The 487,587-nt window shown below is 33.0% G+C and overlaps 4 protein-coding genes and 1 long non-coding RNA gene across 12 annotated transcripts; 3 read left to right on the top strand and 2 right to left on the bottom strand.

The window, feature by feature from the left end:
- Positions 1–398: 398 nt before the first annotated feature.
- LOC126890535 (locomotion-related protein Hikaru genki) lies at positions 399–97,439 on the top strand. The gene is made up of 10 exons (XM_050659539.1): positions 399–650; positions 23,946–24,152; positions 49,136–49,227; positions 63,186–63,348; positions 70,559–70,732; positions 73,439–73,573; positions 74,312–74,455; positions 77,314–77,532; positions 80,572–80,763; positions 86,924–97,439. Exons 1-10 carry the CDS (start codon positions 566–568, stop codon positions 87,136–87,138), a joined length of 1,626 nt encoding a protein of 541 aa, XP_050515496.1. The 5' UTR covers positions 399–565; the 3' UTR covers positions 87,139–97,439.
- A 14,940-nt stretch (positions 97,440–112,379) lies between these two features.
- LOC126890440 (uncharacterized) lies at positions 112,380–112,817 on the bottom strand. Its single transcript, XR_007700315.1, has 2 exons — positions 112,670–112,817; positions 112,380–112,609 (listed from the first exon to the last, which is right to left on the bottom strand). It is a non-coding gene; the product is annotated as an uncharacterized LOC126890440 (long non-coding RNA).
- On the top strand, positions 112,697–247,489 carry LOC126890438 (zinc finger protein 493-like). Of its 8 annotated transcripts, XM_050659375.1 has the most exons (10): positions 112,697–112,865; positions 113,315–113,486; positions 114,763–114,906; positions 121,944–122,079; positions 122,212–122,340; positions 123,209–123,331; positions 133,228–133,356; positions 135,450–135,578; positions 197,983–198,879; positions 244,945–247,489. In XM_050659375.1, exons 1-10 carry the CDS (start codon positions 112,777–112,779, stop codon positions 246,138–246,140), a joined length of 3,144 nt encoding a protein of 1,047 aa, XP_050515332.1. In that variant the 5' UTR covers positions 112,697–112,776; the 3' UTR covers positions 246,141–247,489. The 8 variants fall into 8 exon arrangements, with proteins under 8 accessions (XP_050515332.1, XP_050515333.1, XP_050515337.1 ...); XM_050659376.1 differs by lacking the exon at positions 133,228–133,356; XM_050659380.1 differs by lacking the exon at positions 197,983–198,879.
- A 13,096-nt stretch (positions 247,490–260,585) lies between these two features.
- LOC126890439 (polyadenylate-binding protein-interacting protein 1) lies at positions 260,586–330,308 on the bottom strand. The gene is made up of 5 exons (XM_050659383.1): positions 329,659–330,308; positions 292,261–292,533; positions 268,974–269,137; positions 267,733–267,867; positions 260,586–260,869 (listed from the first exon to the last, which is right to left on the bottom strand). The coding sequence occupies exons 1-5, from the start codon at positions 330,154–330,156 to the stop codon at positions 260,767–260,769; spliced, it is 1,173 nt and encodes a 390-aa protein (XP_050515340.1). The 5' UTR covers positions 330,157–330,308; the 3' UTR covers positions 260,586–260,766.
- A 36,382-nt stretch (positions 330,309–366,690) lies between these two features.
- On the top strand, positions 366,691–434,947 carry LOC126890143 (synaptic vesicle glycoprotein 2B-like). The gene is made up of 11 exons (XM_050658993.1): positions 366,691–366,769; positions 382,187–382,384; positions 389,099–389,261; positions 399,427–399,605; positions 400,168–400,352; positions 404,255–404,424; positions 410,199–410,346; positions 416,605–416,716; positions 424,363–424,522; positions 432,957–433,084; positions 434,709–434,947. Exons 1-11 carry the CDS (start codon positions 366,691–366,693, stop codon positions 434,762–434,764), a joined length of 1,578 nt encoding a protein of 525 aa, XP_050514950.1. The 3' UTR covers positions 434,765–434,947.
- The last annotated feature ends 52,640 nt before the right edge of the window (positions 434,948–487,587 follow it).

Raw genomic sequence — 487,587 nt, 5'->3', positions numbered from 1 at the left:
GCCCATTAGCAGAAACCAATTAAAAATTAGTTTGCACATCATATTTGAAACATTATTTGGTTGAAAAATCTCATTTTTGTTGGCAAAAAAAATATTAATTTGTTTGGACTAAATTACAGTTGTGTTTATCTTAAAAAGGATATATTACTATCAACATTCACACAGTGTTGCCAAACTGAATTTTGTTGCCAACCCATTCAACAATCGAAATTAAATAGTTTCAATCTGTTATTTTGTGTGTAGTTTACACAAGTAAACTGGCCTATTTTATTTGTGGATTTATCCTCTCTCCCGTTATCCTCTCTCCTGATCCTGCAGGAAAAAGAAATTACGCTAAGTCGTCGTAAACGCTTGCGTCAATCCGAATCAGCTGTTCGGATACATAGCCTAATACGATTTCGGCCAAATCAACCCTCTAAAGCAATTGAGAACTCCGGGCTCGAATACGAATATACAGCAGCCCTTAAATGAGATTCTAGTATCTCGTCTGTATATAGGTAATTTGTGATGTATTTACAAATCGAGCATCTGGAAAAGAAAGTGAAGTGTGAGGGTGTTTATTGTGATGCGGTTAGCAGTGAAAATTCTCACGACTTTTCTTGTTTTGAAAACATCTATACCGCCGGTGTTTACGAAATTAGCACGGGAAGGTATGTACATTGTTTTATTTTGTTTAGTTTTAGTCCATTCGTTAACGGGAAAATATTGCAAGACCTCTAAATTCTAAAGAACCGCTCCGATTTAGAAGAAATTTTGCAAATAAGCTCATCTTCTCCTTCTATTCAAAAGTGATATGACTACAATGTGTGCTTTTTATTTTTAAGGGGTGAAAACTACCCTTTTTACCAAAAATTAAAAACAGCCGATATAAGCGTTATTTAAATCTAAATTATGTGTAGGTACGTTAAATAGTATGTTAAATATAGGAATTTGATTGTTTCTTATATTAAAATGTATTTTATAGTTTATAACTATTTTAAACCCTTAAAAACTACCCTCTAAATAAGAATTTGTATACAAAATATTTTGTAACTTTAAATTAGGTAATGATGTATTTTGTAGTGATCTAAACTTTATTTTATGTTTGCAATTTAGTTTATTAAGTATTTAATATTTTCAACCATTATAAATTACCCCTACAAATAGATTTATTAGATCATTCACTCACGGTAAAAATATTGCAAAACCTGTGAATTTTAAAACCGAAAATGGATAAACTGACTAATTCTAAGCAACTTTTGTTCTATAAAGCTTTTTCACTAAGTCAATACTTTTCGAGTTATTTGCGAGTGAATATGTTCATTTTTCAACAAAAGAACCGCGGTTGTTAGACGGTTTTTCGCAAATAAATCAAAAAGTAAGTAATTTATCGAAAAAATATTCCGAGCAGAAATATAGAATATGAAAAACTGAAAAAATCTGTGTGTATGAAGTTTGGAGACCTAGTAGAACCAGAGTCGTAGCTAATGAAGTTCCAAGATACGGGGTGTTGAGATTTCTCTTACAAAGTGAAGATTTATTGATTGCTCTAAAACCGGTTGAGATATGCAAATGAAATTTGGTGGGTTTTAAGAGGTAGTTATTACACATTTATTGACAGACTTACTATTAAGAATTTTATATTCACCATTGGCGTGCATACGGGTACTAGTCTGAATTAAAAAAAAATAGTACGCCACTGAGGTATTTCAAATTAAAAAGCATTTTTGAGTTACTTATCTAATTTATGACAGAAAATATATCTTCCCTTTTTTTCATACGATGCGCCTTTTTCATGAAAAAAAAAATAAAATACTTATAACAACGATTAAAAAGTACTCGACATAAGTTTCAATATGGTTTTTTAACGATAACTTCTGTAATTTTCAAGATATTTCATTGTTCCAAAGCTTATTTTGTGGGGAATTGTAATTGATAAAAGTATTCAGAAGCTGGACTTTCTGGCGGTCTTTGATTTTTAAAGCATGCGATTCAAAGAGCTTAGAAAACTGCTTCTCACACTTACGTGCAAACTTAATATATAAATATCTCACTCAGTGTTTACCATAGAGATCTTGAAAAAACTGAATAAGTTTTAGTATAAAAAATACTACATTTTAGTATTGATATATATTTTTCAGATTTCTTTTAGTTTTCAAGTAATTTTGGAAAAATGGAAAACATTTATAAAATATCAAAAAATAATTGAATACTAAATTGAAATTTTTTTCAAACCTAAGCACTTTAAACTGGCTAAAATCTCAGAACGCGTAGTCAGGCTATAAATAAACTTAATTGTGTAAGGAATAATGTTAATTTTTATTTTCGTGGAAAATGCACCAATTTAAGCAATTATTCTTTTGATTTTTCAACGACATAATCGTTTTGTTTTTGTAATAACTCAGCCATTTTTTATCCAAATCACTTTTATCACAGCACCTTTTAAAGGTATCAGTAAAATATTTAAAAGATGTTTCCATAATTTTTTTCTAAAAATCTCTATTTCTTGCGTTATTTAATGATAAAATGTTTGATTCAAGGTTAATTCTAAAAACTCCCAATTTTAAGTAGGCTGTAACTTAGGTTGTGTTATTGCTATAATAATTTAAAGAACACCACTCCATTCACTAATTTAATAGGTTTCTTTTTGATTATAATGACTTTTTCGTAACAATGCATAATTTTAGAGATATTTTTTAAAATCCACTCAAAAACATGCATTTTTCATGTAGGAAATCATCAATTTCGATCGTGAATAACTTGCTACATACCAATTTACCGAAAAAGTCGTATATAAAGTTTTTTACTCAGAATTGAAATATCTATCAATTTCCGAGGTTATTTTGAGGTTAAATATTTCCACCCCCGAGAAGGGGTGGTAACCACCCCCAGAGCAAAAGCACATATCGGCACAATATCACTTTTTTTCTTTGACATATTATCTATATGTATGCCAAATTTCGAGTCAATCCAAGCGGTTCTTTAAAATTTACCGCAAATCCGTCAAAGAATGGACTATAGATATACAGGGTGTCCAGAAACTCTACCGACAAACGAAGACAGGAGATTCCTCAGATAATTTTAAGACAATTTAACCCAATTCACCTAGTCCGAAAATGCTTCCTAAGGGAACTAGAGCTCTTTGAAGATGGCGTCATGTAATTAGTTTTTCTTAAATACCTCCAGAACGCTTCTATTTAGAAAAACTAAAATTGGTATGCGTATTTACTTTCCAGAAATGAATCGATTCCATCCATTGCAAATTTCTATTACCAGTCATAGGCGTCCGTTTTGGGTAGGGCAACGGACATTTTATCGCCTAACTTTTTTGTCTTTAATTTTTAGCATTTTTGACTCTGAATTACATATTAAATTGTAAGGTATTATAATACTAAAAGGTACTCTGACTTTAAGTCGATAGGATACACCGTTTTCTAGAAAAATTGATTTGAAAATTTTTCGTTCTTTGAATTTAAAAAAAAAAGATTAAAAAAAAACTATTTAGAAAGATGAAAACTGGTACATTTATTTATATTCCAGAGATTAATCGATTTCATTAATGGCAAATTTCTAGTACCGGTCATAGGCGTCCGTGTTGGGTAGGTCAACAGTTATTTTATAGCATGACTTTATTGACTTTAATTTTTAAGTATTTTTGACACTAGATTATTCAATTATAAAATATTCGAGTACTAAAAGCTTTAAGTTGGTAAAATACAACGTTTTTTTTAATTTTGTTTAACTTTTTTTTTCAAATTCCCAAAACTAAAAACTTTCAAATTGATTTTTCTAGAAAACGATGTATCCTACCGACTTAAAGTAAGAGTACCTTTTAGTACTAGCATACCTCACAATTTAATAATCCAGTATCAAAAGTGCTTAAAAGTTGAAGACAAAAAAGTTAAGCAATAAAATAACCGTTTCCCTGCCCAAAACGGACGCCTATGAGCTGTACTAGAAATTCGCAATGGATGGAATCGATTCATTTTTGGAAAGTAAATATGTATACAAATTTTCGTTTTTCTAAATAGACGCGTTCTGGAGGTATTTAAGAAAAACTAATTATATGGCGCCATCTTCAAAGAGCTCTAGCTCCCTTAGGAAGCATTTTCGGACTAGGTGAATTGGGTTAAATTGTCTTAAAATTATCTGAGGAATCTCCTGTTTTCGTTTGTCGGTAGAGTTTCTGGACACCCTGTATAGATATTAAGATGCATATTACTAACTATTGGGACCGTGCAAGTTCGGCAAAGCGACCCCTATTTCTACGCTCTATACTAAAATTCGCACTTTTAATTATATTGGCCAATTATATTAGTCCTGGTTACTGGATAATTGTCAATGCCATAGTCCAAAAAAATAATAAGAAGAAAAAATAAGATTCAGGTTATGTTATGAAAACGTCAACAATTGTATGAATTGTATGTAGTAAATAAAATTAGTTATTAAAATGCAGTACTGCAAGCAAAATAAAATTAATTAAATTTACCTTTATATAATAATTGCATATCATATCAATATTGTGGAGCAATATATAATTTTTCTGCTTCATTGACAGAATGTATGAAATATACGTCAATTTGACAATTTCAATTGACAATATGAATTATTTAAGATAGTTGCAATATTTCTCCGCGACTCGCGCAGGGTCGTTTCTCGTTTCCCCTTCCAAGTACTTGCACACCGCGAATAACGTTTCGGTACTGATTAAAATTTCGATTCTACATTGTTAATAGTGAGTGATAAATAGCGCATTATACGAACATTATACCTACTACGTTTATATATTAATACAAAATATTTATATACAGTGTGTCTATGTAACTTGGAACCATATTATATGGGAAACTATTTTGTTAGTAAAAATCCACAAGGAAGAATTTTCTGTAGCCGGCTGTATACCATTAATTACAAAAAAAAATAGATGAAAAATTTTCTTCATAAGAGGTATATTTATTTAAAAAAAACCCTAAAAAGGGCTACAAATGTAACAGAAAGTTTTAGATCTCCAGAAAGAGCATCATCAGTGTTCTTATAGGCTTGACATACTGGGCCGTCAAAAATACATCTGTTAAAACGTTTTAAATATCGAATAAATGTCTCACATTGAAATATTAAATATGGAATCCAAAGGATGGGTAGAATCCCTAAGAATCTGCCCTAAGGCATTATATGACTTTCACGAAGCACGTAGGTTGTTAAGTAAAAATTATGTGTCTTCACATTGAGAATGGTGAGAGTAGTTGACTATCGGTTTTGACTGATGTATTTTTGGTGGCTCAACATATCAAGCCTGTAAGAACACTGATGATGCTCTTTTTAGAGAGCGAAAACGTTCTGTTATATTTGTAGCCCTTCTTAGGTTTCTTTTTTAAATAAATATACCTTTTATAAAGAAAATTTTTCATAAAATTTTATTATTGAGTTTACGAAAAAAAGTCATTCTTTATAAAAAGCTCAGCATTGTCTAAAATATCAGATATCAAGATTTATTAATCTTATAGTTACGAAGTATGAAAAAAATATGAATTCCCTCAAGCGCAAAATACCTTTATATATAAGAAAGTTGTTTGGAATTAAAATAGTATATTGTACAACAAGTGAGAAAAATACATATTTCTCACGAGCTCAGAAGTTTGTTGGCACGAGCCGAGGCACGAGGCAAGTGCCGCAAATCAAGCGAGAGAGAAATGTGTCATTTTCTCATGTGTTGTACACTGTACTTTTTCTATGGATACCGTTTTGTCAAGAGTTCAACAAAATTAAATAATTTCGGTGCTTTTAGGTATATTATAAGTATGCATAAATTCAAATAAAATACATATGCATGTAGGTATTTAATATTTTTAAAATTTATATACGTTTTTCATTTAAAATTCTAATTAAAAGTTATTTTTGAACAGTTTTGAAAGGTAATTCCTGGTAAGTTTTGCTTCAACAGATTGTGTTTGTATTGTGCATGTTACCATGGAAATGGCGATCATATATGGAAAACCGTAGGAGAACCCGTGAGGAAAAATATTTCTCACTGCAATGGCCGACTTTTCTCACTGCGTAAGAAATTGTTCGTTTGAAATGTATGTGAGTAGTGAGAGAAGTTGTATTTTATAGCATCCATAGAAAAACTATGTTTTTTGGGTAATATGACCCGTATGCACGCCAATGGTAAATATAAAATTCTTAATTGTATGTCAAAAAATGCGCAATACCTATCTCTTAAAACCTACCAAATTTCATTGCACATCTCAACCGGTTTTAGAGCAATAAATAAATCGTCAGTTTGTAAGAAAAACATCAACATCCCGTATCTCGGAAACGAAACATTTGCAGACATGTACACAACGGTCATTATTTCTTCATGCAGAATTGCCTCTTAAAGTTTGTTGCACTTACTTAAAAACACCCTGTATTGATGAAAAACATGGCTAGTTGTTAAATTACCCCTAACTTTTTTATTATCCAACATAAGCGAATGAATAAAACAACAGAATATTAAGGAAACATAATATGAGGCTATAATTGAGTTTTAATTTCAGTATTTTATAAATGCTAGAATATTTCACAGGGTGTTGCGAACTTTGAGAAGAAAACACAATTTGGTTGGTACACCCGGTATACAATGACAGTTTACCTGTCTAGCAACAATATTATTACAGCGATGTTATTAAAGAATAAGGCTATTACTTTGGGCTAATTAGCAAAATTCATGGAAAAGTTATTTACCAGCAATTTTATTGCTGGAATCGAATTATAAAATCCTATATATTAATAATATAGGTATGCAAAGTCCGCAGATAGTGTGCTACGTTTTTTATAAACAAAATGGCGCCGACAAATCGTCTTTTTTTCAATTATTGCTCTATAACTCCGAAGATTTTAACTTTACAACAAAAACACTCAAACAAAAATTCACCGCAATTAAATTCTGCATAGAGGTGTGTTTTTCACGATTTGCTCCGACGAAAATTTTCCTCGGAAAATGCGGGTTTTCCTAACAAAAACTATAATTTTCAAATAAAGTTTTAGGTAAGTAATTATTAATCAATAATTAAATAACTTAGTGACATCAAATATTTCTTGGTATAGATTGTAATTCCAGAAGCCGCCGAAAATTAAACGAATATTTTAGCAACAATTCAATTGTTAATTAACAATTTACGATCGCAATAATAACCAAAATAATCATGATACATTGATCAAACTTATAGAGATTATAAAGATGAGATGCGTGTTTAATATTTTATCGACCAAATATAAATTTTTCTTTTTTTTGCATAATCTTTAAATTTTGAAAAAAAATAGTTATAATACGATGGTCTAATTAGTAAAGTACAAAGAAAGGTTATTTACCAGCAATTTTATTGCTTTAATCGAATTATAAGATCCTATATATTATTAATATAGGTATGCAAAGTCCACATATAGTGTGCTACTTTTTTTATAAACAAAATGGCGCCGACAAATCGTATTTTTTTCAATTATTGCTCTATAACTCCAAAGATTTTAACTTTACACCAAAAATACTCAAATAAAAATTCACCCCAATTTAATTCTACATAGAGGCATGTTTTTCCCGATTTGCTCCGACGAAAATTTTCCTCGGAAAATGTGGGTTTTCCCAACAAAATCTCGAATTTTCAAATAAATTTTTTGGGCCAGTAATTATTTATCAATAATTATATAGCATGGTGAAATAAAAGCTTTTTTGGTATAGATTATAAATTCAGAAGCCGGTTAAAATGAAATTAATATTTTAGCAACAATTCAATTGTTAATTAACAATTTACAGTCGCAATAAAAACCAAAATAATCATGAGACATTGATCAAACTTAGAAAGATTATAAAGATGTGATGCCTATTTAATATTTTGTCGACAAAATATAAATTTTTCATTTTTTTGCATAATTTTTAAATGTTTAAAAAAAATTGTTATAAACAAATTAACATTTCTTAGAAATTGTTTATTATATTCTAATTTTAAAAAATACTTCAAATGCGTATTTCATAGGTCTTGAAAATGAATGCTTTAAAAAAATTTTCCAACCATTTGCAAAACAGTTAGGAAACAGCAAAATAAATATACGATATCTCCATTGTTTATAATTTGTTTTAATTGTTTCAAAGCTTAAAAGTGAGTCTATGGTACGATCTAATTACTCACAAAGAATGTCAAAAATTAGTGCAATGGTTATATTTTAATCAAAGATTAAAAATACTTTTTTTGTAATTTTTAGCGCGAAAGTAGGCTTGATACAGAGCCGGAGATAAAATGTTCATTCGAAGCGACTGACACGCTTAAACTCGCGCGAGTTGTGTATGTGGGCGGGTAGCTACGGTACTGTATTATTCTACTTTCGCGCGTATAAATTACAAAAAAATATATTTATAATCTTTAATTAAAATATAACCATTAAGCTGATAATCGATATTGTTTTATAAATAATTAGCTTGTACTTTAAACTCACTTCTACGCTTTGAAAGAATTAAAAAAAATTATTAATACCGTAGTAATCGTATGTTTATTTTGCTGTTTCATAACTTTTTTGCAAATGGTTGCAAAAAAGATTTAAAGCATTCATTTTCAAGATATTTGAAATGCGCATTTTAGTTATTTTTTAAAATTATAATATAATAAAAGCTTTCTGAAAAATGTTAATTTGTTTATAACTATTTTTTTTAACATTTAAAGATTATGAAAAAAAAAATAAAAAAATAATATTTTGTCGACAAAATGTTAAATAGGCATCTCATATTTATAAGATTTCAAAGTTTGATCAGTGTATCATAATTATTTTGGTTATTATTGCGACCGTAAATTATTAATTAACAATTGAATTGATGCTAAAATATTCGTTTAATTTTCACCAGCTTCTGGAACTATAATCTAAACCAAGAAGGCTTTTAAGTCACCAAATTATTAAATTATTGGTAAATAATTACTTATCTAAAACTTTATTTGAAAATTAAAGATTTTGTTGGGAAAGCCCGCATTTTCCGAGGAAAATTTTCGTCGGAGCAGATCGGAAAAAACACGTCTCTATGCAGAATTTAATCACGGTGAATTTTTATTTGAGTGTTTTTGTTGTAAAGTTAAAATCTTCGGAGTTCTAGAGCAATAATTGAAAAAAAACACAATTTTCGGGCGCCATTTTGTTTATAAAAAAAAGTAGCACACTGTCTGAGGACTTTACATACCTATATTAATAATATATAGGATCTTATAATTCGATTCCAGCAATAAAATTGCTGGTAAATAACTTTTCCCAAAAATGGCCTATTCTCCGATTATCAGCCCAGATTATATAACATATTAAAAAATCACTTTTATCGGACTACAGGTATAGGAAATTCGAGACATCAAAAATGACCCATTTTGTGAGTGGTCCGTTTTGTCCGACGGGCAGTGTATTTGAAATGAAACTCAAAGATGTTATTCCAATTATATTCTAAAACAATAATTGGATTTATAGTAATTTTCAAATTCATTTCTTGAAAACCAACAACCCCTAAGCGCTAGAGTTATAAGAGAACCAAAATGTCAAAAACGAAATAACTTAATAAATTGAATTATAAGTTTCTCCAGAAGACAAGTTCTTGCTCAGTGTCCTTTAGCCCTAACGGAAATAAACGTTCATTAACGGGAACACCGAGATTCCTGTCTCATTACGGCAGGGAATAAATTATCCAAACGGATGTAGATAATGTTCACCGAAATTAAAGTAGGAAGGAGAAAACTAATTAAAGAAAAAGGACGCCGGCTAACTTTTTCCTTATTAAAAAGACAGCTTGAAAGGTGGAGGAAAGTTTGGATTGTCTTGGGAAATTTATCTAAAAAAAATGGTTTTCGACTAAAACCGTTTCTTGCGAGTACGTTAGAATTTTTTTAAATTAAGCTTGTTGACCTATTTAATTAAAAATTTTTCTTTTTACTTCATAGGCGTCCGTTTTGGATAGGGCAATGGTTATTTTATCGCATAGTTTTTTATAGAATAGAAATATGCTTTATTGTCACTGAAAATTATACAAATTTTATGGACAAAGCTTAACATAAAGTCAGAAAAAATAAATAAATAATAACAAAAAAATTAACAAATACAATTTTCTGAAATTTGATAAATCGTCAATATAAAAAAATACAAAAATACAAAATGTAAGTTAATAAAGTAAAGAAAAGAAAAAAACAAAATCGATATATTGCAACTATTAATAGAAATTGCAAAGTGAACATACAAGTAAACTATAGACATAGGAACTAATAAGTTTAAGCTGATACATGTGACACCCAAATATAGATACAGTTGAGTCCGCGAGTCTTTACCCGTGCGTCATCATTTAAAGCATACGAAATAAGTCGGAAATTTACTAAACGCAACGGCAAGTGGATATTATTCCGATCACGGGTTATAGTATAAAATTTGACGTTATCAAATAAATATAATGTCAAATTTAAGTTTTGCTTTAAAATTTTGGTGCATAATTACAGCTACATTTGAAGTAGCTTAATAAATTATTTTATTATCATTGATTAATAAATAAATAAACAATTAATAAAAGAATTCAATAACATATCGTCGGTATACAGCAAAAACCAGGTAAATGACAAATTTTAAAATATTGAGTTAAGTATACCAAAATTCTCAGCTTTTTACGCTCTACATATGTACAGGTAAAACACAGTAAATGATACGACTTACCATTCAGCAGATAATTTGTGTGATAAACAAATAAGTTACTAATAACCAACTTTTAATTTTCAAGTAAAACAATATATCGCTACTTACTTCTACAAAATTAAAGTTCTGTTGCATGTAAAACCAAGTAAGAGCACATCTATTATTTTGCCAGACAACAATATATTTCTACTGCTGTACACCATATTCAGTAAAAAGGTGATAAATGCCTTTAATACATTTTAAATGTATATTTTATTAAAATTTCTCATTCATATCGACTGGCAAAATCGATAGTATCGACTATGTTTCTTTGAATGGTCAAGCGGTACAGGTATGTGATAAGTTTTTTGTAAGACACTTTGTATATCAGCGTCGTTAATGCAAGATGTAAGAAAAATTGATATTCTATGTTGTTATACAGATACGAACAAAAGAGGCAAGCATATACTGCCAAATAAAACAAGCAATGAAAACCGAACAATTGTGAAGGCTTATATTGAATCTTTTCCAGCCATGCTCCCACATTACATTCGACAAAGTTCGAAGCGTAGATATTTGGACAAAAATTTGAGTATAAAGAAAATATATCAACTTTATATAAATGATTGTCAGCTGATGAAACCGGAAGGTATTAGCGAAATTACACACCGAAGAATATTTTCTAACGACTATAATTTAAGCTTTTTTGTCCTAAATAAGATCAATGTTTAGTTTGTAATAAATAATATTTATTAGCCCTATCATATTATGATATGGCTAATCTAACTAAGAAACCGGATTTAGAAAACAGTTACAGAAAACATCAGAAAAAAAATAGAAGTATGAAATCTCGAAAAACGAAATGATAAGAAAAGCTCTAATCAACAACGGAATTTTGTTTCAGTCACTGTCGATCTACAGGCTATACTACAGATTCCGCATTAACTGGAAAATTCATATATTCTTCCCGAAAATTATGGGTCTACAATTTGTGTGTAAATAAAGCCGCATTACCAAATTAATGTAGCTTACCGTTTTGCCTAGTTAGAAATTATTAATGGTAGACGAGGAAGTTCTGAAATAGAAAGCATCATACTCAACTACTTATCAAAATGTGTCCCAGAATATGTAAGCAAGTGAAATAAGAAGTATATTTTCTTATACCTGCGGAGGACAGTATCGTAACATTAAATTTTTAGAGTCGGGACATTCTTGTATGGAAGTTGACTCTATACATAGCAGCATCTAAACCGCTAGAAATCAGGTCTCTCTATGGTATGCCAAATTACTTTTCTGTTTTTTCAAAATGCGAGGGAAACTAAAAATGTCAAGATCAGTGATAAAAAAGTATGTATAGAACCATACAAGTGTAAAGATTTTAAATAGGTACTACGACTTTTATGATTTAAAAAAAATTGTCACACCCTCTAATTAAAAACCGAACAAAAGACCAAAACGGCGAAAAAATAATGTGGATAAAGATAAAAAGATGAGATTCGTGAAAAAAGAGACAAACAGAATCCATTTCAATTATGACGCATCACCAAGCTTCATTTCCTTATTGATACTGCACGGCAGTCAACAAGAAAAAAGAAAACTGAGTTATCAACTAACAATCATGCTTATGTTAGTCGATAAAAACTTAAGCAACTTTATGATAGAACTTCGTTAACTAGCATAGCAAAAAACAGAGATTTGTTACTGCTATGTGATAAGGGAGTGATATCGTAGGAATATAACAGGTGGTATCGTATTTTACGATGCCAATGGCATCGTGTCAGATCCTGCTTTCAGTGACTAATCTGACGAGTAATACGCATAGTGATACTATTTTTTTTGTATCTATAACACGTTCAAAATAAATTTGTTTTTTCTATAAAATTGCCTATCATTTATGTAAATAATATCCATATAACTACAAACAGCTCTGAATAAAATCTTCAGGGAAAAAGAGTTAAATGTTATAATTATCGACTAATCCCTTAAAAACATTGATATTAACTAGTTAAAGCTTCATATTATTCCGATTACAAAACTAAAGAATATTATATTTGGTTTATTATATTTGTTATAAATGTGTTGTTGTAAGGGTAACTGATTAATTTAGATTTACAGGTAAAACCAGGTAAGTGACCGCATCTCCATCTTAAATTTAGGTTTAATCATCTAGGTGTCTTAACTTTTTCAAACTAGTAATGATAGAATATTATTTCTGATATATGCGTCTTTCACTAGAATACCGAATATCAAACACAAGTTGTCCTCTTAATTCAAAATAAAACACTAAACTTTAAAAACGTTTTTTCTCGGTTTCGGTATTTCGGCATTTACCTGGTTTTCGCAGTATACCGACGATATTTTCTTTTTGTTACTTTATTCACTTTGGCGGAACCTTAAACACAAGCATTCAACTGTGTCAACAATGAGGTTAGCTTTGTACGTTGTCAAAATTTATCGTAAAATAACATAAACTTATTACAAAATTTCTAACTCCAATATAAAATTAGTTGTGAAAACAACTGTTTGTATACTATAAAAAACTTCAAAATGCAAAAATTCGACAAAATAACACCAAAAAATTCAACAAACTGACAGCCCCAAAAGTAAACAAACCAAAACGTCAGAAATTGTACTTAAAATATGCGAAAACATTCCCAATCGTCTTTCTTTGTACCTATCTCTTTTCAATGCACTGAGTCTAAATCGTTCATAAAAATAACATGTGTTTTGACTTAATAACAGGCGGCAGCTGGTTTGTCATTAATTTCATGCGTGGAAGAGAATGATGCTAAATAAAAAGTATGTGTTTTATCTCGCCAGGTATTAATGACGCACGGGTAAAGACTCGCGGACTCAACTGGTTACTTGTACATTACTGTAATTTCTTAGTTAGTCATTAAGAAACTCTTCTACTGAATAATATGGTCTTTTAGATAGATGAGCTTTTGTCATTTTACGGAACCTGGGCAAAGATGTTGCAGATTTGAGTTGTAAAGGAAGATGGTTGTATAGTTTTTTTGCGGAATATAATATAGATTTCTTTACTAACTCAGAGGACGGGATCGGTAAATAGACATCAAAAGTTGAATTTCTGGTGGAGTATTCATGATGAGGCCTTGCTGCAAAGACATGCATGTGTTTACGAATTAAGCAGTTTCTAAAATATATAAAGATGGAAGGGATAAAATGCCGTGATCTTTGAAGTAACTTCTGCAATGTGTTGTTCTTCTGAGGCCAAACAGATACCTTATTGCTCATTTTTGTAATTTAAAAATAACATCTAATTGGGCAGCTGTACTAGAACCCCAAAAAGGAAGACCATATCGAAGATGAGACTCGAACAAGGAAAATATGTTAGTTTAGAAGATGCTAAATTGAGTTCTGTAGAAACAGATCTTATAGCATAGCAGACTGAGGCGAGTTTCTTACTTAACAAATCGATATGAAGGGACCATTTGAGGTTGCTGTCTAAAAAAATACCAAGAAATTTTACAGAATCAACGGTAGAGATCTGGCTGTTATTAAGAAGCAGGGGTTGAAGAGTACTTTTATAGGATAATGCTACTGTCTTATCCACGTTAAAAGAGAGTAAATTAGAGTTAGACCAGGTTTTTATCTTTTTTTTTCTTTAACTTTTAAGCATTTTTGACAGTGGATTATTAAATTGTGGGGTATTCTCGTACTAAAAGGTAAAATCTTATACTCTTGCTTTAAATCGGTAAGATAAACAGTCTCCTAGAAAAAGCGATTTGAAAATTTTTAGTTTTTTGAATTTTGTTAGCTTAATGTTAATATTTGTTAGCTGTACTGGTATCAATAACATAGGTCCATTTATTATTGATACATAAAAAAGTGCGAATTTGGGGGCTTTTGTTAGATACAGCAGACACGCGATTCTCGCTCCTTAACTGTTACTTTTATTCATTTCCATGGATATTGTTTGAATATTTGTGGTCCGTTGTGGGAGATTGATTTCTTAGAAACCTATATCTACTAATATTTTTAGTAGGACTATGTGACGGGCTTCTGACCTCATTATTTGCTATTTGGTTCTTCGTTACTTGCCTGAGATCGGCTTCCGTCTTTGTTTTGCAAATGTCCTATTCTTCCGCAATTAAATCATCTTCTGTTTTTCTTTTGAAATTTTTGTTGAAGATTGAGCAGTATGCTTCTTGACATCTAAGAAAAAATAGGTTGTTGGTTATCTGCGGTAGTGACTTCTGCATTTTCTCGAAATCTTATTTTAATTTTGGGCGAGAGTCTGGAAATAATTTTCGCCGTTTCATACTTCTGGGTTGAGATTAGTGCTCCATGAATTTTGTGATGTTGTAATTGGAGAACATGTTTCATTTGAACATCTTGTAGTGCATATGTGGTCTTCATCATGTCACCAGGAGTTTCAGTCTCCTAAGCTTCCACACCTCACTTATAGACTATTCACTGTTCACTGCATTAAAGTGTAAAATGATCTGGGGACTCATGAGACTGAGGCCCCGAAAACCCTAACGAAGACTTTAGAAAGGAAGCCGAAAACTGTGTACCCACACGAGGAAGCTTAGAGATGGACGAGACGAGATTGAGACGAGACTTTCATGAGTCTCGTATCAGTCTCGAAGAAAAATAGAATTAGCAGAATCGTCTCAATTGTGCGAGACCAAATATTTGTCTCGTCTCGGTCTCGGTACAATAATAAACTAAAATAAGCTCCATATATCGTTTATTTGGAACTAGAGAGTTGTCATAAATAAGTATGTGATATTAATGCCTTCTGGTCCCAATTAATTAAAACTCTTATTTCTATTAAAATACATATATTTTCGGTTTACCATATCGATGACTAAATCATAATAACTTGTTTATAATCGCGACCTATCCTAAACGTGGTTACTTACTAACTACAACAATAATCATAATATTAATGTTTATATACACCTTTAAATAATAACAAACATGACAATCCAATGTTACTCGCGGTTATTTTTTTTTATTTAAAGAGACAAAGTCGCATCCACCCAAAGGTTATTAGCGACATTCCTGTAACATTTGTAATAATATTAAATTTAACATTTGTAACAATCAATCATTGTAACAATTAATTAGAATTTATGAACAATTGAACATTTTTAACAACTAATTAAGTTAAATTTTGTGTAACATATTTATACATTTTAATTAACCTAATAAATTGTCCGGAACTAAATTTTTGTTGAGGAGTGCTTTCAGGTTATTTGGCAAATTGTAAAACTGTCTTTGATTTACATATTTAGGACAGTCTATCAAGAAGTGCTTTATACTGTCTACTGTATTACATGTTTCGCATTTTGGAGGTTCACTATTTGAGAAGAGATAGGCGTGAGTATACCTACAGTGTCCAAGTCGTAGACGCGTAATAATAGTTTGGCATCTTCTGCTTCTGACAGTGGACTTCCATGAAAAAATGTCACTTTTGATGGTTCTGAGTTTGGAACTAGAGTCATTCCACTCCCGATTCCACGCACTTAACACCTTATTTTTGAAATAAACTTTTAGATCGCCTGCGACACTCCGACACTCTGTTTCTGATGCGTCACTGTTGATAGCGTTACGCGCACTAGTATCTGCTTCTTCATTCCCTTCTATACCTATATGAGATGGTATCCACAGGAAGTGGATTCTTCTAAAATTATCTTGAGCTTTCATTAATTCGGCCTTGATCATTTTCTCAATGGGGTGTTTAGGGTATACATTTTTTTTGGATGTTTTTAATATTTACTTGCTTGATGGCTTTGAACAAACCAAATAGTTCTGCAGTATAGATGCTGGAATTTAGAGGAAGTTTAAATTGAAAAGTGTCATTTGGGGTTACCACTGCTGCTCCAACGCCAAGTTCACCTTTGGATGCATATGTATAAATTTTAATCCACTCATTGTATTGTTGATCTAGGATTGAGTTTAGTTTGACTTTAAAAATAATAGGACTGGTTTCATGTTTATTATATATACTTAACGCTGTATTGACTTTGGGCTGTTCGATAGGCCAAGGTAGATAGTTATTGGTATTCGTTTGAAATACTGTTGGAAATTGAATGTTTAGTCTGGAACTATATAATCGGATTCTCTCGTAGTAAGGTTTGGGGGCACGGGGCTTATTATTGTAATAGTTGATATATTTGTTATTAAAAGTATTACATAAGAGAGGTTTTTTATATCTGAGGCTATAGATGTAGCATGTGCTAGAGCTAAGTACATTCTTCGGTAGTTTAGAGGTGGTTCGCCGGCTTCGCTCAGTATGCTTTCGGAGGGAGTTGTCCGGAAGGCTCCAAGTGCAATTCTAATACCAGCGTTGTGTATGCTGTCAAGTTTTTTAAGCAGATGCATATGCAATTGATCCATAATCTAATTTAGATCTAATTAGTGTTTTATATATTCTCAACAGAGTTTCCTGATCTGATCCCCAATTTCGGTTTGCCAAGGTTTTCATTAGATTCAGTCTTTTATGACATGTTAAAATTGTCTGTTTTATATGTTCCTGCCAAGTAAGTTGTTGATCAAACCACATACCTAAGAACTTTGCCGTTGGTTTAAATGGGAGCATAGTATTATATAATTTTAAGGTAGAGGGCGTTGATTTAAGGTTGAGGGCAACCTTTTTGGAGAAGAGTAGGTATTCCTGATGTTTTTGTTACTGAAAAATCCGGTCGTTAGAGACCATTGTTCTAATTGGTTTAGAAAATGCTGCAAAGCCTTTGTCATTGATGCGGTGTTATTTCCTTTGATATGCACAACAAGGTCATCTGCAAAAAGTCGAGCCTTTAGAGGTTTAGTAAGGTTGTTAATAATATTATTTATTGCCACTAAGAATAATGTAGGGCTTAGGACTGATCCTTGGGGTGTTCCATTTTCTTCACTTTTCTCCTCTGAGTATTATGTACTCTCACGCAAAAAGACCGGTTCTGTAAAAAGTTTTTAATAAATTTCAGGCAATTTCCACGAATATTCCATGAATGTAGTTCTTTCAGAATATTGAATTTCCAACAAGTATTAAATGCCCTTTTCAAGTCGAAAAATATTGCAATACAGTTTTGTTTGGTTGCTAGCGCTTCATGAATGTCAGATTCTAGATCAAGAATATTGTCAATGCCCGAGGGATTTTGTCTGAAACCGTTTTGTTCCGGAACTAAACGATTTGATAATTCTAATGTCCACGTTAATCTAAGATTTACCAATTTTTTCCATCAATTTGCTCATAGAGCATGTTAAGCTCATTGGTCTGTATGAGTCAGGTTCTAGGATTGACTTTGAGGTTTTAAAAAAGGTAATATAATAGCTTTAGACCAAATTGATGGAAATTTATTATTTTGCCAAATTAAGTTAAAAAGTTGAAGAATAAATAATTTTGCTGAGTAAGGAAGATGTTTTAAAAATATTGCCGGGATATCGTCTGGGCCCGGGCTAGTGTTTTATAATTCGGATAAAGCATTTTCCAGTTCTTCAAAAGTGAAAGGTAGATCTAATGGATCATTTAAATTGTCATTTTCAAAAAGATCAGTATTTTCTGTTATTATTTTTCTTTCAAGGAATGTATCATTGTAGTTACTGTTTGAAGACATTTCTCTAAAAGATTCAGCTAAGGTGTTAGCTATCTCTTGAGGAGAAGTTGAAATCTTATTGTCAATTTTTAATTTTGAAATCATTGGCGTGTATTTCAAACCAGAAATTTTCTTATTCTTTTCCATACTTCGCTGACAGGAGTTGAGGAATTTATTTCTGAAACATATTTGGACCAGGAAGCCTTCTTAGCTTGTTTTATAATAAGTTGTGTCTTATCTTTAAGTGATTTGAACATGATTTTATTTTCAGGTGTTTTATGTCTTTTATATTTATTAAATGCAGTTTTACTTGCTCTAATAGCTGCTCCACATTCTGAGTTCCACCAAGGTACAGGAATCTGATTATTCTTTGTCTTTTTTGATTTCCCAACGAATTGCTCAGCACTACTCATAATAATGCTATTCAAATTGTTTAAAGATTCATCAATGCTTTCAGCCATTTTACAGTTTGGCATTGAGTTGTCGATATAATTTTCAAATTTTAACCAATCGGCAGTTTGAGTTTTCCATCTGGGTATGAAAACGTCATGGGTCAGAGCCATAGAGTTTTTTTATTACTATAGGATGGTGGTCGCTCCCATAAGTGTATTGTAAAACTTCCCAAAATAGTCGTGGTGTGAGTGCAGGGTCACAAAAACTTAGATCAATTGCTGAAGAATTTCCGGTATTAATGTTAAATCTGGTTGGAGATCCGTCATTAAGAAAATTCAATTGAAAATCTGAAATTATATTTTCGACAATTTTTCCTCTAGCATCTGAATAAAAGGAGCCCCAAATAATATTATGACTATTAAAATCGCCCACAATAATGCGAGAGGATGGTATTTGACTGAATAAATTCTTTAAATCGTTGTACGTTACTTGGCGACTGGAGGGTAAGTAAACGTTGCGAATAAAATACCTGTTTGATGACTGTATTTCCACGACTACAACTTCCAGATTTGTAGTCACTGGAAATTCTTTCCCCGATAGTGATCTTTTTACTAGTGTGGCTACACCACCTGAAGAATAATTATTATTTGTTATCCTGTCTTTGCGAAAACAGTCATATTGGTTGGAGTTATATTTTTTTTTTGGGATTCAGATTAGTTTCCTGTAGGCATATTATATCAGGAGATTGTTCACCAATTAGACGTTGGAGAATAGCAAGGCGATGGAAAAATCCATCAATGTTCCACTGAAGTAGAGACTTGAATTTTAATATTGGCTTACTTGAGATGTGTCACTTTCCCAGTCCGATGCCTCACTGCCAAGATAACTATTGATTTTTTTCTTTATGGACGTGAATTTACGTTTTATGGATCTTTCCTTTAAATGGGGGTAAACTTGACTGAGCATATGGGACAAAGCTGATAGGTCTGTGGTATATTCTTGGATTGTGGTTATAGGATCTGTTGATCCCGTGATATTCATTAGGAGCATGTTAAGTTGTTCAAAGTTTAGAGGGAAAGGTAGAGGGTGATTTTCTATGAAGTTTTTAGCAGGGTCAAGTAAGAGAGAAAATGAGCATTCAGAAGTGCTTGCTGAACTAGTTTTAGCTTTTTTAGATTTTGCTTGGGCTTTAGGTGGTGGAAAAATGTTACATTTTTTTGGAGATGGATCTGGTTCAGGTGAAATAATTTCATCAAAGTTGCGTTTTGGTTGATTGGTTGGTTGGTTGGTTGATTGGTTGGTTGGTTGGTTGGTTGGTTGGTTGGTTGATTAATTATGTGACTGTCCTTATTTGATGCATCTACTTTGTTCGGTATCTCTGGGAAATTAGAAATAGACATTTGTTCACACTGAGAAGCGTTTGTATCATTGGGTGCTTGCGAAGATATATTTGTTGTGCTGGATACCGATGCTTCATTGTTTTGGTTGGGGTTTAGTTGAGGTTGAGCTAATGGTTCGGAGCACTGTGATGCAATGTGACCTGGCTTCTTGCATCTAAAGTAAACTAAACTGTCTTGAGAAATGAATATTCTATATATCGTGTTGTCAAAACAAGAGTAAATGACTCTGGTAGTGTTAGACTGTGAAAACTGATATAGATTTGTCTTCGAAAACTAAGGATGTGATTGTACTCAGGCATAGAAGCACTAATTTTGAGGAATGTCATGGGGGAGACAGGAACTATGCCAATTTTTTGTAACTCATTGATTAGCAAGTCGTGCGGTATTGAAGGATATATGCCGGAGAGCACAAGTCGTTCCGCTGGTGTAACTAACCTTCTTGCTCTGAAAATTTCACCTTATATTTCTATTTGACCATCATTATTCATAAAATCATCCACTATTTGTTTATTGGATAAATATATACATATGCGATTATTAGATAATCTAGAAGAGAAGATTATATTTTTCGGTTGAATTATATTTCCAAATGGGAGAAAGTAGTCTTGAAGTTTGGTGTTTTCTAAGCCACTAAAAATAATTGCTTGGGACTTTAAAGGAAATTGTACTCTCGACGCTGCCAAAGAGTATGACTGTGATGCGTTTTTTTGACTTTGATGGTCTTGTATTGTAGAACTGTTTTGTGATTCCATGTTAGAATTCATTTTGATAAACGTTGAGTGAAAAGTAAGTCCGACCCTGTACACCTGCTAAAACAGGTATATCGGTCTTTACTAAAAGCGGTTATTTTGCTGGTAAGACTGGATTTGTTTGTTGACAACAATAACAAATAATTGCAATTTGATGACTTTAATGCTAATTTAACTGGATATTATGTAAAGAGTTTGTACACTTAAAGTTTATTTCAATATATCACTGAGATTCACAATTTATAACTTATATTAAACTTTGTTAATATTAAAAATATTCGGAGCCCACATTGAATACAACATTATAGTTATCGGTGCAGAACCGAACTCCACTCGCGGTTATTGAATCTAAGAACAGATACTACATCGATGAATGACTTTGAACGAGTTTTAAACATATGTTATACAGAATGTTCTATTTTATAATACAGGGTTACAACTAAGAATTTTCACTTTTTCAGTCGAAACAATTTCGAGATTTCTCGTTTTTCGTCCATCTCTAACTACAGGTTTGCGGAAATGGAAATTGGAAATGTTTATATTTCAAATCAGATTATTTCCACAGATAAATCCATTGTACTCTGTCCTAAAAGGCCTTGTATGATTATTAAAAATACAACCCAAGTATATACAGGGTGTAACAAAAAGCAGGTTATAAATTAAATAACATATTCTGGAACCAAAAATAGTTCAATTCAACCTAACTTACCTTAGTACAAACGTGTACATAAAAAGTTCAGCCCTTTGAAGTTACAAAATTAAAATCGATTTTTTCCAATATATGGAAATATTAGAGATTTTATATTGAAAACGGATATTCTAATGTCAGACGTATCTTTAAAAAAATAACGGTGAACTTTGTGCACCCTATAAAAATTTTATGGAAGGTTTGATCCTTTAAAGCCCCCCAAATTTTTGTGTACTTTCCAATTAAATTATTATTGTGATACCATTAGTTAAACACAATGTTTTTGAAACTTTTTTGCCTCTTATTACTTTTTCGATAAGCCAGTTTTTATCGAGATATTTTGAACAATTGGAAAATCCACCACCTATTTTTGTAAATGGTTAAATAAGATTATAGAATAGTATTTTCATAATATTATTTCCAGGTCTCTATAATATTATTTAACCATTTAAAAATATGTGTTACAAATATTCAAAATATCTCGCTAAAAACTGGCTTATTGAAAAAGTGCCAAAAGGCAAAAAAGTTTTAAAAATATCGTGTTTAACTAATGGTATCACAATAATAATTTAATTGGAACTTACACAAATATTTATGGGGGTTTAAGGGAATAAAACCACCATAAAATTTTTATAGGGTGTACAAATTTACCGTTATTTTTCTATGATACTTCTGCCATTAGAATGTCCATTTGCAATATAAAGTCACTAATAATTTTCGATATATTGGAAAAAATCGATTTTCATTTTGTAACTTCAAAGGGCTGTAACATTTTTTACATGCACATGTGTACTAAGGTTTAGTTACATTCAATAGAACTATTTTTGGTCACAGAATTCTTCTTCTTCTTCAAGTGCCATCTTCGTTCCGAAGGTTGGCGATTATCAGGGCTATAAGTATTTTCGAAACTGCTGACCGAAACAATTCGTTGTTGCTACAGCTATACCATTCCCGTAGATTATTTAGCCAGGAGTTTCGTCTTCTTCCTATGGATCTTTTTCCTGTTATCTTCCCCTGCATGTTTTTCGAAGCAGTCCATATCTTTCGCCTCTTGTAATGTGCCTCAAGTATTGCAGTTTTCGTTTTTTGATCGTAAATATGACTTTCTTTTCTTCATTCATTCTTCTCAAGACATCGACGTTTGTGACTCTCTCCGTCCATGATATTCTTAAGATTCTGCTAAACATCCACAGTTCAAATGCCTCCAATTTTTTGATATCGATCTTTTTCAGCGTCCATGACTCCATTCCGTAGAACAGCACAGAAAGTACGTAACATCTCATCAGGCGAAGTTTCATTTCAAGGCTCAAATTTCTTCCACAGAACACTCTCTTCATTTTAGTGAATATGGATCTGGCTTTTTCTATTCTTATTTTGATTTCTGCTGAGCTACCGTTGTCTTCATTTACAAAAGTGCCTAAATATTTGTATTTGCTAACTCGATCGATAATTTCATTGTGTAAATATAAATTTTGGACATTTCGTGTTGATTTCGATATTACCATAAATTTAGTTTTCTTTATGTTCAAAGATAGTCCATATTCTTCGCTGCAGTCTGCTATCTTATTCACCAATGTCTGTAGCTCTTCAAGTGTTTCTGCGATCAGAACGGTGTCGTCGTCAAACCTCAGATTGTTTAATCTAACACCATTTATTTTAATACCTATGGATTGTTCAGAGAGTGTTCTATTCATTACGTCTTCGGAATAGAGATTAAACAGGGTTGGTGACAGTATACACCCTTGTCTCACACCTCGCTTTATTTCAATTTCTTCAGTGGTATTATTCTCTACTCTCACTACTGCTTTCTGATTGTAGTACATATTTGCTATTAGTCGGATGTCTCGTTTATCTAAATTCTTTTCTGCCAGGAGTCTGATTAGATGATCATGCCGCACTTTATCAAAAGCCTTGTTATAATCTATGAAACACATGAATACATCTTGATTTATGTCAAGACATCTTTGAGACATAACGTTCAGTGCAAACAACGCCTCTCTTGTTCCGAGTCCATTTCGGAATCCAAACTGGGTATCATTGATGTCCATTTCCAGTTTTATGTGTACTCTAGTGTGTATAATTTTCAGGAATATTTTCAGTACATGGCTCATCAAACTGATTGTACGGTAATCGCTACATTGTTTGGCATTCATCTTTTTTTGGTATAATAACAAAGGTGGATAAAAGTCATCCTTGTGGTATTTTTCCTGATGTATAAATGCTATTGAAAAGTTCAACTAAAATGTGGATCGAGTCTTCTTCTATCAGTTTAAGGATTTCCGTTGGTATTTCATCTGGACCTGGGGCTTTACCGTTTTTCATTCTTTTTAGTGCGTACATTACTTCCTCTTCCGTTATTTCTGGACCTTCGTCTCCCTGTATGTTACTTAGTTCAGATTGTTGTCTATCATCTGCAAAGATGTCACAGAATAAGTGATTTAATTTACGACCTATCTTTTATGTTACACCCTGTATAATATAAATTTTATGAATTAAAACATTTTCTCTTTTTCAGATTTTTCATTTGATTCTTGCTCACCCCCTCAACTGGCAGTAAATGGATCAGAAACTGAAGCGGGAGAGAATCGAATACGAAAAGACTATTCACACATTAGAGAGGTGAAATTTTCTGGATCTATCGGTCCTCTTGGTGAACAACGACTTTGTAAGATAAAATGTATAGCCGGTCAGTGGGTTGGACCTTTGTGTGCAGACCAAACAGGTATTTATAAAAATCGTTAAGAGCGTAGCCGTAAAATATCGTTGCAATGCTTTTTAAATGTATTAATTTTTTTTCGAATCCTGAGAAAACTAATAAGTATTTTTGAAAAATTTAAACTCAGAATGAAAGATTACATCATTATCGAGGGTAGAAAGTTCCTAAAAACTTCTATAATGTTTGTTTTAATAAGTTACAGGGGTGAAGAACAAGAGAAAATTGAGTGTGGTTTTTAATTTGAAATATCTTGTTCAAAAGAAACATTTTGTTTGCCGAAACTCCCTCTTAAGCCGGGAATATGGGATGGTTTTCTTGCGAAGGGGTTGTAGCTCTATAATCGAAAGGCGCGTGATTTAAGAGTTTATTCTTAGAATATAAGCTATACGAATTAAACTACTATTAATTTTTTTTAAAAACTTACAGTTTTTCAGTGATTTACGAAAAATCGCTTACAAACATGCATTTTTTTCACGAATAATTAAAATCTTTGATCTTTAATAACTTAAAAAGTATTGACTTATTTTAATAACTTTATATAATAAATTTTGCTTTTAATTTCTTCTTTTATTGATTTGTGCAGTTATTTTTTATAAAATAATTTTCACCCCCGAGAAGGGGCGGTATCCACCCTCAGGGTAAAGACGCAAGGTGGTACCATGTCACTTTCGTTTTTTGAGGTATCCTCTAACCACTGACCAATTTTCGTGAAAATCGATGAAGGTTCACCGAAATTGAAGGTAATCGTTAATTTTTACCTTCAGTGACTGCACTATACAAAATAAATTGCAATTTACTGATCTAAATGCGCGTAATTTGGGAGCTTATAAATTATTAAATGATATGTAGTCGCCAAATAATTAATTTAATGCATTTTAAGTACAACTCTCTCTTAAGCCAAGAAGATAGGGTGGTTTTCTTGCGAAGGGGTTGTAGCTCAGTAATCGAAATGCACGTGATTTAATAGTTTATTCTTAGAGTATATAAACTATAGGAATTATATCCGCAATACGATATATTTTAAGTTTTCTCAGCATTTTTCTCTTAAGTTAAATCAATTAAAGGGTTGTTTGGGGGTGAAGGGGATGAGCTCAAAAATCGAAACTATATAATTTCAAGAGCTCATAAATAGCTCGTAATTCTGCCGCAAAAACCGATTCAATATTCCTATTTTTAAGTAGTGGGGGGCTTCCCCCACTAAAGTATTAAAATCCTGCTCAGTGGAACGAGCTCAAAATTTTTAGTTTGCGGAATATGAAAGCTCATAAACAGCTCATAAATCAGGACTATTTGTTTTTTAATTTTTGCAAGTGGGGGGGGGGCAGCTCAAAACGGGTGTTATATTTCTACTCACATTAACGAAGTAATCGTTTAGACTTTCAGGATTTGGAAGGGAAAATGATTGAGCTGTATGAGTTTTATTTCGAAGATCGTTTATTATAGACCAGGTTTCTTTTGCAACACTTTTAGAGCTTCCCAGACGATTTTGTTAATAGGCTTTTTTAGCTGATTTGACAAGTTTTAGATATGTTGTCCTGTACTTCGTGATATATTCAGTGACAGAAACATTGGTAGTAAATTTCTTGATGTATAGAAGTGAACGCATATTCTTGGCTGATATGCGGATACCTTTCGTAACCCAAGGTTTCCGATGTTTTGGTTTAATAGGAATTAAAGGAAATGCCTTATTGAAGATGCGGAGAAGCTTATCTAGAAAAACACTGAAATTATAGTCCACGTCTATAGAAGGAAACTGCCACTCAGAAGTTAAGCATAAATTTTGGAATTTACGAAAATTCCCGGTGGAAAAGATCCTACCTCAACGTCGGGGTTTTGAGGAGGATTTGCTGAAGATGTTAAACTTCGTATACACTGCTTCATGATCAGATAGTCCCGCATTAATAACTGTAGAGCAGACATCAAGGGGTGAGAAATCGGAGACAATATATTCGATTATGGTAGATGTAGTTTTTGTAATCCTTGTAGGAGAATTAACGTGCATTGAGAGACCATACGATTCAAATATGTTGACCAGGGACACTTGGGTAGCACAAGCAGCAGCATAATTAATGTTAAAGTCACCGCATAGAATTTTTCTGCTTTTATGAGGCAGGTCATCTAACAAATTTAGCAGGTTCTGAAAAAATAGTTCCACTGTAGAGTCAGGTGATCTATAAATGCAAATAATGTAAAGATTAAGATTTTTATTATAAACTAAGGAAAACTTAAAGACGGATTCACTTAACAAAAAGTCATATTTTGTTACCAGAGAAAAATCATTATTTCTAGAGAGAATTAGGGTGCCTCCATGAGCCGAATTTGGACGATCATACCTGGCAAAGTGGCATACTTAAATAAAATATTCTTCCTTACCGAGATACAGAGTGTTTTATTACAAATATTCTAAAATGATTTTAGCCCATTGTTAAAGCACCCTTTAATATCTTTTGTTCAAACTTGATACACAGTTTACATATGTTAGGATACTTTAACTAGTGTTAAAAGATAGTTTTCCGCTGTTACCAGAGGCGTGCCGTAGGGATATATACTTCATTTTCGCCCCTTTTCCCCCCTCACAATCTACGCCACTGTCGTAATAATCATTTCAGCATGTTTCTTTTGATTCCTTGTTACTTTTTACATAAATATCATCCTCATGTCTCATTGCGATAAAGTAAGTAGTTTTCAAGTTATTTGCGTTTAAAGATAATGGATTCCATAAGACTATCTATTTTAAACTATGGGCCATTTCACGAGCATACGCCTGTTTTGTATTACTTCGACAACGAATATTTTACTGTGCAACATAAGAAGTACGAAAGTAAATGGCGCTAATAATTATTCCAATAAACAACAATGTAATTTGCAATTTACTTTTGTTCTTCTTATTTTGCACAGTAAAATATTCGTTGTCGAAGTAATCCAAAACAGGCGTATGTTCGTGGAATAGGGTATACTTACATTCAATAAGATTTAAGAGTTTTATTGAATCCATTACATTAAAACGCCGCTGTGTCTAGGTACACGCTAACGTGTACGCAAATAAAAAAGTTAGGTACACGCTTAAACGTCATCAAGTCAGAGACGTCATTATTTAGCGTGTACTATGACTGGGTTTTTTGGTACACGCTAATTTGAGCCGCGTGTATGCTGTGGTATTAAGTATCTGTAAGTATCGCGAGTGTCCGAGTGTTAGAATTTGTCTAATCGCGTTATGTTTACACTTTAATATTGATTTGTAAAGAGTTTCCTTATTTTTACTTGTTAAGTGTTTTTTTTTTAAATTAATTATGGAGTGTGGACAATTATTTAGTTCTTTTAATGAGTTTAACAAGATTCTAAAACAGTATGAAAAAGATAAGTGACAAAAATTCGTGATTAAGGGTAGCAGAAGTAATAAGATAAAATATAAGGGGCGATTGATTAGTGTGATAAAGCTCAGTAGATCCGCTATAGTAATAGATAGCAATAAAAGTTAGTAACAAAAATTTTAGCAAACTTTGAGCTTTATATTACAAAATTACTAAAATTAGAATGTTACAGGGCGTTCGATAATATAATGACAGACCAAACTTATGTTTTTTAAATGGAACACCCTATATTTTATTTTATGTTCGAAATCTTCTTAACTTCCCTATCACAAAAATATAAAGGTTTATTATGTTATACAGGTATTTACAAAGTTATAACCAATTTTCTATGAAAATCGTAACAAGTTCAACTCCCTGTATAAATAAAAATAAACACCACAGCAAAAATAAACACCAATATAAACTGGTATAATTGACTTACGTACCTATAAAAATTATTTTAGCAGTATTTTGTATAATATATCATGTTAACTAATATTTATTTTGCTAACCTGAATATATACTTTTATATATACATAGTTTTATTACAATTAAGTTTGAAACATCTGAATAGTTTTGCTTCCCTTCCCATTCCCTTAATAAAAATATTTTCTATCAAACAAACAACAAACACTACCCGGTACTTTATGTCTGGATTAACAGTCGGTTAGTTAACCGGGGTTTATAATCGGGACCTCTTTAGGGTCTCTTGCGTTGTAATAAATGCAATTATAATTATTATTATCCTTATTTATAATTATAATAATACTTGTAATCGCCTTTTTTACAACGCAAGAGACCCTAAAGAGGTCCCGATTAAACCCCAGTTAGCTAACCGGCTGTTAATCGAGACATAAAGTACCGGGCCTTAACATATCAAAATAGCGTGTACCAAAATATAAAGTCACTGCGCACGCTAAATAATGACGTCACTGGCTTGATGAAGTTTAATTCGCGTGTACCTAACTTTTTTATTTGCGTACACGTTAGCGTGTACCTAGACACAGCGTTAAAACGCAAATAACTTGAAAACTACTTACTCTATCGCATTGAGACATAAGGATGATATTTACGTAAGAAGTAACGAAGAATCAAAAAAACATGCTGAAATGATAATTACGTCAGTGGCGTAGATTGTTAGGGGGGAAAGGGGCGAAAAGGAAGTATATATCCCTACAGCACGCCTCTGGTAACAGCGGAAAACTATCTTTTAAGACTAGTTAAAGTACCTAGCAAGTAAAGGACGCCTAACATGTGTAAAATGTGTGTCAAGTTTGAACAAAAAAATATCAAAAGGTGCTTTAACAATGGGCTAAAATCCTTTTAGAACATTTGTAATAAAACACTCTGTATCTCGGTAAGGAAGAATATTTTATTTAACTGTTTTGGGTTAAATATTTGTATTTTGTGCTAAGGTTTCTCCAGTTACGATATGGACAATTGTTAATGAAACACCCTGTATAAAATGTAAACGTAACCTTTTTAAGGTTAGTTGTTAATAAATTCCTTTCAAACTATTCGCGGGGAGGGTTGATATAAAGGAGGTATGACACGTTGACAGTGCGTGATCGCGTAATTTGCTTCGACATGATGGCATAGTTTGTAAGCCGTCCCCCACGGGCGATAAATTCAGTTCTTTTTCTTCACTACATTTTCTTACTTTATAGTAATGAAATCCACCTTCTCTTTTCAACTAGATCCTTTGGAAACACAAAGAATCTACATATTCCTCCTTCACCATAGTGTTTACAATGCGGGGCAAAGCACATTATCATTTTTATTATACAAAATATGTACAATGATTCGCGAAAATTCCTAACCTTTGCTTGGGGAATATCACTAAACAACCGTATTTCATAGAAATTTAAGACCGAGATTTATGGTAGTACTATCTTAAAAAGACTATACTTAAGCAGAAAAAGAAGCTGATGAAGCAATGTTTCAACTTTATAGGAATTAAAAAGGCTTGAAATTGGGCAAATCCTGGCTTTTCAACCTTTGTTTACAAAGTGATAATAACAAAATAACAGTCGTTACGTCACACTTCGGCTGTCAGCCTTAAAATTACGTTGTATTTTTCTATATTTAAACTATATTTATGTATTATAGATAGGAGAAATTTTCTACTAAGATATCGAGCGTTTATAGTGGAGTCAATGAAGGTGGATACGAGTTATTACCTCAGATTTCGTTGAACCTCCATCGATTTTCATAAAAATTGGTAAGTGCTTAAAGGATACCTCAAGGAACAAAGGTGACATAGTGCCAACTTGCGCTTTTTGCATTTTAGGGGTGAAATACACCCCTTTTCTAAAAATTATTTTTTAGATTTCTGAAAGTGCAGTCACTGTGAGTTTTCACTTCCTATTTCGTTGAACCTTCATCGATTTTCATGAAAATCGGTAAGTAGTTAGAGGATACCTCAACCAATAAAAATTATATAGCATCAACTTGCGCTTTTGCATTTTAGGGGTGCAATACACCCCTACTTTTTAAATTGTAAAAAATGCAGATTTCCGCATTATGGCGCAAGTAATCTTTAATTAAGAAAAATAAATATTTGTTTTATAATTATGTGCATGAATTACATTTTTTTTAATTTTTCAAACCTTATAGTAATCAAAAATCCGAAAATTAACAAGTCGAAAATCACGAAAACCTTATTCTTCTATATTTCTGAAAGTGTAGTCATTAAATCTTTTTACCCACGATTTCTTTGAACCTTCATCGATTTTCATGAAAATTGTTGATTAGTTAGAGGATACCTCAAAAAACAAAAGTGATATGGCACCAAGTTGCGCTTTCTGCATTTTAGGGGTGAAATCCACCTTTTTTTTAATGATAAAAATGCAGATTTCAGCATTCTGGCTCAAGCAATCTCGTTTAATTAAGTAAAATAAATATTTTTTTACATTTATGTGCATGATTTATAATTTTTATTAATTTTTCAAACCTTATAGCAACCAAAAATCAGAAAATTAGCAAATCGACAATCACGAAAAAAATTATTCTTTTATATTTCCAAAAAGGCAGTCACTGAAGCTTTTCACCCCTGATTTCGTTGAACCTCCATCAATTTTCATGAAAATTGGTAAGTAGTTAGAGGATACCTCAAGAAACAAAAATGATGTGGTACCAACTTGCGCTTTTATCCTGGGGGTGGATGTTACCCCTTCTCATGGGTGAACACTATTTCATTAAAAATAACCCCATAATTAGATAGAGAAGTAAATTCTAAGCAAACTTTCTTTTATAAGTTTATAAATTTTTTATTTAAATAATATTTTATAATTTAATAAAATATTATTGGTACAGTAAAACCTACCAATAGCGGCCACTAAAAATAGAAAACAATTGGCCGTTATAGAAATGTGGCCGCTAATGCTAGGTTTCCTTTTCCACAAATACATAAAATATAATTGAAAATTTATTTATTTTAGTAATTAAAGCAAATCTTATTAAATATAATTCTACAAACAAACGGAACATACTAAAACTAAATTCAATTTACTACAATATAAAACAATATCTATACGAAAAAACAACTACAAGAAAAACAGAATTTTTGTTTGTTTTACATTTTTTTAGATAAACGAAACATACTAAAACTAATTTAATATAGGTAATAGATAATATAAAACAACATATTATAGCTACTACGAAAAATACACTTATCACTAAAGTATCGTCGTGCTTTCATGCTATATTCAACAAAACCAACTTGGTACGGCCTTTAATTAGATATCGCAAATCACTTTGGCTGATTTTGTCTGCATATATATTATGTTTGAAGAATCCCTTTTTTTGTGAGACTGGATATAGGACATTTCTCAAGTATGAATTCACATTCATGGTATATCGTTGCTATACAGGGATAATAATCTGTGCAATGTTATGGTACAGGCTACGTTAAATATGAAGTAAATGTGGAAGATATACACTGGTTATTCATTTCAATTTAATTTGTTTGTTTTTTAATCGTTTACAATATTTAAAATAATTAAAGACATAAAGTTAGGGACTTCTAAAATAAATTCAGTTCTCACTGGCAGGGTGGGAAATAATAAAGTGCCATAAATAGAATTTCATTATACTGCCGTGCTAAGCTCAAAGGCGGTAACTGATTTTTTATCGAAAATGAGATTGTTGTATTTCTAGGGTAGAACAAGGTATTTAGAATATATTTACAAAGTTCTTGGAGTTGCAGAAGTATTATAATGGGTATCTAGAATATATTTACAAAGTCTTTGGAGTTGTAGAAGCATTATAATATAATGAAACCTACCTAGAAATACAAAAATATCATTTTCGATAAAAAATCAGTTACCGCCTTTGGGCTTAGCACGGCAGTATAATACTCATTACAGGCATTACAGGCTGCTCCGTTTGAGAAAACTCATACTCTCAAACTTTGAGAAAACACTCATTCAGTTTCGACCAACCCTGTATTAGCTAAAATTAAACGTTGTGCTAGATTAATAATTTTTAACAATAATAGACTATATTAAAAATCACTTGAACATAAATTGATTTTCTGATATCAAATCACTACAATTATACAGGGGGTGAATATTGCTATGAAATTTGAAAAAAAAACGTAATTATCTTTTAAACTACTTCGTATAACATCACAAAACCTGATATTTTAAGAAATAAAACATAGAGGAGAATCCAAAAATGTAAAAATATACAGGGTGTTCCATTAAACAAAAGATAATTTTGTTTCAACCTGTCAATATGGGTGGCCCTGTATATTTGGAAATGTATTTAAATTCTGATATTATCTATGCCCCAATCTCACCTAAATAAACTTTTTCGTATCTCCTACAACAAACGACTAATTGGACTTCCCACAACCTGTATAAGAGGACTTACAGGAAGAAGAAGCAAATTAGCTATGAAAACAAAATTAAGACTTATAAATAGCATTATACTGCCAATAATTACATACGCATCTCTTGCATGGGGTCACACGAGTCAAAGTAACAAAAAGAAGATACAAGCGGCACACAACAACTGCCTCAGAGAAGCTGCAAACGTGCCCAGATATGTCGCCGAACGGTTCTTATTTAGAGAGCTAAAGCAAATAAGAGTACTGGATATTATGGAAGAAAAAGCCAGAACAAAATTTGCTGAGCTAGAAGACCACCCAAACCGGATCCTGCAAGAGATATTAAGGTATGATGTGTACCATAGATGGAAACACAGGAGACCCAAACAGAGATCAATTTCCTATCCAATCAGTTTTCTCTATCAAAAGAAAACAACTTGCTCACCTTTGGCATCTCATTATATTTATTAATGTTGATTTTTATATGTTTCAGACACCCCTTAAAAAAAATATACAAAAACTTGAAAACGGCTTCAGCCACTAAACAAATCAATAAAATATTAACAATAGGCGAAAGCCACAAAAAAATATTAGTAACAAAACCCAAAAAACGGGCATGAGGGGCCCACATCCTCGAGCGCCGAGTCACCGAACTGGAGCCCAGAGCGGGGACTCGGCGCCCGAGCAAGCAAAACAGATCGAAGATAAGTCACTAGAGATAGCGGGAATAGAGCGCCTCACGCTGGCCTGCATTGATCGGGGTAGGATTTCATATGGGAGTCCGTGTACCCAAGACTCCCATATGATAAGCACTTTGCTGATTGAGAGCCCCTATAGCGCATCAGAGTGCTATCGGGGGGTAAGTGGATGGTCTGGAGCATTGAAGCGGGGTGGAGTAATTCCTGCTTACGGGAGTTAATCTTCCTCGCCCCAATGAATTGTATCACCCGAATGTCATTATCTAGGGGTGAGCAAGTCTCTCAGGCTGGGTTAAATCACTACGCTTGCTTGCTTGCACAACCTGTATACATACAAAATCTCCGCTATAAAATTTTTTCAAAGAAAATGTTATTGGTTTTTTTTTAAATAACTCAGTTAATTTTTGAAATATGAGATTTATCCAAAAACCATTACAGAGCTAAGTAAACGGTCTATAACACTGTATTAAACATAATTTTCTAAATCCTTTATTTTTTTTTAAATACAAGGTGAAATGGCCCCGGTTACATGGTTCTCGCAGTAAAATTTAGGTTTTAAATGTTTCTATCTCGGTTATTTTTTGTCGTAAAAAAATATTAAAAAAATAAAAAGCTTAAATAAAGTTAAAACTAAAATTTTGTTTTCTACCATTTTTTAAGTATATCGAGTAATTTTGGAGTTATTATCAAAAGAAAATGAAATTCACGAAAATTTGAAAAATTCTAATTTTTTTTAATCGTATTTTTTTTCAAAAATATGCATTCTAAACCGGTCAAAATTGTTGAAGTTATTACTCGTGTTAAAATAAATAAAGTTTTAAATGGGTTACTATAAATTTTAATTTTTGTGGAAATGACGTATGTTTCATTTTTCATTCTTCCCTAAAAAATCTGAAAGGGTACTCTTATTTCCATCATAACTTGCTTAATTTTGATGCTATCGACTTCTTATATAGCTTTTTGATAGTTACCTTTAAGTACTTTATTAAAATGTTTAGTATCTATATTTAACAAAGTGTATCGTTTTCCTGTTATTTAAGCTTGAATACTAAGATTTGAGTACTCGCGGAAAAAATACATATATATTCAATTGCATATAACTCACTTTGTATATGTAATAAAGGATTTTTCGAATAAGGAGCTTATTTATTTTTATATTGTCTTAGATTTTGGTAATAACAACTTTTTTAAAGAAACTTATGGTTTTTGAGTTATTTATGAAAAACTGCTTTAAAACATGGATTTTTTTTCAGGAAAAATCAAAACTTTTGATCTTTAATAACTCAAAAACTATTGATTTATTGGAAAAACTTTATATAACAAATTTTACTTATAATTTGTCCCTCTATCGATTAGTGGTATTATTTTTAATAAAATAATTTCCACCCCCGAGAAGGGGTGGCATCCCCCCAGGGTAAAAGCGCAAGTTGGCACCATGTCACCTTTGATTCTTGAGGTATCCTCTACATACTTACCAATTTTCATGAAAATCAATGGAGGTTCAACGAAATCGGAGGTGAAAACCTTCATTGACTCCACTATTATAGTAAATTTCTAATGATATATTGATACATTAGCACAAAATAATAGTAAAATTTTAAATAATAACTTGTTTTTGTAAATCAAGCACCATCAAGCATAAATCAAACAAAGAAAAATCTCATTCCTGGACTTATTCATTAAGACTACGGTTTAATGTTTAGAAATATGCAAAATATTCAGGAATGTCTCACTTTTACTGCTAGAGAATGCAGTTCTCTAGAATTTTACTTCTCGAGAAACAAAATGCAATTACTTGGAAGAATATAAATTGCAAACAATAAATATAAATAATTCTACAATTTTGAATGGAATTTAATTTATGTCAGTAATTCTACATATTATTTAGACCTCTATTAGAATAACAGCTTGACACAAGACACAATGATTTATAGCCACCATAATATAAACGGTTTGAGACAATCTTGATTTAATTATGTTATATGTTGTTTCCCTAATCCTTCCAGAATGTAAGGTTTGTGTTTAAATTCCCTCAGAAATTTACCAAGGGCATTCCCAATGTAGGGTTAATATTTAGGATCTCTTAGATATCTAACACATCCCTAACATTAATATTAAGACTTGAACTTTGTCTGGATGATAAACATAACAAGGATAATTTGAGATTATGAGGTATACGATATAGTCCGGGATTCCAGGCCCATTTTTACCATTTATTACTAACAAACTAATTTTTCGTGAGTAGTTTAATTTTAACGAGACGCCCAACTTTTGCCTTTACATTTTCTGTTTGTGGTAGCTAACAGGGGTAGCCGGAGTGAAATAGGTATGTTGATTTGACAATTCTCAAAAGTTTATTACTAACTGTGTTTTTTTTTTTTGTTAATTCTTGGGTATAATATCACAAGAGAGTGAGAATAAATTGAAAATAATGGCGACAGTTTTTCGAGAATTTGTTGCCTGCAAATAGATACAAGAGCCCGCAGGGCTCGAGTGGCTATTGCCCAATGACAACAAATTTGAGTAAAAATGAAGCATTATTTTCTTAGTTACTCTTACTGTCGTGTGATATTCGTAAGATTATTTTTTAATACGTATAGTATGGTATAGTTAGACCCAAACCCAGACATCCAAAGTGAAAGTTATTCTCCAACACCAAATTGTTCTATATGGTCCACATAATGTTCAGAAAAAAGTCACACTATTTTAAGCGTCGGGTTTGGGGGAGAGGGGGGAGAAATCTGCAAATTCGTAGTTTTTTAGGTTTTTCGTCAATATTTCTAAAACTAAGCGGTTTAGCATGAACAACCTTCTACACAAAATTATTCTACATTAAATTTGAAATAAAAAAGGCCCTATGCATAACCCTTCTAAAATGAACGGTTCCAAAGTTACGGAGGTAGTATAGTATAATTGGTCCAAAAAAAGGCCTAACCCAGACATCCAAAGTAAAAGTTTTCCTTCAACACCAAATTGTTCGATATGGTCCACGTATTGTTCAGTAAAAAGTTACACCATTTTGAGCGTCCGGTTTGGGGGGGGGAGATAGGGGAGAAGTGTATGCTTTAGCGTAAGGAATGTTCTATAGAAAAATGTTCTACATAAAATTTAAAACAAAAAAGGTTGTATACATAATTATTATAAAATCAACGGTTCCAGAGTTACGGAGGGTGAAAAGTAGAGGTTTTCGATACTTTTTATATTTACCGATTTCTCCCCCCTCTCCCCCAAACCCGACGCTCAAAATGGTGTGACTTTTTTCTGAACATTATGTGGAACATATAGAACAATTTGGTGTTGAAGGATAACTTTCACTTTGGATGTCTGGGTTTTTGGTATAGTTATATCATAAATATTGCCCAAAAAATATAAAAAGTATCGAAAACCTCGACTTTCACCCTTCGTAACTCTGGAACTGTTGATTTTATAACAATTATGTATAGAACATTTTTTGTTTTAAATTTGATGTAGAATATTTTTGTATATAACATTGTTTACGCTAAAGCATAGTTTTAGAAATATTGACGAAAAACTTAAAAAAACTACTAATTTACCGGCTTCTCTCCCATCTCCCTCCCAAACCGGACGCTCAAAATGGTGTAACTTTTTACTGAACAATATGTGGACCATATAGAACATTTTGGTGTTGGAGGAAAACTTTTACTTTGGATGTTTGGGTTAGGCCTTTTTTTGGACCAGTTATACTATACTACCTCCGTAACTTTGGAACCATTCATTTTAGAAAGATTATGCATAGGGCCTTTTTTATTTCAAATTTAATGTAGAACAATTTTGTATAGAGGGTTGTTCCTGCTAAACCGCATAGTTTTAGAAATATTGGCGAAAAACTTAAAAAACTACGAATTTACCGATTTCTCCCCCCTCTCCCCCCAAACCCGACGCTCAAAATGGTGTGACTTTTTTCTGGACATTGTGTGGACCATATAGAATAATTTGGTGTTGAAGGATAACTTTCACTTTGGATGTCTGGGTTATGCCATCTTTTGGATCAACTATACTATACTAGTATATTATGGATATTTTCTTAAATGTGACAGTTGTCAAAACTAGGAAACTGGTTGCCATTAAACAGAAACAATCTACTTAAAAAAATTCTATCGTTAATTTTCTACATTAGATAATTCTCAGTATAATTTTAATCTGATTGGACAGAATTAAACACGTGATCAAATATCTTACTATACGATTGGAAGTTAAAATCATCAAAAAATAATCAAGATTATTCATGATGATTATCTCAATTAGCCGAAAAAATATTTGTACTATAAAATGCACGTTCTTATCAAAGAGTCCCCCTTTCCACCATTTATCATTAACGAGGTCATAAAAAAATAATTACTAGCCATCAGATTTTTTTTTCTGTTGATTAGTTAACACGTTGAGGGACAGTGCGTCAAATGTATAAGCAAGTGTTGTGACACTATATGTATTTTGCAAAGTAGAATAGGGAAAAATGCAACTTCTATAGACGTTCTGTCCGTCAACCAACGTGTTAATATTCATATAATTTAACACCCACATTGTCTTACAAATTGCGTGGTACGTTATTGTGGTCCTACGTTCAAAACTTGTAGTAAAAATACCTGATGTAAAAATAATTACTATCAAGCCGATTCTTCGAGAATAGCATATTTTCGATGAGACGCCCAACAATTTCCTGTATGAAAATTTTCATTTGTGGTAGCAAATACATTAGACTATAATACATAGGTACAACTCTTGACATTTCCTATTAATCTTGTGGAAACAAACAAAATAGCGCCATCTAGTGGTATGAGTTATAACCACAAATCATGCATTTTATAGGACTTTTTATAGGATTAAATCAAAATACAAATTTAGTTGTGAGCTATTTTCTTTAATTTTATATTCTTACTTTTTAATTTACATAATTTTTCCTTTTTACTATCGTTAACTTTATTTACATACTTACGCTTTTATTGTACTACTTTTTTATTATTATATTTATATACTACGCTTTTGTTTAGTCTATACAGATTGTACTACTTATATTACATCACCCTGTTTTTTAAAATGAGATATATTCATCATCGCCTTTTAGGAGATAGACCTTATATCACTTATATAGTTAAGGTCCTATATCGGCCGCTATAAGACACTTAACTTAACAAAAATCCTATTATACACAAAAGTTCATCTTTTCCCCATACTAAACTGGTATTTTATAAAAAACTAAAAATAATTGTTTATAAGTAATTGTCACTAAATTACGTACTACTCCTTCGTGTATTTTAGTATTTTTTTCGTTTACTAATTCACTTTCGTAAAACAATAAATAAAACTTATCCTAATTTTTAACATAGTCTTTAGTCTTTTTAGTGTACTACACTAATTTACGTCATATAAGCAGTGAATAATTATATAATATTTTGAATCTACCTAATAATATTTCCCACTTTAACTAAACTTAATGTTACCTAAACTTTTTAGTAAAAATTTAAAGTTACTTTATAAATTCCTATTTCAGTCTTTTGATTAATTACTATTCGTCCCTTCTTTTATAATACTTAATAATAAAAAAATTAATGCCTCTTGCTAGAATAAATATTAATAAATGTCTCTCATCATATCAAATTTAAAGAAAATTTCTTTTAGGGTTATTTTTTTAATACTAACACTAAGGTAATTAACACTGTAAGATATTGTCTATCCTTAATTCAAACACTTCCATTTTCCTCGAAAATTTATATTCTTACTTTTTAATTTACATAATTTTTCCTTTTTACTATCGTTAACTTTATTTACATACTTATAGGCGATTGATTATGTACTATAGAAAGGAACTACAACGTTAACGGGGTTTTATTATTTCATATGGTCAATGAATCTCTCTATATGAAAAAACCGCGGAGAGCTACTATTTAAAGGTGTGCGTTTTTGAGAAATGGGTGAATTAGTCCCTGGGCACATGTTACATTAGGGTGAGTTCTATGCACTTTTGGTACAAACACATCTACGTAAAAAATGTTCCTGGTTAAATTTCCTATCTAAATATAACTTTTTAAAGTCAAAGATACTTTTTTTTTAAATATATTCAAAAGAAAAAGCACAAAGAAACCCAAAAGAAAGAAATTTTGTTTTTTGCCCCATAACTTTTGTCCACGGGGATATAGGTATAGACATTGCTTCACAGAAAAAAAACTTACATATTTTCTCTTTAAAATGATGTTTGGTAGAGGTCATTAGGATTTACAGTTTTCGAAATATGATTTTTCAAATTAGCCACTCACAGCAATTTTGGGCAATTTTCCTTGTTATTTCGCAAATATTGTTCTGTAACTTTTTTCTACGTAACTTTAGGTATATGCAATGGTACACGTAAGAGGAATGGAAATCAATTACTTTTAAAATGGTCTACTGTATAATGTTGTACGACTTCTTTTAAAGAGGTTATCTTTTTCCAGACTTTTAACGAGTTTTTATATTTTTACGATTATTTTTTAAATTTCGCATTATAACTTTTTTTCTATATGGTATATATTATATAATAAAAAAGAAAGCTTATTCTGTTTACTTCAAAAAAAAAAAAAAAAAAAAAAAAAAAAAAACCAAAAATAATTGTCAAAGTTAATTTAAATTTGGAAATCTCTCCGAAAAATATTAATTTTTGGCGGATTATTTGATTTATACCGTTCTAATTTAGTTTGTTTAGTTTTGTTAAACTTTTCCTTATTTAGTTTACATTTTGAAAGTGTTCATAAGTTAAACGTTACTTGAAAACTCCTCTATGGAGTCATCTAGTGGAGGCGAACCGCCTGATATTGAGAATTCGATGGATAGTAGCTGTGATTTGCAAGATTTAAATGGATTTCTACCCAACCAGCCTCAAAATAAGATAAGTAGTAGTATTAATCTTAACAATATTAATGAAAAACAAAATACTTTAGTAAACTCAGATCAACCAGAAAAAACCAGGCCTGTTTATTTATACGAAAAAATTGATTTAGGACCTTTTTACATTTTCATTGAAAACTCCAGTTTAAATTTTACAGGAAAATTAAACGCTGTTAAAATAGGCGAGATCCTATTTACGTTACATCCAGAAATTGACAATTATATAAAAAAAATTGACTCAATCGGACGCAACCGAGTTAGGGTCTCATTTAAAAATTATAGTAGCGCAAATGCTTTAGTTACTTCCAAATTCCTTATTCAAAAAAATCTGACCGCATACATTCCAAAATTTCAATTGTTTAAACTAGGTGTAGTAAGGGATATAGATTCAGATATATCGGAAGAATATCTTAAAAATAGAATAAAGGAATTTGATCACCATTGCAAATTCTCGGTTGAGTATGTGAAACGAATAACAAGAAAAATAGTAGCAGATGACAAAGTAATATTTAATCCAACAAAATCAGTTATTGTGTCTTTTAAATGCCAGAATATACCAAAGTATGTAGTAATTAATCATGTCTTACACACTGTTGAAAAATACCAGCAAAAGGTAATTATCTGTTACCACTGCTATAGGTATGGGCACATGAGTAAGCAGTGTAAAAGTAATCCTCGCTGTTTTAAGTGTCATGAATCTCACCTTTCCGATTCTTGTTCTTTATCATCGTTTAACAAAAAATGTCTATCCTGTGAAGGTGAACACTTCACTAATGAATGGGAGATATGCCCAGAATTTGATCGCCAAAAGAAAATAAAACATTATATGTCTGAAAACAGCTTATCTTTTAAGGAAACAATTAAACTCTTTCCTAAGATAACTTATGCATCTATAGCAGCCAATAATTCCTCAATAAATTCTCATCAAACTCCAAATATGAATGCACCATCCTCTTCATATTCCATTACTCAATTGTCCACGTCTCAAACATCTTCCAATCAGTTCGCTCTACCTTCAGTTTCAAATAGATATACAATAATAAAACCACCAAAATACAAACGACCTATCTCTTCCTCACCAGACCAAGTAACAATGGAACATCAAAAAATAATAAAGTTAAACCCCATGTCCAACAGACCTGGTGGTATTATCACCTCTTCTTCGTATCAATCTACATTTAATCCAGAACAAGGATCTAAAATACATGAACCATCAAAAGAATTAACAGAATTAATATCAAATATAGTTACAAGTATTATCTCTAATATAAATCACAAAAATTTTGAAATTCCAGAAAAATCAGTTCTAGTAAATTCAATTCAATCAGTTTTAAGTTCTCTCTTATATAATAATGAATAGATTGGTAATTTGTCAATGGAATTGTAGATCGGCTAACTCTAATAGAGAAAACCTTATCCACCTATTAGAAGACCAGAAAGTTGATATCGCATTATTATCAGAAACTAGATTTAAACCAGAAAAGTATTATAACTTTCATGGGTACAATATTGTCAGAGACGACCGCTTTTCAGTAACTGTTGGCGGTGGCTCAGCAATTTTAATAAATTCAAACCTATATTACGAGGAAGTCACCATGAAAGTAGATTTAATAAACGTCAATAAAGTAGCAATAAAAATAAAGTTTAAGTCATATACTGTCACATTTATATCTATGTATGTTCCCCCAGGAACCAAGTTATTGTTACAACAATGGAACAATTTCATAACATCTATAGAAAGACCATTTATAATAGGAGGTGACCTTAATGCTCACCACATTGCCTGGGGCCTAGACAACCAAACAGATATGAAAGGTAAAATCTTGATGGACTGTATAGACGATAATAATTTAATATTCAAAAATGATGGCTCTCCTACTTTCTTTAGGAACTTCTCGAAATCGGCAATAGACCTGACCATTTGTACTCCTGACTTAAACCACCTGATCACTTGGAAAACACTTCAAGACCTATTTGGTTCAGACCATACACCTATAAGAGTAGAGTTAGAGGATCAACCAACTCATACATATAATCCATATTCACAAAAGTGGAATTTAAAGAATGTCGACTGGAAATTATATGAACAGTATTCGGAAGATGTATTCTCTCAATTTAAAGATATAAATTCTTATGAACAAATTTTGCACAATATAAATACAACTGCATCCTACTGCATCCCCAAATTTAAAATAAAAAAACCGACTTCCAGAGGAAAATACTGGTGGGATTTAGAATGTGAAGAAGCAGTCAGAAGAAGACAGGAAAGTTTTTGTATATTCAAAGAAAATCCAAACCATGAAAACCTACTTAAGTATAAAAAAGATGATGCACATGTCAAGAAGATCACTAAACAAACTAAAAGAAATAGCTGGAGAGATTATGTCGGATCCCTAAATAGGTCAGTCCCTATTAAAGATGTATGGTCAAAAGTTAACCGAATAAAAAATAGAAAAACAAAGAACAAAGTCCCTGTTATTCTGTCGGAAGCTTCGTGGATAGAAGAGTTCCATCAAAATATCACACCGCCGTCTGCAGAATTAGTAATTCCTGATTTACAACTAAATGCTCTGTACGACTATCCAGAACCAATCCGTTTCCTAGTCAAACCATTTTCTGCCACTGAACTAAACTTTGCGTTGAAGAAAAACTCAAATTCAGCACCAGGTGCCGATAATATCCATTACTCGATGCTATCAAATCTTTCAAGAATTGGTAAGGCTGCACTACTAAATATATATAATGAAATTTGGATGCGCCGCATAAAGATTCCTGACGATTGGCACGTTTACACTATTATCCCGGTTTTAAAACCAGGAAAATCATCAAAGAATTGGGATTCTTACCGTCCAATCGGTCTGGCTTCCTGTATACTAAAAACATATGAGAGACTTATTAAAAACCGTCTGGAATTTTGGCTAGAAAAGAACGACCTATTACCAAGAAGTCAGTTTGGTTTTAGAAAAGGTAAATCCACACAAGATAGCCTCTGCCACTTTTTAATAGACATTTATAGTTCCTTTACTTATAAGAAAGCAGTTAGTGCTTTGTTCTTAGATATAAAAGGGGCTTACGACAACGTTAATCTTCACATACTATACGCGAAAATGTTGGAAATAGGAATACCCGAGATAGTAACATGGAACATCATTAACTTATACATTAATCGAGCAGTTCACGTTAGATTAAATGGAGATCAATCTAACTCCCGATACACATCTTTGGGACTACCTCAGGGTAGCATCCTAAGTCCTATATTATATATACTGTATACTGCTGACTTAGAAACTAAACTTCCTCAACACATAAAAATCCTACAGTACGCTGATGATGTTGCGATATATGCAGAAAATAAGTCAATAGATAGATGTAATAACTACCTTAAATCGACATTGAATATTATAAAAAAATGGGCTACCGATAATAACTTAACAATATCAGAGAGTAAATCAACCATTGTTACCTTCACTAAAAAACGATATGTTCCTCAAAGCCATCTACAATTTGATAATACTAGTATTCCTTATAAAACTTCAATAAAATTTCTTGGCGTATTTTTAGACTCCAAATTAAATTGGAAAGAACACACAAATTACATATTACGAAGAATGGAAAATGCAATGAATATCATGAAGACTGTAAGTGTCAGTAACTGGGGAGCTGATCCAAACATATCAATATTACTATACAGAAATTTGATAAGATCAATCTTAGACTATGGATCTATTTTTTATGGCTCAGCATCAAACTCTGTACTCCAAAAAATCGAGAGGATCAAAAATAAGGCACTTAGGTTATGCACTGGTTATCTTCGTAGCACACCTATATTGGTCATGGAATGTGAGCTTAATGAACCTCCACTTTCATTACGCAGGGAATACCTAAGTGAGAAATTTATAGTTAAAACAGCGGTTAACGATAAACTGCTATTAAATAAAATTGTTCATTTAACCACCTCATACCTAACTCATTATTACTGGGAAAAAAAGAAACTGCTTTTAGTTGTGGAAAGCTTCCTCAACGTTTCTAATTCCATTGGCGACATACACCAAATTGAACAAAGCTCGTCTCGAAAGCTAAATTATGAAGATTATTTATCTCCAGTTAACTGTCATTTAAGTAATATTCGTGCGACAGACTTCCTTACTAAAATAGACCACCTTCAGTGTGTACAAAAAAACTGGGGGAGTTATCAGAAATTATATACGGATGGTTCAAAAATGGAAGGAAAAGTTGGATATGCTATATATTACCCACAAAAAAGTATAAAAATAAACAACAGATTACCTGATAAAATGACAATTTTCACAGCTGAACTCATTGCAATCAAAGAAGCATACAAAATATGTATTAATCAAAAAGAACTCAATTATGTTATATTTACAGACTGCCAAAGCATTGTAAAGACATTGAAATACAATGTACATAATTTTGCAGAAAATTATATCATCAGTGACATCATAGCAATGAACAGTGAAGCTTTGAAATCGGGCAAAAATATAATATTGTGTTGGATAAAAGCACACATTGGTATAAAAAACAACGAAATAGTAGATGATCTGGCTAAAAAAGCAACAACGAAGGAATCCACTCTGCATACTTATCAACTTCCTATGGGAGACATAATTTCTATTATGAGATCTATCAAACGGACGAAATGGCAGGAACAATACAATAATTCAGACAAAGGAAATTATTACAAAAAAATCCAGCCTACACTTCCCATCAAGACATGGTTTAATCAAGTTTCCAACAAAGGCTTTATCAAAACTATTTGTCGAATAAGAAGTAATCACTGTCTGACTCCAGTCTACAAAAGAGAAATAGGACTTGTAGATAATGATGAATGTTTATGTGGAGAGCTAGCTGATCTACAACATATGCTATTAGAATGTCCTTTACATTTTATTGAAATATCAAACTTTTTTGCCAATCTACTTCAAATTAATGTACAATTTCCTTTTAATCTTATATACCTTTTACAATCAAACAATCTAGATGTTTATAAAATTTTGTACAACCATGTTAATTGTTTAAAATTAAAGCTCTGAGAAAAAAAGAAAAAAAAATAAAAAAAAAAATAATTAAATAAAATAAAAAGTTACTAAGATCTAAACCTCCGCGAGGTTGAATCGGGTTTAGGTCTTAGCGCGATAAAAAAATATACAAAAAAAAAAAAAAATATATACAAAAAAAAACTAAAAAAAAAAAAACTAAAAAAAAAAAAAACTAAAAAAAAAATAAAAAAAAAATAAAAAAAAAAATAAAAAATGTAATAAAAAAAAATGTTAAAAAATATAATAAAAAAAATAATAAAAAAAACAGAGTAAAAAAAAACAGTAGTACTAATAGTTTTAAATTTAGATACTAAGCATATATTTTGTAAAAGAGAGAATTCAAAACACATTGACTGGCCAGTTGGTTGCTTAAACCAGTGCCAATAAAACATAAACACACACACACATGTTTACTTTAAAATGGTGTATTATAAAAAATTCTAGGGTTATTTTTGAACAAGATATGCTTTTTCAAATTGTGATAAGTACTTGCAACGATTTTTGATTTTAGGAAAATTTTTTAAATTCCTCATTATAACTTTTTTTATGTGATTGTGTGTTATGATTGAATCTTATTTTTTATAGGTAATACTTTTGATCCACTTGACTCGGCCGGGCAAACTTCAAAATATGGATTAATTCCAATATTTACTGTCAAAGCTCCTGCACCACAAGTTTTGCTTGAAAAAAATAGCATGTAAATGTACCAAAGGATGTACAAAAAACTGCGGTTGTAGGAAGATAGGAATTAGTTGTTCAATATTCTGCAAAGGGTGCATGTGCATGGGTACTAATTGTGGGAACTCTAAGATAACTGAGGTGTCAGAGGAAGATATTGAAGCTAATGCTAACGATGAGATGGACTTTGATTTTGAAAATTTTTTAAATGTCAACGTTTAAATAATTTTAACTAAAGTGATGTTTTTTAAGACTAATGTTTTTGTAATTTTTGTAAAAGAAATATTTTAAACAATACAGGTAAAAAAAATCAAAGAATCACTCGGTTTCCATTATGTATTTAAATATAGATGATACACCATTTTAAAGAACAGAAAGTAAGCCTCTTTGTTGCGCAATATATAGATAGTATATTCATGTACAAGAAAAAAAAATTATAATGAGAAATTTCAAAAATAATCGTAAAAAAGTAAAAAATAATATTTTTTTTATATTAGGTATTATATAATAATTTTGTTTTATTTTTATATTATATTATAAAAAATCGTTAAAAGTAGAAAACCTTGAAAGACCACAATCTCTTTAAAAAAAGTCGTACAACGTTATACAGTAGACCATTTTAAAGGTAATTGATTTCTTGACGTATACAATTACATATACCTAAAGTTACGTAGAAAAAAGTTACAGAACAATATTTGCGAAATAACGAGGAAAATTGCCCAAAATTGCTGTGAGTGGCGAACTTTGAAAAATCATGTTCCGAAAACTGTGAATCCTAATGACCTATACCAAACATCATTTTAAAGAGAAAATATGTAAGTTTTTTTCCTCTGAAGCAATCTCTATACGTATATCCCCGTGGACAAAAGTTATGGGACAAAAAACAAAATTTCTTTCTTTTGGGTTTCTTTGTGCTTTTTCTTTTGAATATATTTTTGTAAAAAAAAGTATCTTTGACTTTAAAAAGTTATATTTAGATAGTAAATTTAACCAGGAACAATTTTTATGTAGACGTATTTGTACTAAAAGTGCATAGAACTCACCCTAATGTAACCTGTACCCAGGGACTAATTCACCCATTTCTCAAAAACGCACCGCTTTAAATGGTAGTACTCCGCGGTTTTTTCATAAATAGATATCCATTGACGATATCAAATAATAAAACCCCGTTAACGTTGTAGTTCCTTTTAGATATCTTATTTTGAATATAATCAATAGCCTATTACGCTTTTATTAAAAAATCAAAATATTTATCTATAAAAGTTTTGGGACAATTTGTAGGTACATACATTTTAGAGAGTTTCTTGTAACATTTTAATTTTAAATTATATTTAACATTTTCAACACTCTCTTGTATTTGTACCTATATAATTTTGAAAATACCTGTTAAATATATCATTAATTTTATCTGAACCTCCCTTTATAAGTTACACCTAAATTTCACACTATCAGGTGTATCCTTAGCCCTAATAATAGAAAATAAATTTTCTATACAGTCTGAGGTTAGCCTTCTTGTAAAAAGAAATTGCAGGTAAACACCCTCTCATCGGGGTGAATGGAGGCAAAGTAATACACTTTTTAGAATTTTGTTCCATGCCATCAGGTATTTGCTGAGAATCCATTTTACCAAACCTATTTTATAAGACATTTTGTGTAAAAATACTAGCACAATTTACCAAGGTTAGCTAATTAATTATCCAAAAATTAACAAAATTAAATTTGTATGTTTAAGTTGAGAAAACTCAGCCGGCAGAGGCGCTAGGCGCAACGTGCTTCCAGTTTTCTGTGAGAGTTAGATGTATTATAGTCTCTAATGTATTTGGTGGTAGCAACAGGGATAGCAGGGATGAAGTATGTTTGACGATTCTCAAAAATTTATTACTAATGTCCAGTTGCACCAACAAATAAATGATTAAATTGGATTGCCCGTTTATTTTAAAATTGTCAAAAAACTGTCAAATTAAAAACCGAAATTTTAAGGATTCTCTCAAAACATAATACATTTTAACCTTTTTCGAAAGAAAATAAAAGTGTTCTGTTATTATATTTGATGGTAAAAAATTTCATATTTTTCGGGAGAATCGTTAAAATTTATTTTTTTAGTTGACAGTTTTTTGACAATTATTATATTTTAAAATTAACTGGCAATCCAAATAAAAAAATATCATAATAAAAATGTATACCATTTTTATTCAGTTGCAATGCGAAGCCAAAACCGTCTTAATTTTTACTTAGATTAGAGAGTGCAGCCAGCACTCTTATCGACGATTTCACCTCTTGTTAGAGGCTCTTCAGAGAATGCATAAGCTGCTTTCTCTAGTCCAGGTAAAATTTTTTCGACATATTCGTCCCCCATTGCAATTGACGTGAAGGTAGTAGGTGCGTAGCGGCATCTGCTAAATGAAAGACTAAGTTTTTCAACCTAATAAAAATATTTGTAAAATAAAATATTTTTAAAAGATTTTTAATTGAAAAACTTATTGGCCCATTTTCCTGGTATATAACACCTCCAAGGCTTCTACAAGATGCAAGCCAGATGGATGCTGCAGTGAAGACAAAAGGGAAGGAATTCTACACTATAGGCGAAATACACTCAAAATTAGGCGAAAAAATATGTGTCCTACAAAAAGGTTTTTTGGCGAAGAGCTCCCTTTTCAACATTACTAAACACTTGATTTTTTTTCTGTTGGTTAGTTAATATTTATATAATTTAACACACACGTTGTCCTAAAAATTGCATGGTCCGTTATTCTGGTCCTTCAATTAAATGCATATTTGAAATTCATGAAATTAAAAATCAATTTATTTTCTGCTATTAGCGCTGAGTTACACTGGTACAAAGTACAAGTACGCAAGTGAATAGCGTTGTTTACAGTGTGTTGGCAACGAACATAGACGCATAGGCCTTTTCATCACAAATACGGAAACCTGTTCATACCTGTTTTCTTTAGGGCATTGTTTTATTTGGATGAAAAATACACTAACCTATCACGTGATACCTTTGTCCTACAGTTACTAATAAAAAAAATTGTCTCCTGTGGTATTAACAACTTTTGAACGTAAGACCAAGACAACGTACCACACAATTTGTAGGACAATGTGGCTGTTAAATTATATAAATATTAACTAATCAACAGAAAAAAAATGAGGTGGTTAGTAATAATTTTTCATGACCTCGTTAATGATCCATGTTGAAAAGGGGGACTCTTTGGTAAAACCATGAATTTTGTAGGACAAATATTTTTCGGCTAATTTAGATAATTATCTTGAAAATTAATTACTTAACCTATAATTATATACTTTATTATTAATAAAGGTATAAACCTATAATTATCGAATTATAGGTTTATACCGATAATTTCCAACCTCTACTAGTTTCGTATCTTATTTCGCAACGTATTATCTATAGTTTCCATCTTTTGTTATTTTGCCGGGTATTAATTTCATTTTCGTTTTAAACAAATTCAAATCTGTGTTTAATTAAAATGTTTTTTTACAGATAATGGAAGATTTCAACCGTTATTTCGAAACTGCAAACTTGAATATATAAACCCTCACTTATTAGTCACTTTTAGAAACGTATCCATCCTGGTAAGTATCACCTATTTTTAATTATAATGTTATTTTTAATAATAGGGCAGTCTATGAGGGTATTTGGCTCCAAATCTCCGAATTCCGTCGTACTACATCGATTTACTTGATATTTTCACAGTAAGTAGGGAATAACTCAAAAATCAAAGTCTATCCTATACACTATGGCTCTTTTAGCTTGGGGGTGGAAAATTTTATGGTCAAAATAATCACGGAAGTGGCTAGAGAACCCAATTCTAAGCAAAAAATTTTCTATAATATTTTTTTGAAAACTCAATACTTTTTGAGTTATTCGTGGTTGAGAATTAGCCATTTCATTGAAAAAATGACACCTTTTCGGACGGATTTTTGAGATTACCTTAAAAACTATGTATCTAACTGAAAAACTACATAAAACAGTTTTGTAGCTTATAAAAAAAAACAAAGAGACTCATTTCTTCATGAATCTTCTAGTTCTAATACAAAAAGATATATGGTAGGTGAAAAGAGTTTGTTTTTTTTTTGTGCATGCTCAAATCGGTGTATTCAACTTGAAATCACAGAGAAATGTCGATTACATTCAAACTATTATATGAGTAATATTGTAGTTGTGTTGAGTAATATTGTAGTCTATATCAGTGATATTATATGAGTAATATTATATGTCGATTACATTCAAACTAAGCGAGATATGCTGCAAAAAAGTTGATGACTAATGTATTCTAAGAAAAAATGAGAAGTTTATTCTCATTTTTTCTTAGAATACATTAGTCATCAACTTTTTTGCAGCATATCTCGCTTAGTTTTTAAGGCTATGGGTACATAATTCGCAAATATTTTACGTGTATCCCTACTTTTTCTGTCTTTACACGGCAAATTACGCGTAGTAAAATTCACACTGGTATGGATATCTAAACATTACTAGAATGTCATTCTACTTGAAAATGTCATTATTAATTTCAAGAAATGGGTTTTGAATGATCTTGGATAACTGTTATTTTTATAATTGGAAATTATTAATTCAGTTAATAAATGTGATAATTTTTTCACTAACTATGTATTCAGTGATTGTAATAATTTATTTGTACAACAAAGACTAATACTCAATCGAGAAAAGAGGAAAAGTTTTAAAGTGATTTTTTAATAATATATTGTTATGGAACGCTTACAGTTTTGAACATCTTTAACAACAAAATACTTGGATCACAGAATATATTATCCTGATGTATTCTCTGCTTGGATCTTCCACAAATAATACACAATAAATAACTTTTTATTAAGTTCACGTCTTAAATCAATTATTTATCAAATACACTATATTTCAATAATATTTAATCAATAACTCAACATATTTCCGATGCAATGTCAAATATTTAAAATTGTCACTGATTGTCAGTGTCTGACTGACAATATATGCTGGCAATATTATATTCGGCTGAGTGCGTTGTAAGACAAAGATAGATTTGGAAAATATTACCACGGCATTGTGTTTATTTTTTTCGAATCCTGAAAAAACCAATAAATATTTTTGAAAAATTTAAACGCAGAATGAAAGACTAAATTATTACCGAGGGCCGAAAGTCCCTTAGAATAAATAAAAAGTTTATTTTGAATGATATATTTGAAATTAAAAATCACACTAAATTTTCTCTTAGTTTTTCACCCCTGTAACTTATTAAAATAAACATCATAGAAGTTCTCAGAGACTTTCGGCCCTCGCTAATAACGTGATCTTTCATTCTGCGTTTAAATTTTTCAAAAATACTTATTAGTTTTCTCAGGATTTGAAAAAAATGAATCCCCATTTGAATTGCATTGCAGCCGAAAATACGTACCGATCCTCTTAACCCCTCATCCACCAGATTTTAAATGCATCGTTTTCCTTCTACAATACCTTTTGTTATAGTGTTATTTCTGTGTTTAAATAGTTGTACGGGTTTAAAATTAATGATTTAAAAAAAAATAAGATTAAATTATAGAGCGCATTTTTAAATTTTCTTAAAAACCTTCTTTTTCACCAAGTAACTTGAAAATAATAAGAGATACGAAAAAAGATGCCATACAACAAGGTAGGGTTTTTTTAGATAAAAATTTTGTTTTTATTGTATCTCATCCTTTTCAAGTTACATGGAAAAAAAGGAAGATATTTAAGGAAATTTAAAAATGCGTTCTATAATTATTTGATCTTATTTTTGTCAAAAACCATTAATTTTAAACCCATTTAACTTTTTGAACATAGAAACACTATATTAAAAGGTATTGTAAAAGGAAGACGATGTATTTAAATTGTGGCGGATGAGCGGTTATACTTAATTTTTGCACGATTGATTATTTTTGACTGTTTACCGTGACAGATTTTACGTTAGTAGGTGACATTTACTAGCAACTCGACGGTAAGTAATCCAACTCGACGGTAAGTACTCCAACTCGACGGTAAGTAATTCACTTAACGTCGAGTTTAGTGCAGTCACTGGAGGTTTTCACCTCCGATTTCGTTGAACCTCCATCAATTTTCATGAAAATTAGTGAGTAATTAGAGGATACCTCAAGGAACAAAGGTGACATGAGGCAAACTTGCGCTTTTACCCTGGGGGTGGATGCCACCCCTTCTTGGGGGTGAAAATTATTTTATTAAAAATAATACCCTAAGTCGATAGATGGACAAATAATAAGAAAAATTTGTTATATAAAGTTATTAAAATAAGTCAACACTTTTTGAGTTATTAAAGACCAAAAATTTTATTTTTTCGTAAAAAAATGCATGTTTTAAATCGGTTTTCACATATAAACCAAAAACTATAAGCTTTTACAATAAAGTTATTGTTACTAAAATTGAAGATAATAAAAAATTGAATACATTTCTCACATAAAAAACTAAACTAATGGTAGTTCAAAGTGAGTTATTGGCAATTGAATGTGTATTTTCTTCGCCGAGTACTCAAATCTAAGTATTCAAGCTTAAATAACGGGAAAACGATGCAATGTATAAAATATTCCTGCTAAACATTTGCCAAAGTACTTCGGAATACCTATCAAATTAGCTCAGAAAAAGGTAATAGCGTCAAAATTAAGTAAGTTATAATGAAAATAAAAGAACCCTTTCGAATTTTTTAGGAAAAAGTGAAAAATAAAACATACGCTATTTCCACAAAAATTAAAATTTATAGTAATCCTTACAAAAACTTCTTTATATTAGCATAAGTAATGTTTTTGATTATTTTGACCGATTTAGAATGCATATTTTTGAAAAAAAAGTATAATTTAGAAAATCATAATTTTTAAAATTATTGTAATTCTCATATTCTTTTGATAATAACTTTAAAAATACTCAATATACGTAAAAAATTATATGTAACCTAATTTTAGTTGTTTCTATGCCAAATATTTTATCTCTTTTACTATTTCTTTAGGGTAAAAAATAACCGAGATAGAAACGTTTAAATCATAAATTTTGCTGTGGGAACCACGCAACCGGGGTCATTTAACCTTTTATTCTAAAAAAGTAAGGGGTTTAAAAGATTAGGTTTAACGTGCTTAAATAGTACTTGGAATTATCTTTCAAACAGTTTTTAGATGATCCTGATATCGTAAACAAGAACGGAGTTATTAAAAAAAAAACAATAACATTTTTTGGAAAAATTTTTAAAAGATAAATTTTGAAAACATTTTGGAGCATAAATCTTAACGCTATCAACATGTTCGGGGGCTCATTTAATAGATATTTTTAAGTACTTTGACAAATGTTTAATAAGTTTATGTTATAAAATGTACCAGTTTCCCGTTATTTCAGCTTGAATACTTAGAGTTTTTTACTCGCCGGAAAAAATATATATTCAATTACCTATAACTCACTTTCGGTTAAAACTAAAAGGTTTTTGTAGTAAAGGGTTTATTTTATTTCTTATTAGCTTCAATTTTGTTAATAATAACTTTTTTGTAAAAACTTACACTTTTTGAGTTATTGATGAAAAATTGGTTAAAAACGTGTATTTTTCTCAAGAAAAATTAAAATCTTTGATCTTTAATAACTCAAAAAGTTTTGATTTACTTTAATAACTTTATATAACGAATTTTGCTTGAAATTTATCCCTCTATCGAATTATGGGGTTATTTTCAATAAAATAATTTTCACCCGCGAGAAGGGGTGGCATCCACCCCCAGGGTAAAAGCGCAAGTTGGCACCATGTCACCTTTGTTCCTTGAGATATCCTCTAACCACTCACCAATTTTCATGCAAATCGATGGAAGTTCAACGAAATCGGAGGTAATAGCTCATATCCACCTTCAGTGACTCCACTAGTTAAAAAAATCTCTTAATTTTAATTTATTTTTTCAAAGAATAAAGAAAACTAACGAATTATTTATTAATATTGAAACTTATGGTACAATTTGTTAAATTATTTAATGAAATCCCACTTGTTTGCGCTGTGGTTTCACTTCTAACAGAAACTCCTGCAGATTCGCATACATTAGTAGTATCCAACATTTTTTCTCTTCAAATACGCGATCAAAGTTGAAAACTTGGAAATATCAATGCCATCATAAAGAAAAACGGTGAATTTAATCATTGAATATTCTGCCCAGAGGCATCCAGGAGCTTTCAACTGCATATGTCTTTGAACGAAATATGCCAATAGAGTCTTTTCTTCGATTCTTAAATTCTTGCCTTCGCACCATTTTTTAAAACTTTGGTAGGTATTTTGATAACAGATTTTGGATTTTTCGGGAATAATTGCGGAACACCCTTCTTCCCAAGCCCGTTCAATTTCTTCAAATTCACTTTCGCTCATATTTTAATTTATAATAATCAAAATTGTACTTAAAATTATTGACAACTAAATAAAAACTCAATTCTCCATTGTTGTTATGCACCCTAGTTACTACCTAACAACCAAAGTATCTATCTTGATAAAATGAATGAAACTAGTCAATATGACGAAAATGTTTAATTTTATAATTTATAATGGTATCAATCGTGCAAAAAACGTGTCGAACGTTAAGGGTAACCGATCTCAGACAATAATTGTCTTCGATCGGTATAAAACCCTTACCGTTCTCCATACTTAATATACTATTATTTTTCTTAAAATACATTAGTCATCAATTTTTTTGCAGCATATCTCGCTTATTTTGAATGTAATCGACATTCAATATTGCTCATTTTAAAGGTCTTCTCAAGTACTACAAAAAGTGTTGGTAGCATTATACACCTAAAATCGACCATTTCTCTGTTATTTCAAGTTGAATGCACCGATTTGAGCATGCATAAAAAAACAAACTCTTTTCACCTACCATATCTCTTTTTGTATTAAAACTAGAAGATTTATGAATGAACGAATCTCTTTGTTTTTTTATAAGCTACAAAATATTTTATATAGTTTTTTAGTTAGATGCATAGTATTCTCAAAAAACCGTTCGAAAAGGTGTTATGTTTCAATGAAAATGGCCAATTTTTAACCACGAATAACTTAAAAAGTAAGTATTGAGTTTTCAAAAAAAAACTATAGAACAATTTTTGCTTAGACTTAGGTTCTCTAGCCACTTCCGTGGTTATTTTAACCAAAAAAAATTCCACCCCCGAAATGGGGTGGGAACCGCCCACAAGATAAAAGCGCCATAGTATATAGAGTAAACTTTGAATTGGGAGATAAGTAGAAGCTATTTCCAAAATTTCATTAAAATCCATGCAGTAGGAGGAATTCGGAGGTATGGTTTGTTCAACAGTAAATGGTTAAATATAATTACTGCGGTCGTAAACATTATTAAATTTATCTGACCTGGCCCATTGTTAAGACCCACCCGGAGCGATAAGCAACTGAGGTAGACAGAGTTGGTCTTTTGACAATTACAATAATTATGACTAAAAAACCAAAAAAAAATTTGATGTAAAATATTTTGCTTTGCCTTATATACCCGAATAGAAATTAATGTTTTCAAATGAGTTTTAAAATAAATTAAATCTATTTTAATTGCTAAGATTATAGAAAAACAAACATTCAAACATTAATAATAATTTGTGGTTCTGAAAAGAACCGTTTTTTTAATAGTAGATTTGTAACCGTAACATTTGTAGATTTGATGAAAGTATCACTCCACACATAGTTCCGTTTCGCTATCGCTATCCTCATCTAAATTAATTATGATCGGTCCAATTATATTATGATGTACACGAACATATGAATTTTCTTTACCTATTACGTGTCGGACTGAATTTCTCCAACTATTTGGAAGAATATCATTGACACATTTTCTTATTAACTCTACAACAGTACTACTTACCGTTGGAGAAATATTTTGTGACCTCACGTTATATTCGTGCCACATATTATGTTCTATGGGATTAAACATACAATAATAGGGTGGGAGCCGCAGCACTGTATGTCCCATTTCCTCTACCAACGTATCACAAACATATACTTTTTTATAGAAAATGCCTTTAAAACTTCTAAAAGCTCTAATGTAGGTATGCGTTGCACTTCGTACAAGGTATAGACTTTTCGACGTATCAAGTCCTTATCGACTTCGTCCATACATTTGGTGGAACTGAAATCTTTACGTTTTTTTCTTGTTTCTATGGGGTTTGATGTAATTCTTTTTACTGTGGTCAGAGGTATTTTCGTCAAATCGCATATTTCACTCGTAGCGGAAGTTGTGTCAAGTCCTCTTTTAAGTAAGGTACTGTATATAGTTTTTACAATTTGCTTTGCATCTACAGATAAATGTTTCTTCTTTACCGGAACACTAGAAGAAGCCCCATTATTACTATCCCACGGACGCCACATAATGATAGAAAACGTAATGAATAAAATGAGTAATACTACTTAACACTTCCCGTGATACATAAAGACTAACAAATTTTATCAAGAAATCGTATTTTAATACTGGTTGGTTTTCAGTTCCATAAACTTATTATATAAATACCTGAAAACCACTTAAAAGGTGATTAAATAGCAACCCCGTCGCGCACTACCACCGAATTCGAAAAACCCTTTTAGCAGTACAGTTTCGTCAATATAAGCCTAATCTGTATTAATGAAATTATAATGAGTTTGGATTGTACGCAATTAAATCAACATTAAGAAATGAAGATTGACAAATTTTACCAGAAAACATATTTAAATTTTACCTGAAACCGGGCCTTTTATACTATTATCGGCTAATCCAGGATGTTTATAGTGGTAACTAATTGATCTTAACCATTTACTGTTTAACATACCATAATATCCATTCTTGCTCTCATTGACTGGCGTATAATTCGTTTCGAAGTTTTATTTCTGGAGAAAAACTTTTAATGAGGCCAAATTTCTGGTTACGCTTTCTTGGTTTCTATTACGTGCACACCAAGCCAATGTTGAATTAAAAAAGACACGGGGAGGTCTAAAATTTACTCCTCACTTTCTGTCTATTCAACGTGGGAAAATTCCAACGAAAACTTGGTCTCAATACTCACTTTATAGTATTGAGTCTTTTATTTAGCAGATGTCGCTAGGCACCTACTACCATCACGTTAGTTGCAATGCGGGGACTAGCTGGCTGAAGATTTTCACTTGGGTCAGAGATAAGCAAACATATGCCTCTCTGATGATGCCTCTAATAAGAGGCGAAATCGTCGATTAATGTGCTGATTTGCGCTCTTCGAACTAAGTGAAAATTAGGACAGTTTTGACTTCGCATTGCAACTAAATAAAAATTGTATATAGTTTTATTTTCTATTACTATTACCCCTATCGAGTCACTAGGTCGCTTTTCCGTTGGAATTTACCACGCTGTGCAGACGGGGTTGTGAATTGCAAATTTTTGAATTCCCTCTTGTCTTCTTTGCAGCATCCATCTGGCTTGCAATTTTTAGAAGCCATGCAGGTGTTACCAGGAAAATGGTCCAATAAGTCTTTCAATTAAATATCTTTTAGAAATATTTTTAAACGCTTTTCTTTAGTTCAATAGTTTGCGTCAAAACTTAATTTGACTGCCTTTTCTTCAATGCAAATGCATTAAAATTTGCAGACATATGCATTCGCGGGAACAATACACGAATAGTCAATACAAATTTGTTTATGTTTATTAATTGTTTAAATATGAAAACGATTTTAATGGAGAATGCTTAAATTCTCTTGTATTTTACAATGTATAAACTTGAAACTTTTACGGATTGTAGCTATTGATATGAACTATACATAATTTCACTTTTTAAACGGGCTCCACACTCTCGGCGAAATTACTTCGCCAAAGTGCCTCTCTACAGACTCGTTCTACTTCGCGAGGAACACATTCAAGCGGTGCGATACCGACAAAGATCCCTTTGACTCGGACGCGCCAGACCGACAGATTTCGGAAGGGCAAAGTTACACAAGGTGGCCGTCTACACTCTCGTACTTGTTGAATCTCGATCAACTTCGGCGAGAGTGTGGACGGCGTTTTAAGCCCGCACTTCACTCTCGCCGAAGTCGATCAAGGATCAACAAGTACGAGAGTGTAGACGGCCACCTTGTGTAACTTTGCCTAACCACGTTCTACTTCCGAAATCTGTCAGTCTGGTCAAAGAGATCTTTGTCGGTATCGCACTTCGAACGAGTGTGTAGAGAGAGTACTTCGGACTTCGGTCAACTTTGGCGAAGTAACTTCGTCGAGAGTGTGGAGCCCGTTTTACGTTAATTGTTTACGTTATGCTTCATAAATAAACAATAAAGTTTCAAATATTTTGTCAAATTTCAATATACCTAATACGAAACAAAACTTCAACCAAAACTCGAATTCAAAAAATTCGTATTTTTATCGTAGTCTTAGAAAAACCACCGGTAGAGACGTTTTGTGCTACAATTAGCATTAGAATTCGTTTTGGCGTATTAATTAATTAAACGCTTTTCTTTTCTTGCACTGTCACTTGACTGTCTTTCTTCAATGCAAATGACTAAAAATTGGGGACATATGCATTCGCGGATTATTTCCGCGAATGCATATGTCACACGAATAGTCAAAAAAAATTTATGTTTATTAATTGTTTAAATAAAAAAAACGATTTTAACGGAAAATGCTTAAATTCTCTTGTTTTTTACAATGAAGAAACTTGAAACTTTTACAGATTGTAGCTAATTATATGAACTATACATAAATTCACTTTTTACTTTAATTTTGTTCTGAAGCTATTTTCTTGTGGCATTTTTATAATCAAGTATATTCAAATGGGAAATAAGCCACAATTTTACCTAAAAATGATTTTATTAACGTTTCGACGCCCAAGTCGGGTGTCGTTGTCAAAATACAAAATAATTTTATATATTATTATAATAATACAAAATATTATTTTGTATTTTGACAACGACACCCGACTTGGGCGTCGAAACGTTAATAAAATCATTTTTAGGTAAAATTGTGGCTTATTTCCCATTTGAATATACTTGTTTACTTTAATTGTTTACGTTATGCTTTATAAATAAACAATAAAGTTTCAAATTTTTTACCGATTCCGACTACTTTTCATGTTTGTACATCATATTATGTTTTATTCATATTTTAACCTTTGTCGACATATTTAACCTTTGTCGTAACAGACGGCATAGGTACAATTGTACCTGTTATATATTTTCTTAAAAATTCCTTAATCTTAAGGGAAATCTTTGTTAGTTTTAAGATAATGTTATTTATTATTAGCATAATTGGTTAAAAATTGTTTAATATTGCAATAAATAAATAAAAATATTCGGCAATTTGTTCTTGTACGGATTTACAAAGATTAGAAGCCGCTTAAGTGACCCCTGTTATCTATCGTAAATTATTGAAATTACTGCAACAATGAACTTGGAAATAGTGGTCGTAAACAAATTCTAGGATGAGTAGCATTGTATTGTATTTTAATTGGAGACATAATAGATTTCATCCACATTTAGTTATTTGGTTTTGTCAATACGTGTATACTTAAAAATTATCATGAGTAATAATGATTCTAAATTTAGTTTACCGAAATGTCGACAACAGAGGTATACATAGAATAGAATCAACAAATAAAACTTGTGAGAGATGTGGAATATGGAGTATCTGCCCCTAATACGTGCAGCAATGTCTCGTGATCGTTTCTCATGCTAAGATTTATAAGATTTGACAACGAAAATACCCGCCAATCACGCAAAAAAGCCGATAAGGCTGCACTCATACGAGATACCTGGATAATGCTGAATAAAAATGTGCACCAAGGCTACAAACCATCAAAATGCATAACCATAGATGAACAATTGTTTCCGTTTAGAGGCCGCACACAATTTACACAATATATACACTATTTACACTATACATGGTATTTTGGGTTTGTAATCTATCAAATCCCCTACAAATTCACCTTTATATTTGAAAAACAGCAAATGGTTCCCGACAAATGGTTCTGGGCGAAATATTATCACTGATAACTTTTTACCAGTTTTGAACTAGCTAAAGTCTAGAATTCATGTCACCATGAGGTTAGTGGGCTCAATTGGAAAAAATAAGAGATTTCTACTCATCAATATGCAAGCAAGCAAGAAAATAGCTATTTTTTCCACAAATCTTGCATACAATCATGAATGCTCTTATTTGCTAGAGAAAAACAAAGCAATAGGTAGTGTTACTCTCGTCCATGCATAATATAACAGGACAAGTAGCCGGATTGCGTATTGGAGTATTAGAGTAAAACTAAAGGGATGTTGATACCATGGATAAAATGCTGGGTGAGTATCCGGTCAAACGTCTAACATTGCTTTGGCTCTTGGCCTTTTTTATAATATGATTGACGTCACTGGCCTAGCATCCTACATTATATCGAGATCGAGAGCACAATCCATTACAGAAAACAAAGGACCAACGCAAGAAGTTTTTCAAGGATCTTTCTAAAGATCTTTGTCTTGCTGTAGATACTCTGCCTCACAGCATTCGTGGATATACTCCAATAACCGGAAGTTGCCATGTTTGTCAAAACGAACAGAAAAACAACCTAAAACGAGAAAAAGTTGTGTAGTATGTTTTCTACCTATGTGCGACACACATTCTTTGTCTAAAACGACATGTATGTGTTGCGAACATCCACACTAACATTCGTTTTGTATTTTGGTTCAAATAAACTATCATTTAAATACAAAATGTATTGATATTTTATAACATTCATTTAAAAAAAAATACAAGGTACAAATGTACCTATACCGTCGTTTATGGGGGTAGGAACAATTTAAGCCCCCTGCTGGGAACTGAATAAATATTTCTTTGCTATATTTGGCTGACGTAATCTACTGGATAAATGTAAAGATGTTACAAAATTTCAAGTCTCTATCTCTTTAACAAAAAAAGTTATCACAATTTGAAAACTCAAAAGTTACAATTTTACCTATGCCGCCCGACAAAGGTTAATAAACATGACGATATATTTTAATGTTTGAAAAGTGTAAGACTAAAAAGTAAAGAATAAAAAAATACGAAAAAGAAAGAAAAAAAATTATAAAAACTCAACTAAAAAGCAAAAAATAAAAAAATTGAAAAAATCTAACACATAAGAAAAGCGTGTGGCGAAAACCGTTTATTCGATGAAGACGCGCCACGCTTTTCTTTGACGAATGTGTCAGATTTTTTTATTTTTTTTTTATTTTTGGCTTTTTAGTTGATTTTTTTTATAATATTTTTAATTTTAGTCACTCGTAACTAAAGAAAAGCGTTTCTTAAAAAAATTTTTTTATTGAATATTTTTATTAGAATGAAAAACTTTGACTGGTATTTTGCAGATGCCGCTAGGCACCTACTACCATCAGGTTAGTTGCAATTCGGGGACTTGCTGGCTGAAGATTTTCACTTGGGTCAGAGGGTAATAAGACGTGAAAATCGTCGATTAATGTGCTGGTTTGCGCTCTCTGAACTAAGTGAAAATTAGAACAGTTTTGGCTTGGCATTACAACTGAATAAAAATGGAATATATTTTTATTTTTATTTAATACAAAAGAATTAGGCTTAAAACGAAATCAATATTGACTTTACATTTACATTAAGGGGAACGGAGCAAATTTCAAAATTTTGACGCATGTCAAAATTTTCAATCTGTTTTAAATGTATTCATTTTTTTCGAATCCTGAGAAAACTATTTAAACGTATTTTTGAAAAATTTAAACGCAGAATGAAATACTACTTTATTACCGAGGGGCGAAAGTCCCTTAGAAGAAATAAAATGATTCTTTTGAATGAAATATTTGCAATTAAAAATTACACTAATAGTACATTGTTTACCGGGTAGGAAAAGCTTAACATTCCTGGACGACTGTGAAGATTGCTAAGTCGAGGCGCAAGCCGAGACTTAGCAACACAGAGTCCAGGAATGTGGCTTTTCCTACGAGGTAAACATACTATTTTTCCGCAAATCGTTTAAAATTCGACAGATATTGATTGATTTAAAAAAAACGCGATAATTTTATTCCCAAATAAATGGTTCTTTGAAATTCCTAATAAAATTACTTGGGTTACTATGGAAACGTATTGAGGTTGAATTGTCAAACTTGACGCTTATAAATTTAATTGCTGGTGTTCTCGAAAGTAAAATGATAAGTGATGATGAAATTTCCATTCCTGGGACTCCTCCAGAGCTGGTTGAGGCAGTGAATACTGCTTCATTAGAATTATTGCCAAAGAAATCAAGAGAAAAGTACGAAAATGCATACAGACGTTTTATGGATTATCGCATGAGTAAAAATACGAGTTCTTTCTCAGAAAATGTTGTAATGGCATACTTCCTAGACCTTTGTTTAAAGATGAAATCTTCAACATTATGGGCCAATTATTCAATGCTGAAGTCAACCCTTGCACTTAAACACAATGTAGATATATCTACATACTCAAAACTTCGTTCTTTATTGAAACGGCAAGCGCAAGGTTATAGGGCAAAGAAATCTAAGATTTTAACGAAGGAAGAAATTGAAAAATTTATCCAGGAAGCTCCAGATAAAGAAAATTTAATGATTAAGGTAATTTACAAGGTTTTAATAGCAATGTGTTTTCTATCATTTATGTAGAACACTAACAACTGTACGGAAATATCATTTCCTTACAGTAAGGAAATGACATTTCCTTACAGTAAGGAAGTCCTGACTTTTTCTTCAAGAAATTTTGACAGGAATGTCAAAATTGCCTGGCGATTTGCGGAAAATTTTCTTTGTATTGTCACCACTGTAACTTATTTAAATAAACATTATAGCAGTTTTCAGGGACTTTCGGCCCTCGGTAATAATGTAATCTTCATTTTGCGTTTAAAGTTTTCGAAAATATTTATTAGTTTTTTCAGGATTCGAAAATAGTTATTTTCCTAACAAGTGCAGAAAGTCATTCTTTTCCGCACGCGACTGCAGTTTGCCGAACGACGCGAAGCGGGAGTTCGGCAAGCAGTCGAGTGCGGAAAAGAGACTTTCTGCAAGAGTTAGGAACAATATTTTTTCTAAGAGTCTTTAAAAAATTACCAAAATTAATTTAATTAATATGAAAATACATACACAAATTAATTCTTTGACAAGGTTGTCAAAATCAAACTTTCAATATAATTAGTTAGCATCACGACGATCTTGGTTTCCATGACGATGATTCAAAACGACTGTTATTGTCTACCGATTTGACTTTCGAATATTATGTCAAAATAATTTTATTTCATCGAATTGTCGCGTTAATTTCATTAAAACAGGAACACAATAAGATATATTTGAAATAAATTAGTAAATAATATCTAAATATTAGTTTATTGCATGTATTATAATTACTTTAAGGCCATATTAACATATCTAAATTAACACGCGTGCGGAAAAGTAAAAACCGCGTGCGGAAAAGTAACACGCGTGCGGAAAAGTGAAACTTTCTAAACTAAAATGCGTGCGCGAAAGTAGACCTTTTTGCACGCTCGTAGAAAAAAATGAATACATGTAAAACACATTGAACATTTTGACATGCGTCAAAATTTTGCATTTTGCTCCGTTCCCCTTAAATTTATATTTCAGAATCCAGGGTGGACTTTTCCCCATGGTGCTAAATTACATACCAGATGCATCGAATTGGGACTGTACAAATTGTTGGGTACACCGACACCTCAATGCCAAAATGGACAGTGGTCTTCCAGACTCCCATCCTGTGTACCAACAACTATTTTAACTAATTTTACAGGTGAAATAAACCATCGAGGCTTTTTTTAATACACCTTAAGAGTTTTTAGTTTGTAGTTCTTAAAAGTTAGTAGATAATGAATTTTTATAAAGATTGGTCTCTTTTCAAGGGCTCAGTTCCATATTAGTAAATTTACTAATGTCCTGTGAACTTTCTCTTCCTTCTTCCTTTAGTAGCACTACAACCCGGGGTGGGTCTTGGCTGACTACTGACTGCATAACTCGCTTCCATCTAAAACGTAGTGATGTTGAAAAAGTAACTTTTCGTTACAAAGTACTCGTTACTTACGAATACCGAAAGTAACGATTACTATACAGAGAGGCAAATCGTTACTTTGATTACTTTGATTACTATGAATACTTCGTTACTTCGTACCAATCGTATCAGAGCTAGTAACGACTATTGTATCTACTTTGATTACTTTGATTACTTTGATTACTTTGATTACTTTGATTACTTTGATTACTTTGATTACTTTGATTACTTTGATTACTTTGATTACTTTGATTACTTTGATTACTTTGATTACTTTGATTACTTTGATTACTTTGATTACTTTGATTACTTTGATTACTTTGATTACTTTGATTACTTTGATTACTCTGATTATTTCGTTACTTCATACCACTCGTATTAGAGCGAGTAACGACTATTGTATCTACTTTGATTACTTTGATTACTCTTATTCATACTTCGTAAAAGTCGTTATTATATCGGAATACCTATACAAAATACCTATCTACTGAGAAATACGATTCTCGATATGATTAAAGGTATTCAAATACAAAAGTAACAAAAGTAATCATAGTAATCAAATCATTTTTATCCCTTAAACAGATTGGTGAAGGTCGTTGTTATATCGGAATACCTATACAAACCTACCTACTGAGAAATACGATTCTCGATATGATTACCGGTACTCAAATGCAAAAGTGACAAAAGTAATCATAGGAATCAAATCATTTTTATCTCTTAAACAGATCGGTTTAGGTCGTTGTTATATCGGAATACCTATACAAAATGCCTAACTACTGAGAAATACGATTCTCGATATGATTACCGGTACTCAATTACAAAAGTAACAAATGTAATCATAGTAATCAAAGTAACGAATACTGTAAATGATTACTTTATACAAAATACCTACCTACTGAGAAATAGGATTCTCGATATGATTACCGCTACTTAATCAAAGTAATCTTAAGTAGTAAGTAAGCTTAAGTAATCAAAGTAACGAATACTGTAAGTGTAAATGATTACTTTATACAAAAGTAACGATTTGTAACGATTACTCGAAAGTAACTATAATCAACATCACTACTAAAACGGTCGTCCATGAGAGTTGAGTCAGTGGGTAGCCTCATTGATCTTAAATCTGACATCTGACCATATATTGTCTCTCCACTGCAGTCGTGGGCGTCCTAAGGGCCTTCTCCTTGTCGGGGTTTCCTCCCAGACTAAGTTGGCAAGGCAGTTATTGGGCAGCTTGTGGACATAGCCTGTACATCTTAGGCGTAGGCATTTAATTTCTTGGAAGACGACATTAGCGATATATTCTACTTAAACTTTATTCACATTAGCTATGCAGAAGATGTAAATATTAGTTGACAGAGCTGTCGTCATCAGCAACATAGAGACGGCTATTTCGTTCAGTTTTTGAATAGTTTTGGATAACAGTTACTTGTATAATAGCGTAAATTATTCAAAGAGTGTATGCGTAAAATTTCGGGCAAGTGCTTTTTAAATTCATTCATTTTTTTTTCGAATCCTGAGAAAACTAATAAGTATTATTGAAACATTACACACAGTAAAAGATTGCATTACTGCTGAGGGTCGAAAGGTCCTAAAAGCTTCTATAATGTTTTATTTTAATAAGTTACAGGTGTCAACAAGAGAAAATTGAGTTTGATTTTTAATTTTAAATATCTCGTTTAAAAGAAACTTTTTCTTTATTCTAAGGGACTTTAGGCCCTCGGTAATAATGTAAACTTTCATTCTGCTTTTAAATTTCTCAAAAATATTTATTAGTTTTTACAGGATTCGAAAAATGAATGCATTTAAAAAGGCTGGAAATTTTGCGTCTCCGATCTTAATTTAATTAATAGGATTAGTTTTTCACTATCTATGTATTTATCTATTGCAATAATTTATATACTATACAATAAAAACTAATAATTGAGAAAAGGGAAAAAGTAATACAGTGATTTCAATAATACATTTTTACCATCGAACAAGTGGATAAATTTTGAACATCTTTAACAACTAAAATCGTTGTTTACACGCCCTGCATCGCTTATTTAAATTTAGTATAGTTTCGGTATTTATTCTGATTCGGTATTGGTTAGTATTCGGGTCGTGATAGGGTTCCATCACCCTTTTGATGATTTTCTGTCAAAACATCTGAGATTCCTTTCCATTGCTTTTGTTAATGTCCACATCTCACACCCATACCCATACATCAGCACCGCTCTAATCACTCTTTTATATAAGTATCCTGATTTTTGTGTTGGTATTAGGCTCTTGGATTTAATAGTAATATGGAGGCTATACATACCTACATCTGTTTACAACCTAAATTTTACCTGTTACCTCTTCTGTCATATCGTTATCTGCGGTGATTGTCGCCCCGAGATATTTAAAACGCTCCACTCTTTCAAAGTTAGATAGGTCAGTTGTTACATTTTGCTCTATTCTATATCGTCTCTTTTTTAGTTTTCTCTTCATTGACCATAATACCTGTTTTTGTGCATCTATCTCTATTTTTTTCACTGCCATTGTATTCCACATCTGATCCCTCTATTTTTATACTGTCGTATGCTTGTCGAAAGTCTTTGAAGATATTATGGGATGGTTTTATTAAATTGACAATCTTTTTCAAGTAGGTAGCTGTCTTAGAGTAAAAATCTGATTTATGATCGATCTATTTTTACTGAATCCGACTTCCTATTCGGACACATTTCTGTCTGTCTTGTAGTTTTTCTTTGTATTTTTTATCAAACCTTCTCCTTATGTTCTTCTCCTTCCTGCTCTTTCCTGTTATTAGTTCTATGGTCTCTATTGGCTTTTTCATTTGCCTTCACAGCTCGTCGACATTATTGCTCTGATCTACTATTAGGGGAGTGCATATAGATTTTCACTTCGGAAAAAATCAAACAAGATAGAACTTTTTGTAATTTCATTAAGAAATGTTTAATAAACAACATATCAAAAAGTTCTACTCGAGAAGTGGGTGCTTCATTTTTTATTAAACAAATGAATTACGAAATTAGATGTTTTTTGAAATAACTCCGAAAATATAAATTTTAGAAAAAAAAACTGACTTTGCCATTGAAAAATTCAGAAAATTTTACAAAAAAAAAACTTATATAAAGAATTTTCTAAAATTAAATCTGTATCTTCTATAATTTTTTATTTATAACGCTAAAGTCACCATTCTCACAAACATTGACGCACTGTAAACTAACGTACGGCGAAGTGCACGGTTGAGTTATTTTAATGTAATTCTTTAACTACTGAATCAAATGAAATTTTACAAATTGAACATGAAAGAAGAATAATTCAGCTATATTATGGTTATAATAGAAGGAAATAAAATAAATGGGCATAAGTACGGTGTGGGCGGAAATTGAGCCTTACATGAATTTTGCTCAAAAATGATTTAAAAATGAGTAACTAATACAATTTTTCTATAAAACTCTCAATTTTGCACAACTTACCTTTCAAGCATCTTACTAAATGATGTTTCATTCAAAAAAAATCTCAAAAATTTAATGCAAATGTTATGACGTCTCAAAAAATGTAATTTTTGAAATCTTCGTAGTTTTATAGAATTACCACCATTTTAAGACTGTATTACTCAAGTTTGAACAAATCTATTACAGTTTTATAAGTTCTTTTTTAAAGCTTAGGATATAATCTTTAAAATGCACTAAATTATTTTACTTTAGAAATGAAATAAACTATTTCTTTTTATTTTTAAGAAAGTTAAGGAAGATAACAAAAATATAATACAAAAACCGAAAATTACCAGCTAAAAAAATGTTTATACAAAGTAATCAAAACTTTTTTCTGTAAAACTAAAATACATTTAATAATAAGCTTCAACAATAATAAATGTTCAGCAAAAATTTTTTTTTACCTTTTACAGTAGGTATGTCTGCGTAACTTGGAACCTATTGATAACTTTTTTATTATCAGTTTTACGAAAAAAAGTTATTCTCTGTAAAATACTCTGCATGCTATATTATCTAAGATGCAATCATCAAATATCAAATTTAATTAATGTTATACGAGGTATGTCAAAAAAGATGAATTTCACTCAAGAGTAAAGTACCTTTACATTTCACAATATCAAAAATTGTTATTAAGAAAAGTTATTTGGAATTAAAAAATTTGTTTTAGTGTTCAATTACATCCTTCTAATTAAAATATTGTGAATAATAAAGGCACTTAACTCTTAAGAAAAATTCGTATTTTTTACATACCTCGTATAAAATTAAAAAAGTTTGATATCTGATGGTTGTATCTTAGATTTTAGACCAGGGAGAGCATTTTATGAAGAATAACTTTTTTTCTTAAAAGTTATAATAAAATAGTTATCATAATTATTGTAATAAAATGATGAGTATCCGGAATTTGAGCAAAAATTGAAAATTTGTTTTTTTCGATTAGAATGATGTAATTGTATATTTAGACATAGTTTCTAATTTCAAACAACTTTTCATAATAGCATTTTTTGATATTCTGGAATATAAAGGAATACTTAACTCTTTAACGAAATTCATATTTTTGACATAACTCGTATAAAATTGATAAAATTTGATATCTGATGGTTGAGTTTTAGACTTTTGACTAGCCAGAGCATTTTATTAAAAATAATTTTTTTTTCGTAAAATTGATAATAAAAAAGTTTTCCATGTGGTTCCTAGCTACGCAAACATACTGTATAAGAGCTTCTGTATAAGAATTTTCAAATTGTAATGCTATATTCGGATTCAGCATAACCAAAAACACAATAAAATCATATTTGATCAAAGTAAAATGATGAATTCAACGATATTTTGAAAATTATTTAAACAAAAAAATTGTTATTGTTTAAACAATTAATAAACAATTAGCGGCCATATCTGCGAGTAGAACTTTTTACTTTAACATGTATATAAACTAACAAAAAAAGTTTTAGAAAAATATAAGCTCGTTTGAATTTTTCCGAAACAATGCATGTTTTCGTTCTAATTGCACTCCCCTATATCCTCAGTTGATGTTTCATTTTCTGCATGTAATTTTCTCGACTTTCTTCATTTTGCAGTTTTCAGATGTTCCATTGTCCCAATGATTCGTTCGTTTTAAGTTTCTGTGACAATATTCTCGATCTGATTTCTGAGCTTACTAGGTTTTGTCTGTATCTACATCTGCTCCTTGGAGTCTTCTTACATCCAGAACATTATTTCCATGTCTAGCATCCAGGGCCGGATTTACCACTAGGCCGACAAGGCACTGGCCTAGAGCGCCAAATTTGTTAGGGCGCGGATCGGGCGAGTACACGCTGCACAGTTTATCACCATATGGCAATGCCAGTAATATGGTACGGATATACTCGGGTGTTCAAGCCAGAATAAAAAAACTATGTCCTCAGGCTGAGTATGTCCCATGTGCCTCTCATTCCTTAAATCTGGTAGGATCTGTGGCCGTTAGTTCATGAGTGGTTGCTGTTTCTTTTTTGGTCTACTTAGAACTGTACACTTTTTTCACATGTTCAACACATCGATGGGAGCTTTATTTGGACTACAAATGCTCTGTGGTACTTCAAAGCCTAGTATCTAAAACACGTTGGTCAGCGAGACACGATGCTTGTCGAGCTCTGAAAGAAAATTGGTCGGCAATTACAGAAACGTTGAAACTAATAGAGAATGACAGGAACGAAAAACCTTCATGCCGTTGTGATACATCATAATATTATTATTATGATTACAATGATATTGATATACAAGTGCCATATTTTGAAGTACTGTTTTAGAACGATGCCAAAAAGTCAGTACTAAGCTTCAGTTGAAACTACAACTGTAAGTAAAGTAAAAGGATATTACCAGTCGTTGGCTGGTTTTTTGGTAGAGCTTAGAAATGATTTTTGGCGATTAGAAACCTTGGCAAAAGAAAAGTCTGGTTTGAGTGAGTACAAATCAGAACGACAAAGAAAAAGGAAAAGAATGGTGAATGTGGCAACACTGAATCTGAAGTTTTAAAAGGATCCGAGAATTCTCGCATAAACACTTTTTATGTTATGGTGGTAGATTCTCTCAGCACTGAGCTAATGATTCGAGCAGAAAAGTACAAACACTTGCAAACTTTGCTTGGTAACTTTGAAGAACTGAAGAAAAGTTGGATGGATATGAAAGAGTTGGGGGGGGGGGAGATCAAGGCGTGGGGCGCCACAAATATTAATGCCTAGTCTGGTTTAATCTAAATTACTGAATGTTTATACAGTGATGAGCGTGCTAGTAACCGGCAAAATAGCGCAAAAGATGGAAAACATAATACATTGCGAAACAAAAAGAGATGAAACTAGTGGAGATGGAAATGAACGTTATAAACGTATAAATTAACATTACATTACATAATTTCCCACCTTTAAACGTATCAGAGGAGTAAGACAACTGTCACTGTGGCAGTAGAATTTTATAAAATACTCCTGTCACAGACGTTTAAAGGTGGGAAACCATATAATGTAATGTTAGTTTATACGTTTATAACGATCATTTCCACCTCCACTAGTTTCATCGCTTTTTGTTTGGCAATATATTATGTTTTCCATCTTTTGCGCTATTTTGCCGGTTATTAGCGGGCTCATCACTGTATGTTGGAACATTATAGACTTCCCAAGCATATTTTAGCCGATGTTAGCTTTATGACTCTTTGTCCATTGTCATTTGAGATATCTTGGAAGCTGTGTTGTCCTATTGTCAGTCTTAGGTTAGGTTCTTTGCTAATTTTTGCATTGAAATCTCCACAAATTATCTGCATGTCTTATTTGGGGATTTTCTTCAGCGTGATATAATAGCTGTTCACGGAAATCATCTTTGAATGTTTCTTTGTATCTTCTGTCGGAGTATGTACAGATGTAATTGAGATATTATACTAGTCCATATATAAATGTACAAGTAGATAACAAAATTAATACGATTTTCAATAAAACAATTCTAAATATTTGTAGAAGATGCACCTCCCTCGATCCTTATTCGGATACCATCCGGATCAGCTTCTGCAGAGCCTGGTGGAGAACTTGCTGTTTTTCCGGGCTCAACCTTACATTTCGAATGCATATTTTCACGAAGATTAGGTTCTCCTGATTGGACTTGGACTTCACCTCTAGGACAGTATTTGACAGGTAACAAAAATTAGAATTTTTCGTCTTCAATAAAAAACTATGTTCACCGTTCAACCTTGTAACACGAGAAAACATGGAGAATGTTTGAGATATACACTTTTGCCCGTAAACTTCGATTAACTGACAATGAATGTCAATAGGTGAAATCCATTTTTCATTTAAAAAACCTATCACAGCATGAATTTCACATTGACAGTAGCAGCGACCGTGACATCCATCTTCAAAGGCTGCTGGGCCGACACTGAGCAATACAGCGAGGTGGAAGTAGTGGGTTGAGAGAGAGGAAGAGTTGATGTGTAAGGCAGTGTTGCCAGATTTCTCCCAGCACGTGGTACTCTTTCCTAGCGACATAGGGAACCTTATTTTACAAATGACCCTAGTAGATATTTTTTTGGGTAGAATATATTTTTTTATCGAATCTTGAGGTTATTTCCAATATTAAAATTTCCACCGCCAGAGTAAAAGCACGCATCGAGATAGGATACATTTTGCTTGATAACAAATTACCTAAATACTACTAAAACTGAAAATTTATAAAGTAGCAATTCGACCAGTAATCACATATGGTGCTGAAGTAATGTTTCTGACCCAGAAAGAGGAAGAAAGATTGAGGATCCTAGGGAGGTAAATAATTCGGAGGATAGCAGGCCCACTAAACTTAGGTAATTGTGACATTATTTATAGACCGCTCACAACCTGGCCTATTTCGTTCCGGACGTTTCTGTCGTCAAACTGTCTGACCCTCTCTGCAAGCGAGACAAATAGAAACTTATTACAATCGGCGCTTCTAGAAGGCCATCGATAAACCTTTTTTTATTGTTCTTTAAATAATATTTACCTTTCGATTTTTCTGGAAATCAGTAGACTAATAATAATTCTACATAACTATATAAATAGACATTTTTGGAATTAGAAGTTTAGTTGTAAATTTGAAACCGTAGGTGTACTTCGGTAGGTAACGGGCGCGTTATATTTTTTTTTGTAATTAGATAAATTAGTAGATTTGGTGTAATAAATAAATTAGATATCGTAGTTTGTAAAATAAAAGATATAAATTCAGTGTTTTTCATTTGTTTAGAAGTAAGTTATTAAAAATAAATAAAGTCAACTAAAACTAAACATTAGTGCCTAAAAGATCATAGAAAAGTCAGTTTTGTAACATAATAATGAATTTAGAAAACTCGTAAACCACGAAGTAAGAGAACTTCTGAATGGAGAACACATCGTCAGATTTATCAAGGCACAAAGACTCAGATGGATGGGACATGTAGAAAGGAGAAATCCAGAAGCCGTCATAAAGAAAATTTCCAAATGGAGACCTGTATCAGCCAGACCACGAGGAAGACCCAAAACTAGATGGGAGAAGCAGATTGTCGAGGACCTTAAGAAGATGGGAGTCAGAGAATGGGTAACCATAAGCAAAAACAGGAACGAATGGAGAAAAATTGTAGAAGATGCCAAGTCACACAACCAATTGTAAAACCAAAATGTTAATGCGGATTGATTCACCGCGACAAACGAATCGGAAGAGCCCAAAGAGGGCAACAATCACTCCGCTAGGAGTGTAGATGCCATGATGATGACTACCAATTTGAAGAAAATCGATGCAGGATGATGGAACTCAGTTAAAGACTCTGGTACCATCCATCCATCCAATGGCACTACAGCCCAAATCGAGCCTTGGCTTCCTTCAATAAGCTTCTCCAATCATTTCGATTTACCGCTGTTCTTTTCCATGAACGCGTTCCCAGAAAGTTCCTGGCATCCTCATCGACTTCGTCTTCCCATCTCTTTTTAGGTCTTCCAACAGGTCTTCTTCCCTGCATTCTTGCATTCAGCAATTTTCTGGGGATTCTATTCTCATGCATGCGGACCACGTGCCCTGCCCACCGTAATCTCTGCAATTTAGTGTGTTGTGCTAGAGTTGGTTCGCTATATTGCTCGTATATTTCTCTATTATACCTAATTCGCCAGTTGTTATTTTCACTTATTGGGCCCAGTATCCTACGTAATACTGTTCTTTCAAACACATCTAATGCATTGGCAGATTTCTGTGTCGCCACCCATGTTTCGCAGCCATAACTTACTATGGGCCTGATTATTGTTTTATATACCCGGAGTTTTGTTTTCCGGTGTACGTCTCGCGATTTGAATATGTGGCCCATCGCGAAATAGGCTTTATTTGCCAGCACAAGCCTTCTATTTATTTCCAGTTCTTCTTCATTGCTTGCAACCAGATCCATTCCTAGGTACGTGAATCTATTCACATGTTCTATATCGTCAATAAAGTGTTATTGCGCCGGTCTATTTGATCTGGTTTGTATGAGTAGTTTTGTTTTATTTGTGTTTATTGCTAGCCCTACTGCTTCTGCACTCTGTTTCAACTCAACGTAGGTTTCTTCCGCTGCATTCATTGTTCTGCTCATTATGTTTATATCATCCGCGTATGCTGCTAATTGGGTAGATTTGTTTGTAAGTATGTTATTTCCGCTTACCGTCAACCGTCTAATGACATATTCAAGAACAAGATTAAAAAGCGTTGGAGCCAGTCCGTCGCCTTGTTTTAGTCCTTGCGTTATCGTAAGCGCATCAGTGATCTGTCCTTGACTCTGGTACACCTAACTATAACGTTTAAAAAACGTTAAAAATAAATAAAGGTTTTCTGCAACTGCAAGCAATTTATTGAATATATTTTTTTAATTTCAGGTTGGGCAATTGCGTCAGAAGAACGAGACTGGAAATATAGACTCTCAATATATTACGCCAAACCACAAGATTCTGGGACATTCACTTGCGCAACTCCTCGAGGAATAACGAATAGTATAACCCTTGTCGTAGCAGGTATGTAATAGTTTTTTTGTTTGATACGTTTTAGCAACCTTGTACTCGCCAAAAACATCTCACTAATGGCATGCAAATTGAACAAGTGTAAACGTATAAATATCTGGTAGTCAAACAACAGAGTTAAACAGGAGAATATGACTAACATGGGCAGCTTACGGAAAACTGAGGGAAGTCTTTGGATCTGATATTCCAATGTGATTGAAAAGGAAGGTCTTTGATCAATGTGTACGTCCAGCTCTAACGTATGGAGCAGAAACATGGACCCTTACCAGAAAAGTAATCACCAAAATACAAGTGGCACAGAGAGCATTGGGAGATGTCAATGTTGAATACATATATCCCTCAGAGACAGAGTTTCAAATAAAATAGTTAGAAGAAAACTGGTGTTAGGAACGCAGTCAAAAGAATTCCAAAGCTGAAATTGAACTAGGCAGAGCATGTTGCCGGGTTCAAGGATGGAAGATGAACCACGAAAATCTTAGAATGAAGACCTAGACACGATGCTTATCGTAGTCGAGGACGTCCTCCAACAAGGTGATTGGATGACATCAAGTGCATCCAGCACAACTGTATTCAGGGTGCTCAAGATCGGGTGCAGTAAAATTAGTTACGGGAGGCCTATATTCAGCAGTGGACTCAAAAGAGCTAATGATAATGATGTAGCAGGTATGCAATAGTTTTTCATGTCTAATGTATATTTACACTGTTTTCAAAACTCATTTTTTTCCATTTTAGCTGTTCACTGTGAACCTATTTCTGTATCGAGGATGCATCTTAGTGTGAGAGTAGAAGGTACAAGATTGGGACACAAAGCTATTTTCCAATGTCCAGTAGGATTTGTTGTTACTGGTGAAGCCAATTTAACTTGCCAAGCCTCAGGTAAATATAACGATTATGGTAATCAGTGGGAATGTGTGTCTTGTGGTAGTTTCACAGAGAACGCTAGTTCTCGCCAGTGGTGCACAACCCCCTACATGCGACACTATATATACACAAAATTTTAAATTTTTTAAATCTGACTGAATTGAAAACTGACCCAAATCCCACTTTAAAGTTTAGGAAAAGACTTGCCCATCCATATGTCAACCAACTATTTTGGTCCAAAGGTGGGGATTTTACGGCCCTTCCCATTTAGGGACTGTTTTTTGGTTCTCGTCCCCAAAACTCCCAAAAAATCGAAAATTTAAGTCCGACCTTTGCGGCTTCTGATAGTACTGCTCATTAACTTTCCATCGCATGTCTAATTTTGAAAATCGGTCATACCATTCAAAAGTTACCGAGCTCAGAAATATGACTCAATTTCTATTTAAAAAGGGAAAAATGTTTGTATGTGTGTATGTGTGTGGAAAAGTTACACCGATCTGAATTTTTTTCTGTGTTTTAAGAGGGGGTTAGGGTCGATTCAGAACCTGTGGAGTTTGTAACTTTTGAGCACCTATAAGCCAGCTATGACTGGGTAGGTACAAAACGACATATTTTTGGGGGTATATATCTTAGGTTGAAGGGGAGACAGGAAATCCGCAAATACACCAAATCGATAGTGTTGAGTTAAGTTTTCAAGTGGTGCCCAAGAGGCCAGGATCAGACATATGTATATACACACTGCTCAGTATAGCCGAAAAACTGAAAAACTAAAGTTGCAAATTTGGTTTTTCGACAATTACTCAAAATTTCAACCTACGAATTGCGCCAATAACTGTGCGTTTGTAGGAGTACTCTAGACGCGTCTGACGATGTATACCTCATATCCGGTAACATTTTTGAATTTTTAAGTTATAGCCTTTATAACTATGATCAAATCTATTTTCTATGGGAAAAATAGTTTTCAAGCTGAATAATTCTTATAATACCTTCAGTTATCATATTTGACCTTGGATGCATCAGATAATAATTATCAATACGTTTCAAACCCATGTTTAATGTTCAAAATTGGTTAAGCACTTTCGAAGTTATCGCCGAAATGGTTTACGTAGTTGCAGTGGTTACGGAGCTAAATTTGATTGGGCAATCCGAGTTCATTTGCAAGGCCATCCTAATTTTTTTCAATCTATTTCGAATAGAGAAAAGATCTATTCTGCGTTCCGCAGTCACTTTGCAGTGTGGGCAGCATATCCCAATATAAAACTTATGGAACCTTGCAGCTCCGTGTTGCCGGTTTTAAGCAGACGAACTTAAAGTCCGTCTAAATAGAATATTCCAGAAGTCCAAAACATCTGATTTGAAAATCTGTGGGTTTTATTAAGTATTTTTAAATAATTCATAGATAGATACTACTATGAAAGATATTTATACGATATTAAAGATATATCATTTGAATATTAATTACAATATAATTAGCCTGTGATTAATATTATATTTAATAGTTATTATGATATAAGTGTTAAAACTACAATTTTAAGGCACTCATGTGAAAGTTTGCAGAATGAGCGAAGCGAATTCTGCTATTCACATGAGTGCCTTAAAAGTGTACTTTTTAGCACGTGTACTTTGTACGCACGTAATAAGTCATACTTCTATTATTATTATTTTTATATTCTATTATTATTAATATATATTAATAAGTATACTTTCAACAGGTTATTTGTATTTAAAAATTAAACTAATTTTTACTTACTACTTTCCAAAAAATTTTGATTAAAACAATACTAAAAATAAAAAAAGTTAGATAACACACGGATTCGAACCAGGGACCTCTCGATCTCCGGTCGAACGCGCTACCACCGAGCTAAACTCCCTTTGCTTTGACAGCTTACAAGATTTCTCATACATACTGACAAAAATAGACCAAGTGAGGTATAAAAATACTTTAAAATTTATTTAATATAAATATTAATATCTCTTGGCAACACTGTTCTTCATAAGAATCTGTACTGAAAGGTGACAGTGGAACGCAGTATAGTGTACATTTGATGGGCACAAAGAATTATATTGAAAAAAAAGTATTAGGATGGCTGGGATATGAACTCGGATTTTCCTGTCACAAGTTTAGTGTTGTAACTACTAGATCATTTGGCAGATAATGCGACAAAGGCGACCATTTATAACGCTTAACATGTAATAGAGAAACATTATATTCGACTTCATACATTTAATTTATAAAAAACTTAAACTCCCAATACAAGAATATAAAACCGCTAAACGACGTGTAAATGAGTGGTGCACACAATATTCCAGCTACAAAAGATGTGACTTGAATATTACGTAGCGCGAAAATGTATTTTCATTTTGATGCAAAACAAAATTCTAGTTTTATTTTGAAAGATTTTTCCATAATATTTGCTAAATTTGAAGTAAAACAAAACATATTTTGTTTGTGAGAACGTCTCTCTTTTATTTACTATCTACAATAAAACAAAACAGTTGTACTCTTAAAAGTGCGCCCTTTCTTATTGCCATTCATTTAGTTGTTCCAGCATTTGTCTTCAAGCCATTTATTATTCCTGCGGTATTTATTTTATTTAGTATCAATTCTTACTCGACGTATCAAATATTTTATTTAGTATCATGTTCGTTATTTGTGATTATCGCGGTGTCGTCGGCGTAATGAATGTTATTTATCGGGTACCCGTTGACCTTTATACCACAGTCAGTGCCTTCAAGTGCATCTGCAAAAACATTCTCCACATAGAGGTTGAACGGCACAGGAGACAAAATACACCCCTGTCGCACCCCTCTTAAAGGTCATTAAAAATATATTTTAAGCACATTTTATATTTAAACACATTTGAACTTTATAGGAAAATGGTCAGCACCTGTTCCACAATGTGAGCCAGTCAGATGTCCACCATTGGACACACCTGAAAGCCTGGAGCCACATCTACAAGTTGAAGAACACGACAATAATTATGGGGGTACGGCTGTGTTTAGCTGTGCATGGGGATACAAACTAGTGGGACCACCAGGAATCGAATGTGAACTGAGTGGAAATTGGTCAGGGCCATTACCGAAATGTGTTCGTAAGTATTTTCAGTCAATAGTTTCAAAAGTCATTTTTGTTATGCAAAAACTAGATCTAGGTCCCTATGCGGGGTCGGCTTCCCTAATTGCATTTCTCCACACAACTCTATCTTGGATCATATCAATATTAATCCCCTTTACCAACATGCCCTGCCTAATCATCTCGCCCCAGATCTTCTTTGGCCTTTGTCTCCTACTTCTTCCAATAATCTGCACTTCAGCAATTATTCTCATTGGGTGATTAATGTCTCGACGTTGAACATGACCAAATCATCATAATGCTCTCTCATGTTGGCATCAATTGGTGTCACACCTAAATTTTCCCTAATATACTCTAATTTTATCTAACTTACCTTAATTTTAATTTTATCCTTTTTTGTCACTTCACTCATCCATCTAAGCATTCTCATTTCCGCCACATGCATTCGTTGTTCCTCTTTCTTTTTCACTTCCCAACATTCAGTTTCGTACATCATAGCTGGTCTTATGGCTGTTTTATAGAATTTTCTCTTCAGCTTCATTGGAATTTTTCTGTCACACCACTTGTTTCTTTCCACTTTATTCATCCAGCCCTAATATACTGCATGCATCTTCATCTATTTCTCCATTACTTTGTAATTCCAATCCTTACTTAGAACTATTGCTTTTCACAATCATTTCACCATCCAAAGATATCATTTTATTTGTAGTAACTCCATCTTTAAATGAACATTCCAAATACTCCGTTTTTGTACTACTAAGTTTTAAAACTTTTTTCCTTCAGAGCTTGTCTTTACTGCTCCAGTTTTTGTTATACTTAAGTCTCTTTCACTATTTCCTATTAACACTGCATCATCAGCATACATTAAGCACCATGGAATGTTACCCTGTAGTTTCGCTGTTATCTGATCCAAAACTAATGAGAATAAATAAGTACTAAACATCGAGCCTTTTTGCAATCCTACTCTCACATGAAATTTATCAGTCTCTCCCACACCTGTCCTAACACTAGTCGTTACTCTCTCATACATATCTCTCACAATATTTACATATTCACCAGGGACTCCTTTCTTATTGAGTGCCCACCACAGAATCTCTTGAGGAACTCTATCATATGCTTTCCCAAGATTTATGAATACCATATGAGCGTTTGCTTCTTTATTCCTATTCTTTATAATATAAAAACTAGAGGATCGTTATGAAACCTTTTGCATTCGATTCGAGAGAGCTTCAGGAAAAAGTTGACCTATTGGCATGAGGGACAAATGAAAATTGCATTGTTGTAGGCTTAAATGCATTTTTCAAAGTGCATCTTCAAAGTGTTCAAAAAATAAAAATTTACAACTCAGAAACTAATCAAGGAAATGAGTCGCTGAACATGAACATCGGGTCGGTGAAACTGTAAGATGTGCCTGGTGCCTGGTATTCCGGTATTCACATCGTCTTCTAGAGTTTTCTGGAAATTCATTATGAAAATTATTGAAACTTGATATCCCGAGATTTTTTATGTCGCTAAACACGAATGCTGCTGTGGCGATGCTGTACGGCGAGTTTTATGAAAATTCGTTATGAAAATAGTTGAAATTTATTATCTCGAGGTTCTTGAGGTCGCTGAATACGAATATTGCATCGAAGATGTTGTACAGGTACCTAGTGCCCGGTATCTATGTCTATTCCTGGAGTTTTGTGGAAATTCATTATGAAAATACTTAAAGCTTGTTATTCCGACTTTTTTGAGACCGCTGAACACGATTATCGGTCAACGAAGCTGTACGAGGTACCTGCTGACCGGTATCTACGTCATCTCCGGGAGTTTTTATTTATTTAAAGATATTTTAAAATTATTATAACTTTAAAATTTATTTGTTTAATAAAAATAACTTACTGTTACTGTTACTCACTGTTGAATTTTATAACGAATCTTAAAACTCAAGGAGATGACGTAGATACCCGATATTCGTCCGGGGGGGTCGTGTTTGGTGCCATTTGGTAGATTTTTGTAGTTTGCAGAATAGGTGTATTTTGCAGTTTTACGATCTGATGTTCATTTCGCGAAATATCGCAGGGTTCGTATTTAAAATTTTTAATTTACCCCCCACCCCTCTCCGTGGGGTGTCACAAGCCCCACGGAGGTGGGGTGGGGATTTAATTTAAAATCTTAAATAGGAGCTCCCAATTTTTATTGCAGATTTGGATTCTTTACGTAAAAATAAGCAACTTTTATTCGACACATTTTTTCGAATTATGGATAGATAGCGCTATAATCGGAGAAAAATGATTGTTTCAAATGGAAAATTAAATTAAAAAATGAAAAGTCCCCCACTTTATGGAAAACTTAACTTAACCTTTTTCTGATTTTAGCACATACTCTTCACAATCCAATAGGATAGTTGTTAACGCACATAACTTTTTTATTATCTCACACAAGTAAATGAATTAAAAAGTAAAATATTAAGAAAGCCTACAATCGAGTATTAATTTTTTGATTTTACATATTCTAGAATATTCCACAGGGTGTTCCAAACTTTAAGAAAAAAACACAGTATGATTGGTACACCCGGTATAAAATGATATTTACCTGTCTAGCAACAATATTATTATAACAATATTCTTAAATAATAAGGCTATAACATACTAAAGGAATAACTCAAATCGGACCATTGGTTTATGAAATTCGAGACATCAAACATGTCCCATTTTTAAGGTGTTCGGCTAATTTTGCCGGTGTGTGTAGTACCCAAAAAACCCATTTGCAACCTGGCTGCTCAAGTGTCCCGACAAGAACCTTATTTCTCTGGACTACAACCTACAGCATTTATTGGTGACCACAGCTGACTTTGGACGCGATCTACGGTGTTTATTGATAATCATGGCCTATGTTTTGTATTAACTACGTGAAGTTGCCGATGATTGACAAAAGCTGTATGCAACGTCTGGCCTGATGCTGTACATAACCTTGTACGCAACCTACGACATTTATTGGAGACCACAGCCTTAGAACAAAATAACTTTTGACGTTATGTATTCAACCTGGTGTTTGCTTTATTTGTATGTTTCAGCTATACAATGTCCACCTCCAGTTCTACCGCTTAACGGGCATCTGATTCAGTCTGAGGCACCAGGAATGGACGGGGGTCGATACGCTGTGGGCAGCTTGGTACAATTTGCTTGCACAGGTGCTCACCATTTGGAAGGAGAAGCTAGTATTATTTGTACAGAAACTGGATTTTGGTCCCATCCCCCACCATTTTGTAAGTATATTTAATGATTTATTATCTTATTATTTTGTAGGTATTTCTGGCTTCTCCTGGGCCGAATACGGTAAACTCAGAGACTTATTCAAAAGTGATCTCCCAATCTGCTTGAAACGGAAAGTGCTATGGTGCTGAAAGTCTAACATTAATAACCGCATCTGCTTAGAAGCTAAGAATTGCTCAACGTAAAATGGAAAGGTCAATGATTGGTGTGTCATTGCGGGACCAAATTTATAACAAAAGAAAAACTACGATTGAGAACAGGAGTCACAGATGTATATGAGGTGGCTAAACTTAAATGGAACTGAGTCAGTCATCTGGCCCATCTGACAGATGGGAGATGGACAAAGAGGTTGCTCGAGTGGAGACCAAGAGTCGATAAAAGAAGTAGAGAAAGACCACCCACGCGTGGACGGACGATATAAAAAGAATGACCACTAATTGGATTCTAAGCGCCCACGACAGAAGACAGTGGACGGAAATAGGGGAGGCCTATATCCAGCAGTGAATGCAAAGGGCTGATTGATGATGATTTCTGTCAATTCATTCTTCTTCTTCTTCTAATGGAACTACAAGCCTTTGTGAATTTTGGACTGCTTAACAATGTTCTTCCGTTCTGCCCTGTCTGATACTTTACTTCGCCACTGCCTGGTTTTAAGATCTTCGTCTACGTCGTCTATCCATTTTTTAAGGGGCCTTCCTCTTGTTTTATTTTCTTGAGGCTTTTATCTCTTCTGGAAGGTCTACTTCTGTGACTTTTCTCTATATCAGGAGTGGGCAAATACTTTTAAGCGCGGGCCAAAATGACATTTTCAAAATGTCTCCCGGGCCGGAAGACTATACTGTGAACGAACGCTGTGTACCCGCCAATCTTTTTGGTGAAGTTATTTCCCTGCACTTTTCAAAAATCTTTTTGACACAAATACTATAAGTATCATTTTAAAGCATTTAGACAAAGACATTTTATGAAGAAGAATTTTTCAACGGGCCGGATAAAGTAAGCAAAAGGGCCGGATCCGGTCCGCGGGCCGGCTTTTGCCCACCCCTGCTCTATATCATGCATGTTTCTTTTATAATTATTGAGCACAGAGTAAAAGGGAAAGATAGATCAATCAACACGAAAGAAACACATGAAAAATAGATAATTTAAAGAAGCAGCCCTCATCCTACTCAACGAAGAAAAATGTGTAGCAATCCTGTCAGCAGAATTCAGCAGGCTTTGGTTGCCAGTACTAAAAGAAGTCAACAACAAGAATATACCAACAATAGCGGAGTAAAAGGACTCGAAGAATAGATCATCGACAATCTCATATGCAATACATAGATATGCAACACACAATCCACGATCACACATCTATGTACAAAAATTAAAAAATCTTAAGGAAAGACAGCTTTAGACAGCATTTATTAGTAATAAATAATTATGCAAAAGTATCGTCAATTTTCCTTTATAAAGTTTGTATAATTCCTAGGGCTCAGTGGAGGCTGTTCTTCAGATAAGGGAAACGCCAAATAGCAATTCGTGAGTTTATTTATAAGACCGACATTAAGGGTTGTTACCCCGGGAGAACTTTGAGTACTGACTTGTTACTTTTACACGCTTTAGTTGAAGACTCTAATGATACTACATAGTGATTGAAATTAAAGGCACCTCTGGCCTGGTTGAAGTGATTCTTGAGAAATATTCTAAATGTGTTATTTCTTGTTGGCAACATGAATTGGGTCATGATGGGCCACACGAAAACAAAGTTAATTAGTCAGCTAATTTAATGTTCATTGCCAAAATATGGTTTATAAATTACGACAAATAAACAAATGAAATATTATTTTCAAAAAAAAACGGCAGTCTACAACTCCAGATCTTCAGTTATATGGAAACAACTTAACTTATGTGGAACACTTAAAATTTCTAGGAATGATCTTTGATAAAAAAACTATCTTGGAAGTACCACATTATGCACATTAAACAATCCTGTCAATCTGGTCTCAATTTAATGCGTACACTGTGCAATCGTAATTGGGGTTCAGATTGTAAAAGTTTGATTCTTATTTACAAATCTCTAGTACGATCCAAACTCGATTATGGATCAATTGTATACTCATCTGCAAAGAAGACACTTCTTGCTCAACTAGAAGTCATACAAAATACAGCATTAAGAATAGCCACAGGAGCATTCTGTACTAGCCCCATTAATAGTTTACAATGTTTAACCGGAGAACCACCTTTAAATTTCCGAAGAATGTACTTGTCATTAGTCTACGCATCATCCATATATGCAATAGAATCGCATCCCACTTTCCACCACACTATTGCAGAACGTTTCAAAGAAACTTATGTAAATAAAAAAAGAACTAACCCTCCCTTTTACGAGAGAATCAGAAAATATCTCTCTCTCAATAATATTCAATTCCCAAAATTTTTTAATCAGACAAATACAGTTACTCCTCCGCCCTGGACCTTTCCTCCTGCAATATGTGATCTAACTCTCTCTAAATACAATAAGCTTGATACCCCCCATGCAACAATTAATCAATCTTTTCTCAACATACTTGCTTCTTTCCCAGATCATTGTTATATTTATACAGATTCATCTAAGACTGCTGATGGTGTGGGATCGGCAGTTGTAGATTCAAACACTATATTACAATTTAAATTATCTTCCACTTGCAGTATTTACTCTGGAGAACTATATTCAATTCTGCAAGCCCTCATTCACATTCGTACTCAAAAAATTCCAAAATCTGTCATAATTACCGACTCTCTCAGTGCATTACATACGATAGAACAGTTATATACAAGTAATCCTATAAGTATTTTAATAAAAGAACAATTACATTTACTGAAGAACACGATGCAGCAAGTAAGCTTTGTATGGGTTCCATCACACATTGGACTTCAAGGAAACGAAAAAGCAGATTTCCATGCCAGAGAAGCAATACACAGTGCGTCTTCAGTGTTAGTGAACTTAGTGCCTGTTTCCGATTACAAACCATTCCTTAAAGAAAAAGTGTTAAACAAATGGGAAAACGAATGGAATCTTTCACAATCATCTCTACACACAATAAAGCCCTCAATTGAACCTTGGTGTGAGATAGACCTAAATCGCCAGCTGTTTGTGAAGCTAAATCGTTTACGCATAGGGCATAGCAGACTTACTCACAGCTACCTAATCTCCAAGTCAAATCGCCCTATTTGTGACCTGTGTAATTGCGACATCAATGTAACACATATATTAATAGAGTGTCCTAAATATCTTAATGAAAGACAAAAACACTCCATACCTCTCAATATAAAAGCAGCCTTAGGATCACACTGTAAGCTTACGCATTTGTTTAATTATTTGAAAGAAATTAATGTTTTAAACAAACTATAACCACTGTTAACATTTTATAAACCCCATTCTTAATTTGTAAATTATGATATTGTTACCTAAATGTGAACTTATGTAATACCTAATCAAAATACTATTAGATTTAAGTAACCATGTATCAATGACAGTACAGCTAATAACCCAAAGTGGTTGATGCTGATAACAATAAAAAAAAATATCCCGCACATGTTTAAATATGATAACAAATTGATTCGTGTGATGTACGGGGTGATAAAAATATACTGTTATACTGTATATATCGGATATGAATAATGAATGTTTGATATTGGACAAACTTTTTGAATAACTTTTTCCAAAAAAATTAACTTTTTTACCCTGTTTTAAGTGCACAACTACCAAGTAATAATAACTATATCATAATTGATAAAAAATTTTAATAAATATGTATAATTTCTTATATAACAAAATAAAAAGTTTATAAGGAAAGATTTACGATACTTTTGCATAATTATTTATTACTAATAAATGCACTTTTTTAAAACAAAAGATGATCTTTGAAACACACTCAGTGATCAAAAGATCCGCATTTTCTATTTCATTTGTTTGTAATGCATTTTTTATTCACTTTTTTAAACCAAGTTGAAAACATAACTCATGCTCTTTCATTTGACACCTGTGGAATGGTTCTAACGTCATTTTCTTCTGACTTATGTTATTCAAAAAAAAAAAATGTTTTCTGGGATAAACAATTTGAATAAAATTTAAACAATTGAATGAATCGCTTTGAAATTTTTATCACATATTAAGCACCAAAGAACCCTTATTTGACAAAAATTTGAAATGTCAAAGCTGTACACTAATTTTTACAACAGTTATTGCGAAAATATTTTTTTTGCAATTCCGACCTTTTTTCGCAATTATATTAACAATAAATGACTATATCAAACTTTGTAATACGCCATTTTAAAGCATTTTCCATAATCTCGATGGTACTTGTACTAAAAAAACCATAAGTTTCTGTGTTTTCCATTGATTTGAAAAAAAAAAGTAAAAAATGACATTTTTTGACACTTAATTGTTTATAAATAAAAATGGCCGCCAGATCCTAAGCAGGAAATAGTTACAATTTGCTCTTATAGGTATTACCTGTCGAAAAAACGCGTCAGTACCCTGGCTGTTCAAGTGTCATGGAAAAACCCTATTACCCTGGACTAGAATCCAAGCTGTCGAAGTATGGATACCTATAAATAAAATATTAAATGCTTACGGACGCGTTAGCGACATCTATCTGGACGCAAAGAAAATTATCTTTAAGTCGGAGTGCAGAATCCTTGGTAGCTATCTGTTGCCTGAACTTCTTACAAATTTATAAAGACACAGGCCGATAAATAGCGGACATGGGAGAGCTTACAATATACACTCATCACCATATTCTTCTTCTTCTTTTACTTCTTGGAGATATTTCGAGCTGTTTAATGCTGAAGCTGCCTCTGGTTAATTTCCTGGGAGGTAGATTGCCAACTATCCCTCCATCTTTTAGGTGGTCTTCCGGGGGTCTTGAACCGGGTGGGTTGTTTTATAGGGCAATTTTTGGGAGTCCATTCTCATCCATTCGTCTTACATGTTTGTATCACATCCTCTTGCGCTGCCTTCCCCATCTTACAATATCTTGAATTTTGCATTGCTCTCTAATGTCTGTATTTCTCACGCTGTCTCTTCTTGTTTTCCCTACTATTGTTCTTAGGGTTTTCATTTCGGCAACTCAGCATCTGTTTCGTTTTGTTGGTGTCTTCGCGCACTTCTATGCCATATGTCATGATCGGTCGTAAGCAAGTCTTGTAGATTCTAATTTTACTATCTGTACGCATATACGGATTTGACCAGACTATCTCCCGCAGACATCCTGACAATGTAGATACTTTGTTGATCTGACTCCTCAGGTTCTTTACTGGGTCGTGGGTGTTTGATATATCTATGCACAGATATCTGAATTGCATCACCTTTTCCATGGGGTTGTTCTCAACCACTAACTTACATCTGAGCGGATCTTTTGCTATTGTCCTACATTTAGTTTTGTTTGTAGAAATGTTCATATTTAGTTGGCGGCTTACTTGAAAGAACTGAAAGAGCTGTTCAATTCAAGATTTGAAAGAGCTGTCTCTGAAGATCATCTTCTGATTCGGTAATAATTTCTGCATCATCTGCGTAACACACCATACCAATTCTTTTGTTGCCCATTCTATATCCGAGATTAAGAGATGTTGCTTTGTTTATAATTTTTTCCATGAGTGGGTTAAACAAGCAGGGGCTTAAAACTGTCGCCTTGTCTAATTCCTCCCGGTGTTGGAATATTTTCAGTGAACTGGTCTTCTGCTCTATCTTTGGTTACGTTATTGTTATTTAGGTTATTGACTATCTTTGTTATGATGGTCGGTGTTTTATTGTATCACCATCTGAATTTACCCAATTACATCTACGATACAAATTACACAAACAAGTTAACATAAAAATCACAAGTCAGAATTTGTTCTCGCTATAGGGTGTGTAATAATATCTGAGAGCAAAATACTAAGGAAGATATTGTGGACCAACCCATTGCAGCGATGGTTCGTGGATAATTAAAATGAACCACAAAGCTGGAAGAACTAATGAAGAGCGCAGATATTGTTAGATTTGTAAAGTAAGAAAGACTAAACTGGCTTGGTCACTTAGAAATAATACGAGATAATCCAGCTCTTTGTAGCTGGAATATTGTGTGCGCCACTCATTTTTACGACATTTAGCGGTTTTTTATTCTTGTCTAATATAATGTGGTTTAATTGCAGGTCGACCAAAATGTTCATACATTGGAGAACCAGAAAACGGTTTCATTGCTCCTACCAAGTTTGCTTACGATCCAGGAGATGAACTAAGCATCATTTGCAACGAAGGTTTTGCAACGAATTCTGAAGAAAACCTGAAATGTATGCCAGATGGAAAGTGGTCTTCTCCACTACCAGTTTGTGCCAATATATCATCCGTATCTGAAGAACTAACTTAAACATTCGTTATAGAGTGCCCGATTAATTTTTAGTACCCGTTTCATTTTAATACAGTAGTGAGTTACCAAGGACAACTAGTCATTTTAAAACAAACCATTTGTAAAGAAACTAAAACAAACCTAATAGGTATATTTGGCTAGTAGATTTCCAACTATAGACAAAGTATGAACACAAGTTCCCATCGAAGACCATGTTAATACTATTATAGATATAATCAACTAGAAGAGATGTCGAAGTATGTCGAAATGCGATACAGTTGAAACTCAAACTATTTGAAACTAGGTACTTACGTGGTGGTTCAATAAGTACTTTTAGTTTTTTCGCCCGATCGATGGCGCCAATATCGCAAGAAAAATGTCTGGGGATTTTAGAAAAATGAAAAAAGAGCAATGTCGATCTGTGATCCGACTCTTATTTTTGGAAGAGAAATCCCGCAGGGAAATCAAAAGGCACTTGAATGCAGTGTACAGTGACTAGTGACTTTTCTCCTTCGATTCTTCTCTTCATTATGTGCCGTGCTTGTTTTCAAGCGTTGGCTATCGTCGTATTAACAAGCTGATGAAATATTTCTCGATCTGCAGCTATATGAAACAATTTTTCAACCTTCAACCTTCCATTATCTTCTTCAATGGCGACCGCAAAAATTGGTTTAACAAAGTTCAGTGTACTCCATTAAAATGTTACATTTCGCTATGATGTTATTTTATTGTTAAATGAACGGAAAAAAAGTTATAACCTCCAAAAGGAAACTTCTTACAAAATTTTCTAATATTTTTATTTATAAATTTTTTGTTGGTCACTTGACGATAAAAAGTAATAGGTATAAAATTGTAGAAAATTTAATTTGCTACATTTTATGTGTAATTAAATTTTCTGTAGGATTGCCAGTTTAGAAGATACAGCGCGAAAGCTTTTTGCACTCCTTTTTCCAATATGGCGGCCGGGGGACAAGGGTGGCGACCCCAAAAACTTGAACATAAGCTTCTACTGAACCCCCCTACAGATCAAAAAAATTAAATTAACTCCTCTAAGAAATGCAAACTAAATGTAACTTTTTAATGGACTAGTGGTCGCACGGAGGTTTTTGATAAGTCACCACCCCCAGGTGCCCCGAAAATGGCTACCAAGGAGCATAACGTGAAAGAATTCCACGGTCTCGTATTGGAAAACCACCGACTGAAAGTGTGCGAGATAGCTGAGACAGTAGGAATATCAAAAGACCTCGTTGGCCATATCCTGCATGAAATTTTAGGAATAAGAAAGCTGTGGGCGCGATCTGTGCCGCATTTTTTCACTTCGGATAATAAACGCAACCATGACACTACTTCAGAGCAATGTCTAAGGCTGTTTAAGCATAATCCAAATGAGTTTCTACATTGTTAAATAACCGTCAACGAAACATTATTTCACTGGTATATGGTATACAGCAGAGACCAAGGAACACAAAAGAGCGAAGACTGTCCTATCGGCCGGGAAGGCAATGTTCACCGTTTTCTGAGATTCGTAAAGTCTGGTCTATATCAGCTTGCTGAAAAGGACATAACGGTCACAGGGCTTTACTATGCCGCATTATTGGGCCTTATTATATGCTTCGTTGACTACCAAAAGGCATTTGATTGTGTAAGCTGGGTAAATCTGTGGTCAATTTTAATACAAATGGGCGCACCAATGCTCCTGGTGACACTTATTAAAAATCTGTACCAGTCTAATATAGCGACAGTACGACTAGATCAGAAGTCAAACTCAAGAAGTCTCAAACCAATTTAAGACCGAGAGAGGTGTTAGACAAGAATGCGTGTTGTCACCTGACTTATTTAACATTTATGTAGGGTTAACATTTCATGAGGATGGTTTTAGAAGGATAGGTCAGTGGAGTAACAGTAGCTGGTAGTAAAATCTCCAATTTAAGATTTGCTGATGACACTACACTTATAGCAGCAAATGAGCAAGAAATGTTTGATCTTCTGCGAAGAGTTGAGTACGAAAGCAATAAAGTTGGTCTCAAAAATAATGGTGGTCGACAGATTCGACACTATTCAACTGACTAACATGTTACAGGAATATCAGACAGTAAACACCTTTGACTATCTCGGGTCTAGTATAACTAATGATGGTAACTGTAAAGCAGAAGTTCGGAGACGTATTGGTATGACAAAAATGCGATGAGTCGCCTAACTAAAGTTTGTAAAGACAGATCTATCTCTCAAAATATCAAGATAAGACTGGTGAATGCCCTTGTATTCTCAATATTTCTATACGGAGCAGAGACTTGGACTCTTCGCGCATGCGAGCGCCAAAAAATTGATGCCTTTGAGATGTGCTGCTGGAGAAGAATGCTGCGCATACCTTGGACAGCTCATAGGACAAACGTTTCCATTCTAAACCAACTCATTATTAAAAAAAGGCTGTCCACAATATGTCTGCAACGAATTCTGCAATTGTTTGGTCACGTGGTTCGCAGAGGTGACGACAGTTTGGAGAGATTAATTGTTTCTGGAAACGATACGGGGAGAAGATCAAGAGGACGATCACCAACTAGATGCTCCGACCAAATAAAGAATTCAGCTGGAAACTCATTCTGCGAAGCTCTTAGAGCAGCTGAAGATAGAGACCAATGGAGAAACATTGTTAGGAATATTGGAAGAAATCACGATCCTCAGTAATGGGGAAACTACTAGAGAGAGATTATTGGGCCGATTCGATGCGGAATGTAAAAAAACAGTCCCAATTGGGGAAGAAAAAGTACTCTTCCACCATGACACCGCTCCAGAAATTCGAGTCGAAAGTCGAGTGAGGAGTTACGGATCACTTTTACGGAAGCCTACTTTGCAGACCTCGAGAAAACGTATTTTTCAGACGGGTTAAAGAAGGTGAAGCATCGCTGGATTAAGAGTATCGAGCTAAAAGAAGACTACGTTCAGAAATAAATCACCCCTTTTCCAAAATTTTGGCTAAGCAGGTACTTATCGGACCACCGGGAACATCCATAAACTACGCCGTTGAAAAGGGGGAGGGGGACTTTGCTTATTACAACGCTATCCGACAGGGGATAGGGGGCCATGAGTGCACATTCGACGTCGTTTGAAGTTCACGAATATAAAAAATATATCCTACTTTAGAATTAAAAAAAAGTTAGTATATTATTTTTATCGCATACTTTTCATTTTGTTTTTATCACTCACAGCCTTAACAATATTATTAGCAGTTTTATACAGACTAACAAACAATAAAACATTGTTCTATGTCTTTAAACAAACGCTTCTTTTCAGTACGCAACGTCTAGAAGCAATAAATATTAAACTGTTCACTTATTTACTGAATACTCTGTGTGAAACAATTCTACAAGAATGAATAGAAATAAAATATTCTATTCTATTTAGTTAGTACATTGTATCTATTTATACTTAATAAAAGAAATGGCATTGGAATCAAAACAAAATAAATATTAAAATTTATATGATGCAGGTAAGAAAGCATAGGAACTCCGATAAAAGTGTTGTCTTTTGTCCCAATAAAGCTAATTATTAGTTGTACAGTGAATTGAGAGAAAAAAGTACGCGGATATGATAATGAGCTACATAATAATACTGATTTGGATACATTCGTAAATAAACTTGGAGAGCTAACTTTAAAAAATCCAGAAATAACATTGAATTTTAAAAAAGTCTCTAAAAAGGGGGGTCATGAGTTGCAATTGCGACGTCAGTATGAGGGGGGGTCAACTGTAAACGACGCTTTACGACGGAAGGGGGAGGGTAATAAAAACTCCAAAATTTTTACGACGTAGTTTATGGATGTTCCCCACCCTAGTACAGAAATTTTTGGACAAAACTTTGTTATTAGTAGATACATTTGTAATACGTAGGATGAGACTGAAAATTTTGAATTAAGGCCGGCTTCCACTTATACGAAACAGCCCGCTGCGGAACGGACCGCGACGATCGGCATTTTAATATTTTCGTGTATTTATGTGGCTCAGCGCCTCCTTTACGGAATCGTAGCACATCGCGCTGTAGACCAGGAAGGATCTGTTTTTAGGTGGATGTGAGAGGTGGCATTCGGATTTATGCGGATAAAGTTAGGTGATAACTTCGTTAATAATAATTGATTTATGCTCCTTCTCAAATATGCCCAGAACATTAATAAAAAAAAATTAAATATTTAATAATTTCAAAAAATTTCGTTTTTTTTCTACTTTCTTTGCTTATAACTTTAAAACGATTCATTTTGGAACAAAATAGTATAATAATAAAACAAAGATAATTAAATTTATATTAAATAAGGGGCAAAACAAGCCTGTCTTTATTCAATGTTTTTCCATCACTTAGGTTACACTTAGAGCCTTCCTAATTCGCTTAGAAAATTTTTGTAATGTGCTAAAACCGTCCACCAAATGTTAGTAAAATTGACTTAAGTACTAGTTTTTGCATAATCATTTTGCAATCTAAAGTTTTTTAAAAATTAAAATTTTTTAAAATCTTGCACAACAAAAACTAGAACATTCAAATATTTGTCAATTTTTTTACAAATAAAGAAGCACTCCACCTATCCAATGCACTTTACAGAATTGATATCGGATTATTTAAGCAGCCTCACAATGTTTTAAAGTTATAAAGAATTTTTTGGCTTATAAACAAATTAGTGCTGTGGCCAGGAGGGGGTGCTACGGGCTCCTTTATTGAGATGGACTTACCCAAGTTTTTTTATGTATTTTGACCCGTAGAACACGAATTTTTTGGGTAACAGTTGATCCGTATGTCGATAAGATTGTTATAAACAAAGAACTTGAGAATTACATAACATTTCTTGGGTAATTCTAAGCAAAAAATGTTCCTACAAGTTTTTTCGTATTATGCATAGTTTTCGAGATAAACGCGGTGGAACTTTAAAAAAATCGAAAAATTTCAATTTTTGAACGCGAATAAATTTTGATTAAATAAAATTAACATGAAGTAAAACTCCCTAGTGTAGTTGGTATATTTAATAAAAATTCTAAAAATTTTTAAAAATCCAAACGGATTACGTTCAAAACGTTTTCGGACTTATCAGTCCATCATCAGTGAACCTAAAAGTAAGTAATCTCACTTAGTAAAATTGAAAAGGGTGAAATTTTGAATGTTAAAAATTGAAAAGTGTGGTTACGATTACTTACTCTCTGTCCTTGCTAAATAGCCACAATGCCAAACACTGGTCAAGATGTATGTTCTAACTACATGGTAAAATTTGTTAAACAATTTGGCTTACATTGGATGCCAACGGATTAGTACTAGGTACATGATGCTCTACTCCATTAATAGGGCTTTTCATTCACAGTCATTTGTTTCGAGCTTCTGTCATATGTCGTATAATCCGTGTATATAAATATTGTACACAGATTATACAACATTTGACAGAAGCTCGAAACAAATGACAATCGATGAAAAGCCCTATTAAGAGATTTTTTATTATGAATAGGTCTACATTGAACTACGTTTAGTCTGTCAATGATTTAGAAGGAAGTTGAAATACTTCAAATGTCAGTAAAATTGACATCCAGGAAACGGAATTTTTAAGGTATTAACCAAGGTCAAGATCCAATGTGGTTACGGAAATTTAAGTTTAAGATTGTGTTGGAATTTTAATTTTTAATATTAGAATTTAAATTTACTATTTTTTAAAAAATATTACAACCATTACTATAAACTTGACTATAAAATTAAATTTGATCGAAATTATTGTCATAATAAAATATGGTAATGAAAACAAAATGTAAGATTGAATTATTGGTTAATGAAAGTTAAAAAATTTTGTATATAGCCTTGGGGGTGAAAGTTAAAACGTTGAAGAGATACAGAAGTTGTTTAGTGTGTATAGAAATGTAAATTTGTTAACTGTAATGTTGGTTGTATAAGTCTAGTATGGTATTGATTCTGTATGAAATTAACTATTTAAAAAATTGGTGAGAATTGAGGTAACTGATATAAGATTGTTAGGTGAAAATATAAATAATTGACGGAAAGTGAAAATGTGTTAGTTATAGTCAAAAATATAGGAAATATTATAACATTATGCATAGAAAAGAAAATGGAATTATTTTTTAATTCCAAAAATTTTGATTAAAAAATAAAATAGCAATTCTGCTGACAGCATTTGAAAGTTTAAGTCAAATTATACCGGTTTTAATTATTTGCATTGCTAAAAATTAATGTTTTTATTATTAAACAAAGCTATTTGTTTATAAACCAAAAAATTGTTAATAATTTTAAAACATTGCTGAAGCTCCTTAAACAATCCGATTTTAATTCTGTAAAGTGTATTGGATAGGTAGAGCACCTCTAAAAAATTAGCCAACTTCTAAATGGTCTACTTTTTGTTCAGGAAGATTTTAAAAAATTTGAACTTTTTTAAAAACATTTAGATTGCAAGTTTATTATGCAAAATCTGTTAGGTCAATTTTAATGAAATTTGGTAGACCGTTTAAGTAAGTTATAAGAATTTTCTAAGCGAATTACTAAGGTTCTAAGTGCCACCAAAGTGGTTAAGAAACATTGAATAACAACAGGCGTATTTTGACCCCTTTTTTGTATTTATTGCTATATTGCAGAAAAGATAATACCTTAAGACATTTTTGACCAGTCGTATATCATACAAAATTCAATTATCATTATTTTATTTCTCTACGACTTTGTTCCAAAACGAATCGTTTTAAAGTTATCCATATAGCACACAATGTCCGATGGACGTCCATATAACGTACATTTAAAGTCCAAACGTCCATGGACCAAAACTGGACGTACTATGTACTTCCATTACGCGACGTCCATTGGACGTTTGATTTCAACGTACATTGGACATCCATTTGTGGTCCATGGAGATTTTACACAAAACGCGACTATTATTATCAGTAATTATATATAGCTTCTTGTTTTAATCAAAGCAATATTATTAGTAGAATACAAGAAGCTTCTAATAAATGTAGTCACATATTTTTTCATCATCGAATTAAAACACTGAACCACTAAAATTATTTTAATTAAACCTATATAATATTAGATGATGATAAAACGATGGTAAACTTTTTGAGAATAACGGAGCTATATCGCGAATCGGTAATTATAAAACTTACAATAATTAGACACTACCAATTTAAATCTTAAATGTGCATTTTGTAACTGTTAAATTTCCCGCCAAACTAAATGAGAATCTTCTTGACAACGTTGTCGCTCTTCACGCTATCGGTCGTAAAAGGTAGTATTAGACAGGTACTTTTAGGGGATTATCGCTGTTAATAATTGTTGTGGAATACTGAAGGAGGATTTATTTATGATAATTCACAGAATAGCCAACCAGCTTGCAATATACAACCGTCCTGACTCTAAGTTCTAAGAAATAATTAAATAATGTTTGGAAGGAAACAGAACACTCACAACAGAACAGAAATAAACCTCTTTTAATGTGAGTGCTTCATAGGGCGCCATTATCTGAATTTTGTCTTTATTAAGTTATTACATACAATATAATACATCCTGTGATATCTTTGTGTTTGCTGTTTATCGTGCAGGTGCAGTCGTGCATTAATGAAGTTCCTATAATAAAGTTATAATAAAGAGAAATAAAAAAGGTATTTTGTGTAATATTTTAAAGTATAAGTTTAGTATTATAGGAACTATTTCCTATACCTAAAGGCTTTTTGCTATGTATGTACATATTCATAAAATTATGGACACTAGATTGCTTTCTGAAAAGTGCCCTACAAAAAGGTCCATAAAGGCCCCGTCTCACCATCAAATAATTGACAGTTATTTGATCAAACTAGACAGTTAGTGACACAAAGTGACAGTTAGTATGTATAGTTTGTGTCACTAGTCAAGTTTGACTGTCAAGTTTGATCAAATAACTGTCAATTATTTGATGGTGAGACGGGGCCTTAAGACTTACATTGAATGTACATCAGATGTACATTGAATGTACATAAAATGTACACTGAAAGCTTCAACAACGTACACTGTACGTTTGTAGCGGACGTCCATTGGACGTTCCAATGTACACAGATGTACGTCCATTGGATGTCCATAAAACGTACTTGTGCTATCTAGGTATAAGCAAAGAAAGCAGAAAAAATCGATGTTTTTCGAAATTTTTAAATATTTTAATTTTTTATTAATGTTCCGGGCATATTTGAGAAGGAGCATAAGTCAATTATTATTACTGAAGGTGTCACCTAACTTTATCTGCAAAAATCCGAATACCACCTCTCACATCCAAAAATAGACGTTTTTTTACAGATTAATCCTGGTCTTTTGAGCCATTTGAATACACACAAATATTAAATTGCCGATCGTTTCGGTCCGTTCCGTAGCGGGCTGTTCCGTATAAGTGGGCGCCGGCCTTTTTTGTCACTATTTAAAGAAAATTACAATATCGTTGTTGACTACATTGATATACAATGCTACATCCAAGCATTTTTTAAATATAGGTACCTATTTCAACCGTTTATCATTCATTGAAGTCCAGTGTGAATCTGTACAAAATAACATAAGTTGGTTGTAATGGGCCGAAACTTAAAACTCCTGTTGAGCTGGCCCCCACTTGCAGAAATTAAAAAACAAATAGCGCTGATTTACAAGCTATTTATGAGATTTGATATCCCGCCAATTAAAAATTTTAAGCTCATTACACTGGGCAGGAATTTAATATTTTAATAAAGATATTGCATCGATCTTTGAGCATTCGATGTTATATGATTTCGATTTTTAAGCTCATCCCCTCAACACCCAAACAACCTTTTAATTGATTTAACTCAAGAGAAAAATGTGGAGATAAATTAAAATACATATTTATATCCTATCGCGGATATAATTTGTATAGCGTATAAATTCTAAGAATAAACCATTAACCCTTACTAACACAAATCTTCCTCCGCTGAGATAATCAAGCTAAGACAAACAAAACTGCAAATTATAAAACTGATCTGATCTCTACTACCAGGAATTCTACTTAACAGCCTTGACGAATTGTTAAAATGTATCATACAACCAAATCTGTATTGAGTTTCTTATCCTTGCAATAGAAAAATCGACCACTAACATATCCAAAATCATATCTCATGGCGGCAGCAGACTTCGCTATGTGTTATTTGCTATGCATCGCTTAGATGCATATCGCACTATGCTACGCATCGTGTTATTTACTACGCTTCTTCTTGTAGTGCCTATCCGTTTCGGATGTTGGCCGCCATCATGGCAATCTGTACTTTGCACACTGCTGCTCTAAAAAGATTTGTAGTGGTTGTGTTGAACCACGTACGTAGATTTTTCAGCTACTTACTCAGCGTAGACTTTTCGGCTATCTACGCTATATGATCCCAAATAGTTGTCTTTTGAAATGTGTCAAAACCGGCCACTTGACTTGAGGATAGGCTCATTTGCTATTCGTGCTTATGCATTATGCGTGCGAATAAAGCATATAACAGGCGCATAACAAACAGCACATAGCGAAGTGTGCTGCAGCCATCATAGTATTTATTACAAGTAGAAACACAGATTACAATCAACATTTTAAGGGGCTACATCAGCGCGTCATTAAGACGAAAAACGCGTTCCAAGATTGCAGGCTTAGTTTTGAATATTTTGTCGAGTTATTTGGCACACATATACGTAATATAGTAAAGAATGGCGGTACAGAGCCTAATTTGAGGAATATGTTAAAGGAATATAATTAGGTATGAGAAATAACTATTAAAAAAGCGAGTCTGTACCGCCATTAAGAAGAATAAAAACATACACTTTCTTCAAATAAACTTTTTTATCCCATGCCTAGATTTTGTGTTACATTGGAACTACCAAAATGGATTATCTATAACAAGAAATCGAACTTAACTTACTGATCTGGCCACATACAAGTCGGAAAAATGAAAGAATACCCATGAACGAACATATAAAACACGCTGTATTTTCCTGTCACCGTGTTACAAAGAAAATTGCCCAGCGCAAGTACACGTACTAGTAACTATTACATGTACTTGCGCTGGCCAATTTTTTGTGTGACACGGTGACAGAAAAATACAGCGTGTTTTATATGTTCGTTCGTGGGTATTCTTTCATTTTTCCTACTGTATTTAGCACGCATATGAGTACAATATTATCACAATATTGTGCCTTTGTCTTTGATAGTGTTCGTACTGCCGACGCACTGTTGCCAAAGGTTCGAAAAACTGTCCGGCTCCTATCTCTCGAATTAATATTGATGACACACTGATGTAGCCTCTTAAGGGTTCATGTTTTGAGACTAAAAAAATAACACGTTAAAACAAGAATGTCAAGTTAAAACAAATTTAAACGCTCTAATCACTTTAGTGGATGATATTTATATTGTTAAAAATTGCATATTGTAAAATGTTTTTATGAGTGTTTTGATTATATTTCTAAATTATAGTTATCAATAAAGAACATTACAGTATTACAGTGCTTTTATTTTTTTATGCCCGAGTGTGATCATTTTAGGTGTTCGGCTCAGATCTTTTCCGGTCTGAACCCATATACATAGGCTATTAACCCTCAAATGCTATGGTAGGTCAATATCGGCCCAACAAAATTTAGTTTGACAATTTAACCAATATTGAAATCGGCGCAATTGTCAAACTAAATTTTGTTGGGTCGATATTGACCTACCATAGCAGTTGAGGGTTAATAACCTATGTATATGGGTTCAGACCGGAAAAGATCTGAGCCAATCTGGCTCAGCCAATCTGGCTGACCGGAAAAGATCTGAACCGAAAAAGATCTGGCAATTTAACCAATATTGAAATCGGCGCACGGTAACCAAGACAGGATATAAAACAATACATGGGGGATTAGGCTTTGGAACTAGAAATGAAGCTGGAGATGACATGCTTGAATTAGCAACAGCATTGGATATGGCGATTGTTAACACATTCTTTAAAAAGAGAGAAACTCAACTTATTACCTACAAAAGTGGACAACATCAATCCCAAATAGACTACTTCATGATAAGGAAAGAAGACATACGTGAATGCAAGGACTGCAAGGTAATAGTTAGTGAGACAGTAAGCCAACAACATAAGCTGCTTGTTCTGGACATCGAAGTAAAAAGCGAAACTAAACAAAAATATCGGAGAGGACCACAAAAAAATAAATTGGTGGCTGCTGAAAGATGAGAAAGAAGGTCTATTCAGGAGAAGAATAGTAGAAAAAATATGTTGGAACATGAAAGGAAGCCCTAATACAATTTGGAGAAAAATGGCCAGTAGGATTAGAGAGACTGCTATTGAAATACGTGGGAAAACGTCAGGAAAAAAGTTTCAGGATAAAGAGACTTGGTGGTGGTCAAACGAAGTACAAGGAAAAATAAAAGAGAAGAGAAAATTATATAAAAAGTGGCAAGAAACCAGATCCGACACAAATCTTCAAAACTATATGGTGGCGAAAAAGGAAGCGAAAGTAGCAGTAGCAAAAGCCAAAGCAGAAGCGTATTCAAACCTATACGATCAACTTGATACCAGGGAAGGCGAAACGAAGATATATAAAATAGCCAAACAGAGAGCAAAGAAAGCAAAAGATTTTAATCAGATTAGATGTATCCGAGATGAAAATAATAAAATACTAGTTCACGAAAGGGATGTCAAAGAGATGGAGAAAGTACTTTGACAGCTTATTAAATGAAGAATTTGACAGACAGCCTGTAGAGTCAACGGAGACAGTAGCAGCAATGGTCACCAAAATAACCAACGAGGAACTGGCTAAAGCGCTTCAAAAAATAAAGAAAGGAAAAGCGGTAGGACCAGATGATATTCCTGGGGAAGTATGGAGAGCATTGGGAGAGACAGGAACAAGGTGGCTAGCAGGTCTATTTAATAGAATTATGGAAGTCGGACAAATGCCAGACGAATGGAGAAGCAGTATACTGGTACCTGTTTACAAAAACAAGGGAGATATACAACAATGTACAAACTACAGGGCTATAAAACTGCTTAGCCACACCATGAAAATATGGGAAAGAGTAATTGACAGACGGATACGTGAAGAGACCGAAATATCCGAGAATCAATTTGGCTTTATGCAGGGTAGATCAACAACAGATGCAATTTTCATTATAAGACAGTTGATGGAAAAATACAGGAGTAAAGAAACAAACGCTCATATGGTCTTGAGAAAGCATATGATAGAGTTCCTCGAGAGATTCTGTGGTGGGCACTCAATAATAAAGGAGTCCCTGGTGAATATGTAAAGATTGTGAGGAATATGTATGAGGGAGTAACGACTAGTGTTAGGACAGGTGTGGGAGAGACTGATAAATTTCATGTGAAAGTAGGATTGCACCAAGGCTCTGTGCTTAGTTCGTATTTATTCTCATTAGTTTTGGACCAGATAACAGCGAAACTACAGGGTAACATTCTATGGTGCTTAATGTATGCTGATGATATGGTGTTAGTAGGAAATAGTGAAAGAAACTTAGAACAAAAACTGGAACAGTGGAGACAAGCTCTGGAGGAAAAAGGTTTAAAACTTAGTAGGACAAAAACAGAGTATTTGGAATGTTCATTTAAAGATGGAGCTACTACAAATAAAATGGTATCTTTGGATGGTGAAATGATTGTGAAAAGGAATAGTTTTAAGTACCTAGGATCGGTATTACAGAGTAATGGAGAAATAGATGGAGATGCATGCAGTAGAATTAGGGCTGGATGGATGAAGTGGAAAGAAGCGAGTGGTGTGTTGTGTGACAGAAAAATTCCAATGAAGCTGAAGGGAAAATTCTATAAAACAGCCATAAGACCGGCTATGATGTACGGAACTGAATGTTGGGCAGTGAAAAAGAAAGAGGAACAACCAATGCATGTGGCGGAAATGAGAATGCTCAGATGGATGAGTGGAGTGACAAAGAAGGATAAAATTAGAAATGAGTATATTAGGGGAAGTCTAGGTGTGGCACCAATTGATGCCAAAATGAGAGAGCATAGGTTAAGATGGTTTGGTCATGTTCAACGCCGAGACGTTAATCACCCAATACGAAGAATAGCTGAAGTGCAGATTCCTGGAAGGAGTAGGAGAGGAAGACCAAAGAAGACCTGGGGGGAGGCGATAAGGCAGGATATGTTGGTAAAGGGGATTAACATTGATATGACCCAAGATAGAATTGTGTGGAGAAATGCAATTAGGGAAGCCGAACCCGCATAGGGATAAGGCAAAGAGAATGATGATGATGAAATCGGCGCACGGTACTGGCCAGCTATGAATTCTCCTGTTTTCTATAGTACCACAGAATACCCCAATCAACAGGAGGGCGAATTGAACATTAGTCAAAAGGGTAGTCTTTTTTAGACAATTTATTATCTCTTTAGTAAGAGAACTTATCAAGGACCACCATCAATGAAGCCTGAGATCAGAAATATTTCAATTAACCTTCGAGCTATCATAAGGCGTTTTATTGGACTTTCATCATCATCCAACCAATTCACGTCCACTGCTGGACATAGGTCTCCCCCAATTGTTTCCACACTTCACGGTTTTGTGCTGATTGTTGCCAGTTTTTACTAATTCGCCTGATATCATCTGTCTATCGTGTAGGCGGCCTTCCTCTACTGCGATTATCTTCTCTTGGTCTCAATTCCATCAGCTTTCGTGTCCATCTTGAATCTTTCAGCCTGGCGACGTGTCCTGCCCAGTTCCATTTGAGCCTGGTGATACGTTCTATAGCATGACCTTCATACGGTGCTTTGTCTGAGACCTTCATGTCTTATTTTATCCCGTAGGGTTACGTCCGCATGGATCTTTCCATACGCCTTTGAGCAACCCGCATTTTCGACGCTGTTGCCTTGGTTAGAGTCAGTGTCTCTGCTCCATATGTCATTACCGGCAGCACACATTGGTCAAACACTTGTCTTTTTAAACCGATCGGTATACTACTCCTAAATATGTCTCTCAGAGCTCCGTAGGCTGCCCAAGCAAGAGTTAATCTTTTTTTTATTTCGCATGTTTGGTTATCTCTGCCAATTCTAATTTCATGACCCAAGTAAATGTACTTTTCCACTAGTTCTACTTCTTGATCACGTATAATCAGCTGTCCGCTAGGAATCAGATTAGTCATAAATTTAGTTTTAGAAAAGTTCATTTTCAGGCCTATTTTCCAGCAGATAGCGTCTAACTCATTTAGTAAGTAAGTAAGTAAGGTATGCTTTATTGTCAAAAAATTTTCCAATTTGTGGACAAAGCTTATACAAAATAAAAAAATACAATAAAAAACAAAAAATAATAAAAAACTACAAACAAAACAAAAACAGAAACAGACACCAAGTAAATGGCGTGAGTTATACTACTTAATATAATTTTATAGTTATTAAGTACACATTAAAAAATTAAAAATTATGCAAACATGTATACAACGTCAGAGCAAAAAGAAGGCAAACGAGGAAAAGGGAGGGGAATGCCTACGTCACTCGTACGACAAAGTCAAGTTTGACAGTTGTTTGTGGTTATATTTCCACACACACACACATGCTCGTATCAACCCCAGCCCCGGGGAACATGTGTGTTCCAATGGAAAAGTGGAACCCACATGTCCGAAGATCAAACCGGTCACACCCCGTAATGGAGTGGTACCTATCTGACCCCCAAGCTATACCTCCACCCCTCCCCATCGAAGGACATACCGAATGGGGAGGCGTTGATCTTAATGTTACTTTGGATGCCCTGGGTAATGGGACACCCTTTGTATTACTTCATGTGGTTAAGCCACCTGGTTTTAGGGGTAGCTAGAAGAGCTTTTCTCCCTATTAATGACTAAGTTAATTTTTTACTTTACTTTGGACTTGAGTCCTAAAAAAATGTGTTCCGGACATCAAGGCACCAATCTAAATCGGTGTCTTGCTGTCCAGACCGTGTGTGCTCGGTCACTCAGCCGGCGAATTGGCAAAATAAATTTTGTTCTCCTCGACGGCTGAGCGCCCGAAAGGTGTGGCCATCAAGCCCACGTCTGTCGGTACGTGACCTTGATGCTCACATTCCGCGGCTATGGTCCATTTGACCTACCTGAAGGGTACTTAGTGCCTGAAGGGCGACATTTGTGTTTCGATATTCTGTGGTTATCTCAATTTTTCATTCTTAAGGGTTTCCTCTATATCCAGCTAACTGCTGTCTAGGCCGTCTATGTACCGTTCTTTGGTTTTCGTCGTAGTTAGTCAATTCTCTTAATAATCTGCTAGGATGGTGTCTGATATTGTTAAATATTTCATGTGCTCTTTCTTCTATCATTCTCAGGACTTTCTTTTGTTGCGTATGTCCAAATACATATCTTAATGGGACATATGTAGGTATATTCAGAGCTTCCCTGATCATGTGGTTTTGGATGGTTTGTATTTTTTTCTTATTGGTTTTACACGTGTGCCCCCATGCGGCTGAGGCGTATGTTAGAGTTGGCAAAATTATACAATTTGCCATCCTAATCTTTGTCTTAAATCTCAGTTTACTCTTTCGACCTATTAGCGATGACAGTTGACTCCTAAGGGCTTTAGCTTTGTTGACCGTTTGTTTTACGTGTTCTGTAAAGGTCAGCCTTTTGTCCAACATTACGCCTAGGTATTTGGCTTGATTTGACCATTCAATTTGGGTATCAAATAGGGATAGTACCTCATTTGGTCTGCCTCTTCTTTTTTGGTACATAACGGCCTGTGTTTTGTCAGGATTGACAGCTATTTTCCACTGCACACACCATTCTTGTAGTTCGTCAAGAGCTCTTTGTAGATGTCTTGTTGCAAAATCTGGGTGGGTACTGCTAAAAGCTATCGCTGTATCATCTGCGTATAGACTTAGCAACGATCTGGGTTCAGTTGGGGTGTCTGCCGTATATATGGTATATAGATATGGCGACAACACTGCCCCCTGTGGCACACCAGCCTCCATGGTCCCAACTTCGGACAGGGTTGGCCCTATCCGAACTCTGAACCTCCTGTTGGCTAGGTATGACGAGAGAAGACACGTCATCGCCTCACTATAACCATATTGGTTCATTTTATACAGCAGGCCGTCGTGCCATACCCTGTCAAATGCTTTACTGACGTCTAGAAAGGCGGCAGCTGTATATTTCTTTTCGTTGAACCCTTTCGTGATATATTCTGTTAACCTCAGCACTTGAAGTTCACACGAGTGCTCGGATCTGAATCCGAACTGTGCTTCAGGTATTGTTCCGATTGCTTCAGATTCTTCTTTTAGCCTAACTAATATGACCCGCTCTGCGATTTTGCTTAATGCTGATAATAAGCTTATCGGTCGATAATTCTGTGGAAATGTACCATTTTTTCCTGGTTTTTCAATCATGATTACGTGAGCCTCTTTCCATCTGTCAGGAAAATGTCTTAGTCTTAAGATGTTGTTTATTAAATTTGTTATGTACACTATTGCTTTTCCTGGCAGATTTTTCAGAGCTCTGTTTGTAATCTTGTCCGGTCCTGGAGCTTTTTTAGCATTAGTACGCTTGATCAGCTGTCTGATCTCTTCAGGGGAGGTGTGTGTAATACCTATAATGCCCTTTCTTCTTTTTAGAATTCTACATCTTCGTTCGACTTCTTCTGTGAAGTCTAGATCTTCATCGGGGTGATAGTTTTCCCTACATTCTCTTTCTAGCGTGTTTTTCATTACTTCCGCTTTGTCTTCTTCTGTGTACACAATTCCATTTTCACCGTGTAAAGGAGGGATTGGTTTTTTATCTTTTCTTAGTATTTTAGATAGCTTCCAGAACGCGGATTTATTTGGGTTTAGTTGCTGGATATAGTTGTCCCAGTTTTCATTTCGATGATCGTCTAATTGTTTTTTGACTTCCCTATTCAGTTCATTAGCAATTCTTTTGTCCTCTGGGTTTCTTGTTCTGTTGGCTCTTCTTCTTTTCCTGTTTTTCTCGTTTATCAGTTCTTTCAGCTCATTGCTGATTTCCCTGAATCTTCCTTTTGTTGTTGGAGTTTTTTCTTCTGTGGTGCTGGCCTCGATAGCGTTTTGTATCGTTTTTTCTAGATGTTTAACGCATTCCTCTAGTTCTTCTTTTGTATTTATTGTTGGTATTGCACCAATAGTTTCACTTACTATTCTTTTGTAGTTTGGCCAATTTGTTCGTTTTTTCTTATAGGTTTGCAAGTTGTTTGTTTCTACTGCTCCCAGGGTCAGTACAATTGGGTTGTGATCTGAGTCACCCTCATTCATTGAATATATTTCGTATTGTTGACCCACATTTTGTAGAATTGCTATGTCTAGGAATGTGGGAAGTCTTTTTCCACCATGGAAGCATGTGGGTTCTATGGGTCCCGCCACCATCGTGTTTGGTCGTTCTTCGAGATAGCCACACAATATTCTCCCGTTGCGGTTTGTGGTTCTATCGAACCAGTTCGGAGATCTTGCGTTCAGATCTCCTATAATGATAGAGGGCTCTACTGTGTCTAATATGACATTTAAGTCTTCCTTGAAGATTGGATCATTTGGTCTAACATATGCTGAAACAATTTTCAGCATATCTTTTCCTGTCTTGATCCTCACTATGGTGGCTTCCATAGTGATGAGTCCGTCTGGTGTAGGAATTACTTGGTGTTTGATTCCTTTTTTCACCAAGATCGCCGTGCCTCCTGATGTGGCTGTGTAGTCATTTCTATAGACATCATAACCTGGAAATTTTGTTTTTGTTTTTTCCGTTATCTTAGTTTCTTGTAAGGCTATGATGTCTAGTTCGAGTCTGTTGGAAAACTCGTCCAAGGTGTTAATTTTCTGTTTTAGCCCATTTGGATTCCATGACCCTATACGCAGATCGCCCAACTGATTAGTTAGTTCTGTTTACACCATTATTGCCCATAGCACTCACTACATTGGTCATCCTCTCGAACATGAACATGAAGTTTTTCATCTGTTCATTTACAATTGCCATGAGATTTGCCGTTTCGTTGTTTTGTTTAGATTCATCTGTCGTCTTTGTTATTTGTGCGTAGCTTTTGTTGGTACTTCTGTCTGTAGGTGTGTGTTCTTCTGTTCTGTTTCTTGTTTGTGCCTGTGCGGTGTATGTTTTTCTTTTTGGTGCTTTGGAGCATCCTCTGTAATTAGCTGTGTGGGCTTCGCCACAGTTTGCGCACTTTGGTTCGGTGTTCCTGTCCTTTGTGCATTCGCTGCTAATGTGTGATCCGCCACACTTAACGCATTTAGTTCCACAGTGACAGGCTTTGGATCCATGGTAGAATCCTTGGCAGTTATAGCACTGCATAACTTCTGTATTTTTTCTTATTTCTTCTTCGATATATATTTTCATGTAACAGAGAGTTGTCAAGCTTTTCATTTTTTCTTTATCTTCTTCGTTTATTGTAACTAAGAAAAGTGGCAATTTTTTCTTGTCTTCCTTCTTGGAGATCATATTTGTTACTTTAATGGCCATGATTCCGTTTTTGTTAAGTTCTTTTTGTATATTGCTTGTTTCTGTTGTTTCATGTAATCCTCTGATTACTAATCTTGTGGTGCGTTCTGAATCTATTGGATATGCGATGTATTCAATAGGGCTTTCAGGGTTCTTTGTATTTTGTTCTTCAAGTATCTTGATCATTGCTAGGTACCCTTCTCTATTATTTGTCTGGATCACGATTGACCTTCCAGATTTAGCGAATTTATTAGCGGATCCGATTCCCCTTTCTGCGGCTTTTTGTAATATCTCTTGGCTTTTTCCTATCGATTTGAGGATAATCGCCGGTGGTCTAGGTGCAGCCTTCGTTGGCTGTTCTTTTTCTGTTGTTGTTACGGTATTTTGTTTTTGCGCTGGTAATTTGGGAATACTGTTTTTCGATTTTTCTTTTTCATTTTCGTTTTCAGTCTCCATTTCTATTTCAGTGTGTTGATCTTTCTCTTGTTCATATTTCTTTCTTAGCATTCCTCTGGCTACGCATGCTTCTTCATTTCTCTTTTGTATTATTAATGTCTGCTTTTCAGCAGCGCTAATATTTTTCGGTTCTTCTTCTGTGACGTTTTTTTCTGTTATTTTGGTTTTTTTGTTTTGTTTTTTCTTCTGGTGCTGCTGGGTTGTCCATTCAGCATTGTTGTTTTCCATTTCAATTAAGTTTTCTTTATTTGGACTATTAGCAGAAGTTCTACGTCTTTCCTTTTCATGCATATTTGTTGGTTCTTCTACCGTCGTTTTCTTCTGCGTTTGTTTTTCAGCTTGCGTTGGTTTTTCGTTCGATTTTAAAATCAGCTTTTCCTTTTCCGCATGTTTGTCTATCATCTCAAGTAGCTTTTGAGTTAGTTTCTGTATTTCTTGATCTTTGCCGGTTATTTTCTCTTCTAGTTTGACCATTTGGAACTTGTTTTCTTCTTGCATTTGATGGATTTGATTCATTAGGCGCTTATTTTCTGCCTCCATTTTTTTCATCTGTTCAGTTAATGTGTCCAATGATCGAACTAGTTCTTTGTGGTATGTGTCCATTTCTTTGGCTCGTTTAATTTCTCCTTTGTCTGAGCCGCTTCCTAAGGAATTGAGTCTTTTTCTTTTCTCTTTTTGTACGTTGCTTATATTTGTACTATTTTCACTGATTTCATCTTCCCTTTCACTTATTTCACCCTCGCTAGAATTATTATGGGAAATACATGTGGATATATTACTATTACTAGACATGGAATCAGTAACTACTGTTACTATGCTACCTACAGAATATGTAGAATTAGCTTTATTTAGGAATTCAATGTTTGCAATATCTATTTTCTTTTTATTTGTTTGTGAATTATTTATTATTTTTAAATTGTCTGATGGACCTAATTTTGTTTTTAGTTTATTGGTATGATTTGAATTTACTTTATTTGTCTTATTTAATTTTGAATTTTCTAAATCATTAGCTAATTCGTCATCTGTCAATTCAGGCAAGCTTTCAAAAATATTATTGTCTATAAAATCATCTAAGGTACTTAGCTTAGTCGTCATCCGGTGTCTGGAAGGCTCTTTCGTGGGCCAAGAGCCCCTTTCTGTCCTGTTGTTTAGCACTTAACACTGTTGTTCTTGTTTTTTTTTTGTTCGTCACTTATAAACACAAATAAAATAGTTAAATTAGTTTATATTTAGCACGTTAGTTCATCAGTTTAAAGCCACGATTTTCTTCGTCAAATTCACTAATTTTTTTATATACTGACACACTTTTATTATTAAAAAAGTTAATTTTTTTGAGAGCAGATTAAATTTATAACTATCAGTTTGACGTTTATTTGACGTCTATAGGTTATATTTCCGTATATTTTTGTGGAATTTTCTTGTAATATCGTTTATTTGTTTAATATTTGTTGAGTTTTTAAGCATATAAGGACAATATTACTATAATTACTTATTTGGGTCCTATACAAAGCCAGTAGTGACTTGTGAAGTGTGTTTTCGTAACCGTGTAAAGTTAGTTTAAAAATTATAATATTACACATAATAATATGTAGTTTTGTATGTTATAATAATAAAACATTTTTTAGATGAGTGGTGGTAACATTTGTAGCATAGCTATATGTAAAAGCAACTCCAAAATTCCTGAACCAGATGGAAACAAAATAATGCTTTTAGACATTTCCCAAATACCTTAACATTATCAAACATAATGGATAATAAAATGTTACAAGATAAATGGGCCTCTAAACATAAGAAAATAGGTAGCAAACATTTCCTCGTGTCTGAATATGTTAATATTATGTTATGTCTTTTTTATATTTTAACCTAATAATAAATTATTTATATTATTCGTTCTTTTGTTGTTGCATACCACCAAAAATGATAAAAGTGCTGCACATTCCACGAAAAACATAATAAGTAAGTACCTACATATTAGTATTTTTGATTTTAAACTTTTTCTTCTATTTTTTTGGATTTTTGTGCTAATTAAATTGTTTTCTCCATTTAAAACACACATAATAAGTGTTAAATGAATTCTAGTTTTTTGTTAGCAGACTATTGATTTTTAAGGGAAAAATTGATATAATTACCAATATAAGAACCACTTAATATACCTATACCCAAGAAAATCTCAAAATATATTGCAAAACCTAAGTTTTTGAACCTTTTATTAGCATTGACTCTTATGGCAATTTTAAAATTGTCGTACGGATGACGTATTCCCGCCTTTAAAAAGCCAGCCTTTGATTGGTCTACAGTTATGAGACAACCTACGCCCTAATCTATTAACCTTGACTCTTCCTATCCAATCAACAGCAAGAACGTTTAAAATTTCACACCTATCATGTCGAAACTACAGACCACTTATGTGGAGGCCAGATTTGTAGTATCCTTCCATTTAACCAGGTGCTGAGTTGGCGCTGAAATACGTGACATATTTTTTGAAGGGTAAGATCGCATTCTACCAAATCACACAACACTTTTTTCTATGTTTGTGGTTTGTGTCACCATAAAAAGCTGATATAGGGCTTTTCATTCACAGTCATTTGTTTCGAGCTCCTGTCATGTGTCACATAATATTAATATATCTACGTCATACGTTATTGGTAATACCCTTAGACAAGGAAAAAAGAGAGGACGGGTAACACTCATTTAAAACACACGTTCCAAAAGTGAAGCCAGTTTTTGGTTTGTTTGTCACCAGAAACATGGCGGTCACGTCAAAAATAACAATGGGTTGCCAGTGGTGGGTGTTCGTTGAAGGTTAAAATTTCATAAAAATAAAGTAAATCATCATCTAAAATTCGTAATAAAAACATATGTATGTATTGAAACATATGTACGTAATATGAGCAACTTAATAAAACATTTACCGTACACAAATTCTTCATTTTAAATACATTTCATGTTTTTATTTTAAATACTCAATGCATAACAATACCCCAAAGATACGTCGATGATCAAAATCTCTGGTGTCAGTTTGGCTTCACTTTTGGTCAAGGATTACTCGTCCTCTCTCTTTCCTTGTCTAAGGTAATACCAATGATACAAATCAAAGACGTATGTCGTAGATATATTAATATTATGTGACACATGACAGAAGCTCGAAACAAATGACAATCGATGAAAAGCCCTATTCAGTCGTGTTTTTTTGATATGTTGTAATCGAGTACCTTTTTAAAGGTAAGTTTTTCTGATTGTAATGGCTGTATGACACTATGCATTTTCTTGTATCATTTCTAATATCGTTTCTGATATCGTTTCTTGTATACATTTTCTTGTATCATTTCTTGTACGTACATGTGTGCCCTGTATGACACTATGCAAGTTCTTGTATCGAAAATTGTATGAAATTCGGCACGTGATTGGTCGAAATTTTATTCGCTCCGAGCGTTAACAAAGTGTCAAAGCAAAATCGACCGACCTGCTCATGGTGGCGGTTTTTTGAAATTTTATAAGGACGCTTTGTGTATGTTTAAATGAGACATTTAAAAAAATTTCGTGTCACGCTAGTGATATTATGTATTAATATAAACAGAAAATAAAAACGCACTATAAATTCTTCACTTTCCAATATTGATTATCAGTTTGATTTTGTATGCATAACCTCACTATTCTTTTTCTCATGATCATCTTTCAGTGCGTCACAGTTTTTCGATTTCTCTCTAACGCATTAAATTGTATGTGACAGAAAAAAAGGCGCGTCTGGGAATACTTCGGTAATTATTCTAGTTCGGTGATTATTCTAGTTGTCGATAGATGGCGCCATAATCAAAAAAGAATTATTTATTAAATAAAATAATAATATTATCAATATAATCTGTACAATTTATAAGACTATACAAATGAAAGAAAATACCATTTTATAAATGCAATAGACACAATTGATTTGGTTTTATTCCAAATTGAAAATAAAATTTGACAACTGTCAGATTTAACTAAAATGTCACGTTAGAATAAATGTCATAAATATGTATTATCACGGACTTACCTTTTTTTCTATAATTTGTGACGCACTGAAAAATGTTCATGAAAAGGAGAATATCGCAGTTTATGTCAATAAATATTTATTAACGAAAAAGAAAATATTTTGTTGCACTATAAATTACAGTATAAATTAATAACTAATGAATTCTAACAATTGTATTCGGTTATTATCACTACAAAATAAAATATTCAAGTTTAACAAAATAATCCCATAAGACTCAATGTTAAAACGTCCTTACAAAATCTGACAGCGTATCACGTGACTGTACGTAGAGGGGAGACGCACGGAGCCAATTGCATCTACAGACACAGCTGATTTTAAATATTTTATAAAATTTATAAACTTTTATATAATTAACATTTTAATGTTAACCAGAATTTTACGTTGACTGAGGTTGATTATTTGTGTTTTTATTTTGTTTTGATATTTGTGCTAAAATATTTGCATTAGAATTATCTTCAGTTTGATCCAAATTAGGAACTATTGTATTTTCGTCTATTAAAAAATTATGCACCATGAAACCTAAATTTATAGTTTGAACTTTACTAGGAGCTAAATATATGGTTATTAGTAGAACAGTAGTCCATACCAAACGGTATATTAAGTATCAATAAAAGATTTATAAATAATACCTACAAAAACACAAATAAATTCATCAATACATTATCCCATTTTCATTTCAGCCGCCATTATGAGTAAGTAATTATGACATTTTAGATGTTTTACTAGCAGGTTTTACGTTTTTGCTCTTTGCGCAGAAATTGGCGCAGTTCTTGTACAATAATCTGTGCCTGACACAAATTCTTGTATCGTTTCATATCGTTTCTTGTATCTGTGTATGACACTATGCATTTTTTTGACATATCAGAAACGATATTAGAAATGATACAAGAAAATGTAAGGTAGAGATTTTCTGATTGTAGGTACTGTTTATCCAACAGTTTTAAAATACACACTTTATTTCGCGTTTTGTTGTTAGGTCTAATGGCTCCGGTCAGCTGTTGTGTGCAGGTTATGGAGACCTACACAGAGGAGAGGAATCGAGATAGGACGACCTTGAAATTTTTGTACACGATTTTGCCTGTTTGCTTGGTTTCTCGCTAGGGCGGCGGTGGCGTAGAGATAGATGCTAGTTTTGCATTGGAGTGAATGTGAAAATTTCGAAAATAATTAATTATTCGTAGTTAATATAAGATTACTGGTTTTGATGGTTAATATTATTTAAATATGAGTGCCAAGAAAGCTTACACTAAAAGAAATTGCTTCGTACCAGGATTTATATCGAGTTATCGTTCCGATAAAAAATTCAAAAGGGAACTTAACGAAGTTAATAAAGACTTTTTATAAATATTTGTCTTTATGTTATTTATAACGTTCATGGATTATACCTATTCGTTTGTATGTTATTTCCTTCGGTGTAAATAAAATTTGTGTATTACCTATTATTGGTTTTTATTTTAACCTGAAAATTATAGTGATAATAATACGAGGATCTTGAAAGTTTTTCTGTCGAAACAATGCATTTTTTGAGACAAAATATTTCACAAAAATTAACATTAATTTTATAAAAGTCAGACTGTCGTCTGTAGTTAATTTACATATACTTTATTAACTAAATTTAAACATCTGATAGGTAAGCTTTCAGAATATAGATAAATGAAGTGTTCAAAAGAAAAAGCATTTTAAATTTTGATAAAAAGAATAATTTAAAAAAAATTGATCAATAAACTTCAAATTATTTAAATAACTTTTTAAAAACAATTACGTACAGTTAAGTTCAATTTTTTCAACTAAAAAACTTTTTGATATCAGTTACAAAGATATTAACAAATTAATTTGCAGTTGAAATACCATTGGTATATAAATGTGGCAGTTAGATAATGTGACAAAATATTTCCGCTTCAAAATAAGCTGTCCTCATATTAAAGTAATGACAAATTTAAATTTGATGTCACATCTCCATCTACAATGGTATAAAAATAATACACTTTTTACCACACGTCGATATGTTATAAGGTTAAAATAATTTATTTTTGGCATAAAACACATTCAGCTACAATCCACCAATAAATTAATGTATAATTACGATAAAAACAATAATAAAATGAGTTAAATAATAAATAAGTCCATAAGAGCTAATGTATTTGTAGCACCTATTCGAACACTTGCGCCTCTAGCGGCGATTGCTGAAAGTTGAATTAGAGGTTGAAAAGTTAGCCCACAAACGATGCATTGCGTTTCCACTCCTTACAGGTCTCCATAGTGCAGGTGAAGACGGTGGAAAAGTTCAACAAGTAAACATATATTTAATCCAAATTAAATACTCATATCTCTATGTGAAATGTCACATTATTTTATAAATAAATAAGTAAGAAACAAAAGTTGTTTGTGTTTTACCTTTATTGTCCAATTGAATAAAATATTAAATATTGGAAGTACCGTATGGAGGCTAGGCTATGTACCTAGCATGGAGGCTAGATTATGGCACCCTTCCTATCCAATCAACAACAAGAGCGTTTAAAATTTCACACCTATCATGTCGAAGCTACAGACCACTTAGGTGGAGGCCAGATTTGTAGTATCCTTCCATTTAACCAGGTGCTGAGATGGCGCTGAAATACGTGACATGTTTTTTAAAGAGTAAGGTGGCATTATAATCGCATTCTACTTACCAAATCACGCAACACTTTTTTCTATGGCTCATATTTTGTTTCGTGTCGTTGAAGATTGAAGGTTAATAACGCAAGCAATTCTGTTTTTTTGTGATTTTAGTGTCAAAATGAGTCGATGTATTGTAAAAGAATGTGTATACAACAAAACTAAAGTATGCCGACGTGATAAAAGAAATTTTAATATTCATTTGTTTACGTAAGTATTGAACAGTATTCCAATGCCGCTTTGTTTACAATTGACACCAGGGTGGTATTATGCCAGATTGTTTGTAATTGTAATAAGTACCGAGTTACTTATTTTAGCATTGTATTGCTTTGTTTATTTTTTTAAATATATGCTCAAGATGTCGTAGTCTGTTAGTTGTTGATTCTAAATATGTTTTATATTAATGCAATGTAATATAACTTAAAAAAATTACAAAAATTTAGACACTATATTTCATCAAACTTCTCACATAACCATACAGGGTGATAAAGTAAATAAAGCATGTAAACATAAGTTAGTCATTATTACTGATTAATACAGTTACTTTTGATACATTACTTTAATTTGATGGTGCATAATAAAGAGTGTGCTTTTCAGTTGAATCAAGCTATTTAATTTACTATTAATCCATTGACTTATTAAACTGGTATTATTTGTAGTTTTCCAATGGACAATGAAAGACGGGAATCATGGAGACTCGCTTTAAACCTAAACAGTGAAGACATATTTAAATATTCACGTGTGTGTCACCTACATTTTAACAATGATGCCTTTGATTACGAAAAATCCCCGTTTTCTCTATCTCTGAAAAAGAATGCCATACCATCTGAGGTAAGAAGTATTTTCATATCTATTACCTGATAGACTAATAGCTCGACTAATAGTCAATGTGGTGAGACCGCTTCCGTCTGGAAAAATTTCTGATTCGGTTTCTTTGTGGATTCCTCTTCAAAAATGTCCCCTTTAAACAAATCTGAAGGGCGCCGGGCGGAATTTTTGGGCAGTAATTGTTTAAACAATTTTTTTAAACAAATACAAAAGACCCCTTTTTTGCTCCGAAACATATATTTTGAGTTTTGTGGGTCATTCTGAACAAGAAAGGTATCTCGTAAATTTTCTCAGAAATTGATAGTTTTCGAGTTATAGGCGATTTAAAATCTGAAAAATGCGAAAATGCATTTACGAGGCTCAAAAACTCATATTCAAATTAGTATTTTGGAGGTTGCCAGATACTTAAATTGAAGACTTAATATTCAGCTTCAAGATTCTGAAGAGGGATCGCGTCTAACTTTAATTTATACCGTTGTTTTTTAATTGTTAAATACGCGTTATCCGATTTTTTTGCCGGTGCGGCGCGCTTTGTTTCAAAAATCTCATATTTTTCTCCGAAAAATATTTTTTCTAGATTCTTTGGGACATTCTAAATAAAATAAGTTATTTGACATTTTTCTCAAAATCTAATAGTTTTAAAGTTATAAGCGATTTTTTTGTCATTTTTCGGATTTTAAATCGCTTATAACTTAAAAACTATTAAGATATTTATAGAAAAAATATTTTTCGGAGCAAAATAGGAGATTTTTGAAATGGAGCGCGCCGCACCGGCAAAAAAATCTGATAAACACGCATATTTAACATTAAAAAACAACGGTATAAATTAAAGTTAGACTCGATCACTCTTCAGAATCTTGAAGCTGAATGTTCAGTCTTCAATCTAAGTATCTGGCAAGCTCAAAAATACTAATTTAAATATGAGTTTTTAAGCCTCGAAATTGCGTATTTTCGCATTTTTCAGATTTTAAATCGCCTATAACTCCAAAACTATCGATTTCTGAGAAAAATTACAAGATACCTTTCTTGTTTAGATTGACCCAAAAAATCTAAAAATATATGTTCCAGGGCAAAAAAACATGATCTTCTGTATTTGTTTAAAAAAATTGTTTAAACAATTTCTGCCCAAAAATTCCGCGCGGCACCCTTCTGATTTGTTTAAAGGGGACATTTTTGAATAGGAATCTACAAAGAAACCGAATCAGAAATTTTTTTCAGACGGGAGCGGTCTCACCACATGGACTATAAGACTAATCATATATACCTACTTCTTTTTCAGCGAGTTGCTTTGGCGGATCTTCAATGTTCTGTACCTGATATAAGACCATCCATCAGTACTTGTTATTATGAAGAACCAAATAGAGAACTACCATCAACTGTACAAAAGAAACCTCCGAATTCACCTACCATAAAAACTGATTCAGTAAGTCCAACACCATACTAATACTGTAATGTAATCTCGTAAAATATTATATCTGAATTATTAGCATTGTTTTTGAAACCAATAGTTTCTTCCACTTTTTCCGATCCTTTGCCTGTTCTCTTGTCAGTCCCTTGTTCTTAGTTCTTATAGGTCAGCCCGGACAGCATCAAACCACTTCTTTCTCAGTCTCCCTCTTCTCTTGTTCCCCCCTTCATCTGATTTGAGAACTCTTAAAACCTTTCTTTCCTTTGACATTAGTAAAACAGGTCCCAATCATCGAACTCTCCGTGCCGTGATTTTTTGGTATCTTATATATTCCCATCAGCTCTGGTATGTTCTTGTATGCAATTCACCGTGAGCTGCCATACAACTTTTTTTATTCTTTCTTGTTCGTAATCCATGTTCCACATGCATACAACACTGTTGGTCTAACTATTGTTTCATATGTTCGGATTTTGGCTGCTCTAGTCAATTTTTTGCCTAAAACGGGCTAATTTGGTTTCATTTGTAGTAGGCTGTTACACCTAGAAAATTAAAGTTAAGGAGACAATTAAGAAGAGCAAGAAAATAATTAAAACCCTTAGAGTCTCCCTTAATCGTTATAAGAAAAAAGTTGCAGTTTTAGAAGATATTATTAAAAGGAAAAGTTGCAGATGAAACTTTACAAACTTTAGTTGTAATAGGACCAAATAAGGAATTTTTACACAGACAACTGTCTACTAAAGGAAAATATAGTAGTGAACTGAAAACCTTTGCTTTAACATTACATTTTTATTCCGTTAAAGCATATAATTATGTAAGAACTACTTTTAATTCTGCATTACCCCATCCCAAAACAATATCAAGATGGTACCAAAGTGTCAATGGAGATGCTCGTTTTTCAAAAGAGGTTTTTGAACTGTTGAAGATAAAGGCCACGAATACACCATATAAATTGCTCTGCAATTTAACAGTTGATGAGATGGCTATTCGTCAGCATGTTCAATGGGATGGAAAACGATATTATGGATATGTAGATTATGGAGTTGACTTACAAACGGATTGTCATTCAATTGCCAAGGAAGCAATAGTATTTATGTTAGTCTGTATTAATAGCTCTTGGAAACTTCCTGTAGGGTATTTCTTAATTGATTCATTAACTGGCAAACAAAAATAGAATTTAATATTACAATTGGTGTAGAAGTGATATCAGTAACTTTTGATAGTGCATCAAATAATGTAACAGTGGTAAAGGAGTTAGGGTGAAGTTTTCAATTAAATTCGTTAAAATCTACATTTACTTTACAAAATTCAAATAAAGAAAGTGCAGTTCTATTCGACCCATGTCAAATGATAAAATAATTGAGAAACACCCTAGGAGATAAACTAATTTTAGTTGATGATAATGGTGAAACTGTAGAGTGGAAATATATAAAGGAATTAAATAAACTCCAAGAGGAAAAGGGGGTTCATTTACGAAATAAACTTAAAAAATCTCATATTAATTACAGTGGAATCCCGATAAGGCGGCCCCCGATAACCCGGAAGTCCGGCTAACCTGGACAGATTTTCATCAGACAAAAATTTCAACAATAAAAATGTATGTAATATAATATTTGAGAGATAATGGGTATTTGTGTAATTTGAACTATACGATAGTAAAAATAACTCATGGCACATGGCGGCAGAGCGACGTTCATTGACTCGGATTATCGGAAACAACAGGCACCTGTTATTCCTTTATTTATTTCAAACTGTCTTAGCATTGTTTAAAAAAGACTAAAAGACTATTTAAAAAATTCTTTTTTAAACAGTGGTCTTAGTCTCCACTGTTTTTAAATAACATAACATGTTCCGATTGTGACCGTATTGTGTGTAGTTCAGTCGTATTTCAATTATAACGGAGTTTATCTGTAAGTATACCGTATTTTATTAATTTTTACCATATTTTCCGACTAACCCGGATTTTCGATAACCCGGATTAATAAGCCGTGGTCCCGATTAATCCGAGTTATCGAGGTTCCACTGTATAAAAAAACAAAAAATGGAAGAAAGGTTGGCAATACAATTATTTAGTAACTCTCTGGCACATGCTATTGAATATCCAACACAAGTTTTACAGTTACAACAATTTAGTAACTCTTCTGCTACGGTTAATTTTATTCTCATCTTAAATAATTTGTTTGGTGTTTTTAATTCTAGAAATATATCACAAAAAGATTATAAAAAGCCTTTAAATACAAAGAATTATATCAAAATTAATGACTTTTTAACCGAAACTGCTGAATATTTAAAATCTTAACTTCAGTTAATGAGGTAAAGCTTTGCGAAAGCAAGAGAAATATGGGAGTTTTGGGAATTCTATTTTGTATAAATAGTCTTCAACATTTGTACAAACAATTAGTGCTAACAAATTTATTAGTATATATTCCAACCTATAAATTAAGTCAAGATCACGTTGAACTTTTTTTGGGTTAATTAGATCAATGGGGGGTTATAACAATAATCCAACTGCTAAATAGTTTAAGGCAGCTTATAAAAAAATGTTAAAACATTTAGAACTAAGGGATAGTTTTAGAGGAAATTGTATTCTTTTAGAACTGATTACAGTTATGGCACCTGAAAAAATAGTTAATAAGTCTTGTGGCAGAGAACGAATTGTTGAAGACGAATGTGTTGATAATAACGATGACATATCCAATACAAATTTTATATCACTTCAATTAAGGAACTTATCATTTACACATTACAAGAGAGAAGTTATATACATTTCAGGATATGTCATTTATAAAATATCGAGAATTTTGAAATGTGAAGATTGTGTAAACGCACTTATAGGAGACCGAGCGGACTTGTTGACATCATTTATCAACCAAAGAGATACATTAAATTTAACTTATCCATCCAACGATTTTGTTATTATTTGCTCTACTGCCGAAAAAGTGCCACAGTGCCACATAAACGTTAATTAACGTATTAATGTTAATATTGATAATATCCAAATATTAAAAGATTTAACAGAACAATTATTATTTAAAAACTTAACCATTTCAAACATTATTCCTTTTTAGAATCACATTATTCCAATTTATTAAAATTAATAATTTTCACCTAAATTAACGTCCGAATTCATCATTATAATGAAACAATTATAGATACTAATAAAAGTAAAAGAATTATTCATAATAAAATGACATTATTTTCTGGACAATGAAAATATTTTTTAGTTTTTGATCATTGATTATTTTTATTGTAAAACTTTATGTTATAAATATACGGTAAACAAAGTAGTTTTTAAATTTAGTTAAGGAAATATTACTGAATCTTCCATTCAAAAAAGGGTTTATACATCATCTTCAGCTATCTATACTTTGGAGTACATCCTAATTACCAGATTTTAGTTTTGGAAAAATGTGTGATCTTACAATACTATCTCCCAGAAAACTGTACACGGCATATTTCAAACGTGTGAATATCCTACTAGTCCATTCTTTCACGGTTTTTGCTCTGAATTGTAAAGAACCGCTTGGATTGACATGAAATTTGGCATACGTATAGCTTACATGTCAAAGAAAAAAGTGATATTGTGCCGATGTGTGCTTTTGCCCTGGGGGTGACTTTCACCCCCTCTTGGGGGTGAAAAAATATATGTCCAAAATAAGTCCGGAAATGGGTAAACTGACTAATTTTAAGTAACTTTTGTTCTATAGAGCTTTTTCGCGAAGTCAACACTTTTCGAGTTATTTGCGAGTGAATATGTCCATTTTTCAACAAAATAACCAGGCACATTTTTAGACGGTTTTTCGCAAATAACTCAAAAAGTAAGTATTTTGTCGAAAAAACGTTCTTAGCAAAAATATAGCCTATAAAAAAGTAAAAATAATGGTGTACGCGTTAGGTCTCTGGATCTCATAGAACCAGAGTTATAGCCAATGAAAAATAGATTCATATTCACCAAATTTCAAATAGAATATTTCGACGTGAAATATCCAAAATATTAAGCACTTTTTGGGGAAAACCTATTATAACTTTTTTAAAGTTTTTAAAAAAGCTTTATTTCTGTTTTTACAAACAGTTTCTAGCATTAAATTTAAGCAAGTTACGCTTAAAATAAAGTTGGTCCCTTTTGTTTTTGCAAAAAAAAAATCGGGAAGACCACCCCCTAATTAGCAACTTAAATGAAATTAATCGTTACCGCTTCACAAATTATTTTACTTATGTTGTGTTTATATGATCTGTAAGTTTCATCGATTCAAAGTGCTTATTTTTAAAAAAATTTGGTTTCAAAATAAAATTTTTTAAAATTTAAATTTTGAAAAATATGCTTTTTTTCAAAATAACTTAAAAATTGTTAGAGATACCAAAAATCTCGAAAAACAAAAAAGTCAGATTTGCTTTTCTGAATATCATGTATTTTTTTGTTTTTCTGTTAGACAAAAATTGATTAAGATTTGGTGTTTCTAAATTTGCATACATTCGTGATCAGTGACTCGTTCAACCCCTTTTAACTACAGCCCTTTCAATAATAAGGACTTTGAACCGATGAAACTTACAGATCATATAAACAATATATACACGAGTCAAGAAACTTGTGAAGTCGTAACGATTAAGTTCATTTAAGATACTAATTAGGGGGTGATTTTGTCGATTTTTTACCAAAACCAAAAGGGACTAACTTTATTTTGAGCGTAACTTGTTTAATTTTGATGCTAGAAATGTTTTTTATAAAAAACATGAAGCTTTTTTAAAACACTTTAAATAATTTGTAATGAGTTTGCCCCGAAATGTGCTTCATTTTTGGTTATTTCACGTTAAAGTATTCCATTTGGAATTTTACGAATATGAACCTATTTTTCATTAGCTATAACTCTGCTTCTACTAGGTGTAGAGACGTGATAAATACACCATTTTTTTAAATTTTTTATAGGCTATATTTTTGCTAAGAACGTTTTTTTCGACAAAATACTTAGGTACTATTTGAGTTATTTGCGAAAAACCGTCTAAAAGCGTGGTTATTTTGTTGAAAAAATGAACATATTCACTGCCAAATAACTCGAAAAGTATTGACTTAGTGAAAAAACTCTATAGAACAAAAGTTACTTAAAATTAGCCAGTTTATCCATTTCCTGACTTTCTTTGGACGAATATTTTTTCACCCCCAAGAAGGAGTGAAAACCACCCCCAGGGCAAAAGCACATATCGGCACAATATCACTTTTTTTCTTTGACTTGTTAGCTATGTGTATGCCAAATTTCATGTCAATCCAAGCGGTTCTTTAAAATTTAGAGGTTTTGCAATATTTTACCGTTAAAGAACGGACTATAACATTAATTTTAAATTTAAGATAACTTCTTGTTTTCTTTTGTGATTAGTCAATACGATTAGTGTAATTAGTTAAAAGTGTATATTAATTTGTGTTATATTCGAAATTAATTCAATAAATATTATTAATTATTCTGAATCCAACTCTGTACTCTGTTAACCTTAGAATTAGAATTCTAACCTTAAAGCTTAAAGTAGATGTGTGTTGATGTTGATTATATGCATAGATATATAATACTCTAGATTGCGTCCTCCGATCTTGAAATGGGTGACGGTTGCGACAGAGATAAATGAGCCTATTTGGTCGGTAGTCTCTTTTTAATTTAAGGGGAATAGCGACGACGTGACTATCCCACTTTATCCAGTAATATGTGTTGACAGTTGGAGCGGGTGGAGACGAGAAATGGTCTTTGGTCTTCGGACGTGGATAATCGTGGTTCGAATCCCATACCAACTTTACCTTTTTTATTTTTATTTACTCAATATTGCGTTTATTAGATATTTTTACATCTGAAAAATGGACCTAAGTAAATCTAGCAGATAATAAATGTACCTATGTATAGTAAGTTAATATTGGAATACATATTTGTGAACTGCATAGTAAAATAAAAGTCATTCGTTATTAATATAAATTCGTCCTTATTCGAATGATGTGAATAATATTATTTGTTTTGCTTCTGCTTTTTTAAAAAATTGTAACAATAGTTTCATAAATAAAAATAATGTCTAATTACTTATAATTGAATCGGTCATTTCAAAAACAGCAAAGTCCACAATTTTGAGAAACTAACTTTTTGAGAGGAATAGACTCCTTTAAGATAAACGTTGTGTGCAAAAACGACACCAGCCCAGTAAAAACATTAGGAACAAAACTACAATATAACCCTGAATTTTGATGTCATCCATTTCATCCATCTTTCGACTATATAGTTAAGTTTTCTTTGCTCTTCTGTAAAATTAGGAATATGTGACTCGTGTTGTTTTTGAAATGACCGATTCAATTAATAAATCGATGGTACATTATGTTAATATTAATTATTGGTAATTTTTTACGAATATTTTTAATTACTTTATACTATTCTACCATTAACTTATTTAAAAAAATAACATTGGCTTTTATATTTTTAAAAATCTATAGGTACCTACAAAGTTTTTCTTATTTGTTATATATTTCTTTGCATAGATTTATTTTAGAGATGTAATAATATCTAATAAACGCAATATTGATTAAATTAAAAATAAAAAAAAGTAAAGATTGGTATGGGATTCGAACCAGGATTATCCACGTCCGAAGACAAACGACCAGTTCTCGTCGCCATCCGCTCGAACTGTCAAACGATCTAAAATACTCGACGACCGAGTAGGATAGTGACGTCGTCCATACTCCCCTTGAATCAGAAAGAGACTACCGACCAAATAGGCTCATTTATCTCTGTCGCAACCGTCACCCATTTTAAGATCGTAAGGCGCAATCTAGAGTATTATAAATCTATGATTATATGTACCATGTACCTATTATTTTGATCTTTGATGGTAAATATTTGTATTTCTTTTTCTTTTATCGTCATTGGATTATGATTAAAATTATTATATCTTAAAGAAAGAAACCCTGATTGATGGTTTTGTTTTTGTTCTTCAATGACATATATTTTTTCATTGCACTTTGTGATAATTTGGAACAAACCTGATACTTGATATTGATATTAATTACACTAATTGGTTTTCTGCATTCTTAGGTCATGGACAAGGAAGTTAAACTTGAAATTAAAGAAGATATTGGAGAATATAAACTCAGATATTTGAAGAATCAGTTATCCACCTCAATAGATTTTGAAAACTGTAAAAACGAACCTGAGGAAGCAAATTACTCAGGTGAGATAAATAATGGAAAATATACAATATTATGTCTTTATAAAAAAAGAAGAGTAGAATTCTGCTTTAGATTTTCATTTATTATTGTACAAATATGTGGTGTATTTAATTATATTTTTCTTCAATTTCTAGTTATGGAAGATAAAGTTAAATGCAAAGAAGAATTTGAGGAACATGAACCCAGATGTATGGAGAGTCAGCTAGCCACTCCAATAAATCTTAAAGACTTTAAAGATGAACCCGAAGAAGCTAATTACTCAGGTGAGATTAATAATGGAATACAGTGGAACCTCGATTATCCGTCAGGGCACCAGACCAAGAGCATGACGGATAATCGAAAAGACGGTTAACAGAACCCTAAAATTTTATTTACATATATGTTTGGTTTTACAAGATAAGAGGAATTTTTGTTCATACAAACGAATCAATTTGGTTTAAAGTATTCTGAAATCTTTGTTTTACTGGTTTAAAGTATTCTGAAATCTTTGTTTTACTAATGCTTCACATTTTTCTTAATCCGCGTAAGATCATGCAATCTACTTTATTGGCTTCTTCTTATCAAGAATATCACTCGATGCATTGTTGCATGTGCGATGCAGCTTCTCTAACTTCTTTACGCAAATCTTTGTCAGTTCAGTCAGTTGCAATAACATCATCGACATCGTCACCATCAAATTCCGAGTCTGTGTCAGCTTCTGAATCTGTTTCGTCCGCCTCTTTTGCCATTTCAATGATTTCATCATCTGTCAGCAATCGATAGCCGTTTGCGTCTTTATCACAAATTAACGATTCGTTTATGTTATCTTTAGTAAACGAAAATAAAACAGTTGATTCAGCCATAACTTCATTTAGTACCGCACTGTACATTTCAGCGAATTTCGTTTGGCTTATCGCAATGCTCAAACAAAATGAATTGATGACCCAATGTTTGCTTATGTAGCCAATACAACTTACGTACGGACCCTGATGGTTAATGGAGAGACGGATAATCGCGGTTCCACTGTATATAAAAATAAGCATTCATAAGAAATATTGAATTGCAAGAAAAGAAAAGAAGCAGAATTGTGATTTAGATTATTACAATACACTTATTTGGTGCATTTCCTTAATATTTTTCTTTATTTTCTAGTTATGGCAGATGAAGTTAAAGAAGAATTTGAGGAACATGAACACAGATGTATGGAGAATCAACTATCCACCTCAAGAGATCCTGAAGACTGTAAAAACAAAGCAGAAGAAATCAATTACTCAGGTGAGATTCATAATGGAATGGAGTAAACATAACACTTCATAAGAAATATTGTGACTGTAAGAAAAGAAGTACAATCGTGATTTAGGTAGATTATCATAATATAAAAATATTAGATTATCATACTGCCGTCCTTAGCCAAAACGCTGTATCTGCAGAGAGATCACATTTGAGTAAAATCGGTTTTTGTTTAAATGTCTAGCCGTTGAAAACTATTTAATTTTTTTTTTGTTTTCTACTTTATATACATAATAAATATCATGGAATTCATATTTATACATAAGATTGGCAAAATATATCTTATATACTCTAAAAACTCATGTTACTGCGTTCTTTCTAAGTATACTACATAAATTAACTTTTTCATGCTTAGGAAGACTGCAGTACTGCGTTTGCGCTAAGCATTTTCTTATTTTATAATACAGTAGACTCTCTCTATAACGAACACGGTTATTACGAGGTTTCGCTTATAGCAAAGTACACTAGATGTCCCATGAAATTCCTATTAAACTGAACACCTCTATAACGAGGCATATTTGGATATAATGAGGAAAAATGAAATCATAAAATATGTATCTTTATTATTCTTTATCTATTTTTAGCGCTGTAATGGCTATAATTAAATACCCCAACTACCTGTATACATAAATCCCCAACATCTGTGCGATTAACGAGGGTAGTGCTGTAATAAAATCCACCGCCTACCTATAATAAACTTCTTCCCGTTCTGTTTATCTATTGACCGATACTGAATATTGTAAAAAATTTTATAATTTATGATGGCGAAGCCTTATTGTCGAGGAAACAATATTTAGCATCTTATATTTCTCCGAATGGCTTCACTTTCACTATAGAACGTTAATGTTTTAGAAAACTATATAAATATTCATATGTATGCACAATATTATTGTTGTCTGATATACCGAGGTAATTAGTCTGCCATTTCAGTTCTCATTATAGAGGGAGCCTACTGTATAATAAATACAATATAACGATGAAAAAGGAGAATAAAAAATTATTTATAAAAGTGTGTCATGAAAATGGACAAAAAAGTGCTGGAAATAATTTTGGAATTAATAAGTTTGCTGCTAAGGGACGTTTCTTGCATTTTAAAATTAAAAACATTCCAGAAACGATTAACATTTACGATGAAGTTTATTTTTAATTATTAATTATTAGACATTGATTTAACTATGTACTTTTATAACATATTTTTTATTTGGAAATTCTACTACCTACAGTGACCAAAATACATTGTACCAAAATTCGCATTTCAAACAAACTTTATAAAATTTGCGCTGTTTAAAAATGCCTGATGTAACGTAATAATAGAATCTCGCATCAACAACAATATACATATACATAGGAAAGTCCGTTATACCTCAGCAAACTCCACATTTAATGTAAGTAGGTATTTGTGTCACTTAGTAGTACCGCATTGTTTTTAGAACCACACATTATTTCACCAACAACTCAAACATATGTGTTTAGATTTTCTGTTGATAAAGAAATAGCCCTCTGCAGTATTAACTTCGTTTTATTTGACATATTTAAAAAATTATATCAAACAACCGTCTCATTGAAAAATGGCAACAACTAACCTTATTAAAAATTTTACACATGCTGTAAAAATCTGTCAAATGCTTAGGCAGAACGCCGCATCTAGTGCCTGCTTAGGATAAACGCGGCAAGTGACCTTTAAATACGGCGTTTTGTCTAAATATTTTTCAGATAATGCCTTTATTTTAAGTATCCATGAACGTTTTTGCAGATACGGCATAAAATGCGTTGTGTTTAATGTATTTTGGCTTAACTTACGTCATTTTTAGTAAGCAAATAAGATAGATATGCACATTTGGGTTAGAAAAATGTATAAATCTAATTTTTTCAGATTTTTGCAGATACAGCATTTTCGCTAAGCATGGCAGCATAATATACAACTTCCGATCAGACATTTACTCCTAACATGAATGTTAACACTAATGATCATGATCATGTGCATCATATAATGATACGATTACTATTACTAAGTTTTTTTACCATTTTGAGTGTTTGAACTTGCTTGACATCGTGAAGAGTCCGGGTCCTGACCATATTTCAAACTGTTGCTTACTTAACTGTGCTTTTTCCTTAGCTCGGCCTCCTTGGCTTCTTTTTAATAAATCTTTAGAGAGTCGCATCTTTCCTACTGAATGGAAGAGTTCATATACCATGTGTTTAGTTTTAAATTAGATATAGGAGTACAATAGAACCCCGATTATCCGTGCTCCTCGGGGCCGGACGTGGCACGGATAATTGAAAAGCACAGATAATCCGAACATTTATTTCTTATTATAATACATATGTACAGCCGGTTCCTAAAAAAACTGATACGACTCTTAGTAAGATTTGATCATGTTGAGCAGTGTATTTGATTGATCTGACATTATATTTATTATGACAGACAAATAATAAAATAAACAAACAACAAACAACTGATTACATAAAATATTATGTTAATTCATAAATTGTACTAATTATTAAGGTCTAAATGTTTATATTATTTTGAATTCCTGTATTTTATAAAGAGTATATAATTTATTTTATAAAGAGTATATTTTTTGAGGTTGAACCAGAATGGGTCGAACAGAATCACGGTTCTTAGACATTACTACGGTTGCCCAGATCGACTAACCAATGAACACTAAGGGTGCGATAACGTTACGAGAGTACTGTCATTTGAATCGTAATATGATTTTTTCGAATCATAAAAAAACTAATAAGTATTTTAGAAAAATTTAAACGCAGGATGAAATATTACATTATTACCGAGGGCGGAAAGCCCCTTAGAATAAACAAGCAGTTTCTATTGAATCAAATATTTGAAATTAAATATCACACTTCTCTTTTATTTTCAGCCCTGTAACTTATTAAAATAAATATTATAGAAGTTTTCAGGGACTTTCAACCCTCGGTAATAATGTAGTCTTTCATTCTGAGTTTAAATTTTTCAAAAATATTTAATAGTTTTCTCAGAATTCGAAAAAAATGAATACAATTAAAATACATTGAGAATTTTGACATGCGTCACAATTTTGCATTAACTCAATGTAAAATTCTAAACTGTTGAATTCCAGCTTCCCTAATTATTTGACATCAAAAGACATTGGAAACTATTTGTAGAGGATTGAAATCTGTATTGAAAACAACTGTTAAAATTGGTCTACGTAATTAAACATATTCCAAAATTTTGTAAAAATGTAATACATTTAAGTTTTCAGCCCAAACTTAGGCCACACACAATGCAATAATGTTCACATTTTTGAACTGTCAATATTTTTATTGTATCATCTATTGCAGTGGTTCCCAACCTTTTATGTCTGGCGACCCACCTTCGGATGTTTTTCGTATTCGCGACCCATCCCTCACCCATGATATATATAATGTACACTTCTCAGCTACTGTAATAGCCAAGCCGCGACCCACTTGAAATCTGTTCGCGACCCACCGGTTGGGAAACGTTGATCTATTGTAACAATACAGTTAATAAGATACCCTCAGTTGCGGAGAAAGTATTAATAATAAAGATTAATAATAAAGTCTAATAACCGTGGAACACAATAAGCTATCTGACAAATTTTAAGATTTGGCAGTGACATTGACAGTATGTAAATATTAAGTATTTATCCTTCAAAATACACTGCTCAATTTTCTACAAAATACGCTTCAAGAGTCGTATCAGTTTTTTATGGAACCAGGTGTACATACACATATGTACCTACCATAAAAAGATAGCAGAAAAAATAAATACAGTAGAACCCGGTTATCCGTGCTGCAGATTATCCGTGCTATGATTTTCCATTACTGAAATTGCATTTTTGAGGTTTGTATCGAAATATTGTTTATAACATGAAAAGGGAATAGAACTTTGACAAGATGTTGTTATGTCATATTAGGGAATGTTACACAATGAAGGACATGGCCACGGTCGCTCAAGTCTCAGAGATCTAAGGGATGTGAATTCTTAAGGGATGTTATAGTATACTCTTAATAGCTTAGAAATAAAAAAATAGAAAAATCAAAATAAGGATGTTAAATTAAAATAAAATATTGGGCGCCACTGGTTACCTAAAGGGAACCAATAATTATACAAAAAATAGAAATAAAGCAAAGATAGATAGATAAATCAAAACAAAACAAAAAACATAGTCAAATAAAAAATATACAATATACTGTAATAAAACGAGCGATTTCGTATTTATATACGACTTTATTTATATAACTGTACAGACGAATTTATATTATACACTGAACTCATTTACAAAAACAGTTCCAATTTATAGCCTATCGTTATTTCTCGAAAATTCTGCCCATCTCTAGTTATCGTCCAGACGTTCTTAGAATTGCTCGCCTTTCCGTCCCGCTACATCGCGTCATATCTAGAAACATCGTCGTGGAATGCCTGCGTGGAGATGGGACCTGGTATACGACGGTCGGTCAAAAGTAATATTTTGTTACAATATTTTAAATTTACAGCAAATATGGTGTGACTTACCTTGTCTACTCTATACTATACTCAGCAAATTCTTTATTGTTCTTACGATACAAGAGAGAAGGAAAAGAGAAAAAATAAGATGGTAATTAGCAAATAAAACATTATTTATTAAGACAAAAAAATAAATTTTCGAATCTGTGATCTCACGGTGTTACAATTGAGATCGAGATTACCAAACAAATAAATGAAAGAAAAGTTCTACATAAAAAAATACCTTGTAATCATTGTCCTTGAATCTTCCTGTGATTGTCCAAGGTGCGATTTCATATCACAAAAGTCACTCCACAATATTAATAGATACAGCAACAGTACATATTTGATGAAACCAATAGTTCATAAGAAAATTTATAGAAAAATTCAGCATTGTCAAAATAATTTAGCACTTAGGTACTCGAACAAAAATATTTAAAAAAGAATCTTATTATCTAGTTCACTAGACTGGATCAAAAATACTAAAATGAAAGCAACTCCGTGCTTTAACTAGAAAACACTGAAAGAAAACTTCTTAACTTCTACTTGCTTGTAAAGAACGGTGGTATTGTCTGGTTAGAGATAAATGAGAGATTGAAAGAGATAGACCAATTGGTGTATTACCACTTTAAATACACCAATTGGTCTATCTCTTTAAATTTGTCATTTATCTGTAACCGGCCAATACAGATAAATGAAAAATTTAAAGAGATAGACCAATTGGTGTATTTAAAGTGGTAATACACTAATTGGTCTATCTCTTTAAATTTCTCATTTATCTATAACCGGGCTATACTAGGTAGTGAAGAAGATGTCGTTGGCAAGTTTGGTTTAGGAACGAGAAACGACCGTGGAGATAGAATGATTAGATTTTGCGTAGAAAAACAATTAGTAATATCCAACACTTTTTTTGACTTGCCTAAGCGACGACTTTACACCTGGAAATCTCCTATGGACACTTGTGGAAGAATAGTAAGAAATCAAATTGATTATATCTGTATATCAAAAAGATATAGAAATGCTATCTTGTCCTCCAAAACATATCCAGGAGCGGATGTACCCTCCAACCACAACTTACTAGCAGCTAAAGTATTACTTAAATTTAAAAAGATTAAAAAACCCAAAATATCTCCTAGGATCAGCAAAGATAAACTTTCAAATGCGGAAGTGAAAGAAATAGTAACCGATAAATTAGAAGATCAGTTTCAGAAATTGGGAAATAAAAATTCAGAAGAACAATTATGGGAGTCATGCAAAGAAACATTGGAAAAAGTCCAAGAAGACCATCTAATGGAAAATCAGCGTAAGAATAAGCAACAGTGGATGACAGAAGAGATATTGAATTTAATGGATGCAAGAAGAAAATATAAGAATGCTAATCTGACAGAATACAAAAAGCTAAACAGTATGATTCGAAGAAAAATAAGATCAGCTAAATTAGAGTGGCATAAACAATGTAAAGAAATTGAGAACTACGAGCGTATCTATGACGCATTCAATATGCACAAAAAACTGAAAGAAGTTGCAGGACTGAATAAAAAATGTAATCCTCCACTAATCGAAGATAAAAACGGAAAAATTATAATCGATATCGAAGGTCAACTAATACGATGGACAGAATATATAAAGGAATTATTCGATGATGAAAGAAGCGAACTAGAAACGCTAAATGACATAAGCGGTCCTCCAATAACTAAGGAAGAAGTGCAATACGCTATAAAGAACGCAAAAAACGGCAAGGCGATCGGACCAGATGGGAGTTACGTAGAAACACTAAAGCTTTTAGGTGCCGAGGGCATTAAGATACTTACGAAATTATTCAACTTAATCTACGAAAGCGGAAAAATTCCTAAAGATTGGCTTAAATCCTCATTTGTTGTACTACCAAAAAAACACAGAGCCACAAAATGCAGCGACTATCGCACCATCAGCCTAATGAGTCATGTATTGAAAACGTTTCTCAGAATAATTCATCAAAGAACATATAGAAAAATTGAGGAAAGAATCTCAAGTACTCAATTCGGTTTTCGCTGTGGCCTTGGAACGCGTGATGCACTATTCGCAACCCAAGTTTTAATTCAAAGATGCAGAGATGTAAATCATGACGTTTTCATGTGCGCGATTGATTTTGAAAAGGCCTTTGATAAAGTTCGCCATGAAAAAATGCTACATAATCTCAAAGCTACCGGTCTGGACGGTAGGGACATTAGAATAATCGCAAATTTGTATTGGGGCCAGGCTGCATGTGTTAGGGTTGCGAATCAGTGCTCTGAAGAAGTAAAAATCAAGCGCGGAGTTCGACAAGGCTGTATATTGTCACCAATGTTGTTTAATCTTTACGCTGAAACAATCTTAAATGAAGTGTTGGAAAACGCAAAAGAGGAATACTCATTAATGGTATGCTTATGAACAATATCAGATACGCAGATGACACCTTGTTGCTGACTGGATCAATTGAACATCTTCAAACGTTATTGAACCGAATGGTGGCATTCTGCGCGATATATGGACTCAAACTCAACGCAAGAAAAACAAAGTTTATGGTTATTAGTAAACAGGCAGCCGTAAATAATAGTAACTATAACGTAACAATCGGTAATGACTCAATTGAACGAGTAAATAATCTTGTATATCTGGGTACTCATATTAATGAAAGCTGGAACCCTAGTACAGAAATAAAAAGTAGAATTGCCAAAGCAAGAACAAGTTTTATGAAATTTAAGAAAATCCTGTGCAGTCATGATCTAGATTTGGAACTTCGCATAAGAATGGTCCGATGTTATATATTTCCAGTACTACTTTACGGGGTTGAAGCATGGACACTGACAGAATCGCTTTTAAAAAACCTAGAAGCATTTGAAATGTGGGTCTACCGCCATATTCTGAAGATTAGTTGGGTAGAAAGAGTCGCAAACGAAAGGGTTTTGCAACGTTTGAATAAAAGTTGCGAAGTAGTGAACACGGTTAAAAGGCGCAAATTGGAATACTTTGGTCATATAATGCGTCACCCAGAAAAATATGACATACTTCACCTTGTCATGCAAGGTAAAATAATGGGAAAAAGAAGTGTGGGCCGCCGTACAACTTCTTGGCTTAAAAATCTACGCCAATGGTTTGGGAAAACTAGCACTGAACTATTTCGTGCGGCTGTAAATAAGACAATGATTGTTAATATGCTGGGCAACATGAGAGCCAACGATCGACAAGCGGTGTCGGCACCTTAAGAAGAAGAAGGGCTATACTAACACTAGTACAAAGATATCGCGTTCGCTTAAAACGGCGAAAACGCGGTGGTCTGTAGATTGGTTAAGCCATGATGGAGTAAACACTAACTAAACACAATTATTTCTGCAATACAATTGCCAAAAAGACTTAACTGGAACTTCACTACTAACTTTTGCCGGTAGCCGCATATCGCAGCCCCGAGGCACCGGCAACTTTTCTCTCTGCCAGACAAAACTTAACTTGATGGCTGCCCTAATGGAACTGGCTTGACCGATCTCCTCAAACTTGGGTTCCCTCTTTCAAAAAAAAAGAAGTTACCTCCCATTCTACCAACATCAGATCCAAAACACTCAATTAATCAAATCCTAACCAATAAGAAGTTGCAAATTACGCACCAGGGTAATCCCTTTGGCGTATACCAAAACATCTCATCCAATCAATGAAAAGAATACACAAAGAGACCTCAATATTTCACTCCACCCATTTTTCTTACTAAAAAATGCTTAAGTCAGCAATAAGAACACTTGTTAGATTATATAAACACACTCAAAGGCTCTTGTCGATATGCCAACTCTAAAATAAATAAAACCCCCGACTTTCCGTCGGTAAAAACAATTTACTGAAAGATCTATGACTTTGATGCCTTTGGCGGTGAGCCTCTCGGCAAACACCGCTGATACACTTAAAAACAATTACGTCACATTCTGCGTAGAAACAGATTATACATTCGACTATTCGTGAGAATCAAGAATAAATCATGTAATACGAAATATTTGTGAGAACTTACGATTCTTCGATAAACAAATATGAATTTAACGATTCTATTAGACAAAACGCTTATACCGGGGTCGTAATATAGTTATTGTCTTAACACAAAAAAATTAAGGGGTGGTCGTCGACCTTCGGACCGTTATATGTTAACATAAATCGCTCGACCGAAACTCTATACATCGTACAATAAACATTAGATATTTTAAACAAAATTGGAAAGGTGAGAGTGTGGCATCACTATCAGGAATCTATGAAATTGGCAAGCAAACAATACAAAATTCTACAAAATTTCATCCAAGTCTGACTCTTCAAAAACATGTGCAAGTGAATCATTTAAAGGATTGACTTTAATAACTTGATGGAACACTTTCCACCCAAGTGCCTCCTGCAGAAAATATCGGAGGACGTAACAATCTCTGGGCCAATGTGTGCTAAGAAAGCGTAGATTTTTCATGGACACTTGGAAATAAAAGAACATTTCAAACTGACTCATGAAGATGGGACTCAAAAAGTTGGAACGGTATCAATCAAAAGAGAATCTTCAAACCTTGTAGATCTTTTAAACCATCAGAAGATTGAACTATTAGTTAGTTTATTTACCTCCAAACTCTCCATTAAGTTTGTATGAAGACTATGTAAATTGTGTCGAAGGTATTTTATATGAAACACAGTACAGTTTGGTATATCTACTTGGTGATTTTAACCTACCAAATATTCATTGGGAAAATGATGAATATGGTTCAAGACCAATTGGAAATATTACTAACAAAGTTGAATGTATTTAAGAAAGTTTTGCATTTTTAAATCTCTTTCAATTAAATAGTGTACCAAACTGTAATGGGGGTTTCTTAGATCTTATTTTTTCTAGTATAAATAATAACAAACTTAAAAATTGCTGATCAATCTTTATTAAAATGTGATAGTTATCATCCAGCCTTGTCCTTTGACATTATTGGAAATATTATTTCCATGGTGATTTAGATTACTATGGGTTGTAAGGCAAACCCATAGTAATCTAAATAACTTGAGAAAGGCACTCTGCCGAAACGGCTGTAGTCACATAGTTGTAAAAAATTTTGTGGAAGTATAGAAAATAAACGTTTTCAGTGTTTTATTGTTATATAAAATGAACTTCCATCAAGTAACGGTCGAATCCATCAATTATATATTTTCAGTTCGTCCTTATATCAAAAAAGGTTAGTGTTAGGAGGTTATAATGTCTTTAGGTATGATTGTTTGTGTAATTTGTATTGGTATTATATTTGTATTGATAATTTGTATTTTTTGTATCTCTTGTTATTTTAATGTATTTTTTTGTAAATGGTTGTAACCGTTAATAAATAAAATTAAATATGTGGTGTATTTAAGTAATTACTTAGTATTTTTCTGCAATTTCTAGTTATGGAAGGTAAAGTTAACATTAAAGAAGAATTTGAGAAAAATGAACAGAGATGTATGGAGAATCAGCTGCCCACTTCAATCAATCTTAAAAACTTTAAAAATGAGCCGGAAGAAGCAAATTACTCAGGTGAGATTAACCTTCATAGAACTGAACGGGGTCCTTCCGGACCCCATTACCCAATTTGTTGCTATATCTTTAGTCCATTTAGTAACGTTTTTGGTCCAAATCGTAAAAAACTGCTCGGATTGACATGCAATTTGGCATACATCTAGCTAACATGTCAAAGAAAAAGTGATATTGTACTGATGTGTGCTTTTGCCCTGGGGTGAGCCCCAGGCTCTTTTGGGGAGAAAAAATATACTTTCAAAATGAGTTCGGAATTGGATAAACTGACTAATTCTAAGCAACTTTTGCATTATGTCAATACTTTTCAAGTTATCTGCTTCAAATAACTCAAATGAGCGTAACTCGCTTATTTTTAGCGATAGAAACTTTTATAAACAATTAAAATAAAGCTTTTTTTATACACTTCTTAAAAGTTATGATGAGTTTTCCTCAACAAATTTTTTGGTTATTTCACATTGAAATATTCGATTTGGAATTTGATGAATAACATCCTACTTGTCATTAGCTACAACTCTGCTTCTACTGGGTCCACAGACTTCACGGATACACAGTTTTTTTCACTTTTTTATAAACTATATTTTTGCGAAGAATTTTTTTTTTCGATAAAATACTTACTTTTTGAGTAGTTATTTGCGAACAACCGTCTAAAAGTGTGTTTTTTTTAATGATGAAACAGTTGCAAGTGTGAGTCTATAAATGCAATGGTTAGGTAAACAAAAGGGCCAATACTCACAGCCGTATCCTTTATTGTTGTTAAAAAATTGGCTACCGGCTTCGGGACTTATAATTTATGTCCCATCATCAGGCCAGAATAATTTTAACGCTAGTTTGTTGTTTATTTGTCTATACGGGGTTGCGAGAAAGTCTGGCAACACGCTATTTTCTCGGAAACCGCTAGAAAGATTTTTATAGATTTTGGTGAGTAAGGGTCTTTTAATGCGGCCAATATTATAGTGGTAATTACATTGTTGTCAAATATTCCGTTTTCTGAAAATCTAACGAACTTTCTTATTTCAAATGGAACACCCTATATATTTTTTAAGTTTTGGAATCCTTAAGGGATACTGATTATTTTTCATATGATATTCCCCATACCTAAATGCCATAATTTCGGAGCTATTGCTACATTTATTAAAAAAATAATAATTAAATAATTTTTAAAAATCAATTTTTTCGGCCCGGATAGACATTATTTTAGGTTCTTTGGATCATTGAGAACATAAAAGGTCTTTTGTAATTTTTCTCCAAAGTTAATCTTTTTCGAATTATGAACAATTTAAAACTGAAAAAAAAAAAACGAAAAATGACGATTTTCAAGGTTCAAAAACACAAGTAAAAAAAATAATGTTTTAAATTACAAAAGACCTAAATTCAAGATCAAACCTTCTTCTATCAGATACCTGTAAGAATTTTTGGCACGTTTTATTCTAAAATATTGTTTTTTTTTAATTGTTAATGAAGCGCATATGAGAGAACGGGCGATCGGGCTGCATTAACAACTAAAAAATAATGTTTTAAAATGAAACAAGACCAAATCGCTTATCGGTAACTGATAAAATAAGGCTTGAACTTAAATTTAGGCACTTCTTAGTTTTAAAAATAATATTTTTTACTTGTATTTTTGAACCTAGAAAATTGTCATTTTTCGACTTTTTTCAGTTTTAAATTGTTTATAACTCGAAAACGATTAACTTTAGAGGAAAATTACAAAAGACCTTTTTTGTTCACAATGATCCAAGGAACCTAAAATAATGTCTACCCGGGCCAAAAAAATTATGTTTATAAATTGTGTAAATTTTTTTTTAATAAATGTAGCAATAACTCCGAAAGTTAGGATTGTTAGAATAGAATTAATCTTAGAATTAGAAACGTATGTTTTTTCACCCCGAGAAGGGGAGGTACTCACCCTGACGACCAAAGCACACATCGGCACATATCACTTTTTTCTTTTACATGTTAGCTATGTGTATGCCAAATTTCATGTCAATCCCAACGGTTCTTTAAAATCGGGAGGTTTTGCAATATTTTACCGTGAGTGAATGGAGTATGTGTGTCTGGCATATTTCCTTAATATTTTTTTTTTCAATTTCTAGTTACGGAAGGTAAATTTGAAGTTAAAGACGAATTTGAGGAAACTGAACACAAATATATGGAGAATCCGTTATCCACCTCAATAGATATTGAAGACTGTAAAAACGAACTGGAAGAAAGAAATTACTCAGGTGAGATTAATAATATGAAGAGTACAGGTGAAGAACGATCTAAGTCACATTATACCCGAATTTAAGTTGTACATCATTTCTTAAATTTTTGTGTCTGTTCTTTTACCCTGTGCACTTGAAATTAACCAAAAACCGATCTAAGTCACTAAAAACATCGATACTGTCCTGCTTAGTAAAAACGTCCGATCTACAATTTTCGTTTTTTCTTGATAAGGTTATAATATTCCGTTACTATTACGCTCTGTCCACGTTATGGCGGTTTACCAACGTCGACTGCGCGGTTTACCTGTTTTCCTTGGTAACAGTCGACGTTGGCAAACCGCACTCGTGTGGACAAAGCGTTAGACATTTACCATCTTATTGCTTAGTCAGAAAGTACTTTGTGCCACCTCAAATTGTACAAAATCATAAATTTGTTTGTCCTTTCTACAACTAACAGCTGTTGTGCCTAGAATAAACCTCCTATATGCTAAATAGTTAGTTAAAGCGTCCTATCTGCATCAAAATTGTGAAGATAGGACTTTTTGGCTAAGTAAGTCATGTTGAAATCATTCAACTGGTGAAACTAATGTTGACCTAGTAAGTCATGTTGAAATCATTCAACTGGTGAAACTAATGTTGATCTAGCGTTTATACGAAGTATAATATGACGGGAAATTACTGTAAATCATCTGAATACCCATACCATAGAGAAACAAAAACAAGAGAGTGCTTGGTTGCACACATGTGAATGTCACACTCGATGAACTACTTACTCGACTAAACGGCCAGAACAGGGAAAGCGGGAAATTTAAAATAATTCTATATTTCCCTCACAAGTTTTCAGAATTATAGGATGGGAAAAAACTACACACATTTTATTTTTATTAACCTTTATTGATATTTAGCCTACCTACTTGCAAAACACTGTCTTTTGTCACAATATCACTAGTTTTTTATTTGTATGTACACTATACACTATGTACAGTATCCATTAGTCCATTATCACTTGTGTAATTCCAATTTGTACTGTATTATCAGCTTAAAGTTAACAGTACTAGTAAGTACCTGAAATAAAAAAAATAATATAAATCACTCGAAAAATGGAATTAACATTATTTTTAGTAGAATGCAGTAATTAATCACTTCATAGCTTTTGAAAGAATGGGTGCGTTCGGACGACCACAGCTGCTGGACAGCTGAGTCAGCCGTAGCGTTTAGACGACACCGCTGGAAGTCAGCCGCGGAGAGATTTACTAAGCTTTCCCTATGGGCTGTTCATTCACAGTCATTTGTTTCCAGCTTCTGTCATGTGTCACATAATATTAATATATCTACGCCATACCTTATTGATATAACCAATCATACAAACCAAAGAAGTATGACGTAGATATATTAATATTATGTGACACATGACAGAAGCTCGAAACAAATGACAATCGATGAAAAGGCCTATCAGCGCTGGATACAACCACTCAGCCGATTTCTGCTGACAGTCAGCCGCTGTGGTCGTCCGAACGCAACCAATATCTCCTAAAATAAAAGCAATTTAGCTTTGTTGTACACGGCATATGAATGTTACTTAAAAAATCAATATTTCTATAGTCCGTCCCACCCCAAGTAGCACCGAACGGGTTTATTAAGTCTTTTAAGGATGCTTTAAAACTGTAGAATTAAACTAAAATTAAAACCATTTGGTTTTTAAGTAAACCTTAAGGTTGCAATAAAACCGCTTTCAGCATAAAAGGGCCCACTCTGAAAGAGGTCAACAAAACCAAAAATCAAAACCTTCTTAAAACTTTGTTTTCTTAAGCAACTGGTTTTAAAGCTGCTGTGAAGGTGCTTTTAAAACCATGTTAAAAGACACTTTTAAGTGCAGGCAGTTTTCTAGCAAACTTAAAAAGTTTCTTAAATGGAGACTTAGACAATTTACTATATTAAATGATTCTTTAAACCCATATAGTCCATATAGGCCAACAAATTTTTACATGTGTTATGAGAGGTAGATAGGTATTTGTAACTATAAAATAATAAAAAAAGTACTTGGTTATTTCGGACTGTCAAGGTAGAAAAACACTTGCGCACCCAACTTTATTGATAATGTTAACAAAAATAGGTCTAAATAACTTAAGCGCCATAAAATTTCTGAATTTTGGCGATTAAAAAATAAAAATAATAAAAAAATTTAAATCCGAAAAATATTAATTTGAAATAAAAATAATTTTATCTACAATTTTAATGCTTTAATGTTAAAATAAATCGAATTTATGTCTTTAGGATGCTTATTTATAGTTTTTGTGTAAGCCTTATATTGTAATCTATCATGGCTTTCAGCATCTTCAGAAAGCAATATGGCCGAAACCCAAATAAAACTATTTGGTCTATCGACAGAGAATTGTTAAGATCAAATGGTTTTATTTTATACCTTTCCAAGAGCATATCGTCGGCTTACTGCCAAAACCAACCAACTCCATTTTTAAAAGTTTTGAGAAACCCACCTTTAAACTTTAATTTGAAATGAAAAATCGTCTGAATTTAAATAATGATTTAATAATTGAAAAGTATGACAAAAATATTTTTCAGTTATTAAATAATTTTTTTAAATTCAGTCGATTTTCAATTTCAAATTAAAGTTTAACAGGTAGATTTCCCAAAACTTTTAAAATGGAGTTGGTTGGTTTTGGCAGTAAGCCGACGATATATCCTACATAAAAGCAAGTTTGCCTTGGAATTAAAACCATTTATTTTAATGTGAATCTAACCTAAAATCGAGGCGTCGCAGTGCTGTGTGTGTTGTATTTTTCTTTTAAAATGACCAGTTCGTTTATATTTTAAGTACTTGCTACTTATTTCTTCCATACTAACTGTACTTCCACTTTTACAACACACTACACCACTGTTTCGCTCTAAAACAAATGGCTGACCATTTTGGACATGAAAGAAGAGGGAATGAGTTTAGTTTTATTGTTTCTAACAAGAAGAATAGTTTAGTCTTCACGATAACCAAATTAAGAGCGTTTGGTTTTAAATAGCGTACTAATTGCTTTTAAGAAAGCAACTTTAAAGAAGACTAAAACTACAACTAAAAAAAAAAATAGTTTTAAGACATTTTTTGTTTTGCTGACATAATAGTCTTGAGATCAAGTAGTTTTAATAATAGGTTTTATTAGTCATATTAGGAGAATCTTTAAACCTGCAATAAAACTAAAAGGTAACAAACAAGAATCTAATAAAACCAAACAGTCCGGAAGTTCTTCATAAAACTGATTAGTTTTTAAGTGAACTGAGAATAAACCATTTTAAAACTACAATAAGACAAATTATTTATTAAGATTAATTAGTCTTATTTGATACACTTATTAGATACTTTAAAACTAGTGACAAATGCTTAACAGTTTTAAAGTTCTGTGGCAGTATATCTACAAGGTAACTTTAAAACCATTATCTTCTTATTTACCACAATAAAACTTTTATAAACCTTAAATAAAACTAAAATGTTTTTATTGTGCTACTTGGGACCTTGACTTTACACACTTTACAGTATAGGGAACATAGGCAATGCAGTTCTTATGAGAGTTTTTAGCGCGGGGATGCCGATTTCATCAAAAATAATTAGTAATCGAACATTAGAGAGATTAAATTAAAACTGTTTTAGAAAGGCAATCTACAATTTTAGGATTCATATGCGTAATAACTATAGTATATCAAATAAACTTAAACGCATGCGAATCCTAAAATTGTAGATTGTCTTTCTAATAAAACAGTTTTAATTTAATCTCTCTAATGTTCGATTATAAATTCTTGTTGATAAAATCGGCATCACCGCGCACAACTCTCATAAGGACTGCATTGCCTATCTTCCCTATACTGTAAAGTCAAGGTGGGACGGAGTATAGACTATTATATATTAAAATTGTATTTTCACTTACCAATATTCAATTCCACCAATTCAATATATTTAGATAAGTGAAACAATTAATCACAGCAACAAAATGGAGTCGTAAAAACATGATAAAAACACAACGTTGTTCGGTGACACAACCATGACACAACCTAAAAAGAGTAAAAAGTCAATGTCAACAAGTAAATTGTCACGGTACAATAAATTCTATATTGTACCATGACACAGCATGCTAAAAATTTTAGTTTTATAAACAGCAGCGCCCCGATGTGCTACTTACCTGCGCAGAAACAAATGTGAACACTTTGGCCTATCTTTTGACCACTCTCTTGTTTTTATTTCTCTATGACCCATACTCATACAGATATTTGAAAAATAAATTGAATGTGATCATTTTTGTTGATTTATTGAAATATAAAATACGTAACAGTTTGCTCTTAAATATGCCTTAATAAACTTATCTAATGAGAAAATGCAGTTAGTAAAATTGATGTCTACCGTCGCATTTCTACTATGGCTTGCGGTCTACCGAGGGATGCGGTTTATAAGCTGTATTATACAGTGATGAGCGCGCTAATAAACGGCAAAATAGCACAAAAGAAAAATAGTATTAAGTTGTAAAATAAAAAGAAATGAAGCTAGTCGAGCTGGGAAACTTAGCGATATTAACCTATGAATTTACATTATATTGATTGTTTCCCACCTTTACACGTATCAGATGAGTATGTCAACTAAAATTGTCACTGTGATAGTGGCAGTTGCCAAATTCAGCCAATACGTCTAAAGGTGGGAAACAATTAACATAATGTAAATTCATAGGTTAATATCGCTCAATTTCCCAGCTCGACTAATTTCATTTCTTTTTATCTCACAACTTAATACGTTTTCCATCTTTTGTGCTATTTTTCCGATTTATTAGCTCGCTCATTACTGTATATTACAATGCCGACAAAAAAATCTTTATAAAGTAAAAAAAAACGCATAAATCATAAGAATTATCGTTATAATTTTACAAACTAATTCTTAATAATAATAATTTAATTTGTCATATCAATTTGCTACTTTAGTTGGGATAATTTTGTGGCTATTCCCAACTAAAATAGTAAATTGATGTGACAAATTAGGCGAAATGTTTATTGCTAAGTACTAATAAACATTTATACCTACTACTACTACTATTTAGGAATACATATACCTACAATAAACTTTATGCAAATTTAGTTTTTTTACTATTATGCAAATAACACCGCAATCTTTTCCCAGCGTGTGCGCAAATATCAAGCCCTCTTTTCAAATAAAATGGCCTGGTAGATTTACTTTCATTTCATTTTACATGTATTTTGTCCAAATGTTTATTACTTGTGAATAAATATATAAGATTGGATTTTTTTCAAAGCATAACACAATGTGATTCTCGTCTAAAAACAAAGTTTATTTAATTTTTGCATAACTAATATTAACTAATGAAATACTTACCTAAAAACAAAGAATCGGCAATTAAATGTTCATGCTTTACATTTCTTAGTATAAGAACTTGAATTGTCTTTTAAACTTTTAGGGCCGGTATTTCAATAGCTACTTAAGCTTTTGCTTAGCTAAGCCTGTGTCAAAAGTTAAGGAGAAGCTTAAGCCGGGTGCCGTATTTCCATCATTTCCATAACTAAACTAATGCTCAACTGTAAAATTAATTGGTTTGGTACCTCTGAATACGTCAAAATGCCAGAACTAACTGTTCTGAGGTGAAAACCACTACTGTTAACGTTTAATGTTATATTGTCATCTGTATCAATGTCAATTACTTCACTTAATTTTGTGTATTATGGTACATGTGTTGTTAGTTTATTGTCTATATTTTCTCTGGTTATATTTTTATTGTTATTTTGCATAAGCAATAGATCCGTCTTTGTAATTTTGTTTATTGGATATATTCCTTAAAATGTCAAATTCGAATGTAAGTTTATTTTTGTTAAATAAATACATATGTATACTTACCAAGCATTGTACAAATAAATAATTTTCATGTGCCTACACCTTCCAAAAGTAGTAAGAATTTTAATGTCTAATCGTTATTACGATTAATAAATTAATAGATTAATTGATTATTATTTAATAATCTAATAATAACGTTATTACATTACTCAAAAGTTGGTTTTCAAAATAACTTTCTAATTAATAATCTATAGAAATAACCTCAAAAAACAGAAAACAAATTTTAAGCAAAGGCTTAAACAAACTCCCGCGTGAGCTTAAAATTATTTGGTTTAAGCCTAGGCTTAAGCCTCAAATTGAAGTGGAAATACAGGCAACTAAGCTTAAGCAAAGGCTTAAAGTAAGCTTTGGCTTAAGTGAGGTTGGAAATACCGGCCCTTAAAAATTAAATTATATTAAAGCAAATTCATTTATGATTGTAATGACAATTTGTCAAAAGCTTACAAATATTTTTTTCTACAAGAGTTTTCTTTCACTTCATTCATTATCATTCTCTTTGCCTTATTCCTATGCGGCGTCGGTATTATCATTCTCTTTACCTTATCCCTATTCGGCGTCGGTTTCCCTAATTGCATTTCACCATAAGTTTCTGTTTCTAAGTTTCTAAGTTTCACTTTTACTGCGAGATTGGACAAATGTCTCGGATGGATAACCCCAACACGTACAAACTATATGAGGTTTGTTGGCGCAGTTATATCTACAGCGAAGAAAACTATACCCAGAGGATATCGTAGAGATTATGTCCCAGGATGGGATGAAAAATGCGAAAAATTGTATCAAGAATACAACGAAAGCCAAGACCGAGAAATTGCGGACGAACTGCTGCACAGTTTGGATGCAGCCAGACGGCAAAAATGGATGGAAACTGTGGAAAAACTAGACTTTAGTAAATCAAGCAGAAAAGCGTGGTCCTTACTTAGAAAACTTGGTAGTAGCAGACACTCAACTAGAGACAAAGTACCAATAGTTCCCAACAGAGTGGCCTCCCACATTGTAGCAAACTCAAGGGCACCTAGAGATCGTGACCACACCACCAAAGTAAAACAAGACCTAAAAATATTAAAGTCTGCATGCCCGCCTACATCTGAATACTCTGACGAGTTTACTCCAGAAGAAATTACCTCAGCAATATCAGAAATTAAATCTGGAAAGGCACCCGGCTCCGATAAAATACATCCAGAATTTTTACTCCATTGTGGCAAATATGCTAGGAAATGGCTGGCTGATTTCTACACAGATATATTAAAATCAGGAGAAATCCCCCATTTCCTTAAAAAGGCCTCCATTATAGCCATATTGAAACCAGGAAAAGCAAATGATCAACCCCAAAACTACCGACCGATTGCACTGCTGAGCTGTGTCTATAAACTGTTGGAACGCTTAATCCACAACAGAATTAGTAACACCATATTGGGGGTGATACCTATTGAGCAAGCAGGGTTCAGACCTAACCGCAGCTGCACAGATCAGATCCTATCCCTAACAACACATATCGAAGCAGGTTTTCAAAGAAAGCAAAAAACATCCGTTGCTTTCATTGACCTATCAGCTGCATACGACACCGTCTGGAGACAAGGACTAATCTGCAAACTGATCCGTGCCATCCCGTGCCAAAAGGTAACCAAACTCATTGATAGCATGCTCACCGACAGACCTTTTCACGTCACAATGGGCAACTTAAGAAGTGTCCAAATGAAGCTCAGCAATGGACTGCCACAGGGATCTGTTTTGGCACCCTTACTCTTTAATTTATACATCGCGGACCTACCTAGGACAACTTCGCAGAAATTTGGGTACGCTGACGATTGGGCCATTGCAGCAAGACATAATAACATGAATGTTACAGAGACAATACTGACGGATGACCTTGCTGTTATGGGTGAATATTTTCGCAAATGGAGGCTACGGCCCAATGCAACGAAAACTGAAGTGTGCTGTTTCCATCTTAATAATGCCCAAGCCAACAAAAAACTCTCCGTTCACTTTGAAAACAGACTACTCGCTCATAACTCAACACCAAAATATCTTGGAGTGACTCTTGACAGAACCTTAAGTTTTAAGGAACACCTACAAAGAACGGCAGAAAAACTGAAGACGCGAAATAATATAATCCAAAAGCTATGTGGCACCTCATGGGGGTCCTCAGCCTCCGTACTCAGATCATCCGCTCTCGGACTCGTATACTCGGCGGCTGAATATGCTTCGCCGGTATGGCTCAATAGCAAACACACGAAGATCATTGACACCCAATTAAACCAGACAATGCGAATGATCTCAGGTACAATTCGACCAACACCGAACTATTGGCTTCCCATTCTGAGTCACATTCCACCGCCTAAACTAAGAAGAAGTCATTCTCTTCTCAGAGAATATCGAAAAATCGAGGCTAACCATCAACTACCCATCCACCATGATAAGCTTGATATCGAAATGAAAAGACTGCGCTCCAGATATCCCCCATTGTTAAGGGCCACCTCCCTACATCAGGAACATTTCGACCTCACCAACGCTTGGAGAAGACAATGGGAGAGCGACTCACCACAGGAATCACACCAAATGGCCTGTATCGATCAGAAACCGCCAGGCTTTGAACTGCCCCGCAATACATGGACGGCGCTGAACAGAATAAGGACAGGGACCGGTAGATGTGCTGACAGCTTGCATAGATGGGGAAAGGCCCTTACTCCTGAGTGTGATTGTGGTGCGCAACGGCAGACCATCCGCCACATTATTGAGGAATGCCCCCGAAGGCGATACCCTGGAGTTTTCGATGAGTTCCTGAATGCGACCGAAAATGTTTTACAGTATATTAATACATTAGATGTTCGTTTGTGATACTTCATGTAGTGTTTTATATACTTTTTTTTTTTAAATTATGTGTTCTTGTTGTATCTATGCCATACGATAAATAAATAAATAAATACCATAAGTTTCTACCTTGGGTCATATCAATATTAATCCCCTTTACCAACATGTCCTGCCTAATCGTCTCCCCCCACGTCTTTTTTGGTCTTCCCCTTCCAGGTATCTGCACTTCTTCTTCGTAGCATTGTGTGATTAACGTCTCAAAGTTGAACATGACCAAACCATCTCAACCTATGCTCTCTCATTTTGAAAATGTAAAGACTGAAATAGTTTTGCACACACTTATGACTACAGATAAACAGGAAGAAGTGTACTTTTGAAGTGTGTAAAATATATAATTCCTAGCTGAGCGCTTTCGGCTTATAAAGCCATCTTCAGAGCTATGCTACAATAAAAAGGTCTCTAATGAATAATTGATCTCAGAATTCAAAAGTTTAACTTACGTCAAAAAGTTCAAAATACCACTATGAAGAGAGATGGATCCCATGTACGATATAAAAAGACTTGTCTTTCTTATGCAGTTTTTAATGATAGAAAAAAACTTGTCTGTCTGTTGAAAAAAATTGTTCAATGTTGCTGTTGGTTTTTGTAGCCGAAAAAGTTAAAAACATCAAATACGAGCACAAAGGACTTTCACACAAAAAATTATATTACAGATAACGAATATTTGATCATGGTAAGGTCAAGAAACCCTACCACCTGAAGTGTACGGTGTCAGCATGGAGGATTTTAATGACAGCCGACACAGACAGGGTGTGCTCGTTAAGGTGCTTTCACTTTTTCTCATAACAAGTGACAGTTGACATATGACATTTTAGCAAATTTGAATATTGAAAATTTTTTCAGAAAAGTGAATAATCGAATTGAACAATTTTTAACAAAGTAAACATAAATCTGTTTTTTTTTTTAAATAATAAAATATGTACATATTGAGAAAAGACTTAAGGCCCAAGATAAATCAGTTGACAAGTTATCCTTCAAAAACAAAACTCGAATCTTTTTTAAAGAATACAGGATGTAAAAAAACTTAATGGTAAAATTTTTTCATATTTTTGGATAAGTCACAAATTACATTAATAGTCCATTCTTCCACGGTTTTTGCTTTAAATTTTAAAGAACCGCTTGGATTGACATGAAATTTGGCATACGCATAGCTTACATGTCAAAGAAAAAAGTGATATTGTGCCGATGTGTGCTTTTGCCCTGTGGGTGACTTTCACCCCCTCTTGGGGGTGAAAAAATATATGTCCAAAATAATTCCGGAAATGGGTAAACTGACTAATTTTAAGTAACTTTTGTTCTATAGAGCTTTTTCGCCAAGTCAACACTTTTTGAGTTATTTGCGAGTGAATATGTTCATTTTTCAACAAAATAACCACATTTTTAGACGGTTTTTCGCAAATAACTCAAAAAGTAAGTATTTTGTCGAAAAAACCGTTCGTGGCAAAAATATAGCCTATAAAAAAATAAAAAAAATGGTGTAGGCGATAGGTCTCTGGATCTCGTAGAACCAGAGTTATAGCCAATGAGAAATATATTCATATTCACCAAATTTCAAATAGAATATTTCGATGTGAAATATCCAAAAAATTAAGCACTTTTTGGGGAAAACCCATTATAACTTTTTTAAAGTGTTTAAAAAATGCTTTATTTTTGTTTTTACAAAAAGCTTCTAGCATTAAATTTAAGCAAGTTACGCTCAAAATAAAGTTGGTCCCTTTTGTTTTTGCAAAAAAAAATCGGGAAGACCACCCCTAATTAGCAACTTAAATGAAATTAATCGTTGCCGCTCCACAAATTATTTTACTTATGTTGTGTTTATATGATCTGTAAGTTTCATCGATTCAAAGTGCTTATTTTTGAAAAAATTTGGTTTCAAAGTAAAATTTTTAAAAATTTAAATTTTGAAAAATATGCTTTTTTTTCAAAATAACTTAAAAATTGTTAGAGATGCCAAAAATCTCGAAAAACAAAAAAAGTCAGATTTGCTTTTCTGAATATCATGTATTTTTTTGATTTTCTGTTAGACAAAAATTGATCAAGACTTGGTGTTTCTAAATTTGCATACATTCGTGATCAGTGACTCGTTCAACCCATTTTGACTACAGCCCTTTCAATAATAAGGACTTTGAACCGATGAAACTTACAGATCATATAAACAATATATACGCGAGTCAAGAAACTTGTGAAGTCGTAACGATTAAGTTCATTTAAGATACTAATTAGGGGGTGATTTACTCGATTTTTTTACCAGAACCACAAGGGACTAACTTTATTTTGAGCGTAACTTGTTTAATTTTTGATGCTAGAAATTTTTTCTATTAAACAAAAATGAAGCTTTTTTTAAACACTTTAAATAAGTTGTAATGAGTTTTCCCCGGAAATGTGCTTCATTTTTGGATATTTCACGTTAAAGTATTCCATTTGGAATTTGACGAATATGAACCTATTTTTCATTAGCTATAACTGTGCTTCTACTAGGTGTAGAGACATAATATATACACCATCTTTTTAAATTTTTTATAGGCTATATTTTTGCTCAGAATGTTTTTTCGACAAAATACTTCTATTTGAGTTATTTGCGAAAAACCGTCTAAAAGCGTGGTTATTTTGTTGAAAAAATGAACATATTCAACGCCAAATAACTCGAAAAGTATTGACTTAGTGAAAAAACTCTATAGAACAAAAGTTACTTAAAATTAGCCAGTTTACCCATTTCTTGACTTTCTTTGGATGAATATTTTTTCACCCCTAAGAGGGGGTGAAAACCACCCCCAGGGCAAAAGCACATATCACTTTTTTTCTTCTTTTCACATATCACTTTTTTCTTCGGCACAATATCACTTTTTTTCTTTGACTTGTTAGCTATGTGTATGATAAATTTCATGTCAATCCAAGCGGTTCTTTAAAATTTAGAGGTTTTGCAATATTTTACCGTTAAAGAACGGACTATAAGTGCACTGTGTATGGGTGTATCAAAGATGGAAAATAAATTAAGAATGAATTTTTGAGAAATATGATTTTTAAAGAATAAGCTGCCAAATGATTAATTACAAATATTGTTTTATAATGATAATTTAGTAAATAATTTAAAAATTAAAAAAAATGATTTTTTATTGCATAAGGTCAAACTTCTTCCTCCAGAGTCTCCCACAAGAGTCTGAATAAAGGTTTATAGTTGTAATTAAGATTGATTTGTGTATTTAAGCAAAAATCAGGATTAAGTTTAATTTCTTTAGTTATCTCTAGAGCTTCTAAAAGGTTCATTTGTCTATAGTTTTTGGTTGGTATGTTATGTAAAATTGTACTGTTTTTGGAAAGAGAGAAGTAACGGTTGCTAACTTTAATGTGATAACCAAAATTGGATTTTTCTGGATTGTTGAGATGCTCCTTCATCCTCTGAGAAAGGGTCCTCATAGTTCTGCCCACATAAGTCATGTTACAATCCCCACAAGACAGCTTGTAGATACCACTTTTATTTAGTTTGTCGATTTTATCTTTGGTGTGGCTGAAGATGGATTTGATGATATTTTTGGTTTTGAAAGAGATGTTTAGGTTACTGACTTTATTACAAATTAATCTTGATACTTTTTCTGAAATTGGCCCTAAGTAAGATAAGGATCTATAAATAGATGTAGTGTTGGGTTCGTTTTCTATGTTAAAAGCTTGGTTTAGTCTCTTTTTGAGTATTGACTTTATAAGGACCTTGTCTACAGTAGAAGAGGGGAAGCCATTTTTGTTTGGTATTTGTTTAATAATTGAAATTTCGTTGTTGTAATTGTCTTGGGACATGGGGATGTTTAGAAGTCTGTGAGCATAACAATGAATAGCTGTCATCTTATGTTGAAAAGGATGGTTAGATGATATGGGTATCATATGGTCAGTTTGAGTAGGTTTTCTAAATACTGAGTATTCTAGAGTAGTAGAAGATGAAGAAGTGGAAGATGTATTCTTTTTGATGGTTAGGTCTAGAAAATTGATCATGTTGTTGGTTTCTAACTCTAATGAGAACTTAATTGCTGGATGTAGGTTATTAATTACTACCTTCCTACTAGTAGTAGGTTGCTTGAATTCCGTATGGTGGGATAAAAATATATCCAGAACTACAAAGTTAAGAATAGGGAAGACATTTGTGGAATCGGTGCTCATGTATGGAAGCGAAGTCTGGACATTAACAGCAGAGTCCAGAAGAAGAATCAATGCTGTGGAAATGGACTACATACGTAGAAGTGCTGGAATCTCCCGATTGGACAGAATACATAACGAAGAAATAAGAAGAAGGATGCAGGCACACGATACAGCGGTAGACAGGCTCGAGAGAAGAAGTCTAAAATGGTTCGGTTACTTACTTAGAATGGACGACCAACGATGGCCAAAGAAACTCCTGAAATGGAAACCCCCAGGTAGGAAGAAAAGGGGAAGACCAAGACTATCCTGGAATGACACGATAAGGAAGGCCATGGAACACCGAAATTTGGAAGAGGAAGATGCCCAGGATATCATCAGCATACATTAAGCACCATGGAATGTTACCCAAATTTTCTTGCATTTCATTATTTTGTGCAAATCCTTTAGGTAGATCGCACCCCCTGCATACTATTCGTAGCACCGTCAAATGTTTATCACATGTAAATAAATATTTTTTTCTACAAGAGTTTTCTTGCATTTCAATATTTTGTGCAAATCCTTTGAGTAGATCGCACCCCCTGCATACTATTAGTAGCACCGTCAAATGTTTATCACATGTAAATAAATATTTTTTTTACAAGAGTTTTCTTGCATTTCATTATTTTGTGCAAATCCTTTAGGTAGATCGCACCCCCTGCGTATTATTAGTAGCACCGTCAAATGTTTATCACATGTAAATAAATATTTTTTTCTACAAGAGTTTTCTTGCATTTCATTATTTTGTGCAAATCCTTTAGGTAGATCGCACCCCCTGCATACTATTAGTAGCACCGTCAAATATTTATCACATGTAAATAAATATTTTTTTCTACAAGAGTTTTCTTGCATTTCATTATTTTGTGCAAATCCTTTAGGTAGATCGCACCCTCTGCATACTATTAGTAGCACCGTTAAATGTTTATCACATGTAAATAAATATTTTTTTCTACAAGACAAGAGTCTACAAAATTTCATTAAAATCCATGCAGTAGGATAGAATTCGGAGGTAATATTCTCTTCTTACTCTCATTGACTGGCGTATATATATGTTATAGTCAAAGCCCGAATTTCAGGCACTCCTAGGTTTGACTAGGCAATCCTCAGGTCTGACTGACGGTCTTAGTCAAAGCCCGAAATAAATTAGAGTTTCGGCCTTTGACTAGTCAAACCTAGGAGAGACCAAGTTGGTCAGGCAAAGGTCGAAATTTAATTTTATGAAATCGTTGTTTGACTAGTCAAACCCCGATCAGCTATTAAAATGTCGTAATTTGTTAGATTAGGTTTAATAAAACGTACTTTTTTGATTTTAATGTTTATTATTTTTATATTGTCGTAATTAAAATAAAAAAAATTAGTGTTTATTCTCACATCTTGATTCATTATAGCATTTAGAGTTGCACAATTCGTTACACCTTTTACACTTACATAGTTTTAAAGAGCATTTCTTATTGCAGTAGCATTTTATAAAGCCTTGTCCTCCAAATTTAGAATATTTTGTACAAATTTCTCTTTATAGAGACAGGTTAACATCTGGAACATCTTCGAAATTAAGAAAATTCTCTTTGCATTCTCTTATTTGATTTCTTGAAAAACGTAATTTGGTTTCACTAAGTATATGAATTTTATTCTAGCACAAACATATGGAATGGGAATGTCATCGTCAACTGTGAAAGAAGATATTGCAATCGGAGAAAAAACTAAGGATCACCATAATACTAAGGAAGCCCCTGGACCGTCGTCACTAGGAGAGGAAGAAAATTGTCAAACAATTCAGATTACTTCTTCAGAAGTGGTTTGTTGTATCTGCCAAAAAGAGAGCTCTGACGCACATACGTGCATAATTTGTAATTAGGTGGTACATGTTGTGTGCGCTGACAGCACACTTGGTGTAAACTATGAAGGTTTTGACAGAAAATGTACATGCATGTGTTGTGCACAGACAGAAAAGATTAAAATAAATAAAGGAAACTCGATTGAAGGTCTTCATGCCCAGGATAATGCTATGAATCAATTAAGTGAAAAAATGTCCTTCAATTGCAATCGGAAAAACTGTAACAATACATCTCCCCAGCTTTGATAGGGCAAAAGGAGATGCTCGAAATATTTTGGATATCATACAAGATAAAACAATTGACGTTTTATATAGAGTTGGTACGAAATTAGGAACAATAAACACACTTTTTTTAAAGAGAATTTTCTTAATTTCGAAGATGTTTCAGACGTTAAGCTGTCTCAAAGAGAAATTAGTACAAAAAATTCTAAATTTGCAGGACAAGGCTTTATAAAATGCTACTGCAATAAGAAATGCTCTTCAAAATTATGTAAGTGTACCTAAAAGGTCTAACGTATTGTGCAACTGTAAATGCCATAATGCCTCAACATGTGAGAATAAACACTATTTTTTTTTTATTTTAATTGCGACAATGACCCCCTCTGTGGCTCAGTGGTAAGAGCGCCTACCTTTGGATCGAAAGGTCCGAATGGTCGTGAGTTCGAATCTCACCAGGGCCAGAAATTTTTCGTTTATTATAAATTAATAAATGAAAATAGTTTCTGTCCTTGTGGGATCGGTACTTACCGGAGGGACCGCAGACGTTCTAATACAATTAGGGTCTCTTTGCAAAGACAATGACGTCGACATTGCAAAGTAACAAGACACTTACTCAACACACACACTACACATAACACTACGTACCTGACTGCAAAAATTCACCGTACCTACCATGCCAATAGGATTGGCACGCCTATTGGGGATAGGCGAAGGTTAAGCTATCGAGAAAGACGTGTTTAAAACGGCTCCGATATTTAATTCGTAAATTTCGGATAATATCGAGTTCTTTTAAAAACAAAGTGCTTCTCCGACGAAATAGTGGCTGTGCGAATCGAGTGTATTTAGAAAATTGTGAATAAAATTGAATTTTTAGAGATTGCATACGGATAACCTAAACAATAAACCTGTTCTAGTTGCTCCGCTCGGTTGAAGAGGCAAGTAGAGTGGGGTGCGCGGGGACCATTACGATAAGGATAATTATTAGTGTTTATTTACAAAACAATACAGTGGCGTGTAAGTGAGAGTTTTATACCTTCAAAACACTGCCCGGAAAAAGGTAATAGATTTATTATATTTTATTTATTATTATATTTAACGATATGGCCACGTGTAAAGAACTGACTCAGATGGATGGTGAAGAATCTGATGATAGTAAGAGAAAGAGGGATGGAAAAAAAGACGACCAAGATGAAAACCCTTTCACAAAAAGCAGAAAATTATTTAGGTCTCCAGCTAAGAAAGATTGTGATAATACAGAACTGAAAGAAATGATGATCGCTCTTATGAACGAAGTTAAGGGAATACGAAAAGACCAGCAGAGCTTTCAGGAGGAAATTCGCAATCTAAAAAAAGAAAATGTGAGTTGAAGGGAAAGGTAAATTTCCTAGAAAGCAGGATAGAAAAGATGGATAAACAATTTCGAAAACAAAACATTGTGATTAAAGGACATGATTTCAAAGAAAATGAGGAAATTGAAGATGCCACCAACTTCATAGCAAATCAATTGAATGTGAACGTTAAAATAAAAGATGTGCAGAAAATAAGAACCTCTGAAGGGAAACTGCCAGTGGCGATAGTAAAAATGGATACAATGAAGGATAAAAAACTTATTATGAAGAACAAGAGTAAATTAAGAGGAACGCGGTACTTCATTGAAAGTGATCTAACACAAACCGAAGCCAGACTACAGAAAGAGTTAAGAGATATGGCGAGAGAAGAAAAAGGAAAAGGTAATGAAACGAAAGTCGGCTATCAGAAAATATGTATAAACGATGAATGGTGGAAATGGAACCATAGCACCGAAAAATTAGAGAAAATGGAAAAAAACTAAGTCTAAACAAACACAGTGGACAGATAAATACGGAAACGAATAAGGCACGAAATATGATTATGATAGGACAATGGAATGTTAGAGGGACTTTTGAAGTAGGGGCACTAAAAAATTTATCAGATACATTGGAGAAATATGAGATAGATATTGCAGCTATACAAGAAACTAAACAAAAAGAAAATTTCTGCATAGATGTGGGAAGCTATGTATTCTTCAACAGTGGAGACAATGAACGTATATTTGGAGTTGGATTCCTTATAAAGAAAAAATTTGCCAGTCTGGTGATAGATTTTGAGGCAGTCACAAGCAGAATATGCAAAATAAGAATGAGGGGAAAATACAGAAAAATATCCCTTATAAATGTACATGCACCAACGGAAAATACAGAAAAAGATGTTAAAGATAGCTTTTATGAACAGTTAGAGCATCTGTTCTACCAAATACCATCATACGACACAAAAATAATTGTAGGAGATTTCAATGCCAAGATTGGCAGAGAGGACGTATACAAACAAATAACAGGGGGGAAAAGTAAACACAGGGAGAGTAACCTGAATGGAAAAAGAGTAATAGAATTTGCTTTCGAACACAATATGCGAATTATGAGCACTTATTTCGACCACAAAGAAATCCATAAAGGTACCTGGGTATCACCAGATGGACAAACAGTAAATCAAATAGATCATTTGCTAATAGAAGCCAAACATGCAAGAGCCATACAAGATAGCCGAAGTTATAGAGGTGCAGATGCAAATTCTGATCACTTTTTGGTCAGAGTCAAAATGGAGCAAATAATTCCCACAATCCCTAAGACTAGTTGCACAAAAATGAAAAGATATAACGGTGCACTACTTCAGAATGAAGAGGTTAAGAAAAAATTCAAGCAGAAAATTGAACAGAAAATAGAAAGCCAGACAACAGTAGATGATATAGAAAGCAGATGGGTACAGCTAAGGGGAAACATTCAAGAGGCAGCCGACTTAGTATTACTAAGAAAAAGACAAAATAAACAAACAGACTGGTACGATGAAGATTGTAAGAAAGCAATTAGGGAGCGAAATAAAGCCAGAATAAACAGCATAATGAGAAATAATGAAGAAAGTAAACAAGCCTATGCTGAAAAAAGACGGGAAGCAAAGAAGATCTGTAGAAGAAAGAAACGGTTAAATCTAGAGCAGAAATTAGACCGAATTGAAGAAGATTTTTTAAATAAACAAGTCAGGAATTTCTACCAAGAAATAAAACGCGACCGAACCCAGTACAAAACCGCATCAAGATATTATAAAGATGAAGAGGGAAATCTGATAGGTGGAATAGATGAAAAATTAAGAAGATGGGCCAATTATTTCCAGAATATATTATGCACAGACGATCAAGACGAAATAGAGCAAATGCAACTACCACATGAAGAAGAAAGAGACCCAAATGTGAATGAAGAAGTACCTACCAAGGAAGAAATTATAGATATCATAGAAAACTTAAAAAACAACAAAGCACCGGGAGAAAACGGTATCATTGCAGAGTTTTTAAAAGATGGTGGCGAAAGGCTTCAAGAAGAAATCACCGAGTTAATATGCGAAGTGTGGATCAAAGAAAATATACCCAATCAGTGGAAAGAAGCTATCCTATGTCCTGTACATAAAAAAGGAGACGTTACAGATTGTAGAAATTACAGGGGAATAGCTCTACAAGATACAGTATATAAGATTCTGGCCATATTAATTAGAAATAAAATTAAAACAAAAGTGGAAAATTGTCTAGGTGAATATCAAGCGGGTTTTAGAGCACAAAGATCGGTAATAGACCAAATTTTTGCAATGAAACAAATTTTATCTAGCTCATATGAATTCAACCTAGCATTAAATATGTTATTTATTGATTTTAAACAGGCATACGATACCATAAAAAGAAGTAAAGTATATGAAACACTAGAATATTTTGAATTTCCACCAAAAATAGTAAGATTGACTAAATGCATACTTAGTGACACTAAAAGTAAAGTTATGATAGAAGGACGGGTATCGGATAGCTTTATCACCAATAGAGGCCTGCGACAAGGTGACCCGTTATCAACAGATTTCTTCAATTTAATTTTAGAGAAGATTATACGAGAATGCAATATCTATACTAAAGGCACAGTTTATCATCACAGGCATCAATGTGTAGCATACGCAGATGATATTACCTTAATAACAAGGAGACCTGCAGAATTAAGAGAAATCTTCAATAGACTAGAAAGAACAGCCAAGGAATATGGTTTAGAAATAAACGAAGAGAAAACGAAATATATGGTGATGAAGGGAAATGAAAATCATCTGGGACAGTCCTTTAAGATACAAAGCCGAAGTAAAGAATATAACTTCGAAATTGTCGGCCAATTCGATTACTTGGGAGTAACACTAACAAATAGGAACGAAGAGAACCAAGAAATAGCAAAAAGAATGGCGAAAGGTAGTAAGAGTGCTGGAAGTCTAAATAAGATACTGAGGTCGAAGATAATATCCAGAAAAGCAAAAAAACGAATATATACAACAGTTATCCGACCTACGGTACTCTATGCTAGCGAGACCTGGACATTAAATAAAGATATGGAAGTAAAATTAGATAGATGGGAACGAAAGATCCTCAGAAGGATATATGGAGGTTTAAAAGAGGGGAATATCTGGCGAAGAAGAACGAATGAAGAAATAATGCAAATATATGGACAACCAAAAATAACAACACTCGCCAAAATTCAAAGATTAAGATGGCTTGGGCATATAGCAAGAATGGAAGAAGGAAGAGTTCCCAATCAACTAATAAACACGGAGGCTGGTACAAAAAGAAAAAGAGGACGCCCCCGAAGAAGATGGTTGGAGTCTGCAAAAGAAGATCTGAAGTCGCTGAGGGTACAAGATTGGAAAAACCTAGCACAAGACAGAAAGAAATGGAAGAAAACAATTGAAGCCTTGGGCCCCTAAGGCCTGTTGAGCTGAACTATATATATATTTATGCACAGATATCAAAGTGAGGTCCTGACATTACGCGCACTTAGTGAGGACCGGTAGAAAACGTAGACATAATCGTTTCAACTCTTCATAGTGACCTTGACAAGTAAATAGCAATTAAAAAATGACGAGTATACACAAAAAAAATTACGTATATGTGCCCCGTATTGTTCAAGTATATTGCCACCCAAGTGAGGCCATTATACGCAGCTAATAAAGTGAGACTGTATATACTTTTTCGTTATGCGCACAAAGTGAGGACAACTTTACGTGTATATTTCCTTACAGCTCATCAAGTGAGGACCATACAGTGTTGTCGATAAATATGAGATTAATCGTTTCTACTGCCTTTTTCTGTATAACACAGTAAGAATTATTATTGTTTCGATGTTTCAGTCACTTGTAGTTATAAGAAGGATGTGGACTCTTTGTTCTTGCTCGTACTGTTTGTTAATTTTATAACATTTTAGTACCTCAGCATTAAATCACGGTAGCCTTATCGGAGACTAGCGTTAATAAAGAAATAGTTTTATATTTTTTAATAATTTACGTTAAAGATGGATAGGAAAGCAAGAATTTTGAAAATAGCGTTAGTTGAGAACAATAATAATCAAAATGGAGGATACAGTGATAGTTCAGTTATGTGAAATTTATATTGAACTTAACATATAAATATAAAAGCCCGACTTTTGATCTAAGGGGAACACAGTTTTTACGGTACATACATATCTGTCATTTGTCAACCCCCTCCCTTCCATTTCCCCCACCCCTTATTTTTAAATAGGGAAGAGGGGCGTGTGCTAGCTCATTTGAAAGGATATTCAATTCTCTATCCAGTATTATTAACATTGACATAATTATCTATACAGAGTGTATTTTAGTATAGGTACTGTTGCCCCTGTCGATTTTCATTTTGAAACGACAATTTTCCAACCTTAATTTTAGTATACAAGATGATTTACTTAATTTAATTAAACTTAATGTACCTTTTTTACTGACTTAATTTTACAGTTATTCCACTAGATGGCAAATACAGTGAATATGTGCATATGTTTTATTTCGAATAATCATTTTAAAATAGTTTTAGTTTTCTATTTTCTCTAAAAATTGTTGCAAGCTTCTTGTTCTTATACTTAAAATCATGTCACTACAAATTTATACGAGACTACATATTAAGAGTATAGAAAGTATTATAATATATGACATACATATGCTTTTTTCCATTTATTGAAGATATTTCACCTTATCCTGAAACAATGCAATGTGACCAAGTGTCCTCAACTAAAAAAATATATCCCACTATTTTGATATTAAATCTATAGTTTGTACTATAAACCGTATTGAAATAGATTGCAACATGTGTGTGTGGTTGGGATATTGACTGCGAAACCTAAGGCTTCATTCGCCTAATCATATTTACCTTTGATTCTTATAACAATAAATAAAATTGATTAACATTTTATATCAATATTATTAGTGTTTTTAAACAATATCAGTATGATATATCAGTATGATAAAGTCAAGATAAACAATACTATAACAGAAAGCTTTGAGGTCAAACCAGGACTGCGACAGGGTGATCCATTATCGTCTATAATGTTTAGCATATTACTAGAAAAGGTTATACAGGAAGCAAACATTAATAGAACAGGTCTGATCTACCACAAAAAACATCAGTGCTTGGCATTCGCAGACGATTTGGTAATCTTGGCTAGGAGCAAAATAGAACTTATAGAAACACTCATGAAACTCGAGGAGAGGGCAGCAACCAAAGGATTGTATATAAATGAAGCAAAAACAAAGTATATGGAATGGACAAATAAGCAATTCGTTCGGGGGCAATACATAACAATGACAACAGCGAAAGGAACACAGTATAAATTCGAAGAAGTTGGGAGATTTGAGTACTTAGGAACTGTCTTCACAAGAGATCCTAACTGTGAAGAAAAAATACAAAAGAGAATTATGTCGGGCAACCGCGCTATATTTGCTTTTAATGGGTTGTTAAAAAGTAAACATATATCACGAAGAGCAAAACTAAGAACTTACAAGACCGTAATAAGGCCGATAGTAACGTATGCTTCTGAAACATGGGTCACAACAAAAAAACATCAAGAGTTGTTATTAGTTTGGGAGAGGAAAATACTGCGCAAAATCTTCGGTGGGAAAAACTTAAATGGACAATGGGTAAGAAGAACAAATAACTAACTGAGCTCTATCAGGATCCTAACATACTAGCAGTAATTAAGGCGCAAAGACTTAGATGGTTGGGCCATGTGCAGAGGATGATTCCATCTAGAATTCCCAGAATGGTACTATCTAGTGCATTGGCAGGGAAAAGACGAAGAGGAAGACCGAGGTCACGATGGAGTAATGGAGTTAGAGAAGATATGAGAAGAATTAACTTAAGGAACTGGGAAACAAAAGCGACTGACAAAAGGGAGTGGAAAAGAATAGTACATCAAGCCATGGGCCTACTAGGCTCGTAGTGCTTACATATTATAATATCAGTTTTCTAATATTATCCAGTTCCATATCCAGTTCCGAATCCAGTGGTTATATTTCTTCCGTATTGTTTAGTTTCGCTTCCAGTGATTGTATTTTTTTTCTTGTTTTTTTTTAAATATTTATTTATTATTTTATTACTATATTTTTTTATTGTGCTCATAATAGATTGCAACATTGTCTACAGACATGAATGCAGTAACAATAAATAAAAAAATCGGAGATCCACACCCCGGATTTGAAATCGAAACCTCTGCTTTACGAATCCGATATCCGAGGTCTACCCACTAGGTCACTAGGCTATCGCTCTTAGACAATATTTTTTCCTGAAACGGGGAACTTTTAAAGCCGGGTCTAGACTATGTAACAAAACATGCTAATAACAAAGTTGTACAACAAATTTGTTGTACAACCTTGTTATGTAACTTGTTATAATATAGCATGAGTATCCAGACTATATAACAAAAAACAAAACAACAACATGCGCATAAATTTTGCAGCATTTTAGATGGATAGCTGGTAGGTTAGGTAGTATATAAAATTGCGTCATATAAGTATGGAGGATCTCTTCATAGCAACAGCAGCTTGTGTAATATTGTGGAGGCGACACCGGCGTGTTAAATTAATATTTTGGATGTGTCCTTCATTAGCAGCTCGAGCAAAATATAGGTAGTGGTACAGCTCTTTTAGCTGATCTGGAAAGAGATAACATAGACCCATCGACAGGAGACATTAAATGTGATGGCAGTTTTAAAAACTTCTTAAGAATAGAAAGTTCTGATTTTGAATTTCTTATAAATGAAATCGGCTATAAAATAGGCAGGAAAGACATTTCGAGATGCAATTCCAGTAAGAGAAAGATTAACAGTTATATTATTAGCAAAGTATATTTTTTAAACTTTTTACTCATTGTTTCAGAGAGGAAGTATAACATTTCTGTAAAATTTAATTCCTCAGTATTATCGTCTTCACCTGTTCATGATTGAGTGTCACTGTCTGTTTGAATTGGTGTAGCTGGAGAAGTAGCGGATGTAGGTGTAGTGGACGGAATAGAAAGGCTCAGATATATTGTACGATTGAGTGTTTGTTTGAGTAGCTGATGAAGTAGTCTGCATCTGTGTAGCGAATGAAGTGAATGTTACAGGTTTTATGTCTGAACACTCTGCTCTGTAGAGAATAGTATTTATGTCAAATTTAGAGTTGATTTACACCGATTTGCTGTTAAGGTTCCGCGTACTGCTTTTCTTTTGTTGGCTTGAGTTATAGGCGTACGTGCATTAGTTTTAACTACAGTTTCTGTATCTATTTTCACTTCTATTTCAGTCTATTCATCGTGTTTTTTATTTGTTTTTTAAATCAATAAATGTAGCTCATCCCATAGCAATCCCATAATACTCGTTACGTACGAAATAGCTCAATTAAATGAGTAGTCAGTTCTTTCGACAATTTCATCGCGTAAATAACCCTACGTGAACAGAGCAAAGAAAAATCTAGCACAATCACTCCAGAATGAATAAGGCGATATGACTCCAACGGTTGCTGCTCGCGTAGGTACTATGCCAGAGAAATGTTTCAATAACATGTTTTTAGGTGTAGATCAGTCGCGGTGCGGTTTTATAACTTTCTTTGATGTTTACCGACATCTGTTGGATAACATAAAACATGCTATATAACCAGAAAAATGTTATACAACACTGTGTTTTAAAACTTGTTTATTTAAAATTTTGTAACAAGTTACAAAACTTTGTTATTTAACATGTTTTGTTACATAGTCTGGACCCGGCTTAACGGTAACTTCTTATAGGTAATACACTACAATTTCTGAATATTTTTTCTGAACTCTATCGAATGGTACCAAACACGACCCCCACGGAGGTGGAGGGGGGGGTTACTTTAAAATCTTAAATAGGAACTCCTTTTTTTTATTTCAGATTTGGATTCTTTGCGTAAAAATAAGCAACTTTTATTCGAAACGTTTTTTCTAATTACGGATAGGTGGCGCTATAATCGGAGAAAACGGGTGTTGGAAATGGGAAATTAAATTAAAATATGGAAAGTCCCCACTAAAATGGAAAATTTTACTTAACTTTTTTTTAACCTAATAATCACAACCCAATAGGTCCCCAAAGCGCTCGAGTGACTGCACATTTAGCATACTTTGCTCCCCTACTATATGTATTATAAATAATATGCGAAGTAATTATTAACCCAAACAACCATAATTCAACTTTTATTTACTAATAAAGAACTGGACGAAAGTGTCACATCAGCTTTTATGAAACACATGAATATTTACATAAAAAGGTAAGTGATCTGCTTGAAATCGATATTCCCAAAATCATCTAAAAATTGTTTATACTTGAGTACTTTGAGACTCTTGTATGAAATGTGAATACCGAAATACGATTAGGAATCTCCATTATGTAATTTTTAAATAATACATAATTCTTAGGAAATGAAAGGTATTATACAAACGCAACGTGTTAAAAAATACTACCTACTGAAATTTTTTGATGGCAATAAATGATGAATTGCTTTATCGAATTTATTTTTAAGGTGATACAGTAGCGATCAACAGGTAGCCAAAACGCGTTCCAAGATTGAGGCTGTAATTTTGAATATTTTTTCGAGATATTTGGCACACGTATTTGTAATATAATAAAGAATGGCGGTACAGAGCCCAATTTGAAAAATATATTAATATGTGGAAATTACTCTGTAAATAAATACAATATTAAAAAAACGAGTCTGTACCGCCATTAAGAAGAACAAAAAATACACTTTCTTCAAATAAACTTTTTTATCAGATGCCTAGATTTTGACCCGTGTTGAGCTGCCCCCCCCCCCACTTGCAAAAATTAAAAAACAAATAGCCCTGATTTATGAGCTATTTATGAGCTCTCATATTCCGCAAACTAAAAATTTTGAGCTCGTTCCACTGAGCAGGAATTTAATACCCTAGTGAATTTAATACCCTTTACCCACTACTTAAAAATAAGAATATTGAATCGGTTTTGAGGCAGAATTACGAGCTATTTATGAGCTCTTGAAATTATATAGTTTCGATTTTTGAGCTCATCCCCTTCACCCCCAAACAACCCTTTAATTGATTTAACTTAAGAGAAAGATGCTGAGAAAACTTAAAATATATCGTATTGCTGATATAATTCCTATAGCTTATATACTCTAAGAATAAACTATTAAATCAAGAGCATTTCGATTATTGAGCTACAACCCCTTCGCAAGAAAACCACTCTATCTTCCCGGCTTAAGAGAAAGTTGTACTTAAAATGCATTAAACTAATTATTTGGCGACTACATATCATTTAATAATTTATAAGCTTCCAAATTACGCGCATTTAGATCAGTAAATTGCAATTTATTTTGTATAGTGCAGTCACTGAAGGTAAAAATCAACGATTACCTTCAATTTCGGTAAACCTTCATAGATTTTCACGAAAATTGGTCAGTGGTTAGAGGATACGTCAAGAAACAAAGGTGACATGGTACCACCGTGCGCCTTTACCCTGAGGGTGGATACCGCCGCTTCTCGGGGGTGAAAATTATTTTATAAAAAATGACTGCACAAATCAATAGAACAAATTAAAAGAACAAATTAAAAGCAAAATTTATTATATAAAGTTAATAAAATAAGTCAATACTTTTAAGTTATTAAAGATCAAAGATTTTAATTATTTGTGAAAAAATGCATGTTTTGAAGAGGTTTTTTGTAAATCACTGAAAAACTGTAAGTTTTTACAAAAAAGTTAATAGTAGTTTAATTCGTATAGCTTATATTCTAAGAATAAACTCTTAAATCACGCGCCTTTCGATTATAGAGCTACAACCCCTTCGCAAGAAACCCATCCAATATTCCCGGCTTAAGAGAGAGTTGTTCTTAAAATAATTTAAATTAATTATTTGGCGACTACATATCGTTTAATAATTTATGAGCTTGCAAAATATACGCATCTCAATTATTGAATTTCCATTTTCTTTCTATAGTGCAGTCACTGAAGGTAAAAATCAACTATTACCTTCGATTTCGGTAAATCTACATTTATTTTCACGAATTGACAATAACAACTTGGGGTTTTAGCCTGGGGTATATGTCACCCCTTCTCGGTAGTGAAAATTACTTTATTAAAAATAACCCCTTAAATCGAGAGAGGGACAAATTGTAAGCAAAATTTGTTATATAATGTGATTAAAATAAATCAATACTTTTTGATTTATTAAAGATCAAATATTTTAATTTTTGGAAAGAAAATGCATGCTTTAGAGCGATTTTTCATAAATGACTCAAGAACTGTAAGTTTTTACAAAAAAGTTTTCATCACTAAAATTGAAGCTAATAAAAAATATAATAAATTGCTTACTTGAAAAACCCTTTAATGTTAATTTAAAGTAAGTTATTTTTTAATTAAATGTATATTTTTTTCCGCGACTGTTCAAATCTAAGGGTTCAAGCTTAAATAACGGGAAAGAGATGCATTTTATAACACTTAGGTACTAAATACTTGTCAAAGTACTTAGAAATACCTATCAAACATAAGATCCGGAAAAAGTTTATAGTATCAAAATCCGCTCACCAATTTTCGTGAAAATGAATGGAGATTTACCGAAATCGAAGGTCATAGTTGATTTTTACCTTCAGTGACTGCACTATAGAAAGAAAATGGCGATTCAATAATTGAGATGCGTATATTTTGCGAGCTCATAAATTATTAAACAATATATAGTCGACAGATAATTAATTTAAATTATTTTAAGTACAACCCTCTCTTAAGCCGGGAATATGGGATGGTTTTCTTGCGAAGGGGTTGTAGTTCAATAATCGAAAGGCGTGTGATTTAAGAGTTTATTCTTAGAATATAAGCTATACGAATTAAACTACTATTAAATTTTTTTGTAAAAACTTACAGTTTTTCAGTGATTTACAAAAAACCTCTTCAAAACATGCATTTTTTTGACAAATAATTAAAATCTTTGATCTTTAATAACTTAAAAAGTATTGACTTATTTTATTAACTTTATATAATAAATTTTGCCTTTAATTTGTTCTTTTATTGATTTGTGCAGTTATTTTTTATAAAATAATTTTCACCCCCGAGAAGGGACGGTATCCACCCTCAGGGTAAAGGCGCAAGGCGGTACCATGTCACCTTTGTTTCTTGACGTATCCTCTAACCAGTGACCAATTTTCGTAAATATCGATGAAGGTTCACCGAAATTGAAGGTAATCGTTGATTTTTACCTTCAGTGACTGCACTATACAAAATAAATTGCAATTTACTGATCTAAATGCGCGTAATTTGGAAGCTTATAAATTATTAAATGATATGTAGTCGCCAAATAATTAGTTTAACGCATTTTAAGTACAACTTTCTCCTAAGCCGGGAGGATAGGGTGGTTTTCTTGCGAAGGGGTTGTAGCTCAATAATCGAAATGCTCTTGATTTAATAGTTTATTCTTAGAGTATATAAGCTATAGGAATTATATCCGCAATACGATATATTTTAAGTTTTCTCAGCATCTTTCTCTTAAATTAAATCAATTAAAGGGTTGTTTGGGGGTGAAGGGGATGAGCTCAAAAATCGAAACTATATAATTTCAAGAGCTCATAAATAGCTCGTAATTCTGCCGCAAAAACCGATTCAATATTCCTATTTTTAAGTAGTGGGGGGGGGTAGTCCACTAGGGTATTAAATTCCTGCTCAGTGGAACGAGCTCAAAATTTTTAGTTTGCGGAATATGAGAGCTCATAAATAGCTCATAAATCAGGGCTATTTGTTTTTTAATTTTTGAAAGTGGGGGGGCCAGCTCAACACGGGTTAGATTTTGTGTCATTTTGGAACTACTAATGAAATAAAAAATTTTAGTAGTTCCAAAATGACATAAAATCTAGGCATCGGATAAAAAAGTTTATTTGAAGAAAGTGTATTTTTTTGTTCTTCTTAGTGGCGGTACAGGCTCGTTTTTTTAATATTGTATTTAATTACAGAGTAATTTCCACATATTAATATATTTTTTAAATTGGGCTCCGTACCGCCATTCTTTATTATATTACGAATACGTGTGCCACATATCTCGAAAAAATATTCAAAATTACAGCCGCAATCTTGGAACGCGTTTTCGCTACCTGTTGATCGCTACTGTTTCCTCGTAAGTAAAATATGTCATTTGGATATTTTTTTAAACTCGATAGATCCTAGGGACATGTCGGTAGATCGGTAGGATCATCACTTTTGGGAGTTTTGGGAATATCCCAATTGACAACGCAATATACACCGACGCCGTCTACAACAAGCGACGAATCAGAGATGCCAGATTGGAGTACTTTCGCCCATTTTTAGGGTAATTTGAAAGCACATGGGAAAATTTTTATAGGTTGAATTGGTTGGGGAATTTTTCGGGAGGAAAATTGAGCAAACTGAATTGCAATATAAATGTATGTAACATATAACATTATATTAACATTATAACCTATCGAGTATTTGCTTCTGATTAAAAAAACCGAAAAATGGTTTTTGGAATAACCGCTTTTTTTGACCAGTTATAACCGCCAGGTTAAACCGTAAGTAAAAAACCGGTATAACCGAAAACCGGTTTTTTGTTCAACAACCGCCATCCCTACCTTGGTTGTTACAAATACAGTTCGCTGGAATAAGTTTTACCCCCCTTATTAACTTATTTATTTTTAGCACATAAGAAAAACGCTCGGATAGGTCGATTTTTAAAATAATCATAGTATATTATAGCGTCAATGTTTCGAACTTTACGCGATCCCTCTTCTTTAGGTGACAGGCACAACTTTGATTTTTTTAAATAGGAAAGTAAGTACATCATGTGACATCTCATTTAAAGGCTTTTTTCTACAACCGTGTTAAAAATGCAATTTTTAGAACTCCATACGTGCGTTAAAAATGCTACTTTAAGGCAGGGCCGGTTTTAGGGTTCTGAGCGCCCCTGGAAAAATAAAATTTGGCGCCCCTTCATATAAGAATATACAAATTTACTGCAAATATAAAAAAATAGGAAAAAATCAAAATTTTACCATAAAGAACTATGTAAAAATATATTTATTTAAAAAATAGTAGGATAGTTATTACTTATAACTTATCCAACATAGGGCATAGCATAGCGAGCACATTTTAAGTTCAAGCGACGAAGAAGCGAGGTAAAAGATAAATGCACATTATCAACAACCAGTAAAAAATGTGTATAAATAACTATTTAGATGGAAAATAAGCCACAATTAAATTGAAAAAAATAATTTTATTATCGTTTCGACGCCCAAATCGGGTGTCGTTGTCAAAATACAAAATACTACTAAATTAAACAAAAATGTTGTTGCTTAGTAAAAAATTCGTCTAATAATTTATTTAATCTGACTCATTTATATCATTTAATGTGTATAAATCTTCTACAAGACCAAAAAACATGTTGATTGTGCGCAAGATATAGCTGCATCCCCAATAACTAAATTGAGGGAGTGGCATCCACTTAGCATAAAATAGCATGCGGATATTCTTTGCAAACGCGAGCTTGTACATCTTTATTTTTTCTCTTCCTTTTAGAGCCGTTGTGATATCCTTGGCCTTACAATCATCTATGCAAATTCAAATAAAATCATTCATTATTTTTTTTTATTATCTCATGAGCTTTTTATTATCTCTATGACTCGATACCTATAGAACCAAGCTATGGTTTTAGGTATCGAGTTACTAGGACAAACAATATGCTGCATACTAAAATTAAACCCGGTACTGTGGGATAAGAACATCAGTATAAAAACGAAAAGAAGAATATAATATAACACCATGACAAAAAGTATTCTGAATAATGGGTGTGAAAATTGAATAAAAAATACGAAAACCAAATGCAAAATAAGAGCAACAGAGATCGAATACCTAAGTAGAAGCTGTAGAAGGGATAGAATAAATAACATAGAGATTAAGAAAATAATGGTAATGAATTCAAGGGATAATAGACAACATAGAACAAAAGAGATTAACCTGGTATGGACATGGCAGAAGAGCAGACCAAAATCGTTGATAAACAGAATAACAGATTGGAGCCCGATAGGAAGAAGGAAGAGAGACAGACCCCGAAAATCTTTTAGAGATAAAATGGACGAAGCAATATTAGAAAAGAAACCTGCAGGACTGGAAAAACAGAAAGAACTGAAAATAACGGTCAAGTGAAATAATACAGGAAAAACTATGGAAATCCAGGGTGGTCAAGAAAAAACAGGATGTTTCTAAATAAATGCGACAAACTTTAAAGGGTAATTCTATATGAAAAAATAATGACAGTTTGCTCTATAAGCGTATGTCAGCAAATACTTCGTTTCCGAGATATGGGGTGTTGACATTTTTTTACAAACTGACGATTTCTTTATTGTTCTAAAACCGGTTCAGATATGCAAATGAAATTTGATGTGTTTTAAGAGGTAATTATTGCGAATTTTTTGACATAAAATTAATAATTTTATATCTACTGTTGAAATGGTGTGAATTTTTTTAAAGAAAAACATAGTACGCCACTGAGATATTTCAAATAACAAATCATTTTGGAATTACTCGTTCAATTTATGATATATACAAAAATCTATTATTCCTTTTTTTCATACGTCGTTCGTGTCGTTTTTATGCAAAAAGTGAAACATCTTAACGCGTACAAAGTATTCGAAATAAATTTCTATATATTCATATTATGAAAAACAACTTGTCAATTCTAATTAATATAGATATACCTGGTTTGTTTTTTTTATTTCAAATTACACACCCACGGACACACGACAATGCTGATAAAGCAAAGTTTACAGAACAGGAAGACAAAACTATTTAACCATTGAGGCTATAATGACAAGCAGCAGTATAATAATATCACTGACTATTCATAAATTTGTTGATACTTCGTAAATCTGATCTTCGTGTATTTTAAGTATGTATGTATAACATTGTAATACCATAAAAGTGATAGGTATTACCTGACAAATGACCTTTAAAAGCCATAACAATTTTTAGGTTGCATTATTTTTATTAGAGAATTTTTGTGAGCTAGAAATAGTTTTCTTATTGTTACAATTATTTAACATTAATTGTCTTAGGAGTAATCTTAGCCCAAAGATAATCTATAAAGTCCAAAAAAATAGTGAATGTAAAAAATATTATATTTTTTTTTGTTTAGCTAATGCCTCGACAACTAATGGCCATTGGCATGGTAGGTACGGTAATTTTGAACAGTTAGGTATCTAGTGTCATGTGTAAGTAGTGTGTGTGTTGAGTAAGTGGCTTAATACTTTGCAATGTCGACGTCATTGTCTTTGCAAAGAGACGCTAATTGTATCCGAACGTCTGCGGTCCCTCCGGTGAGAACCGATCCCACGAGGACAGAAACTATATTCATTTATTAATTTATAATAAATGAAAAATTTCCGACCCTGGTGAGATTCGAACCCACAACCTTTCGGATTTTTTCGATCCAAAGGCAGGCGCTCTTACCACTGAGCCACGGAGGGGGGTAAATATTATATTTATATATCAGCGTCTCTCAAAATTTGGCGCCCCAAAATTCTTGCGCCCCGGGCGGTCGCCCTGCTCGCCCGCTCCTTTATCCGGCGCTGCTTTAAGGCACTAGTGCTTTAAAATTTTTATGGCACGGCAATTCGTATTGATCGTATAGGCAATTTTGATGTAATGTCAAAAAAATATAAAAATGGAATGTCAGTCAAGTTCAAGTAAAAGTTTTTGTACATATTGTCCTGTAATTACGTTTGTAGAAAAAATATTGCATGATATGCGTGTTAAAAAGTGCATTTTTAAGGCACTCATGTGAATTGCAGAACTCGCTGTCGCTCATTCTGCAAACTTTCACATGCATGCCTTAAACGTGTACTTTTAACACTTATATCATAAATAACTATTGAAATACTGATTACAAAAATTTATAGTATTTTAAGCCTTTCTGAGAGCATATGCGCAAAAATTTCGCTCGAATTATTTTTAAATGCGTTAATTTTTTTCGAATACTGAGAAAACCTTAAGTATTTTTAAAAAATTTAAACGCAGAAAGAAATATTACTGTATTATCCATGGTCGAAAGTCCTTGAGAACTTCTATAATATTTATTTTAATAAGTCACAGGGGTGAAAAAAAATAGTCTGATTTTTAATTTTAAATATATATTACAAAAGAAACTTTTTGTTCATTATAAGGGACTTTCTGCCCTCGGGAATAATGTAGTCTTCTATTTTGCGTTTAAATTTTTTAAAAATACCTATTAGTTATCCCAGGATTCGAAAAAAATAAATGCGTTTAAAAAGAACTCGACCGAAATTTTGCGCCTACGCTCTCAAAAAGGATTAACGTATTAAACATTTTTGTACTGTTTAAATTTATGCGACGATTGACGATCCACTGTTTTAAAGATTGGTTGAACAGATGTTGCCAGTTGTATGGTCCTCACTATGTGTATCATAAGTTATTCAACAGGGCATAGAATATACATGGTTAGAAAATATACGCCAAAGTCAGCGCCTCTATGCGGAAAATCTCTGAACTAAAAATTGATGTGGACCATACAAAGTGAGGTCCCACTTTTTTTTGTAAAAAAACAGTGTTTGCTATCAGTACATGTCTACGAAAAAGTCTTACATTGATTGACTAAGTGAGGTCCGTATACTGGACCTCACTTTGTACAGGACCTCACTTCAACCGCAGTTTCTTTTGATATGTGGCTCACTTCATACGCTGGGAGTAAATATATATATATATATATACATCCCGCTATCATTATGTCATCTTTTCATGTTGCAGTCATTTGGCATCACCAAGAAATACTATCATTTTCGAATTTTAATTCGTGTATGTTTGTTGAGCGCATTTTTTAACGCCCTGTATCGTTCTCAGTTTTCTAAAATTTTAATTTTAAAAATTTAAATTATATACAAAAATTTTTACACTTCATAACCATTTTGACTTCCACCACATAAAAATGTGTATTTCCCATCATTTTGCCGCTTTTCGACGTTGCCACGAGTTAAAAATACCGATCTTTTGAGGACAGGTAGAAAAGGTCTATTGTAAACTTAGAGGATGGAATATTTTGGTAAAATATTCCATCCTCTCAGATTATAAACTACATAAAAGGTAGGTTCTTTACCTGTTCAGCTGGATTACCAAGCAAGGGTCTAAATATTTTACGAGTTGAATTGTGTTTATTTGATTTCATCTGTTAAATTAAAATTTCTCATACCGACTTAAAATATTTGTTTGAAAAATTCATTTTATATTTTCGTTTAATTTACTTAGGGTTTTTGGTCAGAATTTTGAAGAAACGCTTGGTTTGACATAAAATTTGGGACACGTACCTATAGCTAATATGTTAAAGAAAAAAAGTGATATTGTGCCGATATGTGCTTTTGATCTGGAGGTGAGTTTCGTCGGTTATAGGGTATGAAAACAAATACGTTCAAATAAGTCCGGAATTGGATAAACTGACTAATTCTAAGCAACTTCTATTTTATAGCGTTTTTCACTAAGTCAATACTTTTAGAGATATTTGCGAGTGAATATGTTCATTTTTCAACAAAAAAAAAACGTTTTTATACGGTTTTTCGCAAATAACTCAAAAAGTAGGTACTTTATTGAAAAAAAATTAGCAAATAGTAAATATAGCTTATAAAAAAGTGAAAAAATGGTATATGTGTCAGGTCTGTAGACCCAGTAGAAGCAGAGTTATTGCTAAGCTTTGTTTTAAAACCAAGAGGAGTAGGTAAACTAAATGGCAGATTCACACCCAAGAAAGTCACTAGAAATATCATCAGATAAATCTTCTTTTTTGGTTGATCATATCGGCCTTTGACGGTAATCTAGACTAAAAATCTAAAAATAAAAGGAAGAACGCAGAAAATACAAAAATTGCTGATAAAATAAATAAACTGACCTATGAAATGCCAATAGTGTCAAAATTTGATATGAGTAAAATTGCCTGAGGTTGTACCAATTACAAACAAGGTGTACGGCGCGGGAAATTTGAATGACTCCTCTTGTTTAAAAACAGACTATAGTGAAAAATAAGCTCTTATATCTCAAATTCCAAATCGAATATTTTAACGTGAAATAAAAAAAATGAAACACTTTTCTGGGAAAACTTATTACAACTTTCTTAAAGTGTTTAAGAAAACGTTTATTTTTATTTTTTTTTTAAGTTTCCAGCAGCAAGAGTAAGCAGGTTACGCTCAAAATACAGTTGTTCCTTTTTTTTTGGTTAAAAATATTCTAAAAACTCCCTCTAATTAACAGCCCAAATGGAATTAATCGTTACCACTTCACAAGTAACTTTATGTATTGTTTGTGTTTGTAAGTTTCATCAGTTCAAAGTGCTTATTTGTGGAAAAATTTGGTTTTAAAGTAAATTTTTTTAAATCTTTAATTTTGAAAAAAAGACTTTTGTCAAAATAACTTAAAAATTATTAGTGATACCAAATATCTTAAAGAGTAAAAAATGTAGGTGTTGCTTTTTTAAATATTTGGAATTTTTTGATTTTCTGGAAGACAAAAATTGGTTAAGATATGGCTGTTCAAAATTTGCATATACATACTCGTGACTAGTGATTCGTTCGAGGCCTTTCAACAAAACCCCTTTCAAAAATAAGCATTTTGAACCAATGCAACTTACAGATCATATACAGGGTTTCCCCGAAAATAGTGCGTTCCTTAAAGGTATAGATAGAAAGCACAATGTAGAGCAAAAAAGTCTTATAACATTTTATTCTAAATTCAGCCGTTTGACCAAAAAACGAAAATACATTTTGATATGCAAATTGATACTCAATTAGTAAATAAACAAGGGGTCCCATTAGATTAAATTTCACAGTCACAGGTTCTTCTACGCCATGTTGCCAGGTCATATAAATTTATGAAAATAAAAATTTACTCTTATGGAGAACAACGTAATTTTTGTTGAAACGGTTAACTTTAGGAAAAAATGTTACAACACCTTTTTGTTCTAAATTGTGTATTATATCCACACCTTAAAGGAACGCACTATTTTCGGAGACACCCTGTATAAACAATACATTTATCTAAAGTAACGTGTGAAGCGGTAACAATTAATTTTCATGACTTTCTTTTGCCAAAAAAAAGGGAACGATTTTATTTTCAGCGTAACTTGCTTACTTTTCACGCTAGAAACTGTTTTAAAAACACCAAAAAAATTTTTTTTTAAACACTTTAAAAGAGTTATGATGAGTGTTTCCCGAAAAGTGCTTTATTTTTTTGGTTATTTTACGTTGAAATATTCGATTTGGTATTTGACGAATAAGAACCTATTTTTCATTAGCTGCAACCCTGCTTCTACTGGGTCTACAGACCTTATACTGACACCTCTTTTTCATAAGCTATATTATTGCTAGGAATATTTTCTTCGATAAAATATGTACATACTTACTTTTTGAGTTATTTGCGAAAATCCGTCCAAAACGTGTTTTTCTATGAAAAATAAACATATTCACTCGCACATACCTCGAAAAGTATTGACCTAAAACTTTTATAGAACAAAATTTGCTTAGAATTAGAATTAGTCAGTTTATCCACTTCCGGACTTATTTTGCACGTATGTTTTTTCACCTCCAAGAAGGGGTGAAAGTCACATCCAGGACAAGAGAACATATCGGCATAATCTCACTTTTTTCTTTGGCATTTTAGCTACGTGTGTGCCAAATTTTATGTCAATCCAAGCGGTTCTTTAAAATCTGGAGGTTTTGCGATATTTTATCGTGAGTGAATGGAATAATAATTATTACAACGGCAATTATTGCCGTTGTCACTTTTAGATAAGAAGTCATTATCACAATGATATAGTCAGGTTAACTGAATTGTATAATTATTGTTTTTATCATTAAATGTGAAAACCTAGAATTATCCATGTCTGTCCGTCAATAAACACAACTCGTCTATTAGTAGGACAGAAAGAATGACAAATAAGGTGTCAAATGAAAGCCTATAACCAAAATATGATATTACATGTGAGAAGTTTGACCTCGAACTGCCTGTTCCAGAGTTGCAACCGAAAGTACTGTTTTAAATTCGTCGAAATAGTACAAACTATTGGTCAACACGACTAAGAAAGACCAGAACAAATACATACTTCCGGTTTCATGCCTGTCTGTTCGTCCATATCTGTAGGTGAACAAAATTCATCCGTCATATCAGCTGACAAAAAGTTACAAGAAGGGTTCAAATATCGACTGCCGGTTCAACTTCCGGTCACTTTTTGTGAAAAATTAGAACTTACGATGTCCAATTGCTTGTTACAATTTTTTTATAAGTGTTCTACTCTATCTATTCTGACTTTTCATTAACTTACTTAGATCACATATAATTTAATACAGTTTTGATGTCAGGGTCTTCAAAATTTATGTGGTGAGTTCCGGTATGTGATGAATGAAAAACGACTCCATAAGCAGAAGAAAAAAGTGTTCTCAAGACCTAAGACAATACATCGACTCACAAGAGCGTTGTGACAGTAGCAAAAATTCGAGTTGGGGTTCTAATTACTTTCTCATGCGGCTTACTCTCCTGACTTGGCCCCCTCCGATTATTAAGTGTTCCCAAATCTGAAGAAATGATGGGCGAGTCACAAAGTTTCACAAAAAAGCGAATATTTCGCGAAATGAACGTCAGATCGAAAAACTAAAAAATGCGTGTTCAATATTTTTCAAAAGTCTATCGAATGATACCAAAAACGAACCCCCACGGAAAGGGGTGAGGAGTAAATTAAAAATTTTAAATACGAACCCTGCGATATTTCGCGAAATGAACATCAGAGTGCCAGTGTGTGCTTTTTTTCTGGGGATGAGTACCACCCCCTTCTCGAGTGTGAAAAAATATAGGTCCAAATAAGTCCGTAAGTGGATAAACTAATTAAATTCCTTGTAACTTTTGTTTTTAGATGGTTTTTCGCAAATAAATCAAAAAGTAAGTATTTGATCGAAAAACTATTCCTAGCAAATATAAAGCTTATAAAACAGTAAAAAAAATGATGTATGTATGAAGTCTGGACACACAATAAAAACAGAGTTGGAGCTAATCAAAAGTTGGTTCTTATTCGTCAAATTCCAAATCGACTAGTTCAACGTAAAATGTCCAAAAAATAACGCACTTTTCGGGGAAAACCCGCCACAAATTTTTTAAAGAGTTTAAAAAAAGTTTTATTTTTGTTATATAAAAAGTATCTATTCTATCACCATCAGCATCAAAAGTAGACCGGGCAGTATCGTCGCCCCCGCTAGCGAAATTATTCCGATTCGATTTTTTTGCACAAACTTACTCAAAAAGAGGTCCTTATAACATATCCAAAGGGTGCCGGGCGGTGCATTGGTCGAAAAATTGTTTAAAAAATTTTTTTGAAACAAATTCACAAAAACAATTTTTTCATTTCGAACAATTTTTTTAGATAACTTGTGTCATTCTGGGCAAAAAAGGTGTCTTGCCATTTTTGTTTAAAATTGATTGTTGTCGAGTTATATGCGATTAAAAATTTGAAAAATGCGAAAATGGCCATTTTTAAGTCTTAATAACTCGATTAAAAGTTATTATTATGAAATTAAAAAGTGAGCAGATCAAGTTTCAAACCCTTGCTTCAAGGTCCTTAAGAGATTTTTGTCATTATTTTATTACAAAGCTGTTATTTTTAATTATTAATAATTAGCGCTATAGTCCCGGATTTATCGTCGCCCCTGTTAGTGAAATTATTCCGATTCGATTTTTTTGCACAAACTTACTCAAAAAGAGGTCCTTATAACATATTCACAAGGTGCCGTGGTCGAAAAATTGTTTAAACAATTTTTTAAACAAATCCACAAAAATAATTTTTTCACTTTGAACAATTTTTTTTTAGATAATTTTGGACATTCTGAACAAAAAAGGTCTCTTGTCAATTTTCTCTAAAATTGATTGTTGTCGAGTTATACGCGATTTAAAACCTGACAAATGCGAAAATGGCCATATAACTCGACAAAAATCAATTTTAGAGAAAAATCTCAAGATACCTTTTTTGCTCAGAATAACCCAACTTATCTAAAAAATCGTTCGTAATGAAAAAATTATTTTTGTGAATTCGTTTAAAAAATTGTTTAAGGTGATACAGTAGCGATCAACAGGTAGCCAAAACGCGTTCCAAGATTGCAGCTGTAATTTTGAATATTTTTTCAAGATATTTGGCACACGTATCCGTAATATAATAAAGAATGGCGGTACAGAGCCCAATTTGAAAAATATATTAGGTAATATTTGAAAATTATTCTGTAATTAAATACAATATTAAAAAAACGAGCCTGTACCGCCATTAAGAAGAACAAAAAAATACACTTTCTTCAAATAAACTTTTTTATCCGATGCCTAGATTTTGTGTCATTTTGGAACTACTAAAATGTTTTATTTCATTAGTCCAAAACAAAATTTAAATTTTTTAATTCGACAAAATATTTCCACGCACAGGCTGTGGTCTGTATTAATTCGAGAACCAAGAGAGACAGCTCATTAACCGCCTTTCATTTTTTCTTAGAAAATAAACGATCTCTACACAAAGTACTTATAGGATAATACGCCGCCGTTATGAAATGATTGTAGGATGTTAAAATGACGAAGGATGTTTTACCCGGAAATCCGAATTTTATATACTTTTGTTATATTTAATACCCTAATAGCACACGACATCCTTTGGACGTCCAAAATAGGTCAATTTTTGGTCCTAACGTCCATGGACCATAAACGGACGTCCTTTGGACGTCCGACGCTGGACGTACTTCGGGTGTACTAAATATGTACGTCCTTTGGACGTTCGGCGTTGGACGTCCGGCGTTGGACGTCCTTCAGGTGGACTAAATATGTACGTCCTTTGGACGTCTGGCGTTGGACGTCCTTCGGGTGTATTAAATATGTACGTCCTTCGGACGTCCGGTGTTGGACGTCCTTCGGGTGGAATAAATATGAACGTCCTTTGGACGTCCGTACTCGGACGAAATACGGACCTTTTCCAATCGTCCATATTGGACATATTCTACCAATAAGGGGATTAAACAGCAAAATTATTTAATAAAATATTAACTTAATTATGTTAATAAAATAGTTTAAATGGAAAAGATTATAAATCATATTTAATTCAAAACTGTATATGTAGTTTAATATCTAATACATGTTTTTGTTTTTATGTAAAGTGTGAAAATCTGATCGGTAAATTATTCGTTATGTCCACTCTACATCAACAATAAATTGAACAAGAAATTGACTAAGTTATTCAAGGCCAAATTTGACGAGTACAAAATGTATGATTTGTAAAAGAAAATGAAGGAATTTGATGAAATAGAACAATTGGATATGTTTTATTTTGTCAAATTTCTTTATTTTCTGTTTATTCACGGCAAAATTGGAAGTAGAATTGTGTTTTGTATAAGCCAAATTTGACCTTGAATAACTTGTCGTCAATTTCTTGTTCAATTATTGTTGATGTAAAGTGGACTTTATAATGTTTTATTATTCCCGTTACCAAGATGATAGAAGTTTGGTGGTTAATTCTAATAAGCAAAAATATAATTTTTATCAATGTATCCTTACTACAGATGAATATTGAGAGCATCTTTTTGAAGTTGAGCGTACGTGTGCCCAAAATAGGTCCAGTTTTAGTCCTAATGCGGATGGACTATAAATGAACGTCCTTCGGACGTCCGACGTTGGACGTACTTACGTGTTGAATAAATATGAACGTCCTTTGGACGTCCGTTGGACATTGACATCGATCCGTGAGCGTCATCTGCAAAGAAGAAAATCACAAGCCAGGACAACCAATCCAAATAGTGAGTGTTTCAAACTTTTATGTTGTGTTGTCAAAAGTTTATTTAATTATTTATGTTTTTCCTTACATACTTACATATTTTTTCAAGCTTTTTGGTATATTTTTCATATTTTTTACTATATTTCGATAAAAAAATTCTTCGCAGTTTTATCCTAATCAACATCATCATCATTCTATCCAAAAAGGCAAATCGCCAAAATCGCAATTTTATCATAATATGATATGTATATTTGCATTTTACCACATTTTTTCGATGTTTTGAAACATTTTTGTATATCTTTTGTGTATCTATCTATATTTTGTATATCACCCCTCCTCGGGGTGAAACTCACCCCCCAAATTCACATACTAATTTGTAAGTACACATACTTTGTAAGTATGGAATAAAGGTTGCTTAATATTAATCAGTTTATCGAAGTCCGGACTTATTTTGAACGTTTTTCACCCCAGAGAAAGAGTGAAACTCACCCCAGGGCAATAGCACACATTGGCACAATATCACTTTTTTTCTTTGGCATGTTAGCTATGCGTATGCCAAATTTCATGTCAATCCTTTAAAATTTACAGCAAAAACCATCAAAGAATGTAGTAATACTTGTTTTCATGAAGTCGGTGATAGAGTTTGACAAATCTTTATGGTTGTTAAATATCTTTTAATTTGTGTATTCGATTTTTAAAGGTAGGTACTATATACGTCCATTTGGCACAATAAAAAATAACCTTCGACCGGTACATATTGCTTGTATCGATGCTCGGTGCATTGTTCAGTCATAAATTTTACCTGTCCCTATAGCGTCGGCCGTCGGGTCCTATTGTAAATTATTATAATAATAGTCCGTCTCGGTATTTTATTATTTCTGTCATAAGTATCTCTGTGGAAATGCAAATGCTGCTTGTAACATCCCAAAAACCAGCTCTACTATTAATTGTACTCGTATAAATAAGTGTATAATATGTACCTACCTACTTATTTATTGTATTCATTTATAGACCTGGATCCCGCGTAATAAAAAAGTTGATTAACAGCAAGCTGAAAATTTGTTAATAGCTTCACGGTGTCTAGTCGGACAAACTTTGATGTACGGGAATACTGGAACCGGGGAAGTTTTAATTGTGGAACAGGTTAAAAACTTGGAACATGAGACTACCGAAAACGTTCCATGTATTTTGTCGGACAGAACCTCCAATTGATTTGTTACCATTTCATTAAACTCTTATGCAAAAATCAGACTGCGTACCAGTCTACTTTTATTCTCTTAATATTTTTACTTAAAAAAAGTGTACTACAATCATCTCGCTAAACTTAATATAACTGTTTTCGAGATAAACCCATTTTAAATCTGCGATATAACATAATTTTTTGCATAATATTGTAGTTAAATCCGAAAAATCAACTTAAAACCATAATAATAATTGTGCCAATTCTCATTTATGTCATTTATATTTTTGGAGATTTTTATGGTTTATAAGTTATTTTTCGAGTTTAGCGAGACGAATGTAGTATATATTTTTTAAGTAATAATATTAAGAGAATAAAAGTTTTGATTCGAAAAGTATATGTAATGTAGAGTTCCCTCAGCGATGTGATATAATATTATTACAGTATAGCTCCCCGTGCATGACAAGCTTATGGAGGTAGCCCATATAGCCTAGGCTATAATATTATTAAAAAAATCACTTAGATGGGACAATGGCTTTAGGAAATTCGAGACATCAAAATGGCCCATTTTTAAGGTGGTGCGTTAATTTCTTGGAGAAATGTAATTATAATTTAATGTACATAATCTAATATCCAATAATTGTAAATTAATATAAGATGTAATATAAGTTCCTTAAAAAATATATTTTTTATTTCCCACAATACATTCTCCACAGGTATAAATATCGTCTCTAGACGTCCACCGAACGTCCTCCCAGGACGTTAGATGGATGATCGGCAGCAATACATTGGACCAAACTGGGACGTCCTATGAAGGCCCAATTGACGTCCACCGAACGTCCCTTCGGACGTTAGGTGGACCTCCATTGGGCGTTTGGCAACGTGGAATTAGGACCAAAATTGGACGTCCTGTTAAGGTCCAATTCACGTCCCCTAAGACGTCCGATTAAGATCCAATTTACTCCGATTAAGGTCCAATTTACGTCCAATTAAGGTCCCATTTACGTCCGATTAAGGTCCAATTTACGTCCGATTAAAGTCCAATTTACGTCCGATTAAGGTTCAATTTACGTCCGATTAAGGTCCAATTTACGTCCGATTAAGGTTCAATTTACGTCCGATTAAGGTCCAATTTACGTCCGATTAGGGTCCAATTTACGTCCCCTAGGACGTCCGATTAAGGTCCAATTTACGTCCGATTAAGATCCAATATATGTCCCCTCGGACATTAGATGGACGTCCAATGGACGTTCGGTAGCGCGACATTTGGACCAAAATAGGACGTATAAAGGACGTTCCTCGGACGAAAACGGACGTCCAATGGACGTCCCTAAAGTCCGTGAAGGACGTCCATTGGACGTCCTTGTGCTATTAGGGTAGGTACCTACCTATAATTCTGGTGATTTTTTAAATCCTCTATTGTTAAGAGAATTTACACCTTTAGCCAAAGTTTTACGATTTTCTAACGGAAATTAACAAGTTATTTTAAATACGCACCAATTATCGATGTTGAAAGGAGTTTTTCAAGTTATAAAAATATTTTGTCTGATCAAAGAAAATGTTTCCTCGTAAAGAATTTGGAAAAACACATTGTAGTGAATTATAATCGAAGATATATTTATAGTGATATTGTTGTTTTATTTTAAATAGGTAACTATTGGTAGCAGTTTTTGTAAAAACTGTGAATAAATTGCATATATAAAAAATGATTTTATTTGAAAAATAATAAATAAGATTACTAAATAAGACAGAAAATTTGTGGTTTCCCGAAATGCGCATGTTTTGAATTTTTGTGCATATCTTGCGCATATTTCGTAATTTTTTACCGCATATATATGCGAATATTTCATCAAAATTGATCGCATATAAATCCGCTCCCTAGTCATTGTATTCTGTTGGCTGATTCCAATGATTTGAGCCGCCGTACGACACGTTGGGACCAATGGGAGTGAAGATACGTAACTAATACCTATCAAGAGGTTTACTCAAACTTCTTTTCTGTACTTATACCTACCACTCGGTATAAGTACAAAAAAGAAGTTTGTGTAAACCTTTGCACAACTGTGTAAATACTAAAGAAAAATCTAAAATATTAAAAAAAAAAAAGTGGAATCCGTTAATCTGTTCTCGAAAAAATTAGCTATGAAAATGAGCATAATTTTCTATATCCCTAACTTTTGACGAGCAGTTTAGCTTAAATGGGGAAAAGCGGTAAGCTTAGACCAAACACCAGTAGGAGGCATTCAATTAATTGAGGAAAAAAATTAAATGGATAACAATATTCATTTCAGTTATAGAAAAGGCATTGCCCCGCTAGAATGGTTGAAATCACAAGTAACAATTAATAGTCCTACAAAAAAGACAGGCGCTTGAAAGTGATAAGCCCATTGAACAATAAGCCTGCGAACTGCCTTTTAAACACATTCTTAAAAATAATCCATAACACAATTAAAAAAAGGTTTGTTAAGAAATTTTTTATAAACTTCAGAAATTCAACAACTTCTCCTGATTATGTTTAAAAAACGTACGGAATGCACTAAATGAAAAAAAGAAGAAAAAGATTTATCATACCGTTATACTCTAATATATTCTTACGTTGAATATTTGATGCTTCCCTGTAGAGTATAAAACGGACAGTTGTGTTTTTCCCGTGAGCTGCCTTGTTTAGTCTTCTTTGTCGTTCTATTCGTTAAATCCTATCCTCTCAAGTCACAGCGTCAGAAAGCAGTGGGTATATGCAGTGAACGGGAGGCCTATGTCGAGCAGTGAACGTTGGGGCCCTTTCGCGTTTATCATATGTAGAGAAGTCGCTTGTCAAAAACTGGACGTATGTAATCGTATTCTATTTGTTAAATACTCTCACCTAATATGTCATACCATGTGTGTTAATCCATTTTATTTCTACAATTTTAAAGTGTTATTACATGCCGTCATTTTCATTTGTCTACACCATCTTATTCTGCCAGTTAAATCCCATCATTTCAGACGCTGTACGTCACGATTGAACCAATAGAACCGTAGATACAAGACTAAGGCCCTTTTGACATGATGCTGTAATTGATTTTCATACGTCATTGTATTATATTAGTCAAATCCAGTTATTTTAGGTGCTGTACGCCACGATTGGACCAATAGGAGCGAAGATACGTAAATAAGGCCCTTTTGACATATTGCTGTATTTGATTTTTCTGTGTCATTGTATTCTGTTCATTAAACCCTACCATTTGAGCTGCTGTACGTCACAATTGGACCAATAGGACTAGATATACATAACTAGGGCCCTTTTGACTTGTTGCTGTATTTGATTTTTCTGTGTCATTGTATTTTATTTGTCAAGTCCTATTATTTGAGATGCCGTACGTCACGATTGGTCTTATAGGACCGAAGATACGCGACTAAGGCCCTTTTGACATGAGGTTGTATTTGATTTTTCTCTCATTGTATTCTGTTTGTCAAATCCTATCATTTGAGGTGCTATACATCACGATTGGACCAACAGGACCGAAGATACATAACTAAGGCCCTTTTGACATATTGCTTGTTTGATTTTTCTGTGTCATTGTCTTCTATGATGTCTAAGGCATATCTCTGATATGCCCTATTTTTAAATTGGACTTCGTAAGTCCTAGGTTTTCACCCACAAGCTTTTATTTGACACCTCATTTGTCATTCTACCCGGTATAATGGCGGAGGAGTTATATTGGCGGTCGTACGGACCGACAGAAAGAGTACCCAGCTCAAATATCTCACCTTTAGTACCATCCTTGGATTATAAGCTTTCATTTGACACCTCATTTATTATTATAGCTGGTATAATGATAGAGGAGTTACATTCGCGGTCGGACGGACCCACCGACAGACCGCCTAGGTCAAATATCTCACCTTTAGTACCATCCTTGTATTACCAGCTTACATTTGACACCTTATTTGTCGTTCTACCTGGTATAATGACGGAGAAGTTATATTCGCGGTCGTACGGACCGACAGAAAGATTGTCTAGGCCAAATATCTCACTTTTAGTACCATCCTTGGATTATAAGCTTTCATTTGACACCTTATTTATCATTCTACTTGGTATAAAGACGCAGAAGTTATAGTCGCGGTCGTACGGACCGGCGGAAAGACAGCTTAGGTCAAATCGCTCACCTGTAGTACCATCATTGGATTATCAGCTTTCATTTGACACCTCATTTGTCATTCTACTTGGTATAAAGACGCAGAAGTTATAGTCGCGGTCGTACGGACCGGCGGAAAGACAGCCTAGGTCAAATCGCTCACCTGTAGTACTATCATTGGATTATCAGCTTTCATTTGACACCTCATTTGTCATTCTACTTGGTATAACGACGGAGGGGTTATATGCGCGGTCGTACGGACCGACGGAAAGACAGCCTGGGTCAAATATCTCACCTTTAGTACCATCCTTGGAATATAAGCTTTCATTTGACACCTCATTTGTCATTCTACCTGGTATAATGACGGAGAAGTTATATTCGCGGTCGTACGGACCGACAGAAAGATTGCCTAGGCCAAATATCTCACCTTTAGTACCATCCTTGGATTATAAGCTTTCATTTGACACCTCATTTATCATTCTACCTGGTATAATGATTGAGGAGTTATACTCGCGGTCGGACGGACCGACGGACAGACCATGTAGGTCAAATATCTCACCTTTAGTACCATCCTTGGAATATCAGCCTTCATTTGACACCTCATTTCTCATTCTACATGGTATAATGACGGAGGAGTTATATTCCCGGTCATACGGACCGTCGGAAAGACTGCCTAGGTCAAATATCTCACCTTTATTACCATCCTTGGAATATAAGCTTTCATTTGACACCTCATTTGTCATTCTACCTGGTATAATGATGGAGGAGTTATATTGGCGGTCGGAGGGACCGGCGCACAGATCGCCTAAGTTAAATATCTCACCTTTAGTACCATCCTTGTATTATAAGCTTTCTTTTGACACCTCATTTGTCATTCTACCTGGTATAATGACGGAGGAGTTATATTCGCGGTCGGAGGGACCGACGGAAAGACAGCCTAGGTCAAATATCTCACCTTTAGTACCATCCTAGGATTATCAGCTTTCATTTGACACCTCATTTGTCATTCTACCTGGTATAATGACGGATAAGTTATATTCGCGGTGGGAGGGACCGAGTCACAGACCGCCTAAGTCAAATATCTCACCTTTAGTACCATCCTTGTATTATAAGCTTTCTTTTGACACCTCATTTGTCATTCTACCTGGTATAATGACGGAGGAGTTATATTTCCGGTCGGAGGGACCGACGGAAAGACAGCCTAGGTCAAATATCTCACCGTTAGTACCATCCTTGGATTATATGCTTTCATTTGACACCTCATTTGTCATTCTACCTGGTATAATGATGGAGGAGTTATATTCGCGGTCGTAAAGACCGACGGACAGACCGCCAAGGTCAAATATCTCACCTTTAGTACCATCCTTGGATTATCAGCTTTCATTTGATACCTCATTTGTCATTCTAGCTGGTATATTGACGGAGGAGTTGTGGTTACAGACAGACGGACAGACGGACGTGGATAATACAAAGTTTTCACATTTTTTCAAAATTGGGTGAAAACAATAAAACATGATGCCAGACTGATTTCTTTATGAAAATAATATATACATTCTCAAATTGTCTATTTTTCGTTGTGAATAATATTGTATTCAACAGTGATGCCAAATTTCTGATGCCAAAATGATTGATAATGAAAGTGGGATATACGTTTTCATGTATATAACGGCAGCGACAAAACGGTAAAACACTGAACTAAATGTATATAATATTTTCACTGTACGATCATTTTGGACTCAAACATTTTATGGAATAAACTTATATAACTTAGTAAGAGGTAAACAAGGAAAGCTGATATATTAAAGTAACATCAAGGAATCAAATCTCTAACTACCGAGCTGATTAGACTTCTGGTAGCAAGTACAGGAATAAAGTTATTAAGGTAGTGTAAAGTGGCATCGATATACAGATGCCACTTTGCAAGACGATGCCAAATCGATGGTAAATGCATAATGTATCGATGCCAAATTGATAGTAGGATGTATATATATATATATATATATATATATATATATATATATATATATATATATATATATATATATATATATATATATATATATATATATATATATATATATATATATATATATATATATATATACATCCTACTATCAATTTGGCATCGATACATTATGCATTTACCATCGATTTGGCATCGTCTTGCAAAGTGGCATCTGTATATCGATGCCACTTTACACTACCTTAATAACTTTATTCCTGTACTTGCTACCAGAAGTCTAATCAGCTCGGTAGTTAGAGATTTGATTCCTTGATGTTACTTTAATATATCAGCTTTCCTTGTTTACCTCTTACTAAGTTATATAAGTTTATTCCATAAAATGTTTGAGTCCAAAATGATCGTACAGTGAAAATATTATATACATTTAGTTCAGTGTTTTACCGTTTTGTCGCTGCCGTTATATACATGAAAACGTATATCCCACTTTCATTATCAATCATTTTGGCATCAGAAATTTGGCATCACTGTTGAATACAATATTATTCACAACGAAAAATAGACAATTTGAGAATGTATATATTATTTTCATAAAGAAATCAGTCTGGCATCATGTTTTATTGTTTTCACCCAATTTTGAAAAAATGTGAAAACTTTGTATTATCCACGTCCGTCTGTCCGTCTGTCTGTAACCACAACTCCTCCGTCAATATACCAGCTAGAATGACAAATGAGGTATCAAATGAAAGCTGATAATCCAAGGATGGTACTAAAGGTGAGATATTTGACCTTGGCGGTCTGTCCGTCGGTCTTTACGACCGCGAATATAACTCCTCCATCATTATACCAGGTAGAATGACAAATGAGGTGTCAAATGAAAGCATATAATTCAAGGATGGTACTAACGGTGAGATATTTGACCTAGACTGTCTTTCCGTCGGTCCCTCCGACCGCAAATATAACTCCTCCGTCATTATACCAGGTAGAATGACAAATGAGGTGTCAAAAGAAAGCTTATAATACAAGGATGGTACTAAAGGTGAGATATTTGACTTAGGCGGTCTGTGACTCGGTCCCTCCGACCGCGAATATAACTTATCCGTCATTATACCAGGTAGAATGACAAATGAGGTGTCAAATGAAAGCTGATAATCCTAGGATGGTACTAAAGGTGAGATATTTGACCTAGGCTGTCTTTCCGTCGGTCCCTCCGACCGCGAATATAACTCCTCCGTCATTATACCAGGTAGAATGACAAATGAGGTGTCAAAAGAAAGCTTATAATACAAGGATGGTACTAAAGGTGAGATATTTAACTTAGGCGATCTGTGCGCCGGTCCGTACGACCGCGAATATAACTCCTCCGTCATTATACCAGGTAGAATGACAAATGAGGTGTCAAATGAAAGCTTATATTCCAAGGATGGTAATAAAGGTGAGATATTTGACCTAGGCTGTCTTTCCGACGGTCCGTACGACCGGGAATATAACTCCTCCGTCATTATACCATGTAGAATGAGAAATGAGGTGTCAAATGAAGGCTGATATTCCAAGGATGGTACTAAAGGTGAGATATTTGACCTACATGGTCTGTCCGTCGGTCCGTCCGACCGCGAGTATAACTCCTCAATCATTATACCAGGTAGAATGATAAATGAGGTGTCAAATGAAAGCTTATAATCCAAGGATGGTACTAAAGGTGAGATATTTGGCCTAGGCAATCTTTCTGTCGGTCCGTACGACCGCGAATATAACTTCTCCGTCATTATACCAGGTAGAATGACAAATGAGGTGTCAAATGAAAGCTTATATTCCAAGGATGGTACTAAAGGTGAGTTATTTGACCCAGGCTGTCTTTCCGTCGGTCCGTACGACCGCGCATATAACCCCTCCGTCGTTATACCAGGTAGAATGACAAATGAGGTGTCAAATGAAAGCTGATAATCCAATGATAGTACTACAGGTGAGCGATTTGACCTAGGCTGTCTTTCCGCCGGTCCGTACGACCGCGACTATAACTTCTGCGTCTTTATACCAAGTAGAATGACAAATGAGGTGTCAAATGAAAGCTGATAATCCAATGATGGTACTACAGGTGAGCGATTTGACCTAAGCTGTCTTTCCGCCGGTCCGTACGACCGCGACTATAACTTCTGCGTCTTTATACCAAGTAGAATGATAAATAAGGTGTCAAATGAAAGCTTATAATCCAAGGATGGTACTAAAAGTGAGATATTTGGCCTAGACAATCTTTCTGTCGGTCCGTACGACCGCGAATATAACTTCTCCGTCATTATACCAGGTAGAATGACAAATAAGGTGTCAAATGTAAGCTGGTAATACAAGGATGGTACTAAAGGTGAGATATTTGACCTAGGCGGTCTGTCGGTGGGTCCGTCCGACCGCGAATGTAACTCCTCTATCATTATACCAGCTATAATAATAAATGAGGTGTCAAATGAAAGCTTATAATCCAAGGATGGTACTAAAGGTGAGATATTTGAGCTGGGTACTCTTTCTGTCGGTCCGTACGACCGCCAATATAACTCATCCGCCATTATACCGGGTAGAATGACAAATGAGGTGTCAAATAAAAGCTTGTGGGTGAAAACCTAGGACTTACGAAGTCCAATTTAAAAATAGGGCATATCAGAGATATGCCTTAGACATCATAGAAGACAATGACACAGAAAAATCAAACAAGCAATATGTCAAAAGGGCCTTAGTTATGTATCTTCGGTCCTGTTGGTCCAATCGTGATGTATAGCACCTCAAATGATAGGATTTGACAAACAGAATACAATGAGAGAAAAATCAAATACAACCTCATGTCAAAAGGGCCTTAGTCGCGTATCTTCGGTCCTATAAGACCAATCGTGACGTACGGCATCTCAAATAATAGGACTTGACAAATAAAATACAATGACACAGAAAAATCAAATACAGCAACAAGTCAAAAGGGCCCTAGTTATGTATATCTAGTCCTATTGGTCCAATTGTGACGTACAGCAGCTCAAATGGTAGGGTTTAATGAACAGAATACAATGACACAGAAAAATCAAATACAGCAATATGTCAAAAGGGCCTTATTTACGTATCTTTGCTCCTATTGGTCCAATCGTGGCGTACAGCACCTAAAATAACTGGATTTGACTAATATAATACAATGACGTATGAAAATCAATTACAGCATCATGTCAAAAGGGCCTTAGTCTTGTATCTACGGTTCTATTGGTTCAATCGTGACGTACAGCGTCTGAAATGATGGGATTTAACTGGCAGAATAAGATGGTGTAGACAAATGAAAATGACGGCATGTAATAACACTTTAAAATTGTAGAAATAAAATGGATTAACACACATGGTATGACATATTAGGTGAGAGTATTTAACAAATAGAATACGATTACATACGTCCAGGTTTTGACAAGCGACTTCTCTACATATGATAAACGCGAAAGGGCCCCAACGTTCACTGCTCGACATAGGCCTCCCGTTCACTGCATATACCCACTGCTTTCTGACGCTGTGACTTGAGAGGATAGGATTTAACGAATAGAACGACAAAGAAGACTAAACAAGGCAGCTCACGGGAAAAACACAACTGTCCGTTTTATACTCTACAGGGAAGCATCAAATATTCAACGTAAGAATATATTAGAGTATAACGGTATGATAAATCTTTTTCTTCTTTTTTTCATTTAGTGCATTCCGTACGTTTTTTAAACATAATCAGGAGAAGTTGTTGAATTTCTGAAGTCTATAAAAGAATTTCTTAACAAACCTTTTTTTAATTGTGTTATGGATTATTTTTAAGAATGTGTTTAAAAGGCAGTTCGCAGGCTTATTGTTCAATGGTCTTATCACTTTCAAGCGCCTGTCTTTTTTGTAGGACTATTAATTGTTACTTGTGATTTCAACCATTCTAGCGGGGCAATGCCTTTTCTATAACTGAAATGAATATTGTTATCCATTTAATTTTTTTCCTCAATTAATTGAATGCCTCCTACTGGTGTTTGGTCTAAGCTTACCGCTTTTCCCCATTTAATCTAAACTGCTCGTCAAAAGTTAGGGATATAGAAAATTATGCTCATTTTCATAGCTAATTTTTTCGAGAACAGATTAACGGATTCCACTATTTTTTTTTAATATTTTAGATTTTTCTTTAGTATTTACACAGTTGTGCAAAGGTTTACACAAACTTCTTTTTTGTACTTATACCGAGTGGTAGGTATAAGTACAGAAAAGAAGTTTGAGTAAACCTCTTGATAGGTATTAGTTACGTATCTTCACTCCCATTGGTCCCAACGTGTCGTACGGCGGCTCAAATCATTGGAATCAGCCAACAGAATACAATGACTAGGGAGCGGATTTATATGCGATCAATTTTGATGAAATATTCGCATATATATGCGGTAAAAAATTACGAAATATGCGCAAGATATGCACAAAAATTCAAAAAATGCGCATTTCGGGAAACCACAAATTTTCTGTCTTATTTAGTAATCTTATTTATTATTTTTCAAATAAAATCATTTTTTATATATGCAATTTATTCACAGTTTTTACAAAAACTGCTACCAATAGTTACCTATTTAAAATAAAACAACAATATCACTATAAATATATCTTCGATTATAATTCACTACAATGTGTTTTTCCAAATTCTTTACGAGGAAACATATTCTTTGATCAGACAAAATATTTTTATAACTTGAAAAACTCCTTTCAACATCGATAATTGGTGCGTATTTAAAATAACTTATTAATTTCCGTTAGAAAATCGTAAAACTTTGGCTAAAGGTGTAAATTCTCTTAACAATAGAGGATTTAAAAAATCACCAGAATTATAGGTAGGTACCTACCCTAATAGCACAAGGACGTCCAATGGACGTCCTTCACGGACTTTAGGGACGTCCATTGGACGTCCGTTTTCGTCCGAGGAACGTCCTTTATACGTCCTATTTTGGTCCAAATGTCGCGCTACCGAACGTCCATTGGACGTCCATCTAATGTCCGAGGGGACATATATTGGATCTTAATCGGACGTAAATTGGACCTTAATCGGACGTCCTAGGGGACGTAAATTGGACCCTAATCGGACGTAAATTGGACCTTAATCGGACGTAAATTGAACCTTAATCGGACGTAAATTGGACCTTAATCGGACGTAAATTGAACCTCAATCGGACGTAAATTGGACTTTAATCGGACGTAAATTGGACCTTAATCGGACGTAAATGGGACCTTAATTGGACGTAAATTGGACCTTAATCGGAGTAAATTGGATCTTAATCGGACGTCTTAGGGGACGTGAATTGGACCTTAACAGGACGTCCAATTTTGGTCCAAATTCCACGTTGCCAAACGCCCAATGGAGGTCCACCTAACGTCCGAAGGGACGTTCGGTGGACGTCAATTGGGCCTTCATAGGACGTCCCAGTTTGGTCCAATGTATTGCTGCCGATCATCCATCTAACGTCCTGGGAGGACGTTCGGTGGACGTCTAGAGACGATATTTATACCTGTGGAGAATGTATTGTGGGAAATAAAAAATATATTTTTTAAGGAACTTATATTACATCTTATATTAATTTACAATTATTGGATATTAGATTATTTACATTAAATTATAATTACATTTCTCCAAGAAATTAACGCACCACCTTAAAAATGGGCCATTTTTGATGTCTCGAATTTCCTAAAGCCATTGTCCCATCTAAGTGATTTTTTTAATAATATTATAGCCTAGGCTATATGGGCTACCTCCATAAGCTTGCCATGCACGGGGAGCTATACTGTAATAATATTATATCACATCGCTGAGGGAACTCTACATTACATATACTTTTCGAATCAAAACTTTTATTCTCTTAATATTATTACTTAAAAAATATATACTACATTCGTCTCGCTAAACTCGAAAAATAACTTATAAACCATAAAAATCTCCAAAAATATAAATGACATAAATGAGAATTGGCACAATTATTATTATGGTTTTAAGTTGATTTTTCGGATTTAACTACAATATTATGCAAAAAATTATGTTATATCGCAGATTTAAAATGGGTTTATCTCGAAAACAGTTATATTAAGTTTAGCGAGATGATTGTAGTACACTTTTTTTAAGTAAAAATATTAAGAGAATAAAAGTAGACTGGTACGCAGTCTGATTTTTGCATAAGAGTTTAATGAAATGGTAACAAATCAATTGGAAGTTCTGTCCGACAAAATACATGGAACGTTTTCGGTAGTCTGATGTTCCAAGTTTTTAACCTGTTCCACAATTAAAACTTCCCCGGTTCCAGTATTCCCGTACATCAAAGTTTGTCCGACTAGACACCGTGAAGCTATTAACAAATTTTCAGCTTGCTGTTAATCAACTTTTTTTATTACGCGGGATCCAGGTCTATAAATGAATACAATAAATAAGTAGGTAGGTACATATTATACACTTATTTATACGAGTACAATTAATAGTAGAGCTGGTTTTTGGGATGTTACAAGCAGCATTTGCATTTCCACAGAGATACTTATGACAGAAATAATAAAATACCGAGACGGACTATTATTATAATAATTTACAATAGGACCCGACGGCCGACGCTATAGGGACAGGTAAAATTTATGACTGAACAATGCACCGAGCATCGATACAAGCAATATGTACCGGTCGTAAGGTTATTTTTTATTGTGCCAAATGGACGTATATAGTACCTACCTTTAAAAATCGAATACACAAATTAAAAGATATTTAACAACCATAAAGATTTGTCAAACTCTATCACCGACTTCATGAAAACAAGTATTACTACATTCTTTGATGGTTTTTGCTGTAAATTTTAAAGGATTGACATGAAATTTGGCATACGCATAGCTAACATGCCAAAGAAAAAAAGTGATATTGTGCCAATGTGTGCTATTGCCCTGGGGTGAGTTTCACTCTTTCTCTGGGGTGAAAAACGTTCAAAATAAGTCCGGACTTCGATAAACTGATTAATATTAAGCAACCTTTATTCCATACTTACAAAGTATGTGTACTTACAAATTAGTATGTGAATTTGGGGGGTGAGTTTCACCCCGAGGAGGGGTGATATACAAAATATAGATAGATACACAAAAGATATACAAAAATGTTTCAAAACATCGAAAAAATGTGGTAAAATGCAAATATACATATCATATTATGATAAAATTGCGATTTTGGCGATTTGCCTTTTTGGATAGAATGATGATGATGTTGATTAGGATAAAACTGCGAAGAATTTTTTTATCGAAATATAGTAAAAAATATGAAAAATATACCAAAAAGCTTGAAAAAATATGTAAGTATGTAAGGAAAAACATAAATAATTAAATAAACTTTTGACAACACAACACAAAAGTTTGAAACACTCACTATTTGGATTGGTTGTCCTGGCTTGTGATTTTCTTCTTTGCAGATGACGCTCACGGATCGATGTCAATGTCCAACGGACGTCCGAGCACGGACGTCCAATGGACGTCCAAAGGACGTTCATATTTATTCAACACGTAAGTACGTCCAACGTCGGACGTCCGAAGGACGTTCATTTATAGTCCATCCGCATTAGGACTAAAACTGGACCTATTTTGGGCACACGTACGCTCAACTTCAAAAAGATGCTCTCAATATTCATCTGTAGTAAGGATACATTGATAAAAATTATATTTTTGCTTATTAGAATTAACCACCAAACTTCTATCATCTTGGTAACGGGAATAATAAAACATTATAAAGTCCACTTTACATCAACAATAATTGAACAAGAAATTGACGACAAGTTATTCAAGGTCAAATTTGGCTTATACAAAACACAATTCTACTTCCAATTTTGCCGTGAATAAACAGAAAATAAAGAAATTTGACAAAATAAAACATATCCAATTGTTCTATTTCATCAAATTCCTTCATTTTCTTTTACAAATCATACATTTTGTACTCGTCAAATTTGGCCTTGAATAACTTAGTCAATTTCTTGTTCAATTTATTGTTGATGTAGAGTGGACATAACGAATAATTTACCGATCAGATTTTCACACTTTACATAAAAACAAAAACATGTATTAGATATTAAACTACATATACAGTTTTGAATTAAATATGATTTATAATCTTTTCCATTTAAACTATTTTATTAACATAATTAAGTTAATATTTTATTAAATAATTTTGCTGTTTAATCCCCTTATTGGTAGAATATGTCCAATATGGACGATTGGAAAAGGTCCGTATTTCGTCCGAGTACGGACGTCCAAAGGACGTTCATATTTATTCCACCCGAAGGACGTCCAACACCGGACGTCCGAAGGACGTACATATTTAGTCCACCCGAAGGACGTCCAACGCCGGACGTCCAAAGGACGTACATATTTAGTCCACCTGAAGGACGTCCAACGCCGGACGTCCAAAGGACGTACATATTTAGTACACCCGAAGTACGTCCAGCGTCGGACGTCCAAAGGACGTCCGTTTATGGTCCATGGACGTTTGGACCAAAAATTGACCTATTTTGGACGTCCAAAGGACGTCGTGTGCTATTAGGGTATTAAATATAACAAAAGTATATAAAATTCGGATTTTCGGGTAAAACATCCTTCGTCATTTTAACATCCTACAATCATTTCATAACGGCGGCGTATTATCCTATAAGTACTTTGTGTAGAGATCGTTTATTTTCTAAGAAAAAATGAAAGGCGCTTAATGAGCTGTCTCTCTTGGTTCTCGAATTAATACAGACCACAGCCTGTGCGTGGAAATATTTTGTCGAATTAAAAAATTTAAATTTTGTTTTGGACTAATGAAATAAAACATTTTAGTAGTTCCAAAATGACACAAAATCTAGGCATCGGATAAAAAAGTTTATTTGAAGAAAGTGTATTTTTTTGTTCTTCTTAATGGCGGTACAGGCTCGTTTTTTTAATATTGTATTTAATTACAGAATAATTTTCAAATATTACCTAATATATTTTTCAAATTGGGCTCTGTACCGCCATTCTTTATTATATTACGGATACGTGTGCCAAATATCTTGAAAAAATATTCAAAATTACAGCCGCAATCTTGGAACGCGTTTTGGCTACCTGTTGATCGCTACTGTATCACCTTAAACAATTTTTTAAACAAATTCACAAAAATAATTTTTTCATTACGAACGATTTTTTAGATAAGTTGGGTTATTCTGAGCAAAAAAGGTATCTTGAGATTTTTCTCTAAAATTGATTTTTGTCGAGTTATATGGCCATTTTCGCATTTTTCAGGTTTTAAATCGCGTATAACTCGACAACAATCAATTTTAGAGAAAATTGACAAGAGACCTTTTTTGTTCAGAATGTCCAAAATTATCTAAAAAAAATTGTTCAAAGTGAAAAAATTATTTTTGTGGATTTGTTTAAAAAATTGTTTAAACAATTTTTCGACCACGGCACCTTGTGAATATGTTATAAGGACCTCTTTTTGAGTAAGTTTGTGCAAAAAAATCGAATCGGAATAATTTCACTAACAGGGGCGACGATAAATCCGGGACTATAGCGCTAATTATTAATAATTAAAAATAACAGCTTGGGCTAAGGGTTTGAAACTTGATCTGCTCACTTTTTAATTTCATAATAATAACTTTTAATCGAGTTATTAAGACTTAAAAATGGCCATTTTCGCATTTTTCAAATTTTTAATCGCATATAACTCGGCAACAATCAATTTTAAACAAAAATGGCAAGACACCTTTTTTGCCCAGAATGACACAAGTTATCTAAAAAAAATTGTTCGAAATGAAAAAATTGTTTTTGTGAATTTGTTTCAAAAAAATTTTTTAAACAATTTTTCGACCAATGCACCGCCCGGCACCCTTTGGATATGTTATAAGGACCTCTTTTTGAGTAAGTTTGTGCAAAAAAATCGAATCGGAATAATTTCGCTAGCGGGGGCGACGATACTGCCCGGTCTACTTTTGATGCTGATGGTGATAGAATAGATACTTTTTATATAACAAAAATAAAACTTTTTTTAAACTCTTTAAAAAATTTGTGGCGGGTTTTCCCCGAAAAGTGCGTTATTTTTTGGACATTTTACGTTGAACTAGTCGATTTGGAATTTGACGAATAAGAACCAACTTTTGATTAGCTCCAACTCTGTTTTTATTGTGTGTCCAGACTTCATACATACATCATTTTTTTTACTGTTTTATAAGCTTTATATTTGCTAGGAATAGTTTTTCGATCAAATACTTACTTTTTGATTTATTTGCGAAAAACCATCTAAAAACAAAAGTTACAAGGAATTTAATTAGTTTATCCACTTACGGACTTATTTGGACCTATATTTTTTCACACTCGAGAAGGGGGTGGTACTCATCCCCAGAAAAAAAGCACACACTGGCACTCTGATGTTCATTTCGCGAAATATCGCAGGCTTCGTATTTAAAATTTTTAATTTACTCCTCACCCCTTTCCGTGGGGGTTCGTTTTTGGTATCATTCGATAGACTTTTGAAAAATATTGAACACGCATTTTTTAGTTTTTCGATCTGACGTTCATTTCGCGAAATATTCGCTTTTTTGTGAAACTTTGTGACTCGCCCATCATTTCTTCAGATTTGGGAACACTTAATAATCGGAGGCGGCCAAGTCAGGAGAGTAAGCCGCATGAGAAAGTAATTAGAACCCCAACTCGAATTTCTGCTACTGTCACAACGCTCTTGTGAGTCGATGTATTGTCTTAGGTCTTGAGAACACTTTTTTCTTCTGCTTATGGAGTCGTTTTTCATTCATCACATACCGGAACTCACCACATAAATTTTGAAGACCCTGACATCAAAACTGTATTAAATTATATGTGATCTAAGTAAGTTAATGAAAAGTCAGAATAGATAGAGTAGAACACTTATAAAAAAAATTGTAACAAGCAATTGGACATCGTAAGTTCTAATTTTTCACAAAAAGTGACCGGAAGTTGAACCGGCAGTCGATATTTGAACCCTTCGTGTAACTTTTTGTCAGCTGATATGACGGATGAATTTTGTTCACCTACAGATATGGACGAACAGACAGGCATGAAACCGGAAGTATGTATTTGTTCTGGTCTTTCTTAGTCGTGTTGACCAATAGTTTGTACTATTTCGACGAATTTAAAACAGTACTTTCGGTTGCAACTCTGGAACAGGCAGTCCGAGGTCAAACTTCTCACATGTAATATCATATTTTGGTTATAGGCTTTCATTTGACACCTTATTTGTCATTCTTTCTGTCCTACTAATAGACGAGTTGTGTTTATTGACGGACAGACATGGATAATTCTAGGTTTTCACATTTAATGATAAAAACAATAATTATACAATTCAGTTAACCTGACTATATCATTGTGATAATGACTTCTTATCTAAAAGTGACAACGGCAATAATTGCCGTTGTAATAATTATTATTCCATTCACTCACGATAAAATATCGCAAAACCTCCAGATTTTAAAGAACCGCTTGGATTGACATAAAATTTGGCACACACGTAGCTAAAATGCCAAAGAAAAAAGTGAGATTATGCCGATATGTTCTCTTGTCCTGGATGTGACTTTCACCCCTTCTTGGAGGTGAAAAAACATACGTGCAAAATAAGTCCGGAAGTGGATAAACTGACTAATTCTAATTCTAAGCAAATTTTGTTCTATAAAAGTTTTAGGTCAATACTTTTCGAGGTATGTGCGAGTGAATATGTTTATTTTTCATAGAAAAACACGTTTTGGACGGATTTTCGCAAATAACTCAAAAAGTAAGTATGTACATATTTTATCGAAGAAAATATTCCTAGCAATAATATAGCTTATGAAAAAGAGGTGTCAGTATAAGGTCTGTAGACCCAGTAGAAGCAGGGTTGCAGCTAATGAAAAATAGGTTCTTATTCGTCAAATACCAAATCGAATATTTCAACGTAAAATAACCAAAAAAATAAAGCACTTTTCGGGAAACACTCATCATAACTCTTTTAAAGTGTTTAAAAAAAATTTTTTTTGGTGTGTTTAAAACAGTTTCTAGCGTGAAAAGTAAGCAAGTTACGCTGAAAATAAAATCGTTCCCTTTTTTTTGGCAAAAGAAAGTCATGAAAATTAATTGTTACCGCTTCACACGTTACTTTAGATAAATGTATTGTTTATACAGGGTGTCTCCGAAAATAGTGCGTTCCTTTAAGGTGTGGATATAATACACAATTTAGAACAAAAAGGTGTTGTAACATTTTTTCCTAAAGTTAACCGTTTCAACAAAAATTACGTTGTTCTCCATAAGAGTAAATTTTTATTTTCATAAATTTATATGACCTGGCAACATGGCGTAGAAGAACCTGTGACTGTGAAATTTAATCTAATGGGACCCCTTGTTTATTTACTAATTGAGTATCAATTTGCATATCAAAATGTATTTTCGTTTTTTGGTCAAACGGCTGAATTTAGAATAAAATGTTATAAGACTTTTTTGCTCTACATTGTGCCTGCTATCTATACCTTTAAGGAACGCACTATTTTCGGGGAAACCCTGTATATGATCTGTAAGTTGCATTGGTTCAAAATGCTTATTTTTGAAAGGGGTTTTGTTGAAAGGCCTCGAACGAATCACTAGTCACGAGTATGTATATGCAAATTTTGAACAGCCATATCTTAACCAATTTTTGTCTTCCAGAAAATCAAAAAATTCCAAATATTTAAAAAAGCAACACCTACATTTTTTACTCTTTAAGATATTTGGTATCACTAATAATTTTTAAGTTATTTTGACAAAAGTCTTTTTTTCAAAATTAAAGATTTAAAAAAAATTACTTTAAAACCAAATTTTTCCACAAATAAGCACTTTGAACTGATGAAACTTACAAACACAAACAATACATAAAGTTACTTGTGAAGTGGTAACGATTAATTCCATTTGGGCTGTTAATTAGAGGGAGTTTTTAGAATATTTTTAACCAAAAAAAAAGGAACAACTGTATTTTGAGCGTAACCTGCTTACTCTTGCTGCTGGAAACTTAAAAAAAAAATAAAAATAAACGTTTTCTTAAACACTTTAAGAAAGTTGTAATAAGTTTTTCCAGAAAAGTGTTTCATTTTTTTTATTTCACGTTAAAATATTCGATTTGGAATTTGAGATATAAGAGCTTATTTTTCACTATAGTCTGTTTTTAAACAAGAGGAGTCATTCAAATTTCCCGCGCCGTACACCTTGTTTGTAATTGGTACAACCTCAGGCAATTTTACTCATATCAAATTTTGACACTATTGGCATTTCATAGGTTAGTTTATTTATTTTATCAGCAATTTTTGTATTTTCTGCGTTCTTCCTTTTATTTTTAGATTTTTAGTCAAGATTACCGTCAAAGGCCGATATGATCAACCAAAAAAGAAGATTTATCTGATGATATTTCTAGTGACTTTCTTGGGTGTGAATCTGCCATTTAGTTTACCTACTCCTCTTGGTTTTAAAACAAAGCTTAGCAATAACTCTGCTTCTACTGGGTCTACAGACCTGACACATATACCATTTTTTCACTTTTTTATAAGCTATATTTACTATTTGCTAATTTTTTTTCAACAAAGTACCTACTTTTTGAGTTATTTGCGAAAAACCGTATAAAAACGTTTTTTTTTTTGTTGAAAAATGAACATATTCACTCGCAAATATCTCTAAAATATTGACTTAGTGAAAAACGCTATAAAATAGAAGTTGCTTAGAATTAGTCAGTTTATCCAATTCCGGACTTATTTGAACGTATTTGTTTTCATACCCTATAACCGACGAAACTCACCTCCAGATCAAAAGCACATATCGGCACAATATCCCTTTTTTTTTAACATATTAGCTATAGGTACGTGTCCCAAATTTTATGTCAAACCAAGCGTTTCTTCAAAATTCTGACCAAAAACCCTAAGTAAATTAAACGAAAATATAAAATGAATTTTTCAAACAAATATTTTAAGTCGGTATGAGAAATTTTAATTTAACAGATGAAATCAAATAAACACAATTCAACTCGTAAAATATTTAGACCCTTGCTTGGTAATCCAGCTGAACAGGTAAAGAACCTACCTTTTATGTAGTTTATAATCTGAGAGGATGGAATATTTTACCAAAATATTCCATCCTCTAAGTTTACAATAGACCTTTTCTACCTGTCCTCAAAAGATCGGTATTTTTAACTCGTGGCAACGTCGAAAAGCGGCAAAATGATGGGAAATACACATTTTTATGTGGTGGAAGTCAAAATGGTTATGAAGTGTAAAAATTTTTGTATATAATTTAAATTTTTAAAATTAAAATTTTAGAAAACTGAGAACGATACAGGGCGTTAAAAAATGCGCTCAACAAACATACACGAATTAAAATTCGAAAATGATAGTATTTCTTGATGATGCCAAATGACTGCAACATGAAAAGATGACATAATGATAGCGGGATGTATATATATATATATATATATATATATATATATATATATATATATACCATGCCAATGGCCATTACTTGTCGAGGCATTAGCTAAATAAAAAAAATTGCGACAATATAAAAATTTTCGCAATTAAATTTCCATAAAATTAAATTTCGACATTTGACTGACCAACTTAGTCTCTCCTAGGTTTGACTAGTCAAAGGCCGAAACTCCTAATTTATTTCGGGCTTTGACTAAGACCGTCAGTCAAACCTGAGGATTGCCTAGTCAAACCTAGGAGTGCCTGAAATTCGGCCTTTGACTATAACATATACATTATACCCCATTCCACGAATATACGACCCTGTTGGATTATCGCGACAACGAATATTTTACTGTGCAAAATATGAAGAACGAAAGTAAATTGCAAATTATATTGTTGTTTATTAGAGTAATTATTTGAGCAAAATACTTTCGTACTTCTTATGTTGCACACTAAAATATTCGTTGTCGCGATAATCCAAAACAGTCGTATATTCGTGGAATACACCATAAATACTTTCTTATAGGAAAACACCAATTAATGCTTATATATTTTGGTTTTTATTTTAGGATTTTTCCACATAGAAAATACATGGAAAACTGAGAAAATATTACCTGGAGATTTGTGTAGTAAAGATCAGCTTATGAGTCAAACTGCTGAGGGAAACACAATGAATTGTAAAATGTGTGTTAAGCGGTTTTCTTGTAAAGATTATTTGGAAAAACATATGACAACACATATAGGTCAAAAAACTTTCCAATGTGAAATTTGTTTTAAGCAATTCTCACAAATAAGTAATTTTAAAACGCATTTGACAACGCATTCTGTAGAAAAACTCTTCGAATGTAAAATTTGTTTTAGTCATTTTTCTAACAAAACGCTGTACAAGAAACATTTACCAACGCACACTGATCAAAAAGGGTACAAGTGCGAAATTTGTTTTAAACAGTTTTCGCAAAAAAGTAATTTGAAAACACATTTGAGAATACATACTGGAGGAAAACCTCACAAGTGCGAAATTTGTTTGAGGCAGTTTTCAAAAATATGTCATTTGAAAAGACATTTGAGAACGCATACGGGAGAAAAACGTCACAAGTGTGAAATTTGTTCTAAGCAATTTAACGTATTAGCAAGTTTAAAAATACATTTGAGAACGCACACGGGAGAAAAACCTCACAAGTGTGAAATTTGTTTTAATCAATTTTCACAAATAATTAATTTAAAAACACATTTGAGGACGCACACAGGAGAAAAACCTCACAGGTGTGAAATTTGTTTTAAGCAGTTTTCACAGAAAAGTAATTTAACAAAACATTTAGCGCTACACATGGGAGAAAAACCTCACAAGTGTGAAATTTGTTTTAATCAATTTTCACAAATAATTCATTTAAAAACACATTTGATGACGCACACAGGAGAAAAACCTCACAGGTGTGAAATTTGTTTTAAGCAGTTTTCACAGAAAGGTAATTTAACAAAACATTTAGCGCTACACATGGGAGAAAAACCTCACAAGTGTGAAATCTGTTGTAAGTGTTTTTCTCGCAATGAGCATTTAAAGATACATTTGAGAGTGCACACGAGAAACAAACCTTAAGATAACGTTTCAAGCGGCTTCCTCTTTAATACAATTGAGGAGGTCAGACGTAAAAGGGTTTAAGTGCAGTTTTGATAGTTCTGAGGTAATCAGCTTCAAAGTTGTTTGAGTTTTATAAATTGAAGCGTTTTGAATGCTTGCTCAGATGGGGACAGGGCTAAAATGAACTACTTGGATGCTGGGGGTCGAAATGGGACTAAAGAGGAAGGAACAGAAACACTCTAACCGTTCGATGCAATCCGGCGGCTCAGTTTTTAGTTCGGTGGCGAGCTTGGATTCGTTTTAAGCAATTTAGAAGGGTTTTAGAAGAGCTAACTACCATTACCAAATGAACAAAGGATACTTCCACTGACTGGAGGACCTTCCTACTATTTAAAAAGGACGCCGTTTAGAAAGTCCTCTAATTCTCTAATGGGTACTTACTGGGCATATCTTTCTACTTACGGGTACCAATTGGGGTGACATTCATAGGTGATTCCTCTTATGGGTCTAATTTCTCTACTTTAAAACATCTTTTTAGGCTTCTATGCCACTTTTCTTTTTTTCTTGTGTACTAAAACTCACATTACATTTGTATTAGAAATCTTGTCAACATTTTTCCAGAGGGTTGCGTAAATAAAAGGTATTTAACAAATTGAAAAGTCTCAGATGCAGAATCCACCATAAAAATGGTAAATAGTTATTTAAATCTGAGACTTTTCATGTTGAAAGTTCTTTCTGGTACATCCTTAATCTGCGACTTTAACAATTTATAAGACCGCAGACGACGAATATAGAAAACAAAAAGGATTCCTTGCAATGACATTTCGTTTTCATTCGTCTCGGAAAAGGACAGAAGAGGAACTTTCTAGTACTCAAATCTGAGTAAAGATAGAAAAGTAAATGATGGTTTTGCTTGTTGTCGAAGAGGGATGCACAATCGCCGGACAGCTGTTTCCACAGTTTCAGGCTTTTTCAACAGCGCTAGCGTGCACTCCTCTGAATTGAAAAACAGCTCAACTATCAATTTAAGGGGAATTTGAATGATGTTTCAAATTCCCAGTGGGACGCGATCCAGCGACATCTCTTAACAAATTGAAACGTCTCAGATGCGGAATCCACCATAAAAATAGTTATAAATAAGTTATAATATAAATAGTTAAATAGTTATAAGCATAAATAGTTATTTACATGGTCAAAACGTTTATTAAAACCTTAAAAACTTTTTATTATTTCAAAAATATATTCTACTGACAGGAATACAGACTTCACTATAGGAATGACAATACAAAAAAAAATTTAACCTTTTACTGAAACAAAATGATCTTTATACTTGTAACATACAACATAATACAATTTACTTTTAACATTATAGCAAAAAAACATAACTATCAATATTTATCAAAATTATTTTTGACTTAACCTTGCACATGACCTAGTTTCAAAAATATCTAGCTGTTAGTTGTCACTTCATATTATTTAATTTGACATATTATAAGAGCTTATTATTTTTAAACAAATTATTCAGACAGCTAATAGAATACAACAAAGGATAACATCTTAAATCTTTTTTAAGTTAATTTTTACAACCTTTTATATTTTTCATACAAACCTTTTTTATCACAATGAAAGCATGAGAAAATTTTCAATCAACATACGTATTATTATAAAAAGATTATAGTACCTTTTAAAAAAAAAACATTTTCTTGTCACATCACACTTAAACAAAATTTCCATGGTCATTGTGGACTAGGCGGGGCTTTTTCAAACATGGATCTGGGTACCTGTTGCATCTCATCTATAACGAAACAAAGGGACGATTGGAACTCTTCATCGTTAAAATTTTTTCCACATTCTTTAGACAGGAACACAGGGCACAGCAAACAAATAAATTACGACGCCATTAACTGATAACAACACGGGAACTTTTTAAGTGGCGTCGACAAAGAAATTCTTCTGGCTACTTAAATAAAACATCTTCAAACTACCACAAATCCTTTAGGGACACTGGGATAAACAGAACAGGGTATTGATTTCTAAACCAGTAATGTACCGGCAAAATTTACCAACTCTATAACGCCATCTTGTGAGTCCGACAACCTGTGTGGGATGTTTTCGATTCGGATGCTAAAGCCGGACTGACTCCTCTTCTCACCTTGTTGTTATTTCTCTATGCTTCTCACTACCGGCTTGTATCGGGTGAGGCCTTAGACAAGGAAAAAAGAGAGGACGGGTAACACTCATTTAACACACACGTTCCAAAAGTGAAGCCGCTTTTTGGTTTGTTTGTCACCAGAAACATGGCGGTCACGTCAAAAATAACAATGGGTTGCCAGTGGTGGGTGTTCGTTGAAGGTTAAAATTTCATAAAAAATAAAGTAAATCATCATCTAAAATTCGTAATAAAAACATATGTATGTATTGAAACATATGTACGTAATATGAGAAACTTAATAAAACATTTACCGTACACAAATTCTTCATTTTAAATACATTTCATGTTTTTATTTTAAATACTCAATGCATAACAATACCCCAAAGATACGTCGATGATCAAAATCCCTGGTGTCAGTTTGGCTTCACTTTTGGTCATAGGATTACTCGTCCTCTCTCTTTCCTTGTCTAAGGGTGAGGCCATAAACGAGAAACATCGCGCCATTACCGTGCAATTCACGTCCTGTGCTAACTTGACAAAAATGATTTGCGTTGTACCATGGACATCTGCAAAGAACTCGGAAGACCACTAATTTTAAAAATATGCGTTGTGGCAGTGGAATGTTCTTACAGGGCGGGTTTTAAAATATTTACGATAGAATTGACTTCACGAAAAATGAATTAGAAAAATAGATATTTTTGGAGATTAAAAATAATAATTTGGATAAAAAATTATATTTTCGCTGGTTTTTTTAAACGCTACAAAATTCTAGGAGTTATTAAACTAAAATATGTCTATGGTTCTTTTCATGAGCATTTTTCAGTGCGTCACAGTTTGTCATTGTATGTGACAGAAAAAAACACGTCGCTGATTACATTTCGTCGGTGACATTTATAACATTTAATCTAGTTGTCAATAGATGGCGCTAATAATATAATATTAAATAATATTATATTATTCTATATAAAAAAATTTAATCTGTACAATTTATAAGACTATACAAATCAAAGAAAATACCATTTTATAAATGCAATAAACAAAATTGATTTGTTTTTATACCAAATTGCAAATAAAATGTGACAACTGTCAGATTTAACTAAAATGTCATGTTAGAATAAATGTCATAAATGTGTATTTATCACGGACTAACCTTTTTTTTTTCTATCATTTGTGACGCACTGAAAAATGCTCATGAAAAGAACCATAGTGTACAATGTTCTATAAAATGATAAAAATATAAGGGTATATTATTACTCTGACTATATTCTTCCTTTTTTGTTTATTATTAAAAAATGTACATGGACCGGTTCTTGGTATTGATAAATGTTACTATAGTAAAACGGTCCAAGTGCAGATTTTACCTATTACTAATCATTTTTATCCCAGCTGTTATCCACAGTGTAACTACAACTGGCACGTTGCATAATACTTTTCCATAATTAGTCTTCAAAATTCGGTAGAAATCTGATATTTATTTAATTGAAATTAAGACTGTATTAACATGAGGTTTTTACAGAATACTAAACATAGTTTTGTGGTAAATTATTCAAGTGCACTTAAACCCGGTTACTACTTTTTTTTATAGAATACTAAAAATAGTTTTGTGGTAAAACGGTTCAAGCGCACTTAAACCCGTTTACTACCAATGCAAAATTTGTTTTCATTAAACTAAATGTAATGGCGATAAATGGTGACTGTAGGGCGAAATATGCTTGAATCCGTTTATCACCAAGTTATAATACCATTTAAGGATGCGAATCTGTACTTCGAGCCAATTTTTAGAAAAGTGCACTTAAGCCCTTTTACTTCTAACCCCTTCAATTATTGTCCTGTCAAGTTTCATTCTCTAAAGTTCACCCAGAAGAAATCAGTTACGATTGTTAATTTTTTAATGTCATTTTGATTTTGTGAAACATGTGATTTAAAAAAAAATTGAGAATGAATCCTGAAAAAAAAATTGTTGATATGTTGGAGTTGATAAAAAGTGTTGATATTATTTAGCCAATGTTTTTCTGAATATACAGACTATTATAATTTACTATTAAGGAAATAGTGATAAACAAAATTCACAACAACTTAAATATTCTTTGCCATACATTACGAAAATTAAACAACCTCATCTATTTTGATAAATTGTGTTCCCATCTCTCTGTCTTTTTTCTCATCTTCTTCTTGACTTTCAGTTTTTGGCTTCCATCAGCTGATCTTAATCAGTAGATTGTTGTCCTTCTCACTATGTGTCCCAGCCATCTCATTCTATGCCGCTATAATAAATCTAATTATATTTTCTCCCCTCATTTTGTCTCTTATTTCACAGTTCATTCTTCTTATTTTTCCGTTTTCCATTCTTATCGGGCCCATAATTTTGAGGATTTTCATTTCGAATATTCTTAATCTTTCTTCATCTTTATCTAAACTGAATTCGCTCAGCCCAGATTCATTTTGACACATTAGGAATAGGAAACATACAACACAAAAATTCTTACCTTACACTATTAACTGCTCAAATCAACTTAATCTTTCATTAAAAAAAGAAGAATTATTGGAAATAGTGAGATATACTAAACTTATAAAATTTTGTGAAATTTATTTCTTCAAAATATTTTTATTTTGTACAATAAATAATTTTCTCATTTGTTATCAATACATTATAATAGTGCGGCCGATATGTGATACAATTGCACATTTAATGATACAAGCATATAATGTGGACCACATATACTACACATATAAAGGTTCAAATTTAGATATGAGGCCATCTCAGATTTTACCTTTTACAAAAATGGCGGGAATTCAAAATGGCGACTATACATATGTGACATAGCACGATAACTTTTGAACGAGATTTCAGATTTCAACCAAATTTGGTATATAGGTTCTTTTTTGATTTACAAGATGGATGTGGTGAACCAGAAGAATCGGTCTACCAGAAGTTGTGTTTTTACTGGTTGTTTATGTAAAAAATATGTTTTTTTTTTCAATTCTTTCCCTCTGTATATATTAATTTTTCAAAAAGGTAATACCGCAATTGAATAGAGCATAAAATTATTTTGTAGAAAATATTTTGAAAATTTTAGTTATGTTAATTACCATTTAATAAATGCATAATGTATCTTCACATGTACCTATGTGCGGCAAATTTATTTTGAATGCCCGCCATTTTTGTAAAAGACAAAATCTAAGATGGCCTCATATCTAAATTTGAATCTTTGTATGTGGTAGTGTGTGTGGTCCAAATTGTATGCTTTTACCATTAAATGCTCAATAATTCTTATATTATTTGCATGAATCTGCCGCACGTAGGTCCATGGGTACATGTGAAGATACGTTATGCATTTATTAATTGGTAATTGACATAACTAAAGAGTTCCAAATTATTTCCTAAAAATAATTCTTACGCTCTTTTCAACGCCGGTATTAACTTTTTGAAAAATTAATATATACAGGGTGAAAGAATTGGTAAAAACAACATGTTTTTACATAAAAATCGGTAAAAATACAACTTCTGTTTAATCGATTCTTCCGGTTCAAGACCTTGGTCTTACACATAAAAAAAGGACCTATATACCAAATTTGGTTGAAATCGGACTTTTCGTTCAAAAGTTATCGTGCTATTAGTCACATAATATGTATAGTCGCCATTTTGAATACCCGCCATTTTTGTAAAAGTTAAAATCTGAGATGGCCTTATATCTAAATTTGAATCTTGATATAATATTACAAATATTATAAGAATTATTGTGAATTTAATCGTAGAAGCATATAATTTGGACCACATATACTACACACATCAAGGTTCAAATTTAGATAAAAGGCCATCTCAGATTTTACTTTTTACAAAAATGGCGGGCATTCAAAATGGCGACTATACATATGTGACTAATAGCACGATAACTTTTGAACGAAAAGTCCAATTTCAACCAAATTTGGTATATAGGTTCTTCTTTTGATGTGCAAGACCAAAGTCTTGAACCGGAAGAATCGATTTACCAGAAGTTGTTTTTCCTGATTTTTATGTAAAAACATGTTGTTTTTCTAATAATTCTTTCACCCTGTGTATATTAATTTTTCAAAAAGTTAATACCGGCGTTGAAAAGAGCGTAAAAATATTTTTAGGCAATATTTTGAACGCTTTAGTTACATTAATTACCAATTAATAAATGCATAATGTATCTTCACATGTACCTGTAAACCTATGTGCGGCAGATTCGTGCAAATAATATAAGAATTATTGTGCATTTAATGGTTATATCATATAATTTGGACCACACACACTACACATACACAGATTCAAATTTAGATATGAGGCCATCTCAGATTTTATCTTTTACAAAAATGGCGGGCATTCAAAATGAATCTGACGCACACAGGTACATCTGAAGATACGTTATGCATTTATTAAATTGTAATTAACATAACTAAAAAGTTCAAAATCTCTCGTAAAAATTATGTTTACACTCTTTTCAATGGCGGTATTAACTTTTTGAAAAATTAATATATACAGGGTGAAAGAATTGAAAAAAAAAACCACAGATTTTTACATAAAAAAAAACAGTAAAAACACAACTTCTGGTGAACCGATTCTTCCGGTTCAAAACCTCGATCTTATTCATCCAAAAAACAACCTTGATGACAAATTTGGCTGAAATCGGACTTTTCGTTCAAAAGCTATCGTGCTATTACTCACATATGTATAGCCGCCATTTTGAATACTCGCCATTTTCGTAAGAGGCAAAATCTGAGATGGCCTCATATCCGAATTTGAACTTTTGCATGTGTAGTATATGTGGTCCAAATTATATGCTTCTACCGTTAAATTCACAATAATTCTTATAATATTTGCACGAATCTGCCACACAAAGGTACATGTGAAGATACGTTATGCATTTATTAAATGGGAATTAACATAACTAAAAAGTTCAAAATATTTTCTAAAACATATTCTTACGCTCTTTTCAATGGTGGTATTACCATTATGAAAAATTAATATATACAGGGTAAAAAAATTGAAAATAAATTATTTACATAATATAAAATAGTTTTACATGAAAAACCAGGAAAAAACAACTTCTAGTAAACCGATTCTGCCAGTTCACGACATAGACCTTGTAAATCACAAAAAGAACCTATGTACCAGATTTGGTTGAAATCGGACTTTTCATTCAAAAGATATCGTGCTATTAGTCACATATGTATAGTCGCCCATTTTGAATGTCCGCCATTTTTCTAAAAGGCAAAATCTGAGATGGCCTCATATCTAAATTTGAACCTTTATATGTGCAGTATATGTGGCCCGATTTATATGCTTGTATCATTAAATGTGCAATTCTTATAAATATTTGCACGAATCTGCCGCACTATAATGGTGTCAATAAATAATTATTCATTGGCCTAAGTTTTATGTTATTTATTTCTGTTAACTATTAATAATATTGGCTATGAGCAGATTGGCAAAACCACTATATGAGGCACATTGTCTCAGCTGCATATATTTATGTAACTACTGGTCTGACTGCAACTCTCTATATTTTCAGTTTTGTATTTCTCGATAAGTTCTTCTCCGTCATTAACGTACGGTATCTCCATCGAGTGTTGTTGCCTGCTAATATTGCTGTGTTACTTCGTCATCATCATTCTCTTTGCCTTATCCCTATGCGGGGTCGGCTTTCCTAAATGCATTTCTCCACACAATTCTATCCTGGTCATATCAATATTAATCCCCTGTACCAACATGTCCTGTCTAATCGTCTCCCCCTACGTCTTCTTTGGTCTTCCTCTCCTACTCCTTCCAGGAATCTGCACTTCAGCTACTCTTCGTATTGGATGATTAATGTCTCGACGTTGAACATGACCAAACCATCTCAACCTATGCTCTCTCATTTTGGCATCAATTGGTGCCACACCTAGACTTCCCCTAATATACTCATTTTTAATTTTATCCTTTCTTGTCACTCCACTCATCCATCTAAGCATTCTCATCTCCGCCACATGCATTCGTTGTTCCTCTTTCTTTTTCAGTGCCCAACATTCAGTTCCGTACATCATAGCCGGTCTTATGGCTGTTTTATAGAATTTTCCTTTCAGCTTCATTGGAACTTTTCTGTCACACAACACACCACTCGCTTCCTTCCACTTCATCCATCCAGCCCTAATAGGGAACTTGCACAATTTTTTTTTATTACATAATAATGTTCAGTTTTGTTTAAAAATGAGATTTCCAAAATTTCACGCTTCAAAAACTCATAATAACTTAGAAATACGTATTTAAAGTCTACAGCGGTATAAAATAGTTTAAACGACCCGTGACGTCACATAGTTTTACATTAGTTATTATTATGGTTATATTTCGCTGTGTCTAGGTACACGCTAACGTGTACGCAAATAAAAAGGTTAGGTATGTGCAAGCGAATTAAACTTCATCAAGCCAGTGACGTTATTATTTAGCGTGCGCAGTGACTGTATATTTTGGTACATGCCATTTTGATATGTTTAGCGTGTGTTTGATAGAAAAATATTTGTTAAAGGAAGGGAAGCAGAACTATTCAGATGTTTCAAACTTAATTGTAATAAATCAATGTATATATTAAAGTATATATTTAGGTTAGCAAAATAAATACAGTGAAACTTGGATAATTCGAATCTCAGGGGACCGTTAAAAAAATTCGAATTATCCAAAAATTCGAATTAAAAAATAAATCTACAAAAACAAGGATTACCTACAAAAACCTGCAAATGATAAACATCAGGAGTTGATCATCAAAAAAACAGTATGTAGTTGATCATTTTTATCGCTTGGAGATGTTTTTGTTGCCAGAGTTTTGTCATCCTAATTTATAGTCTCTTATCTTTTTCGTACTGTTTTAAAATGTTCTTAAACTCATTAAAAGAACTAAATAATTGTCCACACTCCGTAGTTAATTTAAAAACAAACACTAAACAAATAAAAAATAAGAAATCACTGACACTCTAACTTTTTTATTTGCGTACACGGTAACGTATACCTAGACACAACCTTATATTTAGGTATATTCTTCTTCTCCTTCTTTAGTTTATTGGCCTCCACCTACTTGGGTATTTGGCAAGCTCATCGTCGTGGAATAAGTCAAAAATATTTATATTCTAATGACATTTATCGTATGTCATTGTAATAATATATACCAGTTTGTTAAAATTGTAGTTTTATACTGTTTTTGAAGGAAAGGAACGAAGGTTTATTATTGAAAATAAAACCATTTTGTAAAAGTACGAATTCTTCTATGGATAGTTCAAACGATCAAAAACACTTGTAACGTCACATAAATGTATGTTCTACTGGCGTTTATAACGTCTAATTTAAAATTCTGTTTACTTTATTGGAAAAATGTAAATGTAAAACCAAGTGACGTCACGATGCGTTTTGGACCACCTGTTTTAATTTGAATTTTTAATCGTCTTTAGGGGCCAAACGAAAGACAAACAAAACTTTTTTATCTTTGATACATGTTTTAAATTATGTTGTGTTGTGATTTATAACATTTTTTTCGAATTTAAAAATTTATGCAAGTTCCCTATTCTACTGCATGCATCTCCATCTATTTCTCCATTACTCGGTAATACCGATTCCAGGTACTTAAAACTATTGCTTTTTACAATCAGTTCACCATCCAAAGTTGGTGTTCCTAAGTTTTTGTTCTAAGTCTCGTTCACTATTTCCTACTAACACGACATCATCAGCATACATTAAGTACCATGGAATGTTACCCTGTAGTTTCGCTGTTATCTGGTCCAAAACTAATGAGAATAAATACGGACTAAGCACCGAGCCTTGGTGCAATCCTACTTTCACATGAAATTTATCAGTCTCTCCCACACCTGTCCTAACACTAGTCGTTAGTCGTTACTCCCTCATACATATCCCTCATAATATTTACATATGCACCAGGAACTCCTTTCTTATTGAGTGCCCACCACAGAATCTCTCGAGGAACTCTATCATATGCTTTCTCAAGATCAATGAATACCATATGAGCGTTTGTTTCTTTACTCCTGTATTTTTCCATCAACTGCCTTATAATTAAAATTGCGTCTGTTGTTGATCTGCCCTGCATAAAGCCAAATTGATTCTCGGATATGTCGGTCTCTTCACGTATCCGTCTATCCATTACTTTCTCCGATATCTTCATGGTGTGGCTAAGCAGTTTTATAGCCCTGTAGTTTGTACACTGCTGTATATCTCCCTTGTTTTTGTAGACAGATACTAGTATACTGCTTCTCCATGCATTTATCCAACTTCCATAATTCTATTAAATAAATCTGCTAGCCACCTTGTTCCTGTCTCTCCCAATGCTTTCCATACTTCCCCAGGAATATCATCTGGTCCTACCGCTTTTCCTTTCTTTATTTTTTGAAGCGCTTGAGCCACTTCCTCGTTTGTTATTTTGGTGACCATTGCTGCTACTGTCTCCGTTGACTCCACAGGCTGTCTGTCAAATTCTTCATTTAATAAGATGTCAAAGTACTTTCTCAATCTCTTTTTGACATCCTTTTCGTGAGCTAGTATTTTATTATTTTCATCTCGGATACATCTAATCTGATTAAAATATTTTGCTTTCTTTGCTCTCCGTGTGGCTATTTTATATATCTTCGTTTCGCCTTCCCTGGTATCAAGTTGATCGTATAGGTTTGAATACTCACCGGAGGGACCGCAGACGTTCGGAAACAATTAGCGTCTTTTTGCAAAGACAATGACGTCGACTTTGCAAAGTAACAAGACACTTACTCAACACACACACTACACATTACTCCCCTGACTTAGTGATAAGTTATACAATTACGTGGCTAAAGTTTACAGTTCTAAACCAAAGCCAGAATCAGAAAAAAAGGTTTGAATACGCTTCTGCTTTAGCTTTTGCTACTGCTACTTTCGCTTCCTTTTTCGCGACCATATAGTTTTAAAGATCTGTGTTGGATCTGGTTTCTTGCCACTTTTTATATAATTTTCCCTTCTCTTTTATTTTTCCTTGAACTTCGTTTGACCACCACCAAGTCTCTTTATCCTCAAACTTTTTTCCTGACGTTTTCCCCAGTATTTCAATAGCGGTTTCTCTAATACTACTGGCCATTTTTCTCCAAATTGTAGTAGGGCTTCCTTTCATGTTCCAACATATTTTCTCTACTATTCCTTCCCTGAATAGACCTTCTTTCTGATCTTTTAGCATCTACCACTTGATTTTTTGTGGTCCTCTCCGATATTTTGGTTTAGTTTCACTTTTTACTTCGATGTCCAGAACAAGCAGCTTATGTTGTTGGCTTACTGTCTCACTAACTGTTACCTTGCAGTCCTTGCATTCACGTATGTCTTCTTTCCTTATCATGAAATAGTCTATTTGGGATTGATGTTGTCCACTGTTGTACGTAATAAGTTGAGTTTCTCTCTTTTTAAAGAATGTGTTAACAATCGCCATATCTAGTGCTGTTGCTAATTCAAGCATATCATCTCCAGCTTTATTTTTAGTTGCAAAGCCTAATCCCCCATATATTGCTTCGTATCCTGCCTTGGCTTGGCCCACATGTGCATTGAAATCACCTCCTATTATAACTTTCTCCTCTGACGGAATATCACTCAGGACGTCTCCTAATTGGTCATAGAAATGCTCTTCTTTCATTCTCACCCAGACCTGTTTGAGGAGCATACACACACAACATTCAATACCTCTTTATCAATTACAAATTTCACTGACATCATTCTATCACTCGTTCTTACAACTTCCACTACGTTCTCTTTCATTTCACTATCAGCAATTATACCAACTCCATTTCTAGTGTTACTACTCCCTGCATACCACAATTTGTATCTTTAACCTAGTTCTTTTGCCCTTTGTGCTTTCCACCTAATTTCTGGAATGCAAGAACTCTCCTTCGTTTGAGCGCATCCACTAACTCCAGACTCTTACCTGTAAGACTACCAAGATTCCACGACCCTATCCTGATTTTTCTAACCTGCAATGGTGTTCCCCCTAAGATTTCTTTTCATTATTATGGCCTGAAAAGATTTTGTTTGGATATTTGATGCCTGAATGCCTTTTCTATCAGCACCATACCCTGCTCTGCATGTTTAGCCAATACACCACCAATGCAACCAAAGTGTAGTATTACCCCACACCCGCCTGCATTTTTTTGTATAGGCCAGGATCCCTACTGTAAGGACTGCCCTATAAGCCAATGTATTGTTGCCCGTATCCCGCCGCTAGGAGGCACGTACTTTATTCGGGACACTGCTGTGTTACTTCGTCAGTTCTCTTATTTTTGCCATTCACAAAATTATTACTCCCTAGAATTTAAATGTTTTTTAATTGTTTATCTCTTTCAAAGGTGTAGTTTTCCGTGTTTATTTCTCTCGTCTTGTTATCTTCTCTTCTAAAGCAGATTAGATATTTTGTTTTTCCTTCGTTAATTTCTAAACCTCTTTTCTGCTTAGTCTAATTAGTTCCAACTTAATAGCCAACTACTTTTGATATTTGTTTTAATAGTTTGTAGATTAAATCTTCCAACTTAGTATAAAGTAAAGACTTCTGTTAACCCGGTCTATATAGACATTTCAAATAACAAAAATTGCCGGAGAGCCAAATTTTGGTGGAGAGCTAGGGTATACCATAACAAATAAAGTTTAAAAAGTCCCCATCGATCCCATGTGTGCGTCAAAAGTTATTCGGGGTCAAAGGTCAAAATTTGAGATTTTTTGGATTTTTTTTTAAAACGGTAAGTTTTATCAAAAAAAAACCTTAAACCAAAGTTGTAGATCTTAAAATTCTCTACAAAAATAGTCCTTACTATTTTTTACCTAAGAGTTGCCATTCCTAAGATATCGCGATTCAAAGAGTCACATTATACATGATATCCACACGTTTCCACACCACCTGGGAGTTAGTGTACTCGGTGCGTTTTTTTACCGTGGTTTCCCCTGTAGGCCTACTCCACTAACTGTTTTGACAATTTTAGGATAATTTAAGGAAACAATACCGGTCATGTTCTAGATATTACCTTATTATTGATATTGATTATTGATATTGCTATTGATTATTAGGTTAACTATTGTTTTAATTTATTTAGATATTTTAATCAGATTCATATTCTTGAAAGTCTACTTCAACAGTCAAGTCTTCTTCGATTTCATCTTCTTCCTCTTCCTCTTGCTGGATGTTCAAAAATTGTTCAAATGTGACGGTCTCTTCATTAAAATCACAGGAGTCTTCCTCTGTTGTACTAAACTGGACATTAGAGCAAGACTGACCTTGGCAGTTGGTACACACTAGAGAACACAGCAACCCGACTTTATAACATCCACATTTGGCACTACAACCTTTTTTGCAATTGCAAAAAATAGTGTTAAGGAGTTTTTCTGGAGCAGGTGGGAGTAAGGTTTTAATCGGTTCCAGAGTATTATCTATTAATTTCCAACCCCAGTCTTCTGGATTCAGTTCATTGCCTAGCCATGTTTGAACTTGATAATATACTCGATACAAATGTTGAAAAGCAGATGCTGATGTTGGAGGAAGACATGATAGTTGTACTTGTTTTTGTTTCGCGTATTTTTTACAAAAGTTAAGTATCGGTATTTATCAAGACAAATAATTTTTTTTGGAGCTCCATAAACCGCAAGAAGAAAGCGAATTCCTTCCGTAATTATTGTTTGCGGTGTAGAATCAAGTTCTGTAAAAACTTTACAGCAGTTAGTCAAATCTTTTTTTTTTTTCGAATAATTTAAGTACTGACGTTTTGCTCCTTCTGTACATTGCGGATGTAGTGTCGCAGCCGGTTATCGCATGTAAAAATAAAATGTACTTTTGGCATTTGGGATAAGCCGATAAACTATTCGAAGAATATATCTCTGTTCGCTGTTGAGCCCTTCCAGGTTTCAGAAAATAAATAACTTTATCTACTGGAGTCCTTGCAGTAATCAGTACCAACAAATCAACATCTGCACCAACTACAATTGTTGTGTTTGTTGTCTTAAATTTATCAATTGCTGTCTCAATTATAAGGACATCTGCGTCATTTTTAACTTGTTTCACTTCAATATTCGCAGCTGTTAATTTGTCAGTTAACATGGAAATGAAACGAGATTTATTATTAATGTTGGCGAAAAATTGTTGTTGATTCGCTGGAACTGTTATATTTTCATCAAAGATAATCTCGGAACCCGATGATGTTTTTGTAGTTCGACGACGTTGTTCTGCAGCTTTAATATTCTTTGTCGAGTCATTGTAGCCGTCAAATACCACTGTCACTGTAAGCCCGTAATGTCTGCGTAGATACTGAACATATTTATCAAAAATAACGCTAAAGGTTTCTTCTCGATCCCACACAACGTGATGTAGTAGGTACCCTCCATCAATAATGTAAGTAGGGTTTCTACGATCAACCTCAGTATTGACTGATTGAAAGCAATCATAAATTGCTGACTTTGTTGTTTTACGTATTCCAGCTGAATCGAAAAGTGATAAGGGGTAAGGAGCTAATTCATACTCAAAAAATTTTTCAATCTCATCCTCAAAAGCTTCAGTGATACTCATGCGTTGAAATAATAATACAGAATCTATAGCTACTTCTTCTTCGTGAACTTTCACGGTGCTACTCGCTTTCACGGTAACGGTACTAAATGGTAGACGCTTGTAATAAGTACTTATATTCACTTGAACTGAACCTTTAGAACTAAAAAAACAGATATTATGAACCAGACCTATCGACAATACTGTAGCCATTGCCTATAATAGACAATCTGTTCTTTTTTAAACAATGGTATAGCCAAATGTTTTTCCAGGCCACGTGGATAGAGGAAATTCAGTTTGGGACTGATTACCTTTTGAAGAAATATTTTCAGAATAGTATAATATACTATATAAGAGAGACACAAATAGGCATTTATACTTGTCTTAAGGGCCACATATGTATATACGTGGCTTATATGTGCATATAATGTATAAAGTAACTTTTAAAATCGCGATATCTCAGGAATGGTAACTCTTAGGAAAAAAATTGTAAGGACAATTTTTGTAGAGAATGTTAAGATCTACAACTTTGGTTTGAGGTTTTTTTTGATAAAACTTACTGTTTTCGAAAAAAATCCAAAAAATCTCAAATTTTGACCTTTGACCCCGAATAACTTTTGACGCACACATGGGATCGATGGGGACTTTTTAAACTTTATTTGTTATGGTATACCCTAGCTCTCCACCAAAATTTGGCTCTCCGGCAATTTTTGTTATTTGCCAAGCATTTTGATGTCTAAGTTGACCGGATTATGTCGTATATTAGTATATGAATTTATTAAAAATTCCTTAAAATTAATTTATCCAAAAGATAATGGAAAATCACAAAACCTTTTCAGTCTAAACTGACCATCTTCAGTGTGAACGTCCAGGGTTCAGGTATTTGCAACTAGCTACGGTAGAAGATGTGAAAACCGTTTAATTACATTGTTAAATATATTTAACATTACAATGGTGGGGTAAAAATTTTGGGTAGGCGAAGCCAGCAAATTACATCCATCCATCCAATGGCACTACAGCCCAAATCGAGCCTTGGCCTCCTTCAACAAGCTTCTCCAATCATTTCGATTTACCGCTGTTCTTTTCCATGAACGCGTTCCCAGGAAGTTCCTGGCATCCTCATCGACTTCGTCTTCCCATCTCTTTTTAGGTCTTCCAACAGGTCTTCTTCCCTGCATTCTTGCATTCAGCAATTTTCTGGGGATTCTATTCTCATGCATGCGGACCACGTGCCCTGCCCACCGTAATCTCTGCAGTTTAGTGTATTGTGCTAGAGTTGGTTCGCTATATTGCTCGTATATTTCTCTATTATACCTAATTCGCCAGTTGTTATTTTCACTTATTGGGCCCAGTATCCTACGTAATACTTTTCTTTCAGCAAATTACATACATATAATATAATATGTAATTGTAGCTATGTGTAATACATAATATGCAAATATAAATTTATTTTCATCTATAAAAATACTTAGAAGGTAACTGTAACAGACTTATATTTAATTATATTTTTAAAACTAAATAAGATTATGTTACATATTTTGGTATCAAAATTTAAAAGAAAATTTAAATTACAATTCGATAATTATGTTACAAGTGGCAACGAGGCTCGGCGAAGGCCTGGTTGATTCGGGAATATGGACCAAGCATAACACGACAATATAAATCATTGTCCGGCAAGCTGCTTAACTTCAAACGCTTTTTGTACAGAGATCTTATGTGAGCGAAGTTGCCAGGCCCGAACGGGCCTATTAATGATATTTAAAATGCCTAAATACGATTCGATGCTGTCTGTGATAATATATAACAAAGTTGTCGTAACGGACGCTAATGTATTGAGTGATTTAGTACATTTAAAAGTTATTCAGTGGCTCAACAACCAACTGGATGTTGCTTCTCACCCAAGTTGGTTGTTGCCTCTCACCTAAGCACTAAGTGGCTCATTCGAGTAAGGATGAAATACATCCACATGGTTTATCATAATCTTAATACATCGACTTAATGGCGCATTGATTGTAATGTTAAATATGGTAACAAGGTAATTGAAAGATTTTCACATCTTCTACCGTAGCTAGTTTCAAAGACCTGTACACTGGACGTTAACACTGAAGATGGTCAGTTTAAACCAAAAACGTTTTGTGATTTTCCATTATCTTTTGAATAAATTTTAAAGAATAATTTTTAATAAATTCATATACCAATATACGACAGAAGACTTTACGTCATACTACGTTGTTTTATCGATGGTATACAGCGAACTCTAAGGTTATTAAAATAAAGGTTTTTAAAATTAAATCTTTCCTTATAGGAAAACACCAATTACTTTTTAATATTTTGCATTCTTCTTATTCTAATGGCGCTACAACTCTTTGTGAATCTTGGCCTGCTTAACAATGTTCTTCCATTCTGCCCTGTCTGATAGTTTCCTTCGTCACTGCCTGATGTTCATGGTTTTAAGATCTCCCTCTACGTCGCCGTCGTCTATCCATCTTTTACGGGGCCTTCCTCTTGTTCTATTTCCTTGGGGGCTTCCACCTCTGGATTACTTTTACAGCTCGACTATCTGGCGTTCTTTTTAGGTGGCCAAGCCAGTTTAGTCTTTGTGACTTTACAAATCTAACAATATCTGCGCTCTGCATTAGTTCATCCAGCTTGTGGGTAATTTTAATTATCCACGAACCATTACTTCATTGGGTTGGTCCAAATATCTTCCTTAGTAGTTTGCGCTCAAATATTCTCAGTTGATTTTCATCAGTGATTGTGGGTCCACGTCTCACATCCATATGTGACCATTGGTCTAATTACTGTTTTGTAGATTGTAAGCTTAGACTCACGATTCAGTAACTTAGTTTTCATTAAGTCTTTGTATGCTTAAAAGCACTTATTTCCGCAATTATATTTTGCATTATATTATATATTTTGTTATATTTTGGATTTTATTTTAGGATTTTCCCAAGTAGAAAATGCATGGGAAATTAAGAAAATATTATCTGGAGAAGATTTGTTTAGTAAAGAACAACTGAAAAGTCGACCTGCTGTAGGAAAAACAATGAAGTGTGAAATGTGTGTTAAGCGGTTTTCACAAATAAGTAATTTGCAAATGGATTTGACAACGCACTCTGTAGAAAAACTTCACAAATGTGAAATTTGTTGTAGGCAATTTTCTAAGGAAACTCTATACAACAGAAATTTACTAACGCGCAATGATCAAAAACGAAACAAGTGCGAAATTTGTTTTAAACAGTTTTCTAAATTAAAATCTTTAAAGTTACATTTGAGAACGCACGCAGGTGAAAAACCTCACAAGTGCGAAATTTGTTCTAAACAGTTTTTACAACTAAGTAGTTTGAAATCACATTTTATAACGCACACAAGAGAAAAACCTCACAAGTGTAAGATTTGTTTTAAACAGTTTTCTCAAAAATTTAATTTAAAGACACATTTGAGAACGCACACAGGAGAGAAACCTCACAAGTGCGAAATTTGTTTTAAACAGTTTTCGCATAAAAGTACTTTTAAAAGTCATTGGAGAACGCACTCGGGAGAAAAACCTCACAAGTGCAATATTTGTTTTAAACAGTTTTTACAACTAAGTACTTTGAAATCACATTTGATAACACACACAGGAGAAAAACCTCACAAGTGTGAAATTTGTTCTAAACAGTTTTCCAAAAAAAATAATTTAAAGACACATTTGAAAACGCACACTGGAGAGAAACCTCACAAGTGTGAAATTTGTTTTAAGCAGTTTTCACAAATAATTCATTTAAAAACACATTTGAGGACGCACACAGGAGAAAAACCTCATAAGTGTGAAATTTGTTTTAAGCAATTTAGTCGATCAGGTCATTTAAAAACACATTTGAGAGTGCACTCTGGAGAAAAACCTCACAAGTGTGAAATTTGTTTTAAGCAGTTTTCACAATTAATTAATTTGAAAAGACATTTGATGACGCACATGGCAGAAAAACCTTACATGTGTGAAATTTGTTTTAAGTGTTTTTTTCGCAATGATCATTTAAACAGACATTTGAGAGTACACATGGGAAACAAGTCTTAAAAAATAATGTTTCAAGCAGTTTCCTCTTTAAGGGAAGGTATGGTTTGAAATATTTTTTTATCATTTCAAATAAAAGTGCATACTTTCAAGAATATTCTCTGAACATTTTAGATTGATCGGACTAAAATCACCAGGGATACAGGCAGCGTGTTGAATATCCCTTCGACCTTCGACTCGCTTTGCCTCGGCTTCGCGCCAGCACGCTTGAGCGTAGTGATAAATGTTAAACAACTGTTCGCCTTCTCTTTTGTAGACTACTCCGCGATTCAAAAAAACATTCTAATGTGCATCACGTTACGATTTGGTAAATGACAAATAAGAAGATGAAGATGCAGTTGTCAAAACTTTATACGCATTTTTCTCAAATCTGTTTTTTTTTTTCAAATGCGGTGGTCTTTGTAACTTCAAAACTACTTGACCGATCTACCTGATATTTTGCACAGATTTTCTTGAGACATTTAATGAGGTAACAACGTCGAGATATTTTTCGTTTTGTGCTTATTTTTTGTTCAACAATAATAAATCTGTTGATTTTCATAAATTGTTTACCAAAAATTTCGTATTTTTGACTTCTGACTGATACCAAAAATCTTTAAAAATGAAAAAACTCGACGTTGTTACCTCGCGAAACTCATAAGTTAATTAAATCTTTTTGAATTTTTTGTTTCGTATGATCCAGTGCAAGTTCTGATGTCCACCCCAAAATCCATTTTTTTACCTGCCTGTCAAAATTTGTCACCAATAGTTTATTTTTCAATATTTTGGATTGCATTTTTTTTTAAATATTCTTTGAATTGTACTTAATAATATGTTTATTTAATTTAAAAATAAAATAATTGTATCATAGCTTCGAAAAAAATTCACAAAAATGTGCTTGACATGTTGATTGAAAGCCATACTCCCCTCTTAATACAATCGAGGGGGTCAGACGTAAAAGGATTTAAGTGCAGTTTTGATAGTTCTGTGATAATTAGCTTCAAAGTTGTTTGAGTTATATAAATTCTAGGAGTCGTTAAACTAAAATATGTTTAGGGTACAATGTTCTACAACTAAAATATAAGGGTATATTATTTACTCTTACTACATATATCCTTTTTTAATTATTAAGTACTTGAATCGGTACATGGTATTGATAAATGTTACTGGTAAAACGGTTCAAGTGCAGATCCGAACAAATCGGTTAGAGCAACCATATTTCTTGGAACACTAACAGTCGAAATATTGGTTACAGCGTACATATGTGTACCTCGGAGAAATACAACATCCATTTTTTCAATTATGACCTTTTTACACACTATATAATAAACAATTATAACAAATGCATGATTAAGGGCCAATTTCTCATATCGAGTTCAACTCAACGAACTGTCAACACTGATGGAATCGCCATAAAACGAAGTTAATGGCGTCAGGATGAGATAGAAGATAATCAGGTAAAGGAGGGAAGATAATCGGACAGTGCTAGTCAGGTACGTTGTAGTTGTAGCAAATTTTACCTGACAAATTCTTTGTCTCTCTCATGTCTCTCTAGAAGTGCTAGAACCTCTCTCTTGTATGTTGGCGCCTATCTTGCTTCACTGTTGGAATGGGACAGGGCCATTCCATCAGTGTTGACAGTTCATTGTTTCAACTCCAGTTTAACCTGAACTTTTAGTGAACGTCAGTTTAAAATCAAAATCGTCTTTTTCAATTCACGTTCAACCGAATTCGGCCGTTCAAAGATTCCAGAACCATACATCAAAGCAGGTATGAGAAATCGACCCTTAATGACAATAGATACACCTAATATAATATTGTTTCCTCATCTCAATAAATAGCTGTAGCAGTAACACTTTTTGTTGAAAAAAAGTTTAAAATTGCTTTGCTGTAAAGTTATGAAAATGGGCATTGTATTGTATCTCTCCGAGGTACCGATATTACCACGAAATAAAAAGGAAGGTTTTATTAATTTATGGTTATGATGGTACATCCGAGCAGGGTCCACTTGTAAGTCCTTTAGACACTAGACTTCCTAGGCGGGTTCATTATCACAAGATTTTGTTATAACATAACGAACTGACTGTTGCTACCAGTGTAATATCGTTTATAGCAACCTGTTCGTTATAGCAAATAGCCGCTTACAGAGAACACTGGCTACAACGTACAAAAACCACCAGTCCTCTGAAGTTCGTTATAAACGGTTTTGACTGTACTTGTTTTTATAGAATACTAAAAATACTTTTGTGGTGAAACGGTTCAAGCGCACTTAAACCTTTACTACCAATGCAATATTTGTTTTCAGTGGACTAAATGTAATGGCGATAGATGGCGACTGTAGGCCGAAATATGTGTGAATCCGTTTACCACCAAGTTATTTTTATTAATCCATAATTAAGGATGCGAATTTGTACTACGAGTAAATTTTTAGAGAAGTGCACTTAACCTTTAACTACCCGCGCATCAAGTTATAACATAACTACACGCGTGGCGTACTTCATACGCCACAAGAAAATACACTTAAAACGGCGGATTTGTTTTTTTTAAATACCTTTAGTTGTTTGTTATAAACCTTATTCGGCATCAGTGAATACTTGGAGTTCCTTCTCAGTAAGCCAATTGGGATTTATAACTGGAATCATGGAATAACAGGATTCCATGATAAATAAAATTACTAATAAAAATTTTTTTGAAATGTGATTTTTTACAGGAGAAAAAGTATTGTTTATAAAGGAAACTATATTTTGCGCCATAATGACTAAAAAACAATTGAAATATGTACTTATATTACTACTTATATTAATATAATCGTGGCGAAAATTGTCCACCACCGGAAACAACAAATAGTAAACTGTAAATTACGATCTTCCCAGAACACCGATTATAACGAAACTAAAACCAAATTGTAAAGCACATTCCAGTGATAGGTTACAGAGATAAACAAGGTCAAAAATTAAATTTTTAAATATATTTGCAGTAGAATTCTTATATCTGGCGTACAAAATACGCCAGCGCGTGTAGTTAAAGGTTAAACCCTTTTACTTCTAATCCCCTCAATTATTGTCATGTCAAGTACCAATCTCTAATGGAATATCAAAGTTCACCCAGAAGAAATCAGTTACGATTGTTAATTTTTTAATGTCATTTTGTGAAACATGTAATTTAAAAAAAATTGAGAATGCATCCGGTACATGGTATTGATAAATGTTACTGGCAAAACGGTTCAAGTGGAGATTTAACTATTACTAATCATTTTTATCCCAGCTGCTATCCACAGTCATTGATTAATAACTACCTACACCCTACTGGGTAAGTTTATAATCAATGCCACAGTGTAACTACAACTGGCACGTTGCATAATACTTTTCCATAATTAGTCTTCAAAATTGGGTAGAAATCTAATATTTTTTAATTGAAATTAATCCTGTATTAACATGAGGTTTTTACAGAATACTAAACATAGTTTTGTGAAAAAATGATTCAAGCGCACTTAAACCCGTTTACTACTACTTGTTTTTGTAGAATATTAAAAATAATTTTGTGGTAAAACGGTTCAAGCGCACTTAAACCCGTTTACTACCAATGCAATATTTGTTTTCAGTGGACTAAATGTAATGGCGACTGCAGGCCGAAATATGCGTGAATCCGTTTACCACCAAGTTATAATACCATTTAAGGATGCGAATCTGTACTTCGAGTAAATTTTTAGAAAAGTGCACTTAAACCCTTGTACTTCTAACCCCCTCAATTTTTGTCATGTCAAGTACCAATCTCTAATGGAATATCAAAGTTCACCCAGAAGAAATCGGTTACGATTGTTAATTTTTTAATGTCATTTTGTGAAACATGTGATTTAAAAAAAAATTGAGAATGCATCCTGAAAAAAAAAACTGTTGAGATGTTCGAGTTGATAAAAAGACGTTGATATTATTTAGCCAATGGTTTCCTGAAGATACAGACTATTATATTTGCTATTGAGGAAAGAGTGATAAACAAAATTCACAACAACTTAAATATTCTTTGTCATACGTTACGAAAATTAACAACCTCATCTATTTTGACAAATGGATCTCCCATCTCTCTCTAGGTATTGAGAGTCCCCTTGGTATTTCAGTTTCTGGCTTTCATCTGGTGACCTTCTTAATCAGTAGAACGTTTTCCTTCTCTCTATGTATCCCAGCCGTCTCAATCCCCGCGCTTTAAAAAATTAACTATATTTTCTCCCCTCATCTTGTCTCTTATTTCATAGTACATTCTTTTCATTTCCCCTTTTTTCTTTCTTATCGGGTTTATAATTCTTCTAAGCATTTTCATTTCGAATATTTTTAATCTTTATATTTATCCAAGTGGCACATTCTTTAAGCTGCATACGTAACTACTGGTCTGATTGCAACTCTATATTTTCAGTTTTGTATTTTTCGATAAATTCTTCTCCTTCATTAGCATTAGTATGGTATCACCAGCAAGTTTTGTTGCCTGCTAATATTTGCTGTGTTACTTCTCTTATTTTTGCCAGTTACAATTATTATTATTCTGTGGAATTTAAATGTTATTTAAATTGTTCAACTCTTTTCAAAAGTGTAGTTTTCTGTGTTGATTTCTCTTGTCTTGTTATCTTCTTTTCTAAAGCAGATTAGATATTTTTATTTTCCTTCGTTAATTTCTAAACCTCTTTTCTGCTTAGTCTAACTAGTTCCAACTTAATAGCCAACGACTTTTGATATTTGTTTTAATAGTTTGTAGATTAAATCTTGCAACGTAGTATGAAGTAAAGACTTCTGTCGTATATTAGTATATGAATTTATTAAAAATTATTCTTTAAAATTTATCCAAAAGCGGAGTAATGGAAAATCACAAAACCTTTTCAGTCTAAACTGACCACCTTCAGTGTGAACGTCCAGAGCCGTGCGGTACATATTTTCAATATGATGCAAGTCTTCGAAATGCCGCCCCTTAAGCCGCGTCCTCACTGGTAAAAAATTGCGACGCACCAGCTGTTCGTCGCAAATATTTGCGTGCTCGAGGTAAATTGTGCTAATGTGAACGTGTTCGAATAAATCGGACGCAAGAATTTTCGACGAACTAATGGAACGAACGCATATGCTTCATCGGTTGATGGTTGCCGGTGACGAACTAATGGTTTATGTGGTAATAATTTAATAATAACACAAATGCTACACGTGTATACACAATAACACACATTCAATGATCTAAAATCATTTAAAAATATGGGATTCTGTACTCTTGTGACGTAAAGTGAAAAATTGAAGTCTCCCACCCTCGTCGATCTAGGCAACTGTAGTATGTCTAAGAACCGTGTTCAAAACCTCTGTTTTCATGGAGTAGCTTGAAATATATTACTCAATTCTTTTAGAAGATCATTATATCATCAGACTCTTTTCTTTTTGTATTCAAATTATTGAATAAAAATTCACACAATATTTTTCTAGTCCCTTGTCATCATCTATTTCCCTTAATTTAAAAATACAGGGTGTCCCGGAAAATAGTGCGTTCCTTAAAGGTATAGGTAGAAGGCACCATGTAGAACAAAAAACTCTTATAACATTTTTTTCTAAATTCAACCGTTTGACCAAAAAACTATAAAACATTTTGGAACGCAAATTCAAATCTGGCAACTCTGTGAAGTACAAAAATCTAAACGTAAATAGTCCCATGTTTAGTAAACAGATAATTTGGAAGAATCCTGTTTAGTGTCAACGCCGAAAATGTTTTTGAATCGTGTGTTCATGAGTAATATTATGATATTATGTTGTTTATTTATGGCAGATCAATAAATGGAGAGGCATAATACCTACTAAAATTCTTTCAAAATGTTTTGCTGGAATTTCTCGTCGTATGAGTGCATGATACTCTATGAATTCATGTGTTCGCAAAAGTGGTGGTTCATTTTAAAACATGTGTTTTCATCTTAAAATATGTAAGTATAATTCGTTTAAAATTATGCCATATTTCAACTACATTTTAAAAAAATTATAGTAAACAAAAATAGTAAGTATTAGGTTGGATTATTTTAAATACTGTAAGACACAAACGAGTTCTTATTCACCAGTGCGTAACATGTTGCCAGATTATTTAATTTTCTGAAGATTAAAATTCAGGTATATGGAAACCAATGTAATCTTTTTTTTGGAAACCGTTAACTTTAGAAAAAAATGGTATAGGACTTTTTTGTTCTAAATTGTGTATTCTATCCATACCTTAAAGGAACGCACTATTTTCCGGGACACCCTGTATATAAAAATTTAAAATTTTTATTATGAGTTTCTAGAAGCGAAAATCGATCAATCAAAGAATTAACGGCAATATCTAAAATATAGGTGAACAAATTTATTTTAAATTTAGCTTGATCTGTTATGAGCTCGTCCACATTTTTCGTAGTCAAATAAACGATTTTTTCTCCTGGCTTGAACTTCATTTTCAGTTGGAAATTGGGAACTTATATGAAAATTTTCTGCAATTTCATTAACTTTTCCTTTGGTCATTAACCATATTGTCTGTAACTTTTCATTTTTTCTATAGTTTCTGACAACATTTTTACACAATCCGACAAGTTTTTTTTATTTTACTGATTATGGCGCCCCCCTTGTGATGCCGCCTGATGCGACTGCCTCGCCGCATCATAGCACGGCACGGCCCACGTCCAGGGTTCATGTATTTGCAACTAGCTACGATAGAAGATGTGAAAACCATTTAATTACATTGTTAACATCATCATCATCATCATCATCCAACCAATTTACGTCCACTGCTGGACATAGGTCTCCCCCAATTGTTTCCACACTTCACGGTTTTGTGCTGATTTTTGCCAGTTTTTACTAATCCGCCTGATATCATCTGTCCATCGTGTAGGCGGCCTTCCTCTACTTCGTTTATCTTCTCTTGGTCTCCACTCCATCAGCCTTCGTGCCCATCTTGAATCTTTCAGCCTGGCTACGTGTCCTGCCCAGTTCCATTTGAGCCTGGTGATACGTTCTACAACATCTGCGATACCGGTTGTTTGTCTGAGATCTTCATTTCTTATTTTATCCCGTAGAGTTACGCCCAGCATGGATCTTTCCATGCGCCTTTGAGCAACCCGCATTTTCGACGCTGTTGCCTTGGTTAGAGTCAGTGTCTCTGCTCCATATGTCATTACCGGTAGCACACATTGGTCAAACACTTGTCTTTTTAAACCGATCGGTATACTGCTCCTAAATATGTCTCTCAGAGCTCCGTAGGCTGCCCAAGCAAGAGTTAATCTTCTTTTTATTTCGCATGTTTGGTTATCTCTGCCAATTATAATTTCATGACCCAAGTAAATGTACTTTTCCACTAGTTCTACTTCTTGTTCGCGTATAATCAGCTGTCCGCTAGGAATCAGATTAGTCATAAATTTAGTTTTAGAAAAGTTCATTTTCAGGCCTATTTTCCAGCAGATAGCGTCTAACTCATTTAGCATTTTCTTTACTTCTCCTAGGTCATCAGTTATAAGGACTATGTCATCTGCAAAACGAAGATGATTTAACTTTTCTCCATCTATTTTGATCCCTTTATTGTCCCAGTTGAGCATCTTAAAGGCATATTCCAGAACAGTTATGAATAGTTTTGGCGAGAGTGTGTCGCCTTGTCTTACGCCGCGTTCTATGCTTATTTGTTTGGTTTTATCATGTAACTTAACACTCATTGTTGCCTCTTTATAAATATTATAGATGAGTGTACTGTAACGGTAGTCAATGCGGCATTCATTTAGAGCTTCTAAAATGCTATCCAGCTCTATCGTGTCAAAGGCTTTATGAAAATCCACGAATGCTGGGACAAGGGGTTTATTATATTCTATTGACTTCTCAATTAGTAACTTGACTGCCTGCAGATGGTCGTTTGTCCCAAAGTTTGATCGAAATCCAGCTTGTTCTTTTGGCTGGTAAAAATCTAGCTTCTTTTCTACTCTTGATGTCACTACTTTTGTAAAGAGTTTGTATAAGTGGTTTAGCAGGCTAATGGGTCTATAATGTTCTAAGTCTGTCTTATCTCCCTTCTTATGCAAAAGTATTGTTACTGCGTTTTTCCATTTTTCAGGTATCGACTTTTGATGAAGGCATAAGTTGAAGAGATTTTTTATTTTACCTATAAGAATGTGGCCTCCGTTTTTAATGGCCTCTATTACGACTCCATCTTCACCTGGTGCTTTTCCATTTTTCATTTTTCTCAGTGCTTGATGGATTTCGCTAGTGGTTATCTCTGGTAGTATTTCGGAGCCTTGGTTTATTATTTTCTTTGAAACCGCTTCCCTCAGATTATTTTGATTCAGCCTTTGGCTCCTATATAGTTCCAAATAAAATTCTTCTACGATATTTAATAAATCTTCTCTGTTTGATGTTATTTCGCTGTTTTTATTTTTTAATTTATGTATTTCGCATTTTCCGTTGGTCAATTTCCTTCGTAAAACTTTCAAACTTTTATTTTCTTCTATGGTTTTCTGGTTGCTTTGAGTTTTATACTTCCTTAGATCTTTTCTGATTTCCTTTGACACTTTCTTGTTGATGTCTCTTAACGTACTTTTTTCAGTATTTTCGCTTCCTCTCATTTTACTTCGCGTTTTGATTAGTTCTCTAGTTTCTGGGCTTATTTTTTCATCTCTCTTCTTTTTTGGGCAGTTTTTTCGTTGACTTTCTTCAATGGCTCTAATTATGTTTTCATTTAAGTTATTATACTTTCATCTGAAGTTGTATTTCTTTCCAAAGCAGCGTTTATATGGTGTTGGTATTTATCAATATTTAATGGGGGAGTCCAGGCTTGCAAGGTTTTCTTTTTTATCAAACGATTTCGTTCTTTTTTGAGGTATATTTTTATTGTGGCTCTTACCATTCGATGGTCACTTCCTGTAGTAAATTTATTTAGGACGCTCACGTCTGTGATAATCTGTTTTTTGTCGCTGATAATGTAATCTATTTCATTTCTTGTTTTACCATCAGGACTTTCCCACGTCCACCTTCTATGTAGTTTTTTAACGAAAAAACTGTTCATTTGGAACAAGTTATTCTGTAGCAAAAAGCCTAAGAGTGTTTCTCCCCGCTCATTTCTACCTAGAGTTCCAAAATTTCCTAGTGATGTCTCTGCTTCGTCTTCTTTAAGGCCTAATTTTGCATTAAAATCCCCACACAGGATTGTAAAGTGGGTGGGTGTATCTTTTAGAGCTACAGATATACCATCATAAAAGTCTTCAACTTCTTCGTCTGGATGTTGTGTTATTGGAGCGTATACCTGGATAATTTTCAGTTTATACCTGTTGTTGAGCTTTAGGGTTACATAGGCAACTCTTGTAGACACACTTTTTATATCAACTACGTTTTTCTTATGTTTTTTATGGATGAAGAAACCGACCCCTCCAACTGATTCGGTTTCGGAGCCAATGCTATGGAAGAGGTGTCCTGATTTCAGCGTCTTTAAGTTTTCACCACGGTGTCGTATTTCGCAGACTCCTATTACGTCCCATTTAATTTCTTTGATTGCATCTTCCATTTCGAAGAATTTTTCTTCTGACAATAGAGTTCTGGCATTATAGGTGGCAACGTAGAATGAAAAGGGTTTTCGTATTTCTCGTTTTGTCAGTTTTTTGTCCCCCCCAGAATCCTTGGGACAGACTGATAAATCAGTGTGAGACTCTGGATTTATCCTACTCACCTGGGGTCTTTCCGTCTTTGTTTTAAAATCTGACATTTCGTTGTTAACATACACACAACCAAACTTATATGGAATCGCCATGTATTTCAAAGTTATATTTATTTCTTTTGAAAAAACTTGTTATTGTTGTTGTGAAGAATAAAGGTTTTTATTGAAAATAAACAAATCTATAAGACAATCAAATAGTACAGCTCGGTACGGTACGGGTTGTTTGCTTGAGTTGCAAATTGAACGAAAATAAATAAACTAACTTTTGCGTCCAAAAAAGAAAATATGCCTCATGTGGTCTTGTAGAGCAAGTAATGTTCTCAGAGGGACATAGGTGTAGAACTAGACGTAACACAGGGCGTTTTGTCCAAAACCTATGCTAGGTAATAGGAACTAGGAAAGCTCAAAAATAAAGCCAGGCCCGTGCCGTGCTATGATGCGGCGAGGCAATCGCATCAGGCGGCATAATCAGTAAAATAAAAAAAAACTGTCGGATTGTGTAAAAAATGTTATCAGAAGCTATAGAAAAAATGAAAAGTTACACACAATACGGCTAATGACCAAAGAAAAAGTTAATGAAATTGCAGAAAATTTTCATATAAGTTCCCAATTTCCAGCTGAAAATGAAATTCGAGCCAGGAGAAAAGAGCGTTTATTTGACTACGAAAAATGTGGACGAGCTCGTAACAGATCAAGCTAAATTTAAAATAAATTTGTTCATCTATATTTTAGACATTGCCGTTAATTCTTTGATTGATCGATTTTCGCTTCTAGAAACTCGTAATAAAAATTTTAAATGTTTATATGATATTTTTAAATTAAGGGAAATAGATGATGAAAAGGGACTAGAAAAATACTGTGTGAATTTTCATTCAATACTTTGAATACAAAAAGAAAAAAATCTGATGATATAATGATCTTCTAAAATAATTGCGTAATATATTTCAAACTACCCCATGAAAACAGGGGTTTTGAACTATTTGTGCCAAAATGACCTAATTTCTTTATAAGTGCCCAAATGTAGTTGTAAATCAAGAATTTTATTAACACTCCCTGTCTCGGTAACTAGTGGGGAAAGAAGTTTTTCAAAATTAAAAACTATTTACGAAGCTCCATAAGAACAAAACTAAAAAAATTAACACTTATTTCAATAGAGTTCTCACTAGCTGCTACACCTATCTATGTCCACTAGACTACATCAATCTGATTGACCAGTTTGCTAAAATTAAAGTCAGAAGGGTAAAATTATAATTTTTGTAAATGTTACTTAAGAGCATAGGCGTAAAATTTGCTTGCAATACTTTTTAAATGCATTCACTTTTTTCGAATCCTGAAAAAACTAATAAATATTTTTGAAAAATTTAAACGCTGATTGAAATATTACATTATTACTGAGGGCCGAAAGTCCCTAAGAACAAACAAAAGGTGTCTTTTGAATAAGATACTTGAAATTAAAAATTACACTCAATTTTTCTTTTTTTTTCACTTTGTAACCTATTCAAATAAACATTATAGAGATTTTCAGGGACTTTCGGCCCTCGGTAATAATATAATATTTTATTCTGCATTTAAATATTTCAAAAATACTAATTAGTTTTCTCAGGATTCGAAAAAAAAATGAATGCATTTAAAAAACATTGCAAGCAAATTTTGCGCCTACCCACTTAATGTAGTGTTAATACATATTTCATTTAATTTAAAGTATGTTCTGTTTTTAAAATAAAAGTTTTCGTTCATTTTGTGTAGTTTCTTTTGATAAAAATAAAAGTTAAGTTTCAATAATATTTAATGCCGGGCCCTCACCCTCACTGGTAAAAATTTGCGACGCAAATTCTTACGACGAACCATTAGTTCAATACGCACGAAAAATTTACCAGTGAGGACGCGGCTTAAAAACCGGCAACCGATGGAGCATAATGCGTTGTGTTCGTAGAAAATTCTTGCGTCCGATTTATGCGTCGAACACGTTCACATTAACAGCTGATGCGTCGCAAATTTTTACCAGTGAGGACGCGGCATTTCGAAGACTTGCATCATATTGAAAATATCTACCGCACGGCTCTGAATAAAGCAAGGGAAAGCCGCCAAAAGTAATATCGGCTCGCCACGATCGTTTAATTGTAAAATCAGCTGGAAGACACCCAACCATTTCTCACCTGCAGCTCCAAAGACAACTTTTGGAAGCTACAGGTGTAACTTTTTCAGTTGAAACGATAAGAAGAAGAGTTCATACCAAGTATACAGCAGGAGACAGTTATGGGTTCCCGAGTTATCCAGGCAGCACAAGATTGATCGCCTAAATTGGTGTCTTCACCACCAAAACTGGACCATTAAGATTTGACAAAATGTGCTATTTTCAGAAAAAGTCAGGTTTGTGTAAAATCAGCTAACCCACGAAATCGTGTACTTAGAGGTCTAGGAAGACGAGCAAGAACGAAAACTGTCAGATCTGTTCACAAATATACAAGGGGAAGTGTAATGTTCTGGAGAGGAATTGTGATCCGTAAAAAAACTCCTTTAATTTTCATCGAATTAACTTAACTGCTCACATGTATATTGATAACCTGTAGTTAGGCTCTGAAGAGGTGCAACAGGAGAAAATTTAATTTTCTTGCATGATAATTGACCTCCACATACCATTAGAGTGACTAGAGACATCATTCAATCAGAAGTTATCCCTTGTTTGGAGTGGCCTACTTGCTCACCCGAGCTTAACCCTATAGAGTATTTGTGGGATATGCTTAAAAGAAAAATTAGAGCTCGTCGGGATAAACCACAAAACACCGCACGGCTAGTACATGCTGCTCTTGAAGGATGGAGCAACCTACCACGACAGAATGTTGATAATTTGACTAGGAGCGTGTCCACGCAAACTGAAGTTTGCATAAGGACTAGAGGTAATAACACTGACTACAAAAAAAAAAACAAAAAAAAATTAATAAAAACAATTTACATTATTCGTTTTACATTGAAATTTGTTATGCTATTGACTTTAAAACAACTAGTTTCAATTTGTTTGTTAAATACTTTATTGTTTTATTTAATTGTTATGTATTTGTTATTAAATTGCTTTAAAATAAATATATTGTTTGACTTCGTGTGTTCGTTTTTTTAAATTCGTACAAAATAATAAGAAATATCAGATGATTCCATATAAGTTTGGTTGTGTGTATATTTAACATTACAATTAATGTGACATTAAGTCGATGTAGGGTAACGGGTACAGTTGTTGGTCGGTCACTAGTGATTGGCGACTTTCACAAAAATCCGAAATATTAAGATTTTCAGATCATATAGTTTTGGAGCCTATAGGTTTAAATGAAATTGACTTTGCATTAGATAATAGAAAAAATACCTCTCCTGGATATGATCAAATTCGATATCCTATGCTTTATCATTTACCAATGAATGCTAAAATATTTTTAACCCAAATAATGAACGACATTTGGATACGCGGTGAATGTATCGAAGAGTGGGAAAAAGTTATTGTTGTGCCTATTCTGAAACCCGATAAAAACCCAGATGAAAGCGAATCATACAGACCCATTTCTTTGCTACCATGTATATTAAAAATGTTTGAAAGGATTGTCAAAAACAGATTGGAATGGTGGTTCAAGAACACAAATGCTTTTCCTTAAAGTCAGTACGGTTTTAAAATAAATTATGGCACTGGTGATGCTGTTGGTCAACTGGTTACAGATATACAGTTGTGTCTTTCTCGAAATGACTACCAAGCTTCATTATTTCTTGATATAAAAGGAGCCTATGATAGTGTAGACTGGACTATACTACGAAATAAAATGATCAACTTACAAATTCCAGAAGAAGTAGCAGACACCATACTTAAACTCTACATAAATAGATCAGTAGCGATCAGAAAAGATAACGGCATCATTTCTGAATATCGTTTGGTAACAAAGGGTTTACCTCAAGGATCGGTTTTATCACCATTACTTTTCAATATATACACCTATGATTTACACAATATTTCACCTAATGCAAATATTATTCAGTACGCTGACTATTTCGTCTTTTACACACATGCAAGAAGTTATGATAAAAGTTTACAAAGTTTGAATACAGCAGTTACACCTTTCATCCAGAATATAAGTAATCTAGGTTTTGATTTATCTCCGCATAAATCAAAAGTGGTCATTTTTACCCGACACAATATTCCAAATTGTACGACCATACAGCTGAATGATATTAATTTTTCTTTGACCAACCAAATAAAATATCTCGGAATCACTCTAGATAAAAAATTAACCTTTAGAGCACACATTGAAGAAATTTTACAAAAACTTTTTATAAATCATATATAAGGTCCATTATAGATTATGGCAGCTTCTTATATGGCAGTGCTAATAATAACTTATTATAAAAATTAGATATTTTACAAAACAAAGCTTTGCGACTCTGCATTGGTGCAATGAAATCAACTCCAATTGAACCGTTAAGAGTAGAAACTGTGGAACCTCCATTAGAGCTGAGAAGGCAATTATTGGCAGAAAAAATGATAATCAAGTGCAAAGTCAAAAATTCATCACTTACTCAAAAGATCTCCACCCTAAATATTCAGGACCTTACAGGATCATACTGGTCTAATAGACACTCGCCCCCTTTATGTGAAGGATTTAGAAACTCGATAGACTTCTCCCCTACAACAGTTAAGGTCAACTTAGATATCAGGGGCGGCCCGTCAGGGTAGGCAAGGTAGGCGCCGCCTAACCTCTTCAAATGTACAATAATAAATTATTTATTAATATAAATTACTTATTTTAAAACTGTAATTTATAAATTTTGATACAATACCTAATAATCTAAAAATCTAAAATAATACAAAGCTACTTTTTAATTCATCTCTGAAGTTGTAATAATTATTGTACGCTCCCCGTAGCGTAGCATTACTACGACGGCTTTACCCTAGGGCAGGCTCTCTAAAAAGTAGCCGAACAGAATTCGAATTTGTCTCACTCTTTACGCTAAGCACAGCGGTTGTATTGTCGCTTGCCTGGTCGTGTATTTTCGGGCTATAGGTAGGCTAGATTTTTTTGAGCCTTTGACATTTGTTGTGCCGAGTTGCATCTCGGAACTGCCAATTGCATGTTTTAGGATCTTGACTACCAATTCTGAAAAAAACGAAAAGTTCGAATTTTGTCCTGAAATTTGGTATGTGGGGTTAGAATAATATTTCTAACAATTTTTCCAAATAACTTTTTGCGATATCTCTAACGAGAAACAAAATATTGAAAATTCGTCCTGTTTGTGAATTCGCAGTAGGCCGAGTTTAAAATTTAAATTTCAGTTGACTATATTAAAAAGTGTAAACCATCAAAATGAATGACTGCAAAATTTCAAATCTGTATTTATTTTGATAGCCGAAATATAAGGGTGTTTTCATCTTAAATGTGGCACACTGTATAAAGGTGTTTGGTAAAGAATGGGCCATAGCTTAACTAGATTCCTGAGGTTAAAATATGTCGATCGGAGCTAACTTACCTTAGTACGAAAGTTGATAATAACCGAAATACAGGGTGTCAAAGTTAAAACTTTTATTTTATTTATTCTTGAATATTTCCTAACACACATGGGTAATAACACAAAATTTGGTAAGCGGGGATTTTTTGAAATCTAAATTCGCCACCAAAAATGATGTATTATCCAGAGGGCGCCACATACGCCTTTCAGCGCTCATTTAATATGTTCAATTTTTTTATTACCCACTCTACATACTTTCTAAATAAAAAATTTTATTCTGTTAATATTTTTAATTAAAAAAGCTATACTACATTCATCTCGCTAAACTCGACGGTTTTCGAGATAAACGCATTTTAAATCTGCGAGGCAACATAAATTTTGCATATCATTGTAGTTACAGTTACACCCAAAAAATAACTTAAAATCATAAAAATTTACAAAAATGTATCTCAAATTTCTTCAAATGGAATTTGCGATGCAATGACATAAATATGAGAACTGGCACAATTATTATGGTTTCAAGTTTATTTTTCGGGTCTAACTACAATGATATGCAAAAATTATGTTGTATCGCAGACTTAAAATGCGTTTATCTCGAAAAGAATTGAGCTTAGCGAGATGAATGTAGTATACCTTTTTAAAGTAAAAATATTAAGAGAATAAAAATGTTGATTCAAAAACTACGTGGCGTGGGAGATAAAAAAAATTAAACGTATTAAATGAGCGCTGAAAGACGTATGTAGCGCCCTCTGGATAATAAATCATTTTTGGTGGCAAATTTAGATTTCTAATCCCAAAAAACCCCGCTTACCTACCAAATTTCGTGATGTTATCCCATGTCTGTCAGGAAATATTCAAGAATAAATAAAATAAAAGTTTAAGTTTGACACCCTGTATTTCGGTTATTATCAACTTTGGTACTAAGGTAAGTTAGCTTAAATAGACCTATTTTAAGCTCAGGAATGTAAGGTTAAGCTATGGCCCATTCTTTACCAAACACCCTGTACCTATATAGGTATGTACATATTATTATACACTATATGTGTCGCCTACCCGGATACTGAGGTCACGAGCCGCCACTGTTAGATATTTTATTGTTGAACATTCAGGTAATTATACCTAGATATTCTGAATTAAGATATCTCAATAATGAAATAATCAATCAGCTATTAAACAAATATCAAATGTATACTGCTATTTACACAGATGCATCAAAAGATCCGTATGGCACAGGTGCGGCGTTTATTGTACTGCAAGTACAACGCAGATTTAAATTGAGTAGAAAAACATGCATTTTTACAGCAGAAGCTTTTGCTATTTTGAAAGCTATAGAATTTATAATGGAAAATAACATTTGATACTCCATAATTTTTTCTGATTCACTTTCGGTTTTAAATAGTTTACAATCACATTTATAAATCAACTCCGCATATAGTCATCCTTACATAGCCAAAATAAAAACTTTGCTCTCTCAAATGCAAAAACCTAGAAAATTTATTTTTGTGTGGGTGAAAGCACACAATGAACAAGTTGGCTAAAGAAAGCATACAGTTGGGAGAAGATGTTACACCCTTATTAACATTAGATGAGAGAATAAATATTGCTAAGGATAATTTATATAAAAAATGGTCTAAACAATATAAACATTTTATTTTGACAAAAGGCACAAGATATACATTGCTAGAACCCGATATTCAAAAAAAATAATGCTTTAAAAATTACGATTATCCGAGAAGTTCCATAACAACCATATCTCGGATGAAATTTGGACATGCTTGCTATCCGGCACATTTATACAAAATAAAAATAACTGATAACAATCTCTGTGATATTTGCAATGAAACGGCGGACTTGGATCATATATTTTTTAATTGTAAGAAGTATACACATCAGTCGGACATTCTTACAAAAAATTTAAGAAGTTTAAACGTTTACGGTCCCTATAATGTTATGTATCTTTTGGCACTGAGTGATAAACGTATTTTTGATTTTATTTTGTTTTTCCTATATGACTGTAAAATTAAGTTATAAAATGACTAGATTAGGCTTGTAACCTTAAATGTCTTTCCTTTTGATTGCGTACATGCCTGCCTTACCGTGTGGGGTGGGTATGTAGGTAATTATTAAGAAAAAAGAAAAACCTTTGAATGAGAAAAGTGTGACCCTTGTCCTTATCCCAAAATTTTTATTAAGATTAATTTAGCAAAAATTCACTTTGAAATAAAATGTTTATTATATCTATTCTTAACAAAAAGGTCGGTCAGACTTAGATAACCTTAACTTAGATTAGTAATTAGATAGTTTAGATAAGATATATTATGTTTATGTATGTACTATTTACTTTGTTTCTGGCCGCATGGTCTAATCCTAAAGCCAATAAAAAAAAGATTTTCAGAAGTATAAGTAAATAAATGTATTTGCATTGAAATTCGGCAACATTGCTATATATTTGGTCTAGCCATTATCTCTCTCAGTTACTATTGTCTAGTTGTGATGGCGTGTGTTGTTCGAAGCTTAACAGGTGCATCCAGTTTTACAAGTTTTTTAAATAATTTAAGGAAGGCAATTCATGAGGTGATTTATCTTGGCTAATAATATTGTGTATCTGCTTATATTAATGTTTTGTGGCGATTTAATGGGGTACATCCTACATTATCGGTGGTTTTAATAGTAAGGTTATAATTTTTTGGCGGTAAATTTTAGTGGCCAAGCACTGTGTCTTAAATATGTCAGCGTTATAATGATTGGCCTACCGGCCAATTACTATACCTACTTTAAATTAAAATATTTATTATAATTTAGGCTCTTATAGCTTAGTTTGGTCCAACACAACATATTTCAAGCATTTTTTCTTATTTTTTATGGCAATAACCAGTGGTTGGCCGACTGCCAATCACTAAACCACAGGGTGGCCAATAACTGTAATATGTAATAAGAATATATTTTTTGTCCGGATTCGTTTTTCTAAAATTACAATTATTTTAGTTGTCATAAAATTAGTACCAATGCGGGCAATCTGAATCAAATTTGAAACGTCCGTAATGTAGCTAACATTATTAGATACTATTAAATGATTTTTATTTTTAGAATCAAAAATGCCAAATATCCGGAAAGATAAAACGTATCACAAAAAATATACAGAACAAGATCTTCAGTCTGCTTTTCAGGCCATAGAAAATGGCATGAGCCAACGGAAAGCCGCTGAACAATTTAATGTGCCAAGAGCAACACTGCAGTTTAGAGCAAGCGAAAAATTTAATGAAAAAACTACCCTTGGTCCCAATCCTATTCTCTCTTTGGAGGAAGAGAATCGTTTAAAGAATTGGATCGTAACATGCCAAGACAAAGGTTTTCCAGTAAGAGTGGAAGATATACAAGACTCGGTTAAAGGTTTTCTTGATGCAAATCCACGTGCTAATCCTTTTACTGACAATCGGCCCGGAAGAGGTTGGTATAGATCCTTTTTAAAGCGACATCCAGATTTAAGCGAGCGAACTCCAGGAGCGGTAACAGCAGCAAGTTCAGTTGTGTCTGAAAAAGATATAAGAAAATGGTTCACCGGTGTTCAAGAATATTTGCACCGTAAAGGTTACATTGATATTCTTCAAGACCCTTCACGTGTTTTAAATGGGGATGAAACCTGCTTCCTCTTGTGTCCCAAAAATAAACGAGTGTTGGCTGTAAAGGGAAGCAAAAATGTATATCAAATAGAACATCACTCCAAAGTTAATTTGACGGTTATGTTTACGTTTGCAGCATCTGGAGAAATAACAGCACCGATGATTATTTACCCATACAAACGACTTCCTAGCAATGTTATAAATTCAGTTCCTCGAGAATGGGGCATAGGCTGTAGCGATACGGGATGGATGAAAAATGAAAACTTCTATGAATACATAGGAAACGTCTTATATAAGTACCTAGTTGCAAAAAACACTAAATTTCCAGTCATTTTGTTCGTTGATGGACATAAAACTCACTTAACCATTCAAACCAGTGAATTATGTTCAAAGTTACAAATTATTTTAGTGGCATTATATCCCAATGCGACCAGAATTATACAGCCTGCAGATGTTGCTGCATTTAAACCATTAAAGGCAAATTGGAACCGGGCAGTATTAAAGTTTAGACGAGAAAATCCAAACTCAGTAGTCACCAAAGAGAATTTTGCATTAGTATTAAGCACAGCCATTAGTCAATTAAAATCAGATTCCATAATTAATGGCTTTCAAGCATCTGGATTGTATCCATGGAACCCTGAGGCAATAGACTATTCCAAATGTTTAGGAAAGAACAAAGACCCGAATAAAGGTATTAATCACACTAGTTCAATGACAAAATCAATAACATATGAAGATTTTGTACACACAGTTGGAGCCGAGAAAATACTAGAATTTCAAAGTTTGGATAATTCGGAAGAACTAAATGGAGATTCAAAATTGCTGTTTAATATATTTAATTTATTTAACAATACCGTAGATATACACACAATTCAAACTACAGAGACAGGTGGTATCACAGACGATATACAATAGACTACAGGCCCATGTCCAAAAATGGATGGGTCATATCAACCACCAGGTGACGTATATAGGACGATATAAAAGCTTAAAATAATAAGATTCAGCACTATGCCGTCACTTGTAGCAGTCCAATTGAGTGCTGATGAGAATTAAAAAGTGCAGGTAGAGTGGGTACATATAATTTTGTACGGCATTTTTACCATCGATAGATCCTTGAAAAATAATAAGAAAGCGCCAAGTGCCGTACAAAAATGGTGAGCCACAAAATTGGTAAATTTTTTTGATTTTCTGACAATTTTCAAGGTATATTTGGTCATTTCATTCTGTACAGCATCACTTTCATACTGTTTCAATACAACTTCTAATCCATTATCCCGCAACGCCGTACAAAAATCATGCGACATGCGTACAAAAATCGAGGGTTGAAATCCCCTCTCTTTCCGTGGTCCGGGGGGGGGGGGGGTGATTTTAAAAAGTACGGCTTCGGTTCCAAAAAATTATTGTTCATTTGAATGTATATTAATAATTATGTTAATTTCATGGTATACTTGATATATAAAGCTAAAAAATCATTTGACTCTGTACGGCAACTTTGTTTTTAACATGATATTGTAAAATACAATTATTGTTCTATAGTATTGCCGTTCAAAAGAAACTGTTCTAAAAAAATTATAGAGAAATACAAAAACAGAAATTTTTTAAATTATTGCAAAAGTTTAAATATTCATAGATTAATAAAATATAGCAATTTTCTACATTTATCCTTTGTTTTAAGTAGTATTAAGATAAATAAATTAGGCAAAATTATGCCGTACATTTTAATGCTGGTCATATCTTTTAGGCTGATGAAAATGACGCTACCATTTTAAAGGTGTAGTAATTTATGGTCAGTAATTTGATACTGTACGGTATTAACATATTTTTGAAGAGAACAATTTATTGATAATATGATAAAATCATTGTGACGTCTAACTGAAGCGAAAGGGTGTGTAGGTATATAATATCCAAGAATTGAAACTGTAAATCCCAGTATCACCAGTTTTGTATACTTTTTGGTTTAATTATATACTTCAAACATTATTGTTGTTCTGAAGCTATTTTCTTGTGACATTTTTGCAATTAACTAGTTTTGATGTTAAGCCATATAAGCCACAATTTTACTAAAAAATGATTTTATTAACGTTTCGACGCCCAAATCGGGCGTTGTTGTCAAAATACAAAAAATATTAATGAATTAAACAAAAATGTTGTTGCTTAGTAAAAAAATTCTTCTAATAATTTATTTAATCCGACTCATTTATATCGGCAATTCAGACATATATTATACATTTTAAAGTAGAAGACTTTAAAATGATATTGCCAATATTTATAAGTTGCGTTTCTGGGACGACTTTATTGAAAGATAGTTCATTCGATTACATGAAATCAACCCCAACTCAAGAATATCCGTCACAAAAAAATCATAACATGTGATCTGTCTTTAAAAAGACAACCATATGCAATGGTGACAGTAAAATTCTCGCGCTAGAGATTCCATAGTAAATAATTATCAAACATTATTGATACATGTATGTAATTGATTTGTTTCATTGTAATGATGTGAATAAATAAAACAACTATTTTTTAAAAAAATTACTACTAGAAAACGACTACTTAGCACACAGTACAGTATTATAGGAGATATGCCTACAAATGCTAAACGTCGTAAGAGAACGTTGCTCCTTAAGCGATAAATATGTAAATTATATTTATTTAATATTTTTATTACTTTTTTATCAATATGAAGTTTCATATTTGTACGGCATTAACTTTTTATAAATTATTGCATTAAGTACAAATGAACTATCTAAATGCCGTATAAAAAAATATCGTCATAAATTTCACCTTACATTTCGTTATATTATGGATTCTTCTTACATGTCATTCTGTGGATTTTTCCTTGAGCTTTTTTTTTTCTACAAACCTTTGGACCAACGAAAATGTACGGCATGTAAAATAATGTTATCTATTATGCATAAAATACTTTCAAAATAAATTAATTTTATGTTATTGCAAGTCACCCCCTGGACCACGGAAAGAGAGGGGATTGCAACCCTCGATTTTTCTCCTTGTCGCATGATTTTTGTACGGCGTTGCGGAATAATGGATTAGAAGTTGTATTGAAACAGTATGAAACTGATGCCGTACATAAAGAAATGATCAAATTTACACTGGAAATTTTCAGAAAATAAAAAAATTTACCAACTTTGTGGCTCACCATTTTTTTACGGCATTGCGCGCTTTCTAACTATTTTTCATGGATCTATCGATGGTAAAAGTGCCGTACAAAAATATATGACCAAAATGTACCCACTCTACCTGCACTTTTGAATTCTCACCAGCACTCAGTTGGACTGCTTACAAGTGACGGCATAGTGCTGAATCTTATTATTTTATGCTCTTATATCGTCCTATATACGTCACCTGGTGGTTCATATGACCCATCCATTTTTGGACATGGGCCTGTAGTCTACAAGATATCATCACAGAAACTCATATATCTTCAGATCTTACACTTAAACCTGCAGGTGGCTATGAAATTATGTGCAACATACAAGATATTCCTGTTATTACAGAAGACAATCTACTTTCTGATTTTCTAGTTCAACGTTCAACTTCCCGAAGACGGTGATATTACATATAATATAAAAGATACTATTGTCACAGAAGATACAATGACTTTAGATATTCAATCGACATCCGATAATCTGCCTTTAGTAAATCAAGGCAACTCATTATATAAAGAAATTGACACCTCAATTGACAAAATCTTTTTTTGGCCAAAAACCCCAGAAAGAAAGGGTAAAAAGCAAACAGAAACGTTGCCTTTCGTGCTCACTTCTTCAGATCGTCAAAATGCAGAGAGGCGTAAAATTGAAGAGAAAGAAGAACAAGAAAAAATAAAATTAGAACAAAAACAAACGCGAATTGACGCAAAAGCAAACAATAAAGGTAAACAAAATAAAGATACCAAGAAGAAAGTAATAAAAAAAATTGCCACAAGAGCCAATTCCGAGAGCAAAAACTGTCAAAATGTTGTGAAGAATAAAGAAAATGTTACACTAAATACAGGTGATATTGTAGATACAAATACTTTTAAAGCAGACACACTTCTTGATCATACAATTAAAAGCACTACTTTGGGAAGTGGAGTTAGAGTACATATACCATAAGTGATTAACCTCAAAGAAAACCACGAACTGTCACGGAACCAATTTCCTGATTCTGTAGAGGAAAACGCTATTCTGCCCTCAATTGATAACGTATCTTTTGATGTCTCCAACAATAAGAATTCATCAAATTTGAGGAATACTTCCCAAAGCAAATGTACAAATTTGGAAACCAGCAAAAAAAAACGTGCTGGTGAGTAGGCTAAAAGAAAGTTGTTTTTCGAAACGGAGAGATATCCAGAACATGAAAAAATACAAATTCTCTCAGATATATTGGTGAAACAATTAGACAACATACCTGTAAATAATAATATTTGGTACACAGGATTGTGCTATACTTGTTCCTATAGCATTTCTAAATCAAAAGTTGGAATAAAATGTTTATTTTGTGTCAGGGGCTACCATATTGGTAGTTGTGTTAAGAAACAACAAGAAATTGAAAATCTAAATAGTTTTGTGTGCCCTAGCTGCACAAACAAAAAAAGAATATTAGGAATTTTATGAGTGGCCAATAACTGTAATTCTATATGCCAATAACTATGTTTGCATGGCTAATAACTGTGTAATTTTGTATGTTTTTAAATTTGTGTTAATTTTTTATATACATTATTATTTTTTATTAAAATAACCTGAGTTTTTATAAAATTTGATGTTTCATTGTTATTAAAAAACCCTTACAAAATATTTCACTTTAAAATATACCAATTTACAATTTCAATTCAATTTGAAATCCCTTAAGTGGCCAATCACTGTACCCGTTACCCTATTAAGATTATGATAAACCATGTGGATGTATTTCATCCTTGCTCGAATGAGCCACGTAGTGCTTAGGTGAGAGCAGTAGCGGCTGTGGGGTAAAATTTTGGGTAGGCCAAGCCAGCAAATTACATACAGTCGGGAAAATGAAAGAATACCCATGAACGATCACATCAATCACTTATTTTGTCTTTGCTATCTTTTTCTATAACAAACGTTTGTTATTTATAGAAAAAGACAGCAAATACAAAATAAGTGATTGATGTGATTGTTCATGGGTATTCTTTCATTTTTCCGACTGTACATATGTATAACTATGTGTAATACAATATAAATTTATTTTCATCTATAAAAATACTTAGAAGGTAACTGTAACAGACTTATATTTAATTATATTTTTAAAACTAAATAAGATTATGTTACATATTTTGGTATCAAAATTTAAAAGAAAATTTAAATTACAATTCGATAATTATGTTACAAGTGGCAACGAGGCTCCGCGAAGGCCTGGTTGATTCGGGAATATAGACCAAGCATAACACGACAATATAAATCATTGTCCGGCAAGCTGCTTAACTTCAAACGCTTTTTGTACAGAGATCTTATGTGAGCGAAGTCGGCCAGGCCCGAACGGGCGTATTAATGATATTTAAAATGCCTGAATACGATTCGATGCTATCTGTGATAATATACAGGATGTTTCATTAATAATTGTCCATATAGTAACTGAAGAAACCTTAGCACAAAATACGAAGACCTAAAACACTTAAATAAAATGTGGTTCCTTACTGAGTTACAGGGTGTTTTATCTAAAAATTTAATAACTATTTTTGCTGATAATTTTAAAACTATTCGACGTATCCTTTTCATACTTGGCAGAAAGTGCGACTACTAGACACCCTACTAAATATTGATAAACAAACGTTTCTAGCTACTACCAGAGGCGTACGACAGGGTATAGTAAATGGTTGACCCTTCTCAAATTCTACGCCACTGGAGGAATTACTATTTTAGTGCCATTTTTAGATTTTACAATACTTTCTACGTAAATAATATACTCTTCATTGGTAACGATTAAAGTCATTACTTTTCGAGATATTTGAAGTTAAATATGAAACGGCACATTTATTTTGATTAATATTAAAATATATGATTAAAATATAAAAATGATTTGTACTTAGTACTTTAAAACTATTTGGCGTATCCTTATCATACTTGGCAGAAGGTGTAGGTACTGTACACCCTACTAAATTAATATAAATAAACGTTTCTAGCTACTACCAGAGGCGTACGACAGGGGATAGTGGCTGGTTGACCCTTCCCAAATTCTACGTCACTGACAAAATTGCTATTTTAGTGTAATTTTTTAATTTTTCAATACTTTTTATGTAAATAATATACTCCTCATTCGTAACGACAAAATGATTAGTTTTCGAGATATTTGAAATTAAAAATGACGCGACACAATACAATAATCAAAATAACCGTGTCGTTTCATATTTAACTTCAAAGATCTCGAAAACTAATGATTTTATCGTTACGAATGAAGAGTATATTATTTTCATAGAAAGTATTGGAGAATCCAAAAATTGAACTAAAATAGCAATTCCGCCAGTGGCGTAGAATTTGGAAAGGGTCAACCATTCACTTTTCCCCATCGTACGCCTCTGGTAATAGACAGAAATCTTTGTTAAACATAACTTAGTAGTTTGTACAGTACCTGTACTTCGTACCAAGTATGAAAATGATACGTCGAATAGTTTTAAAATGCTGAGCAATAATAATTTTTAATTTTTTAGATAAAACACCCTGTAACTCAGTAAGGAACCACATTTTACTTAAGTGTTTTAGGTTAAATCTTCGTATTTTGTGCTAAGGTTTCTCCAGTTACTATATGGACAATTATTAATGAAACACCCTGTATAATAAAGCTGTCTTAACGGACGCTAATGTATTGAGTGATTTAGTACATTTAAAAGTTATTTAGTGGCTCAACAACCAACTGGATGTTGCTTCTCACCTAAGTTGGTTGTTGCCTCTCACCTAAGCACTAAGTGGCTCATTCGAGTAAGGATGAAATACATCCACATGGTTTATCATAATCTTAATACATCGACTTAATGGCGCATTGATTGTAATGTTAAATATGTTAACAAGGTAATTGAAAGATTTTCACACCTTCTACCGTAGCTAGTTTCAAAGACCTGTACACTGGACGTTAACACTGAAGATGGTCAGTTTAAACCAAAAACGTTTTTTGATTTTCCATTATCTTTTGAATACATTTTAAAGAATAATTTTTAATAAATTCATATACCAATATACGACAGAAGACTTTACGTCATACTACGTTGTTTTATCGATGGTATACAGCGAATAAGGTTTGTCCCTTTTTAAAATTACATCTTTCCTCATAGGAAAACACCAATTATTTTTTAATATTTTGCATTCTTCTTATTCTAATGGCGCTACAACCCTTTGTGAATCTTGGCCTGCTTAACAATGTTCTTCCATTCTGCCCTGTCGGATACTTTCCTTCGCCACTGCCTGATGTTCATGGTTTTAAGATCCCCCTCTACGTCGTCTATCCATCTTTTACGGGGCCTTCCTCTTGTTCTATTTACTTGGGATTACTTTTACAGCTCGATTATCTGGCATTCTTTTTAGGTGGCCAAGCCAGTTTAGTCTTTGTGACTACAAATCTAACAATATCTGCGCTCTGCATTAGTTCATCCAGCTTGTGGTTAATTTTAATTATCCACGAACCATTACTTCATTGGGTTGGTCCAAATATCTTCCTTAGTATTTTGCGCTCAAATGGTGGGTGTATGTGAAAAGGGATATAAGTCGAAAAATGCGAAAAATGAGCTAAGTACATCATACGTTCCAAAAATGGATATTACACTTAGAGGAAAAGAGATATATGTCATCTTACACATATTTACGCGCGATTTGGTATGTGTAAAATGATATAACTGACTAAAAATGAGATTTTTAAAGTAATACGGGCTTATGTAGACTTATATGAAAAATATATGAAAATAAATGAAATATTTTGTGAATAGAGGTATATGTTCACATATGATCAAAAGCGTTCGAATATTTTTCTGATTTGCGTTTGGGTTAATAAATATAGATAGTGTAGGGATATTTTGCTAGATGCATCTGATCACGAGGATAACTAACAATAATAAATTACTAGTAATAATTAGATATGTTTTGTTTGTACCTAGGTTTTAATAAAAAATGTTTGTGAAAAGAGGTATATGTTCTATTTTTTTTAATATTCGATATATTCCATATTTACCACGAAAAATGTGTAAGATAATACACATTTTATTGAAAACTAATAATGTATTGCATTTACGTCACAAAAATCACAAAAACCCGTTTTCCCAAAATTATACTTTTTGACTTATATCCCTTTTCACATCCATATTATGTAACCACTGGTCTAATTACTGTTTTGTAGATTCTAAGCTTAGACTCACGATTCAGTAACTTACTTTTCATTAAGTCTTTGTATGCTTAAAAGCACTTATTTCCGCAATTATATTTTGCATTATATTATAATATATTTTGTTATATTTTGCTTTTTATTTTAGGATTTTCTCAAATAGAAAATACATGGGAAATTAAGAAAATATTACCTGGAGATTTGTGTAGGAAAGAACAACTGAAAAGTCGACCTGATGAAGGAAAAACAATGAAGTGTGACATGTGTGTTACGCAGTTTTCTTGGCAAGATCATTTGAAAAAACATATGAGAACCCATATAGATCAAAAAACTTTCAAATGTGAAATTTGTTTTAAGCAGTTTTCACAAATAAGAAATTTTAACATGCATTTGACAACGCACAATGATCAAAAACGGTACAACTGCGAAATTTGTTTTAAACAGTTTTCTAAATCACAATTTTTAGAAATACATTTAAGAACACACACGGGAGAAAAACCTTTCAAGTGCGAAATTTGTTTTAAGCAGTTTTTAGTAAAATGTAGTTTAAAAACACATTTGACAACGCACGTTGAAGAAAAACTTTATAAATGTGAAACTTGTTTTAGACAATTTTTTAACAAAACGCTATACAAGAGACATTTACCAACGCACACTGATCAAAAACGGCACAAGTGCGAAATTTGTTTTAAGCAATTTACTGTAGTGGCAAATTTAAGGACACATTTGAGAACGCACACAAGTGAAAAACCTCACAAGTGTGAAATTTGTTTTAAACAGTTTTCGCAAAAAAGTACTTTGAAAAGTCATTGGAGAACGCACTCGGGAGAAAAACCTCACATGTGCGAATGTTGTTCTAAACAGTTTTCGCAAAAAAGTACTTTGAATAAACATTTGAGATTGCACACGGGTGAAAAACGTCACAAGTGTGAAAATTGTTTTAAGCTGTTTTCCCAAATAAATAATTTGAAAAGACATTTGTTGACTCACACGGGAGAGAAACCTCACAAGTGTGAAATTTGTTTTAAGCAGTTTTCACGAATATCTCATTTGCAAAGTCATTCGATGATTCACACGGGAGAAAAACCTCACAAGTGCAAAATTTGTTCTAAACAGTTTTCGCAAAAAAGTACTTTGAATAAACATTTGAGATCGCACACGGGTGAAAAACGTCACAAGTGTGAAATTTGTTTTAAGCAGTTTTCTCAAATAAATAATTTGACAAGACATTCGATGACGCACACTGGAGAAAAACCTCACAAGTGTGAAATATGTTTTAATCATTTTTCTCGCAATGATCAATTAAACCAACATTTGAAAGTACACACAGGAGACAAATCTTAAAATGATGTCTCAAGCAGTTTCTTCTTTAGTCCAATTATTGTCATATGCTAGTTTTAATCTTTAACGGGATATTTATTTTATAGTCTATCTACACCTACAGTATGGTGCAAATGAAAGGAATAAATTCGTTATTTCGTAAATTGGCGACTTTAAGAAAAAATCCCGAAACAGGTCGACTTTTATTTTTAATTATGATATTTTGGCATATATGTTACTAGTGACGTCATCCATCTGGGCATGATGACGTAATCGACGATTTTTTTAAATGAGAATAGGGGTCGTATGCTAGCTCATTTGTAAGGTTATTTAATTCTTTATTCAGTAATATATACATTTACATAATTATTTATACAGGTTGCCCAAAAAAATTTTTTAAATTAAATTATTTGAGAAAAAAACAGAAGAATTTATGTAATTTATTTACTTAAAAATACATTTTATTGCTGTCAGAAATCAGAAAAAAATGTTTATATGACAAATAAACCTTGCTTTTTGCTTAAATTAAATGTTCAAACTTTCAATATGCAGGTGGCTGGCGGGAGCTGACTTGAACATTGAATTTAATCAAAAAGCAATGTTTATTTGTAAAAATTTGTAAAATTTTTTCTGTTGTTGGGCATTCAAAATGTATTTTGAATTAAATAAATTACATACATTCTTCTTTTTTGTCAAATAATTTAATTAAAAAATTTTTTGACACCCTGTACAAATAATTATATAAATTTTTATATTACTTAAGAGAATTAAATTACCTTTCAAATGAGCTAGCACACAACCGCTGTTCCTGTTTAAAAAAAATCATCGGTTACGTCATCACACCCAGATGGATGACGTCACTAGTATGATATATATGCCAAAATATCATAATTTAAAAATAAAAATCGACATCTTTCGAGATTTTTCCATAAACTCACCGGTTTACGAAATATCGAATTTATTCTTTCATTTGCACCATACTGTATAACAAAAGTGTTTGAAGTAGTCTATGACAGTAATTGTTGATATTTTGACGTTTATTGATTATACATATTATGTATTTGTCAGTTGGATTTATATTTAAAATTGTATGTTTAATATTTATAAAGATTGTTAGGTTTAAAAAATGTTAGTTCTATAAATAGTTGTTATATTAAATTTTAGGTTTTTTCCAACACAACGAAGAACCGTCATGTAGATCACGTTACTATTATAATGAACGTTCCATGGGAACGAAATAATACGTTTCATGGGTTTTTTGTTTACTGCGCAGGTCGGTGATCGTTACATGGACGGTTTCTCGTTGTGTTGGAACAAACCTATTATTTACTCCTTTGAAAATTGTTTAAAATAAAAAAAACTTCATTCTGTAACATTTACTTTTTTTTTCTTATACAACAGAACGTTTTAGCCCATAATTCCCGCCTATTATTCGCCGTGTGCAAGTACTTGGAGGGGATACGAGAAACGATCGTGCGTGAATAGAGAGAAATCTTGCAACTTTCTTAAATATGTAATTCGTTGCCAATTGAAATTGTCAAATTCACGTATATATTTCATATCTACTGTCAATGAAGAAGAAAAATTATATGTTGCTCCACAATATTGATATGACATGCAATTATTATTATATAAAAGTAAATTTAATTCATTTTATTTTGCTTGTAGTAGTGCATTTTAATAATTAATTTTATTTACTACATACAATTGTTTACCTTAAGGCTATGGGTACATAATTCGCAAATATTTTACGGTTATCCCTACTTTTTCTGTCTTTACACGGCAAATTATGTACGTGTAGTAAAATTCTCACTGGTATGGAACATAGAGTTATATATTAGCATAGAGAGAGTGTCATTCAGAGCGAAGTGACGACACCATCTTTTTTATTTGGATTAGTGCTGTTTCACTCTTACGCATAATAAAGCTGCGACAGTTGTCCTCCCCTTCCGTACCTATACTCACACTTAATGTCATCTTGGTTTCTCGATACAATGTGTTAGAAAGAGTTGCCGCAAACCAGTCCATGAGATCTTGTTCTCAGAAAGCGCGGAAGGTAGGCTCACTCTATGTTAATATATACCTCTATGGTATGGAAACTGCAGATGTAAACATTAGGTTGACAGTGACATTGTCATTAGAAAGATAGAGATGGCTATTATTTCGGTTTCGTTCAGTTTTTGAATATTCTTGGATAACCTTTACTTGTATAAATGATAGGATTATTTTTTCACTAATTATGTATTCAGTGGTTACCATTATTTATATACTATACAAATAGTCGAAAAAGAAAAAAAGTTGTAAAGTTATTTTAATAATGTCCTGTTGCCATGGAAAGCTTAGATAAGGTTTGAACATGTGAAGAACTGCGTTGTATAAATGTAGTATTACTCAATTAATTTATAAAGACTTTATTTATTTCTTTATTTGCGTAAATTAAAATATGGGACGTTGTTACAAGAAATGTGTTACTGAAAAGCGAAGAAATAGAAATAGCCGAAGAATAGAAAAATGAACAATTGTTATTTGTTAATCTTCTTCACAATTATTAAATTTTATTTAATAAAAGAATGACCCCAAAAATTAAGAATCTTCTTCTTAGTTTGTAAATTTTTCTATGACACACATTCATAAATGCTGCCATATTGTAACAGAAAAATGCCTACGCCGAAGACATCCACCCACCAACTTCACTTAAACTGAAGCAAAATACTACTAAACAAGCACATACTTCAAAAGCGTAGTACATTCTTCTATGTAGGCTGGTAAATAGTAGCAAATACTACGGAGAAAAGCAAATGCTTTTTAAGTGTAGTGAAATCTTCAAAAATGTAGTACGTACTTGAAGCATTAGCATTTACTACATTTTATGCCACCATGGGCACTTTACTTTATAGCTAAACTCGTACCTATTTACGGTTACTATCGGAACAAACTCTTATAAAATAATACTTTTATTTGAACTTGGATATTTCAATACTTGGATTTTTCATAAATAATATATAAACAATAAATAACATTTTATTAATTGTACGCCTTAAATCAATTATTATTTTTGAAATACACTATCAATACTATTTAATAAACAACTCTTTGATTGATTTTATTATCATCGTAAAAGCGTTAAAAAGCAGTAGTAGAATGAACTGCTATATCAAAATAGCGGGTCGGACACATCTCTACTTGTCACTGTCTTGAGTCTTGTCATAACATTATATTCGAATGAGTTCGTTGTATGACAAAGATAGCGAATGTTCGATTTCCACGGACATGGTGTCCATTTTTTTCGAATCCTGAAAAAACTAATAAATATTTTTAAAAAATTTAAACACAAAATGAAAGACTAAATTATTATCGAGGGCCGAAAGTCCCTTAGAATATATAAGAAGTTTCTTTCGAATGAGATCTTTGAAATTAAAAATCACACTACATTTTCTCTTAGTTTTTCACCCATGTACCTTGTTAAAATAACCATTACAGAAGTTCTCAGGGACTTTCGGCCCTCGCTAATAACGTAATCTTTCATTCTGCGTTTAAATTTTTCAAAAATACTTATTAGTTTTCTCAGGATTCGAAAAAAATGAATCCCCATTTGAATAGCATTGCAGCCGAAAATACGTACCGATCCTCTTAAGGCCATCGGTACATAATTTGCAAATATTTTACGGCTATCCCTACTTTTTCTGTCTTTACACGGCAAATTACGTGTAGTAAAATTCACACTGGTATGGATATGTAAACATTACTAGAATGTCATTCTACTTGAAAATGTCATCATTAACTTAAAGAGATGGCTTTTGAATGTTCTTGGATACCTGTTATTTGTATAATTGCAAATTATTAATTCAGTTAATAAACGTGATAGTTTTTTTACTAACGATGTATTCAGTGATTGTAATAATTTATATGTACAACAAAAACTAATACTCAATCGAGAAAAAGTGTTAAAGTGATTTTTTAATAATATATTGTTACTATGGAACGCTTACAATTTTAAACATGTGTAACAGCAAAATACTTGGATCACAGAATATTATCCTGATGTATTTTCTGCTTGGATCTTCCACAAATAATACACAATAAATAACTTTTTATTAAGTTCACGTCTTAAATCAATTATTTATCAAATACACTATATATCAATTATTTAATCAACAACTCAAAATATTCCCGATGCCATGTCAAATATTTAAAATTGTCACTGTCTGACAGTATGCTGACAATATTCTATTCGACTGAGTGCCTTGTATGACAAAGATAGATTTGGAAATATTACCACGGACATTGTGTTCATTTTTTTCGAATCCTAAAAAAACCAATAAATATTTTTGAAAAATTTAAACGCAGAATGAAAGACTATATTGTTACCGAGGGCCGAAAGTCCCTTAGAATAAATAAAAAGTTTATTTTTAATGAGATATTTTAAATTAAATATCACACTAAATTTTCTCTTAGTTTTTCACCCCTGTAACTTATTAAAATAAACATTATAGACGTTCTCAGAGACTTTCGGCCCTCGCCAATAACGTAATCTTTCATTCTGCGTTTAAATTTTTCAAAAATACTTATTAGTTTTCTCAAGATTCGAAAAAAATGAATCCCCATTTGAATAGCATTGCAGCCGAAAATACGTACCCATCCTCTTAAGATTGTTAGGTTTAAAAAATGTTAGTTCTATAATATTTACTCATTTGAAAATTGTTTAAAATAAAAAAAACTTCGGTTCATAACATTTGCTTTTTTATTACACAACATGACGTTATAGCCCATAACGCCCGCTTATTATACCAATATCATATGATATTACCCTTGTCTCTAGATCAATACGCCTTTCTGATGATGCAAGTAGATCTACCGAACTCTCTTCTTTAAAACAGGCCCTCATCCAAAACGGTTACCGCGAAAATCACATCGATAGGAGCATCCATATTCAATCTCCCGCTCAATCCCACCCCAAAGACTCAGAGACCCTGATCATACGAAAGCTTTTCTTCCTTATATCAAAGGTGTTACTAACAAAATCGACAGAATTCTTACCACGAGGAATAAAAACAATATTTACCCCCAACAAAAACTTTCATCTCTTGTCCGATCCGTCAAAGACAACAGTCCAAATTAACAACACAGAGTTTATGAAATTCCTTGTGTAGTAGTGATGTTGAAAAAGTATTTTATTATTAACTATTCGTTAGAAAGTACTCGTTACTTACGAATACCGAAAGTAACGATTACTATACAGAGAGGAAAATCGTTACTTTGATTACGTCGTTACTTCATACCTATCGTATTAGAGCGAGTCACGACTATTGTATCTACTTTGATTACTCTGATTACTTCGTACCAATCGTATCAGAGCGAGTAACGACTATTATATCTACTTTGATTAGGTACTATCGTTACTTCGTACCAATCGTAACAAAGCGAGTAACGACTATTGTATCTACTTTGATTACTTCATCGTCCTTCGTGAAGGTCGTTAGTATATCGGAATACCTATTGGGACCGTGCAAGTTCGGCAAAGCGACACCTGGTTTCTACGCTCTGCAATTTTATTCGCACTTTTAATTATATTGGTCCTGGTTACTGGATAATTGTCAAGGCCATAGTCCAAAAAAATAATAAGAAAAAATAAGATTCAGGTTATGTTCAGTGCCGGATTTAGGGTATTTGCGGCCCCAGGTGCCCCGAGCGGCCCCCGATAACTTCACGATTATGTAATTAAAGCATAAAGACTTAATAATAATAATTAAAACGTTTATTTTAATTTTACTTTTTAAAATTCGTAATACAAAGTATAACATAAATGAATAGAAATGCCTCTAATTTTCTATTTGAATAGGGACATAAATAGGTTGAAATGTAATTACTAATTAAATAATCTTGGTTTGCAAATTTGGCTAAAACCCCAAAACAGCTCTAACAATTTATATATTTTTAGAGAAATTTCGAAAAAGAAAATTTATAGAAAGAATTCTATATTTATAGAAGCCTTTGAGATGTTGGTTTTTCGAAGGATGCTGAAGATCTCTTGGACAGATCACGTGACCAACAACGAGGTGCTGAGAAGAATGGAGACTGAGAGAGAATTCCTAAATATTGTAAAAACAGAAAAACCGGACTGGGACGTTTCGCCGTCGCCGTTTTGCCGTCGCCATTTCGCCGTCGAGCCACTTCGCCGTCGGCCGTTTCGCCGTCGAGCCAGTTCGCCGTCGCAATCCCGGCATTGGTTAAGTTTACAAGAACGTGATAACATACTAACTTTTTTTTATACTAAATATCAGTGTAAATAAAATGCTGATGTTGATAGTTAAACCAAGTTATATTTTCGTATTCAACTATACATTGTTTTCGTCTGAAAAATAAAATATTTACAGTATTAAAAATATGACTATTATCAGAATCCCGGAAATAAACAATATTGAGAAAAGGGATTTCAATTTCAATTGTTTTTACTGTATCAAAAATAAAAACTTCATTATGCAAAAGTGTTCGAAATATAATCGTTCGAAAACCATTCAAAACTTATATACAAGTAATGGCGACGGCGAAATGGCTCGACGGCGACGGCGAAACGGCAACGGCGAAATGACCTAGACCCCAGAAAAACGAGTTATCTAAGAAATAATTTACATAGGAGAAAGATACAACTTTTTACGACTCGTAATGGAAGTGAAAGTGGAAGGAAGAAGAGGTTAAGAAAAAAGAAAATGCTCCTGGTTGAATAATTTGAGAGACTGGACAGGCATGGACACACATTCGATACTAAGAACCGCTCAAGATAGAGAACAATTTGCTGTAGTTATAGCCAACCTTCAGTAATGGAGAAGGCACCTTAAGAAGGAGATAGAAAATATATAATTCAAAATGTCAGCAAACAGCAGTTATTTGTAAAATTATTAATATTGCTAAAATGATTATATTATAAATAACTAGTATTGTAGTTAATTATTAAAATTAAATACCATTTGTTTCATTTGGAGGGAAAAGTACACACATGACAACAAAAAACTAAAAAAGCCGAGTTGAAAAGACATTATAAGTAAAAGAACAAGAAAAATAATATGAACTGTACTAGTAATAGGCTACGGTACTGAAAAATAAAAATATTTAAGAATACAACAAATAAACTTCTAGATCGTCCAATTCATTATTCATTATTCTCTTATAATAAATATATCTAAACTCTAAAAGCTCACTTTTCTAGCTTTTTTGGCTGCAAAATCTTTAATCAAATTTTTAAAGTCTAAGGCTTGAAAAAGCTCAGCATTTGAAACAAAACTGGCCGAACTAGACAATCTAGAATCTTCGTCAGAAGTCGAGTTACTCAAGTAGTTTTTGATTCTTTTCAACACGCTGAATGATCTTTCTCCAGATGCATTAGATGTCGTCATGCATAGTAGAATGCGCAAAGCCGTGTTCATATTCGGAAATAATGTTGTTAACTGTTTTTCATGAATGATTTTCAGATACAGATTTCAGATAGATGGTATGGACACGTACAAAGAATGTCCGAAGAACGACTCCCGAAACAAATCCTAACGTGGACCCCTCATGGTAGACGAAAAAGAGGAAGACCCCGCCTGAGTTGGAGAGAAGGCATAAATCGAGAAATGAGAGAAAGAGAATTGGATGAAGACCTTTGGATGGACCGAAGTGAATGGCGACTAGGCATCGGAAGACGTAGGAGAACGTTTTAAAACCGATATATATATATATATTTTCAGATACTCCAAAAGTGTATTTCTCGGAAGCTTGGTAATCTTGTTGTCATGAGGTTCTCTTTCTTCATCAAATATACCTTCAACAAAGCCTTTGAACTGTACACACTCTAGTCCAAAGTCGCCATCTATGTCAATTCGATACTTTTTATTAGTCAAAATAGAAACGTTTACCCCGATTTCTTCATTGGAAATTGATAAGTTGTTTTAAATCCATATTCTTCATTAAGATTGAAATAAACTTCGGACCTTTCATTCAATTCTGAATAAAGCGTGTCAATTACAACATTGAATCTTTAACTTTTCTTTGCCATTAAAGTGGGGTTCAGTGGATTTATCATCTTTGTCTTAGCCAGGGAGAGCTTTTCTTTTCGGGCGTCTTTTTATTTCAAGAATGTAGGTTTCATTTTTAGACAACTCTTTTCCTCTTTTTCATAGGAATCAAAGTTGTCTCTCAGGCTCAATGCATACTCCTTTAAAGATTTGTATGTTGCAAGTCACATTCAAGTCTGTAGCAGTTAATGTTTTGCTACTCTTGTCAAAACGTTGTAAAATACCGTACTACGTGTTTAGTAGAATAGCCATTCTCTTATTTGAAAAATTGTTTACTGATTTCAATTCAATTAGTAAAATTTTTTTACCAAAAAAGTTTTTTTGAAGTTATACTTCTTTACCGGCGATAGAGGGTAAATTTTTATATGGGAAAACCTAGCGACCGGGCGCATGCGCATTATAACTTTGTTCTGATTGGATGTTCAAATGACATATGTCAAAAATTATTCAATATGGTGGCTGTGGTACAGCTGTAGTTAGATTATTTATGGTTGTTGCGTTTTAAAATTTGTGTGAAAAGAAACAACAAACAAAAGTTAGTTAATAGTTATACTGCCTTTTTAAATAGTTTTCATATACCTATATTTTTGGACTATTTTGGACAAGGAAAACTCATTCTAATTTGGTAAGTACCTAGTTTTTATTATAATCATATTGTAATTATACATTTGGATTAGGTTGAAATACATACATTTATTTTCTCAAGAATGCGGATTTTAGAGAGAAATCCCAAATTAGGTTCGATTTTTATTTTTAAATTATGATTTTTTGGCGTAGATTTATTTATCTAGTAGGTATGTAATGCTTTGATTTACATACTTAATTTGATTACCAACAAAAGTTTTACCAATCTTCATCTAATATATTGTTTTCTTACTGTTTTGTTATATTTTTATATTTTCTTCCACAAAATTTAAACTACATAATTTTCAAAACAAGTGTCAAACAGTAAAACGTTCAGTTACCGTATTTTTCCACATGATAAATAATGTGCGATTGGACGAGTGAGTCTACGCTTCGATTACGAGTCACAGCGGCACGAAATTCAAGGGTTCAATTCCCGATGCAAGTTTTATTTTTTTATTTTTTTATGCATATTATGATTGTAAGTATATTTGTTATATAATTTTTTTTTTCAGCAAATGCGTATTTAAAATTTTTGCCAACAATTATTATCGTCCAGAAATCATTTTTTCTTTGTGGCATTTTTCAATGTGTTTGTGTGCGTTTTATTCTTTTATTTTTTTAAATTTTTGGTATAGTCTTAAAAATCACATAATATGTAGTAGAAGTATAACTTCTTACGTGCGTACAAAGTACACACACATTCTTGTTTTACAAAACGCTGCGGCCCCCTTTTGCTTGCGGCCATAGACCGCGGCCTAGTGGTAAATCCGGCACTGGTTATGTTATTAAAACATAAACAATTGTATGTAGTAAATAAAATTAGTTATTAAAATGCAGTACTGCAAGCAAAATACGATTAATTAAATTTACCTTTATATAATAATTTCATGTCATATCAATATTGTGGAGCAATATATAATTTTTCTTCTTCAACGACAGTAGGTATGAAATTTACGTCAATTTGACAATTTCAATTAACAATATGAATTATTTAAGGACGTTGCAATATTTCTCCGCTATTCGCGCACGATCGTTTCTCGTATCCCTCCCAAGTACTTGCACACCGCGAATACAAAATACCTACCTACTGAGAAATACGATTCTCGATATGATTACCGGTACTCAAATACAAAAGTAATCATAGTAACGAATACTGTAAATGATTACTTTATACAAAAGTAACGATTTGTAACGAATACTCGAAAGTAACTATAATCAAAGAATATACCTACCTACCAAGAACCGACACGGACGGCGATTCTTTTGTTGTTACAGCATGTACTTTATTTTAGTATCGAGTTGCCAAGAGGACACACCAGTACACTGAGAAAAGTCTCACACATTTCTGGCGTGTATCAATAAAATTTTAGTTGCACTGAGAAAAAGGTTGCATGCAGAGCCGGCTTTTGTTGACATTCTTAATATGGTGGAATTATTTTTGATTTACAAAAGGTTACAAATACAACACAAAGTAATGGTGAGAATTATATTGACTAAAACCATGGATAAAATACCTTTTTTATCCTGATTTTAGCTTGGAAAGACCAATAATAAAATGAATTATAGTGGCGTGACATTCACTAATTATTATTTTTGGCTTATATTGATACAACGATACAAAATATAATTTGTTTTCACCAATTTTGAAAAAATGTGAACAAGTTGGTGAGAATTTGAACGACTTGGTGTGACCTGATAGGCTGGCTGTCCGTCCGACCGCGAATATAACTCCTTCCGTCACTATACCAGGTAGAATGACAAATGAGGTGTCAAATGAAAGCTTATAATCAATGGATGGTACTAAAGGTGAGAAATTTGACCTAGGCTGTCTGTCCGTCCGACCGCAAATGTAACTCCTCCGTCACTATACCAGGTAGAATCACAAATGAGGTGTCGAATGAAAGTTCACAATCCAAGGATGGTACTAAAGGTGAGAAATTTGACCTAGAACTTCCGGTTTTAGGAATGCGACCGAAAGTACTTTTTTAAAGTCACCACAATAGCACAAGTGATATATTATTCGACGCGCATTCGCAAGACGAGAACAAATATATACTCCTGGTTTCATGACTGTCTGTCCGTCCGACCGCGAATACAACTCCTCAGTTACTAATACAGATAGAATGACAAATGAAAGCTTATAACCCATGGATGGTATTAAAGATGAAAAATTTGACATCGGACTTCGGTTTTAGAGTTACAACCGTATGTACTGTTTTAAAGTAACTCAAAATATGATATGAATGTAAATAAAAATGACTCAAAATTAGTAAAATCGTATATCAACCGACGAAAAGTTACACGAAGAGTTCAAATATCGACTTCCAGTTCTACTTTCGATTACTTTGGGTGAAAACCTAGGACCAATTACTTGTTTGTCGAGGTATTTCCTAATTCATTATATTTCGTAAAATAATCGAAAAATAACACAGCCGTTGTAACCGTCACGGAATCCAATTCTTTTTGGGTGACAAATTAATGTTCGTGATCAACAACAAGAAACTGTATGTTAAAATCGAATGTCAATATTTTAAATTTTTATTGTCTTGGAAACCAGCCAAAAGTAGGTACATACATTCTTTAAAGTCGAATATCGGGGTAAATAAATAAAAAACCAATAAGTATTGTACTATTTTATTTCTATAAATATAAAGATGTAATAACTTATAATATATATATATATATATATATATATATATATATATATATATATATATATATACAGGGTGTCCCAGACTAATTTACCCACGCTATATCTCTTAAACGAATAGAGATTTTCGAATGGGGCAAAAGGTGATATACTCTACTTGTAATACACTTTAATATTGCGTACAAAAAAATCATCCACTAAATAATTATCCCTTAGTTACAAACCCTAACTTTAATTTTTTTAATAGCACTCTGTATATTTTTTTATAGTTTTCGATGTGGTCTTTTATCGTCTATTCAACACATTTTTTGAAAATAAAATCGGTTCGTAAATAACCTAGAAACTATCAGTTTATTTTTGTTAAATTGTGTGTCCCAGACTAATTTATCCAGGATATATTTCTTAAACGAATAGAGATTTTCGAATGGCACAAAAACTGATCTATTCCATTTGTAATACACTTTCATATTGCGTAGAAAAAATTCATCTCCTAAATATTCATCCCTAACTTAGAGGGTGCTATTTAAAAAAAATAAAGTTAGGGGTGAATATTTAGGGGATATTTTTTTTCTACGCCATATTAAAGTGTATTATAAATGTAATAGATCAGTTTTTGTCCCATTCGAAAATCTCTATTCGTTTATGAAATATAGACTGGGACGCACATAATTAACAAAACTAAACTGATATTTTATTGGTTATTTACGAACCGATTTTATTTTCAAAAAAATTGTTGAATAGACGATAGAAAACCACATCCAAAACTACAAAAAAAATACAGGGTGCTATTAAAAAAATTAAAGTTAGGGGTTGTAACTAAGGGATGAATATTTAGGGGATGATTTTTTCTACGCCATATTAAAGTGTATTACAAGCAGAATATAACACTTTTTATCACATTCGAAAATCTCTATTCGTTTAAGAGATATAGCGTGGGCAAGTAAGTCTGGGACACCCTGTATATATATATATATATATATATATATATATATATATATATATATAAAGAATAATTTTGGGGAATGCAGTCAATGTGTTTTGGGCTGATTAGAAGTGAAACACTTTGAACTTTTGTCGAGCTTTCGGACAATTTATTTCCTTTATCAAGACAATCTAAAAATACAAATGTTTAAATTTAGATGAAAACTAGAAAAATAAAAACTTACTGCTCGTGGTTTACAAAATAACTAACATATTTATAAAAAACATAAAAATTCTTTCTAAAAAATATAAATTGTAAACGTAAATTAATTTTGAAATATGTCAAAAAGACATTAATCAAATGTAGTTAGACTACTTTAATAACTCGATAGATTGGGAAAGAAGTTAGTTAACAGTGTATAAAATAATGATATAAAGATGTAAGTAAATTTGAAGTTATAATTATTAGTAAAAAAAAAACTGATAGTAATGTAAAACAAGTTGATTTAGAATGTGATAAATATTTTTCTTTTGATACTATTTAGTGAAATTTTAAAAATTAATAAGACCAAATTGTTTATAAAATGCATAAATTAGTAATATCAGATCTCAAAATTAAAGTCAAAGTTAGTAAAAATTACAGTCAAAGTTAGTTAGTCAAAGCCAAAATGTTATTATAAATAATTCTTAGATTATTGATATCAGATCTCTTATTAATGCAATTTGATTTTTTTATCCAAACCATTTCTTTAAATTCTCTTTTACGTAAATTTACTTCTCTTTCCAAAATTGTTGCTTCTTGAAAAATGAAAACATGATCCTCATTAATTTAGTTTTTATTTTTCTAGTTTTCATCTAAATTTAAACATTTGTATTTTTAGATTGTCTTGATAAAGGAAATAAATTGTCCGAAAGCTCGACAAAAGTTCAAAGTGTTTCACTTCTAATCAGCCCAAAACACATTGACTGCATTCCCCAAAATTATTCTTTTTGTATTATTAACAGTCACTACATATTAATAATCATAATTATATATATATATATATATATATATATATATATATATATATATATATATAGTATACAATAAAAACTAATAAGAAATCGAGAAAAGAGAGAAAGTGATTTAAAGTGGAATTAGAAAAAAATTATTCTGTGTGTGTCTTTGTACTCACTCTCATATGATTCCAACAAAACTTGTATCGCTTAACAAACTTCTCTATCGATAAAGAATAAGGTAAAACAAAATTGCTACATACCTTCCCTGATTTTTTGGGATTGAAAATAGACTTAAACCATCCCCTGTTCTTGTCTGGCAGCCACGAAATATACATGAAAACCCTCGTCGTTTCGCAGCCATTCCAACAGTAAATAAACCACTTAACTATATACACACACGAATAAACACTACATTGATAAACTAATACGCTATACACAAATAAAATAAAAAACTAAACTTAAAACCTAGAAAATAAGTCTATACAAAATATTACGAGCTAACTGATACAAAAACAAAATACTAACCCCAAGCCAAGCCAAACAAACAACAAACGCCGATCCTGTACAAGACAAAAGTCACCAAAATTATTTGCTATTGAGGCAAATTGAGAAATGACCGATCTCGCACATGCGCATAAAAATTTAGTTCATAGATAATCCGTCCGTGTCGGTTCTTGTGGTAGATATGTATTCTTTGCTATAATCAACATCACTATTGTGCCGACTGCCTCCGATCTTAGATAGGACAAACCAATCGTAGAGTCCAAAATAGGATTTATGAAAATTCCATATCTGTTCGCAATTCCCTAGGTCAACATCATCTTCATGCAGGTCACAAAATTGACTTTAAACACTCCAGAACCAAAGCCCCCACCCGCTTCTATAAACCAAGGATTATCCGAGAAGCCATAGAAATCGAAAACGGCCAAATTGTCTCAATAAAAGAGATGACGGCATCCGTTTGTCTTCGACTTGTGAGACCCCTCATAAACAAAACATCGGCCGCTCCATCTACCAATCCAGTTCCCGCCGTCAAAAATCTTCGCGCCAACTCCCACTTAACTTGTCGATGACCTCTCAGGAGTGTAGTGTCTGGAGCCTCAGGAGACTGAGACCCCGGAAACCCTGAAGATGACGTCAGAGAGAACGTCGAAATTTCGGCCTAGAAACCAACGACGCGGTTCAACCCGGAAGCCTGGTGATACTAAAGTTTAACAAAGATCCTTACAAATTCATTTTATTGGAATTTTTTTATGTACGTTTTAAACTATACATATATATGCCTTAAAATACGATTATCAGTAAAAAAACTCACAGCGTACACGAAATTGACAATTTCTACAATAAAATTACAAACCATCGTCCAAATAAATTTATACACAGCTAATTTAAATTAATCAAACTATTTTTGTCCGCTAAATTTAACAAACTCTTTAAAAGCCTCTTGAATCTCTTCGTCCATCTCGGGTTCAGGGTCACATAGCTCATCTGGATCAGAATCATCCCTAAAAAAATGAACGTGTTTATTTTTTAATAGTTAATGGTTTGTGCATACTATTTATAATCTACGCATTAATATAAAAATAATGGTAACTTGTGATCCCGCTAACAATATATACGCTGTTTTTAAACTAGGAGGAGTAAACTCAAAAGGACAGATTTACACCCAATAATGTAACTATATGTTACTGGGGTTCAAAGGAGTAGTGATGCGCAATACAAGGTGTCGCTTGCTGATAACACCTCTAACCACTCATACTCAATTCCTATCCTCACCTCCAAGAAGTGTGACTTAATCACACGGGTGGACCCTGGTAAACCTGAGCAACCCTACCGGAGATTGGGTAACCAACCCCAGTGGAAAGTAGGGTCAGGGCCGACGAGGAAGGGAGAAATGGCCCCCCGAAAAGGGGGTTGGGCGTAGGGTTAACAACCCTATCCTAGAAAACACACATGTTACGAAAGTTCAAGGAAAGAAAACCGGACTGATCAAACGACGACGACTGCGCGAGAAAAAGGTACACGATTTAAGAATTGCGACATGGAACATCCGATCCCTATCCAGACCGGGAGCCCTCCAAAATCTGCTCGGTGAACTGAATAGATATAACATAGATATAACAGCTCTGCAGGAAATGAGATGGACCGGGATTGGCACCATCGACAAAAGACACCACATTATATTCTATAGCTGCGACTCTAAACACCACGCACTAGGTACTGGCTTTATTGTAAGTTAAACACCTCGTAAGAGACTTTCGTGATATGAACCCTAGAATGTGTATCCTGAGACTAAGGGGAACTTTTTTTAATTATAGCATTTTAAATGTGCATGCCCCTACAGAGGAAAAAGAAGACGATGTCAAAGAAAAATTCTATGATTCTATGAAGACCTAGAAGCTGCATACCATTCATGCCCAAAGAATGACATCAAAATTATTTATGGTGATCTCAACGCAAAAATAGGAACAGAGCCACAATACCTACCAACTATAGGTAAGCACAGCCTCCATGAAGTATCCAATGACAATGGCATCAGACCAATAAATCTAGCAACTTCCCTTAACATGGTTATTGCCAGCACATGCTTCCAGCGAAAAAATATTCATAAGGGAACGTGGAGATCTCCAGATGGGAATGCAGTAAACATGATCGATCATGTTATTATTGACTCTAGACATCACTCAGACGTAATAAACGTAGGCAGAATGCGAGTGGCAAAGGCAGACTCAGATCACTACCTAGTGGAAAGTAGAATAAGAGCCAGAATCTCAAACATTAAAAAAGAAAATGGATCCAAAATTGAAAAATATGAAATAAAAAACTTAGCAGACAACAGCAAAAGGACCAAATACAAAGAATATATAAAAGGAAGGCTAGAAAACAGACAAAAGCACTAGGATATAAACAGAGAATGGGAAGCGTATAAAAACATCATACAAGACGCTGCCAAAGAGACCTTGGGTCTACAAAAAGGTCATACCAACTGAAGGAAAGTGGTTCGATGAAGAGTGTCGTAACATAACAGAAAGAAAAAATAATGCATATCAACGACTACAACAACGACATAGAACAAGACAGGCCGAGGAGGAATATAGAATGCTAAGGAGGGAAGAGAAGAAAATACACCGCAGAAAGAAAAGAGAACATATAGAAAAATAACTCCAAGAAAATGAAGAATTAAATAAACCAACAGAAACCAGAAAATTCTACCAAAAACTTAACAAAAGCAGAAAAGAATTTAAACCAAGAACAATGATGTGCAGAGACAAAGAAGGAGATATAGTAACTCAAGAGAGTGAAATACTGCAAAGATGGACTGAATTCTTCAAAGAGAAGTTTGAACAAAACGGAGATCCACTATACGATGAAATTATACTGGATCAAACGGATATCAGAGAAACAATCCCCCCTTCAGAAGCTGAAATGCAAGAAGCAGTTACCAGACTAAAAAACAACAAGTCACCTGGATTGGACAACATTAGCACAGAATTAATAAAAGAAGGGGAGACTCCCTATTGAATGCGATACACGAACTTATAGTGAACATATGGAATAATAAACAGCTGCCACAAGACTGGAATACCGGAGTAATCATTCCACTACATAAAAAGGGAGATCAGCTTCAATGTAACAACTACCGGGCAATAACGCTACTGACTGTGGCATATAAAATACTGTCAAATATTGTGTCTGAGCGATTGAGACCATATGCGGAACAAATAGTTGGGGGATATCAATGTGGTTTCTGCACGCAGAAGACCACAATAGATCAGATCTTCGTTTTGAGACAAATCTTGAAAAAGACTAGTGAATTTAATATAGAAACACATCATCTCTTCATTGACTTTGAGAGTGCCTATGATAGTATCCATCGATAATTTCTGATCAACGCCCTGAAAGAGTTTAATATTCCAACTCATCTCATTGAAATAGTAAAAGAAACACTTAAAGTACAAAGCAGGGTTCGATTTCAAAACGCACTAACAGATACAATCCATGTTAGAACGGGCCTACGACAGGGAGATGCCCTATCCTGTATTCTATTCAACATCACATTAGAGAAAATAATTAGAGAGTCAAAAGTCAACACCAGAGGAACAATAATAACAAAAAGTGCACAAATATTGGCATTTGCAGATGATGTTGATATCATAGCTAGAAGCAAAAGAGAAATGATAGAAGCATTTAATGCTATAGAAAGAGCGGCACAAAACATTGGTCTAAATATTAATGAAATAAAAACCAAATACATGAAGGCCAGCAAATCGACAGGCCAAAGAAACCTGCAGAATTTGACAATAGGAGACTATAACATCGAAAGCGTAAAAATTTTTACATATCTAGGTTAACTAGTTACCGCAGATAACAATGTCAGCGAAGAAGTTAAGAGAAGAATACATATTGCTAATAAAACATATAATGGACTCATTACAAGATCTAACAACATCACGAGAAAAACCAAATGCAAAATATACAAAACCCTGATAAAACCGGTCCTTATATATGGATCAGAGACATGGACACTGACGAAAAGCGATGAGAACTTATTAGGTACGTTTGAACGAAAAATCCTTAGACACATATATAAGGGGGTGAAAGAAAATGACGTATGGCGCAGAAGATATAATTTTGAACTATACGCAGCATACAACGAACCCGACGTCATAACATCCATAAAGATCGGACGTCTGCGCTGGATGGGCCATGTTGAACGAATGTTGGAGACCGAAACACCAAAACACATAATGAAGCAAACACCAGTAGGGAGAAGGTCAAAGGGAAGACCCAAACTTAGATACATGGAACAAGTGGAACAAGATCTGAAAACACTTAAGATTACCCACTGGAAGAACAAAGCAAGGAACAGAACAGAATGGCGGAAAATCCTAGAACAAGCCAGGACCCAAAAAGGGTTGTCGAGCTACTGATGATGATGATAATGTAACTATAAAAAGCACCCGGTTCATCTTCTTTTTTGGTTGATCACGTACGGTAATCATTTCGACGGTAATCCATGAATATTATGTTATACTAATACATCAACTACAGCGTAGTAAACACTATTGACGGCGTCCCCTGGAAACGTCTACTAGTAGACGGCTAATACTACCAATACCGGATCAAACCAAATCAGATGGCAAACATCAAGCCACAACGGTTCTTCTCAGAAGCAACACTGACAGTAGCGAGCATAAATATTGAGGGCATTACTACAGCCAAAGAAGACATTGTATCAGAATTCTGCACGAACACGAAATGTGAGGTTCACAGGGAAAAAGTTTTCCTGTGGTTGGCTGTATACCATGTAATACAAAAAAAAACAGTAAAATCCTGTATAAAAGGTATATTTAAAAACCCTCAAAAGGGCCACATCAAAATCACATAACTAGTTTTCGACTGGTTTATCAGTCATCATCAGTGCTTACGTGCAATGTACATGCTAACCACCAAGATAGTATTTAACAAAAATATTAGGGTCAAAGCCCAGTAAAAGAAGTCCGTCAAGGAAACATTGGTTTAAAAAGCTACATAAAGTATGGATGTTTAAAATATTTAGCTAATCTGCCCCAGGTAACATCTGAGATGTGGATTTGACTTGTTTACATGTTGAATGTATGACGGCAAGTACCGTTGTTGGCAAGTTGAATGTATGCCGTCATACATTCAACATGTAAACAAGTCAAATCCACATCTCAGATGTTACCTGGGGCAGATTAGCTAAATATTTTAAACATCCATACTTTATGTAGCTTTTTAAACCAATGTTTCCTTGACGGACTTCTTTTACTGGGCTTTGACCCTAATATTTTTGTTAAATACTATCTTGGTGGTTAGCATGTACAGCTGGTTCCTAAAAAACTGATACGACTCTTAGTAAGATTTGATCATTTTGAGCAGTGTATGATTGGTCTGACATTATATTATATTTATTATGACAGACAAATAATAAAATAAACAAACAAACAGCCATTTTTTGAGGTTGAAGTTATCTGACAAATTTTAAGATTTGGCAGTGACAGTGACAGTATGTAAATAATAAGTATTTATCCTTCAAAATATAATAAATTAAATATAATTAAACTCATATTCATTATATCACACCTCATCAAAAGCTTTTTACAGGAACATAGTCAGCGATTTTGATATGGCTTAGAGCCAGGCTACATCAAGATCGCCTATAAATCGTGCTGGTAATTGCCTTGCAGCGAGACCAAAAACAAAAAGAAGAAGAAGAAAAAGAAATTACACTGCTCAATTTTCTACAAAATACGCTATAAGAGTCGTATCAGTTTTTTTTTGAACCAGCTGTACATTGCACGTAAGCACTGATGATGACTGGTAAACCAGTCGAAAACTAGTTATGTGATTTTGATGTGGCCCTTTTGAGGGTTTTTAAATATACCTTTTATACAGGATTTTACTGTTTTTTTGAAATGTGAGGTATTGTGCATCCAGGAAACCCACAAAGACCTAACCACAGCGAGACCGAAAATCTCGGGCATGAAACTGATTGCGGAAACACCACACAATAAGAATGGGAACGCGGTATTTGTGACAACTCAAACCATAGTCTCATCTGTGGGAACAACGAACGTAAACGGTATAGAGATAATATCCATTGAGATCGGAAAATGCACAATAACCTCGGTATCCTCCTCCTCCTCTATCTGTTCTCCTTCGTAAGGATGTAGTGGCGTCATTTAAGTCGTTTGACTGTTTCTATCCAATCCTCTCTCTCCTGTGCGTGTTGTTTTGCTTCGGAGAACGAGTAACCAGTCATGTCCCTTATTTGGTCCGACCATCGTAATGGAGATCTTCCTCTGGATCTTCTGCCCTCTACGTTGCCTTCAACCTCGGTATACGAGCCCCCAAACCAGCCCGTTATATTTTCACTCCCCAACTAACTTCCAATCACAACCCAATAAGCTTATACTGGTAGACTTTAACAGCCGCAGTTTACTCTGGGGCTACGCAGATTCGGATGCAAATAGAGACGCAGTTGAAACATGGACTGAAACGAGTTGCCTCACGTTAATCCATGATCACAGGAATTATGACAGGTGATAAATTGATAAATGTCTGGTTTTTGCATGAGAGTTTAATGAAAGGGTATCAAATCAATTGGAAGTTCTGTCCGACAAAATCCATGGGACGTTTTCGTAGTCTAACGTTTCATCCCGTACATCAAAGTTTGTCCGACTAATGATGTGTCAGCTGGCCCAAAACCGGGGCGATTAGGCAAGAAAAGATAAAAAATGAAAGTAGATGGAAAAACCCTACAACTTATATATGAAGGGTGAGAGGGAAGAATGATGAATGTCTATTTGCAAGGATATTCGGTAAAATGAGAAACAAAGTTACATATTCATTGTTTTCCCCCTTGCGTCCAATATTGTGACGTGGTTTTAAGACGATTATCATCTTTATTTTCCCTTAGCCATTCACTCTTTCTAAGCTAAAAGATTGCACAAAAATCGCAAAATGACCAAAAATTGACATTCATCGTTTTTCCCTCTGACCCTTCATATGTCAAATATTTATCTTAGTGACTTACATCCATAATGGCCTAGCGATCCTAGCCCCTGGCTTTCACTCACATGCGAGTCGGGTTCGATTCCCGGCGTCGGACATCTTTTTTGTTTTTAAAATTGACATTTTGATTTGAAAAATAATGTTTTTATAATACCACGTTTTTATTATTTATACGACAAAATATAAAAAAGTATTATAAGAACCATTATTTTTCAAATCAAAAGGTCAATTTTAAAAACAAAAAAGATTTCCGACGGCGGGAATCGAACCCGACTCGCCTGGATGAAAGCCAGGAGCCAGGACCACAAGGCCATTATGGATGTAAGTCACGGAGATAAATATTTGACATATAAGTTGTAGGGTTTTTCCATCTACTTTCATATTTTATCTACTTTTGCCTAAAAGCCCCGGTTTTGGGCCAGCTAACAAATAATTTGTTAATAAGCTTTGGAATAAAAACCTAACTAAATAAAAAAATAATCATACTAAAATGCTCCGGTCAAATTTGACACTACCTCCCGGGCTATAAGGACCCAAATACTAGAAGAACCAGGAGACAAACCACCTAGTAGGAACTCCTTTTACATTCACGACGTAGAACAAAGAACTCCACGACGTAGAACAAACAACTCCACGACGGAATGAATAAGTTAAAAAATGGGAAAGCTGCAGGTGTGGCATGTGGCGACGATTTTTGGTTATAAAAATGATTGTTTTTAACTTATTTTTGATATACACTGATAGTTTAAAAAACACATATTTTAAGTGATTTATAGTAAACCCATAATTTTCTTCTACCTTTTCATACTTAAGCAATACTTTTATTACTTACTCAATGTCATATTCATCTTCTGCATTTATATGTGAAGCTAAAAATTCTCTTTCCTCAGTTGTTAATGTTTCTCCGTCAATGTCATATGTTACTTGACTTTGAATACCATCAAATCCTGCATCATCTGATTCGGATCTAAAATAAAGAAAACATGTTTATAAAATAAATGAAATACAAACAAATGCAGCCTGAAATTCCCATAAAAAGATGGTTTCATTCTGTATCAAATCGCCATTTCATAAGAGTTATAAATAGAATGAGATTTCCAAAATTTCACTCTTAAAAAACTCATAATAACTTAGAAATACAAATTTAAAGTCTTCTGCGGAATAAAATAGTTCAAACGACCCGTGACGTCACATTCACATAGTTTTATTATATAGTTATGATTATGGTTATATTTAGGTATATTCTTCTTCTCCTTCTTTAGTTTATTGGCCTCCACCTACTTGGGTATTTGGCCAGCTCATCGTCGCGGAATAAGAGAAAATATTTATATTCTAATGACATTTATCGTATGTCATTGTAATAATATATACCAGTTTGTTGAGATTGGAGTTTGATACAGTTTTTGAAGGAAAAGAAAGAAGGTTTACTATGGAAAATAAAACCATTTTGTAAAAGTATAAGTTTTCTATGAATAGTTCAAACGATCAAAGACACTTGTGACGTAACATAACTGTATTTTCTACTGACGTTTATAATGTCTAATTTAAAATTACACACAATTTTGTTTAATTTGTTGGTGCAGAATGTAAACATATAACCGGATGACGCCACGACGCATTTTGGGCTGGCTGTTATAATTTGAATTTTTAATCGTCTTTAGGGGCCAAACGAAAATCTTTGATATACCTATGTTTTAAATTATGTTCTGTTGAGATTTATAACATTTTTTTCGAATTTAAAATTTTACGTAAGTTCACCGTTCAATAAAAATAACTTAATAAAATACCACCACCGGGATAATAGCCATTTCCTAATTATTACATTGACAGTACATATCAATGATATTACACATCGACGTACGTTTCAATTAATGTTTTGATTTCAATTGTTTGAAAATGATGCATGATATTTGGGCAACGATAAAATAGAACATCTGTAGGTAATGTCAATAATTTAATAAGCTGAATAAGTAATTAATTTCAGCTTATCAAGTTAGTTCATTTGAGATAGAGAAAAGTCCTAATTATTTTAAAGCAAAAGTGTTAAAATCAATATTGGATGTGTATACTTACTCTGATTCTTCAGTAAAATGTCCCCAATTCGATGCTCTTAACGGATAGAGAGAATCCAATAAAAATGCTGCAGAGCCATCTACTCTATTTCTAACTGATCTGAGGTGACTGAATATCATATCTAACTCTGACTTATTACTTTGTTCCAACGAATATCCAGTCAACTAAAAAAATATATGTAAATTTATATTATCAATACTTCAAAAAACACAAATACAGTCAAATTCATCATATACACTTGAGTCCAGGGGTCTTTACCCGTGCGTCATTAATACCTGGCGAGATAAAACACATACTTTTTATCTAGCATCATTGTCTTCTACGCATGGAACTAAAGACAAACCAGCTACCGCCTGTTATTAAGTAAAGAGACACGTTACATCGAAAAAAGGTAGGTACACAAATTACTCTTGGGACGTTTTCAGATTTTAAATACAATTTGCGTTTGTGACGTTTCTGGTTTGTTTACTTGTCACTGTCAGTTTGTTGGATTTTTTGCTGTTTTTGCATTTAGAAGTTATTTATAGTACACAAACAGTTGTTTTCACTACTAATTTAATATTGGAGATTGAAATTTTAAGGTAAGTGTATTCTATTTTCCGTTAATTTCATACAAAGTTAACCTCATTCACGGTTAAGGAATGGTTTTATTTCCGTAAAAGTGCAATAAATAACAAAAAGAAAATATTTTATTGTTAAATATTTATATTAGAACAAATATTTAATAACATTAATGATATTAAAAGGATTTATTAAGCTACTTCAAATGTAGCTGTAATTTTGCACCAAAATTTTAAAGCAAAACTAACATTTTACATTTTATTTATTTGATAATGTCAAATTCTTTAATATAATTAGTGATCGAAATAGTAGCCACTTCCTGTCACTTGCTGGTGCGTGGAATAGATTTTCGATCGTATGCTTTAAATGATGACGCACGGGTAAAGAATCGTGGACCCAACTGTATACGCTCTGAACTTCGCTGGTGTCGCTCCTAGCGGATTACTAATGCAACTTTCACCGGTAATTTTTAAATTTATTATTTAATTGTTATCGCTTAATATTTACAACGCAAAAAAGTAATTAAATTGTAATCGATTTTTTAAAGATTTTGCTAATCATTTTAACGTTCTATTAACGAAATATTAATTTCTTACTTCGGATACTTTCACAATTATCGTGTATATGGCGCTTAGATTAATTTATAATTAAATATTACGAAATATTAAAAAAACTTAAATTCAGTATTTAAAACGGTATTCAGTATTTAAGGTAAAAATATACACCACAGCTTTCACCAACTAATATTATGTCCTATTAATGTTTTTAATTTCAATGTTTTAAATTAATCACTTTGACATTTATGTCAAATTTACAGTAAAAGCTTACAGACTTGTCACTACTGGCGCTCGCGAATTTTTAATTATCCCCTCTACCTACGAGCTCAGCGTATACATACGAAATCGATCATTTCGTCAGATCAGTAGTTAACATCACAGGTCAACAAAAAATAGCTATTTGTATAACAAGGGAGGAAAGTGCTACTTTTCCTCCCGAGAATGAAGTTTACTGCCCGACGCGTAGCGGAGGGCAGTTATCATTCAAGGGAGGAAAAGGCACTTTACTCCCATGTTATACATATGGTTTTTCCACCTTCCTCAAATTATTAACAAGTCATTTTTTAATTTTTACTTTATTTATGTAACGAACCAACAAAATTTATTAAAACTAAAACTAACAAGTAGGTACAATATAAATGTCAACTGTCAAATATAAGTCAAATTATTAATGTAAACATTGTTAAATCAAAATAACAATTTGCTGTTTTTTACCATTCTGCAAAATACAGGGTGTTTTATAAATAAACGTTAAAATGTATAGATACTTACGTAATAGAAAATAGATATTTTACAGGGCGTCAATAAGTTATATTTCATGAATGAGATGCCATGACGTCACTTTTACTTTTCCTCCTTAGGGAGGAAAAGTACAACTTTGGTCCCTACAATCAGGTCCTGAAAAGTATACTTTCGGTAGAGGTAGGTGGAAAAATTATTTTTTAGTCTCTTATTTAGTAAATATTTTCTGTTTGTATACATTGAAAATTAAGCAAAAACTCCATAAATAATTAGTAAAGTTTGCTTTTGTACCTATAGATAATGAAAAATAAATATACAGTCTTCTGACAGATTTTTTGCGGAGCCTTTGCATTTAAGATGCCAGAGAGGGGATGAGGGGCCCTGAGTGTGAACCGAGAAATTGCAGGCTGACATGGTAGTGTGCGCGTGAGCATTGCAATGGAATAACGTATTTTATGTGCATGTAATAATGTAAGAACAATGATTGTTCTTACATTTTTCGACTTGCCAAGATGTACTAGCCGGCATAATTTAATTAATTTGTGTTCTGTTTGTTCTTCGTCCAGTGTGTGTTTTATGTTATGTATTAGTTGCAAATTTTTAAAATTTATTTCTTGCCAAACAAATGTTGCATTTTGCTGGGACATGTTTCTGATTTGACGAAATACCCCTGATGATGCTAAGTTAGCGAAAGTATACTTGGGCAAGATTTAATTAACATGCTCGATATCTGCCTTTTATTCCTATAAATTCTAAATAGAGTTTATTTGAAACATATAACGTTTAATTGTAATTAGGATAGAAATAGCAAGGCTGTTTTTTTACTCACAAAAACAATAGGAATCAATCTTGTAGATGGCATTATTGCTGCCTAAATACACTAAATACACATAAAAACAGAAGCAATTTTTATTACAATGACACAATTGCATATTTATACAATTAGTAACTCAAGAACATAAGAAAGATAACTTAATATTGTATGTGGGAAAACATGTTCTGAATGAAAGTCATTACCTACAGTTGAGTCCGCGAATCTTTACCCGTGCGTCATAATTTAAAGCATACGAAATAAGTCGATGATAAGTCGGAAATTGAAATTTACTAAACGCAACAGCAATTCACTTACTTCCACTTGCTGTTGCATCTAGTAAATTTCAATTTTCGACTTATCATCGACTTATTTCGTATGCTTTAAATGGCGACTTACGGGTAAAGATTCCCGGACTCAACTGTATGTAATGAATATACAAGTAAATTAACATAAAAATCTGAGCAAATCAAAATTAATACTGAGTATGAGTGACGGTGACACCTATAACATTCCTCAAGGATTATTGAAGCTCAACTCCTGTCACGTGCCGATTCCGCAAGGCACTCAGTGACAATAAATCGATCTCGAAGGACAATAACTCGATCTCGAAGGAGGCGACAGTCCTCTGACTATATCCCTCTCGTAATTATGCAGTTACCTGGACCGCCTTCACTGGTGAAGTATCCATTTTGTAAAATATTCACTTACTGCACTTCAAAGTGTACACACAGGTCAACGTTTGAAAAGCGACTGAGACGACCACCGGCAAATTCATAGAGGTTTAAATTGCGTAGATCATAGAACATGCCCCTAACAATGTTTGCTGCATTTCCTATGCCATACAGAAGAGGATAAATTTTACAACACGTTGCCAATTGCCATAATTTTTTTGTGGAAGCTCTGTAATAGACAATGTTTTTTTGCATTATATGTTTTAATTCAAAGAACACAACATGAAATTACTAAGCATAAACTACAATTCATCGAGTGAGTCGATTTTTTTGCTTTCAAGTGTATAATATAACATCTTTTGGTATAGAATATATTTTTAGATCTGTTCTAAGATTATTTTCAATATAAAGCTTCCAATTCCTCAGTTGGAAGTCAAAGCATATTTCGGCATAGGGTAGATTTTGGAGTTAAAGGTAAATGGTGGTTAATTACAAAATTTCATGATTCGGAAATCGGAGGAAATACCTTATTTTTATTCATATACACTGGACTAATCTACTAAACTAAATTCCAGTATAGACCAGGGCGGATCTGCTTTGAGGTGGATGTAAGAGGTGGCATTCGGATTGTTGCAGATAAAATTAGGTGACAACTTCAGTCAATATAATTGACTTATGCTCCTTCTCAAATATGCCCAGAACATTAATAAAAATATTAAAATATTTAAAAATTTCGAAAAACATCGAGTTTTTTCTACTTTCATTGCTAATAACTTTAAAACGATTCATTTTGAAACAAAGTGGTAGCGAAATAAAATAAAGATAATTGAATTTTGTATGATATACGACTGGTTTAAAATGTCTTAAATTATTACCCTTTCTACAAAATAGCAATAAATACAAAATAAGGGGGCAAAATAAGCCTATTTTTATTCAATGTTTTTCAACCACTTTGGTTGTACTTAGAACCTTCGTAATTCGCTTAGAAAATTATTACAACATACTTAATCCGTCCACCGAATTTCATTAAAATCGACATAATAGATTTTGCATAACAATTTTGCAATCTAATTTTTTTTTAAGTTCAAATATTATAAAAACTGTCTGAACAAAAACTAGGCCATTTAGAAGTTTGCTAAATTTTTTAACATATCAAGAGGCGCTCTACCCATCTAATACACTTAACAGAATTAAAATCGGATTATTTAAGCGGCTTCAGCACTGTTTTAAAGTTATAATCAATTTTTTGGCTTATAAACAAATATAGTGAAGACGTTTGAGTTGGAATAATAATAATAATAATAATTTATTCTAATAATAATAATAATAATATTTATTCTAATAAGATTCGATCCAGAAAACAACACAGCCCAACAGTGCCTAGATACATTAAAACAAAGACTCTCAGTTTATTCAGGACGACTAAGAAGGTACAAAGTGAGTAACAACCGAAAATCCGACAATGCCCTTTTTGAGACTGCTGAGAAGGCGTTCTATCGAAAACTCAATTCCACCGTAGACAATCTCGATAAGTCTTACCCAAGCCAAGAAGAAATTCATGAGTTTTGGGGAAATCAACTTTCCACACCAGCTTCTCTTAACAACAATGCTGGATGGATAGAAGATACGGCACAGAACTGCCAACACTACACTACTACTCTCTACGAACCCTTCACCACTGAAGAAGTCTCAAATATCATCAAAGAGCTTCATAACTGGAAATCACCTGGACCAGACGGAGTTCAAAACTTTTGGCTCAAGAAGTTTTGGAGTACTCATGAATGCTTATCAACACTAATTAATCATGTTATTTCTAATCCGCAGGATATACCATCATTCCTAACTCAGGGAACCACTTATTTAATACCGAAGGATCAAAATAACACCCAAGATCCAGCAAAATATCGCCCAATTACTTGTCTTCCAACTTTGTATAAATTGGTCACATCCTGTGTAGCCCGGCGTATCTACCAACACTGTGCTCTGAACAATATCATAGAGCCTCAACAGAAAGGATGCGCTAAGGGTTCCATGGGTTGCAAAGAACAACTTATCATCGACTCAGTCATTTCTAATCAAGCATATTCCAAAAAGAGGAACCTATTTACTGCTTTTATTGATTACAAGAAGGCCTTTGATTCAGTGCCGCATGAATGGCTTATAGATATATTGAGAATATATAAAGTCGATGATAATATAGTGACCTTTTTACAACATATAATGACAGAGTGGAAAACTAGAATTCACCTTCAAATACCTGGTGAAAGTAACATCGAAACTGAAAATATCGCAATCAGCCGGGGCCTGTTTCAAGGAGATTCGTTGAGTCCTCTGTGGTTCTGTCTAGCTATGAACCCACTATCTCAGCTATTGAACTCCACAGATGCAGGTTTTAGCATCAAAAATAACAACAATGTGGTGGCGAAGCTTAATCATTTATTGTACATGGATGATTTGAAATTAATGGCTTCCACTCGAGACCAACTCGACGAGATGCTAAAAACTGTAGAAACTTTTTCTAATGATATTAGTATGCACTTTGGACTAGACAAGTGCCGTATTTTAAATATAGTCAGAGGAAAAGTACAGCCCGGAGGATTCGATATGCAAAATGGCCAGAACATCGAGGCCATGGGTGAAAACGATATGTATAAATATCTTGGAGTAAAGCAGGCGCGGAAAATTGACCATAAACAAATGAAAACAGAGATAACTACTGAGTTTATACGAAGGGTAAAACAGCTGCTTCGCTCACACCTTAACAGTAGAAATTTGTTTAAGGCACTAAACACCTACGCATGTTCCGCGCTTAGCTACTCATTTGGTATTGTTAAGTGGACAAAAACAGATATAGATGCTCTTCAGCGAAAAGTGCGAACACACCTCACAAAGGCACAAAAACACCATCCTAAAAGTGCAGTAGAAAGAACAACATTACCACGGAATCTAGGAGGAAGAGGACTTATGGATATAGGTGAGCAATTAGATAAACAAATTGCTAATTTAAGAACTTATTTTCAGATGCAGGCTGAGACATCTACTCTTCATCGCGCTATCTGCGCAGTAGATGACACAACACCGATCAAACTGAGGGAACCAGAAATGCGCATAAACCACCTTACCAAGGACGAAAAAGTGCGCGCCTGGATGGGTAAACCTCTGCACGGGCGGCATCCCAATGAGGTCAGCCAAGATTACGTCGACAATATAGCGTCGAACTACTGGTTGACATCAGGAAAGATGTTCCCTGAAACGGAAGGTTCATTACTGGCCATTCAGGATCAGGTTATACCAACGAGAAATTACCTGAAATATATCATCAAAGACCCTCAGGTTCAAAAAGACAGATGCCGATATGGATGTCAAGCCCAAGAAACCATCCAACATCTTACAGGGGGCTGCCAGGCATTTGCTGCAACTGAATACAAGGAACGGCATGACGCAGTGGGAAAAATCCTTCATCAAGAGATAGCTATCAAGCTGGGACTTCTCCAAACGGACCATCTCCCGTATTATCAATACGTCCCTGAGAGTATGCTTGAGGATGGCAACTACAAGCTATACTGGGACCGCACTGTGCTCACAGACCAAACAGTGGCACACAATAGACCAGATCTCGTACTAGTTAATAAATTAACAAGACAAACAACACTAATTGATGTGGCGATACCTAACAACAATAATCTACGTAGTAAATTCACTGAAAAGATCGCCAAGTACAGAGATCTAGAAATTCAAATACGAAGGCAATGGAGAATGCAAAGTACCCAGACGATACCGATTATCATGTCTACTACTGGAGTCATTCCGAAGACCCTCCTCGAAAGCATAAAAAAGCTGGGTCTGAATGAACATCTTTATAAGACCATGCAGAAAGCAGTACTACTCGCAACAGCCAGATGTGTACGGAAATTTTTGGGAGATACACCTGCATACCAAGTCACCTAGGGCTCGATAACACGGAAAGAGTCCCACCAGAGCTCAATCCTTTTGATACCGTAGGTATCTGGGATGAGTCAATTTTCCCCTTAGAGGGAGTGTGAGCCGTATGGCTAAATCTGGATTTATTCTAATTTTTTTTATTTTTTTATTTAAATTTATTTTGCAATCTGTTGAGTGTCAACAATAAACAAAAGTAATTACATTGACTAAGGACAAGAAAGATTTTACCCACTGGCAAAATCAAAGTACAATTTTTATAAAGTTCTGTACAAAATAATTACATTTCATAACTACTAACTCATTAGTTTAAAAGTTTACTCTAAATGGTAAGTCCAATGGTTTGAACCTCTTTAACCTACGCTGTTCTTGGGAATTGTCTAGGAGGTTAAGTGCAAACTGGTTTTCATGATCCTCCAACTTGGCAATGTAAGCAGCGCTACGTTTTGTGATGACTTCTTGTACCGTATCAGTTTTAAGGTCTCGATGAATAATTCTATTGTTGATGTACCAAGGTGCATTAGTGATGGTTCTGAGGGTTTTTGATTGGAAGCGTTGGATGATTTCGATGTTGGAGTGACTGGCTGTTCCCCATAGTTCCAACCCATATGTCCAGATTGGCATAAGTATTGCCTTATAGAGCAGCAATTTATTATCCAGAGATAGTCTTGATGAACGGCCCATTAACCAATACATATTTCTGAATTGGAGACCTAGTTGCTTTCTCTTGGTCCAGATATGTTTCCTCCATGTGAGACTTCTGTCCAAATGAATACCAAGATATTTTACCTCGTTGGCTGATGGTAATTGGTGATTGTTTAAAGTTACAGGGGGACAAGTTCCTCTTCGTGTTGTAAATGTAACTTGAATAGATTTTCCTTCATTCACTTTAATTTTCCATTCCAAAAACCAAATTTGTACTCTGTCTAGATACGCTTGAAGGATATGCGAGGCATAAATAGGGTCTGTGTGTGAGGCTAGGATTGCAGTATCGTCGGCAAATGTTCCTAGCATCATTTCTTCTGTAAGTGGTCTCTCCTCTAGTGGTTCCTGAAGAGGCGGAGGTATATCTGCGGTAAACAAGAGATACAAGGTAGGTCCCAGCACGCTACCCTGTGGTACGCCAGCTTTGATAGAATAGAGTTTGGAAATTGCATCTTGGTATTTAATAAAGTAACACCTACCTGACAAATATGACTCAAGAAGAATGTAAAAGCTGTGCGGTAATGTCTTTTTTAGCTTGTATAGGAGGCCTTCATGCCATACCTTGTCAAATGCCTGCCTAACGTCAAGAAATGCCGCTGAACAGTACCTTTTGGCCTCAAAATCAGCATTTATATGTTTTACCACTCTGTGAACTTGTTGGATTGTTGAGTGATGGGATCGAAATCCAAACTGGTGGTCTGGAATTAGATTTTTGATCCAGGGTTCGAGTTTTTTTACTAATAGTTTTTCGAAAACTTTAGACGTGATTGGCAAGAGGCTGATTGGCCTGTACGATGTAGTTTCTTCTTGAGGTTTCCCCGGTTTTAGAATGGTTATTATCTGAGACACTTTCCATTGATCAGGAAAGTAACCTAAGTTTAATATGGCATTGAATATAAACGTTATAAGTTTTATGCATTTGATAGGTAATTCTTTCAATACTTTTCCACTGATCAAATCGTACCCTGGAGATTTTTTATCGTTTAAATTATTAATAGCCAAGATGACTTCGGACGACTTAAATTTCGGAATAGGCAAACTCATTTGATATGGACTTTGAAGAAATGAGAATACGTCTACTTCCAGAGGTGAATTCACTTGATTGGGAGTAAATACTTCGGAAAAATACTCTGCAAAACAACTTGCTTTCTCTTGTGCACTACGAGCCCATTCTCTGTCCGATTTTCTAATTGGAGGTGACGGTTTCTGGGGTTGTTTCAGTTTTCTCGTGGCTTTCCATAGCGAATAATCGGTATCTTTAGTGGAATCTAAATTTTCCAAGTAGTACTGAAGTGATTGGTTTTTGAGATCTTCGAAGAGCTTTTTTAATTCCATTGATGCACTATTGAATCTACGCTTATCAGCAGGATCTCTGGTCTGTTGCCATCTTTTCCTCAGTCTTCTCTTTAGCAAAATTTTTTCTTTGACAACTTGTGGGCAGTCATTTATTATGCATTTATTTTGTATTGTTGGTGTTGCTTGCCAGGCAGCTGATTGGATATTTGTAGTTAGTTGTTCCACAGCAAGAAAAATGTCCTCTTTGGTTTTTAGTGGAATGTCTAGAGACACCTTGTTCTCCAGGACAGATCTGAATTTTGGCCAGTGTGTGCGTCTGTTATAAAGTGAGGGGGATATTTCTTTAATAAGTACCTGGGTTCCAACTGTGAATAGTATAGGCGAGTGATCAGAAGATAATTCGTAGCATGATGTAGCTTTTATATTAGACCTAGGGATGTTCTTAACTACAGCAAAATCGACCAAATCGGGGATTTTATTTCTGTCCGAGGGCCAGTATGTTGGTTCGCCGGTTGATGAATAATCCATATTATTTGACTCTATGATATTTAAGAGAACTCTACCTCTCGGAGTGATTAGTCTTGATCCCCACCTGGTATGTTTGGCATTATAGTCCCCTGCTGCTATGAAGCGGCTCCCAAGTGAATTGAAATAATCTTTAAATTGTTCGTTTGTGATAGAGTGTCGTGGGGGGCAATACAGCGCAGATACTGTAAGTGGTCCATCCCAGTCTTCAACCACAATATTGGTCGCTTGAATGTGATTTGTTTGGTACTCGCCAGCATTATGATGTTTTATTGTATTTCTAACTATAATAGCAGAGCCTCCATGTGCTGATCCATCTGGATAATTAGTAGTATATATAGTATAGTTTGGAATTTTAAGGTAACTTTTTTGTGTAAAGTGAGTTTCGGATACTAGCAGTATATCTATTTTGTGAAGGTGTAGAAAGTATTTGATTTCCTGTGTATGTTGTGATAAGCCATTGGCGTTCCATGAAGCTAGTTTTAGAAACGCCTCCATCTTAGGGTTTTTTAGCAATGAGAGCGGTTAAGAGGTTTAACATTGTGCTCATTTGTTCTACCAATTGTTTGATCATATTTTTAAGTTCGAGCATGTCAGTGGATTGTTGAAGACTGGGAGCTGTATTTGATGGTATTTGATTACCAGCGGTTGCTACCTGAGCATAGGTTACATTCGGGACTACTAAGTCTTGGTTTGATTGGACAGGCTGACTTGTTGGTTTGCTTCTCAGTTGTGGAAACGCTCTTTTTTGCAGCTCTTTGTGGACTAAGCACCCACGATAGTTTGCTGGGTGATTTCCTTCACACAGCACGCATTTCACCTGGTTGTTTCTTTCTTTGTAAGAGCACTGATCAGATCTGTGGTTACCCGCGCATTTAACACATCTTGGAGAAAGGTAGCAAAAATTTTTGGTGTGGCCGTAGCGTTGGCATTTTATGCACTGAGGTACTACACGCTTTTTATGTGGAGGTTCAAAAATTACTTTATAGTTCAACAATGAATCGATCTCATATATATCTTTGTTATTCTCGGCTTGTTTTAGTTCAACGTAGAACAGTGGTAATGGCTTTTTAGTACCTGATTGACGAATGTTATTGATATTTATGACTTCGTGCCCTACGCTTTGGATTTCCGCCTTAATTTCGTTGATATCTGTAGATGGATGTACATTTCTTAGTACAACTCTGAATGAGCGATCTTCTTTGAGTTGGTAGGTATGAAATTCAGTATTTTTGTCTTCTAGTGCTTTTGTTATGACAGAGTAGACTTCATTATTTTGAGGCATTATTTTTACTTGGTCATTGGCGAGAGTTTTTAATACATAAGCATCTTTTGCAATCGTTTGTAGTAGTTTGGTCAGCGGAGTAATATTTTTAACACTTTTCACGCGAATAATAGATGTACTTGAACATGCAAAGTTTCCGTTGTCTCATAAGAAGCATTTATGTCATTTTCAAGAGTGTTTTTGTTCCGCGCGAGTGCTAATTAGTGAAAAAAACTCGAACTTTGTGTCAAAACATTCTTCGGTTTGGTGTAAGTGTCGACAACAGTATAAAGGTGGGAATCACCGCTCCAAAGTAACGTATTATTTCATTATTATTATTTAAATAAATATTGCAATTTTATAAATATAGAGATTACAAAAGCATTAAAAAGGCCGACGGGGGTTAATTTTCCGCAGGGTTGAACTGAAATTAACCCCTCTCGCGGTTTTTTTTTACATCACATCAAGAAAGATAATAAAAATTAAAAAAAATAAGAAAAGTAGAACAATATTTTATTATACCAAAAACTGTTAATAACGCATAAGAATATGCTTCAAATCTTAACGACTTTAAACCATGAGCCAAAATTATAATACTCAGTATGTACATTATCCACAACAGGACATTACTACAAATCCATCACTAAATTCACCAAACCAATGTGCAGGACCGTACGCGCAAATTCAATATGTACCAATTCAACAGTCCTTATATAATAACACAGCTCAGAGTATTCAAAACGTGCAACCGCATTTAGTTTCACAACCGATGCAGCCTTCTACTAGTGCAGCACAATATTATCCTGTAGTACCTGTTCAATCGCAATCCCAAGCTGAATCTGCACCAGATGATTGGAAACACGTACATAACAAAAAAAGAAATCGAATTGATAGCCCGGAAAAATATATTAGAGCAACAAAACAATCCAAAATAGATGATTACTGGTTAAACTCACCAATATCGACCTCCAACAAATTCTCTGTATTACAAAAAGAACAAAACGATGCAAATCAGGATACAGCTACAGAAGAACAAAACGATGCAAATCAGGATACAACTACAGAAGAAAACCAGAGCCAAAATACAAATACAACTACTAAAACGCCACCAATATTTATTCTAATAATAATAATAATAATAATTTATTCTCAAAGGAAAAGTACAGCCCGGAGGATTCGATATGTAAAATGGCCAGAACATCGAGGCCATGGGTGAAAACGATATGTATAAATATCTTGGAGTAAAGCAAGCGCGGAGAATTGACCATAAACAAATGAAAACAGAGATAACTACTGAGTTTATACGAAGGATAAAACAGCTGCTTCGCTCACACCTTAATAGTAGAAATTTGTTTAAGGCACTAAATACCTACGCATGTTCCGCGCTTAGCTATTCATTTGGCATTGTTAAGTGGACAAAAACGGACATAGAAAATCTTCAGCGAAAAGTAAGAACGCACCTCACAAAGGCACAAAAACACCATCCAAAAAGTGCAGTAGAAAGAACGACATTACCGCGGAATTTAGGAGGAAGAGGACTTATGGATATAGGTGAGCAATTAGACAAACAAATTGCTAATTTAAGATCTTATTTTCAGATGCAGGCTGAAACATCTACTCTACATCGCGCTATCTGCGCAGTAGATGGCACAACACCGATAAAACTGAGGGAAGCAGAACTGCGCATAAACCACCTTACTAAGGACGAAAAAGTGCGCGCCTGGATGGGTAAACCTCTGCACGGGCGACATTCCAATGAGGTCAGCCAAGATTATGTCGACAATATAGCGTCGAACTACTGGTTGACATCAGGAAAGATGTTCCCTGAAACGGAGGGTTCATTACTGGCCATTCAGGATCAGGTTATACCAACCAGAAATTACCTGAAATATATCATCAAAGACCCTCATGTTCAAAACGACAGATGCCGATATGGATGTCAAGCCCAAGAAACCATCCAACATCTTACAGGGGGCTGCCAGGCATTTGCTGCAACTGAGTACAAGGAACGGCATGACGCAGTGGGAAAAATCCTTCATCAGGAGATAGCTATCAAGCTGGGACTTCTTCAAACCGACCATCTCCCATATTATCAATACGTCCCTGAGAGTATGCTTGAGGATGGCAACTACAAGCTATACTGGGACCGCACTGTTCTCACAGACCAAACAGTGGCGCATAATAGACCAGATCTCGTATTAGTCAATAAATTAACGAGACAAACAACCCTCATTGATGTGGCGATTCCTAACAACAATAATCTACGTACTAAATTTACTGAAAAGATCGCCAAGTACAGAGATCTGGAAATTCAAATACGGAGACAATGGAGAATGCAAAGTACCCAGACGATACCGATTATTATGTCTACTACTGGAGTCATTCCGAAGACCCTCCTCGAAAGCATAAAAAAGCTGGGTCTTAATGAACATCTTTATAAGACCATGCAGAAAGCAGTACTACTCGCAACGGCCAGATGTGTACGAAAATTTTTGGGAGATACACCTGCATACCAAGTCACCTAGGGCTCGATAACACGGAAAAAGTCCCACCAGAGCTCAATCCTTTTGATACCGTAGGTATCTGGGATGAGTCAATTTTCCCCTTGAGGGAGTGTGAGCCGTATGGCTAAATCTGGGATAATTTATTCAACAATAATAGGTACAATCTTTTTAGATATTTACAGCTAAAGTGAATAAATTAAACCGAAGGTCTCCGAGAGGTGTGGATACACCTGTTTCGGTAAATATGATATAAAATAATAAATAATAACATATTAATTAACGTAAATAACATAAATAGCAACATAATACAATAGAATATAATACAATAAATAGATAGGTACGTTTTTTTTAATTGTAAATACACAGTTATGTTTTAGTAAATATGATACGTAGAATAAATAATATAATGAAAACAATAAAATAAATACTTAGTTTAACAATAAAGCACGAATAATTAATTTTTGTTTTTAAACAATTATGTATGGCTCAATTAGTTAGTAATATTTTTGAAGAATGGTGTATATACGCATGTTTTATTAAATATGATAAAAATAGGAAGCAAAATAAATCAGTTTAAAACAATATAAAATTTGAAATATAGGTATAAAAATTGGTAGTGACTCTAGAGTTTCATTTATTTTTTTTTTGTTTTTTAATGTATGTAAATTTAAGCTACTATAATGATGTCACAAAAATTTCTTGTTTGTTCCATCAGAAATGATTTTAATTTCTTTTTAAATAGAAGAACATTCTTAGTATTTTTGATATCATTGGGGATATGATTCTATATTTTTGGGGCTAGAAATAGAAAACTTCTTTGACAGAAGGACTTTGTCATTTTCGGAATCATATAAAGGTGTTTGCCTCTTGTATCATGCTCATGTGATGGTAAATTGTTGTCTGTTTTCATGGTGTGATATTTTAAAGACACACAAAGAAAGTATAACTGTTTCAAATCAAATATATTACTATCCTTATATAATCTATCTGTAGAGTAGGTGTATGGTTTAGACATAATAATTTTCAGAAATCTTCTTTGTATGATTTTCAGTGGGAGAATGTGTGTTTTTAGGGCGCTTCCCCAAGCCAGTATACCATAACGGAGATGACTTTCTACTAGTCCGTAATATAGTGTGCGAAGGTATATATTAGGTATGTGTTTTTTAAGATGTTTAAACTTATACAGGATAAACTGTAGCTTTTTAATGATATATTTAATGTGAAAGTCCCATTTTAGATGTGTATCTATAAAAACTCCTAGATATTTAACATTTGTTACGGGTTTAATATAAAAATTTTGTTTATTATGTGATATTTGAAGGGGTTTGAAAAGATCAGTGGTCAAGTTAGAGTTAAATATTGGTAGATAAACAGTTTTCTTAAAATTTATTGTTAGTATTTTGTAGTCAAACCATTCTTTTATTAGTTGTAGATTACATTCTGTTTTTGTTTTTAATTCATACCAATTCTCAGCTTCATAAATAATAGCTGTATCATCAGCAAACCCAATTATGTGCCCTGTACTCTGTAATGAAAATAATCCATTTATATATAGATTAAACAGGACAGGACCTAATACTGTTCCCTGTGGCTTATAATTATATAAATTATATAAATTCATTTTCTCGAGAATGGGCGACTCTGGAGATGAATCCCGAAATAGGTCGATTTTTATATTTAAGTTATAATTTTTTGGCATACATATCATACTAGTGACGTCATCCATCTGGGTGTGATGAAGTAATCGATGATTTTTTTAAATGAGAATAGGGGTCGTGTGCTAGCTTATTCGAAAGGTTATTTAATTATCTATTCATTAATATAGACATTAACATAATTATTTATACATGGTGCCCACAATTTTTTTGAATTAATTCAGACAAAAAGAAGAAAGTGTTAAAATATTCATTTTAACCAGCGTCCAAAATAATAATTTCAGACGCTCCCTCGTAATACAACCCCTAGATACAGTCTCTAGCGGCGTATATAAGTACTATTTTTTTGCGCGAAGCGTTCCTTCCTTTCCGATCAGACTGTGCCTCCATCACTTCCGTCTTCGAACTTCAAGGAGTCACATCTACGACTTCTTCTCAATTCAATACCTCATTTACCGCTATCAATATCGAATTTACCGCTAAAGTTCTACCGGATTTTTACTGAGCCAACTAAGTCTTCGAGTGCGTAAAAAGTGCGCGTATGTGTTTTTAAACAGTTCCCGTAAACGGCATATAGGTTCCTTCAAGCAGCTTCACAAGGATATCTGGCCAGATAAGAAGACAACGAACCAGAAGCAAACACAAAACAGGGTGAGTTTGTTTTTCTACCAGTAACTATCTTTCAACACGTATAAACTTAATCGGGATGAAAGAATCGCTTAATGCAGAGTGCGCGCGTCTACTAATTTTATATTTTTTGAACTAGCGCCTAGGAAATACTTTTCCGAGATTAATTTAGTTACTCTCTCTAAATATTTGTGCAGTATTTTTCTACAGAAAGTATATAATTTATTTAATTCGAAATACATTTTACTGTTGTCCTAAAACAGAAAAAATGTTTATTTGATAAATAGCTGAAAAATGAATTTATTTTAACTCAAACGTCCTCACTGTATTTGTTTATAAGCCAAAAAATTGTTTATAACTTTAAAACAGTGCTGAGGCCGCTTAAATAATCCAATTTTAGTTCTCTAAAGTCTATTAGATAGATAGAGCGCCTCTTTATATGTAAAAAATTAGAAAACTTCTAAATGGGTCTACTTTTTGTTCATAAAGTTTTTAAAAAAGTTTAACTTAAAAAAAATTAGATTGCAAAATTGTTATGCAAAATCTGTAAAGTCGATTTTAGTGAAATTTGGTGGACGATTTAAGTATGTTGTAAGAATTTTCTAAGCGAATTACGAAGGTTCTAAAGCAGGGGGTGGGCAAACTTTTTTTAGTAAGGGCCACAAAATATTTTTGGTCTATTATCGAGGACCGCAATATTTGTTATATTAACATTTTCGAATTTTTAACTTATTACTAATTTTGTTCAAGGGGGGGGGGTGGCATGGTTTGGAATCAACATTTCAAGCACCTTTTCTTGAATTTTGCCTGAAATTATGGTAGAATTATTTTATTTTTAAATTAAATAAACATATTCAGTACAATTCAAGTGGGTATTCAAGTAAATACCAAATATTGAAAAATAAGCCAACGGTGGCAAATTTTTACAGGCATCTCCAAATGGAGCATCAGCAAATGGATTTTGCAGTAGAACTCGTCAATGGATCACAATTCAAAAATATTTTATTAGCTTATGAGTTTGTTGAGGTGACGCTGTTGAGTTTTTTTAGTTTTAACGATTTTTGAGTTTTTGATATCACTCAAAGTACAAGTCAAAATACAAAATGTTTGTTAAAAAAGGTGAAAATCAACATATTTATTATTGTTAACCAAAACATATCTCGCCAGAGTTATCTCACGAAATGTTTAAAGAAAATCTATGAAAAATTTCAGGTGGATCTGCCAAGTAGGTAGTTTTTGAGTTACAATGTCCACCGCCTTTAAAAAAAGCAGTTTTGAGAAAAACGCGTTTGGTTTGACAGCTTTTATTTCAATTTGTTTTTTGTCTGTCAAATTGTAAAGTGATGCACGCCGGAATATGTTTTTGAATCGCAGAGTAATTTACAAAAGAGACGGGAACAGCTGTTAAACGTTTCTCACTACGCTCAAGCTACTGCAAATCGAGTCGAAGGTAGGGATGTTAAACATGCTTTATTTCCGGTGATTTTACTCCGGTCAAGCTGAAAATTTTAGAGAGTATTCTTGAAGTTTATTTATTTATGGATTTATGTACTTTCATTTAAAATATTTAAAAAATCAAAAATTTCAGATTTTTTAAACCGTACCCCTCCCCCTAAACAGCATTCGCACTTAATTAAGCATGGTATTTCCCTCAAATATATGTGTATCTAAATATTTATTTATTTTTATTTTATTTATGAACCTATTTCTTTTTTCTCTAATATTGTTCTGAAGCTATGCAATTTACTATTTTGTTTGGGAATAAGCCACAATTTAAGTTTGAAATTAAATTTATTTTACGTTTGGATTTCCACTTCGGTAATCGTTATCAAAATACAAAACATTAATAAGTTAAGCATTTATTTAATTAGTTTAATTTATTAATGTTTTGCATTTTGATAACGATTTCCGAAGTGGAAATGGAAACGTCAAATAAATTTAATTTCAAACTTAAATTGTGGTTTATTCCCAAATAAAATAGTAAATTCTAATTTAACATTGCTATTAGTTACTTAAAATTTTGAAGGCAAATTCCGTGCTTAAATAGATGCAAACACGCATCATACGTAATATGCAACACGCGTCATTTAAATCAAAATAACCAAAGCTATAAATTTGAAAAATCTTAGATTCCCTTCATTGTTTTTGTTTTCTTTGAAAGAATTAAGTAATATAAAAATATGCACGATGATTTAATCCTATTGAACGAATAATAATTAACAATATTAGTTATAATTGAAATGACGTTGGCGTTGACTACTTGCAAATCATTTTTGCACAATACCTGCTCATGGATTAAGCAGTGAAAAATAATAACTGATGTTCTGAAAATTGTTCATGGACGTAATCTTTAAGTATTCTCAAAATTACAATATTTGCTCCTCTTAAATATGGTGCTCCGACAGTTGTTACACTTTCTAGGTGGTTACAGCGCTAATTTAAAATTTTCCAAACAGTTCCAGACTACTTCAAAAATATCGTTTCTATTTGTTGAAATTTCGTGGATTTCATTCAGGCGGCAGACAAAACTCTGCCGAAATTTGCGGAAAAATCACCCGCTGCGAAAGTGTTAATTATATTAGCTGTGTTAATGCTGCATTATCTATATTTATTAATATTAGCAATAATTAAAGAAAAACTTTAAATGAAAATAATTAATTTTTTTCCGCGGGCCGCAAAAAATGTATAAAGGGCCGCATGCGGCCCGAGGGCCGCACTTTGCCCACCCCTGTTCTAAAGCAAGAAACCCATTATGAACGGCCGGCACGGCACAGCCCGGCCGGCACAGGACAGTCCAAATTCATTTGTATAGTTTTAAATGCAACGTAACCCATTATGAGCGGCCGGCTCGGCCCGGCACAGGCCAGCATGCAAACGGAACGGCCAAAATTCTCCGAGGATAATAAAATCCGTTGAAGTCGAACGGCCTGAACGGCCAGTTGGCGCCAGTGCGTTATAATTGTTGGTAATAAGCAAATATATTGTTGATTTTTTAATTGAAAGCCCGTTGTTTCTTTTGAAATAAAATAATATGGAAGAACTTTTCATTGAGAGTGCCAGAGAATACCCATTTTTGTATGATGCATCGGACTCAAATTATCATGATAGTAAGAAAAAGGACAATACATGGGTACAAATATCCGAAAATTTTGATCAATGGACAGGTACGTACATTATCTTTTAACCATGAATTCGTTTTTTAACATGATGCATATTCATTAAAATTGTGTAGTTTATGTCTTTTAAAAACTTTTATTTTACGATAGTTTTTAAAATATATGATCATTTTTCCGGTGCCGTGCCGTGCCGGCCGTTACAAATGGGTTTTTGGACGTGCCGGCCTGTGCTGTGCCATGCCGGGCTGTGCCGTGCCGGGCGTTCATAATGGGTTTCTTGCTTAAGTGCAACCAAAGTGGTTGAAAAACATTGAATAAAAACAGGCTTATTTTGCCCCCTTATTTTGTATTTATTGCCATTTTGCAGAAAAGTTAATAATTGAAGACATTTTTAACCAGACGTATATTTATTTTTTTATTTTTATTTTTTATTTTTATTTTATTTATTTATTTAGTACCCAAATAACAGTACTGGACCAATTACAATCTGGGTTAGTGTATTAAGCGTATTAGTAAATTTACCGTTTACAGATCATAAACATAACAACAAAACAGTATAAAATACATAGACTACATAAACGCCGTTTATATGTAAGTGTGTGAAAAAACTCAAAATGAGAAAAACACACTCACATACGAACAACAACGAACAAAAACTTATAAAGTAATTAAAGAAAAACAGAAAATACATAGTATGTAAAACAATTAAATACAAAAATACAGAATAAATATATAATATAACAGCAAGATGCTAAAAAGTGACTGGTTGCAACCTAATATCGTTAGCAGAATTCTTAATGATGCGTAAATTAGAATTGAAGATGTCAAAGAGATCAGAGTTCGCATTGTAGTGAGCTTGCATTTGTACTAGAGGTGACTGCACCAAAATATTTGATCTGGCTCTGTTAACATAAAACGTTTGTGAAGTACGAGAAGCAACACGTGGTACGTGGAGATTAAGAAGTTGCAATAACTCAGGAGTATTTACTTGATTGTTAATAATTTTAAATAAAAAGCATAAAGATTGAGTTATTCTACGACGCTGAAGACTTTGCATCTTAAATTTATCGAGAAGTATCTCTTCAGAAAATCCCCTAGCAGGATAAATGCCAGTGGATTTAAAGTGCATACTTTTTAAAAACCGCCTCTGTACTGATTCCAAAACAGTTGTGTGATTTTGATAAATTGGAGACCAAACTATCGATGCATAATCGAGTTTGGGGAGAACAAGAGATGAATATAAAAATTTGCAAGTGTCAATATCGGTAAGTTCTTTCGCATTTCGTAAAATGAAACCTAGAGTACTAAACGCACCCGCAACGATATTAGTGATGTGTGGAACAAATGATAGTCTGCAGTCAAATATGACCCCCAGGTCCTTAACAGAGCTGGGGCGACAAATGGAAGTATTATGTATATGATAATCGTAGTGTGTTGGAGAAGGTCTTCTAGAAAAAGACATAACATTACATTTAGATGCATTTAGCTGCAAACAATTAGTGTCACACCATATACTGATTTTATTTAAATTTTCTTGAAGTCTAATGCAATCGGAGGGTGACTTAATTTCAAAAAATAATTTTAAATCGTCCGCATAAATTAGTGAATGAACATCTAGGTCATCAACAATATCATTAACGAATATCACAAACAGTAGCGGCCCTACAATTGAACCTTGAGGTACTCCGGATAACTGAGGAAAAGGGGTTGATTTAAAACCTCTAATTTGTGTATATTGCCATCGATCTGTAAAATAATAGTTAAATAATTGTAACAGCGTAGGTGTGATTGAAATAGAACTGAGCTTATTCAGTAGAATTTTATGACTTAAGCGGTCAAAAGCTTTGGAAAAGTCAGTGTATATGACGTCGACTTGAGCATTTCTGTCTAATGCTTCACACAGGAATTGAGTGATATTAACAAGATTTGTTAAAGTAGATTTACCACTGATAAATCCGTGCTGTTGGGGAACTATGAATGGTGAAATGTGGGTGTAAAGGTGTTTATTTATACATATCTCGAAAATTTTACTAAAGTTGGATATGATAGCAATAGGCCTATAGTTTTGGATAGAAGTTCGATTTTCTTTCTTAAACACAGGGACAATTTTAGAAACTTTCCATTGTGTGGGAAAGACCGAACTGGATAATATGCAGTTAAATAAAGTACACAGAGGAGTTGAAAATACGTGGGCACAATCTTTTATGAGAAATGCAGGAATATTATCTGGTCCCATCGTCATGTTCGGCTTAATCTTCCTTATGGCCTGTTCAATTTCAGATTTTGTAAAAGCGGGAATGTGCAATTGTTCGGCAATATATGTATTTAATTTGGGAGTGATATGGTCGGGAGGAGAAATATCGGTGTATGACTTTGAGAAGAAATCGGCAAATGATGAGGCAATATCCTGTGAAGTCTCTAGCTTTATATTATTATACGACATAGTTTCAGGAATAGAACAATTTGTTTTCTTGGAGTTTATGAACGACCAAAAGCTACGAGGATCTTGTTTAAGATTGAGTTCTAGTTGAGACACATAACGCTTGTATATTATTTGATTAAAGTATTTGAATTCTGAACGAATTCTCTTGAATTCAGTGTAATTTTGAATATTACGAGATTTTTTGTACGCGTTCCAAGCTCTATTTTTAGTATTCAGAAGATTAATCAGATCACCATTGAACCAAAACGGATAACGTTTAGTTTGCTTCTTTTTAAGAGGAATATGTTTAGAGAAGATGCTGTGAATATACTGATAAAAGGCATTTAGGTTGCTGTTGATATCAAGATCAGTGGAAAGAAAAGACCAGTCAGATAAATAGAGTTCATTATAAAGTTCTATAAAGTTGGCTCTCTTAAAGTTAAAATTCTGCTTACTGTCGATTTTGATTTCATTAAATTCTTTTTTAATACTAAAATCAATGATGAGCGGTGGATGATGGTTATCCATGGGAACAACATAGTCAATTGCCTGATATACGTTACAAAATATATTAGAAAATACCAAATCTAGGATTCGTTCATTATGATTAACTACATGATTATATTGCGATAGATTAAAGAAATTTGCAACATTCTGCACGGCCACTGATTTACCGGTAGTAATGCCTTGAGTATATTCCGGTATATTAAAATCACCCAAGACTAATACTGTTTCGTTAAAAAGGCATTCAACTGTTTCTAAACACTCTAGGAATAATTCTAGTTCAGCTAGAGGTGTTTGCGGAGGTATATATACTAACACGAGATAAAAAACTATTTTCTTTGATACAACTTTGCTTATGACTACATCAATTAATTTGACTTCAGCAATAGCAGCACATATAGAGTAGACATCAATAGGAATAACATTTAATGCTTTATTAACTGCTAATAGTACACCTCCACCTCTAGTTGTCCCAGTGGCTAAAAAATCCCGATCTGAACGAATCACAGTAAACAATTCAGGATCAAAAAGTTCCGAATCATACACACTAGAATTTAACCAAGTTTCAGTGAACGCAAAAATTTTATGGGTACCAGGAACGGAGCCGTGGTTAGTGTAAACCTAGCGACCTAGCAAACTGCGACAGTTTTGGTAATATACTTCAATATTTAGTTTTGGGCTTCCATTATTCTTCACCTGGGGCTTAATAAATTGTTTCTGTGGTTGCTATTTAATGTCAAGTATATTAGCCTTAAATGAGTCCAGCGTATGCTTGAATACATAACATGAGGATTTATCCCATGTTGCATGGTCAGTATTAATCGTCTGAACTCCATCACGTTTGTTATAATTAACACAGTTTATACATTTTAAAGCAGTAGACTTACATTCAGAGACTTGATGACTTAAAGAACATTTTGGACAGACTACTTGATTTGCTTGACAATTATTTGCGAAGTGATGAAAACCGCAGCATTTGAAACATCGCCTAACCTCCACAGCATCATATACTCTACAATAATCATAACCCACAACAACATGCTCATAATTTAAAAGACGATGATAGGTAGCCAGATCTACTTGTATATGATACAAAGTTCAATTATCTTTATTTTATTTCCCTATGACTATTTTCCAAAATTAATTGTTTTAATGATATAAGCAAAGAAAGTAGAAAAAAATCGATGTTTTTCAAAATTTTTACATATTTTAATTTTTTTATTAATGTTCCGGGCATATTTGAGAAAGAGCATAAGTCAATTATTATTATTGAAGCTGTCACCTAACTTTATCTGCAAAAATCCGAATGCCACCTCGCACATCCAAAAATAGACGTTTTTTCACAGATCCGCCCTGGTCTAGTATTAAAATACAAATAAAACATACCTTCAAAGCTTGGCATATAGTCTTAATATTTTCATTGCCTCCAATATCAAGCAACTTTTTAAATAATTTAAATAATAGCGTTCCATAAACGTGGAGATGCGGTAGCTGTATATACAATTCAGCTATTAACGGTAAGACGTTTTTTGGGTCGGGATTATCGTCTATTTGCTTTTTACATTTCAAATGTAACTCTGCCCGGAACTGTGGAGAAACCGGTTCAATAGTCCAACACAACCTCGCTGCTGTATACCTAAAGTTGGGAGAGTTTATCGCCTAAAACAAAATATAATGTTAACTTAGTATCTACATTTGTATCGTTTCTCTTTAAAATTTTGGTGAGCATTCTAGGTCTGGATCCCGCGTATGAAAAAAAAGTTGATTAATAGCAAGCTGAAAATTTGTTCATAGCTTAAGGGTGTCTAGTCGGACAAACTTTGATATATGGGAACACTGGAACAGGGGAAGTTTTAATTGTGGAACAGGTTAAAAATTTGGGACGGTCAGACCACGAAAACGGCACGTGTATTTTGTCCGACAGAACAGACTTAAACTCTCCGAACAGAGATTACACTCTCATGCAAAAATCAGACTGCTATTTATCACCAAATCGGCGTTTTAATGAGGGGAACATGTAGAATATGTCAAATGACATGAATTATGACAGGTGATAAATAGCAGTCTGATTTTTGCATGAGAGTATAATCTCTGTTCGGAGAGTTTAAGTCTGTTCTTTCGGACAAAATACACGTGCCGTTTTCGTGGTCTGACCGTTCCAAATTTTTAACCTGTTCCACAATTAAAACTTCCCCTGTTCCAGTGTTCCCATATATCAAAGTTTGTCCGACTAGACACCCTTAAGCTATGAACAAATTTTAAGCTTGCTATTAATCAACTTTTTTTCATACGCGGGATCCAGACCTATTCTACATATAACATTTTCTGTAAGCTGTTTTTATTAATTATAAGTATGCAATACTTCAGTTTCCATGTGATTGAACAGATTATATTAGGGATTTAGCAGATTTAAGGATAAAACAGATTATAAACGGAACTGAAAAGCTTTTAATTGCTTAACAGGTTTTAGCCCTTATTAATTAATTTTGGAGTATCAATTTAATTTACGTTCAGAATAATTTTATATTTTGTTTTAATCAAGACTATAACCTAATCTTTATTTCAAGTTAAGAATAGAACATTACGCTTACGGAGATCAGTATTGCCAAACCTCTCGCGTGCGGGTGGATACTGGACTTCCGATATACGATTCACTCTAGTCAGTACGGCGTGGCATCGCTGCGCTGCTATGGCTCATAAGAAATACATGGGGCTATCTCCGCAATGTTCTTATCTAAACGTGAAACGCTCCATAGTTAGTAATAACATTTTTAATGCTAGTATGTGTATAAATTAGAGTATCTATTGAATAAATACTTATTTCTACAACCGTGTTAAAAATGCTACTTTAAAGCACTAGTGCTTTAAAAATTTTAAGGCACTGCAGTTAAAAGTGAATTGTCAAATTGTGAAACGTCAAAATATTTATATTTCATTTATTAACATTAATATTAATAGTACACCTTGCGCAATTTGAAAAAGGTGGTTTAAAAGGTTTTTTAAAATTTAATTTAAACTGTATTATTGCATTTTTAACACGTTTGTAGAAAAAAACTATTAAAATTTGTTAGAATATACAACAATAAAAGTAAGATGTTATTCTATAGTTGTTATGATTTACGTATTGACAGTATTGGCAGTTTTGATGTAATGTCAAGAAAAATATAAAAATGGAATGTCAGTCAAGTTCAAGTAAAAGTTTTTGTAGGTATTGTCCTGTAATTAAGAATGAAGAAATTATAATTGTTGATATATAAGACATCATCATCATCATCATCATTATCTTTGCCTTATCCCTATGCGGGGTCGGCTTCCCTAATTGCATTTCTCCACACAATTCTATCTTGGGTCATATCAATGTCAATCCCCAACATGTCCTGCCTTATCGTCTCCCCCCAGGTCTTCTTTGGTCTTCCTCTCCTACTCCTTCCAGGAATCTGCACTTCAGCTATTCTTCGTATTGGGTGATTAACGTCTCGACGTTGAACATGACCAAACCATCTTAACCTAGGCTCTCTCATTTTGGCATCAATTGGTGCCACACCTAGACTTCCACTAATATACTCATTTCTAATTTTATCCTTCTTTGTCACTCCACTCATCCATCTAAGCATTCTCATTTCCGCCACATGCATTCGTTGTTCCTCTTTCTTCTTCACTGCCCAACATTCAGTTCCGTACATCATAGCCGGTCTTATGGCTGTTTTATACAATTTTCCCTTCAGCTTCATTGGAATTTTTCTGTCACACAACACACCACTCGCTTCTTTCCACTTCATCCATCCAGCCCTAATTCTACTGCATGCATCTCCATCTATTTCTCCATTATTCTGTAATACCGATCCCAGGTACTTAACACTATTGCTTTTTACAATCAGCTCACCATCCAAAGATACCATTTTATTTGTAGTAACTCCATCTTTAAATGAACATTCCAAATACTCTGTTTTTGTCCTACTAAGTTTTAAACCTTTTTCCTCCAGAGCTTGCCACCACTGTTCCAGTTTTTGTTCTAAGTATCTTTCACTATTTCCTACTAACACGACATCATCAGCATACATTAAGCACCATGGAATGTTACCCTGTAGTTTCGCTGTTATCTGGTCCAAAACTAATGAGAATAAATACGGACTAAGCACCGATACTTGGTGCAATCCTACTTTCACATGAAATTTATCAGTCTCTCCCACACCTGTCCTAATACTAGTGGTTACTCCCTCATACATATTCCTCACAATCTTTACATATTCACCAGGGACTCCTTTCTTATTGAGTGCCCACCACAGAATCTCTCGAGGAACTTTATCATATGCTTTCTCAAGATCAATGAATACCATATGAGCGTTTGTTTCTTTACTCCTGTATTTTTCCATCAACTGCCTTATAATGAAAATTGCATCTGTTGTTGATCTGCCCTGCATAAAGCCAAATTGATTCTCGGATATTTCGGTCTCTTCACGTATCCGTCTATCAATTACTCTTTCCCATATTTTCATGGTGTGGCTAAGCAGTTTTTGTAGCCCTGTAGTTTGTACATTATTGTATATCTCCTTTGTTTTTGTAAACAGGTACCAGTATACTGCTTCTCCATTCGCCTGGCATTTGTCCAACTTCCATAATTCTATTAAATAGACCTGCTAGCCACCTTGTTCCTGTCTCTCCCAATGCTCTCCATACTTCCCCAGGAATATCATCTGGTCCTACCGCTTTTCCTTTCTTTATTTTTTGAAGCGCTTGAGCCACTTCCTCGTTTGTTATTTTGGTGACCATTGCTGCTACTGTCTCCGTTGACTCTACACGTTGTCTGTCAAATTCTTCATTTAATAAGCTGTCAAAGTACTTTCTCCATCTCTTTTTGACATCCCTTTCGTGAACTAGTATTTTATTATTTTCATCTCGGATACATCTAATCCGATTAAAATCTTTTGCTTTCTTTGCTCTCTGTTTGGCTATTTTATATATCTTCGTTTCGCCTTCCCTGGTATCAAGTTGATCAATTACAAATTTCACTGACATCATTCTATCACTCGTTCTTACAACTTCCACTACGTTATCTTTCATTTCACGACTAGCAATTATACCAACTCTATTTCTAGTGTTACTACTCCCTGCATACCACAATTTGTAACCTTCACCTAGTTATTTCGCCCTTTGACCTTTCCACCTAGTTTCTTGAATGCAAGCAATTTGAACTCTCCTTCGTTTGAGCGCATCCACTAACTCCAGACTCTTACCTGTAAGACTACCAAGATTCCACGACCATATCCTGATTTTTCTAACCTGCAATGGTGTTCCCCCTGAGATAGTCCTCACCCGGAGATCCGAACGGAGGCTCATTTTACTTCCGGTATATTTTACCTCAGGAGATGACATCATTTAAGTATAAGTTTTTATATCTTTGGAGAAGGTCTTTTCATTATTATGGTCTGAAAAGATTTTGTTTATTTATTTGATGCCTGAATGCCTTTTCTATCAGCACCATACCCTGCCCTGCACGTTTAGCCAATACACCACCAATGCAACCAAAGTGCAGTATTACCCCACACCCGCCTGCATTTTTCTGTATAGGCCAGGATCCCTACTGTAAGGACTGTCCTATAAGCCAATGTATTGTTGCCCGTATCCCGCCACTAGGAGGCACGTACTTTATTCGGGATACCGTTGCTATATAAGACGTTTGTAGAAAAAATATTGTATGATATACGTGTTAAAAACTCTCACATACGTGCCTTAAAATTGTACTTTTAACACTTATATCATAAATAACTATTAAGTTAATTATTTTTTTGAATTATGGTTCAACATTTTATTTATGTTATAATTTGTTTTGCTTTATATAGGATATTGAATATGTCAATTTTAGCAGTGTTGATTATTTAATCTTCTAGTTTGTTTTTAACGATTATAGTTTTTTGCGAGACCCAGGTAAAGGCTTATTAGCTTCTTATGATTCCGAATTTCGTATTTTCTTTGTATCGAACTGTTATCTACCTGCTATCCATCTGTTATTTTTCTATTAGTCATACCCATACTCCCCGCCCCCTAATAAAGCACACAATGGAATGGCAGAGATCTGAAATTTGATCTAATATATAGCTACGCCAGCTATGGCAAAGATCAGGAATGGCTGATGCAGTAGAGAGAATAGCAAGAGATGATGTCTACGGAAGAAGAGGTCGTCCACCAACACATTGGACTTATGATCTAAAACGGTGTCATAGGAATTGGATGTAAGAGGTACAAGATTGAAATAGATGGAAAATTGTAAGAGAGATGATCTATGTCCAGCAATGGACAAGCCAAGATTGAATGATGATGATAATATTATTATATCGCCGCCGCCTACGAAAAGTATAACTCCGAAAAATGCCGTTAAGAGTAGAACTTTCAATGAACGCCGCGAAAAATATTATTTTCGATTATATGATTGTGAAAATTATAATCCCTAATAAAGTGTTAGCGAAAAAAATTAATTTTTGATGAGTATCAGCAAAAAAACATCATTTCTGTTTGTGGGTCCACGAAAATTATAATTACTAAAAAGTTCTCAGAAATAATTGTTTTCGTCGGCAGAAACAGAAACAGAAAGGGAAATCATTGTTTTCGTCGGCATCTATTATAGGCTATTGATAAGGTTCAAAATAAGAGAGCTAAAAGGAACTACAACGTTAACGGGATTTTATTGTCTCATATGGTCAATGGATCTCTAAATTTGAAAAAACCGCTGAGTTTAAAAAACCATTTAAATGGGTGCGTTTTTGAGAAAGGGGTGAATTTTTGTACCACTTTTGGTACAAATATGTCTACAGAAAAACTGTTCCATATTAAATTTACAAAACATCACCTCTTAAAGTCAAAAATATTTTTTTTTTCACAAAAATATATTCAAAACAGAAGCAAGGAAAAAACACGAAAGACAGCAATTTTTTTTTGCCCCGTAACTTTTTTCCACAGGGATATAGGTATAGGCATTGCTTTGGTGAAAAATAACTTCTATCCTTCTTCTTTAAAATAAAGTTTGGTAAAAGTCTCTAGGATTTATAGTTTTTGAAATAGGATTTTTCAAAGTTCGCGGCTCACAACATTTTTGGGACATTTTCCCCATTATTTCGGAAACATTGTTCTGTAACTTTTTTCTACGCATTGCTAGGTATATGTAATGGTACATTTAGTAGAAAGAGAAGTCAAGTATTTTTAAAATGGTCTATTGTATAAGGTTACACGACTCTTTATCAGCAAGTTATGCTTTTTCAAGGTTTTATACTTTTAATAATTTTTGATGTTTTTAATGATTATTTTTTTAATTTCTCATTGTGAATTTTTTTCTTGTAAATTTAGGTGTGTACATTGTAAAATAAAAAAAGCTTGTTTTCTTTACTTTAAAATGGTGTATCGAAAAAAAATTCTAGGACTATTTTTAAACAAGATCTTCGTAGGATTTTCAAGAATATCCGTAATTTAAGAAAAATTTTAATTTTTTTTTTATTTTTTTCAATTAGATGAATATAATTGCATATTATAACATAATTTTTAATTCCAAATAACTTTCCTTAATAACACTTTTCGATATTGTGAAATATATAGTAGGGTGGGTCGAAAAACAATAATGTTTCATTTTTTAATCGCTATACCGCGGAAAACTTGCCTTTGGGGTATATAAGTAAAATACAGAGTAAAACAAAGTTATACAGGGTGTCCCGAAAAGATTGGTCATAAATTATACCACAGCTTCTGGGGTCAAAAATAGGTTGATTGAACCTCACTTACCTATATACAATAGTGCACACAAAAAAAGTTACAGCCCTTTGAAGTTACAAAATCGATTTTTTTTCATATATCGAAAACTCTTAGAGATTTTTTATTGTAAATGGACATGTGGCATTCTTATAGCAGTAACATCTTAAACAATAATTAAATTGAAATTTGTACAATCCATAAAAATTTTATGGGGGTTTTGTTCCCTTAAACCCCCCCAAACTTTTGTCTACGTTCCAATTCAATTATTATTGTGGCACCATTAGTAAAACACAATGTTTTTAAAACTTTTTTGCCTCCTAGTACTTTTTCGATAAGCCACTGTTTATCGAGATATTTTGAATATTTGTCGAATCCACCACATATTTGTATATGGTTAAGTACGATTATAGAGACCTGTTAATAATCTGAAAATTTATTTATAATTTACATGTTTAGGTATATTTTGAAAAAGAAGCCACATCTCGATAAAAGGTGACTTATCAAAAAAAGACAAATAGGCAAAAAAGTTTTAAAAACAATGTGTTTTAACTAAGGATACCAAAATAATAGTTTAATTGGAACGTACACAAACATTTGGAGAGTTTAAAAGAACAAAACCCCCATAAAATTTTTATGTAAATATATTAAAAAATAAGCCGCATCTCGATAAAAACTGGCTTATCGAAAAAATACTAAGAGGCAAAAAAAGTTTCAAAAACGTTGTGATTAACTAATGGTACCACAATAATGAATTAATTGAAACGTACACAAAAGTTTAGGGAGGTTTAAGGGAACAAAACCCCCTTAAAATTTTTATGAGGTGTACAAATTTCACTATAATTTTGTTTTAAGATGTTCCTGCCATAAGAATGATACATGTCCATTTTCAATAAAAAATCTCTAGCAGTTTTCGATATATTGGAAAAATCGATTTTCATTTTGTTACTTCAAAGGGCTGTAACTTTTTTTATGAGTACATTTGTACTAAGGTAAGTTAGGTTCAATCAAACTCTTTTGGACCCCAGAATGTGTGGTATAATTTATGACCAATCTTTTCGGGACACCCTGTATATTGAACCCCCAACTAGCGCATCACACTTAAAATTTAGTTTTTTTCAGAAATCAAGACATTTTTCAATTATTTTTACAATCTTTACCCAATAATATTTGAACGTGCTATAGTGAAAACTCTTTAGTTAATAGTTTAAAAAATAGGAAATACATTTGAAACAGACAATATCTTTTAATTTGCGGTAGCGCAAAATTCTCAAAAATTGTTAAAATTCACATATTAACACCTTAAAAGAAGGTGTGGTCTAGTATGTTATGTTGGGTGTTATAAGCACAATCCATTTTTTGTTCTTTTACTCTACACTCCATTTAATTGGAATATAATTATTATAGTGTGTTTAAAGTTATAAAGGATATAAATAAAACAACTTATAATTTTAATAACATGTTTAATTGAAACAAAAAAGAAACCAAATTATAGCCAAACAATGTCAACAAATTAAATGAAATTTTGACTTTAGAAATAGTCTTTTACTACTATTTCTGAGTGGGTACGTTGAAGCTGAGCTTGCTGTCAAACTTTGGCATCGAAGCTCTGGATGCTACGGCAGATCTTATGAAACCATCTCATTACTTAGCACCGACGACTTTTTTAGATGCTTCAGTCACTAACTTGACGCAGCGTTCCACAGCTTGAGTATTACATGGAAATTTTCCAAAGTTCCAATCCTCACCAGTGTTACCTTAGCCATAAATTTCATCCATAAATTTTTTTTTCATATTTTCACAAAAATTTGGTATAAATTTATCAAAAATGAATAAAAGAGATATTATTGAAAAGAAAAATGTTATATATGTTTGGAAAAAAAAATTTAAACGGGCGATGTATTGACGGTGAGTAGATAATGCCACTCAAATTCAAAAATCCTTTATGGATGGTACGTTAGTCAACTTTTTTTCTCAGTTTTTTGTTAAATTCTCAAAGTAAATACAATAAAGCATAACATATAAAAAAATCCTGATGGAGGTATTTTCCAAAACAAGCGAAAAAAATTCTGAAACTTAGATGTATTGCTCGGTATTCGTTAATACGTCTCAAATTCAAAAATCCTTTATGGATGGTACGTTAGTCAACTTTTTTTCTCAGTTTTTTGTTAAATTCTCAAAGTACCTATAATAAAGCATAACATATAAAAAAAATCGTGATGGAGGTATTTTCCAAAACAAGCGAAAAAAATTCTGAAACTTAGATGTATTGCACGGTATTCGTTAATACGTCTCAAATTCAAAAATCCTTTATGGATGGTACGTTAGTCAACTATTTTCTCAGTTTTTTGTTAAATTCTCAAAGTAAATATAATAAAGCATAACATATAAAAAAAACGTGATGGAGGTATTTTCCAAAACAAGAGAACAAAATTCTGAAACTTAGATGTATTGCGGGCTATTCGGTAATACGTCTCAAATTCAAAAATCCTTTATGGATGGATCGTTAGTCAACTTTTTTTCTCAGTTTTTTATTAAATTCTCAAAGTAAATATAATTAAGCATAACATATAAAAAAATCGTGATGGAGGTATTTTCCAAAACAAGCGAAAAAAATTCCTAAACTTAGATGTATTGCGCGGTATTCGTTAATACGTCTCAAATTCAAAAATCCTTTATGGATGGTACGTTAGTCAACTTTTTTTCTCAGTTTTTTGTTAAATTCTCAAAGTAAATATAATAAAGCATAACATATAAAAAAATCGTGACGGAGGTATTTTCCAAAACAAGAGAACAAAATTCTGAAACTTAGATGTATTGCGGGCTATTCGGTAATACGTCTCAAATTCAAAAATCCTTTATGGATGGATCGTTAGTCAACTTTTTTTCTCAGTTTTTTGTTAAATTCTGAAAGTAAATATAATTAAGCATAACATATAAAAAAATCGTGATGGAGGTATTTTCCAAAACAAGCGAAAAAAATTCTGAAACTTAGATGTATTGCGCGGTATTCGTTAATACGTCTCAAATTCAAAAATCCTTTATGGATGGTACGTTAGTCAACTTTTTTTCTCAGTTTTTTGTTAAATTCTCAAAGTAAATATAATAAAGCATAACATAAAAAAAACGTGATGGAAGTATTTTCCAAAACAAGAGAAAAAAATTCTGAAACTTAGATGTATTGCGGGCTATTCGGTAATACGTCTCAAATTCAAAAATCCTTTATGGATGGATCGTTAGTTAACTTTTTTTCTCAGTTTTTTGTTAAATTCTCAAGAATTCTCAGAATTTTTTTCGCTTGTTTTGGAAAATACCTCCATCACGATTTTTTTATATGTTATGCTTTATTATATTTACTTTGAGAATTTAACAAAAAACAGAAAAAAAGTTGACTAACGTACCATCCATAAAGGATTTTTGAATTTGAGACGTATTAACGAATACCGCGCAATACATCCAAGTTTCAGAATTTTTTTCGCTTGTTTTGGAAAAATACCTCCATCACGATTTTTTTATATGTTATGCTTTATTATATTTACTTTGAGAATTTAACAAAAAACTGAGAAAAAAAGTTGACTAACGATCCATCCATAAAGGATTTTTGAATTTGAGACGTATTAACGAATACCGCGCAATACATCTAAGTTTCAGAATTTTTTTCGCTTGTTTTGAAAAATACCTTTATCACGATTTTTTTATATGTTATGCTTAATTATATTTACTTTGAGAATTTAACAAAAAACTGAGAAAAAAAGTTGACTAACGTACCATCCATAAAGGATTTTTGAATTTGAGACGTATTTACGAATAGCGCGCAATACATCTAAGTTTCAGAATTTTTTTCGCTTGTTTTGAAAGATACCTCCATCACGATTTTTTTATATGTTATGCTTTATTATATTTACTTTGAGAATTTAACAAGAAACAGAAAAAAAGTTGACTAACGATCCATCCATAAAGGATTTTTGAATTTGAGACGTATTACCGAATAGCCCGCAATACATCTAAGTTTCAGAATTTTTTTCTCTTGTTTTGGAAAATACCTGCATCACGTTTTTTCTATATGTTATGCTTTATTATATTTACTTTGAGAATTTAACAAAAAACTGAGAAAAAACGTTGACTAACGTACCATCCATAAAGGATATTTGAATTTGAGACGTATTAACTAATACCGCGCAATACATCCAAGTTTCAGAATTTTTTTCGCTTGTTTTGGAAAATACCTCCATCACGATTTTTTTATATGTTATGCTTTATTATATTTACTTTGAGAATTTAACAAAATACTGAGAAAAAAAGTTGACTAACGATCCATCCATAAAGGATTTTTGAATTTGAGACGTATTAACGAATACCGCGCAATACATCTAAGTTTCAGAATTTTTTTCGCTTGTTTTGGAAAATACCTCCATCACGATTTTTTTATATGTTATGCTTTATTATATTTACTTTGAGAATTTAACAAAAAATTGAGAAAAAAAGTTGACTAACGTACCATCCATAAAGGATTTTTGAATTTGAGACGTATTAACGAATACCGCGCAATACATCTAAGTTTCAGAATTTTTTTCGCTTGTTTTGGAAAATACCTCCATCACGATTTTTTTATATGTTATGCTTAATTATATTTACTTTGAGAATTTAACAAAAAACTGAGAAAAAAAGTTGACTAACGTACCATCCATGAAGGATTTTTGAATTTGAGACGTATTAACGAATAGCGCGCTATACATCTAAGTTTCAGAATTTTTTTCGCTTGTTTTGGAAAATACCTCCATCACGATTTTTTTTATATGTTATGCTTAATTATATTTACTTTGAGAATTTAACAAAATACTGAGAAAAAAAGTTGACTAACGATCCATCCATAAAGGATTTTTGAATTTGAGACGTATTAACGAATACCGCGCAATACATCTAAGTTTCAGAATTTTTTTCGCTTGTTTTGGAAAATACCTCCATCACGATTTTTTTATATGTTATGCTTTATTATATTTACTTTGAGAATTTAACAAAAAACTGAGAAAAAAAGTTGACTAACGTACCATCCATAAAGGATTTTTGAATTTGAGACGTATTAACGAATAGCGCGCAATACATCTAAGTTTCAGAATTTTTTTCTCTTGTTTTGGAAAATACCTCCATCACGATTTTTTTATATGTTATGCTTTATTATATTTACTTTGAGAATTTAACAAAAAACTGAGAAAAAAAGTTGACTAACGATTCATCCATAAAGGATTTTTGAATTTGAGACGTATTAACGAATACCGCGCAATACATCTAAGTTTCAGAATTTTTTTCTCTTGTTTTGGAAAATACCTCCATCACAATTTTTTTGTATGTTATGCTTTATTATATTTACTTTGAGAATTTAACAAAAAACTGAGAAAAAAAGTTGACTAGCGATTCATCCATAAAGGATTTTTGAATTTGAGACGTATTAACGAATACCGCGCAATACATCTAAGTTTCAGAATTTTTTTCGCTTGTTTTGAAAGATACCTCCATCACGATTTTTTTATATGTTATGCTTTATTATATTTACTTTGAGAATTTAACAAGAAACAGAAAAAAAGTTGACTAACGATCCATCCATAAAGGATTTTTGAATTTGAGACGTATTACCGAATAGCCCGCAATACATCTAAGTTTCAGAATTTTTTTCTCTTGTTTTGGAAAATACCTGCATCACGTTTTTTCTATATGTTATGCTTTATTATATTTACTTTGAGAATTTAACAAAAAACTGAGAAAAAACGTTGACTAACGTACCATCCATAAAGGATATTTGAATTTGAGACGTATTAACTAATACCGCGCAATACATCCAAGTTTCAGAATTTTTTTCGCTTGTTTTGGAAAATACCTCCATCACGATTTTTTTATATGTTATGCTTTATTATATTTACTTTGAGAATTTAACAAAATACTGAGAAAAAAAGTTGACTAACGATCCATCCATAAAGGATTTTTGAATTTGAGACGTATTAACGAATACCGCGCAATACATCTAAGTTTCAGAATTTTTTTCGCTTGTTTTGGAAAATACCTCCATCACGATTTTTTTATATGTTATGCTTTATTATATTTACTTTGAGAATTTAACAAAAAATTGAGAAAAAAAGTTGACTAACGTACCATCCATAAAGGATTTTTGAATTTGAGACGTATTAACGAATACCGCGCAATACATCTAAGTTTCAGAATTTTTTTCGCTTGTTTTGGAAAATACCTCCATCACGATTTTTTTATATGTTATGCTTAATTATATTTACTTTGAGAATTTAACAAAAAACTGAGAAAAAAAGTTGACTAACGTACCATCCATGAAGGATTTTTGAATTTGAGACGTATTAACGAATAGCGCGCTATACATCTAAGTTTCAGAATTTTTTTCGCTTGTTTTGGAAAATACCTCCATCACGATTTTTTTTATATGTTATGCTTAATTATATTTACTTTGAGAATTTAACAAAATACTGAGAAAAAAAGTTGACTAACGATCCATCCATAAAGGATTTTTGAATTTGAGACGTATTAACGAATACCGCGCAATACATCTAAGTTTCAGAATTTTTTTCGCTTGTTTTGGAAAATACCTCCATCACGATTTTTTTATATGTTATGCTTTATTATATTTACTTTGAGAATTTAACAAAAAACTGAGAAAAAAAGTTGACTAACGTACCATCCATAAAGGATTTTTGAATTTGAGACGTATTAACGAATAGCGCGCAATACATCTAAGTTTCAGAATTTTTTTCTCTTGTTTTGGAAAATACCTCCATCACGATTTTTTTATATGTTATGCTTTATTATATTTACTTTGAGAATTTAACAAAAAACTGAGAAAAAAAGTTGACTAACGATTCATCCATAAAGGATTTTTGAATTTGAGACGTATTAACGAATACCGCGCAATACATCTAAGTTTCAGAATTTTTTTCTCTTGTTTTGGAAAATACCTCCATCACAATTTTTTTGTATGTTATGCTTTATTATATTTACTTTGAGAATTTAACAAAAAACTGAGAAAAAAAGTTGACTAGCGATTCATCCATAAAGGATTTTTGAATTTGAGACGTATTAACGAATACCGCGCAATACATCTAAGTTTCAGAATTTTTTTCGCTTGTTTTGGAAAATACCTCCATCACGATTTTTTTATATGTTATGCTTAATTATATTTACTTTGAGAATTTAATAAAAAACTGAGAAAAAAAGTTGACTAACGTACCATCCATAAAGGATTTTTGAATTTGAGGCGTATTAACGAATACCGCGCAATACATCTAAGTTTCAGAATTTTTTTCTCTTGTTTTGGAAAATACCTCCATCACGTTTTTTTATATGTTATGCTTTATTATATTTACTTTGAGAATTTAACAAAAAACTGAGAAAAAAAGTTGACTAACGATCCATCCATAAAGGATTTTTGAATTTGAGACGTATTAACGAATAGCGCGCAATACATCTAAGTTTCAGAATTTTTTTCTCTTGTTTTGGAAAATACCTCCATCACGATTTTTTTATATGTTATGCTTTATTATATTTACTTTGAGAATTTAACAAAAAACTGAGAAAAAAAGTTGACTAACGTACCATCCATAAAGGATTTTTGAATTTGAGACGTATTAACGAATAGCCCGCAATACATCTAAGTTTCAGAATTTTTTTCTCTTGTTTTGGAAAATACCTCCATCACGTTTTTTTATATGTTATGCTTTATTATATTTACTTTGAGAATTTAACAAAAAACTGAGAAAAAAAGTTGACTAACGATCCATCCATAAAGGATTTTTGAATTTGAGACGTATTAACGAATACCGCGCAATACATCTAAGTTTCAGAATTTTTTTCTCTTGTTTTGGAAAATACCTCCATCACGATTTTTTTATATGTTATGCTTTATTATATTTACTTTGAGAATTTAACAAAAAACTGAGAAAAAAAGTTGACTAACGATTCATCCATAAAGGATTTTTGAATTTGAGACGTATTAACGAATACCGCGCAATACATCTAAGTTTCAGAATTTTTTTCTCTTGTTTTGGAAAATACCTCCATCACGTTTTTTTATATGTTATGCTTTATTATATTTACTTTGAGAATTTAACAAAAAACTGAGAAAAAAAGTTGACTAACGATCCATCCATAAAGGATTTTTGAATTTGAGGCGTATTAACGAATACCACGCAATACATCTAAGTTTCAGAATTTTTTTCGCTTGTTTTGGAAAATACCTTCATCACGATTTTTTTATATATTATGCTTAATTATATTTACTTTGAGAATTTAACAAAAAACTGATAAAAAAAGTTGACTAACGTACCATCCATAAAGGATTTTTGAATTTGAGACGTATTAACGAATAGCGCGCAATACATCTAAGTTTCAGAATTTTTTTCGCTTGTTTTGGAAAATACCTCCATCATGATTTTTTTATATGTTATGCTTAATTATATTTACTTTGAGAATTTAATAAAAAACTGAGAAAAAAAGTTGACTAACGTACCATCCATAAAGGATTTTTGAATTTGAGACGTATTAACGAATAGCGCGCAATACATCTAAGTTTCAGAATTTTTTTTCGCTTGTTTTGAGAAATACCTCCATCACGATTTTTTTATATGGTATGCTTTATTATATTTACTTTGAGAATTTAACAAGAAACTGAGAAAAAAGTTGACTAACGTACCATCCATAAAGGATTTTTGAATTTGAGACGTATTAACGAATACCGCGCAATACATCTAAGTTTCAGAATTTTTTTCGCTTGTTTTGGAAAATACCTCCATCACGATTTTTTTATATGTTATGCTTTATTATATTTACTTTGAGAATTTAACAAAAAACTGAGAAAAAAAGTTGACTAACGTACCATCCATAAAGGATTTTTGAATTTGAGACGTATTAACGAATACCGCGCAATACATCTAAGTTTCAGAATTTTTTTCGCTTGTTTTGGAAAATACCTCCATCACGATTTTTTTATATGTTATGCTTAATTATATTTACTTTGAGAATTTAACAAAAAACTGAGAAAAAAAGTTGACTAACGTACCATCCATGAAGGATTTTTGAATTTGAGACGTATTAACGAATAGCGCGCTATACATCTAAGTTTCAGAATTTTTTTCGCTTGTTTTGGAAAATACCTCCATCACGATTTTTTTTATATGTTATGCTTAATTATATTTACTTTGAGAATTTAACAAAATACTGAGAAAAAAAGTTGACTAACGATCCATCCATAAAGGATTTTTGAATTTGAGACGTATTAACGAATACCGCGCAATACATCTAAGTTTCAGAATTTTTTTCGCTTGTTTTGGAAAATACCTCCATCACGATTTTTTTATATGTTATGCTTTATTATATTTACTTTGAGAATTTAACAAAAAACTGAGAAAAAAAGTTGACTAACGTACCATCCATAAAGGATTTTTGAATTTGAGACGTATTAACGAATAGCGCGCAATACATCTAAGTTTCAGAATTTTTTTCTCTTGTTTTGGAAAATACCTCCATCACGATTTTTTTATATGTTATGCTTTATTATATTTACTTTGAGAATTTAACAAAAAACTGAGAAAAAAAGTTGACTAACGATTCATCCATAAAGGATTTTTGAATTTGAGACGTATTAACGAATACCGCGCAATACATCTAAGTTTCAGAATTTTTTTCTCTTGTTTTGGAAAATACCTCCATCACAATTTTTTTGTATGTTATGCTTTATTATATTTACTTTGAGAATTTAACAAAAAACTGAGAAAAAAAGTTGACTAGCGATTCATCCATAAAGGATTTTTGAATTTGAGACGTATTAACGAATACCGCGCAATACATCTAAGTTTCAGAATTTTTTTCGCTTGTTTTGGAAAATACCTCCATCACGATTTTTTTATATGTTATGCTTAATTATATTTACTTTGAGAATTTAATAAAAAACTGAGAAAAAAGTTGACTAACGTACCATCCATAAAGGATTTTTGAATTTGAGGCGTATTAACGAATACCGCGCAATACATCTAAGTTTCAGAATTTTTTTCTCTTGTTTTGGAAAATACCTCCATCACGTTTTTTTATATGTTATGCTTTATTATATTTACTTTGAGAATTTAACAAAAAACTGAGAAAAAAAGTTGACTAACGATCCATCCATAAAGGATTTTTGAATTTGAGACGTATTAACGAATAGCGCGCAATACATCTAAGTTTCAGAATTTTTTTCTCTTGTTTTGGAAAATACCTCCATCACGATTTTTTTATATGTTATGCTTTATTATATTTACTTTGAGAATTTAACAAAAAACTGAGAAAAAAAGTTGACTAACGTACCATCCATAAAGGATTTTTGAATTTGAGACGTATTAACGAATAGCCCGCAATACATCTAAGTTTCAGAATTTTTTTCTCTTGTTTTGGAAAATACCTCCATCACGTTTTTTTATATGTTATGCTTTATTATATTTACTTTGAGAATTTAACAAAAAACTGAGAAAAAAAGTTGACTAACGATCCATCCATAAAGGATTTTTGAATTTGAGACGTATTAACGAATACCGCGCAATACATCTAAGTTTCAGAATTTTTTTCTCTTGTTTTGGAAAATACCTCCATCACGATTTTTTTATATGTTATGCTTTATTATATTTACTTTGAGAATTTAACAAAAAACTGAGAAAAAAAGTTGACTAACGATTCATCCATAAAGGATTTTTGAATTTGAGACGTATTAACGAATACCGCGCAATACATCTAAGTTTCAGAATTTTTTTCGCTTGTTTTGGAAAATACCTCCATCACGATTTTTTTATATGTTATGCTTAATTATATTTACTTTGAGAATTTAATAAAAAACTGAGAAAAAAAGTTGACTAACGTACCATCCATAAAGGATTTTTGAATTTGAGACCTATTAACGAATACCGCGCAATACATCTAAGTTTCAGAATTTTTTTCTCTTGTTTTGGAAAATACCTCCATCACGTTTTTTTATATGTTATGCTTTATTATATTTACTTTGAGAATTTAACAAAAAACTGAGAAAAAAAGTTGACTAACGATCCATCCATAAAGGATTTTTGAATTTGAGGCGTATTAACGAATACCACGCAATACATCTAAGTTTCAGAATTTTTTTCGCTTGTTTTGGAAAATACCTTCATCACGATTTTTTTATATATTATGCTTAATTATATTTACTTTGAGAATTTAACAAAAAACTGATAAAAAAAGTTGACTAACGTACCATCCATAAAGGATTTTTGAATTTGAGACGTATTAACGAATAGCGCGCAATACATCTAAGTTTCAGAATTTTTTTCGCTTGTTTTGGAAAATACCTCCATCATGATTTTTTTATATGTTATGCTTAATTATATTTACTTTGAGAATTTAATAAAAAACTGAGAAAAAAAGTTGACTAACGTACCATCCATAAAGGATTTTTGAATTTGAGACGTATTAACGAATAGCGCGCAATACATCTAAGTTTCAGAATTTTTTTTCGCTTGTTTTGAGAAATACCTCCATCACGATTTTTTTATATGGTATGCTTTATTATATTTACTTTGAGAATTTAACAAGAAACTGAGAAAAAAGTTGACTAACGTACCATCCATAAAGGATTTTTGAATTTGAGACGTATTAACGAATACCGCGCAATACATCTAAGTTTCAGAATTTTTTTCGCTTGTTTTGGAAAATACCTCCATCACGATTTTTTTATATGTTATGCTTTATTATATTTACTTTGAGAATTTAACAAAAAACTGAGAAAAAAAGTTGACTAACGATCCATCCATAAAGGATTTTTGAATTTGAGACGTATTACCGAATAGCCCGCAATACATCTAAGTTTCAGAGTTTTTTTCTCTTGTTTTGGAAAATACCTCCATCACGTTTTTTTTATATGTTATGCTTTATTATATTTACTTTGAGAATTTAATAAAAAACTGAGAAAAAAAGTTGACTCGTATTAACGAATACCGCGCAATACATCTAAGTTTCAGAATTTTTTTCGCTTGTTTTGGAAAATACCTCCATCACGATTTTTTTATATGTTATGCTTTATTATATTTACTTTGAGAATTTAATAAAAAACTGAGAAAAAAAGTTGACTCGTATTAACGAATACCGCGCAATACATCTAAGTTTCAGAATTTTTTTCGCTTGTTTTGGAAAATACCTCCATCACGATTTTTTTACATGTTATGCTTTATTATATTTACTTTGAGAATTTAACAAAAAACTGAGAAAAAAAGTTGACTAACGTACCTTCCATAAAGGATTTTTGAATTTGAGTGGCATTATCTACTCACCGTCAATACATCGCCCGTTTAAATTTTTTTTTCCAAACATATATAACATATATAACATTTTTCTTGTCAATATTATCTGTTTTATTCATTTTTGATAAATTTATACCAAATTTTTGTGAAAATATGAAAAAAAAATTATGGATGAAATTTATGGCTAAGGTAACACCGGTCCAATCCTCGGGTGTTTCACCAGCAGTGATTTTATCCCAAACTTCATCATCAGAGACTCTCCGTAACAGTGATGGTGGTGTAATTTCAGTGGTGTTCCAATCAAATAATTCAGTAGAGTCAGTCGCATGAAAGGTGATTTTTGGAGGTCGAAAAACCCTAATTGTTTCTGTTTCTGAAGCTAACATCCTTGCTTTGATTATTCTTCGGAATCCTAATTCTCCTATGTGTTTCCTTTCATCCACTATCATCCTCAGTAGCAAATTTTCTGGGTGGGAAAAATGCATTTCTTTCGATTACAGGATCAACTACTTTAATCAAATTCTCTGGTAGAAATCTGGTTGATTTGATAGCCTCAGAAACGTGTTCAGGTCCATCTATTAGGTATTTGCTGTACTTTATTTTGAACCATACAGGCATGTATGATTTAAAAATGAAGGATACTAACAATTTATGTTCAACTGAAGACGTTTCCACACTTACATATAGTCTCAAAACTCTGTTAGCTGTAGTCAACCACCGAGAGTGGCAAAGTGGAAACGGTTCTCGAACAGATAAATCAACAGGGCAGTTGCCTGACTTTATCGCACAACTTATGTCTAGAAGATACTATTCATCTTTACTCAAAAGATTGCGATTAACTAGTCCTCCTAGTGGTTAGGAACGAGATGGTTTCATAAGATCTGCCGTAGCATCCAGAGCTTCGATGCCCAAAGTTTGACAGCAAGCGCAGCTTCAACGTACCCACTCAGTAATAATGAGTAAAAAAAGACTTTTCCTAAAGTCAAAATTTCATTTAATTTGTTGACATTGTTTGGCTACAATTTGGTTTCCTTTTTGTTTCAATTAAACATGTTATCAAAATTATAAGTTGTTTTATTTATATCCTTTATAACTTTTAAACACACTATAATAATTATATTCCAATTAAATGGGGTGTAAAGTAAAAGAACAAAAAATGGATTGTGCTATTAACACCCAACACAACATACTAAACCACACCTTCTTTTAAGGTGCTAATATGTGAATTTTAACAATTTTTTAGTATTTCACGCTACCGCAAATTAAAAGATATTGCCTGTTTCAAATTTATTTCCTATTTTTTAAACTATTAACTAAACAGTTTTCACTATAGCACGTTTAAATATTATTGGCTAAAGATTGTAAAAATAATTGAAAAATGTCTTGATTTCTGAAAAAAACTAAATTTTAAGTATGATGCGCTAGCTGGTGGTTCAATATATAACTTTATTTTACTTTGCATTTTACTTATATACCCCAAAGGCAAATTTTCCGCGGTATAGCGATTAAAAAATGAAACATTATCGTTTTTCGACCCACCCACCTTACTGTTGAGCGAAATTCATATCTTTTAATATACCTCGTACACTATTGATACAATTTTATATCTGATGATTGCATCTTAGGTTTTAGACTATGCAGAGCATTTTATAAACAATATTTTTTTTTCATAAAGTTAATAATAAAAAAGTTTTCCATATGGTTTCAACTTTGTAGGACCTATTGCATGTGTATATGTCACATTTTGAAAAAGTCTTGTTTAAAAATAGCCCTAGAATTTTTTTACTATACACTATACACCATTTTAAAGTAAAGAAAATAAGCTTTCTTTTTTATTATACAATGTACATATTATATACCTAAATATACCATAAAAAACGTTATAATAAGAAATTTAAAAATAATCGTAAAATATATCAAAAATCATTAAAAGTATGAGTATGAAACTTTGAATAACCATATCTTGCTTAAAAATAGTTATACAGCCTTCTATATCAGACCATTTTAAGGGTAAAAATCCACAAGGAAGAACTTCCTGTAGTTGGCTGTATACCATTAATTACAAGTGAAATTTAATAAAAAATTTTCCTCTTGGTAAAAGGTATATTCGTTTAAAAAGCCCTAAAGGGCTACAAACATATAAACAAAACGTTTTCGCAGTGTTACAAGAACATGGTGAGCCAACCAATGTCTGTTTTTTGAAAGGCTTTGACCTTTGTATTTTTTGGTTGGCTCACCATGTTCTTGTAACACTGATGATGCTCTTGTTACAGAGCGAAAACGTTTTGTTTATATGTTTGTAGCCCTTTGGGGCTTTTTAAACTAATATACCTTTTACTAAGAGGAAATTTTTTTATTAAATTTTAATTTTAAGGGTAATTAACTTTTCTTCCTATTAAATGTAACAATGCATATACCTAAAGCTACGTAGAAAAAAATTACAGAACAATGTTTGAGAAGTAGCAAGCAAAATGGGCCAAAATCGCTGTGAGTGACGAACTTTGAAAAATCATATTTTGGAAAATATAAATCATAGAGACTTCTACCAAACGCCATTTTAAAGAGAAAGGATGTAAGATTTTTTCCGTGAAGTAATGCCTATAACCACATCCCCGTGGAAAAAAGTTATGGGGCAACAAACAGAATTGCTATCATTTGTGTTTGTTCTTGCTTTTCTTTTAAATATATTTCTGTAAAAAAAAATATTTTTGACTTTAAAAGGTGATGCCTCGATAGTAAATTTAACCTGGAACAATTTTCCTGTAGACATGTTTGTACCAAAAGTGCATAAAACTCGCACTAATTCGCCCTGTGCCTAGGGACTAATTCACCCCTTTCTCAAAAACGCACCCCTTTAAATGGTAGCACTCCGCGGGTTTTTATTATTTAGAGGTCCATTGACCATATGAAACAATAAAGCCCCATTAACGTTGTAGTTCCTTTCTAAAATACATAATCAATAGCCTATTATGAACTAAATCTTTTCGTTATAAATATGTTGGGAGTTATAATCTTCGAGGACATGCATATAAAAAAAATTGTATCGCTAACACTTATCAAAGAGTTATTATTTTCACTGGAAATGTATTAGGAATCACATTAATCATAGGTACCAGCGATATAGATTAAAGATCACACAACAAGTGACAGAATAAAAGAAATAATGGATTTTTAAATTGCTACCTACTTACCTGTTCAACGATAATGTCACCTACTAAGGAAGGCATTACACTATATCGATTATGATATGGTTTCAAACTTTTCATAAGTATTTCTATCAAATGCTTAAACTGTCCTGGACAATCGGTTAAAGTTTTAATTATCAGTCTAATCCGTTTTAGATCTTGTAAGTGAATAAGATAGTAATCACATTTAGGGTACCATTCATCAGCATTTGGATTTAATGTTGACTTCGCAACAAGCATTTCCCTACGCAAGAGTGATTCAGTCCAGTCATCAGCATTTGGATTTAAAGTTGATTTAGCAACAAGCCTTTCCCCATGTAAGAGTGATTTACTACATAGATATGCTTTTTTACCTCTGGTAGTTGTATTCGAGTTATCCAATGTAAGAGAATTTGATGATGTGGGCTGCTGAAGTGTAGTAGTTCTTGGTTTGGGTTGTTTTGAGTTGTTCATTGTTAAGTAGTTTTTAATAATGCTTCTACTTATGTTAATTAAAACAATAATTGTGATTGGTTATTAATATTATTTATTCACTATTAGTATGGTATAGTTAGACCCAAACCCAGACATCCAAAGTGAAAGTTATCCTCCAACACCAAATTGTTCTATATGGTCCACATAATGTTCAGAAAAAAGTCACACCATTTTGAGCGTCGGGTTTGGGGGGGGGGGGGGAGAGGGGGGAGAAATCTGCAAATTCGTAGTTTTTACGTTTTTCGTCAATATTTCTAAAACTAAGCGGTTTAGCATAAACAACCCTCTATACAAAATTGTTCTACATTAAATTTGAAATAAAAAAGGCCATATGCATAACCCTTCTAAAATGAACGGTTCCAAAGTTACGGAGGTAGTATAGTATAATTGGTCCAAAAAAGGCCTAACCCATACATCCAAAGTAAAAGTTTTCCTTCAACACCAAATTGTTCTATATGGTCAACATATTGTTCAGTAAAAAGTTACACCATTTTGAGCGTCCGGTTTGGGGGGGAGATGGGGGAGAAGTCGGTAAATTAGTAGTTTTTTTTTACGTTTTTCGTCAATATTTCTAAAACTATGCTTTAGCGTAAGGAATGTTCTATAGAGAAATGTTCTACATAAAATTTAAAATAAAAAAGGTTCTATACATAATTGTTATAAAATCAACGGTTCCAGAGTTACGGAGGGTGAAAAGTGGAGGTTTTCGATACTTTTTATATTTACCGATTTCTCCCCCCTCTCCCCCCAAACCCGACGCTCAAAATGGTGTGACTTTTTTCTGAACGGTATGTGGACCATATAGAATAATTTGGTGTTGGAGGATAACTTTCACTTTGGATGTCTGGGTTTTTGGTGTAGCTATATCATAAATATTGCCCAAAAAATATAAAAAGTAACGAAAACCTCGACATTTCACCCTCCGAAACTCTGGAACCGTTGATTGTATAACAATTATGTATAGAATATTTTTTGTTTTAAATTTCATTTAGAACATTTTTGTATATAATATTTTTTACGCTAAAGCATAGTTTTAGAAATATTGACGAAAAACGTAAAAATACTACTAATTTACCGGCTTTTCTCCCATCTCCCTCCCAAACCGGACGCTCAAAATGGTGTAACTTTTTACTGAACAATATGTGGACTATATAGAACATTTTGATGTTGAAGGGAAACTTTTACTTTGGATGTTTGGGTTAGGCCTTTTTTGGACCAGTTATACTATACTACCTCCGTAACTTTGGAACCATTCATTTTAGATAGATTATGGATAGAGCCTTTTTTATTTCAAATTTAATGTAGAACAATTTTGTATAGAGGGTTGTTCATGCTAAACCGCATAGTTTTCGAAATATTGGCGAAAAACTTAAAAAACTACGAATTTACCGATTTCTCCCCCCTCTCCACCCCAAACCGACGCTAAAAATGGTGTGACTTTTTTCTGGACATTGTGTGGACCATATAGAACAATTTGGTGTTGAAGGATAACTTTCACTTTGGATGTCTGGGTTATGCCATATTTTGGATCAACTATACTATACCGTTTGTAATAATTATTCAGCTTTCAAAACTTTTCTGACCGTTCTCACCTCAACAGTTCACAGTTTTATCAGTTAATCCAACTGTGTCATTCTTAGATATTACACTTCTCCAAGAAATTAACGCACCCCCTTAAAAATGGGTCATTTTTGATGTCTCGAATTTCCTAAACCTATCGTCAGATTTAAGTGATTTTTGAAGTTATACTTCTTTAGGCGCGTTTGAGATTGAGGGTGAATTTATTGTTGATCCGTGCGCATGCGCACACCGACAGTATGGTATTGTATTAGTCGTTATACGGGCTCTGATTGGATGTTGAAATGATCTGTCAATAATAAATAATTGTTCAATATGGAGGTAAACAAATGTTGTATAGATAATATATTAGTTTTATTGTTGTGAGGACAGAAACAAAAAAGTTTTATAACTGTAGTGACTTTTAAATAGTTTTTAAAAGCAACAGGTACGTAATAATAATTGTTAAATGTATTAGTATCCTAATAAAAAATTCCATAGGTAGGTACCTATACCTATTTGAACCTACCAAAATACATAGTATCTATGATTAGTATGCAATACTTTTATTTACATAATTTGATTACCATCAAAAATTCTATCAATATTCACCTAATATATTGTTTTCTTACTCTATGTTTTGTTGTATTTTTTCAATTCTAAATCATTTTAATTCAAAATCAAAATAATTTGATTTACCTAATTCAAAATGTCAAAAGTTTAATTCGTTTAGTTAGTCGATCTTCGCAAATAATGACGCATTGCCTCCGTGGCAAAGCGTTCAAGGCGAATGAACCCCAATACCAACCGCACTGATAAAAGCTGGTTCGAATCCCAATGAAAACTTTTATTTTTTTTTATTTTTTTTATACATTTTATGATTGTAAGTATATTTATTATATAATTTTATTTTCAGAAAATACGTATTTAGTTAAAAAAATTTCCCGACAATTAATGTTCAGAAATCATTTGTGGCATTTTTAATGTGTTTGTGTGTGTTTTATTTTTTTATTATTTTAATTTTTGGCACTGTTTTAATAAAAATGTTTGAGAAGTAGTAAGTATAAATTAGTTTAATATTTAAATAAAATACAAATAAAAAGTATATTAATTTCGTTTAAATCATAATAATAGAAGTATAACTTTTTACGTGCGTACACAGTACACACACATTCTTTTTTTAATATGTTGTAGCCTTATTCTTTAACAATATCGCTTTAATATTATTGTTGCTAGACAGGTAAATTGTCATTGTATACCGGGTGTACTACCAATCAAACTGTGATTGTTCTTCAAAGTTCGCGTGACCCTGTGGAATATTTTAGCATTTATAAAATACTGAAATTAAAACCCAACTATAGCCTCATGTTTTCTTAACATTCTGTTTTTTGATTCATTCGCTTATGTTGGATAATAAAAAAGTTGAGTACTTTAACAACTACCCTTGTTTTTCGTCAATACAGGGTATTAGTATGGCAAACTTTAAGGGGTAATTCTGCATGAAAAAATAATAACACTTTGCTTTATACACGTATGTCCGCAAATGCTTCGTTTCCGAGATAGGGGGTGTTGAAATTTTTTTTGCAAACTGACAATTTATTTTTTGCTCTAAAACTGGTTAAGATATGCAAATGAAATTTGGTGGGTTTTTTGATATACAATAGGGAACTTGCACATTTTTTTTATTACAATGTAATAAAAAAAATGTGCAATAATAATGTTCAGTTTTGTATAAAAATGAGATTTCCAAAATTTCACGCTTCAAAAACTCATAATAACTTGAGAAGTACAAATTTAAAGTCTTCTGTATCTTAAAATAGTTCAAACGACCCGTGACGTCATAGAGTTTAACTATATGCTTCCGTTTATGGTTATATTTACGTATATTCTTCTTCTTCTTCTTTAGTTTATTAGCCTCCACCTACTTTAGTTTATTGGCCAGTTCGTTGTCAGGGAATAAAGGAAAAATATTTATATTCTAATGACATTTATCGTATGTCATTGTAATAATATATGCCAGTTTGTTGAGATTGGAGTTTGATACAGTTTTCGAAGGAAAGGAACGAAGTTTTACTATTGAAAATAAAACCATTTTGTAAAAGTACAAGTTTTCTATGAATAGTTCAAACAACCAATAACACTTGTAACGTCACATAACTGTATTTTTAATTGACGTTTATAATGTCTAATTTAAAATTATATATACAATTGGTGTAGAATGTAAACATATAAATCCGTAATGTCACGACGCGTTTTGGGATGGCTGGTATAAGTTGAATTTTTAGTCGTCTTTAGGGGGCCAAACGAAAGACAACCAAAACTTTTTTATCTTTGATACAGGCTAAATTATGTTCTGTTGTGATTTATACCATTTTTTTCGAATTTAAAATTTTATGAAAGTTCCCTATTAGGAATTTAATATTCACCATTGGCGCGGATATGGGTAATATATGACCCTTATGTACGCCAATGATGAACATTAAATTCTTAAATTGTATGTCAAAAAATGCACAATAACTACCTCTTAAAACCCATCAAATTTAATTTGAATATTTCAACCGGTTTTAGAGCAATAAATAAATCGTCAGTTTGTAAGAAAATTTTCAACACCCCCATATCTTGGAAACGAAACATTTGCGGACATACGTTTATGAAGTAAACTGTCATTATTTTTTCATTCCGAATTACCCCTTAAAGTTTGCCATACTTATTTAAAAACACCCCACTTAATGAAAAACAAGGCTAGGTGTTAAAGTACCTAACTTTTTTATTATCCAACATAAGCGAATGAATAAAAAAACAGAATGTTAATAGTCCAAGTAATGAAGCTTAAAATAGGACAAAACCTCGCAATTTTTACAGAATAGATCGATTTGCTTGAAAATTTGAGAATAACTAGTGGATAGTCCAAGGATCAAAATCTATATGATGCCAAAAGGCGCTTTTACTATGGGGGTGGTTGCCACCCCATGTCGGGGGTGAAAATTTTTTATTATATTTTGACCGCAAAAGTTGGTAAGAACATTCATTCTAAGCAAAAACTGTTCTATACATTTTTTTGATAAAATTAATAGTTTTCTATTTATTCGCTATCGAAAGTGTTAGTTTTATATTAAAAAAATTAATGTTTTTGATCAGTTTTCTGCAAATAACTCAAAAAATTTTTGAAGTTATACTTCTTTACGGGCGTAATGACGGTGAAATTTTATATGGTAAAACCTAGCGACCGGGCGCATGCGCATTATAACTTTGTTCTGATTGGATGTTCAAATGACATGTCAAAAATTATCCAATATGGCAGCTGTGGGACTGTGGTTTGGTTATAATGTATGCTTGTTGCGTTTTAAAATTTGTAGGAAGAGAAACAACAAACAAAAAGTTAGTTAATGGTTATACTGCCTTTTTAAATAGTTTTCATATTATATTTTTGGACTTATTTACATAGAAGAGATGATTGTTGCATGCCAATGTGAAAGCTCATCAAACTGTGACTAGTATGAGTGCCGCAGATCTCGCTTATTCAAAGCTAAAGAATCTTTCACTGGTAAGTGTTTTATAAATAGTTGATCAAATTTTGTTATGATATTTGAACATAGCCACTTTGCACGACGCAAGTGATTGCGAAATTTATTAGTCGTTATACGGGCTCCGATACCTACCTTGAACCTACCAAAATACATAAGTGTTATGTAATACTTTTATTTACATAATTTGATTACCATCAAAATTTCTATCAATATTCACCTAATATATTGTTTTCTTACTCTATGTTTTGTTGTATTTTTTCAATTCTAAATCATTTCAATTCAAAATCAAAATAATTTGATTTACATAAGTTAAAAATGTCAAAAGGTTAATCTGTTTAGTTAGACGATCTTCGCACATAATGACAAGCTGTCTCTGTGGCGAAGTTTTAATGCGAGTGAATCCCAATACAACGCAAATACCAGCCGCGTGTTAAGTTGGTTCGAATCCCAGTAGAAACTTTTATTTTCTTATTATTTTAATTTTTGGCCCTGTTTTAATAAAAATGTTTGAGAAGTAGTAAGTACAAATTAATTTAATATTTAAATAAAATATAAATAAAAAGTATATTAATTTCGTTTATAATCATATAATCATATAATAGAAGTATAACTTCTTACGTGCGTACAAAGTACACACACATTCTTTTTGTTTTATCAAAACAACTTTACTAAACAAAAATGTACCTTTTGAAAAAATCAACAAAACCGTTTTTTTAAACTTTCATTAAGACCAATAGTAATCGAGCTATACTTTATTATATGTTAGGTCTTCTTCCGCAAATGCTAAATATTGTAGTTTCTAAGTCAAAAGACGGGAAAAACTATGCATTTTTCGAGGATCACTTGTTTAAACTAATTTGAAGTATTTAAAAATATCTATCTTCAGAAATAAAAAAAAGTCTTTAGCTCAAAAATTAGGTGGCTTATAATGAAAAGAATGTCAGACCCTATATTTTTCAGCGAAAAAGTGATCGAAAGCAAACCCCTAATCACCACCCTGATTAAAATTAGTAATTGACCTTATTTCGCCTTCTTTTCTTATGTATTATTAATAGGTTCTAGAAGTTTAACTGGTTTAGAATGATTAGTTTTTAAAAAAATGGAGTCAAAAGCAAATATCGAATTTTTGAAGTTTGGTAAAAAATTCCCTTTTCTTCAGAATAGAAAGATTTTCCTCAGAGATACAAAAAAATATTTCAATATAAAATTGTAGCTTATTTAATTCCCAAGAAATTGGTTTGCAAAAATTTTCTCTACGGTAAAAATTGAGTGAGCTATTGACAATTAAAACTTGTAATAACATGCAAAAATCACCTTTACCAACCCTTTCAAAGTCATCACTTTTTGCGACTGAGGATTTTAAAAGAATTTGGTATTAATAGTCTTATAGATCTTATAAAAACCTACAAAATTATTTTTTAACAAACTTTCAAAGATAAAAATTAAAAAGGTTACGGTTAAAAAATCAATATATTTTTTCAAAGAAAAAAAAAGAAATCCAATTGGAAGCATAATAATGTAAGTTAGCTTTGCTTTTAGTCATTGGCTTTATTAATTCTTCTTTATTTATGTATTATTAATAGATTTTAAAAGTTTGACTGGCTTAGAATGATTAGTTTTTAAAAAACTAGAGTTAAAAGCGAATAACGACTTTTTGTAGTTTGGTAAAAAATGCCATTTTCTTCAAAATAGAAAGATTAGCATCAGATATACGAAAAAATGTTGTTATATGAAATTGTAGGATATTTAATTCCCAAGAACTTGGTTTGAAAAAATTTTTTCTACGGCAAAAATTGAGTGAATGGTAAATGAGTATATATCGAAAAACATTGATGTTTTCTATTATAAAACTAACACTTTCGATAGCGAATAAATTGAAAAGTATTAATTTTATCAAAAAAATGTATAGAACATCTTTTGCTTAGAATGAATGTTTTTATCAACTTTTGCAGTCAAAATATAATAAAAAATTTCCACCCCTAAGATGGGGTGGCAACCGACCCCATGGTAAAAGCGCCTTTCGGCATCATATAGATGTTGATCCTTGAACTATCCAGTACTTATTCTCAAGTTTTCAAGCAAATCGATCCATTCTGTAAAAATTGCGAGGTGAAAGGCTTCGGTTCCTGGACTATAAGAAAACATGAGGCTATAGTTGGGTTTTAATTTCAGTATTTTATAAATGCTAGAATATTCCACAGGGTCACGCGAACTTTAAGAAAAATCACAGTTTGATTGGTACACCCGGTATACAATGACAATTTACCTGTCTAGCAACAATATTATCACAGCGATATTGTTAAAGAATATGTTAAAAAATCACTTAAATTGGACTACAGGTTTAGGAAACTCGAGACATTAAAAATGACCCATTTTTAAGGTGGTGTGTTAATTTTTTGGAGAAGAGTAGTTTAGGGTGTGTCTACTTTCATTTTACTGTGTGAAATATCTACTAACAATTATCACCGGCGAACTATTCCCTATACTCAAAACCACTCTTTGAACACATTTCACCAAACTTAAGTACAACAGTTAAATACATCTATATTACTGGATATCAAGAAGAAAACACATTCCCATCCAATGACTCCAGGAGTTTAACTTCAGAATGATTCCACTCCACTGGCATCTAGTGATACAATTCTACACTTGCGGGCTTAGACATTCCTGACCAATGAATTTGCATGATGTTGTGTAACAGATAACAAAACCTCTTTAAATTTGTTATTATTTGTTGTTTTATATTTCTCTGGCTTCTGTGACTAAGCACTGAAGTCAACAAATTATCAAAACAGCTATTTATGTACAGTACAATCCCGAAAATCCGAACTAATTGGGGGGCAGCCTGTTCGGATTCCGAAAAGTTCGGATTATCCGAAAGTTAGCCTAACTAGTAATTCAAAGCTTTCATTGCCGTTAATTTTTAGTCACAAAACGTTCTCGTAAGACTGTGGACAATATTTTTGGACTCAAGTTGACTACGAGAGAATCGAAGTAAGTTTATGTTTAACCTTTATAAGTAAGTGTGGCTAATTGGTTTATGCCAAAGCCAATTATAAATAAAAAAACCTTTATAAGCACTACACATTAAAGTAGGTCTTCATTTTTAACAAATTTTAAATGCCAAATTTCTATTAATCCTATATTGTTCAATTTTCTGGTTTTACTCTGTATAATAACATGTTTTTAAATTTTTGTCTTGAATTTTTTAATTTTTTTCACTTTCTGTTGGTTCGGACTTGCCGAACGTTCGGATTAGTTCTACTGTACTTGATAATAAAATGTAATTCAATATCAAGTCCAATATCCTCAAATTTAGCAAAAGTTAAGTCTACAAATAGGGCTTTTCATTCACAGTCATTTGTTTCGAGCTTCTGTCAAATGTCCTATAATCCGTGTATATTAATATTATACACAGATTATACAACATATGACAGAAGCTCGAAACAAATGACAATCGATGAAAAGCTCTATAAAGAACTAATATAGACTACAGAGATATTGAGAACAATTACAGGAAATATGCTAAGGCAGGGGTCACCAATTAATTTCCCTGAGAGTCTGTTTCGCAAAAACCTATGACACTTCCAGGGTCCGGATTTACGCTGCCTGTTCTGATTCGGTTTCTTTGTTGATTCTTGTTAAAAAATATCCCCTATAAACAAATCAGAAGGGTGCCGGGCGAAATTTTTGGGCAGAAATTGTTTAATATTTTTTTAACAAATTCAAAACATCACCTTTTTTGCCCGCGACAATATGTTTTTAGCATTTTTGGGTCATGTCATTTTATTAAAACTTCAGAGTTTTCAAGCATCACAAATGCATATTTTCGCATTTTTCAGATTTTAAATCGCTTATAACTCGAAAACTATCAACTTTTCAGGAATATGACAAGAGACCTTTATTATTTATAATTACCCAAGAAACCTAAACATTTTTCGGGGCAAAAAAGTTATTTCTGAATTTGATTAAAAAATTGTTTCACCCGGCACCCTTCTGATTTGTTTAAAGGGGACATTTTTTAACAGGAATCTGCAAAGAAATCGAGTCAGAAACATTTTTCATACGAAAGTGTTCTCCTCACACATGGACTAATATGGAAAGGAAAACTAATATATCTGATTGTTTTGTTGGTTACTGTATACTTCTCTGTAAGTTTTCCTGGTACAACAAATAAAATATAAATTCATTGCGTATTGTTTTGATGTTATTATCAGTATATTTTGAAAACAGCAGTACCTATTCTAAATTATTACTGAGAATATTTAAAAAATTAGGAATTTATATTTTGAATGCTAATGAAGTTTTTAGACATCTTCAATTTTGTAGAAAGGAAACTGAGGAATTTAAAGTAAATAGTCATAGTACAAAATGCTAATTAACATGTTATCTTTTCTACATTAGTTTCAATGCAAGGTGTTTGTTGCAAACTATTAAATCTGAAAATTATTTTAATTAAATGCACATCTGAAAAGTACTCCTACTTAAAATATAGTAGAGAGGAAATGAATATAAAAAAATGCAAATGACAATTTTATATTACAGCTTACTTAATTTCAAAATTAATGATTAGTAAGTATAACAATAAGGGGGAAAACTCTTTACAAAATTAAATTATCAGAGAGAAAAATGACATTTTTTTATGTACAACCAATCTGAAGTTTGGAGTGAGTTTAGTGCAACTGAGTGTCATTAGGGAGTTGAGATATTCATTTGTTAAGTGAGATCTCTACCGATTTTTAATAAAGTTCATTCTTGATAAAGCAGCTTCGCACACATCAGTTGAGCCAAACATAGTACACAATTTGTACACAATATATTTTGTGTGGACACATGGTCTGCACAAAACTAGCTCACAGTCCGGATGCGGACCGCAGTCCGCTAATTGGTGACCCCTGTGCTAAGGGACTCAAAGAATAGTGAAGACAGAAGAAAATATAACATATAGTGTATAAACGAATGGATACTAAATGTAAAAAAAGAATGGAATAACCACAAGCAAAATGGAGGAGACCCATGTGTTTAAAATAGCAAGAGATAAATCACCAATTAAGTAGTAGAAGTATGGAACCACCATGAAAAATATGAAGTGACAACCTTCATAAAGATATCAATCCGCTAATGAACAAGCGGTACTGCTTATAAAGAGAAAGATGGTAATTTTTTTAGAAAAATATGTGAGTACTTTGTAACCCTAATGTGTTAGAATTTTTCATAATTAGAAATGGCTACAACAAGAATGTTGGTTAAAGTGGTAAATTATATTCACATGATTCAAAATTGTTACTAAAATAATTGGATTGGTCATTTGAGAAACCCAACATGTCCAGAAAAGAAAAGTTGTGGTAAAGTACAAAAAACACTGTGGAGTTGTAGGGTTTCTCTTGATTCAAAAAAATCCTTAAGTCTCTATTCTCTGTTTCAAACGTTAGAATCAGTATGGTTGTAAACTGCAAGCGGGATTGCCTTTCTGTGAATTATCATAAATACACCTCCTTTAGTCGTTTACAGCAGTTAACAGCAATAATCCTCTACAAGTACCTGCCTAATATTACCTTTCACAGCTGCAGCCGTTGAGAGCAACAACGTTGTCAACAAAACTCTCATTTAGTTTGCAGTGGCCCTATTCTCAGCAAACTGAATCACATGTCTGAAGTATGCTATAGGTTCATTCAGAATATTAAACAGGGTCGGATTTCTCTTGAAACATATTAAACGTTTTACTTTCGCTGTTAGCAGCAAGCACATCCTGTCATTGTATTTGAATGAAAAATATCAGTTTACAATGGGTTACAAAAGTGATTTTAGTATCAATAAATAGAGTTTGAAATTCTGAATCTGTGTATAAAAATTGTTTAGTATTTTAACGACATATAAGGCCATATAACGTAACTAAAGCATGATGTATGATTCTAAACCTGTTCAAGAAAAACAAGTGATTATTAATTGATGATAAGATAACTAATTACTTTTGTTGGATTTGCTAAACTAGTTTCTCCAGTGGTGTCCGGTCATTAAAATGGAAAAGTGTTACAATTGTAAAGGTGCTTTTGATATGAATCAGATATTTTCCTGTGATAGCTGTAAAAATGTATTATGTATGGAGTGTGGTGATCTAACGGCATCAGAGATCAAGTGCTTACAGTTAAAAACCAAACGAAAATTGAAATTTTATTGTGATGCCTGTGAGAATGTTTTTTACAAAGTTCCAATGCTTATTAAGGAGGTTGCTGAGATGAAAGAAAATCTTAATAAATTATTAGATCAACGTAACACTAGTACTGCCAGTCCGGTAAACACTGTTGATAATTGTAGTATGGAGAATGTTATTTCGGAGTTGTGGGACAGACAAAATAGAGCAAACAAATATAATTATATACAACATCAATGAATCGAACAAAAACATTCAGAGCGAACGTAATAAAGAGGATAATGCAGTGGTTAAAAAGGTTTTGGAAAATTTTTCAATAGAAAAAGACAATCTAAAAGTATTTCTTATTGGTAAATTCACGGTCAACAAAGCTCGGCCAGTTAAAGTTATTTTAAAATCTAATGAAGATGTTAAACAACTATTAAAAAATAAAAAGGAGATTAAAGTTCCTGGAGTAAAAATTTCGGCAGATGAAACTAAGCTTCAAAGAGAATACTTTCAGAAAATAAAGAAAGATCTTGAAAACATCACTGCAGCAGGGGATAATACCTACCAAAACTATTAAATACATTAATAACAAACCCACTATTGTTAATAATAATGGACTTATTAGAAGAAAAAACTAAAATATGACCCTAGTATACGTCTTAATACTGATATATTATATTTAAATGCCCAAAGTCTTCTATGCAATAAAGATCAAATTGAAGGATGTTTGGTTCCATATGATCCTAAATTAATCTTGGTAAGTGAAGCTAGAATAACTAATGACATTGAAGATGTCGAAATTAACATTGAGGGGTACAATGCAGTAAGATGTGATTCGACGAGTTGTCATACTGGTGGTGTTAATATCTATGTAAAAAACTGTTTTCACTACTCTGTTTTTAAAACTTTTACTCTGGAGGGAAACTATTGGTGCAAATTTATAAAAATAGCAATTGGTTCATCTCTAGTGGTTGTTGGTTGTCTGTACCACTCTCCATCTTCCTCTGATGCAATATTTCTGGATAAATTTGTGGATATTTGTGAACTTTTTGCATCTAATTCTTTATGTATTTTGGTAGGGGATTATAATTTGGATTACTTAAGTAATCTTAAGTTAATTACTTAGGTAATATACTAACAATGTATGGGATTAGCCAGCTAACTGCTGAGCCCACCAGAATTACTAATGTAAGTAAAACTCTTCTTGATTATGTGTTAGTTAATCAAAATAATTGCGTGTCTGATGTCCATTCTTCACCTGCAATTACTGATCATTCAGTAATTTCAGTGAATTTTTCAAACTGTATTAATAACTTTACTGATTTATTGAAGATCTTTTAGGAACTTAAGTAGTACTAATATGAATAAAATTAAAACTGATTTGATTTCATACCGTTGGTCTTTGGATAATGTTGATGTAAATATTTTATAGCAAGAGTTACATGATACTTGTGGTAGAACATTAAATAATGTAGCTCCCATCCAAACGTGTAGTTATAGGGGTCACTTGCCATGGTTTGATAATGAAGTAGCCAATAAAATAAGAGCTAGGGATAGCAGCTACAAGGTGTTTAAGAATTCTTTGGGTCAAGAGAGGGATAATAATTGGTTAACTTTTAAAAAACTTAGAAATGAGGTTGTGAATGTGTTGAAAATCAAAAAGGACCAATACTACTTTGACAGAAATAAAAATAACTCTAAATTAATGTGGAAGACTTTAAAAAAATTACTTAGTTAACAGGAACGGTCGGGATTTTCCAAATAATATAGAATTTGAGTTTAATGGTCAGAAAAGCGTATGTCATGATAAGGTGGACATTGCAAACAATTTTAATGTGTATTATGTTAATAGCATAGAAGATATAGTTAACAGTATGGAATTACAAGATTCTTGGAGTAACGTTAATAGTAATTTATATATGCCCTTTACAAAATTTAAATTAATATCACTTTCTGACCTAAGACACATCATTAACTCTCTTGATAATAAGTACAATCCACAAGACGTTCTTTGTAGTAAAATGATTAAAGAAGTATTTGAAACCATAGGTCATGTTATTTTAAATTTAATTAATACTTCCCTAGATGGTGGCATTGTTCCATCGGACTTAAAAATAAGTACAGTTGTTCCTATCCCTAAAGTGACAAATACTATTAAGTCGAGCGAATTTAGACCTTCAACATGTTACCGGCTTTGGAGAAAGTATTGGAAAAGGTTGTATACGAGCAAATTCTTGATCACATAGATTTGAACCATATTTTAATTAATCATCAATCCGGTTTTCGTAAGAATCATTCATGTGAAGCGGCTGTTCAACTCTCAATATGTAAATTTAAACAAGAAATAGATAGAAATAATTATACAGTTGCAGTTTTTCTAGATCTTAAACGAGCGTTTGAAACGATTGATAGATACATTTTATTGGATAAGCTAAAAACCTATGGCATTAATGGAGCTGTTCTGAATTGGCTAAGGAACTTCTTAACTGACAGAAAGCAAAGAGTAAAAATCTCTGATGTATTATCCGAAACTGTCAGTAATAACGTTGGTGTACAGCAGGGTAGTGTACTTGGACCATTGCTTTTTATATTATATTTAAATGATATAAATTTGTTTGTGGACTGTGAATTTATTAACCTTTTCGCTGATGATACCCTCTTGGCTTGTAGCGATAGTTCTATTGAAGGGGCAGTTGACAAAATGAATCACGTTTTATGTTCAGTGTCTAAATACTTAAAACTTAATAAACTTAAATTAAACGTAAGTAAGACAAAAGCCATGATAGTTACATCTAAATTTAAGTACAGGAGTCTTAATACTAACAATATAATGTTAAACATTGATGGGGAACCAATTGAACTAGTGACACAAACAAAATATCTTGGTTTTCAATTATATACAATATTATACAAGCATATTGAGTATACGTGTAAAAAACTCGCAAAAAAATTGTATTTCTTTACAAGAATTTCTAAGAATTTGTCACTTCAGTCAAGGATCACTGTATATAAATCGATAATCCAACCTCATTTTGATTTTTGTGCATCCATCTTATATCTTTTAAATCTTAACCAACTAGCCAAGTTACAAAAATTACAGAATCGTGGAATGAGGATCATTTTACGTACAAGTAGATTAACACCTGTCACATTGATGTTGAATACTTTGCAGTGGTTTTCTGTATCGCAACGTCTTTTTTATTTGACCATGATATTGATTTTTAGAATTGTACATAGTTTGGCACCTAAATATTTTCTCGATCTTGTTAGTTACAATTCAGATATTCACCCTTATTTTACAAGAAATTCTAATAATATTTACATCAGCAGAACCAACACTACAGGTGCTATGAACTCACTTCTCTATAAAGGTTTTGATAATTTGAATAAGTTGCCAACGGAACTCAAGTTGAAGACCTCAATTAACATGTATAGGAAAGATTTAAAGAATTATGTTGCAAATCGTATTTAATGTCTCATGTGGCTTCTAAATGTGTTTTTTAACTACGTGTAGTTTAATGTAATATTTTGAGTAATGTAGTATTTTTAATGCTTGTATTGTTATGGAATATTTTAAAGTGTTTTTTTTTGTTTTTTGTTTTATTTTTATTATTGTGACTTGTATATTGTATCTTAATAACACTTTTCTATTGTCAAATAATTTAAATTGTATAATATACATATTATAAAATATCTCAATTGTAACTGTATATTAGGGTTACCTAATTTTTGAATAAATTCTTCTATTACATATGACTCTATATCTAAGGTAGTTGAAAAATGCAAAAAACGAAATTGATTCTTTTGGGCATGTCGGGTTTCTCAAATGAGCGATTCAATTACATTATACATGCTGTACTTACCTGTTCAACAATAATTTCAGCTACTAAGGATGTTATCATAATATCTTCAAGATATGGTACCAACGTTTCCATAAACAGGTCTATCAAATCATGAAATTGTCCAGGATCTTTTGTTAGTGTGGTAATTATTTGTTTAATCCGATTTAGGTCCGGTGAGTATTCTTCTGTACCCTCATTATTAATATTATTTACTTGTGGACACTCTCTATGTATTTGTAACCGTTTTTGAACACTAGAGGTAATAACTTCAACTGGAGAAGGAGTATAAATATTTTTAGGATACCATTCAGTAGCACTTGCGTTCAACGTTGAATTAGCCACCAACGTTTCCCTATCCACGAGTGATTTACTACTTAGACGAGGTGTTTCATCTCTAGGAGTTGTATTTGGAGAACTTGAGGGTGCAGACTGCTGTGTAATAGTTAATCCTTTGGGTTGCCTTAACGTCGTATTGCGTTTGTCCGCATTGGGGTCCCACAGAACAGTTCGGTTGTTCATGGTTAAATATTAATTAATAACGTTTCTAGTAACTGTCCGCACATCAGACGAAAGTAACTTTTATTGAATTTATCTGACAAAAAGAAATAAACAAAATACACACACTTCCAAATGTACACACTTTTGACACACGAGTGACAGTGACAGCTGTCAGTAAGTCCTACGTCCTACCACCGAACAACGACGGTGGTCCTACGACGTAACTAGCTGACACGAAACAGCACACGTCAATAACCAGTGTTGCCAGATGAAGTGAAACAAAAGTCGTGAAACCATCGTGAAACTCGACTGCTAAAATAGGCCTGGATCCCGCGTTAAAAAAAAGTTGAGTAATAGCAAGCTGAAAATTTGTTAATAGCTTAAAGGTGTCTAGTCAAACAAACTTTGATGTATGGGAACACTGGAACAGGGGAAATTTAAAAAAAATCCACAAGGAAAAAGTTTTCCTGTCACGAGGTCACTTATTGCCGTCATGCATGTGAAGAAGTCAACATGTGAACAAGTCAAATCCACAGCTCAGATGTTACCTGGGGCAGATTAGCTAAATATTTTAAACATCCTAGCTTAATGTAGCATTTTAAACCAATGTTTCCTTGACGGACTACTGGGCTTCGACCCACATATTTTTGTTAAATAATATCTTGGTGGTTAGCATGTATATACATTGCACGTAAGCACTGATGATGACTGGTAAACCAGTCGAAAACTAGTTATGTGATTTTGATGTGGCCCTTTTGAGGGATTTTAAATATACCTTTTATACAGGATTTTACTGTTTTTTGGAAAATTTTAATTGTGGAACAGGTTAAAAATTTGGAACTTCAGACTACGAAAACTTTCCATATACCGTAAACATGGCCTACTTTGCTCAGTGGGTTCAACTTTGTCCACTGTAAAGGCGCAGTCTCTCTTATGCGATTGTCGCATGCGTTTGACGCAAGCAGCAGTCGCAAGCAATTAACGCAGTGGTTGGGGTGGTCTCTCTTGTGCGTTTAGACGCATCCGACGCATCAGATATAACAGCTGATGAAAAGCGGGAATTTTAAAAATAATATGTTATATCTAACGTGCTATGTACTAAGAGTATAAGTCATAAAAAAGATTTTTCGGGATGCTTCTATATTTTGAATTATATAATTAATAAGGTATTACCAAAGTAGAAAGTAAAATCGTTAATTAATAATTTATTAATCATATTTCGTCACCATTTTCATATTCAGTTGTAATAGTTATTTCATCAGTGGTAAAAAAGACTTTGAAAAGTCCTAATAAAATATTTTCATTTTTGACTTATACTCTTAATACATAGCACTCTAGATATATTATCTAATAGCACCAATAACAGTAACATTGCTTCAGAGTAATTTATAATAATATTGATATTGCTTCATAGTAATTTATAATAATATTGATATTTAGTAATTTGTAATTATAGTAATACTTATTAATTAATAATAATAGGAATATTTAGTAATTTATAATAATGGTAATAACTTAGTAATTAATAATATTCATTAGTCATTTATAATAATATGTAGTAATATTTAGTAATTTATAATTAGTAGGTAGTAGTAATAGTAGTAAGTAGTAATTAATTTAGTGATAATAATAATATAATTGGTGCATCTACAGAGACAGGTTTATCTTCACATATTAAAAGAGCAAGAATTGGAGGAGAACATTTTAAAAATGATGCTCTCAGATGAAGGTAAACCAAAAAAGAGTAAAACTGATGAAATGTATGTGAATAGGGTTGAAGAAGGATACCAAACCAATTTAATAAGTAAATATATGGTTGATAATGAGACCAAGTTTCATAGTTTCTTTCGCGTGACGAAGAACCAGCTCCATTTCTTGTTATGTGCTATTAAGGAAGACATAACGAAATCTCCTACAAGAATGGTAAAGAGAATGATAACACTATATATAACACCAGAAGAAAAACTTGGTGTCACATTAAGGTTAGTACAAAATGTTTATTTCCTGTGCAATTATGAAAACAACAGAATTGCTTATTTATATCTGGAAATTACGTATTATTAAAATATTAATTAATAAAGCTTTTTAACCTCGAACCTCGTTATCATAATTTGATAAACAATAAACAACAAACTTTTAAATTCTATGTCAAATTTTTTGTTGTTTTATGAAATGGACGCATGCAGTCACTGCAAAGCACTGCTATCATTACCAGTCGATGCAGCAGGCGCATGCGATTCCTCGCGTCGGACGCACAAGACAGACCGGCCGTATAAAGTTTACATTTGAGGAGTGCACAGAACATCGCTTGCGACTGCTGCTTGCGTCAAACGCATGCGACAATCGCATAAGAGAGACTGCGGCTTATATTTGTAAAAAAAAAAATACTTGGCAACATAGCAAAGTACCACAGACGTTTACGCGCGCACTAAGAAACATGCAGAAATCATGACAGTGTGATCTAACCCTTAGACAAGGAAAGAGAGAGGACGAGTAGAGTAATCCTATGACCAAAAGTGAAGCCAAACCGACACCAGCATAGGGATTACGAACACTCGATACGAATCGTATCCGCCATGTTTTCCCATAAGGCGCTATGGTAAAACATGGCGGATACGATGCGTATCGAGTGTACGTAATCCGGGCCCAGAGATTTTGATCATCGACGTATCTTTGGGGTATTGTTATGCATTGAGTATTTAAAATAAAAACATGAAATGTATTTAAAATGAAGAATTTGTGTACGGTAAATGTTTTATTAAGTTGCTCATATTACGTACATATGTTTCAATACATACATATGTTTTTATTACGAATTTTAGATGATGATTTACTTTATTTTTTATGAAATTTTAACCTTCAATGAACACCCACCACTGGCAACCCATTGTTATTTTTGACGTGACCGCCATATTTTTGGTGACAAACAAACCAAAAACTGGGCCCGGTTTACGTACACTCGATACGCATCGTATCCTCCATGTTTTCCCATAAGGCGCTACAGTAAAACATGGCGGATACGATGCGTATCGAGTGTACGTAATCCGGGCCGCGAATTTACAAAACCTATACCATTTCAGTCATAGCAGCGACTGAATTCGAATAGGGTTTGCATGCAGAATATTAGTTACATATCCTATACTGTTTCAGTCATGCAAGTAAAACTAATCAAATATTTACTTAGTGCATTTATTGTTATATCATAAAATTTAGATATGTTTTGAAAATTAAAATTAATAATATATATTTCGATAATATTAAAAATTAAAAACAAATCAGTAATTACTAATGTACGAATATATGTATACAGTATGTCCCTGTAAGTTGGAACCATATGGAAAACAGGTCGATTTTTATTTTTAAATTATAATTTTTTTGGCATATATTTCATAGGTACTAGTGACGTCGTCCATCTGAGCGTGATAACGTAATCGATGATTTTTTTTTAATAGGAATATGGGTCGTGTGGCACCTCATTTGAAAGGGTGTTTAATTCTCTATTCAGTAATATAAACACATATATCATTATTTATACAGGGTGGCCAAAAAAACAATTTTTGAATTATATTGATTGACGAAAAAAGAAGAATGTATGCAATTTACTTCAATCAAAATACTTTCTATCGCTGTCAGAAAATAGAAAAAACTGTTTATTTGGCAAATAAACATTGGTTTTTTGCTTAAATTAAATGTTCAAACTGCCAACAGTTACGTGGGAGGCTGTTTGTGATTTAATTTAAGCAAGGCGGAATGTTTATTTGTGAAATAAACATTTTTTTCTCTATTTATTGATAGCAGTAAAATGTATTTTGAGTTAAATAAATTACATACATTCTTCTTTTTTGCGTCAATTAATTTAATTAAAAAATATTTTTTTGGTCACCTTATATTGGTATACATAATGATATTATTGTTTATATTACTGAACAGAGAATTGAACACACTTTCAAATTAGTTGCCACACGATCCCTATTCCCATTTAACAAAATCATCTATTACGTTATCACGCTTAGATGAATGACGTCACTAGTATGAAATATATGCCAAAAAATTGTAATTTAAAAATAAAATCGACCTGTTTCGGGATTTTTTTCCCAAGTCGTCCATTTTAGATAAAATGAATTTATTCCATAACTTAGTCCCTCTCTGTATAAAGATACTTTACTCTTGACAGAAATTCATATTTTTTGACATCTCTCATATACTATTAATAAAACTTAATATCAGATGATTGCATCTTCGGTTTTAGACCATGCAGAACTTTTTATGAAGAATATCTTTTTTGCGTAAAATCGTTAATAAAAATTTTTTCCATATGGTTCCAACTTACAGGGACATACTGTATATATTCATACATTAGTAATTATTCATTTGTTTTTAATTTTTAATATTATCCAAATTTATACTATTCATTTTAATTTTCAAAACATATCTAAATTTTATGATAAATAAATCCACTTAGTAAATATTTGATTAGTTTTACGTACATGACTGAAACAGTATAGATATTTGCTCAATAATAATCAAAAATTTCGTTTGCAAATCCTACACCACTACAGTTAATTTCTAGACCGAAATAGTATAGGATATGTAACTAATATTCTGCATACAAACCCTATTCGAATTCAGTCGCTGCCATGACTGAAATGGTATAGGATATGTAACTAATATTCTGCATACAAACCCTATTCGAATTCAGTCGCTGGCATGACTGAAATGGTATAGGTTTTGTAAATTCGCATCCGGGCCCCGGCTTCACTTTTGGAACGTGTGTGTTAAATGAGTGTTACCCGTCCTCTCTTTTTTCCTTGTCTAAGATCTAACCTGTGTGACTGAAGTGTAAAGTAAGGTAAGAAATTTGAACACGTGTTTTTAGTTTTTTTTAGGGTAAAAGCTAAGCACTGCTGGGAATATTAACTAAATATTTGTTTATACGTCTTATTTAGTATTGTTTTAACTGAATTTGCGATTTTAACTGAATTTGCAGCAGTAGGAATATTAACTAAATATTTGTTTATACGTCTTATTTAGTATTGTTTTAACTGAATTTGCGATGAAACGTTTATCAGGGATTACATGTTTCTTCTTTATAAAATAAAATTCAAGTGGGCAATGTTGTCCTGACATTTGTCTTTAATTTTTTTTTTATTTTTTTATATAAAATGTTTTAGAGGCATTTAAAAGGAAACGGAAGTATGCTTTTGAGTTTAACGTCACAAAGTATTAATTTTTACTTAAAACAGCATGTCAGTATTTACCTAATTGTTTTTTTTTTCGTTCAAGGACCAATCAAAATGCCAAGAAAAAGCAGAAAAAAATTGGGAGCAAGGCAGTATGTAAACTATTCTGAAGCCATGCTTGAACGAGCTGTGGAAGCAGTGAGAGGAGGTTTAATTTCCCGTCAGGCAGAAGAACGTTTTAAGGTGCCACGCCGAACCATTCTCAATAAAATTAAACGAACGCATGTTTCCTCCATTGGCCATCCCCTTACACTCACTAAAATAGAAGAACGTCATTTAGTGGATGTTGTTATAGCAAGTGCAGAATATGGTGCTCCTTTAACAAGCCTATAGATTAGAATGCTTGTCAAACAATATTTAGATGCCAGAGGAACTCGAGTTGTTTATTTATCTTACAACAATCTTCCTAGTTGTGACTGGGTCAAGGCTTTTTGTCACGACATAAGCACATTTTAACTCAAAGGCACTGCCAAAACGTTAAACGATCCAGGGCAGCCAACACTGAAGAAATCATAGAGGCATATTTTAATAATTTAAAAATAACACTTGAAAACATCGAACCTCAAAATATCCTAAATTATGACGAGAAAAATCTGTCAGATGACCCTGGTACCCAAAAATGTGTATTTCGACGAGAAACAAAATACCCCGAAAGATACACGAATGCCACAAAAAGCGCAGTGTCTCTAATGTTCGCAGCTACCGCAACAGGAGAACGCCTACCACTGTATGTCGTTTATAAAGCTGAAAGATTATATGATAGATGGATAACGGGTGGTCCCCCTCGTACATTGTGTAATAGAACAAAATCTGGATGGTTTGATGCATCAACTTTCCAAGACTGGTTTTTTAAAGTTGTTTTACCTTGGTCAAAACGAGATAACAGCACAAAGGTTTTGATTGGGGACAACTTGTCCTCACATTTGAATATTGAGATAATAAGGGCTTGTCAAAGGGCAAATATAAGGTTTGTATTTTTGCCACCTAATTCTACAGGGCTTACACAACCACTTGATGTTGGATTTTTCCGGCCTTTAAAAAGAGCCTGGAAAACGATCCTTACTGATTTAAAAACTAGTCAACCTAACTTAAATTCAGTTGAAAAAACCATCTTTCCTCAATTGCTAACAAAACTAATAGACGCGATTGAACCAAATTTTCAAAAAAATTTTCAAAGTTCATTTCGTGCAACTGGAATTTGTCCTTTTGACCCACATGAAGTGCCAAAAAAGATGCCAAATGAGAGAGTTACCAAAAGAGTAAGTTCTGAAATTGATAATGCATTATTAAATTTTTTACAACAAAAAAAGAAAGGGGATACGATTAAAAAACGAAAGAAAAAGTTGCTTATTATTGAACCCGGTCAATCAGTTCAATTTAAAGAAATTGGTCAGAATCAGGAGGGAAGTGGGAACGAGGATTTAGAAGAAGAAAGAGAGATGGATTGAGACGAGTGACAACGAAAATTTAGCAGAAGAAATGGAGATGGCTAGCAGTGACGATGATATTGGTGGGGAGGCAGATTAATTACATAAAGAAGAGCAGGATGAAATGGTTGAAAATATCGAGTCTGATGAAAATATCGAAGTAGATGGAAATAATTTAAAAATTGGTACTTTTGTGGTGGTCCAATTTCTTACAAAAAAAAACGTTAAACATTTCATCGGGATTATAGTAGAAATAAACGACGACAATACATACTATACCGTAAAATTTTTAAGACAAAATATAAATGGTTTTTGTATCCAAACATATTAGACATATCGGACGTCAATTTTGAAGATATTATAAAAATATTAAAGGAACCTTCCAAAAGTAGAAGAGGATATTTTCTTTTAAAGAAAATTTAAGTTGTTTTCAGTTATAATTTTTCGTGTTTTTTTTTTAATAAAAGTGTAAATTTTTTGTCTATTTTTATAATAAAAGTGTAATAATTTTTTTCTAATTGTTTAATAAAAGTTTCTCCGAAATTGAAGAAAACTCTGAAAAATAGAGCTTTTTTGTTCTAGTTTTTATTAAAAAATAAAATTAAAAACATATATCGTGGGGATAGTAGACAAATTAAAACGTATGCCATGGGCAAAGTAGTCCTATTACGTTTTAATTTTGCCCTACAGTGAATTTAAAATAGGTGGGCAATGTTGAACTTTTGCGGGGCAACTTTGCCCACCTTGTATTTATTTTTTTTTCTCGGCTGTGTTACAGATTTTTATAAAAAATGATAAGAACGTTCTCGGTTAATATTTCGGGAGTTCTTAAAATCATTTTTGTATTTATTTATATGTGCTTAGAAAAGAAATATTTAAATAAAACTGAAATTTGCTGGGCAAAGTAGGCCATATGTACGGTACCTAATATTTTGTCGGGCAGAACTTCCAATTGATTTGTTACCATTTATTAAACTCTCAGGGAAAAATTAGACTGGTGTTTATCACTTATAACTGGTCACTTAACATGTCAAATAACAGGAATCATTTGTTGGTTAGTAATAGCAATAGTAGTCTGATTTTTGCATGAGAGTTTAATGAAAGGGTAACAAATCGATTGGATGTTCTGTCCGACAAAATGCCAAGGACTTTTTCGTAATCTGACGTTCCAAATTTTTAAGCTGTTCCACAATTAAAACTTCCCCTGTTCCAGTGTTCCTGTACGCTGTACATCAAAGTTTGTCCGACTAGACACCGCTAAGCTACTAACAAATTTTCAGTTTGCTATTAATCAACTTTTTTTGGTACGCGAGATCCAGGCCTAAAATCGAGTAAAAGGCTGTAAAGTCAGAAAATGCTTAATTTATAATGGACAGAAAAGTTTGTATTTTTATTAAGGCAAAATTATATTCCGAGAATAAACAATAATTAAATAATACTCTGATGAGACTAATTACATCTATTTATTTTTGAAGAGAAAGTTATATTGCAATAATAATTGATTTCAAACAATAGTACCTAATAGGTACATAAGTTATAATTATTTATTCATTTGTGTACCTGCGGAGTAATAAACAGTCTATTCAAATTATTTACGTTTTATGCACCAATATTTATGCACTATTTACGTTTTAATATATTCTACCAATTAATAACCAAAAAGGCAAAGAAAATGAATAGTTTCTATTTAAGTATAATAAACAAGAATAAAAACCGCTAAACGCCGTAAAAATTAGTGGTGCACACAATATTCCAGCTACAAAAGAGCTGATATGAATATTACGTGGCGAAACACTGTATTTTTATTTTGATGAAAAATAAAATAACAGTTTTATTTTCAAAGATTTTTCCATAGTAATTGCTATATCTGAAGTAAAACGCGCCACAAAAGAGCCTTAAACTGCAAACTTTATCAAAGGTACTTTTATTGTGGCGCGTTATACTTCAAATATAGCAAATACTATGGAAAAACATTTCAAAATAAAACTATAATTTTATTTTCCATTAAAATAAAAATACATTTTTGCGCCTCATAATATTCATAGGTATCAGCTCTTTTGTAGCTGGAATATTGTGTCCGCCACTCATTTTTACGACATTTAGCGGTTTTTAATTCTTGTATCAGGAGTTTTTCAAAGTTTTTTTTATAAATTAAATGTATACACTTGAATGGAATGTTTTTCGATTAGGTACACGTTAAGTGTTATAAATGCATTTGGCACATTATCGCCCAAATGGGCTAGTGATTACGACACTAAACTTTTGATAGGGCAATCCGAATTCATATCCCAGCCATCCCAATATTTATTTTTTTAATATTATTCTTTGTGTACATCGAATGTACAATAGATCTTTTTCTATTCGGAATAGATAAAAAACTATTGGGATAGCTGTTAAATGAACTCGTATTACCCGATCAAGTTTAGCGTCAAAGAAATTAATTAGCTTATAGGTAGAAAATCTCGACTCTCAATTGAGAACAAACTGCTGATTTATAAAACAGTCATCAAACCTATATGGACGTACGGTATAGAACTATGGAGTTGTGCCAGCAAATCAAACACAAAAATTATCCAAAGAACTCAATTAAAAATTCTACTCACCGTCGCAAATGCCCCGTGGTACATTTCCAACCAAACCCACCATAGACCAGACCTAAACATCCCGTTAGTCAGCACAGTAATTCAAGAAAGAGCCAACAGACACCACGAGAAATTGGGAGGCCACCCCAACCAATTAATATTACCACTACTGCAGCCACTAAACAACAGAAAATTGCGAAGATTATGGCCCATAGATCTTCGCTGAAACTGAGGTGAAACCGCTGGGTGATGTACCTCATATCTCCATTTTAGTGTACAATACTATAGTTGATATTAGTTATTGTACTTGTTATCAAATTAACTCATAGAATATGTAATTCTAATTGTTAATAAATGCTTACAAAAAAAGTTTAGCGTCGTAACCACTATAACCGTATAGACCATTTTGGTGATAAGGGTTAAATGGATTATATTTTGGAGATCGATAACTTCTAAACGGTTTAACCGGTTTTGATCATTAAACATGAGTTTGACAGGTATTTACAAGTACACACACCCAAACTTATATGGAATCACCATGTATTTCAAAGTAATATTTATTTCTTTTGAAAAAACTTGTTACTGTTGCGAAGATTAAAGGTTTTTATTGAAAATAAACAAATATATAAGACAATCGGATAGTACAGCCCGGTACGGTATAGATTATTTGCTTGAGTTGCAAGTTGAACGAAAATAAGTAAACTAACTTTTGCGTCCAAAAACGAAAATATGCCTCATGTGGGGTTATAGAACTTACAACGAGGAAAGATTATTGGTCTTGTGGAGAAAGTAATGTTCCCAGATGGACATAGCTGAAGAGCTAGGCGTAATACAGGGCGTTCTGTCCAAAACATGCTAGGTAAAAGGAACTAGGAAAGCTCAAAAATAAAGCAAGGGAAAGTCGCCAAAGGTAATACCGGCTCTCCACAATCATTTAATTGTCCAATCATCTGTAAGATATCCAACCATTTCTCACCTGCAGCTCCAAAGGCAGATTTTGGAAGCTACAGGTGTAACTGTTTCAGTTGAAACGATAAGAAGAAGAGCTCGCACCAAGAAGTATACAGCAGGAGACAGTTATGGGTTCCCGAGTTATCCAGGCAGCACAAGATTGATCGCCTAAATTGGTGTCTTCACCACCAAAACTGGAACATTGGGAATTGACAAAATGTGCTATTTTCAAAAACAGTCAGGATTTAATGTAATCAGATGGAAAATCAGATGACCCACGAAATCGTGTACTTAGAGGTCGAGGAAGACAAGCAAGAACGAAAACTGTCAGATCTGTTCACAAATATACAAGGGGAAGTGTAATGTTCTGGAGAGGAATTGTGATCCGTAAAAAAACTCCTTTAATTTTCATCCAATCAACTTTAACTGCTCACAGGTATATTGATAACCTGTAGTCAGGCTCTGGAGAGGTGCAACAGGAGAAAATTTAATTTTATTGCATGATAATGGACCTCTACATACCATTAGAGTGACTACAGACATCATTGAAGCAGAAGGTATCCCTTGTTTGGAGTGGCCTGCTTGCTCACCCGAGCTTAATCCTATAGAGTATTTATGGGATATGCTTAAAAGAAAAATTAGAGCTCGACGGGATAATCCACAAAACACCGCACGGCTAGTACAAGCTGCTTTTAAAGGATGGAGCAACCTACCACAACAAAATGCTGATAATTTGATTAGGAGCGTGCCCACGCAAACTGAAGCTTGCATAAGGACTAGAGGTGATAACACTGACTACCACAAAATACAAAAAAAATAAATAAAAACCAGTTAAACATTATTTGTTTTACATTGAAATTTTGTATGCTATTGACTTTAAAACAACTACTTTCAATTTGTTTGTTAAATACTTTATTGTTTTATTTAATTGTTATGTATTTGTTATTAAATTGCTTTAAAATAAATATTGTTTAACTTCATGTGTTCGTTTTTTTAAATTCGCACGGAATAGTAAAAAATATCAGTTGATTCCATATAAGTTTGGGTGTGTGTGTAGTGTCTGATTCACCTAAGGGCAAATATGATATCTGAAGGTATTATAGGATTTAGTGAGCTTAAAAAGCTGTTCTCCCAATGGGAAATGGATTGTATCATATTTATGAGGCCTTTTAACTTAAAAATTCGAATTTTCCCATATAATATGAAGTATACATCGTTAGATACTTCTGGAGTCCTCCTATAAACGCTTAGTTATTGGCGTAATTCGTAGTTGGAAATTATGAGTAATTGTCGAAAAACCAAAAATTTAAAAGTTCTTTTTTTTTCAGTTTTTCGACTATAGTGAGCCGTGTGTGTGTCCGATCCTGACCGCTTAAACACCATTTGAAAGCTAAACTCAAGGCTACCAATTTGTTATACCTATTTACAGTTTTCATATCTCTCTTTGAACCTGAGATACATTTACCCAAAAGAAATATGCCCTTTTGTACTATAGTTGTCTTAGGAGTGGTCAAAAGTCACAAACTACACCATACACCAGTTCTGAATTGGCCCTGACCCCCTCTTGAAACATAGAAAAAAAATCAGATCGGTGTAATTTTTCCACACACATACATACAAAAACTTTTCCAGCCACATACATACATATCCACAAACATTTCCCCTTTTTAAATAGAAATCGAGTAAAGTTTCTGAGCTCGGTAACTTTTGAATGGTATAACTGATTTTCAAAATTAGACATTCGTTGGAAAAAAAATGATCAATATTATCAGAAGCCGCAGAGATCGAACTAAATTTTCAAAATTTTTGGTAGTTTTGCGGACAAGAACGAAAAACAGACCAAAAATGTGGAGGACCGTAAAACCCACACCCTTGGACCAAAGTGGATCGTTAATACATGGATTGAGGGGTCTTTCCCTAAACTTTAATATGGGATTTCGCTTATTTTTCAGTTCAGTTAGGTTGCGCGGATAGAAAATTTCTCGTGTACCTAGTATCGCATGTAGGGGGATTTGTGCGCCACTGGCGAGAACTGCCGTTCTCTGTGATGAAATTAAAAGTCAATATATTCTGTTGGCCAAAAAATACTTAGTATACGGTTATTTATTTGGATCAAAAATATTTGTTTGTAAGTCTTATATAAAAAAATATAAGTATGTGACAAAATTTTTACCTTGCTATCTTTTCTTTAACTGAAGTTTTGTTTTTTTTTGCAAAACAAAAAAGATAATAAAGTTTATTTATGTACATTTAATTTTAGTTTATTTGTAATTTTTAGTTATTTTAGATTGTTTTTGATTTACCAAAAAAATCTAAAATGTCAAGAGTTCGCGGTTGTCGGCAAATTTCGTCATTTCGTCGATTTTTTCATAATATTTGCTAAATTCTAAATTTGAAGTAAACCGCGCCACAAAAGAGCCAAACTTTACCAAAGGCACCCTTTTGTGGCGCGTTTTACCTCAAATTTAACAGATGTTATGGAAAAATCTTTCAAAATAAAACTAGAATTTTATTTTCAATTAAAATGAAAATACAATTTTGCGTCGCCACGTAATATTCATATCAGCACTTTTGTAGCTGGAATATTGTGTAGTGTACGCCACTCATTTTTACGCCGTTTAGCGGTTTTTTATTCTTGTATCAGGAGTTTTTCAAAGTTTTTTATAAATTAAATGTATAACCTTGAATGTAATGTTTCTCGATTACACGTTAAGCGTTATAAATGGTCGCCTTTGTCGCATTGTTGCCAAAATTGATCTAGTGGTTGCGACCCTAAACTTGTGATAGGATAATCCGAGTTCATATCCCAGGCATCCCAATAAACGCATATATTTAGTTCAATAGTTTGCGTCAAATCTTTAGACGTTAATTTGAGTGCCTTTTCTCCAATGCAAATGAATGAAATTTTGCAGACATATGCATTCGCAGGAACAATACACGAATAATCAATAAAAAAATTTATAATTGATGGATTCGACCGTTACTTGATGGAAGTTCATTTTATCTAACAATAAAAAACTGAAAACGTTTGTTTTCTATACTTCCACAAAATTTATTATATCTAAGTGACTACAGCTGTTTCGGCGGAGTGCCTTTCTCAAGTAATATAGTTTACAATGTGTTTGCCTTTTTAATCTTCAACTGAAGAGGTTAAGGAGTGGGGAGCTGTTTGTCTCGAGTTGGTCATTCAGAATTATATCTGTATTTTTCAGTTTATTAATTTCCATAGATTCTAAAAAAGATAGCTTAAGGCCTTTATTTTGAATATGTAGAATTTTAAACTCTTCATTGAAAGAATGATTATGATCTAGAAGGTGAAGTGCGTATGTAGAAGTGTCTGTTTTTCTATTGTTGAATGCCCTTTTGTGTTCTGCTATCCGTTTGTCAAAAGTTCTGCCAGTTTGACCGATGTACGTTTTCGGACAGTCACCACAAGTTAGTTTGTACACACCACTCTGTAGTTGCTTTCTCTTTCGGCTTTTATTGTTCTTAATATATTTGCTTAAGTTGTTGTTAGTTCTGAAAGCTGGTGTTATTCCTTTCTTTTTTATGTATCTGGCTATTGTTGTTGTTATCTTGCCAGTATATGTGAGAGAGCAGAAGGTACTGGGTTCTTTCTGTGGTGGTGGATACACTAATTTCAGGGCTTTCTTATGGAGTTTTTGGTTTAAAATTTTGTTAACTGTTTGTTCGTTATAGCCGTTGTTTACTGCTATTTGTTTAATGATGTTTAGTTCTATTTCGAAGTTATTTTTTGTCATGGGAATTTCTGTCAGTCTATGTATCATGCTATGGTAGGCTGCTAATTTGTGTTGTGTAGGATGGGATGATGAATTGTGTATAGTTGTGTCAGTATGGGTAGGTTTATGATATATGGAGAACTCATGTTTGTTGTGTAGTCTGGAAATCGTTACATCTAGAAAGTTTATAGAGTTATTCTGTTCTGTTTCTACTGTAAACTCAATATTATTATGAAGTGAATTAATATATGATAGAAATTGGTCAAGTTGTCTGTTAGTTCCTGTAAAGCATACTAGTATATCATCCACGTATCTCCACCAATATAAGAACTGTTTAAATACGGGATGATTAGAAATTGTTGTTTCAAGTTGGTTCATAAATATATCTGATAGCAATGGGCTTAGAGGATTACCCATAATAAGTCCTGCACTGTTGTTTGTGTATATTTGATTATTGAATTCAAAATAGTCTTGATTTATGCAAATTTCAAGAAGGTGTAAAATTTCAGATGCAATGATCGGATTTGTACTATTATGGTCTAAAAGATTCTTAACTAAAACAAAAGTTTCTGTAGGAGGAACACTAGGAAAAAGATTTTTTACGTCAAATGAAATTAGTCTGGAGTTTTTGGGCAATTGAAAATGTTGTATTTTATTAACTAGTTCTAGTGTATTTTTTACGGTGAATTTAGGTGAAAATTTAGTGTATTCTGTAATAATATCTGACAGTTTTTTTGAAATTTTATATGACGGAGCTGTATAAAAAGAAACTACAGGTCTTATTGGGTGGTCAGGTTTGTGTAGTTTAATAAAAGAGTATAATTTAGGAGGTTGTGGGTTCATAATATTAAGGTATTTCTGTTCTGTTGGATTTAGTATTGATTTTGAATTTTCAATGGCTAGTTTAATTTGTTTTCGGTATTTTTCTGTGGGGTCTTTGTTTAGTTTTATACTGTTTTGGTTAGTTAAAAATTCTATTGTTTTGTTATTATAGTCTCGTTTGTCGATAGCAATAGTAGTGTTACCTTTGTCTGCTTTTGTAAATATTATGTCATGTTTTATTGATTTATTTTTAATTGAAACGGCTATTTGGTTTTCTTTGAAACAGGAATTATTAGTTTCACTACATACATCAGTAATAGATTTTGCAATGATGCTTTTTTCTATGTTTTTGGCAGTTTTGTTTAACGCTACTTCACACTCTACACCTAAATACTCTAAATTTTTTTGATTATTATGTTGAGGCAAGTTGTGTTTGAATCCTTTCTCTAAAAGTTCTATTTCACTATTATTGAATTTAGTATCTGTTAAGTTTATAAATCTATTGAAAAAACTATGATTTGAAAAATTTGTTGTATGAGTATTGAGTTTTTTACTATTGCAAATTAGATTATTTAGTTTTTTACATTGTGTATTAAATTTTTTGTCTATTAAATTATCTACTTCAGTTCTTACTTTAGAATCTAGGATGTCAAATTCTATATTATCTAATCTATAATGTAATTCTGAATGACATACCTTAAGATAAACAGCTATAATATCTCGTTTTCTGTATTGGGTGCTCCTATCCCGTTTCAGCCATCTGGTTTGACCCTGGTGGATACCTGCTATGGCAGCGGCACTGCGGTTGTTGGTTTTTAACTTTATGTATTTCGGGAACACGTTGTTTTTCACGCACATGTTTAGAAACCAGATATTTTGTGTTGTTACTCTACGCTTTAAAAGCAATCTTGAAAACAATATGGTCAATAGCCCTGTATTGGCTTCCTGTAAATAATTGATGGATTCGACCGTTACTTGATGGAAGTTCATTTTATCTAACAATAAAAAACTGAAAACGTTTGTTTTCTATACTTCCACAAAATTTATTATATCTAAGTGACTACAGCTGTTTCGGCGGAGTGCCTTTCTCAAGTAATATAGTTTACAATGTGTTTGCCTTTTTAATCTTCAACTGAAGAGGTTAAGGAGTGGGGAGCTGTTTGTCTCGAGTTGGTCATTCAGAATTATATCTGTATTTTTCAGTTTATTAATTTCCATAGATTCTAAAAAAGATAGCTTAAGGCCTTTATTTTGAATATGTAGAATTTTAAACTCTTCATTGAAAGAATGATTATGATCTAGAAGGTGAAGTGCGTATGTAGAAGTGTCTGTTTTTCTATTGTTGAATGCCCTTTTGTGTTCTGCTATCCGTTTGTCAAAAGTTCTGCCAGTTTGACCGATGTACGTTTTCGGACAGTCACCACAAGTTAGTTTGTACACACCACTCTGTAGTTGCTTTCTCTTTCGGCTTTTATTGTTCTTAATATATTTGCTTAAGTTGTTGTTAGTTCTGAAAGCTGGTGTTATTCCTTTCTTTTTTATGTATCTGGCTATTGTTGTTGTTATCTTGCCAGTATATGTGAGAGAGCAGAAGGTACTGGGTTCTTTCTGTGGTGGTGGATACACTAATTTCAGGGCTTTCTTATGGAGTTTTTGGTTTAAAATTTTGTTAACTGTTTGTTCGTTATAGCCGTTGTTTACTGCTATTTGTTTAATGATGTTTAGTTCTATTTCGAAGTTATTTTTTGTCATGGGAATTTCTGTCAGTCTATGTATCATGCTATGGTAGGCTGCTAATTTGTGTTGTGTAGGATGGGATGATGAATTGTGTATAGTTGTGTCAGTATGGGTAGGTTTATGATATATGGAGAACTCATGTTTGTTGTGTAGTCTGGAAATCGTTACATCTAGAAAGTTTATAGAGTTATTCTGTTCTGTTTCTACTGTAAACTCAATATTATTATGAAGTGAATTAATATATGATAGAAATTGGTCAAGTTGTCTGTTAGTTCCTGTAAAGCATACTAGTATATCATCCACGTATCTCCACCAATATAAGAACTGTTTAAATACGAGATGATTAGAAATTGTTGTTTCAAGTTGGTTCATAAATATATCTGATAGCAATGGGCTTAGAGGATTACCCATAATAAGTCCTGCACTGTTGTTTGTGTATATTTGATTATTGAATTCAAAATAGTCTTGATTTATGCAAATTTCAAGAAGGTGTAAAATTTCAGATGCAATGATCGGATTTGTACTATTATGGTCTAAAAGATTCTTAACTAAAACAAAAGTTTCTGTAGGAGGAACACTAGGAAAAAGATTTTTTACGTCAAATGAAATTAGTCTGGAGTTTTTGGGCAATTGAAAATGTTGTATTTTATTAACTAGTTCTAGTGTATTTTTTACGGTGAATTTAGGTGAAAATTTAGTGTATTCTGTAATAATATCTGACAGTTTTTTTGAAATTTTATATGACGGAGCTGTATGAAAAGAAACTACAGGTCTTATTGGGTGGTCAGGTTTGTGTAGTTTAATAAAAGAGTATAATTTAGGAGGTTGTGGGTTCATAATATTAAGGTATTTCTGTTCTGTTGGATTTAGTATTGATTTTGAATTTTCAATGGCTAGTTTAATTTGTTTTCGGTATTTTTCTGTGGGGTCTTTGTTTAGTTTTATACTGTTTTGGTTAGTTAAAAATTCTATTGTTTTGTTATTATAGTCTCGTTTGTCGATAGCAATAGTAGTGTTACCTTTGTCTGCTTTTGTAAATATTATGTCATGTTTTATTGATTTATTTTTAATTGAAACGGCTATTTGGTTTTCTTTGAAACAGGAATTATTAGTTTCACTACATACATCAGTAATAGATTTTGCAATGATGCTTTTTTCTATGTTTTTGGCAGTTTTGTTTAACGCTACTTCACACTCTACACCTAAATACTCTAAATTTTTTTGATTATTATGTTGAGGCAAGTTGTGTTTGAATCCTTTCTCTAAAAGTTCTATTTCACTATTATTGAATTTAGTATCTGTTAAGTTTATAAATCTATTGAAAAAACTATGATTTGAAAAATTTGTTGTATGAGTATTGAGTTTTTTACTATTGCAAATTAGATTATTTAGTTTTTTACATTGTGTATTAAATTTTTTGTCTATTAAATTATCTACTTCAGTTCTTACTTTAGAATCTAGGATGTCAAATTCTATATTATCTAATCTATAATGTAATTCTGAATGACATACCTTAAGATAAACAGCTATAATATCTCGTTTTCTGTATTGGGTGCTCCTATCCCGTTTCAGCCATCTGGTTTGACCCTTGTGGATACCTGCTATGGCAGCGGCACTGCGGTTGTTGGTTTTTAACTTTATGTATTTCGGGAACACGTTGTTTTTCACGCACATGTTTAGAAACCAGATATTTTGTGTTGTTACTCTACGCTTTAAAAGCAATCTTGAAAACAATATGGTCAATAGCCCTGTATTGGCTTCCTGTAAATAATTGATGGATTCGACCGTTACTTGATGGAAGTTCATTTTATCTAACAATAAAAAACTGAAAACGTTTGTTTTCTATACTTCCACAAAATTTATTATATCTAAGTGACTACAGCTGTTTCGGCGGAGTGCCTTTCTCAAGTAATATAGTTTACAATGTGTTTGCCTTTTTAATCTTCAACTGAAGAGGTTAAGGAGTGGGGAGCTGTTTGTCTCGAGTTGGTCATTCAGAATTATATCTGTATTTTTCAGTTTATTAATTTCCATAGATTCTAAAAAAGATAGCTTAAGGCCTTTATTTTGAATATGTAGAATTTTAAACTCTTCATTGAAAGAATGATTATGATCTAGAAGGTGAAGTGCGTATGTAGAAGTGTCTGTTTTTCTATTGTTGAATGCCCTTTTGTGTTCTGCTATCCGTTTGTCAAAAGTTCTGCCAGTTTGACCGATGTACGTTTTCGGACAGTCACCACAAGTTAGTTTGTACACACCACTCTGTAGTTGCTTTCTCTTTCGGCTTTTATTGTTCTTAATATATTTGCTTAAGTTGTTGTTAGTTCTGAAAGCTGGTGTTATTCCTTTCTTTTTTATGTATCTGGCTATTGTTGTTGTTATCTTGCCAGTATATGTGAGAGAGCAGAAGGTACTGGGTTCTTTCTGTGGTGGTGGATACACTAATTTCAGGGCTTTCTTATGGAGTTTTTGGTTTAAAATTTTGTTAACTGTTTGTTCGTTATAGCCGTTGTTTACTGCTATTTGTTTAATGATGTTTAGTTCTATTTCGAAGTTATTTTTTGTCATGGGAATTTCTGTCAGTCTATGTATCATGCTATGGTAGGCTGCTAATTTGTGTTGTGTAGGATGGGATGATGAATTGTGTATAGTTGTGTCAGTATGGGTAGGTTTATGATATATGGAGAACTCATGTTTGTTGTGTAGTCTGGAAATCGTTACATCTAGAAAGTTTATAGAGTTATTCTGTTCTGTTTCTACTGTAAACTCAATATTATTATGAAGTGAATTAATATATGATAGAAATTGGTCAAGTTGTCTGTTAGTTCCTGTAAAGCATACTAGTATATCATCCACGTATCTCCACCAATATAAGAACTGTTTAAATACGAGATGATTAGAAATTGTTGTTTCAAGTTGGTTCATAAATATATCTGATAGCAATGGGCTTAGAGGATTACCCATAATAAGTCCTGCACTGTTGTTTGTGTATATTTGATTATTGAATTCAAAATAGTCTTGATTTATGCAAATTTCAAGAAGGTGTAAAATTTCAGATGCAATGATCGGATTTGTACTATTATGGTCTAAAAGATTCTTAACTAAAACAAAAGTTTCTGTAGGAGGAACACTAGGAAAAAGATTTTTTACGTCAAATGAAATTAGTCTGGAGTTTTTGGGCAATTGAAAATGTTGTATTTTATTAACTAGTTCTAGTGTATTTTTTACGGTGAATTTAGGTGAAAATTTAGTGTATTCTGTAATAATATCTGACAGTTTTTTTGAAATTTTATATGACGGAGCTGTATAAAAAGAAACTACAGGTCTTATTGGGTGGTCAGGTTTGTGTAGTTTAATAAAAGAGTATAATTTAGGAGGTTGTGGGTTCATAATATTAAGGTATTTCTGTTCTGTTGGATTTAGTATTGATTTTGAATTTTCAATGGCTAGTTTAATTTGTTTTCGGTATTTTTCTGTGGGGTCTTTGTTTAGTTTTATACTGTTTTGGTTAGTTAAAAATTCTATTGTTTTGTTATTATAGTCTCGTTTGTCGATAGCAATAGTAGTGTTACCTTTGTCTGCTTTTGTAAATATTATGTCATGTTTTATTGATTTATTTTTAATTGAAACGGCTATTTGGTTTTCTTTGAAACAGGAATTATTAGTTTCACTACATACATCAGTAATAGATTTTGCAATGATGCTTTTTTCTATGTTTTTGGCAGTTTTGTTTAACGCTACTTCACACTCTACACCTAAATACTCTAAATTTTTTTGATTATTATGTTGAGGCAAGTTGTGTTTGAATCCTTTCTCTAAAAGTTCTATTTCACTATTATTGAATTTAGTATCTGTTAAGTTTATAAATCTATTGAAAAAACTATGATTTGAAAAATTTGTTGTATGAGTATTGAGTTTTTTACTATTGCAAATTAGATTATTTAGTTTTTTACATTGTGTATTAAATTTTTTGTCTATTAAATTATCTACTTCAGTTCTTACTTTAGAATCTAGGATGTCAAATTCTATATTATCTAATCTATAATGTAATTCTGAATGACATACCTTAAGATAAACAGCTATAATATCTCGTTTTCTGTATTGGGTGCTCCTATCCCGTTTCAGCCATCTGGTTTGACCCTGGTGGATACCTGCTATGGCAGCGGCACTGCGGTTGTTGGTTTTTAACTTTATGTATTTCGGGAACACGTTGTTTTTCACGCACATGTTTAGAAACCAGATATTTTGTGTTGTTACTCTACGCTTTAAAAGCAATCTTGAAAACAATATGGTCAATAGCCCTGTATTGGCTTCCTGTAAATAATTGATGGATTCGACCGTTACTTGATGGAAGTTCATTTTATCTAACAATAAAAAACTGAAAACGTTTGTTTTCTATACTTCCACAAAATTTATTATATCTAAGTGACTACAGCTGTTTCGGCGGAGTGCCTTTCTCAAGTAATATAGTTTACAATGTGTTTGCCTTTTTAATCTTCAACTGAAGAGGTTAAGGAGTGGGGAGCTGAAAAATAACTTCGAAATAGAACTAAACATCATTAAACAAATAGCAGTAAACAACGGCTATAACGAACAAACAGTTAACAAAATTTTAAACCAAAAACTCCATAAGAAAGCCCTGAAATTAGTGTATCCACCACCACAGAAAGAACCCAGTACCTTCTGCTCTCTCACATATACTGGCAAGATAACAACAACAATAGCCAGATACATAAAAAAGAAAGGAATAACACCAGCTTTCAGAACTAACAACAACTTAAGCAAATATATTAAGAACAATAAAAGCCGAAAGAGAAAGCAACTACAGAGTGGTGTGTACAAACTAACTTGTGGTGACTGTCCGAAAACGTACATCGGTCAAACTGGCAGAACTTTTGACAAACGGATAGCAGAACACAAAAGGGCATTCAACAATAGAAAAACAGACACTTCTACATACGCACTTCACCTTCTAGATCATAATCATTCTTTCAATGAAGAGTTTAAAACTCTACATATTCAAAATAAAGGCCTTAAGCTATCTTTTTTAGAATCTATGGAAATTAATAAACTGAAAAATACAGATATATTTCTGAATGACCAACTCGAGACAAACAGCTCCCCACTCCTTAACCTCTTCAGTTGAAGATTAAAAAGGCAAACACATTGTAAACTATATTACTTGAGAAAGGCACTCCGCCGAAACAGCTGTAGTCACTTAGATATAATAAATTTTGTGGAAGTATAGAAAACAAACGTTTTCAGTTTTTTATTGTTAGATAAAAAAATTTATCTTTATTCATTGTTTAAATAAAAAAAAAAACGATTTTAATGGAAAATGCTTAAATTCTCTTGTTTTTTACAATGTAAAAACTTGAAACTTTTACGGATTGTAGCTAATGATAGGATCTATACCTAATTTCACTTTTTACGTTAATTGTTTACGTTATGCTTCATAAATAAACAATAAAGTTTCAAATTTTTTGCCGATTCCGACTACTTTTCATGTTAGTACATCATATGTTTTATACATATTTTAAGAAACATGACGATATATTTTAATGTTTGAAAAGTGTAAGACTAAAAAGTAAAAAATAAAAAAATATGAAAAAAAAATTTAAGAAACGCTTTTCTTTATTTACGGGTGACTAAAATTAAAAATATTATAAAAAAAATCAACTGAAAAGCAAAAAATAAAAAAAATTTAAAAAATCTAAAACATTCGTTAAAGAAAAGCGTGGGGCGAAAACCGTTTATTCGATGAAGACGCGCCACGCCTTTCATTGACGAATCTGTTAGATTTTTTCAATTTTTTTTATTTTTTGCTTTTCAGTTGATTTTTTTTATAATACTTTTAATTTTAGTCACTCATAACTAAAAAAAGGGTTTCTTAAAAAAAATTTTTTCATATTTTTTATTTTCAATATAATTCTTTGTGTGCATCGAATGTACACTAGATTATTCTTTCTATTCGGAATAGATTGAAAAAAAATTGGGATGGCTAACAAATGAGCAATTGGGATTGCCCGAATCAAATTTAGCGTCGTAACCACTACAACTAGACCATTTCGGCAATAATGGTTAAATCGATTATACTTTTGGAGCTAGATAACTTATATACGGCTTAACGGATTTTGATCACTACATAAGTTCGAAAGGTATTGACAAGTAGTGTCTGATATATCTAAGGTCAAATATGATAAATAAAGGTATTATAGGATTTAGAGAGCTTGAAAAACCGTTTTTCCCATAGGAAGTGGATTTGATCATATTTATTCATAATCTCTAACTTAAAAATTCAATTTTTTCCAGATATGACGTATACACCATTAGACACATCTAAAGTCCTCCTATAAACGGTCAGTTATTGGCGCAATTGGTAGATTGAAATTTTGAGTAATTGTCGAAAAACCAAAATTTTCAAAGTTCAATTTTTCAGATTTTCGGCTATATTGAGGCGCATGTATGTCCGATCCTGATCACTTAGGCACTTTGAATAACTCAAGCGCTATTGATTTGGTGTATTTGCGGTTTTCCTAGAATAGAATAGAATAGAAATATGCTTTATTGTCATGAAAAATTGTACAATTTTATCGACAAAGCCTATAAAAAGTCAAGAAAACAAAACAATAACAATCCAATTTACTAAAATTACATAAATCGTCAATATATTTACAATAATAACAATAAGAATGAAGTTAAACAGAAGTAATCAATTGCAAAATTTAAGTAAATTGCAAATGCATAGTCTACCTAGTAATTAATAAGTTTAAAAGTTAAGCTGCTGCATATGACACCCAAATATAGACAAAAAAATGATAATAAAAATACTACTTGTGCAAAGGGTACTGTAATTTCTTAGTTATTGATTAAGAAAATCTTCTACTGAATAATATGGTCTTTCAGATAGGTAGGCTTTTGTCAGTTTACGGAATTGGGGGAAAGATGCTGCAGATTTAAGTTGTAGAGGGAGATGGTTGTAAAGTTTTTTTGCGGAATATAATATAGATTTCTTTACTAACTCAGAGGACGGGGTCGGCATATAGACGTCAAACGTAGAATTTCTCGTGAAGTAGGCATGATTAGGTCGTGGTGGAAAGACATGTAGATGTTTACGAATTAAGCAAACAGTTTCTAAAATATACAAAGATGGAAGGGTTAAAATTCTGTGATCTTTGAACCTGTCTCTATTTGAACCTAAGATACATTCCCCAAAAAATATGCCCTGTTGTACTTACCCAGTCATATAGCTGGCTTATGGGTGGTCAAAAGTCACAAACTATACCTACTGGTCCTGAATCGGCCCTGACCCCTGACCACATTTTGAAACCGAAAAAAAATTCATATCGAATTCATACAAACATTTGCACCCTTTTTAAATAGAAATTGAGTAAAATTTCTGAGCTCGGTAACTTTTTGAATGGTATAACCGATTTTCAAAATTAGACATGAATTGGGAAAGTAAAAAGTAATCATCAATACTGTCAGACGCCGCAGTGATCGGACATACATTTTTGGGAGTTTTGGAGAGGAGGGCCAAAAACAGCCTCCAAATGGAGAGGGCCGCAAAATCCACACCCTTAGACTAAAATGGATGATTGATATATGGATGGGCGAGTCTTTTCCTAAACTTTAAGATAGGATTTGGACCATTTTTCGATTCAGTCAGATTTAGAAAATCGAAAATTTCGTGTATATAATATAGTGTCTCCTGTCAAGATAGACGGATACGTGAAGAAACCGAAATATCCCATAATCAATTTGGCTTTATGCAGGGCAGATCAACAACAGATGCAATTTTCATTGTAAGGCGACTGATGGAAAAATACAGGAATAAAGAGACCAACACTCATATGCTATTCATTAATCTTGAGAAAGCATATGATAGAGTTCCTCGAGAGATTCTGTGGTGGGCACTCAATAAGAAAGGAGTCCCTGGTGAATATGTAAAGATTGTGAGGGATATGTATGAGGGAGTAACGACTAGTGTTAGGACAGGTGTGGGAGAGACTGATAAATTTCATGTGAAAGTAGGATTGCACCATGTCTCGGTGCTTAGTCCGTATTTATTCTCATTAGTTTTGGACCAGATAACAGCGAAACTACAGGGTAGCATTCCATGGTGCCTAATGTATGCTAATGATGTAGTGTTAATAAGAAATAGTGAAAGAGACTTAGAACAAAAACTCGAACAGTGGAGACAAGCTCTGGAGGAAAAAGGTTTAAAGCTTAGTAGGACAAAAACCGAATATTTGGAATGTTCATTTAAAGATGGAGTTACTACAAATAAAATGGTATCTTTGGATGGTGAAATGATTGTGAAAAGCAATAGTTTTAAGTACCTAGGATCGGTATTACAGAGTAATGGAGAAATAGATGAAGATGCATGCAGTAGAATTAGGGCTGGATGGATGAAGTGGAGAAAAGCGAGGGTGTGCTGTGTGACAGGAAAATTCCATTGAAGCTGAAGGGAAAATTCTATAAAACAGCCATAAGACCGGCTATGATGTACGGAACTGAATGTTGGGCAGTGAAAAAAAAAAGATCAACAACGAATGCATGTGGCGGAAATGAGAATGCTTAGATGGATGAGTGGAGTGACAATGAAGGATAAAATTAGAAATGAGTATAATAGGGGAAGTCTTGGTGTGGCCCCAATTGATGCCAAAATGAGAGAGCATAGGTTGAGATGGTTTGGTCATGTTCAACGTCGAGACGCTAATCACCCAATACGAAGAATTTCTAAAGTGCAGATTCCTGGAAGGAGTAGGAGAGGAAGACCAAAGAAGACCTGGAGGGAGACGATAAGGCACGACATGTTTGTAAAGGGGATTAACATTGATATGACCCAAGATAGAATTGTGTGGAGAAATGCAATTAGGGAAGCCGACCCCGCATAGGGATAATGCAAAGAGAATGGTGATGAATATAGTGTCTCATGTAGGGGGTTGTGCGCCACTGGAGAGAACTAACATCCTCTGGGATATTAATAGGCCAGTGTCCGTCAATATTTTCTCCTTGTTACCATTTGAAAGTTCGTCAGTTTTCACGATAAGGAACCTGCAAAAAAGGCATAACAGCAGATTTTGAAAACGAAAAATTTTACCTTGGAAAAATTACGGAAAGTAAGGAATATTTAATTTTAAGAAAAACGAACACGGTTTAAGTCTAAATTTTCTTTTTTTTTTATTTCGTATGAAATTTTTAGTAGACAAAAAGGCATACGTGTGCATACGTGTGATAAAATAATGGTTGAACTTGGTACTGCAATCCGACGGTCTATTTGGGAAAACGTGTCATCTATAATATATATTATGTGTTTTTAAAACAATTATTTTTAGTGATTAAGAAATTAATGTATCAAAAGTTATTACAATTCAGTTTTTTTCGGCAGTTTATTTGTGCATTACTGTTTTAGTCTGGGCAGATTATCGAAAAAATGCCATTTTTGGGAAGTTATTTATCAGCTATTTTATTGCTGGAATCGAGTCTTAAGATTGTAATCTACTAATATCTACTACAAATTAGCTTTATGTCATCAAGCAATTTAATAATATATGTAAATTCGGGTTCAAAACGTCCTCCGACGTTGTCCGATGCCTTGTTGCCAATATCTTCTATCATTGCAGTTTTCATCTTCTAATCCTCGTACACTCATTGGCCTTCCTCTTTTCCTGTTTACTGTAGGTATTCATTTCATAATTTTCATTGGCAGTATTTCCTCCCCCATTCTCTGAACATGTCCGTACCACGTTAATTGTTTCTTCTCAATGCATTCTACAACCGTTTCCTGGAAATTCATTCTTCGCTTTACTTCCTCATTTCTAAACTGGTCCAATCTCGATGTTCTACGTTCTACTTGCTCTTCTTAGGGCGTCCATCTCAGTAGCTTCTATTTTTCTTTTTTGGTGTTTCTTTATTCTCCATGTTTCGGATCCGTATACCAATGTGCTCTTAATCATGGTGTTGTATATTTTCATTTTTCTTTGTTTCCCTATCTCGGTACTCCAAAAAACTCCGTTTCAATGATTTAATTATCGTTCTTGCTTTATTTATTCTGCTCTTAATTTCTGCACCGTCAGTACCTTCCTTGTTGAAATTAATTCCCAAATACTTATATTTATCACAGCTAGTTATTTTCTGATTATTGTCCAATATCATATCAGTTGAATCCTCACCTAGGCATAAATATTGTGTTTTTTCTACATTCATCTATTTAATTATTAATAAGCTATTGATCCCCCCCCCCATAAGGGCCCCATATAAGATTATTATTTATGACCACACCGTTGAAACTTTTTGTACTTGTTATTTGGGTGGAGTCGGACAAATCTGGAGCTTAGCGCATCATGGCAGTGGGGCGTTTGTCTGTCAAGAGGTTACGAAGTTGTCAATTTTATGCAAGAAAAAAATTTATAACCACATTGGTCATTTTATTTTAATCAATGGTTTTTATCATATAAACAGCGAAAACAATTTTGTCGGACAAAAATATTGGGGCATGTAACGCGTCGGACACGCGAAAGATGTCAAATTTATGAAAAAAATAAATTTATTACCACATGGATAATTTTAACGGTACCTACCATAAAACCTTTTTACAATAATGTGGTAACCTTGTCGGACAATTTTCACGGGGCATATGCGCAGTCGGACGCGCCGAAGTTGTCAATTTTCTGAAATTTTTTTATTTACAACCATTTTTCCGACAACATTAGTAGTAGGTTATAGGTAATTATATTCTTAATCAAAAAATCAAAGTGTCGGACAAAAATATTGGGGCAAATCGACAGTCGGACAAAAAATTTAATTTTTATTAGTAAACTATACTTTCAAACTATGTTGGGTTCGTGCATCCCTTATTTTTACAACCATTTTTCCGACAAAAGTAGTAGGTTACAAGTAATTATATCCTTAAACAAAAAATGTAATTGTCTGACAAAAATGTTGGGGTAAACGAACAGAAAACTTAATTCTTTAGGCTATCGACGAGGAGGTATTATCAAAAAAAATTTAAAATAGTGTTTCTCGGTTACTTTTGAATCGATTTAGCTGAAAATTGGTACACACACTAAGTAAAACATTTAAAAGGGTATGACGTAGATCTGAACCCGAAAACCCAAAATTTTCTTAAAAAATTTTCCGACAAGAGGGAAAATTTTAGAAAAAATTTGATCTGATATTTGCGTACATACTCCTTGAACAACGACAAACATCGTTCTGTAGTTTTTTTTCTCGAATTAAAAAAAAAGTTTTCGACACAAGTATCAGGTTATATGTAGTTATATTCCAAATCAAAAAATCTAAGTGCCCGACAAAAATATTGTGGCAAATCCAAAGTCGGACAAAAAATTTAATTTTTATTGATAAACTATACTTTTAAACTATGCTGGGTTCGTGTATCCCTTATCTTTACAATAATTTTTCCGACAAAAGTAGTAAGTTACAAGTAATTAAATTCTTAAACAAAAAATGTAATTGCCTGACAAAAATCTTGGGGCAAACGAACAGAAAACTTAATTCTTTTAGGCTATTGACGAGAAGGTATTATCAAAAAAAATTTTAAAACAGTTTTTCTCAGTTAATTTTGAATGGATTTAGCTAAATTGGTACACACACTAAGTAAAACATTTAAAAGGGTATGACGTAGAGCTCTACCCAAAATTTTCCCTAAAAAGTTTCCGACAAGAGGAAAAATTTTAGAAAAATTTTGATCTGATATTTGCGTACATACTCCTTGAACAACGACAAACACCGTTCTGTAGTTTTTTTTCTCGAATTAAAAAAAAATTCCGACACAAGTATTAGGTTATAAGTAGTTATATTACAAATCAAAAAATCTAAGTGTCCGACAAAAATATTGGGGCAAATCCAAAGTCGGACAAAAAATTTAATTTTTATTGATAAACTATACTTTTTAATTATGCTTTGTTCGTGTATCCCTTATCTTTACAACCATTTTTCCGACAAAAGTAGTAAGTTACAGGTAATTATATTCTTAAACAAAAAATGCAATTGTCTGACAAAAATGTTGGGGCAAACGAACAGAAAACTTAATTCTTTTAGGCTATCGACGAGGAGGTATTATCAAAAAAAATTTTAAAACAGTGTTTCTCGGTTATTTTTGAATCGATTTAGCTAAAAATTGGTACATACGCTAAGTACAACACTTAAAAGGGCATGACGGAGAGTTGTACCCAAAATTTTCCAAAAAGATTTTCCGACGAGAGGGAAAATTTTTCTAAAATTTTGGAATGTTCTCTACGTTACGTCCTTATAAATATTATAAGGAGTATTTCTACAAATTTTCAGTTTGGTCTATGTAGATCTAACCGAGAAAAATTGTTTATAGTTCGCTTTGGTCTCCTTGATGCTTATTATTTTTTTATATCCCAGAGAACGGCTGTTCCCGTACATGCGACACTATATTATACAAGAAATTTTCTTGATAGACAAACGCCCCACTGCCATAATGCGCCAAGCTCCAAATTTGTCCGACTCCACCCAAATAACAAGTACAAAAAGTTTCAACGGTGTGGTTATAAATAATAATTTTATATGTGGGCCTAAGACCTAATACGTTTCAAACTCATATTTAGTGATCAAAATCGGTTATACCGATTAGAAGGTATCTAGTTCCAAAAGTATAATCCATTTGACCATTATCGCCGAAATGGTTTATGTAGTTGTAGTGGTTCCGACGCTAAATTTAGATAGAGATATTTAAAAATAGAACAATCCAAGTTCATTTACCGGCCATTAAAATAATTTTTTATTCTATTTCGAATAGAAAAAAAACTCTAGTGTACATTCGATGGACACTAGATCATTTGAGAGATAATCATAGAAAGGCGACCATTTATCTTAACGTGGAATCGAGAAACAATACATTCAATTTCATACATTTAATTTATATACAGGTAAAATTTGGTAAAGAATGGGCCATAGCTTAACCTCAGGTTCCTGAGGTAAAAATAGATCGATTTAAGCTAACTTACCTTAGTACAAAGTTTATAATAACCGAGATGCAGGATGTCAAAGTTAAACTTTTTTGTATTTATTATTGAATATTTCCTGACAGGTATGAGATAACAACATGAAATTTGGTATGTGGGGTTTTTTGGGTCGAGAAAACTAAATTCCCTACCAAAAATTATGTATTGCCTAGAGGGCGCCACATACGCCTTTCAGCACTCATTTATTACGTTCAATTTTTTTTTATCCCTCACTCTGTATAATTTTGACATTAAAATTTTTATTCTCCTATAGTATGGTATAGTTAGACCCAAACCCAGACATCCAAAGTGAAAGTTATCCTCCAACACCAAATTATTCTATGTGGTCCACATAATGTTCAGAAGAAAGTCACACCATTTTGAGCGTCGGGTTTGGGGAGGGGGGAGGGGGGAGAAATCTGCAAATTCGTAGTTTTTTACGTTTTTCGTCAATATTTATAAAACTAAGCGGTTTGGCATGAACAACCCTCTACACAAAATTGTTCTACATTAAATTTGAAATAAAAAAGGCCCTATGCATACCCCTTCTAAAATAAACGGTTCCAAAATTACGCAGGTAGTATAGTATAATTGGTCCAAAAAAAGGCCTAACCCAGACATCCAAAGTAAAAGTTTTCCTTCAACACCAAATTGTTCTATATGGTCCACATATTGTTCAGTAAAAAGTTACACCATTTTGAGCGTCCGGTTTGGGGGGGGGGAGATGGGGGAGAAATCGATAAATTAGTAGTTTTTTTAAGTTCTTCGTCAATATTTATAAAACTATGCTTTAGCGTAAGGAATGTTCTATAGAAAAATATTCTACATAAAATTTAAAACAAAAAAGGTTCTATACATAATTGTTATAAAATCAACGGTTCCAGAGTTACGGAGGGTGAAAAGTGGAGGTTTTAGATACTTTTTATATTTACCGATTTCTCCCCCCTCTCACCCCCAAACCCGACGCTCAAAATGGTGTGACTTTTTTCTGGACATTGTGTGGACCATATAGAACAATTTGGCGTTGAAGGATAACTTTCACTTTGGATGTCTGGGTTATGCCATCTTTTGGATCAACTATACTATACTACTATTAGTTTTATTTAAAAAAGGTATACTTTCTCATCTCCCTAAACTCAACCGTTTTCGAGATAAACGCATTTTAAATCTGCGATACACCATCATTTTTAGCATAATATCATTGTAGTACACCCGAAAAATAACTTAATACATACCATAATAATTGTGCCAGTTCTCAAATTTATGTCATTGCATCTCAAATTCCATTTGAATAAATTTGCGACACATTTTTGGATAATTTTATGGTTTTAAGTTATTTTTCGGGTGTAACTACTATAATATTATGCTAAAAATGATGGTGTATCGCAGATTTAAAATGCGTTTATCTCGAAAACGGTTGAGTTTAGGGAGATGAAAGAAGTATACATTTTTTAATTAAAACTAATAGGAAAATAAAAATTTTAATGTCAAAATTATACAGAGTGAGGGATAAAAAAAATTGAACGTAATAAATGAGTGCTGAAAGGCGTATGTGGAGCCCTCTGGGCAATGCATAATATTTGGTAGGGAATTTAGTTTTCTCGACCCAAAAAACCCCCACATACCAAATTTCATGTTGTTATCTCATACCTGTCAGGAAATATTCAATAATAAATAAAAAAAAAGTTTAAATTTGACACCATGTATCTCGGTTATTATAAACTTTGTACTAAGGTAAGTTAGCTTAAATCGGCCTATTTTAACCTCAGGAACCTGACGTTAAGCTATGGCCCATTCTTTACCAAACACCCTGTATGTATAAAAATTACTTTTTTTTTTTTTAATTGTACCAAAACGCCCCATTATTTTTGTGCGACAAGTGATCCAATATGCATTACACATGTAAAAAAACAGTACAAAATAAAAATAACATATGTGGTAATAAATAAAAATTTTTCAGGAAATTGACATTTTCGGCGCGTCCGACTGCTCATATGCCCCGTGAAAATTGTCCGCCAAGGTTACCACATTATTGTAAAAAGGTTTTATAGTAGATGCCGTTAAAATTAGCCATGTGGTAATAAATTTATTATTTTCATAAATTTGACATCTTTAGCGTGTCCGACGCTTCATATGCCCCAATATTTTTGTCCGACAAAATTGTTTTCGCTGTTTATATGATAAAAACCATTGATTAAAATAAAATGACCAATGTGGTTATAAATTTTTTTCTTGCATAAAATTGACAACTTCGTAACCTCTTGACAGACAAACGCCCCACTGCCATGATGCGCTAAGCTCCAGATTTGTCCGACTCCACCCAAATAACAAGTACAAAAAGTTTCAACGGTGTGGTCATAAATAATAATTTTATATGGGGGCCTAAGAACTAATACGACTCTGGGCTAATAAGCAAAATTCATGGAAAAGTTATTTACCAGCAATTTTATTGCTGGAATCGAATTATAAGATCCTATATATTAATAATATAGGTATGCAAAGTCCGCAGATAGTGTGCTACTTTTTTATAAACAAAATGGCGCCGACAAATCGTATTTTTTTCAATTATTGCTCTATAACTCCGAAGATTTTACAACAAAAACCTTCAAATAAAAATTCACCGCAATTAAATTCTGCATAGAGATATGTTTTTGCCGATTTGCTCCGACGAAAATTTTCCTGGGAAAATGCGGGTTTTCCCAACAAAAACTCTAATTTTCAAATAAAGTTTAGGTAAGTAATTATTAATCAATAAATAAATAACTTAGTGACATCAAAGCTTTCTTGGTATAGATTGTAATTTCAGAAGCCGGTTAGCAACAATTCAATTGTTAATGAACAATTTACGATCGCAATAATAACCAAAATAATCATGATACTTTGATCAAACTTATAAAGATTATAAAGATGAGATGCTTATTTAATATTTTATCGACAAAATATAAATTTTTCGTTTTTTTGCATAATCTTTAAATTTTGAAAAAAAAAATAGTTATAATACGCTGGTCTAATTAGTAAAGTACAAAGAAACGTTATTTACCAGTAATTTTATTTCTGTAATCGAATATTATGATCCTATATATTAATAATATAGGTATGCAAAGTCCGCAGATAGTGTGCTACTTTTTTTATTAACAAAATGGCGCACCCAAATCGTGTTTTTTTCAATTATTGCTCTATAACTCCGAATATTTTAACTTTACACCAAAATTATTCAAATAAAAATTCACCCCAATTTAATTCTACATAGAGGCATGTTTTCCCGATTTGCTCCGACGAAAATTTTCCTCGGAAAATGTGAGTTTTCCCAACAAAATCTCGAATTTTCAAATAAATTTTTTGGGCAAGTAATTATTTATTAATAATTAAATAACTTGGTGAAATAAAAGCTTTCTTGGTATAGATTATAACTGCAGAAGCCGGTGAAAATTAAACGAATATTTTAGCAACAATTCAATTGTTAATTACCAATTTACAGTCGCAATAACAACCAAAATAATCATGAGACATTGATCAAACTTAGAAAGATTATAAAGATGTGATGCCTATTTAATATTTTGTCGACAAAATATAAATTTTTCATTTTTTTGCATAATCTTTAAATGTTTAAAAAAATAGTTATAAGCAAATTAACATTTCTCAGAAATTGTTTATTATATTCTAATTTTAAAAATACTTAACATGCGTATTTCAAAGGTCTTGAAAATGAATGCTTTAAAAAATTTTTCCAACCATTTGCAAAAAAGTTATGAAACAGCAAAGTAAATATACGATTGTTCCGTTGTTTATAATTTGTTTTAATTGTTTCAAAGCTTAAAAGTTAGTCTGTGGTACAATCTAATTACTCACAAAGAATATCAAATATTAGTTCAATGGTTATATTTTAACCCATTAACGCTTAAGTTTTTTTTTATTTAAAAATCTTTACTTTTAGGGTTAATTCGATGAAAATGTTAATAATTTAATTAAAAAAAAACAAGTTTTTCGGTTTCCTGTCTTTTTTTTTAAATTATATGGTGTTACCATATGGTAACGCTGGGCGCTTAAGAAATTTTTACGATCGTTGAAACCAAAATTTTTATTATTTTTTAAATATTTGAGAATATTTTCATCGTCTGTTGTGGTATCCTATAAAACAATTAACACAAACCAACGTTGCATTTTTTACACATTGTTGGTCCAGATCTTGTACATCTGTCTCCAGCACATCGCCTTCTACTGCTTGATGTAACAAATGGTCGAAGCGATCAAAACGAAGATCTGGCAAGTTCTGTCTATGTAGACTAGGTCTTCCTGTATATAAGGGACGACTTCCATATCTTGCGAGAAGAACTTGGGCCAATTCTCTCCTAAACGATAGCAAGGATATATATTTTTTATTTTTTTATATAAATGCCATGAATTATATGGACTGCAACATCCAACAACCATGTTACAATTTGCCAGTACCATTTTTTACTGCAAATTGCTGCTCGGTAGGTTGAAACACCTTGACCAATCCAGTCGGTACCCACCATATTTTGTTGTATTCAGCAATATAGTGAGGCCGACTTACTTGAATGTGGCCTTTTTCTTCATGAGAAAATCTTTTTACCGTGCCCAATGCTGAACCATCACAACTCGTAGATGCTATTGTAACAACAGAGTTATCTTTCCATCGTACCAGTAACACTATCGCTTCTGCTAACAAAAATCCACGACTGAAAAAAATAAGGTTATGACTCCGTAAGCGCCCACCGCAACCATATGGTAACGGCGTACTTTGACTATTCCTACCGAATTCGCTACATTTAATTGTTGATAAAATACAACAATTTACAATAAGTTGGGGTATAATAAACTTAATTTTTTTTAAATATGCAAATATACTTACTAGAAGACTGTCAAAAATTGCTTACACAAAACGGACGTCCATCTTTTTCTATAAATTTAAACCGCTCTGTCATATGATTATCTCTCGACGGTTGAGAAACGGCTAAAATACGAATCCGTTACGTTTTATAGGTGCCTGAAGTATTCCTAGAAACGATAGTTCTCAAAATATGTGGCTGACTAATTCCATGGGTATACCGCAGAATTTTTAAAAATCATGTGTTTACGTTACCATACGGTAACGCTGGGCGCTAATGGGTTAATCAAAGATTAAATTACTTTTTTTTGAAATATTTAGCGCGAAAGTAGGCTTGATACAGAGCCGGAGCTAAAATGTTCACTCGAAGCGACTGACACGCAGCATACATAATAATATAATTTTATTTATTAAGTGTACGTCGCGCGGCGATCGTCGCTTCGAGTGAAAATTTTAGCTACAGTACTGTATTAGTCTACTTTCGCGCGTGTAAATTACAAAAAAATATATTTATGAACTTTAATTAAAATACAAACATTAAACTAATAATTGATATTTTTTGTAAATAATTAGCTTGTACTTTAAACTCACTTTTACGCTTTGAAAGAATTAAAAAAAAATTATAAACAACGCAGTAATCGTATGTTTACTTTGCTATTTCATAACTTTTTTGCAAATGGTTGCAAACAAGTTTTAAAGCATTCATTTTCAAGATATTTGAAATACGCATTTTAACTATTTTTTAAAATTAGAATATAATAAAAGCTTTCTGAGAAACGTTAATTTGTTTATAACTATTTTTGAAGATATTCTTCTTTAGCGGCGAATCGATTGAGGGTAAAATTGTACATAAATCTGCGCGCCTGCGCACACTGATAGTATGTAGTTCTGACAGTATGTAGTTCATTGTTAATCTTTCAAGATAGGTATGTATGTATCTGTAACCATGCAAATAAGTCATTAAAAGAATATATTAGTGTTTTTAGGAACTGTATTATTTATTATAATTCTTGTGTTTTTGGATTTGTGTTTCTCTGTAGTAAAATAATAAAATATTATATAAGCATAATATTTTTACACTATATGTCGCCGTGTTGTGTAATTATATCCGAAACTTACATGTCAATTTCTAGGGCCTCGATGGAGTAGTGGGTAATGCGTTAGCTCTGAGATTGGAATGACGCGGGTTCAATTCCTGGGCGATTCATATTTTTTTTATTTTTGATTGTTTTAATAAAAATTTTTTGAAAGTGGTAGATAAGAAAGTTAGTTTGATTTTTAAATAAAATACAAATAACCTTTTAAGTATATTTACTTCGTTTAAATTACCTATTATATAATAGAAGAATATCTTCTTACGTGCGTACAGAGTACACACACATTCTTTTTTTTAACATTTAAAGATTATGCAAAAAAATAAAAAATTTATATTTTGTCAACAAAATGTTAAATAAACATCTCATCTTTATAAGATTTCAAAGTTTGATCAGTGTATCATAATTATTTTGGTTATTATTGCGACCGTAAATTATTAATTAACAATTGAATTGTTGCTAAAATATTTGTTCAATTTTCACCAGCTTCTGGAACTATAATCTAAACCAAGAAGGCTTTTAAGTCACCAAATTATTTAATTATTAGTAGATAATTACTTATCTAAAACTTTATTTGAAAATTAAAGATTTTGTTGAGAAAACCCGCATTTTCCGAGGAAAATTTCGTCGGAGCAGATCGGGAAAACATATCTCTATGCAGAATTTAATTGCGGTGAATTTTTATTTGAGTCATTTTGTTGTAAAGTTAAAATCTTCGGAGTTATAGAGCAATAATTAAAAAAAACACGATTTTCGGGGGCCATTTTGTTTAAAAAAAAGTAGCACACTATCTGCGGACTTTGCATACCTATATTATTAATATATATGTAATCATAAGCTTCGATTCCAGCAATTGGTAAATAAATTTTCCCAAAAATGGCCTATTCTCCGATAATCAGCCCAGACTATACCTAAATTATTAATTCATAAGATTCGATTCCAGCAATAAAATAACTGGTAAATAAATTGTCTTTGTTTTTTCCTAATTCGCCCAGAGTATTTTAAATAGTTGACAGATAAGCGAAATAAAGTACAATCACGTTTTTAAAATGATATCGTAAAAGTTTTTTCTTAATTTGCTAGCACAGGATTACTTTCATCATTTGTTAGAAAAAAAAATGGAAATGGATTTTACACTAAAACAAATATTAAACGAAAAACCGAACGAGCAAGGATCACCAGTGGATGAGATAAAACGTAAGATGTTTTACAAATATTATTTTGAGGGTTTAACAAATAGTTTAGTGGCGTTTAGACGCAGCGATAAATGCGAGCAATTTATTGTGACGATAAATTGCTACGATTTATTGATTTTTTAAAAGCTTGTTTAAAGGCTGCGATATATTGTCGCGATTGATTATAAACTGAAACAACTCGATCGTTACATATAAATTGATGCAATCCGATACCAACTCCAATCCAACTCCAATTCCGATAAATCGCTGCGATGTACCGTTTACACACAACGATAAATTGAAACAACTCGATCGATATCGATAAATTGCTCGGATTTATCGCGGTGTCTAAACGCTGCTTAACTTTTGTAGAGTCGTAAACAATGATTAAGGGTGTAGGCGCAAAATTTCGCGCCAAAATGCTTTATTTGCATTCATTTTTTTGGAATCCTGAGAAAACTAATAAGTATTTTTTTAAAAATTTAACTCGGAACGAAAACCTTAGAATAATAGTAGTTTCCTTTAAATGAGATATTTAAAATTAAAAATCACACTAAATTTTCTCTTTTTTTTTCACCCCTGTAACTTATTAAAATAAACATTATATGCGGTTTCAGGGACTGTTGGCCCTCGGTAATAATGCAATCTTTCATTCTGCGTTGAAATTTTTTAAAAATACTTATTAGTTTTCTCAAGATTCGGAAAAAATGAATGCATTTAAAACACATTGGCGAGAAATGTTGCGCGCACGCCTACACCCTTATATAAATTTTATAATTTTTTGCTAAAGTATTAGAAAAGTTTACTAATCAACAATATAAAAAAAATAAATAATAGTTATTTATGTACCAAGTCAGTAAAATTACTTTTTATCGAACGAGTCTGATATTATGAGCAGAGCGAGCATAGGGAGTGAGGCGAATAACAGAGGAGTTCGATAAAGAGTCTTTACTGACGTGCTGCATACAAAATTTGATCGCCAACAATTTGATATTGGTTTTAATACTTACTTACAATTTAAGTACAATTTACAAATTTCATGACAGTGATGACAGATGACTTTTGCATGATGGCCGCTTTCGATTTTTAATCGATAGTTATGAATATTGAATAATTACTAAATCGGTAAAGTTTTGATTTATTTTATATGAATATATGTAATTACAAAATGCTACAGAATTTCACTTTTTGACATAAATTTAAATAACAATGTGTCGTAAATTTTGTAAAATATTTTTAATAATTAAAGTAAATAAATTGTAAGTTAACTTAAATAAATAATCGATTACTGCCATCGACCACTTACATTCAATCTCGATTAATCGCGGCAGGTAAAGTAAAATTCTTCTTTCAGTACAACAAAGTGTTACTTTACTGCAGCAAATGAGGGCAAATAAGTACAATAATGAATTATTTTTATTGGGAATAGGTCACAATTTTACTTTAAAATGAGTTTAGTTACCGTTTCAATTTTCAATTCGAAAATTGTTATTAATGTACAAAACATTAATAAATTAAACACATTTTGTTTTTGTTACCTAGTAAAAAATTCTTCTAATAATGTCATTTTATCTGACTCATTCATATTAAAAATTCAAACATAGAAAATACATTTTAAAGGTCAATGCAATATCTTTATGTGAGTTGTGTTCCTGAGAGGACTTTATTGGAAGATAGTTTTTTGTATAGTATTGTTAAAAACTTAAAACGCTAAGAAATAAATATTGAGGTCTGCTTTATCTAAAACTAAACCTAACAATGAATAAGAAAAAACAAATAATTGTATTTATAAAATACCTTGTGAATGCAAACATTTTTATTTGGGTAAAACATCACGACACGCATGGGAAAATAAAGATAGAGTTTAATGGAAAGATTCAAGTATAGTCCTGAATGAAACAGATGGTAAAAAGATAGAAATAGAAATATTTATTTATCCTTTAAAGACATTCTTACAAAAATGTATAGGACAAGTCACAGAGATGATTCTACATTGTAGAACAGTAGTTACAGGCTGAACATTGTTCAGCAACAAATTTTATAAAGGTACCTAACACCTAACACATATAATGTAACATATTTAGACATATACCAAACAATTTATACATAAAAATAAGATAGTGGTTTATACAGTATCTTCAAGAAATTCTCTGACTGAATAGTAGCATTTGGCTAATAATAAGTTTTTGATTTTATTTTTGTAACTGTTAAAAGAAGCAATCTCCTGCACTTCACCAGGAAGTTTATTGTACAATTTTATTCCCATAAATTTAAAACTATTTTCTAATCTTGATGTTTTATACTGGGGTATTCGGAGCTTATTAGAATTTCTTGTATGGTAATCATGTCGATGAGCATTAGTTTCAAATTGATTGAAATTTTCTTCGACAAACAGAAGAGTGTGGTAAATGTACAGACTATAGAATGACAAGATTTTGTATTTTATAAACGTTGGTTTACAAGTTTCCCGAAATTTTAGCCCGAATATTTTTCGAATAATTTTTTTCTGAGTTACAAAAATTTTACAGCTGTCAATAGAATTTCCCCACAGTAGTATGTTGTAACTCATGTGACTGTAAACAAGGCCGTAATAGATATTGATCAGTGCTGATATCGGCATAGTATCTTTTATTCTAGAAATAGCATAAAAGGATTTATTTAATTTTGTATTTATTGCATTGACTTGTTCAGTCCATCTATATTTAAACCTAAAAATTTTGTAATTGTAACTGACGAAATAAGTATATTGTCAAATTTAAATGATAATGAGAATACATTGTTAAGAACATTTTGGGAATGAAAATATAAAAATTGAGTTTTATCAACGTTTACTATTAATCCATTTGCTTTGGACCAATCTACACATTACTCAAAAACACCGTTGGAAAATGATATAAGTTTCTCTTTACTAGGCGCAAAAATCGCTAGTGCAGTAGCATCTGCGTAAATAGTAATAACACGAGATTTAATGTAATCAGGAAGATCATTCATAAAAAGAATAAATATAAGCGGTCCTAAAACAGATCCTTGAGGGACTCCTTTATCAATATTGTAAACTGTCGAAGTAGAATTCTGATATGAAACTAACATTTTTCTATTGTTCAAATAGTCTACTATCCAGTCCAAGAAATCTCCTCGGAAACCTAGGTTGTAAAATTAATTTTTAATAAAATTAAATAAAAGACCGCTTAAATTAAAAAGATTAAATAAAACCGATTCTTTGATAAAAATCAAAGAAGCGGTTCTAATTATGTTAAATGGAACCAACTGCGTTGCAAGTTCCTCGGCAGAATGCAGTAGGATTAGACCAAGAGGCAGCGCTGAGAAATCTATTTGAATTTACTAAAGCTAGATTTTTCACAGTTGATTACTGTGAGTGTGTAGAGAAACATACTGCAGTCGGTCAAGCGAAACGTAGAACAGGGGTTACTGAGGGGGTATCAAAGTTGCTTTCCTACGAAGGTAATTATTTCCATTTACTAAGGCTGAAAATCAGTACACACATTCTAAATTAAATATAAATAAAAGTTATTATGGTCAGTCAGCTGTATGACGGGACAGAGCCGGTCGGTGTCGGCCCAATAGTCGATTGAGGAAATGAAGCATTTTGGCTCGCAATTTTTTCATCCAGCATGGATTTACTTGAAATTTTCACAGAAGGTAGCGAGTAGTCGAAGGATCATTTTATATATCATGCCGCTATCATACGCTAAAACCTTGGGGGTGGTTGCCACCCCATCTCGGGGTGGGAATTTTTTATTACATTTTAACCATGCAATTCGATGGAAAAAGTAATTCTAAGAAAAAATGTTTTTTACATTTTCTTCGTAAAACTAATATTTTTTGAGTTATTCGCGCTTGAAAATAACAGTTTTTCGACGAAAAAATCGACTTTTTTAGAGGGTTTTTTGAGAATACCTCGAAAAATATGCATTTAATCAAAAAAACTGTAGATATCAAAATTGTATCTTTTAGTAACACAAACCAAATTCGTAACACAAACCAAATTCTTTTCCTATAATATCTTTAAGACCAATACAAACCGAGATACGGCATGTTAAAAGTTAGCTTTTTTCGTCAAATGCATAATTTGAAATATTCAAAGCCAAATAATGGGAAAAATTTGCATTTTTCGAGGAAAACTTAAATAATCTTTTTTCAAATATACAATTAGATCTTTCAAAAAAAAATTAAAAAATTTTTAGCATGAAAATTTAGCGACATAATTAAAAAAATGTCGGTACCTGCTTTTCTCTACGAAAAAATCAGTGAAAACAACCCCCTAACTACCTTCCTAATTCAAAATTGGTCTTCACCTTTCTGCAGTTCCTTTTATATGTATATTATCAATACACTTAAGAAGGTTGACACATTTAAAATGCCTAATTTTGGAAAAATTGGAGTTTAAAGAAAAATTGATTTTTTGCAATTTGGTAATGTTCACCATTTATTTCAAAATATCTCCGAAAATACTGAAGATCCGAAAAAAATTGTAAACGTCTAAATTATAGCTTTTTTAATGACTAAAATTACTCTGTGCATAGATTTTCATCACAGTAAATAGTTAACCAGATATAGCTGTTTAAAACCTCTATTTACCAGCAAACACCCACTTGTTCGAGCCCTTTAAACCCACCCCAATTAAAAACTAAGGGATCTTACGGAATTTAATTTACACAGTCTTATAGCTCTTTAAAAATCCTACAAAATCATTTTTGAAGAAACTTTTTATCGCCAAAAATATATAAAATATTTTTCGAGGTATTCTCAAAAAACCCTCTAAAAAAAGTCGATTTTTTCGTCGAAAAACTGTTATTTTCAAGCGCGAATAATTCGAAAAATATTAGTTTTACGAAAAAAATGTAAAAAACATTTTTTTCTTAGAATCACTTTTTCCATCGAATTAAATGGTTAAAATGTAATAAAAAATTCCCACCCCCGAGATGGGGTGGCAACCACCCCTAAGGTTTTAGCGTATGATAGCGACATGATATAGAAAATGATCCATGAACTATTCCCTAACTTCTGTGAAAATTTCAAGTAAATCCATGCTGGATGAAAAAATTGCCAGCCAAAATGCTTCATTTCCTCAATCGACTATTGGGGCCGACCGACCGGCTCTGTCCCGTCATACAGCTGAACGACTATAATAACTTTTATTTATATTTAATTTAGAATGTGTGTACTGCTTTTCAGTCTTAGTAAATGGAAATTCAGCCTTCGTAGGAAAGCAACTTTGATACCCCCTCAGTAACCCCTGTTCTACGTTTCGCTTGACCGACCGTAGTATGTTTCTCTACACACCCACAGTAATCAACTGTGAAAAATCTGGCTTTAGTAAATTCAAATAGATTTTTCAGCGCTGCCTGTCCGTCTAGATCTAGTTAAGTTATCCCTATTAAAAGAGGAAATTAATAGACAGAAAATACCACCATTAGTAAGACGAATATCGAGGACACATAATTTGTGTTTTAAAATAACACATATATTCAGGGTTGGGTGTTAATATTTAGAGTAAACTAAATGTAGGACCATATTCGTACCATGCCGGGATAGTAGGTATTCTAAATTCGCTAATCTGAGACACAACTGTCTAGTGATTTTAGTAATTTTCTTTTTTGGGAAGTTAGGTCGCTAGACGTGACTGGAAATTACTACACAACCAAACATACCTGCTCATAGCCAATATTATTAATAGTAAACAAACATAAATAACATAAATCTTACGCCAATCAATAATTATTTATTTACACCATTATAATATATTGATAACAAATGAGAAAATTACTTATTGTACAAAATAAAAATATTTTGAAGAAATAAATTTCACAAAATTTTATGAGTTTAGTATACACTCTCACTATTTCCAATAATTATTCTTTTGTTGGTTGATTTTTGTGTTGTATGTTTCCTACTTCGAATGTGTCAAAATGAATCTCGGCTGAGCAAATTTAGTTTATCATGAGTTTTTCCTGGTTTTCTCGTAATGATTTACTATGGGACCGCTAGCAGGAGAATTTTACTGTCATCATTGCATGTGGTTGTCTTTTTAAAAATAAATCACATGCTCTGATTTTTTTGACGGTTATTATTCAGTTAAAGTTGATTTCATTGTAATCGAATGAACTATCTTTCAATAAAGTCGTCCCAGGAACGCAACTCAAAAATATTGACAATATCATTTTAAAGTCATCTACTGTAAAATGTATGTCTCGTGTTATAATATATGTTTACGAATAATGAGGTTTTCACCTGCGTCATATTCCAAAATCCGCCAAGTATGTACTCTGTTGGTATCAATTTAGTGTCTCGAAATTCCATAACATGACGTGCATAGCAGTCACCTTGGGCACTAGGTGCTCCGAGGGTCGGTTCTGATGTCATATTCGTGTTCAGCAACCTCAAAAACCTCCGAGTAATCTATTGGTATCAATTTAGTGCCAAAAATCCCCGAAACTCTAGAAGATGACGTGTCTTAGCAGCATCCCGGGCACTATGGGTGTTCCGGAAGGTCGACTACCACCAAAACCCTTAATTAACAAAATCTGGCCCTTAATACAATGGAATGGTAATCCTGAATACAATGTAAAAAGTCGATAGTGTCTTGTCGTGTTCATATTGACAATGATATATATCGAACTCATCTCCAAATGCCAACATTGGACCAAGAAACAAATTCGACATAACATCATCAACACCAACACGGCGAGCATGAGACTTTATGTGGGTCCTTGTATTCTACTCCTCTGCATTCCCCAGGCATACGGTAAACTATCAATAAAAGGAATGAATTTCGATATAAATACTTTATTTTCCCATTTCTTTGGTTATAATTCAGGATCTACATTATAGTCATTGTGAAGTTATTTTATATAAAAAAAAACTGTCTCTGCTGACAGGCAAATACAAGATTCAATTAAAAACTTAGCTTGTGGTGTGAAGGCTTCTTCCGGTGCTGTCCTAGGTTATCTACATCTCCAGATCTTCTTCGGGAGGCGTCAGGTGGAAATTTGATGTACGGTGGTTGCCTTCGGAGCTAATTAACTGTTCGTCGAACCCATGGGTGACTGTCTCGAGGAAGTGCTACTTTACTATTCACGTGGTTACTTATCTGGGGATTATACTAATCTCTGGCCCAAAACAGACGTGTTAGGGCTAGGGCCACGTCCTTCTCCTGGGTGCCTAGAAGAGAAATCAAGATGTAGATAACCCGCAGCATAAATTTATGAAGGGCCACTACCACCCAAGTCAACAAAACCTTAATATCCCCCACCAGCAGCACAGGAAATCACATAGGTGACTTCTAAATCAAATAGTAGACCCCAAAATGTTTTAATTCGAACACCCCAATTACAAAATACAATTAAATAAATGAATAAAAATAAATTAATTTAATCCCACATATTTCTATAAAATTAACGTAATAAATTAAACTTGAAAATAATTAATATTTAACACAACTGCTGATGCTAATGAATTTAAATTAGCATTCACGGAAAATAAATAAATAAATAAATACCCCAAAATTATTTTCTTACTGGATGAATCAAATTTACAATACAAATAGGTAAAAATATAAATATATTCTGCAAATTTGAGTTAGTGAATTAATAAAAAATATGATCGAAAAACTAAATGATAAAACCACAAAAACAACTTACCAATTAGGTCTGTAGTTACTTGATGCTACTACCTACTTGGCGGATATTATAGAAATGAACCAAAAAGGCACCAGCATGGTATTTATGAAAGTAAAAGAAATTAATTGAAGGTCAGTATTAGCTGATAACGAAAAAGACACTCTTATTAAGACTGGCAAAGTTGAACGTTTTAAAATTACAAAAAAATTAATGGCTCGGTAAATAATCAAGTATATTCAAATGGGAAATAAGCCACAATTTTACCTAAAAATGATTTAATTTACGTTTCGACGCCCAAGTCGGGTGTCGTTGTCAAAATACAAAATAATACTAAATAAACAAAAATGTTGTTGCTTAGTAAAAAATTCTTCTAATAATTTATTTAATCTGACTCATTTATATCGGCAATTCAGACACGTATTATACATTTTAAAGTAGACGACTTTAAAATGATATTGTCAATATTGATGAGTTGCGTTCCTGGGACGACTTTACTAAAAGATAGTTCATTCGATTACATGAAATCAATCCCAACTCAAGAATATCCGCCACAAAAAATCATAGCATGTGATCTGTCTTTAAAAAGACAACCAAATGCAACAGTGGCACTGAAATTCTCGCGTTAGAGATTCCATAGTAAATCACGAGGGAAAACCAGGAAAAACCTCGTGATACTATCCCGACATCGTAAGTATTTGGGTTTACATTTAGTTTACTCTCAAAACTAATACCAAATTCTAACTTGATATTTTAAATTTTAAATAATACTAAAATACTAAATATGTACTAACTCGATATGTTACTGATTTACTAATTGTGGTATTTTCTTTCTATTGACTTCCTCCTTTAATATGGGTAACCACATCCTACTGCATTCTACCGAGGAATTTGCGACACAATTGGTTTCATTTAGCATAATTAGAGCCTTGTGAATGCGAACAATTTTATATAGGTGAAACGTCAAGACCATTAGACGTTAGAGTAAATGAACATAAGTCTTATATAAAAAATAGAGAATTTGATAGATCTCAAATATGTCAACACGCATGGGATAATGAACATAGAGTTCAGTGGAGAGATTCAAGTATAGTCCTAAAAGAAGCAGATAGTAAAAAGAGAAAAATCAAAGAAGCGGCTCTAATTATGCTAAATGAAACCAATTGTGTCGCAAATTCCTCGGTAGAATGCAGTAGGATGTGGTTACCCATATTAAAGGAGGAAGTCAATAGAAAGAAAATACCACAATTAGTAAATCAGTAACATATCGAGTTAGTACATATTTAGTATTTTAGTATTATTTAAAATTTAAAATATCAAGTTAGAATTTGGTATTAGTTTTGAGAGTAAACTAAATGTAAACCCAAATACTTACGATGTCGGGATAGTATCACGAGGGTTTTCCTGGTTTTCCCTCGTGATTTACTATGGAATCTCTAACGCGAGAATTTCAGTGCCACTGTTGCATTTGGTTGTCTTTTTAAAGACAGATCACATGCTATGATTTTTTGTGGCGGATATTCTTGAGTTGGGATTGATTTCATGTAATCGAATGAACTATCTTTTAGTAAAGTCGTCCCAGGAATGCAACTCATCAATATTGACAATATCATTTTAAAGTCGTCTACTTTAAAATGTATAATACGTGTCTGAATTTCCGATATAAATGAGTCAGATTAAATAAATTATTAGAAGAATTTTTTACTAAGCAACAACATTTTTGTTTATTTAGTATTATTTTGTATTTTGACAACTACACCCGACTTGGGCGTCGAAACGTTAATAAAATCATTTTTAGGTAAAATTGTGGCTTATTTCCCATTTGAATATACTTGATTATAAAAATGCCACAAGAAAATAGCTTCAGAACAACATTAAGAAATCGATAAATAACTTTGCTTCGGAATAAAATATTTAGAAAGAACGACTACTGGAAATAATTAAACGGTTTAAAATGAAAATGACAATATTTTGTCAATAAATACTATTTGAGAAAATGGAAATAATTTTTCTAATTTAAATCGGGCATCACTAACTTCATTTTAAAACTGAAAATGTTCCATTTCAAATCACTCAATTTTGGAGCAAAAAAAAATTTGGACCTCCGATTTGTCTGAAAATTGGTATATAGCTTCTGCGAGACGTAAAAATAAGATATTTAAGGTCAAAAAATCTTCTTCTTCTTTTTTTCTCAAAATGATATTTTATGCGATTTTACAGTGATTTGGTGTTTATTTATACAAAATTGCATTTTCTATCGTAAAGTATCAATGGAAAACATAATATTTTAATAGAGGGGACTCAAAAATGTCATTATATGGCATTATAACAAGTTACTTTGATTCAAAACAAGCTTTTGATCAAATTTTATAGTGTAAAAAACGTTAAAATACCGTTTTTTACATTTGTCTCCATTCCCAAAATACATCATAATCGATTTGGCTGAAAATTTGCCCACAGATAGACAAGACATAGGGCTTTAAGTGGTGAGAAGGATTTGAGTTATATTACAATACCAAAAAAGTTACATGCAATATTATAGTCAAAAATATAGGCGTCTACTGTAAGTACAATTAACTCGAAAATATCGACCTCACGACAAAAATTGTTAAAAATAAATTGTAATAATTGTAAATACGATTTATTTGGAACAATTTCAGTTCCTACCATTTTTGTCGAAAAGTTAAAAATGGCGGAGATATTGAGCAAAACAGGTTCTCATTTAAAATCAAGATGGCGGCTAACGTAACGGAGGAATTCATTCGTGATTTTAATTTAGGCTACTATTGACTCCCCTAAAGATCAGAAAAATTAAATTTTGGGCAGCTCGACATTCAAGGTCAAATGCTATCCCGACTGGACTAATATATACTTTTGAGTCTGATATTACTGCATGTAACTTTTTTTGTATTGTAATATAATTCAAATCCTTCTAACTACTTAAAATCCTATCTTTTGGCTATCTGTGGGCAAATTTTCAGCCAAATCGATGATGATGAATTAGGGGAATGGAGGAAAATGTAAAAAACGGTATTTTAACGTTTTTTACACTATAAAATTTGATCAAAAACTTGTTTTGATTCAAAATAACTTGTTATAATGCCATATAATGACATTTTTTAGTCCTTTCTATTAAAATATTATATTTTTCATTGATACTTTACGACAGAAAATTCAAATTTGTTTAAATAAACACCAAATCACTGTAAAATCGTATAAAATAACATTTTGAGAAAAAAAGAAGAAGATTTTTTGACCTTAAATAGAAGCAGAAGCTATATACCAATTTTCAGACAAATCGGAGATCCAAAATTTTTTGCCTGAGTGATTTGACATGGAATGTACCATATACAGGGTGCACAAAAAGAGTATAGATGGAACGACTAATGAATGTTTGCTAAAAATGAAAAACAACAGCTAGCTGGGAGGACCTCTAAATGCAGAGTGGGTCTCATTAAAATAAATTCTACAAAGTAGCGGGTTTGCACGCTACAGTCTGTATTTAAAAATCGATTGATTTCGGTGTTTTTTTATTCTAAACGCCCTGGTTTATACTCGGGTCTAGGGCATTTCGCCGTCGCCGTTTCGCCGTCGCCATTTCGCCGTTTCGCCGTCGAGCCATTTCGCCGTCGCTATTACTTGTATATAAGTTTTGAATGGTTTTCGAACGATTATATTTCGAACAATTTTGCATAATGAAGTTTTTTATTTTTGATACAGTAAAAACAATTGAAATTGAAATCCCTTTTCTCAATATTGTTTATTTCCGGGAATCTGATAATATTCATATTTTTAATACTGTAAATATTTTATTTTTCAGACGAAAACAATGTATAGTTGAATACGAAAATATAACTTGGTTTAACTACCAACATCAGCATTTTATTTACACTGACATTTAGTATAAACAAAAGTTAGTATGTTATCACGTTCTTGTAAACTTAACCAATGCCGGGATGGCGACGGCGAACTGGCTCGACGGCGAAACGGCCGACGGCGAAGTGGCGACGGCGAAACGTCCCAGTCCGTTTATACTCACAGGTCACAGGTCTTTACTGCCAGTCCAGTTCGTTTAGCAGTTTGTAGAATAGTGTGTGTTCTTTTGTATCTGATATGATTATCTAGCCATTTTGTTTCTTGAATTGCAGCAATAGTGATTTTGTACCATAGATTTAAGGTGTTTTCATTAATCTAAGTTTTGTACCTATCTTCTTTTTCTTTAGTAGGTTTCTCTGTGCACCAGATTTATTCAAAATTTCTAAAAGTTGCCTAAAAGTTTCATTTTTTATTTTGTTATAAAGAGAATAGGTGTTAGATTTAAAACACATTAACAAACATTCTTCTAATTTTTTAAATGTCACAGATATAATCATACATTTTTACATTACCTACCTTAAGTACTTATTAGCAATTAATTAACAAATCCCTTTTTGTGCTAATTATGTTGAACTAATAAAAACTGGCAATTATGATCTATGATAATTAAACTGCTTAGAAATCACCAATATCTTACATACATAGGTACCTATATGCATAATTGAAAATAAGTTCGTGACATAAAATATAAATTTCTCCATTAACAGTAAAAAGTTTGCCTATTAAATCAACATGCCACCATTTAAAGTACAGAACATTTTGAGTACTACAGTACGAGCCTTGAAAATTGCCATTTTTCGTTTTTTCCAATATTAAATTGTTTATAACTTAAAAACGAACAACTTTAGAGAAAATTACAAGGTATTTTTTTTGTTTAAAATGATCCAAAGAAACTAAAATAATGTGTGACCGTGCCAAAATATTTATAATTTGTTTGAAATTTTTTGTTAAATAAATATGTATAAATAACTGCGAAATTACGGCATTTAGGTATGGAGAATAAAAAATAACCAGTATTTCTTAAGGACTACAAAACGCAAAAAATATACAGGGTATCCCACTTAAAATAAGAAAGTTCATTAAATTTTCAGAAAAACGGAAGATCTGACAACAATGTAAATACCACTATAATATCGGCCGTATCATAAGACCCTTTAAAATTGTTAAAAATTGTGCAAGCCGTTTCCGAGATAATTTAGGCGTTCCATACATAAAACTCACTCTGTATGTAATTACGTTGTTAAAGGTTCCAAACCATGGCAAAAAATGGCATTAGAGATAGTGCCGACAGAAGTGAAAACTTCTGTGAAAGTGAAAGTGACATCAGGCGCTTGCTTCGCAAGCGCCCTCGGGTACACACTCTATCCCTCCTCCTCAATTATAACTTCAGCCGAACTTATACGCAATTCAACCTATAGTATAAAAATTACTAATACCCGGTAGCTATGACGGTCACGAGTTCAATGCTTTTTCCTCATCAAAAAAGAAGTGCTATACCTATATTATATACGCGTTGCGTGCGTCCTATATAGCTACTAAGTATTTATACAGGGTGTCCCGAAAAGATTGGTCATAAATTATACCACATATTCTGGGGTCAAAAATAGTTCGACTGCACCTAACTTACCTTAGTACAAATGTGCTCACAAAAAAAGTTACAGCCCTTTGAAGTTACAAAATGAAAATCGATTTTTTTCAATATATCTAAAACTATTAGAGATTTTTTATTGAAAATGGACATGTATCATTCTTATGGCAGGAACATCTTAAAACAAAATTATAGTGAAATTTGTCCACCCCACAAAAAATTTATGGGGATTTTGTTCCCTTAAACCCCCCCAAACTTTTGTGTACGTTCCAATTAATTCATTATTGTGGTACCATTAGTTAAACACGTTTTTAAAACTTTTTGCCTCCTAATATTTTTTCGATAAGCCAGTTTTTATTGAGATGCGGCTTCTTTTTCAATATATTTACGTAAAAATTTTATGGGGGTTTTGTTCCTTTATACCCCCCACCCAAATGTTTGTGTACGTTCCAATTAAACTATTATTGTGGTACCATTAGTTAAACACAGTGTTTTTAAAACTTTTGCCTCTTAGTCTTTTGTTCATAAGTCACATTTTATCGAGATGTAGCTTCTTTTTCAAAATATACCTAAAAATGTAAATTATAAATAAATTTTCAGATTATTAACAGGTCTCTATAACCGTACTTGACCATATACAAATATGTGGTGGATTCGACAAATATTCAAAATATCTCGATAAACACTGGCTTATCGAAAAAGTGCTAAAAGGTAAAAATGTTTTAGAAATAATGTGTCTAACTAATGGCGCCACAATAATAATTTAATTGGAACGTACAGAAAAGTTTGGGGGGTTTAAGGGAACAACACCCCCATAAAATTTGTATGGGGTGCACAAATTTTACTTAAATTTTTTTTAATATGTTGCTGCCATAAAAATGCCACATGTCCATTTTCAATACAAAATCTCTGAGGGTTTTCGATGTATGAAAAAAAATCGATTTTCATTTTGTAACTTCAAAGGGCTGTAACTTTTTTGTATGCACTATTGTATATAGGTAAGTGAGGTTCAATCAACCTATTTTTGATCCCAGAATCTGTCGTATAATTTATGACCAATCTTTTCGGGACACCCTGTATATAGGTCATATTTATATAGGTAGATAGATACACATAAAGATATACGTAAAGAATTTATTTCGGTGAAGCTATGACGGTCGCGAATTCAATACTTTTTCCCCGTCCAAAAAGTGCACAAGGTCGCTAAAAATATTTTCATTTAAAAAAAAACAAAAAGAAAAAAAATAAAGTAAGTTATCAATCGAAGTAGCATATAAAACGACAATAAATATCGTTCCCATACCAAAAGATTGATAACAGGTGAAATACTTTCTTTGGTTACACCTCCTGAGATTTTCAAAATTTATAAATCAAAGAGGATGCCGAGGAAATTAAGATGAGAGAATTTTAAATAATTCACAACTCATCTGCTCAGCGTGGTAAAAGCTCCAACAAGAAAGATTCCTTAATACTCAAGCAAAAGAGTAAATGAATTAAAATTGTATAAACATTCTCAATTTCTTTGCAACACGAAAAGTCAGCAGCTGCATAATACTATGGTCAAATCTGAGAGTGCAGGAAGAGTCTATACCGGTTTCGGGGGTTGTTTCCCCTCATCAGTAGTCCCATATCCTCCTCTGATGAGGGGGAAACAACCCCCGAAACCGGTATAGACTCTTCCTGCACTCTCAGATTTGACCATAGTATTATGCAGCTGCTGCATTTTCGCTTGCAAAGAAATTGAGAATGTTTATACATTTTTAATTCATTTACTCTTTTGTTTGAGTATCAAGAAATCTTTCTTGTTGGAGCTTTTAGCACGCTGAGCAGATGAGTTGTGAATTATTTAAAATTCTCTCATCTTAATTTCCTCGGCATCCTCTTTGATTTATAAATTTTTAAAATCTCAGGAGGTGTAACCAAAGAAAGTATTCCACCTGTTGTCAATCTGATGGTATGGAGACGATATTTATTGTCGTTTTCTGTGCTACTTCGATTGATAACTTACTTTGTTTTTCGGTAGATGGCCCTAGTTCATCCGTGACATCTCTTTCTTTGCAATTCGGAAGGGCCCAAAGTGTGGTACGTGAAAGAATCTGAGAGAGGAGGATATGGGACTACTGATGAGGGGGAAACAACCCCCGAAACCAGTATAGACTCTTCCTGCACTCTCAGATTTGACCATAGTATTATGAAGCTGCTGCATTTTCGTGTTACAAAGAAATTGAGAATGTTCATACATTTTTAGAAAAAAATAATTATCAGATTTTAATTGCTTAGTAGCGGTTTTTTAGTTCTTATTTTTCACTATTTTGAAAATGTTTAAAATTTTTTTTAGATAAAGCTAACTTTGAAGAGGCCATTGTAGCTACTGGATTTGGAAAGTTTAACATCTACTTACTAATATTACTTATTCCAGCCTCATTTGTACAGGCATTTGAGCAGATGGGATTACCATATGCCCTACCTATAGCTGAATGTGACCTTAATTTGACATTGGAAAGAAAGGGACTTCTATCCGCGGTATCTTTTGGAGGTAAATTAATGTGTTACATAATTCACTATAACGAATTCGATATTTTCCAATCTTTTTTAATTTGTTACATCTTTGTTGGGTAATACTCCAGGGACATAAGCAACAAATAGACCATGAGCGTGACACTGAATTATCCAGCCGGTATCTGATAGCTTTTTTAGTTATTATAGACTTATAGGAAGAAAACCTATCTATTTCCTGCATAAAGTTTGGGGGCCGTTTTTTATTAGTAACAATTTAGTGTAAAATACGCGATTTTTTCCAATTTTTGCAGATCAATAAGCTACATAGTTGACAAAATTACAAAATTTGACTTTTAAGAACAATAAAAAAGCTTTTAAATTCTGATTTTTGACAGCTACAAAGTCAATTTGTTGCTTCGCAAACTGCAAAATAAGTCAAAATCGTTATTTTTTGTTAATCACTTTTATTAAAGTTAACGTAGAACTTTGGAGTTTCATCCACCAAAGTTGGGTATCGGCGTACTTAACAAACCCATCAAAATTTGGGACCCATCAATTAATATTAGTTTAAAAGTTATTTTATTTGTTTATCCCAGAGATCTTTGTTTTGCAATAACATAAGACAGAATATAATGAAGATAGGGCAATTCTGCGTATACCAAATGAAAGTAGAAGAGTGATACTCTCAAAATGTATTAAAAAAAGTTAAAAAATTATTTATTATAGTCAAAAATCCTAATGCCAAATTTTTGAAATTTTGTATGAGTTTTGTATGGTTTATAAACATTTACAGTCGGAAAAATGAAAGAATACCCATGAACTAACATATAAAACACACTGTATTTTCCTGTCACGGTGTCACAAAAAAAATTGTCCAGTGCAAGTACAAGTAACAAAAATTATTACATGTACTTGCGCTGGCCAATTTTTTGTGTGACACGGTGACAGGAAAATACAGCGTGTTTTATATGTTCGTTCATGGGTATTCTTTCATTTTTCCTACTGTAGAATAACTTTAATAAATAAATTATTTTTAATAAATGAATATTGATTGTGTGTGTGCTTATATTCATTTATTAAAGTGTGCTATAACTTTTTCTATGACTAATAATAATAATAATATAATTAAACAAATATAATAGATAAGATAACATGGCTAACTTTGGCCCAAATTGACCTAGGCCAAATTTTTTTTGTTCGAAAATTCGTATTAAAATGCCAGGTTTGCGTATATATTATGTAAAAAGATTTTTCCTATGGATAAGATTTTTATAGTTACTAGCCTAGGTCAATTTGGGAAAAAGTTAGCCATGTTATTTTATCTAATATATTTGTTTAATTATATTATTATTAGTCATAGAAAAAGTTAAAGCACACTTTAATAAATGAATATAAGCACACACAATCAATATTCATTTATTAAAAATAATTTATTTATTAAAGTGTGCTTTAATTTTTTTCTATGATTATTAATGATACTATGATTTAAAAAATAGATTTTTGGAAGAAATTCGAAAATTGTTAAAACAAATAAGACTGCCTATTAATTAATAAAATAAACAACTCGAACATTTGTAATGTACCTACGTAGAAATTAAATACTGTAAAGGTAAATTAAGGTAATTATCTCAGGTTTTGAGGTTGATTATAAGAAAAGCACGATAAACGATCGAATGGTGTATTTTCGTCTATACGCTGTGAGCTCGTACGTAGAGGGGATATTTACAAATTCGCGAGCGCTAGTAGTGGCAAGTCTGTAAACGTTTACCGCAAATTTGACATAAATGTCAAAGTGATTAATTTAAAATTAAAATTAAAAACAATAATTATAAAAAATATTAGTTGGTTAAAGCTGTGGTATACCCTATTCCACGAACATACGCCCGTTTTGGATTACTTCGACAACGAATATTTTACTGTGCAAAATAAGAAGAACGAAAGTAAATTGCAAATTACATTGTTGTTTATTGGAATAATTATTAGCGCCATTTACTTTCGTACTTCTTATGTTGCACAGTAAAATATTCTTTGTCGAAGTAATCCAAAACAGGCGTATGTTCGTGGAATGGCCCATATATATTTTTACCTTAAATATACTTACGTCTTAAATACTGAATTTAAGTTTTTTTAATGTTCCGTAATATGTAATTATAAATTAATCTTAGCGCCATCTACACGATAATTGTGAAAGTATCCGAAGTAGGAAATTCATATTTTATCAATAGAATGTCAAAATGATTAGCAAAATCTTAAAAAAATCGATTACAATTTAATTACTTTTTTGCGTTGTAAATATTAAGCGATAACAATTAAATAATAAATTTAAAAATTACCGGTAAAAGTTGAATTAATAACCGCTAGGAGCGACACCAGCGAAGCTCAGAGCGTATACGCTCTGAGCTTCGCTGGTGGCGCTCCTAGCGGATTATAATTCAATTTTCACCGGTAATTTTTAAATTTATTATTTAATTGTTATCGCTTAATATTTACAACGCAAAAAAGTAATTAAATTGTAATCGATTTTTTTAAGACTTTGCTAATCATTTTGAGGTTCTATTGATAAAATATGAATTTCTTACTTCGGATACTTTCACAGTTATCGTGTAGATGGCGCTGATTAATAGAATAATTTATAATTAAATATTACGGAACAGTAAAAAAACTTAAATTCAGTATTTAAAACGTAAGTATATTTAAGGTAAAAATATATACCACAGCTTTGACCAACTAATATTTTTTATAATTAATGTTTTTAATTTTAATTTTAAATTAATCACTTTGACATTTATGTCAAATTTCCGGTAAAGGTTTACAGACTTGTCACTACTGGCGTTCGCGAATTTGTAAATATCCCCTCTACGTACGAGCTCACAGCGTATATGGTAAAAAATCTCAATGCTAACTATACAGAAAACTATTGGGACCGTGCAAGTTCGGAAAAGCGACACCTGGTTTCTTCGCTCTGCACTTTTATTCGCACTTTAAATTATATTGGCCAATCACACGGTTCTTAGACATTACTACGGTTGCCTAAATCGACTAACCAATGAACATTAAGGGTGAGATTACGTCACGACAGTTTACTGTCATTTGAATCGTAATATGATTTTTTCGAATCCTGAGAAAACCAAGTATTTTAGAAAAATTTAAACGCAGGATGCAAGATTACATTATTACCGAGGGCGGAAAGCCCCTTAGAATAAACAAGGAGATTCTATTGAATGAAATATTTGAAATTAAATATCACACTTCTCTTTTATTTTCAGCCCTGTAACTTATTAAAATAAACATTATAGAAGTTTTCAGGGACTTTCAGCCCTCGGTATTTCATTCTGAGTTTAAATTTTTCAAAAATGTTTATTAGTTTTCTCAGGATTCGAAAAAAATATATACAATTAAAACACATTGAGAATTTTGACATGCGTCAAAGTTTTGCATTAACTCAATGTAAAATTCTGAAATGTTGAATTCCAGCTTCCCTAATAATTATTTTACATCAAAAAACATTAGAAACTATTTGAAGAGGATTGAAATCTGTATTGGAAATAACTGTTAAAATTGGTCTACGTAATTATTAAACATATTCCAAAATTTTGTAAAAATGTAATACATTTTCAGCCCAAACTTAGGCCACACACAATGCAATAATGTTCAGATTTTTGAACTGTCAATATTTTTATTTTATCATCTATTGTTTAAAAACAATACAGTTGATAAGATACCCCCAGTTGCGGAGAAAGGATTAATAATAAAGATTTTTTTATTCAGTCAATGGTGTGAGCACTGTCAGTTAAATAGTAACGTGTGGCCTTACTTTTACACGCATACCTATTGTGGCAAATGCATCATATTTTTAAAATTTTGGAATGCATTTAAATCGTAGAACAATTTTAACTTTTGATTTTAATACAGATTTTAATTCTCTACAAGTAATCTCTCATGACTTTTGATGTAGAATAATTAGGGAAGCAGGAATTCAACAATTCAGAATTTTACATTGAGTTTCCTATGGCCCTTTTTACGATTCACCACCCGGTATAAGATAAAATGTGTACTATTTGTCTTATTATTTCATAATAACACAAATAATACACATGTATACACAATAACACACATTTAATGATCGAAAATAATTTAAAAATATGGGAATGTAAACTCTTGTGACGCAAAGTCAAAAATATAAGTCTCCCCACCACCGTCGGACAAGACAACCGTAATAAAGTCTAATAACCGTGGGCCAATCGTATGGTCCTGGTTACTAGATAATTGTCAAGGCCATAGTCAAAAAAAAATAATAAGAGGAAAAAATAAGATATAGGTTATGTTATTAAAACGTAAACAATTGTATGTAGTAAATAAAATTAGTTATTAAAATGCAGTACTGCAAGCAAAATACAATTAATTAAATTTACCTTTATATAATAATTGCATATCATATCAATATTGTGAAGCAATATATAATTTTTCTTCTTAAATGACAATAGGTATGAAATGTACGTCAATTTGACAATTTCAATTGACAATATGAATTATTTAAGAAAGTTGCAATATTTCTCCGCTATTCGCGCACGATCGTTTCGCGTATCCCTTCCGAGTACTTGCACACCGCAAATACAGAAAACTGAAAATAGGGTCTTTGTACATCTCTTTCAACGGGGCATTGGGCCACTTAATATAGGTTTCCGGAAAGGCACATCGTCGCTGGTTCCTTACCGACGCGTTCTTTACATAGACGGCGTAAAAGGGGCCGATTTGTTACAATACAAATTAAAAAAAGAAATTAGAAGAAAGAAAGAAAAAGAGATATAGACAATTTTAGTACTTTAAAATTGCTTGTTCTGTATTTTTTGAACTCGGTGGATTTGTAGGTTAGACTCCCCATAGTCAAAATTTGATCAACATTTTTGAAAATTCGTAGAGGATCCTGTGATAAGACAATGTTTGTGTAAATTTTGGGACAAAAAATAAATATCCCATCTTTAAAATGATACTAGGTTCCTTAACTCTTATCAACAAATTAGCTGTGAATTAAAAAAAAAAAACATGGCTAACTTTGGCCCAAATTCTAGGCCAATTTTATGTGTTCGAAAATTCGTGTTAAAAGGCCAGGTTTGCGCATATGTAAAAAGATTTTTACATACCGGTGTACGCAATGGCACACCGACAGTATGGTATGAAACGTTATGAGGGATCTGATTGGGTGTTAAAATCATCTGTCAATAATTGTTCAAATGGAGATTCTGGATAAAAAAAATGTTGTGTATATTAGTTTTTATTGTTGTGAGGACAGTGACAAAAAGCAAGTTCATAATTGTAGTGACTTTTTAAATAGTTTTTAAAAGCAACAGGTACGTACCTTATTGTAAATGTTTCAGTATTGTAATAAAAAATTACAAATTAGGTAAATACCTATTTGGAAAATGGACCTATCTAGCTAGTAGGTAATGCTTTGATTTACAAAATTTGATTACCAACAAAAATCCCCATCTAATATATTGCTTTTTTAGTCTATATTTTGTCGTATTTTCATTCCACAAGAATCAAACTTATTTGATTAAACTAACAGAATAAGCAACTGTCAAAAATTTTTTAAAACGTTTAGTTGCTAGGTATAGATTTCCACTTCATTCACATGTCTCGGTAGTTAAATTCTGCCTGGGGTGAGTTCAAAATATTCTAAACCTGATAGACGCAGGTTCAATTCCCAATGCAAATTTTTATTTTTTTATACATTTTATGATTGTAAGTATATTTATTATATTTTTTTTCAGAAAATGCGTATTTAGTTAAAATTTTCTCAACAATTGTTCAGAAATAATTTCTTTGGTTTCATTTTTCAATGTGTTTGCGTGTGTTTTATTCTTTTATTTTTTTTTATTTTTCGTATTGTTTTAATAAAAATTTTTGGAAAGTAGTAAGTATTAAAATTAGTTTAATATTTAAATAAAATATAAATAAACTGTTATATTTCGTTGAAATCATATAACAGAAGTATAACTTCTTACGTGCGTACAAAGTACACACACATTCTTGTTTTAAACTAATTAATGGATCGGTCCCAAATTTTGAAGGTTTGTGAAGTATCTCAATACACATCTTTGGGTGAAGCACCAAAGTTCTACGTTAGTTTTAATAAAAGTTATTTACCAAATAACGATTTTCAGTTATTTTGCAGTTTGCGAAGCAACAAATTTACTTTTTAACTTTCAAAAATCGGTATTTTGGAGCTTTTTTAATGTCCTAAAATATCAAATTTTATAATTTTATGTCAACTTAGCTTTTTACTGCAGTGCAAACAATAGAAAAAATCGCCTTTCTTGCACTAACACTAAATTGTCCTTTCTTGCACTAACAAGCCTACCGAGAGGGGGTACAGCCGGTACATTTTACCGGGGCCCGGCATCGACCAGGTCAAAGACGTAATTTTTACCGTTTTTTTTTCTCCTCACTTTATGTCTATGATGGGTTTATTTAATACTCAGCTATATTTAATATGACCTTTACCTCTATTTTGAAATATAGGGCTTAGTGTTGAGGCGACTGATAATTTTTAATCCGACGTAATATTTCGCTATGAAATATTTGATATTGTCATATTATATTGTATAATAAGCAACTTACAACTTATCCAGAAGATTTAATGGGGCAATTGAAATTAATTCGCAATTTACATTTTATGGACATTCTGAGATAAAGATAATATTAAGATATTTTATTTCTTCACATAATATATTCGGTTTTCTAATTTAAGGTATGATTACTAGCGGTGTCTTTATGGGAATTATCTGTGATATATTTGGAAGGAGGAAACTAATCTTATGGGGATATTTTTTAAACGGACTTGCAAATATTGTAGCAGCATTGTCACAAAACTTTGTAATGTTGATGGTAGCTAAGTTTTTTTGTGGATTTATGTAAGTATTTTGGACACTTTAATCTTATGCCTATTAAGTATTGGAATGAGTTTTTCTTTTGCTCTTATTATTTTTTATTTAATTTGTTAAAAATACGGTTCAAAACGGACTCTTGAGTAACGTAAATAAACTCAAATATACACATATATAAAATTATTATAAATGGCCACACCGTCGAAACTTTTTGTACATGTTATTTGGAAGGAGTCGCACAAATTTGGAGCTTGGCGCATTATGGTAATGGGGCGTTTGTCTGTCAAGCTGTCACGAAGTTATCAATTTTATGCAAGAAAAAATTTATAACCACATTGGTCATTTTATTTTAATCAATGGTTTTTATCATATAAACAGCGAAAACAATTTTGTCGGACAAAAATATTGGGCCATATGACGCGTCGGACACGCTAAATATGTCAAAGTTATAAAAATAATAAATTTATTACCACATGGCTAATTTTAACACAATCTACCAATCTACATTTTTACAATAATGTGGTAACCTTGTAGGACAATTTTCACGGGACTTATGCGCAGTCGGATGCGCCGAGGATGTCAATTTCCTCGAATTTTTTTATTTAGTACCACATATGTCATTTTTATTTTGTACTGTTTTTTTACATGTGTTATGCATATTGGATCACTTGTCGGACAATAATAATGGGTCCAAAATTTTCAAAAAATTTTCCGAAATTTTCCCTTTTGTCGGAATTTTTTTTTGAAAATTCGAGAAAAGAAACTACAGAACGATGTTCGTCATTGTGCAAGGAGTATTTTCCCTCTCGTCGGAAATTTTTTTGGAAAATTTTGGGTACAACTCTACGGCGTACAACTCTAAGGGCGTCGATAACCTAAAAGAATTAAGTTTTCTGTTCGTTTGCCCCAACATTTTTGTCAGACAATTACATTTTTGAAGATATTCTTCTTTAGCGGCGAATCGATTGAAGGTAAAATTGTTCATAAATCTGCGCGCCTGCGCACACTGACAGTATGTAGTTCATTGTTAATCTTTCAAGATAGGTATGTATGTATCTGTAACCGTGCAAATAAGTCATTAAAAGAATATATTAGTGTTTTTAGGAAGTATTATTTATTATAATTCTTGTGTTTTTGGACTTGTGTTTCTCTGTAGTAAAATAATAAAATATTATGTAAGCATAACATTTTTACACTATATGTCGCCGTGTTGTGTAATTATCCGAAACTTACATGTCAATTTCTAGGGCCTCGATGGAGTAGTGGATAATGCGTTAGCTCTGAGATTGGAATGACGCGGGTTCAATTCCTGGGCGATTCATATTTTTTTTTATTTTTGGTTGTTTTAATAAAAATTTTTTGACAGTGGTAGATAAGAAAGTTAGTTTGATTTTTAAATAAAATACAAATAACCTTTTAAGTATATTTACTTCGTTTAAATTACCTATTATATAATAGAAGAATATCTTCTTACGTGCGTACAAAGTACACACACGTTCTTTTTTTGTTTAAGAATATAATTACTTGTAACCTTCTATTTTTGTCGGAAAAATGGTTGTGAAGATAAAGGATTCACGAACCCAGTATAGTTTAAAAGTATAGTTATACTTTTATAGTACTAATAAAAATTAAATGTTTTGTCTGACTGTCGATTTGCCCCAATATTTTTGTCGGACACCTAGATTTTTTTATTTAGAATATAATTACTTATAACCTCCTATTTCTGTCGGAAAAATGGTTGTAAATAAAAAAATTCCAGAAAACTGACATCTTCGGCGCATCCGACTGCACATAAGCCCCGTGAAAATTGTCCGACAAGGTTACCACATTATTGTAAAAATGTTTTATGGTAGATTCTGTTAAAATTAGCCATGTGGTAATAAATTTATTATTTTCATAAATTTGACATATTTAGCGTGTCCGACGCGTCATATGGCCCAATATTTTTGTCCGACAAAATTGTTTTCGCTGTTTATATGATAAAAACTATTGATTAAAATAAAATGACCAATGTGGTTATAAATTTTTTTTCTTGACAGTTTGACAGACAAACGCCCCATAATACGCCAAGCTCCAAATTTGTCCGACTCCACCCAAATAACAAGTATGTACAAAAAGTTTCGACGGTGAGGTCATAAATAATAATTTTATATGTGGGCCCGAGGACTATTTGGTATGCGCGCAGTCAAAATGGAGTAGACGAATAGGTACCTATCTAGTACTAGTACATAGGGTATAGAGGGTGTTATGTACGCTTATAATGTACACAGAAATCCAGATGTAAATAATGCAATATAAATGATGTCGGAAGCCAATAGGTATTCACAGCGTCAGAACAACCTACCCTAATCTAATCTAGGATGAACTACGTATTTTCAGTATTACTAAAAAAATCAACAACAAATTGTTAATACGGATAATTTTTGAGAAGCTCTGACTCCGCTGAAAATCGCAATAATTGTGGTAGTAATAAAAGAAAATCTACTAGCATACTAATATCATTTTGGAAAGAAAATTTTCCTTTTAAAAGCTGCTTTACTTTATATTTACATATTAACTTAAATATAATACACAATCCATTCCGTTAACGCTTATTTCGCAAAATTACCCCGCGACACGTGTACAAACGCCTTTGAAATTGCCCGGCAAGTCCCAAGCAATTTGACCTTTATAGGTTCCACAACCTATTTCGAAATCATTGTTGATATGTCTTCAAACGAATCAAAAGATTGCCGCCCGTTTATTGGAGTATTGGACGGACATACGGGCGGGCTGCAATCTATAAATCGCGCCTAATTGCCAATGTAATTTTTCATTAATCATTTTAAAGCCTATTTTATGTTGAAACAAAGTAAAGGACCCGCTCCTTGGCGCTCGGCGCCCCCAGCATGCCGGCGCCCGTGTGCACCGCACACCCTGCACAATAGGTAAAGCCGCCTCTGAATATACGCAACAAGCCAGCTCCTCTTTTATTAAATTCTTTTAACGCAATTCTTCTTGCACTACGCTGCATCCAATCACTAATAATACTTGTTTTTTGAAATTCCGTAATCAGACATATGAACAAAGGAAAACAGGATACAACAAACCAAATCCACATAAATGCGCAGAACAGATATCTAAAGTATGGAAAGAATGCTCCGAAAATAAATTTAAAAATGAAATAATATACGATAGAAATAAAACATATCAAGATAACGAGAACACAGAATTAGAGCAAATAAGTAGAGAAGAAATAATACAGAAGTATCAAACACAAAAACGGGTAAAGCTGGAAGGGATGATGACACAGATCCAGAAATGGTAAAATACATGGGAGGAGAAGGGATAAACTGATTATGGAAAATGGACCTACAAAGAGGCACGGGAAAAGCAACAAATCCCATAAGACTGGCCAACTGGCGACTTAACCACCCACGTGTTTCGTGGAATAGTCATATAATGCCTTAGGGTATCTTTATATTTTTCATCCATCGCCAGGATTTAGTATACAACATTTCAATGTAAGACTTTTAGTCGACATTTTAACACATGTATTTTTGGTGGCTTAGCATGTAGAGCTTGTGAGTATAACCTAATTTTCTATCTTGGTCAACTTTAAAATTATTGTGTCTTCACTAATTATGGTTATACTTATTTTAGGCAAAGAACACTGATGATGCTCTGTTTAGAGCGAAAACGTTCTGTTTTGTAATTGTAGCCTTTTATTGGGGTTTTAAAATAAATATATTACTTACCTTTTAAACAGAAGATTTTTCTTAAATTTTTTGTAATTAATGGTATACAGCCAGCTACAGGAAATTTTTCCTTATGGATTTTTGTATAAATTATTGTAATCACTGGATACATAGTTAGTTAAAAATAATCCTACTAATTTAAGTAATGAATAATTTAAGCAATTAACAAGTAACGATTGTCCAATAATATTTAAAAACTAACTGAAATAGCCACCTCTATTTTGCAGATGAAATTTCTATTTGATATTATATTCTATGATATGCTCTCGCCTACTAGGGGAGTGCAATTAGAACGAAAACATGCACTGTTTCGGAATAATTCAAACAAGCTTATATTTTTCTAAAACTTTTTTTGTTTGTTTATACAGGGTGTCCCGGAAAATAGTGCGTTCCTTCAAGGTATGGGCTAAGTGCACCATTTAGAGCAAAAAAGTCTAATAAATTTTTTTTGTTAAGTCAACCGTTTTCAAAAAAATAATTTATTAATTTTAATGCATTTGATTAATGTCCACAGAAAAGCAAATACAGCCGGCAGCACTGCGTTCCTTCTGTGCTAAAATAATTTTACTGTAACTCAACTATCATGAATCATCGATCATAGGCATAATATACATTGATAAAATACTGATAACAGTAATAGAAAAACAGCATAATATTTGTGTTTATTAAATATCTAATAAATAAGGTTTGTATAGTGTTTTAACTTACATAAAAATTTTTTATTACAATAAAGCTACGTCTTCAAGAAGCATCGATAGAACATGTTGCAAACATTTGAGTACCTGCATTTCTCCATTCAATCTTCTGCGAAGTTCGAATGGTTCAATTAGATGATTATAAAAAATATTCCCAGCCCACAAATTCATACTTTTGTCAACCACGAAAGTTAAACACACCATTCGTAAAAATAAACTTTATCTGCACATAACACTTTACACAGAAATTCGGGTTCTCTGAAGATCTTATTTTACTTGGAGGTAAATAGCCTTGCTGTAAATCTTGCACTAAACGTAATTAACATAATATCATGATACTCGCTATCGAAATCATGACATTCTGCCCTGTGATGGATGACCAAAGTTATCGTTAACGTAAAGTTATCCTGTAGTTATGTTATAACCATCGAATTGGTGTGATGTATCATACTTAACTTAACTATTTGCGTTATTTCTTGACAGTTCTTGAGTTATCTGGCCACTTTATAAAGCGACGTTAAACCTCAAGTTATGAGATAACTCTGTAGTTATGCAAGGTTAGGTTCATCTTTTGACTTGTTTTTAGACAGAAATCAAGTGAATTTAGAAGCTAGTAATTTAATAATTAAGAATAGAAGGATAATACAATTTTAAAAATTATACAAAAATCAAATCGAGCGATATAAGTTGAAATTTTATTTTAAGTACCTACTACCTACTGAGCTTTCTATCCAGAGTTGCCAGATGATATTTTATAAATCCCCCACTTAGAAACTGAAATTCCCTGAAATTGAAGCTCAAATACCCCAAAGTCCCCAAATTTAAATTGTTGCCGCATTTTAATAAATTATTAGTCAAATGAAGAGAACAGTAAAGCAAAATTAATACTACAATATCAACGAGGGCCATGGAAATAATTCATAGTTCCTATCGTCTTCGATTATATGGGAGTATAATATACAGTTCTATGTACATTCGCAAATTTAATTTACCATGACCCCTTAAAATCATCCATAATTTTCCGCCCCCAAAAAATCCCACTACAATTTCTGCTTAGAAAAATTTCAATAGACGCTTTCAAATTAACCCAAAATTTTGGGAAAATACACCAATCTGGCAACCCTGTTTCTATCTACCGTTTGAAAGCAACTTAGAAACACCAAGGAACCCAAACAGCTGTTTGTTGTTCGGTCATCGGCAGTAGCCGAAGACGGGTATGTTCGGAACAATCTCTCGCGCTCACTCCAACTTGTACTATTTGTACATAAGGTTCTCTTTGTTACTTCAAAATTTGTTCCTCAAAACTTCTTTCTAATATAACGTTGATGATATAACCACAGATCACCTACCTCCTCTAGATGTTTCACGATAACGCTTTGGTTAAATATGAAAAACAGCGCTCCATGCCGCTTGTATCGGAACTAATTTCAAAATGTAATTTTGGTGGGAAGAAAATGTTAGGTTAAAATATTTGTATAGTTGAAAAAAAAATAATTTGGTTTTAAAATATGCAAATTATTTTTAATTTCAAATATACAAAATACCATTTGGGAAAAAATAAGACATTACAACGTATTTTTATTTATTTATTTAATACCAGCAAAACCACTTTGTATATACTTTTTTACAAATCGTATCTTTACAAATGAAATTATTAATAGTTTTCTTCCAAATACTTCTACAAAAGGGTATCTCAAATGATTAAAACATGTGTGCATCTCTACTTGTTGAGGACTTTCAACTAAAACAAAAAAATAATATAATTGATTTGATAATAACCATATTCATTTCACGTAAAATAATTTGTATTAATTATATATTTTCTGTAGGGGTTACTTACTTGTTTACATTCGTTTGCTTCCCTACACCACTAACTGTGTTACTTGTTCTCTAATAACAAATACTTGTTGAACTCACCATGCAAATGTAAGCTAGGAATTTGATCTTCCTATGGATCTTCAAATCACATTCGTTTTGTTTCAAAAACTGTATTTGAATCCATTTTATCTAAATCAGGATTTTTTATTATTGATAACAATCAGATAAACATTTTTACTGACATAAAGATAAAAGATAAAGGCATACTGACAATGATGACAATTGACAAATTATAATGACACTCAGACTCAGTGATATAGAAGAAATCTTCACTCCAGGTGCATGGCGACATCTCAAAAAATGTATCATTACTAAAAATGACATTTAGTTTAGTATGACCTTGAGATACCTGCGTGAAACATCTAAAGAGAGTTAAGTGATCTGTGGATATAACTATTTCATAACTGGGAGCGATACATCACACCAAATTTTACCTATACAGTTATGAGCACGTTATTCCTGAGAGTTATCTTAACTTTAACTCAAACGTTAAACTTAACTTCGGTCATCCATCACACGACTGAATATCACAACAATAGGGCTTTTCATCGATTGTCATTTGTTTCGAGCTTCTGTCATGTGTCACATAATATTAATATATCTACGTCATACGTCTTTGGTTTGTATCATTGTAAAATACCAATGACGTATGACGCAGATATATTAATATTATGTGACACATGACAGAAGCTCGAAACAAATGACTGTGAATGAAAAGCCCTATAGGATGTACCTATTCTGGGCTGGGGTTACAGGTGATTATGATATGACTGTTTGTGTTTACAATTAGGCATTCCAAATCACGTGATATAATATGGCTGCTGGATGGCGAAACTGTCATCCATAGGCGTATCCAATGTTTAAACCACTTCATATTTACTTTGCTATCACAATTTCACAAATTTCGTTACACAATTAACAAAAAAACAAAACCAAACAGGATATTCTTTACAAATTTGTCAATATTCAATGTAAACATTAGATACGACATGACCACCCCCCTTAACTATGTCTATGGCCATGTCGCTTTAGCCATCCACCGACCACCACTGACAGTTCATTGGAATCCCTAATTTGTATATTTTTATCTAAGCTGTCAAAATAAATAAAACTGCCGTGTTGCCAAATGTAAATTTTAGTAAAATACATTATTTTAATTTTTTGGGGCAACAGATGAATTTAGAAAAAAAATTTATAAGAAAGTTTTCTTTTAAATGGTGCATTCTACCCACACCTTTAAGGAACGCACTATTTTCCGGGACACCCTGTATACATGTTAAAGTAAAATGTTCTACTCGCAGATTTGGCCGCTAATTGTTTATTAATTGTTTAAACAATAACAATTGTTTTGTATAAATAATTTTAAAAATATCGTTGAATTCATCATTTTACTTTGGTCAAATATGTTTCTATTTTGCTGAATCTGAATATGGCATTACAATTTAAAAATTCTTATACAGAAGCTCTTATATAGTATGTTTGCGTAGTTAGGAACCACATGGAAAACTTGTTTATTATCAATTTTACGGAAAAAAGGTATTCTTCATAAAATACTCTGGTCAAAATATGAATTTCTTTAAAGAGTAAAGTACGTTTATATTTCAAAATATAAAAAAATGCTATTATGAAAAGTTGTTTGAAATTAAAAACTATATTTTAATATACAATTACATCATTCTAATCGAAAAAAAAATCATTTTTTTCTCAAGTTACAAATACCCAGCATCATTTTATAACAATTATTGTAATTATTTTATTATCAATTTTACGAAAAAAGCTATATTTCATAAAATGCTTTACCTGGTCTAAAATCTAAGATACAACCATCAGATATCAAACTTTTTCAGTTTTATACGGGGTATGTAAAAAATATGAATTTTTCGTAAGAGTTAAGTGCCTTTATTATTTACAATATTTTAATTAGAAGGAACACTGAAACATATTTTTTAATTCCAAACAACTTTTCTTAAAAAAATTTTTCGATATTGTGAAGTATAAAGGTACTTTACTCTTGAGTGAAATTCATATTTTTTGACATATCACGTATAAAATTAATAAAATTTTATATTTAATGATTTAATCTTAGATTATATATGATGCAGAGACTGCAGAGTATTTTATAAAGAATAACTTCGTAAGACTGATAATAAAAAAGTTATCAATAGGTTCCAAGTTACGCAGACATGCTGTATAAGAGCTAAATAAATTTTTTTTGTTGAACATTTATTATTGTTGAAGCTTATTGTTAAATGTATTTTAGGTAAGTTTTACTGAAAAAGTTTTGATCACTTTGTATAAACATTTTTTAGCTGGTAATTTTCGGTTTTTGTATTACATTTTTGTTATCTTTCTTAATTTTCTCAAAAAGAAATAGTGTATTTCATTTCTAAAGTAAAATAATTTAGTGCATTTTAAAGACTACATCCCAAGCTTTAAAAAACACCTATAAAACTGTGATAAACCTGTTCAAACTTGAGTAATGCCGTCTTAAAGTGGTGTTAATTCTGTAAAACTATGAAATTTTCAAAAATTACATTTTTTGAGACGTCGTAAATTTTGAGATTTTTTTTGAATAAAACATCGTTTAGTAAGTTGTTTGAAAGGTAAGTTGTGCAAAATTGAGAGTTTTATAAGAAAAATTGTATTAGTTACACATTGTTAAATCATTTTTAAACAAAATTCATGTAAGTCTCACTTTTTACTATATCCATAAGATAGCTTAATTATTCTTCTTTTATGTCCAATTTCTAAAATTTCATTTGATCGATCAGTTAAAGAATTACATTAAAATAACTCAACCGTGCACTTCGCCATACGCTAGTTTACAGTGCGCCAATGTTTGTGAGAAGAGTGACTTTAGCGTTATAAATAAAAAATTATGGAAGCTACAGTTTTTAATTTTAGAAAAATCTTTATATAATGTTTTTTTTGTAAAATTTTCTGAAGTTTTCAATGGTCAAGTCAGTTTTTTTCTTAAATTTATATTTTCGGAGTTATTTAAAAAAATATCTAATTTCGCAGTTCATTTGTTTATTAAAAAAGGAAGCTCCCACTTGTCGAGTAGAACTTGTTAATATATTGTTTATTAAACATTTCTTAATGAAATTACAAAAAGTTCTATCTTGTTTGATTTTTTCCGAAATGAAAATCTATATGCACTCCCCTATACACTGTTAATGTTCACGTATCTATAAATTATAATAAAAAGAATGTGTGTGCACTTTGTACGCACGTAAGAACTTATACTTCTATTATATAATTTCAACGAAATAAATATACTTAACAGTTACAATACAAAAAATTAACAATAATTACCAAAAATTAACCAAAACTTAGCAATGCCAAATATTAAAAAACAAAAGAAAAAAGTATGAATCGTTAGGGATTTTAACCCGCAATCTCGCGATTTATCGATCTCTGGTCCAATGCTCTACCAACCAGGCCATCGAGGCGCATGTTACTGACGTTTCAGATATACATAATTACACATCACGGTGAGAAGTGAAATATAAAAATAGATGTTTTATTATTTTACGCCCAAGGAAGAAAAATCCAAAGACACAAAATTATAATAAATAATACATTTACTAAAAAACACTAATATATTATTTTAATGGCTTATTTGCGCTGATACATAATTTTAAAGATTAGCAACTAAACGTCATACTGTCTGTGTGCGCATGCGCGCCGATTTATGAAAAATTTTACTCTCAATCGCGTCTAAAGAATTATAACTTCAAAAAAGCATATATTATTGAATTATAGTATGTGGGAAGCAGGCAGTGCTACCATTTTAAGTTTGTATATCCAATTGAAAAATAAACATGCTGAAGCTGTACCTATTCTAATAAAAAATATTATTTATTATTTATTACTTTGTAGATTTAACGGTCCATTCTCTGCCAGCATTACCCTCCTTACAGAATACCATGCTTCCTCATATAGGTCACGAGTACAACTATTTAGGGGTGTAACATTTTCGCTTGGATTTTTGTTACTTCCACTTATCGCTTGGACTATTTTGCCCGTTTACATTAATTATAAAATATTTGGATTTTTACGTAAGTGTGTTTTTTTACTTTATTATATTTACTTTTATTGCCAATCTGTAATCATCTCCAGAGGAGAGAGATACAACTTGCTCCAACTCATTATGCAGGGAAAGATCCAAAGAAAAAGAAGCATAGTGAGACGTATAATATCATAGCTGCGCAACCTGAGAGAATGGCACGGATGTACACCAAATGAACTTTTCAGAGCAGCCGTCTCAAAAGTTCGAATAGCTATGATGATTGCCGACCTCCGTCGCGGAGATGCCACTCGAAGAAGAAGAATCCTCTCCATGTAAGGAAAAATAGCAGGCAAAAGCAGTCCAGGGTGAAGAAGGACTTCATGGTTGAAGAACAATTGCAATATTGGTATGGGATTGATACAAGCATGCTATTTAGGGTGGTAGTGAATAAAATTATGATAGCTATGATGGTAACCAACGTTCTGAAAGAACATGGTACTTGAAGAAGAATCATCTCCGGAATTGAACTTTTTTGTATAGTAATATTTCATATGTGAAAATGATTTTTGTTTTCATCTAAACATTAAGCTGGAGTAGCAGTTTCTTTTCAGAAATACATTCCTGGAATATTTTCCTCTTATGCTGTTCCATGGTACCATTTTTGTCTGCTATTGGATTTTATGTGATACCTGAAAGTCCCAAGTTTTTGATGAGTAAAGGCAAGAACAAAGCAGCACTTGAGGTTTTCCAAAAGTTATATAGATGGAACAGTGGTAGATCAAGCGCAGACTACCCGGTAAGTATCTTCTGAGAATTATATGGACTTTTTCATATTCTTCTTCTTTCTCATAATCCTTAGTGCCCTTCAGGGCGTCGAATGTAGGGTTCCGCCTTTTATCTATTTCTTCCATGCACTTCTATTGGTGACCAGGATCTTCATGTCTGTTATAGTCATGTCTCTCTTTTCACCAATATCATTGATTTGGTCCAACCATGTCTTCCTCGACCTTCCCTTTCTTCTTTCGTTTACCATTTTGGCTTTATGTATCTTTTTTGTTAGTCTCTTTTGTTCCATTTGCTCTATGTGGCCAAACCAGTCCAATTGTTTGTTTTCGATCTTCCTCATTATCGGTTCTTGCTCCAACTCTCTCCTTATACAGTGAAACTTGGATAATTCGAATCTCAGGGGACCGTTAAAAAAATTCGAATTATCCAAAAATTCGAATTAAAAAATAAATCTACAAAAACAAGGATTACCTACAAACACATCTGCAAATGATAAATATCAGTAGTTGATCAGCAAAAAAACAGTAGTTGATCATTTTTATTGCTTGGAGATGTTTTTGTTCCTCTTCTTCTTCTTCTTAACTCAGGCGAGACTCGTTAGTCTCTGGCACTTGGTTAGTCTCTGGCAATTGGTCATAAGACCTTGTACCAAACCCTGTTCTTCTCCTTAAACTTTAATAAGTCCTGTGACCTCAACGAAGGCCAACAGTTTTCTTATTACTAGTTTTAGGATCTCTTCTGGTTCAAACCTCATTTGACCAGTGAAATCCTGCCTTGCATCACCTAGCACACTGCAATGGCGTATTATGTGTATGGCAGTTTCTTCTTCCATTTCGCACTTTCTGCTCCATGGTTGATTCACCTTACCTAGTTTGTATAGGTGATTTCTTAAACGGCAATGTCCAGTCACTATTTCAGTGACCGTTTTGATCTCTCGTTTATTGAGGTTCATCAAACTGTTCGAGAGTTTTTTATCAATATTCTTGACTATTTTTTTAGTCTAGATTTGCCCTTGAGTGGTTCTCCATTTATTTTGATGATTCTTGTTTTTGTTCCTAATCTTGCCAGAGTTTTGTTAACCTAAAAATTGGCTAACAAAATTCGGCCAAAAATAAAAATTAAATCATTTGCAAGCTATAAAAAAGACCGACTTTATTTTTTTCCAAAGAGATCCGAAATTTTTAGCTGCTTTTTAGAATTTAGCTTCTCAGTAATGACAAAAGATTCTAAGATATTCAGAAAAGATAGCAGAAAAGTTCGAATTATCCAAAATATAATTCGAATTATTCACGACTTTTTACCATTACTTATGTAGGAAATGCTAGGGACCAGAATAAAAATTCGAATTAAAGAAGATTTCGAATTATGGAAGTTCGAATTAAGCAGGTTCCACTGTATCTTCATTTTTAAATCTTTCAAATTTCGTAACTCCAGCTATTCTTCCCATGTATTTCATCTTGGTCGCGTTTATTATTGATTTATGTTGCTTTTGCAGAATTCAAGTTTCTGGCCCATATGTCGTTATCGGATTAACTATGATGTTATACAAACTGGAACATGAAGTAAAAACCACTTCTATGTAAAAGGTATATTTACTAAAAATTTTTAGAATCCCAATGGATTCAATAAAATGAGTTCATCAGAACGTTTTCAAACCTATCGGTCCATCATCAGTGATTTGAATACTTGCAAAATAGCCCCAGAACCAAACAATGGTTGTGATTATAAATAAATCTACATTATGTTGAAATAAATTTAAAATGGCTAAACGCCGATGTTAAAGGATTAAACCTCTGGGAACATGGTGAAACTCTACCCGAGGACCCAATCAACCATCTTCGGTCAACGATGACTACTAAGTCTTAGTAGTCATCGTTGACCGAAGATGGTTGATTGGGTCCTCGGGTAGAGTTTCACCATGTTCCCAGAGGTTTAATCCTTTAACATCGGCGTTTAGCCATTTTAAATTTATTTCAACATAATGTAGATTTATTTATAATCACAACCATTGTTTGGTTCTGGGGCTATTTTGCAAGTATTCAAATCACTGATGATGGACCGATAGGTTTGAAAACGTTCTGATGAACTCATTTTATTGAATCCATTGGGATTCTAAAAATTTTTAGTAAATATACCTTTTACATAGAAGTGGTTTTTACTTCATGTTCCAGTTTGTTTAACTATAAGGTATACAGCCAATCCAGGGAACTACCCCTTTTTAGTTTATGATGTTATACTTATACTCTGAGTTTAGTTTTGTTATCTATTTCTGATTTCCCAAAAATTGTAAATTTAATGAATAATACGTTAGTAGCCTTCTTCAGTTTATTACTTATTGTCATGTCCGTTTTCCCATCGTCTGTTATTATATTTTTCAAATACCTATTCAAAAGTAGATACTTAGTCTATTGCTTGTTCCTTTACTATTTTGTTAGTATTCCTTTTTGTTTTCTCATCTTCATTTATTATCACTAGTTTTGTTTTATTGAGATTCATTTCCATTTTTAAGTTCTATTTTTTTGCCAGATGTCTGTTAGTTGTTTCATTTTTCCAGTGTGTCTGTCCTTAAAGCTAAATCATCAGCGCAGTGGCGCACTCGGGAGGGGGGTTGGGGGTTAAAACCTCTCCCAGGGCATATAGGGAATAGTAGAAAAATGTAACTTGTCTTTAACAAACTATACACTATACAAAAAAAGTTATGTGCCCAAGCCAATTCCCCCCCACCAGAGGAAAATTCTAGGTGCGCCACTGCATCAGCGTATAAAAGTGAGTTGATCGTTACTGAATTTAAATTTTTGTATCCTACTATATAATGAAGGTTTCTTGTTTGATCTTTTGTCTTTTTTATTAAAGTATCAACGAGGATAAGAAATAGTTCATCCCCCCCTTTACGGCATTGTCTCTCTATTATAATACATAATGTACATATGTTATCGTTTGTTTGACTGTTTGATCTAAATGCAGCCTATTCGTCTTCCATTTCTTTCTCTATCACTGATTTTAATCGCTTTTCTATAATTCTCGAATATAATATGTACCTTGAAATCGACAGATGACAAGCATATTGCTCTATCATTTTAACATTCATTATGTTGTCCTTTTTTTGTATATTGGAAGCACTATGTTTTTCTTTCAGTCTTAAGGGATTTTTTTCTGTACTCCAAGCTTCCTTGCATATCTGTAATAGCCAGTCTTCTCCGTTTTCTCCCATCCATTATATCATTTCTGTATCTATTTGGTCCTCTCCTGCCAGTTTTCCCATTTTAATATTCTTTATGGTCTCTTCCAATTCTTACTTTCTTATATTCTCTGGTTCCTCTTCCTCTTCCACTTCTGGTCTATTTCCTCCTGCTTTATTTCTTTCTACTTCTTCTTGTTTGAATTTATCTTCGTAGTATTGTTTCCATACTTCTAATCTTTCTGTAGTCGCTATTTTCAATTCGCTATCTGTTCAACATCTTCCCAGCTCCGCTTTTCGCTTTCCTTACTGCTGTCTTTACTCTATTACGTTTCTCAATATATTCTGCTTTGTTATTTTCATCTCAACACTGTTGATATTTTTTCCAGTTTTGCTTCTTCTCCTTTATTATTTTCTTTATTTCTTGGCTCCACCTTTCTGTTCTCTTGTGATATTTATTTATAGACTTTATTCCACATATTTTCTATTCTGTTTTGTATAGAGTGCATTTTAGTACTTTCTTTCTTCCATGTCCAATTGGCCTCTTACTAGCTCTACTCTTCGCAATCCCTCATCTATTTTCTGTTTATAGTCATTTTTCTCTTTCTCTTTTTTTAGTTTCTTAATATTTATCTTAGTGTATGTTTTAAAAACTATATATTCTTTTTTCTTTATAGTCACTTCGGCTACAACTAAAACTTTATCATATTAATAAACTAAAAGTATTGTTACAGATAAAGGAACTTAAGGAAGAAGAGTGTACGATTAGAGGAAATCAAGGACAAAAGGCATCTGTACTGATAGCTGTTAATAAGTTTTTTATACATTTAAAGCCTTTATTTAAACCTCCTGCTGTGTTTCATCTGATTTTAGTATGCACTGCAGCATACATGCTTACATTAAGGTAAGTTGCAATAATATATGAGCACTAGAGGCCTAGCAGGCCTATGGCTTGATATACTCTCTTCTATTCTCGCTGATCGTCAGCTTTTCTTTTCCCGTTGGTTAGGTTAAGTTTTGTCATTTCTTCTTTGACCTCATTGCTCTATCTTGACTTCGGTCTTCCCTTTCTCATTCTTCCTGCCAACGCACTAGATATTATCATTTTTGGGACTCTCGCTGAACTTATTCTCTGGACGTAACCCAACCATCTAATTATTTGAGCTCTTGTTACTGCTAGTATATTAGGTTCTTGATAAAGCTCTGATAGCTCCTTATTTTTTGTTTTTCGCATCCATTGTCCATTTACGTTCTTCCCACCAAAGATTTTGCGCAGCACTTTTCGCTCTCAAACTAATAGCAATTCTTGCTATTTTTTTGATGTGGTCCATGTCTCAGATGCATAAGTTACGATTGGCCTTATTACGGTTTTGTAGGTTCTTAACTTTGCTCCTCGGGATATATTTTTGCTTCTCAGCAGCCTGTTGAGAACATATACGGCACGGTTACCTGACATAATTCTTCTACGTATTTCTTCTTGGATATTAGAGTCCCTTGTGAAAATATTTCCTAAGTATTCAAACATCTTCACTCCTTCGAATTTATATTGGATTCATTTTGTTGTTTTCATCGTTATGTATTGACCCTGAATAGATTGTTTGGCAATTCCATATATTTTGTTTTTTCTTCATTGATATGTAATCCTTTGTAATAATAATCCCTGCAAAAGTATAATCCAATTAACGATTATTCCCGAAATGGTTTATGTAGTTGTAGTGGTTATAACGCTAAATTTGATCTGGCAACGGGCAATCCGAGTACATTTACCGGCCATCTCAATATATTTTTTAATCTATTTCGAATAGAAAAATAAATCTAATGTACGTTCGGTGGACACTAGATCATTTGGGAGATAATGCAACAAAGGTGACCATTTATAAAGCTTAACGTGTAATCGAGAAACATTGCATTCAACTTCATACATTTAATTTATAAATAACTTTGAAAAACTCCTGATACAAGAATAAAAAACCGCTAAACGCCGTAAAAATGAGTGGCGCATACAATATTCCAGCTACAAAAGATCTGATATGAATATTACCTGGCGCGAAATAGTTATTTTGGTTCTTTTCCGCACGCGACTGCAGTTTGCCGAACGACGCGAAGCGGGAGTTCGGCAAGCAGTCGAGTGCGGAAAAGAGACTTTCTGCAAGAGTTAGGAACAATATTTTTTCTAAGAGTCTTTAAAAAATTACCAAATCTTAATCAATTAATTTAATTAATATGAAAATAGATACACAAATTAATTCTTTGACAAGGTTGTCAAAACCAAACTTTCAAAATAATGAGTTAGCATGACGACGATCTTGGTTTCCATGACGATGATTCAAAACGACTGTTATTGTCTACCGATTTGACTTTTTCGAATATTATGTCAAAATAATTTTATTTCATCGAATTGTCAGTAGTAATTGCACAAAAGCTCTAAAATTATTGAATTTTTCCCGAGTGTCACTTTGGCAGTTTTAATTTCACGAACCGAAGGCGAGTGAAATTATGTCAAAGTGTCACGAGGGCAAAAATTTTATATTAATTTTAGAGTTCGAGTGCAATTTGTTGCGATTATTTCATGAATAAAACTGTTCAAAACCAAAATTTTATTGTAATTTATATATGTAAGTACCAATTAGTGAAATTAAACACACAGTTGTTATAAATATGTATTTGACGGTTGAAAGTCATCACTTTTATAATTTTTAAAACATTTGTCATTAATGTCACTGAATGTATTTTTTCGTAGCAACGAAGGACATCTGACGTAATATGCTTAACGACGGGAGATTATCAAAAATTATCATTAGTAATACCACTAGAGGTCAAATTATTTCCGGAAATTTTTTTGAGATCATGAATATTTTGAAAATTTCCCGAGTCGCAGACGAGGGAAATATTCTAAAAATATGCATGATCAAAAAAAAATTTCCGGATATTAATTTGACTTCGCGTGGTATTCGGTAAGAAAATTCCACACCAAATTTGCATTTGAAAATCCAAAGCTGCATGAACAGATTAATAGCGCGCCATAGCTTTGTCAGCAATTATTTAGGCTTTCAAATTCGTAATTTCTACTCATTGTAGTTGCATGGGAATACCATTTCAAGATAGAAAATAGTATATTCTTCAATTTTACATAAGTTTTGAGTAACTACAAGTGATAGAAAATTATTTTTTGGCGTTTTATTTTAAATTATGTAAACAAATAAAAACCAGTCTGTCAAAAATGTTCTGTTATTGTAAACGTCAAAAAATTTCCACTATAATTCGCTGTTGGGTACTCCACGAGCAAAAAATTTCCGATAAAATACCTCCGTTGCCATGGTGATCTGTCAAAATAACGTATTTTGATTGGTTCAAAATTACAGGTGTGGAATTTTCACTAGGAATACCACTAGAGGTCAAATTATTTCCGGAAATTTTCTAAAAATATTCATGATCAAAAAAAAATTTCCGGATATTAATTTGACTTCGCGTGGTATTCGGTAAGAAAATTCCACACCAAATTTGCATTTGAAAATCCAAAGCTGCATGAACAGATTAATAGCGCGCCATAGCTTTGTCAGCAATTATTTAGGCTTTCAAATTCGTAATTTCTACTCATTGTAGTTGCATGGGAATACCATTTCAAGATAGAAAATAGTATATTCTTCAATTTTACATAAGTTTTGAGTAACTACAAGTGATAGAAAATGAATCAAAACTAAATTATGTAAACAAATAAAAACCAGTCTGCCAAAAATGTTCTGTTATTGTAAACGTCAAAAAATTTCCACTATAATTCGCTGTTGGGTACCCCACGAGCAAAAAATTTCCGATAAAATACCTCCGTTGCCATGGTAATCTGTCAAAATAACGTATTTTGATTGGTTCAAAATTACAGGTGTGGAATTTTCACCTTAATTTGCATGTCTGTAGCTTTCTATTGGTCAGAATCTCCTATGAATGAAATAATCGCGTTAATTTCATTAAAACAGGAACACAATAAGATATATTTGAAATAAATTAGTAAATAATATCTAAATATTAGGTTATTGCATGTATTATAATTACTTTAAGGCCATATTAACATATCTAAAACCGCGTGCGGAAAAGTAACACGCGTGCGGAAAAGTGAAACTTTCTAAACTAAAATGCGTGCGCGAAAGTAGACATTTTTGCACACTCGTAGAAAAATGTATTTTTATTTTGATGCAAAACAAAATTCTAGTTTAATTTTAAAAGATTTTTCCATAATATAAATTTGAAGTAAACGCGCCACAAAAGAGTTTCAAAATTCAAACTGTATCAAAGTTACTCTTTTGTGGAGCGTTTACTTCAAATTTAGCAAATATCATGGAAAAATCGTTCAAAATAAAACTAGAATTTTGTTTTGGATCAAAATTAAAGTACATTTTCGCGCCACGTAATATTCATATCAGATCTTTTGTAGCTGGAATATTGTATGCGCCACTCAGTTTTATGGCGTTTAGCGGTTTTTTATTCTTGTCCCAAAAAACCCCGCTTACCAAATTTCGTGTTGTTATCCCATGCCTGTCAGGAAATATTAAATTCAAGAATAAATCAAATAAAAGTTTATAGGTCTGGATCCCGCGTATGAAAAAAAAAAGAGATGATTAATAGCAAGCTGAAAATTTGTTAATAGCTTAAGGGTGTCTAGTCGGATAAACTTTGATATGTGGGAACACTGGAGCAGGGGCAGTTTTAATTGTGGAACAGGTTAAAAATTTGGAACGGTCAGACCACGAAAACGGCACATTTATTTTGTCCGACAGAATAGACTTAAACTCTCCGAACAGAGATCAAACTCTCATGCAAAAATCAGACTGCTATTTATAACCTGTCATAATTCCTGCCATTTGACATATTCTACATGTTCCACTCATTAAAACGCTCATTTAGTGATAAATTGCAGTCTGATTTTTGCATGAGAGTTTAATTTCTGTTCGGAGAGTTTAAGTCTGTTCTGTCGGACAAAATATATGTGCCGTTTTCGTGGTCTGATCGTTCCAAACTTTAACCTGTTCCACAATTAAAACTGCCCCTGTTCCAGTGTTCCCATATATCAAAGTTTGTCCGACTAGACACCCTTAAGCTATTAACAAATTTTCAGCTTGCTATTAATCATCTCTTTTTTTCGGTTATTATCAACTTTCGTACAATGGTAAGTTAGCTTAAATCGACATATTTTAAGCTCAGGTTTCTAAGGTTAAGCTATGGCCCATTCTTTACCAAACACACTGTATATTACATATTCCACATTATATATTATACATTCATCATTCTATTTGCCTTATCCATATGTGGAGTCGGCTTCCCTAATTGCATTTCTCCACACAATTTTATCTTGGGTCATATCAATGTTAATCTCCTGTACCATCTTGTCCTGCCCCTTATCGTATCCCCCCAGGTCTTCTTTGGTCTTCCTCTCCTACTCCTTCCAGGAACCTGCACTTCAGCTATTCTTCGTATTTGGTGATTAACGTCTCGACGTTTAACATGACCAACCCATCTTAACCTATGCTCTCTCATTTTGGCATCAATTGATGCCACACCTAGACTTCCCCTAATATACTCATTTCTAACTTTATCCTTTTTTGCAACTCCACTCATCCAAGCATTCTCATTTCCGCCACATGCATTCGTTGTTCCTCATTCTTTTTCACTGCCCAACATTCAGTTTCGTACATCTTAGCCGGTCTTACGGCTGTTTTATTGAATTTTCCCTTCAGCTTCATTGGAATTTTTATGTCACACAACACACCACTCGCTTCTACTTCTCCATTATTCTGTAATACCGATCCTAGGTACTTAAAACTATTGCTTTTCACAATCATTTCACCATCCAAAAATACCATTTTATTTGTAGTACCTCCATCTTTAAATGCGCATTCCAAATACTCTGTTTTTGTCCTACTAAGCTTTAAACCTTTTTCCTCCAGAGCTTGTCTCCACTGTTCCAGTTTTTGTTGTAAGTCTCTTTCACTATTTCCTATTAACACCACATCATCAGCATACATTAAGCACCATGGAATGTTACCCTGTAGTTTCGCTGTTATCTGGTCCAAAACTAATGAGAATAAATAAGTACTAATTGGCACAATATTATTATACAGTCTCTTCCAACAAAAATTTGACCCCCCCCCCCCAGAAACTCAGAAACCAAGAGCTTCTTCAAAATTAAAAATAAACACGTCAATTATATTGGGAAGTGCACGAATTTTCATGCAAAAATTATGCCCTCAAATGTAGCCCCCTACTGCCCCGCATCAACCACAGTTTTTTTTTAATAGCAAGTGTGGTCAAGTGGCACATCAATTGAAAGGTAATTTTTTTCTCTACACGGCACTCTACTTTTTGAATTTACGTAATAAGTTTGAAGATAATTTTAGACTTAAATTTACTATAAATTAGTTAAATCCAAAATTTTCTTTAAGGCTATTCCGCAAATTGTGTAGAGAAAAAAAATTCCTTTCAAATGATGTGCCACTCGACTACATTTGCTATTAAAAAAAAACTGTGGGGCAGTAGGGGGTTACATTTGACGGCATGAATTTTGCATGAAAGTTCGTCCCTTTTTCAATACAAATTGAAACTCTTATTTTCTGAGTATTCTGTGGGGGGGGGGGGAGGGGGGGTTAAATTTTCGTTGGAACACACGGTATATTATAATAACTATTTTAGCATGGGTTTGTTCAAACTTTGGCTTCCACAGATTCTACAGCATTCTAACAGTTTCGATACTTCAAGTAACTCGACTTCATTTGGCGTTTGCAATATGATCAATGCCTTGGCCAAACCCAAAACAGAATCTACAGAAGTATGCCATGTGGTAAGGCACAAAATATTAATTTTATTCATTAAAATGAATACCATACATTGCCATATAGTTTTTCCATATTACTTATCACGCACAAAATCCTCTTCTATTGTCCTTTTCATGAGCATTTTTCAGTGCGTAACAAATGATAGGAAAAAGGGTAAGTCCGTGATAATACACATTTATGACATTTATTCTAACATGACATTTTAGTTAAATCTGACCGTTGTCACATTTTATTTTCAATTTGGAATAAAAACAAATCAATTGTGTCTATTGCATTTATAAAATGGTATTTTCTTTGATTTGTATAGTCTTATAAATTATACAGATTATATTTGTAATATTATTATCTAATTAAAAAAATTTATTTTTTTGGACATCTTGGATTTTAAAGCACCCTAATATATCTGTGTAGATATTGGCATTGAATCCGACCCGGACCGACCGTCACATGTAACACCGTTGCCGTATCCTCTATTTTTTCATATTACCACGTTACAATTTTTTGTGATATTATATTTGTGTGTGTGAAATGTATCATTTTTGTGCATTTTAGGTATGTTCTAATATGTTATGTATATATAGGTTTTTACTTGATTATTTTAAATCATTGTGACGTTTAACTTGCTAGAAACCTTGTAATATTCTGTACCTAATGTGTTAAAAGTAAGTAATTTTGAAACACCAATTAAGTAAAGTTTATTATGTTGTTGTTTTTACCAATTTTGAAAAAATGTGAAAACATTGAATTGTCCACGTCCGTCTGTCCGTCCGTCCGTCCGTCCGTCTTGTCTGTCTGTTTGCAAACTCAACTCCTTCGTCATTATACCAGGTAGAATGACAAATGAGGTGTCAAATGAAAGCTTATCCAAGGATGGTACTAAAGGTGAGAAATTTAACCTAGGCTGTCTGTCCGTTTGTCTGTCCGACCGCGTATATGATTCCTTCGTCACTGTACCAGGTAGAATGACAAATGAGGTGTCAAATGAAAGCTTATAATCCAAGGATGGTACTAAAGATGAGAAGTTTGACATAGGCTGTCTGTCCGCCTGTCCGTCCGACCTGGTATAGTGACGGAGGAGTTATATTCGCGGACAGACAGACAGACGGACAGACAACCTAGGTCTAATTTCTCACCTTTACTACTATCCTTGGATTAAAAACTTTCAGTTGACACCTCATTTGTCATTCTACCTGGTATAGTGACAGATGAGTTATACTCGCGGTCGGACGGACAGACAGCCTATGTCAAATTTCTCACCTTTAGTACGATCCTTGTATTATAAGCTTTCATTTGACACCTTATTTGTCATTCTACCTGCTATAGTGACGGATGAGTTATATTCGTGGTTAAACGGACAGGCGGACAGACAGCCTATGTCAAATTTCTCACCTTTAGTACCATCCTTGTATTATAAGCTTTCATTTGACACCTCATTTGTCATTCTACCTGGTATAGTAACGGAGGAGTTATATTCGCGGTCGGACGGACAGGCGGATAGACAATCTATGTCAAATTTCTCACCTTCAGTACCATCCTTGGATTATAAGCTTTCATTTGACACCTCATTTGTCATACTACCTGGTATAGTAACGGAGGAATATATTCGCGGTCAGACCGACAGACGGACAGACAACCTAGGTCTAATTTCTTAACTTTAGTACTATTCTTGGATTATAAGCTTTAATTTGACACCTCATTTATCATTATACCTAGTATAATGACGGAGAAGTAAATGTTATTATTCTATTATTCTTGTAGGTATATTTAACATTGATTGAAATTATGAAAGAAATATATAGAAAACAGCATGGCAACACTGTGATGCACAAACATAAAAATGCAGCCACATTCAGCTGTGCCAGCTGTGCGTTACTTAGGGTGCTTTAAAATCCAAGATGTCCATTTTTTTATTATGGTGCCATCTATCGACAACTAGAATAACTAGAATAAATGTTATAAATGTCACCACAAACCATACATACTCATAGACGTTTCACGGCCATGTTAATCTTTCGGATCGAATTAGCGCCATCTCTTGATTGGAATGGGAACTAAATTGACAAATTTTAGTTACGTGGGAATTTCAAATTATAAATTTTGCGGGATTTTTGATGAAATTTCGCAGGAAATTAAAACCACAGAAAGACAATTCAATGTTTTATTCAATGTTTTACTGAAAACTTCAAATATTCCAATTTGTTTTCAAAATGCTATAAACACTACTGCCATGTGTCACGTGAAAGCACTGATGTGTAATATTGAGTTGAATGAAAATTTTTGAAATAATCTTGTAGGATGATTGTTTAGATAAATACCTTATAATCTTTCACAAACTTCCAAAAATATATAGGCCCGAAATGTTGATGACACACTTGTATATTGGAATAAACTGTTTCAGGATCTATTATATTGTTTTTTTAAATGTGGAGATACACAACACGGGATGATCAATGTAAACTAAAAATTCTACTCACAAAAACGGAGAGGAGGTTAATACAATTGATTAAAATTGTGATTAAACCTAATTAAAAACGTAACACCACTATAATAAAATATTTAAGCCACAAACTGTAAAATAAAAAGTAAATAACAAATTAATTTAATTGTCAACTGTCAGTTGTTAAATATGACAAGAGAATTGACTGACAGCTACATCTCTGGATTGGAATGGTAACTAATTTGCTGTCTTGACCACAAACCATACATACTTATAGACGTTTCACGTAAATTGTCAAGGTCAAGACAGCAAATTAGTTACCATTCCAATCCAGAGATGTCGCTGTCAGTCAATTCTCTTGTCATATTTAACAACTGACAGTTGACAATTAAATTAATTTGTTATTTACTTTTTATTTTACAGTTTGTGGCTTAAATATTTTATTATAGTGGTGTTACGTTTTTAATTAGATTTAATCACAATTTTAATCAATTGTATTAACCTCCTCTCCGTTTTTGTGAGTAGAATTTTTAGTTTACATTGATCATCCCGTGTTGTGTTTCTCCACATTTAAAAAAACAATATAATAGATCCTGGAACAGTTTATTCCAATATACAAGTGTGTCATCAACATTTCGGGCCTATATATTTTTGGAAGCTTGTGAAAGATTAGATCTAAGGTATTTATCTAAACAATCATCCTACAAGATTATTTCAAAAATTTTCATTCAACTCAATATTACACATCAGTGCTTTCACGTGACACATGGCAGTAGTGTTTATAGCATTTTGAAAACAAATTGGAATATTTGAAGTTTTCAGTAAAACATTGAATAAAACATTGAATTGTCTTTCTGTTGTTTTAATTTCCTGCGAAATTTCATCAAAAATCCCGCAAAATTTATAATTTGAAATTCCCACGTAACTAAAATTTGTCAATTTAGTTCCCATTCCAATCAAGAGATGGCGTTAATTCGATCCGAAAGATTAACATGGCCGTGAAACGTCTATGAGTATGTATGGTTTGTGGTCTTGACCTTGACAATTTACGTGAAACGTCTATAAGTATGTATGGTTTGTGAATGTCACCGACGAAATGTAATCACCGACGTGCCTTTTTTTCTGTCACATACAATTTAATGCGTTAGAAAGAAATCGAAAAACTGTGACGCACTGAAAGATGATCATGAGAAAAAGAATATCTCTCCGACTATTATTTATTTTATTAAAAATAATATGCATATGCATATTTTATTTCTTTACAACTGTAATAATATCTGGATATAATTCACAATTTTTGTACATTTTACCGTTAATATAAAGGTAAACAATGATTTATTTGCTATGATAATAATATAATAATAAGATAATATATAATGATAAGACATAGCTTTTATAAAATCTAACCTACGTATTTGTTGGGATCGTAATTTATTAACCATTTTCTCCAAAAATGTCAATTTAGCCTCATAACGGCAATGATAAATTAATGATAAATTTTTGCTGGTATTTTTGTGTAAACTATTTATTTTGACATAGGTGTCTACTTGAAATTCGTTTAACTTTTAATAAAATTCGTAATAAAAATAAAAATAGAAGGATGCGTTGAATAAAAAGACGAATTAAATCTCGGATGACAGAATTCACATGCATTCGTGGTCCTCGCAATAGGGCTTTTCATTCACAGTCATTTGTTTCGAGCTTCTGTCATTTGTCGTATAATCCGTGTATAATAATATTATACACAGATTATACAACATATGATAGGAGCTCGAAACAAATGACAATCGATGAAATGCCCTAAAGATTGATTCTGATTAGACAATATCTGTGGTGGAAATAGAGCGCTATCGATTATGTAATTTTTCAGTAAATAATCTGGATATACTTATACAGGGGGTCTGCGTAACTTTGCACCATATGGGAAACTTTTTTAATATCAATTTTACGAAAAAAAGTCATTCTTTATAAAGTTCTCTGCATAGTCTAAAACCTAAGATGCAATCATCAGGTATCCAATTTTGTCAACAGTATACGAGGTATGTCAAAAAATATTAATTTCGCTCAAGAGCAAACTACCTTTATACTTCAAAATATCAAAAAATTTTATTACGAAAAGTTATTTGTAATTAAAAACCATATTCAAATATGCAATAACAGCCTTCTAAGTGAAAAAAAAATTTCTGAGATTTTTCTAAATTACCGATTCCGAACATCATTTTTATTTATTAGACATGTAATAACTCTTTTATTAATAATTTTAGGAAAAAAACTTATTCTTCATAAAAATCTGTGCATGGTCTAGACCTCAAGATAAAACCATCAGTTTTCCAAGTTTGTTAATTTTATACGAGGTGTGTCAAATAATATGAATTTAGAAAGAATTCTTTCTAAATTCATATTATTTGATACACCTCGTATAAAATTAACAAACTTGGATAACTGATGGTTGCATCTTGAGGTTTAGACCATGCACAGATTTTTATGAAGAATACCTTTTTTCCTAAAATTATTAATAAAAGAGTTATTACAGGTCTAATAAATAAAAATGATGTTCGGAATCAGTAATTTAGGAAAATCTCAGAAATTTTTTATCTCGTAGATGGCTGTTATTGCATATTTGAATATGGTTTTTAATTACAAATAACTTTTCATAATAAATTTTTTTGATATTTTGAAATATAAAGGTAGTTTGCTCTTGAGCGAAATTAATATTTCTTAACATACCTCATATACTGTTGACAAAATTTTATATCTGATGATTGCATCTTAGGTTTTAGACTATGCAGAGCACTTTATAAAGAATGACTTTTTTTCGTAAAATTGATATTAAAAAAGTTTCCCATATGGTGCAAAGTTACGCAGACACCCTGTATCAAGTGTTGCATTTTTAGATTTATGACATGAAATCATAAACGAAGCATCCTTCAACTTCCACTGGATTTAAATAAGTTAAACCAAACGTGTGCCTTAACCATTTTCCAATTTCTGAATTTATATTCTTATATTCTTGTACCAAACCCAAAGGTTGAATTTTTTTAAACCAGTTTTGATCTACCTAAGTGAAAACGGCATCCCTAATTTTTACATTGGACCACATGAATTGCTTTTTCAATGTCCACAAATATTTCAGTGGGCTCTAATGATAATTGAAATGTTCCAAAAATCTTAGACTTTAATAAAGAAAATAAATTTTTGTTACTCCGGTCAACTTACGCATCCGAGGCTACAAAAATTACCATCAAGCTGAAAATTGGCAGGATTGTTCAAAATACCATCCATAAATGAAATCTAAAAAGTTCTCATAAATCCGACCCGTGCTTAAAATTTTACGGGGGGTCAAATGTCACCAAATATGGTTTTTAGCGATTTTCAGCGAAACGGTAAGCTTTATCGTAAAATTAGTTCTAACAAAAAATGTAGATTAGATAATTATCTATAAAAAATGTCTTATTATTTTTTTTCCTGAGAGCCACCGTTTTTGAGATATAACGATTCAAAAAGTGGTAATCGTCATAATATGCGCATGCGCACACGTTTCCACACCACCTTTGAGGTAGTGCCCCGCCGAAATGGCGAGGCCCAAATGTCCTAGATCCATCCATACTTACATAAGTGCAAAAATTAAATGCAATGGAGAGATAACATCCAAGCAGATCTCCGTAAAATGAACCCTAGGTTGATGGAAAACCGAACAAATTGGAAAAAGTTGTACAGTCAGCCAGGACCCATCCAGGGTTTTAGCGCTACGTGATGATGATGAAAATGTAAATGTTTGTTATAAATATTATAAATATTATTAAATATCATATTTGTGTACTTTTAGGTTATTAATACATCAGTCTATAAGAATTCCATGATAATAGCAGGACCGCAAATTTTAATATTTGCCGTTTCAGGATTGGTTGTTAATTATTTGGGGAAAACCAAACTAATCGGTGAGTAGACCGTCTGAAGCTATTTTCAACTTATTCTAAATATTAATGTGTAACATCCAAATAAGTGTTCTAAACCAATTTCTTTGTGATTTTTTATTAACCCTTAACCGGTAACGTGCAGTTTGTGAGACTGATTGGCTTTAAAACGCGACTTTTCCAATTCTCGAGTGATTAAATAATCCAGCTGCGTAGGAAATTTTTCTTTATTAAAAATTAATAGGTATATAATAGCTATTTGTATAACAAGGGAGAAAAGTGCTATTCTTTTTCTCATGATCATCTTTCAGTGCGTCACAATTTTCGATTTCTTTCTAACGCATTAAATTGTATGTGACAGAAAAAAAGGCACGTCCGTGATTACAGACATTTACAACATTTATTCTAGTTATTCTAGTTGTCTATAGTTGGCGCCATAATAAAAAAATAATTTTTATTTTTAATTAGATAATAATATTACAAATATAATCTGTATAATTTATAAGACTATACAAATCAAAGAAAATACCATTTTATAAATGCAAGAAACACATTTGATTTGTTTTTATTCCAAATTGAAAATAAAATATGACAACTGTCAGATTTAACTAAAATGTCATGTTAGAATAAATTTCATAAATGTGTATTATCACGGACTTACCCTTTTTCCTATCATTTGTTACGCACTGAAAAATGCTCATGAAAAGGACAATACTTTTCCTCCAGAGAATGAAGTTTACTGCTCGACGCGTAGCGGAGGCCAGTAAACATTCAAGGGAGGAAAAGGCACTTTACTCCCATGTTATACATATGATTTTTCCACCTTCCTCAAATAACAAGTCATTTTTTCATTTTTACTTAAGGTGATACAGTAGCGATCAACAGGTATCAAAAACGCGTTTCAAGATTGCGGCTGTAATTTTGAATATTTTTTCGAGATATTTGGCACACGTATTCGTAATATAATAAAGAATGGCGGTACAGAGCCCAATTTGAAAAATATATTAATATGTGGAAATGACTCTTTAATTAAATACAGTATTAAAAAAACGAGCCTGTACCGCCATTAAGAAGAACAAAAAGATACACTTTCTTCAAATAAACTTTTTTTCCAGCTACCTCTACCGAAAGTATACTTTTCCGGACCTGATTGTAGGGAGCAAAGTTGTACTTTTCCTCCCTAGGGAGGAAAATATTTTTCCTCCCTAGGGAGGAAAAGTAAAAGTGACGTCGTAGGGAGCAAAGTTGTACTTTTCCTCCCTAGGGAGGAAAATATTTTTCCTCCCTAGGGAGGAAAAGTAAAAGTGACGTCTTGGTTTTTCATTCATGAAATATAACTTATTCACCCCCTGTACAATATCTATTTTCTCTTACATAAGTATCTATACATTTTAACGATTATTTAAAAACACTCTGTATTTTGCAGAATGGTAAAAAACAGTAAATTGTTATTCTGATTTAACAATGTTTACATTAATAATTTGACTTATATTTGACAGTTCACAGTTATATTGTACCTACTTAGTTAGTTTTAGTTCTAATAAATTTTGTTGGTTAGTTACATAAATAAATTAAGTAAAAATGAAAAAATGACTTGTTATTTGAGGAAGGTGGTAAAACCATATGTATAACATGGGAGTAAAGTGCCTTTTCCTCCCTTGAATGATTACTGCCCTCCGCTACGCGTCGGGCAGTAAACTTCATTCTCGGGAGGAAAAGTAGCACTTTCCTCCCTTGTTATACAAATAGCTATTATCCGATGCCTAGATTTTGTGTCATTTTGGAACTACTAAAATTTTTTATTTCATTAGTAGTTCCAAAATGACACAAAATCTAGGCATCGGATAAAAAAGTTTATTTGAAGAAAGTGTATTTTTTTGTTCTTCTTAATGGCGGTACAGCCTCGTTTTTTTAATATTGTATTTAATTACAGACTAATTTCCACATATTAATATATTTTTCAAATTGGGCTCTGTACCGCCATTCTTTATTATATTACGAATACGTGTGCCAAATATCTCGAAAAAATATTCAAAATTACAGCCGCAATCTTGGAACGCGTTTTCGCTACCTGTTGATCGCTACTGTTTCCTCTAAATTTATTTATGTAACTAACCAACAACATTTATTAGAACTAAAACTAACAAGTAGGAAGTAGGTACAATATAATTGTCAACTGTCAAATATAAGGCAAATTATCAAAATGTATAGATACTTACGTAATAGAAAATAGATATTGTACAGGGCGTCAATAAGTTATATTTCATGAATGAGATACCATGACGTCACTTTACTTTTCCTCCCTAGGGACGAAAAATACTTTTCCTCCCTAGGGTGGAAAAGTACAACTTTGCTCCCTACAATCAGGTCCGGAAAAGTATACATTCGGTAGAGGTAGGTGGAAAAATAAATTCTGTCCTTGTGGGATCGATACTCATCGGAGGGACTGCAGACGTTCGGATACAATTAGCGTATCTTTGTAAAGATAATGAAGTCAACTTTACTTTACAAGACATTTACTCAACACACACACACACACACACACACACTCACACACACACACACACACACACACACACTCACACACACACTCACACACACACACACACACACACACACACACTCACACACACACACACACACACTCACACACACTCACACACACACACACACACACTCACACACACACACACACACACACACACACACACACACACACACACACACACACACACACACACACACACACACACACACACACACACACACACACACACACACACACACACACACACACACACACACACACACACACACACACACACACACACACACACACACACACACACACACACACACACACACACACACACACACACACACACACACACACACACACACACACACACACACACACACACACACACACACACACACACACACACACACACACACACACACACACACACACACACACACACACACACACACACACACACACACACACACACACACACACACACACACACACACACACACACACACACACACACACACACACACACACACACACACACACACACACACACACACACACACACACACACACACACACACACACACACACACACACACACACACACACACACACACACACACACACACACACACACACACACACACACACACACACACACACACACACACACACACACACACACACACACACACACACACACACACACACACACACACACACACACACACACACACACACACACACACACACACACACACACACACACACACACACACACACACACACACACACACACACACACACACACACACACACACACACACACACACACACACACACACACACACACACACACACACACACACACACACACACACACACACACACACACACACACACACACACACACACACACACACACACACACACATGTATTAAATAGTGTGATGTTATGCCTTCTGGTCCCAATTAATTAAAACTCTATTGTTTGGTTCAAATACATTATATTTACATTCACCTCCATCAACGACTAACCATAACAATATGTTTACATTTAACAGTAACGACCTACTACAGCAATAATTACTAACTGAGTACAATAATCTTTCTCCACCGAGTTAATGTTTATATACACATTTAAATAATAACAAAACATGACAATTCAATGTTACTTGCGGTTATTGATACAAGAACAGATACTACATGGATTAATGACTTTGAATGAGTTTTAAACATATTTTGTACAGGGTGATATTATAATACCACACCTCCCCGTTTTGTTAAAATTACATATTTTTAAAATAAGATTGATTGTCTATCATCGCCGTTTTTTAAAAAAAAAGAAAGTCCTAAGAAGAGAAGAAGAATATCTGAGTGTATATCCCTCTTTCCCTTTCACAGAGTGTTTATGATTACCTAATACTATTTTCAAAAATTAAATTTCCTAACTATCCTAACTAACTGTAACATGGTACATTTCAGATCAATCGATTTTTCCCTAAACATGTATATTCTTTTTCCTATTTTACACAAAAGTTCATATTTTCCCTATACTAAAACTGGTATTTTATAACCTATTACTAGTTCACGTACTTTCACGTCGTGTCTTTTCGTCCTTTTTTTTTCGTTCACTAATTCACTTCATCAAAACAGTGTCCACAGTGAATGAAATTGATCCTTACTTTTAAATAGTCTTTTAGTGCCTATAGGCATCTCATATAAGCGGGGGAATACCTAACTAAAAATCTCGTATCTACCTAAAAGTCCTAAGCTAAGCTAATATTACTCGAATAAGTAAAAAAAATGTATGTACGAAACCTCTATAATCTACCTTGATAGAAGTGGGTATAACATCGTTGGCTAGATCAAATTCTTTTACAAATTCCGCAACCTCAATCCCTTGTTATGAGGCCGTTGTTTATTCACGAATAATCATGAATAAAATAGGTACTCTCAAAACACAGAGTGGGTCTCTAATAAGCGTTCAAGCTTCTATAAATCATTAGTACCTTCCTAATTTGACAAGAGCAGTGGGTTTCTTATTGTCTCTAGTTGCCTCATAATATTTAGCTTATAATATTGTTAGTTCTTCTTCTTATCTATATAGTCCTCCAGATTCTTTATCTCGACTCTTCAGGTCGGTTCGTTAAAAATGAATCTCTTGCTTATAGCAATGTTTGTCTTAAGCTCTTATATCAACGTATGTCATCACTAATCATTATTCATTAAAAAAATATCATTTATCACTCAAAAAAATATTAATTCAGGTTCATATCACACAAAATTTAACACAAAATCGATGAAAATGTACTAAATATACTCAATAAATATCAATAATAAAACAACTGGCTAATAAAAATGCAATAATAGTATACATATTCGACAAAAATTCAATAAAAATTCAAAAATAGCATATGCAAAAGTTAGATAAAAATATTCAAAATAAGTTTAAATCTCAAAATTCGATAGAAATTTTTGAAAAAAAAATTCGAGATTCCATAAAATATTCGAAAATAACCGTACTAGAAATAGAAATCGGATAGAGATTTTTCAAATAAATTCGATAAAATTCAAAATTCAATAATAGCATATATAATAAACTTCGATAAAAATATTCAATTCAAAAATCACTTCATATTTCAAAATTCATAGATATTCTTAAAAAAAAAATCGATAAGCAAAGATAAATATTCAATGTTCAATAACAATATAAAACGAGGGAAGCATTTTTAATAAAGATAGACATTCTTACTTACATTTTATCACTTGTGTCTTTTTTCACTGGGTTCTCTGCATTCTTCCTGTCCTGGTCTGGTCCATTTTCCGCCGTCGGTGTTTCCAATCTGGTGCCGCCATCTTTGTTCCTTACAGAAGATTCTCCTCTAGTCTGCAGGGTCGCCATGTATTAAATAGTGTGATGTTATGCCTTCTGGTCCCAATTAATTAAAACTCTATTGTTTGGTTCAAATACATTATATTTACATTCACCTCCATCAACGACTAACCATAACAATATGTTTACATTTAACAGTAACGACCTACTACAACAATAATTACTAACTGAGTACAATAATCTTTCTCCACCGAGTTAATGTTTATATACACATTTAAATAATAACAAAACATGACAATTCAATGTTACTTGCGGTTATTGATACAAGAACAGATACTACATGGATTAATGACTTTGAATGAGTTTTAAACATATTTTGTACAGGGTGATATTATAATACCACACACACACACACACACACACACACACACACACACACACACACACACACACACACACACACACACACACACACACACACACACACACACACACACACACACACACACACACACACACACACACACACACACACACACACACACACACACACACACACACACACACACACACACACACACACACACACACACACACACACACACACACACACACACACACACACACACACACACACACACACACACACACACACACACACACACACACACACACACACACACACACACACACACACACACACACACACACACACACACACACACACACACACACACACACACACACACACACACACACACACACACACACACACACACACACACACACACACACACACACACACACACACACACACACACACACACACACACACACACACACACACACACACACACACACACACACACACACACACACACACACACACACACACACACACACACACACACACACACACACACACACACACACACACACACACACACACACACACACACACACACACACACACACACACACACACACACACACACACACACACACACACACACACACACACACACACACACACACACACACACACACACACACACACACACACACACACACACACACACACACACACACACACACACACACACACACACACACACACACACACACACACACACACACACACACACACACACACACACACACACACACACACACACACACACACACACACACACACACACACACACACACACACACACACACACACACACACACACACACACACACACACACACACACACACACACACACACACACACACACACACACACACACACACACACACACACACACACACACACACACACACACACACACACACACACACACACACACACACACACACACACACACACACACACACACACACACACACACACACACACACACACACACACACACACACACACACACACACACACACACACACACACACACACACACACACACACACACACACACACACACACACACACACACACACACACACACACACACACACACACACACACACACACACACACACACACACACACACACACACACACACACACACACACACACACACACACACACACACACACACACACACACACACACACACACACACACACACACACACACACACACACACACACACACACACACACACACACACACACACACAAATGTCGAGGCATTTAAGGTAAATTAAAGAAATATTCACAATTATTCTGATGAACGTGAAACATGGACGATGAGCAAATCGGAACACGTTATACTACGAGTGTAAGAAAGAAAAGTCCTCAGGAAAATATTTCGAGAAAATCTATGGAATGGAAGGTGAATAAAAAGAACAAATATGGAACTAGAGAAGATGTATGGAGAACCGAAAATCGTAAGGATCAGAAAATCACAAAGACTGAGATGTTTGGGACATATCCAAAGGACGCCAAATACGAGACCGTCTAAAAGAATACTAACGGGGGAATAGGAGCAAAGAAGAAGAAAGATAAGTCGCAAACTAGGTGGAAGACAATGTTGAAAAAATTATAAAAGAACTTTAAATCTCCAGTTGGAAAAATAAAGTAGCAGGCAGCAAGCATGCAAGAATGAAGAAGAATAGTAAACCAAGCCAAGGGCCTTTTAGGCCTGAAAAGCTCAACTTCCCACATCAAAAATCCAATTATAAAAAAATGTTCTCCAAGATTTTATAGTTTAGATTGATTTTTTTGTTACCTCGACACCTTCGGGTATATGAGGTGTTCTATTATGTATGTATGTATGATTTTTTTGTTACAGCTATACTTTGTACCATATCATCGATGTCAGCTATTGGATTGTACTTTGCTCCAAATACGGAATTATTGATTACTCTTTTTGCAATATACATACCGTTTGTAGATTTAGCAAGACTTACAGCAGCAGCTATTACTTTGGAGTTATTTCCTACTCATTTCAGGTGACAATTATTATATTTAGTATAAATTTAAATCTTCTGCGAAGAGTTGAGTACGAAAGCAATAAAGTTGATCTGAAAATCAATAAAGCTAAGACAAAAATAATGGTGGTCGACAGATTCGACACTATTCAACTGACTAACACGTTACAGGAATACCAGATAGTAAACACCTTTATCTATCTCGGGTCTAGTATAACTAACGATGGTAGCTGTGAAGCAGAAGTTCGGAGACGTATTGGTATGGCAAAAAATGCGATGAGTCGCCTAACTAAAGTTTGGAAAGACAGATCTATCTCTAAAAATATCAAGATGAGACTGGTGAATGCCCTTGTATTCTCAATATTTCTATACGGAGCAGAGACTTGGAATCTTCGCGCATGCGAGTGCCAAAAAATTGATGCCTTTGAGAAGTGGTGCTGGAGAAGAATGCTGCGCATACCTTGGACAGCTCATAGGACAAACGTTTCCATTCTAAACCAACTCAATATTAAAAAAGGCTGTCCACAATATTTCTGTAACGAATTCTGCAATTGTTTGGTCACGTGGTTCGCAGAGGTGACGACAGTTTGGAGAGATTAATTGTTTTTGGAAACGTTCCGGGGAGAAGATCAAGAGAACGATCACCAACTAGATGGTCTGACCAAATAAAGCATTCAGCTGGAAACTCATTCTGCGAAGCTCTTAGAGCAGCTAAAGATAGAGACCAATGGAGAAACATTGTTAGGAATATTGGAAGAAATCACGATCCTCAGTAATGGGGAAACGACAAGTGAGAGAGAGAGAGAGAGAGAGCTGCGGAAGTGGTTCGGGCTCACATCAGTCGAACTATTCAGAAGTGCCGTAAGCAAGATCAGAATTGCCATGTTAATATTCAATGTTCCCAACGGGCAGGTCACTTGAAGGAGAAGAAGTATAAATTTAAGTTGTAAATAATATTTTAAGATAGGTATAACCATAGAAATGGACTACAAAAAATAAGAAATGTCGCATGCTGGGAAATGTTTGCTCAATTTAATTACTTGTTTTCTGATTTTGGCTTTTGAGATGTGGCTTTATCGTCGAATCCTGAAGATATCTTATACCGACCACATTACTAATGAGGGTGTTTTGCTGAGAATGAAAAAAGAAAAAGAGCTGTTAATCAAAATAAAAACAGCCAAAATCGAATACCTCGGTCACATCATGAGGAACAGTGAGAGATATGGACTGCTGCAACTGGTCTTGCAGGGAAAAGTAGAGGGAAAGCGTGGACCAGGAAGGCGAAGGATTTCCTGGCTGAAAAATCTACGAACGTGGTTCAACACAACGACTACAAATCTTTTCAGAGCAGCAGTGTGCAAAGTGCAGATTGCCATGATGGTCGCCAACATCCGAAACGGATAGACACTACAAGAAGAAGAAGTTTTCTGATTATCAGTGGCAAAGGGGCGAAAACGAAATACATCAAAGTCTCACAATGACCAGATCAACTATTGAAAAATTTACCATATTATTATTATCTAAAAATGCAGATATTATAGAAAACATAAAACTACGTCACGCATGGATATGAATTTTTCTCATTGTCACGTATGTTACAAAAATATAAATCATTAAAATGTCAGAGTCAAAACGGCTTTAAAATGTGAGTCTAGTACAGGATGATACAGTTATATTCTACAGCAACTCAATATTACCAGAACTATTAACCTAAACACTAGACCCATCAAAACTATCAATCAAAGAATCCTGAGCTACAGAAAACACTGAGATTGGAGATACAAGCAGAAAAAGCATCATTACTTGCGCTGAACCGTTGATTGAAATATTGATCCTCAATCAACGGCTGAACACAACTTGACAGACTGGCCGAGCATCACAGCGAGACATGGTATGTAATAGATCATCCGGCTAATGCAACGAAAAAGCTGATCTTTTTACTAAAAGAATATTCTTTTTCTTAGCCTTCTATCTCCCGTGTGTGGACATATACCTCTCCCAACTCCTTCCATCGGTCTCTATTGAGAACAATATTCTTCTAATTTGTTCCGGCTACTCGTTTAATATCTTCAATCCATCTCATCTGTGGTCGTCCTCTTATTCGTTTACTTTCGTAAGGTGTCCAACATCTAAAAAGAATATTATAGTACAAGATACTTTGGTTAACCTTAAGAAAAATCACTGATCACACTAAAATTGGCGACCAAAGTGATGAGTGATAACAAACAAACTGAATAAAATTATAACATTAGCAGAAGAACAACAAGGTTTTAGGTCGGGAAGATCATGCACCGACGCTATATTTATAAAGAGGCAGGTTCAAGAAAAATCATTAGAATACATAAACCGGCATACTTATGTATCGTGGACCTTAAGAAGTCATTTGACAGAGTTAAATTAAAGGACGTTATCCATTTATTGCACGCAAGAGAAGTACACCTCTAGGAATAATTAAAACGATCGAAAATATCTACCAGAACAACACAATAAAAGTAAAAGTAGATGAAGAACTAACTGACCCAATTGAAGCTGGCAATGGGATAAGACGGGAGATTCCCTGAGTCCTCTATTGTTCAACCTGATCATGGACGAAATAATAAAAAAAGTAAGAACAAAAAAAGGATACCAAATGGGAGAAAAACAACTTAAAATAATCTGCTATGCAGAAGACGCAATTCTAATCTCTCCCAAGTGAAGATGATTTACAACGTATGCTGCACGAATTTAATATAACCGCTAGAAAATTTAACATGTTAATTTCCCAAAAAAAAAAAACTACTAAATGCATGGTTATAACAGTAGATCTAATAAGGTGTAAATTAGAAGTCAAATAATAGAACAAGTCATAGAGTTTAAATATCTAGGCATCACACTATCTAGCTACGGAAAGCTCGAAAGAGAAGTGGAAGGTCAGGTGAATAAAGCATGCAGAGCCGCAGGTTGCCTGAATGAAACAATATGGAGAAATAAAAACATCGGAAAAGAAGTGAAAGGCAGAATTTACAAAACAGTCATCAGACCAATAATAACATACTCGGCAGAAACACGACCCGATACAGAAAGGACAAAAAGAATGCTAGAAACAGCAGAGATGAAAACACTGCGAAAAATCGATGGCAAGACACTGTGGGATATAGCTAGAAATGCAGATATACGACGGAGATGCAAGGTGGACAACATTAATAACTGGGTGAAAAACAGAAGAGTAGAATGGAATGGCCACATAAGCCGAATGACAATAAACAGAGTAGTAAGGACGGCGAGAGACGGTTCCCCAATAGGAAGACGATCAGTGGGAAGACCACGAAAAAGATGGAATGACAACTTACTGGAGGCACATTGAAAAACAGACAGAGTCATGTCTACATAAAAAGAAGAATAAGAAGACAACTGAATGAGAATCTGGATCCTATCAAAACATAACTACTACTTTCTTATGGACATGCACCGGTGTGGGAACATAGGCACAAAATTATGAGGCTGTTTCAGCTGTAGATAGCAGCTGTAGCACTCTTGCAGATCAATATAAAGGGCAATAATATTTTGAATCAATAACACCAAATAGTTAGAATCATAAAAAAACAATTGCAAGAATGTAAAAGATATATTGAAAATCTTTTTGTAGAACTTATACACAGTCCTTAGCAATAGCAAGCATGAAAGATGAAAAGGCGCCCGAACCAAATAGAGTGCAGGTGGAGGTTTTGGAAACTCTTGAAGAAGATAGACCTTTCTCACTCCTAATAAACTTGCTCCACTTCATTCACAAGAGCCGAATAATTTCTAAAAAATGGCTTAAATTAGCAATTGTGGCGACATCTAAGAAGGCTAAGAAATAAAGAATAAAAAACGATGAATTTAATGATTCATAAACTAAAGTTTCTGAAAATCATTCATCATCATCATAAGTGGCTCGACAATCCGTTGTGGATCTTGGCCTGCTCACAAAGAAATCGCCACTCCACTCCTGTCATTTCCTGGCAACTTCCCTCCATCTTCTGACCCCTAGAACCTTTAGGTCTTCTTCCACATCATCAATTCATCTTCTTCGTGGTCGTCCTCTACTTCTTGTGCCCTCTGGTTTTGAAAAAGTTAATCTCTTAGTGTACTCGTGATCTGGTATTCTAGCAATGTGTCCAGCCCATCTAAGTCTCTGCACTTTAACGAATTTCACAATATCTGGATCGATGTATAACTGATACCGTTCAAAGTATTGCCTTCGACGCCATAGCCCATTTTCATTTTCGTCCCCAAAAATCTTTCTAAGAATTTTTCTCTCAAAAATACCAACAAGTCTTTCATCATTTTGAGATAAGGTCCACGGAAAATCATTCACTCCAGAATATATCTGGTGATCTGATATAGTCCAGGAACCGAAGCTTTTCACCCCGCAATTTTTACAGAATAGATCGATTTGCTTGAAAATTTGAGAATAAGTAGTGGATGGTCCAAGGATCAAAATCTATATGATACTGAAAGGCGCTTTTATTATGGGGGTGGTTGCCACCCCATCTCGGGGGTGGAAATTTTTTATTATATTTTGACAGCAAAAGTTGATAAAAACATTCATTCTAAGCAAAAAATGTTGTATATATTTTTTTGATAAAACTAATAGTGTTCGATTTATTCGCTATCGAAAGTGTTAGTTTTATATGGAAAAAATCAATGTTCTTCTATAGTACACTGATTTACTATTCACTCAATTTTTGTCGTAGTAAAAAATTTTTCACACCAAGTTCTTAAGAATTAAATAACCTACAATTTAATATTTAAACATTTTTTCTTATAAAAAACAAACTGTCGAAACCCAAAAGACTCCATCTTTAAACAAATAAATGTTTAAAAATAATAAAATCTTTGGATTTCTTGGTTCGGAAGCAGATTCTCTCTTATACCTATTCCCCATCCTTTTAAAAATTTCAAGGAAAAGGGTGATGAATGTAGAGACATGGGGAGTCTACATAGTTGCACTCCACAACATATCAATTCACCGAGGTAAAGATCAACAAATCTGCTTCCTAGTACTCGATACGTGAGTAAAACCGTGGGTAGATAAAAGGCATTATATTTAATTTCAATTCAGAGATCATTACCATCTTTCTATGGACCATTTCGAACTCAATGATGCTCTATTGAGAGCATCATTGCATATGCTTTCCTGACAAGAACAAAAGAGTTCGAAATGGTCCATAGAAAGATGGTAATGATCTCTGAATCGAAATTAAATATAATGCCTTTTATTTTTTCTTATCTTTGATGCTAATCTTTCTATTCTGAAGAAAATAGCATTTTTTACAAAACTACAAAAATTCTTCATTCGCTTTTAACTTCAGTTTTTTAAAAACTTATCATTTTAAACCAGTCAAACTTCTAGAATCTATTAATAATACACAAATAAAGAAGAATGAATAAGGCCAAGGACTAAAAACACCGCTAACTTACATTATTATGCTTACAATTGGATTTCTCCTTTTTTTTCTCAAAAAAATATATTGATTTTTTAACCGTAACTTTTTTATTTTGTATCTTAGAAAGTTTGGCATAAAAGAATTTTGTAGGTTTTTATAAGATCTACAAGCCTATTAATATTATATCTTATTAAAATCCTTAGTCACAAAAAGAGGTGACTTTGAAAAGGTTGGTATAGGTGGTTTTTGAATGCTATTACAGTTTTAATTGTCAATAGCTCACTTAATTTTTGTCATAAAAAAATTTTTTTCATACCAAATTCTTGGGAATTAAATTAACTACAATTTAATATTTAAACATTTTTTCACATCTCTGATGCTAATCTTTCTATTCAGAAGAAAAGGCCATTCTTTCCAAACTACAAAAATTCGTTAATCGCTGTTAACTTCATTTGTTTAAAAACGAATCTTTCTCAGTCGGTCAAACTTCTCGAACCTATTAATAGTACATAAATAAATAAGACCAAATAAGGTCAATGACTAGTTTTAATTAGGGTGGTGATTACGGGGTTGCATCCGACCACTTTTGCGCTGAAAAAAATAGGGACCGACATTATTTTCATTATAAGTCCCTAAATTTTTGAGCTAGAGATTTCTTTTTATTTCTAGGGATAGATATTTTTAAGTTCTTTAAATTAGTTTTAAAATGTTATTCTCGAAAAATACATATTTTTCCCGTCTTTTGACTTTGAAACTACAATATTTAGCATTTCACAAAGGAGAGCTAACATATAATAAAGTATATCTTGATTACTGTTGGTCTTAAAGAAAACTAAAAAACACGATTTTGTTTATTTTTTCAAATAGTACATTTTTGTTAAGTAAGGTTGTTTTCATAAAACGAAAACTTTTGGAGTTATTAGCAGAAAACTGATTAAAAACATTGATTTTTCGATATAATACTAACACCTTCGATAGCGAATAAATCGAAAACTATTAATTTTATCAAAAAAATGTATAGAAGATTTTTTGCTTAGAATGAACGTTTTTACCAACTTTTGTGGTCAAAATATAATAAAAAATTTCCACCCTCAATAGGGGGTGGCAACTACCCCCATGGTAAAAGCGCCTTTCGGCATCACATAGATTTTGATCCTTGGACTATCCACTACTTATTCTCAAATTTTCAAGCGAATCGATCCATTCTGTAAAAATTGCGAGGTTTTGTCCTATTTCAAGCTTCATTACTTGGACTAATAAGTAACCTCCTTTGCCGATTGGGATGCTGCAATTATAAAAAACAAAAAAATGATGCATATGGAGAAGAGCTATTTTAGATATCTCATTAAACATTATTATTTGAGAAGTAAAACGGCAAAGGAAACAAAAGAAAAGCTGGATAAATATTATGGGATTTATGCTCCTGTCAGATTACACTGTAAAATTTTTCTTCCATGAATTTCGTAATGGCCGTATATATACATTGGATGAACCACGTACTGGACTTCCCACCGATGCAGTTACACCGGAAAATGTGAAGAAAGTCGCCCACAAAATGGTTCTTTATCGTAAAGTGAAAGTGCGTGAATTTTCAGAAGCCAAGAGAATTAGTAAAGGAAGCACTAGTCATATTTTGCAAAATTTTAAATATGAAAAAATTATCCTACCCATGGGTGCCGCCTTTGCTGACCATGGACCAAAAACATGATCGTGTGACCACTTCGTAATAGTGTTTGGCCATATGAAGCGTAATCCGTCGGACTTTAGGCGTCGATTGGTAACCGTTGATGAAACTTGGATTGGATACACTACTTCATCCCAGAGAACAGAATGAATATACGGCAGTGGACCGAAGCCGACAAAATTGCTCCGAAGTGGCCAAGAGTCGATCAATGAGACGGAAGGTTATGGCCACGTATTTTGAGTTTGCAGAGGCATAATTTTAATTAAATAGATATCTCGAAAAAGGTAAAATTATTAATAGCCAATATTATTGTGCATTATTAGAAAAAAAGTAAGGAGAAACTTCGTGTGAAACGACACCATATGTAGCAGAAGAAAAAAGTATTGTTTCTCCAAGACAATACACAGAGTCACAAGAGCGTTATGACAATGGCAAAAATTAATGAGTTGGACTTTTATAGACACTGATTCTTGGTTTTATATAATAGTAGGGGAGGAAAGTATGCTAAATTTGCAGTTACTCGAGCGTTATGGGGACCGATTGGGTTGTGAAAAATAAGTTCTAAAACCAAAAAAAGTTAAGTTTTCCATAAAGTGGGGGACTTTCCATTTTTTAATTTAATTTTCCATTTTCAACAACCGTTTTTCTATCTATCCATCTATCCATAATTCGAAAAAATGTTTCGAATGAAAGTTCTTTATTTTTACGCAAAGAATCAAAATCTGCAATAAAAATTGGAGGCTCCTATTTAAGATTTTAAAGTAACCCCCCACCCAAACTCCGTGGGGGACCATGTTTGGTGCCATTCGATGTATTTTTCAAAAATATTTAATACGTGTATTTTGCAGTTTTTCGATTTGATGTTTATTTCGCGAAATATCGCGGGATTCGTATTTAAAATTTTAAATTTGTCCCCCACCTCTCTCCGTGGGGGATTGTGTTTGGTATTATTCGATAGATTTTTGAAAAATATTGAACACGTATTTTTTAGTTTTCCGATCCGACGTTCGTTTCGCGAAATATTCGCTTTTTTGTGAAATTTTGTGACTCGCCCATTTACTTACCCGCTCAAATCATCAGATTATTGAAATATACACTCTTTTGCATGTACTTAACTTACCTTATCTTAATCTGACGATTTCGAGTTTTTCTAAGGATAGATTTTTTCGGACCCCCCTTAACGAGGGCCCCTGTATTAAGAGCCAATTTATGGTAAAGGTACATTTACAGGGTACAAGGTTTCTCCCCATGTGATAATCTGACGTTCCCGAGTAACTGCAAAAATCTCCGATTGGACTCCCCTACCATAAATAAAACTGTTCAGAATATAACTCGGTATTATTTTAAATTTTACTATTTACAGAACCTTAGCTGTATCGTTTCATTTAATGACAGGAAGATTGGGATCCATAACAGCAAATACATTATTTTCTTCGCTTGTTTCCACTGGATGTATTACACCATTTCTTCTTTGCTGCATATTAACAGCAAGTAAGTGCCTCTAAGTATAATAGCTATTTCTATTTTGCACAAAACACTTTTGCAATAGTGCTTTTTAATAAATAATAAATGAGAAAAATGATAGTAGCAATTTCAGCCAAACAATTTTTTTTGTTCTACGGGGGTCCTACAGCCTCTGCCGCATCCCGCATTTCGATCTCCACCTTTTTCGGTCGGTCTATTCTTCCTCATTTATGGCTCTATATCTCATTTTTTCTCTGATTTCTTCTCTCCATTCCAGTGCTGGTCTTCCTCTTCTTCTTCTTCTTCTATTCCATGGAACATAGTTTAAAGCCTGTTTTGGCCATCGTTCATCATCCATTCGCATTACATGCCCGTACCATAAAAGTTGTTTGGATTCTATTGTATCTACGGTATTGTAGATTCTTCTTGTTCTTCTTCTTATTTCTTCATTTGGGATGTGATCAAGTCTAGATATCCGACACGCTCTTCTCAGATAGTTCATTTCTACTACTTCCAGTATTTTCTTTTCATTCATTGTCATTTGCCAACATTCAGATCCGTACGTCAAAATTGGTTCTACAACCGACTTGTAGATTGTCATTTTGGTTTGTAAACTAATTTTAGGAGACCAAAGTAAAGAGTTTAGTGTTTGTACCACATTTCGACCCTGTTGTTTTTTCTGCTGGATGTCCCGTTTCGATGTTCCTTCCTTCGCTATGACAGTCCCTAAGTATTTAAATTCTTCGCATTGTTTTATCGAATCATATAATCCATGTCTTCCTCATCATTTGCCATAATCACTTGATCGTCTGCGAAGAAAAGATTTGTTAGGTACTTGTTTCCAAGTTCTATTCCCATTCCTGTGAATTTTCTCCTCCAGTTGTTTAATGCTTCCTGAATATAGATTTTAAATAGGGTTGGGGACAAAGAACATCCTTGTCTTAAGCCTTTTGTTACAGGAAGCGGGTCTGAAATTTTATTTTCCATTTTAACGGCACTTTTTGCATTTATGTACATGTTCGCTATGGCGTTCATGTATGCCTTACTTAGCCTGCCTTCGTTAATACTTCAAATAATCTTTTTAAGGGTACTGTATCATAGGCCTTCTCTAAGTCAGCGAACACTAAATGAGTCGGTAAATTTCTGGCTGTTCGTTTCTCTATAATTTGTTGAAGTACAAATATATTATCAACACAAGATCTGCCAGCACGGAATCCACTTTGATCCTCTATTTCCTCATATTGGTTTTCGATTTGTTCTTTTATCAATCGACCGTACAACCTCCTCAATGAGCTAATAACGCTTATACCTCTGTAATTTTTACATTTCTTCTTGTCACCTTTTTTGTGGATAGAGCTTATGCACGCCAAACTCCAATCTTCTGGAATATTATCTTGTTTGATTAGACATTTATTAAAGATCTCTGCTAAAAATTCTATTAGTATTGACGGTCCACATTTTATTAACTCAATAGGGATGTTTCCAGGTCCTGTGGCTTTCCCGTTTTTCATGTCCGTTAAGGATTGTCTTATCTCATCCACACTGATTGGCTGTACAATTTTGTTTGACTGAAATTGATTGTGTTGACTAGTATTTTGTTGGCTTATATCTTCTAATCTTCTTAGGTGTTTACTAATATTTTTCTTTTAAGCAATAACTATTATGACAAATTTATATCCTAATACGGAAAATAAAGGTCTGCAGTAGAATTGAGATCAGGCAATAATAGAGAAGATTGCCTTAGTTGTTGCAAGGATGGAAAACAATGTCAGTATTTATTATAACTACGTATTTTAAATTTTTTTATACTTTTAGATGAGGTATTAATAAGTTACTGTTTTTTATTTATATGACCAAATTTATGTGTTTGTCAATAAATATAATTGTATAAGTGGGTTTTATTAAATAAAGTTAATATATATAATCAATAACTTTATCAATGAGAAGAGTTTGAACCTTCGTACCGTTAACATAGTATCGAAGACGAGCTAGGTAGTTATCATCAAGCAATTAGCAGAAAATTGATCGTTTCAATAAGTAAAGATAAATAAAAGTTTTATTTATATATAAGTTAAGTTTTTTGTGAAAGTGGTACATACAAGTAAAAAGGCAGTAAGCGATATACCTACGACATATTTTTTACGTAATTTTTTTGAAATATTAAATATTTTATTGTATTATAATATACAATTTGTATGGGTATACTAGTAACATTTTAAACACATTTTTAATCTCATTGCGGTTTATACTGACAAGAACTGGAGTCGGTTCCCAAAAGGGGCGACAGGGCCGCACTCACTCTTGTGGGTGATACCTGTTCTTCTAAAATGGACCCCACAGAAGCAATTATGCAAAATTCACCGAAAAACTACTCGGCAGTGGCAAATCAATTTAAACTCCCTTCAAAAGAGCAAGCACTAGTGTTTAGTGCAATCGAAAATACTCCACTTCATGACTACCTAATCCCTCTTGATAACATTATTCAACCTAAAAATATCATTTTTGCCTCCCGCCTTTCCAACAACCGAGTTTGCATGTACCTTGCGAACAAAAATATCCTAGATAAGTTTTTAGATAAATATGGCCAAATCACTATGCGGGGAGAAATTTTAAAGGCTATACAACTTATAACACCTGCCGAAAGAATTGTCATGTCAAATGTATGCCCGACCATTCCACACCATGTTCTTTGTCACAGTCTGACCAATTTGAATAAAAAAATACTTGCTCATCTTGGAGAGGTGGGCTCTGGATTAGAAAGTGATGCATCACAGTCATCATAGATCAGCAGCTGGTTTCTATCTATTGTTATATTCTCCTTTTTTTTACATTCAACGAACTATTTGCTCGGTATCGCGCCCTAAAACATGCAAACCTTTCAAATCTTTCTCTGTTTCTCACCGACTCGCTAAGCTCTCTTCTTGCAATGCAGCATCTCTATCCTAAAAGTCCTTCAGAGAAACTAATAAAAACTGAACTAAAAATTACCCAAGAAAACAACACGACTCCGAAATTTATATGGATCCCATCACATATTAGACAAAGCGAAAACGGCGAGTCCGTTGGGAAAAATATTCCCATGAGATTTTTTTGCATAATCACAATCGTGAGACATCCCAGAATAAGGTTCAAGAAGTCGCCCACGTGAAAAGTGGTTCAATTTTTTTTAACAATTTTTTTTAATCAAATTGCAAAAATCAAAACTTTTGGCTCGGACAATTTTTTTGTAGATTTTTTGGACCATTCTGAATAAAAAAGGTATCTTATAATTTTTCTCTAAAGTTGATCGTTTTCGAGTTATAAGTAATTTAAAATTGAAAAAGCGAAAAATGGCGATTTTCAAGGCTTAATAACTCAGTTAAAAGTTATTATTATGAAAGTCAGAAAGTGACTAAATCAAAGTTTAATGCTCCCGCTACAAGATCCTGAAGAAATTTTTGTCATTATTTTATTACTAAGCTGTTATTTTTAAGTAATAATAATGAGCGCCATGCACGTGGTAGGCGGCCGTAAATGTGAGTGCAAGTAAGATGCACAATTGGACTGCCGGAGTGGCATCTCTCTCGCACTCAGCATTTACGGCCGGCTACCACGTGCATGGCGCTCAATATTATTACGTAAAAATAACAGCTTAGTAATAAAATAATGACAAAAATTTCTTCAGGATCTTGTAGGGGGGGCATTAAACTTTGATTTAGTCACTTTCTGACTTTCATAATAATAACTTTTAACCGAGTTATTAAGTCTTGAAAATCGCCATTTTTCGTTTTTTTCAATATTAAATTGCTTACATATAACTCGAAAACGATCAACTTTAGAGAAAAATTATAAGAGACCTTTTTTATCCAGAATGGTCCAAAAAACCTACAAAATAATTGTCCGGGCCAAAAATATTGATTTTTGCAATTTGATTAAAAAAAAATTCTTAAAAAAAATTGGCCCAGTTTTCACGTGGGCGACTTTTTGAACCTTATTTTGGGATGTCTCACGAATGTAATTATGTTAAAAAAAATTCATGGGAACATTATTCTCAACGAACCCGCTGTTTTCAACTTGTCTATATAGGAATTATCAGCAATGAAGAGGCAGACAGAAGTTCTCGTAATGCAGTAACAAGTGCGGAATCTGAATTAGTGCGCTAGTGTGTATGTAATGATCTCAAAACGTTTTTTAAACAAAAAGTGATTGGTCAGTGGCAACGCGAATTTTTTTCTGTCGCAATCTAAACTAAGATTGGTAAAACCAGGTACACGACAGTGGAACACAAGTGCTAGTTCACGGTTTATTCAAACGGTTTTAATGCGCCTACGTATATGACACACCAAATTACAGTCTCATATTTACTTTCGACCAGTGAACGTCCCAGGTGCGACCTCTTACTGTCACCCATCTGTTAATTGAGTGTCCAAAATATCAAAGTGAACGTTCAATAAACAATCTACCAAACACTGTATCAGCTTTATTAGGAGAAAACTGTCCAGTAAAAGACTTACTATCTAATTGCAATCAATATTTTTGTATCAAATCTAGTTATTTGTTATTTGTTAAAAATCATTGTTAACCTTGGTTTATCAAGTAATGCCGCTAATAACCTGTTGGTGGATGCGGTAACTTTTATTAAAAAAAAATAACTGTACCTATCAATATTGGTCTATATGATCAAAAGCGACAATTCTGCCGTTTATAAAAACCAGAAAGCCTCAAGTTGACCAAGAATCATACAAACCCATCTCACTAACATATGCCATGGATAAATTAATGGAGAAAGTAGTCAACGCCCGGCTTATGTGGAAGTTGGAGAAGCATTCCCAGAAAAAGCACATACGTCACTTAGCGCTAATCTGCAGCAGAAGACTCAGTTTACTTAAAATCCTATTAAATCGTTTCGGGGGGTTCGACTTCTCTACATCACTCCTTCTGTATGAAACACTAATCAGATCCAATATCTATCCAAAACCGCTAGATACAATCCACAACGCCGCACTTCGGATCGTTCCCGGAACTTTTCACGTGTCACGTGTTCAAAGGTTATACATATTACGAAATTGGATAACCATCATTGCAGTATCATCAGTATAGGCTGACACTTCTAACACATTCACATGGTTCTTCTGTAGCTGCCAATAAGGATCTCCACTATTTAAAAATAAGTACATTTTCCGAAAATAATTTCGACTTTTTTCTAATAGATATTGGAAAACCTTATAAAACCTTATTGCATACACGAGTAAGATCAATTTTGAATAAACCTTACGCAACAATCCCAGACGTGTTTCACTGTAACATTCAACATCCGACTTCGTGGTTAATAGATATCCTTATAAAACCTTATTACGTACACGAGTCACGAGTAAGATACATTTTGAATAAAACTTACACAACAATCCCAGACGTGTTTGACTGTAACATTCAACATCGGACTTCATGCTTAATAGACATCCCTAATTGCAACACCTCTTTAATAGAGTTCTTAAAAAAACAAAATAAACGAGGTTCTTGAACAAGACTACCTTAATTGCACAAACACCTTCATCGATGCCCAGAGCCTATTTTACTTCAAATCAGGCTCGATGCACTACACAATTTTCGGGTCCCTAAATATAATTTAATAATAATAACTTTTTTAAACATATAGTCCTGTCGCCAGGGGGGTACAACGGCCTCCTGTATTCAGATGGACTTACCCAAGTTTTTATTATGTATTTTGGCCCGTAGAACACGAATTTTTTGGGTAACAGTTGATCCGGATGTCGATAAGATTGTTATAAACAAAGAAGTTGAGGAATTACATAACAGCGATTTCTCGCAAAACAAAACCTGTTTTTGTATTTTTTGGGCCATTCTAACCAAAAAATGTTCCTACAAGTTTTTTCGTATGATGCATAGTTTTCGAGATAAACGCGGTTGAACTTTCAAAAAATCGAAAAATTGCAACCTTTGAACCCGAATAACTTTTGATTAAAAAATAAAATAGGAATTCTGCTTGCTGAATTTGAAAGTTCAAGTCAAATTCTATCGGTTTCGAATATATACATTGCTAAAAATGTATGTGTTTATTGCTAAAAAAAGCTATAAACACATAGTGTTTCCCGTGCCTAATACATGCGTTTACATGCATGCTACGTAGAAATAGCCTCGCTTGCACTTGTACCTACTCTACCTACTCGTTCGATTTTAAATGAGAAATCATTGAAAACATCACTCCAGCACTAGGTGTTTATACTTTTGTTTAACAATAAAATAATAAATTTTTAGCAATGCAAATAACTAAAACCGATATACTTTGACTTGAACTTTCAAATGCGGTAAGCAGAATTGCTATTTTATCAAAAGTTATTCGGGTACAAAAATTGCAATTTTTCGATTTTTTGAAAGTTCCACCGCGTTTATCTCGAAAACTATAAATCCTACGAAAAAATTTGTAGGAACACTTTTTGGTTAGAATGGCCCAAAAAATACAAAAACATGTTTTGTTTTGCGAGAAATCGCTGTTATGTAATTCCTCAACTTCTTTGTTTATAACAATCTTATCGACATCCGGATCAACTGTTACCCAAAAAATTCGTGTTCTACGGGTCAAAATATATAAAAAAAACTTGGGTAAGTCCATCTGAATACAGGAGGCCGTTGTACCCCCCCCTGGCAACAGGACTAATACCAATTATTTAATAGAAAATTAAATACAGTTGCACCAGATAGGTATCGCAGCCGATATGTGAAACAATTGTGCATTTAATGATAGAAGTATATAATTTGGACCACATACACTGCACATATAAAGGTTCAAATTTAGAGATGAGGCCATCTCAGATTTTGCCTTTTCCAAAAATGGCGGCCATTCAAAATGGCGACTATACATATGTGACTAATAGCACGATAACTTTTGAACGAGACGTCAGGTTTCAACCAAATTTGGTATGTAGGTTATTTTTTTGATAAGTAAGATCGAGGTCTTGAACCGAAAGAATCGGTTTACCATAATTTGCGTTTTTACTGTTTTTTTTTTATGTAAAAATATGTTGTTCCGTTTTCAATTCTTTCACTATGTATATATAAATTTTTCAAAAAAGTATTACCGCTATTGAAAAGAGCGTGAAAATATTTTTTAGGAAATATTTTGAACTTTTTAGTTATGTTAATTACCATTTAATAAATGCGTAAGGTATCTTCACATGTACCTATGTGTGGCAGATTCATTTTGAATGCCCGCCATTTTTGTAAAAGACAAAATCCGAGATGGCCTCATATCTAAATTTGAATCTTTGTATGTGTAGTGTGTGTGGTCCAAATTATATGCTTATATCATTAAATTCTCAATAATTCTTGTATTATTTGCACAAATTTGCTTCACATAGGTTCATAGGTACAAGTGAAGTACGTTATGCATTTATTAATTGATAATTAACATAACTAAAGAGTTTACAATATTTCCTAAGAAAAATTTTTACGTCCTTTTCAACGCCGGTATTACCTTTTCTAAAAATTAATATATACAGGGTGAAATAATTGAAAACATAAACAACATATTTTTACAAAAAAATCAGGAAAACACAACTTCTGAGATGACCTCATATTTAAATTTGAACCTTTGTATGTGTAGTATGTGTGGTCCAAATTATATGCTTCTACCATTAAATGCCCAATAATTCTTATAAGATTTGCACGAATTTGCCGCACATAGGTACCTGTATGTGAAGATAAATTATGCATTTATAACATGGTACCTAATTAACATAACTAAGAAGTTAAAAATATTTCCAAACAAATTTTTTTTCGCTCTTTTCAATGCCGGTATCACCTTTTTGAAAAATTAATATATATAGGGTGAAAGAATTGAAAAAAAAAAACATTTACATAAAAAATCAGGAAAAACACAAATTCTGATAATCCGATTCTTCTGGTTAAGGAACTCTATCTTATTCATCAAAAAAAGAACCCATATACCAAATATGGTTGAAGTCGGACTTTTCGTTTAAAAGTTATCGTGCAATTAGTCACATATGTATCGTCGCCATTTTGAATGCCCGCATTTTTGTAAAAGGTAAAATCTGAGATGACCTCATATCTAATTTTGAACCTTTATATGTGTAGTATGTATATGTGGTCTAAATTATATGCTTCTATCATTAAATGCACAATTCTTATAATATTTACACAAATCTGCTCACTAGTACATTATTTATAGATAATAATAAAAAAAATTAATTAACTTACATAACTAAAATATATACAAAAATTACCTAAATATGATTATAGTAAAACCAATATTGACTCTACAGAAAATAACAAAAAATAAGTACTATAAATACCTAGTACCTGTCCACGCAAAACGTCAAACTGACAGTGCCCATTAAAATCTGCTCTTAATTAAAATTAACTATTTAGCGAGTTAATTAGTAGAAAAAAGGACACTTGGTGTGATTTAAAAACTGATATTGATTGAGTGCGATAAACAGTGCTATAAGCGACCCCCCAATGGGGGAAGCTTTTCCCCAGGGACACCGTTAGGTGAAAACTTTTCAGGTGCTAGTGAGAATAGTGAAATGGATATTATTGAATCAAGTTTAATCGAAAATTTGGATGATTCTACTGCGAAACTTACAACTAAAACCAGAGATTTTATTAAAGTATCGACACAACAAATCCCACCTCCGCAAAAAGTTGTAGAGAAAAAATTGTTCAACGTTGCATCAGATAAGTACAATTTTAATAACGTTTATGTATATATAGAAAAATCAAACAATCAGGATACTGGCCGTTTACATCCACTTAGTGTTGCAGACATCTTGCATAAAAATTGAACATTCCTAATATTATTGAAATTAAAGCCATTGGAAAAAATAGAATTAAAGTTTTGTTAAGGTCAATCGTAGATGCAAATAATTTCGTTAAAAATATAAAATCAAAAGACCAAAATTTAGTAGCGCATGTCCCTAACCATTTACTAGAAATCAGAGGCCTAATAAGAGATATTGATACTCAATACGATGAAAAGTATTTGTTAGATAATAGTAAATCTCCCTCCTCCATAGCAGCCTTTAAAAGAACTTACAGAAAAGTTGACACCGATAGAAAAACTAACTATGTACCCAAAAGGACAATGATAGTCACCTTCGAAGGAAATATTCTTCCTAGCTACATTTCAATAAATAGTGTATTTTTTCCCGTTGAAACCTACATTGGCAAAGTAACACAGTGTTACAATTGCTTAAGATTTGGACACATTTCCAAGCAGTATCGCAGTCCACAAGCACATTGCATAAAATGTGGAAAAATCAAAAATGAAGATCATACATGTCAAGATAATGATGTTCAATGCATACATTGTAATAGTAAAGATCATGTTTCCATATCCAAGAAGTGTCCAAAATACGAACATCAAAAGAAGATAAAGAACGTAATGATGGAGCAAAAAATTTCCTTTATCGAGGCAAAAAATTACTGTGAATCGTCCTTCTCGGGATTGTTCATTCAGAATAGATATTCAACACTAGACAATATCGAAGACAGTTTTCCTCCCCTCCCAACATCTTCAAAAAAATCAACCCCTTCTACTGCCACACATAAAAATCAAAACATATCATCAAATAATACATCCCAATCTCAAGCCACTATAATATAGCTAAAAAACGAAAAATATCACCAAACCAATCACAAAACAATTCACCCATGCTCCCTTTTAATTTTGGGCCTTCCAAACCCCTTCCTGCTGATTTAAAAATCCCAATTTGACAAAACAAATCAGATCAGAGAGTATTGGGAACACTCGTTTCCAATTATATTTTTAATTTGATCACAAAATATTCAAACTGTAGATGATATAAAAACTATGAGTCAAGATAGTATTTACCATGGTATAAAAATTATTTTAGAGGATATTAGTAATAAATAATATGTACCCTGAACTTAAATCATTAAAAATTTTGCAATAGAACGGTAGATCCATTGTTTGGAATAAAAATAGTTTAATTCATTTTTTAATAACTGAAAATATTGATATTGTATTATTAAGTGAAACCTGGTTCAAACCAAATCAAAATTATACATTTAAAGGTTATAATGTAATTCGCCAAGATAGATATGACGGGTATGCAGGTGTTGCAATTTTAATTAAAACAACTATACCATTTCGTGAAATAAATATTAGAAACAATTTTAATGAGGGAATTTTAGTTTGCGGTGCTATCGTTAAATGTAACACAATAGAATTAAGTTTTTTATCTATATATAGACCACCAAATATTAGTACATTCAAAAACGATTGGATAAATATCTTCTCACAAATCAAATCACCTTTTTTAATTGGCAGAGATATGAATGCTCATCACTCACTATGGGGCTCACTGCGTAATGATCCAGTTGGTAACCAAATTGTTAGCAGTATCGAAGACCTAGATCTTGTAATTTTGAATAATGGAGAATCTACATATCTTCCTAGATATGGTACGCAAAAATCTATGATTGACATTTCACTCTGCACAGCTAAGATAGCCAGTAAATTCACTTGGTCAGTTTTATCTAACACCTTAGGCTCGAATCATTTTGCTATAACTATGAATTTTTCAATAACCAACACCTCACAAGAAATAATTTATCCAAAAAGCAAATGGAATATCAAGAAATCCAATTGGTCCCTGTATACATCCTTAATTGAAAACATGTTTTCCAACTACAATAACTCTTTCAATACTTATCAAAATTATAGTTTTCTAATAGATTGCATTAATGATGCTGCAATTAGATCTATTCCTCAATACAAAATTTTTAAATCCAAAAATCGATCGTCTCCAACATGGTGGGACCCAGAATGCGATCTGATAATCAATGACAGAAAAGAAGCATTAGCATTGTATAAATGTTCACCAAGCCTTGATAATTATCTAAACTGTCGGAAAGTTACTGCTCATACTAAAAAGCAGTTGAAACAAAAAGCCAAAGCTAGTGGGATTAAATGGTGTTCTAATTTAAGCAAAAATACCTCCTCTAAGGAGATTTGGTCACAGGCCAACAAAATGAATCGAAAAGCACCTATTAGTATAAAACCCTTCAATGATAATCTATTAGACGATTTTTTTAATAAAGTATGTCCTCCATTTGCTCAAAATTCACCTACACGACCTACACAAAGTCATCATTCAAATAATCACTTCCTGTTAAAACTATTTTCTGAAACTGAATTAGATTTTGCCCTTAAAAACCGCATAAATACTTCTCCTGGTATCGATCACATAAAATACCCCATGTTAACCAACCTACCAGATGTTGCTAAAAAACTTCTTTTAAAAATCTTCAATGATATCATCAGAAAAAATATAGTTATCGATTCTTTCAAAAACATCTTAGTTGTTCCTATCCTTAAACCCGGAAAAGACCCAAACATCGTAAGTTCATATAGACCAATATGCTTACTGTCTTACTGTCTTGTATATTTAATACTTTAGAAAGGCTTATAAAATTCAGATTAGATTGGTGGTTACAAAAAGAGAATTTACTTCCAGTAAACCAGTTTGGTTACAAAAGAGGTTTTGGAACTCTAGACGCTTTAACAACACTTGTTGTAGATGTACAGAATAACTTAACTAAAAATAACTACTTAGCAGCACTATTCTTAGATATTGAAGGAGCATATGACTCCGTTTGTTTATCAACCTTAAAACATAAAATGGTAAATTTTTTTCATATGCCAATTGCTTTCGTTAACACAATAATCAGTTTCTATACAGATAGGGTAATTTACATCAGAGATCATAATAACAAACTAATAGGTCCTCGACATAATTTTCACGGTATACCACAAGGCTCAGTATTATCACCAATTTTATTCAATCTGTACACCTCTGACATACATAAGATGCAAATAAACAACATTCCATTCAAAATCATACAATATGCAGACGACTTTTGTGTCTATGCGGAAAGCAAGAAATATGAAAACGGTATGCAAAACCTAAGTACAGTTTGTAGTTCCCTCTTTCCATGGTTCTTAGAGAACGGCTTAAATTTATCAATTAACAAATCAGCAGTATCTGTCTTTACAAGACACAATCTTCCTATAAACCAAGATGTATTACTTAGTGATCAATATTTTACATTTAAAAATAATGTCAAATATCTGGGCCTCATTCTGGACAAAAAACCAACTTGGAAACAACACATACAATATATGCTGGATAGATGTAGCAAAGGTATTAATTTCCTTAGAATGACAACTAGAGTGGGGTGGGGCTGCGATGTTGAAACATCTTTACTGTTTTATAGGGCTTATACAGTCGGAAAAATGAAAGAATACCCATGAACGAACATATAAAACACGCTGTATTTTCCTGTCGCCGTGTCACAAAGAAAATTGCCCAGTGCAAGTACATGTAACAATAATTATTACATGTACTTGAGCTGGCCAATTTTTTGTCTGACACGGTGACAGGAAATACAGCGTGTTTTATATGTTCGTTCATGGATATTCTTTCATTTTTCCTACTGTATACGATCCATTATAGATTATGGTGCTACTCTCTACGGTTCTGCTTCCAAAAACCTTTTAAGAAAAATTGACGTTTCCCAAAATTCTGCCTTGATAATCTGTTTAGGTGCTATGAGATCTACTCCTATACAACCAATACATGTTGAAGCTTCTGAGCCTCCTTTGGAGATTAGAAAGAAAGGACCAGGCAACACTCCTTATGAAAAAGTGGTCCCGGTCAAATTTGATGAAAGTTTGGTCAATGATACAACTTGATGTGTAGATTAAAAAAGTCCATGGCACCTGGGTCTGAATAACTACTATTCTCGAGTTACAGCCTTCTGAAGTTATTGGATTCGAGTGCTCGGTTTACGTTAAGTGCACTAATTTACAGTCAAGTGAACGAAAATATTTATTATTAGAAGAAGAGAAACTCATGTTCTTCATACATACTTGCATGTTGTATATGAATTTGTGGTCAAAAATAGTTGGATCGTATTTTAGTCTTCAGAAAACCTCCGAAAAGTCTTCAGAAAACTAAAGAAGTGCGGTATCAAATGTGCTGCTAGATCGATATAAGCATTATCATGTTTTCATGAATGCTTCTCAGTTATGCAATACCAGCAAAACTGCAGTTCGGCTTTATCTTTAGAAAGCTATTGAACAGTGGCGGATCTAGGGGGATAGTGGTAATTCCACCGGTAACATGTTCCAGAATTAATGAAATAACTTTATTTAACGAAAATGAACTACATGGAGCCATCAAAACACATTTATGTATAACCAAAGAGCGGATAGCGTGACGAAAAGACGTTAGCCCAGAGCACGGGCGCCCATATAAAAATTTTTAGGGGGGTGGCAAACGTAAAAATGTTGCACATTATATTTTGTATACTTTGAATAACCATATATAATTTAAAGCACCCGAAAAGCCAGGGGGGTCACGGCCCCCCCTGCCCATGGGTATGGACGCCCATGACCGAGTACGATTTAAGGACCAGAGAAGATGAGTTACGGGTGTTAAGAGTACGAAATTGGAAAACCAAGGCGGAGGATAGAATGGAATGGAAGTTGATTCTCGAACAGACCGAGGTCCACCAGGGGTTCTACAGCCAATGGTGATGAGCTTTTTAATACAAAATATCATGGAGAATAATTTTGTAGGGTTATTTTTATAACAACTATAATATTCATACTTAGGTATAATCATATAGAAGAAATGGTCAATGGAGAAGGCTTCATAATCATGATTTTGCTAACTTTCCTGTTTTCAACTTAGACTACCTAAAAGACCTTACGATTGGGATATATCAAATTAAACTGGCACCATCTTACATACAAGATAAAATAATAAGAGAAAATGACGAAGAGTTTCAAATTGATGAGAATATGGATGAACCGGGATTCATAAGAGTTCGAATATTTTCTAGGTTTCGGCAAGCTACAAAACACCAAGTATTCATTTCCTATACGGTTGATGAAGATAATGAAGAAGATGAGCCTGTAGAAGAACCGATTAACGGGTACTACTGTACCTGTCAATCTGGTGCGAGAACTGTAGGTACTTGTGCTCATATCACCAGTGTGTTATGGTTTTTTGGCTTTGCAAGACATCAACCCAATGTTAAGTATCCTGATAGGTCGTTAGTTAACACGACGTATGATGCATCTAACCGAAATCAGCAAAATGTTAACATACGAATAGTCGAAGATGATTTAAACCCGATTTTTCCGACAATTGTAATTAATATTTAGCATTTACAAACTACCATTTACTTTGTTTTTTTTTGTATTGAAATCAAGTCCATGTTCTCTACCTGTCTTATATCTGATATGCGGCACAAGTTTCCTGTCAACTAATGTATTTTTTTATGTTTCAACAATTTTTTCTTTAATTATTCTGGAACATGTTACGAGTGGAATTACCCCCATCCCCCTTAGATCCGCCACTGCTCAGTAGTTTTCTAAAGATAAGGCGGAACTGTAGTTTTGCTGGTACATAACTGAGAAGCATTCACGAAAACATGATAATGCTTATATCGATCTAGCAGCACCTTTTATACCGCACTTCTTTAGTTTTCTGAAGACTTTTCGGAGGTTTTCTGAAGACTAAAATACGATCCAACTATTTTTGACCAGGAATTCATATACAACACGCAAGTATGTATGAAGAATATGAGTTTCTCTTCTTCTAATAATAAATATTTTCGTTCACTTGACCGTAAATTAGTGCACTTAACGTAAACCGAGCACTCGAATCCAATAACTTCAGAAGGCTGTAAAGCGAGAATAGTAGTTATTCAGACCCAGGTCCCATGGACATTTTTAATCTACACATCAAGAAGTATCATTGACCAAACTTTCATCAAATTTGACCCGGACCACTTTTCCATAAGGAGTGTTGCCTGGTCCTTTACTAAGTGAAAAACGGGTACTTAAAGCACACTCTACAAATTTCGAATTATTTTCCTGTATATGTCATCTTACTACGAATCAGATCTTACTCACAAGTATTGGATTAAAAAACCATCTCCGCCTTTATGTACTGCATTACAGAACAATCCTATTTTTCAAAGAAATTAAACACAGTAGACAAAAACTTAGACTACTTTGCTCTCTTCCATAAAACTGATGTAATAATACCCACATACAACGAAAACAACATAATCAGCAACAATATCCTGAAATCTATTTTGAACTGCTACAGTGATGCAACAGTTATATACACAGATGCATCTAGATCAAGAGAAGGGACTGGCTGTGCTTATTTTTTACCCTCAGGAGGTTTCGAATTCAAGTACAGACTTCCCAATGAGTTTTCAATTTTCTCTGCGGAATCATTGGCCATACTCGAAGCGTTGAAATATATTAAAAACTCTTATACTAAAAAAAAACGTTAATTCTTTCAGACTGCCTATCAGTTTTACAGAATATCAAAAATACTTTTTTGCCCAAAACCTTTAGTAATCCTTACATATTTTTAATAAAGGATATGTTAAAGCATTTAGAAGACTCTGGCTTCAATATAAAATTTATTTGGGTTAAGGCACATATTGGACTCAAAGATAATGAGTATGTAGACTACTTAGCTAAATCCAGTATAACATCAGGCACTTTATTGTCATATTCTTTATGTGTATCAGATGTTATTACTATTTTTGAAAGAAACCAACTATCGATATGGAAAGATCAATGGAATCTTTACTGCTTAACAAACCCCACAAGATACACCACTTTACAACCAGTGATTCCACAAAGTACCTGGTTTAAGAGTTTTAAAGCTCCACGTAAATATATAACAACTATAAATCGACTACGTTTTGGGCATGCTTGCTATCCAAGTCATTTATATAAAATTAATGTGATTGAAGACGATAATTGCAAACATTGCGGAAAGCAGGGTGATCTTGATCATATCTTTTTTGAATGTACTAAGTTTCAACAGCATTCAAACTCTCTCTATAAAAATTTAATTAAACTTGATATGCATGCACCATTCAATATCCAGTCTCTGCTGGCTACAGGCTCACAACAAATATACAATATCATTATAAATTTTTTGTCAGATACACGCATGGTCTTATAAGATTTGTACTCGGGCATGATATTTTTTATGATTTAAGTTCAGATTTGCATCCTTTTTTATCATAAATGTTATATCACTTTATCAGAGATCCATTATTGTTTTTATTGTATTATTATTGTATTGTATTATTTATAGTATCACTATATTGTTTCTGTTTAATTTTGTATTAGGGATAGGATTGTATATTCTTTATTGCAACTGGCTGAATGACTAATGTCTATGCCATTAAATAAAAAAAATACCTAGTAAGAAAAAACAATTCTATTCTATTCTATCAGCATTGCAACATCCAATATTGGACATATACCTCTCCTTCGCTCCTCCATGTTTCTCTATCCTGTGCCATGTGCATCCATTTTGAGCCGGCTTGGTATTTTAGGTCATCTACCCATTTCATCTGTGGTCTCCCTCTCTTTCGTTTGTATGTCCATGGTCTCAAGTCTGTAATAATTTTATTCCATCTTTGGATGGAATAACGAAAGATGGAAAGAAAGAAGAAGTAAATAACAAAATATATTGAATTAAAATTTTTTTCTTATCTTTATTTCACTAAATTATCAATTATTATCAAATATTATCAGTTATCAAAAATATTATATCAATTATTACATTTGTGTAAATTTTTTGTAATGCATCATTTTCTATATTTAAAATAGCCAAAGACGACAGACTTTGTTGATTTATATTAGATTTATTATATTATTTATATTTATATTAGAGAATTTCTTAAATACGACTTTACTCTTTTCAGTACCGAGAAAGATCTTTCCCCTGAAGCGTTGCTGATGGGTAGGTATAGTTAAATCAATTTTAAGCAACGTTTCTACATTTTGTAAACGTCGATATGGCGTTATTTTCAATCAAAATGGTTACTATGCGGATTTTGTAAGAATTAAATCCGCGCTGTAAAGTTCTTTAAAATTTGCCACTTCTTCCACTAAATCATCAATATCGATATCATTCTTATAATCGGTAATAGTTTTTTTCTACAACCGTGTTAAAAATGCAATTTTTAGCACTCCATACGAGCGTTAAAAATGCTACTTTAAGGCACTACTGCTTTAAAATATTTTTAAGGCACTGCAGTTCGTATTGACCGTATACGCTGTGAGCTCGTACGTAGAGGGGATATTTATAAATTCGCTAGCGCCAGTAGTGACAAGTATGTAAACGTTTACTGGAAATTTGACATAAATGTCAAAGTGATTAATTTAAAATTAAAATTAAAAACATTAATTATAAAAAATATTAGTTGGTCAAAGCTGTGGTATATATTTTTACCTTAAATATACTTACGTTTTATATAAATACTGAATTTAGGTTTTTTTAATGTTCCGTAATATGTAATTGTAAATTAATCTATTAATCTTAGTGCTATCTACACGATAATTGTGAAAGTATCCAAAGTAAGAAATTAATATTTCATCAATAGAACGTCAAAATGATTAGCAAATTCTTAAAAAAATCTATTACAATTTAATTACTTTTTTGCGTTGTAAATATTAAGTGACAACAATTAAATATTAAATTTAAAAATTACCGGTGAAAGTTGAATTAGTAATCCGCTAGGAGCGCCACCAGCGAAGCTCAGAGCGTATAGGCAATTTTGATGTAATGTCAAAAAAATATAAAAATGAAATGTCAGTCAACTTCAAGTAAAAGTTTTTGTAGATATTGTCCTGTAATTACGTTTGTAGAAAAAATATTGTATGATATGCGTGTTAAAAAGTACATTTTAAGGCACTCATGTGAATTGCAGAACTCACTATCGCTCATTCTGCAAACTTTCACATGCGTGCCTTAAACGTGTACTTTTAACACTTATATCATAAATAACTATTAAGTCTACTGTTTCACTCATAGAGTTATATATTAGCATAGAGAGAGTGTCATTCAGAGCGAAGTGACGACACCATCTTTTTTATTTGGATTAGTGCTGTTTCACGCTTACGCATAGTAACGCTGCTACACTTGTCCTCCTCTTATGTGCCTATATTCACACTGAATGTCATCATAGATTTTCGATACAATGTGTTAGAAAGAGATGCAGCAAACCAGTCCATGAGATCTTGTCGTCAGGAAGCGCGGAAGGTAGGCTCCCTCTATGTTAATATATACCTCTATGGTTTCACTATTATCTGTGACATCTTTTCGTATAGACAGTTGCGCAGTTAAAGTATCACAAATAGGTAAAAAACTATTTTCTGTAAAATTTTCATGTCCTTTTAAAGCAAATTGAAAAGAACGGTTTATGGTTTATGAATATAATTCTTATTGTTATCATTTCTCATTTCCTGTTCGTAAAATGAACGAATTTCGAAACATTTTTTGTTATTGCAATAAAATTTATTTTTTTCTGTGATTTCTCCGGGCCCCATTAAAATGCGGACCCGAGGCAAGTGCCTCACGGGCCTAGTGGTAAAATAGGCCCTGTCGATGCCTCTAAATATATCTATCTGTTTTAATAACGGAGGAGTTCTGTTGACGGATTGACATACATGGATAATTCAAGTCTTTTACATTTTAATATTGTAAACTGGGTGAAAACACCAATTGTTAAATACTGAGGAGTCAACAACAACATACGAACAAAATCAGTCCCACTCAGCAGAATTCGAAACAGCGTTATTAGCCCAGTCGGGATAGCATTTGACCTTTCATTAGGAGCTGCCCCAAATTTTATTTTTCTAATCTTTAGGGAGGGTCAATATTAGTATAAATTTAAAATCTCGACTGAATTCCACCGTTGCGTTAGCCGCCATTTTGATTTTAAACGAGAACCGTTTTTGCTCAATATCTCCGCTATTTTCAATTTTTTGACAAAAAGTGTAGAAACTGAAATTGTTGAAAATGTGATTTTCTATAATTTCATTTATTATAATTTTTTTCGTGCGGTCGATATTTTCCGAGTTATGAGGGGAAAATAGTGATAGTTGTAGCATAATTATTGAATTATTGAATTATCTCGTTTATTATTAGTTTTACAACAAATATTTACCTATACAAAAATGAATAGAATTAAATTTTGTACAATTTTGATGCCGTTCATTTTTTTGATAAAATCAATATTTAAGGTAGTACGTATGTGGTAAAGGTGCAAGCGTAAGACCTGATTGATTTTGTAGCAATTGTTTTTGTTCAATATCTCCGCCATTTTCAACTTTTCGACAAAAAGTGTAAGAACTGAAATTGTTGCAATTACGATTTACTATAATTTTTCGAGAGAACCAGTGGCGGGTCTACAAGGGGGAAATGGAAAAATTCCCCCCAACAGGGTCCAAAATTTAAAAAAAAAATATTGGAACATCACGATATATTAGCTGACATAAAACTTAAAATATCGACAGACAAATTCAACCAATAAAACCCGCTAGTTAATAAAATTAAGTGAACTTAATGTATATAATGTCTTTTTATGTCTTTTATATACTTAGTTTGGTTGATGTTTCATTAGAAGTTTCAAAAATTGTATAAAATATAATTCTCTTTATTTTTGTTTATGTACAATTATGTCGTAAAGTTAATAATAAATGAGACAATTCAATAATTATGCTTCCCCTCCGCTTCCATTATTTTCCCCCTTAACTCGGAGAATATTGATCGTATAAAAAATTGTGCCAAAGAAATTGTAGGAAATTGCATTTCCAACAATTTTCTTTCCACCATTTATGTCGAAAAGTTGAAAATGGCGGAGATATTAAGCAACAACAGTTCTCATTTAAAATCAATATGGCGGCTAATGCAACCGCGAAATTCAGTCGAGATTTTAAATTTACACTACTATTGATCTCTCCTAAAGGATATAATTATAAAATTTGGGGCAGCTCGGATACAAAATTAAATTCAATAATTATGCTCCCCCCACCACTTTTTACTATTTTCCCATGTAACTCGGAAAATATCAACCGCATGAAAAAAATTGTTGAAAAGAAATTGTAGGAAATTATATTTTGAACAATCTTAGTTGAAAATGGCGTAGATATTGAACAAAAACAATTGCTAATAAGTCAATCCGGTACGCTCGCGCTATTACCGCATACGTACTACCTTAAATATTAATTTTAGCAAAAAAATGAAAGAGATCAAAATTGTGTAGAATTTAATTCTCTTTATTTTTGTACAGGTATATATTTGTTGTAAAACTAATAATAAACGAAATAATTCAATAATTCAATAATTATGCTCCAACTGTCACTATTTTCCCCTCATAACTCGGCAAATATCGACCGCACGAAAAAAATTATAATAAATGAAATTATAGAAAATCGTATTTTCAACAATTTCAGTTTCTACACTTTTTGTCAAAAAATTGAAGATGGCGGAGATATTGAGCAAAAACGGTTCTCGTTTAAAATCAAGATGGCGGCTAACGCAACGGTGGAATTCAGTCGAGATTTTAAATTTATACTAATATTGACCCTCCCTAAAGATTAGAAAAATAAAATTTGGGCCAGCTCCTAATGCAAGGTTAGGCCTGTTATTCGTCTAACCCGACTGGACTATATCAGCGCTTGAGAAAGTAAAGGCAGCACTATTGGTGCTAAGAAATAATAAAGCCCCGGGCCCAGGTGTCACCGGTACCCGTAGACAAAAAGGAGATAAAGGCATGTGAGATCATCATCATTGACTCTACAGCTCATGGTGGGTCTTGGCCTGTTCCAGAATCAGCTTCAATTCCTATCTATTCTTCGCCTTAATTTTCCAATTTCGCACTCCCAACACTGGACACTCTGGGCCTGCCTTTTCCCCTCACTCCATCCGGTCTCTGGCTATAAATGTATTTCGACGGCTCCACATCATTCATTCTCTCTAAGTGGCCTAGCCACCGAAGCCTGTTTATTTTGATAGATCTACCAATACTAGGCTCATGGTAAAAGTGGTTAAGTTCAAAATTATAGCGTCTACGCCATAATCCGTTTTTATAGATATTTCTGAGGATTTTACATTAAAAACAACCTAACCGTTCTTCTAACCACGCGAGTGAGGATGGGCTTGATTAGAGTTCTGTATATTAATATTTTTGTTCTTTTTGTGACTGTTTGATGTTAAAAGTTTCTTTAATTCATAGTACGGTCTATTTGCTAGGTATATACGTCTGTTAATTTCTGCAGTTACTGTATTACTTTGGTTGATTTGTGAGCCTAGATATACGAACTCTCTTACTTCTTCGAAAGTATATGTTCCAACCGTTATTCAGGTTCCGCTACTTGATTATTATTTGATACCTTCATATACTTAGTTTTATTGGTATTAACTTGTAGCCCCATTATTTTTGCTGCTGCTTTCAATGCCGTGAATGATTGAGCCAGGTCCGCCTTTTTCCTTGCTATGATATCGATGTCATCTGCATACGCTAGTCTTTGTAAACTTCTATTAATAATGGCGGGTAATGACAGAGCGTTATCGAGAGAAATCATAAAACAGTGCCGCAAAGATAAAGCTGATTACATCTCTCAAATATGCAGAGAGATAGAGGAACATGGCTGTCGAAATGAACCGAGGGACTTATTCCAGAAAATCAAACTCATTACCAGACAATTTAAACCTCAAACGTGGTCTGTAATAGATAAGGAAGGTAATTTAAAGACCGATACTGATGAAATATTGGAAACATGGCGAAACTACTGTGGCGAGCTATATAAAAATAACGAGGTATCAGCAGAAAATCAGTGGCCTTCTGACTACCCTAAAGAACCTACTATCTTACTCGCTGAAGTCAAAATGCAATTAAATCACTAAAGAGAAACAAATCCCCAGGCATTGATTCAATACCATGTGAAATACTACAGTTACTAGGATACAAAGGATTACATATCATCCATTCTATCTGTGTCGCTGTTTGGAATTCAGGAAAATGGCCATCTGATTGGTGTACCTCAATTTATATCCCACTACACAAAAAAGGAACTACTACCAGATGTAAAAACTACCGCACACTGTCACTAATAACACATGCTAGTAAAACTTGTTGCATGTCATCAAAAACAGATTAAAAACCTATCTACATTACCAAATACCTCATGAACAAGCGGGGTTTGTAAAGGTACAAGGGATCAAATCCTGAACATGAGACAACTCATTGAAAAGTCTAGAGAATTTCAAGTATCTATGATTATATGCTTCGTTGACTACCCAAAGGCATGGACATTTGTAAGCTGGACAAATCTGTGGTCAATTTTAATAGAAATGGGCGCACCAATGCACCTGGTGACACTTATTAAAAATCTGTAGCAGTCCAATATAGTGACAGTACGACTAGATCATAAGTTCTCAAACCAATTCAAGACCGAGAGAGGTGTTAGACAAGGATGCGTGTTGTCACCTGACTTATTTAACATTTATGGTAAACATGTCATGAGGATGGTTTTAGAAGGATGGGCCGGTGGAGTAACAGTAGCTGGTAGGAAAATCTCCAATTTAAGATTTGCTGATGACACTACACTTATAGCAGCAAATGAGCAAGAAATGTTTGATCTTCTGTGAAGAGTTGAGTACGAAAGCAATAAAGTTGGTCTGAAAATCAATAAAGCTAAGACAAAAATAATGGTGGTCGACAGATTTGACACTATTCAACTGACTAACATATTACAGGAATACCAAATAGTAAACACCTTTATCTATTTCGGGTCTAGTATAACTAACGATGGTAACTGTGAAGCAGAAGTTCGGAGACGTATTGGTATGGCAAAAAATGCGATGAGTCGCCTAACTAAAGTTTGGAAAGATAGATCTATCTCTCAAAATATCAAGATGAGACTGGTGAATGCCCTTGTATTCTTAATATTTCTATACGGAGCAGAGACTTGGACTCTTCGCGCATGCGAGCGCCAAAAAATTGATGCCTTTGAGATGTGGTGCTGGAGAAGAATGCTGCGCATAACTTGGACAGCTCATAGGACAAACGTTTTCATTCTAAACCAACTCAATTTAAAAAAAAAGGCTGTCCACAATATGTCTGCAACGAATTCTGCAATTCTTTGGAGAGTTTGGAGAGATTAATTGTTTCTGGAAACGTTCCGGGGAGAAGATCAAGAGGACGATCACCAACTAGATGGTCTGACCAAATAAAGCATTCAGCTGGAAACTCATTCTGCGAAGCTCTTAGAGCAGCTCAAGATAGAGACCAATGGAGAAACATTGTTAGAAATATTGGAAGAAATCACGATCCTCAGTAATGGGGAAACGACAGGAGAGAGAGAGAGAGAGAGAGATTAATAATGGTCCCTCTTGTTGTTATTCCAGATTCTCTAATAGCTTTCTCTAGGGCAATGTTGAATAGAAGACACTTAAGGCTATCTCCCTGTCGAAGTCCTGTTTGTGTCTGGAAAGTTATTGATATTCCATTCTGCACTCTAACCTTACACTCGATTGTTGAGAGTGTTGCTTTCACCAGTCTCACTAAGTGTATTGGGATATTAAATTCTATCATCGTTTTGTATAACGCGTTTCTGTCATCACTGTTATAAGTACATCTAAAATGCACAAACAAATGATAAGTATCAATTCCATACTCCAGGGGCGGCCCGTCGGGGTAGGCAAGGTAGGCACCGCCTACCCTCTTCAAATGTAGTACAATAATATAAATTATTAATATAAATTACTTATTTCAAAATTGTAATTTATAAATTTTGACACAATACCTACAATAAAATAGCAAAAATTATCCAAATTATTTTTAAAAATATCCAAAAAAATTTCTCCGTAGTTATAATTATTGTACGCTCCTTGTAGTATCAGTAGTACTGCATAAGATTCTATATTCTTCCTTGGTCAGGCACTTGAAAACGTAGCCTGAAATAGAACGACGCCAACACCGAATTGACGTGCGATCTCTCTCTGTTTACGCGAGCAGCCCTGCTGCCAGGTCTGCTGGTAGCGACCGTATTCTACGATTTTGAAAGGGCTGATAAACAGAGAGTCTTATAGCCGGACCTACAAAATTTTATCAGTTGCTTCTCTTGTGTCTTGTGAAACTGTTTTAAATAATTGTTTTTTGATTTTGGCTGTTATTAGTAGGTTAAGTATTGAATAAAACTATGTAGGACAATTTAAATTTGTTTATGAAAACTGAATAATAAACAGGTAAATTTGAGATCGGTCTATTGAAGGGCATTTTAATTTTTTATTAATTTATTGTCAGTCGTCCATTATATTTTTATTGTGTTTCAATACAATTTGGATAATTTAAAGTTAAACTGACGAATTGTGTTATTAGATTATATAGATAATTAAAAATTTAAAGCGAGGTTAATTGTTAACTTATCAATTTATTCGAAGAGTAAATTATTATTTGATACATAAATAAAATAAGTAATATTTGACGTTGTTGAAACGTAGGTGTGTTAGTTTTATTGGTGGAAAAACTTTAGTCATCGAATATGAATATTTTAAACGATGTAATATGCAGTTTGATCGAGACGCCTTTTTCAAGGCGCCAAAATCAAGAAAGATCAGAAATTATTTCAATGGGCCGGCCTTTACCAAATTTAACAATTTTATCCACAGATAAGACAAAAGACAATCGACCGTTTTCGAGATCGTTTAAAACAATATGGTATGAAAATCATAAATGGCTAAGCGGAAGTTATTTTAAAAATTCACTTTTCTGTTGGCCTTGTCTGTTGCTCTCAAATTTGAAGCAAAATGTTTGGGTGAGTCAGGGATATTCAGATTTGAAAAATTTATCAGCTTGTGTAGAAAAACATGAATCTTCGAAAGAACATTTAAACAATTGCTTAGGTTTAAAACGGTTAGAAAAAAATAAACAAACTATTGACAGTGCTTTAGCTGGACAAATTTCTCTATCTAATAAGATATATAATGAAGAAGTTGAAAAAGATTGAAGAAGTTGAAGAAATTGATGTTACAATTCTGTTAGTAAAACAATAACTTGCATTTCGCGGTCGTGATGAGAGCCATCATTCTTCAAACATGGGTAATTTCAAAGAAATTTTTAATTTAGTAGTTAAACGCGATCAGGAAATCCAGGATCATGTTAAAAAATAGAAGGGGTGTTCACGGGTTTGTCAAAAACAATACAAAATGATTTAATAGATTGCCTTGCAGATTACGTAAAAAATGAAATTTCAATAGAAATTAATGAAAGTCGATTTTTTTCTATACTAGCGGACGATACTACTAATATAACCGAAAAATCACAGTGTACTTTAACAATCCGTTTTGTTAACAAAGTTGGTCAGGTAACAGAAAGATTTTTAGGGTTTTTTGATGTTAGCGAGAATAGATATGCAGACGCTCTATATAGTTTAAATTCAAACGTGCTTGAGCCATATGATTACAAAAATAAATTAATTGCTCAATTTTACGATGGTGCAAGTGTAATGGCTGGCTCTTTAAACGGATTACAATCAAAAATTAAAGTAGATGCTCCAAAAGCAATTTTTACACATTGTTGCGCTCATAGATTACATTTAGTATTGCAAGACGGCTCAAAATGTATTACAAATTGTAGGATATTTTTTCTCGCCTACCCGAAGTATATGTGTAGCCTACCCGCATACTGAGGTCACGAGCCGCCACTGCTATACTCATAGTTTTTTCCAAAGTTTGTCTTAGAAGGAATATTTGATGGATAGTAGACTTTTCTTTGCGAAGTCCACACTGGTATTTGCCTATTATACTTTCACAATATCCCGACAGTCGATCGTAAAGAATGTATGCCAATACTTCGTAGGTTTACAAAGCAGGTTTACAATATGACTCCACAAAATACCTACCAAAGAGGAATAACAGAAAGAAGTAGAAATATATATGTTACAGAAAGTGTCTGAGTCGAAGAAATATGGTCAAAAATTAAGTCTAATATCTTCGCCTCAACTAAGGAAGTTATTGGTGAAAGAAAATGAAAAAAAAACTTTCTAATATATTATAATATTTATAAAATTCTAACTCATAATGTTGTTTATATAAACGGTCGATATAATTGGTATATTTCTCTTTTTTAAAACTGTTCAGCAATACTCATACATTGAAATAAAAGAAAACAAATATTACTTTATTTGTAAAAACATTGTTAGCAAACAGATAGCTCTTAATGACTTCCTAATGGGCTCTATTTAAATATATTTCCACTAAAGTAGCACACATAACTAGCTGCATTATTACCCAATAGAATACTTATATTATATACTACCCTCTACCCTTACATGTTCAACATGATTTCCAAACCACCTATAGGTACATTACCGAGTAAAGATATCACGAAATTCAAAAAAGTTTGTAATTATTGTTCAATATTTGGTTTGGTTCCAATCAACCACACCTACAGAGATTCCAGTAGGTGTAATATCTCGAACATTTACATCCTACTCTTATTATTGCTGTCTTCGGTAGGATTTGGTGGTTGTTTATATCTGAAAATTGCTTTCAGCGAAGAAGGAAATGTGTCTTATGGTATTTCAAATATATTCCACAACATTAACGACATGCTCACCATAAACATCTGTATATTATGGGCGTTATTAAAACGACAGCACTGGATAGATTTCATGAAAGGAGTAGACTTTATGGAATACAGTTTTAATGGCCAATATGTCTCAACGCATATATCAGTATTATTAAAAATATATGTATTTACCTGTCCTTTGCTTTTGTTGGCAATCGATATCGTGCAGGTATATGCCACAGTTGGAAGCTGGTCAGCATATTCGTCGTTGTATATGCGGGTTGCAAAATATTATCATTTTGGCCTATCGTTTTTAGTATGCTCTATTAGCTTGATGTTTTCAAGAAGATATACTGCATTAAAGAATATTATTGTTGCGGTCATTCAGAACAGACCAGTATTCATACCAGGTAAATAAACAAATTATTTGTAACATATTATTATCTAAAAAAAATGAATAACCATTTCCAATTTCGTTACAAAACTAAAATACAGCCGCATCATATTCCAGTCCAATCAGAGAGTGCAGCAAGCACCTCTATCGGTTTCGAAACTTATTAGTCTCTCATCAGGAGGCACATATGTTGCTCTCTCTGATCCAACTATAACAAACCCCGTCGTGCAGTCACGGATTGCAACGATTAGTTTTCACTCTAATGGCATATGAAACAACATAATGTTACTCCACATCCCACCAGACTGAAAACAATGGGAACCTTCTCTGGTTACACCTCCGAGGCTTCTACAATTTGCAAGCCACACGGATGCTGAGACTAAGGAAGATGAGGGAATTTTACAATTTATAATTCACGTTAGTTGGATCAGAGAGAGCAGCATATGTGCCTCCTGATGAGAGACTAATAAGTTTCGAAACCGGTAGAGGTGCTTGCTGCACTCTCTGATTGGACTGGAATATGATGCGGCTGCATTTTAGTTTTGCAACGAAATTTAAAATGGTTATTTATTTTTGAGTTACATTTACTCTGATAATAGGAGTACGAAGGGAACCATTCTCGTTGGAACTTTACCGCGCTGAGCAGATGGGACATGAATTATAAATTGTAAAATTCCCTCATCTTCCTTAGTCTCAGCATAGTAGAAGCCTCGGAGATGTAACCAGAGAAGGTTCCGATTGTTTTCAGTCTGGTGGGATTTGGAGTAACATTATGTTGTTTTATATGTCATTAGAGTGATTATTTCATTCATAGGAGATTCTGACCAATAGAAAGCTACAGAAATAAAAATTAAACTGATTATTTTTTATGATTTTAACTTCCAATCGTATAGTAAGATATTTGATCACGTGTTTAATTCTGTCCAATCAGATTAAAATTATACTGAGAATTATCTACTGTAGAAAATTACCGATAGAATTTTTTTAAGTAGATTGTTTCTGTTTAATGACAATCAGTTTCCTAGTTTTGACAACTGGCACATTTAAGAAAGTATCCATAATATACATATTAAAAAATAATCTTACGAATATCACATGACCGTAAGAATAAATAAGAAAATAATGCTTCATTTTTACTCAAATTTGTTGTCATTGGGCAATAGCCACTCGAGCCCTGCGGGCTCTCGTGTCTATTGCCAGACAACAAATTTTCGAAAAACTGTCGCATTATTTTCAATTTATTCTCACTCTCTTGTGATATTATACCCGATTATTTTATTCATAGGAGATTCTGACCAACAGAAAGCTACAGAAATCTGAATTAAATCGATAATTTTTGATAATTGCCCGTCGTTAAGTATATTACGTCAGATGCCCTTCGTTGTTACGAAAAAATAATTCAGTGACATTAATGACAATTAATGTTTTAAAAATTATAAAAGTGATGACTTTCAATCGTCAAATATTTATAAAAACTTTGTGTTTAATTGTACTAATTTGTACTTACATAAATAAATTACAATAAAATTTTGGTTTTGAACAGTTTTATTCATGAAATAATCGCAACAAATTGCACTCGAACTCTAAAATGAATATAGAATTTTAGAGCTCTTGTGCAATTTCTACTGATAATTTTTGATAATATCCCGTCGTCAAGTATATTACGTCAGATGCCCTTCGTTGCTACGAAAAAATACATTCAGTGACATTAATGACAATTAATGTTATAAAATTTTTAAAAGTGATGACTTTCAACCGTCAAATATTTAAACAACTGTGTGTTTAATTGTACTAATTTGTACTTACATAAATAAATTACAATAAAATTTTGGTTTTGAACAGTTTTATTCATGAAATAATGGCAACAAATTGCGCTCGATCTCTAAAATTATTACCGAATTTTTGCCCTCGTGACACTCCCCTTCGGGTCGTGAAATTAAAACTGTCAAAGTGTCACTCGGGAAAAATTCGATAATTTTAGAGCTCTTGTGCAATTACTACTGAAAACTTAGTCTTTTTTTATATTATTATCTATCTACCGCTGCTGTGAAGAGTTCTGTTGAACTGCATTTAAACCAGTCCTTTAAAATGTTCAACCATGACACTGTCCTTCTTCCCACTGTCCTTCCTTCTCTTATCTTTACCTCCAGTGTCAATCTTAGAGGTAGCAACTGAAGTGATAGGAAGACAAAAACGTGAAAAAATACGGTCGGACTAGTACGATAAGGAATGTGCACAATCAACACAAAAAAATCAAGCATATACAGGGCTCCAAGGACGAAGAACGAGACAAGTAGAGGAAGAGTATAGTAACTCAACCACGCCTACAGAGATTTCAGTCGATGTAATATCTCGAATATTTATATCCTACTCTTATTATTGCTATCTTCGATACGATTTGGTGAATGTTTATATCTGAAAGTTACTTTCAGCGAAGAAGGACATGTGTGTTATGGTATTTTAAATATATTCCACAACATTAACGATATGTTCACCATAAACATCTGTATATTATGGGCGCTATTTAAACAAGAGCACTGGATAAATTTCATGAAAGGAGTAGACTTTATGGATTACAGTTTTTAATGGTCAGGATTTGTCAATGCATATATCAGCATTATTGAAAATAATATGTATTTACTTGTCCTTTGCTTTTGTTGGCAATCGATATCGTGCAGGTGTATGCCACAGTTGGAAGCTGGTCAGCATATTCGTCATATATTTGGTCGCCTCAATAAGCATGGTAGTTAACAGATGAACGTGCTTTATGCACAAAGATATACATAAGGGAACATGGAGAAGGAGAAGCCTTGTACACGATGCCTTAAAGCAACTAGACATGTCAAATATAATCAAGGAATTTTCAATTAAAAAATCTAAAAAGTACCCGGACTTTAACCATACGTTTTACTATGTTTATTTTTAATATTTTACTATAACAAAATACAGCTCTTTTATTATTTAAAAATATACATATTTATAAAAGTAGATAAATATTTTTGCTAATTTCTATAAGGGAAAACCCCGTAGTTGGCTGTATATCATAGGTATAACAACAACTTTTTTAATGGTAGGAGGTAGGGCCCCACACCAATTCTGCTCACGGGCCCCCACTGCCTTAAAACAGGCTCTTGTAATCGTTGGAGTTGCTCAGCAGAGCTTCAATATCACAGTGTCATCTGCATATCTACTACATAAATGTCCGGTTTATAGCGTCCTGCGCCTTCCGGTTCCCAGTCTCCATTCAATTATATCAGCCCAGTTTCTTCGTCGTTTATCTCGTACGACATGGTCAACTGACGTTGCCTTTTGGACTCCATCAATCCATGTTTCTTTCTGTCTCCCTCGTTTTATTCATTCATTTGGCTGCCAATTGGTTCATATTAATTACAAAAAAAATACTCTTCTTCTTCTCCTTCTTCTTCTTCTTCTTCTTCTTCTTCTTCTTCTTCTTTTTCTTTTTCCCCTTCTTCTTCTTCTTCTCCTTCGTCTTATTCTTCTTCTTCTTCTTCTTCTTCTTCTTCTTCTTCTTCTTCTTCTTCTTCTTCTTCTTCTTCTTCTTCTTCTTTTTGTATAGACATGACTCTGTCTGTTTTTTCAATGTGCCTCTAGTAAGTTGCCGTTCCATGGTTTTTGTGGTCTTCCCACTGATCGTCTTCTTATTGGGGAACCGTCTCTCGCTGTCCTGACTACCCTATTTGTTGTCACTCGGCTTATGTGGTCATTCCATTCTATTCTTCTGTTTCTTACCCAGTTATTAATGTTATCCACCTTGGATCTCCGTCGTATATCTGTACTTCTAGCTCTGTCCCATAGAGTCTTAGGGCCCGTTTTTACGGTACACTTTGGATGATCATCCCTGATGAATCATCCAAAGTGATTACGACGATGAAAGTAATTATCGTTTACATGGATCACCAAGACTGAACTAGTCTGTTCACTTAAAAATGGCGCCGACTGAAGTTGTACGTGCTGGAATTGGCATAATAAGTGAATATCTTTTAAATGAACTTAGACATGTACTTAAAAAACAAAAGATTAGAAAAAAACGACGTTGGTGGGTAACGCCGTGGATAATTCGACACTACAAAATGGGGGCATCAACGTGTTTGTTAAAGGAATGGTCTACAGAAGATCAAGCCATGTTAAAAAACCATCTAAGAACAAAACACAACGTACAAACACAACAACTACACACTTTAAACGCGACAATAAACAACCACGTGGACCTGTTGCCGCCGTTCACTAGTCACTGCCGATGAATCACAGCAACAAATGCATGTTTACATGGTTCACTTTGGATGATTCATCCGCGATGCATCCCCTAAAGTGAACAAAAGTAGAACTCGGTTCAACTTCGTTCAATATTCATTTTGGATTATCATTTTCAATATCATTTTCATTTTCAATAGTTTACACGATTCATTTATTTTTCACTTTGGATGATTCATCCGGCATGATCATCCAAAGTGTACCGTGAAAACGCGCCTTTACCATCGATTTTTCGAAGGGTTTTCATCTCCGCTGTAAAAAAAAATACTGAGAATAATGAGAAAACATTTTTCTTGATTTCAACCGAAAAGTTAAAAACAATTAAGAATTTAAAAATCTGTGATTGCAGGAAACAACAATATACAATACTTGGGAGAAATCAGAAAATTATTTTCAGAGCTGAACTCCGCTATAGATGCGTTTAATTCAATTTTTGGTTGGCCTTTGGTATTTCTTTTTCTTGGAAGCGTAATAGATCTTATGGTTTGTATAAACGTTGTCATGGCTCCTTCTTCAGGAAAACAATATTATTTGGAATTAGTGGTGGGCGATATATTAAGAACTTGTCTTTATTTGGTAAGTAAGTGGCATGCGAATTAATAATATTGAATGGGTTCCACATATGAGAACATTTGAAGGGGGTTGGGAGAAAACCGTGGATTTCAATAATTGGGTGAAATTTAGTTAAATACGTAGTATTTTTAGATTTTAACAAATACTATCGCACCAATCCTTCAAATCGGTAGAAAATGATGAATGTTCAGAGATTTTAAGCCTTTTAAATTGACCATGTCGGGAGAAAACGATATTTGTTCACGCGTAATTGGGTGAAAACAATGATTGTCACCCAAGCACTGCGCGCCGTGTGCATATTTTTTGGCATATCTATTGTGATGGAACTGATGGACAAAATAAAAACTATACCGTTATAAGATTTATTCACTACATGGTATCTATTGTTAAACGTTTGCGGTCCATTGTCGTAACTTATCCTGTGAGAGGGACAAAAATATGGGACTGATCAACCTCAAAAAGAGAACGGAAATGTCTTCAGATTGGGAAGAAAATATATCCAATTCTCGCGTAAAACCATTCCCATTGTTGTCATCTCAGTAACTCAAGATCTTGTTAGTGGACCAAATTTTTTACCAATAGATATCTGAAGAAATACCCTGTCGTAATACAAAAGATAAAGGAAATATGGTGCATTAGTTCTAACTCCCTCACTATGTTGCAATGAGATGCATATCATGGGTATAGGCTTGAAGATACAATTCGTTCTTCCGCTCAGTCAAAAAAATCTTAAAGTCTTAAAGAATCAAAGAATATTTCAACTGTATTCCTATAACTTATGAACAATATAAAGATTAATAGGTCTGGATCCCGCGTATGAAAAAAAAGTTGATTAATAGCAAGCTGAAAATTTGTTAATAGCTTAAGGGTGTCTAGTCGGACAAACTTTGATATATAGGAACACTGGAACAGGAGAAGTTTTAATTGTGGAACAAGTTAAAAATTTGGAACGGTCAGACCACGAAAACGTCACATGTATTTTGTCCGACAGAACTTCCAATTGATTTGTTACCCTTTCATTAAACTCTCATGCAAAAATCAGGCTGCTATTTATCACCAAATGGGAGTTATAATGAGTGGAACACGTAGAATATGTCAAATGACAGGAATTATGACAGGTGATAAATAACAGTCTGATGTTTGCATGAGAGTTTAATGAAAGGGTAACAAATCAATTGGAAGTTCTGTCGGACAAAATACATGTGACGTTTTCGTGGTCTGACCGTTCCAAATTTTTAACCTGTTCCACAATTAAAACTTCCCCTGTTCCAGTGTTCCCATATATCAAAGTTTGTCCGACTAGACACCCTTAAGCTATTAACAAATTTTCAGCTTGCTACTAATCAACTTTTTTTTCATACGCGGGATCCAGACCTATAAGTTCTGCGAGTCTCGAGATGCAAAAGAGATGTACGTTTCAATTCGTCGTGAAAAGAAGCCATGTAAACAAAAAATGAGTGGCAAAAACAAGGCAACACACATGATCCAACCGTGAAAAGCAAGTCTGCGGACTTGAAGCGAAAGATTGGTAAATACCTTTTTATAAAATTATGTTTTACGATATCAAAAAAATATTAATTTTCAAAAGAACAAAATGGAGACCAACCAACGCCAGGCCCTTCAGAATGAAGTCTGTAAGAAGATATAACACAACTAAAGGTAGCAGAAAATCAAGTAAAAGCTGAAATATTTTATTTCTAAGATCAATGTTTTAACTAAAATGTTTTATTTTGTTTTTGTTGGAAAGCAGAGAACCAAAAAGCAATTCAGAAATAAAACCAAAGCAGGAACATTACTGTGACTAAGCGCTTGCTCTTGGTGACATCCATTGTGTTCTTCGTTGAAAAGTGGACATTACGCCACTAATTTTTAAATTTTTTAAAAACAATTTGTCTTTTGTTCTTTGTGTACATTGGTTCCTATTATCAATCAATTTTTCAATCATTATGTTCATCTTTAATACCACCCAACGGATTTTTTTTGTCATAAATAGTCTAATAACTTTAAAATTCGTTTTTCTCAAAATCATTTCTTGATGACATCCATGATTTTCTCCCGACACACTTCATTTTAATTTAGGAAAAGAAATATGAAATTAGGAAGTCCTTATACTGCTGAACCAAACAACACAACTGGTCAATATAATAAAGAGACGCAAGCTGGAATACTTCCGTCACATTATGAGACAACCCTAACAATATGATCTTTTACATCTGATCATCTAGGGAAAGATCCAAGGTAAACGTGGTCCTGGTAGAAGACGAACATCATGGCTGAAAAATCTAAGGCAATGATACGAAAAATTGACTACATCATTATTCAGAGCTGCTTTTAATAGAGTCACGATAACGAGTAGACAACATAATATCCAATGATTGATATTGATAACGGTCATGGAACTAGAAAAAGAAGAAAAGATATAAAATAAAGGACTTACAATCAATTTATTCTACCTATTACGACCGGTTTAGCATATTACAATTTGCTATGCAACCTCAGGTCTCCGGGAAGGTAAATAAATGCTGAAATGACAAAATTGCCAATGTTAATGCACTGGCAATAATTGCCAGGGTTCAATGCATAAACCGGGCAAGTCCACTTTTTGGGCAAAATAAGTTAATCATTTATTCATGCACAGCATACAATTCTACATCTTCCAGTGCATAAACCAGCTCGATATGATTAAAAATATCAATAATAGAGCGTATAATGTGTTTCCTGCATTTTGATACTTTGCATAAACCGGTGGAGTCCTGGACTTGACTGGTTAATGCACAGTGGAACTTTCAACCTCTCACCTTACCAAACTATGACCATAAGTTGGACACTGAAAGGAGAAAGCTAAAAAGAACAAATTCGAACATGTTAAGTCTTTGGCAACAAATTATGTGCCACAGTGTGAGCAATGGTTTTATGAAACAATCCGAAATTACCATCAAAACGTCTCACCAGACAATAAGGAAACTTCGGTATCAGAATGCAGTGACAGTAAGTAAAGAAAAATATATCAACTCTGCACTAAAATTTAGTTGAAACTATGTTTTGGTTTATTTCATTTAATAAGTTACTAAAAAATATTTTTTTTTTAATATGAAATTCTATTTTGTTTTATCTTTCCCCACAAAAAAAGATGAATACTTTGCATAAACCAGTCAAGTCCAATTTTTCCCCATAACTTGTTCCTTTTTTTAACTTACAACTTATTATTTAAAAAAAATACTGTTAACAAGATGATCTTCAAATGTCAGAAAATACAAAATGTATCAGGATTTCACAGTTTTACCACAAAATGTTTTTTACTTCTCCTGAACATTTTGCTTTATGTGACTTGACCGGTTTATGCATTGGACCCTTCAATTAGTTCAGGAACCGAAGCTTTTCACCTCGCAATTTTTACAGAATGGATAGATTTGCTTAAAAATTTGAGAATAAGTAGTGGATAGTCCAAGGATCAAAATCTATATAATGCCGAAAGGCGCTTTTACCATGGTGGTGGTTGCCACCCCATCTCGGGGGTGGAAATCTTTAATTCTATTTTAACCGCAAAAGTTGATAAAAAGATTCATTCTAAGCAAAAAATATTTTATACATTTTTTTGATAAAATTAATAGTTTTTGATTTATTCGCTATCGAAAGTGTTAGTTTTATATCCAAAAAATCAATGTTTTTCGATATATATACTCATTTACGATTCAGTCAATTTTTACCGTAGAAATAGTTATTTTCCTAACAAGTGCAGAAAGTCAGTCTTTTCCGCACGCGACTGCAGTTTGCCGAACGACGCAAAGCGGGAGTTCGGTAAGCAGTCGAGTGCGGAAAAGAGACTTTCTGCAAGAGTTAGGAACAATATTTTTTCTAAGATTCTTTAAAAAATTACCAAATCTTAATCAATTAATTTAATTAATATGAAAATACATACACAAATTAATTCTTTGACAAGGTTGTCAAAACCAAACTTTCAATATAATTAGTTAGCATGACGACGATCTTGGTTTCCATGACGATGATTCAAAACGACTGTTATTGGGTGCGTTCGGACGACCACAGCGGCTGGACAGCTGAGCCAGCAGTAGCTGTCAGACGTCACCGCTGGAAGCCAGCCGCTGAGAGATTTACTAAGCTTTCCCTATCACGGCTGGATATAACCACTCAGCCGATTTCTGCTGACCGCCAGCCGCTATGGTCGTCCGAACGCACCCATTGTCTACCGATTTGACTTTCGAATATTGTCAAAATAATTTTATTTCATCGAATTGTCGCGTTAATTTCATTAAAACAGGAACACAATAAGATATATTTGAAATAAATTAGTAAATAATATCTAAATATTAGTTTATTGCATGTATTATAATTACTTTAAGGCCATATTAACATATCTAAATTAACACGCGTGCGGAAAAGTAAAAACCGCGTGCGGAAATGTATCACGCGTGCGGAAAAATAACACGCGTGCGGAAAAGTGAAACTTTCTAAACTAAAATGCGTGCGCGAAAGTAAACATTTTTGCACGCTCGTAGAAAAAAATTTTTCAAACCAAGTTCTTGGAAATTACATGAACTACAATTTCATATTTAACCATTTTTTCGTATCTCTGATGCTAATCTTTCTGTTCTGAAGAAAATGGCATTTTTACCAAACTAAAAAAATTCGTTATTCTTTTTATCTCTAGTTTTTTTTTTAACCTGATTATTCTAAACCTGTCAAACTTCTAGAATCTATTAATAAGACGTAAATATAGAAGAATAAATAATGCCAATGACTAAAATCACCGCTAACTACCTTATTATGCTTCCAATTGGATTTCTCCTTTTTTTTTTCTACAAAATATATTGATTTTTTAACTGTAACTATTTTATTTTTTATCCAAAAAAGTTTGATATAAAAGAATTTTGTAGGTTTTTACAAGATCTATAAGGCTATTTATATTAAATCTTTTAAAATCCTCCATCGCAAAAAGAGGTGACTTTGACAGGATTGGTAAATGTGGTGTTTGCATGTTATTACAAGTTTTAGCTGTCAATAGCTCACTCAATTTTTGCCGTGGAAAAATTTTGGCAAATCAAGTTTTTGAGAATTAAATAAGCTACAATTTCATAATTAAACATTTTTTGGTATCTCTTATGCTAATCTTTCAATTCTGAAGAAAAAGGCATTTTTTACCAAACTACAAAAATTCGTTATTCGCTTTTAACTCCATTTTTTTAAACTAATCATTCTAAGCCGGTCAAATTTCTAGAACCTATTAATAGTACATAATGGTAGGGGAGCAAAGTATGCTAAATGTGCAATGTGCAGTCACTCGAGCACTTTATAGACCTATTGGGTTGTGAAGAGTAGGTCCTAAAACCAAAAAAAGTTAAGTAAAGTTTTCCATTTTAGTGGGCGCTTGCCATTTTTTAATTTCATTTTTCATTTCCAACAATGGTTTTTTCCGATTATAATGCCATCTATCCATAATTTGAAAAAATGTTTCGGATAAAAATTACTTATTTTTACGTAAGGAATCCAAATCTGCAATAAAAAATGGGGACTCCCATTTAAGATTTTAAAGTAACCCCCCACCCCACTCCCGTGGGGTGTTGTGTTTGATGCCATCCTATAGATTTTTCAAAAATATTGAATAAGTGTATTTTACAGTTTTTCGATCTGATGTTCATTTCGCGAAATATCGCAAGATTCGTATTTAAAATATTAAATTTACCCCCCACCCCTCTCCTTGGGAAGTCGTGTTTGATATCATTCGATAGAGTTTTAAAAAATATTGAGACATATTTTTTAGTTTTTCGATCTGTCATTAATTTCGCGAAATATTCGCTTTTTCCTTGTAAAACTTTGGGGCTCACCCATTTCCTTACGCTCGGCTCAAATCGTCAGATTTTTGAAGTATACACTCTTTTGCATGTACTTAACTTACCTTATCTTAATCTGACAATTTCAAGTTTTTTTAAGGATAGATTTTTTTTCGGGCCCCCCTCAACGAACTCCCCTGTGTTAAGAGCCAATATATGGTAGAGATACATCTGCAGTGTACCAGATGATAATCTGACGCGCTTGAGTAACTGCAAAAATCCCCGCTTGGGCTCCCCTACCATAAATCTGTTGCTTGGTTCTAAAAGGGCCAATGTCAAATTTTTGTTTTTTTGTACAGCAATCTTTTGAATTTAATATTGACCAAAAAAAAATGCAAAAAATTGAAATTGGCCATTTTAACACCAAGTCACATAATGTGGCTTAATGATAAAAGGGCCAGAGTCAATTTTTTGCATTTTGTTTGGTCAATATTAAATTCAAAAGAAAGCTGTACAAAAAAACGAAAATTTGACATTGGCCCTTTTAGAACCAAGCCACAGAAATAAAGAAGACGAAATCAGTTCAAAGACTAATTTTAATTAAGGTGGTGATTAGGGGGTTGTTTCCGGTAACTTTTTGGCTGAAAAAAATAGGGACTGACATTCTTTTCATTATAAGCCACTTAATTTTTGAGATATAAACTTTTTTTTATTTCTGGAGATAGATATTTTTAAATACTTTAAATTACCTGTGTTGCCTGTCACCTCTTGTAACAGAATGACCGAATTGTTACCTATTGACCCACTTACCACGTGTAGGAGTCATATGTTGCCCTAGGTCCGTAGCCATTAGAATTTTATCCATCCTTTGGATTTTGCAATGTTTGCATCTAAATAAGACTTCTAGTCTGTTTTTGACAGGCTTTGACCTTTGTATTTTTTGGTTGGCTCACCATGTTCTTGTAACACTGATGATGCTCTTATTACAGAGCGAAAACGTTTTGTTTCCATGTTTGTAGCCCTATAGGGGCTTTTTAAACTAATATACCTTTTGCCAAGACAAACAGTTTTTATTAAATTTTACTTTAAATTAGTTTCAACAAGTTGTCCTCGAAAAATGCATAGTTTTCCCGTCTTTTGACTTTGAATCTACAATATGTTGCATTTGATGAAGAAGAGCTAACATATAATAAAGTATAGATCGATTACTATTAGTCTTAATAAGAACATTAAAGAAAACAGTTTTGTTTATTTTTTCAAAAGGTACATTTTTGTTAAGTAGAGTTGTTTTGATAAAACGAAAACTTTTTGAGTTATTAGCAGAAAACTGATTAAAAACACTGATTTTTTTATATAAAACTAACACTTTTGACAGCGAATAAATCGAAAACTATTAATTTTATTAAAAAAATGTATAGAACGTTTTTTGCTTAGAATGAATGTTTTTACCAACTTTTGCTGTCAAAATATTATAAAAAATTTCCACCCCCTGAGATGGGCAAGCACCCCATGGTAAAAGTGCTTTTTGGCATCATATAGATTTTGTTCCTTGGACTATCCACTACTTATTCTCAAATTTTCAAGCAAATCGATCCATTCTGTAAAAATTGCGAGGTTTTGTCCTATTTTAAGCTTCATTACTTGGAATAAATGCTTATTTCTCCAGACAACAGAATTGGTTATATAATATGTCGGTTGAAACAAAGAGAGACAGATAATATTTAGATTTTTTACAACATATTTGAACAATAATATTTTTATTTTTAGGTTAATATTGCTATAGTGGTGATGTCTTGCGATAAAATAGAGTCAAAAGCAAACGATTTTATTAACTGCAGTTATTTATTGCAAGGAGATCTACAGAAATCTCCGTTACGCGAAGAGCTATTTTACCTGGTGAGATGGGCGCAAGAAGTGTGTCCAAAATGTTCTGCTGCTGGATTTTTTTCTGTTAATCAAGTTATACTTGGAACATTATTTTCAGCGATGTTAACGTACACCATTGTTTTTATACAATTTAATGCAGCGCCAGCGTCGTAGTAAAGATTGTTGAAGTATATTTTTTTCAAAATAGAAAAGGGAAAATTCTCTTTTAGGTCGTAATGCAGAATCCTTGGTGACAATCTGTAATCTGAGATTTTTAATATTTATGAAGCAAACAGACCGATAAAAATACTCTCCTCTCTCTTCTCTTTTCTATTTTGTTTAAATAGATATCGCTAATGCGTCCAGCAGCAAATATTTGTTTATTATTTTGCTTAGTAGACAGACAAATTTAGTTCGCTTCAGGGTACACCACAGGGCAGTTATAATAATATATCTGTGAAGTAACATATATTATGTCAGGGGTGGCCAAACTGTGGCTCGCGAGCCACATGTGGCTTTTTGAAGGATTATTTGTGGCTCTCAATAAATGCACCTGAATTACTTTTAATTTTTGTGTTTTAAAATGTCTTAAATTACTGACAACAAATATAAAAGACTAATTGTAACATCAGGACTTAGACAAGGAGACCCCTTAGCATCGTTGCTATTCAATTCGGCCTTAAGAATATGTAATAAGTAATAATATCATCTGGGCTGACAGAGGATTTCCGAATCGAGGACCAAAGCTATTGTTGGCCTTTGCTGATGATCTAGGTGCATTCTCTCATTTATAAGAGACGTGAGAGAGGTATTTTCACAACTTGGGGAAGAAATAGGTAGAGTGGGGCTTCGAATAAATGAAGAGAAGCACACATAAAAAACCCACATATAAAAATACCACATATAAAAAGAGGTATCAGCATGGACAGTTGCGTGGAATAGAGAATTATACTCCCTATCATAATTATTAAGATCTAAGCTGTTAATCTAAATTAAGACTGTACATGCCAATTATTCTCCCAATTGTTATCAATGCATGAGATACGCATAGGAAGAGATAATCAAACGTGCGAACTAAGCCGCCGCATAGGACTCTGTTGGATGGCATTCGGCAAGCTGTGTCTCAAAAGAAAAGTCTTAGATCAGTGCGTGTTGCCAGTACTTACATATGTTGCAGAAACTTTAACAATAACCAAGAAAATAAGAAATAAAATTTGTGTTACCCAAATAGCCAAGGAACACATTTCTCGTAGAGATCGAATTACGAACAAGGAAATAAGACGAAGAACAGGAGTGACAGATGCCATATAAAGAATTATGACCCTTAAGTGAGATTGGGCGGGACACATAGCTAGAATGTCGGATAACAGATGGACAGAGCGAATAATACACTGGAAACCAAGAGAACAACATATCGGAGTAGAGGTCGTCCGGTAACAAGATAGTTTGATGACATAAAACAGATCGACAACAATTGGATGCAAACAGCACAAAACAGAAATACATGGAAAATACTGAGGGAGACCTATATCCAGCAGTGGATAGATCCGGGTTGAATGATGATGATGATGATGTTACATATGAAAGTGAAACATGGACTTTACATCAGCGGGGAATAACTAAACTACTGGTATTTGAAAGGAAAGTTCTCAGAATGATATTTGGCCCTCAAAGAGATGAATTGACAGGAGAATGGAAAAGGCGCCGCAACACTGAATTGGTGAATGTGTATGGTACTGAAAACATCATCAGACATAAAAGCTAAGCTAAGATGGGCAGGTCATGTGGTAAGATCAGAGGAAGACAGGGTGTTAAAGAGAGTGTTTTTTGAGAGACGGTAGACGATCAGTAGTCAGTAGGAAAAGGATGATCAGAAAAGGATGATGAAAAATCGAAGTATCCTGAATTAGTAAAGGCTGCTTGTCGAATTATTTGCTTATTTGAAACAACGATGTGATCCATTTTATATCACTTTATAATTCGTGAAATCCAAACACTGAGTGAAAAATTTAATACCTTTTTTACAGTTTATAAATAATCGTTTAATTGCGGCTCGCGAAAAATTTTAGATTTTGAACAATGGCTCGGACTACTCTTGGCCACCCCTGTATTATGTCAACTGATGGTATTATGTCCTAACATAAATTCGGCTTTATTTCTGCAAACTTGTCAAATCTTCAAACAATACCTACATATCTTCAAAATAGTCTATTGAAAGGTTACATTTAGGGTTGCATTTCTTAGAGGAGTCAATTTTATTTTTTAATGTGTAGAGTGGTTCAGTGGAAGTTTAAGTTCAAGTTTTTGGAGTCGCCGCCCTTCTCCCCCGGCCGCCATTTTGGAAAAAGTGGTGCAAAGGGCTTTCACTCTGTATCTCTTAAACTAGCAACCATACAGAAAATGTAATTACACATAAAATGTAGCAAATTAAATTTTATACAATTTTATATCTATTACTCTTTATCATGAAGTGACCAACAAAAAAGTTATAAACAAAAATAAGAGAAAATTTTGTAAGAAGTTTGCTTTTGGAGGTTATAACTTTTTTTTTCCATTTCACAATAAAATAACATCATAGATATTTTATAGAGGATTTTTCAACGAACAATTTCTACTATAAAGTTGTTTAATTTTATTTATTTATCTAGGTTTTACAGCGCTCCAAACTTGGCCAGTTCTCGAATTCACATAGGAATACAATCAAAACAAAACCTTGGGCTTACTTTTCTATCTATATATTTATTTATTATGATTTTAACATTCCTATGCTATTAATTATTAAGCTATTTTTGACCCTTTTTCCGGCCACCTATGAGGTAGAAGTCTGGAGGCGCGTTTTTTTTTTGTGGTATCCCAATAGGCCTAATCTACGGACAATTTCTAGACAAAATAATAATATTTATTATTATATGTTAAAAAAGATCTAGGTATCATAGTTATTATTTTTTCATTTTTTTCGATGGTCCAGGCTGCGAGTCAAGATCTGAATCAGTATCCGAGGTGAATTTTTGTGGTATAATGAGAGTTAGAGTTGGCGTTATTGTCGGTAATTCATCTACCAATTCATTTTCTTCAATAATAATTAATGTTGATATGTCTACAATGTTGCCGCAACTTTCACCGCCACAATAGAGGTACACTGCTGAACATTTGAGGTCTGCTCTTCGGCAACCACATGCACCTCCAGTTTCCATTGCATCTGCTAAAGATGAATTTCATAAGCTCGGGGGTACTGGAGGCTTGGAAGTTTGGATTGGTATCCAAAATTTTCCATGCTTTTTCCAGCCCCAATTTTCTGGATCACAATGTTTACCGAGACATGACTGAATCTGGTGATACACTCGGAGTCTGTGGAAACGGGCGGCATCTTGTATTGGAGGAAGTGAGAAGAGATTAAATGCATTTTTGTCACCATTTTAGCGAATCGTTTGTATTTCAGGGTTTCCAGAGAATCGTTTTTATTTTCGCCATATAAAGAGACGAAAGACGTTCGCCAACAACAGTGAGTAAAGATAGCTCGACTTTCCCACTGACATATAATTTTCCCTAGGGATTTCTTACAAATAAAATAACCACCACTCATGAGTCGCTCTTACAAAAAACGCAAAATGCTTATCTAATCACAAAAATATAAATTTTACCCACAAGACTCTCAATAGTATTATCTGTAAAACTCAAAATACTTTTCACAATTTTTAATTCGACTGCACGTGGCCAAATAGGTAGCACAACTGTAAGAATAAGTTAAGTAGAAGGGGACCGCCTGCTGTGCCACACTGCCACCTAGGATAAATTATAATAATAAAAGTAATAGCAGGCAGATATTCAGTCCGGTACGGAAGAAAAATGACGTAACTGCAAATTTTGTCAATTCCTGTTTATTGCGCAATTAACTTCTAAAATACTCTATGAAGATGAAACAAAAAGACCGAACTGTAAAAATGTGCTGAGCCACTATAGTGTAGTTGCGTCGTTACTGAAATACGCTCTATGTTAGACCTTGTTTCAGATGCATAATGACGCAACTGTAGCTAGGGTTGAAAATGGGCCGATTAAATTAAGATAATGAAATTCGAACCAATATCGATGAAAATAAAAGCCATCGTTGTCAAAAAACAAACGCTATACCCATGCTCCTGCACGATTACTCTTCATTTAATCCCTATTTTAAATCTTTAAAAATTGTTTTTCTCATTTGACGAATTTTGCATTTTGCGGTTGCGTCATTCTTCTTCTGGACCGGCGAATTTGTCCTCAAACAACTTCTTGGGTCTTTTCTATATATGCTTAGGGTTCTAAGTTTTATAGTGGGAAGAAAGGTCAAAAATAGAATAATAATAGCATATAAATGTTAAAATCATAATAAATTGTAGGAATAAAAAAATATTAAGATAGAAAATTAAGTCTAACGTTTTGTTTTTATTGTATCCCTATGAGCATTCGAGAATCTGGTCAAGTTTGGAGCACTGTAAAACCTAGATATACATAAATAGAATTAAACACCTTTATAGTGGAAATTGTTCACTAAAAAACCCTCTACAAAATTGCTATAATGTTATTTTATTGTAAAATGAACTGAATAAAAAGTTATAACCTCCAAAAGGAAACTTGTTAAAAATTTTTTACATATTTTCGTTTATATCTTTTTTGTTGGTCAGTTGACGATAAAAAGTAATAGAAACAAAAGTGTGTAAAATTTAATTTGCTACATTTTATGTTGTATTAGATTTTCCGTAGGGTTGGTAGTTTACGAGATATAGCGCGAAACCCCTTTACACCCCTTTTCGAAGATGGCGGCCGGGGAACAAGGGTGGCGACCCCAAAAACTTGAACTTAAGCTTCTACTGATTCCCCTACACATTAAAAAAACAAAATTGACTCCTCTAACAAATGCAAGGTATGGCCTAAAAAATGTAACATTTCAATGGACTAAGTACTAAGGAAGCAGAATTGTTTGATTTTTATCTCAATAAGCAGACAGGTGATTAATGCAAATTGTAGATTCTCACATGTCCGCTATTTATCGGTCTGTTTGCTTTATAGACATTAAAAAGTTCAGATTATATAATCTTGCCAAAGATTCTGAATTCCGACCTAAAAGAGATTTGTTTTTCTATTTTGTTTAAATAGATGTCGCTAATGCGTCCAGCAGCAAATAATTGTTTATTATTTTACTTGGTAGACAGCCAGATACACCACAAGCAGTTCTGATAACTCTAAAAAGAAGAAATAGTTGTCAATTGATGGTGGTGGGCCCTGCATCGAATTAAATATAATGCTGTCTTTCCTTAAATTTTCTTCTTCCTCTTTATTTTTTTTTTCATATTGTATTATTTCGTATTCGATTTTAGTCCGCTAGTGTATTGGTACCAAACATGTTTGTTAATACCTTTGTGCTCGAAAAATCCATTCATTATTTTTAGTTTATATTTTTCGCATATATTTTCATACCATTTCTTTTTCCGCATTGCAACTGACGTTTATGGAGTAGGTGTCTAACGACATCTGGCAACTGAAAGTCAAAGTTTTAAAGTTTTCAACCTAATAGAAATATTAAAAATTTTGAAAAATATTAAAAATAGTTTTTATTATTTCTATTAGGTTGAAAACTTTAAAACTTTGACTTAAAACATATATCTGCTAGAGATAGGTCGTGCAGGTCACCTTATAAGGATATATAATGACATAACACCTAGTAGAACGCTTAGCGGAACTATGGTGTGACGTTTGCAAGTAGAAAGACCAAGAAGAGGTGGATAGACGAAGTCAGAACCGACGCTATAGAGATATTGAGGGTGGACAACTGAATGAGAGCAGCCAGGGACAGATACTTGGAGGAGATGCTGGGGGAGGCCAGGGGCCGACTTGACTTGGACTATGGCGCCATAGAAGAGAGAGATATCTGCTTGAGTTTTTTGCTCTTTATTTACTCCGAATATTTATACCCGAAATATACACAATCCTTAAATTCTTCACTACCCCTTCCCTTTTTATTCGTCTCTGAGAGGATGGCTATATCATTTTTCCTGTTTCATCAAATCCAAACCCATTGTCCTTTTGGATGGGAGACTTTTGTGGAGCTTCTTAAATTGGTTTTTGATACGAACTACTTTGTCTACAATGACAAGTTTTACCTACAAATCTTTGGTACCCAATGGGATCTTCCATTTCTCCCCTGTTGGTTGGATTTGGATGGCTTGATGGCAGATAGACTCAGGCATTTAAATTGTAACATTCCTTTTGTTAAGAGATATGTGGACGACTTGATCCTGGCTGTACCCACTGATCAAATTATGAACATCCTTTCCGCTTTTAATGAATACAATCCCCACTTACAATTTACATGTGAGATGGAGGAAAATAACACCATTCCTTTCCTTGACATGTTAATTGTACAAGGTGTTGACAACATCCTAACCTAAGAACCAAATGGTTCAGAAAGAGCGTTGCTAGCAATCGCTTCCTCAATTATTTTTCCTTTCATCCTAAAAGATCCAAACACAACCTCGTACATTAGCCCTAAGGACACATAGGTTGTCACATCCTCTTTACAGAAGTGAATCTAGTCAATTACTTAAGGCTATGGGTACATAATTCGCAAATATTTTACGTGTATCCCTACTTTTTCTGTCTTTACACGGCAAATTACGTGTAGTAAAATTCACACTGGTATGGATATGTAAACATTACTAGAATGTCATTCTACTTAAAAATGTCATCATTAATTTAAAGAGATGGGTTTTGAATGTTCTTCGATAACTGTTATTTTTATAATTGCAAATTATTAATTCAGTTAATAAATGTGATAATTTTTTCACTAACTATGTATTCAGTGATTGTAATAATTTATTTGTACAACAAAGACTAATACTCAATCGAAAAAAGAGAAAAAGTGTTAAAGTGATTTTTTAATAATATATTGTTATGAAACGCTTACAATTTTGAACACCTTTAACAACAAAATACTTGGATCACAGAATATATTATCCTGATGTATTCTCTGCTTGGATCTTCCACAAATAATACACAATAAATAACTTTTTATTAAGTTCACGTCTTAAATCAATTATTTATCAAATACATTATATATCAATAATATTTAATCAATAACTCAACATATTCCCGATGCAATGTCAAATATTTAAAATTGTCACTGATTGTCAGTGTCTGACTGACAATATATGCTGACAATATTATATTCGGCTGAGTGCGTTGTAAGACAAAGATAGATTTGGAAAATATTACCACGGCATTGTGTTTATTTTTTTCGAATTCTAAAAAAACCAATAAATATTTTTGAAAAATTTAAACGCAGAATGAAAGACTAAATTATTACCGAGGGCCGAAAGTCCCTTAGAATAAATAAAAAGTTTATTTTCAATGATATATTTGAAATTAAAAATCACACTAAATTTTCTCTTAGTTTTTCACCCCTGTAACTTATTAAAATAAACATTATAGAAGTTCTCAGGAACTTTCAGCCCTCGCTAATAACGTGATCTTTCATTCTGCGTTTACATTTTTCAAAAATACTTATTAGTTTTCTCAGGATTCGAAAAAAATAAATCCCCATTTGAATAGTATTGCATCCGAAAATACGTACCGATCCTCTTAAGACCATTTTAAGTGAGAATTCTTATCCAACTTCTCTTATTAATAGATATCTATTTTCAACTTCTCGAGTACTACTTGACCAGAACCATTCCAATTTGGGAGAAGATCACGATTCCTCACAAATAAATAATGAAGACCTCTTTGCTCTTTATTTACTCCGAATCTTTATATCCGAAATACAGTAGAACCCCGTAAATCCGAACCCCGCGAATCCGAACTTTCGACAAATCCGAACCAACGGAGAGTGAAAAAAATTTAAAAATTCAATTTTTTCAAAAACTTAAAAACATGTTTATTATACAGAGTTAAGCCAGAAAATTGGACAATGTAGGATTACTAGGACTTTGACATTTAAAATTTCTTCAAAATAAATATTATACTTTAATATATAGGTTAATAAAGTGTTTATAAAGGTTAAACACAAACTTACTTTGGTTCTCTCGTAGTCAACTTGAGTCCAAAAATATTGTCCACACTCTTGCGAGAACGTTTGGCTACTCAAAATCACAATGAAAGCTTTGAACTACTAGTTAAGGCTAACTTTCGGATAATCCGAACTTTTCGGAATCCGAACAGGCTGTCCCCCCAATTAGTTCGGAGTTGCGGGGTTCTACTGTATACACAATCCTTAAATTATTCACTATCCCTTCCCTTTTTATTTGTCTCTGAGAGGATGGCTATATCAATTTTCCTGTTTATCATTTTCTATATGATTTCTTGTTGAATGTTTCTAATAACTTTTATGTTCCGTTTCGTTTACTATAGTTTCCGTTCAATATCGGAAAGCTATCAAGCTAACCTTACGATTCAACCCCCATCTTTGGAGGGCCAGAATTTTCTGTTTGACTTTATTTCCTAGCCGATAGGTACTATAGTCTAAGAGCTGGGAGCGGATTTTGTGCGTGATAAGTAATATGGGAAAACTATACGGGCATATATGTTGAATTAGTTGTGTACATGACTTTCCCCAACGGGTGGAAACCAGAGTGGGGGACGAGGGCAGTTATAAGGGGTCAAAGTCGCGGTTTTTATTATATTTTTTGTGACTCTTATGATCGAGATAGTTCACCAAAATTTGGGAATAAGTGAGTCATGACGTAATACTAAGTTAAATCTCCAGGGGCGGAATGCTGTGTGGGGGAAAAATGTTGTGCTGCATCACAAAAAAAATAATACAAACTACGAATTTAACCCCTTAAAACTACCCTCGTCCCCCACTCTGGTTTCCGCCTCTGGAGATTTTACTTAGTTATGTCACGGTCTACTTATTCCCAAATTTTGGTGCACTATCTCAATCACGAACATTACAAAAAAACCCCTTATATTTTTTATATTCACCCCTGCCGGCCCTTTGTCGGCCACGCAGCGTTCCGCCCCTGGAGATTTTACTTAGTTACGTCATGGCCTACTTATTCCCAAATTTTGGTGCACTATCTCGATCACGAGCGTCACAAAAAAAAATAATAAAAACCTCGACTTTGACCCCTTATAACTACCCTCGTTCCCCACTCTGGTTACCGCCAGTTGAGGAAAGTCATGTATACAACTCTTCTTCTTCTTTATGTGCCGTCTTCTACCGAAGTTTGGCGACCATCAAACAATAGGTTTCTCTGTTTTGTGCCGCATGTATTATGTTCGCAGCTTCTGGTATTTGAAACCATTCTCTCAAGTTTCTCAGCCAGGATTTCTTCTTTCTGCCCAAACCTCTTCTACCTTCAATATTGCCTTCCACGATAAGCTGTAGCAGACTGTACTTATCATTACGGAACACATGGCCCAGGTATGACGCTTTCCTCCTTTTAACAGTTGTTAACAATTCCACCTCTTTACCCATTCGTCTCAATACCTCTGTGTTGGTCACTCTGTCTGTCTAAGGTATTCTCAGTATGCGTCGATACAGCCACATTTCTAGAGCCGCTAACTTCTTTATAGTTGCTGCTGTTAACGTCCACAATACTACTCCGTAAAGTAACGTAGAGAGTACGTAGCATTTCGTGGCGCGCCATCGGAGGTTAACGCTTAGGTTGCGGTTGCTTAAGAGCTTTCTCATTTTTATGAATTTGGATCTTGCTATTTCAATTCGAATCCTAATCTCTACGTCTGGGTCCCACTTATCATTTACTGCATATCCCAGATATTTAAATCGGTATACTCTTTCAATACGTTCGGCTTCAATATTCAGTTCCATATGTTGAATGTTCTTTTTACTGATCACCATAAATTTAGTTTTCTTTCTATTGATTTTCAGTCCAAATCGGTTGCCAGTTGTATTTACTCTATTTAGCATCATCTGTAAATCTTCGATATTATCGGCCAGTATAACAGTATCATTTGCATATCGAAAATTACTTATTGGTACGCCATTAATCTTGATGCCCTCATTGTACTCTTCCAGTGCCTCTAGAAATATTTGTTCCGTGTACAGGTTGAAAAGCAGTGGCGAAAGAATACAGCCCTGTCTAACCCCTCTAGAAATGGTTATGTTTTCACTCACCATATGTCCATTCTTTATGTGGGCTGTTTGATTCCAATATAGATTTATTATAATCTGGATATCCTTAGTGTCAAGTCCTGAAAGATGTAATAGTTCTATGAGTTTGTCATGTTTGATAGTATCGAATGCTTTCTCATAGTCGATAAAACAGGCGTAAACATCTTTCTGTTGATCCAGGCATTTTTGAATCAAGACTTGTATTGCAAATAGGGGCTCTCGAATTCCAAAACCGCATCTAAAACCGAACTGTGTTTTACTTATGCTGTGTTCTCATTTTGCTCGCATTCTGGAATGGATAATACGCAAGAATATTTTAAGGGTGTGACTCATTAACCTTATAAGGCGATATTCGCTACACGTCTTAGAATTGGATTTCTTGGGAAGGGGTACAAATGTAGATTTCAACCAGTCCGATGGAATTTGACCAGTATTGTATATCTTATTAAACAGTTCCAATAATACATTCATGTTGTTCTCGTTAAAAACTTTTAAAAATTCGACTGGTATTTCATCGCATCACATGTATACAACTAACTCAACATATCCTCGACTACTCTCCGACTACTAGTTTTCAGGCGCAAGCAAACTCACCTTCCATCCTCTCTCATTTGTTACATAATTTACTATGCCATGTATCCCGTGGTTACGCGACACTTTCTGTCTTTTAGGATATAAGAGTAGGGTTTACTAGCACGAACTGAGTTCTATTAAGAACTCTTAACTCAGTACTCCATTCGAAGACTCTGTCAAACGGAATAGTAAACTGGAAAGGATCTAAGAAAAGCCAATCTAGAATAAAAACTGAAGTAACCCAATAAGTTATTAGCTGACTGTTACTTAATATCGATACTCTTCTTCTTAAAGTGCCAAGACCGCTTGTCGATCGTTGGCTCTCATGTTGCCAAGCATTGGCGTAGGTTTTTAAGCCAAGAAGTTGTACGGCGTCCCACACTTCTTTTTCCCATAATTTTACCTTACATGGCAAGGTGAAGTATATCATATTTTCTGGGTGACGCATTATATGACCAAAGTATTCCAATTTACGCCTTTTAACCTTGTTCACTACTTTTCAACTTTTATTCAAACGTTGCAAAACCCTTTCGTTTGTGACTCTCTACCCAACTGATCTTCAGAATATGGCGGTAGATCTACATCTCAAATTCTTCCAGGTTCTTTAAAAGCGATTCTCTCAGGACCCATGCTTCAACACCGTAGAGTAGTATTGGAAATATAACATCGAACCATTCTTATGCGAAGATCCAAATTGAGATCATGACTGCAAAGGATTTTCTTAAATTTCATAAAACTTGTTCTTGCTTTGGCAATTATACTTTTTATTTCTATAGTAGGGTTCCAGCTTTCATTAATATGAGTCCCCAGATATACAATATTGATACTACACAGGGAGTTAAAATATACATAGGTATATTCTTTAACTATTTTTCGTTGTGTCTTAGTTTAATATGTAACACAACTTTGCACTGAAATATAGATTCTAAGTAATTTGCACTTGAATTTACAAATATTATGTATTAATGCATTACATTAAAGAAATGGAATAAAAATGTAAATTTTTGTGTTATTTTATTTTGTTTTTTTTTAATAAATGAGCATTTTTGTGCGCTTAGGTAAAATACCTCTGTTATTTTTAATATACTTATGTAGAGCAAGTGTTACAAAACTGACTTTTCTATGATCTTTTAGGCACTAATGTTTAATTTTCTTCTCTCTTATTTCCTGTTACTCCGTAAACGAGCATAGGGCATCCACGAAGCTTCTCCATTGGACTCTGTCTCTGGCCATAGCTGCTACCTCTCCCCAGCTCTTTCTCATACCTTTGTAGTCAGCTTCAATTGTTCTTCTCCAGGTCGTTGCGGGTCGTCCTTGCTTTCTTCGTCCTGCTACTGTCCATTTTAGAGCTTTCATTGTTATATCTGAGTTGTCCTTCCTCAGGGTGTGTCCCAGCCAATTCCATCTTTTCCTTTTATTGCAATTTCAATTGGCTCTTGTTTGGTTTTCTTCCAGAGTTCTTGATTTGTTATGATGTTGGGCCAATATACTTTCAAAATTTTTCGGAGGCACCTGTTTACAAATACTTGGAGTTTTTTGACAGTTCCGTTTGTTATTGCCCAGGTCTCGCATCCATACAGTAATACTGTTTTAACATTACTATTAAACAGTCTTATTTTGGTGTTTTGACTAATTTGTGTTGACCTCCATATGTTTGAGAGTGTTCCAAATACTTGTTGTGCTTTTCTAAGTCGATGTTTAATGTCCGCCTCGATTCCACCATGTACGCCAAGTATACTTCCTAGGTAGCAAAATTCTTGTACCTGTTTTACTTCTTCTTTACTGATATATAATTTTTTTCTGTCGGAGTTGGCCTATTCTCATCTCAACTATCTTATTGACATTTATTCGGAGACCAATTTCTGCTGCCTCTTTCTCCAGTTTACTTAGCATGTTCTGCATATCATCTATTGTATGGGATACCAGGCATATATCATCTGCATATTCCATATCAGCCAGTTTCTTACCATCTAAGTAGTTCCAAGGGATTCCGTTTTTTCTGTCTATGGTTTTTTGTAAAATGTAGTTGAGACATATATTGAAGAGTAGAGGTGAGAGTATACAGCCTTGCTTTACCCCCTTCTCTATTTCTATTTTGTCCGTCATTTGACCCTTATGTAATACCTGGATTGTTGTTCGGTTATACATCATTTGTATTATTTTAATGATCTTAGGTGGAATTTTCGCGTGGCTTAAGATGTTCCAAAGAGCTTTGTGTTTTATACTATCAAACGCTTTGGCAAAGTCTACAAACGTCATTATCAGTGCTGCATTCTTTTCTTTAATTTCTTCTATGATGATATGTGATGTAGCAATCTGGTCAATACAGGATCTTCCCCTTCTAAAACCCGCTTGTTCATTGCGAAGATTTTTATTGATTTCGACGTTAATTCTTTGATGTAAAATATAGGCTAGTATTTTATTTATAGAACACAATAGTGTTACTCCTCTCCAGTTTTCGCATAGCTGCGCGTCACCTTTTTTTGGGAGATTTATTATGATTCCATTATTCCACTCTGTAGGTACGTGTTCTTCATTCCATATCTCTATCAGCAATGGTGCCAGTAACTCCACTGTTCCCTCAATGTCAGCTTTCCACAATTCGGATGGGATACCGTCAATTCCTGCTGCTTTGTTATTCCTCAGGTGACGGATTGCTTCACCTAATTCTTTCTTCGTTGGGCTCTCTGCATTTATTTTTAAACAGTTTTCAATTGGTCCTCCTGCATGGTCTTCTTGCGCAAACGGTTCGTTTTCTTGCTCTGCTATGAGTTCTTGGTAATACTCCTGCCATCTATGGGTCTGTTCTTCTGTCGTTGTGAGAACTTGTCCTCTTTTGTCTTTTAGTGGTTTGTTATTGTTTGTGTTCCTGTTTGCCAAACGCTTGGTGTTTCTATATAATTCTCTTTGGTTATTTGTTGCTCCTGCTTCTTCTGCTGCTCGAGCCATTCCCTCAGCCCATTTTCTCTTGTCTCCTCTAGCACTCTTTTTTACCTGTTTATTTGCAGCTTCATATTCTTGGCCTATTTTAATTTTGTCGTCACTTCTTTGTGCTCTATTTAATGTGGCTTTGAGGTCCTTTCTTTTTCTAATAAGTTGCCAGGTATTTTCACTTATCCACTCTTTCCGTTCTTCTTATTAATATCCTAAGATTTCCTGAGCATTTTGATGTACGGCAAGTTTAATCGATTCCCATTTCTCTTCTACACTTATCTGCATATGGTTTATAGTTTCTGCATTCAGTTTTATTCTATTACTCCATTCATTATGAGTTTCGCTATCATTCAATTCTTGTATGTTGTATTTCTTGCGTCTGTTGAGTTGTTTATTGCTGTTTTTCGCCCTTATTTTTACTTTTATTTCCCCCAATAGTAGGTGGTGGCCACTCCCTACATCTGCTGATCGCTTATTCCTTACATCCAGTAGACTGCTTCTCCATTTGTTACTAATCAGAAGGTGGTCTATTTGATTTTCTGTTTTCTTATCAGGTGATACCCAGGTTATCTTGTGACACTTTTTATGTGGAAATATCGTTTCTCCAATTACCATATTGTTTTCTAAACTAAATTCTATGAGTTTTTCTCCATTTTTATTTCTTTCCCCCAGCACGTGTACTCCCATACTTGCTTCTGCCCCATTATTATCCTGACCTACTTCCGCATTCAGATCCCCCATAACTATAATAGTATCTCCTTTGTTTATCTTCCTCATAACTTCATTTAATTCTTGATAAAACTTTTCTTTATCCTCTTCTTCACTTACTTCTGTAGGTGCATAGCATTGCACGATGGTTACCTTCCTTATAAACGATTTGAACTGGGCCACTATTATTCTATCTGACACTGGATACCATTTAATTAGGACTCTTTTGGCCTCCTTGCTTACAAGTATTCCGACTCCATTTCTTCTATCATTGGTTATGTCATTTCCTGAGAATAGTAGTACACTGCCATTATTATGTTGTCTTCTCTCCTTGTCCAGGCCATCGTATTTCATATATGCCCAATATATGTAAATTTAACTCTGTCATTTCTTTTTCTACTTGAGCCAGTCTGGACGCTTCGAGCATTGTCCTGACATTCCAGGCTCCAATTCTACAGCGCGGTTTTTGGGATGGAAGGTTTTTATGGTCTTGGTTTGCTTCGTTTCAGTTTCTTTGATTTTAAGATTTAAGGTGAGTGAGTTATCAGCTCTCTGCACCCGAGATCCGTTTCGTCGTCTTCTTCTTCTGCTTCTTCCACTTCTGTTTCTTGATTTTCTTTATCATTGTTTTCTTTTCGTTGCATTTCGTTCAAGTCTATTTTATGCATGTTAACTTTCTGTTCATTTTCCTTCTCATTTGTCCGTTTGCTTTGCTTAGTCGTCATCTTGGTTCCAGTTTCGTGTCCTGCTGTTAGTTTTTTGCATTGCTATCTTTCGTTGATTTAATTTATCGTAGTTTAATTTTAGTTGACTTTATTTATTTTTAATAACTTACATCTAAACAAATGAAAAGCCCTGAATTTAT

Source organism: Diabrotica virgifera, chromosome 8 (genome assembly GCF_917563875.1).
Source record: "Diabrotica virgifera virgifera chromosome 8, PGI_DIABVI_V3a".
Classification (NCBI taxonomy): Eukaryota; Metazoa; Arthropoda; class Insecta; order Coleoptera; family Chrysomelidae; genus Diabrotica; species Diabrotica virgifera.
The sequence above is the reverse complement of the archived record's forward strand: the minus strand, read 5'-3'. Positions and strand labels throughout refer to the sequence as shown.

Excerpts from the sequence above, each read along its gene's own strand:
- LOC126890439 (XM_050659383.1), bottom strand. The coding sequence starts at position 330,156 with ATGAACAACCGAACTGTTCTGTGGGACCCCAATGCGGACAAACGCAAT. Across the intron at positions 292,534-329,658 it reads CTGAAATTATTGTTGAACAG|GCGATAAACTCTCCCAACTT; the intron begins GTAAGTACAGCA and ends ATTTTGTTTTAG. Across the intron at positions 260,870-267,732 it reads GAAGATGAATATGACATTGA|GGATGATTCTGATCCAGATG; the intron begins GTAAGTAATAAA and ends TCATTTTTTTAG.
- LOC126890535 (XM_050659539.1), top strand. The coding sequence starts at position 566 with ATGCGGTTAGCAGTGAAAATTCTCACGACTTTTCTTGTTTTGAAAACA. Across the intron at positions 70,733-73,438 it reads TCTAGGACAGTATTTGACAG|GTTGGGCAATTGCGTCAGAA; the intron begins GTAACAAAAATT and ends TTTTAATTTCAG. Across the intron at positions 80,764-86,923 it reads GTCCCATCCCCCACCATTTT|GTCGACCAAAATGTTCATAC; the intron begins GTAAGTATATTT and ends GTTTAATTGCAG.
- LOC126890143 (XM_050658993.1), top strand. The coding sequence starts at position 366,691 with ATGGAAATGGATTTTACACTAAAACAAATATTAAACGAAAAACCGAAC. Across the intron at positions 399,606-400,167 it reads TAAAATATTTGGATTTTTAC|AAATACATTCCTGGAATATT; the intron begins GTAAGTGTGTTT and ends GTTTCTTTTCAG. Across the intron at positions 410,347-416,604 it reads CTACAGAAGTATGCCATGTG|GTTATTAATACATCAGTCTA; the intron begins GTAAGGCACAAA and ends GTGTACTTTTAG.
- LOC126890438 (XM_050659375.1), top strand. The coding sequence starts at position 112,777 with ATGAGTCGATGTATTGTAAAAGAATGTGTATACAACAAAACTAAAGTA. Across the intron at positions 122,341-123,208 it reads CGAAGAAGCTAATTACTCAG|TTATGGCAGATGAAGTTAAA; the intron begins GTGAGATTAATA and ends TTTATTTTCTAG. Across the intron at positions 198,880-244,944 it reads TAAGCAGTTTTCACAGAAAG|GATTTTCTCAAATAGAAAAT; the intron begins GTAATTTAACAA and ends TTTTTATTTTAG.